Source organism: Macaca fascicularis, chromosome 14 (genome assembly GCF_037993035.2).
Source record: "Macaca fascicularis isolate 582-1 chromosome 14, T2T-MFA8v1.1".
Classification (NCBI taxonomy): domain Eukaryota; kingdom Metazoa; phylum Chordata; class Mammalia; order Primates; family Cercopithecidae; genus Macaca; species Macaca fascicularis.
Window position 1 is genome coordinate 115,629,911 of NC_088388.1, and position 573,519 is coordinate 116,203,429.

General features: G+C 44.6%; 15 protein-coding genes, 2 long non-coding RNA genes and 1 pseudogene across 79 annotated transcripts in view; 7 read left to right on the forward strand and 11 right to left on the reverse strand.

The window, feature by feature from the left end:
• Positions 1–3,190: 3,190 nt before the first annotated feature.
• Positions 3,191–15,751, reverse strand: ZPR1 (ZPR1 zinc finger). 5 transcript variants are annotated; one of them, XR_012423727.1, is made up of 14 exons: positions 12,636–12,845; positions 12,318–12,479; positions 11,807–11,897; positions 11,350–11,420; positions 10,607–10,693; positions 10,325–10,447; positions 9,918–9,965; positions 9,678–9,740; positions 9,197–9,317; positions 8,362–8,451; positions 7,755–7,865; positions 6,970–7,056; positions 4,691–4,756; positions 3,191–3,675 (listed from the first exon to the last, which is right to left on the reverse strand). XR_012423727.1 is itself a non-coding variant. In XM_005579726.5 (14 exons), exons 2-14 carry the CDS (start codon positions 12,474–12,476, stop codon positions 3,541–3,543), a joined length of 1,206 nt encoding a protein of 401 aa, XP_005579783.1. In that variant the 5' UTR covers positions 12,477–12,479; positions 12,990–15,751; the 3' UTR covers positions 3,191–3,540. The 5 variants fall into 5 exon arrangements, 4 of the variants coding, with proteins under 4 accessions (XP_005579783.1, XP_045226906.1, XP_005579782.1 ...); XM_005579726.5 differs by lacking the exon at positions 12,636–12,845 and adding an exon at positions 12,990–15,751 and having other exon boundaries at positions 9,197–9,267; positions 9,674–9,740; XM_045370971.2 differs by lacking the exon at positions 12,636–12,845 and adding an exon at positions 13,467–13,577 and having other exon boundaries at positions 9,197–9,267; positions 9,674–9,740.
• Positions 14,193–16,702, reverse strand: APOA5 (apolipoprotein A5). The gene is made up of 3 exons (XM_045370973.3): positions 16,643–16,702; positions 16,418–16,529; positions 14,193–15,896 (listed from the first exon to the last, which is right to left on the reverse strand). Exons 1-3 carry the CDS (start codon positions 16,689–16,691, stop codon positions 14,957–14,959), a joined length of 1,101 nt encoding a protein of 366 aa, XP_045226908.1. The 5' UTR covers positions 16,692–16,702; the 3' UTR covers positions 14,193–14,956.
• A 27,723-nt stretch (positions 16,703–44,425) lies between these two features.
• On the reverse strand, positions 44,426–47,130 carry APOA4 (apolipoprotein A4). The gene is made up of 3 exons (XM_005579727.5): positions 46,965–47,130; positions 46,486–46,612; positions 44,426–45,712 (listed from the first exon to the last, which is right to left on the reverse strand). Exons 1-3 carry the CDS (start codon positions 47,011–47,013, stop codon positions 44,593–44,595), a joined length of 1,296 nt encoding a protein of 431 aa, XP_005579784.2. The 5' UTR covers positions 47,014–47,130; the 3' UTR covers positions 44,426–44,592.
• Positions 47,131–53,397: 6,267 nt separating this feature from the next.
• On the forward strand, positions 53,398–56,381 carry APOC3 (apolipoprotein C3). Its single transcript, XM_005579730.3, has 4 exons — positions 53,398–53,433; positions 54,049–54,116; positions 54,252–54,375; positions 56,073–56,381. The coding sequence occupies exons 2-4, from the start codon at positions 54,062–54,064 to the stop codon at positions 56,191–56,193; spliced, it is 300 nt and encodes a 99-aa protein (XP_005579787.1). The 5' UTR covers positions 53,398–53,433; positions 54,049–54,061; the 3' UTR covers positions 56,194–56,381.
• Positions 56,382–59,083: 2,702 nt separating this feature from the next.
• APOA1 (apolipoprotein A1) lies at positions 59,084–60,977 on the reverse strand. 2 transcript variants are annotated; one of them, XM_045370107.2, is made up of 4 exons: positions 60,924–60,977; positions 60,663–60,725; positions 60,334–60,490; positions 59,084–59,744 (listed from the first exon to the last, which is right to left on the reverse strand). In XM_045370107.2, the coding sequence occupies exons 2-4, from the start codon at positions 60,703–60,705 to the stop codon at positions 59,141–59,143; spliced, it is 804 nt and encodes a 267-aa protein (XP_045226042.2). In that variant the 5' UTR covers positions 60,706–60,725; positions 60,924–60,977; the 3' UTR covers positions 59,084–59,140. The 2 variants fall into 2 exon arrangements, with proteins under 2 accessions (XP_045226042.2, XP_045226043.2); XM_045370108.2 differs by having other exon boundaries at positions 60,837–60,941.
• A 5,362-nt stretch (positions 60,978–66,339) lies between these two features.
• On the reverse strand, positions 66,340–324,259 carry SIK3 (SIK family kinase 3). 13 transcript variants are annotated; one of them, XM_074015270.1, is made up of 26 exons: positions 323,979–324,259; positions 200,578–200,698; positions 184,410–184,526; positions 181,514–181,577; positions 152,326–152,487; positions 121,578–121,702; positions 120,662–120,785; positions 100,451–100,569; positions 99,772–99,882; positions 99,384–99,527; positions 98,888–98,965; positions 98,672–98,781; positions 97,407–97,560; positions 96,985–97,140; positions 93,849–93,919; positions 91,469–91,612; positions 87,114–87,264; positions 85,655–85,780; positions 85,294–85,379; positions 84,725–84,834; positions 82,692–83,031; positions 81,237–82,132; positions 71,628–71,791; positions 70,317–70,449; positions 69,231–69,401; positions 66,340–68,487 (listed from the first exon to the last, which is right to left on the reverse strand). In XM_074015270.1, exons 3-25 carry the CDS (start codon positions 184,449–184,451, stop codon positions 69,244–69,246), a joined length of 3,768 nt encoding a protein of 1,255 aa, XP_073871371.1. In that variant the 5' UTR covers positions 184,452–184,526; positions 200,578–200,698; positions 323,979–324,259; the 3' UTR covers positions 66,340–68,487; positions 69,231–69,243. The 13 variants fall into 13 exon arrangements, with proteins under 13 accessions (XP_073871371.1, XP_005579790.2, XP_073871374.1 ...); XM_005579733.4 differs by lacking the exon at positions 200,578–200,698; XM_074015273.1 differs by lacking the exon at positions 99,384–99,527.
• Positions 202,588–204,402, reverse strand: LOC135967130 (uncharacterized). Its single transcript, XR_010581016.2, has 2 exons — positions 203,202–204,402; positions 202,588–202,893 (listed from the first exon to the last, which is right to left on the reverse strand). It is a non-coding gene; the product is annotated as an uncharacterized lncRNA (long non-coding RNA).
• Positions 324,260–339,023: 14,764 nt separating the features above from the next.
• Positions 339,024–346,156, reverse strand: LOC123568835 (cleavage and polyadenylation specificity factor subunit 5-like; annotated as a pseudogene).
• Positions 346,157–359,842: 13,686 nt separating this feature from the next.
• Positions 359,843–362,936, forward strand: LOC102147190 (proprotein convertase subtilisin/kexin type 7-like). 2 transcript variants are annotated; one of them, XM_045370099.3, is made up of 4 exons: positions 359,843–360,676; positions 361,493–361,586; positions 361,847–361,964; positions 362,289–362,936. In XM_045370099.3, exons 1-4 carry the CDS (start codon positions 360,493–360,495, stop codon positions 362,649–362,651), a joined length of 759 nt encoding a protein of 252 aa, XP_045226034.1. In that variant the 5' UTR covers positions 359,843–360,492; the 3' UTR covers positions 362,652–362,936. The 2 variants fall into 2 exon arrangements, with proteins under 2 accessions (XP_045226034.1, XP_073871380.1); XM_074015279.1 differs by lacking the exon at positions 361,493–361,586 and having other exon boundaries at positions 360,548–360,676.
• Positions 362,937–368,503: 5,567 nt separating this feature from the next.
• On the forward strand, positions 368,504–397,085 carry PAFAH1B2 (platelet activating factor acetylhydrolase 1b catalytic subunit 2). 2 transcript variants are annotated; one of them, XM_065529019.1, is made up of 6 exons: positions 368,504–368,652; positions 376,608–376,695; positions 385,352–385,441; positions 386,580–386,696; positions 389,852–389,974; positions 393,469–397,085. In XM_065529019.1, exons 2-6 carry the CDS (start codon positions 376,615–376,617, stop codon positions 393,745–393,747), a joined length of 690 nt encoding a protein of 229 aa, XP_065385091.1. In that variant the 5' UTR covers positions 368,504–368,652; positions 376,608–376,614; the 3' UTR covers positions 393,748–397,085. The 2 variants fall into 2 exon arrangements, with proteins under 2 accessions (XP_065385091.1, XP_005579797.1); XM_005579740.4 differs by having other exon boundaries at positions 368,504–368,631.
• Positions 397,086–405,283: 8,198 nt separating this feature from the next.
• SIDT2 (SID1 transmembrane family member 2) lies at positions 405,284–424,133 on the forward strand. Of its 5 annotated transcripts, XM_005579743.4 has the most exons (27): positions 405,284–405,987; positions 408,185–408,306; positions 408,574–408,738; positions 408,827–408,872; positions 409,285–409,386; positions 409,489–409,572; positions 410,534–410,633; positions 410,829–410,894; positions 413,162–413,255; positions 413,617–413,669; positions 414,412–414,483; positions 414,662–414,733; positions 414,926–414,988; positions 415,740–415,858; positions 416,198–416,271; positions 416,364–416,430; positions 416,963–417,036; positions 417,177–417,300; positions 417,634–417,751; positions 418,605–418,741; positions 418,981–419,089; positions 419,307–419,383; positions 419,552–419,598; positions 419,888–419,993; positions 420,564–420,674; positions 422,502–422,615; positions 422,704–424,133. In XM_005579743.4, the coding sequence occupies exons 1-27, from the start codon at positions 405,805–405,807 to the stop codon at positions 422,764–422,766; spliced, it is 2,562 nt and encodes an 853-aa protein (XP_005579800.1). In that variant the 5' UTR covers positions 405,284–405,804; the 3' UTR covers positions 422,767–424,133. The 5 variants fall into 5 exon arrangements, with proteins under 5 accessions (XP_005579800.1, XP_073871393.1, XP_005579803.1 ...); XM_074015292.1 differs by lacking the exon at positions 414,926–414,988 and having other exon boundaries at positions 413,617–414,034; XM_005579746.4 differs by lacking the exon at positions 414,926–414,988.
• LOC141408525 (uncharacterized) lies at positions 422,317–426,704 on the reverse strand. Of its 2 annotated transcripts, XR_012423735.1 has the most exons (4): positions 426,246–426,704; positions 425,315–425,480; positions 425,018–425,137; positions 422,317–424,605 (listed from the first exon to the last, which is right to left on the reverse strand). It is a non-coding gene; the product is annotated as an uncharacterized lncRNA (long non-coding RNA). The 2 variants fall into 2 exon arrangements; XR_012423736.1 differs by lacking the exon at positions 426,246–426,704 and having other exon boundaries at positions 425,315–425,737.
• Positions 426,061–431,476, forward strand: TAGLN (transgelin). The gene is made up of 5 exons (XM_045370106.2): positions 426,061–426,123; positions 429,691–429,882; positions 429,988–430,165; positions 430,464–430,566; positions 430,897–431,476. The coding sequence occupies exons 2-5, from the start codon at positions 429,703–429,705 to the stop codon at positions 431,039–431,041; spliced, it is 606 nt and encodes a 201-aa protein (XP_045226041.1). The 5' UTR covers positions 426,061–426,123; positions 429,691–429,702; the 3' UTR covers positions 431,042–431,476.
• A 290-nt stretch (positions 431,477–431,766) lies between these two features.
• Positions 431,767–459,397, reverse strand: LOC102119890 (proprotein convertase subtilisin/kexin type 7). Of its 14 annotated transcripts, none has more exons than XR_012423732.1 (18): positions 459,341–459,397; positions 457,667–457,786; positions 456,694–457,173; positions 455,541–455,675; positions 454,479–454,644; positions 453,237–453,327; positions 452,012–452,066; positions 451,389–451,527; positions 450,421–450,521; positions 446,797–446,964; positions 446,264–446,371; positions 445,674–445,776; positions 444,362–444,460; positions 436,198–436,354; positions 434,976–435,070; positions 434,070–434,163; positions 433,691–433,808; positions 431,767–433,366 (listed from the first exon to the last, which is right to left on the reverse strand). XR_012423732.1 is itself a non-coding variant. In XM_045370090.2 (18 exons), the coding sequence occupies exons 4-18, from the start codon at positions 457,159–457,161 to the stop codon at positions 433,004–433,006; spliced, it is 2,361 nt and encodes a 786-aa protein (XP_045226025.2). In that variant the 5' UTR covers positions 457,162–457,173; positions 457,667–457,786; positions 458,442–458,575; positions 459,341–459,397; the 3' UTR covers positions 431,767–433,003. The 14 variants fall into 14 exon arrangements, 7 of the variants coding, with proteins under 7 accessions (XP_045226025.2, XP_045226024.2, XP_015291256.3 ...); XR_012423731.1 differs by having other exon boundaries at positions 444,362–445,253; XM_045370090.2 differs by lacking the exon at positions 444,362–444,460 and adding an exon at positions 458,442–458,575.
• A 554-nt stretch (positions 459,398–459,951) lies between these two features.
• On the forward strand, positions 459,952–514,207 carry RNF214 (ring finger protein 214). Of its 2 annotated transcripts, none has more exons than XM_005579757.5 (15): positions 459,952–460,086; positions 461,563–461,675; positions 465,869–466,379; positions 467,066–467,125; positions 472,864–473,004; positions 475,239–475,378; positions 508,669–508,765; positions 508,932–509,020; positions 510,076–510,166; positions 510,370–510,468; positions 510,663–511,039; positions 511,173–511,305; positions 511,507–511,611; positions 511,876–511,971; positions 513,816–514,207. In XM_005579757.5, the coding sequence occupies exons 2-15, from the start codon at positions 461,569–461,571 to the stop codon at positions 513,879–513,881; spliced, it is 2,112 nt and encodes a 703-aa protein (XP_005579814.1). In that variant the 5' UTR covers positions 459,952–460,086; positions 461,563–461,568; the 3' UTR covers positions 513,882–514,207. The 2 variants fall into 2 exon arrangements, with proteins under 2 accessions (XP_005579814.1, XP_005579813.1); XM_005579756.5 differs by having other exon boundaries at positions 459,952–460,037.
• Positions 514,208–514,427: 220 nt separating this feature from the next.
• LOC107127449 (uncharacterized) lies at positions 514,428–517,233 on the reverse strand. Its single transcript, XM_015435775.4, has 2 exons — positions 516,644–517,233; positions 514,428–515,468 (listed from the first exon to the last, which is right to left on the reverse strand). Exons 1-2 carry the CDS (start codon positions 516,977–516,979, stop codon positions 515,406–515,408), a joined length of 399 nt encoding a protein of 132 aa, XP_015291261.1. The 5' UTR covers positions 516,980–517,233; the 3' UTR covers positions 514,428–515,405.
• BACE1 (beta-secretase 1) lies at positions 514,428–545,613 on the reverse strand. The gene is made up of 9 exons (XM_005579748.4): positions 544,889–545,613; positions 525,584–525,672; positions 523,836–524,052; positions 522,567–522,704; positions 521,747–521,881; positions 520,405–520,506; positions 519,588–519,737; positions 519,176–519,347; positions 514,428–518,507 (listed from the first exon to the last, which is right to left on the reverse strand). The coding sequence occupies exons 1-9, from the start codon at positions 545,147–545,149 to the stop codon at positions 518,266–518,268; spliced, it is 1,506 nt and encodes a 501-aa protein (XP_005579805.1). The 5' UTR covers positions 545,150–545,613; the 3' UTR covers positions 514,428–518,265.
• A 124-nt stretch (positions 545,614–545,737) lies between these two features.
• The window catches only part of CEP164 (centrosomal protein 164), a 98,313-nt gene continuing 70,531 nt past the window's right edge, over positions 545,738–573,519 (forward strand). For 21 of the 25 annotated variants that reach the window (XR_001485208.4, XM_045370085.3, XM_005579762.5 and 18 more), the window contains exons 1-2: positions 557,672–558,010; positions 568,648–568,750. Coding sequence is in view for 19 of the 25 variants with exons in the window: in XM_005579762.5 (XP_005579819.3) it covers positions 568,669–568,750 (82 nt within the window). In the remaining 6 variants the exon portion in view is untranslated. Of the gene's footprint in view, positions 545,926–557,671; positions 558,011–565,674; positions 565,752–568,647; positions 568,751–573,519 lie in introns of those variants that run through there. The other 4 variants (XM_045370086.2, XM_074015289.1, XM_015435758.3 and 1 more) reach the window with 3 other exon arrangements.

A 573,519-nucleotide genomic window follows, 5' to 3' on the forward strand; every position in this document is an offset into this window, starting at 1 on the left:
TTCTGGAAGTTACCTAGCCTCTGTGAGGCTGTTCTGTCACCTGTAAAATGGGGATAATTTTATTTATCTTAATTATCCCCATTTTACAGACTAGGAAAACAAGCATTGGAAGTGCCAATACTAAACTGAGGTGAACACACAAAATAAGCAGTTTTTTTCTCTTCACAGTTGGAAACACTGCCATTTGCCTTAAAAAGAAGTGCTTAAAAAAAAGTGTTTTTTCGTTTTTGTTTTTTTTTTTTTGAGACGGAGTCTCACTTTGTCTCCCAGACTGGAGTGCAATGGCGGGATCCCTGCTCATTGCAAGCTCCGCCTCCCGAGTTCACACCATTCTCCTGTCTCAGCCTCCCGAGTAGCTGGGACTACAAGCACCCACCACCATAACCAGCTAATTTTTTGTATTTTTTAGTAGAGACAGGGTTTCACCATGTTAGCCAGGATGGTCTCAATCTCCTGAGCTCGTGATCCGCCCGCATCGGCCTCCCAAAGTGCTGGGATTACAGGCGTGAGCCACTGTGCCCGGCCAAAAAAAATTTTTAATAGGAATAAAGCCAAGTAGTCTTAACCACCACTGCCCTAAATGTAAGCAGAGGCACCATTTTCTGCAGTGTGCATCAGGCACATACCCCAGGTATACAAAGAAGGAAATAGACTGATGTTAGAATGAAAGTGTTGCCATCATTAAAGCTTTCAGTTGGCCAAGTCAACTGCCCTTCATACTTGCTCCCAACACTCACCTCGCTCCTCCACTTACTCATCACGACACAGACGTACATTCAGTACCTACCTATATGTTCGTCCACAGGTCTAATGACTGAACATGGCTGCATTTCACATACTTGACCCATGAAAGCAGGAGGCATGCCCTCACGCACGAACCTCTTTCCTTTTTTAACACAATCACAAAACTTTTCCACCTAGATTTTACTCGTGGCTGTGAAACTGAATCCACATGTTCTTGGCACTTTGACTCACCTACCCTGGCTTTAAAGCAAGACCCTTTCCCTATCTTATTACCTATAGATGTTACCCCTAGTGTCCTAATAGGGTTTGATCTAGGATGGAGGATTTTAACAGATTTTATTAACCATGTGTCATATGCTAGGGCCTGTGGAGCAAGACTCAGTTAACTATATGTAAGCTCCCATCCTGACACACTTTATGAAATGAGAAAGGAGCTGAGAGATACTTCAAGAGAAGGGTATGAAACTGAATAATGCCTTGTCATCAAAGGGCAGGAAGTATCTTAGCTGGGTTATCCCGGTCTGGCATTTGGTCCTCAGTCTTTGCAAGTTCAGAAACTCAGGTCATCATTTCCTAGGTGGATTCTGGGAGAATGCCTTACATCAATCAAACTCACAAGAGATTCAGTAGTAAGCCAGAGTGCCATTTTTTTTCCTTCACAATGGAAAATGAACCTGATACTGCAGTTTATCTTAACAGAGCACACCTACACTATGGGGAAGTCTAGAGACCAAACGATAGATCAGAGGGTTGTCTGGTAAACTTAGATTCCCAAGCCAGCTGGAAACATATCTAGAGATAATCTCTTAGGGTAGAATAGTTGCCTGTGAGAAGTTTGCTCAAAGTACTGAAGCTTTATAGTTTGAATGAGTCATTTGCTAACCTGAGTCTCCAAACACCTTACTCTCACCCTCACAGAAAATTAGAGATACAGGTATGGAAGTTAGTCCCACATGATAGTAAGATGCCAAAGAATCTGATACAGGGAGATGTCTGAAAGCAGAACTCTCAGAAACAAATTTAATAAAAAGGGAGGAGGCAAACTGTGCAAATAAGAAAGATTCAAAGTGAAGGGAAAGCCAAAGGTACAGTATCTGGAGAGCCAAGAGAAGGGTTAAGAAGAGATGGTCCACTATCAAAAGTGACAGAAAGAGATAACCTTTTCCAACTGGAAAATCACTTGTGACCTATGAGAATAGTTTAACAGAGCAATGAGAGTAGATGTCTGATTGCTAAGTCATCTCTAACTCATTCTTCAGAGTTAAGTTTGCAATAGGCTGGGCACAGTGGCTCATGCCTGTAATCCTAGCACTTTGGGAGGCTGAGGCGGGCGGATTGCCTGAGCTCAGGAATTCGAGACCAGCCTGGGCAACACAGTGAAACCCTGTCTCTACTAAAATACAAAAAAAATTAGCTGGGCGTAGTGGTGTGCACATGTAGTCCTAGCTACTTGGGAGGCTGAGGCAGGAGAATTGCTTGAACCTGGGAGGCAGAGGTTGCAGTGAGCCGAGATCACACCACTGCACTCCAGCCTGGGCAACAGAGCAAGACTGTCTCTACCAAAAAAAAAAAACCCGAAGTTTGCAACACAAAGCAGTAAGGTTTGTGATAACATCTTAATCAATGAACTGGTCTTTATTGAACAAATACCATGCAGTCTGCACCGCAGGAGTCACCTTTTGTTTATGAGAGGCAGGAAACTATAGTGCAAAGAGCACTGGCTGGGAAGTCCAGGGCCCGAGCAGCAGAGTGCTCACTGGTCCTTAACTTTCGGAACAACTGCAGAGAGCCTCCTGCCTCTGAATGAATGTGTTTCAACATTTGTAACTGAGAGTGGGGCTAACTGATCAGATACCCCCACTGGCTCTAACCTCACAGCTCTAGCATTTGCAGTTCCCTCTGCCAGGAAATCTCTTTCCCCAGCTACCCACACAGCTCACTCCCTGACCTCCTCAGCTTTGCCCAAATGTCAAATTATCACCTTCTTGTTCAGAAGATCTTCCCTACTCCCGCTTTCCTTGCACAACCCAGCCCCTTCCCTGCTTTACATTCCTCCATGACACTAGTCACCATCTGATGTACTGTTTTCCTCATCTGTTTACTGTCGTTTTTCCCACTAGACTTTAAGTTCCATGAAAGAGATTTATTTTGTCCTCTGTTCTGTGGTGTGCTTGGCATAACATAGATAAGCAAGCATCTGTTGCAGGAATGAATTAAATGCCAGCTGCAATCCCCAAATTACAGTGGATACGCGGGAAAATTTTCTTTGGGAGGCTGAATTCTAACAGCATATCAACAAGGATAGGGTCAATACAGAGGCCAGTGCTGTTTGAAAGTCATCATTTCAATGGTAACTCCTTCACTTGTGCTGGACTTGGTCTCCCCTCAGGAGACTCCTTTCCTGTTGAAAGTCAGTATTTTATATACTCGAAACCAAAAACCAAACTCCAGGTGTAACTTTATTCCACCTTCTCCAACTTCAGAGTTCTAACCTTAGAGGACAGAGCATTAAGTGGAGGGAGGGTAAGGACTTGCTATGAAAAAAGTGATAATGACATACCCCTGGTTCATTTCTGGGTTTCCTCCGAGGCCAATTCAAAACTTCCAAAATAAGGTTAAGTAACACAAGAGGCTCACACTTACATCACAAGCTGTTTAGAAAGTCTGACCCAGACCAGATGTCCTCCCCACCATGGGCAAGGGCTGGTGGGAAGGACACTCCCAGCCTTCTTCTGATACTAATAAATAACCTACAGAAACAGCAGCACTGGACGCTGGCCCTTGAGCCCCCCACTGCTACCGTTGTGAAGCCAGGCCTGCCTCATAGCCCTCTGTCTTCATGTCATTGAGCCCTAGCTCCTCATTTTGGTCAAAGGTGCGCTTGTAACGCTCCACCTTCATCTCAGGATCATCTTCAGGTGCATACACATTCTGCAAGGTCAAGGACAGACAATCAGTGCCACCGTGCCACTCCCCCTCCCTGCAGGCAGCTTCCAATTCCCACTTTCCCAAGAACATCATGAGTTTTGGGTTTTTCTTCTTATTTTTATTGGCCTCCAATTTCCCACGGCTAGACTGAACTAGTGGGTAGCAACAGAGCCCACATGCGCCAGGCATGGAAGACCCCAGCCCCAGAATCAGGGAACGATCCACCTATTTTGTAATATCTGCACCTTCTTATAAAAAGTATAGCAATGGTCTTAATCTTGGAAAGAACTTAGAAGTTTTGCCTGACCCATGGTAAGCATTCAATCAATGTTAAAGGCACATCAATCACCGGACTATCTCCTCAGTCAACTTAAAGCCTATCAGTTTCCTATCTTGGCCTCTGGACGAGGCACCATTTCTCCTCACTCCATAATCAGATGTACAAAATGAAAACTCCAGAACTGGGACAAGAGCTAGAATACAGTAAAAAAGGAGCCTCAGAGTATCCTTTTCTTCCCTTTTTTTTTTTTTTGAGACGGAGTCTCGCTCTGTCGCCCAGGCTGAAGTGCAGTGGCCGGATCTCAGCTCACTGCAAGCTCTGCCTCCTGGGTTTACGCCATTCTCCTGCCTCAGACTCCCGAGTAGCTGGGACTACAGGCGCCCACCACCTCGCCCGGCTAGTTTTTTTTTTTAGTAGAGAGGGGGTTTCACTGTGTTAGCCAGGATGGTCTCGATCTCCTGACCTCGTGATCCACCCGTCTCGGCCTCCCAAAGTGCTGGGATTACAGGCTTGAGCCACCGCGCCCGGCCCTTTTTTTCCTTCTTTACATACACTTAAAAAAAAAAAAATCCTCTCCCCCACCCCCCTCTTTTCTCCCTTATGTATCTTCTAACTTCGCCTCCTTGGTAAAAAGCAGTCCTTTTAGAATCAAGTCTTTCAGTTTCTAGGGAAATGATACATATTCAAGGAAGATCAGAAAATGTATCTCTATGAAACATCAGGGAAGGTCTACTATACCTGCAAGTAACTGTTTCCTGCTGGATCATCCATAATAAAGTGAGCCTTCATGTTACCTTCGATGATCTAAAGGAGAGAGAGAACACAGCAAGTAAATTTTACATAACCTCTGGTAAAAAGGGGCTATGTCTGCCAGACAAGAGCCAACCCAATTTATATTACAGAATCCCCAAAAGTTTTAAGAATTGGTGAAATTAGGTAGCTCTGAAAGTAGAGGGGAAAGGATCTAAAACAAGGACTGTTAGAAAAGCCAACATCAGCAAGCTGTGGACTGGGGGGTGCTGGCCCAGTTGAAGCTAGAGGGAAAGGAATCAAGAACAATGAGGTTAAATGAATGTAAGCTTATGGGAAACAGAATACATACACACCCTAGCCCCCTTTCCACAGCTCTCAGAACACTGCCAGCCAAGCCTTTACCCTCAGGCCAGGAAATGCAACAACCACAGAGTGGAATCTGACTAGCCCAAGAGGAAAGACCTAACAATTCTGTCATTGGAGGCCACCTCAACAAAACAACTAAGCTAAATTCCCCTGTAATAAGCCCCATGTCAACAAGGCTTACCCCCTACTCAGGTCTTTAGTCAGCTACTTGTAAGAAGACAATGATTATCAGACATCTGAGCAAAGCCCTTAACATTGAAAGATGGGAAATCAAATGGGAAAAAAGAGGATGCAAGGAGAATAAAATGTCAAAAAAGATCCAACATCAGTATCAAGAAGCGCTATATAAATTACATGCTCAAAAAATTTAAAAAATAATAATAATCTTCAAGAAGAAAAAAATATTACATCCTTAAGACAGGATGCTATTTTTTAAAAAGCTCCTTGGAAAATAAAAGTTTTAGTGGAAATGAAAACGTCAATTGAAAGGTTGAAAAATAAAGTTGAGGGAATCTCCCAAAGTGAACAAAAAGACCAAGAAACCAAAAATAGAACAAAAAAAAAAAAAAAGTAAATTATAGAAGACCAGACAAGTAAGTCTAATATCTAAAATCCAGGAGTTCTCAGAAAGGACAGAAAAAAAAATCAGAAAAAAGATAATCTTCAATAGAATCATTCATGAAAGCTTCTTAAAACTGAACCACATGAGTTTTCCAGACTGAAAAGATCCACAGATCCACCAAGTGCTTAGCCCAGTGGGTAAAAATTGACCCACTCCGGCCGGGCGCGGTGGCTCAAGCCTGTAATCCCAGCACTTTGGGAGGCCGAGATGGGCGGATCACGAGGTCAGGAGATCGAGACCATCCTGGTTAACACAGTGAAACCCCATCTCTACTAAAAAAATACAAAAAACTAGCCGGGCGTGGTGGCGGGCGCCTGTAGTCCCAGCTACTCGGGAGGCTGAGGCAGGAGAATGGCGTAAACCCAGGAGGCGGAGCTTGCAGTGAGCTGAGATCCGGCCATTGCACTCCAGCCTGGGCGAAATAGCGAGACTCCGTCTCAAAAAAAAAAAACAAAAAACAAAAACAAAAACAAAAAAAATTGACCCACTCCAAGGCACATCCTGAAATTTTTTCACATCAAAGAAGACAAAGAGATCACAAGACTAGGTCACATATAAAAGACCAGAAATCAAAATGGCTTCAGACTTCTCAACAGCCAAACTGGAAGACTGTAATGCAATGTCTTTGCCAAACTGGAAGACCGTAGTGCAGGGTCTTTGAAAATTATTTCTATCCTAGAATCCTATTCCCAGCCAATAATCACTTTAGTGTGATAACAGAATAAAGAAATGTTCAGACGTGGAAGGTCCCAGAAATTTTATTTCCCATGTGCTTTGTCCCAGGAAGCTACTGGAGGAGATGCTCTAACAAAATAAGGGAGAAAAACAAGAAAGAAGACATGGAATACAGAAAACCAGAATAGGGCCGGGCGCGGTGGCTCATGCCTGTAATCCCAGCACTTTGGGAGGCCGAGGCAGGCGGATCACGAGGTCAGGAGTTCGAGACCAGTCTGGCCAACATAGTGAAACCCTGTCTCTACTAAAAATACAAAAAATTAGCCACACGTGGTAGTGTGCGCCTGTAATCCCAGCTACTCGGGAGGCTGAGGCAGGAGAATTGTGTGAACCCGGGAGGCAGAGGTTGCAGTGAGCCAAGATTGCGCCACTGCACTCCAGCCTGGGCAACAGAACAAGACTGTTTCCAAAAACAAAAAAAGAAAAAGAAAACCAGAAGAATGCCCAACACGATGGTTAGATGTTCAAAAAGTGGCAAGACATGAGCATGCAGCCTCTTGTTCACTGGACCCTAAGTACTGACTGGCCAGTGACCTCTTACCTGGTCCATCTTCTGGCTAAACTCCTGCAGTCTCTCTTTCTGGCAAGGATTGGAACTGTCACCCAGTGTGAAAGGATTTTTGGTCACCTGCAATAAATGATATCCAAATTGTGTGAATACTGGCTTTATATTTGTTAGGCCTGACCATAAACTACGCAGGGGGTGGCAGTGGGTGCCCAGTCAGGGAAACTTGGTTTCCATTTAGACCACACCACCTTTCTAACCAAGGCAGTCGCTACTAGGAGTCTATGGGATAATGTGCCAAGATAACAAAACTGGCAATGTAAAACAAAAACCGAAACATGTTCTTAGAATGTGATCTCTAATACTAATTTGGAGAAGAAATGCAAAGAAAAAGTACAATTTACAAATACAAAATGCCCAACAGAGAATCAAGTGAAATAATTCATCAAGAAGATAAATATTTGGGCTAAGTCAACACATGTATGTTTTTTATGTTGGGAAGTTTTAGGTGCTTAGAAGGACCCTCATCACCTAACTTTCCAGTAAAATAAATGACTTCTCCAAGACCACAAAATAACTATGAAGTCCCAAAGTTAGGCCTGGAATTTCCATTCAACATTTCCCATAAACTTATCTTCACAATCCAAAATAATATTTGTCTCTTCACAATCCAAAATAATATTTAAGTCTCTTAAACCAGCTTTAAGGCAAAGAAACCCACAGTTACCACCACCGAAAACTAGGATGTTTGAAGTTTTCCAGTCCTTTTTCACACAGCCAAATTGCTCAAAGATGGTTTACACGCTACTCAGGTGACTCACCAGTTCTCGGATGTCTTTCAGCAGCCCTTCCAGGGTGGTGAACTTGCCCCCAAGGACGGCCATTCCCAGTTCAAATTCTAGCTCTGGGATTTCCACACTGCAAGTCTCAGACTGTGAGATGAGAGGTCAGTTTTAAGCTTTAAGTCAGAAGCAAAGAAAGCCAACCAGAGGCCTCCTGCTCAATTAATACCAGTAGTGATAGACTGGGGACAAGGGCAGCTGTCCCAGTTTTCTCTGACTCCCTTGTTAAAGCTTGAGACTCACTCCTGTCCATCTGAACCACGGGAATGGATCCAACTTAATAAAGGGAAACTCAGTCATAGTTTCAAGCTGTCGGGTATCCTGTCATTAGGGGACAGAGAAGAGGACCCAGAGAAACACTGGAGGCCAAAAAGCTACCCAGTCATCAGAAAGAGCTAACAGGTCACCTTCTACATCTGCAATTCCAACCTTGGATTAATCCCCTCTGCTCAGGGGTCCTCAAAGCCAGGGAAGTAGGAGATGCCTCATGGCCCTGAACATTATTCCTAAAAGACAGCTTCACCTAGATAGAGACAGCTTATCTAACTTAGGAGGAGGACACTGACTTTCCCAAGCTGACTGTTACCTTGAGGAGGTCTCTGGTCATATCTGAGGGATCTGTGATGTGGAGGGTGATCCTGGTGCCCAAGGGTTCTACTGCTCCTCCAGATTTCACCTGCATAGGTAACAGTCAGGGGCAACAGAGAGAAGACCTGAGCCTATCTTGGTACCCAGGAGACGTGGAGTGTAGGCTTAGACCTCCAATCAGTTAGGCCCACTAATAGCTACCAAAGAAAGAGCCTTCTAAACAGCAGTCACCCAAACCAAAAACACCAAGAGCTGGCCAGGAGCAGTGCCCAACCCTGGTAACATGCCAAAACCTCTCCCAAACTGCCAACAAACTCTGAATTTACCTTTAAAAAACCTGACTCTTGGGGTTGAAAGAGACTTTTAAGCATTTATTGCAGTCCTTTCATCCACTGCATCCAATGAGTGTCTCCTTTATAATATTCTGGTTAAAGAACTGAATTAGCTTATACTCAGATACACTCAGGAGAAGGGAATTTATAATTCTCCAAGGCAGCTCATTCTATTTTCAGACAGCTCTATTGGGTTCTTCATTGTGAAGTCTTAAGTCTGCCTCACTGAACTTCCACACCTCTGAGGAGTGGGTCAAAAGATTTTTCTCTTATATCATCAACCTTTAATATGTCTTAAACAAGTTATAGAATCTCTAACTTTTCTTTTCTAGGCTACTTCCCGTTCCTTCAAGGGCTCTTTACCCTACACTAGACCTAAGAAAAAGACCCAAGCTGCTCTACACCCCCTGCCCCCAAGTCCTGAAGTATTTAGGAAGAATGATAGTTAAAAGGGGGTTAACCTTAAGCTAGTCTTCTTCCCAAATAATGGTGCCCACCCACCTCATTGGTTCGATGCCCACAGTTCTCGCAGTTGGTAGCCATGATGATAACCTCCTTAAAGTGAGGGATTTCTGGAAAACGGAGTTAAGGAAATCTACATCCAGGTGAACAGGACCACCATCTGGGGAAAAACAAAGCCAAACCCCACACAAACATATGCTGGTCCCAGAACTGCAGGAAATATTCACAAGAGGCAGCCCACAGAGTGCTCCAGAAGAGGGCAAGTTCCCAACCCATGACGATCCCTGTTCACACATTTGAAGGCATGGCTCAGACCACATACACACAGTCTAGTGACCATGGCCTAATTTTCTCTTTGAACATAAAACCCAAGGTACACAGTCTAATCAAAGATAATATCCTCCTTATTACTGGGTATAACGTATGTGCTTTCCTTGAAAGGGATGCTCCCAGCCTAATTATAATCTTCATGCCTGAGTCAGAGGAAGAGCAACCCAACTGCTTGGCAAAAGATACGTACTAGCTTCATGTTGGTCTGAGCAGGGGCATTGCATTCTGGGCAGTTTGTGTTGAACTGGAGCACCTGGAACACAACATTGGGACAAAGGGTGAGCCCTCCCCGATGGGATGTTCAGGCTAAAGACACTCAGTTGGTATGCTGGTGGTCATCTATGTTGGTGACAAGGAAGACAGATGCTGAACAGCATCAGTCTCAGCCCACAGCTCTGCTCCTTCCTCACCAGTAGCCAATGTGACTCACTTCATTTCTGAGATCTTCCTCTTCTGGCTTCTCTGCTGGTGCTTCTTCCTAAAATGGCAAAGATGCACATCGCATGTTGGCAGGTATAACTCAGTGTCCCCAACACCCTGCCCTGGAGTGGAAGAAAATGCTCTGGCTCACTTATGTCAGGTGCTACCTCATCAGTTAGAGAAACCACAAAGTAAAGCCCCAACCAAGGGAAGAACAGGGCTTAAGATAGGATCACAGCCACTGCCATCCTTTCTGTGAAGTTTACCCAAGTCCTGGACATGAGCAAGATGAGAAGCACAAACAAGCTGAGATAGGGCACACAGAGCAGCAGCAGCAAAATAAGTTCCACTGACTCCAAGCAATCCAGAGTGTGCGATAATTCCAGAGCATTCTTCTGGATCCTTTAGTCCACTTACTTGGAGCCCCAGCATCTCTTTCTGATGTTGGGTCCGGTTGTAGTGTGTGATCACCAGGGAATCATCTTTCTGAGGAGCATGTGGGTTTTCCACAAAGCTGTTCCCTGAGGGATCATCAATGATCTAACAAATGGGTGAAGAGAGAGTCATTGCAAAAGGAAATCATAAACAATCCTACATCACCTACTATCAGACCACTCAGGCACCACAGTGGAAAATCCCAGCAGTCTTAATAGTCCTTCCTCCCCTAATCGAGGGCAACTCCAGTCTCTCAATACTCACCAGAGTGAAAGGGGAGGCTACTTGCTTTAGCTCCTTCAGTTTGACAATGAACTCATCAATTCTTTCAGCTGTAGCATCTTTGTTTGCCTGCCGTGAACAGAGAGTAAAGCATCAGCCCTGGTGGTGTACTTATGCCCTGCCCCTCGTCATGCCCATGTTACTTCCATTAGGAAGTCACCACCTGTCTCAGTGTGAGTGGAAACTTCAGGCTTCATAATGAGATGTAGCAAACAAGCCTGAAGTTGACGGGTGGTGACAGGCAAGCCTCATTTTTCTCATTCATTCAACCATTTAGCCCAGCCACTCATGCCATGTTAGAGATATAATAGTAAATATATCAGTCCTCTCATGGGACTCCCCAGTCAATTAAGGAGACAAATAACTAAAGATGCAGTTATAGTATGCAGTTATAGTATGCAAGTATATTACTTGTCATAATAAATATAAGAATGCAACAGAATACTCAGGAAACACAGATAACCCAAGGGGATTAGGAAAAGCTCTTCAGAGGTAACGTTATATCGTCTGTCTGATGAGGCCTGAATATATACTGAGAGAGGGAAGTGGAAAAGACAATAATTACAACATATGCAACATCCTAGCAGCTCCAGCACCACCATATGCTTACCCAGCAAGTTTCCAAAATTTAGTCAGAGACTATTCAGACACATGGGACACTCTATAGTCAGACACATATAAGCAATTATTCCTTGAGCCGCTACAATCAGAAAACCCCAGCTTACCCTTCGTGCAGGCTGGTCCTGCTCCAGGCCAGAGATAGCACGGGTGATCAATCCTTCAACAGTGGTCAGAGCTTGTGAACAACAACAAAAGACAAGTGTGACTTAGCCTTAGCTCTGCTATCAAGTGCCTGTATGACCCTGGGCAATTCACTTGAACTCTCTGGGTCTTAATTTCCTCATCCATAAAATGAGAAGGCCAGGTGCAAGGTTCCATTCATGCCTGATAACAGTGATGCTAAAATTCTATAATAAACACACTATGGTATTACCATTACTTTCTACCATCTCGAGCTGTTTGACCTAAGCTTTCTACTCATGATAAACCAATGAAAATCACAATGATTACATGGTAGAACCCATACACAAACCATTAGACCTGGCACCAGGGGGTTTGCAAGAAAGCGGGTAAGATTCTGGCTACATGTGAATAGCCCAAATACTCTGATTTTAAACTTACCTCCTTTCTGGCTAAAGGCAGGAATTTCAAAATCTAGCTCAGGAATCCTTGTGGTAGCAGAGTCAGTCTTCACCACTTCTCTATTCATGTCCTGGGCAGAAAGGAATACGTTCAGTACAAAGAGGCTGCAGAACAGCTTCTCCTCAAGTAATAACCAGACTGTCCCCTTTCCATCAGACCCCAGCCCAGCTGTCTCTCCCTCTCACCGCTCCACAGGGTCCAGACTGCTCCTTTCAAATAGTACAGGTGGTGTGAGCCAGGCTGTCCAAATGGTGAGAATACTATTCATAACAACTACTGCTCATTTCATATGCTCAGACATTTACGAAGCATTTTCACAAATCTTATCTCACCTGAGCTGATGACAACACCAGTACCATTTTACAAAAGAAACTAAGGCTAGGAGACATAGGGGGATTTATTTAAGATCAGACCGCCTGGACCCGAGCTCTGACCCCAGTCCCCAATCTCCCTCTAGAATACTGAGGTACCTGCTCCAAGGTCCTCTCACCTCCGGAGCCCTGACGGTCAAAGTGTATCGTACTCCCTGGTCCTGGACCCTGCCTGCCGACTGAATCTCCGTGTTGTTCCAGCCACAGTGCTCGCAGGAAAAGGAGCTGACGATTATTTCTCTGAAGAAGGGAATCTTGGTGAGCAGGAGGCGCGTCATGCCCTGGTGAAGCAGAAAGCAGCGAAGGAAAAAAAATCAATGAAACTCCCGTTCCCCGCCCTACTATCTCCGGGTGCGTCTCGGGGTCCCCGGCAAGGCCCACCTGGCTGGGTCCGACCCCCGGCTCGTCCCGGCCCAAGCCCTACCCCCCCGCCTCACATTGCAGTAACAGTTCATGCATAGCGATTCGATCTCAGTGGGCTGCTGCTCCTCGTCCTCGGCGCTGATGGGCCGGAACAAGTGATCAGCGGCGGGCGGCGGGGCCAGGGCGGACGAGGGGGCGACAGCAGCCCCCGGGGGCCCGGGTTCCACAGCCCCGCTCGCCGCCATGGCCACCACGCGCAATTTGGACCTCTGCTTCCGACTTCCGCCGCTCTAGCGGCCCCACCCCTACCGTCACTTCCGCCAGCTGCCACCACCCCCGCCTCCCTTCTTAAAGAGTCCGCAGACTCCGGGCCTTTGGGGAACAATGTCGTCAAAGGCTCCGGGTTCCCAGGTTTATATGGCTCGAACCTTCCATCGCCAGCCAGATCCACCTCAACTCAGCCGTCACTTCCCCCAAGACGTCCTCTTAGAACCAGGGCAGTTTTTTGCTCCTTCACAATAGCTCCACCGCACCGGGTTCTATTGGTCCTTACGTCGGTAGAGCCTTGAGGACAAGGGGCCGGACTTGTCCCTGGGGAATCCTGAGACGGTGCGCCCGGAGCCGGGATGCTTGGTTCCAGTGTTGGGCCACATGCTGCTTGCGTGCTAGGTCCCCCCTCCGGGTGGCTCAGCTTTTTCCCCTCTCTCAATCCCTGAAGCCGGCTGTCCTTTTCTGTCCTTCCCACTCCCTATTCTGTCCTCATCACTACCTTCCCCAATCCCAGCCTCAAGTACACAGCCCTCATTTTCACTCCCACCTCCTCCCATCCCCACCATAGCCCACCCCCTTGACCCATGCTTTTCCAGTTTCCTAACAACAACAAAAACACCTTTTATTATTTCTACCTTTCTAGCACTTCTTCTCTCCAGGTGCTGGGTCCACAACCCAGTTCTATTGTCAACATCCAGGGTGTCAGGGAAGACCAGCCTGCAGGCATGATGAGCCTACATATGTGTGGGGTCTGTGCTACGGGGTTGGGGAACAGGCAGGTGCTGAGAACCCTGGGACAGTAGGCTGAACTGGGAGGAAAGGGGGCCGGACAGGGCAGTCCAAAGACAAGAGACTGTGTTTACCCTTTCCACTTCCTCCACCACACCGCAGTTTCAGTTCCCAGGGGATCTATAGGGAGCATTGATGCTGCTGAGTGAAAGAGTTTGAGAGTCCCAAGAAGAGAGTCCAGCATAAAAAGAGGCCATTTAAACTCTAGAACAGCAGGAACAAAGGAAGCAGGCAGCCCACCTCAGGAATTTCAGGTCCCCCAGGGCCACAGGTCTTCCAGACACAGCCTGCATTCCATGCACACTGTCCTGTGGGGAGCAGGCTAGTGAATAGTGCAGGTGCGGAGGAAGGGTCCGTAACTCAGGCCCTCCCACCAGGTGTGACAGACAGCGTTGTCTAGCCAGGATCCCTGAAGCAGAGCCCAGTCAGAACCCCTTTGACAGACCTGGACTGGGAGGGGGTCGATGAGAAAGAGCAGCAAGGGAATGGAGTGGGTGATGGGTGTGCTTTGGGGAGAGTGGTGAGGCCACTGCTTTCAGACATGGTCCAAATGAGAGTCACACCAGGCAAACTTCTATCATAAACATCTATTTCATTTGAGCCAGAAGTCTAGGCTTCAGCTTGGGAGTCCAGAGGGAGGGGCTGGAGATGGGGAGAGCACACATTATGCTCCCCAGAGGGTTTAAGGAGCTCCCACAGTTTGGAGGGTTCAGCCCCTTATTTAGGTGTAGAGCTATGTCAGGAAACATGGGCTCTGCCCTCTCCTATCACGGCCCCCACTTTTCATACCCACCAGCATCAGAGCCAGCAGGGATATTCACACACCATCACATGTTGTCCCCATGATATTCTCCTCTTTCTCCCTTCTATTCCCCTGATAGCTGCCATGGCAGCCCTGGTGAGACAAGTGCTCCTCTCTGTGGACCAGCTGTAGCAGTGGCCACCAGGCAGCCAGAAGTGACCAGAGCCAAACTCCAGGACGCAGTGGCACAGGCTTCCAGCATCACAGCAAACAGGCTTGCAGATACTCACCCACACGCATGGTGCCTCTCCCTCCCTACTCCCTCCCCCTTGAATGGAGCAACTCATGAGCATTCCCAAATGAGCACTGGAAGGCTGGGTTTGCAAAGCCTGGTGAGTGTAATGCATCCAGATGGGGGAGCCGCAGGAGGCTGGATATGCGGGAGACAGCAGCCCCTTTGGTGGCCTCCCTGTCCTGCACAGGACCTTCCGCCCTCCACCCAACAGGCCGCTTTCAAGGACTGAACCATGCTAGAGGCTCAGAGCCAGGGCTCCCCAGACAAGGAGCTGGGAATGGCCCTGGGCAGGTAGACCCTCAGGGCTCCCCCAGGTGGCTGTGGCCTTGGTCATGAAGGCTGTGAGTGATGTCTTCCCACAGGTCATCCAGACGGGCCTGCAGCTTGCTCAGAACCTTGCCACTGTCCGTTTGTTGAAACTCTGGGGTGAAGGCGCTGTGGCCTGGTGGAGGTGGCGCCAGCTGCTGCTGGACTTCCTCAGTCTCCTGGTCGATGGCCTGAGTGAAGGCAGCGATCTGCAGGTAGGTGTCCTGGCGGAAAGCCTGGAGTCGCTGGCGCACCTCTTCCGAGAGCATCTGGGGATCTGGGCCGGCCCCCTCCTCAGTCCCAGTGCCTGCAAAGGCCCTGCTGAGCTCATCGCGCAGCTGGTCCAGGTTCTGCTGGATGCGTGTGTGCAGGGCCTTGGCCTTGAGCGTGAGCTTCCGGGAGAGCACCTGCACGCAGCGACTGAGGCGCGCGGGACTGGCTGGGGCGTGTGAAGCCACCCTGCGGTGCAGCTCCTGCACGTGGCGCCCGATGCCGCTCACCAGGCTCTCGGCGTAGGGGTGGAAGAACTCTCTGAAGCGGCCAGTGTGGTTCACCACACGGCTCTGTAGTTCCTGCAGCAAAGCCCGCGCCTCGTCCACGCCCCCCAGCAGCTGGGCCTTGGTGTCTTCTCCCACCACGCGCAACTGCTCCTGCAGCTCCTGCACGCGCCGGGCCACCTGCTCCATCAGATCCATCGTGTAGGGCTTCAGTTGCTGCCGCAAGCCTTCCAAATTCCAGCCCACCAGCTCGTGCGCTTCTGCCATGTAGGGCTGGAGGCGCGCCTTCACCTCCTCCAACTCCTCCTGCAGCTGCTGCCGCATGCCCACCGGGTCCTGTGGGAGCCGAGGAGCCTCGCTCCCACTCAGAGGCCTGAGCTTTTCCAGGAACTTGTTCATATTGTTGAGGTCTTGCTCAAGGCTGTCTTTCAGGCTCCTGGGGAAGGGGACAGATATCCAGGTCATCAGACTGCTAGCCCCCATCATCTCCTTTATCCCCAAGTCATCGGTCACTGATCCTCTGGGGGAACCAAGGACTCAGGGCGTTGGCCCCAGAGTCGAGGGCTGTTGTCCTAACCCTGGCCAGTCACAACTCCTCACGCACGAAGCACAAACACATCGCACATGCAAATCCAGACCTACAACACTCTACAAATAAACATAGATGCGCCACATCATCCTTTGATTCTGGGGACTGCAGCGGGCGTCTTCCCGGTTGATCCCAAGTCCCGCGCCTCAGTGGGCAATGGGGCAACAGCTATGGAGTTGTCAAGATGGGGGCTGCAGGCAGAGGGCGCTGAAGAGCCCAGGATGGCCGGGATCTGCGGGCAGAGCTAGCACCGCTCCTTTCCTCTGTCCCAGCAGCGGCCACAGAGGTTGAGGCAGCAGAGGCAGGGCATCATGGCATGGTCCAGCTGTCTCCTCCCTTCGCCTACTCCCCTTCCCCTGGACACTCACGCGGGCTCGCGGGCCATCTTCTGCTGATGGATCTGCTCCACCCTGCCTTTGTCCCCGCTTGTCTGACTGAAGTAGTCCCAGAAGCCTTTCCGTGCCTGGGTGGCCGAAAACGCTGCGGAGAGGAACTAGGTAATCAGGGCCTGGGCTCTCCTCCCCAGGGTGGACAGGGCCCTCAGGCCAGCCTCCACCCACACTCCCACGTTGAAGTCAGGGTCGGAGACCCACCTGAAAGAAGAGCCAGAGCCCAGGTGAGCACGGCAGCCATGCTTGCCATTATCTGCTCTGAGAAGACAGGTGGAGGGAGGCCTGGTTAGGGGAAGAAGCAGAAGAAGGGACATGGTGCAGGTGACTTGCCCAGGGGACCTCTCCAGGGGCAACTGCCTGAAATCCTGTTAACCCTTCCTTGGGCTGGGGAGTACAGAGCTGTTGGGGCTCAAGAGGACTGACCTAGGTGAGTCAAGGAGGCTGGGTGTCTTCCTCAGACATGGGGAGAGGGCGTGCCCCTGCCACCTCAGTCAGGTAGCAGGGAGCGTGCTGCTCTAACCCCTTTGCAAAGGTCCCAGACCCCAGGAGCAGCTCCCTAGGCCACTTCTACCACCTCTCCCCTGCCCACCTGTCTCCCTCCCTCCCATTTCATGGTGGGAAACGCTGAGCCATAACGAGGGCAAAGATACAACTCTGCCAAAGTGTTCCAAGAGGACGTCTTAGGGGCCACCCCAGGCTCGCCCCTGAGGCCACCTGCGATACCCTGCCTTAGGACTGTGACCCCCATCCCTCTGCCCCAGCTGCTCACCTGCTCACGTCTGGGCACAGAGAGCAGACATTCTGCTTTATACTCCAGGGCCCTGAGCCTCTGGCACCAATTGCTCTGAGTAAATACCACGTGGAAGTTCAAAAGAAGTTGACCTCAGCTGCCTCCCAGCACTCACCTCCTGCCTTTTCCCTGGCACCCAGAGGGTTAATGAGTGCCCTGGTATCAGGGGCTACCCCAGTAGAGAAGTGCTTCCCAGAGGCTTTACTGGGAATGGGTCTGAACTCTTCACCCAGTTTCCCCCAAACCCCATGACCTTTAACCTTCCCACTGACCTGCTGGCTGGCCCACCAATAGAGAAGAACCTGTATGTCTGCCAAGGGCCCCTCTCTTACACAACTACCCAGAGGCACTGTGTCCCAGCTGGCAAGACGGACAGTGTCCAGCTGCCAGCCAGAACCTGAGCAGCCCCTGACAGCTCCACTACAGGCTCCTCAGGCATCCTGGGGAGAGCTGGCATTCACAGGGTTAAAGACCCAACCACGTCCCTCTTTGTGAAATAATCCTGGAACAAGCAAGGGAAGCCAGGCAGGGTGAAGATGAGATGGCAAGAGACATCTGGGCCAGGGACTCTGAGCCCCAGGAACTGGAGTGAAAGTAGGATTTGCCCCATGGGGAAAGGCTGAACTCCACCAGCAGGGCCTCTGAGGAGAGCAAGCCCAAATGCTCAGATCTTCTCTGATGACACACCCACTCCATCTACTGTACTCATACACACACGTTCACAAGCTCCCAATTCTTGGTCCTAAATGCATCTTGAATCAATCTCCTCACCTCCATTTCCACTACAATCATTGCACCAGTTGTCTGTCACTTTGATTACATTCATAGCCTCCAACAGGTCTTTCTGCCACACTCCTGCCCATTTAATTCATCCTCCACTGTGGATCATCCTGACTTATTTCCAGTCTCGTCTGCTGCCACATAAAACCACAGCATTCCCTGAGCCTTTATACAGGCTCTTCCCTCTGCTTGAAATAGCCTATCCCCTGGTGAATGTATATTCATTTTTTAGAGTTAGTTTGTATTAGTTAGAATTAGACTTGGCTGCAAGGGACATATATATGTGTGTATATGTATACACACATATATGTTACATTCTTGCATACATATATGTATATGTGTATGTATGTATATGTATGCATATATACAAAAAATTAGCATATTTTTTGTATGCATATATACAAAAAAAAAATTAGCCAGGTGTGATGGCACACGCCTGTAATCCTAGCTACTCGGGAGGCCGAGGCTGGAGGAGTGCTTGAACCTGGGAGGGGGAGGTTGCAGTGAGCTAAGATTGGGCCACTGGACTCCACCCTGGGTGACAGAGCAAGACTCTATTTCAAAAAAAACAACAAAAAAAGAAACCTTTGGCAGAGAAAATTAACGCTTTCCAAAGATCCATGTACTGTGCTCTACTTCCCAGACTCCTTTGCAATTAGATTGGGGTCATACAGTTAGTTCTGGCCAATGGGCTGTGAGCAGAAGAAAATGGGTTACTTCTGTTTGAGGATAATGAAGAGTGGATGTGAGTTCTCCATACTTTTTCCTTCCTTCACCTACAGTGGAAGCAAAGAACTCCAAGCTGGCACAATTGCAAGAGGGAGAGGGTCTATATTCTGAGTTAGTGCTTGGAGCAGCACCTCCCTCCTAAAAGAGGGGCAAAGAAGTAGAAGTATAATCAAAATAAAGAAGAATCACAGAAAGAAAATATATTAGTTAAATTATATATGGCTGCTCTGAGAGACCCAAAATAACAGTGGCTTACAGAAGTTAAAAATGTGTATTTTCTCCCATACAAAACTTCACTGGTATGGAAGCACTGCTCCACAAAGCTGTCCAGGGTCCTAAGTTCCTTCTGTCTAGAGGCTCTAATATCCCTATGTGTTTCCCTTGTCCACATGATCTAAGATAGCTTACCACCATGTCCACATCCAGCCACTGGAAAGGGGGCAGGGTGGAGGAGAAGAGAGTGTAGAGTGTACCCTCTTTTCTTTCTTTTTTTGTTTGAGATGGAGTTTCACTCTTGTTGCCCAGGCTGGAGTGCAATGGCACAATCTTGGCTCATTGAAACCTCCGCCTCCCGGGTTCAAGCGATTCTCCCACCTCAGCCTCCCGAGTAGCTGGGATTACAGGCATGCACCACCATGCCCAGCTAATTTTGTATTTTTAGTAGAGCAGGGTTTCTCCATGTTGGTCAAGCTGGTCCCGAACTCCTGGCCTCAGATGATCCGCCCACCTCAGCCTCCCAAAGTGCTGGGATTACAGGCGTGAGCCACGGCGCCTGGCCACTCTTTCTTTTAAAGACAAAACCTAACTTCTTCTCCCATCCCACTGGTCAGAACTACTTGTAAGGAAGGTTAGGAAATGTCATCTTTGTTTTGAATGGGCCTGAGCTCAATGATCAGTTAAAAATCAGGGATTCTACCCTCATACCTTGCTGGTGGGATTGTACAATGGTGCCGTTTCTTTGGAAAACAGTCTGGCAGTTCGTTAATGGTTAAACATGGAGGAGCTCTCCTATGACTCAGCAATTCTACTCCTAGGTATAAAACCAAGACACATGAAAATACACATCTGCACAAAAACTTGTGCGTTAATATTCATGGCAACATTATTCATAATAGTCAAGAAAACGGAAACAACCCAAATGTCCATCAACTGATGAATGGATAAACAAAATATGAGCTATCCATATAATGGAATATTGCTTGGCAATAAAAGGGGTTGAAGTACTGATACCTGCTACAACACAGATGAACCTGCAAAACATTATGCTAGGGGGAAAAAGCCGGTCACAAAAGACCACATGTTGTAAAATCTTATTTGTATGAAATGTCCAGAAAAGACAAATCAGTAGAGACAGAAAGTAGACTAGTGTTTGCCTAGGGCTATTGGGAGGAGGGGAGGTTGGTTGGGAGGAAATAGTGAATAACTGCTAATGGGTGTGGGGTTTCTTTGTGGGATGATGAAAACAGTTCTAAACTTAGATTGTGATGATAGTTGTACAAATCTGTGAATATACTAAAAACCATTCAATTGTAGTGAATGTTACGGTATGTGAATTACATCTCAATAAAGATGTTTCTAAAATCAGGGATTTTATAACTGAGAAAGAAGGGAAGAATAAAGTTGCAGAGGTGACTTGCAGCCTCTGCTACACCAAGGAAGAAAAGGTTTCAAGAGTGAAGAATTAATGGCTTCCCACCATGGCAGACTGATCTGAGCTGAGGCTGTGTTCTCAATGCTTTTCTGTCTCTACTCTTTTTTTTTTTTTTGAGATAGAGTCTTTCTGTGTCACCAGGCCATGCAGTGGTGCAATCTCAGCTCACTGCAACTTCTACCTCCCGGGTTCAAGCGATTCTCATCCCTCAGCTCCCCCAAGTAGCTGGGATTACAGGTGCACACCACCACACCCAGCTAATTTTTGTATTTTTAATAGAGATGGGGTTTCACCATGTTGGCCAGGCTGATCTCAAACTCCTGACCTCAAGTGATCCGCCCACCTAGGCCTCCCAAAGTGCTGGGATTACAGGTGTGAGCCATCCCCCTGACCTCTATCTCTTCTCCTAAAAGAACCAGTTCTGACCACTTAACACCCATTAGAATGTTATTTTTAAAAAATAATATAAAAGCCAAAAGTAACAAGTGTGGGTGAAGATGTGGAGAAACTGGACCGCTTGTCCACTGGATGCTGCTGCTGGGAAGGTAAAATGGTACAGCTACGGTGGAGAACAGTACAACAGTCCCTCAATAAATTAAACCTAGAATTACCTTGTGACCCAGCAATTCCACCTCTGGGCATATACCCAAAAGAGTTAAAAGCAGGGACTGGAGCAGATATTTGTATGCTCATGTTCACAGTGGTATTATCCACAATAACCAAGGCGTGGAAACAACCCAAATGTCCATTGACAGATGAATGAATAAACAAAATGTGGTGTATACAGACAGCAGAATATCACTTAGCCTTAAATAATGACAATTAGGGGCCAGGCGTAGTGGCTCACGCCTGTAATCCCAACACTTTGGGAGGCCGAGGCAGGCAGATCACTTGAGGCCAGAAGTTCAAGACCAGCCTGGTCAACATGGTAAAACCCCGTCTCTACTAAAAATACAAAAATTAGCCAGGTGTGGTGGTGCATGCCTGTAATTCCAGCTACTCGGGAGGTTGAGGCACAAGAATTGCTTGAACCCAGAAGGCAGACACTGCAGCGAGCTGAGATTGTGCTACTGCCCTCCAGTCTGGGTGGCAGAGAGAGACTCTGTCTCAAAAAAAAAAAAAAAAAAGAAAAGGAAATCTGACACATGCTATAACATGGATGAATCTTGAAGACATGATTTTTTTTTTTTTTTTTTTTTGAGACGGAGTCTTGCTCTGTTGCCCAGGCTGGAGTGTAGTGGCATGATCTTGGCTCACTGCAAGTTCTGCCTCCTGGGTTCACACTATTCTCCTGCCTCAGCCTCCTGAGCAGCTGGGACCACAGGAGCCTGCCGGCTAATTTTTTAGCCGGCTAATTTTTTGTATGTTTCATAGAGACGGGGTTTCAGTGTGTTAGCCAGGGTGATCTTGATCTCCTGACCTCGTGATCCACCCACCTTGGCGTCCCAAAGTGCTGGGTTTACAGACGTGAGCCACTGCACCTGGCTGAAGACATGATTCTAACTGAAAGAAGCCAGTCACAGAAGGACACATACTGTGATTCCACTTATATGAAGTACCCAGAGTAGTCAAATTTATAGAGACACAAAGTATAATTCTGGTTTCTAGGAGAAATGAGGGAGGAGAAGGTATTGGTTAATGGGTACAAGTTTCTGTTTGGGAAGATTAAAGATTTTTGGAGCTAGATAGTGGTACACAACAGTGTAAATGTACTTAATGCTACTGGACTGTATACTTAGCTACAATGTACAATAGCTGCAATGGTAATTTTTATATTACATATATTTTGCCACAATTTAAAAAGAAATTTCTCATACTCTAATGGGTTTTTGCTGATAACCCAAACTTAAAGAGCCTGTGCTGTAAAATACAACTGCGTTGGATTGTCTTTTTGCAAATCGGCATTATCACTGCCCTTTCTAAGGTCTTTTATGAGATGCAGAGGGGACACTTGAAACTATTAATCCATTTTCTATCCCTTCTCTCTATGAGCCTAGGTTAGAGTCAGCCAGTGTGAGACGGAAAGGGAGAGGCCGTTATGTTTCAATGCCAGTTGTAGACAGGAGCATGGACAGGCTTGTAGTTTAAAGCGCTTCTGCATGACCTTCCTAGGAATCGCATGCATTGATATTGCAGGCATAATAAGGTGAGCTTCCCATTTGTAGCCACTTACCAATGAGCATTTGAGAGTCACTCCTTCTGAACTGCAAACCAAGATGGTCACTCCTCCAGCCCTTCCAAGAGTTGGATAAACCTTTAATTTTTTTCTTTAAAGCCTTTCATACCTGAAATACATGGAGTGGCTTTTGTTTTTCTGACTGAACCTAGATTGATACAATGGGTAGACGCAAGACACGTTCATGCTTCCCTGTTTGGTGGCATCTTACAGTTTCAGTGTTGAACATGATTTGGGTTGGTCGGAGGTATATGTATATGTGTATGTGGTATGTGCTTTGTGTATGAAACCATTTGAAATAATTATAGCCAACATGACACTTCACCCTAAATACTTCAACATACCTAGTGAAAAATAAGGACTCTTTTACAGAAGAAAAAAACATCATACCTTTGAAAATTAGCATAATTCCTTAATGTCATCTAACATATGCTACATATTCCAATTTTCCCCTAAATGCTTTTATAGTTGTTTTTCTGTCTCTTTAAATTCAAGCTCTAATACATCTCATCTGGTTGTTATCCCTCTTTAGTTTTTAAATTTAGAACAGTTCTTCCCAACCCTACCATTTGTTTGTTTTCATGACATTAATTTTTTTTTTTTGGAAGAGTGCAAGGAGGATATATTGTAAAATGTCCCACATTCTGGATTTGAGTGATTATTTTCTCATGATTAGATTAAGGTTAAACATTTTTGGCAAAAATACTTACTCAGTGATATCTGGCCCTTATTACTGCATCCTAGCTGGAGGCATGAACCATTAGGTTGCACTCTATTTAGTGATGCTAAGTTTGGTCACTCAGTTAAAGTGATAACAACCAGATTTCTCCATGGTTAGTACAGTTTGGTTTTTTAAGTTTTTTTTATTGAGACGGAGTCTCGCTCTGTCACCCAGGCTGGAGTGCAGTGACATGATATCTGCTCACTGCAAGCTCCGCCACCTGGGTTCACGCCATTCTCCTGCCTCAGCCTCCTGAGTAGCTGGGACTACAGGCGCCCGCCACCTCGCCCGGCTAATTTTTTTGTATTTTTAGTAGAGACGGGGTTTCACTGTGTTAGCCAGGATGGTCTTGATCTCCTGACCTTGTGATCCGCCCGCCTCAGCCTCCCAAAGTGCTGGGATTACAGGCATGAGCCACTGCGCCCGGCCTGGTTTTTCAAGTTATTGATAAGTAATTTGTGGAGCAATACTTTGAAGCCCTGTGAGCATCCCATTCTGCAACAATGTTTCACCCAATGGTTTTATCATTCATTGATGATCTTTGCCTGAGTCAAATATTATCCTGAGAGTTGCCAGATAGTGATTTTTAAAAAATTCTTGGCCAAGTGCAGTAGCTCATGCCTGTAATCCCAGCTCTTTGGAAGGCTAAGGTGGGAGGATCACTTGAGCCCAGGAATTTGAGACCAGCCTGGGCAACTTGGCAAAACCCTGTCTCTACAAACAAACAAACAAAAACAAAAGCAAAAAAAAGAAAACTAAAATAAATTACAAAAATTAGCCTAGCATGGTGGCACATGCTTGTAGTCCCAGCCACTCAGGAGGCTGAGGTGGAAGGACCACCTGAACCTGGGAGGTGGAGGCTGCAGTGAGCCGTGATCACGCCACTGCACTCCAGCCTGGGCAACAGAGTTACCCAAAACAAAATGAAAGCTTAAAGAATTCCATCCTATTTATTATCTAATTTCTTCTGTGAGTAAGGGCTTTTAGGGAACTTGTGCTTAAATCCAAAGACTTTGAACAGATTCCTTCCACGTGAACTTGTTTGTGCTGCTCTTTCCTTGACTGTCATTTCGTATCACAGTGTTTGTGGACAGCTGCATTTTCAAGAGAGTTGCCCCTTTACTTTGTTTTGTGTTTTTGTTTTTTACTATCCAAGAATTGCTGACTCAATCTGGATGTGGAGTAAGGAGGATTTTAAAATGTAGACTGGTAAAGGTTAGCGGGTACCTTACTCCTTCCTGCTCAGCAGCGGCAGCTTTGCCTTAAACACCTGGATTAAGCAAGTATATGGGTCTCAAATAGTCACTTGATATGCACCAAGTGAGATCTTCTAGAGTCTTTCTCTTGTGACCTGTTCTTTAAAACAACATTAGTGACTTCTTCTTCTGAACAGTAAGTCTTTTTTTTTTTTTTTTTTAAGGCAGAGTCTCACTTTGTCACCCAGGCTAGAGTGCAGTGGCACGATCTCGGCTCACTGCAACCTCCACCCACTGGGTTCAAGCGATTCTCCTGCCTCAGTCTCCTGAGTAGCTGGGATTACAGGTGTATGCTGCCACGCCTGGCTAATTTTTGTATTTTTAGTAGAGGTGGGGTTTGTTCCATGTTGGCCAGGCTGGTCTCGAACTCCTGACCTGAGGTGATCCACCCACCTCAGTCTCCCTAAGTACTGGGATTACAGGCATGAGCCACCACACCCAGGCCAAGTAAATCTTGTTACAAATTGTTCTCCTTCAGTCTTGTCTTCTAAGAACTCAGATGCAAACTGTGAGGTAGCAGTCTTTACTTGGTGTTCCTGAACTCCATCTCAGAACACACCAAAGGCATCTATATGATTGTGGACCCACTTACATTGTTTCTACCGCTATCACCAGGCCTTAATGGAGGTATGGGTTTTTTTAAAATCTATATATATCTCAAATACATTTCAGAAAGAAAGGTGTTTATGCTGAATGCAGTGTTCAAACTATCCCAGCAAGAAAGTAGTCACCTGCATAAGCATTTTTTTGTTTGTTTCTTTGTTTGTTTATTTGCTTTTGAGACAGGGTCTGGCCTTGTCACCCAGGCTGGAGTGCAGTGGCATGATCACAGTTCACTGCAGCCTCAACCTCCCAGGCTCAAGCAATCCTCAAGCCCCTACCTCCCAAGAATCTGCAGTTTCTGGGACTACAGGAGTGGTCCCACAGCACCCAGCTGATTTTTTTTTTTTTTTTTTTTTTTGGTAGAGAAAGGATCTCACTATGTTGCCCAGCCTGGTCTTGAACTCCTGGGCTCAAGCAATCCTCCTGCCTCAGCCTCCCAAAGCACTGGGATTACAGGCATGAACCACCATGCCTGGCCTTTTGTTTGTTTTGAAAGAAGTTCTATTTGTCAAAAAGAAAAAGAATTAAATAGAACATCTAGAAGTTAAAAAAGTATAGTCATTATAATATAAAACACATTTAGCTACAGTTGGAGAGAGAATTAGTAAACTAGAAGGTAGATCTGAGAAAATCACACAGAAAGAATCAGAGAAATAAAAAGGAGGATATTGGCCATGCACGGTGGCTCATGCCTGTAATCCCAGCACTTTGGGAGGCCGAGGCGGGTGGATCACCTGAAGTCAGGAGTTTCAGACCAGCCTGGCCAACATGGTGAAACCCCATCTCTACTAAAAATACAAAAATTAGCCAGGCGTCATGGTGCATGTCTGTAATCCCAGCTACTTGGGAGACTGAGGCAGGAGAATCACTTGAACCTGGGAGGCGGAGGTTGTAGTGAGCCAAGATCATGCAATTGCACTCCAGCCTGGGCCACAGAGCAAAACTCTGTCTCAAAAAAAATGAATATAAAAAGGAGGGTATGGATAGATGGTAGCAGACATGGAGGACGGAATGGGAGGTCCAATATATGCCTGTAGGATTTCCGTGAAGGGAACACAGGGACTGTGGAAGAGACGATATTCAAAAGATGATGGCTGAGGAATTTCAAAAATTGAAGAAAGAGTGACCCGAATCCTCAGGTGCAGGAAGCATCCTGAGTCTTGGTAGGAAAAAGTAACACACAACCAAATGAGGACACACCACAGTGAATCTGCAGAACACTGAAGGCAATGGATATCTTAAAATCAACCAAAGAGAAAGACTAATGATCTACACACGAATCATGATTAAACTGGCAACTGATTTAGCATCAATGTGCCTTCCAAAGACTGAATGGAAATTAATGGCCAACCAAGACTTACATTCAGGTGAACTATTATTTGAGAGGAAGAAGTTAATTTCAGAGAAAGAGAGTTTACCACTCACAGATCCTCACTGAAAAGAACTACTAAAAATCTGAAAAGGAAACGGAGCCCAGAAAAAAGGAATGGGATAGAAGGAGACATGGGGAGCAATTAAATTAGCAAATGTTTAGGTAAATCCAAAAAACATTAATGAAAATACACACACATGCTTATGCGATTAGTTTTCACTAAAAGTTGGTCAAATAGTGGCAATTTCATATAGTTCTACCTAACAAAAATGTATTTATACATAGTTTAGTTTGTGGGGTTTTTATTTTTTGTTTTGTTTTGTTTTTGTTTCAAGACAGGGTCTCACTGTCGCCCAGGATGGAGTGCAGTGGTGCAATCACCACAGCCTCGACCACCCTGGGCTCAGGTGATCCTCCCACCTCAGCCTCCCGAGTAGCTAGGACCACAGGCATACACCACAATGCCCAGCTAATTTTTGTATTTTTTTTGTAGAGACAGGATCTCACTACGTTTCCCAGGCTGGTCTTGAACTCCTGGGCTCAAGCGATCTGCCCGCCTTGGCCTCCAAAGTGCTGGGATTACAGGCGTGAGCCACCCCACACCTGGCCAAGTTTATCTCATTTTCTACTCTATTCCCGGTGCCTCGACCAGTGCTTATCACCTGGTAGGGAGGGCTCAAAAACATCTATTGATGAAGGGACTACTTTGGGGGAGGTATTAAAAGTAATGAGGAACTAAAATATCAGACGGAAGCAACCTGGAAATGGGAAAGGAGAGATCAAAGTTAAAGTATTCAGCACCCTTTGCATTATTCAGGAGAAAGATAGGGATATTGATTATCTTTAGACTTTGTTAGATCAGACAAGAATATTAAAATTTTAAGGATAACCCATAAAACGAATAGAAAGAATGGATAACTTTTAAACTAGTATATGGGGAAAAGACACTAAAGAGCATCCCATTGACTTCTAGTAAAGGATGGTGGATTGATTGCATGCATTATCCTCTGCTGTTCTCTGAAATCTCAATAACATGGCATTGAAGTGCACTTTTTACAAAATGCATAAACCCACAGGGAAAATAGAAAAGGAGACAAAAATAACAACATTTTGGAAGCTGGAAAGCTTCCAGATGGTCAAACAGTGGTGACGGGCACACCTGAGGTGAATTTTGAATCAGCAGTGGAGAAAGCCAAGAAGGCCCCTGATTTTCACTACTACACTCTCCAAACGCTCTGACATTAGCGTCAACATTCTTCTGGAAGAGTGGGTGGCAATGGGACTAGAAATATGGCAGTTGGTCGAGAGTCTGTTTGAGAAGCAGCTGCTCTCTTCAACTCTACTTGACTGGGTACCCCCAAGGCAGCAGAAAGCCAGATGCTTATTCTCTCTGAAAAGGGTAAAAGAGTGGGACTCTGGCTTGGAGAAAACTAGGTATTGTTGGGGCTGAGAGTTTTTGTGCTAAGAAAAATTAAGGAAAACTTTAGACATTAAATTTTGAGGCTGGGCGCAGTGGCTCACGCCTGTAATCCCAACGCTTCAAGAAGTCAAGGCAGGAGGATTGCTTGAGCCCAGGAGTTCGAGACCAGCCTGGGCAATGTAGCAAGACCCTGTCTCTGCAAAAACTACAAAAATTAGCCAGGTATGGTGGCACCTGTGGTCCTAGCTACTCAGGAGGCTGAGCCAGAAGGATTGCTTGAGCCCAGGAGTTAGAGACTGCAGTGAGCCATGATCGTGCCACTGCTCTCTAGCCTGGGTGACAGAATGAGACCCCATCTCAAAAATAAATTTTTTTTAAAGACTCCTCAATTCACCATCTTTCCCGTTATTGAAAATGGAACGTTCTCCCTGAGAAATTTGGCTGGCCCAAGGAAATAGGCCTAAAGAAACTGACTTTTGGGGGTTCCCTGCGTTCCAGATGGTCCCTCCTAAATTGACCCATGGACTCAGGATTTCACATCAGCATCTTCTAATTTACGCAGCTTTCTTCTAATTTGCTGTGGGGTTTTGGGGTTTGGTTTTGTTTTGTTGGGGTTTTTTAGTTTTTTGAGACAGGGTCTTGCCCTGTCACCCAGCTGGAGTACAGTGGTGTGATCATAGCTCACTACAGCCTCAAACTCCTGGGCTCAAGTGATCCTCCCACCTCAGCTTCCTGAGTAGCTGGGGCTACAGGCATGCACCACCACACCTGGCTAACTTGTTAATTTTTTGTAGAGATGGGGGTCTTGATATGTTGCTCAGGCTGGTCTTGAAATCCTGGCCTCAAGTGATCCCCCTGCCTCAGCCTCCCAAAGTGCTGGGATATCAAGCATATGCCACTGCACCTGGCCAAAAATACTTAAAGGTGAAGTGAGAAGTTCACATGACGTCATATCAGGAGGTACACAGTGGCTACTTGTCCCACTATTAGCAATCCTTAGTTTTTTCACTTTGTGAGGTGGTCACTAGCAGACCTCTTGGTTGGAAAGATAGGTTATTTCCCTTTGTAATGAGCAAGTAACAGAATTGGGATCCCTTGGCATCTTAAGATACCTTGGCAACCTGATGAACGTGGTATACATTCAAAATCTTTGCCTGAATTAATTATTCCTTCAACTGGAAGAGTTGCAGAATGAGGATGTTCTAATTCTCCTATTTCTTTTATATATTTCAGCTGATGTTATTCTATAACAGAAAGCTCCCTAATCAGTGAAGATGAACTGCACTTCTTTCTAAAGAGGCAATGTCAGGTGGGCAGGGGGCTCATGACTGTAATTCCAGCACTTTGGGAGGCCGAGGCGAGTGGATCACCTGAGGTCAGGAGTTCAAGACCAGCCTGGCCAACATGGTAAAACCCTGTCTCTACTTACAATACAAAAATTAGGCCGGGCACGGTGGCTCACGCCTGTAATCCCAACACTCTGGGAGGCTGAGGCGGGTGGATTGCCTGAGGTCAAGAGTTCGAGACCAGCCTGGCCAACGTAGTGAACTACAAAACACAAAAATTACAAAATACTAAAAATACAAAAAATTAGCTGAGTGTGGTGGCGGATATCTGTAATCCTAGCTACTTGGGAGGCTGAGGCAGGATAAGTGCTTGAACCTGGGAGGCAGAGGTTGCAGTAAGCCGAGATCCTGCCACTGCACTCCAACCTGGGTAACAGAGCAAGACTCCATCTCAAAAAAAAAAAAAAAAATACAAAGATTAGCCGGGCGTGGTGGCACATGCCTGTAATCCCAGCTACATGGGAGGCTGAGGCAGAAGAATCGCTTGAACCTGAAAGGCAGAGGTTTCAGTGAGCTAAGATCGCGCCACTGCACTCCAGCCTGGGTGACAGAGTGAGACTGTCTCAAAAAAAAAAAAAAAAAAAGAGCTGAAAGGAGTTGTTTTTGCAGAGTGAAAAATAGAGATGGGGTTGAGATACTGTTGCTTTTTTAAACTAACTTGTAGATCTGTTTGACTCTTTTTTAAAAAACAATTTTTTGGAGAGATGGAGCCTTGCTATGTTGCCCAGGCTGCTCTCAAACCCCTGGCCTCAAGTGATCCGGTCTCGACCTCCCAAAGTGCTGGGGTTACAGACATGAGCCACCGCACCTGACTCTGTTTGACTCTTTATGTGCAGTTTGAACTTTTTAACTGAATTTTTAAAAAGGTATGAAATTAGATTTTAGGCCGGGTACTGGTGGCTCATGCCTGTAATCGCAGTATTTTGGGAGGCCGAGGCGGGTGGATCATGAGGTCAGGAGATCGAGACCATCCTGGCTAACACGGGTGAAACTCCATCTCTACTATAAATACAAAAAATTAGCCGGGCATGGTAGTGGCCGCCTGTAGTCCCAGCTACTCAGGAGGCCGAGGCAGGAGAATGGCGTGAACCCGTGAGGCGGAGCTTGCAGTGAGCCGAGATTGCACCACCACACTCCAGCCTGGGCGGCAGAGCGAGACTCCGTCTCAAAAAAAAAGAAAAAGAAATTAGCCTTTAAAGGAACACAAAACCAACAGAGAAGCAAGCAGGAAGATACAAGAAGCAAAGAAATATCATAGTAAAATGAAAATACAAAATAATATGGCATAATAAAACAGTAATCACTATCAAATTAAATGGATTAAGTGAGCCCACAAAGCATTGTCTCTGGGGCTAGTCCGCTGGGTCAAAGTCCTGCCACTTATTAGTTCTGTGACCTTTAGCAAGTTATTTAACTTCTCTGTGCTTCAATTTATTTATTTATTTATTTATTTATTTATTTATTTATTTATCTCTTTTTTTTTTTGAGACAGAGTCTCACTCTGTCACTCAGGCTGGGTGCAGTGGTGCAATCACCAGTCACAACTCACTGCGGCCTCCACCTCCCGGGCCCACGCGATCCTCTCACCTTGTCTCCTGAGTACCTGGGAACACAGACATGTGTCACCCTGCCAAACTAATTTTCTAATGTTTTGTAGAGATTGGGTCTCACTATATTGCCCAGGCTGGTCTCAGACTCCTGAGCTCAAGCGATCCTCCCACCTTGGCCTCCCAAAGTGCTGGGATTACAGGCATGAGCCATTGCACCCAGCCTCAAACTCTGTAAAAGGCAAATAATGATAATACTTACCTCATAGGACCTGTGGGAAATAATGCTTTATTACTCTAGGTTAAAAAGCACACAAACATGCTTGACACAGTAGGTGCTACATCAGTTTACTATTGTTGTTGTTTTCGGATTGGATTTTATAAAAACTCTACTTATTTGCAATTTATAAGAGGCATACCCAAAATATAATGTCAGAGAAAGGTTAAAAAGCGGAGCCAGGGAAGGAATTTAAAAAGACATACCAGACAAATAGTAATTAAAAGAAAGCAGGTATGCAGTGTAACATCAGAACAAATAAGCAAAGCTTATTTGCTTTGCTAGGGATAGATAGAATTGGGATAGATAGGGATAGAGAGGATTGATAGGGATAAAGATCATTATTTAACGATAAAAGAAAAAATTTGGCCGGGCATGGTGGCTCGCACCTGTAATCCCAGCACTTTGGGAGGCCGAGGGGGGCGGATCACAAGGTCAGGAGTTTGAGACCAGCCTGACCAACATGGTGAAACCCTGTCTCTACTAAAAATACACAAATTATCAGAGTGTGGTGGTGCATGCCTGTAGTCCCAGCTACTCAGGAGACTGAGGCAGGAAGATCGCTTGAACCGGAGAGGCAGAGGTTGCAGTGAGCTGAGATCGCACCACTGCACTCCAGCCTGGGTGACAGAGCAAGACTCTGTCAAAGAAAGAAGAAGAAGGAGGAGAAGGAGAAGGAGAAGAAGGAGAAGAAGAAGAAATTCACTGGGAAGATAAAACAATTCTGAACCTGACAACATAGTCTCAAAATATATAAAGCAAAAAGCCATTGAGTCCAAAGAGAACTTGACAAATTTGGTGGGAGATTTTAATACCATTTCCTTAAAATTGTTAGAATCGCAGAAAACAAAAATAATAAGAACAACAGTCAGCAAACTTGATACGGAAAGAACAGCATCCCCGCCTGAGAGTCAGCAGCCTCCATGCAGGAGGACTGAGGGGAAGCCAGGGAGCAGGGCAGCCTGAGCCAAGGCCAAGCCCAGTTGAGGACAGGAAGTGGAAGGAGGCGCCTAGGAAGGCTGAAGATGCAGAGGAGTGTGTTCCAGAGGCAGTGGGAAAACTGGGAGGGAATAGTTCTCAGGATATTGGATAGAGAGAATAAGCAAAGAACAGTGCAGAAGGATGAGTGGGGTAGGAGGCAGTGACCTTGCTAGAGAGCCTTATGTTTCGGGCTATGACCAGGGCTGACAGAGGTGTGAGGCATGGCGGGTTCAGAAGAGAGAGCAATGATGCATCGCACACCTCTAAAGCTGATGAAGGCAGCAATTGGCACTGAGGCCAACCTGGCTGGGACTCAGAGAGGTGGGACACATATTGTGTGTCAGGCACCCTGCCACATCTTGGAGAGAATAAGACACAAACCCTCATCTAGTGGGTTGGGGAAATGATGCAGGGTTCAGTGTGGCTAGCGCGTGGGGGTGGGAAGCAGCCTGGGCACTCCTACAAGGATCTCTGCCTTCCACAATCCGGCCCAACTGGGTTTGGAAAGATTTAATGACAATGAGCTCTCGATGGACCTACCTTGTGCCCAGTGTTTACCTTTCTTATCTGTAATGCTCAAGTCAGTACTCTAAGGTTGGAATTGTTATCCTCATTTTATTTACAGAGAAACTGGAGTTCAGAGAGATTCTTGCCCAAGGTCTTGCCCTGGGCCAATTCCAGGTCTATCTGACTCCAAAGTCCATGCTCAGTACACTATCTTCTGCTTGGGAGCAAAGAGAGGACTTTGCTCCTAAGACCAGACCCATACCACAAAGAGCCTCAACACTTACTGCTGGGAGAAAACACCACCCTAGGTAAAAAGCCAGGTGCCCTTCTCCTCACCCCAGGGGGTTTAGGATTTGGGAGAAAGAGGCCTGATGGAATATAGGGGGACCAGGTCCATGTGTTAACTGATCTGGGTACAAGAACAGTAGCTCAGGGTCAGCCAGGGAAAGAACAGCCAAGCCCAGGCACAGCTGCCAAGTCATCACCTCTCCTTCCTGTCCCACCATGCCTTGTCCCACCATGAACATACCCCCCTCAGTTTCCCTCTTCTGTCTTCTGCCTAGGCAGAACCAGCTCTGAGTGATAGCCAGGACAGCACATCCTTGGGTCCTCAGGCTTGCCACTACGACCTATTTACCCTGTGCAGAGCATGATCCATCAGGTCTGAGAAATGCCCCACTGCTAGATGTTTGTGTCAAAAATGCCTGCCGGTGGTGCAACAGCTGGGGGTGGGACCAGTGACGTGGACTCGAGTGCCACAAAATGTACCGAACACATCCTTGAGTCAACATAGTGATGGTGTGCCAACCCCAGATAAAGATTTTCATTATTTATTTGTTTGGGTTTTGTTTATATGTACTCCTCTTCATCACCAAAGATTTGAGGCTACTGAAAATGAAAATTGAAATGGTGATAAAAGAGAGGGGGTTGCAGAGAGGACCACAGGATGGGGAAATAGAAATAATCACAGAAAATCATGACCTGATGAAGAGCACAATCGAAGCACTAGGAGATGACAAGGTTGCCAGAGTTGATCTTCACCATTGGTTTCAGGTTTCCTGAAAACCCGTGAAGAGAGGGATTCAGTCAATTACATATTTTCTTTCTTTCTTTCTTTTATTTTTATTTTTTATTTTTTATTTTTTCTTGAAATGGAGTCTCGTTCCATCGCCAAGGCTGGAGTGCAGTGGTGCAATCTTGGCTCACTTCAACCTTCACCTCCTGAGGTTCAAGCCATTCTCCTGATTCAGCTTCCTGAGTAGCTGGGACTACAGGCGTGAACCACCACGCCTGGCTAATTTTTGTATTTTTAGTAGAGACTGTCACACGTGAGACAGGGTTTTACCATGTTTGCCAGGCTCTCGAACTACTGACCTCAAGTGACCCACCCACCGCAGCCTCCCAAAGCCCTGGAATTATAGGCATGAGCCACCGTGTCCAGCTTGTTTTTAGTTTTTTATTATAAACAATACCACGATGAACATCCACATAGCTAAAGCATGCATTCCATGATTATTTTCTTAAGATAATTTTTTTCTTATTATTTATGTATTTATTTATTTATTTTTGAGACGGAGTCTCACTCTGTCACCCAGGCAAGAATGCAGTGGCACAATCTTGGCTCACTGCAACCTCCACCTCCCAGGTTCAAGCAATTTTCCTACCTCAGCCCCTTAAGTAGCTGGGATACAGGCACAAGCCACCAAGCCCGGCTAATTTTTGTATTTTTAGTAGACACGGAGTTTCACCATGTTGGCCAGGCTGGTCACCAACTCCTGACCTCAGGCCATCGCCTGCCTGGGTCTCCCAAAGTGCTGGGATTACAGGTGTGAGCCACCTCTCCTGGCCTTAAGATACATTTTTAGAGGGAAGAACATTTTCTGGCCAAGTACATTCCTATTCACAAACCTTTTGCCATAACACTGAAGACTTCCCGGGGAGGTTGGAACCAACAACGACTTAGACTCCAAAGGAATGAATGTACCGTAAAGCTTTCAGCAATCTTCTGTCGATGCTACTTGTATAGACTTCCAGACAAACATTGAAGATTGAATGCATGCATCTATTTCACTTTTTTTTCCTGAAATCCTCCTGACATTATAATGAATAAATTTTTGGGAAAAGATGTAGCCAGGCACTGTGACTCACACCTGTAATCCCAGCACTTTGGGAGGCCAAGGTGGGCAGATCGCTTGAGTCCAGGAGTTTGAGACTAGCCTGGGTAAGTCTCTGCTGAAAAAATACAAAAAATCAGCCAGATATGGCAGACCTGTAGTTCCAGCTGCTCAGAGGGCTGAGGTGTGAGGATCACTTGAGCCTGGGAGGTAGAGGCTGCAATGAGCCCTGATTATGCCACTGAACTCCAGCCTGGGCGACAGAGTGAGACCCTGTCTCAAAAAAAAAAAAAAGGTGAAAATGTAGATCCATAGAGATGGGACTGGGGAGAGGAAGAAAAGACCACAGCACAATTTTGGATGTTAGAAAGCAAATGGATCAGTTGTAACTGATTTAGCAGGCCTTGGGAATGCTGGACATGAACTGGCAGTGAGAAGAGATGAGTTCCAGCCTGACTTACCCTGCTGGGATTCTCAAAAGGCGGAGAGATGAGAGTAGGGTTGCTGCTAGCCCACACCGCCCCTGTGTGTGCAATAGAAACAGCCTCCCCTTTCTCAAGACACTCTACAGCCATCTGCCAGAAATTTGACATAGTAAATATACAGATCTGTCATGTCTACCCTGTGAGAGAGGTGGCCTCAGAATGATGCAGTGCACAGCTCGCACAGCCATATATGACTGTCCTGAACTGGGGCGCCAGTTTCTACTGAAAGTAGAGGTGATGGAGGAGGCTGTCGTAAAACATGCAAGATTGGTTGAAACCATTTAAGGAGCAGTTAGAGATTTAGCTTCCCTGTCTCACCTTAGTGGAAGATTGGAAGTTTATTCTCTTGAACGTCAGGCAGAGTTGAGGGCAGGGGACCTGTACTAGCAACAGGGTTAAATCAAAGTATGCCCTCTGACATGTTGAATCCCCTTCCTGCTTCTTCCACTTGGCCCCAGGGACACTGCTATCCAGGCCTTTACCCTCCAGGCAGAAGAATGAAAGACATTTTTTAGGGGAATATGACCAGCTCAAGAGGTAAGACCCCAAAATTTTCACATTGGGGGTTCCCCAGCTAAACATCTCAGTGGATCACCCTACAGTGACAGTCATAGTCAATAAGTACTACCCATGTATTGGAGCTTCAAATCACCTTTAAAATCTCCCACTCTTTTTTTTTTTTTTTGAGACGGAGTCTCACTCTGTCACCCAGGCGGGAGTTCAGTGGTGCCATCTCAGCTCACTGCAAGCTCCGCCTCCCGGGTTCACACCATTCTCCTGCCTCAGCCTCCCGAGTAGCTGGGACTATAGGCGCCCGCCACCACGCCCGGCTAATTTTTTGAATATTTAGTAGAGAAGGGGTTTCACCATGTTAGCCAGGATGGTCTGGATCTCCTGACCTCATGATCCGCCCGCCTCAGCCTCCCAAAGTGCTGGGATTACAGGTGTGAGCCACCGCGCCCAGCCTAAATCTCCCACTCTTAAATTTAAGCAACCAAAGATTACCAGTCATTTGAGGAGAGATTCTAACATGAAAGATAGAGACCCCAAACAAACAAATATTAAAAAAGGAAATTAGAGAAAACGGAGAATATACAGAAAGAAGAACATTGAAAAATGCCATTAATAACATCAGAGAATGAAAAGATTAAATTGATCAAGCAAGAACAGGATAGTACAAAAAGACATTCACAGAATAACAATAATAAAAACTCTTAGAAATAAAAAAAAGGTAGATAGCAGAAATAAAAACTACATAGAGAGTAAAGAAATAGTTCAGAAAGGGAGAGCATGTAGAGATTGAAGAACAAAGATAAGAAAATGAGAGGATCCAGGCCGGGCCCAGTGACTCACGCCTGTAATCCCAGCACTTTGGGAGGCCGAGGCGGGTGGATCACCTGAGGTCAGAAGTTCAAGACTAGCCTGGTCCACATGGTGAAACCCCCTCTCTACTAAATATACAAAAATTAGCCAGACATGGTGGCAGTCGCCTGTAATCCCAGCTACTCAGGAGGCTGGGGCAGGAGAATTGCTTGAATCCCGGAGACGGAGGTTGCAGTGAGCTGAGATCACGCCATTGCGTTCCAGCCTGGGCAACAAGAGCAAAAACTTCATCTCAAAAAAAAAAAAGAAAATGAGAGGCTCCATCCAGGAAGGTCCTTTGATTGGAAGAGATAAAGTGGTACAATCACCTTGAAAAACAATTCAGCATTATCTGGAAAAGATATATACACACACCATACAACTCAGCAAGACAAAAAGATCTGCTAAATTCATTCAGTCAACAAATATTTATTGAGCACCTACTAAGTTCTAGTCATCATGCTAGGCACTGACTATTCAAGAATAAGCATAGACAAGACTTCTGCCCTCTCAGAAACCAACCAAGATTCTTCAACCCAAGGCAGCTGTGAAGTATAACACATCTCTGGCTCAATTTTCTCCATACGGTTTGGGATTTCATGAATGAGTCTGTGGGAAGATTTCCTGTACATAGAATGCATGTATAAAGGAATAATTATTCTATGGTTTGAAAGAGAAGTAGAAGTAAGATTAAAGTATAGAAGCTATGTTAAGAAAATTCCAGTTTAATGATTTTTGAAAAGAGCAGTAAAAATAAGACTAAAATGTGGAAGCTGTATTGAGAAAGATCCAATTTAATTCTAATAATCTTTAACAGAGTTGCCCAAAGATGGAATGAATTGTTTTGAGAGATGATACAGTTAGCTGTCAGTGGAAGTGTTCAATACAGTTGAGTGACGACCATGTGCAGGCGCTGTGCTAGGCTCTCTGTATTTTCAGTAAGCTATTGTTGTACAACAGAGCACCCTAAACAGTGTCTTAGAACAACAGTAAACATTTATGATCTCTCACAATGTCTGTGGGTCAGCAGCTTGGCTGTGTGTTTCTGGTTCAGGGTCTGTCATGAGGTTGTATCTGAAGGCTTGGCTGAGGCTGGAGGATCTGTTTCCAAGGTGGGTCACTTTACATGGCTGGCAAGTTGGTGCTAGCTGTTAGGAAGGGGCTTCAGTTCCTCCCTGTGTTGACCTCTCCACAGGGCTGCTTGCGTGTCCTCACAACATGGCAGCTATCTTCCCTCAGAATGAGTGATCCAAGAGAAATCAAGGTAGGTGCCACAATGTCCTTTGTGATCTAGACTTGGAAGTGAAATACCATGACAATAGCCTATTCATCACACATCAGCCACCATCGTGAGGGCTAGCTACCACACCCTGCAAATACAATGATGAACAAACAAATGGCCTGCCTGAGCTCGAGAGCCGTTAGCCAAGAGTTATGATCATTTGTTAAATGATATCAAAGGAATTAGGGCTGAGAGACAAGGTTGTTCCCTCCAACCCTAATGTCCTGTGATCTTATGATTCCAGGTCCTAGGTCTTTTGTCCCCATATCACTAATCCATTATCTCAGAACCAGCAGCTCACCAAACCCTCACTCCTCAGACATGGGCCATTCGGGGGTTTCTACTATGTCCCTGCATTGTCAGCTGCTTGTCATCACACAGCAAGATAGCCATGACTCCACCCTGCACTCTTTCAGATGGGAGACAAGGGAGTGCCCAGATAACTGTAAGCTTGTTGTTTCTGTCCCCAGGACATGCCATGGCCTCCTCCTGGGAGCACAGGGTGTGCTATGATAACAGCAGGAGGACACGGCGTCCCCATGCAGGAGCTGCTTTTGATCCTGCCAGGACAATCCCTCAAGAACAGCAAGGCCCTGTATGTACAGGAAGAGAGTGGCCCTCAGATTGCTTCCCTTTGCCCTAATCAGGGCCACGTAGTATACCAGAGACCTCAGGGGTAGTGACCCTGGATGTTCTCAGGGGACTTCTGACCTTTGAACTTGGGGATGGGCATAGGAGTGTGGCTGGCATCTCAGTCTGGCCCACACCAGTGCTGGTCAGCATGCCTTTGGGGCACTAATCCAGACCCACAGGGGAGTCCTCTACTTCCAAGTCACCTGAGGAGCCAGTGGTGACCAGGGAGATTATGGCCTGACACTGTGCTGACTCTGGGGGACTGTTGGGTAAGCTGATGCTGACCGGGCTGGAGTTTAAACACACCTCCCTCCCTGGTGCCCACAGGGCCCTCCCAGCCCACGCTGTCCTATGGGTGTCAATGATTCAGTCTTTCCTGGTGGCATAGACTGTAGCCTGGAGAAGCTCTGGGGAATATTTCTTTTCTTACTTATTTCTGGTTTTAAAAATACTACTCTCAGGATGACTATTGTTAAAAACAAAATAAAACAAAACCAAAAAATAACAGAAAATAACAGGCGTTGGAGAGACTATGAAGAAATTGGAACCCTGGGTGTCACCAGTGGGAATGTGAAACGGTGTCGCTACTATAAAAAACAGTTTGGTCGTTCCTCCAAAATTTAAATATAGAATTCCCGTGTGACCCAGCGATTCCACTTCTGGATATATGCTCAGAAGAATTGAGAGCAAGGACTGGAACAGATATGTGTACACCCACATTCATAGCAGCAGTTTTCACAATTGTTTAATGGATAGAGTTTTCTGTTTGGGTTGATGAAAAAATTTTCAGAAATAGTAGTGGTGGTGGTTGCACAACCTTGTAAAGGTAATTAATGCCACTGAATTGAACACCTATAAATAGTTTAGATGGTAAATTTTATGTTATAAAAGTAATACTAAAATGGTGGGGTTTTTTTTTTCTTTTTCTTTTTCTTTTTCTTTTTTTTTTTTTTTTTTTTGAGACAGGGTATCTTTCTGTTGCCCAGGCTTGAGTGCTGTGGCATGATCTCAACTCACCCTAGCCTCAACCTCTTGGGCTCAAGCAATCCTCCCACCTCAGCCTCTCGAGTAGCTTGGGCCACAGGTTTGTACCACCACACTTGGCTAATTTTTGTATTTTTCGTAGAGACAGGGTTTTGCCAAGTTGCCCAGGCTGGTCTCGAACTCCTAGGCTCAAGCAATCCACCTGTCTCAGCCTCCCAAAGTGCTGGGATTACAGGTGTGAACCACCACACGCAGCCTAAAATGAATCTTTTTTTCTCTTTTTTCTTTTTCTTTTTCTTTTCTTTTTCTTTTTTTCTTTTTTTTTTTTTTTGAGACAGAGTCTTACTCTGTCACCCAGGCTGGAATGCAGTGGCATGATCTCGGCTCACTGAAATCTCCACCTCCCGAGTTCAAGCGATTCTCCTGCCTCAGCCTCCTGAGCAGCTGAGATTACAGGCATACACCACCAAGCCCAGCCAACTTTTGTATTTTTAATAGAGGAGGGGGTTTCACCATGTTGGCCAGGCTGGTCTTGAACTCCTGACCTCAAGTGATCCACCCACCTCGGCCTCCCAAAGTGCTGGTTAAAAAAAAATCCCATTCCACCACTTGCTAGGTAATGTACCTCACCATTCTGAAGTGCCTCTTCCTCATCTATTGTGTCTTTGATGCCATGGTTGATCATGAGAATTACATGAGTCAATATGGTAATATGAGGCGGTTTTTAAAAGCATCTCACACTACCAGCATTGCAGTCAGCTTCATTGCCATCCTTGTGTTGAAAAGCTCCACAACCGTTGCCACTAGGCATTTCTTATTGGCCATGATTTGCAGGGGGCTTTCACCTCCTCATATATTCCCTATTTTCCCTTCTGTGACCCCCCTCCTTTCCTACTCTTCATTACCACCTCAAATGCCAGTGCAGGGAATGCACGGAACAATTGACTCCATCTCTCTGTCTTGTGGTCTCTTTCCAGCCAGTTCCTCTGGGTGTCCTCGTCAACAGCTGGCGTGCGCCGTCAGTGACATTTCCTCTCTCGGAGGTATTCTGGGTCTAACTGTTGAACTAACAGGATTTTCACTTCCTTACACATTCACATACAAATTTGCACATGTGTTCCTTGACCGGGTTGTAAGTACATAATAGTTGAAACCTTGTTTTTTTTTTTTTTTTTTCCATAAAATATCTTGGACATCTTCCCATAAATAAACAGATTCCCCAAACCAAACCAGAGTGTTTTGCTTGAACTCAGGCCCTCATGGGAGATCTGAGACCAGCTGTTAGAGAATCTCTGAGGCGGGTAGGTAGAGCCTGTTGCCCAGGTCCGCAGTCAGCTCAGCCACTGGAGAGGAGAGGGGACTGACTGGCCACAGGGGACTAAGTCTACTTGCTAACTCAGAACAGGAGGAAGCCTGCTTTCCTAGGAAGATGGGACCAACCCTAATGAGGACTAATAAGGGTACCTCAGACAAACCAACTGACCAACTGGAACAGGGCAGAGATGAGGGTGTGTCTTCCAAGGCCCAAAGCAAGAGAAACATCCCCAAGAGGGAAAGGGTGTGTGGATCAAAGTGGTTTTTAAATTTTGTTTGTTTGTTTTTGAGACTGAGTCTTGCTCTTTCACCCGGGCTAGAGTGCAATGGTGCAATCTCGGCTGAATGCAACCTCCACCTCCTGGGTTCAAGCGATTTTCCTGCCTCAGCCTCCTGAGTAACTGGGATTACAGGTGTGATCCATCGTGCCTGGCCTCAATTAAGGTTCTTAATTGCTAGCCACAGGAATCTCCTCTGGAAGATATAATCAGAAGATGAATTTATTGACACATTTCCAGGAATTTCGAGAAAAGGTCTAGGAAAACTGGAGTACTTGGTTTGGAAAATAAACAAGAATAAGGGGAGCTGAGGGAGAAACATGGCCACGCTCATGCCACAGAACTAGAGTGATGGGGACGGCTGTGCTGTCACCACTGAGCCAGGATGGGGACAGCCCAGTTTGCCCAGCAGCCACTGCCACGCCTGGTCCCTGGCCTGAGGCTCTAGCCTGGCTGCAAGCTGCCTGTTGCTGCCACACTGTTCCTGCCCACCCCAGAAAAGATTCTCCACTGCCCCTGTTTCTTTGCACCAGTCTGGGGCAATTACATCTGATTTGCTGATCGTAGGTCCTGTGTCCCATGCTGGAGGTAAAGGAGGCTGGAAGGCAGGCAACTGGAGTTGTTCGTGTCTGTAATGGAGGTAGCCTCTGACTCCCACCAAAACTCATCAGCGAGACACTTCCCAAACAAAACAGGAGGGCTTCAGAGGCTGGGAAGGTGTCTTAGATCTTTTGGGCTACTATAACGAGACACCAAAAACTGGGTGGATTATAAACAACAGACATTTATTCCTCATAGTCCTGGAGGCTGGGAAGTCTAAGAGCAAGGCACCGACATACCCTGTGTCTGGTGAGGGCCCACTTCCTGGTTCATAAATGGCACCTTCTAGCTGTGTCCTCGCATGTGGAAGGGGCAAGGGATCTCTGCTGGCCTCTTCTGTAAGGACGCTAATCTCATTCCTGAGGTCTCTCCCCCTCATGACCTGATCACCTCCCACATGTCTTCTCTCCTAATGCCGTCACCTTACAGGTTAGGATTGCAACATAGGAATTTAGGGGGACACAAACATTCAGTTCTTTGCAGCAGCCAAAAGAAAAGTTACTCCCAAGAGACATCTGCCAGGTCAGTGACCCAGGGGACTGATGAGACATCTTGGTACAGGAAAGAGAAGGCATTCCTTATCCAGGAGGACGAGGACTGTGGCAGGACCCTCAGAGACCTGCAGGATGGCCCTGGGGGTGGTGGGAGAGGTGCACAGGTCTCATCCAGGGTTCATAAATATATATATATACGCACACACACATTTTTTTTTTTTTTTTGAGACAGAGTTTTGCTCTTTTTGCCCAGGCTGGAGTGGTGCAATGGTGCGATCTCAGCTCACTGCCACCTCTGCCTCCCAAGTTCAAGCAATTCTCCTGCCTCAGCCTCCCAAGTAGCTGGAATTACAGGAGCCCGCCATCACACCTGGCTAATTGTTTTGTATTTTTAGTAGAGACTGGGATTCACCATGTTGGCCAGGATGGCCTCAATCTCTTGACCTCGTGATCCGCCCGCCTCAGCCTCCCAAAGTGCTGGGATTACAGGCGTGAGCCACCGCGCACGGCCAAGGGTTCATATTAAGAACCAAGTTCTGGGAGACACTGAGGCCCCCAGGGGTTCTGGAGTCAGCCCTAAACCAGGCAGCCCTCAGGTGAGGTCTGAGAGCATCTCAGAAGCTTCCAGACCCTCTTGAAACCCAGCTCACCCTGCATCTCACTTCCTTTTGGTGCCTCGTTGCTCTGTTTGGCCTCATTGGCCCTTTCCTAAAGGCATCCAGTAAACCTCCAGGCGCCTGGTGGGTTTGTCAAGGTGTTTCCCCATAGGTTCCTGTGCTTCTAGTGGGGGTAGGTATCAAAGTGGCAGCAGCAGCCTTACCGGCCTGGTATGCAGGAGCCAGAGCAGCTGGGGCAGGGGAGACCCAGGGGTCTGCCCTTGGCCAGCTCTGGCGGCCTCATCAATAGAGTGTGGCCTGGAGGTGAGCGGGAGGAGGAAGTCGCGTTTACTGCAGCACCAGCTATTGCACATTTACTCCGTGCCTGAGGTTAAGTGCTTGACTCCGTTGCTCCATCAAACCTTCAGCACAACTCCTCTGTGAACCGGGGATTGTCATTACCCACGTCTTCCAAAGAAGCTCAGTTATCTGCCCCACATCGCCCAGCAGTCAGTCAAAAAGCCAGGATTCAAACCCAGGCTTGTCTGATTCCCAAGCATCCATCCCTCCCACCAGGCCAGCACCAGGGGCCAGAGGAGTATAGGCCTGGGCCAGACCATGCAGGGGGCCACCACCCTGAGGGCACCTTGAGAGGGAAGGAGGAGGCCCCAGGACACCCTCCCAGGGCCCGTCCCCCTCCTCCTTAGCATGTTCCAGGCCTCTTCCAGGAAAACCCTGAAGGGCCTGCATCCCCCTGTGGAGAGGAAAGAGAGGTGGCTAGACTCGCAGGGCTGGGGTCCAGAGGTAACAGCCAGGATGTGGAGTCCTTTGAGACAAAGGCTTGAACTGGCTCTTCCCTTGGGGAGGTTTTTGAGTCTCTAAGGGTGGGGTGAGAGACCGCGCCAAGGCTGCAGCTGCCCACAGCTGCCCACAGCTGGCTGTGCTGATGAGACTGCTCAGGCCCCCTGACTCTCTGCCCCTAACCCCAGTGGCTACAAACTCGGTCCCAAACTGGCAGGCCACCTGGCAGGAGGCCCCTGGACAGAGCAGAGCAGGGCCCTGCAGGCTCCAGCACCTCCTCCTTCTCTCCTCCCCGGACTCATCTCGGTCCCCAAGCCTCATTCCTCAATTCTGGATGGAGACCACAGGTTTAGCAGTCAAGACATTTCTGAAATAAACCTTATTGCTATTATAATGGAACTGGGGTGGGGTGGGTTCAATGAAACCACATAAATAAGGTAAAGGCACTGAAGATCTCATGCAAGGAGGAACCATCTCTCTCGGTGTACCGTGAGCTCTCCAAGGCCAGGAACCCTGTCCTGCTTGCCTCCAGGTGTCCCCCTCAGTGTGAGGCAGAGTTGGGCACACGGCTCCACAAACACTGTTTGCTGGTTGTCGGGTGCCTAGAACAATGACTGGCGCATCGGAGGCATTCAATGTATATTTGTTGGCTAAATGAATATAAGTGGGTTGCATATTTTGACTTGGGATAATTTGTGATATCTTTTTCTGCCTCCCCTTAGAGGACTCCCCGTACACTCGCCTCCAGCACACCCTGCCCTTACCTCTCCTGCAGTCTCATCTCCCCAATCCTGGGTGTCTCCTGCCAGGCCGCTGCTAAGCTCTGCCCAGTCATGGTTACCTCCCCACCTCCCCAGCTGCAAGGAGGAGTCATCTGGCAACCAGTTGAGGCTAGATTCTCAGCAGCTTTATTGAATATCGAGAGGTGGTGTCACCTCCCACTGGACATGTGTCCTCAAGTTCATACCAGAACTGCTTTGGGACAGACAGACAGACAGGTGGCAGGGCAGGGCAGGTGTCTGCGAGGGTGGGGTCAGTGCACCAGGGGCAGCTCAGCTCTCCAAAGGGGCCAGCATCTGCACCTGCTCCTGCTGCTGCTCCTGCTGCTGCTGCTCCCGCTGCTGCTCCCGCTGCTGCTGCTGCTCCTGCTGCTGCTCCTGCTGCTGCTCCTGCTCCTGCTCCTGCTGCTGCTCCTGCTGCTGCTCCTGCTGCTGCTCCCGCTGCTGCTCGGGCTCCGGGAGGGAGAGGGTGTTGTCCTGGCTCTCTTTCTCCTTGAAGGTGCTGAAGAAGGAGTTGACCTTGTCCCTCAGGTCCTTCTCCAGGAAGCTCAAGTGGCCTTCCACGTCCCCCGCATGGGGGCCCAGCTTTTGCCTGAGCTGTTCCATCTGCTGCACCAGAGCTTTGTTGAAGTTCTCCCCGTAGGGCTCCACCCGGAGCCGGAACTCCTCCACATGCCGGTCCAAGTGCCCGCCCAGCTCTGCCAGCGACTTCTGCAGCCCCTCGGTGTTGCCCCTCAGGTTGCCACGCATGTCCTCGGCCAAGGGCGCCAGCCTCTGCCGCAGCTCCTCCGCACTGGCCGAGATCCTGGCCTTGAGCTCCTCGGCGTTCTTCTTCATCTGGAAGGCCAGGCCCTCGAGCTGGTGGTTGAGCTTCTCCTGTGCGTCCTGAGCATAGGGAGCCAGGCTGCGGCGCAGCTCCTCCACGGTCTGGTCGATCTTGACTTTGAACTCGTCGGCGTAGGGCGTGAGGCGCTCCTTGAGCTCCTCCACGTTCTGGTCGATCTTGGCCTTGAGCTGGTCTGCGTGGGGCCTCAGCGAGGTCTGCAGGCTGTCGGCGTTCTCCCGCAGCACTCTCTCCATGCGCTGTGCGTAGGGGGTCAGCTGGCGCCGCAGCTGCTCAGTCTGCGTGTTGACCTGGGTGCGCAGCTGGTCCGTGTAGGGCTCCAGGCGCTGCTGCAGCTCTCGCACATTTTCCCCGATCTTCTGGCTCACCTCATTGGCATGGGGCAGCAGCCGGGCCCTCACCTCCTCCAGCTCCTTCCGAATCTCCTCCTTCAGTTTCTCCGAGTCCTTGGCCAGGCGTTCATGCAGCTCGGTGGCAAAGGGCACCAGCTTCTTCTGCAGGTCACCTGCGTAAGTGTTCACTTCTCCAAGTTTGTCCTGGAAGAGGGCACTGTGGGGAAGGGCACAAGGAGGCCACGTTACACTTGGCACTCACGTGGCAAGACTTTGCTTGTATACCACTCACCTTATGCACACTTGCTAGGACAGGTGAGTGCTCAGGGATACCAAATTCACCCTCCCTATGGCGGTTCAGATTGGAGAGGATGGCTGTCACAGACTAAGTTATGACACTGAATTTCTATCTCGGTATCTCCCACAGACTTTGCCTCAGAATCTACCCATCATGTCACCTCCAGCAGTTTGCTTTCCCCTCCTTGTCTGCAGAGGGTGGGACTTTGGGGTCCTTCCCTGAGGGGGTGTGCTGCAACATAGGATCACGTTATGTAACAGAATGTTGTCTTCCTGACCTCTGCCGGGGTCTTCCAGCGACACAAGGTGCTGCTTTCCTTGCCTGTGCCCAGGGGCCTCCCAAATATTCCCAGCTCCCTCCCCTTGATTCCAGTGGGGCCTGTCTTTCTGAAACGTATTAGAAATCAGCTCACATGACATTTTCCTCCCTCCCTTTCTTCCGTGAGCCCAAATGATAGGATGTGGCCATTCGTCAAACTCTAGAACATCAAAGCAAAAGGACATCGCAGGGATGATTCGATCCAACCTTCCAGTTTACATATGTGGATCCTCGGTTCAGAGGCCCAGCCAGTTAGTGGCAGGGCAGTGGGTATCCTAAGCTCAGGGCTCCTGACTCTAAGCTCAACCCTTGCCAATACATTGCATGGTCTTTAAGAACTCCTTGTCACCACCGCACACTGTATTCCCTCTTACTTGAGTTGCTGGGTGAGTTCAGATTTCTGGAGATGTTCCACGGCCTCCTTGGCATTGCTGCTCAGCTGGCTGAAGTAGTCCCACATCACCGTGGCCACCTGGTCAGCACTGACCTCAGCCCGGGCTCCTGGGTGGTAACAGAGAATTCATGAGACCCTGTCTCTTTGTGGCCCCTCTGCTCCAGCTCTGAGCTGCAGACTGGATGATGGCGGGGGTGCCCAATCTGCAATTTTCCCTGTCTGGGCTTAGCTTTTTGGAAGCCACAGGGATATGTGAAACTGGTATAGCACCAATGCCAGTGGGCCTACCACTGGGACTGGGCCAGCTCTCCCGTGAGCCACTTGGCAGCCAGGCAGATCTCATGTCCAGCTGGGGGCTGATGGGCACTCAGAAGTGTCCTTTTGCTTTGGCCCAACTTCCATCCTGCACCACTCAGAGCAGCCGCCTAAGAGCCCCATCCGAAGATAGCTTGTACTCACCAGTGACAGCCACCAGGGCCAGGGTCAGGACCACGGCCTTCAGGAACATCCTGAGCTCCTTGCTGGGCTGGAGGAGTTTCCTGCCACCCTGGATCCTCCCTACAATCAGGGGAGCTGATGAAGAGATCCTCAGGAGAGCTCACCTGTGCTGCTGTGGGAACTGACTGAAGCTCAGAGCCAGCCAGACATTTAAACTCTCTCCCTACCACTGCCCTCCTGGCTGCCCTCCCCACCTCCTTCCCCAGTGTGACTCCACGCTGGAAGGTGACACATTCCGAAGAGGCCTCTTGGACTTTTGTGACCCTGAGACTACGTGGAAGCTGACAGCAGACCGGGGCTTAGGCGATAGTTAGAAGTAGTGGCTGTTCTGTGCATAGGCACCCCCACTACCAACCTCAGCGTGGAAAGGAGGAGGGGAGCGGAAAACGGTGAGAGAAACACCTTGAGGAGCCCCTGAGCCCGGGACTGATGCCTCGAGGCTCTGCTGGCGGCTCTGGGTTTGTGCCAGGCTCATGGGGGGCAAAGTCCACATCTCCTCTGTCTGCCCCAGTGAAGAGAGTTCCCCCCAATCTCCACATCTGCCACTAATGCTGACTCCATCTCAGAGCAGCAGACACTAGAGTGGGACCATCCAGGGCAGCAGATAGCATAGGGAGCTAAAATCTAGGTCTCTTGTCAAGGTACACCCAAGAGGAGGGGGCGCTGGAGAGCCTTTGGGCAGATGGGTGCAGGAGACAGGGCCTTATCCTGAAAGGGTTAATTGTAGTGTGCTTCATGTCCCACTCCCAAGCTGTGCCTCCTTGGTCTAGTTATTCAAAGCCCTCAGCCTCAGTCTCTCCTCTGAGCAATGCGATGGTTCAGTACATTAAAGAAGACATTGCTTGCAAAGTGGGTAGTAGGGTCCTCCCTCAGTCTCCATGGGAAATTGATTCCAGGACAAAAAATCCATGGATGCTCAAGTCCTTGATATAAAATGGCATAGTATTTGCATATAACCTAAGCACAACCTCCCATGTACTTTAAATCTCTAGACTACTTATAATAGCTAATACAACAGAAATGCTGTGTGAATGGTGGTTATACTGTATTGTTTAGGAGACAATCACCAAAAAAGTCTGTATATGTTCAGTATAGGTGCAATTTTCTTTTTCTTTTTTTTTTTTTTTTTTTGAGACGGAGTCTCACTCTGTCACCCAGGCTGGAGTGCAGTGGTGCGATCTTGGCTCACTGCAATCTCTGCCTCCCAGGTTCAAGCAATTCTCCTGCCTCAGCCTCCTAAGTAGCTGGGACTACAGGCACCTGCCACCAGGCCCAGCTGATTTTTGTATTTTTTAGTAGAGACGGGGCTTCACCATGTTACTCAGGCTGGTCTCCAACTCCTGGCCTCAAGCAGTCCTCCCATCTTGGCCTCCCAAAGTGCTGGGCTTACAGGCATGAGCCACTGCACCCTGCCCAGATGCAACTTTTTTTTAAAACATTGTTTTTAATGGAGATGGGCTTTTGCTATGTTGCTCGGGCTGGTCTCCAACTCCTGGCCTCAAGTGATCCTCCCATCTCGGCCTCTCAAAGTGCTGGGCTTACAGGTGTGAGCCACTGTGCCTGGCCCACAAATGCAATTTTTTAAAAAATATTTTCAATCCAAGTCTGGTTGAATCCATGGACACAGAAACCAAGGATACAGAGGGCTGCCTATAGAGTTCCTGGCACAGAGTAAGTTCTGAAAAATAGTTACTGTTATTATGATAATCATACTGTGTTCCTGATTTGGAGTAAAGCAGGGAGTGTAGCAGAGTGCTCCCTCTTCTAGTGAGAGTGGCAGAGTGAGACTCAGCCCTCTGAGGGGCACCAGGTGGGACAGAGGCAGGGTGATAGGTGGGACCAACCTTAGCTCCTGCCCTCCGCAGCTTCCGGTCACACTCCCTGGGCAGGAGCAGCTGGCTTGAGCAGAATCTCGGGACCTGAGGCTCTCAGGGGACCTCCCATTGGGGGATGGAGGGCAACGGTGGTGGTGCACAGGAAGTCTTCTACTTAGATGTCTAGCGGATCTCTAAATGAGGCTGCATGCATAATCACATACAGACATCCACTGAGAATGTGACACACCACGTCAGTGTGGGTCCCTCTGCCAGACCACACCACTCCCAGTGACTGTGAGGTGATGTCCAGCACATTGCACTATTGGCTCCTATCGGTGAGTGCAGTGCCTGACAACAGTGAGCTACATTTATTTGTAAAAATGAATGCCATCAGAGTAGACCACAATTGTGCTAACTCAAATTTGCTTTGTGTGCATTTCTTTCAGTTTCCTGAAGTGGCTTGATGTCTCACAGGGTTGAAGGCAGCCAAATGACCTTCTGACTCTGGCACCTCTTCTGCTGGGTACCCGCTGCCCTGCAGTGGTCCCCATGCTACCATGCTGCCTCCTTTTTGATGTAGCCTGTGCCATCTCTCAGTGACTGTTGGGGTCAGATGCTGGAGTCCACTCCCTGGCTTTGCATCCAGCCTCCAACACGTACTGCCTGTGTGTCCTTGGGCAAGTCTCATAACCTCTCTGGGCCTCGGTTGCCTTGGTGAGACATAACCACTGTACCTGCCTCCCAGGCTGTGAGGATTCACTGAGATAATTATATAATGCTTGCAACAATGTCTGGCACATAGTAAAAATGATCACTGAATGTTAGCCACATCTTACCCCTGCAAGGCTTACCTCCCTGGAACCCATTGGTCCCAACCCTGCTCCTGAATCAGGCACAGTCCAGCTTGCCGCGGGAGCAAAGATCAGTACTCAGTGCTCCTGTCCCTTCCTCAGGCCAGAGCTGAGGAGGAGACTGAGTCACAAAAGACACCTCAGCTGCAGTTTGACCTCCGGGACTCACAGTCTGAGCAGCAGGTGCCACCAGCATGTGAGAGGTCCAGAGCTCTTCTGTCTCGTCCACCCGCCTGGGTGCACCCATGCTGGGAGCGCCTGCACCATTTGAGCATCTCCGATAGCATCCGCCAGAGTGTGTGCGGATTCACAGAAGTATGCAAATCACTAAGAATCCAGGGACTGGCACAGCCCATACGTGCACCCACACTCACGAGGGGGCCTGCTGCCTCTCAGCGTGGCAGGGATGTGACCTGTTAATGAATGTATTTACTTCCCAGAGTCTGTGGGCATGTTTTGCATCGATCTGTAGATGGATTTGTTTTGGGGAGCAGGGAGAGAATGAGGGCCCCCTGTGCCCAGTCTTACAGGGTGCAAGTAGCTGATGGGAAGAGCAGATTGCCTTTCAGCCGGGCCTGGTCCTGTGAGTCAGGGGCCTCCACCTTAGTGGGCGTGAAAGGCCTGTGTGATCTCAAGGGAGACATGGCCTCTCCGAGCCTCTCCTTATCTGTACAACCGACAGACATAATGATTGGTGAGGCAATGAGGCTGATTGCTCAGCATTAGCTATGGCCACCCCTCCTGGCCAGTCACACAGGGATCAAACCAGGGGTCAGTCCAGAGGTCAGAGTCAGGAGCAGACAACTCAGATCCAGCCAGGGACAGACTCAGCCAGGGACAGGCAGGTCACACAGACATGTGCCTCACGTATGCTTCAAGGGGCCCTCCCCCGGGCAGAACTAAAGGACAGCTCCTGTTGCCATAGGAGGGATCTGGGTGAGATACTAGGAGGAACTGCCAGCATGATGATGTGTGATGAACAAGGGCCTCTGGCCAACAGGTCTGAATCAGGGTTGCCCAGCCCAGACTGGCAGGAAGGGCACGGATCACGGGGGCTTGAGTACTAAACCTCACCTGGACACAGGGTGAAACAGCCCAACCCCAGAGGACCAGTTGTGGCCCCAGATGGTCAAATCCCCTTTTCCTCCCATCTACCACTGGCTTCTCCCCGAACCAGTCTTAATTCCAGGAGTGCCATGATGAGAGAGAGGGGCAGCTTAGGCTGACCACCAAGAGAGCCCCCACTGAGGTGCAGGCTGGACTGCTGGTGAGGGGCCACAGGTGTTCACAGGTACCAAGCCCTTGGAAAGAGACAAGGCACCAGGCTTCCTGGAGGTGTGCTGCATCTAGCTCAGCACGCTGCCAGGTCTCTCTGCCCACATGTCCTGACCTCCCTGGGTCCATTGCCATGCAAGAGAGAGAGGCCAGGCTCCTCCATACCCTCTGCACAGGTGGAAGGGCTTGGAGGATCTGGGGCCACGGGACCCTGCCAGCCCATTTTAGCCTGCCCGGGCCCATGGACCTTGTTGCCCGCCCCTGCCTGGATCTGGGTCCCCACTGTGCCTTTGCCTCTGGGGCTATGGAGCAGGCCACAGCAGAACAGGAAAGGGCGTCCCCAATACCAAATCCTCCAGTGACCACCTCCTCGCCTTCTACCCCATCACCAAAGCCTGCAGCCTTCAGTGACCACCTCCTCGCCTTCTACCCCATCATCAAAGTCTGCAGGAGACTTGAGACGGATTTGTTCAGGGCATGTGACTGATGCGTCTATAGGGGTCTCAGTGCTCTAGGCCGTCTGGTATTTGCCTGGTGTGTGTGAAGACCTGGATTAAGGCTCCCAGCCTTACTACTAATGGGCTGTGCACTTGGAGCCCTTAGAGCCTTAGATTTACAACCTATAAAATGGAGTTAATGTCTACTTCACAGGATTCTATTTGCATTTTAACAGAAAACAAAGTCTTAAGTCAAAGGAATGAATCTCTCTCTCTTTTTTTAGACCAAGTCTAGCTCTGTCATTGGAGTGCAATGGCGCGATCTTGGCTCACTGCAACCTCCACCTCTGGGGTTCAAGCAATTCTCGTGCCTCAGCCTCCTGAGTAGCTGGGACTACAGGTGTCACCATGCCCAGCTAATTTTTTGTATTTTTAGTAGAGACTGGGTTTGGCCATGTTGCCCAGGCTGGTCTGAAACTCCTCGCCTCAAGTATCCGCCCATCTCAGCCTCCCAAATTGCTGGGATTACAGGCATGAGCCACTGTGTGCAGCCAGGAGTGAATCCCTACCAGAGTAATTCCAGGTCTCACCCACCGATAAAGAATTCTGAGGGCAGAGCCGGGCCACTTTCTCAGGCCTCTGATTTCATACTGTGGTGTTAGTTACTTCTGAGAGGACGACTTGCTGCCAGAGCTCTATTTTTTATGTTAGAGGCTCCTGCTGCCTGCAGACTGCTGTCTGGGAAGGGCACAACATTGGGAGGGAGAGGGAGGTGTGAGTCCCTCCGTGGTCCTGCTGCTTTGTACTTCTCTGTCTCATTTCCTTTTCAGCGCCACTCTGGGAAATCAGTATTTTAGCCCCATTTTATCCTCAGAAAATTGAGGTTCTGAGATGTTATCTTTGTGGCCTGGGTCATATTAAGTGCCAAAGGCATCATTTAAGCCTAAGATGTCCTGGCTTCAAGGTCTCAGCATGTGGAAGACAGGCCCCCTCATCCTGCCATCCCTGCTGCGGCTTCACTGTGGGCCCAGGGGACATCTCAGCCCCGAGAAGGGTCAGCCGCCCCTCCTGGACCACTGACGCCCGACAGAACTCCTCTGTGCCCTCTCCTCACCAGACCTTGTTCCTCCCAGTTGCTCCCACAGCCAGGGGGCAGTGAGGGCTGCTCTTCCCCCAACCCCACTGAGGAACCCAGGAAGGTGAACGAGAGAATCAATCCTGGTGGAGGCTGGGGAGGGCCCGAGCCATGAGACCAGCTCCTCCCCCAGGGGATGTTATCAGTGGGTCCAGAGGGCAAAATAGGGAACCTGGTGGAGGGAGGGACAAAGGCCTTGGGCTCTGAGTGACCTTGGCCCTTCCCCACCGACCCCTGCCCTGCACTCAGGAGGAGGCAGTGGTGGGGCACACAGGGGTGGGGGCGGGTGGGGGCTGCTGGGTGAGCAGTGCTCACCTGCCCGGATTGAAACCACAGATGGATGTGCTGGGAGGAGCTGTGAGGGCTCAGCCCTGTCTCCAGGCCTGCCGGAGCCACTGCTGCCTGGTCTTCCGTGCCTTTACTCCAGGCACCCCCCAGCCCAACCCACCCGCTTGTTCTTAAATCTGAAGAAGTTCCTCACCCCTCTACTCCAGGCTGTGTTCAGGGCTTGGGGCTGGCGGAGGCAGGGGCCTAAAATTCCAGTGTGAAGGGCCGAGATGGGCCCGAGGCCCCTGGCCTATGTCCAAGCCGTTCCCCCTCTCACCAGTCTCTCCCTGGGGAGCCAGTCAGCTAGGAAGGAATGGGGGTACCCCAGGCCCACCCCTAGTTCCTGAGCTCATCTGGGCTGCAGGGCTGGCGGGACAGCAGCATGGACACAGTCTCCTGGGGATTTCCCAACTCTCCCGCCAGCTTGCTGCCTCTGGCCGCCCTGCCTCAGGCCCTGGTCTCTGATCAGCAGGTGACCTTTGCCCAGTGCCCTGGGTCCTCAGTGCCTGCTGCCCTGGAGACAATATAAAACAGGTCAGAACCCTCCTGCCTGCCTGCTCTGTTCATCCCTAGAGGCAGCTGCTCCAGGTAATGCCCTCTGGGGAGGGGAAAGAGGAGGGGAGGAGGATGAAGAGGAGCAAGAGGAGCTCCCTGCCCAGCCCAGCCAGCAAGCCTGGAGAAACACTTGCTAGAGCTAAGGAAGCCTCGGAGCTGGACGGGTGCCCCCAACCCCTCATCATAACCTGAAGAAAATGGAGGCCCGGGAGGGGTGTCACTTGCCCAAAGCTACACAGGGGGTGGGGCTGGAAATGGTTCCAAGTGCAGGCTTCCCCGTCATTCTGCAGGCTTAGGGCTGGAGGAAGCCTTAGACAGCCCAGTCCTACCCAGACAGGGAAACTGAGGCCTGGAGAGGGCCAGAAAGCCCCCAAAGTCACACAGCATGTTGGCTGCACTGGACAGAGACCAGTCCAGACCGCAGGTGCCTTGATGTCCAGTCTGGTGGGTTTTCTGCTCCATCCCACCTACCTCCCTTTGGGCCCCTCACTAGTCCCCCTTCTGAGAGCCCGTATTAGCAGGAAGCAGGCCCCTACTCCCTCTGGCAGACTGAGCTCAGGTCCCACCTTAGGGGCCATGCCACCTGTCCAGGGAGGGGTCCAGAGGCATGGGGGCCTGGGGTGCCCCTCACAGGACAATTCCTTGCAGGAACAGAGGCGCCATGCAGCCCCGGGTACTCCTTGTTGCTGCCCTGCTGTCACTCCTGGCCTCTGCCAGTAAGCACTTGGTGGGACTGGGCTGGGGGCAGGATGGAGGTGGCTTGGGGATCCCAGTCCTAATGGGTGGTCAAGCAGGAGCTCAGGGCTCGCCTAGAGGCCGATCCACCACACTCAGCCCTGCTCTTTCCTCAGGAGCTTCAGAGGCCGAGGACACCTCCCTTCTTGGCTTCATGCAGGGCTACATGCAGCATGCCACCAAGACCGCCAAGGATGCACTGACCAGCGTCCAGGAGTCCCAGGTGGCCCAGCAGGCCAGGTACACCCGCTGGCCTCCCTCCCCATCCCTCATGCCAGCTCCCTCCATTCCCACCCGCCCTGCCCTGGTGAGATCCCAGCAATGGAATGGAGGTGCCAGCCTCCCCTGGTCCTGTGCCTCTTTGGCCTCCTCTTTCCTCACAGGGCCTTGGTCAGGCTGCTGTGGGAGAGACGACAGAGTTGAGACTGCGTTCCTCCCGGGTCCCTCCTTTCTCCCCAGAGCAGTTCTAGGGTGGGCCATTTTAGCCCTCATTTCCATTTTCCTTTCCTTTTCTTTCTTTTTCTTTTCTTTTCTTTTCTTTCTTTCTTTTTTTTTTTTTGAGATGGAGTCTCCCTCTGTCACCCAGGCTAGAGTGCAGTGGTGCGATCTCAGCGATCTCGGCTCACTGCAACCTCTGCCTCCCAGGTTCACCCCATTCTCCTGCCTCAGCCTCCCAAGTAGCTGGGATTACAGGCGTGCCACCACATCCAGCTACTTTTTGTATTTTTCTCAGAGACGGGGTTTCCCCATGTTGGACAGGCTGGTCTTGAACTCCTGACCTCAGGTGATCTGCCTACCTCGGCCTCCCAAATTGCTGGGATTACAGGCATGAGCCACTGCGCCTGACCCCATTTTCCTTTTCTGAAGGTCTGGCTAGAGCAGTGGTCCTCAACCTTTTTGGCACCAGGGACCAGTTTTGTGGTAGACAGTTTTTCCATGGGTCAGCGGGGATGGCTTGGGGATGAAACTGCTCCACCTCAGATCACCAGGCATTGGATTCTCATAAGAAGCCCTCCACCCTGACCCCTGGCATGCGCAGTTCACAACAGGTTTCACACTCCTGTGAGAATCTAATGCCGCCTAACCTGACAGAAGGCGGGGCTCGGGCGGTATTCCTCTGTCACCCATCACTCACTTTGTGCTGTGCAGCCTGGCTCCTAACTGGCCATGGACCAGTACCCATCTGTGACTTGGGGGCTGGGGACCCCTGGGCTAGGGGTTTGCCTTGGGAGGCCCCACCTGGCCCAATTCTAGCCTGGGTATGAGAGTGCTTCTGCTTTGTTCCAAGACCTGGGGCCAGGGTGAGCAGAAGTGTGTCCTTCCTCTCCCATCCTGCCCCTGCCCATCGGTCCTCTCCTCTCCCTACTCCCTTCCCCACCTCACCCTGACTGGCATTGGCTGGCATAACAGAGGTTGTTTATAAGCATTCTTAATCCTCAGAACCGGCTTTGGGGTAGGTGTTATTTTCCCACTTTGCAGATGAGAAAATTGAGGCTCAGAGCGATTAGGTGACCTGCCCCAGATCACACAACTAATCAATCCTCCAATGACTTTCCAAATGAGAGGTTGCCTCCCTCTGTCCTACCCTGCTCAGAACCAGGATATACAACTCCAGGGGATACTGTCTGCACAGAAAACAATGACAGCCTTGACCTTTCACATCTCCCCACCCTGTCACTCTGTGCCTCAAGCCCAGGGGCAAAAACATCTGAGGTGACCTGGAGACGGCAGGGTTCGACTTGTGCTGGGGTTCCTGTAAGGGCATCTCTTCTCCCAGGGTGGCAGCTGTGGGCAGTCCTGCCTGAGGTCTCAGGGCTGTTGTCCAGTGAAGTTGAGAGGGTGGCAGGGAGAGCCAGTGGGGACATGGGTGTGGGTCCCATAGTTGCCTCCAAAGGAGTTCTCATGCCCTGCTCTGTTGCTTCCCCTTACTGATTTAGAGGCTGGGTGACCGATGGCTTCAGTTCCCTGAAAGACTACTGGAGCACCGTTAAGGACAAGTTATCTGGGTTCTGGGATTTGAACCCTGAGGCCAAACCCACTCTGGCTGAGGCTGCCTGAGACCTCAATACCCCAAGTCCACCTGCCTGTCCATCCTGCCAGCTCCTTGGGTCCTGCAGCCTCCAGGGCTGCCCCTGTAGGTTGCTTAAAAGGGACAGTATTCTCAGTGCCCTCCTACCGCACCTCATGCCTGGCCCCCCTCCAGGCAGGGTGTCCTCCCAATAAAGCTGGACAAGAAGCTGCTATGAGTGGGCCGTCACAAGTGTGCCATCTGTGTCTGGGTATGGGAAAGGGCCGAGGCTGTTCTGTGGGTAGGCACTGGACGGACTACAGGTCAGGCAGGCCTGGGGTCCAGCGCTCTATCCACCTTCTGGTAGCTGGGCAGTCTCTGGGCCTCAGTTTCTCCATCTCTAAGGTAGGAATCACCTTGCGTACCCTGCCTTCCTTGACAGGTTTGTGCGGAAGGTCAAACCAGACAATAAGCTTGCTGATACTTTGATAAACTGTTAGGTGCTGCACAACATGACCTGAGTGTGTGCCGTATGCCAGCCACTATGCCTGGTACTCAAGTCATCATCAGAGTTGAGACTGTGTGTGTTCACTTAAAACCGTGGAGCTGACCTCCCCTATCCAGGCCACCTGGCCCTCTTAGGTACAGGGGAGGGGAGGAGGCCGGATGCGCTAGAGGTTAGAGTAAGATGCAACGAGGCGCTAGTCTTAGCTCCACCCCTTGGTATCAGCCTCAGTTTCTTACATGTAAAGTGGATACAACCATATCCCCTCCACCGTAGGCCTGCCATGAGATTGAAATGAGAGAGCGTTCGAACCGTTTGGCACAGCACCTGCGTGTAAAGATGCCTGATCAATGTTGTCATCATTACAGTTGAGCTGACTGGGCCCTTGGGACCTGGACTGGAGTGGCGGGGGGCGGTGTCCTGGGATCCAAAAAGGAGCACAAGATCTCCCCCAACAGAGGCTGCTTCCTTTGTGTCCCCACCACCCAAAAGATGTTAGGTCAGAGAGCCCCAGAGCTGCAGATGGCTTGAGTAGGGCTCCACTCTTCAGATGAAAAAACTGTGGCCCAGAGAGGCAAAGGCACTTGGCCAGCATCACAGAGCCAGCACGTGGCAGGGCCAGACCTTGAGCCCAGGTCAGCTGCGAGTATTCTGCTCAGTTGGTGCAGAAAACAGTTTTGTCGCTCCTGTGTCAGGTGTTAGGGACTCCTTTACAGATCTCAGTGGCATCGGTGTATCCAGCCCCACCTGGAGACTGCTTTCTTCTGGAAATTCCCCAGGGCTTCTCTCTGAGCCGAGATCTCAGCACCCGTATCTGGAAAATGTTCCCACCCAGACCTGGCTGGATGACTGCTGTTGTAGCTCTGGAAGGTTAGGAACTAAAACGCCCGCTCCTTTACCCAGGGGGTAGTTAAGATACACTGGAGATGGGGACATGGATATGGGCAGATTATCCAGGGCCTGCATGAGTGGGTGAAAGGCCCTGCAGAGAGAGGGTAGGGAAGGCTGTACAAGCGCACTGCCCAGATCTGTGAAGCCACATGCATGCATGCGGGGACATTCAGACATGAGTGCAAGGAGGGACTGTGACCAGGGAGGTCATGTGACAATACATAGGCATGCCTGCACACCCATGTGAACTTGAGTGCCAGGCCACACACTCTTTTTTTTTTTTTTTTTTTTTTACCTGGAGTCTTGCTCTGTTGCCCAGGCTGGAGTGTGGTGGCATGATTTCGGCTGTGACCTCTGCCCCCTGGGTTCAAGCAATTCTCCTTCCTCAGCCTCCCTAGTAGCTGGGATTACGGGTGCAAGCCACCACGCCCAGCTGATTTTTTGTATTTTTAGTAGAGACAGGGTTTCACTATATTGGCCAGGCTGGTCTCAAACTCCTGGCCTCAAGTGATATGCCCGCCTCAGCCTCCCAAAGTGCTGGGATTACACGCTTGAGCCACCGTGCCTGACCCACACACTCTTTTTAATAATCATGGATGGCCAGGGGTGCAGGGTCTAAAAAGCACTGCCTAGCCCATCCTGCTGTTCACTGGGCAAGCGACGTCACATCTCCAGGTTTCAGCATCCTCATCCATGCTGTGCCTCTGATGGCAATCTAGCCAGGATGGGAGGAAGGAAGGATGCAGTGAGATCACAGATATGAGAGCATCTCGGAAATAAAAATGTACCTGCAAGAGGTGGTGGTGATTTTTCTGACTCAGGCCAGCTTCTGCCAGGGCTAGCGGAAAGAGGGGGTGGCATGGCATGGAGCCGGTGGCATGGCATGGAGCCGCAGCGGGTGGAGGGCTGGCTTACACTGCCGTGCCTGAGGAAGCGGTGGCTGTTTCTGGGTGGGATGGGAGTAGTGGGAGGGGGATACTGGCCTTGTGAGAAGAAGAGGGAAGTGTTCGAGAAGTTTTTGAATTCATAAAGGAGGAGGCGCTCAAACTCCAAGCACTTCACTTGCACCCGGGGCCACACCCCAATCCCAGTGACTCCCTGAGGCCGCCCCGCTCCGTCCCGCCCCGCCCCGCCCCGCTGACAGCGACTGGGCTGGAGAAGGCTCTGTACGGAACACCTCTGGGGACGGGGAACCCACTGCTCCCAACTAAAGCAACCCTGTTTCCTGTCCTGCCCCAGACAGGGCTGCAGGCCTTGTCTGAGTCCCTTTCAGGGCAGCTGGCCTTGGATTGTCTGTGGCTTTGCCTGGTCCACTGTGACTTCCTTTCTACTTGAGCCTTGGTAAGGCAGACTCTACTCCCTCACTCGTAAGCAGCCAGGCGTCCAGCAGGTCCTCCAACGTCGATCTTGGCCCTAAGACGCCCAGTCTGGGCACGGAGTTGTTGAACTCCGGCTGGAAGTCCCTGCTTCAGGGCCAAAGGCCCCATCCGGGCTCCCCCGATGTCCCCGCACCCCCCTCTATTCTCCCAAAAGAAAGAAGCGGCTTCCCACTTCGGAAACGTTTATTCTGAGCACCGGGAAGGGGGGCGGCGGCGGGCGCCTCACTGGGTGCTGAGCTTCTTAGTGTACTCCTCGAGAGCGCTCAGGAAGCTGACCTTGAAGCTCTCCAGCACGGGCAGCAGGCCCTGGCGGAGGTCCTCGAGCGCGGGCTTGGCCTTCTCGCTGAGCGTGCTCAGATGCTCGCTGGCCTTGGCGTGGTACTCGGCCAGGCGGGCGCCGCCGTTCTCCTTGAGCGCCTCAAGGCGCGCGGCCAGGCGCTGGCGCAGCTCATCGCTGTAGGGGGCCAAATGCGTGCGCAGCGCGTCCACGTGGGCGCGCGCGCGGTCGCGCACCTCCTCGCCCAGCGGGCTCAGTTTCTCGTGCAGCTCGTGCAGCTTCTGGCGCGTGCCCTCGTGGAGCTCCGCGCGCAGCGGCTCCACCTTCTGGCGGTAGAGCTCCATCTCCTCCTGCCACTTCTTCTGGAAGTCGTCCAGGTAGGGCTGCACCTTGGCCTTCACCTCCTCCAGATCCTTGCTCATCTCCTGCCTCAGGCCCTCTGTCTCCTTTTCCAGGTTATCCCAGAACTCCTGGGTCACCGGGCCGAGCTGTTCTCGCAGCTTGCTGACGGTGGAGGTCACGCTGTCCCAGTTGTCCAGGAGCTTTAGGCTGGGGCGTGAGACAGAAGGGTTGAGGGCTGGCCTCCCAGCGCCCCAGCCTACCGGGGTGAGCCCTGGGCAACACCTGTTCGCGGAGGTGCAGTGGCCTTGCGTTTCCAGTACACGCTCAACCAAAACCCCTGCCCCGCCAGGCCATGCCCCTTTGTGCAGCTGGACCGAGGCACAGAGAGGAGCTAAGAAGGAGACAGAGCTGGGACTGGTGCCCAGTTACGTTGGTCTCCAAAGTGGGCCCTTGAAGGACCTCGCTTCTATGCCTCCAGCACATTCGCCTCTCCGAAGACAGCCCACACTCTTGCTGGGCAGGGGTAGAGGAGGTGGTGAAGAAGGGAAAGGGGTCTGCTACACTTGCAGGCACAATGTGGCACTGTGATCACAGGTCGGGCAGCCCTCGTCTGTCCTTTGCAAGGGGGCATGGGCTGTGACCCTGCATAGGGATCCCATTCCGGTTTCTCCATCCAGACCATCTGTGGGACCCAGCTCATCAGATAGTAGGTGAGGACTCGGCCAGTCTGGCTTCAACATCTTCCCACAGGCCTCTGGCCCCTGCCCCTGCCCTCAACCCCAGGCTGGGTCCTTACTTTAGCTGTTTTCCCAAGGCGGAGCCTTCAAACTGGGACACATAGTCTTTGCCGCTGTCTTTGAGTGCTTCCACGTACACAGTGACCAGGTCCTTCACTCGATCCCAGGGGGTCTGTGGGGGTTCATCTTGCTGCCAGAAATGCCGAGCCTGGCTCCCTGAGGGTGGGAGGGGAGACCCAGATCAGGCCAGCTGTGGGCTGAGATCTGAGCCGAAAGGCCAAGCTTGGAGGTGGGGGAGAGGGCGCTGCCTCTGCCCAGGAGGGTGGGCCACAGGGGTTTGGGGAGAAAGCCCCCCGATGGTTGGCTCCCTAGGCTGGGGGACACCTACCCGTCAGGAAGAGCACGGCCAAGGTCAGCACCGTAGCTTTCATCCTGAAGGGCCGTGGGGGACCTGGAGGAGAAGAAGGGGCTGGTTGAGTGGGGGGCCTCTAGCATGCGGAAGCCCCGTGCTCCCCCATTCATTGCAGCAAGGTGAGGAGAAGGGCGCAGAGTGGGAGAAGACCTCAGGTACCCGGAGGCCCGGCCTGGAGCAGGGCCTGACCCTCGAGCTGGGGAGCCAGAGTCACCCGGAGCAGGGAGCAGGACTCACCTCCTTCTCGCAGTCTCTAAGCAGCCAGCCCTTGCGGGGCCTATTTATGTCTCCAGCCAGGGGCTGGGCTGGGAGGCAGATAAGCCCAGCCCCAGCCCTGTTGCTGCTCACGGGTCCTGGCAATGTGGAACTTAAGAGTTCAAGGATCAGCTCTGTCCTTGGGGCTGGGCAAATAGAGTGGGCAAACAGCAAGCTGCGGGGGCTGCAGGGCAGGGGTCAAGGGTTCAGTGGGGGTGGGAGGGGAGTGTCTGCAGGCTTGCAGGTCCCTGGGGTGGGGTCGGGGTTCCCTGCACTCATCCCTTCCCCTCCATGGGAGTGTGTGGGCGGTTGCCATTGTCCATTGTGTTGGCAGAGGAGAGGGTGGAGGGACGCTGGGACTCCTCCACCCAGGAGACCTCCTCCCCCACCATCCTGCATTCCAGGGAGACTACTTCACTCCCCTTCCCCTTCCCCCCATCCTGTCCTCCCACCAGTGCGCTTCTTTAGTCCCCAGCAGGTCCTCCAGGCCTCTCTCCAAGCCTCCCAAACTGGTAAACCTGGGGAGAGGGGAGAGCGCTCCGTGGCTCCCAGACTGAGGTTTCGGAGACCTCTTGCATCAAAACACTCTTGAGAGTAATTCAGAGCTGCCAACTTTTAATTCTGTCTTGTAAAGATATTGTAAAGACCATCACTTCAAAAAGGAAAGACTTGAAAAGAAAAGGGCATAATCTCAGAATTACATTACAGAATTGAAGCCCCTTAGATTGAAGACGTCTCCCTTCGCATTGTTCACACTTACATTTGATCACGCACACGTGAGACTGGATCTCAGCCCTCGGGAAGCCCTGGTGTGGGGAGAAGACCCTCGGGTAAGGAAGTGGCAGGAGACCACCTTTCTCATTTCACTTGGCCTCCATCTTGCTGGAGGAAGATTGTGGGCAAGTTATGTAATCTCTCTGAGCCTCAGTTTTTTATCTGCAAAATGGGGCAAGAATGGTCAGGGTTTTTGGAGGCCCCTGAGACAGCCTGTGAACGTAAAGTGCAGTGTGTCCGTTCGTGTTTGCAGCATCATCTTGTCAGGTTTCTCCTGGAAGGCCCAGACCTCCCCCAGCAGGTTACTGACAGGACCTGAGTCCTAGAGCCCGTGATGCAGGCTGAGAAGAACTGTGAGATCACTCCAGCCCCTTCCCACGCCACCATCTCACAGATGAACAGACTGAAGAGCACGGAGGGACTTTGCCCAAAGGCTCTCATCTCTCAGGGAGTTAGACGCAAGGCTGGACCTAGAACCCAGTCTCTGGACTTAGGATGCAGGGCAGACATGTGCCCTGTACCATCACCCCAGGAAACTCCCTAACACCACAAACCAGCCTGACATCTCTGTTTACCAGATCAGGGAGTGGTCGGCCTCATGCCTTTCACTTCAGAGAAGATTCTGGAGCCAGAAAACCTTAGATTTGAATCCCAGCTCTGCCACTTACTAGCTGTGTGACCCTGGATGAGTTATGATACGTCACCTCCCCACACATCAGTTTCTGATTGAAGATAATGATAGAACATGCCATCGCCCAGAGTTACGGCAGGGGTTACTGTGTGGCAAGCAGAATAACGCTCCCCAAAGATGTCCACATACTCATCCCTGGAACCTGTGGCTTTGCTACCTTCCATGGCAAAAAAAGATTTTGCCAGTGTGATTAAGGACCTGGAGATGGGGTGGTTGGCCTGGATTCTCCAGGTGGGCCCATTGTCATCACAGGGGTCCTTAGTTATACAAGAGGGAGGCGGGGCCTCAGAGTCAGAGAAGGAGATGTGAGGATGGCAGCGGAGGTCAGACTCATGTGACTGCTGGAAGGGGGCCATGAGCTGAGGGGCATGGCCAGCCCTTCCCTAGAAGCTGGAGAAGGCAAAGGATTTTCCCCTGTAGCCTCCAGAAGGAGCACAGCTCTGCTGGCACCATGATTTTAGCCCAGTGTGACCCATTTTGGACTTCTGTCCTCCCTAACTGTAAGGTAATAAATTTGTATCGTTTTAAGCATGAAATTTGAACATATATGCAAAACTGTTAGAAAGGTACCTCGCACTTAGTAAACAGTAACTATTGTGTTTTCTAGAATCCCAGTTTCTGGTATTGTATTCCCTTATTCCCAGTACACTTGCTGTATCAGACCTGAGACCTCAGCTTCTGCAGCAGGCGTGAAGGCAGCAATCCCACATTTCTCTGCTTGACCTTAACTTGCAGTTGCTGAGATATGGGTCTTTCCCAGGACTGAAGGGGCCCCAGATGTCTGTGGGACTGTGTAGACAGGGAGGTGGCCTTGGTGAGCCGTCAGCCTGGACTGCCTACTTAGCCATCCCAGCTGTCTGTAGCTCTAGAAAGTGGGAAGGTGGCTGGTCCCCTGCTGGGACAGCTCACAGGTGTCTCAGGCCAAGAGAGCATCTTTTCTTTTGGAGGGTAGAGTTTGCCCCAGTCAGCACATGGGGGAACTCCTGTGGTTGTACTCCAAGATACTTGCCAGTGTTTGACCCTTCTCTTTGGTTTGTTACTAAAAGGATTGTTATGGCTAAACCTAGTATTTAACATTTGCACAGTTCTTTAGTGGCCAAAGCACTTTCACAACTTAGAATATCCCTATAAGGCTGGAGGCCAGATTTTACCCTTGTGATTTTTGCCTGTGGGAAAACTGCAGCTCAGAGCTGCCCTGCATCCTTCAGCTGTTAACTATGTAGCACTGGCAGGGGTGGGAATCGGGAGGCCTGGCTTCTAGTTTTTTGAGGGTGGCCTTGCACCCTTGCGGAGCCTGCAGCCTTTGCAGTCTGATCAGGGACTTCTCAGTTTCCTGGCTCGGGGACTGCAAGGCGTCAGGATAGGGGGTGCTGTTGAACAGCATCTTACCAAGCAGGCAGTTTCCTTTTTTAAATATACTTATTCACCAGGGCGGCTACTCCATTTTATTGCAAGGTATTTGGCTTAAACTCGTCCAAGGCCCCTTTACTAATGTTTTGGAAAGGAAGGAAGTCTTTCTGGACAGAGCTGATGGAAAAACTCACAACAACAAACTGGGTTGATGACACACTCAGACTCAGGGTCCAGCCAGGCATTGTTCAAGGTGCTCAGTGGCCATGGGTTGGACTGTTCAGTGGCTGCGGGGCCCACAAAGTAGGCCTCTGTTTCCACCCACTTCTCTCTCTCATCTTGGGAGCCTCCAGAGCGACTGCTCCTGAACAGGGTTACCAAGTCCTGGCCCTGGATGCCCTGACATGTGCGAAAGTGTTGGCAGTGACTGCAGGAGTGGATTTTGCACAGAAAGATTAGCAACTCCTTTCACAATTTATGTCCCAGCATACTGGTCCGTCTGTATCGGGAGGACTCTGTCCCCTGCTAGGTCTGGCACCTATTTGCTCAGTGAATGGCACTGGCACGCTAAAGGGAGGGTCACCAGCCTGGTCATACGGAGGAGTGGGTCCTGGGAGGGGAGGCAGTCTCATACCAGCCCCTGCTCAGAACATTTCTTCTGGGAGCATGTGGTGTCAGCCAGAATGAGAGTTAGGGAGGGGAGGTGCCGACTGAGCAGGGGAGACAGGACCCCCACCCCCACTATTTGGCAATTTTGCTGCAGCCCCAAGTTAGACCCGTGGGTGGGGCACTGCAGCCAACTATGCAAGATTCTCTCCTGCCCTCCTGCTTAGAAAAGACTAAGGCCAGGACAGAGCTCATCTTTGATCAGCAGGAGGGAAGCACAGTAGCCCTGTGAATTCTTGATCTTTGCAGTTGGTGTGGGGTGAGGCTGGCACAAAGTCAGAAAGAAAATCATGCTCTACATGGTTTTCTGTCAGCATGGCTCCTGTTTTCTGGAGCTGAGCTCTCCAGTCTGTGTCCAGGAGCCAGTGCCCTGCTTCCTCCAAAAGCTCACCCTCCCTCTGGTCCAAAGGCACCCTGGCTGATTTTAGGAGGGAGTGGCATCTATTACAATAGGTGCTACAATTTGCTGGAAGGGATCTGGGTATTATCACTGTTTGGTTCTAGAGACTCACCTAGTCCTCCTTGAGAGCATACACAGACTCAGGAGTTTTAGAAGACCCTTCTTGAGAAGGCTGTTTTCTTCTCTAAATGGCCCTACAGCAACTTTCTAGCCCCTCCACAGACTTGTAGTCTTTCTTTTCTTTCCAGGAATGCAGTGGTGCGATCATGGCTCACTGCAGCCTCAAACTCCTGGGCTCACATGATCCTTCAGCCTCAGCCTCCTGAGCAGCTGGGACTACAAGCATCTGCCACTAAGCCTGGTTAAGTTTATTTTTTATAGAGGTGAGGTCTTGCTATGTTGCCCAGGCTGGACTCGAACTCCTGGGCTTACGTCATTCTCCTGCCTCAGTCTCCTGAGCAGCTGGGGTTACAGGCGCGTGACACCATGCCCAGTTTGGAAGGCTTTCTAAATTCCCACCTCTCATTCTTCCTTCTGTGAACTCAGATGGTGTTTCCAGCTTCAGTGAGCTTTCTTCATAGAAGCCTTCAACCACCTGTCTCTTAGCCATGCCTGGAAACTTGCTGGAAACTCTATCCTGCCCTTGGAAGTTCACGTATGGATAAAGGGGAAAACTATAGGAAAATCCCACCCCTGCCCTGCCTTTTTTTTTTTTTTTTTTTTTTTTGAGATGGAGTATCCTGCTGTCACCCAGGCTGGAGTGTAGTGGTGCAATCTTGGCTTGCTGCAGCAACCTCTGCCTCCTGGGTTCAAGCCATTCTTCTGCCTCAGCATCCCGAGTAGCTGGGACTACCGGTGCCCGCCACTACACCTGGCTAATTTTTGTATTTTTAGTAAAGACGGGATTTCGCCACATTGGCCAGGCTGGTCTCGAACTCCTGACCTCGGGTGATCCACCCACCTCGGCCTCCAAAAGTACTGGATTTACAGGTGTGAGCCACGCCTGGCCCCTCCCTTTCTTTCCAAATACTTATTTGGCTGTCCTTTCATTCGGCCAATGGAGGTCACGTCATGAAGGGTCCAGCCTGTGTCCACTCTTTGAGGATCTTTCCCTATACTCTTCAAAAGTGCCCTTTCAAGGAGCTGTTTTCCACCTGGCCCGGCAAATTCAAATGCTCCCTTCTGATGGGGCAGAGTCTGAGCTGGGTGCCCAGGGACACAGTGTGAAGCAGAGTTCAGGCTTCTAGAGAATGTGAGTTTCATAAGGGTGAGATGAGATCATGAATCACTCAAAGCCCCACCCTAAGCCTGGCAGACCTCTCCAGCCTCCACTGCTCCAGCTCCCACTTACCTGAGGCTTCTCCTAACTAGACTCCAAACCACAGGCAAATAATCGATCAGCCTAAGAACACAATCAGGCTTCTATCTACACAACCTCCTACTGTCCAACTAAGTAACCAAGTTGTAAGTAAGTGCCTCACAAAAGGACAAAAGGAAGGACAAAAGGTCTTAGCAACTTGAGTCTGCAGATTTTTTTTAATCCTTTTTAGTTCAACATAAAATGAGAAAGAAAAAAAAATACTTCTGACGTTTTCAAAGAACAGAAATAGGAAAGTATGTTCATATACATTCAACATATACTGCGCATATTGGTTACTACAATACAAAGCAATGAGTTGTTTTTTTTTTAAAGTGTAGTTTGCAAGATGGCACGGTTAGTAGGCTCACTGGCTTTCTTCTGGTGTTGCTGGAGGGTGCAGTCTGCTCTCCCATACATACAGTACCATGTAAACAGATCAGGCTGAGCACGTGGTGGTGGTAGGGCAGGTTGGGGGCATAAGAGCTGGAACAAGCGCAGATAAGTCAACAGCTTTTAGGGCTTTCTTGGTAAGCCCCCTTCTGGTGAGTAGTTGGTGACCCCACCAAGTGGGGGGGAGACTGGGACCATGGAAACATGGGACAGCTCCCAGGAAAGGCTCTTGCACTGCAGAATTCCACTCAAGGGATATTGGGTCCAGGAGCCAAGCTGCCAGTATCAGTGGAGAAGGACAAGGTGCATGGAGATCCTGCCAGCAACATCAGGATGGCCATGCCGGGCACCTGCTTTCCTCTGTGCAAATTCAGGATGAAAGACTAGGAGGGGACTCAGGACCTCTTGTTCTGCTTTCCCAGAAAAAACAAGGGTGGAGAGTCAGAGTATTCAAGGTCTCTCTCTTGTTTTGAAGATCAGAGGGAGATAACCCAGACCCTCTCTCAGCCCCAGCCAGCAGAGAAGACTTTGGTTTCTAACAATGAAGAGAAATAAAGATAACACAAACAATAGCTATTGCGTATGCACTGCTTCAGCTGGGGAAAGGAGACCACTGCATCTGTCACTGGCACAAGTAAGAGCTGTTCACAATTACAATGCCTAAAGGAAATACTTTGAACAAAAGGTGCAAGTCACAATTCAAATAGAACAGAATCTGGTTAAACATTTCTCATTTAAACAAAAATTCCTTTTCTCTTTATTAATAATGATAATAACAATAGTATCAACATTTACCAAAAACAATTTCTACATGATCAAGAATTAAAATATAGGGGCTGAGGGTGCCCAGTGGGGAAGAGGGGGTTAGGAGAGAGGCAGGGCCCAAGGCAACCTACTACACTTCTTGCCTGTGACAAAGAGGCTGAAAGGGGAGAGCATATATATATATATATAATATATATACACACATATAATATATATATTATATATATACACTTATATATATGGAGAAACAATCCTTTTTATAGCACAATATAAAATGAGAATGAAAGATGTCACAGAAAGCATAGTGCACTGCTGTCGGGTGTTCAGTCCATAGATAAAACCAGCAGGATGATAAAGGCAACCAACTTTCCAGGTTACAAGGGGGGAGCTGAGTTATCCACCAAAAGCAAAGGCTCAAATTGAGACATTCTAACTGGCAAACCATCTATGCCAGGTCACTCTCAGCCTCCGTGCTAAACTCGTCATATGATCTTGGCTGGGACAGACATGTTTTCCGTGGATCCCAGCAGTAAAGACCTCTCTGGGTTCCAGGCTTGGGGGTTTCTCTTTTTTTGTTCTTTTTGTTCTCTAAGTGCCAGAAGCCGTCACCCTTCCTCTCTCCCTTTGCCTGCCATTAGGATTCCAGAGGATGGCATCCTTTAGTATTTGCTTTTGGGGAAGAGCAATGCAGGGGGATGGAGGGTGCTCTGCTGATGAAGGCTAGGGAGGGAGTGGCCCTGAGGCCCCTGGCCTCTGAACTCTAACTGCTTTGCTCTCCTGTTTCAAAAAAGGAACGAGAGGAAAAAAAGGAAGAAAAAGAAAGTAAATGACCTCCAGAAGAAAACATACCAAAAACAAAACAAAACACAAACCCCCAAACACAACAAAAAAACCACCAACTCAAATATACTGTCACAAAAGATGAAGAACGTGGATTTCCTTCCTGTTTATTTCCTTGGTGACTTGGTCATACAAGCAAACATGGCAAAACCCTCTCAGAACCCAAAAGAACAGCACACGGCTGAACCAAATGTGAGGAAAGGAGCTGTGATATTTTGGGTGGAGAGAAACACAAGGGCGATTTGGCGCAACGCTGCAAGATACTGTGGGTTTACGATCAACCTTTTCATTCCCAAGCTGTACACAAAACCTGGAATAAAGCAGACACAGAGAAGAATTAGTTTGAAAAGAGACTCAAATATTCCATTTAAAACTTTTAAAAAAATGGAGCGGGTTCGCTTTTCCTCAGGTGTTCAGGCAGCTTGCCATACTGAGGCTCTGATGTGGATTTGCCAAGTGGCTTCCCTTTCATCAGGCCTCTTCTGTCAGAGATTTTCCAGATACAACCCATGGTGCCTGCTGTGTACTCTCTGCATTACTCCAGCTGAACGAGCCAGTTTCCCCATTCTTTCTACCATGGGCCTCTCATCACACATTTCCCTGGTCTGGAATATCCTGCCACTTGCTTCTGTACGGCCTTAAAAAATATGGCTGGACATGTTTTCCTGCCAGGTTTTGTCTTTTAGACTGAATTTAAGGACTTCCTCCTTTCCTTATTACGCTGGCCAGAGGTCACCTCCACCCTCTGGAGCCGTAGCTCACTGCTGTAAAGGCTACAGCACCTATAACACGAGGCGGGTCTTGTGTCTTATTCCCCATAACCGAACCAAGAGACTGTCTTTAGCATTTCTTCTGCACACCTCCACCCCTACCTCATGCCCTAAAACTAGCAGGGTAGTTAATGCAAAGCAAGAAACTGTGAAGGCCTCGAGGGGAGGCGTGGCACTGTCGACTGCACTGGCCACCACAACACACGCGCTGAAGCTCCCGATGGGATCGGGAGCGGGCACTGGGCCACAGGGCTGGTTTGGCCCTGGCCAGGGTGACACTCACTCTCTGTTTCTTGTTACACGCCTGCCTGCTCCATGCTGAAGGAGACTTCGGGGTGCTTGTAGCTGAGCAGAATGTCTGTAATACACGTAGATGGATAGCAAGAGGAGTTTAAATGCTGGCTGCCATCACTCAGGTCTGGGTGCTCATGACCTCCCAGGCTTGCCCCACATTCTGCAAGACCAAAAAGAACATGAGGTTGGCAGGGAACTGGGGGGCTAGGAGAGCAAGGGGGAGACAGAGGAGGAATCGAAGGCAACCTGTCTGAGCATCCCACAGCCTGACTCCCAGCCCTGAATTCTAGCTCACAGCAGGCCCTCAAGGTGTTGAGTGACAATGGGCGGGGGCCAAGATTCTTCCTGTATTCTCTGCCTGTTCCGTTTTTGCCCTTTTCCTTTGCCCTTTCCCATCCTTAGGTAAGATCAACTACTATAGTGTGAGAGAAGATAGAGGACTCCTTCAGAAAGGACCACCTCTTAAACGGTGAAAGGGACAATGATTTTACTGCCTGCAGGCACCCGTTCCTGGCACTGTCTGTGTTCCAGACATTGTGCTAAGCACTTTATACTCACTAAGCCAGGCAGCCCTCAGAGCACGATGTAGGATAAAGGCTTTGTCGTTTTTGCCACTTTATAGATGAGGATCTCGGGGTCCAGAAAGCCAAGTGCCTCGCCTGCAGAGCCTGAAAAGGACAGCCTTGGGACTGATGGCAGACCTGTCCTGCCCAAGGCCTATGCCTATTATTTGTTATGACACCCTCCCCCAACTGGCTCCAAGGAGAGCCAAAAATGTGCCATTAGGACCTGATGCCCTCTAAGCAGAACCGGAGAAAGTGATTGAAGGCGTGTCATCACAGAGATGAGACAGGAATGGGAGAGCCCTGTGCCATCTGGCCAGAGGCCACACCTCCTTTACACACCCGCACTCAGGGAAGACCAGTGGGGAAAGGGGCTGTGTCCAGAACGTGTGGGATGCTGTGGCTCTACCTCTCCATGAGCTCTTCCTACCGAAGAGGGGAGCGGTCACGGAAGATGGAGGGAGGCCCCTCCAGGAACTTCTCTGGAGTGCCCCATGCATAAGGCTCCTCACCCTCACTTTCCCCATCCTGAAACTGCTGGCTGCCCATGAGCGAGGACTGACTGAGAACTGCATCCGACATCCGGGCAGAGCTAAGTGCTTTCCCAGCCACAAGACTCATTCCTGGCAAGTTATCCAGCTGTACCTGCAGAAAACAGTTAAGAGAAGAAATAAGCACACCAGAGAAGGCACCACTCTCAGGCAACCCCTAAAGACAGCTGGTCCTTCTGAAGGAGCCCAGGCAAAAGACAGCCTGGGGCCCCGCTCCAGCCTCCTTCCTCTACAGCACCACCCAAAGGGGGCGCTCCACAGCCGCAGTGTGGGACGCTGCCTGGCTTTCCCCTGTGGGTGGTGAGGGTGGTGCGGATGTGGCAAATCTCAGCTGGTGGGGACACCTTGACACCTACATGGCTTTCTAAAACCAGGTTTCCGACCTCTCCCCATCTCCACTGGGACTTTGTCTTAGGAACAGCACGATCCAGTCACACTCTGCAGTGATGGAAATGTTCTCTCTCTGTCCTGTCCAATATGGTAACCAGTAGCCACAACTGGCTACTGAGCACTTAAAGTGTGACTGAGGAACTGAATTTTTAATTGTTTTTAATTTTAATTGGTTTAGATTTGAATAGCCACATGTGGCTAGTCTAGTAACTAGCGCCACCCTAGGAAAACAAAACTGCTGAGGCCCACCAGTTCCCCTGATCTGAGTAAGCTCAATGTAGCTGCTGAAAAATAACCAGAAGCTTATGGGCTTATTTGCTGGGGCCTGAGTTTAGACTAAGAAGAGGTTTAATAATCAAAACTACAGGGAACAGATGGCAACTATTTCTGATTCTTTGGTCTAAAATTTGGAGCACAGATTCTACTTGAATTAAGGTTTGGTCTGTTAGGGTGACTCAAAGAAATGCTCTCAAGGCGGGCGGATCACTTGAGGCCAAGAGTTCGAGACCAGCCTGGCCAGTATGGTAAAACCCCATACCTACTAAAAACACAAAAATTAGCCAGGTGTGGTGGCAGGCACCTGTAGTCCCAGCTACTCAGGAGGCTGAGGCACAAAATTCACTTGAACCAGGGAGGTGGAAGTTGTAGTGAGCTGAGATTGCGCCACTGTCCTCCAGCCTGGGCGACAGAGTGAGACTCCGTCTCAAAAAAAAAAAAAAAAAAAAAAAAAGACGAAGAAAAGAAATGCTCCCCACAGTTTCCAGAAAGTCTGGATGCCGACTGAGGAGAGCGGCCAAGAGAGGCTACCCCACATCACTATGCTCTGTTTCAAGGCTGGGACTGGGAGGATCCACCTCTGCGCAGCAGGAGGGACCAACATACATAAGCATCGTCGCTGTTCTGGATCGTGTGGTGTCTCTGGAGGGCCCGGGGCCTGGGGTGCTCATGGACAGACGGGCGTGCTGGGTACCCGAGCCCATTGTGATCCGGCAGCTCCACTGCTTGTCCTGGAGAACTTCTATCCATGCAGTTCCCTATGACAGGCTCTGAGGAGGCACAGCAGAATAGAGTCAGTGGGGTGGAACTTCTCCCAGCACTGCAAACTCCCATCCAAGAAATGTCTTGCAAGGGACTATGGGCAAGGCTGAGGAGACCGTGTACACTAACTGCTAATCCTCAGCCGGTGGTCACGGCTGAGAGGAGCCTGGACCAGCCCTCCAAAAGTAAGCTGTAGGGGAGGGGGCCACACCCTTAGGGAAAAAAATCCCACATAACAGGGCATGGCTGGACCCCACTGAACCTTCTCTTCTTTCATTTCTCTGTTGAATTAACAGTGATCTGTTCTCAAACCTAGATGCACATGAGAATTACTCTCAGAGCTTTCAGGACGCTCTAGCCTGGGAGGATGCGTCTGTTCTGCGGCTGCCTCCTGTCTCCTCCCCCGGTGACCTCAGTGTACCACACTGCTCCTCTCCTCTTTCTACTTCTGTAACTGCTGCTTCTGACTCCTTTGATGGCCCCCCTACCCTTTCTAAGCAAGTACTCTCCACATTTTTGTCCTTGACCTTCTCTCTCCCCATACTTACTTTGGCAACATCATCTGTTTTCATGGCTGTACTGTCTTTATGTAAAGAATTACTGAAGTGCTCCTTTAAGCCCCAGATCCATACTTCCAGCTACTTACTAGGTATCTTTCCTTGGATATCTAACCAGCATGTAGCACTTACCATGTCCAGTTCCAAACCCATCCACTTCCCCCATAACCTACTACTCCTTCAGACATTGTTGTATTGATGCCTCATTTTCCAAATCTTCCAGGCATAAGCTCTTGGGGCCACTATTGATTCCTTACTCCTGGTACTGAATCTACCTCTGCAATGCTGGTCACTTCAATCCCTTTGTTGCCAATCTCATGGAAACCTGATTACCTCTTTCCTGGATTATTTCGCTAGACTCATAACCAATCCCTCATTACTACCCTACAGAGACCAACCATTCTGTAGTCCACTTTTGTTTTACAACACTGCCCCCAGCTGTCTTCCAATCAGTGTCTCATAATCCCCTCTCCACACATTCTAAGCTCTAGTCAAATGGGACCACTTAACTGTCCCCCATCTATGCACAATTCTATGCATTTGCTCTCATTGTTCCTTCTATCTGCAAATAACTGATTCTTCTGCCTCCATTCCTGCCAATCCAAAGCAACTCATCATTCTATGTTCATATCAAATGCTATTGTCTTTATTAAACTTTTTCTTTCAAACAGAAATAGATCATTTCTTCCTTTAAACTTCAAAAGACTTTGTGTCTGATTGCTCTAACATTATCCTTGGTACCATGTTCAATTATGTACTTAATCATTCACATTAGACTATAAATTCTTTGCAGGCAAGAACTATATCTCATGTATGTCTGTGAACCTTCAGTGTTCTAGAACACTGTCCTATACCCATTATGATCTCTTTCACTGATGTCAGTAAATGCTCTTTAGGCCGGGAGTGTATAATCCCAGCACTTTCGGAGGCCGGGGCAGGTGGATCACCTGAGGTCAGGAGTTCGAGACCAGCCTGGCCAACATGGCGAAACCCTGCCTCTACTAAAAATACAAAAATTAGCCGGGTGTGGTGGTGTGCACCTGTAGTCCCAGCTACTCAGGAGGCTGAGGCAGGAGAATTGCTTAAACTCAAAAGGCAGAGATTGCAGTGAGCCAAGACCATGCCACTGCACTCCAGCCTGGGCAACAGAGTGAGACTCTATCTCAAAAAAGAATAATAAAAATAAATGCTGTCTTAATATGGGCTACTATCCTGTTAGAGCATGCAACTCTATAGATTAGAATTGGAGAGAAAGAGGAATGAGTACTTTTTCTTGATCAAGGATAGTCAAGAAGACTATCAAAGCCACACCTATGTTGACAGGATCCTCCTGGTAGCACTTCTGACTTCAGTCTTTAAAAGCCTGGGACTTGAAAATAAGTTGTATTTGCTTGGTTGGTGTTCTAAGTTAATGCTTCTTGGAAACTACTGAGCTTATCTTGGATGAACTGACTCTCGGTGGGACTAAGTTTAAAAAAAAAAAAAACTCTTAATAGCAAACACAGCTCTAATGCTAACTGTGCCATTCCAATGATCTATTTGAATAATGAAAGCAAAGCATACTTCTTGACTGTTGGGTAAAGGATTTCAGGTCGCTGTATTTAAATGGTTTTCTATAATGATTAAGGTTAGGCTTGGACTTAGGGGCAGAGGCAGGATGGAGGGGGAGAGAAGCTAACTGACATGCACATTGCTAGTAATGTAAGACATTCCGGAGAAAATTAGAGGAGAAGGGAGCTTCCCAACTACCAAAGATGATGGCAAGTGAGAAATCTTTTGAAAGTTCTCTGAGCAAAGAGGTAAAAGGAACAGCCAGAAGCCAACTCTTTTGCTACAGCAAGCTAAAACCAGCAGAGAGAAGAAGATGAAAGAAAACCTACACCAGGATGGCCGGGCGCAGTGGCTCACGCCTGTAATCCCAATACTTTGGGAGGCTGAGGCGGGTGGATCATGAGGTCAGGAGATCGAGACCATCCTGGCTAACACGGTGAAACCCCATCTCTACTAAAAATACAAAAAATTGGCCGGGCGCGGTGGCTCAAGCCTGTAATCCCAGCACTTTGGGAGGCCGAGGCGGGCGGATCACAAGGTCAGGAGATCGAGACCACAGTGAAACCCCGTCTCTACTAAAAATACAAAAAATTAGCCGGGCGCGGTGGCGGGCGCCTGTAGTCCCAGCTACTCAGGAGGCTGAGGCAGGAGAATGGCGGGAACCCGGGAGGCGGAGCTTGCAGTGAGCCGAGATCGCGCCACTGCACTCCAGCCTGGGCAACAGCGTGAGACTCCGTCTCAAAAAAAAAAAAAAAAAAAAAAAAAAATTAGCCGGGCGTGGTGGCGGGCGCCTGTAGTCCCAGTTACTCGGGAGGCTGAGGCAGGAGAATGGTGTGAACCCAGGAGGCAGAGCTTGCAGTGGGCCAAGATCACGCCACTGCACTCCACTGCACCCCAGCCTGGGCGACAGAGGAGACTCCCGTCTCAAAAAAAAAAAAAAAAAAAGAAAGGACACCAGGACTCGCTCTGTGGGATTAGCCCGCCCGTCCTACCCACTCTGCCCAATTCCTCTCAGTGGGCATGGCTTGCATGTTCGCGCCAGGGCCAACCAAAAACCACTGGCAGGAAGTGGTGCAACATGGTTATGTAGGAGTGAGGAAATGATGATTCTGTCTGCTTTGCCAAGAAGCAATGCAAGCAGCCGCTTCTTACTTTTTCAAAAACCTATATTGTCTTCTTTGATAGCTAACATCATCTACTCAATTCCTTGGGGTGCTTTTTTCCTTTAAGCCTGATTATATAGTTGGATGCAAATCTCATCAGTTGCATCTCTTTGCTCTCTGCAAGGACAAACATGAGTGCTCTCCAGTTTAAAGATTTTTAAAAGATCATTACTAACCATGAGGAAACAGCAAAGCTAACACAATGTATACAGTCCTGGTTGGAGCCTTCCTGCCTCTTCTGGAGGCCTCAGTGTTTTGGTTTGTCTGCCGTGTCTTTTAAGGGTCTTTTCCCTCCCTCTCTCAGAACTTGTTTTCATTCCTGAGAACGGGGCCTCTGCAAACCAAAACACCCACCACTCACCTTTGCCTTGTCTGCTCTCTTCCCCACCTTCAGGTCTGATGCCTGTAGGCACCAAGACAGAACAAGCGACTGCCTGACAAACCACGTGGGGGGTCTTCCCAGAGCTCATTCCTCAGCCAAGCTGGAGTTGAGCACAAGGGTCATAAGCGCAAGCTCTGGGGTCAGGAAGACTTGGCCGTAAATCCTGGCTTCCCGGCTTCCTGAGGAGCGGGAGCTTGGGTGAATTATCCCGCTCTGCTGGGTCTTCGTTATCTGTACAACAGGACTGACTCAATGGGTGTGGAGTGCTTCATAGAGGTTACTGCATTGTAAAAGCTCAATAAAGTCTGGCATGATTTTTATTCAGCTTAGAAATGTTATTTCTGAGTGCATAAGGGCGTACTGAGTCAGCTGACAAAAACAAACAAGGAAATAGATTTAATTACAGAACCCTGCTTGCAGAATTATGAGGGACAATTTACCCATATGTAAATGAACAAATGACTCGGGGAAACTTTAATTTCCAAGAGAAGCCTCTGATTCAGGACAGACAAATGTGAGTTAAAAACCAGATGAAAAAGAGCATTAATAGGAGTCAGGGGATACACCAGGGTTCTGAATGCTCAAGTTTCAGTATCATCAGTAGGTCAAAGACATGGAAGCTAGCATCTTTCACTTGGCAGCTGTGCTTGGAGGGTGCAGAGTGGGCAAAGAGGTATAAAGGAAAAAATATATGACCAGGGGATCAGAAAACTTGAAGTCAGGACCCAGCTCCCTCACCAGGAAAGTACACAAGTGTTGGCAAATCTTTCAGCTTCTCCTCAAGGTTCCTGATCTGAAAAATGAGGGTTGTTTGGGGGCTCAAAAAGACAACACATGTAAAAGAGTCTTTAATCAACTGTAAAAGACCAAGTAAGTCAAGTCTGATTTTTGGTTAAGAATGCGGACCCTGAGTTTAGAAGTCCTTTGTGACACTCCATGAATGAGACCCTATTGACCATTTTGGGGGGTATAAACAGACTCACTCACTGCCCAAGGAACATGAGATTGAGGATCAAATCTTTGACAACCCTTTATGCCAATTCAGCAGCTACCAAAGGACATAGAAATCATGCAGGAAAGACGGTTCCCCAGAATTACATGCTCGAATTTATCAAACTAAAGCTAAGAGAGTGCAGAGGTAGGATGATTGTCCGATCACACAGGGGGGAAAATGCACAAACGGACACAATGCACACCACTCACCTGCCCGGGGAACTTTGGGGCAACTTGCACAATTCTCTATTGAATCTGTCAATGTTGACTCGTCCTTACTCACTTACTGGGTTTTGAGAGAAAATGGGAGCAATGACGTGCCTGCATACTCCCCTTAAAGGCTCTGGGGTAACTCCTCTGACTCTGTCAGCATTTTACTGAGTAATAATGCTGAGGCTGACTGAGCTCAGAGAAGAGGATGTGGTTTTCTTTGTGAGTTCCAGTTGGTAATCTCATGGTGTAGACTGATTATGCTGCTGTATTTATTTGCAAAGTCAAAAAAATCAAGTGTATGCACCACTATAGAAGACAAACCTTGTTTTTCCTCCTAGGGTGGCAGGCAGGGAGATGACAGACAGCACGGGGCATGTGAAATCTGACACTTCTCCAAACCTTTGGCCTGCTGCCTGCTCGGTGCTCTCACAGTGCCTGGCCTCATACTGGCTGGTGGCAAATTGCCATCAAGGAAATAGGTAACCATGGACACTAATACGATGGCATCTAATTTTCCTTTACTAATACCAACATGGCTGGGTGTGGTGGCTCGTGCCTGTAATCCCAGCATTTTGGGAGGCCGAGGAGGGAGGACTGTTTGAGCCCAGGAGTTCAAGATCAGCCCCAGCAACATAGCAAGACCCCATCTCTACCAAAGGGAAAGAAAAAATTAGCTGGGTGTAGTAGCACACACCTGTAGTCCCAGCTGCTCAGGAAGTTGAGGTGGGAGGATTGCTTGAGCCCAGGAAGTCGAGGCTGCAGTGAACCGTGGTTGTACCACTGCACTCTAGCCTAGGTGACAGAGCAAGACCCTGGCTCAAAAAGTAACTAAATAACACCAACAATCCCTGTTCATCTACCCTTAAGAAATGCTAAGAAGATCACACTAGCTCTGCTCTTCTTAATGATACTTCTTGTAGCACTCAGTACCTAGCACTTCATAGCAAAGCTGTTTATGAGCTTGTTTTACATCCCCCGGTAGAGTAGAAGCTCCCTGAGGACAGGTTCTTTATCCTTTCATCTCTGCATTCGCACAGCACCTACAGTAGAGTCTTGTGCAACACAGTTGAGATGGAGACCATTAAAAGAAACAGCAGGCATTCCTTCCTGGCCAGAATAGCTGAGAAGAGTAAGCTCCTCCACTTGCCTGCAGGGCGGTGGGGGCACAGCATTATAAGCCTTTCATGACAAAAGTGAACAGTAAATTATCTGATGATTTTTTCGGTAAAGTAAAAATGTAAGCTCTGAAGTTTTCAAAAGAAACTTGAAGGCCAGGCATGGTGGTTCATGCCTGTAATCCCAGCACTTTGTGAGGCTGAGGTGGGTGGATCACTTGAGGTCAGGCGTTCAAGACCAGCCTGGCCAACATGGTGAAACCCCGTCTCTACAAAAAAAGTTAGCCGGGCGTGGTGGTGCACGCCTATAATCCTGGCTACTCAGGAGGCTGAGGCAGGAGAATAGCTTGAACCCAGGAGGTGGAGGTTGCAGTGAGCCAAGATGGTGCCACTGAACTCCAGCATGGGCAACAGTGTGAGACTCTGCCTTAAAAAAAAAAAAAAAAAAAAAAAAAAAAAAAGAAGAAACTTGAGTTTTTTTCATGGTACAGCTTAATCTAGACGATGCATTTTAGAAAACCTCTGTCCTTAGCTCTACTAATGCCTTCATGTACACTGTACTTCAAACCAACCAAGCCTGCTGCCGTCCTTGGAAAAATTCCTTTAGACAGTCTCACCCATTGTTCTTTTCTCTTGCTTCTCCTCTAGATCCAAATGGCAAATCTTCTTCATCCGCCAGGACCCAACCCACAAGCTACTTATTGCTGGAAACCTACCTCATTCCTTGGATTGAACTAATCTTTCCCTCCTCTGGTGTGCCCACAGCACTTGCACCAACAGTGGGTACTCAACAGACTAGCATGCCTGCTGAAGAAGGGGTCCTCTGACAATCAGGGGACAATGGGGAATTATGCTCTCCAGACTTTCTATACATTGAAGTCACACAGGAAGGAAGGTAAAGAGAAACTAGAGAAAATAATTTTTGAAGAAAAACATTTCAAGAAGTATTGAAAGTACACGGTGACACAGGCTGGGGCAGGGGTGGAGGGCAGAAGCACTGTTTGCTGTAGCTGTGCTCCTTCCTCAGTGCCCTGCACACCCGGGACTTGCTCAGTGAGCCTCTCTCTTGTCAGTGACAGCTAGTGTGAGTACTCTTATGTTCAGGTGCCACTCAAATACCTCTTGACTTTGGGGACAAATTACTTAATCTCTGTGCCTCTGCTGTTACACTGGTAAATGGGAATAAGAGTTGGTTATTCTAGGGTTGTACGGTTGTTGTGAGGATTAAATGAATCTGTATGTGAACAGCATTTGGTGACTGGCATATGGAAGGCACAATAGAAATGTTGAGCTTGGCCGGGCGCCGTGGCTCACGTCTGTAATCCCAGCACTTTTGGAGGCCGAGGTGGGCGGATCACAAGGTCAGGAGATCGAGACCATCCTGGCTAACACGGTGAAACCCCGTCTCTACTAAAAATACAAAAAATTAGCCGGGTGTGGTGGTGGGCGCCTGTAGTCCCAGCTACTCGGGAGGCTGAGGCAGGAGAATGGCGTGAACCTGGGAGGAGCTTGCAGTGAGCCGAGATCGCGCCACTGCACTCCAGCCTGGGCGACACAGTGAGACTCCATCTCAAAAAAAAAAGAAAGAAATGTGAGCTCATCTCCTTTTCATGCCAACTATAGTGTGCTGGAAGCTTCCATTTGCAGGGGAATCTTTTCCACAACATCCCCATACCATGATCCCACCTCTGTTAGAAAGCTCCCAGGCTGCTAAGGCAGCCTATTCTGGAGAGTTCTTATAAAGCTCTTCCATAGGATGAGCTGAAATTTGCTGCAACAACTTTTTTTTTTTGAGACGGAGTCTCGCTCTGTCGCCCAAGCTGGAGTGCAGTGGCCGGATCTCAGCTCACTGCAAGCTCCACCTCCCGGGTTTACGCCATTCTTCTGCCTCAGCCTCCCGACTAGCTGGGACTACAGGCGCCCGCCACCTCGCCCGGCTAGTTTTTTTTTGTATTTTTTAGTAGAGACGGGGTTTCACCGTGTTAGCCAGGATGGTCTCAATCTCCTGACCTCGTGATCCGCCCGCCTCGGCCTCCCAAAGTGCTGGGATTACAGGCTTGAGACACTGCGCCCGGCCGCAACTTCTATCTTGATCTTGGTTCTGCCCCGTAATATGAACCCAGAAAAGTCTGATCCCTTTTTCCAACTAACAAGTGTGGTGTTTCTCTTAGTTTTTCCTCCCAATCCTAAATACCCTCAGGTCTGTTAACGATTCTACCTATGACCTGGTTCTGAAAGCTCCCACCCTCCTATGTCCACTAAGACTACAGCAGCCACAGGTGGACACAATACATCTCACTGGGGCCAGCCTCTGAGCTGGATGACACCCACCTGTTCAAAAGGTCAGGCTTGAATTGGCATTTCAGGCAACAGTTCCCTCCCTAAGAGTGCATAGTAAGTATAACCTGGCACCACCAAGGCTTTTTCACAGAAACCACTTTACAGCAAGGCCTTCTCTGCTGCTCTGTGCCACAGGACCGAATTCCCCTTGGGGCTGAGTTTTCAGCATTGCCTTTAAAGGACAGGGCAGGAGACGCAGGCAGTTCCAGGGAGGGAAGGGTGGAAGAAACTGCTCAGTCTCAGGGTCGTACGGTTTACAGATAAATTGCTTTTTATTCCTTTGGACGGCAATGGTGAGGAGTGGTAAATTGCAAGATTCCTGGTTTTGTCTAGGATGAATGCTATGATGCTAACAGAACTATATTTTCTAAGTATAACTTACTGAGTGTAATCCTGATCTCCTTCAGAATGAGAATGAATATCCTCATTAATTATAAAGTGGTACAAAATGAAATAATGGGGCCCCTTTATGATGCTGTAATATTCCGCATTTAGCTCACTAATAAAACGACCAGAGTAATAATACCTCACGTTTATGCACTGAAATCATACACTTCAGATCATCTGAATGTGCCTCTTTCTCTCTCTCACACAAACATTACATAGAAACAAACACATATATACATGTTTTCATCTCCACAGATACTCTAAGATACTCCATTGTTCCTCCGCACCTTCTTCACAGACGAGGAAAATCAGAATCAGAGGGTTTAAATGACTAAGTTATCACATACATGATAGCTGCAAGAGCAGAATTAAGGTGCTTTGACTCTTGTTCCCGCACTATTTACACTAAATTATGTTTGGCTGACTTTTTTCTATTGCAAAGTTAAAGTTAGCTCTTTTGATGGCAGTCAAGAATGTCTGGGCTCCAGGAAACTGGGGTATGAATAAGGGAAACAGATCATCTATCTTATTGACTAAGTGCTAATTTTGTGTCATGGTCCTTTGATTTTGAAAATGGAGCCCTAGCCCACCAATGCCCACTTCCTACATGCTTCTCCCCAAGAAGGTCCTGAAGCTCTTCTCAGAAATTCTTTTCTTAGGAACACAGAATACTAGCTGAAAAAAGGTAACATTACTGAGTCAGTGGATGAGGGCAGACTGGCCCAGGACTTCCACTGTAAGGAGACACTTACCTCTGCTGGGCACCTTATTTTTACTGAATGCAACAGTCGGCTGATGACCATAGGGATGTATCCCCAATTCCTGGGCATGACTCACAGTTCCTAGCAAAGATTCAGGGTCCCCAGGTCCACCGGTACTCAAGAGCAAAGGGCTGTCATGGCAACCTTTGGTCAATGTACTTGAACTCTTACTGTCTGGGAAGCCATCCTTGGCCCCCTCACACGAGCAGTCCTCCTCCATGCTCTCTGAATGCATCAGTGCCGGCTGATGAGCATACCCGTGGGGCGGGGTGGCTGAGGAAGCCTGTGAGATACATTCTTGTGCCCTGATTTGTAGCAGATGCTGGGGGCTGGTGTGATGGTGATAAGAGTCAGCATTTTGATAGGATAAAGCCTGGCGCTCTGTCATGCTCTGTCCCGCAAGGCTGGGAGCCAGACTCCCCGCATCCCCTTGGTTCATGTGCCTGAACAGTTCCTGGTATTCTTGCTGTTGCTGCTGTTGCTGCTGCTGCTGCTGCTGCCGTTGTTGCTGCTGCCTTTTAATGAGCTGTGCAAACTCTGCTGGGGGCAGCCGGATGTCCGAGTGGCCGGTGAGCGAATGTCGGGGAGACAGCAGTCCTTGAAGGATGTGGGGTACCTGCTGGTGTCTTGCATAGTCTGGTGGTGTGGGAGACAGCAGGGCCTGCTGTAGTGCCGATGTGGTATAGTGTGGCGGCTGCTGATGTGCACTGGGAGGGAAGGTGGGGAACTGGTCAAGTGGAGGGACTTTCAGGGCTTGGGTTGGAGAGAACCCCACTCCTGTTGAAGGGCTGTAGCTGCTGGGGGAACCCCGGGACTGGTCCGAAAACAGATGGGGGTGTAAATGCGCCTGGTCGTAGTTAGCAGGGGAGAACCGATTCACGTTCAAGCTGCAGACACAAAAGGGAGTGAGTACCAGACATCCATGTAACAAGTCCTAGACTTCCCAGGGAACAGCCCCTCCTCCTCCTCCTCAGTAGGGAGAGCCCACTGGTACAGAGAACTGTGGTGTGACAGAGAAGTGGCAAATGTATGCATTGTCCCTATTTATTCCATTATTGGCTTGTCCAGTAACCTCCAAGGGACTGAGGGCACTGCGTGGGTAATAGATCTAGCTCATCTCGAAGGAAGCAACTTCAAGATGTTCCCTTCAAGAAAAGGGGAACTGACATTTTTATACATTCCTCTAATAGGCCATTTTCTTCTTTGCAAGCAATAATAAGGTAGCTTTCCCATTTTCCACCTCAGCCTCATTAGAATTTTAACCCTGGGTCAATAAAAAGCAGACAAGTTCATCCTACACCCACCATCCTGATTTTAGAAGGCGTGAAACAAGAGCACAGCCTAGTCAGGCCTATTCTCCTTCCCTCCTTTCCTTTCACTCTGCTAAGGGGCTTGCTCCCACCTGGATCCATGCGTAGATGGCTGGGTGACGTTAGGCGGTCTTACCTGTGAGCCTCTGCACTGTCAGCACTCAGCTGCTTGGACAAGGGACGGTGCCCATAGCTGAGGGTGGCCATCAGGCTCGTACGGTGCTGCATCTGCATCTGACTGGCACTGGGGCTGATGGAGATGCCCCGCCCACTGGAGCCTGCAGCTGTACCTGGCATGTTGCTGAGCATGTCAGCAGGCTCTTGGACTTGGATGGTGACCTGCTGTGACTGAGCAGGCTGCTGCATACCCAAGCAGGTTAGTGCCACGTTGGGAGGAGAGGAAGAGTTCTCAGGCTGCTGCTGAAAGATTGCACTGCGGGAAGGTAAGCCTTGAAACTGGGAGGAAGATGCAGCTCCTGGAGAGAAAGGAACCTCAGAGTGACCAAGTGCCCAGGTCACCAGCCAGCCAGGAGTAATGAGAGCCAATGAGGATACTCAAACCACATACCAGCTCAAACAGTGCTTCTCAAACTGCAGTGTGCACAAGACAAGTCTGGAGAACTCGTTAAACAGAAGATTCCTGGGCCCTATCTATATAACTATGTTTCAAACTCTGATTCAGTAGGTCAGATGGGCCCCCAAGAATTTGTGTTTCCAACAAGTTCCCCTAAAAGCGGGTCCATGGATTATTCTTGGGGTAACTCGGATCTAGGCAGTGCTTCTTGAACTTTCGCGTGCACACAAATGGCCTGGTATCTGGTTAAAAATGCAGACTCTAGGCTGGGCGTGGTGGCTCATGCCTGTAATCCCAGTACTTTGGGAGGCCAAGGTGGGTGGGTCACCTGAGGTCAGGAGTTCAAGACCAGCCTGGCCACCATAGTGAAATCCCATCTCTACTAAAAATACAAAAATTAGCTGGGTGTGGTGGCGGGCGCCTGTAATCCCAGCTACTTGGGAGGCTGAGGCAGGAGAATCATTTGAACCCGGAGGCGGAGGTTGCAGTGAGCCAAGATCACACCACTGCACTCCAGCCTGGGTGACAGGGTGAGACTCCATCTCAAAAAAACAAAAAACAAAAAACAAAAAAACTCTTAACAGGTCTGGAATACGACCTGAGATCTTGCTTTTTCTCCCAATGTTGGTGGCTGGAGGACCCCACTTTAAGTAGGAAGGTCCTAGAGGCCAATTCAGACTCTTCTCAAGGATCCTAGGGAGACTGACTAGGGACGTAGCTTGGGGAGTGTTACTCAAGAGATCCTAAGACGCCTGACCTCTGAAGACTCACAGTCACGGTATACTTATCTTCACTCCCATCTATACACCCACAAGAGAGGGGCCCACGTGCATAGCAGACAGCCAAATGGAAGCGTGACTATAAGGAAGGTTCTGGTAGCTGCTTTTTATTTGGTAGGGCTGGAGGTTTTATTAAAAACACTAATAATAGTTAACCTTTATTGAGAACTATTTTGTGCCAGAGACTGTTCCAAGTGTTTTACATTTATCTACATACTGTACCATAATTATCCTCAGTTGACATTTGAGAAGTAATATGGTTTGGCTCTGTGTACCCACCCAAATCTCATCTTGAAGTATAGTCCCCATGTGTCAAAGGAGGGACCTGGTGGGAGGTGACTGGATCACAGGGCGGTTTCCTCCATGCTGTTCTCATGATAATGAGGGAATTCTCGAGAGCTGGTTGTTTGATAAGTTTCTGGCACTTTCCCCTGTGCAGTCTCTCTCCTGCCACCATGAAAGACAAGCCTTGCTTCTCCTTCGGCCATGATTGTAAGTTTGCTGAGGCCTCCCCAGCCACATGGAAATATGAGTCAATTAAACTTCTTTCCTTTATAAATTACCTAGTCTCAGTCAGTTCTTTATAGCAGTGTGAAAATGGACTAATTCAAGAAGTCAAGTTAACTTACCCAAGGGTTAACAGCTAAGAAACTGATGAAACCAGGATGCAAACCAAAGCAGCTTGGCTCTAGAGCCCATACCCCTGAATACTATGTTATTCTGCCTTTCAAATGGTTTATGGTACTCAAAACTGAGACCATCATTTTTTCCCATGTGGCATATAATGAACTGTTTGGTCTGAACCTCTCCACTCACCGTGAGGCTGGATCATGGCACTGCTCATGGGGGGAGGACTATTACTGGGCTGCCTGAAGAGATGGTTGTTGGGGTGGTTGGGGGGTGGGCTTGAAGGCTGAATCCTTAACCTTAAAAATAACAAAAGAGATACACAAAGAAGCTTCCTAAGGTGACAGTACAATCTTACATTTCAGCCATATAACATATATAAGTGAAAACTATTTTTTTACTTTGATAAGCCTTCATGTTGGAAAAATATACATAAGCCATCCACCACAGTCTATTTAAAACCTGTCTACATCTTGTTTGACCAAACTTCCCAGCCAAAATGGCAGAGTTCATTGTGGGCCTATGTCTGGCCTCCTGTATTAGATATCAGATTACTTTGCTCATGGGGCTAAGGAAATGAAGTGGCACAGGAAGTTGGGATTTCAAGAAGGTTCCTGAAATTCACACTGGTTTCTCTTCTTTTCAAATAGATTCTTGCAAGATGAATGCTCAAGTCAGTCCGTATCTCCCAGTAAGTCAAGCCAAAGGTACCATGCTATGGAGACAATGGCTTAGGCACAACACAAAATGATTCATACCTCTGGAGCTGGTGGGTGAGGAGGGCTGGCTGATTCTCACATGCAGCCTGAAGAGGTGGAGATGGCTGAGGAGGACAGATAGAATCCTAAAACATATATGGGGAAAGGAAAAAAATTATTGCGAGCTTGAAGATTACTCAGAGCTATTCCCAGGAAGGGAAGAAACAGAAAGAACTATCTGTGTCTCAGATTTATGCTTGTGTTGTTCACCAGAAGATCTGATCACCTTTATTAAAACATGTCAACCACAAATAGAACTCAAATCCACTTTGCGCTGAGTGGTCTCCTCCAAAATGCATAGGCAAATCAGCCTGAAAGCAAACTCCAAACAAGTTGGAGAAAGCAAAGAGTGAGAGCCTACTTGAATTTGTTGCTGGAGAATTTGATGGTGCTGCTCCTGCTGGTATAACATATGCTGCTGCTGGGTCTTTTCCAGGGTTCTTTCATCAATCTGCCCCCCGTACATCTTCTGCAGCTGCTCACACTCCTGAAGGGAAAGTAGTTAATACAGATGGGATGCAGCTAGACCCACCCCATGCAGTGATTTCAGCAGATGCAGATCTGCCCCCAAGGTCTTATGGGCAGAAAGAGCCGCAAGAGAACAGTGTCCTTGATGAGCAATTAACTCATTTATATAAGTATCTGGTACACTAAATAGATTCACATCCTGTTCTGTATGAATGAATGGAAAACATCAAGGATGGCCTCTGTATGAGTACAAGTGTCCAATGTGAAATCTGTGTACAAAGCATATGCCATTGGAAGCTTGGTCATCAGGAACGCAGAAAGGAAATTGGCTCTTCATAGAATCTTTATAGTATAGACACATATAGAGGTATGTTTCCTTCCTCTGAGAGTGCCATTCTGTACCACCTGGGGAGAATGCCAGGTGGTAACAATGTACAGCAGGTTTAATCAAGACCCAGCATTCTAAATCATGAGGGGAGTGCCAGGGGTACACGATGGCTCACGCCTGTAATCCTAGCACTTTAGGAGGCCGAAAGAGGCGGATCACCTGAGGTCAGAAGTTCGAGACAGCCTGGTCAACATGGTGAAACCATGTCTCTACTAAAAATACAAAAATTAGTTGGCGTGGTGGCAGGTGCCTGTAGTCCCAGCTACCCAAGATGATGAGGCAGGAGAATCTCTAGAACCCAGGAGGGGGACGTTGCAGTGAGCCGAGATTGTGCCACTGCACTCTAGCCTGGATGACACAGCGAGACTCAGTCTCAAAACAAAAAAAAAAAAACACAAAAAACACACACACACAAAATCCCAAGCCCAGAAATTCCTTTCCAATGAACTAGAGATGGGAGAAAAATTTAGTCCCTTCATGGGGGAAGGAAGTTTGATACTGGGGAGCGCTGTACATAACACAAAGTAAAGAAAGTGCATTAGAAAGCTATACTTTCTTTTTCTTTTAAGGCAGAGTCTTGCTTTGTCGCCAGGCTGGAGTGCAGGGGTGCGATCTTAGCTCACTACAACCTCTACCTCCCAGGTTGAAGTGATCCTCCCACCTCAGCCTCCCGAGTAGCTGGGACTATGCTAGTTTTTAATTTTTTTTTGGAGAAAGGGTTTGTCATGTTGCCTAAGCTGGTCTAGAACTCCTGGGCTCAAGCAATCCTCCCATGTCGGCCTCCCAGTGTGCTGGGATTATAGGCGGGATCCACCACGCCAGGCCCAGAAAGCTATACCTTTTTAACCTATAAAACTGCAATGTTGCTGACATAAAAGGGGTACGTTTACCACCCCAGTCCTCCTGCAATCCTGGCCTCTGTCACCCATGCTCCTCCAGGGATGGCTGCCACCTCTTCCATTACCTGCTGCAGCTGTTTGATGCTGCTGTTGTTGCTCATTTTTTCCAGGTGAGCTTTGAAGGCCTGGATGCTCGCAGCCCCATCTGAGAACCGGCGCACAGGGGAGAAACGCTCCGTAGGGAGGTGCAGAGTGTTGGAGTCCTTGTAGGTAGAGCTGAATACATGGGAAGAGAAGGTTAGAGGCTAGGACTCAGGGGCTTTGACCAAATCACACAGGGACTGCTGTTCCAGACGAACATAAAGACCGCTGGCTGCCCAGGTAGCCCTGCATATTCCACTTTCATGACATTTCCAGACATCGGTCGTTTCCCTAGCCTGCTTCCCTTTAGAGGGCTCCAGGTGTACATCTTCCATCTCTACTTACCTTTGGTTGGCTTACTTTCCAAGCCTGGTGAGGTCCTGAGATCAAGTACATCCAGTTCTTATAAATATACTAGGCCAGAGAGAAAAGCTTCTCAATATCCTCCAGGCCAGGCCATACAGAAGCTCTTACTTTTATAATCATGTGTCTATCTAGTGCCTTTAGAAACCTTAAATTCACCATTTGAGCCAAAGTTTTTCCTGAGCAATAATTTCCGTACGGCCAAAGGGAAACAACGGTCAGTTTTGTGGTCAAAGGTCTGGCCTGGAACTCACAGGTTCTGTGCTAGAAAATAGAAGGTGGTGATTGGGGTGGGGGAAAATGAAGACTTCTGATGCTGGGATGGAGACAGCAAATTCTTAAGGAATGTGGGCCTTGAGATCCTGCACGTACCTGGTCAACAAAAATAAGGTCACCTACTGTGAAAATTGACTTCTCAGAGCAGCAGCACTCGCTCAACCTCCTAATGAAAGAGGAGTCACATGGATTACCTTCAAAGACCCCACTGCTGAGCAGCAGCACTCGCTCAACCTCCTAATGAGAGAGGAATCCCATGGATTACCTTCAGAGACCCCACTGCTCAACCAGAACACAGCCAGAATCTCACAGAAAGAAAGAACACGCTATTGATAAGGAATGCCTAAGACAGCATCGGGGTTAGAAGCTAACACCTACACTTGTGACCTGATGATCAGAAAGAGATGTTTATGGGCTGAGGTAAGCAGATAAAAGACTGCCAAGGCAGCAGCATTCCAGTAGCAGATGGAAAGGATCAGGGTTTCATGTCCAGGGCAGAGATGCCATTACACTGAACTTTGGATGAAATGATGTGCCACCTTGCCAGTGATTCATTTGGGACTGAAGCAGAACCACAGCTCAGGAAGCAGGTTAACAAGTGAGTTCAAATACAGTGCAGAGAGTGCGGGACCAGGAGGAATCTAATGACCATGCAGAGGTATCCAGAGAGTTCTGGCAGCAGGTGAAAGCCTTTTACCCTCTCTTTGCTAATGATGGCTTTTGTTTCAGACTCTACCCGAGGCTTGACCCAGTAGTGAGCTAATGAAATGAGCACGAACATGTATTTGTTTCAGTAACACAAAAAACAAATGACTCTGGGGGGCCACAATCCAGGAACAGGGATCGTGAAGGCTGTGTTCAGAAGCATTTCCTTATAACTTGTCATTTCTGTTTCTACTTCAGGTTGAGTTAAAGCAAGCAAGTACTATTTTCTCCTAAAATTTGACTCCTACGCTTTCAACGTTTTCTGATAATGGACACGTTTCTGATCCCCTCAGAAAGCCATGTTCTTCAAGCAGCCAATACAGTCTTTCTGCACAAAAATCATTCTCTCCCATCAGAGAAAATCCCAGGTCCAGGTATTTCATGGCTTTTTCAGAAGCTCAGGTTGTGAAGAGACTGATACCCAGGTCAGTCCAGCACAGTAACCTCAGAGGAACCGTTCTGATGTAGTTGCTCATTTGAGAAGCACTGATAAGTAGCAATTGTGTTTGATTTTATTTTTATTTGCAATCACACTCAAATTCAGGATGGCCTCGCATTAGGCTGATACTCCCACACTATACTCTTCAAAGAGGGACTTGGTTCCCCACCTTGATAAAATCTATCTTGCGTTAGTTTAAAAAATTTTTTTAGTTACACTTTTTAAAACATTTTTAACCTTAAATTACACATTTCCAGAAATGAAAAGGTTGATCAGACCCCTCTTCTGTTTCCATGTTGAACTTCATCTCTTCTACCCCAGAAGGATAGCTATAAATACTGTTCTTTAATAAATTCCTCCAGAAAATGAAAGGGATGCAAGAACCCATCCAGGCCACCCATATTCCATGTTTTACAGCCTTGGAAAATTTCTGCTTTCCCCTGAAGACTGGCTTTCATCTCTTTTGTTGCGTATTTGTATAGTGATCCCATCAAGACATGCTGGGTTTGCACAAATGCCCCATCTTATGCAATTTGCCACTCATAAAACATTCATTTTCTTCCAATTCAAATAGGCTTGGCCACAGGCAACCCTCAAAACACCAAAAAGGTTCACATGAAAACAGACAGCAGACAGATTTCCAGCAGGCAAGGCCTTGACAATGACTCTAGGCAGGGTGGCTATCACACAGACAGAGCTGTGGGCCAGTGTGGTCCTCCTTGAGTAACAAATGTCAACAGGATATAGGGTCTGTGATAAAGCCCGACTCTGGAAATGTGATGATCCTCATGTTCCCCTCTTAAAAAGACCTCCTGAGGAACACCTAGAATTCAACAAGGATACCTAAAGGACTTCAGCTAAACAACAGACTCGGATAAGGGCAAAACTTAAGTGTCAGGCTGTGGAGGAAGGGAAGATGGAGATGAGGAGAAAAGAACGAATGAAGGGTGTATTAGATACCAGTGTAGAGCTCGAAGTTATGAGAAATCACAGGAAACGGATAGGGGAGGAAAAGGGAGCTCTCCAGTAATCACTCAAAGTGCTCTTTATTATTTATTTATTTATTTATTGAGACGGAGTCTCACTCTGTCGCTCAGGCTAGAGTGCAGTGGCGCGATCTCAGCTCACTGCAACATCCGCTTCCCAGGTTCAAGCAATTCTCCTGCCTCAGCTTCCCAAGTAGCTGGGACTACAGGCGCCCACCACCATGCCCGGGTAATTATTGTATTTTTAGTAGAGACGGGGTTTCACCATATTGGCCAGGCTGGTCTCGAACTCCTGACCTTATGATCCGCCCGCCTTGGCCTCCCAAAGTGCTGGGATTACAGGCGTGAGCCACCGCGCCCGGCCTCAAAGTGCTCTTTAGTGTGCATGAACACTGTAGGTCCTGCGAGATTTTCATTAGAAAAAGCCTGTCTTTCTGTGCCATCAGAGTTTTATTTGAGAATAGTCATTCTTGCTACTCCTAACAGACCATTTTTACCAAGTTATTCATAGTCATTTATGAAAGCTTATCTTCCTTCTTTTAGGGTTCCAACGTGGCACTAATTATGTCTCAGTCTGCTCAGAGTTCACTTGCCTCTGCTGATTATGTTGATACCAAATGGGTAACCAGCCTCAATAAAAAAATTGTGTCAAGCTTGCCAGTGCGAGCTGGCTGCAAGATTTCATAACAATACATATATAAACCTAATTTCCTTGGAATCTGATTGCTTTTCAACCTTCCCAAGGCTGCTTTTCACTGTCTTCCCCAAAAGACAGAAATAAAATATGCTCTAGCAACTGGTGGTGGCTTTGAATATGTGGGCCATGAGCTTGGGGATAGCTTTGGAGTGGACAAGACTGAGATTTTTAGTCATCAAGGTATTCACAGAAGATAATCATCTTCTTCAACTAGCAAAGTGTCATTCCGCAGCTGCTTCCAGGCTTACTTGGAGTCAATGAAGTTTTCTTGGTCAGGAAGGTTAAACTTGCTTTTATTTCTTCAAGAGAATGGATTATAACCATAACCGAACCTAGCAAAAGATTTTTGCCATCAGAATATGGAAAGAATGACCTCTTAAATACATCACTCAAGAGGATCTCTGCTCTACTATTCACAAGGGGTTTTGTCTTCATTTCCAGGCTGGCGGTTCAATGGTAACACGATATGAAATGCTCATTCTTTTGAAGGTGATGGATTATTAAAGGTCAAGTCTATCGATATGGCTAGAAATCTTCCTGTTTCCAGGTGGCCTTCTGAGAGTTTCACTTTCTCGCAGGTCTCAAGTTCAATTTTATCTATGAATCAACATCTAGAATCAGGGGAATCAAATGCAGACAATAAACAGGTCTGCAAGGCAATGGGAGAGAGGAATCTCGCATTGCTCCAGGGCACCGTAAAAAACCTTTGCCCTGTGCGTTGCTTACTGCAAGGAGCTGAGAAGATGTGAGTTCAGGATGACAGCTGGCTTCTATTTAAAGCCACGATGCTAGTCACCGTCGCTGTGAGACTAATCAGAAGGGTGCCTGTCCGATGAGCCTCAAGGAGCTCGCACAGCTCATGTGGCTACTCACCGATGCTGATCAGGTACCAGGTGAGGAGGCCAGACCCGGGAACGGAAAGGCTGCTGTCCTAGCTGCCGTTGTAGGTCCGGTGGGATCTCAGCTGTAGGGTTGGTCATGGCCAGTGTATGTCTTTTGGACCTATTTGCCAAGTACCTGCAACAAGCAGGAGCACATTTCATAGTAAAAAAGACAGACAGGAATATTCCTCCACAAGAAGCATTAGAAGTTAATCCAAAGCACTCAATGAGATAGTGCCAGAGCTCACGAAGGGCTTGATGGCAAACAGATCCCTGACTGGATGGAAGTGAAACATGTCTAACTGGCCAACAAAAGTTGGCTTGACAATGAAGTGGCTGAATTTTGTACCTAAGAATAGCCATTGAAGAGAAGAGAGAAAGTAGATCTAGCTCACAAAGATCAGATCACTATTCCTTGCTTCATTCTACTCGGTAGAAGAATTTATTTTCTCCATGTTAATTTATTCATCTTTTCCCTCCAAATTTCCAAAATACAAGTCAAAGGAAATGAGCCCTAAGGACTATTCCTAGAGATGAATCTGGGGAGATATTCAGAAGGACTCTGTGCATGTCTCTTGATCTCATAGGCTCCAGGTTTGAGACTTTCTTCACTACAGGTCACAGAAACCTGATCCTTCCATTTGAGGATAAATGAATTCCAAAACCACCCTTCCCCTCTCGCTTGGTGACTATAACTCAATCATCAGAGAAGAAAAAACTGATGTTGTCCTTGGGGAACCAACATTCTGTAGAGGATGAAGAAATAAAACCACATGAAATGTTTAGTTAGGGAGGAGAAAAGCAAGGAAAAAATAAAAACAGAAGAATCTCAAAAGACGAAGAGTTCCCAAGCTGATGGCTTTTATTCGGAAGATCTTTCAGACCCAGCACTTAGTCAATACCATCAATAAGCTATTGTCCCTCTTTGTCTGGTGGATGACATCCTCCACCGCTGCTGCTCTTCTGGAGGCATGAATGAAAGAGGCACTATATCTTTTTTATTATATCAAAACTGATGGGCATCATACCCTTGAAATGTTGGTCTAACGAAGAAAGAAGGTGGACCTGGAGGAAGGAAAGTCTAAGATAAAGAAGATAAAATATTGCTGTCGCTTTTAAGGTAGAAAGGCAGTAAATTTCCTGATTTCTCATTTCTTCATGACCCAGTAGGGCCCATTTGTAACCTTATACACCCTCTTATCAGCAAACTTTAGAAACAACAGCATCAAGGGAAAAAAAAGTTACTACAATTTTCCTTCTATTGGCCAAGCTGTAGAAGGAGCTGGCCCACCTGCCAACACCCCTGTTTGCCATGGTTTTCTTTCCACATAGGACCAGCTGCTTTCTGAATAGCTGCTCTCATACAGAGCTACTGGGGGTAGGATGAGCGTCCTACCCAGCAACTGTCAGGTTCTTAAAAAATGGTCTCATTTCATTCTTAACTATCTTGCCCCTTTAAGCTAACATCAGTTAACAGACTGTAGAGTAATTAGTGTTATGTGAACTTGCCAAAGAGTAAGCCATTAGTGTTTTAGTAACCATTTGATAAAGACACCCAAAGTTCCCCCAAAAGCCCATGAAAACCATTTTATTTCAACTTCCCTCAAAGGAAAAAACATATAGAAGAACACCTGTATTTCTGGGAAAATACATGCTGGATTCTGGTGAAACCCCCTCCCCGGATAATCAGAAAATCAACTCCCACAAGGGGGCATGCATGGAGCTGAGGACCAGGGCTAATGGAACTGAGGCCAAAACAACAGTACAGCATGCCTGATGGTCACTGCCATTCTCTGTGAATTAGGCATCTCTTAATAAGGTTCTGTAAACAATGGATATTTGCATCTGTCCCTGGCCCGAATCCCATATTCTCTTTTTCAATATCTTTGTTGGTACAAGGGGGTGGAGGAAGCACACAGCAAACAGTACAAGAGGTATTCATTCTCCTGGATAGGAAGAGTCCATGCCAGAGGTCCATGGCCAGACTAGCTAGGATCACTGTCATCCCACATCTCCAATTCCTTTTCAGTAAACAGTTCTTGGCAGGTAGGAGCAGGCTTTGTGCCTTGTGAATACTATCAGAGTTGCAATATGAAGGCAGGGGACAAGGAAGGAGGAGGGAGGAAAGAAAAAGTTCTTATGGTTATTGCTGTCACTTAGGGGACTTCCAATGGTGCTTACAGAAATGACATTTTCTGGGTAGTCTTCTGTTACTTCCATGTGGGGTGGAACATGCCATCTGGCTTGAGCAAAGAGACCACACAAATGTTGAAGCTGCACTGTGCCACCTCCTTGGGCAGAGGTGACCTTTCGCTGGTTGCAGGGGGAGCCTGCCCAAGGACTTCTGCAAGCACTGCCAGATGTCACATTACCTCTGCACAGCTTCCTGATCTGGCTCCCCATCTGAGCTCTCCTCGTCCACAGGGGTAACTGCTGGCACTGCCTGAAGAGACAGGAAGGAAAAGCTCAAGGTGGCAGCTTATTCTGTAATGCCTCTTATTCTAATAACTGGGCTTGGGGCAGGACTTTCTGTTAACTTTCTTATTTACAGAACTTTTCTAGGACCCCTGGGTTATATAGGATTCTCATATATCTATTTTCCCATTTTTACCTTGCTTAGTTAATACTAATTAGAATTTCTTCCTCTTACTTATCTTCATTCATTCATTAATTAATCTAACAAATGCTTACTATTACAGGATAAAATGTGAATTTACAGATATAGACTTTGCCCTCATTTTACAGTCTAGTAGAGGATAGAGACAAGTAAACAATTACAAAATAACATGATCAAGTCTTCTAATGGGGGTGCTTGGGAATTAAGGAGGGCATCCTGGAGGAGGTGGTACCTAGCAGGAACCTGAAGGATGCACAGGAGCTGGTCAGGCAAAGAGGGACAGGATTACAGACTTCTAGGCTGAAGAAAAGAGAAGTCCTGTAGGTGTTTGAGGACCCAAAAATACAGAAGACTGTTTACCTGAAATGTCTAGGACTTGACCTGTTTTTCATATTAATGTGATTTCCAGAGTTTAAATGTCTTAACTCCAGGAAAGCATAGTGAATTATTGAAATTACATTTTAGTCCATAAGATACAATTGTGTAGTTTGAATTCAATGCTTTAAAATAGTTGTTACTCGCCAAAACATGTAAGTGAAATGAGAACCACCAAGATGCATGTATCACTGTGACTTTCCCATCTGCATCCTTGCTAGCTACCCATAGCCTGGGTGCCCACATAATCACCATGCCTCAGCCACTAGAACAAAAATCACACTTCAATTATTATAAAAGAGCATTTTACAAAATGGATAATTACAAAACAAAACAAAACCCTCCTGGAATAATTTTGTTTGAAAGCTCGCAGGGTTCCTGGATCCCTTACCACAGTTCTACAAGGGTGGAGTGAACAGGGTGAGGCAGGAAGTGGCTGTAGATGAGGCAGGAGAGGAACGCTGTGGCCAGTGATAAATGGCCTTGAATAACACACTAAAGTTTGAGGAAGAACAGTGGTGAATCACTAAAGGATTTTAAGCAGGGGCATGGTGTTATAAAGATTTATATTTGCAAGAGCTAGTTTCCTCTAGCCGTGGTGTGAAAAGGGCTGGTGGCAGGGATCAGGGGACACGACTGGAAGCAAGGAAGTCAGTTAGGATGCCATGGTGTTCATCTATGCAATGGATGACAGTGACTTAAGGAAAGGAAAGTGGAGAAGTAAGATCTTTCATTCACAGGCACTGGATAACTGACTTGATATGGGGAATAAGAGAGGGAAGAGTTAAAGATAAAATTCACATCCCTAGCTTGTGTAACCCAGAAACTGACAGTGCCATTCACTGTCACCCAAGGGGAGGAACAGGTTTCACAGAGTCATGGTAAGTTCATTTGGGACATGTTGAATTACAGGTGTGAATACTTGTGGAATAACCAACTAAATCTATCCCGTAGGCAGTCATGTATACATATGCATAGAACTCAGAAGAGCATTCTGGGCTGGAGAATCAGACGGTAACTGAAATTACGGGTGTGGACAAACTCATCCAGAGGGAGTACATAAAAGGACATGGGAACAGGGCCTAGGATAAAACTCTGGGTTTTGCCAACTTCAAGGAACAAGCAGAAAGGAAATGTGAAAAGGAGAGGCGGGGGAAAACAGAGAATGTGGTGCCACAGACACCAAGAACAGAAAATATTTCAAAGAAAAAAAGAAGTCAACAGTGATTAATACAGTTGGGACATCCAAAAAGATAAAAGGTTAAAAATGTCCACTGGATTTATCAATAAGAACTTGTTAGTGACCTTGGCAAAAAGTTACAGTAGACATAGTAAGTCACCCCACCTCCTATAAAGCTGACCATGATCCTTCCAAACCTGTCTTGCCCATCTCTGAATGCCTCTGCCACCTCATTTTCCATGTTATTACTGTGGTACTTAATCACATATGATCTGCTACTATTATTCAAATACTTCACATGTGTTGATCTTGTCCATGATGCCAAGGGCTGTGATACTAATTCCTTCATTCATGAAAGTGTGGTCCACGGACCCATGCCCACAAACCGTTTTGTTACTAATTCATGATAAGGTAAGTACAGAAATCAACAAAAGGCTTTCAGAAACTTTTAGCAATTTAAAAAAATAAATAAAGAGATACTTCTAGCAATTTAACAGAGTAATTTTGTCTGTTGAACTCGATAAAAAATTTAGCCTTGTATTTTATATGTGTTTACATTTTCATTTTTCTAATGATTCCCTTTTACTGTATTTTACAAGGGATTAACCCATGATGGAATAAAGGAGGGAAAAGGGTCCTCAAAGCAGCACTGCCCTTAAAACATCTCCAAGGGTGACGGATATAGTTATTACCCAATCTTATGGTACTATGAGATGGAGGTGAATAAACGAATGAATGAATGACCTCTAACAGGAAAATAACCAGAAATAAACAGAACCCAGGGGAGAAAAGAAATCTCTGAATGTGACTATCATATGAAGGAGATGTGACTAAGATAACTGACTAGGCTAGAGCTGTGGGAGCAAATCATTAAGTGATCCAGGTTATGCCAAAAATGTGAGGTGTGTTTATCAATGGAGAAAGTGTTAGTGAAAAGGCAATTTTAGAAGCCAGTCTAGAAACCAATTAATTTAAGGGCACTTTGGCCTTCTGGCAGGGAAAGGTTGCTGGGAGAAGGCTCTGAGTTAGGCTGCTACCTGCCCCAAGCTGGCAGGAGTGCAGCTGGACTTAACCAGGTACCTGTGAGCGCCCATTGAGGAAAAAGCTCTCCAGGAGCAAAGTTCAATGTAGAAATAACTTGGCTAAGTAAGTAAGTTCTCCAAAAACAAAGTGTGGAAAAGTCTACTGGCCTGAAGAAAATGGGCTGGAGTATCCTAAGTTTGGAGAAAGAGGAAATTCAGACACGTAGGTTGGCCCTGGGTTCCCAACCCTAGGCTCACAACCTTTTTATCAAAACCCTCTGCGACAGTGAATTGGGCTGTGTGCTGCTACTCACTGGTGTCATGGTGACAAGCGGAGAGGGTCCCCGTGGGCGCTTCAGCAGCTGCTGGGCATGCAGTTGGATGTTGGCTCCTCCATCTGATGCCCTCCGGCCAAGGGGGCCCATTCCATTCAACAGTTGTAGCGTGGGCGGCTGTAGGAGGGACTGCTCCTGCCAGGAACAGAGTGGGGAGGGCGGACCATGAGATGAGGGGAAGGAGGAGAGAAAGGGGCAAGCCACTTATCTATGCAAATTAAGGGAGTCATGGGTCATGATGGAGACTAAAGGATGCTTCCCTCTCACCTGAGCTGCTTTGCAAGAGAAATCATCTTTCTCTATAAGGAAACCCTTCAGTCCTAGGGAAGGTGCCTTATAGCCTTTCAAAGGAAGCTAAAGTTTGTTTTTTCTGGAGCCAGCCCTCTCCTGTGTCTAGGTACCTTGTACTCAAGTTGCCCGGTTGGTTGCAAATTTTGCATAGGCAACAGGTTGTGCATGAAGTTCACATTAGGGGCCACCTGCAGGAATGGAGCCTGTGGGTTGACTCCAGGAAAGCCAGGTAGGAGCTTCTGCAGATCGTCCATAACTTCCGTACTGATAGAAAACAGAATGACAGAGAAGTTTGGTTAACATTCTTACTCAAAAGTGCTTATATCCCAACATTGATGGCACTGCTGTGCTCAGTACAACTTATTGTATTTTATTTATTTTCTTCCTAAATTTATGTTTCTCTTTAAGATCCTAAAGCAAAGCAAAAGCCTAAAGTGTGGAATTTAACTCTCTGCTCCTTTACTATTTGGGACTAGGGACTGCTATTCGTTATTGGCCATTCATGTAAAACCAACAGCTCTGAGCCAAGAGGAAATACTGGCACCAGTCCAGTTCAGGTTTTCAAATCCTGGAGGTGAACACCAAGTTTCTGGAGAACATGGGCCATCCACTAAGATAATGGCTGCCTGAAGTAGCAACTGATTCACCAGGGAAAGAATGCAATCACTCTCGTCAGTGCTGACAGGACAGATAAGTACTAGACGTACAGGGCTATCTTGCTACAACGGTAGGTTTTACAGCATACTTTACAGGAAGACATCTTTCCACTAACAGAGCGACTCAGGGCTCCACCCCTTTAAAGCTGACATAGTCTGTGGAGCCAGAATATTCCCCTATTGCCTGTCTGATCATAGGCTGAGAACAGGAGACACAAAGCAAGCACATCAGCAAGCATGGGAGTCTTTTTTGGAAATTCACTGAGAGAAAAGAGATATTTGTAAGAAAACCAGCTTTGCCCTGAGTTGACCTCTCAGGAGAATTCTTGCCACAACCTTCTCTTCCTACTCAGCAAAGAAAATATCCAGAAAAGAGGTAAGGCTATTTTAAAGTTGAGAGTCTTCAACCGTGGAACAAAAATGGGGTGAGCTGGCCTTCAGTCCATATTTTCCAGTGTGCAGGCATCAGGGATAACATGAAAGACTATTTTGGGAAAACACTTTGGGAAACTGTTGTGCTGTTGGATTTTGGATCCTTAGTCATTTAAATTTTAATTGTCTACATACATAAATTACAGCATATCATTTGTCCACTTGGCCACTGGATTCGATCTCCTCTGGGGATACAATATAGTAGGAAACGTGCCATGGTAGACACTGAGTGTGAGGTGACAATTCTTTGCCCCGGTGTTAGTGAGGGCTGTTGGCCAGATACTCACCGTGGGTCAGCCACGCCCACTGTGTGCCTCCTCATTGACAAATAGCGCACCAATGCTTCAGGGGAAGGCTCTTCACCCTCATCACTGTCCAAATTCAGTGTCCCATCCGGCTGAGGTAGAGGGAAATACCATCGCATTAGAAATGAGAAGGAAGGGAAGCAAGGAGATGGCAAAGAAAGTGGTTTCAGCTGACAGCTCCCATAGGTTGCTACTTGCCTCCACAATTTGGTTCTCTGGGTTGATGAGCTGCACCTGGGGAACGCTGATGTTCATAGCGGTGCCTGCTTGCTCCGCCTGGAAAGCAGTACATACATAGACACGCACACCTTTAACACTAGAGAGAAATAATGAGTCTTTCCAAGTAGTCTTGATTGCTAAAGTCTATGTTTCCCTGATTACTAAAGTCTTTGGTTCATCTGCCCTTAGAAGTCACAACAAGGAAGCATCCTGTGGAGAGGATAGCATCGCCTCATGATTTGCTGTTTCTTTAAAAAAAACAAAAGGCACAACTATTCTTGCTCATTCCTCCTCTCCGTCAAAAAAAGGTTCAGATCTTTGACTGGCCTCTGACAAAGGAAGAGATGACAAATGGGAGGAGACAGAGGTAAGGAAGAGCAAGAAACTCTCTTGACTTAGGGTTAGTGAGCAACAGCTAACCTTTACCCCCCTGGTGTTACTTGTCCTGAACTAGGTCACTGGAGTTATTGCCCACCTGGATATTGACTGGTGCTTGAAAGGCCAGGGCTCGGGGCATGCTAGGAAGTGCTCCGAGACGCAGGGTTTTATGTCTCTTATGTCGATCACACAGCAGGCTGTAGATTGCACTATAGTGATCATAGGCATCTGATCTTAATGACTACCAAGAGAGAAGGGAAAAGAGTACAAAACCCTGGTGAAATGGCATGTTGATGACCAGAACCCTTTCAGTAATAACATTAGCCAAAGCACCTTCTTTCCTTCTTTCCAAGGCCCAGGGAGGGGCAGAGGAAGAAAAACAGGAGGAAAAAAAAAGGCCCAAGTTCCCAAGAAGGAGAAAAATGGAAAAAGCAGGTTAGAGGAACTGCTACATGCCACTTTGTTCTCCACTCCATCAGAGATACCTGCAATGTCTGCTCTTTGTCCAGTCCCATGTCCTCCATGGCCAAGAGGACATCCTCATTCAGGGGGTCCACCTGTCTTTCTTCCTTTAGTTGTTGGCATTCAGCTATTAACTGTAATATAAAAAGGAGGAAGCTGTCAACCCCCCAATTAACCACATCAATATGGCACAGCATATATAATGACCAAGCTGTTCCATGCCCTCTGGCTTGGGATACTTTTGGCCTCAGACAAAGTCTAAGGAAGACAGCCCTGAGTGATCAGCTGTGAACAGACAACAACTCACTGTTTCCAGAACTCCCTGGAGTACCTGGGATGGCCACAGTGGTTTAAATAAAAGCATGCTACAGAAGCCACTGAATTGAGCATACTAAGACAAGAGGAAGGCGACATCCCCATGGTAGGTAAGCTGCAGAACTGCAGGCTGTACTATCTCAAAAGCCAAAAACATGATAATTGATGATAATTTGGGGACACATGGTACGGAACCATGATCACTATTCTCCAACAGTTTAACTGGTTTTACATTCCTTCTTGCTTGCTTCACGTGCTGCTTTAGCATTACATAATAGTTTGTTCCCAGTGTCCACCTTTTCAGGTTATGGCCTGATTACAATCACATGCAAAGGAGGCTGCAACAGCTTTCAGAGGAGTCCCCTGCAGCAGTGGTTCCCAGCTCACCCTGTCAAAGTTGGGATCGGCGTCCCCTAGCTTCATCCACTTGTGCTTGCAGATCTGCTCCATGGAGAGGCGCTTATTGGGGTCTAACACCAACATATGGCGGATCAAATGCTCACATTCTGCAATGGACAAACAGCCTGCCTTCAGTTTCTGGTGAGGGGAGGCACCAGGGGAGCAGAGGAACCAGGAGCAAAGCCAGCAGGGAGGCTCTCCAACTCCCTGCTTCTAATTTTGTCTGTCTTGCACTTTGATCCTTACCTATTCCGTTGCTTATGCCACCAGAAGGGGCTAAGCAAAGGCAGAGAGAGGTGGAGAAAAAGAAACTCAAGTGTGGGAGTCTGGTTACTGCCTCCACCAAAAGGCTGACGAGAAAAGGTCTGGGGATAATCCACGGATTTCATTTATTTGTATTATGTATATGGCCCCATTTAATACAAGTAATGAAGAGTAGAATGGCCTCTAAAGAGATTCAGTATCTTACAAGGTTCTCAAAACATTCAGTTCTATCCTCCTAAATGTACCACCATGTGCATACTAATGCTTTTGGCTTAGGTGTGCAATACCCTTCTTCAAAACTTAGGGAACGTGAATTTCTGATGGCACGAGGTGTGTAGGGGAGACAGCCACAGGCTACTTCTCTCCTATGCCCTGCGATTCAGCTAGCCTTATTTATCATTTTCTCAATGTTATTTAAACAGTCATAGGTATTTAAAACTGGGCTGTGAGCTACAGATATTCAGATCAATAGAAATTTTTCTCTGGGTGTTCATATTACAGATTATATTGCAGAAAGAACAATGGATTCAAAATCAAGAAACTTATATTCTGATTTCAAAACCACCCTCTATTTCTAAGTTTTCTCATCTATAAAATGTGGGTACTGAGGGTGATGTGAGAGTAACAGTTGTGATGAAGGCAGAGATGATGATACCAAAACAGCAGTATTAATGCATTTTACAATGATCAAATCCTCATTTAATCTACACAGCAATCCTAGGAGGAATGTACTATCATTATTCCCATTTTAGGAATAGCAAAAACTAGGCACAGAGAGGTAAAGCAACTTGTCCAAGGTCACATGGCTATTAAGTCAGATTTCAAACCAGACAGCCTGGCTCTTCACCTGGTACTCCTAACCACAATGCTACCCTGCCTCTGTGGTGCAGAGTTGTTGGGGAATCCAAACCCCCCAACATTAATTCAACACTGAACCATTAATTCAACATCTTTATCCAAGACACCATCATCTCTGACTTACACCCTGCCAAAGTCTCCTACCTGGTCTTTCTGCTTCCATTCTTGCTCCATTACAATCTATTCTCCATAGACAGGCAAAATGAATGTTTCCAAAGCATAAATTTGGGCATATCACCACTTTGCCTATTACTCTCCAATCTCTTCCCATAACCCTCAGAATGAAATCCAAAGTCCTGGGTCTATAAGGCTCCTACTTCTCTCTCTGTCTTTTTTTTTTTTTTTTTTTTGAGACAGAGTCTCACTCTGTTACCCAGGCTATGAAGTGCAGTGGAACGATCTCGGCTCACTGCAACCTCTGCCTCCTGGGTTCATGTGATTCTCCTGCCTCAGCCTTCCCAGTAGCTGGGATTACAGGCCTGTACCACCACATCCGGCTCATTTTTGTATCTTTAGTAGAGGCAAAGTTTCACCATGTTGACCAGGCTGGTCTCAAACTCCTGACCTCAAGTGATCCACTTGCCTCAGCCTCCCAAAGTGCTGGGATTACAGGCGTGAGCCACCGCATCTGGTCGCCTACTTCCCTCTCTGACCTGGTTTCCTGCCACTATGCACATTTCTAGTTTTTGCACATGTTTAACACACTGCCATCCAATGGCCTTTACATGTTTTTTTGTGTGTTTTTTTTTTTTTTTTTTTTTCCCTTTAGCTGAAATGGCCACTCCTCAGATCTTCATATGGCTGGCTCCTTGTCATTCAGGTAAGAGCTTAAACGTCACTTCCTCAGAAAGTTCTTCTTTAACCACCTACTCTAAGATGGACCTCCAGTCACTCTTTATTACACCACATTAATTTTCTTCACACAAATGATTTCTTTGGGAAACCATCTTTTTTATGTATTTACTTATTGTCTGACTCCTCCACTGCAATGCAAGGCCCATGTCTTTCTTTCTGTTGTACCCAGCATCAACTCTCCAGTACCTAAAATGGTTATGATATCTAGCCACTTAGGAGCTGCATAAACATCTACTGAATATATAAATAAATATTTGTTGAGTATTTAATCAAATGAGATTATAATTGTGAAAATTTTTTAAAATAAAATTTTCTATAGGTTTTTAAATTTTCTGCTTCTATTTAATCACAACCATGCTGAAAACAAAACTGGTAAGTGAAAATAACAACAGGAAGACATTATTACAAAAAGTTACTTTTGATATACCAAGCACTGTGCTTACCAACTTTATTATATTTAACCTTCACAACAACCTTAACTTAGAGACTACAATTAGCTCCACTTATAAATGAAGAAGAAACAAGATTTTGAAAGTTAACATATTCAACATGGCAAAGAAATGGCAAAGTTGAGACTTCTAAGCTGCGCTCTTGACTACCCTATTATACATCTCCACATGGATATAAATTGATCTACTTTTCTAGGGTGAATTCAACTCTTCAATTTCTATACCATTTGGCAAACACCATTCTATATTACTGTTTTCAAAAGAATACTACAAGTAACTAAGATAAATTACTCTTAATTTTTAACTTACTCTAACTTTAAAAGCTAATACAACAAAGTTCCTATATCAAAATGATTTCTTACATCAGGCATCAATTTGTTGTTGCTTTACAATTAAAAGTATATTCAAATGCAGTGTACATCTGAAAGACTTCTACATTCCTACAGAATAAAGTAAATGCCATCTACAACATTACGCTTTATTAATAATGTTTCCAGAGTAGTAAGGCTAGAGCCACAACTGTAGCAGCACCTGTGTAGATTATAAATGTCACTGACACACATGTTTATGGTTTGCAGTTACTTAAGAGGACAAAAGTGTTCTTAATTTAGGAAGTTGCTAAAGACCCCTATGTAGGGAGAAGGCTAGTACCAAATCGTTGTTAAGGCCTCTAGATGGCACTCTCCTGTTTTCCTTTGGTCTCCACACACCATTTAGTGCGTAAGATGACCAAAGCTGAATGGTGTTCAGTTAAAGGCTTGCTTTAAAACAGACTTTTTTCCAAGGCAATTTCCTTAAAAGCAAACAACAATAACAACAGCAAAACACACACAAAAAAACCAAACCAAAAACACTACCATAATAATTCCTAATTAGAAGATATATCTAGTTCATTTCAGGATCTTGAAACCTCTATTTGGTCATCCTTAACCATTATTTGGCCTCGGATGCCTTGAAAATTCTCCAAAAAAAAAAAAAAATCTGCACAAGAATTTATACACAAAACCTTGCATGTAACTTTAGACTACTCAAGGATGTCCTAAGAAGCCTGCACAGATCCCCCACACCCCAGATGTCTACAGGTCCCAGATTAAGAACCAAAACAATTCTTACAGTGTCAAGGGCAAGAGCTTTTTAATCTTGACTATCCTACATAATATCGAAAGTGCCAAGGAACAGAAATCTAACATTTTTCATATGTGGCACAGATGGAAAATATGACAAAATGCAGAAAGCTAGAGTATCATCATCAACTCATATTTCCTAAGTGTCATGTAGTTCATGAAATTAAATTCAGATGAGATTTGAAGACAGCATTCTACATAAAATATGGAAACTGGGTGAAAACGAGGGAAACAGATGCTCTCAAACCCAAGAACACAATCACCCACAGGACATTCAATTTACAAGCGCAGAAAGATGGAGCTCTCAAGTCAAACAAAACATCAACTTTTCCAGATGCCAAGAAGTACTCTATTTTATTGTCTAAAAGGGCACTATTGGCCAGGCATGGTGGCTCACGTCTGTAATCCCAGCACTTTGGGAAGCTGAGGTGGGCAGATTGCTTGAGGCCAGGAGTTCGAGACCAGCCTGGCCAACATAGCAAAACCCTGTCTCTACTAAAAATACAAAAATTAGCTGGGTGTGGTGGTACATGCCTGTAATCCCAGCTACTCGGGAGGCTGAGGCACGAGAATTGCTTGAACCTGGGAGGCAGAGGTTGCAGTAAACTAAGATTGCACCACTGCACTCCAGCTTGGGTGACAGAACAAGATTCTGTCTCAAAAATAAAAAATAAGGCCGGGTGTGGTGGCTCATGCCTGTAATCCCAGCACTTTGGAAGGCCGAGGTGGGCGGATCACGAGGTCAGGATATCGAGACCATCCTGGCTAACACAGTGAAACCCCGTCTCTACTAAAAATACAAAACTTAGCCAGGCGTGGTGGCGGGCGCCTGTAGTCCCAGCTACTCGGGTGGCTGAGGAAGGAGAATGGCGTGAACCTGGGAGACAGAGCTTGCAGCGAGCTGAGATCGCATCACTGCACTCCAGCCTGGGTGACAGAGCGAGACTCCGTCTCTAAAAATAATAATAATAATAATAAAATAAATAAATAAATAAAAGGGCCCCATAATTTGCTCCCTCCCAAAAGGTAGGGACTCTGAGGCTAAATGAAACTGAACCACTTTGGGCCATGCAAGAATACGCTCCTCTGCTTGTGTGTGCCAGAGAAGCAGCTTCCCTTCAGAGCTGCTTTCATCTGCTCCATGCAAGACGCCAAGCAGTCTCCGCAGTGAGAGTCACTGTGGGCCCATGAAACCTGATCTGCCAACAGAACGTTAACTAGAGGATGTTCAGCACAGGCCCTGCCCTGCTGCGCTGCCAGGCATTTGGATGACTTTGTGGAGAGAGAGCTGCTGTATGGGCAGGGTCCTAAAATGGGAATTAAGTTGACATTGCCAGTGCGAGTCTATATCTGTGAAAGCAACATTGTTTTTTCTTCTTTTTTTTTTTTTCTGTCCTTGATAATAAACAAATTTCTCTAAGTGATTACAACAAACCAAAACAATTCTTGGGAGATAAGTCTTCTCCATAAGCCCTGTGGATCTGATTGAAAATACTAATGTCGGCCAGGCACGGTGGCTCAGGCCTGTAATCCCAGCACTTTGGGAGGCTGAGGCGGGTGGATCACAAGGTCAGGAGATCGAGACCATCCTGGCTAACACGGTGAAATCCTGTCTTTACTAAAAATACAAAAAATTAGCCGGGCGCAGTGGCGGGCGCCTGTAGTCCCAGCTACTCTGGAGGCTGAGGCAGGAGAATGGCGTGAACCCGGGAGGCGGAGCTTGCAGTGAGTGGACATCACGTCACTGCACTCCAGCCTGGGCGACAGAGCGAGACTCCGTCTCAAAAAAAAAAAAAAAAAGAAAATATTAATGTCCCTTTGGCATACTGAGACAGCAAAAATGAGAGAAAGATACATAGAAAAGAGTAAAAAAAATAGGGAAGAAGAGAATGAAAGACTAATAGAGCAATTCATTCAACAATATTATTTAATAATTACTAACATTTATTGACCATTTACATGACAGGCAAAGTGCTAAACCCTTTAAGTTAATGTAAGCATCTACTTCACAAACCAACCCAATACTATTATCTCTATTTTATAGAAAAAGGAATTTAAAATCAGAGAAGTTGAGAAATTTGATCAGATAATAAGGGGCCAAAGAGGATACAAATTCTGGTCAGTCTTACTCCCGGGAGCTCTTAACCTATGTGGTACCTAAAATAAACACATTATTGGTATTCTGGGTTATGAAAACAAACCAAAACAATTCTCTCCTCTGACAGATCAAATGCCATGTCATCTCCACAGGTTCCATCATGACAGAATCACCCACAAGCTAGGTCAGTACAAAATGGGCCAGGCAAGTTGATGGTCCAAAGACCAAGAACTAGCTGGAAAACAGCTTTAAGGGGAGATGGCAAGTTGGATGGATTGACGAGGCAGGGACATGAGAGCACTAAGCGGGGAGGGTTTTCCTGTTCATAATTTTGCTGGTGAGGATTAAATACACTGTGGTAGAGCACTTATTTCTATAGTCTGGTTGTCAAGGTGATGAAGACTATGATGGAAGGCTTGAAACAGCAGGCTTCCCCAGTCAAGAATCAAAGATAAGAGGAGACAGGTAAAAATTTAGGAAACCAGATCATCAGACTTTTCAGGCTGGTCCTATGAAGGAGAGAAAACCAATTGTCCCTGAAACCCTGCAAGTGACACCAAAAAACAGAACATGGCAAAACAATCCTTTCCAGCTCTGTGGTGAGCAATGGCGTAGAAGAAACTGAGTCATGGATTCTTTCTGACCACATAAAGCTGCTTTGAGCTGCTGGAAACAGAAGACATCTGTGTACTAGAAGGCACAGGAAGGCTTTTTTGCAAGCAAGAAAGTGCATGCTTCTTACAGGTGCTCAGAAGAAGGGGATGATCTAGTTTCTTATGTACTTGGTCCTGTCAATGGTAGGTGTGTTCAAAGGTAATTCCAAAGCACTCAGCCCAAGAGTTCTATATTTTCAATAATTTAAACAAAATTCTTAAAAATGTTTACTTCTCAGTAATGAATTACTTCTGGCACAATTCTGACTTCAAAGAGGGTTCTATTTTTTCTAAATTTCAAAATCTAAAAAGGAAACAAAAATAAATTGGCGATTAAATCTCTGAAACACGTTTCTATGGAAAATGAATTACTTGACAAAAACCTTTTAAAAGTTCAATGACATTAAAGTCTTAAAGTTCTCAGAACAAGGATGCTATGCAATACGCTGCCTCATGCTGTTATCCAGCTCAGTTACCAGCCCTGGGGGAGAAGTGATGCTATTATAGCAAACAGACAAGACCAATGGATGGCCTGCAGTAGCAACCTCAGAATGGAGCCACATGGCTCTGATAAAAGTCTATCCCCGTATTTTAGATGTTCTGGATTTAACAAATGTTTGTCTCACAGCGTCTCTTTAATGCTGCCTGCCTTTTCCTAAAAGAAAAACTGCACACAAAACATGCTGTTTTTCCTCATGAAAAGAAAATAAAGTCTGTTATAATGTCCTGAACTTGTTATAACATGGACAGAACAGTGTGACTATCTTGTAGTGCTATAATCCCTGCAGAAATAATTAAAAAGTAAATCAATAAGAAACCAGGGATGTTTTTTGCCAAGATACCTTCTTTTGATAAGAAGCCAGCCAGAGTGAGGAATCCTCACTCTGCTTGTGGACTAAGCCCTAAAAATGATGTTTTATTAATATGCTCAAGAAACACTGTCAATGTCAACTGCCAGCTGAGGTCAAACCTATTTATTTAACACAGTCACTATTTAAAAATCTAAACGAAGAGACAAATGGTCCTCAAAATAAGACATTTGGGCCTTGCACGGTGGCTCACACCTATAATCTCAGCACTCTGGGAGCCCGAGGCAGGCAGATCACTTGAGACAAGGAAGTCACGATCAGCCTGGCCAACATGGTGAAACCCAGTCTCTACTAAAAATACAAAAATTAGCCAGGCATGGTGGCATGTGCCTGTAATCCCAGCTACTTGGGAGGCTGAGGCAGGAGAATCACTTGAACCTGGGAGGCAGAGGTTGCAGTGAGCCGAGATCGTGCCACTGCACTCCAGCCTGGGTGACATTGCAAGACTCTGTCTCAAAAAAAAAAAAAAAATTATGACATTTGTATGTATAAATAACATACACTAAATGTGCTAATCTATAGATACATGTAGAGATTGTATAAACGTTAACTATAATAATACAAAATACAAGGATTTTGTTGTTGCACTGAAATTTTGTCACTTTGGATACTGTTAGATCAATGGTGTTACAAGGATTGGAATGCTTTTATTCTGTACATTAAATTTGGACACCTTACTGCTATAATAGAAATAAACATTTCTAAATACCAAGTTAAAGGACTGGTTATTTATTTTTAATTTACTTTGAGATGCAGTCTCATTCTGTTGGCCAGGCTGGGTGCAGTGGTGCAATCATAGATCACTGTAGCCTCGAACTCCTAGGCTCAAGTGATCCTCCTGCCTCAGCTTCTCCAGTAGCTGAGACTACAGGCAAACACCACCACATCTGGCCTTTTTTTTTTTTTTTTTTGAGATGGAGTCTTGCTCTGTCACCCAGGCTGGAGTGCAGTGGCCTGATCTCGGCTCACTGCAACCTCCACCTCCTGGGTTCAAATCAGCCTCAGTCTCCTCAGTTGCTGGGACTACAGATGCCCACCACCACGCCCAGCTAATTTTTTGTATTTTTAGTAGAGATGGGGTTTCACTGTGTTAGCCAGGATGGTCTTATCTCCTGACCTCGTGATCTGCCCGTCTCGGCCTCCCAAAGTGACATCTGACTATTTTTTATTTTTTAGTGACAGGGTCTTGCTATGTTGCCCTGGCTGGCCACCTTGATCTCTTGGCCTCAAACAATCTTCCAATCTCAGCCTCCTGAGTTGTTGGGATTATAGATGCATGCCACCATCCCCGACAAGGATGTAGTCAATGCCACAGTTTTACACAAAGAAAATACACAACCTTGGAACTTAATCTATGACAGTATTGACTGTAGTAAGATCTGACTCATAAAAAATAAGCATTGAGATTAGTTTCTCTTGACACAATGACACTAGGAAAAAACTGTCATGTTTTGAAACATTTATTTTCAGTTGCTCTGGGGAAGAAAAATGGAAGTCCCACACTTCAGTAAAATTTCAAGAAACGATATTCCAACAGTAAGATATCAGAAAAGAAGGTGGAGAATTATCCATTTAACTATAAATTCTAACCCTAGTGGTTTCTGCAAATTATTGTAATCAGAATCTCCTGGAATAGAAATAAAGTTCTTTTTATCTCTAAATTCTGGGAGACACTTTCAGTGACTGGACATAGAGGCCACAGGGAGATGGCTTGGAACAATTTCACAAATAGAGATGAAGCCCATAAGAAAAGTTTCTTTAGGAATCAGTAAACATGCACTGAGAGGCTTTTCTCTTCAGTTTTAACAAGTTTATCAACCCGAGACAGACCACAAAGAAAAAGTTTTGACCCATATATATCCATTTATTAGAAAAATAACACCTATTTCTTGAACTTCCTTACTTTCAATCAGTTTTTCTAGGTGGGCATGATGCTGCCAGAATTAAAATTCAGAAATCAGGAAATCCTGGCCTAAAGGGTAGGGATGCCAACATTTAGCTCTAGCCCAACCTTGAAAAGACCCTGGGTTGCTATACTGCTTTACAGGAGGCTGTCCATTTTGTGGTTTACATTCTAGTATCTTTTGACTCCTAGTATCAGTCACTATAGTACAAGAAAATTCTGCCTCTGCTTCCAATACAGAGTTCCTGCCACTCTTTTTTCAATAAGTAATCCAGATGTAGACAAATATATCCATTCTACAACTCTCTTAATTCTTGGAGTAACTTACTATGTATTTATTGTGAATGAAAATACACACACACATGGTTAGATGGTCTCTGAAGCCAGACTGTGTGGGTTCAAATCTAAGCTTTGCCACTTACTAGATGTGTGCCTTGGGCATGTTACTTAACCTTATCATGCCTCAGTTTTCTTATTTATCAAATAACCTCTCATACAGTTTACCTCATAAAACAGCTTACCTCAGACAGTTGTTTTGAACATGAAATAAGATAATGCAACAGTGCCTGGTATATAGAAAGTGGTCAATAAATGTTGACTCGTATCCATATCTCTGAAGTCCTTCCACTTGGAATGTCCTTCTTTCATTTTTCTATTTAGGGTTGCCATAAGCCAGGAGACAGCTGGTTTGAAAAGGCTAATAATAAATAGGGCAGTACCAATATTTATCTACTGGTTTTTAGTTATGTGAGGTCATGGGAATGAACACGGCTGGCCTGTTTCACTCTGAAGTAGTTCTGACCTCTTTTCTGACATCAGTTGTGATTTCTACATTCACTGACATGAAAGCACTACATAGATTTTTCTCTCTGGCAGTGTAGTATGTCTCAAAAGGTATGAGAAAACTGCTTTGAGGACTCTGAGCCCCTCAGTATACAGAAACTGGTGGGTAAGCCAATTTAATCCCTTGCCCCATTGGTTCTAAACAAAGTGCTTTTAGCCAAGCAAGATGCTGTGTGGTTCTTGATGAGTAAGCCAATCAGGGCAGAGTTGTTTGCCTCTAAGTAGAAGCTTTTTGGCAGTAGCTGCAGGGTACATTCTCCATCAGAAGCATTATGTAAGCCTGGGTCTTGCATTCCCAGTGATAAAATGCTCATGCAGTATTACAATTAATTAAGTCACAGTGAAGTCTAATCAATAAAGACTCAAAAATATTGTCCACAAGAGATCTCTATGCCCTCACTAACGCTGCAGTTTTTTCACTGTAAATTAATTTTCCTTCAGTTAAATAAACGATCTTAGTATGTCTGCTAGCAGGTGGTACAACAGGGGAATAGGGTAAACTCGGCTTTAAGTATGTTGTTAAAAATATATATATATTGAATGAATCTGGTCCTCAAAAAATTTAAGTTATTTGCATCCACCGGTGGAAGGGGAGGTCAGAGGAAACATTTGCCAGCACACGAAGCCAGACCAGGTTTCACCTTCCACCATAGCTCAAGAAAACAGCAAGTTTCAACTTTTAATGCTTCTCTAATTTAGATTCAGGGTTTTATCAAACTGTTCTTTGGGATGCTCTGAGAAGTTTAATCCAAAAACACTGGTCTGGATCAAACTTATTTTACTTGAGGCCTAGAAAGCAAACTCTATAGTAGATCAAAACACCTTTTACACCTAAAAGTTATTTGACTTGGTCACGTTCACAATAACTCATATAATAAAACTACATAAAACCATGGCTGGGCGTGATGGCTCACGCCTATGATCCCAGCATTTTGGGAGGCAGGGCCAGGCGGATTGCTTGAACCTAGGAGTTCAAGACCAGCCTGGGCAACATGATGAAATTCTTGTCTCTACATTAAAAAAAAAAAAGTATATAAAACCAAGCGGTTTGATGAATAAATAATTTAGATCATGTTAATAATATAATACAAGAGTCTAGGCATGGCACGGTGGCTCACGTCTGTAATCCCAGCACTCTCGGAAGCTGAGGCGGGCAGATCACTTGAGGCCAGGAGTTCAAGACCAGCCTGGCCAACATGACAAGACCCCGTCTCCACTAAAAATACAAAAATTAGCCAGGTGTGGTGGCATGCACCTGTAGGCCCAGCTACCCGGGAGGCTGAGGCAAGAGAATCACCTGAACCCAGGAGGCAGAAGTTGCAGTAAGCTGAGGTGGCACCACTGCACTCCAGCCTGGGCAACAAAATCTGTCTCAAACAAAACAAAACAACACAAAACAAAAACCAAGAGTCTGATACAAGATTCCATAGTTAAGTAGTGAAGATTCAATTTTTCATTCAAAAACACTTACTGAATGCCTATGCCCTACCAGGGGCTGTCAGGTTTTATGGAAGGTATTAATGCGTAAAACACAGCTCTGATAATCAAGAGGCTTACATTCTAGTGGGGACAGGAGGAAGACACATACATAATTATAAAAACTAGGTGGCATAAAATCAACCCAGCCTCAAATAAATCCTCTTTTAAATGTATACCACTGTCATTCCAACTTGAAAATATATGTCTTTAGTACATCTCAGGATGCCTATGAAAGGAAACTTGTATCAAACAAACAAGACCAGGCATAGAAATATCCACTAATTGTGAGGATACTTCATTCCACACATTACTGACAATAGAGAGCAGCTTAGAATTCTTGAGCTAACCATATCCATTTGCAGAGCATGGCCTCCCACCCACACAGCTGTATGTAGCTGCTCTGGAATTCAACTTGGCTAGAAGAAGCTAAATGGTAGAGCCTTCGTCCTCTGGTCTTCCAAGTGGTCATTTAGAACACTATACCAACTCTGCTGGAGTTTCTAGATCCTTCAGGAACAAAAACAGATAAACTCAGCTCAAGCTTATGACAACAGCTGAGAAAAGGAAGGATCTCGTGCTTAAGGACTTCCCTCAACCACACTATCTCCTGTAATACAGCAACAGCAGTTGGGCTGACGGGCTGAAAAGCAGCCAGTACTTGCCTCCATCAGAAGACTATGCTCCAGATCTACCGAGATACAACTGTGCCCAGAAACAGGAGGAGTAAGCAGAAAAAGGACTAAGGGACAAACTCTAAACTTCCTTCACCTGACATTTTCTGGTACTTGAAGGTTGTCTAAGCTAAGAAAAGCCTAAACAACCGATGAATTCATTTTCTGCTATGCCTTATCCTTTTGAAGTATTCTCTGATGGGCCTTGGGATTTAGGCCTATGACATTCGGCAAAGACAAGCACATGTATGTTACCAAGGGCCAGAGAGATCATACTGGTAATATAGAAAGTATCTGCTCATTTCCTACACTAGTTGTTTCTCATTCTCTGTACTAATCTTACAAAAACTTTTATTCCTACTTAGGGAATTATTTAACTGGGATTAAAGAGTGACTACGTTTAGGATAATCCTGTTGGCTTTCTCTGAGTCTTGAAGCTTTGAAGTTAACTTACATCATATTACAAATAATAGTTCTAGGCAGTTAGACTGTTAGTTTATTTCTAAGCACTAATAGACAGTGTGGCTGACAGCATGCTTAGCTGTTTTCTAGGACCCCCTATCTGAAGCCGGCTCTGGGAAGGGTTCAGTAAGAATCTCTTGCCATGGTGTGAGGTGGTGGGGGTGGAGGATAGAAGACATCCAAGTTGCTCACAGGAAACACTGTGGACATTGGAAAAGTAAAGGAAGTGGTTTATCTTGCTCTTTTTGCAACAGTATGGTGTAGTAAAACAAACACTGAATTTGAATACTGACTTAGTTACTTATTACCTGTGTGGTTTTGGCAAGTTAACTCATTTCTCTAAACTTCACCTTTCAAAACTTCATCAGCAAGATGATAAAATATGTGCTATTACCTATTCTAAGATATAGTTATGTAGCTCAAATTAGATTAAGTAAAAGAAAATAATTGAGGCTGCATATGTTGGCTTCTGCCCATAATCCCAACACTTTGGGAGGCCAAGGTGGGAGGACTGCTTGAGGCCAAGAGTTCAAGACCAGACTGGGCAATGTAGTGAGACTCATCTCTACAAAAAATCTTTTAAAAACTCAGCTTGGCATGGTGGCACAGGCCTGTAGTCCTAGCTACTTTGGAGCCTGAGGTAGGAGGACTGTTTGAACCCAGGAGTTTGAGGCTGCAGTGAGCTATGGTCACACCACTAGGCTCTAGCCTGGGTGACAGAGTAAGACCCTGTCACTAAAAATATAAAAATTGAAAAATTGAAATATTTTTTAAAAAGACACTGGCTGGGTGCAGTGGCTCACACTTGTAATCCCAGAACTTTAGGAGGCCGAGGTGGGCGGTCTTCTTGAGTCCAGGAGTTCAAGACCAGCCTGGGCAACATAATAAGATCCTATCTCTACAAAAAACTACAAAAATTAGCTGGGTGTGGTGTCGTGCGCCTGTAGTCCAAGCTACTCAGGAGGCTGAGGTGGGAAGATGGCTTGGGTCCGGGAGGCGGAGGCTGCAGTGAGCCAAGATCACGCCACTGCACTCCAGCCTGGGTGACAGAGTGAGATACTGTCTCAAAAAATAAAACCATTAAAAAGAGAAATTATTTTATAAACTCAAAAGCCCTAAACAAATGTAATTTCTTGATATTACTACTGATATCATGATGTGGATAAGACTGTACTCTCTAGAGGAGGTTTTGGAGTCAGCATTCTAACAACCCTATGCATTAATTCATTCAACAAATATTTACTGAGTGCCTACTAGAACTCAGGCGCCGTCCAAAGCCCTGGGAACACAGCAGTAAACAAAAACCAAATGCTTATTATGGTCAAGTGGTGATGGGAGGTGAGGAGACAATAAAGTAATGTGAGGTAGTGCTAAGTGCTATGAAGAAAAAGCAGAATTACAGAAAGAGAATGGTAAGGGTAGCCAGAACAGACCTCTCCGAGGGGACCTGTGACTACTCTCTGAGGGGAATGTATGTGTTTGGCAAGACTGAGAAACAGCAAGGAAGGCGCTGTGACTGGAGCTCAGAACCGGAGGTGAACAGTTATAGGAAATGAGACCAAAGAAGGGGCAATGACAGCTGTGCCTTGTAGACCATAATAATAATGACTCCTTGAATTTTATTCTAAATGTAAATGAATGCCACTGGGGGCAGGGTGATTCTGATTCAGATTTAATATTTACTAAGTCCTACTACATACCAGATCCTATGGTAGGTTATCGACAGTTGTGAAAAAGACATGTTTCGTCTGTACTTTCACTAAGTTCGGTCTGGTGTGGAAGACATACAATGAAAGAAGTAATTGCAATATAAAGCTTGGTAAGCACCATGATAAGAAAAAGTTTAGAGACATGAAGAGTGAATAGAAATTATCTAGATTCTCATTTCTATCCCATCTAATTTTTTTATTCTAAATTCTACAATATAGGAGTGGGTGGAGTGGGGTGGGATAAGGAAGATATATTCTCGGCAGTGGGACATGCTCCAGAAAAAGGAACTTGTTCACGGAACGAGAAGAAAATTAGGGTGACTGGTGGGAGAGTGGGAGCTGGGGCTGAAGAGCTAGGCAGGAGTCAGGTTAGAAAGGTATTTCTATGTCATCGTTTCTGAAACAGCAGACAGGAGATCAATTTAGTAAGTCAAAATCAGCATTTTTTTTTAACATGGAATAGAATAAAATATATTGGAATGCACTGTACATAGTAAGGTCTAAGTTTTGCTTTTTAAAAAAATTGTTTGTTGGCTGGGCGCAGTGGCTCATGGAGGTCAAGGAGGGAGGATCGCTTAAGGCTAGGAATTCAAGATTAGCTTGGTCAACAGAGTGAGACTCCATCTCTATAAAAAATTTTTGGCCGGGCGCAGTGGCTCAAGCCTGTAATCCCAGCACTTTGGGAGGCCAAGGCAGGCGGATCACAAGGTCAGGAGATCGAGATCATCCTGGCTAACACGGTGAAACCCCGTCTCTACTGAAAATACAAAAAAATTAGCCAGGTGTGGTGGCGGGCGCCTGTAGTCCCAGCTACTCGGGAGGCTGAGGCAGGAGAATGGCGTGAACCCAGGAGGCAGAGCTTGCAGTGAGCTGAGATCGGCCACTGCACTCCAGCCTGGGCGACAGAGCGAGACTCTGTCTCAAAAAAAAAAAAAAAGTTTTTTTAAATTAGAGGCAAGCATGATGTTGCTTGCCTCTAGTCCCAGCTACTTGGGAGGCTGAGGTGGGAGGACTGCCTGAGCCCAGGAACTGGAGGTTGCAGCAAGCTATGATCACATCACTGCACTCCAGCCTGGGCGACAGAGCGAGACTCTGTTTCAAAAAAAAAAAAAAAAAAGTATTTTGTTGTCAGCCAGGGTTGTATATGCCTCTAGTCCCAGCTACTTGGGAGACTGAGGCAGGAGGGTCACCTGAGTCCAGGAGTTCAAGTTCAGCCTGGACAAAATAGCAAGACCCCATCTCTAACATCAAGCAAAGAAATCTTTTGTTCATTTGTATCTATATATGTGTGTTCTGGGTCACAGTATAAAATGTACTTTTTTTTTTTTATCATAGCCAAAAATGTTTGTAAGTCAATGCTTTGCCACCTTATGGAGTAAACTTTACCTTAGAGGCAATGGTAAACCACTGAAAAGTTTCAGGCTAGAAAACGATATAATCAGATTTGTATGTTTAAGTAAGAGAGAGAGAGAGAGAGAGAAAGAGAGAGAGAGCGTATGTGTATGTGTGTGTGTGGTATGTTTTATTTATTTTTATGTTTGTGTTCTGGAAAGATTACTCATGTAGCAAAGTTGACAATGGGGTAGAGGGGGATAAGACTGGAGCCAGGAATCCATATAATCGGCTACTGTTTAATTGAGGCAAGGGAAGATGATAATATGGTCTTAGAAGTGGCTACAGGAATGGAGGGTTGAATCGACAGGATTTGGTAACTGATCAGCTGTGGCAATGGTGAGAGAGAAAGCATCGAGGCTTGTGTTGGCCTTGGTCAGATGGTGATGCTATTCACTAAGGCAGCAAATACAGAATAGAGCAAATCTAGGGAGGGAGAAGTTAAGTTCATTTCTGAAGATGTCTCCATTGATCTGACTTCAAGACATGAAAGTGAAGACAATGGTTAGCAAATACTTGGATATGTAGCCCTAGATCCAAGAGGAGAGGTCCAGGCCAAAAAGTTAATTGAGGACTGATCACCACAGTGATCAATGAAGCTATGGCAGTAAATAAGATGGCTCCAGAAAGATCCTGTAAAGATGAAAAGATCTAAAGGATGAGCAGAGAAAAATACGTCTGGCAGAGAAGACCGAGAAGGTGTTCCCAGAGGACAGGAGGAAAACTGGAGAATACGGCGTCTCAGAAGCAATGAGAAAAAGTGTTTTAAAATGTAATGAGTGACTCAACAATAAGAAAATAAACAACCTGAATTTTAAAATGACCAAAAGACCTGAAGAGACACCTCAACAAAGATACGGAGATGGCAATAAGCATAAGAAAAGATGCTCATCCTCATACATCATTAGAGAATTATAAATGAAAATAACAATGAAGCACCACTATATACCTATTAGAGTGGCCAAAATCCAAAATGCTGACACCACCAAATGCTGACAAGGATGTGGTGCAGCAGAAGCTCTCTCACTGCTGGCAGGAACGCAAAATAGCATAGCCACTTTGGAAGACAGTTTGGCAGTTTCCTATAAAACTATCCATGTTCTTACCATATGATCTAGGAACTGTGCTCCTTAGTATTTACCCAAATGAGTTAAAAATTTCTGTCCACACAAAAACCTGCACAAGGATGTTACAGTAGCTTTATTCGTAACTGTCAAAATTTGGAAGCAACCAAGATGTCATCAGTAGGTGAAAGGATAAAGGGTGGTACACCCAGGCAATGAAATATTATTCAGTGCTAAAAAGAAACCGGCTCTCAAGTCATGAAGAGACATGGAGGAACCTTATTACATATTACTATTTGAAAAACACCAATCTGAAAAGGCTACATGCTGTATGTTTCCAACCATATGACATTCTGGAAAAGGAAAAACTTGTGGAGACAGTGAAAGGATCAGTGGTTGCAGGGGGTTAGGGAGAAATGGATAAACAGGCAGAGCACAGAGGATTTGGGGGGAAGTGAAACAATTTTATATGATATTATAGTGGTGAAAACATGTCACTATACATTTGTCAAAACCCACAGAATGTATAACACTGAGAGAAAACCCTAATGTAAGCTATGGACTTTGGGTGATAATGTGTCCATGCATGTTCATTGATTGTTAACAAATGTACCACTCTGGTGGGGCACATCTGATAATGACAGGGGCCGGCAGGGGAGGTAGGCAGGACAGCACAGAGGGTACATGGAAACTGTGTACCTTCCACTCAATATTGCTGTGAATGTAAAAGTGCTCTAAAATATAACTAAAGAGGCAGGGTGCAGTAGCTCACACCAGTAGTCCCAGCACTTTGGGAGATTAAGGCAGGCAGATCACCTGACCTCAGGAGTTTGAGACCAGCCTGGACAACATGGCAAAACTCCATCTCTACCACAAAAAAAAAAAAAAAAAAAATTAGGCGTAGTGGTGTGTGGTATGAGCCATGATCACACTACTGCACTCCAACCTGAGCAACAGAGCAAGACACAGTCTCAAAAAAGGAAAGAAGGGAGGGAGGGAGGGAGGGAGGAAGGGAGAGAGGGAGGAAGGGGAGAGGTGAAGTGTTAATCACTGCTGGGCAGTGATTAAGAAAAAGACGAAGGATATGCAGTTGATCAATAATGAGATCACTGGTGACCCTGGGCAGAGCAATACTGGATCACTTCTCTGCTTCCTTTTATAGTAAACTGGAAAGAGTGTGTCTACTTCCTTTGTCTATTTTCCTTCTATTCCTTTTTTGTTGCAACCACGTGATTAAGCTTTCGCTCCTGTTCCTCTGCCAAAAGTGTACTTCAGAATCATTAATGATCTAGGAAGGCGAGGGTGTGGGGGGATAAAAAAGAAACAAAATCATTCATGATCTCCACATTTCTAAATGCAACATTCAGTTCTCGGTCCTCTTACCTGACTTGGCAGCAGCACTGACCCCCACAGCTCCTCACTCCCTCCTCCCTCCTCCTGGGAACGTTTCTTCACTTGTTTCCTAGGACAGCAGGCCCTCTGGCTTACCTCACCAGCAACTCTCATGATCCCTCTTCACCTGCCTGTTCTCTAAATATCGGTATGTTCCAGAGTTTAATCCGTGGACCTCTTCTCTTCTCTGTAACCACTCTCTAAAAACTGAGCTCATCTCATGGCTTTAACTATTATCTATACACTGGGGATTCCAAACATACATCCCCAATCCAGATCTCTCTCCTAAATGCAACTGCCTATTCAATATCTCAACTCTGATGTCTAATGTGCACCTCAAACATGACATGTCTAAAACATCTCTCCAAAATGTAAGTATTATTCTCCAGTCATTCCCATCTCAGTTAGCAGTAAATCCATCCTTCCAGTTGCTCAGGACAGAAACTCTGGAGTCTTTCTTTCATATCGAATCTAACACTAAATGTTACTGGAGCCAAACTACCTGGGTTCAAATTCTACTTCAGTCACTTGGAAGCTGTGTTATCTTGGGAAAATTGCCTAATCTCTCCTGGCTTCAGTTTTATCACCAGTAAAACAGAGACAATAATCTTATGTATCTCATAGGTTGTTAAAATAATTGAGTTAATGCTTGCGAAGTGCTTTGAACAGTGGCTGCCACACATGGTATGTAGCATCTCTTGAATCTGATCACTTCCTACCATCTCCACCTTGATACCCCAGACTGGGAACCAGCCACCAATATCTCTCATCTGGACTACTGTAAAAGTCTCCTCCTAAATGGTATCCCTCCTTCAGCCTTTGTACCTTTCAGCCTACTGGCAACACAGCAGCCAAAGTGATCTTTTTTAAGCAAAAGTCACTGCAAAATTTTTCAGCGTTTTTGTATGTTTGAAATTTTTCATCATAAAATTTGGAAAAAACAAAAGTCAGATTACATCACGCCTGTCAAAACCCTCCAATCCTGTACACTTCAGTCAGACGAAAATCTAAAGTCTTTACACTAACTAGGCCCTAAAATTAAGTTTCCTCTTACCTCTCTGACCTCATCTCTCTTCCTCATCTCTCATCGCTCCTTCCTTCCAGGGACGCAGGCCTCCTTCCCGTTCCTTCCCATGCAGCCATGCTCCCTGCCCTTGGCCTCTGCGCTGATCCCTCAACAGCCGGGGGGGTGCTCTTCCCCGGACTGTACAGCATTCACCCTCACCTTCTTTCAGGCTTTGCTGAAAGGTCACTTCCTCCACCAACCACTATCCTAACTCCTTCTCTATTTTACTTTTCTCACAACATTTAGCATCATCTTCTATACTATGAAGTTATCAGTTGGAAGGAGACAAGTTAAATCTACTCCAAGTGCAATTACCATGGGCTTCTACTTTGTTGTCAACCCAGTAGACATATGTTCTTCCTTAAGATGAAAACAGATGATTAAGCAAAACTAATGGCTTTTTGCATTGTCTCTAAAATGTTCCCTTCTTATGTGCAAATAAATGGTGATAAAATGCTGTTAATTCTGCGTATCTTGTATCTATTTTCAGTGTTAAATTTTTCCAAGACCTGCCTACCTTACTGCCCACTTATTAAATAAATTTTTAAAAATTTGATTCTGAAGGACAAAGAGCACAGAAGTAGGAAATGAAGCAGTGGCAAGACTAAGATGCAAAGCCTACTTTATCCTTGGCATTTAAAACCACATTGCAATGAGAACCCAATAAGTGGAAATATCCTGGAAAAGGGTAGAAAGACAGAAGTGAAACAAAAACATTTATTGCATTACTGCTATGCCATGGGCCTACTGAATCTTCACATACATTATCTCATTTAATCCTTACAGTAATAGCAGCCCTCACAAAACTCTCAGCCAATGTATAGATGAGGAAACTAAAGCTGAGACAGACTTAGGGCCCAGATCCAAACCCAGGCAGGGCTATCTGATGCCAGAACCTTGCCTCCTGGAGGCATCAGGTCAGCAAGCTGGAGTTAAAAAAGATTGTAAGTGGGGCATTTATACTCCATCGCTAAATTCCTGGGATAACTCCTCAGTGGGTCTAACTTTCATGAACTCATTCATAGCTGGGTGCTAGCGACTCCCTTACCTGTGGACATAAAAAATGGGATGCGGAACTTTCCACTCAGCACGCGGGCCCGCAGGTTCTGCAGTGTGCTTCCATCAAACGGCAGGGCACCGCACACAAGCACATAGAGGACAACTCCAAGGCTCTGCATCCCAAACAGACAGGATGTACAATTAATCGCATCAGGGGAAACAAACACGACCACTGTAGTGTGTGTATACAGATGATGGTGAGTCATGCATACGATTACGGAACAAACTTCTTCTTCTATCTTAGAACAGTTAACAATTTTCTTTGCTTCTAGGCATTAATTTAGGGTAACATCCAAATTTTTCTCAGTACTCATTCTCCAGGGATAAGGTAAATGGTCACAGTAGAAAGAATCTCTGTTCTTGGCAAGGGCCTCCAAGCTGACCCTTGGGGATGCAAAGGGGAAATTTGAAATCTGTGGCTCAGTCCACAAGGTAAGTATTGGAGAAAAGACTTTGCACAAGTAGGCAGGGTGCAGTGGCTCATCCCTATAATCCCAGCACTTTGGGAGGCCAAGGCGGGAGGATCACCTGAGGTCAGGAGTTTGAGACTAGCCTGGCCAACATGGTGAAACCCTGTCTCTACTAAAAATACAAAAATTAGCCAAGTGTGGTGGCATGTGCCTGTCATCCCAGCTACTTGGGAGGCTGAGGCAGGAGAATCACTTGAACCTGCGAGGTGGAGGTTGCAGTGAGCCAAGATCGTGCTGCTGTTCTGCAGCCTGGGTGACAGAGTGAGACTGTTTCCAAAAAAAAAAAAAAGACTTTGCACAGGAATTGGGACTTGAAAGAACAGGTGACCAGGATCTCAATTCATGTGCATGATTATGTATCCTTCAGCATGCGAACAGCTGTCATCAACCAAGGGTAGCTAATGCTGTGGGGTGTAAGCCAAGGCAATTCCTTACCCAGATGTCCACTTTGGGCCCATCATATTCTTTTCCTTCAAAGAGTTCAGGTGCAGCATAGGGAGGGCTGCCACACCAGGTCTTCAGCAGCTGCCCAGGAGTGAAGAGGTTACTGAAACCAAAATCTAGAAAGGCAAATGGACATAATTCATATTATTGTTAACCTTTTTATTGTAACTGAGCAAACACTAGTCTGTAGTTACTAAAGATTCCCAATCATTAAGTCTGAATATTAAATGCAAAAAGAGAACATTTAGAAACCACATAGCTAGACACTTAAAACAATAATAGTGAAACAAAGATACAGATGAGCTGAAATACAAAGACAAACATGATCAGTTTATGTCAGCAGAAATAGTACTGCTCCCTTTGTAAACCAAGGCAGAATAAAGCGAGTGGTACTTGTTCTTTTAAGAATGCAAATGAGGCCGGGTGCGGTGGCTCATGCCTGTAATCCCATCACTTTGGGAGGCCGAGGTGGGCAGATCATGAGGTCAGGAGATCATCCTGACCAACATGGTGAAACCCCGTCTCTACTAAAATACAAAAAATTAGCCGGGTGTAGTGGTGTGCACCTGTAGTCCTAGCTACTCGGGAGGCTGAGGCAGGGGAATTGCTTGAACTCAGGAGGTGGAGGTTGCAGTGAGCCGAGATGGTGCCACTGCACTCCAGCCTGGCGACAGAGTGAGACTGTCTCAAAATAAATAAATAAATAAATAAATAAATGCAAATGAAACTGGATGATGTTAAGATCACATTAGAATCAGGAAACACATGTAAGCCTACTCAGCTGGACCCAGAATTTTTATGTTATTTTTACTTCTTATGACAAACACATCTATGACCATTTAAAAATTAGAAAAAGTGACATTATTATAATTAAGTAGTTTATTCAAAAGGAAGAATATGCAACTTATTTACAAACTGAAGCAAGAATGCTTACATTTTAACTTTCCTTGTGCTTCAATTTCCCTCCCTTCTTCTCTCTCTCTTCTACTGCTATAAGAGGCAGCAGATGGGAGGCAGCAGGGATGAGTCTTTGGGAGCTACAGTAAGACAATGAGCAAGGATGGCCGGCCAAAGGATTGAGGCTTTGGTGTAGAAATGCTTTTATGTATGTATGTATACCCACGTGACAGGCTAGAAATCCCTCACGCCCCAGGGACACTATGCTCCCTGCAATCCCAGCATCTGAAAATGTTAAGCACCCATCTACTCTCTGAAACTCGTCCCTCTTTTTTTTTTTTTTTTTTTTTTTTTTTTTTTTTTTGAGACGGAGTCTCGCTGTGTCTCCCAGGCTGGAGTGCAGTGGCGTGATCTCGGCTCACTGCAAGCTCCGCCTCCCGGGTTCACGCCATTCTCCCGCCTCAGCCTCCCAAGTAGCTGAGACTACAGGCGCCCGCCACCACGCCCGGCTAGTTTTTTGTATTTTTTTTTTTAGTACAGACGGGGTTTCACCATGTTAGCCAGGATAGTCTCGATCTCCTGACCTCGTGATCCACCCGCCTCGGCCTCCCAAAGTGCTGGGATTACAGGCTTGAGCCACCGCGCCCGGCCTGAAACTCGTCCCTCTTTTCTGGTTTTACTCCTGTTGACAACTCTCCTTTTGCTATTTGCTTTCCTTCTTTCTACCTTCTACAGAAGGGGTTTTTCAGCAGGCTCTGCTGATTTTAATAAACTGCCTCTCCTTGCTCTATGTTTTCTCAGGGCTAACTCTTTTAATCTCACCACTTCCACCAGCATTTGTTTGGGGATAATTCCCCAAATTTATACGTCTGGCCCTGGTACCACTCTTTAAGTTCCTGGCATGAATCCCCAATACTTGCTTGGGAAGAAATACCTCAAACCCACCATTTTCCAAAGTCATACCTGCGCTTTCAGTGCTTCTACCCTCATTAGTGACATCACCACCTGTGTTACTAGAAACACTGGAGTCATCTTCAAGTCCTTTCTCCCTCTTGTTTCCCATTTCAAGCTGGTAATAAAACTCTTACTGCTTCAACTCCGTGTGTCTTGAATCCACCTCCTCTTTTCTATTTCCTCTTCTACCCCTGCAGTTCATACTCTTATCATCCCTAGGTTAGACTGATGCTACTGCTTACTTCCTGTCTATTTCATTTTCCCCTAAGCCATCCTTTCATAGCACAAAGTTACACAAACCAGATCCTGTTACCTCCTCGCTCAAAAACACGGGCTGGCTCCCTTCTGCTTACAGAACAGTCTTCATCTCAGCACCATCATTTAAGGTTCTTCACAACCCAGCTCCATCCCATCTTTCCTATTTATCCCTGGCCATGCTAGTCACTAGACTATTCACATCCTGTGTTTACGTGCCTTCCATATGCTATTTCCTCTCTGTGCCATGCCTTTTCCTTTCTTTTCCATCTTTAATGTATCACTCATTTTCAAGGCCCGGTCAAATATGACTTCCTGTATGAAGGCTTAACTGATTTAAACCAGAAAACACCATGTCAATGGCCTCCTCCTCTGTGCTTCCACAGCCTTTTGCTTATGCCTCTATATCCCATTAGTGCTCTGCCATATATATATATATATATATATTTTTTTTTTTTTTTGAGATGGAGTTTCACTCTTGTTGCCCAGGCTAGAGTACAATGGCGCAATCTTGGCTCACCGCAACCTCCACCTCCCAGGTTCAAGCGATTCTCCTGCCTCAGCCTCCCAAGTAGCTGGGATTACAGGTATGTGCCACCACGCCTGGCTAATTTTTGTATTTTTAGTATAAACGGGGTTTCTCCATGTTGGTCAGGCTGGTCTTGAACTCCCAACCTCAGGTGATCCACCCACTTGGCCTCCCAAAGTGCTGGGATTACAAGTGTGAGCCACTGTGCCCGGCCTCTGCCTTATATTATACTTAATTGTATTGTGCGTTCATACCCTCCACTAATTAGTAAATGGAGGAGATATCGTTTTATTTATCCTAGTCACTACACAGTGGTTCTAATATATAGCAGAGACTCAAGAAAGCGTCACGCAATTAAACTGCAATAAAATCACTGGGCCAATCCTCTCGTCACCTCCTGACTACTGGAGACTTCTCAAACTGACAATGGCAGCTGGCCAGCAACGAGAGCCTCTGCCTCCTAGCTGTCCCTCCCAAGGTTCTAAAATTAACTTAATGATCATAAGGGGTGTGGCAGTCAGGACCACAAATAGAATCATTATAGCTTCTTCTATGAGAAGATGAATACTCTCATTCATTAATAGAAATAAATAATACTTCTTCTGTGAAGTCCTCCTGGATCCCCTACAAGAAATGTCCCCTATCTACTCTGTTTGTACTTTCCCTTTATTATTTGAATACATATATAATGTATTCTTCTAGCTCCTGAAAAACACTCTCTCGTAAAGATCCACCCTTTCTCTCTAGTTCCTTAAGGACACCTTATTCTTCTCTCTTTCACAGTATCTAACAGTGTTTAACACAGTGGGCACTTAATGTTGACTATGAACGAAACTGCATTTAACGCTCTACAACTAACCTACAACTTTTGAAACACTGTAACTTGGCCGGGCGCGGTGGCTCACGCCTGTAATCCCAGCACTTTGGGAGGCTGGGCGGATCACGATGGGCGGATCACGAGGTCAGGAGATCGAGACCATCCTGGCTAACACGGTGAAACCCCGTCTCTACTAAAAATACAAAAATTAGCCGGGCGCGGTGGCAGGTGCCTGTAGTCCCAGCCACACAGGAGGCTGAGGCAGGAGAATGGCGTGAACCCGGGAGGCGGAGCTTGCAGTGAGTGGAGATTGTACCACCGCACTCCAGCCTGGGCGACAGAGCAAGACTCCATCTCAAAAAAAAAAAAAAAAAAAAGAAAAGAAACACTGCAACTTTCACTTACAAATTAAAGTCGCACACACTGGTCACTGTTAAGATTTTTTTCTTAGCAGAGTGGCTACAGGTTGCTAAAAATCCCAGCAACTGAGATTCAGCAAAGTTGATATCTCTGGGAATTATCCAGAAAGAAGTTCCTTAAGTTTGCAAAAATAAAAGATAGAAAAAAGATCCTTAGGTTTGCAAAAACCTTCACCAGGTCCTTTTCCATGATCAGCCTTCCTCTTCTCCACAGTGCAGAGGAGAAATGCGAATATTTCTGTTCTGCCTGGAGGATTCTGGCACTGGAATGACTGGATAACAAATTCTAGAAGAATCATGGAGTTTTTTGTTTGTGTTTTCAACGGAGCATGCAACAGGCTAAGCAATGAATTTAAACCAGCTGAATTTAAATTTTCCTATAAGCAGATAACATGTACAGATTTCTCATTTTGAACCACTAATGTTTAGTAACCTTTCTGGCATTTTACTTTGCCAGGGAGGTGAAGGCACAAACCTCATAGCGTGAGCTTGTTATTTTATCTACAAAACAGGAAATTGTTACAAAGAAAACAATATCAAAGGGAACCAGTTTCAGCAATGTCTGCAGGCTTAGACTGCTAATAGTTACAAGGATTTTATGAGAGAAATCAGTATATGAGAATGAATATTAGGGCCAGACAACTAGAGAGGGCCACATCTGCAGAAGCACCTGCTTCCACTATGTTACATCCAAACAGCTGGCTTCAACAGCTAGACCCAACGACCAAACGCAAGATTTCTGTAAGATTCAACAACAACCAAATACTACTGGCTTGCTCTCATCTCCTATTATGCACCAAACAAAATCCTCTAGTCTCAGAAACCTGTCGAGAGGGCTCCTATAGTCATTCCAAGTATTGTTACTCCCAACTCTAAGGTGTACATTCAAGCAAAATCTTGCTATTCCCTGCCTACAAGACACCTTTTATCCCCCAATTATGGGCAGATTCCTTTAGTTACTGAGCCTGCGGTATCCTAATTCTTTCTTTAAGGTACCAAACCTAACAGGATCTGATCCACTTTCCCTTTTCAATATACATATTATTATAAATTGATGATTTCATTGAAAGCATATGGCTGTCTTCTCTTCCCTAGCAGTGGCTGTTTACTAGTATTTCACATTAATCTTCACTACTGCTAGGCATCTTGTAAGTTAAAATTCTGGCTAATTTGCTGCCCATTCAGCTATAACATAACTTATTTTCTGAACATTTAAATTATCCATGTGGGAAAGCCTCAAATTATTACCATGTACTAAATCTGGAAGTCATTTTGAAAATTCAGTGCCTTCCAATCAATACTTCTGGGACTGAATAACTGGGATGGGAGAATACCTCCTCTTCACTCTCTTAGTTGCTTACCTTTGGGGACATTTTGCTACACATTTTAAGAGGAATGGAAGGAAAAAATACAGTTAAAACAAACTAGTCTATTTTAGGTTTTGTTGATAGTTTAGCAATGTACTAGGGGAATGCTGGGGTGTGTGGTAGGAAATGGAGGTAGGGAACAGATAGACATGGAACAGAATCACTAAGAGTTTTGCTGTTTTTAGTTATCTACATGTATAAACGACTGGAAAAAAACTGAAAGATCATCCAAGTTGGAGGAAAAAAATTCTCATAACAACAATTCAAGCAATGAGTAAAAAAGAATGAGGAAGAATTCTCACTGGCTTAAGTCAGAAATGCCAAAGAAAAAGGTAAAGGAAAACTTTTTTTTGTTTTTTTTTTGAGATGGAGTCTTGCTCTGTTTCCCAGGCGGGAGTGCAGTGGCACAATCAGAGCTCACTGAAGCCTGTAACTCCTGGGCTCAAGCCATCTTCCTGCCTCAGCCTCCTAAATAGCTGGGACTATGGGCAAATACCACCATGCCTAGCTATTTAAAAAAAAAAAATTGTAGTGATGGGGGTCTTGCTATGTTGTCCAGGCTGGTCTCAAATTCCTGGGCTCAAGTGATCCTCCCACCTAGGCCTTCCTAAGTGCCAGGATTACAAGCAACAGCCACTGCACCAAGCCAAGAAAAGCTTTAGAGCTTAAGTTTGATCTGAACTTGAACCTAGAAAACCATTTCTATTTAATGGGCTTGTTCATCTTATTTTGGCTCTGGAGCTGTTCTAATTCACAATGTCTTTCATTATTTACTAAAGCTTCTTATTCTTAATGTCTCTTTTATAAGTCTCTAAATAAGTTCCTCCATTTCCTTTACTCTATGTAACATGTATTTATGGAACCCTTCCAATGGGTATAGCAATGTGTTCGTTCTTCTAACAAACCAAAGGCATAAAAGATAGTTCTAGGGAAAGGCTCAAAGGAAGCAGAACTGGGTTGAATGGCCAGGATCTGGAGAGGCAATGAAGGAAGGTGGAAAGGGTGCTCTGAATGGCAGTCAGGAGGGAGCACGGCAAGGGCAGAACACTTAGAATTAACTTGCTAAGTTCAAGTGACAAGCAAGACACTGCCCTGGGTACAATAAAGGGTTTGTAGGGGCATATGGCAAGAAACACAGTAGCATCAGGCCAGATAAAATACAGCTTCAACTGACAGAATGAAGACCTCGGACTTGGTCCTGTGAACCGTTACTATTTTTTCTTTCCTTCTTTTTTCCCCCACATTTAAGAATTTTATTAGACTTCAGATACAAAATGTGATTATGAATTTATTATAACCTTTGGCTCATGACACTCTCCATGCTCCACTCATTTACTGCTTTTATTTAAATTGTTTTTTCCCTACAGCCTTGAGATAAGGAATATGAAATATATTACTTCATATTCTTTTTTTTTTTTTTTTTTTTTTTTTGAGACAGAGTCTCGCTCTGCCGCCCAGGCTGGAGTGCAGTGGCCGGATCTCAGCTTACTGCAAGCTCCGCCTCCCGGGTTCACGCCATTCTCCTGCCTCAGCCTCCCGAGTAGCTGGAACTACAGGCACCGCCACCTCGCCCGGCTAGTTTTTTGTATTTTTTAAAGTAGAGACGGGGTTTCACCGTGTCAGCCAGGATGGTCTGGATCTCCTGACCTCGTGATCCGCCCGTCTCGGCCTCCCAAAGTGCTGGGATTACAGGCTTGAGCCACCGCGCCCGGCCTTACTTCATATTCTTAATGTCTCTTTTATAAGTCTCTCATAAAATATTCTCTTATAAAATGTTCTTTCTTTTTTCTTTCTAATTTTTAAATTTTAAAATATAGAATAAAATAGAGACAGGGTCTCGCTATGTTGCCCAGGCTGGTCTCAAACTTCTGAGCTCAAATGATCCTCTCACCTGGGCCTCCCAAAGTGCTGGGATTGCAGGCATGAGCCACTGCACCTGGCCATAACGTATTTCTTATATTTCATATTCCATACAATTCACCCATTTAAAGTGTAATGCTCAGTGGCTTTAAGTACAGTCACAGAGTTGTGCAACCATTACCACAATCAATTTTAGAACATTTTCCACCATGTAAGGAAAAGACAGTGAAAAACCAAAGAAGAAATTTTAGAACATTTTCATCACCCCAAAAAGAAACCCTGTACTAATTAGGAGTTACTCCACAACACCCTTCAAGTCTCTCACCAATTGCCCAGCCGTAGGCTTTCTACTTTCTGTCTCTATGGACTTGTCTATCTTGAACATTTCACATAAATGGATTCATACAATATATAAGCTTTAGTGTTTGGCTTCTTTCGCTGAGCATAATGTTTTGGAGGTTCATCCATGTTGTTGCATGTGTCAGCACTTCAGTCTATTTTACTGCTGAATAACATCCACGGTATGGACATTCCACATTTCATGTATCCATTCATCGGCTGGTGAACATTCAGGTTGTTTCCATTTTGCAGTGACTACAAATAATACTGCTATGAACATTTATGTGAGTTTCTGTGTGGCCATATGGTTTCATTTCTCTTGGATACGTACCCGGAAGTGGAACTGCTGGGTCATATGGTAACTCTGTTTAACTTTTTAGGAAGGATCCAGACTGCTATCCAAAGTGGCTGTACCGTTATACATCCCTACCAGCAATATACAAGGATTCCAATTTCTCCACATCTTTGCCAACACTTATTGTCTTTATTATTATTACTTATTAAATTGTTAATTCAGCTATCCCAGTAGATGTGAAATGGTATCTTACTGTGGTTTTCATTTACATTTCCCTGATGGCCAATAAGGTTGGGCATCTTTTTGTGTGCTTTTCAGTCACTTGTATATCTGCTTTGGAGAAATGTCTATTAAAATCTTTTGCACAGTTTAAAATTGGGTTATCTTATTATTGAGTTGTGAGTGTTCCTTATACATTCTGTATACAAATCTCTTATTAGATACATGATTTGCAAATATTTTCTCCCATTCTGTGGATTTTCATTATCTTGATGATGTCCTTTGATGCACAAAAGTTTTAAATGTTGATGAGGTCCAATTTATCTATATTTCCTTTTGTCACTTGCGCTTTTGGTGTGAATATAAAGGAACAGTAAAACACAGTTCTTTCTGAAGAGGTTTGAGAGCCACTCTTACAGGCAATAAAGAGTTGCCAGAACTTCTGGAGCAGGCAGGTGATGTGGTAAAATAAACTAGAAAGCAAGATTAGGTTAGGTGTGAGATGAATATTGAAGGCTGTGATCAGGTGAGATAGTGAAAATGAGAAATACAATTCAAAAGAGGTTTTGAAAAGAGTGGACAGTACTCGATAACAAACAGAATACATGGGATGAGAAAGAAGTAGTAGAGAATATGGCCCTGAAGTGTCTGAGCAGATGACAGACTTAAGCAAAGCAGAAGTTGGGAAGTTTGGGAAGAAAAATAATTACTTTTTCTTTATGTCCTGACTTTGAGAAGGTGATCAGAAATTTAAGTGAAGATATTCTGAGAAACTGAATTATAGTAATAAATGGATAAAATATTTTTGAAAAAAAAGTCGAGAAAAGGGAAGGATGAGAATTAAAGCTTCGAAAACACTCAGAGGTACTTCCTATTCCCTAGGTGGAAGAATAGAAAGGGGATGCAGCAAAAAGGAGAGAGAAAGTGTGGTTAAAGGAAAAAAGTCAGGAAAATGTAACAAGGAAACTGAGAGAGGAGAAAAGCATTCCACAGAAGAAAAAGGTGGCTTACAGCATCCATATTCATCTCATTCAAGTGTTATGTAACTTTGATCGGAGGGAAAACAAATGATGACATAATTACTCCCGATGAGATATGGTATCATTTTCCCCTCAGAATTTTTGTTTATTTGTTTGTTGTAAAGACAGCCTAAGTCACAGAAATGCACTACAAATATAATTCAGATCCATTCAGAGTTATCTAAAATGTCAAGCTGTGAATAAAATTAGGCATTTCTTACCAAGATTGATGACAACCAATAGATACAAATCCTAAGTTATATACAAATACATTCAGGGTACTTAGAAATGAAAGTCGTGGCCATGCAGGTGAGTGGCAAGAGCCCTGGAGCCCGGTATCCCAGGAAGACCTGGAACTGGACTGTCCTTGACTCATCTCTTCAGTGCAACACTTTTCCTATTTGTGCTGCACTGTGGAGTATTAAACAGATGCTTTTCAAAGGACTCTCTGTTGAGTGCTGTGCTAGAGCACCTTGTATTTATTACCTCATTGAGATGAGCATTATTTTTGTTTTATGCCTGAGATGTGAGGTTCAGAAGTTAAGTAACATTCCCAAGTACAAAGGTTAAAGAAAAGTTAGTACGAACCAGATCCAGCCTATAATGTCAGTTCTCAGTGCCCTCAAAGTCCAGGCCCACATTGTACTTTCAGCATCATGTATGTGTTTATGTTTAAGTTCATGTACATCCCATAATTGTTTTTATTGAAATTTGCAAATCTGCCAGGCAGTGTGGCTCACACCTGTAATCCCAGCACTTTGGGAGGCCAAGGTGGGCGATCACCTGAGGTCCGGAGTTCAAGACCAGCCTGGCCAACTTGGCAAAACCCTGTCTCTACTAAAAATACAAAAATTAGCCAGGTGTGGTGGTTGGCACCTGAAATCCCAGCTACTCGGGAGGCTGAGGCAGGAGAATCGCTTGAACCCAGGAGGCGGAGGGTTGCGCCAGAGCCAAAATTGCACCACTGCACTCTAGTCCGGGTGACAAGAGCAAAACATGGTCTCAAAAAAAAAAACAAAAAACAAAAATCTTGCAAACTCCTTAGTTATTACAGTTTACTGTTTTTCATTTTATTACTGACTGCCACCCTTTGCTCTGCTTATGTTAATTCCCAAAGACACGTGATGCTTCAGGAATACTGCGTCAAGTTTCTTTTAAAAACATGCATGGAAAAGAATGGCAGACACTGTATATCAATGGGAAAAGGATAAATTTCTCAATAAGTGGCACAGGAACAATTGGTTATTCATATGGAAAACAATTACATAGGCTGCCTACCTCACACTCTATCCCAAATTAATTCCAGGTGGATTATAGCCCTAATGTGAAAGGTAAAACTATGAAGTTTTTATTAAAACAAAAAAAAGGAGAGATCTTTATGGCCTCAGGGGATGGAAGAATTTCTCAAACAAGAAACAAAAAGTGCTAATCATAAAGAGAAAAGTGGTAAACTTGGTTACATTAAAATTATGCCAAAATTTATACACACGTTAAAGAGAATGAAGTGAGAAACCACAAAGTGAGGGAGGATATTTGTAACATATAAAATAAAGGACTCGGCTGGGCGTGCTGGCTTACTCCTGTAATCCCAGCATTTTGGGAGGCCAAGACAGAAGGACTGCTTGAGCTCAGCAGTTTAAGACCAGCCTGGGCAAATATACGGAGACCTCATATCTACAAAAACTAAACATAAATTAGCCAGGCATAGTGGTGTATGCCTGGGGTCCCAGCTACTCGGGAGGCTGAGGCAAGGGGATTGCTTGAGTCTGGGAAGTCAAGACTGCTGTGAGCTGTGATCATGCCACTGCACTGCAGCCTGGGTGACACAGTGAGACCCTATCTCAAAAACCAACCAACCAACCAATCAATCATTTAAAAAAACAAAAAAAAACAAAGGACTTGTATCCAGACTACCAAAAAGAAGCAAACTCCTATAAATCAACAAGACCAATAGAAAATCCAGTAGAAAAATGAGCAAAAGAATATTGACAATTGACAAAAAACGGCCAAGAGACACAAAGAAGCTCAATCTTATTATTAAAGAGAAACAATAAAAAATTAAAACCACAACAAGATAATCATTACACAGTTGCCAGACCGGCAAAAATTTAAAAGTAGATAATAATAAGCACTGGAGAGGACATGGAGCAAGTGGAACTCTCACACCTCCTGGAAACAGTTCAGCATTACCAAATAAAAACTAAAAACACAAACCATAGGACCCAGCAATTTCACTTCTCAGTTTATACTCTTAAATGTTTAAGAATACACATTAATGTTTAAGAGTATACCAGGATAAATGTTTAGGAATGTTCGTTGCAGCTGTTAGTAAGTGCCCCAAATTGAAAGCAATAGGGGCTTTTGCTTTTAAAATAGCTATTAATAGGTACAATGGAAAAATAACTTGTGGTATATTCATATCATGGAATACTATGTAGAAATAAAACTGAATAAATCACAGCTATACAAACAACATGGATAAATCTCACAGACTGTTGGATGAAACAGACAAAAAATAATATAATCAATACGATTCTATTCATGTATCATTCAAAACAAGCAAAACTATATTGTTTAAGGATGGACCCACTACACATTATATTCAATATAAATAGCATCACTCGGAGCAAAACTCTTGAGTAATGCATTACATCAGTGGCAAAACTATTAAAAGAAAAAAAAATGTATAAGGTAGAGCACATAAGTGATTAACACAAAAGTAAAAAAAAAAATTTTTTTTCTCTTGGGGGAAGGATATGGTTGTGATGAGGTGTACAGTCTGGGCTGATGAAATTTTCTAGTTTTTTGACCTGAGTGCCAATTACTACACAGGTGTTTGCTTCTAGTGATTCCCTAAAGTGTATACAGATGCTTAAAGAAAATTTGTGTATATACATAATATTTCATAATAAATTAAAGAGAAAAGAGAAAAGAATAGCTCCCTTTCCTCCTCCACTGCTATTTCTTGCCACTTGGAACCACTGCTCTGGGATCTAAGCTCCACAATCATTAGGGCTTTTGAGGGCAGAGATTTTCTCACCACTGATTTCCTAGGGCCTAGCACAGTGCTGAGAGGAAGAGAAAGCACTCAATAAATATCTTGCAAACAACTCACTGATTAACCAAGAACAGAGAGGGTGGGAGAAAGGGAAGAAAAGAGAGATAGTTTGAAATAGGAAGTGAATGTGTCAGAACTCAGAGTGTAGGAACTGGGAACTACTCGGTAAGACAGAGATCTCAACTGAAGTTTTTGTTGAAAATAGCGATCTTCATATATGAAGAAAAACTAATCTAGGAAGAATATATACAATGATGATGTTTCTAGTTATCATTAAATATAATTCTAAAGGAGTAGTAAATATTTTAGTGATAGGTATAATCATTAATGCTAAAATGGCAATTAGGTATGAGCAATATGCTTATTAGTCACATGATTGAAAATATTAGTATTACTCCCACACTAATAACTATTTCTCAGTAACACATATTAGTAAGAGACAAAGCTAGTATACATTACATATAGTTAATTTAAAAATTCATTTTTGTCTATAATATCACTTGCTTCCTTAGTTCAAACAAGAGCTGTTAACAAAGAACACTAAAAAAAAATTGGTTTTCCTTCTTTTCCTTCAATATGTCCAACCTAAGGAAATTAGCAAAGGAAAAATCACAGCCAGAAAACAAGAAAAAAAAAACCTAGATAATATTTTTAAAAACCCGTATAACTGAAAGTTGACATAGTTTTAGTAATCTTTCAGATAATCTTAACTCTCCCCTCACTTTCCTTAAGAACCTATTTTTTTTTCTGATTATAATCTTTAAGTTATTCAAATCCCAAAGGTAAGTAGCCAGTAAACACACAGTGCCTCATCATCTCTCCAAAACCCCAGGCACTTTGTATTTGGTAACTATCTTCCTTTTTTTTTTTTTGTCTCGCTCTATCTCCCAGGCTGGAGTGTAGTGGCGCGATCTTGGCTCACTGCAAGCTCCGCCTCCCTAGCAGCCGGGACTATAGGCACCCGCTACCACGCTAATTTTTTGCATTTTTAGTAGAGACGGGGTTTCACCGTGTTAGCCAGGATGGTCTCGATCTCCTGACCTCGTGATCCGCCCGCCTCGGCCTCCCAAAGTGCTGGGATTACAGGCATGAGCCACCGCGCCTGGCAGTAACTATCTTCTTTCACCATTCCAGAGCTAATATCTCTCTAAGGAACACTGAAGTGCTGTACTGCTCCAGCTCAAGTCAGCCTGGGAAAGAGAAAGGGACAATGCCTGGGATCATTCCCGCTGGCTGGATTCCAGAGGACACAAAGTAAACTAGACTACCATAAGCTGAAGTTTAGTTCACATGGCTCAAGATGAAGAGTGCTAGCAGGCCAAACACTGGGGAAATATAAAGGAAAAAAAAACCCAGAAGAATGACAACTTCAATAAAAGTGAAAAACAAGAACAAAACAAAACATTAAAAACACAGAAACTTAAGGCAAAGAAACGATTCCGTGTATGTTCAAAAGGTTAAGTAAATACACTTTATAGTTTTAGAATACAGTAATAAATGCCAAAGAAAAAGTGAGGATCGTGCTAATACCAAGAATTGGTGAGATCATAAAACAATATGGGGCCCAGTGCAGTGACGCACACCTATAGTTCCAGCTACTTGGAAGCTGAGGCCAGAGGATCCCTGGAGCCCAGGAGTTCAAGGTGCAGGGAACCATGATCACACCACTGCACACCAGCCTGGGTGACAGAGTGAGACCCTGTCTTTTAAAACAAAACAAAACAAAAACAATATGGGGTAGATCAGGTAAATTATGGTACAGCTACTTGGTGTGCACTCATTAAAAATGATTAGGCCAGGTGCGGTGACTCATGCCTGTAATCCCAGCACTTTGGGAGGCCAAGGCAGGTGGATCACCTGAGGTCAGGAGTTAGAGACCAGCCTGGTCAATATGGTGAAACACCATATCTACTAAAAATACAAAATTAGCTGGGTGTGGTGGCACATGCCTGTAGTCCCAGCTATTTGGGAGGAGAATTGCTTGAACCCAGGAGGTGGAGGCTGCAGTGACCCGAGACGGTGGCACTGCACTCCAGCCTGGGCAAGACAGAGCAAGACTCTGTCTCAAAAAAAAAAAAAAAAAAAGATGACTATATGGAGCAACATGGAAATATAAACTTGTATATACACTGATTATAAGTATGAAAAACATGCATAGTAAAAAGACAAAAGGAAATGCCTTCAAAATGTTAACAATGGTTTCAGAGGTGGGACTGCAGCTTGAATATGTAAAAAGGTTTTGTTGCTGTTTAAATTTTCTGTAGTATGCTTACATTATTCTATAACTAAAATTTTTATTTTAAGTATAAAGACCTTAAGACATCATCTTGAACAATAAGAACAAAAACACTGAACAGTTAGTTTTACATAATTCTCAGGTACTGATGTCGATAAAATACTTGATATCCCTTACTGCTTATTTACTGGCAATGGGAAAGACGTATGACCTACAGAGGCAACATTCAAATGATGAATATTCTAAAGAGTTATGGAAGAACAGGGAGAAACAGAAGAAGCTGGTTAAGATGGATATGCACAGCTACACAACAGAAGCCACATGAGTGGAGCGAAGTTGGTCTCTTCATGTGGCCATGGTCATTTATTTCTCCACTCACAAGTGGCTCTCAATATAATTTGTTAAGTTGCTGTCCAACCCCCAGCACCCTGGTTGGTTAGCATTTGTCCGCAGGCTGAAATGGCAACTTAAATCCCTTTCTCTTAATACAGAGCAGGAGACTTTAACTCGAACCATATGACTGTCTTCTAGGATGGCTTAAATACCAGAGCTTACTATTAATTTTGAGACTTGGAATTCTTTGTTGAAGGTGAGATCAGGAGCCTGGGGATATATAAGGTAGTGATAACTGATATCCCTAAAGATAAGTATATCATCAACTGGATATGTGTATGTGGTAAGGGAAAAGAGCAAAACGGGTGGCATTAATTTATAAATCAGGGCAACTGCAACAGGAAATTTTCTTATTTGGTCTACCTCTTTAGAGCAATGAACTTGACTTCTTCTTTGGTTAACCAAAGAACAATCCAAAGCAGATGTAAACAGATTAAGTACAACTTCCCAGCCAGTACTAGTGTTCTCAGTGTCTCCTAAGGCAATACAGTACAGCTTTGAGTGACAGCCAACCCTGCCTTCCAAGGGTAACTTGTGCTTCACTTCCCTGCCGTATAAGTAAACAGCTTGGAAGCGGGGAGCAGAGGGAAAAAGTGAAGTGGGAAGATATTTACTTATCTTAAATGAACAACCTCACCAAAAATCACTGTGACAAGATCCTTCATGTTTTCAAAGCTAAAAGCTTCTGAGGATTCACAATCCCAATACTGCATTTGCAATTAGAGACAAAGATGAAGACAGAAATAACTAGATCCTTAATTTCCAATTATTAGAAATTTCTAATAATTATAAATGCTGTTGCTAGAAATGACTCAAAGAACCAAAGATCGAGACTGGTGTAGAACAGCATATAAATAGGATTTAGAATGTTCTGTTGACTATTAAAATGGAACATGACGCTAATAAGGAACTAAATCTGCTTTTCCTATATAATGTCACTGGCCAAATCATGTGACCCAAAGGATTTATTTGAAATTGAACAAAACAAGAGTCAAGTGTGTGAATCTCAGAATTGTGGTAGTGATGAAGGATGGTTTCAAAGTTCTCAGAAGTCACAATATTAGTTCACTCTTAAAAACAGATCTTGGGAAGTCCTCAGTATTTAGTAATCACTTCAACCCCGGGCTGAACTTCCTCACTAGGAGCTAATAGAGAAGTAATGCCAAAAACTGCCGACTCACAGCCTTAGCATATACACACACGAGAAAATTCCTTCAAGGAAAAAAAAAATCAAGTAATCATCTTATTTGGGGAGAGATTTGGACCAGCATTAGATTGGCGTTTCCAGTGAGTGACTTATGTTTTTTTTTTTTTTTTTTGAGACGGAGTCTCGCTCTTTCACTCAGGCTGGAGCGCAGTGACTTGATCTCTGCTCACTGCAAGCTCCGCCTCCCGGATTCACGACATTCTCCTGCCTCAGCCTCCCAAGTAGCTGGGACTACAGGCGCACACCACCACGCCTGGCTAATTTTTTGTATTTTTAGTAGAGACGGGGTTTCTCCGTGTTAGCCAGGATAGTCTCCATCTCCTGACCTTGTGATCCGCCCATCTCGGCCTCCCAAAGTGCTAGGATTACAGACGTGAGCCACCGCGCCCGGCCAGACTTATGTATTTTTATCCCAAAACACCTTAGCAAGTAGGAGAGCTGAACTTAGCTATTTTAAATGAGGTAATAAACCAATCTTCTCCATTCTATTTATTCTAGATAGCAACATCCAACCCTTCTCACACAAACCTCTAAACACCTCCTCAATATAGAATCTTTGCATCAAACTTAGTACTGACTAGATGTATAAAGGAAAGGATTATGAGACACTTTCTACAACACATGCAAACAGTACTCATTGGAATTCTTAAAAACATTAATGAGTATATCATAGTCATGATTTTAAAGAATATCAATAAGAACAATAAAAGCCTAATCATTTAATCAGGTAAGTTTCTAATAATGACAGGTGAGCATGGTATACAAAATTTTAGTGTGCCTTTTACAGAACATGATGAATCAGTGTCCCCTTAAATTCTCTTGAATCACTTGAACCCAGGAGGCAGAGCTTGCAGTGGGCAGAGATCAGGCCACTGCACTCCAGCCTGGGTGACACAGTGAGACTCTGTCTCAAACAAACAAACAAACAAACAAAACAAAACAAAAAAAACCATTTTCCAAATTAAAAACTAAGACATATGGTCTGATAAGCAGAAGTCTACTTTTAGAGAAAAGAAGATAGGATTGTCACTTAAGAAGCTCTAAGGTGTTACCTAGAAATTAAGAGTAGGTAACAAAATACTATCTTAGATCAAAGCTAACAAAAAAACAAAAACAAAAACAAAACCTCAAATGAAAGCTGACATCTGAAAAGTAACGCAGCTGAAAGGTAATGTAAAAATATGATAATGGGAATAAAGTACTCCCCTCCTCTTTTTTTTTTTTTTTTTTTGAGATATAGTCTCACTCTGTCACCCAGGCTGGAGTGCAGTGCCACCATCTCGGGTCACTGCAGCCTCCATCTCCTGGGTTCAAGCAATTCTCCTGTTTCAGCCTCCCAAGTAGCTGGGACTATAGGCATGTGTGATCATACGTGGCTGATTTTTGTATTTTTAGTAGAGACAAGATTTCACCATATTGGCCAGGCTGGTCTCAAACTCCTGACCTCAGGTGATCTGCCCACCTGGGCCTCCCAAAGTACTGGGATTACAAGTATCAGCCACCACACCTGGCCTCCCTCCTCAATTTTTTGATGGACCACAAATGTATTCTCAGTACAAGGTGAACAAGACAGATATGGTCCCTGCCCTCATGTAGCAGATTAGTCCACTGGGGGAGACACACATGAAACCAGCACACATGTAACTATATAATTATAACCAATGGATGAGTTTTAAGGAAAAGTTCCAGAGAGGCAATTGGTATATTCTAGAGAAATGGGGCTTTCCTGAAGAAGATTCTATCAACAGTTCAGAGACTCTCTCAATCTGATCAAGAAAACCATGTTACACTTGGATTAGAATGTAAAGAAATCAGTATAGTTACCTTTTATTTTCCAACTTTTCTGACTGACGAACTCCTTTCAAAGGAATGTATTATCTTAAAAACCTCCCAGGAAAGAAATTTTAAAAATAATGTTGTCATTTTTGTATGATTTATGATACAGAAGTGACTTTAGCTAAAAGACATTTTATTTTACATCAGTACATTAAAAATTAATTTGAAAGTTCACTATGAATTTTAAGACAAATTCATATTATCCCATCATACAAGTGACCACACTATTTATTTTAATTATGCAAGAAAAAGTATTTATTTAAAATTGATATATCATGTTTAGTAGGAAGCCATATATATGTGTGTGTGTGTATTTTTTTTTTTTGATGGGGCGGGGGGTGTGGGCGGTGGGATAGAGACGGGGTCTTATTATGTTGCCCAGGCTGGTCTCAAGGGATCTTCCAGCCTTGGCCTCCCAAAGTGCTGGGATTACAAGCATGACCCACTGTATCTGGCTCTGGAAGTCACAAATATACTGAGATTATAATACACAAAATAGATGAATACTTCTCATGACCTAGGATTTGGAAGACTTACATGTTTGAACCTAAAAACCAGACTTGATTATATGAATTATTTTCGTGCTTTGTTTTTAAATAATGAAACGGATTAACAAATACTGGGTTATTACTTACTAGCACTTATTTGTAAATAATACACTATGAACGTAGATAGCCTTTATTCCCAATAAATCAAACTGGATATAACATATATAGAGAGATATAGATACGGATATGTGTGTAAAAAATGTGTATACATGTGGTATATACATATTTTGTGTGTATGTATGTAATGTAACATTTTAAAACTTTGTTTTTTCAGGCCCTAGAAATACCATTTGATGTGCTGTATAAGAATTATGGCCAAATGAAGACAATTCATGAATTTGGTGAAGGTTGTCTTGAGGCATTATAGAATTATCATTTTTATCCTCATCAGTTTGAATTTCAACATTAGTGTTCTTTATGCTTTATATAATCTAGTGATCCATAACAGATGTAAACTTAATAAAATACAATGAAAAACTGCACCCTGGTCAAAGCTATTATGATAACCAACTACTTGAACAATAAATGGAATGACCAAGTCATAAGCATGCTCATTAGCATCCTGCCAGCAGGTAGACTCAATTTATACTCAGAGGCTCTCAAACTATTCCTTTAAGAAGGGTGGAAAGACCTAAGTAATTATTTCATGTATTAACGTCTAAAAAATAGAAGAATCATTATCACTTTGTATGACATGAATCTCTTGGAATATTGAGAATCTCTGAGGATTCAGAAATCACTAGCTGGGAAAAGATCCTGTATACTACTTGAGGTGGTAAATTAAGGATGGTCTGTGTATAGTCTCCGCAAAGATGAGCCAAAGACCACACAAATCAGGATATTTTAAAAAGATTAGATGAAATACCCATGCCTACCACTAGCAAACTGACTTTCTGATGCTAAGAAAACTGATACAGATATTATATTACCTCTCTTATGATTTTAAGAGAACTGATAAGGTATATTTCAGAACTCATAAATGACAACCAGATTCTGATAATAATGGGGACTTTTACTAATATTCTGCCACCTTGCAAAGGCTTGCCTAAAAAGTCAGCCTCACTCTTTTTGACACCGCTTTAATTTTAAATTTCTATAATATCACATTAAAAGAATGTTTCAGGTCAGGCACAGTGGCTCATGCCTGTAATCCTAGCACTTTGGGAGGCTGAGGCAGGAAGATCACTTGAGCTTAGGAGTTCAAGACCAAACTGGGCGACAGAGCGAGACCTCATCTATACACAAAAAGTAAACATTTTTATTTATTTCTTTATTTATTTTGAGAGACAGGGTCTTGCTCTGTCGCCTAGGCTAGAGAGCAGTGGTGCAAATCAAAGCTTACTGCAGCTTCAACCTCTGGGGCTCAAGCAACCCTTCGATCTCAGCCTCCTGAGTAGCTGGGACTACAGGTGCGTGCTACCACGCCTGGCTTCCAACACACTTTACGCAATAAAGCCTCCCTCAGAATCAGAGTGAAGGAGCACTCTGAGTGATCTGTTAGTCCCTTCCCAACATCAACTTGCATTTGAAGAGCTTACGATCCTCATGAGGAAATATGATCTTGGGCAGACTTACATAAAAGTTCTTAGAGTTCCTATAAGAACTCTAAGTTTCTATAACTTTTCTATAGTTCTACAGTTCTTCTATAGCAGATATAGTTTCTATATCCACTAATAAAAGTAAAACACTACTCTAAATGGATAGAATATCAATGTTCTTCTAAAATATCTTAAACTAAAAACTACAGGTAAGAGGCTGGGCATAGTCACTCATGCTTGTAATCCCAACACTTAGGGAGGCGGGGTAAGAAGATCCCTTGAGCTCAAAAATTCAGGACCAGCCTGAGCAGCAAAACAAAATCCCATCTCTACAAAAAATTTAAAAATTAGCCAGGCATGGTAACAAATACCTGTAGTCCCAGCTACTTGGGAGGCTGAAGTGGGAGAATCCCCTGAGCCCATGAGTTCAAGGTTACAGTGAGCTATGATTGCACCATTGCACTCCAGTCTGGGTGACAGGGAGGGAGAGAGGGACTGAAGGGAGGAAGAGAGGGAAGGAGGGAGGGAAGGAAGAGAAAGAGAGAGAGAGAAAACAGGGAAAGACAGACAGAGAGAGAGGAAGAAAAGAAAAAAAAAAGAAAGGGGGGGAGAGGAGAGGAGAAGAAAAGAGAGGAGAGGAGGGAAGGAAGGAAGAGAGAAAAGAGAGAGAAGGAAAGAAAGGAAGGAAGGAAGAAAGAAAGAGAGAGAGAAAGAGAAGGAAAACAGAAGAGAAGGAGAAGAAGGAGAGAGGGAGGGGGAAAGGAAGAAGGAAGGAGAGAAAGAAAAGAAAGAAAGGGAGAGGGAGAGGAGAGGGAGGGGAGGGAGTGAGGAAGGAAGGAAGGAGAGGAAAGGAAGGAAGGGAAGGAAGGAGAGAGAAAAGCGAGAGAAAGAAAAGAAAGAAAAAGAAAGAAAGAAAAACAGAAGAGAAGAGAAAAGAAAAGAAAGAGAAAGAAAACAGAAGAGAAGGAGAAGAAAGAGGGAGGGAGGGAAGGAAGGAAGGAAGGAAGGAAGGAAGGAAGGAAGGAAAAGGAGAAAGGAAAGGAAAGGAAACAAACTATAGGTTAAGTGTACACCTAATTTCCTTAAACCATACCTTGCTTGCTAGAGATTTTTCAAAGCTGGCATTTTCTGCAGCTTCAATAAAATGCCGATAAACTTATTTTTCTGTGTTCTAGATATTATACAGATTAAGATGAAACTTTGGCTTTTAATCATCACTGCTCATGTTTTATTTATATTTTCAGTTTCATTTTAATGGGCAAGTTACAATAATTGTGTATATTTACAGGGTACATCGTACACGTTACGATATATGTATACACTGCGGAATATCACTTCACATACTTACGGATCCACACTTTATTCAATGCTATGCCCAACACAGTCTCAGAGACAAACAGCAGTCTGAAATTTCCAGATGCTTTGGTAGGTCAGAAGCACATGCCATCCACCCTCTTACACTCCGCTCAACTCCCTTTCCCTGTAGAGGGAGGAGGCAAGCTTTCGGGCTCAGGCTTCTCCCACGCTTTTTTTTCCACCCCTCACCCCCTACAAGGCCTCAAAGCAAAAGCTTCCATTTCTTTTCTGCCCTTTGCTTCTCTCCCCTTTTCTATTCTCAACTTCTCAATCCCCCTTTTTCTAATTATCCCCAAAATAAGTGACATGCAATTAATAGATAATGGCATGAAAATCCTTGAGGCTGAGGAAAAGTAATAGAGAAGTCACTTCACACAAGCTAGAAGTGTGAGTAAGAGGAGTCTATGGTTGAGCATCAAATTCTTGATTCTCAGCTTATCAGGCTGGCCTCTGTTTACACAGCCTCAGGTGTCACACTTCGGTGTTTCAAGAGTTACATGAAACCATAGGCTACATACAGTGCACCCTCCCGTAACATCAACGTTTTTTCTGTGTTAAACTAAGTTAATAATCTTTTTTTTTTTTTTTTTTGAGACGGAGTCTCGCTCTGTGGCCCAGGCTGGAGTGCACTGGCCGGATCTCAGCTCACTGCAAGCTCCGCCTCCCGGGTTTACGCCATTCTCCTGCCTCAGCCTCCCGAGTAGCTGGGACTACAGGCGCCCACCATCTCGCCCGGCTAGTTTTTTGTATTTTTTTTAGTAGAGACGGGGTTTCACCGGGTTAGCCAGGATGGTCTCGATCTCCTGACCTCGTGATCCGCCCGTCTCGGCCTCCCAAAGTGCTGGAATTACAGGCTTGAGCCACCGCGCCCGGCCAATAATCTTAATATTTAAAAATATAGATATGACATTAAGTAGAATACAAATTTGTAAAGTTCTAGTCTCAGGAATAGGATTCAAGAGAGATAATATTTCAAATTTTATTTTCCCAAGGATCAACATAAAGGAAGGTTATTTAGCAGCTTCTTGGTAATGGTCATATGCCACTTCAGGGCGAGAACACAGGTCTAGCTGTTAACATTCCTAGACTCTATTATGACCTGAATTCAGGACAAACACAAAGGCCTCTATGGTCTCAATTTATTGGACGTGTCAACCTGTGAGGTGCAATGAATGACAGCCTAAAAAAAGGGCGTTAGAATCATGAAATAAAATTTAGATTGACATAATGAATACCGCATAACTACTTCCTGTGACCAGTCAGAGACACTGTCAATCATCACACTGTGGAAGGGTACTCAAAAATCCAAGGTTTCCAACCTTTCTTTTCTATATGATGGTACCTCAGTATAGTCATACTAAGGGTAAAAGGTCAATTGAGTTAGGAAATGTTTTAATTTCTCCCTAAAAAAAATAAAATGATCTAGCTCTCACTGCATTAAGGTCAAAATTTTCCATAGTACCTTAAATCCATGCTCTGAAAATTCTTTCCAGAATATTAGCATTTCTATAGTTGCATTTCTGATCTTTGCTGTCTACTGATTGCCAACTAAAACAATAACACGGGAGTGGAAACTATCTCATGGAGACCATTCTGGGAGTCGACATTTAAAGACAAAAGTTTCCAACTTCCTTAGGTTTAAAAAAAAAGTTTCCACAATTTTCAAAACATTCTCATAACATCTGAGTATTTGAAAGAAATTTTCTTCAGGGAGTAAGCCAGCTACATTTCAGGTTTTTCTTAGGCAATCTATTTTTTTTTTTTTTTTTTTTGAGACAGAGTTTCACTCTTGTTGCCCAGGCTGGAGAGCAATGGCACGATCTTGGCTCACCGCAACCTCCGCCTCCTGGGTTCAAGCAATTCTCCTGCCTCAGCCTCCCGAGTAGCTGGGATTACAGGCATGCGCCATCATGCCGGGCTAATTTTGTATTACTAGAGACGGGGTTTCTCCATGTTGGTCAGGCTGGTCTCAAACTCCCGACCTCAGGTGATTTCGCCCACCTCGGCCTCCCAATGTGCTGGGATGACAGGCGTCAGCCACCATGCCCGGCCTAGGCAATCTATTTTAAATATAGCCACCTTGCTACTTAAATCTTTGGGGACAAGGACATTAAAATTACTTTCAAATAGCAATACAGCAACCATTTTTAAAACACCATTTTTTTGATAGCTTAATATAATCCATAAGTAAGAAAATTTTATTTTTTTCTAAACATATCTTTCAAAATTTCCTCTTCCTGGCCAAGATACATGATTGGTTATCTGGTCCTAGAAATTCTCGCTTGCTTTCTCTCTTGAATTTGTTGCCGTTTTCTTCCTTTGCATGTCTACTGCCACCATCACCCTCATGCAGGATTTTACCATTCACAGCCTTTAACTGGCCTTCCGATTGCCAGGAGGCCCTTCCCTTCCCTCAGCTTCCAGCTTTTTGCCTTCTCCATACTGAATTGGATTAATAAGTCTTACATTCAAATGATCTCAATCTAGTATAAACATTTACCTCTCCTGCCTTCTCGGGGAGACTCCCCTCCTTTAACCTTCCCTTTCACTGAGCTGCTCATCCTTTTTTTTTTTTTTTTTTTCAAATAGACCTTGTGCATTCTACTGCTGCCCATGCTGCTCCAGCTCAGTGCCCACTGGAACCTAAATAAAATCCCACATCCTAACCACATGCAACCGGCCTTTGCCATCTCTCTCATCCCAACTTCTTCCACTTCCCATTTTATCTATTATCTCCAGCCATGCTGGACTTTCTTCTACCCCTTTCTTCTATGTTGAATTCATCTCTCTCAGGCCTTTGCAGTGTTCTTCTTTCTGCATGGAACATTTTGAAGATCCTGGCTAAAAGCAGTACCTCTCACACAAATCATTCTGCCATGTTACTCGAGTTTATCTTTGTCACAGCTCTACGAGAGCTTATTTGTATTTACGGTCTATTTCTCTCCATTAGAATGTTAGTTCCAAGGGGTTATCTTACTGGCTGCCGTACCCCGTGCCTAGATCAGTGTCTGCAACTGACAGGTGCCTTATTAACACTTGATGGAATTCTCTCCTTCACACCTGATCACCTAATCACATGACACTGGACGCACCTCAAATGCCACGTCCTTAATACAATATTCATGTCCTCATCAGTACTGCCTGAACTTCAGTTCGACAAAGCTGGGGGGCACCTGCTACAGAACGGGCAGGTATGAGCCAGTAGGAGTGTGACAATAAACAGGACATGGTTACAGTCCCTGTGGAACTGACAATCTGGTGGAATCTTACAAACTAAAGTAGTTCTATCATCCTCTGAACTCCTATGCTAATTAGACTGTACAATTAATGTGAAAATGAGTCATGACGTGCCTTGTAACATCTCTTCTATTGTATCCAACTATAATTTGGTAGCTGTTAAGGGTACTGTCATCCAGCGATGCTGGCTCCATGCTGACTGAGCTGCGTTGTGCCTCCCCGTCCTTCCACTGCTCCTCTGTGGATCCTTACACATCTCAGGCCAGAAAAGTTAAAAGTCGGAGGCCAAGAATCCTATTCGTTTCCCAGCATGGGGATTCTCTATACCTTGCTTGGGTGCTCTTTACAAGAAATTCAGAGGTTTTGGAGAGTTAAATGTGCCAGAAGATGAAGAGATTTTAATAAGCTATATTTGCATGCCAAATAATAAAATTGGGTGATATATGTAAAAATGCTTTGTGAGGTACATTATAGATATGCAAAGCATAATTTTGGTGTTACTAGCTTTTCAAAGATCTAAATGTTTGCTGCCCAAATAGCCTGAGTTCTTTAGGGCTGGAGTCATGTTTCACACTTCTTTTTTCTCTTCTGTGCCATTATGTAAGGAGGCTTCATTAACAGATAAGATTCTAGATTACCTCCACAAATTCTTAGTTCTAGACTTGGTGACTGCCTTTACAAATAAAATTCTTTTTTTTTTTTTCTTTTTTCTTCTTAATAAAAAGGAGATGGAATCTCACTATGTTGCCCCAGGTCTCAAAATCCTGGCCTCAAGTGATCTTCCCACTTCGGCTTCCCAAAGTGCTGAGATTATGGGCATGAGCCACCTCTCCCTGTCGTAAAGTTCTTTATTCTGAAAATGATCAAAGCTGCTTCTGTATTACTAATCACAGAAACATCTTTTTAAAAATTCTACAGAAGACAGGTTTGCTACTGCCATTAAGAACATGGATTTGTTATTAATAATTCTAAAACCAGAAATAAAACAAAGTTATTCACCTGGGCTTTATTCTCTCTAGAAATAGAACTAGAACAAAAATTCATAAATAAGAATTAAGTACAAAAAAATCATAAACAATGGAATAATGGTTCAATCCGTTTTGTTTTGTTTTGTTTTTTTTTTTCAGTAGACAAGGTATCACTATGAGGCTAGACTCAGACTCCTGAGTCCAAGTGAGACTCCTGCCTCAGCCTTGATCTCAACTAGCTGGAACTACAGATGCATGCCACCTTGCTCAGCTGAATCTTATAATATTTATAACTGAACATATAACTTGTACTATAATTATAACTTATAATATCTATGACTAATATCTACCTATCTAGGGAACATTTATTCTCTTGAAGAGAACTAGTATGGACAGTTGTGATAGCTACCTTTTTACAGTATCAAATATCAAATGTAGGCCAGGCATGTGGCTCATGCCTGTAATCCTAATACTTTGGGAGGCTAAGGAGGGAGGATTGGTTGAGGCCAAGAGTTTGAGACCAGGCTAAGCAACATAGTGACACCCCATCTCTACAAAAAATTTTTAAAATTAGCCAGGTGTGGTGGAACATGCCTGTAGTCCCAGCTACTCAGGAGGCTGAGGCAAGAGGATCACTTGAGCCCAGGAGGTTGAGGCTGCAGTGAGCTATGATTATGCCACTGCATTCCAGCCTGGGCAACAGAAGGTGACCCAGTTTCTTAAAAAAGAGAGGGAAGGGGTGGTCATAGTGGCTCACACCTATAATCCTAGCACTTTGGGAGGCCAAGGCAGGAGAATCGCTTGAGGCCAGGAGTTTGAGACCAGCCTAGGCAACATAGTGAGATCCTGTCTCTACAAAACAAACAAATAAACAGTATCAAATGTAAATCACCACATTAATACAAAAAGTAAAAATAAATTAATGTAAACACAAATATCCATAGACCGATTTATTCATCTTCTACACGAAACTGGATGCATGATTACTTTCATTAAAATCACTTAAACAATGGCATAAAGAAAACATGAGTCTTTTATACTTCCTGAGTTTTATTAGTTCCAAGTTATTTTGCTACTATAACATATATGATTATTTTAAAGATGAACTACTTAAGACTAACTTCTCCTTTTCTTTTTCTTTTTTTTTTTTTTTTGAGATGGAGTCTCGCTCTCTCGCCCAGGTTGGAGTGCAATGGCGTAATCTCGGCTCACTGCAACCTCTGCCTCCTGGGTTCAAGTGATTCTTCCATCTCAGCCTCCCGAGTAGCTGGGATTACAGGCATCCGCCATCATGCCCAGCTAATTTGTGTACTTTCGTAGAGACGGGTTTTCACCACGTTGGCCAGGCTGGTCTCAAACCCCTGACCTCAGGTGATCTGCCCGCCTTGGCCTCCCAAAGTGCTGGGATTACAGGCGTGAGCCGCCAAGACTAACTTCTTAAAATAAAACCAAAAAAACCTTTTTCTCTCTCGCATGTTTCTTTCATATATAGTAGTTTCTTCTTACTGAGATTTAAAATACTTTACCAAAAGGGAGGCCATTGAAAAGATCAGGAATCTGAAAGTTACTTTTGGCTTTTAGAATTAAAGTTGATTTCGTTACCTATCTGACCTCATCCTGTCAAAAACATCCAACCTACCTCTCCAAAATTAGTCATGTTCTAGTTGGCTTCAACTAGAAGTATTTCTCCCACTAGTCCATTAAGTTCAAAAAAGAACTGGGAGGTGAGAATGAGAATTCTATTTAATTTATGTGCAAGAAAGGAGGTTCAGGCAATGACTGAGAAACTGAGTAATGATGGCATGTAAGAGAAAGAATGTATGAGCAAAGCTAATGTTAGGTATTGTAGCAGGCCGCAAAACTAGAGGTGCTCATATATTTTTTTGTTTTGCTCTTAAAACAAATAATAAAAATGTACACTTTGGGTTAATGAACTTAAAAATCTTGCCAAAGTATATGTGTTAACACAGAGAGAGCCCAAGGCTGGCTGCCAGCACTCCGCAGTCTGTAATTACATATCAGCAGGTAGACACTCTCATTGTGACTCCTTGAATTTAACTATTAACAACAACAACAAAAAAAACCTTTAAAAATCTCCTTACCCAAATATTTCAGTAGAGTTTCCAATTTCAATTATCAATAATCTCTGTTTTTACTCTGAGTTTCTCAATGTAAAAACTAAAGGATATAGAAATTTCCTTAATGGCCAGGCGTGGTGGCTCAGGCCTATAATCCCAGCACTTTGGGAGGTTGACGCAGGCAGATCCCACGAGGTCAGGAGTTCAAGACCAGCCTGGCCAACATAGTAAAACTCGTCTCTACTAAAAATACAAAATATTAGCCGAACTTGGTGGCGCATGCCTGTAATCCCAGCTACACAGGAGGCTGAGGTAGGAGAATCGCTTGAACCTAGAAGACAGAGGTTGCAGTGAGCGGAGATCGCACCACTGCACTCCAGCCTGGGCAACAGTGCGAGATTCCATCTCAAAAAAAAAAAAAAAGAAAAAAGAAATTTCTTTAACTAAATCAAAATGATCCTAAATTCAAAATCAAGAACCAAGGGACCATTAAGAAAATTTTTAACTTTGGGTCAGCGGAGGGAAAATAAAACTAGAGAATATAAAGAGGGCCTTCTTTTTGTTTTGTTTTCTACTGAAACTTACTATTTGCCATTAAGAACTGCAAACTATACTACTAAGAATGAACAACATTCCCTTCATTAAGACTTTTTCAAAACACACAAGACAAAACTCCCCTTTGGTCAAGGTGTTCCACACACTCCCACTGCAGCAGGCCCCACAGCTCCCAGTACAGTGGCGCACCACGGACTCGGATGCAGAGCCCAAGGAATGGAGATCATCCCATCCTTCCCTCCTTCCCCACCGCAACTACACCCAAGGGAGAAAGGATACGAGGAAATAAACTATGTCTTCAATGCTTGGGGGAGTGGGGGTGTCCTCTGCTACCCAGGTGGGCCAGTCAGTGCAGAGTGGGTGGCACGTGTCCACAGGGCCTTCTTTTAACTCACTACCCTAATCTATAATCCAAAGAGCCTTACAATGACATCTGTGGCATGTTGAATAATGGCCCCCCAAATACATCTATATCCCAATCCCCCATACTTGGGAATGTTACCATACATGGTAAAAGGGACCTGTATTAACAGGATTAAGGATCTTAAAATGGGGAGATGAGGCCGGACATGGTGGCTCCCAGCACTTTGGGAGGCCAAGGTGGGAGGATCGCTGGAGGCCAGGAGTTCGAGACCAGCATGGCCAACATGGTAAAACCCCGTCTCTACTAAAAATACAAAAGTTACGTGGGCATGGGGTGTGTACCTGTAGTCCCAGATACTCAGGAGGCTGAGGTTGCAGTGAGCTGAGATCACATCACTGCCCTCCTGCCTGGGTGACAGAATGAGGTTCTGTCTCGAAAACAAAAACAAAAACAGGTGGGCGTGGGAGAGAGATGGTCCTGGGTTATCTGAGACAGCCCAATATAATGACAAAGGTTCTTGCAAGAGGGAAGCAGGAGGGTTGGAATTAGGAGTAGGAGATGTGACAATGGAAGCCATAGGTTGGAGTGATGGAAGGAAGGGGCTGAGCTAAAGAATGCAGGTGACCTCTAGAAGCTAAAAAAGGCAAGGACACATTTTTCCTTCAGAGCCTCCAGGAGGAACAGTCCTTGCTGCTGTCTTCACTTTCACCCTGTGAGACCCAGCTTGGACTTCTGACCTCCAGAACTACAGGCTAACAAATCTGTTTTTTCAAGTCACTAAGTTTGTGGTAATTTGTTATAGTAATAATGAGACATTAATCAATCTTTTATTACAGTTTTAAGGGTTGTGAAGCTTATTAGGTATTATTACTATTAATTTAATTCAAGCTCCAACAAATAATAACAAAAGAAGGTTTGAAATTGCCAGGCTTTTCCATGCCACACACCTCTGTGGGAACCACCAATATCTAGAGAGCTTTAGAGAAAATAAAACAGACATGAGAGCAAGAAAAACATGATTTTATATAAGATAAAGAAAGTCTTTAATTCCTGTGTTACTCGGTAATAAGCTAGTGCAGGACTCAAAGAACTTATAAACGATGTGAAAGTTCTAAACAAAAGTGTAGCCGTCAGCTTCAGATAAATAAAAAGCTAGGTGATGCTCCAGGATGTAAAAGTGAACGGGCTTATCTACACAAAAGCAACTCTCAGAAGAATTGTGACTCTGCAAAGGTACCCTTAGGTAACTTTGACCTATGATAAAAATCCAAACTCTCAAATCTCACCTCTACTAAGGAAGAAAATCCTTAGAACTGCTTTATACCTTGCCTTTTCAAGACAATTACATTCTAGCTATATTTCAGTTTTCTACATGAGATGCCCCTCCTTTTATCAGGGAGACAGGGGATACATGATGCTATACCAGAAAGTGTCAGCAAACATAAATGGCTTATTTTCATATTTACAGTTTCTCTATAGATTGCAGTCACTTTCTTTTATCAGTAAATGGTGAGTTTGTATTCATTAGGCAAAATGCTGATAGTTTACTAAAGAATGAACAGATCGAGGCAGTGAAAAGTGCTTTTAAGGCACTGTCAGATAAGCAGACTAGTAAAATTTGAGAAGACAAAAAGCTGGACTGCCTATAAGCCACTCTAAGATCTATTTTTCCTAAATTATCATAAAATTACAGCCTTTAGAATAAGTATGCTCTGTGTTAGCAGTGACATAAATCAACCTTCTTAAGTGAAGGTGAGAGGGTATACAATTTTAGCAGTTTTCCTTTCTACTTTATTACATATTTTATTTCTTATTATTTAAAAAAGAACCTGTTAACCAAAGTAATAGTATTTTAAATATCACCCTTTCCCTTCTTTCTCCCCAGCCTAGTTCCAGCTGATACTAAATTAAAAATAAATAGGCCGGGTGTGGTGGCTCACGCCTGTAATCCTAGCACTTTGGGAGACCAAGGCAGGCGGATCACTAGAGGTCAGGAGTTCGAGAGCAGCCTGGCCAACATGGCGAAACCCCGACTCTACTAAAAATATAAAAATTAGCCAGGTGTGGTGATGCTCACCTGTAATCCCAGTTACTTGGGAGGCTGAGGCAGGAGAATCACTTGAACCTGGGAGATGGAGGCTATAGTGAGCCAAGACTACACCGTTGCACTCCAGCCTGGGCGACAATAAGACTCAACAACAACAAAAAAAGGGGGGGAGCAGGGGGGAGTACTTTTAAAGTTTATCAATTTTCCGGCTATTTGCTTTTCATCTTAAATTTTCCTTACTTTCACAATAGTTCTTTCTGAAGAGACGGAAACAGATAATCCCTTGCTTAAAGAACCCCAAGGAAAAGCCCCTTTGTCCCTGTCTGACATCCTCAGTACAGTTCTCACCTGCTATTTTGATATTCAGATTGGCATCCAGAAGTAAATTTTCAGCTTTTAAATCACGATGAACAATGTTCCGACAGTGACAAAAATAGACAGCTGTGACGATCTGTTTGAACTTCCGACGGGCCTCCTTTTCTGCCATTCTACCATGGGCCACCAGGTGGTCTGTGTTGAAGAAGAATACAGTCAGTTTTCACTTTGGACACTTGGGTAATTTCAAAAGGTAGACTTAAGGAGGGCTACAAGGGGCCCTCTCAAGTAAGTGAGTGAAAGAGGCAAAATGAACAATGAGAGAACAACACATTGATAGTCCTGGTTTGCATCTATCAAAATTCATTAGTAATACATAGCCAAACTATTATAAGTATAAATCCTGTTATACAAAAGTATGCATAAGAACACACTAGTACTTTCATTAGGAAAAGAGAGTTCTGAGGGTTATACGGTGTTTTTCAAGGGTCATAGAACTCAGTACCTTTCTTTTCATATCCCCACTGCAGAAGATTGCACAGACATGAGCAAACACACACATGAAGATAAGTATCAGAAATATTTCCTGTGTTAAAGAGGAGGTAAAAAAGCAAGGCCCCAATATTCAATCATTTAAGGAAAGGGTGGACAGAAATTAGTCACTGCTAAGGGGAGAAAACTGCTCGATAGAACACTCTGTTTTGGTTACTATCTTTTCTGCTTTCTCAAAGTTTTTAGATTTGACATAAAAACACACTTACTTGGTAACTGTTCTCTGGAGCGAACAGTGATATACCTACATCTTTATATCTGCATTTATGGGGCTTACCAAATGGTTCTTAAAGAATGTTAATTTTTACAGATAACATCAATTAAAAACCAAGTGAAGTTTCTACCAACTTAAATAAAATCATTTCATTGGCCATGTTGTTAACTAAGGCATATCAAAAGAATTTACATGTGATAAAATCTATAATACTATAAAGCAGGCTATCCTCAATATTAAAAAATGATTTGATGGATTAGCAGGTTCTTTAAGAACTTTCCAATAATAGCAGTAGGTTTATACCAAACCAATGACATACATATCTTTGACTCAGTTCTTTATCAAACCAACAACACTATACAGGTCATGACAGCTAGTGGGATTAGAAATGTCAGCCATGATACAGTTGCTCTGTTACAAATGTCTAATGGCCTCATGAACACTGTCCTTTAATCAACTGATCTAGCTGGGAAAAGGACATATTTGCCATCCTAAGCATCCTGAGATAGTAGGAAAGTGAAAACTGAGGGAACACAGATAAATACATTGTGATTTATCAACAGTAGTTTTGGTAAGAATACACAATTGTTTTGGTGACATCTCACTCCCTCTCAGGACCAGTCAGGTGTATCTTTCCTTCACCACAAAGAGGAAGTTCAGGGTGACACATATTTACTAGCAATAACTGCCAAGACTGAGCGCTTGTGGCAAGAAATGGCAGGGGAGAAGGCTGAAGAAGGGGAGCTAGATGCCAGCCCATCTACAGAGCAGATTGTAAAATATTCAAACTGCATTCTGACCACAAGGTATATAACATTTGGGAATGCAAATACGATAGTCACTTTAAGAACATATCTTATATGTAGATAATATAAATCATTTAAAAAGATCCTCTAAGGAATTATTGTAATTTTTGTTCACCACACACAAGGCTTTTGAAGCATCTCCCTCAAAAATACAAGTCATTGTTATAGCCAAGATTACCAATTTAATAGAAAAAAAAAAAGGAGAAAATAAGAAGTCTTCCACTTAGCAGTTAAAAGGACTAGAATCAAGCTTTCCCCAGGAGGTCAGAGGTGGGGATAAGTAAGCTCCCACTCGGGTGTGTTTAGGCTTCCAGTGAGGTCTGCTATGAACTTTAAACAACACGAAGTCCAAACTAGGAGCAGTAACTTAACAGAAGCTGTGAAAGAACTGGCCGTCCATCAGAGGTAGAACGCTATGTTTTAAGAGGCCATTTTATAACAGTACCTGCTCCTTTGACCCCCTATTTCTCTTAACCCAAGGCCTAATTATTCTAATAATATGTTTTAGTTGCTAAACCCTGTCTAATTAAAGAGCTTTGAAGAGACAGCTATTCTTGAGAAACATAAAAATAAACCCTTATGAAGGTTTACCATCAGAAGCTCATTTGGCCAAGCTACCCATTAATTAAAATGCCCAAGAGACATTCGTCTGGCAGTAAATACTAATTACCAGAACACATGAAAGCGCTTCTTAAATGCTGCAGAATGATTAATTTCACAATTTCCAAAATAAGTGATTTTCTTTTATTAAGAAACTCTTTATAAATTTCTAAGTACCTTGTTTTCCTAAAGTGATTGGAAAGTTCTCAAAACTGTTATACAGGCCAGAGCTGCTGGAATGCAGCCTAGTTCTGTTTTATCTCTACAGTGACACATCAGTTGTCCCTGGACAAATCATTTATCCTGCCAATATCCCCGCCTCTTGATCTTCTAAATACAAGTAAACTCTGTTCCATGCTATACCCAAAGGAAGAACAGAATATTTGGGAATAAACGCGTACTCTGATTAAGAGTATCACATGTCAAAACCTTAACTTTCAAAGATGTTGCAAAAGACATTTTTGAAAAGGTCCACTCAATACTATATAGGGAATACTTAAGCATCTAGTTAATAGAGCACAAAGTCCTTCAGGATTCTGTAGAGCTTAAAGGTGATTTTCTATACATCGAATGTCCCTGTTAATAGTTCTGGTTAAAAGATGTCTGTAAGAGCGCACTGGGTAATACAGCTTAAACTATAATACTTTCCCCAAAGTTACCTTCAGTACCCCTATAGTTATAGATACAAAGAAGACAAACAAATCACTTTTTTTTTCCCCTGGACTCTAAATACACTTACGGAACAAATCACTTTTTTTTTTTTAAGTGTTTGCATTAGATATTTGTCCCCAGTCATTGTGTTTGGGGTTCAAGTTTTCTTCTCTTTGGGAGCACTGTGCTCTTCACATGCAAGCCCCTCCCAGTGGCTCAGTCGCATTCAGACTCAGCCTCTCCTCTGATTTTTGCCCATCTTATCCCCCCAACCCCTACTCCCACTGGTTTGCTTTCACTGTAAACCCACGAGGTCTAGTGGGTGTGCCAGGAAGCCAGTGGCCTGCAGTGGTTTTCAGTCCCTGCTGAAAATCACCTTTCAGCTGCCTGCTGACAAATGGCTGCTTTATATTCGTATATGCTCTAGAGGCAGGCAGTAAACATTCTTCAAGTTCAATGTGATATTTAACTTTCAGTGAAGAAATCCAGAGCTGTAGCCCAGTCTGGACTTAACACATAGTCACAGCATTTTAACAAATACTGCAGTACTTTCAGAAGGCAAATGAAACCAAATGGCTTCTGAATCCACTCAATATGCAAAGCAAAATACATGTTGAACCTTGTCTGGATAAACTCAAATTGCAAGGAACTCTAGAGTTGTTCTGCTTCTTCCAGGCAATTCAGTGAACTAGCTCTCCTAAATACTGAGCCACAAATACTACCCATATCCTCATCCCAATCATCCACACTGCAGCCATGCCCTCAGCTAGAGTCCTGCCCCTCCCCACCCCCACCAATCTAAACAAACCTCAATTAGACACCTGCTGCATAAAGTCAAGTCCACCACACTAAGCTTTTTTCACCATCAATCAACTACTTATCTATTTAGTTGCCATTATAGGCCTGGGACAAATTTAAAGTTTTCTTTGACCACAGCTTCACTCCAAACATGTACCCAGACAGGGATGAGGTAACTCTTGGCTAAAAGGGAAAAAAAATGGCTCTCCTGTTTCAAGTGCTTTTCAAAAGTAAAAAGAGTTTAAATTCTCTTTCTCACTTTCCCATGACCATGATTTGGCATTGGTCTTCTTTAATCTTTTTGGTCTGCCCTTCCTTGCAAAATGAAAAGAAGTAACTGATACTAAGAGATTTACAGACCCCACAAAGAGTAATATTGTTAGAAGTAGAGGAAATTGATTTTGAAGTTTCTAAAGCATTAGAGCACCAGCACGTAAGTTTGCTTCAGAATTCACTGTTTGTAATTTTGTCCCGATCTTACTCAGGAAGAAAATATCTTGTGGTACATTTAGGTTCTGACCTTTCAAAGAGCAAAAATACACAGAAGCCAGTCTTAGCTTCCCTAGGCCAGCTTCAGTGGAGTGTCAGAGGTATGCCACTAATGGGATAGTGGTGGGGAGCCAACATTTCTTAAAATAAGTCACTTTTCCACTCTAAACAGACAGTGTCTCCATTTGTCTGCTAAGTCTACAACTCATAGCCGATGCAAAACACTAGCTGAAAACGAACATACCCTGACAGCAGGATGAGCAATAGGCAGAAACATCACAATTCAGTGAAGAATTAACCCAGCCTAGAAAGGGGGAAAGGCAGTATGTGTGCTCATCTTCATCTTAGGTGACTACCTGAAAAAAGTTCTGCCAATTCCAAACTAACCACAGCTAGTAGTTATTTGCTTTGCCACTCAGTTCTATCATTTCTTCTTCCTACACCCATGGAAACGACTTCCTGTTTATCAAACAAACGCTTCTTTCCAAAAAAGCAGGGCGAGGCCAAGCTAACACAGCTCCCCCTAAGCAGGTTAATAAGAGTGCACTCACTTTCATATCCTATTGTCCTCTAACTCCCAGGCGCGGCTGCCACTGACCAGAGGAAGACGGTTTGTCATTTTGTCTTCCTTGCCAAGAATCCGACTACCTCTTACAGGGCTTCTTGACTTGTTGCTGCTTCTTGTTACTATCTCTTTTCTTCGCTCTTCCATTGACCAGGCCAAAAACTTTTATGGCATCTTTCATTCTTCTCTTTCTCTCACACCCTGCATCCTCTCCATCGGCAAATTCTATTAACTCTACATTCAAATCATATTCAGAATCCAACTATTTCTCACCCGTGTCTTCACTCCACTCTAGTGCCACCAGCCTCATTTAACAGCAACTACCTTGCTGCTAGATTTCTGCAAAAATCTCGTAGGATTACTCCTCAAAAGAGCAGCCAAGGTAGTAATCTTTTCTTTAAAACTTTTTATTTTGAGATAATTATAGATTCACAGGAAATTGCAAAGACAGTGCAGAGAGGTCCCGTGTACCCTTTGCCCAGTGTCCTCCAATGGTTAAATCTTATATAATTATAGAACAATATCAAAACCCAGAATTTGACATGGGTACAATGTGTATGTATAGTTCTATGTCACTTTATCACATGTGTAGATTTGTGGAACAACCACTGCAATTACTACAAGAGCAATGACAACTATTAGGACTCAGTCATTACTGAGTACTCTTCCCCTGTTCAATTTTTTGTATCAAAAAAAGATACAAAAATATTTCACCACCACACATATCTCCTTTGCACTACCCCTATACAGTCACGCTTGTTCCTCTATGCCCCACCATCCCTAATTCCTAGAAACCACTAATCTGTTTTCCATTTATGTAATTTCATCATTTTAAGAACACTATATAAACAGAATCATACAGTCAGCGACCTTTTGAGATTGGCTTTTTTATTTTCTTGTGTTTGTTTTTTGAGACAGAGTCATTCAAGCTGGATTACAGTGGCAAGATCATGGCTCACTGCAGCTTTGACCTCCTCCCACTTCAGCCTCCCAAGCAGCTAGGACTATAAGCATCTGCCACCATGCCTAGCTAATTATTTAGAAATGGGGTTTCACCAAGTTGACCAAGCTGGTCTCAAACTCATGGGCTCAAGTGATATTCCTGCCCAGGCCTTCCAAAGTGTTGGGATTACAGGCATGAGCCACCATGCCTGGCCTGATATTTTTAGTCACCATAATGTCCTTAAGACCCATCCAAGTTGATGTGTCTATTAACCATTTGCTTCTTTTTTTTTTTTTTTTGACGCAGAGTCTCACTCTGTCACCCAGGATGGAGTGCAGTGGCACAATCTTGGCTCACTGCAACCTCCACCTCCTGGGTTCAAGTGATTCTCCTGCCTCAGCCTCCCGAGTAGCTGGGACTACAGGCGTGTGCCACCACACCCGGCTAATTTTTGTATTTCTAGTAGAGACGGGGTTTCACCATATTGGCCAGGCTGGTCTCGAACTCCTGACCTCATGATCCACCCGCCTCAACCTCCCAAAGTGCTGGGATTACAGGCGTGAGCCACCACACCTGGCCCCATTTGCTGGTTTTTACTGTTGAGTAGTATAGCATGGAATAGATGTACAAGAGTTTCCTTATCCATTCACCCACTGAAGGACATTTTGGTTGTTTCCAGTTCTTAGCTATTACAAAGAAAGCCGCTATCAACAATTAAACAATTGTGTAAAGAATTTTATATGAATATAAGTTTGCATTTTCTCTTTTCTTTCTTCCTCTCTTTCTCTTTCAAGAGACAAGGTCTTGCTCTGTTGACCACATTGGAGTGCAGTGGATCGATCATGGCTCACTGCAGCCTCAAACTCCTACACTCAAACAATTAAGTCTGCATTTCTATGTAGCAGGGTAATTCTTTCAAATCTTAAATAAGATCACATCATTTTTCCTGTCAAACCCTCCAATGGGTTCCCAGCTCATGACCTCTGACCTCACCTTCTTTCCCTGGCTCTCTCATCCTACTATTCCACATATGCCACCTTGCTATTTCTCAAACACAGCAGAAATGCTCCTGCCACCGGGCCTTTGTTCTTTCTATTCTTTCTACTTGAAATGATCTTCCCCAAATAGCTGCATGATCTTTTACAAAAGTACAACCTTCTCAGAGAGGTCTTCCCCATCTCCATTGTCAGCTTACCTCCTGATATTTCAATTTCATATTCACTTCCCCTCCGCACCTTATCATTTCCAACAAATGACACATTCTACCTACTTCGTTTGTGTATTACCTGTCTTCTCCACTAGGAAACAAGCTCCATGAGGGCAGGCATTCTTGCCATTTTGTTCAATACTGTACCTAGTACAAGGAACGGTATCTGACACATATTAAGCACTTAATAAGTATCTATTAAAAGAACAAAAGATGATTGAACACACTCCTATCCCTGTTTATTAAAACTATTTCCTGAACCTTAGACTTTATTAGCAAAATGAATGCTAAAAGATATTGCTCACCTGAATGAATTCAAGAGTCTTCCCAACTAATCCAAAAAGGCACACTAACATATATGACCTATCTTCATATATCCAAGTCTGTACTTGGTATACAAGCAAAAAGCACACTAAATTTTCTTCTGTCTCTTCCAAACAAACTAAACTTTTCCTTGAGAGTTTTGAGAAAACACAATTTCTTTGTGAAACACATTATCACAGGATATGCTTTAGTTTTGAAAATGTGGAACTAGAACTATTTTAATTTTTTTCTATGCCTCATTATTACACATAAAATCGTACTCTGCCTACGATGGATACTTAATAATTATAGATTAGGCCAGGCATGGTGGTTCACGCCTATAATCCCAGCACTTAAAGACCAGCCTGAGCAGCAAAGCAAGACCCCATTGCTACAAACAATTTAAAAATCAGCCAGGCATAGGCCAGGCATGGTGGCTCACGTCTATAATCCCAGCACTTTGGGAGGCAGAGGTAGGTGGACCACCTGAGGTCAGGAGTTCGGAGACCAGCCTGGTCAACATGGCAAAACCTCATCTCTACTCAAAATACAAAAAAAAATTAGTCGGGTATGGTGGCACATGCCTATAGTACCAGCTACTTGGAAGGCTGAGGCAGGAGAATCGCTTGAACCTGGGAGACAGAGGTGGCAGTGAGCCGAGATCATGCCACTGCACTCCAGCATGGGCGACAGAGTGAGACCCGGTCTCAGAAAACAAACAAACAAAATTAGCCAGGCATGGTGGTATGCACCTAGTAATCTGTTGAGAGGCTGAGGCAGGAGGATCACTTGAACCCAGGAGTTCGAGGCTGCAGTGAGCTATGATCATGTCACTGCACTCCAGCCTGGGCAACAAGGCAAGACCCTATATTTGAACTACTATTAGTAATGATAAATTATTATTAATGATGTTAATTACTTATTAATTTATTATTATAAATTAACTCAAGGAATACCAATGAGAGGAGAGACTATAAGCTTTTACAAAAACACATTTTTTACTCTTCATTTTGCTATTAAACAAGGTTTGTAAACTACACACTTTTTAAGTTGTCTTCATAAAAAACATGCCATACTTTGCATATCAAGTCCATTCACAGTATTGTATAAGGAAGGATTTGTTTTCTTATGGCTTCTTAAAAAGTATTTCTAGACTAAGCATAAACCCAGGCAGCCTTTGAAATAGAATCTCATTTCTTACAAAAGGCCTTTCAAAAATGTTATTCAAGTTTTCTCATATAGTACCAATGTTTCTCATGCTACACCAAGGTATTAGCAATAGTTGGTTTGCTAATCCTGTAACAGAGGTTCTAACCAGATGCTAGTATAATCTGCACGCTCCAAGTCAACAGAGGTACCTTTTGATTTTTTAAAATATTGACTATCAAAATGTTGCAATCCTAGCTCTAACTAGTCTTCCAAAGGGAACAGCTCAAGTACACGTCTCCAGTGAATTTTATCTAGCATGAGATGGTAACTAACGCCAATACATAAGGCTAACGGCTTCCAAATTCACTGTTTCTAGTCACTTAACCACCTGAGCTCCAAAATCCTGTTTTCAAATGTCTATTGAAAAACTTCATCTAGGTGTCATAAAGATATCTAAATTTAGGTCAGGTGTGGTGGCTCACACCTGTGATCCCAGCACATTGGGAGGCCAAGGTGGGAGGATCACTTGAATCCAGGAGTTCAAGATCAGCCTGGGCAACATAGCGAAATCCCATCTTTATTTTTATAATTTAAAAAAATTTGAAAGACATATAAATTTAACATGGACAAAACTGAACTAACGTTCTCTTTGTTTGTTTGTTTGAGATAGAGACTCACTTTGTCATCCAGGCTGAAGTGGGGTGGTGCGATCTCGCCTCACTGCAATCTCTGCCTCCCAGGTTCAAGTGATTCTCCTATCTCAGCCTCCCAAGTCACTGGGACAACAGGTGCCACCAGGCCCAGCTAATTTTTGTATTTTTAGTAGAGACGGGGTTCCACCATGTTGGTCAGGCTGGTCTCAAACTCTTTACCTCAAGTAATCCACCTATCTCGGCCTTCCAAAGTGCTGGGATTACAGGCATGAGCCAATGTGCCTGGCCTGAACTAATGTTCTCTTTATTTTCCTGCTGTAACCTAGTTCTCCTCCTGAATCCCTTTTACGATCATCTAGATGTCCATGAAAGAAACTTTGGAATCATCTTCAACTCCTCTTTCTTCCCCACTCTTAACATCCAGTTACTTACACAATATGCTAAATTTTCGACTTATATTGAAACAGTATGCCTCCTCCTCTCCATCCTTCATGTTTCCCTTTCTTCCATCATCCTTTACACTGTCACCAGTTATTCTAACACATTTCTTTGGTCGTCTCATTCATTTAACTTAGAATTCTTCAACAACATCTCATAGCCTACAATATATAGTTCTAATTCATGAACATGGTTCACTTGCATGTGTACTTGCTGTTTCACCAACAAGCTGTACGCTTTGCTTAGGGTTTTACTTCTTGCTGGAATGCCTGTCTCCTATTCTCATTCCCATCCCCACCTGAACTTTGGAATTCAAGGTTATCCTTTAAACTCCAGCTTAAAGGTTGTTTCTCTGAAGCTAACCCTAACCTACTCACCTGCCCGAGAAAAACTGCTCCATAATTTGTATCTAATGACATTTAGTCTATCTGCCTCTATGACATCAGTGAACAACTACATTACAGTAATTTCTTATCCTGTGTGTCTTCCCTTCCAGCCCATGGATTTTTGGTCCATGGATGGGTTTATATCCACGAAGCACTGCAAGACGTAGAAAAATATGTAGAGTGTGTTTGTTTGTGTAGGAAGGAAGGGAAAATACAAATATGCATGTGTATGTATGTGTGTATATTTATTTAGATTTGCCAAAAGGAATAATGTTAAATAAATGGTTACTTATGGAAAAGGTGTGGAAGCCAGATATATGAATGCACCCTGTTTTGTAGCTTTAACTTTGGAAACAAGTAATGTCTTACATAATCGAAACAATTCAGAATTGAATCAAACAGAAGAAACATTTCTAAAAATTGAAAGCAACCTGTAAAAAAGTCAGTAGATTCATGGTACATAATACCTAACTGTAAGTAAAGCTAAAGTATTCTGCTAGAGCAGCCCAACTAGACTAAGACAATTCTTCGTGGGATATATCCTAAGAACAAAAAGAACCACAAGTCTCCTTATTATTTGTAATACTACTGGTACTGTTTTCAATCAATCAGTCTCCCCCCTCATTCACATCAAAAAAGTGATTATGTTAAAGTCATCTGGAACCACAATTTTCAACACAAAAGAAAAGAGAACTAGAGATAATATTTAAGAAATAAAAATGCTGAAATCTTACATTTTAATTGGAATGTTAGTATAAACTCGTTTCATTTTCCTCTCTATTAAAAATATGTATTTCATAGCTCTGTCCCCTCCTCAAAGCAATCATAACCCAGTAGCACTAACGAGCATCCCTGAGATCCATATTCTGGTCTTTAAATGTTATTTTCCATTTAAAGAAACCAGAGTTGGCCGGGCCACGGTGGCTCACGCCTGTAATCCCAGCGCTCTGGGAGGCCAAGATAAGCGGATCACTTGAGGCCAGAAGTTCAAGACCAGCTTGGCCAACATGGTGAAACCCCGTCTCTACTAAAAACACAAAAATTAGCTGGGCGAGGTGGCGTGTGCCTGTAGTCACAGCTACTCGGGACGCTGAGGCAGGAGAATAGCTTGAACCTGGGAGGTGGAGGCTGCAGTGAGCCAAGATCACACCACTGCACTCCAGCCTCAGCAACAGAGCGAAACTCTATCTCAAGAAGAGGGGAGAGGAGGGGAGAGGAAGAGAGGGGAGGTAAGGGTAGGTAAGGGGAGAGGAAAGAGAAGAAACCCAGAGCTCCTAGGAGAAATGTTTGATTCCATGTCTGGGACAGGAAATGTTCAAGATAAGCATAGGACATCTTGCCTAAAAGCAACAAAAATATCAAAGACTATTGAGTTCACATCAAAAGGACACAGGAGTCAGCCTGAAGAGGCTCCAGGCTCCCGTGGGCTAAGTGGAATAATTTCAGTATCAAAAGAAGAATGACTCAATGGACTGAAGCACATAAAATATACTAAAATCCATAATTGCACAACTATATTACAAAATAGAAAACCAACTTCCTTAGTCTCCACTGGAGATTGCTAGAGAACCAATTCATTATTCTAAAAACTGACACATACAGGAAAGGAAAGAATCAAGCATTTATCTTGCCATTGCTACAGTTTCTAAGTAGTTTATAAGGCAAAGTTCTTTACAGAAGAATAATAACTCATAAATGTAGAATGAATGAGAGAATTCAAATAATCATCATTTTGCAACTTCTTCTTTTTTTTTTTTTTTAAGACAAGTCTCGCTTTGTCACCCAGGCTGTAGTGCAATGGCGCAGTCTTGGCTCACTGCAACCTCTGCCTCCTGGGTTCAAGCGATTCTCCTGCCTCAGCCTCCCGAGTAGCTGGGACTACAGGTGTGCATCAACACGCCTGGCTAATTTTTGTATTTTCAATAGAGATGAGGTTTCACCATGTTGGTCAGGCTGGTCTGAAACTCCTGACCTCGTGATCCACCTGTCTCAGCCTCCCAAAGTGCTGGGATTTCAGGCACGAGCCACCAAGCCCTGCCTTGCAACTTCTAATGAAATAGCTAGGCAACTGAATGACAGGAGTAGGTAAAACATTAGGTAAAAGATTGATGGGAAACTTTATAAAGGATCAATTTGGTGAACAATAACTAAACCTGAAGATTATTCTAAGTATCACTAAAAGTGGGAAAACCAGATATTATACAATTCCTGAAGAAGTGATACAATAAAAAACTATGGAGCACTCCTGCTTCCCCTCCAAAAACTGAACTAACCAAATTCCTAAATGTAACTTCCACTTTCCAAGAAACACTGAACTACAGGAACATGTTGAATGACACAATAAAGATATGATCAGCCAAATTCCAAATGTAGGACACTTTTTAAGACAATCCATAGCATAAAAAAAAAGTAAATGTTTGTAGGGAAGAGATGAGGTTGTTACAGATTATTTAAAAATTTAGATTATAAAAAACTTAAGACATTTTTCAACTCAATGGATGTATGGATTTGTTGCATCGTAATTTGTACAAACTATAAGAAGATGTTTTGAAACGTGCAGAAAGCTAAACATGCCCTGGCTATTACATGACAGTAAGGAATTACTGTTAACGCTGTTGTATGTAAGAATGGTATTGTAGACTGTAGTTTTGATTATGAATTTACTTTACCTAACTATAGAAGCTGGGCTGTTTGTAGACACTTGATAATAACAAACACAGGGTTACGATTCTTCACAGAAAGTAAATGCTAATGTAGGAGCCAGGCAAAAATATTCCTTTAAGTTTTTTTTTTTTTTTTTTTTTTTTTTTTTTTGAGACAGAGTCTCACTCTGTTGCCCAGGCTGGAGTACAGTGTGTGATCTTGGCTCACTGCAACCTCCGCCTCCCATATTCAAGTGATTCTTGTACCTCAGCTTCCCGAGTAGGTGGGACTATAGGTGTGTGCCACCACGCCCAGCTAATTTTTGTATTTTTTAGTAAAGATGGGGTTTCAACATGTTGGCCAGGCTGGTCTTGAACTCCTACCCTCAAGTGATCTACCCGTCTCAGCCTCCCAAAGTGCTGGGATTACAGGAGTGAGCCACCACGCCTGGCCCTTTGGGATTTATATATACTCAATACAGCAAAAATAATTTGATTTGTTCTCTGAGGCTCTTATTTTTATGTCATGGTAGAAATGACTGGATGATCAGACTATAAATGAATGTTTTACTATAAAGTGAGGTCAAAGCACGGGTGGCTTCCTCATGCATCCTGAGCCAGTTACAATATAAATGCTGGTCACAGACCCGCCCCCGCCAGCTACCCTCCTTCATCCATGCGTCTCTTCACTTGCATGTTTCTGGCGGTGAAAAACATGAAAAAAAAAAAAAAAAAAAAAAGGATAAATAAATAAAATAAATGTTAGTCATATCTGATATTAAGAAAACAGAACAAAAAATGAATAATAATAAATGGGAAATTAATTAGGGAAATAAATGTAAGTCAATTATTCTGATTCAGAGTGACTAAAGTTCAGTAGCATGGTTACTTGCTTCTGTTAGGAAAGCCTCAGAAAATAGCTAAGTTTTGTTCGTTTGTTTTGTTTTGATTTTTTTGAGACAGAGCCTCGCTCTGTCCCCCAGGCTGGAGTACAGTGGCGCAATCTCAGCTCACTACAAGCTCTGCTTCCTGGATTCAGGCCATTCTCCTGCCTCAGCCTCCCGAGTAGCTGGGACTACAGGCGCCCACCACCATGCTCGGCTAATTTTTTGTATTTTCAGTAGAGACGGGGTTTCACCATATTAGCCAGGATGGTCTCAATCTCCTGACCTCGTGATCCGCCCGCCTCAGCCTCCCAAAGTGCTGGAATTACAGGCTTGAGCCACTGCACCCAGCCAAAAATAGCTAAGTTTTTTTTACAATCAAAGGAGTAAATAACCTAGTGGGAAAACGGTAGTTTAGTTGTGAAGATATAAAGGATGCTGAGGATTAAATAAAAACATGTAAAAGAAAAAAAAAAATCCACAACAAACCAGTACATAGTAGTGCTCAAATAAATGTGTTGTATTCTTGAACTTCCAGGCAGTCACAAGATAAAATAACCTATGTGAAACACTTAACACAGTATCTTGTACACAATGGTTATGCAAGTTAGTCTTTCAGATCCTCTGTCCTAATAGTTCTTGAGTGACCCATGGCATCAATGAACGGCCTTGTGAGAAGTTCAGGGTTCCATACATGTTGGCACCACTAAGAAATGTTATTTTTTAAGACGCTGAGAATGTTCATAATAAATCATACACTTTTCAAAAGACTCCTCTTAAATTAGTAATTTGTTTTAAACGCCCATGAGTTCTGCCTGGTATTCAGGAAACTTAACTTGATAAAGTACTGGATTTATGACTTCATGGTCTCAAATAGGAAGTTTGGGGATATATATCTGAAGATATCATAGTGTGGAAGTTTTAAATTATAAGTTTAGTGGTTTACAAAACTAACCAGTTTCTCAATTCTGTTTGTAACACTAAACAAACCCACATTGTCATCACTGCTCCTTCATAATATAAGGCTGAATAGTATGTAAAAATAAACTTGATAAGTCAATTGAATGAGTAACAAATACTCATTAAATAACCAATTACTGAAGTCTATTTATTACACTGCTTAGAATTCATAATCTTCAATATGTCTTTCTCTATACAGTTACCCAAAAAAGGTGCTTTCCCCACGTCAAAAACTCATTTAACTAAAATGTTATTAAATAACATGCAAATTCCATGCCTGATTTGGTTATATTTCATTGTGACACAATAAGATACATTTAGTGAGTGCCTACTATATGTTAGACACTACATTAAACAAGGAAGACACAGATGAATAAAACTTAAACGCCATAATCAGCAATTCAGTGAGGTTCTTTCATTCACTTAGTATTTTATTCAACTTATCAATAATATTTATGGAACATGCATTCTCTGTGGGCACTATTTTAGGTATTAAAGATTTAGTAGGCAACAAAAATGACAAAGTCTTTAATGGCATGTAAATTTTATTGACTCAAGACAATAAAAAAACAAATAAATATATGTCAGTTCATGATAAGAACCAAAAAGAAAAGTGAAGCAAGACAGAGACTACAGAGCAGCAGGCCAGTAGGAAGAATGAGATTTTTAGACAGCATGGTGGGCAGAGACCTCTCTAATGAGATAACATTTGATAAGAGACTTGTAAGGAACAGGAGAGACAGCCACGTGGATATGTGGGAAAAGAGTAATTCAGGACGAAGAAATGGAATATACGAAGGTCTTAAAGTGGGAGCACAGCGAAGGGTTTAATGAAGAAGAAAGATGCCAATGTGAGAGGGAGAGTGCTAGGAGCTGCGGTGAGAGACAGCTGGAGATCAAATTATATAATCTTATAGGCCATAGTAGGAATTATAAATTTATTCCAAATAGATGGGAAAGCCAACAGAAGTAGCTGAGTAGTAAGGTCCCACTTGAATTTTAAAAGAATCCTTCTAGCTATAATAGGGGGGTCAGGGCAGATTCAGAGAGACTATTTAAAGGCTACTGCAGTGATCTTAGCAAGACATGATTGTGACTTAGACCAGATTGGTAGCGATGGAGGTGGTGATAAGTGATTGAATTCAGCATATATAGTCTTCCCTCTCTATCTGTAGGCACCATAGTCATGGATTCAACCAACCCCCTTGGAAAATAGTGAAGGAAAAAGAAATGGACTAGAGTCTAAATTACCAGTAAAAGACAGACTTAGAAATGAAAAAAAAAATTACTTCAAAAAGTGCTATAGGAGAAGTATGTTCAAAGTGAAGAAAAAAAAGGCAATTAGCTATCTGGCAAAATCAGTGCAGAGTTCACAGGGGGAATAACATTTGAGACGGGTCACAAAAGTTAAGGAGGGACAAAGAGGGCAAAGAAGGGCAGCAGGGTTTTTACATCAGGGCCGACACCTCCTATTGATAATCACTTTTCCAACCAACTCCTCTAAGACTAGCAATTCCTTTACAGGCCTCTTGAGGAAAAAAGGGACAATATTCCACCAGGGATTAGGAAGTAATGTAACCTCTTCAAGGTCACCATTAACAATACTATGCCATGTGCTTGGGCAGCTAGTATACTCCCTCTCTGCCTCTCTTGCCTTCACATTCATCAAAGACACTGACTGAAACCTAGTTTGTACTCTATTGCACCCTCCACTCAGATTCTACCATCACCTAGGGAATGCGAACATCAATGAGGATAGCTTATTTGACAGTTTGCTTCATGATTCTTTTAGCGTTCTTTCTCTCCAGTGACCTAGAACTCTAGCAATGTATAGCAACTACTCCTATGGCCACATCTTGAAATTGTCTTTGCTTGACGTTATTTTGCCTATGAAATTCTAAACTTCCCCCTCTCTTATCATAACCTTCTAAATTAGCACTATCAAATAAAATACAATGTGTGCCATTTATATAAGATTTTCTTGTAATCACATTTAAAAGTTAAAAAAAAAGCACTCATTTTGAAAATCAATACCTCACTTTAAACCAATACATCAAAAGATCATTTCAGAATGTAATCAATAAAAATAATAGCAATGAGATAGGGTACCTTCTTTTTTTCATACTAAGTCTTCAAAATCCACTGTGTATTTTATACTTTATAAGCATATCACAACTAAAATCCTAAGTTGTCTATAGCCAAGGTGTAATGTAGTTTTATCAAAATAAGAGTTGTGTTTAATAGAAAAACGTTTTAGACTCTGCAGAGTGAAGAACTTGGCCTTGCCCAAAGAGAAGGCCTGGCCTTCCGTTGGCTTCTGGGAAGCAATCTCTGGGTTCTTGGAATGTTATGTCTGCTAGGAGTGTCTCTGTTTGTCTGGGAGCCTTGGGTCGTGCCAGAGAGTCTAACAACATGATTTAGGCTGGGATTTGCCACACCCATATAGTCTCAGGGTAGAGGCTGGATATACATTGTTAGCTACACAACAGCGTGACTTGATGTGTGGGCTTTGGGTCATGAGCATCAGTTGACCAAGACACACAGATCAATCAAGTGAGCAGTCAATCAATCAATCAGGCTTATGTAAAATAAAAACACTGAACACAGAGGGTCAGCTGGGCTTCTCTGATGGGTACTGCTCTGTACACAATGTAACACATCCATACCAGGAGTGTAACACATCCTGTTATCCACATGGAAAGGACAACAAAAGTTCTGCATTTGGTACTTCTCCTGGACTCTGCACTTCCTTCCCTGGCTGATTTTAATCTGTACCCTTTACCTGTAATAAACTGGGAGTATATTAGCTTTCAGTGAATTTTGTGAATCCTTCTAGCTATTTTCAAACTTAACTGGTTTTGGGAATTTCCTGAACTTGTAGGTGACAGCAGAGATTGCGCCATTGCACTCCAGCCTGGGTAACGAGAGAGAAATTCCATCTCAAAAAAAGAAAAAAAAAGAAATCCAAATATAAAGTGTTGTGATTACCTCTTTAAGCAATTTTATATCATTTAAAGAAATTAAGATAAGAAAAATATATGTATTTACATAGTCTTTTACTTTTCCCTACATATTCGCCATTTCTGTTTTCTTTACTTACCCCTGTGGATAGCAATTACCATATGTTATCCTTTGCTTTCAGCCTGAGCACCTCTTTCATATGTCCCGCATAGATCTGCTAACAATAAATTATCTCAGTATTTGCTTATTTCTGAACATATTTATTTTGCCTTCATCCATATAGAATTTTTGATTTCACAGGATTTTTTGTTTTTATTTCAGCACTTTAAATGTATCAATCCACTCGCTGTCTTCCAGCCTTTTTTCCCTCTGATGAGAAGTCAGCTGAAAATCATATTGTTGTTACCCTGCATGTGATGAAGTATATTTTCTCCTGCTGCTTGCAAGATTCTTTGTCTCTGGCTTTTAACATTTCGACAAAGATTTGTGTTTTAGATCTAGATGTGGATCTCTTTGTGTTTGTCCCACTTGAGGTACATGGAGCTTCTTGAAACTGAAGATTAATGTTTTACGATACACATTGGAAGTTCTTGGTCATTACATCTTCAAGCATTTGTTCTTTCCCTTTCTCTATCTCCTCTTCTTCTGGGCTTTCTATTGCAAATATGTTGGTACGTTTGATCTTGTCCCACAGATCTCCCAAGGCTCTAATTATTTTTCTTCAATGGTTTTCTCTCTGTTCTTCAGATTGAATTAATTACGTTTTTTTTTTTTTTTTTTGAGACAGGGTCTCACTCTGTTGCCCAGGCTGGAGAACAGTCACATGATCATAGCTCACAGTAGCCCCAAACTCCTGGGCTCAAGAGATGCTCCCATCTCAGCTTCCCGAGTAGCTGGGACTACAGGCATGCACCACCATCTCAGGCTATTTTTTTTTTTTTTTTTTGTAGAGACAGGGTCTTGCTATACTGTCAGGGCTGCTCTCAAACTCCTAGGCTCAACTGATCCTCCCGCCCTCAACCTCCCAAAGTGCTAGGGTTATAGGCATGAGCCAGATTGAATTTTCTAAAAAAATATTTCTTCAACTTTATTGGTTGTATCTTCCGCCATTTCAAATCTTCTGTTGAACTCATCTAGTGAATTTCTCATTTACTTTTCAACTCTAGATTTTCTATTTTGTTCTTTTTTTATAGTTCCTATTATACCTTATCTATTTGTGAAATCATTGTCACCATATTTTCATTTAGTTATTTAGACATGATCTCCTTTAACTGTTCAACATATTTATTACTACTATGACGTTTTCACTAAATTTAACATCTTGGCCACTCAGAGACAGTTTCTATTGACTGCTTTTCATCCTGATTAGGGTTTACATGTCCCTGGGTATTTTTCTTTTTTTTTCTTTTTTTGAGACGGAGTCTCGCTCTCGCCCAGGCTGGAGGGCAATGGCGCAATCTCGGCTTACTGGAAGCTCCACCTCCTGGATTCACGCCATTCTCCTGCCTCAGCCTCCCAAGTAGCTGGGACCACAGGCGCCGCCACCACGCCTGGCTAATTTTTTTTTGTATTTTTTAGTAGAGACGGGGTTTCACCATGTTAGCCACGATGGTCTCGATCTCCTGACCCCGTGATCCTCCCACCTCTGTCTCCCAAATTGTTGGGATTACAGGCGTGAGCCACCGCGCCCAGCCGGGTATTTTTCTTTAACATACCATAATTTTTTTAGAAAACTGATATAATACATCACATATTAAACCGATTCTGCACTATGATTTACCCCCTGCAGATTACTGTTGTCATTAATGAGGTTTTTTTTTTCTGTTTTTCAGTAACCTTCCAGCAAATAATTTTAGAATCTAGCTTCCCATGGTGTACCACTGTTGATTTCTCTGCTAAACTGTTGTTTAAATTCTTCTTTTTATTTTTTAGCCTGGCTTCCCTGAAGTCAACCCCATGTCTACATAGCTAAGTGTCCAAGCCAGGTAGCCACTCATCCTCTGCTGATTAATCTGTTTAATTCTCAAATGGTTTGCTGCGCAGTTTCCTAACAGGTCTTGGTATGCCCCAGCCCAATCCTTCCTCCAGAATGTATGGTAATAATTCAGGGTAAAACTCAGTTCCTCATTCACTCACTCACTCACTCACTCATTCATTCATTCAATAAACAATTACTGATCTTTTCCAGCAGCAAGTACTTCAGTCCAAAAGTAAGAACTAGAGAACAAAAATAGACATGGGGATACAACAGTGGGCAAAACAGACATGGTCCCTAAACTTGTGAAGTTTAATGTCTAGTGGGACAGAAATACCATTAAATAATTACAAAATTAAATGTAAAACCGTAACTGATATAAATACTATTAAGAAAGGCTATAGTGGCCTGGCGCGGTGGCTCAAGCCTGTAATCCCAGCACTTTGGGAGGCCGAAACGGGCAGATCACGAGGTCAGGAGATCGAGACCATCCTGGCTAACATGGTGAAACCCTGTCTCTACTAAAAATACAAAAAACTAGTGGGGCGAGGTGGCGGGCGCCTGTAGTCCCAGCTACTCGGGAGGCTGAGGCAGGAGAATGGTGCAAACCCGGGAGGCGGAGCTTGCAGTGGGCTGAGATCTGGTCACTGCACTCCAGCCTGGGCGACAGACCGAGACTCCCTCTCAAAAAAAAAAAAAAAAAAAAAAAAAGGCTATAGTACAGTAAGAGGGTATAAAGGGGGGTTTGGCCAAGTCGAATAAGTCACATAAAGTTCTTCACTATTGACCCTTCCCTGAATTACCAGACTCATTTTTTGCCATTTTCTCACATACACCTTGTATTTAACCCTACTAAACCTCTTAAGGAATATGGAATATGCCATGCTGTCTCTAATCTCCAAATATGTTAAACAAGCTATAGCATGTCTGAAATACCTTGCTCTCCCTAGTTAATTCCTGCAAGTATTCCAAGATGCAGTTCTTGCATTACTTCTTTGAATCCTTCATACCATATGTGATGTTCATATAGGTCACTTGATCTCATTGAGGGTGGTCAGATCCTCCATCATATAAGTGCTTTTCCCCTTTATAAATGGTTAGGGTTTTGTGGGGAGATGGCCGGAAATTGTGCCAATATCCTGTCGTCATATGTATCAGTTTGGTAGGGGTGCCATAACAAATTACCACAAATCGGGTAGCTTAAAACACGTGGAATTTATTCACTCACAGTTCTGGAAGCAAGACATCCAAAAGCAGAACCGTGCTCTATTTAGAAACCCTAGAGGAGGCCGGGCACAGTGGCTCACGCCTGTAACCCCAGCACTTTGGGAGGCCTAGATGGACGGATCACCTGAGGTCAGGAGTTTGAGACCATCCTGGACAACGTGGTAAAACCCCGTCTCTACTAATAATACAAAAATTAGCTAGGCATGGTGGCACATGCCTGTAATCCCAGCTACTCAGGAGGTTTAGGCAGGAGAATCACTTGAACCCAGGAGGCGGAAGTTGCAGTGAACTGAGATCGCACCATTGCACTCCAGCCTGGGCAACAAGAGAGAAACTCCGTCTTGAAAAAAGAAACCCTAGAGGAGAATCTGTTCTTTGTCTCTTTCAGTTTCTTATGGCTGAATCACCCCAATCTTTTTCAAGACTGTTTTGGCTATGTTGTGTCCCTTGCAATGCCATATAAATTTTAGAATCAGGTTGTCAATCTCTACAAAAAAGTCAGCTTAAATTCTGATGGAGATTGCGCTGAATGTGGAAATCAATATTGCCGTCTTGACAATGTTAACTCTTATAATCCATGTACATGGAATGTTTTTCCAATCATTTAGATCTTAAGTTTCTTTCAATGTTGTTTTTACACTTATTAATACTTTCCAGAGTATAAGTTCTGTACTTCTTTTGTTAAATTTATTCCTAAGAATTTTATTCTTATTGACACTATTGTAAATTGAATTGTTTCCTTCTTTTCTGGATAGTATTTTACATTGCAAGGGTATAGAAATACAACTGATCTCTGTATACTAATCTTCTACCCTACAAATCTGCAGAACTCACTTATCAGTACTAATAGTTTTTCAGTAGATTCTTCAGGATTTTCTATATATAATATCATGTCATCTCTGAATAGAGATGGTTTTACTTCTTCCTTGCTAATCTAGATGCCTTTAAAATCTTTTCCTTGCCTAACAGTTGTGGCTAGAACCTCCAGTACAATGTTTGGATAGAAGTGGCAAGAGATTAAACCTTTTGTTTCTACTCTGAGTGGGAAAACATTCAGTCTTTCACCATTAAGTATTATGTTAGCTGTGGGTTTTTCATAGAGGTCCTTCATGCGGTTGATGAAATTATCTTCTATTTCTAGGTTGATGGCTGTTTTTATCATGAAAGAGTGTTGGATGCAATTTACTTATGCCCGGGAGGCAGGGGGGGCGGATAGTACACGTGTGTGTGTGTGTGTGTGTGTGTGTATGAAAGAATGTTGGATTTTTTTTTTTTGAGACAAAGTCTCACTCTGTCACCCAGGCTGGAGTGGTTAGTAGCACGATCTTGGCTCACTGCAACCTCTGCCTCCTGGGTTCAGGCGATTCTCATGCCTCAACTTCCAGAGTAGCTAGGATTACAGGTGTGCACCACCACACCTGGCTAATTTTTGTATTTTCAATAGAGACGGGGTTTCACCATGTTGGCCAGGCTGGTCTCAAACTCCTGCCCTCAGGTGATCCACCCGCCTTGGCCTCCCAACGTACTGGGATTACAGGTGTGAGCCACTGCACCCAGCCAGAATGTTGGATTTTGTCAATTTTTTGGCATCTTATTGAGATGTCATGTTTCTTTTGTATTCTATTAGTATCTATCCCAGGAACCTTGTTTTTTGGTTTTGTTTTGTTTTTCAGACGGAGTTTTGTTCTTGTTGCCCAGGATGGAGTGTAGTGGTGTGATCTTGGCTCACTGCAACCTCTACCTCCCAGGTTCAAGCAACTCCCCTGCCTCGGTCTCCCAAGTAGCTGGGATTACAGGTGTCCACCACTATGTCCAGCTAATTTTTTGTACTTTCAGTAGAGATGGGGTTTCACCATGTTGGTCAGGCTGGTCTCGAACTCCTGATCTCAGGTGATCCAACCGCCTCGGCCTCCCAAAGTGCTGGGATTACAGGTGTGAGCCACCGCGCCTGGCCAATCCCAGGAATCTTTATTGTTCCTGGGATATCCCACAGGGCCACAATGTATAATTCTTCCTATATGTTGCTGGGTTCAGGTGGTAACTATTTTGTTGAGGATTTTTGCACCCATGCCATATTGTCTATAATTTTTTTGTACTGTCTTCTGGTATTGGTATCAGAGTAATACTGGCCACATAAAATGGATGGAAAGTGTTCCCTCTTCTGTTTTCTAGAAGACATTGTAAAGAATTGCTATTAATTGTTCTTAAAATGTTTGGTAGAATTCTGCAGTGATTCCACCTGGGCCTGGGATTTTCTTTGTGAGTAGTTTTTTTGATAACTACTTCAATCCCTTTACTTTGATATCAGTCTATTCAGACTGTCTATTTCTTCTTAAGTCAGTTGTTTCAACAGTTGGTATCTTTCTAGGAATTTGTCCATTTCATCTAAGTTATCTGACTTTTTTTTTTTTTTGAGGCAGGGTCTCACTCTGTTGCCCAGGCTGGAGTGCAGTGGTGCAATCACAGCTCACTGCAACCTCCACCTCCCAAGCTCAGGTGATCCTCCCACTTCAGCCTCTCGAGTAGCTGGGACTACAGGTGTGCACCACCATGAGTGCCTAATTTTTCTATTTTTTTTGTAAGAGACGGTGTTTCACCATGTTGCCCAGGCTGGTCTTGAACTCCTGAGGACAAGCAATCCACCCACCTCGGCCTCCCAAAGTGCTAGGATTACAGTCATGAGCCACCAAGCCCAGCTGATTTGTTGATATACAGTTGTTCATAATATTCCTTTATAATCATTTTTTTTTTTTTTTAAGACAGGGTCTTGCTCTGTTGTCCAGGCTGGTATGTACTGGCACAATCATGGCTCCCTGCAGCCTTGATCTCCTGGGCTCAAGTGATCCTCCTGCCTCAGCCTCCTAAGTAGCTAGGACCACAGGCTCATGCTACCACACCCGGCTAATTTTTTATGTTTACTAGAAATAAGGTCTCACTATGTTGTCCATGCTGGTACTGAACTCCTGCACTCAAGCAATCCTCCCACCTCAGCTTACCAAAGTGTTGGGATTATAGGTGTGAGTCACCATGCCCAGCCCATTTTTATTTCTTAAGGGACTGTAGTAATGTTCCTTTCTTTCACTTCTGATTTTAGTCATTTCAGTCTTCTCTTTTTTTCTTCTCTCTCTCTCTCATCAATCTAAAGATCTATCAATGTTGTCGATTTTTTCAAAGAACCATCTTTTGGTTTCACTGATATCCTCTATTGTTTCTCTATTCTCTATTTCATAATTTCTGCTATAATCTTTATTTCCTTCTTTTTGCTTGCTTCAAGACACTAGAAGAGGAAGAACAAACTAAAACTGAAGCAAGCAGAAAGAAGGAAATAACAAAGATTATAGCAGAAATTATGAAACAGAGAACAGAAAAACCACCAACTATAATGGAATGAAACTGGAAATCAAGAGTAGGAAACATTTGGGAAATTCACAAATACTGAAAATTAAACACCACACTTCTAAATAAATAATGAAATAAATAAAATATCAAAAGCGAATTCAGAAAATACTTTCAAATGAATGAAAATGAAAATACAGCATACTAAAACTCATGATATGCAGTCAAAGCATGCTTAGAGGGAAATTTATAGCTGTAAAATGCCCATAGTTTCAAAGATCTCATATCAATAACCTAAGGAGCTATGACTACAGGTGCATGCCACCATGCCCAGCTAAAGGCTGGATTCTTCTAGTGAAGTTTATTTCTCTATATTTACAGTGTTCAGCCTCTAATGTGTTTCCTCTGGAACAGGCAGCTTCGGTAGGCCTACAGTTAGTTACTTTGGGATCACAGTGTTTTTGCTAGGACTTTCTCCCTCCCGTTTACTGACCATATCCAGCTGTTAAACTCCACTAATTGCTGGCTGATTGCCCTTTTGTTTTGAACAATGCCCTGGGGCACAAATTGGTCTACAAACAATACAATCAAATTCTGGTTCCTTTGAAGAAGTATTTTTTGCCATCAGTGTTTTTTTGTTTTATTTTTGTTTTTATTTAAGACAGGGTCTCCCTGTGTTGCCTATGCTGGCCTCCAACTCCTAGGCTCAAGCCATCCTCCTGCCTGAGTAGCTAGAATTACAGATGTGCACCCAGCCAGTGATTTATTTTTATTCTAACCCCAGAAAAGGTCTTTCTAAATTAATTCATTGGTTCTCTCCTGCAAACTAGCAAACCTACCATTTGGCCTGTTTCATGAATCTCTTCTCAAATGCCCTTTACCACAACCTCCACAACCTCTTTCTTTTTCTTTTTTCTTTTCCCTCTACTCTTCTTGAGAGTACAATCAGGTTTGAACTTCTTCACTCCCTGTTTCAAATGAAGTCAGTTCCTTTGGGAAGAAATTAGGAGCTGTTTTACGGTTTGTTTTTCTCCGCAGGTAAAATCTCAGAGTTAGGGCTCTGGAGCTGGGGTTGGGGACAATAGTAAACTTCTGAGTGACACACTCCCACTCTAGGAACTGACAGTTTAGTGGATGGAGAGCGAGGGGGAGGACAGCAGCCTGGGGTCCTCTCAGCTTGCCTCTCCTAGCAGCTTGAAACCACTGTCTTAAGACCCAGGGCAAAAGTGATCTGGGTCCTAGTATTCTCGGCATACCTGATCAAGTTCCACAAGTGGGGGCTGAGTAGAAGAAGAGGCCCCCATCTCTTAACTGCACTTCTCCAGGACTCAGCAATAGGCAGCTGGGGGCAGAATGAGAAATGCTGATGTCCAGATCCTCCTGGGAAGAAAGCTGCTATTCAGATGCTGGAGAGAATTAAGGAGAAGCGACAAATAAAAATTACAGGAGACCACTGTTTTCTAATAAACTTCTGCACTAGGCACCAACAGACCAAACTTAACATCAAAATGGAGTCACTCATGCTAAAGTTCCAAACCGAAAACTAGGTTGTTATCTGACCTGAGAAATCAGGAGAAAGAGGTAACAGCCAATTTCCCAAACAGCCCAGTCTAAAATCTTTAATTGGCACAATGATGAAGTTCTTCTGCTTTAATCCTTAAAAAAAAACGTAGCCTGAAGTAACCTGATGTTAAGTAATTAGTTAATTTTCTATTATTCTGTTTAAAAGTAAGCAATACACTGTTCAGACTTCTTAACCCCTTCTGTCTATAAGCCAAACTCCTCTGCTCAGCTTACTGAAACACTTATTCTATGAAATGAAATGTTGCCCAATTGTAGAATTGCAAATAAAGCCAACTGGGATCATCAAACTAAACTTGTAATTTTGTCTTTTGACAGGAGGAAGCCCTGTGTTCTTGGCTGCAGTAGTCTGGACAGGAACTTCCACACTGCTGACCAGACTTTGTTTCTTACTGAATTTGCACAGATGCTCTTGAATAATGTTCCTTCATTTTCTGTTTTACCCTTAGGATGATTTCCTGAGACTTTAAATGACTGGGTTTTGTTTTCTTTAATAGTTTTCACTTGTTTCAGCAAGCAAGGCAAGAAAGCAGAGCTCCTCACACCTTTATACCAGAAGTTGATCTCCCATTCATTCTCTCACATGAAGGCGTAAGGAAGCCCTGTGCTAGAGCTCTGTATGTGCGAAACTATAACACAAATATTCTAGATCTTACCTTTTACAGACCTAGAAACTGCGTACCAGAATCATCTAGTAATTTGCTCTAAGTAAAAGTGCAAATATAGGTGACAGAGATCTGATTCAAACCTAGGTCTAAATACATCAAAAGCCCAGGTTTTCTTGAATAAGCCCCTTTCATCTTTTTTACACAGACACTTTTAAAAATCAGAGCTCATGAGACAGTTCTATCCCTGTGCGGGCTCAATAATTTCTTTAGGTAATACACTATTTTCTTCCTCATCTGGATCTTTTATAATAATATTACTTAATAGTATCAATAACATTTCAAATTCTATTGTTATATATTATACAATATAATACCTAATTATAGATTAGTGCAAAAGTAATTGTGGGTTTTGCCATTACTTTCAATAACAAAAGCCACAACTACTTTTGCACCAACCTAAAATATTTTGTTTTTAAAGTAATATTATCAGAAGTGGTATTCTGTTTGTTCATCCCTTAAGGTACATTCACAGGAAGTCCATGACCAAGAAACTTATCTCTCTAATACTGCTTCCTGCTGGGTGCAGTGGCTCATGCCTATAATCCCAACACTTTGGGAGGCCAAGGCAGGAGAATTGCTAGAGCCCAGGAGTTCAAAACCAGCCTGGGCAACATAATGAAACCTAATCGCTATAAAAATTTAAAATTTAGCCTGGCATGGTGGTGTATACCTATAGTACCAGCTACTCGGGAGGCTAAAGCAGGAGGATCACTTGAGCCCAGGAAGCTGGGGGTGCACTGAGCTGTGATCCCATTACTGCACTTCACCTGAACAGAGCAAGACCCCAGCTCAAAAAAAAATACATACATACATACATACGTACATACATACATACATACGTACATACATACATAAAATCTACTTTCTTAAAGAGTAAGGTAGATTGATGTGCCCTGTGTTTGAGTCTTTTTTATTACAAACATTAAGATGACATTGTCAGGCTTCTGAGCCAAAGCTAAACCATCATATCCCCTATGACCTGCATGTACACATCCAGATGGCCGGTTCCTGCCTTAACTGATGGCATTACCTTGTGAAATTCCTTTTCCTGGCTCATCCTGGCTCAGAAGCTCCCCCACTGAGCACCTTGTGACCCCCACCCCAGCCCACCAGAGAACAATCCCCTTTGACTGTAATTTTCCTTTACCTACCCAAATCCTATAAAACAGCCCCACCCCTATCTCCCTTGGCTGACTCTCTTTTCGGACTCAGTCCACCTGCACTCAGGTGAAATAAACAGCCTTGTTACTCACACAAAGCCTGTTTGGTGGTCTCTTCACACGGACGCCAGTGACAGACATGATCTTTTTTCTCCCCAAATTACCATTGGTTCTCCACCAATAAATATCTTTCTATGAGTTAAAATGCCTAACAGGCAGCTCAAGGATTTGGAAGATGTTTGACTTTTTATAGAATAAAACTTGTAAATAGGTATCTTCCAGGCTGAGCAATATAGTGAGACCCCCACCCCCTCCCCGTCTCTACTAAAAATTTAAAAATTAGCCAGGTGTGGTAGTGCACACCTATAGTATCAGTTACTCAGATGGCTGAGGCAGGAGGATCGCTTGAGCCCAGGCAGCAGTGAGCTAGGATTGCACCACTGTATTCCAGCCTGGGCAACAGAGCGACACCTTGTCCAAAGAAAAAACATTATCTAGATACTGAAAGTTTTCTATTTGCCTTTGTGTACATTTGTGATCTTAATTAAGGCAGGTTTATCATAACGTGCCTGGAATGTCAGACCACAGTATAGTCTCCCAATAACATGACTGCTAGTTCTCTCTCTCCAAATATTCTCTCTTGTGCTTTCATTTTCTGTTTCATAAATTTCCATATAACCATGCCCTCCCTCCAGGGCATAGCCTTCCCTGATCTCCAAAAGTTAACCAAACTGCCATCTGCACTACTGTTCTCTACTATACAGAGTTTATAGTTTCCATTCTCATCTTCAAAGTAATATGTTGATTTCCCTGTCTGTTTTCCACCAGATTTCTCCACAGAAAGGAAAACCAGTGTCTTAATTGAGTCAGCATCTCCAAGGCACATGACTGGCATATAATTATCACACATACTGAAAGCCTACTATACCTTCTTGACAAACAATGTTATCCTTCCAATCTTGTAATGCTTTCATTTCTTTAAAATAAAGTATCCCCTCCTATACTATATTGAGTATAAATTTCATTCTATCACCATTAGCTTTAACATTAACTAGCCAATTAAATATAAAATTAAGAAATAATGATACCTCTTTTAAAAAGGACTAGCACTTATCCTAAAGATACTCTGATACAAAAACATGCTAGATCGCTAGAGAAACTTTAAAACACACACACACACACACACACACACACATATCCATGCCGCCACAACTGAGTAGTCATTAATAAGAAGATTCCATTTTAAAAGTGATTCTATGCTTTTAAATACATTTTTTCAGCATGCAGGAGGGAGCAAATGTTTAAAATAAAAATTAAAAAACAAATTTTAAATTAGTAAGTGCTCATACTGATAAATTTTTTAAAAAATAAGGAAATTAGACAAATAAGGTATATAAAGAAACTTTTTTCTGTAGTTGCCAAAAGAAAAAAAAAAAGACACATCAATTTCGCTTTGGAAGTTTACCCTTTAACTCTACTTGGCTCCATTTATCACTGTTATAAAAAAAACTTTTAATCAGTTTTTACCACCTTAAAAATCAGATTTGTCAGTAACAAAGTTTCTTGCTTATTTCTCACGTTGTGCTGAAGCTAAGTGTGAGAGGCAGAACCCCCAAAATTACAAGAATCATTGAGGGGAATGGTGAACACATAGTAAATAATATAGTTACACCTTATATTTAAACAAAGTTTAAGGAACGCGCTGGGGTGAGACTGTTTGCTTTCAGTGGCTCTTTCTCACACAACAGAGACCGACATACTTCTGTGAGTTCTGTCGCACTTGGTAACCTCAGTGAGAACCTGCAAACTGGAAAGACCCTAAGTCCCACGTTCAGAAAGGATGCTTGTTTTTGGAGATCTTTAATCTCAACTGTCAGTGCCTGACTGAAATAAACAAAACACCTTTGCTAAGGAAACAAATGTGTTGAAGGGATTTTACCAGATTAATCGAAACAAAATGACTTGGTTGATAGAAAATGACAGGACTGAAGAACAGCATCAAGTGACAAAGGCACTGACCAGCTATTAGAGTGTGCTCAACAGCTGTTTAAAGAATGCAATAAGTGTACTTACCAAATATTTCCCCTCCACTAGCATATTCTGTCACCAGATAAATCATCCGTTCTGTCTCCATAACCTGGTGCAAAGGCAGGAAAGTGACAGACAGTGACACAAATGACAGGCTGATATAGGAAGAGAAACTAATGACTCCTCTTTTCTCATTTGAAATATTAATAACCACTACAGATTAAAGAAAATTTAAAATTTTGGGGGAAACAAATATAAATGTTATTAAGAAGAAAGGGAAAATTAGATATTCCTCCAAGTTCTTAAAAGTAGGAAACATTCATTGCTTGAGAGAGATAGTCCTTTTGATGTTCCATGAGGTCTCTGCAATCTCTTAAATTCCATAAAACTGAGAGGCAAAGAAGTTGTCAAGAACCAAAACTTAAAGTTCAGATTCAACATCAACCATTTGAAGCACAAAAATGCCCCATTTAAAAAAAAAAAAAAAAAGCCTTTGGAGAAAATAATGGGAATCACATTAAGAACTCCACAGAAATCACATATGGCTTTCTTTTTGTAATACAAATGACAACTTTCCTTTCCACTGCCCATTTATTTGTAAAAAAGAGAGCAGTGATTTAAAATACTCAACCTTTTAAAGTAACGCAAGTGATTTGTGTTTTGTCTTGGTCCCTTTGTTGCTCCTTTTAAAAATTCATTGTAGTATGTTGTCAGTCCTTTCTTCCTTTTTAGATTTTCCGTCAAACATTTTTAAAAGTAATAATGGTTATATACACTCATTATGAAACAAAAGACCAAAGGCTTTCCTCTTCCCAGTCTCCTCCATCTCAATCCCCAGAAGAACACTGTTCACTGCTTATTGTATATCTTTCTAGAACAGTGCTGTCCAATAGAAAAATAATACGAACTGCATATGTAATTTTAACTTTTCTAGTAGCCACATTTAAAAAGGAAAAGGTGAAGATAATTCTAATAATATTTTTTATTGACCCCAATATATCCAAAATATTATCATTTCAACAATTATTTTTAAAATTATTAACTTTTAGTTTACACTTAAATTAATTAAACACAGTTAAAAATTCAGTTCCAGCCGGGCACAGTGGCTCACGCCTGTAATCCCAGCACTTTGGGAGGCCGAGGTGGGTGGATCACTTGAGGTCAGGAGTTCGAGACCAGCCTGGCCAACATAGTGAAACCTCGTTTCTACTAAAAATACAAAAATTAGCTGGGCGTGGTGGCATATGCCTGTGATCCCAGCTACTTGGGAAGCTGAGGCAGAAGAATCACTTGAACTCAGGAGGCGGAGGCTGCAGTGAGTAGAGATCATGCCACTGCACTCCAGCCTAGGCAACAGAGTGAGACTTCATCTCAAAAATAAATAAATAAATAAATAAATAAATAAATAAAAATTTTTAAGACCCAGCTGCCAGAAAGCAAAATCAAAGCTTGAAAGAAGGCACTGCTCAAAGCTAGCACTGGACCTATGGAAATTCTCATAGGCTAATCTTGGGGAAGACAGGCATACCTGCAGAATTCGGTTACAAGGGTAATACCTATAAGTCAACGTCTTGAAAAAGGTCAACCTAAGCCCCACAATTATTTAAAGATGATTTATTTTAAAAGGTAAGGTCAAGAAATGTATTGAGTCTATCAGAATAGGAAGGAAGCCGAGGTTAGACACCTATGAGCTCACAGATACAGGTCTTCAGGCAACACCAGGAAGCTTTCATAAGTTTGCTTGTGGGGTAGAACGTAGGCGTTGTTCAACATAATTTAGGCTGATAAATTTCAACAGGTCTGCTCCTGTTGACCTAATTTCATTATGTGAGCAGCTGGTGCCAGGGAAGAGCTCTAACGCTGTTGTTTTAACCACACATATTAACATCACAACATGTTTTCTTTTCCATAAAATTAACAGGCTATGAAAGCTTGCCCGTAGCGCCTTGGGTGTACTTTCTCCACTCTTACACACGGGCCTATGTCTGGGCTAGTAACCATTTACTACAGACTAACAGCAGCAAAATAACCGAGTGGGTGGCCACTTCCTTCAGAACGAAGAGATGGCTGTTCTGGCAGAAAGCAGCAAGTAGAATTGGGCCTATGCAGAGGCAAAGTTTTCGGCTGCCAACACTTTGCAATTTGAGAAGCATCACGAAGCCCCACCTCTCCCAAAATCTCTCTTCCACCAGTCTGCTAAGTCAAGGTCCTCTCCTCCGATTCCGCCTGAAATTCCAGCCATCAGATTTACTGCTTTTGTAGTTAGGCTAGGGAATCATTTTGATGATGGCATATTTTGCATGTTTCTTGGGAAGACTTAAAAAAAAAAAAAAAAAAAAAACTGAAATAGAAATCTCTCCTCTTGGACAGATCTGGTCTCTTGATCTGGTCTCTTGATTATCAAAATAATTACTACCTTGGAAAACTAAGTCTAGGATCCTATTAGAATAGAAAAGAGGTAGGTTTTGATTGATGCAGGAAGCAATCCTTTGCCATAACAATTTACAACATGATCACAGAAACTAGTATTCAAATAATGCTGTTAAAAAAAACCCTTATATTCATCTCTAAATTTTCACCTCTCTAAATTCTCTTCTTTTTGGACTTTCCATCCTGTTTTAGAATTCTGAACTAAATAAAATAAATTCTCATCATCTTCTGAAATAATCTTTTGTGCAGTTCTTGCTAAGAATGGTATCGAATTTTAAAGAATGAATTAAAAAGACCTACCTGGGTAAGGAAAACTTACTAGTAAATGGCCAGGGGAAACTTGAGGATACTAAGCGCTGAGTGGGTAAACAGAAGGGTAGGAAAGACAGTAGGATTAACATAGAAACAAAAAAAGTCACAGATGTTCACCCACCAACATTTCTTCAAAGGGAGCCATACATACAATATTCTGGGTTCTTTGCAGCTATCTGCTATATACTAATGATCCTACCTGATAGAGCCTGATGATATGGGGGTGGCAAAGCATCTTCATAATTTGAACTTCCCGGAAAATCTTCTTCAAGTTTTCTTCATCGAGCTGGGTCTTATCTATGATCTTGATAGCAACCTGACAACAGAGGGAAAAAATTTACTCTGATGCATTATTAAAAGCAGTTTACTAAGAAAAATTAGGTTCACTTTAAAACATTATGTTCCATAAAATATAAGCTGCCAGTATTTTGTTTACAGCATGTCAGTGAGGAAAATTAATTTACTCTTTTTAAGAAGATAGGAAATGGATTCCTAGCAAGTTGGCTCAAAGGAACAGACTCCAAAAGCTAATGGGTCGTCTGCCATTTCTTAAATTGCTTATATGGTAAAATCCTATGACAAAATACTTCATTACTCCACAGATGTGGTTATGGTCTGGGTCAAATCATGTTTCAGTGCTGAGTGGTGTGTAGGGCCTCTCATTAAGGCAAGAAGCTTTAAAATAAAAGAAATTTTTAAAAAGGCAAGACGCTTATATCATAAGTACATGGTGTCTTACTAAGGTTCTATGAGAACTTTCACAGGGGCTTTTCATGTCTCAACCGGTGCTTGTAGAACTCAATAACAATAATAATAGTAGCAGTGATGGTGGTGGCAGCAGCAGTAGCAGTGGCTACTATATAGGAAATGTTTACTATGGGCCAGGCATAATTCTTAGTGCTATGCAAGTACTAACTCATTTAAACCTCCTAACACCCACATCATCATTAACCTTGTTTTAGAAATACAGAAACTGAGGCACAGAGATTAAGTAATTAACCCAAGAGTAAGTAATTTATACCTAGTATGTGGCAGATGCAGGATTGAGGCCTAGGTAGCTTGGCTTTAGAATCAAATTGGTAATAATAATGTTATAAGAATCTGAAGATCTTTCTTTAGCATACATGCACTGCATCATAAAACATATCTTTCCAATGTGCCCCCTTTTAATAAGATACTCATCAGCAAAAACATTTTAATGCAGAATGAAAGACGAAGGACTTTTAAAAATCTACAAAATCTAAACTTCCTCCGTGAAATACTTAAAATATTTATGTTGCTCCAAAATATGTCCATATCTCAGTTTCAATTACCTAATCAGTATGGAAGCAATACTGGTTAGATGAAGAGCCCAGACTAGTCAAACTCTAGTCCTCTCCAAATCTTAACATTCTAAGATTCTATGCACCAGAGAGGTAAAGGGAACATATACAGTACTTACTGAGGGGAAAAAAAAAGGAAAACAAAATTTCAAAAGTAAAAATGTTTAGCTCAGAGAAATAAAGACGGTTTGGAGCCATACGTGGCAGATTATTCAGATGTATAAATGACCGGCATAAAAGTAACTTTATTTGAAGTTGCTTTCACGTGTTAAAATGAGGACTCATGGGAAAATGGCACAGGGAGATAAATTTCAGCTGTACTTAAACAGCATTCAAGCCATGCCTAATGAGGGAGTGTGATGAAACCAGCTGGGTGTGACTGGAGCTATAAGGATTAATCAGACATAGCCTAAACTTCAAGGAGATCACAGTCTAAAAGGGAAAAAAGATATGTGGAACTGAAAACAATGCAGCATTGGTAGTACAATCAATGGAGCTATGCACCAGATATAATAACAGAACAGAGGATGGTGAATGACCTTCACCTATAGGAGAAAAGGTCGAAAAAGTCTGGGAAAGACTTCACAAAGAAAGCAGAATTTCACTACAGAGAGAACTGGGATAGGCAGAGAAGAAGGTAGAAAATTTAATGAGGATCTCACCAGCTGCCTGGTCTCCTATAAGTCTTGGACCATATAACCCTTGACCACCTCCATTTCTACTTCTCCTCATTACTGCACCCGATCACATACAAGACCTTAACGCCACAACTGGTCTAGCATCTCCTGCTTCTCTCAGGACAGCTCCCAAAACAAAACAAAATGAAACAAAAAATCATGGTACACAATGTCTCTTCCCAGAACAAATAGCTGGGTCTTAGTAGTCATTATTAATAAAATCTTACATGTGAAGGGCACTTGTAGTGTACAGAATGCTTTCATAAATATAACAAGCTTAGAAACTTGCAGACATATCCCCATAGCAGAGGTGCCAAACAGCTGTAATCCCAGCACTATGGGAGGCCAAGACGGGCAGACTGATTTGAGTCCAGGAGTTCAAGACCAGCATGGGCAACACGGTGAAACCCCATCCCTACTAAAAATTTTTTTAAAAAATTAGCCGAGCATGGTAGCATGTGTCTATAGTCCTAGCTACTCAGGAGGCTGAGGTGGAAGGACAGTTTGATCCCGGGAGCTGAAGTTGCAGTGAGCTATGATCGTGCCAGCAACGGAATGAGACCTTGTCTCAAAAGAAAAAAAAAGAACTTCCGAACAGGTGTGTTGGAAATGGGTTACAAGCGAAAATGGATCACCTCCAATCTCAACTTTCTGTGCATGCCATGATGTGCAAAAGGTGGGAAGAACTGCCAGGACTTATTTATCTTAATAACAAAGGGCATCAACTGTCTAAGGTCTGTGCCTGAAATCTTCCACCTCTGCCCACCCCCTACTAATTGATGGCATGTACAACGTAACTGGGGAAAGGCGAGTGGCCTTCAAGGTTAACTTACAAAATTTTTGCAGTCTTTCACCTCCAAGAGAGTACTGGATCACAGGGAGTTATATAGCGGAGCCTCCCTGATTCACAAGGCACTTACTCTAAATTTCATTTGTATTCTGAAGCAATAGGACCTTCATAATGGTAAACAGAGATTGTGTGGCTCCCAGTCAGCCACACAATCATGTGGGTAAATAACAATAGAGTGAATTAAATGCATTTCTGACTTACCATATTTTCAACTTACAATGGGTTTACTGGGACATAACCCATCATAAGTCAAGAAATATCTGTACTCACAATAATGCCTTTTGTTGGCTATAATTAACCATAATTTATCACATATTTCCAAATGGCTGAAGGAGATTTGAAATGTTACCAACACAAGGAAATGATAAATGTTTGGGGTAATGGATATCCTAATTACCCTGATTTGATCATTACATGTTGTATCCATGTAGCAAAATATCAAATGTACCCCATAAATATGTACAGTAATAAATAAATAATACATACATACATGAATTTTAAAAAGAAATGTATTTCATCTTTTCAGGAAAAATTGCATTGAATATAATCTGTTCTTAGAAGGCACGTACAAAGAAGTTTTAATAGATTAGAACATCAAAATCCTGTCTACTTTTCAGTGAGAGTTCAGATTCCAGAAGACATTGAAAAATGAAGCTTTGGGCCAGGCACGGTGACTCACGCCTGTAATTCCAGCACTTTGGGAGTTCGAAGCAGGAGGATGGATTGAGGCCACGAGTTCAAGACCAGTCTGGGCAACAAAGTGAGACCTCATCTCTACAAAAAATAAAAAAATTAGCCAGGTGTGGTAGTGTGTGCCTGTAGTCCCAGTTATTCAGGAGGCTGAGACAGAAGGATTGCATGAGCCTAGGCGATCACTTGAGCCTAGCAAGGGTGAAGTGAGCCATGATCATGCCACTGCACTGCAGTCTGTGCAACAGAATGAGACACTTTCTCCAAAACAAAAACAAAACAAAACAAAACAAAAAAAGTGAAGCTTTACCTAGCAGTTGAATATAGTGTCGAAAGCAAGGACTCTGAAGTCAGGCTACTTAGATTGAAAATCTTGGAACTATCCCTTAATATATTACCTAGAACAGGTTATTTAATTTTTCAATGGCTCCCTATCTGTAAAATGTGGGCAACAATGGAACCTACTTTAAAGGGATGTTGGGGATTAACAAAGCTAATACATGCGACCTGAGTAATATAATGCCTGGCACAGTAAACAGGCAATATATGTTAATTACAGGTACTGCTGTTGTTATTTTATTTTCTTCTGGAATTAAGCCTTCAACTTCAGGCATTCCTTGGCAAGGATTAGATTTGCTTCACTAAGCAACATAATCCTGGATCTGAAACACATCAATTCCTTATTCAAGGGGCAAATTGAGGGACCAAGAAGCAAAACAGCTAACAATTTGTGGGCAGCATTCAGAACCAACTGACTGCCGCCAGCTGATGTGGGAAGAACATGGAAAGAACAGAGCTGGAAAAAAAAACAAACGCATTCCATTCAGGAAAGTCACAGTGAGCCATAGGATGGAATCCACAGTAAGACCTGACCCTGAGGGCTGTGCCAGAGAGACAGGGGTCTACTTCTTCACAGCAGGCCAGGCTCCCCTTGCCAACCCTACCTACTAGCTAACACCTGGGAGGAGGGAACTTATTGCTGCTTGGCAATGGCATAACTGCCTGATAAGACCACTTAACAGAGAAAGGAACTCAGCTCCTACCTTAGCTGCAAACTGGAAAGTGGGAGTTTTCTAAAAAGCAGAAAAATAAAGTTGGAACAGAGAAACTGCCAAGTCAGATAGCAGGCGGCTGGCACACAGGTATGATTATTTTGAGAGTACCTAAACAGATAAATGAGTATGAGTTTTACAGCTACAGATTACTGAAGGCTATATAATAAAGGTTTTGGTGTAAAGTACACACTAGTTGCTTGAAAAATTGGATGTGTCCACAAAGAAAAATCAGTAGGGAAAGAAAAGATAAACTCTCAAAGAATGTTTTTATATTGGGGTTGAAAATCTATAAATCTCCTAATTGTACTTACATATGAAAATTATAACAAATAAAGAAGAAAACTTCCAACATGTTACCAAGAGACCATGTATTTCCTCAGTTTGCCTGTTCTACACAGAATTCTTTTATCTTCCAAAGAGCATGATTTTGTAAATTGACATTCTAATACTAATTAAACATCACACTGTGTCAACTATGCTACTAAAGAGATACAGATTGTGAGAGTCCTTAATTTCCCTACTCAAGACATTCCCATTCAACAAATTCTTCTTTTTCAATTGGCATGTGGTAGGAAAAAAATTAAATTTAGATCATGCCAAATTTAAAGTCATAGTTCTTTATTATTCATTCTATAAGAGGAAAAATTACTATTTCCCCCTTTTAGTTCTCACCTCTAAAAAACACAGTTCTTTTTAAGTCAACTCATTTTTGTAAGCACAATAATGTTCATAGTGAATGAAGCTGAAAAAAATAGTGGTTTCTTCACAACAGGCAATAATTCACTTGCATATTCTGACACCATATTTGCAAGCAAGATAAGGCAACAGAGTAAAATACAATGAACTAAGGGACAGTTCAGCATTAAGATCAAAACAAACCACGCTTCCCCATCAGAAATAAATGCCCTATAGTAGATAGTAGGGATTCAGGGATATGCCAGGACAAATGGACAGTTCAAGAAAGGACTACTTAGGAGGGAAATGCAAAGATCACAAGGGCTCAGATTCTTCCCAAATGAGAAACAGCATCGCCTTGCACTGGTATGCAGATGAACAGACATAACCTCAAAGAATATAGTGAGCAGACTGTATGCTTTTTAGAAGGAAAGAGAAAATATTATAGTTTGAAGAAAAGCTTATTTTTTTTAATTTAAGGAAAGAGCTCTATTTCTCTTAGAAATGTCTTTAAAATTTAGGCAGACATCAAACATTTCATTATTGTAAGCTTTTTTCAGTGGGGTTATGTTTTTATACTAACTTCTGTAGCAAAATTTTTATTCTCTGTTTTTATGACAATGCTTATCTACTCTAGAACATTCTCAGCTCAGCTCTGCAACTATTTTATGGTCTAGATCTGTAAAGGGTAATACAGTAGGTACCAGTCACATGTAACTATCCAGACTGATGTGCTATAAATGTAAAATATATACCAGATTTCAAAGATAGTAATATAAAAAAGAATTAAACTATCTCCCTGATACATTTTTATATTGATTACATGTAGAAATTATAATATTTTAGATATACTAGGCTAAACAAAAGATATTAAAACTAATTTCACCTTTTTACCTTTTTAATATGATTATTCAAAAATTATAAATAATACACGTGGCCCTCTTTCTATTGGATGGCACTGATCTAGATAATGCCAATAAGCTACATAATTAATCTACCAGTTAAAGGAGGTATTCCTTGAAAATGACTTCTGAAATCATTGACTTGATATTGAGAATTGCCAACTATCTATCTCACAGAAACTTGGCCCAAGTTACAAGGCTCTCAATGCTCAAAACACTGCCTTGGGAGAAAATCTCAAACAAAGTCTCAAAAGTTATATTCTAGGAGCTCAATTTAATTCAATTTTTAAAATGTCTTTTGAGCAACTGACTGGTTTACTACACTGCCCTTGTGTGCAGCCATTCCCAGGAGGGCTTCTTTCAGAGAATTAAGTCTTGCAGCCTTAAGACAGCAGTTCCCAAACTGTTTGGTCTCAGGACTCCTTCTCTTAAAAGTTAGGAGAACCTTCAAAGAAGTTTTGATTATGTGAGTAATATCTTTCAACATCTGCTTAGAAATCAAATTACAAATCAGAAATTAAGACAAAAATTTAAGAGACAAGTGTATACAACCACACATCTCCTTGGTCATCAGAGTAACTGCAGCATCACACACAGCATAGTCTCTAGAAATCTCTATTTTATAATTGTGAGAAAGTATGAATGAAAAGTGAAAATAATGTTGTGGCATTTTTATAAAAAAAGTTTTGACCTAGGGGACCCACTGAAACAGTATTGGAGACTATGGGGTCCCTGAATCAAACTCTGAGAACAACTGCCCTTAAAGCATCACTGTATGTAATGAAATGAATTCTCTTCAATGCATCTAGAATAGTACCGTGTTTGGGAGAACTGAGAAAACAGTCACTCAATTTTCTTTTTCTATAGGGCATAATGCTTTCACAGGACCCAGCCAAGAATGGCTGGCTAGAAAGGAACTTAAGTACCTTTGGAATCAGTCTTAATGAAAAAACATTTTCATTTAAAATTTACTAAAAAATACAATTGTCATCAGAAAACAAATCTAAAAGAACCCCAAACCAACACAAGCTAGACTCTTGAATGCAACCTGTTACACATTAAATGGCCATGATTAATAACGTGCCGCATGATCAAGGTCAGGATGTAGGCTGGCCACATTCTTGGGAAGATCCTAACATCTGTACCATTGCCCAGGCTGGAGTGCAGTGACATGACCATAGCTTGCTGCAGCCTCAACCTTCTGGGCTGAAGCTATCCTCTCACCTCAGCCTTCTGAGTAGCTGGGACTACAGGGACACACTATCACACCTGGATAATATATTTTTTTAAATTTTCTGTAGTGACGAGGTCTCACTATGTTGCCCAGGGTGGTCTCAATGGATCCTCCCACCTCAGCCTCCGAAAGTTCTGGGGTTACAGGCAAGAGCCACCACACCTGGCTTCCAATTTTTTAATTGAAGTCTATATTTCAGCTTGAAACAATTAGTCAAATCAAGAACTAAGCGGCAAAACAGGGACATATATTTGAAAAGAACAGGTTAGTCTATTCATCATACACACCAATCACAACTGTTTCTGGGAAAATATGCAGCTGTCAAGACTAAGGAATGGCAGGGATGCAAGGATGCTAGCCAACTTGAGACAAAAGGACTCAACATGGCCAGCAAAGATAAGGGTCAGGCAGCTTTCAATAACTCCACAGAAAGTAGTTAACAACTATACTTTAAAATGTATAGCGGGCTGGGCACGGTGGCTCATGCCTGTAATCCCAGCACTTTGGGAGGCCGAGGTGGGCAGATCACTTGAGGTCAGGAGCTTGAGACCAGCCTGGCCAATATGGTGAAATCCCGCCTCTACTAAAAATACAAAAATTAGCCAGGCGTGGTAGTGGGCACCTGTAATCCCAGCTACTTGGGAGGCTGAGGCAGGGAGAATCGCTTGAATCCAGGAGGCAGAGGTTGCAGTGAGCCTAGATCACGCAGCCGCACTCCAGCCTGGGCAACAAGAGCGAAACTCCATCTTAATAATAATAATAATAATGATAATAATAATAATAAATGTATAGTGCTTTTTAGGTGAGCGGTTGAACTTTTATTTCTCTGCCCTCTAGGCTGTACTGAATGGTGACTGTAAAACAGTTCATGCATTTCCAATGTCTGGATAGAGAATGGAAAGTTTACTAAAAGTGGGAAAATAAGTTGGAAAATGGCATACTGTGCAAAATTAGTAAATGGTATCTGAAGCAAAGCAAGTTTTCTATGATTACTTGAAATTCAAGACATAGAAGAGAAATTTTTAAAGACAAAAAGAAAATGATTTCTCAGTTCCAGTAATTCCCATATGGTTGACATTCACCCTCTCAGAAAACAGAGGCCTATGGGTGTCTCCAATATTATGAGCAACTCTCTCAGACATACTGACATGATACTTATCGTTGCAAAGTGCCAACAATGTTTTATAGTTAAATCAACTCTTGTCCTACAGGTTTATCCCTTAAATGTATTCAACAAAAAAAAAAAATTTTTTTAAAGAGTGGAGGAAAAGACAGAGTTGACAATAAAAATGAAGCCCAGTCAGGATTATTCACAAAATATAGGTATTCAATTTTCTAGTCTCAAGTGTTTATTTCAGATTGACCAAATTGCACAAGTTTAAGAGGGAGATACTCAGAATGGGATTGATGGCTTAATTTGAAGGCTAAGGAGCTGTTGAAAGGATGCCTCAAAGCCCTAAAAAATGAGATGGAAGAGGTCAGGTGCAGGACTCACACCTGTAATCCTAGCACTTTGGGAGGCTGAAGGGGGCAGATCACTTGAAGTCAGGAGTTCAAGACCAGCCTGTCTAATATTGGAAAAAAGCCATTTCTACTATAAATAAATAAATAAATAAATATATATATATATATATATGCCAGGCATGGTGGTGCATGCCTGTAGTCCCAGCTACTTGGGAGGCTGAGGCAGGAGAATCGCTTGAACCTGGGAAGTGGAGGTTGCAGTGAGCCGAGATTACACCACTACATTCCAGCCTGGGCGACAGAGCAAGACTCCGTCTCAAAAAAAAAAAAAAAAGAGAGGGAAGAGCAGGAAAGAAGACGACGGGCAGAAAGAGAATTTAGGACAAACAGGAAACGCTGTGAATAGAGAGAAAGGATTGGGCAGAAAAGTATTAGGGATATGGGGAAGAAAAGGGCAAAAGCTAAATGGTTTAACAAGGCAGTTCTAATAGTTTAAAGTGGCAACCAAAGAACATTATCTAAGAAAGTGATATAATGACAAAATAGGCCAGGCCCGGTGGCTCATGCTGTAATCCCAGGAGTTTGAGACAAGCCTGTGCAACACAGCAAGACCCCCATCTCTACAAAAATTTTTTTTAAAGTATCCAGCCATGATGGCATATGCCGGTAGTCCTAGTGCTCAGGAGACTGAGGTGGGAAGATGGTTTGAGTCCAAGAGATCAAGGCTACAGTGGGCTGTGATCATGCCACTGTACTCCAGCCTGGGCAAGAGGGAGACCCTGTTTCAAAAAATAAAACTATAAAAATAGTAAGAATAACAATACAGGTTGAATATCCCTTATCCAAAACATTATGTTTCATATACACCTTATACACATAGCTTGAAGGTAATTTTACACAATATTTTAAATAATCTTGTGCATTTTTTAAAAGTTTGTATTAAGTGCTTATGCACAGAATTTTCCACATGGTGTCATGTCGGCACTCAAGGAGTTTCAGATTTGGGGACATTTTTTATTTTTGAATTAGGGGTGTTCAACCTGTAACTGTTACAGAAATGTTTTGAAATTTAAAAAAAGAAGTAGTTATTTACAAAGAAAAATGTAAAAGTTATGGTGGGAAATTAAACTATAAAAAATGAAATTTTGCACTTTCAGAGGCTGAGGTGGGTGGATTGCCTGGGGTCAGGAGTTCAAGATCAGTCTGGCCAATATGGTGAAACCCCGTCTCTACTAAAAACACACACACACACAAAATTAGCCAAGCGTGGTGGTGTGGGCCTGTAGTCCCAGCTGCTTGGGAGGCTGAGGCAGGAGAATTGCTTGAACCAGGAAGGTGGAGGTTGCAGTGAGCCAAGATAGTGCCACTGCACTCCAGCCTGGGCGACAGAGTGAGACTCTGTCTCAAAAAAAAAAAATAAGGAAAAGAAAAGAAGAAAAGAAATTTTAGTCCCAGGACAGAAAGACAGGAGGAAATAACTTGGTAATATGGCCTAAATAAGAGGTTGTAAGGAGACAAAAAGCTGAATAAATTTCAAGATGAATTTTCTTTTTTTTTTTTTTTTTTTTGAGACGGAGTCTCGCTGTGTGGCCCAGGCTGGAGTGCAGTGGCCGGATCTCAGCTCAATGCAAGCTCCGCCTCCCGGGTTCACACCATTCTCCTGCCTCAGCCTCCCGAGTAGCTGGGACTACAGGCGCCTGCCACCTCGCCCGGCTAGTTTTTTTGTATTTTTTTAGTAGAGACGGGGTTTCACCGTGTCAGCCAGGATGGTCTCGATCTCCTGACCTCGTGATCCGCCCGTCTCGGCCTCCCAAAGTGCTGGGATTACAGGCTTGAGCCACCGCGCCCGCCTCGAGATGAATTTTCTTAATGAGTACATGCTACTCTTTCCTGGAATGCCAATTCACAGGTAAAAATAACACAGACTCACAGGACTGTACTCCTCCCAAGAACAGCATTTGTCAAGAAGCCTGTGCACTGTTAAGCACATTTAGATGTAGAACCTAGAACGCTCAAAGACTTAAAGCTCCAGCTGAAAAGAGAGCTGAACTCAACTGGCATAACATAATTTTCTTAAACTTCCCCTATGGAGATTTATTATAGTGGGTATCTTGCTAACCTTACAATGGTAGTGCTGTTCCTGTTGAACAAAATCAGCAACAGTTCATGTTTTAAATTACATTAATATGCCCCCAAGGACTAATAACACAGTCTGTGTGAAGTAGAAGGTGAGTGAACCAAGGAAACAGAAAACAGCTGAAAAATTGTCCTAAATCCCTCATCTCTTGACATCTCCCAATTATTTGACAATGAAAACTAAAGAAAAACAGGAAGCAATATCTGTTTTCAGAAAGCATTGCATCCTCCTATTTCTGAAAGTCTCACTTGTAATGCATCCTCAGATGTCAGCAGTGTGCTCATTGTTTGTCAAGAGGTGCACTGCTGTGTAATCATGCATTTCTAGTCTGGATGTTTATGATACCAGGCTATCGTCCCTGAGCAGCCTGGAGGAAGAAGCCAGCCTCCCCGGGCCCATCAGGAACACGGCACAAACTACCTTCCAAGGGGTTTTCCTAAGGATAGGTGCACACTACCAGAGATGACAGATAATGCCCCTCTGGGATTCCTTCAAAATGGAATGTTTTGTGTGATAGCTTTTGCATTTATTCCAGTTTCAACGAGTTCCTTATATTTAGTAATCATCACATTTTCAAGTCAAACAAATGTTATTCCCTTAATGAATGTTTGCATTTCATGTGATGAATAGTGTAATTTAAGTAACTTAAATCAATCTCTGGAAGTCTAATAGTAAACATTAATTAATTCTTAAATTTCTGGGGGTTTTTTTGTTTGTTTTTTTGTTTGTTTTTTGAGATGGAGTCTTGCTCTGTCACCCAGGCTGAAGTACAGTGGCGCCATCTTGGCTCACTGCAACCTCCACCTCCTGGGTTCAGGCAATTCTCCTGCCTCAGCCTCCTGAGTAGCTGGGACTACAGGCGTGTGCCACTATGCCTGGCTCATTTTTTGTATTTTTAGTAGAGACAGGGTTTCACCATGCTGGCCAGGCTGGTCTCAAACTCCTGATCTCGTGATCCACCCACCTTCGCCTCCCAAAGTGCTGGGATTACAGGCGTGAGCTACGGTGCCCGGCCAAATTTCTGATATTTATTTTAAAGGTGGTAAGGGGACAACTGATAAACAACACTGCCATAGAAAAAACTGAGAATGTTCCACTGAAATATAAAATTATTATATGGGTTAGACATAGCCACATTAGATGTCAAAAGAAAGCTACATGAAGTATATGCTTAATATAACAGAGTTAACATTGAACAAGATTGTTTGGGATTCCTGCAGCAGGATTACAGACATTCTAAATACTGACCTTCTCTGATGGTCCTAAATTTGCATTAGAGTACAAGTGTAGAATTTCAAAAAGATGCTAAGGTAAAATCAAGGATTTTATGTAAAGGAAATTGTCGTAACTGTGTATCAATTCATTAAAGTATTGAGTATAGTTAATAACATTGAGGGTTTTTTAAAACCATTAAAAACATCCATAATTTAAGTAAAATCAAACTATTATACTATTAGCCCCTCTTTTATGTCTTAATGACAACACTACTTTTAAGCCAATTAACATGATCCCTAATTCATTGCCAATGAGACCCAAAAGAATCTCCAGGTATCAGAAATAGTTTCACTTAAGATACACAGATGGCCGGGTGTGGTGGCTCACGCCTGTGAGCACTTTGGGAGGTCGAGGCAGTCGGATTACGAGGTCAGGAGATAGAGACCATCCTGGCTAACATGGTGAAACCCCATCTCTACTAAAAATACAAAAAAGTAGCTGGGTGTGGTGGCAGGTGCCTGTAGTACCAGCTACTTGAGAGGCCGAGGCAAGAGAATGGTGTGAACCCGGAAGGCGGAGCTCACAGTGAGCCAAAATGGCGCCACTGCACTCCAGCCTGGGTAGCAGAGCAAGACTCCGTCTCAAAAAAAAAAACAAACAAAAAAAGACACATTTGCATAAATACTGTTTTAGGAAAATAAGAGACCATAAGTAACACCTCCCCACCAAAAAATCACAAGGAATGCGATTTATGAGATGAGAAAATGAAAATATAGAGAGCTAGAAGGAAGTAAAATGTTAATTGATAATGTCGTACAAAAACTAATTATCCCTCCATATTTAAAAGTCTTTGTGCAATTTTCCTGAGGCCTCTGGGTCACAGGTTTCTTGATAGATCAAGTTGGCATTTTTTGAAACTAAGAGATCAAGCTGGCATTTTTTGAAACTAAGTAAAAAAAAAAAATGGGATTTTTTTTTCAATGAATCAAATATACTTTTCTGGGTAGAAAACAGCACAGAATAAGGAACTCAGTGTGCAGGAAGGATATAAAAATGATCATATATAGCAGTAGAAACTTTTTCCCTCTGAACAAAATCACATACAAACCCTAATACATAAGAGAGAAAAAAGAGTACCCATCCTGGTTAAACTTGAGTAGAGGGTTCAGAGACAGACAAAACTTTTTAGAAGCCTAGGGCTCTGCAGAACAGTTTTGAAATCATCGTGACAGCAAAAAGAGGAACGGAGTGGGTGCTGAGATTGAGAGTTCAATTTCCAGCTGTATCTCTAAGATATGTTTGTGACCTTGGGAAAATCACTTTACCCCTTTAATCCTCAATGTTTTCATCTATTACATGACTTGAAAGCAGAGGTATCGGCTGGGCACAGTGGCTCACACCTGCAATCTCAGCACTTTGAGAGGCCAAGGTGAGATGACTGCTTCAGCCCAGGGGCTTCAGACCAGCCTGGGCAACACAGTGGAATCCTGTCTCTACAAAAAAAAATTTTTAATTGGTCGGGCATGTCAACATGTGCCTGTAGTCCTAGCATTTTGGGAGGCTGGGGAAGAAGAACTGCTTGAGCTCCGGAGGTCATGGCTGCAGTGAGTTGTGATCAATCCACTACACCCCTAGCCTAAGTGACAGAGTGAGACCCTGACTATAAAAAAGAAAGAGACTGAGTGAGAGAGAGAGAGAGAAAGAGAGAGAGAGAGAGAAAGCAGGCAAGCAGAGTTATCAAGATAAGGTTCTCACTGTGCCAATTCCTAATTCAAACTCTGGGAGACTCAGGTTTTGACTTTTTTAAGTTTTCAAATTGACATTTAAGTTCTTAAGAGTTCATTCACATAAATCAGAATCACTACTAGTCATATAACTCTCAATCTTGGATAGTTAAAGAAATCAGGCCATTTAGTTTTAGTTATTATTCTTTTATTTTCTCTTATCTGTTTATTACTTATTTATTTTTGTAAAGATGAGGTCTCGCTATAGTCCAGGCTGCTCTCAAACTCCTGGGCTCAGGCAATCCTCCTGCCTCAGCCTCCCAAAGTGCTGGGATAACAGGCACGAGCCACCATGCCCGGCTGTATTTGTTATTTCTTTTAGAGACAGGGTCTTGCTTGTTGACCACGCTGGAGTGCAACGATATGATAATAGCTCACTGGAACCTCAAACTGCTGGCCTCAAGCAATCCTCCGCCTCAGCCTCCTGAGTGGTTAGGACTACAGGCGTGTACTACCATGCCCAGCTAAATTAATTTTTTTAAGAAAAGGGGACTTGCTCTCTTGCCCAGGCTGATCTGGAACTCCTGGCCTCAAGCAATCCTCCCACCTCAGGCTCCCAAAGCACTGGGGTTACTGGCATGAGTCACCACGCCTAGCCCTAAGTCATCTAGTTTTACAGTGTTATACAATGTATGACCATATGATAATAAGCAGAAAAATGCATTTACCACATTTGAGATAACCTTGGTGAATAAGTGTTTCTTTCCTCAATTAAATACATTAAACTAAAGCATAACACCACTGTTTGCCCAGAAAAGCCTTGGCATTTGCTAATATTTTCACTATTGGTAAAGTCAATGTTTCCTACTGCTAAAACTAGGAACACTAAATAATAATATTGACATTAATTTCCATCCCACTTACAGAACAAACAATGGCAGACTAAATTAAACGGAATGTGAAGCGGGCAACAAGTAGGTCAAATTAATTAAACCGTAAATTACAACCACACCAGAAAGACATGAACACAGAACCAAGAATCCAAGTCTAAGAAATGTTGCATAATCCAGTGTCAGCCAAATTTGACGATGTTTCCATGATCAAATTTTGCGCTTAGAAATGAGAAAGTCAAAGAGTCAATTTTAGTTTGTTTTATATTTTTCGTTTTAGACTAGTTAATTCTAATATATTAAACATAAGCATAGTAAGAATAGGTAAAATATACTGAGCAGCTAATATATGCCAATGCACTAAATTTTTTTGTTACTTTTTGTAATGAAAATTTTCAAATATAAACAAAAGTAGACAGTAAAAAATAATTAAACCATCAATCAGCTTCAAGAATTATTACTTTATAGTCAATTGGTTTATCTATACCTCTACCAAGCTTCTCCAAAATCTCAATCACCATATCATTTCATCTGTAACTACTTCAATATACCTCAAACAGGAGTCCCTCTCTTTTTCTAAACATAACCATGACACCTTTACCACACTTGAAAAAAATGTAATGATAATTAAAGGCATTAACTCTCACCCCACACAAAATAGGTACTATTATTCTCATTTTACAGATGTTTCTGAGGCACACACCAGTGAAGTTTTATGTGCCCTGGATACACAGTACTGAATGGCAGAGGCAGGATTTGAAGCCAGACAGTCGAGTTCAAGAACCTGAGTCCTTCACTACATTATGTTTTGGTGCTTCTCAAAACTCAAATTTATGGTAATTAGTTGTTAAATATAAACACAGATAATTGACTAATAAAAGAACAGATGACCGACAGCATCAGACTTTAGCAAAATTTTGAAACTAGGAAAACATATCACAGTATTTCACCTATCCTCCAACTTCTTTCTTCATCCCCAGCTGCATCTTTACCTATCTTCATTTAACCTTGTACCAATTATTTTTAAAAGTAAGTTTATTCTTTTTACTATAACCAGCTCTATCAGGTTAAACTAACATTTGGGATGTACTCTGTGACTAATTTTCATCAAGACAGACTTACTGGATGCAGTCCTACTCAAAATTAAATATTCTCTTCAGAAGTCTATTATGAAATATATACACCTACTATGTACCCACAAAAAATTAAAAATAAAAATAAAAGAAGTCATGTTATGTGTGACCCCACGATGACTGGCCCCCAATGATTCTCACACACACACATAATGACAGACCTATTCATGCCTTTATGTAATATCCTCCCTTTCTTCCAAGTGGAGCTAGAGAGCTTAATGAAGTAAATGGCCATGTTAGAGAAGCCCACAGGAAAAGGAACTGTGGGTGGCATCAAAGAACTGTGGGCTGTCTCTCTAGGACCAGTCTCTCTAGGACCTCCAGCCAACAGCCAGCAAAACGCTGGGATCCTCACTTATAAAGCAATTCTACCAATAATGTGAACGATCTTGTAAGTACCTTCTTTCCCAGTTAAGCCTCCAGGTGACGATGCAGTCCATCTAATACTGTACAGCCTTCTGAGACCCTGAGCAGAGGGCTCAGCTAAGCCATGCCAGGCAGGACTCAAGACCCATGGAAACTGTAAGAGAGTAAATGTGTGCTGCTTCAAGCTGCTAAATTTGTGGCAGGTTGCTACATAGTAATAGAAAACTAACAGCTCATAGTTCTTTATAAGGTAGGCAACTCTCATCTCCAAGAAATTCTAGGCCAAGGAAATCTCTTCCATAATTTATAGTACAGAACTATAGCAGTTTCAGGCAAGAGTTCAAGCATGTGAACAAAACTAAAGCTCTTTCTTGAAAAAAGTTTTGCTTTAGCCTTACTTGTAGAGAATCCAGCAAACTCTGTGTAAACATAGGTAAGCTCTCCACTGGAAAAGTAAACATGTCAGGCTCCTTAGTTTACCAAACAAAATTACTTTTTTCGATTGCACAAAATGCTATCAAAAGCATGTGCATCTAATGACTTCCTTCCAGATAGTATATTATGAAAGGGGATGGGCGGGGGGAGAAATAACTTTACAGTGAAAAAACTTGACAAACACTACCTGAACCAGGTGATCAAGGTTAGCATCAACAGTAATAAGTCATGTTGATATTACGTGCCCTTGGTACGATGTAATGAAAATGGTACTTTACCTTGGTTATCTTACCACTCAAAACTTGTAATCCCAATCTAATCATGGCAAAGACATCAGACAAATTCCAACTGAGGGGTATTCTACAAAATACCTGACCAGTACTACTCAAAACTATTAAGGTCATCAAAAACAAGAAAAGACTGAGAAACTGTCACAGCTAAGAGAAGCCTAAGGAGACACGGCGACTAAATGGCATGTGGTATCCTGGACAAGACCCTGACACAGAAAAAGGACACTCTGGTAAAAACTAAGGGAGTTTGAGTGAAGTACGAACTTTAGTTAAAAAGGATGTACTAATATTGGTCTATTAATTATGACAAATGTATCATATTACTATAAGATAGTAAGAATAGAGGAAACTGACCATAGGGTATTTGGGACCTCTGTACTATATCTGCAATTTTTCTATACATCTAAAGCTATTCTAAAATAGTTAATTTCAAACATCAAAATGGAATGCTCTGCTCTTCTGGCACTACATTCAAATTCAGTCTTAAATTGTTTTGTTAGGAAACTTCTATTTAATGTTGGAGATACCAGACTAAACAACAGCTTTCTGGCCGGGCGCAGTGGCTCATGCCTGTAATCCCAACACTTTGGGAGGCTGAGGCGGATGGATCACGAGGTCAGGAGTTCAAGACCAGCCTGGCCAAGATGGTGAAACCCCCTCTCTACTAAAGATACAAAAAATTAGCCAGGTGTGGTGGCGCACACCTGTAATCCCAGCTACTCTGGAGGCTGAGGCAGGAGAATCACTTGAACCTGGGAAGCCGAGGTTGCAGTGAGCCAAGATCACGCCACTGCACTCCAGCCTGGGCAACAGACTTAGACTCCATCTCAAAAACAAAACAAAACAAAACAAAACAAAACAAAACAAACAAAAAACAACTTTCTGCTGTCAGTTCAAGTAACCAGAACGCTTAACAAACAACATTCTTCACTAGACTCACTAGACCTATATCCAGAGTCAAAATGGATTTCCATATAAAGAACACTTTGGAACCCCTTTTTCTCCCCCTTTTGAAACAGGGTTTTTGTCACCCAGACTGGAGTGCAGCGGCATGATCACAGTTCACTACAGCCTCAACCTCCTGGCCTCAAGGGCTCCTCCCCAGCGACTGAGACTACAGGCATGTGCCCCCATAGTGGTTTCTGTTTGTTTGTTTGTCTGTTTGTTTTTGTAGAGACAGTGTCTTGTTATATTGTCCAGGCTGGACTCAAACTCCTGGCTTTAAGTGATCTGCCGTGGCCTCCCAAAGTGCTGGGATTACAGGTATAAGCCACCGTACCTGGCCTTGGAATTTTTAAAAAAATTTATTATTGAAGAATTTTTCTTTTAGACATAGTTTTGTGAACCTGATATCAAGTAACAGGCTATTAAGTTTTGACTTGCAGTATGGTGCTGGGAAATAGGTTTTCTCAATTGGATTTTTTCCTTTTATTTAATAATATTAGTTAAGGAATTCATGTTTTTTTGTTTGCCTGTACTGCCAGAAAGCAAAAGCTAAGTGAACTGTGGTAGCTCTAGTTAGCCTAAGTTTTCTGGTAAAATAGTATCCATCTCTCTTCTTCCCTACACTATCTGGCCCTACTTCTTTTAAATATGTTTTAATCTACTGATCTGTTAAAGACACCTGAGGCCGGGCGCGGTGGCTCAAGCCTGTAATTCCTGCACTTTGGGAGGCCGAGACGGGCGGATCACGAGGTCAGGAGATCAAGACCATCCTGGCTAACACGGTGAAACCCCGTCTCTACTAAAAAATACAAAAAACTAGCCGGGCGAGGTGGCGGGCGCCTGTAGTCCCAGCTACTCGAGAGGCTGAGGCAGGAGAATGGCATAAACCCGGGAGGCGGAACTTGCAGTGAGCTGAGATCCGGCCACGGCACTCCAGCCTGGGCGACAGAGCGAGACTTAGTCTCAAAAAAAAAAAAAAAAAGACACCTGAAACTCTTTCTGAAAGTAGACTTTTTAAAAAATTCACAAATTATTTAGCCAGAGCGAGGACATGAAATTCATTAACAAGACAAATAATCATATTAGTATTTCTCCTCAGCAAGAATTTCCCTGCTTTTCTTGTCTTCTAGTTCTTTATTTTAAAAAAAGCAGCTTTACTGAGATATTATTCACACACCAAGCAATTCACCAATGTAAAGTGTAAAATTCAGTGTGTTTTGTATATTCACAGGATAGTGCAACCATCACAATCTGAGTATTTTTGTTCCGACTAAAAGAAACCTCATACCTGTTTAGCTGTCACTCATCGTTCCCCCACTCCTATCCCTCCACCAGCCCTAGGCAACCACTAATCCACTTTCTTTCTATAAATTTGCCTATACTAAATATTTCATCTCAATGAGATCATATAATATGTGGTCCTTTCGTGATTTGCTTCTTTTACTTGACATAATGTTTTCAAGGGGCATTCACCTTGTAGCATGTATCAGTACTTCATTACTTTTATTGCCAAATAATATTCCATTGTATGGATATATTAATTTTAATTATCCATTCTTCAGTTGATAGACATTTTGGTTGTTTCTGCTTTTTGGCTATTATGAATAATGCTGCCATGAACATTGATAACATTTTTATGTGAATGTGTTTTCACTGATCTTGGGTTTAAGCCTAGCAGTTGGAACTGCTGGGTTATATGGTAATTCCACATTTAACATTTTTTGGAACATTAAACATTTTGAAGAAATAACAAAACTGCTGCATCATTTTATATTCTCTCTCACCAGCAATGCCAGAAAGTTCTACTTCCCACATATCCTAACCAACACTTGTTATTGTCCATCTTTTTTTATTACAGCCATCTTAGTGGATACGTGGTATCTCATTGTGGATTTTATTTGCACTTTCCTAATGACTTAATGATGTTGAGAATCTTTCCGTGTGTTTGTTGACCAACTGTATACATCTTGAGGGGCATTACACACTGAAATCTTTCCTCTATTTTAAATTATTAATCTTTTTACTGTTAAGTTATTAGAGTTTTTATATGTTCAGATACAAGTCCCTTATCAGATGTACGATTTGCAAACATTTTCTTCCATTCTGTGGGTTGTCTTCACTTTTCTGATGGTATTGTCTGCAGAACAAAAGTTTTTAATTTTGATGTAGTCCATTTATCTATTTTTCCCTCTGTCCCTTCTGCTTTTGGCAGTCTATTTAAGAAACCACTGCCTAACTCCAAATCAGAAAGATTTGCTCGTATGTTTTCTTCTCTTCATAAATGTGAGAGCTAAAACTATAAAACTCTATGAAAACTCTTAGAGAGTTTTGTGGTCCATTTGAAGTTAATTTCTGTGTATGGTGTAAAGCAAAGGTCCAACTTCTTTCTTTTGAACATGGATATACACTTATTTCACCACTGTTTGATGAAAAGACTCTTCTTTCTCCAATGAATTATCTCCGTAGACTTAACAAAAGTCAAATGACTATAAATGAAAGGTTTTATTTCTGAATTCTTGAATCTATCCCATTTATCTGTATGCTAGGACCACATTATCTTGCTTCTTCTAGTTCTTGATATTCCAGATATTGACAGTCATCTTCCTCTGCTAAGGCTGGTGTTTAGTAAAGCTGTGTGAGCACCCCTACAGGGCCTAGGACCCAGAACCTAGTTGTGGTGTTTTAGTAACTGTTAATGAATCAAATGAAAAGATTTCTGATTGTGGATTAGGAGAATTTTTTCAATTTTAAAAAAAGTCAATAGACAAATATTAAAAATTGTTTTGACAATAAACTATCAAATTAGCAAAATAACAACAGGTAAATATAACTAAGAAAGAAGTAAAATAAGTTACAGGGCAGAGAATGATAATGGAATAACAGTTTGGACTAGTCATCTAGCTGATTTATTAATTAATGAGAGTATATGTTTATATTCCAACTATTTCTTTTTAAAAAGGACTGAGGCGTTTACAAAAATCAAACATATAACATAAGGCAATTAAAAATAAAAAATAATAGGTATTTCATCATTATTTTCCCAAAGCCATAGAGCCTTGGGAAAAGGCCAAATATTTCCAGATCAGCAGACATGCAAAGGCTTCACTAGAATCAAGCCCACTAGCCTACAAGCAGCACACACAAAGGGAAACTTCTTTCTTCTTCCTCCCTGCCTCCCTCCCTTCCTTCCTTTTTATAGAGACAGAGTCTCGTTATGTTACCCAGAATGGTCTTGAACTCCTGGGCTCAAGGTATCCTCCCTCCTCAGCCCCCCAAAGTGCTGGGATTACAAGCATGAGCCATCATGCCCAGCCAGAAACTTCTTTTGTGAGTTGGGCTCTTCAAGGAAGAATAGATATAGGAAGTTCTGGCCCTCGCCTCCCAAAAATCTCTGCTTTTTAGTCAAAAAAGGACGAAGAAATCTAGGGTTTCTTTTTGTCCTCTGGTTCCTCCAAAGTAGGTCAGGTCTGTGTGTAATTATTGGGTTTCACATTCCTTCGGAAAAGGAAGAGATGTCAATTCATGGAGGTATTTAACAAACAGCAGATTCAAGCTATGGCTAGGGGCAAAAGAGTGCTTCTGCTCCCAAACAGAAAATAAAAATAAACAAACTAAGAAACAGTCTTTGGTTTTTAACAATAATAAGCCAATTTTAAGGCAGGTAGAATAAAAGGCCTAATTTCTCATTCTAAGGCTACAACCACTGAACTGAAGCTTGTGAATGAATTTTCCTAGTTTCATCTTCTTCCTAGGCATGCTCTCTATTTAGCAAGGTTGACATAAAGAAATTCTGGAAAAAAATGCAAAATTTATTTTCTGTAAAACCTTATGTGCAAGAGCATGTGCCAAAAGATTAAGAATTACTATCTGCATTACCAAAAGTCTTCTTCAGAAAAAGAATCACCTCAGGGTTCCTTTCAACAACACACTTATAAAAAATTTTATTGTAAAATATGTCATATTCAAACCATAGTTCCTACGTACTCTTCCATTCCACAGCACCACACCATCCCACTCCAAGAAAACCACCATCCTGAAGTTTGTTCATTGGCTTTTCTTTATAATCCTACCAGATACGTATCCCCAAATAACATATTATTTAGATTTGCCTGCGTCTAAACTTTATGCAAATAGAATCATACTTTTTTTTTTTTTTTTTGAGGCAGAGTCTCACAATGATGCACAGGCTGGAGTGAGTGATACAAGCATAACTCACTGTAGCTGCAAACTCCTGGGCTCCAGTGATCCTTCCACCTCAGCCTTCTGAGTAGCTAGAAATACAGGTATACACCACTATGCCCAGATAATGTTTGTTTAATTTGTTGTAGAGAAATGGTCTTGCTATGTTGCCCAAGCTGGTCTTGAACTCCTGGGCTCAAAGGATCCTCCTGCCTCAGCCTCCCAAAGTGCTGGGATTATAGGCTTGTGCCACTGCACCCAGCCCATATTTATTATTTCTAACTGCCTTTTTTGATCCCCGCTATTTTGGAATATTCCTCTATGAAGATGCATGTAGTGGCACTTAATTCATTTTATGTCCTTTTATAAATATACCAACTGTATTTACGCTTTACAATTGCTAGACATTTGAGTTGTTTGGATTTTTAGTTACTATGAATAATACTTTAAATATTCTTACATATGTCTCTTAAGCCATGCATGTAAGAATTTCACTAGGAGACATACCTAGACATCACTAGGTAAAACCAAACTGTCTTGAAAAATGGAGGTACCCAACAGTAGGACTGCTCCTACTGCTCATATCATCTCTCTAACAATTGTAACTACATCTTTTATTTTTCCCTGTTTGGTGGGAGAAGAGGGGGGAGCAGGAGATAGACAGTTCTTCAGCAGTTTAATTTGCATTTTCTTGATTACTGAAAGGGTAGAGGATCTTTTACATGTTCATGGACCATTTGTTTCTACTCCTGTAAAAGTAACTTTTTCATGACTTTTCTATTTCCATTTTTTCTAATTTTTTTTTAATTTGAGGAGTTCTTTTATATTCTGGCTAACAAATCTTTGCCAGTACATCTCTCAAGTTGTGGCTCACCTTCTCACTCTATGATGTTATCTTTCTTAAAGTAAACTTTAATTGAACTATAACATATATGCAAAAATGTGACCAAATTATTAAGTGTAACTCACATGAACAAAAGCAATTTGGGTCCTCAATAATTTTTAACAGCAGGCTGAGTGCAGTGGCTTATGCCTGTAATCCCAGCACTTTGGGAGGCGCCAAGGTGGGCGGATCACTTGAGGTCAGGAGTTCAAGATCAGCCTGACCAACATGGCAAGACCTCATCTCTACTAAAAACACAAAAATTAGCCAGGTGTGGTAACAGGCACCTGTAGTCCCAGCTACTCGGGAGGCTGAAGCAGAAGAATTGTTTGAACCCAGGAGGTGGAGTCTGCAGTGAGCTGAGATCGTGCCACTGCACTCTAGCCTGGCCAAGAGAGCAAGACTCCATTTTCAAAAAAAAAAAAAAAAAAAAAAGGCATAAGGGATCCTAAGATTTAAAAAGTCTGGGATCCACTAGATCAGATAGATGTTATCATCTCATTCTCTATGTCACTAAATATCTCATATGTTCCATCTCTTCTTTCTCTGCACTAAATTCTGGAAATTTTCTTCAGATCTATTTTTCAGTTCATTAATTTACTCTACTCTGTATCCGCTTTCCATTGTATTTTTCAACTACAAATGCTCCTCAATTTACAAGGGGCTTATGTCCTTATAAGACCATCATAAGTTGAAAATATTACTAAGTCAAAAATGGATCTAATAACACCTAGTCTACCAAACATCATAGCCTGGTCCACCTTAAATATACTCGAAACACTGACGTTAGCCTACTACTGAGCAAAATCATCTTACGGGGTGTCCAAGGGAGGGAACACAGGCATGGGTTCTTAGTTCCTGTTTCTGGTTGGTTCAGTAAAGCCCCTTCCTCAACCTTCCTTTCTGCTTATCACTAGAGACAGAAACTAAAAACCATGGCGTCAGGCTGCTAAAAGCCTAAAACAAAACAAAACAAAACAAGGTGGGTTGGACAAGCCTGAATTCTAACACAAAGCCTATTTTACAATAAAGTGCTGAATATCTCATGAATACTATACTGAAGTATAATATCTACTGAATGAGTATCACTTTCACACCACTGTAAAGTTGAAAAACCATAATCAGGTCAGGTGAGGTGGTTCATACCTATAACTCCAGCACTTTGGGAAGCCGAGGCGGGCAGATCACTTGAGCTCAGGAGCTCGAGAACAGCCTGGGCAACATGGTAAAACCCTGTCTCTACTAAAAATAAAAAAACTCGCTGGGTATAGTGGTGCACGCCTGTAGTCCTAGGTACTCGGGAGACTGAGGTGGGAGGATCGCTTGAGCCCAGGAGGTGGAGGCTGCAGTGAGCTGAGATCGTGCCATTGCATTCCAACCTGGGTGACAGAGCAAGACCCTGTCTCAAAAAAATAAATAAATAAATAAAAATAAGAAAGAAAAAAAAAGAAAGAAAAATTAAAATCAGACCATCATAAGTCTGGGGGCATCTGTAATGTTTTTTACTTCTAGAAGTTCTACAGAGCCTGAGTTCTTCTTCCATATTTTCCTCATCAGTTTTAAGAGTCTCCTCATCATATTTTTAACCTCCTCCTTTATTTCTTTAAACATCTGTAGGCTTTGTAAGACTGATGGTTACCACTGATGTTTAGTCACCTGTCAATCGATGCATATCAAACCACTCGAAAATTTAGTGGATCAAAACAACAATAATCACTTATTTTGCTCACAAATTAGCAATCTGTTCAGGGCTTAGAGAGGAGAGCTTGCCTCTGCTCCACATGGCACCACCCAGGGCAGCTTGATAGAGAACTGAAGGATCCACTTGCAGGATCGCTTACTTACAAGAATGGCAAGTCAGTACTGGCCGTCAGCTGGAAGCTTCTAGCTGGGGCCACTGGCCTGAGACCTCAGTTCCTTTCCATAGGGATCTCTCCATGGGCTTCTTCAGAGTATGCTGATGGGTTCCAAGAATGATTCTCTCAAGAGAATAAATAAATGTGTGGTATTTTTATGACTTAGCCTCAGAAATGACATAATATCACTTCTGTCGTATTCTTCAGGTCAAAGCAGTCACAAAGGCCTGCCCAGGTTCAACAGAAAGAGATTCTATTTCTTGATAGTACAATAGTAAGGTTCTAGAAGAGCAGGAGTCAGGAAATACTGTTTCCATACCTGGAAAATAGAATCTGCCCCATCTGACTAACTCACAGTTGCTTATTTTCTTTTGCAAACTCACATTTCTTGCAACTTCCTCTACTAAAATTCTTTAAGGCCTGACTATAAAGTGTGTTTTGTCCAGGCATGGTGGCTCATGCCTGTAATCCCAGCACTTTGGGAGGCCAGGGCAGGAGGACTGCTTGAGCCTAGGAGTTCACAACCAGCCTGGGCAACATAGCAAGACCCTGTCTCTAAAATTAATTAATTAATTTAAAAGTGTGTTTCTACAGAGATATGAATTTGATCCTCCCAGACACTGGGGACCATAACCAAATAGGAATACTTTCACCTAAGTTTTCAGTTTAGAGATTTTCAGTCCTCACAGGTAGTATAAAATCTGACTGCAAATCTTTGTGAGTATGGGCGTCTGCTTAGGCAATTACATGGGAGGTTTCTTTCCCCTCTCCAACCAGATCCAAGACATTAAGAGGCAAGTCTCTGTAAGCAGGACATCTTTTTTCTACTCATGCACTGAAGACTTGCACCCTCCAGGGTCCCAATTCCATCTGGGACAGTCTCCAACAGGACTTTCCACAATGCTTAGGTACTACTCGTCTCTTGTCCCTCCACTTTGCTCTAATCCTATAAGAAACCCTCAGAACCACCAACACCTTCAGGGCTTCCTCTGCCTTATGAAATGATGCTTTTTTTCTTTTTCAGATGGAGTCTCACTCTGTCACCAGGGCTGGAGTGCAGTGGTGCGATCTCGGTTCACTGCAGCCTCCACCTCCCGGGTTCGAGCAATTCTCCTGCCTCAGCCTCCCGAGTAGCTGAGATTACAGGCGCCCGCCACTAAACCCAGCTAATTTTTTGTATTTTTAGTGGAGACAGGGTTTCACCATGTTGGCCAGACTGGTCTTGAACTCCTGACCTCGTGATTTGTCCACCTCGGCCTCCCAAAGTGCTGGGATTACAGGCGTGCACCACTGCGCCCGGCCTCAATTATTTTTCTTACACTAGTTCCAGAATGTTCTATGTATATTATATGTGCTCATACATTTTTACCTTTCCTAGCCTCATTTAAAAATGTTCCAACTGGCTCACACCTGTAATCCTAGCACTTTGGGAGGCCGAGGCGGGCAGACCACGAGGTCAAGAGATCAAGGCCAACATGGTGAAAACCATCTCTACTAAAAATACAAAAATTAGCTGGGCATGGTGGCATGCGCCTGTAGTCCCAGCTACTCAGGAGGCTGAGGCAGGAGAATCGCTTGAACCCAGGAGGCAGAGGCGGCAGTGAGCTGAGATCATGCCACTGCACTCCAGTCTGGGCGACAGTGCGAAACTGTCTCCAAAAAAAAAAAAGTTCTGAACAGAAGGGATTTCTCTGAATATCTAATCTACTATATTCCCAAAATCGAATTACTCATCATTCATCTTATTTCATTTATTAAAAACTGATTGGCCAGGCATGGTGGCTCACGCCTGTAATCCCAGCACTTTGGGAGGCTGAGGTGGATGGATCACTTGAGGTCAAGAGTTCAAGACAAGCCTGGACATGCCAAAACCCATTTCTACTAAAAATACAAAAATTAGCTGGGCATGGTGGAGGGTGCCTGTAATCCCAGCTACTCGGGAGGCTGAGGCAAGAGAATCACTTGAACCCAGGAGGCAGAGGTTGCAGTGAGCCGGGATCGTGCCACTGCACTCCAGCCTGTACGACACAGCAAGACTCTACCTCAAAAAAAAAAAAAAAAAAAGGTCAGTAATTTCAAGAATACATCTGTATTTTAATAAGGCAGGTATGTAAAATATCATATATCAGCTGAATAAAAATGCTTTGGAAAATGTTCTTAATATACTTTCCTATAAAGCAAATCTGAGGGAATTTAAACTTATTAGAGATGTTAACTTCTGCCCTTGATACTTCACATGTTTTAAACACTATTGGGAGCTGTGCCCCTGTATCTACTGTAAACATGGTCTAGAACTGCACCACCACTGAAGAAAAAAGAAATTTTACTATTGAAAAGAAAAGCAAAGGAAGGCCAGGCGTGAGGGTGCACACCTGTAATCCCAGCACTTTGGGAGGCCAAGATGGGAGAATTGCTTGACCAGCCTGGGCAACATGCGAAACCCCATCTAAAAATTAGCTGGGTGTGGTGGTGCGTGGCTATAGTCCCAGCTACTCGGGTGGCTGAGGCAGGAGGATCACTTGAGCCCAGACGGCTGGGGCTGCAGTGAGTTGTGATTATGCCACTGCACTCCAGCCTGGGTGACGGAACAAGACCCTATCTCAAAAAAAAAAAAAAAAAAAAAAAAAAAATTAAATCATGGTAGCATTCAACGTTCAAAAGAAGCAGCTGCAGTTCGTGGGGGAAAAGGGATCTATAAACCACTGGGATAAGGACCTTTAAATGTTAGATCTCCCCACCATGCTAAAAGTGATGGCTACAAATTACCATATTCCCAAAAAGATGACAGCCAAACTCATATATCCCAGAAGAGAAATAGCTATTACGGCTATTAGCAGGCACTGGCAGGAGGCTTAACAAGTCACTGAACAAACCATTTATTGTTGTTCGTCTTGAGCAATATGACCTTTTAGCTCAGCCTGCTAAACATCACAGTGGTCCATAAGGGGAAAAGCTACGTGGATGCAAATTCCTCAATGCAATTTACCCTATAGGCAGCATGCATTTCCAGATTCTTCATCCTACTTCACTCCACTCCCCTCTGGGTCATAATAGAACTTAGCAGATGTCAGAATTTGCTATGAATAAACTCTGGAGCCCAGATAAGAAAGCTCAGCAAAGTATGCATTTGGTGCTGGCAAAAATGGTTGTTTTGTGTACTGATTTGGATTTGCTAACTTAGAATATCTATGGTTTCAAAAACGTGTCTAAGATTGATTGTTGAGTTTTTTTATAAGTTGGAAAAAAAGCAACACACACACACACAGACACACACACAGACACCCCAAGACAGGCCTACAAGTCTTCTGAGATCATCCTTCTCTCCATACCAACAAAATGCCAAGGCCATTATGCAATGTGTGGTTTCTTCTCATAATTGAAGAAATTAATAGCTTTTGGATACAAAACTTAGATAGCTTTACCCTGAGATATTTTCCTAGCCTTGGATCTCTGTGTGTAGAGTCCAGAAGCACCAGTTACTGCACTCCCAAATAGGGACCTACAAAAGGTTCTTTTATTCACTGGCAAACTTTCTTCATAGCAAAACTTCAAAAATGTCTTTTGGAAAAGTTTTCTATGTGTGAAAAGAGTCTGCAGCAAATCCCTGTTATATAATGGTTTATATTACCAAACTAGTGGTATTCATCTATTTTGTATTTCATCTCGTGTTTATTGGTAGTTGTTTTCCTAATGTTAAAATCAAAGTGTTAGGCAACATAGCAATATAGAGAATAGGGCATGGAGAATTCATTTAGCCTAATAAGATGTTACCAAGTTTAAAGAGTCGAACCTAGAAGAGAGAACTGTGCAGCTCCAATTATAAGTGATCTGACATACACAGATTTGGGAGGCAAAGTTACATTCTCTATGATGCTGGCTGTAGGCTTGTCAAAAAAATTTTAAAAAGTTACATTCTCCAGTTTCAGGCAATGAACATCTAATCCACAGCACAGTTTGTATTTGAATAACTAGAGTATTTATATAAATTCATTACAGCCTAGAAATTAATCTTACTAGTTGAGTTTGCGCTTATAAATTAGTATTACAGTTACTTATCCATCTAGACATCAAAATGCTAGTCTGTGTAGAGGTTCAATATAACTCAATCTGTTTTGGTCTGCTTTAAACTTTTTTGGCCTCCATTTGTTCGCTTGTATCTTTGGAAATAACTTCATGTATGTCAAATACAAACAAACAAATAAGAAAACTTAAGCTTGCATGTATGATACTAAGAAAACTAGGTTTTTCTTTTTCTAAATTTCAATTTATTTAGGGTAATAATGAACATGAATCAAGAGAAGACATTGTTTAGGGAAAATAAACACTTTGTAACACAGTGTTCTAGTACAGATTACTGTTCAATAAATAGAATAATTACAGACAAAAAGGTCCTCATTTTTTCCTACATAGAAATTGAAGAATTTACTGACATGAGCCTCAGTCCAGTTATTTCAGATGCGGGCTATTGGAAGAAAATCAATTTATAATTTCAGATACCTCTGTTAAAGTTACACAACCAGATCTGGGTTTCTACTGGGCTGTGGTAACTCACTTTATTTAGTGAAATGACCCATCAAGGGCATCAATCATTCTGGTGGCAAAAAATATCAACATAATTGTGATATTTTAGACATACAGCTTTTTCTTCAGTCCACTTTTCCTCCTCTCTCTGAAGAACAATTTCTAAAACTTATAATCTAAACTTCTGGTTTGCAGTGTCAAGCCGACACTCCCAACACCATTAACAGTGTAGAAAAAGGAAAGAACACCTGGGCTTGGGGCAAGAGAATGACATTGGCATCCTAACTCTGCAACTTAGCCTCCTACCTATAATAACTACTTCAATAAGGTTCCTATAAAGATGACAACATAAAATGTAGTAGCTGGCACAGAACAGATAACTAGTCATTATTCACTGTTCTTGTTGCTGTTATTATTACTACTAATACTATTAGTATTATTCTAATAGTATTTTCCCTCATGAGGTCTCTATCCCATTTCCTGGTAATTGCAAACATCTGTCACTTTATTTAAACCTCCTAACCAACCTGAGCCCCCTAACTTTCAACAGATGACTTAGCTTTGAGCTTAACAGAGAAAACAGACAAGAAGTCCCTCAACTTCCTTTATGCATCTATACATTGTCTTGCACCCAATCTTTCCTTTACTCTTTCTTCCCAGAAAGAGGTCCTTCCTTTATCCTCAGGCATGTAATAAATACAAAGTAAGTGTTAGTCACTAGATATTGTCATCATCCTCGAACAAAAGGAATAGCAATTTCCAAACTCTGCATTACAGAAGATGGACTGATACTCTAATTTCGGGGTTGGCAGCTACCAACACTCAAGATCATGAAGAGCGGCTACCAGTTTTACTGGATTATTCTCCTCTTCATGTTCAACATCCATTTAGCTGTCATAAGGAAGGTCAAGTTCTCAAGACAAAAAAAGAAAAAACTAAACAAATGCTGGCTCAAACTCATAGAAACAGAAAGTAGAATGGTGGTGCCAGAGGCTGGAGGGAAGGGGAAATGAGGAGTTGTTACTTAATGGGTACAGAGTTTCAGTTTTGCACTATGAAAAGAGTCCTGGAGATTGACTGCACAACTATATAAGTGTACTTAACACTAGTGAACTGTACACTTAAAAACGGTTACAATGCTAAGTTTTATGTTATGTGTATTTTACCACAAAACAAACAAATTGGTACTAGCTCAGTGCCACTCCAATATGACCCCTCACCAACCTTTGCCTTAACTTCATTTTCTGGAACTCTATTGAAATTAGGGTTAAAACTTGCCATTTCAATTTGTTCAAACAAATTCCTGGCCAGCATCTAAGAGAAATGTGTGTATCCTGTGTCTTCATAAAAGATTGAAAAAAAAAAAAAAAAAAAAAAGAAGAGCCTGTTTCTAAGGTACATTTTGGGGGTTAGGACTGAATAGATATTCTGAGAGATAATGAGTACAACATCTACCTCCTTCAACCCAGCAGAAATGAATATAAAAATAACTCTTCAAGAGTACTACTCAAACTGCCAGTGTTCTGACATCTGCAAACAAGATCCTTGGGGCAGAGGTATGGAAAAGAATAAATAGGTACTAGGAGAATGCCCTCTTAACACAACCTGCTTTCATGGAACTCACCACATGAAATCCATGCGGTAGGAAAAAATTTACTTGAGATGCAAATATTTACAAAAACTATGCTTTAGATAAAGACCATCTATTTTTAGAAGAGAAAATATGCAATAAAACTAGTACAGCAACAAACTAAAATGCAGGGGGAGGAGGTAGTAGTAAACCACGTCCACCAGAATAAGAAACTATACTTTTGACTGCTATTTTTAAACTGAAGTATTCACTCTTTCCCTCAAACCGTTGAAGAATCATTATGCAGAGAACATGGTATGTTGAAACACATGCAAATACACGTGAACAAAGCTGTTTGTTTGTATTCACAGAACTTAGGTGTGGTTTGGATGGTACAACTAGTACCATGAAGTATGTGAAGGACACAGCACCATGTAATGTGAGAAGTAGAAAGATCTTTGGAAATATCTCATTCTAACCTAACCCCTTTGTTTCACAGATGATGAAACTAAAGCAAAGAGGAAGCAAGCAAAGCCTAAGTACAAAATAAAGAGATCCTAGTGCAGAAAAATGCAGTAACGCCTGAAATCTCAGTACTTTGGGAGGCCGAGGTGGGTGGATCACGAGGTCAGGAGAATGAAATCATCCTGGCTAACACAGTGAAACCCCGTCTCTACTAAAAATACAAAAAACTAGCCAGGCGTGGTGGTGGGCGCCTGTAGTCCCAGCTACTTGGGAGGCTGAGGCAGGAGAATGGCGTGAACCCGGGTGGTGGAGCTTGCAGTGAGCCGAGATCACACCATTGCACTCCAGCCTGGGTGACAGAATGAGACTCTGACTCAAAAAAAGAAAAATGCAGTAACTTTCTAATGATAATTTTTAAAAGAACACATTCAGAATAGCCACAAAGTATCAGAAGAAACATTATAAAATGTTTCAAGAAAATATTATAAGAGAAAAAACACTGGCTCAGCCAGTGGTGCTCACACCTGTAATCCCAGCACTTTGGGATGCCGAGGCAGGTGAATTGCTTGAGCTCAGGAGTTTGAGACCAGCCTAGGCAACATAGCAAGACTCTATCTGTACAATAATAATAAGAATTTAAAAATTTAAAAATTAGCCAAGCATGTTAACATGCACCTGTGGTCCCAGCTACTTGGGAGGCTGAGGTGGAAGGACTGCTTGAGTCTGGGGGGTTGAGGCTTCAGCAAGCCACGATCATGCCACTGCACTCCAGCCTAGGTAACAAAGCAAGACTCTTTCTCAATAAATAAATAAATAAATAAATAAATAAATAAATAAATAAATAAATATTACATATATATGTATAAATATAAATGTTGAGAATTTTATGGAGAGGAGTATAAAACTTCACTGAAAAATCTAAAAGAAGACAACATATGCCCTGTGCATCAATGAATTTAAATACCAAAAAAGCAAAACAAAACAAAAAAACCCCCGCAATTCTCCCTGTCTGCCCCTACACAATTCACACTCTAGTCTGTCTCCCAGATAAGAGTACAATATAAGTAAAGAAGTCTTCTCCAGTATTTGGTGGTAATAATGGCAAGAGAACACAGACGGAAAAATACATGAGGATAAACCAGGAAAACATGTCTTACCTAAGCAGTTTAAACTTTAAATGCAGGTTTCTAGTCTATGATGCCCAGCCAGCAGCACCTTTCCTTCCACATTTTTTTCCCCCATGTTCAAATGTCTCTCAGATAATACGTGTTTCCAGGCAGTTCTCTATTCGCTTTTTAAATCAGTAAGGCTTTTTAAAATGCAAAGTCAACTTTGGAAACAATGTGGGCCAGCCAGAAACTAATTTAACATTGTAACTTTAGAGCTCACCATACACTTATTTAAGGTCTGCGCAACCTTGCAATTTAGTAGGCTGCCACTCTGCCTCTTGAAAATAAGCAAAATGTTGCTGGCTCAACACAATAGAAACTATCCTTCTAAATCCCAAGAGCAAGCAAGTAGAACCAGGTCAGTCCTCTGAGACCTCCAGCCAAAAAGATACAGTATCAGTAAAATCCTAATAAAAATTATAAATTGAAACTAAAGGCAACCTAAGTGTTTTTTTTTTAATTAGTATCCTAGAAGTAAAGAAGGGATTGGAAAAATTAAAATGAAAAATTAGACTTGACTGAGTTCCTATTACTGTGAGTAGTTACTGTGAATACCCTGACTGTGAGTTCCTATGACTTCCAACTACTGTGGACTTCCAAATTAAAAAGATTTTGACACATGAAGTAAGATACGGTTGGGCGATTAACAAGAGTAAATTTTTAACTTAAGCAGATAGTTTCTGAAACTTTAACTCAAAAAAGGTAACTAAAAACACACATAGGATTTTACGTTCAAACGCTACTACAAACTGGGAAGTAAAAGCAATTGAAATTTCAAGTCTAATAGAACAATTTCTGTGTCTCAATCTTTTATTATATAGGATCCAAGGCAGCTGAAATTTAAATTTCAGTCTGAAAACAGTGGCAAAAGACCTTTTCTTCTCACTCAGAAAAAAATAAGCTGGGAACAGTAGACCTTCTGTGAGAAGGCAGCAGGCCATTCTGTATTTTAGCGGGGTTGTCATGTAAAGAAAGGCTATGACTGAACACAAGAACTATGCAACTTCTTGGCAGCAATACATGTACTTACCAATACCAATCACTGTTGTGCTCCTGCCTAGCCAACTACCAGAAAGTCTGCACTAAGTCTACAATTCAAAGGTGAGAACCCTCCCTGAATAAAACCACTGTGGAGGCCAAGAGTGTCTAGACCTGAGGAGGAGCAGACCTGCCAACATCAGAGCACTCCCCAGTTCAAAGAATGAACTTCTTTTTCCCTTTGAGAGACAGAGAGAATGCTGTGAATGGGGCCAAAGGTCAGGAGGCTTACCAAAACTGGGTATAACCTAAACACATTAACAAGTAAAGAAACAAATCTAAATTCAGAATATGTAGTCTAATACCTTAGTATAACAGTGCAAATTACTTTATTGGCAGTATGTTGAAAGTAAATTTTTTTTAAAAAAGAAAACCTTCATAAGCCACTATTCACTTGTTCACTCTTCCCAAACACAGGTATCTCCAACCAGACAGTAATAACTTTCACATTCGTATCTCCAGGCTTCACATTTTCAACAGTCATCTCCACAATATTACCTTTGTGTCCTTGGGTACCTCAAACTCAACCCGTCTACAACTAAGCTGATTATATTTTCTTCTCCTACCAAACCTTCTCTTCCACACTGAATTTCCCTTGTCACCTAAAAGCACTGTTTGGACAAACCAATAACTTCCTAATTAATCTACTTAACAAGGTCTCCTCCTCTCCACCTCTCAAAATCATTAATCCTTAACATTCCATTAATTTTCTTCTACAATGAAAGCTGTTACCACAAAATTATCACCACTATTTTTCAGCGACATTTACATTGTGTCAAGAGCTGTGCTTTATATATTATCCCGTTCAATCAAATCCTCACAACAGTTCTTTGAGGTAGGCATTATTACTATGCTTGTTTTACAAATGAATTAAACCAAAGTTTAAGGCTTATCCAAGGCCAGAGAGAGAGCTGGTTAGTGGGAGACTAAGGATTTTAATATCAGGCACTAACTTTTAACCAATATAAAAGTAACCTGCCTTGGCTGGTCGTGGTGGCTCATGCCTGTTAATTCCAGCACTTTGGGAGGCCGAGGTGGGCAGATTCTAGGTGGCCAGGAGTTCGAGACCAGCCTGGCCAACATGGCGAAACTCCGTCTCTATCAAAAATACAAAAATTAGCCAGGCATGGTGGCACATGCCCATAATCCCAGCCACAGAGGAGGCTGAGGCATGAGAATCACTTGAACCCGGGAGGCAAAGGCTGCAGTGAGCCGAGATCATGCCACTGCACTCCAGTATGGGCAACAGAGCAAGGCACTGTCTCAAAACAAACAAAAAACCCTGCCTCATTAGAGAATGCTTTCTAAAAATTGAGGGAAGGGGGAGAAATGTGTAATTTGAACATTCTAATAACTAAGTTACAAATTCATTATTTAACAATATAGTTTCAGTCAAGAAGTACACATAATTCTATACTATTAGAGATACTCTCAAAATACAAATGTGATCTAAAAGGTCTAACCAAACAAATTTTGCTGGCTGCCTATTAAATGATAAAGTAAGTGAAACTATTTCACAATCGGCCTTCAACCTATCTTTCAACTAGATTTTCCAATATTCCCAGCACTGTCCCCTCCCTATCCCCATACTTTTTGGTACTAACCACTATACACAGCTAGTAATGCCCATTCAATCTCCTAACACCAGGTCTATGGCAAATGTTTTCAATGCAGCCTCCCCTGACATCTTCAGGCAAAATTAACTCCTCCTTCCTCTTGCTTTTATGGCAGGTTTTTCATTTCTAACTCACAGCATACACATCTATATACATGTACACCCATACACGTATATCACTAGATTTATTATAGATACCAAAAAAGGGGGTAAATCTTGTCTTTCTACATATTTAGACATACATACAAAAAACTCATGGCTGGGTGTGATGGCTCACACCTGGAATCTCAGTACTTTTGGAGGTCAAAGCGGGTGGATCATTTGAGGTCAGGAGTTCGAGACCAGTTCGACCAACATGGTGAAACCCCATCTTTACTAAAAATACAAAAAATTAGCCAGGTGTGGTGGTGGGCGCCTATAATCCCAGCTACTCAGGAGGCTGAGGCAAGAGAATTGCTTGAACCCAGGAGGCAGAGGCTGCAGTGAGCTGAGATCCTACCAATGCACTCCAGCCTGGGCGACAGAGCGAGACAAAAAAAAAAAACCCTCATATATTTGTGTGCATTTACAGGGAAACGCATTTATATAGCAATTCTTACTATTTTTGATTCTATTGTTTCCTTTCCTATCCACTCCTTACCTATATCCCATACACTCTACAGCATTAAAAAAACAAAATTACAATGAGGCCAAAGTGAAACACTTCCAAATGTAAAAGTAAATGATATGGCAATTGGCACTACAGTTAGGATGGACCATGCAGCACGCAATACATATTAACTGTACAATCTGTTTCATTTGTATATACAGAAGCAGGGCTTTTCACTGTGCTTTACCTAGTAGAAATGGTTGTCTTTGCCTAGGATGCTAAAGGGTCAAGGAATCAGGATTCAAAAAGTATCACCAGGTCAGGCTCAGTAGCTCATGACTATAATAATCCCAGCACTTCGGGGAGCCAAGGCAGGAGGACTCTTGAGCCCGAAAGTTCGAGACCAGCCTAGGCAACATGGAGAGACCTCATCACTACAAAACAAAATTAAAAATTAGCCAGACGTGGTGCCATGCACCTGTAGTACCAGCTATTTCAGAGGCTGAGGTAGGAGGGTCACTTGAGTCCAGGAGATAGAGGCTGCAATGAGCCGTGATTGTGCCACTGCTCTCCAGCCTGGGTGACAGAGGGAGATTCTGTCTCAAAAAAGTATCTCTAAAGGACCAAATGTGAGCAACAACTAGACAGATTTGTATTTTATTTTTATTTTAATAAACAGAGTCTCACTATGTTGCCTTGATGGGTCTCGAACTCCTGGCCTGAGGCAATCCTCCCACGTGAGCCTCCCAAAGCGGTGGGCTTACTGGCAGGAGCCACTATACTCAGCCAAAAGCTAGATTTTGAAAATTCTAAAAATCCCTTCCTACAGTAACAGAAACGCTTTTTATAGACACAATTGATTTTTTAAAAAACAAATCACAGCATAACCATCTAGTAACCCAACTATGCACACCATTTTCAGACTGGTTTTCCCTATACAACACCTTACATTCCTAGAATAGCTTAATTATGGAATTCCTGGTTTAAATGGACAACAATTTCTTCATTATTGTTTAACTTTAAAAAAGAAAACAAACGCTAGAAACAACAGAATAAATTTAGCCTCACATGGATGAAACCCTGTTATAACTGACCTAAAAATACAGGTTACTTAGCTTCTAAAAATGATTTTTTTTCTTTCCATTGTTCTAATATATTCTAAAAAGTACAGAGGAGCAGATATTTAGGAAAACATGTATATTCCTTTAGTGCAATCTTAAAGAAGCAATGGAAAAACAACTTGAGTAACGGGAGGGGTAGTGGAGAGGAAGAGGGGATGAACAGACGTCAGCAGGGCACAAGGGGAGGCTGGGTTGCCTAAGAAACCAAACACCAAAGAATGAGAGGAAAAATCATTAAACCTCTGAAATGCTTTTACAAGAGCTCAATCCTTCATCCCAAAAATGTACAGCAGAGACCGATTGTCACAAATGACAAAGGGAACCCAGAGCGTGACAGCCAAGCAAGTGCCTTTTCCAAACTGTGTGGCACACAGACATCAGGAAGAGTGACCATGAGTGAGTCACACATCCATGACGAAACAGACATGTGTCTGTGTGCATGTATTCTTTTAGAGAGCTTTTGTTGGCTTAGCATTTAAACAGGTATAAATAGTATATTTAAACAAGTATAAATATTAAAAACCATTCCTATTTATGATACAACTAGGGTAAAGGAAATCAAACTTCAACGAATTTACGAAATTAGATAGCCTCCCTTCTCCAGCCTTAAAATCTATTTAAAGTTGTTTTGATTTTTCACAGTTAATGAATTATAAAGTATTATTTGTAAGTAACCAGTAACTGTTTTTGAAGAGTTTGAAATGGACAAATCTCTCCGAAGTCTCCAAGCCAAACCTCTGTCCTAAGATCACTAAATCACGTTGCAGGTAAGGAGATAGGGAATTAGCAAGGAAAAAAATACATGGAAGGAAAGAATGTTAATCTTCTTTCCTCTGAAAAATAACACTTCGGAGCACAGTGGTTAAGATCCTGGTTCCCGGAGCCACACTGAGTGCTCTACTCCTTCCTAGTTTTGTGACCCTAAGAAAGGTGCTTGCCCTTGCTGTGCATTAGCATTCTCACTTGTTATGGTGAGGATTATAACAATATCAAACACACGGGGCAGTTGCCAGGTTTAGATGAAATGATGATTCATGACAAACAGTGCTTGGTGGTAAGGATTCAATAAATGATCAAAAAATCCCTCTGGGATTAGCTAATTAATCCCCTCATCTTGACCACAGTCATATGTCCTATAAGCCATCACTGTCGGACTAAATTGCGTAAAACACTCCTGTTACAGTGCGCCAGGAACCTATGTTTACTCACACCAAACTAAAACATACGGGTTCAGCTTTCAAGGCTCTCTAAAAGCTGTCCCCACGCTACCTATACAATTATTAATACTAACTCCCAAACAATCTGTTTTTGTCCTGCTATTCTTCATTCTTCACACAAAATGGCCCCAAATTTCTGTGTCCACCTCTGCAGCAAGCTCAGTTTAAAAGTCCTATTTTTCAGGCACTTCTCACCTCTACTTTCAATCCTTTTTTTTTTTTTTTTCTTTAAGACAGTCTCAGGCCAGGCATGGTGGCTGACACCTGTAATCCCAGCACTTTGGGAGGCTGAGGCAGGTGTATCACCTGAGGTCAGGAGTTTGAGACCAGCCTGGGCAACATGAGGAAACCCCATCTCTACTAAAGATACAAAAATCAGCCGGGCGGGATGGCACATGCCTGTAATCCCAGCTACTCGGGAGGCTGAGACAGGAGAATCGCTTGCACCTGGGAGGTGGAGGTTGCAGTGAGCCAAGATCGCACCATTGCACTCCAGCCTAGGCGACAGAGCAAAACCCCATCTCAAAAAAAAAAAAAAAAAAAAAAAGGCAGGATCTCACTCTGTCACCCAGGCTGGAGTGCAGTGTCGTGATCTTGGCTCACTGCAACCTACGCCTCCCAGGCTCAGGAGATCCTCCCACCTCAGCCTCCCGAGTAGCTAGGACTACAGGTGTGCACCATCACACTCAGCTAATTTGTATATTTTTTGTAGAGACAAGGTTTCACCATGCTCCCACGCTGGTCTCAAACTCCTGAGCTCAAGGCATCCACCCACCTCAGCCTCCCAAAGTGCTGGGATTACAGGTATGAGCCGCCACACTCGGCTCACCCTACTTTCTACCTATGCAGATCTTATCTACTATTCTAGATACACTTCAGATGTTTTGGAAGTCCCCAATATTCTAATCGTCTAGTGATCGCTCTTAATCCTCTCAACAACCTGGCTCCAGGCCGGGTGCAGTGGCTCACGCCTGTAATCCCAGTACTTTGGGAGGCCAAGGCGGGTGGATCACAAGGTCAGGAGATCAAGACCACGGTGAAACCCCGTCTCTACTAAAAATTAGCCGGGCGTGGTGGCAGGTGCCTGTAGTCCCAGCTACTCAGGAGGCTGAGGCAGGAGAATGATGTGAACCCAGGAGGCGGAGCTTGCAGTGAGCCAAGATCATCGGGCCACTGCACTCCAGCCTGGGCGACAGAGCCATAAAATAAAAATAAAATAAATAAATAAATAAAAATAAAAGAAGGAGCAAAATTTTATTCAATAAAAAATAAATAATAAATCTCAATTTCATGTTATGGTTTGATTATGTCAAGAGGGTGAAAATAAGAAAATATTATATTAAATATAGCTGCACTTTTGTGACCAGAAAAATATCAATAATTTATATAAACTTGCTCAAATACAATGACATGAGAAGGGGGAGATGCAACAGGATTAAAAATATGACAATTCTCAGGCCGGGCACAGTGGCTCACGCCTGTAATCCCAACACTTTGGGAGCCCAAGGCGGGGGGATCACCTGAGGCCAGGAGTTCAAGACCAGACTGGCCAACATGATGAGACCCCATCTCTACTAGAAATATGAAAATTAGCTGGGTGTGGTAACAAGCACATATAATCCCAGCGACTAAAGAGGCTAAGGCATAAGAATCACTTGAACTTGGGAGGCAGAGGTTGCTGTGAGCCAAGATCGCGCCACTACACTCCAGTCTGGGCACCAGAGGGAGACTCTCTCTCAAAAAAAAAAAAAAAAAAAAAAAGACATTTCTCTATTTCTCTGCTTGTTATAAAAAGAATAAACAATAGACACTATCTAGCTATTCTCAATTAAGCTGTTAATGGAAGTATTCAAGCTCAAAATTTAACAGGTTCATGTTCTCTGACCACGTGCACATCCATCCACAACAATATCATAGAGGACCTTCTCATTTTTTCTCATTATCAAAAAAGAATTCCCAAATCCACTCAAAAGAAAGCAATTTTACATCTCTCTGACATGAACAACTTGAGCAAACAAGATTCAGGGGAACCATTGGCCATTATTATTAAATTACCTCTTTAAGATATCTTCACTGCCAATCTTCCTTCACCTTGCCACTCACTTGACTCTTTGGCAACTAGTCTAAGAGCAGACATCAGTCCATGCTCACAAGTAGAAGTGTGCTGAGCAAAACACTAGTTATATACTCAGCAAGCCCATATGGGCCTAACAGGTGGGCAGGCAGTCTACTTGACAGGCCAATCAGATGCAGGCAAACAGAAGACGCCAAACAGCTGACTTAGCTCATATGTGTAGTAATCATTCATTCAACAAATATGCAAGACACTAAATGCATATCTACATCTATGCACCATATTCTATATCAAAGCACTTTATTCAGTATTATAGGATAAAAAGTTCTTAAATCACAGTACTTATTGACTTAAAAATTTGATACAAGGAATAAAATATACACTATTAAAGAAGCAAACATTTATTAATTTATATTTTGCTTTGATTCAGAAAAAGGTTATGGTGGCTTACATAAGTACAACTGGATAAAATGACTAAAGAAAAAGATTAGGAAGATGATATTCTGAAAAGTGAGATAGCAGTAATTAAAATGAGAACATTAACATCCTTAACATTTTCCCAGAGATGGTCAAATGTACAATGTAAAGAAAATAGTATACAATGAATTTAGAGGAAAAACAGATCTCATACAACCAGGACAGTCAAGAAGGGGACCAAAAAGGGCACAAGAGTGCCTTTATTGATAGTGAATGTTAATTCCATTTTATTTTATTCTTAGAGACGGGGTCTCACTCTGTCACCCAGACTGCAATGCAGTGCCACAGTCATAGCTCATTGTAGCTTTAAATTCCTGGGCTCAAGTGATCCTCCTGACTCAGACTCCCAAGAAGCTAGGACTACAGGTGCACACCACCCAGTAATTCTTTTTCTTTTTATAAAGACAGGGTCTTGCTACGTTACCGAGGCTGGTCTCAAACCGCTGGGCTCAAGTGATCCTCCTGCCTCAGCCTCCAAGAAAAAAAGTTTGTTTTTACCTCCACAGGTAGTATATATGATAACTTTAGAAAAAAAAAAAAAAGCTATTCCAATATACAAGCAAAGAAAAGTAAGTAAAATACTGACAACTTTGGGAGGCTGAGGCAGGCAGATTACAAGGTCAGGAGTTTAAAACCAGCCTGACCAACATGGTGAAACCGCATCTCTATTAAAAATACAAAAAATTAGCCAGGCTTGGTGGCGCATGCCTGTAGTCCCAGCTACTCAGGAGGCTGAGGCAGGAGAATTGCTTGAACCTGGGAGGCGAAGGTTGCAGTGAGCCGAGATCACACCACTGCACTCCAGTCTGGGTGACAGAACAAGACTCTGTCTCAAAAACAAAAACAAAACTCACCATTACTCTTGGAAAAATATCTGAAAATCCTCCTCTTAGCTATGATGGATTTGGGATGTAAACAGGAACAAATGTTTAAAATCTCAATTTCACTATAATGAGAGTCAGGGACTTCAACTGTGATCTCATAAAGAAAAAAAACGGCAGGACAAAGGTATGGCTTTCACCATTTCCTCAACAAACTTTATCACTCTAATGCCTCGAGAAAGCCCAGCTAGGGCCTGGCACACAGAGGTTTCATTTAATCTAGTGCTCTGCTCTTTCCACAACTCTAAGAGCACTGAAACTTTCAGAGCCACAGAATTATAAATCTCTATGAGTACAGATATATAAATTTTTTGCTTACTATAAGTATGAATTATTGATCATACAAAAATAGAAACTTAGCCAAAATCCCAAATTAATCCAAAAAGCTTATTCAAACTAAAAGTGTATAGTTAGACAATTAATTTTACTAAGAGACCCATTTTGAATAAGTTAAGATAAAACTGACAAATATAGGTAGCCTCCAGAACAAAGGTATATAAAATCAAGGCACATTCCAAATCCAATTCCAGATTTAAATAACTATAAGAGAGTGCTTAGTTTTTACTTCAGAAGATTTATGAAAAATATAGTTTCACAAACACAAGGGAACAAAACTTGCCTAGAGGTTGACCATAAAGTTTAAAATGTTAAAACAGTTCTGGAATCATAGGTTTGAATGCAAAGTTTTAAAGCATTTTGTTTCTTATTGGTTGATACACTTCACTTATAGGTACATCTCTTCTTTATGCTAAATTGTACTAACAACAGACATTTTGTAATTAAGACATATACACGTTTGAACTTCAATTATGGTTGTAAACTTAAATGTCTGACTTTTCCGAAACTCAACTTCAATTCTTTAAAAAATTTTTTTTTTAATCTGTGATTCCTCTGAGCATAGGGCAATCATCAATGACAAATAAGTTTCAAATTCTAATTGCCCACTATTGAATCTAGATGAACACCTGTTTGCATCAGTTTGAAGTTCAACATATTCATATGTCTTGTGAGATCCCTTTTCATTTTCATCTCTTTGTTTTTTGTGGGTTTTTGTTTTCTTTTCTTTTGCTTTTTGTTTTTTTAGTAGAGATGGGATTTCACCAGGCTGGTCTCAAACTCCTGGCCTCAAGTGATCTACCCACCTCAGCCTTCCAAAGTGCTGGGACTACAGGCATGGGCCACTGCACCCAGCCCATTTCCATTTGTTTTCTCCCTCTTCTAAACAACATTGTAGTGAATATTCTTATGACTACATTCTTGTTTTGACCTACTATTATTTCTATAAGACAAATTCTTAGAAATGAAAATCCTAAGTCAAAGAATATATACTTTCCAGGTTGTTGATACATTGTTGAGACATACCATTACTAAATTATTTTCCATTGAAATCATGCCTACCTAGTCCCCCAATCCCAAAGCAATACTGAGCATAAACTTGTTTAATGAAGTTTTGCCATTTTGGCAAGCAAAAAATAATGTACTTATAATTGGCCTTTATAAACTATAATTGATTGTGCATGATATGTAAATAAGGTAAATAGCTAATATTAGATATGTATATTAGATAGTTGTAATTTTTTCATTGTTGCTTAAACTTAGGTCACATTTAGCTCAAGGGCCTATTGCCCAACCTTAATTTCAGCAAGCTTATATAAAATGGGAAAGTACAGTATGGAATAACACTATTCTACTATTTCTGTCTTGAAAACGACTTCCCCAAACCTAATGTTGGGCAAGATAACATTTCCATTACTTATGCTCCAATACAGAAGATATGCACAGGAGACTTGACATAATACTGCGAATAATAAAATATCTCTGCAATTAGCTACACATTGTTAAGAGTTTGTAAGTAAGATCAAGCCACTTGGGATTTGTTTGTTTTTTAACCACTTTCTTAGATATCCCTTTTTAAATCTTAAGTGCATTTTAATGCATAGTTCTGTCATGAAGCCAAGAAATAATAAAATGGGGGGAATATCAACTCTCTCTAATGCTGTCAGATTACTAAAACATTAATGATGAAGCATCATATTAAAGTGATATATCTTATAAAAGTAACATCAGATCCCATCAAATTATAACTGATTCACCTCTTCTTACCTTGCCCAAACCAAGCTGAAAGACAAAGTAGCTTTCAGGCTCAAGATTTTCTCTACCTTGTCCAACTTATTCAGACATTGCCAGGACCAGCTCCAAAGTGATTACCGGGTTTTTAATGAATGCATTTCTTACAGACTATTAATGTGCTTCCTGATGCCAGCATTGCTGGAGGGGAATAACTAGCCCAATGAGACCATTAGTCATTGACACCAGATTATAGTAACATTAGGAAATGACGGCAGGTCACTTAGCTGCAGTTTTCCAAATGCTGCTAGGATAAAGAGAACTGACAGTAATCACCTCCACAGAGAATCACAGACTAAATCTATCCATGAAACAGTGTTCCTTCATCTCTCAGAAAAGGAGCTCAGCTACAGAAGTTAACCTTCTTGGCAAACATTCTTTATCTATAGGAACTAGAATATAATATCACTATTCTATCTCCCTCAAAGTTCTTCCACTCTAGTGGGTGGGGCAATAGCACAGAAACCTTCCTCTTCTCTGAGGTTTATGTCCCTCGACTGTATTACTATCTAAATTAATGTCTTGATTAATTTCCAGGTCATCTTTCAATGTATAAAAAGTAATCTGAGGCCAGGCGCAGTGGCTCACGCCTGTAATCCCAACACTTTGGAAGGCCAAGGCAGGTACATTACCTGAGGTCAGGAGTTTGAGACCAGCCTGACCAATATGGTGAAACTCCATCTCTACTAAAACTACAAAAATTAGCCAGGTGTAGTGGCATGCACCTGTAGTCCCAGCTACTTGGGAGGCTGAGGCAGGAGAATCACTTGAACCCAGGAGGCGGAGGTTGCAGTGAGCTGAGATCACCCCACTACACTCCAGCCTGGGTAGCAGAGCAAGACTCCACCTTAAAAAAAAAAAAAAATTAAAGGCCGGGCGCAGTGGCTCAAGCCTGTAATCCCAGCACTTTGGGAGGCCGAGACGGGCAGATCACGAGGTCAGGAGATCGAGACCATCCTGGCTAACACAGTGAAACCCCATCTCTACTAAAAAATAGAAAAGACTAGCTGGGTGAGTTGGCGGGTGCCTGTAATCCCAGCTACTTGGGAGGCTGAGGCAGGAGAATGGCGTAAACCCGGGAGGCGGAGTTTGCAGTGAGCTGAGATCCGTCCACTGCACTCCAGCCCGGGTGACAGAGTGAGACTCCATCTCAAAAAAAAAAAAAAAAAAAAAAATTAAAAAAGTAATTTCATCTAGGCATAGCGGCTCACATCTATAGTCCCAGCTACTTGGGAGGCTGACACAAGAGGATCACAAGCCCAGGAATTGGAGGCTGCAGTGAACCATGATCACACCACTGAACTCCAGCCTGGGCAACAGAGCAAGACCCTGTCTCCAGGCCTCAAACTATTCTCCCACCTCGGCCTCCCGAAGTGCTAAAATTACAGAAATGAACCACCGTATCTGGCCTAGGTTATTATTTCTTGCTTGAATGATTACAATAGTCTTCTAACAATGAATGAGTCTCCAATGAATACAATACTCTCCCTACCTTCAGTCCACCTTCTACATTGTCACATGAATTAACAAAAGCAAACTTGATTCTATCTGTCCACCTTAAAAAAAAAAAATCAGAAGTTTCCCCACTATCTGCAGAAACATATCCACACTCCTCAGCATCAAGTATAAAGCTCCTTCATTGTCTGGGCTCCACTAACCTATCCTTTCCCATCGCCTGCCACTTCTTCACACGGACATTGCGCCTTGGTCTTATGAAACCATGTGCAGTTCCCTGAACTTGTAAGCTTTTTCAAACCTGTCTTTGTATCTTAACCAAAATTCCTTTCCCCACTTTTAAAGCTTGCCTTTTGAACAGTGTAGTAAAATCTGGAAAACTTCTAGATCAAGCTTGTCCAACCCGGCCTGTGGGCCACATGCATCTCAGGATGGCTTTGAACATGGCCCAACACAAATTCATAAACTTTCTTAAAACATTATCACATTTTTTTGCAATTTTTGTTTTAGCTCATCAGCTATTGTTAGTCTTGTGTATTTTTATGTGTGGCCCAACACAATTCTTCCCATGTGACCCAGGGAAGCCAAACGATTGGACACCCTGTTCTAGACCCTGAAGTAGGCTGAACTTCAGCTGCAAACATTGAGATAAAATATTAGTCTCCACCTGCCCAAAATAACAGCATCCGTCTTAGGTCATTTTCCCAAACAGAAGCAAAATCTCTCGCTTATTTAAGTTACTTTCACTAAGGTCCATCTGAGCAATAGCTCCTCATTCTACACAATAAGCCTGCATCTTAGTCCATTACAAGAAAAAAATAGCACATTCTGGAAAAAGAAAAAAAAAGAACATTTCACAATATTGGCTTCATAATAAATACACTGTAACTTAAATCAGTATCAAGTAGAATTTTTAATATAATAAAATGCTTGTCACTAGCAGTTTTTTTATAGAGAACATGTAGGAGGAAGGCTTGTCATCTGACAGTATCTACCAGGTTAGCATTATGCAAGTATCAGAATTAATAAGCAGAAAGTAACAGTTACTGTCACCAAAAAGTCTGTATCCCTAAGTGAACTCTACTGTGAAATGAGATGGAAGTTGTGTTTTTCCTGTTCTAAAATCCAACATGCTCACATTCCTTACAGGTAGCCAGTACTGATGAAGTCCGAATTGCCAGCAATGAAAAGCAGTCAGTGTTCTGCCTTAAGCATACACACCGTGTCAAGTAAATGCTGCCTTTGTAGTTGCTAGAGCAATAGCCACCACCACCAACAACAAAAATGAGGTAGGTGAGAGAGAACTGTGTCCACCACAGTAACATCTCATTTCCTATGATACCGATTTCTGCTACATTGTCTCTTGCAATGAATGATGAGAAATTCACAATGACTTTATCAGATCTACACTACTCAGAATCTGACCGGGTTTATATAGAATTGACCAAGCTGCATGTGCCCAACTCTCACATACTTCTGTTCAAGTAGCCTTTAGTAAATAAGAACATAAAAAGAAAAGCTTGACTCAGGCAGATCTGGTTTGGAATTCAAGCTCCAACACTTACTGGTTTTGCACTTTGGGCAATTTGCTTAACATCTTAAAGCACAATTTTTCTAGTATAAAATGAGGGTAATAAAAGTATGAACTAAAAGTAGCTCATAAGGTTGTTCTCAGGATGAAATAAAAAAACATATTCAATTCAATGCTGGCCGGGCGCAGTGGCTCATGCCTGTAATCCCAGTACTTTGGCGGGGGGCGGAGGCAGAAGGATCACTTGAGGCCAGGAGTTCAACACAAGATAGGCAACAAATAGAGACCCCGACTCTATTTATTAAATATATATATTTATTCAATGCCATGCCAGGCACACAGTAAGCACTATTTAAACATTAAGAATATGTTGCTGTTACAGTATTTCATTTTGCTGGTGTAGCTATTCTATGTGCTTTAGATAGGGTCAACATCACAGAAGGTCATAAATTCCACACACAAAAAAGAAACAATTCAAGCTGAGAATTTAAAGTCAGAGCAACCTACTTATTGACAGACTAATATACAGGTGAGGAGTATAGATTGGTCCCCATTGCTAAATATTATACTTTAACAAGAAATGTTAAAACAAACAAAAAACCCTGATTATCCATGTGCTACTGCTGCCTTCGTCTAAGCATCTACAAAAATTATGGAGAATAGGGGAAAAAAGCTAAGAAATTAGACTAAAGTATTTACTAAGTAGCAGAATGCCACCATAAGACTCACATATATTAAAAATCCTCTCCAAATATCATCTTATCATCCATTGATTAGAAACAAAGTTGATAGAATGCAATCCTGAATTTAACTAGTCTGAACTAAGACAGGACTGATCCTTAAAAACTGACCGGCAAGTTCACTGAATCTACCTTTAGGACCGTAGGTTGATAAAAATAACTAAATGCAGGGCGCAGTGGCTCACACCTATAATTCCAGCATGTTGCGAGGCCGAGGTGGGCGGATCGCTTGAGCCCAGGAGTTCAAGACCAGCCTAGGCAACATGGTGAAATCCCATCTCTACAAAAAATACAAAAAATTAGCCAGGCGTGATGGTGCACACCTGCGGTCCCAGCTACTCAGGAGGCTGAGGTAGGAGGATTGCTTGAGCCCAGAAGGTTGAGGCTGCAGTTAGCCAAGATTGTGCCACTGCACTCCAGCCTGGGTGACAAAGTGAGACCCTGTCTCCAAAAAAAAAAAAAAGGAACAAGGTTATTTAGACTATCCAAAGAGGGACCCTGAAAATACTTGGGTAAGTGCATTTTACTAATCAATTCTGACAAAAGATAATAAGGAGGGGGGGAGGAAATAACACAGAGGCACTATTATTAAGACCTGACTCATTACTTTCCTTCAAATCTTACAAAGGAACAACCACAGAGTCACAGGAATACTTCTTCCCACCTGTCAATAACTTGACTCCAATCAACTCTGGTAAGATTCCTACCTCCTCTCATCATCCCACCTTTGGCCAACTCTAGTCCAATTCCTGTTAGGCAACAGGAAAGGAAACAAGGTTAAAGCCTATGAGAAAACAAAGGGTCCCAAAACCAAAGCTTTCTAATTAAAGCTTAATGTCGCATGATGTGAGCAATGAAAGGTATGTTAGATACATCTAGTACAGCTACCTCAATTTAATTGGGAAGGAAATGGTAAATGTTGCCTAGTCTCATACAGCTAGCTAAGGGCACAGCCAGGCAGGATTAGAACTTAAAACCCCTATCTCCTAATCCAGTGCTTTTCCTACTATATCATTGAGATCAGTTTTTAAAAGACCGTGTCAATGAACTCTTTTCCTTTTTTACTATATAATATTCAGAATATAAAAACAAAATGTGGGCTGGGCATGGTGGCTCACACCTGTAATCCCAGCACTTTGGGAGGCCAAGGCAGGCAGATCATTTGAGGTCAGGAATTCAAGACCAGCCTAGCCAACATGGTAAAACCCCGTACTAAAAATACAAAAATTAGCCAAGCATGGTGGTGCACGCCTATAATCCCAGCTGCTCAGGAAGTTGAGGCAGTGAGCCGAGATCACACCACTGCACTCCAGCCTGGGCAACAGAGCAAGACTCCATCTCCAAAAAAAAAAAAAAAAACAGGCCAGGCACGGTGGCTCATGCCTGTAATCCCAGCACTTTGGGAGGCCATGGCGGGCAGATGACCTGAGGTCAGGAGTTCGAGACCATCCTGGCCAACCCGGGAGGCGAAGGCTACAGTGAGCTGAGATCACAGCACTGCACTCTAGCCCGGTGACAAAACGAGACTCCATCTCAAAAAAAAAAAAAAAAAAAAAAAAAAAAAAAAATATATATATATATATATATATATATGATCTTCACAATTTCAAATGGTAAAAGGAAAGCATGGGGGTAGGAGGTGTTTTTGCAAATACAGGACTATAAAGATCGCTGCGAGAGCCAGAACCTGTTTCTTAGAAACAGAAGAGTGACTGGTTCACTGGGTCAGTATCCTTCAGACTCGGTAGAGGTCAACGCATTGATTTTGAAGTCTGGTTCTCTTGGGTTTGAATCCAGTCATGTCACTTATTAACTCTGGAACTTTAGGTATAACCACTCTCTTAATTTACTTATCTCTAAAATGGGATAATAACATCTGATTCATAGAATGACTGAGAGTAATAAAAATCTTATTTCTATTACTATCTTTTGCTGCTTTTGATAATATAAAGTATCACAAACCCAAAGGACATAATAGTTATATAAGCAGCAAGTCAAAATGACCCCAGGAAAGATGCTTCAGCAGAAAGAGGCAGGATATCCAGCAAGTTAAACACTCCATTCAAGCAAAGGAAGATGAAGGCTGATCTACTGAAACTGATACCACTGCAGTTATTAGTGACCAGATGACTCTCCATTGTAGGGCTAAAGTGACGTGCTGGGAGAATGACCAAGAATACAGGAAGGAAGAATCATGATGCCACAGTAAAGTGGAGGGAAGGGGAACAGAAAGCAGAGGCCAACAGATAGTGTTCCTTACTCAAAATAAACAGTTCTATACTTTCATTTAGAGTTAACTACTAATAATTAAAAAGAAAAAAGCAGAGAACAAACAAGTTTGAATACACAGCCTTCTCTTGGTCTTTGGCACAGCAGGGTTAAGCATCCCTAAATATCAGAGTCTAAAATGGAGTATCACAAAGACCTCTACCACAATACACTGAAACTAATCAAGCGAAAGTAAAGAAGGTGGCTCAATGGATGTTTCCTTATGGGCTGTGTAGCTTTGATTCAGAGGGGCAGCGATTCCGGATCTACTCAACAGCAGAATGCAGGTAAGCTCAGTGTCCAAGTATTGTGATCAGGCTTGGGCCAGGATTTATTCAAAGTCTCTCCAAAACACTCCACTTGGAGACTACTCAAGACAAAGGCTCCTTCTATTAAACAAGGAAGGGGGATAAGGAGTGAAAGTGAGAGGTAGTAAGGGAGACCAGAGTTAAAAGAATAAGAACTTAAGCTGCTGAACACAGTGGCTCACACCTGTATTCCCAGCACTTTGGGAGGCAGAGGTGGGAGAAACCCTTTAGCCTAGGAGTTGGAAACCCAAACAAACAACACAGTGAGACCCTATCTCTGTGGTTTAAAAACAAACAAACGAGAAAAAGATCTTCACAAACAATTTTAAATGGTAAAAGGAAAGCATGAGGGTAGGAGATGTTTTTGCAAATCCAGGTATTTAGCTCAGCCCATCTAAACTCACTTACCTAAGGATGGGGTAACAAAAGTGCACACTGGACATCCTATTCTATTTTTCTCCCATAATGAAAATAGTAACTTTCACAGAAAAGCCCTTGGCCCAGATTAATATTGTTATGAAATATTATATTAATACAATTATTATAAAGGAAAATAAAGTGATTTGAAAATGATCCTAGCAAAGCCACCAACAACAGAGCAGCCAAATTAATCCAGGAATTGCAGACTTACGCCTCAAAACTGGATTATCACCCTCAATTCACTATTAGCCCATGGTGTTCCCTTTGGACATGCTCGTGCTTACAGCAACAGTTTTATATTGAAAATAAAAGGATCGGCTGGACGAGGTGGCTCACGCCTGTAATCCCGGCACTTTGGGAGGCCGAGGCAGGCGGATCACCTGAGGTCAGGAGTTAGAGATTAGCCTGGCCAACATGGTGAAACCATGTCTCTATTAAAAATACAAAAATTATCCAGGCCGGGCGATGGGCACTCGTAATCCCAGCTACTCGGGAGGCTGAGGCGAGAGAATCGCTTGAAGCTGGGAGAGAGAGTTTGCAGTGAGCCAAGATCGCACCACTGCACTCCAGGCTGGGTGAGAGAGCAAGACTCTGTCTCAAAACAAACAAACAAAAAAGGACCAAAACAGTATGTTGATGAACTAAATAAAACCAGTTTGCTTTCTTGTCACCAAAAGGACTCTGCTTCCCATTCCTCACCAATTCAAAGCAACACACCCGTACTCATGATGGAGGTGAAGGAAGGGAGAGAGGAGCACACAGGTGTACATGTGCCAACGCACACTCAATCACAAGTGTTTATGCTATGTGTGGTGGGGGGATCCTATACTCCATTTTATCTTTATAGCTGCCCTCTCAGGGATTCACAATTAATGTCATGGTGTATCGCACTAACTTTTAGATTTAGATAATTTTTTTCTAGAAATTTGACATTAGATGAACTGTAAGAGTTCAGAATGTAAGCTCACCATCTGTCAAGTTGTTCAATCTTCCTCATTAAAAAATGCACTGCCAGCCAGGTGTGGTGGCTCACGCCTGTAATCCCAACACTTTGGGAGGCGGAGGTGAGTGGATCACCTGAGGTCAGGAGTTCAAGACCAGCCTGGCCAACATGGTGAAACCCTGTCTCTACTAAAAATACAAAAATTAGCTGGGCATAGTGATGTAATTTCAGCTACTCAGGAGGCTGAGGCAGGAGAATCGCTTGAACCTGGGTGGCAGAAGTTGCAACGAGCCGAGATCGCACCACTGTACTGCAGCCTGGGCAACAGAGAGAGACTGTCTCAAATTGAAAAAAAAAAAAAAAATTGGGAAGGAAGAAGACATATCAAAAGTCTAACTGAAGAAAAAGCCTAAAATTAACCATAAAATTTGGATTTATTACAAAACAAGTGGGCAAATTTGCCCTTAAGCCTAAATAATTGGCAAGGGAAAATAAACTAACATTTACACGCTATGCTAAGCACTTTTATCTGATTTAATCCCCACAAAAACCCCAATAGATGGGTAATATTATTCCATTTCATAGCTGGGGAACCTGTGGCTTGGAAAAATTAAGTAACTAGCTCATCAAGCTAAAATTTAACCTAGGACTTCCTGACTCCAAACGTGATACTCTACTATAACCTTGCAAACTCACAAGTTTGTTAACAAAAGCAAAAGAGAAAAGAGAAAAATCAAAACTCCTAAACTACAAAAATATCAACTCAAATTCTCCATGGAGAAAAGTCAAACCCTCAATTCAATTCAGGACACAGGGTACCATATGTATATTTGATTAAAAGCTTTCTCTGCAGAAAATGATCTGTGGTTTCTTTTTAAAAATATTAATCTCAAACTCCAGAATTACCTCAAAATCCTGTTGGAAATGGGCTTAATTCTACGCAGTTAAGACAGAAAATAAGGAAGGCATTTGAAAAATGTTTGGTTAAATAATGAATAATCAAATGCAGCACACAGTTAAGCCTTCTGAATCAGAAAACTAAATTGCAAATAGTCTTGCATTTGGTAAAATTATTTTCCTGAAGCCTGTTGTGAGTCTGCAATTATACCAAAAGTACAGACACTAAGCCAGAAATAAATTATTAAAAATTAGGCTAATTAAAACAGGAAAACAAGATAACAGTTGGTAATTTTAAGAAACTATGATGTAGCCAGGCGCGGTGGCTCACGCCTGTAATTCCAGCACTTTAGGAGGCTGAGGCGGGCAGATCACCTGAGGTCCGGAGTTCGAGATCAGCCTGACCAACGTGGCAAAACCCCATCTCTACAAAAAATAGAAAAATTAGCCAGGTGTAATGGTGTGCACCTGTAATCCCAGCTACTCGGGGGGCTGAGGCAGGAGATTGCTTGAACCCAAGAGGCAGAGGTTGCAGTGAGCGAGACTGCACCACTGCACTCCAGCCTGGGCAACAGAATGAGACACGGTTTCAAATAAATAAATAAATAAATAAATCTATGACACAGGGCCAGGCACGATGGCTTATGCCTGTAATCCCAGCATTTTGGGAGGCCAAGGAGGGAGGATTGCTTCAGCCTGGGAGTTTGAGACCAGCCTGGGCAACAAAGCAAGACCCTGTCTCTACAAAAACTGAAAAACTTAGCCTAAAGTGAGGCACTGGGAATGGTGGCACACACCTGTGGCCTCAGCTACTCAGGAAGCTGATGCAGGAGTATCACTTGAGCCCAGGAGGTTGAGGCTGCAGTGAGCAATGACAGCACTGTGCACTCCAACCTGGGTGACACAGCAGGACTCTTTAAAATAAAATAAAATAAAACAGAAACTCTGATGCAAAAGTCAAGATGTATTGTTTAAAATATAACCAATTCATAAATACCATAAAAGGCACAATTACTTTATAGGCCACCAATCAAAGTGCACTTATTATTATTATAGCATTCTCTAACTAATGTATCAAATCAATATAAAACCTTTAGAAATTCCCCACTTAATGATTCACTCTTTATCATCTTCCTGAAAATTTTCTGAGTCTAAATTTTTACCCAACTAAATATTCAACTACTCCTCAAAAACACTTCTTTCAGATGCTTTGTTTTAATGCTGATAAAGTACTATTCTTGTTTATTGCCCAACTTCTAGATCAACATTTACCAATCCCACAAAACCGTATCAACTTCCAAAGCCTACATTTTGAAGATCCATCTGGGAAAAAAAATCTAAAATTTTAAAAATAACACTAATGACAACATCTGTTATCAGTTCACCCCCAAAGAAGCGGATTCAGGCCACATGGAGAAAAGGGTCACATCATCCAGGGCATGGTGGGAACTGGCTTCTTCCTGGGAAGCCCAGTACCCAGAAAGCCTCTCCCAGACAGGCCTCCCCTCGTCCTTATTCACAACGGGCCCGCCCTCATGAAGACGAGAGAGGGAAGGAAAAAAAGGGCAGCAAATTGAGGCTACATCACATTCAGAATTTACTCTTTCCCACTCCCCCATTCCAAATACCTATAGCACTTTCAGCATGAGTATTGAAGGTTTCAGAGATTCTTCTCTGCAAAACGATGGGTGGGGTGGGCAGAAAAGTGTAACTTCCCAAGTCCTGGAGAAAAAGCTATGACAGGTATCCCCCATGCAGAAAGCACCAACAAGCCAGGGAGAACTAGGATGCTGTGTTCTCATGGGTATTGAGGGTGACCAGTACAAGGCCTGCTGAGGGTACTCAAATCTGACTTTCCTTTTTTCTGTGCCTAAACCACCTCCATCACCAGGGTTGGGTCAGTTTACTGTAGGACTCTTCTCTGCTGGCTTATCGGGCTGTATGGCCACATGCTCCCAGTCCCTGCCACCATGGCCTTGGTCCTCCTTAATTTTTCCTTTAAGTATTTAAGTGCTATTTCCTGGGGAGGAAGGTCAAAGTAAATAACTTCACTTCATTAAAATGACTGAGTCTTAATTAAAGTGACTCAGTCCATCAAAAAATAATTAGTTTTTAAAGAAAAAATATATGTAAATAACATACGTATATATGTACATATATATGGTTTAGATTGAGAAATGTCAGAGATAAAATCTAGGCCAGGCCCAGTGGCTCACACCTGTAATCCCAGCACTTTGGAAGGCCGAGGTGGGTGGATCACTAGAGCTCTGAAGTTCGAGACCAGCCTGGCCAACATGGACAGACCCCGTCTCTCCAAAAACTACAAAGATCAACTGGGTGTGGTGGCATGCACCTGTAGTCCCAGCTACTCAAGAGGCTGAGGTGGGAGGATCGCTTGAGCCTGGGAGGCAAAGGGTGCAGTGAGTCAAGATTGTGGCACTGCACTCCAGCCTGGGGGACAGAGTGAGACCCTGTCTCAAACAAAAACAAAAATAACCACCCTGCTCCCGAAAAAAAGGAAATTACAGGCCAGGCGCAGTGGCTCACGCCTGTAATCCCAGCACTTTGGGAGGCTGAGGCAGGCGGATCACGAGGTCAGGAGATCGAGACCATCCTGGCTAATGTGGTGAAACCCCGTCTCTACTAAAAATACAAAAAAATTAGCCGGGCATGGTGGCGGGCGCCTATAGTCCCAGCTACGTGGGAGGCTGAGGCAGGAGAATGGCATGAACCCGGGAGGCAGAGCTTGCAGTGAGCCAAGATCGCACCACTGCCCTCCAGCCTGGGCGACAGAGCAAGACTCCGTCTCAAAAAGAAAAAAAAAGGAAATTAAAAGTTTTAAAATTAAAAAAAAAAAAAAAAAAAGGATGAAATCTGCAATCTCCACACTTTTTTTTTCTCCCTGTAAATAGAAGCTGCAAACTTTCGCATTAAGGATGCTGATGTGCTGCAAATAGATTAGTCAAGCTAAACCACAATGGAATGAGAAGGGGTAATAAAAAGAAAGGCAGAAAGGGACTGTCTGAGCATGTACATATGAGTATGAGTGTATTATGATTACATTCTTAATTCCAAGAGATGGTTTGGGATGAGTCATTGTTATGTACCAACAAGAGTAAAATTTCTGTCCATTGTTACATATAATGGAGAGTGGATTCCTGAGTGGTTATTTTCTACAGAAATTAAACAGATTTTTTTTTTTTACCCCGAACCAGAAATTCTGAGATTGGTGAGATTTACAAAGAATTCAGTACCATTTATCAGCCATGTGTTAGTACTGAGAGAAGCTGTTTGGGATTTACTGAGGATTCATTCACATAAAAAATTCTGCAAGGTATAGCTGAACAACTACCACAAAATAAGGTTTCTGGCCAGACATGGTGACTCATGCCTATAATCCCAGCAACTTGGGGAGGTGAGGCAGGAGGACTGCTTGAGGCCAGGAGTTCAAGACCAGCCTGGACAACACAGTAAGACCCCATCTTTTAATTTTTTTTAATTAGGCATGGTGGCAGTACCTGTAGTCCCAATGACTCTGGCACTCCAGCCTAGTCAATTACAAGAAAGACATTCCAACTCTTAAAAAATAAATGAATAAGGTTTCCTGCTTGGCAGTCTGGCTGTCAATACAAGCCCAATATGGTTATCCCCCAAATACTTTTTATTTTCAGAAACAGGATCTCACTCTGTCACTCAGACTGGAGTGCAATGGCACCATCACAGCTCACGGAAGCCTCAGTCTCCCAAGCTCAAGTGATCCTCTCAGCCTCCCAAGTAGCTGGAACTACAGGCATGTACCCCCCGACCTGGCTAATTATTTTTATTTCTTTGTAGAGGCAGGGTCTCCCTATGTTGTAGGTTGGTCTCGAATTCCTGGACTCAAGCAATTCTCTCATCTCAGTCTTCCAAAGTGTTGGGATTATAGGCATGAGCCACCATGCCCAGTCCTCAAATATTTTTTAGAAAAGTTTTTTAATGTTTTCAATGGTGCCAGGCAGCACCATTATATTGGAGCATAGAGGACATCCTAAAGCCAATAGCCTCTGCTTGGATTACAGATGAACTAGATTCTTCATTACACCATCATACTTGTAACTGTTAACTTTTCCAAAGCTGTATTTGACCTTATGTTTGAAGAAAGCCTTTCATACTTTAACCTCAGACTACTTTTTCATCATCTTCTAATGTTAAACTGATTCATCTTCTGTCCCTAAAATTGACCTGTATTTTGCTATTTCCATAGCCTTGCTTACACCGCTCTGTCCACAATTCCCTCTTTCCCATTTTTCTTCATGCATAGAAACAATCCTTCTCACAACTCAATCCTAGTTCATCCTGGTAGCCTTCCTTCTTTGACTACCTCAGTCAACAAAAGGTTCTCTGTCCATCTTCACAATTTCTATAATAGTAATTGTCCAGATCTCTCAATTGAGCACTTAGGGAAACAAAGCAACAAATATTATCTTTTCACTGACTCATAATATATTGAAATTCTTAGGGTTTTGTGTTTTTTTTTTTTTGCCATTACTTTTAATGGCAAAAACCACAATTACTTTTGCAGTAACCTACAGAAGAGCCCTTAAAAGTTATTAGAATAGTAGGTACCCAACTTTTTAATCACCAAGGATAGTTTCTGTTATTTAATACCTTCCCCCTACTCCTACCACTCATTGGTTTCTGTGTTAAAGTCAGAAGGCCATGTTATTTAAAACTCTGTATAAGGTCAGGCACAGTGGCTCACGCCTGTAATTCCACCACTTTGGGAGGCCTAGGCGGGTGAATCACCTGAGGTCAGGAGTTCAACACCAGCCTAGCCAACATGGTGAAACCTCGTCTCCACTAAAAGTACAAAAAATTACCAGGGCATGGTGCCACATGCCTGTAATCCCAGACAGGCTGAGGCACAAGAATTGCTTGAACCCGGGAGGCAGAGGTTGCAGTGAGCCAAGACTGCGCCACTGCACTCTAGCCTGGGCGTCAAGAGCAAAACTCCATCTCAAAAAAACATTAAAAACTTTGTATACTAAACTACGATTATCAATAAACAAAGTATATATTTTTTAAAAACTAAATTGAAACTTTTACTGTAAATCAAAGCTGTTAAACTCAGTTCTCACACAGAAAGGACACACGACTCCAGTTAAAAGCAAAGATATTTTATTTTTTGGTTAACCTGCGTGGCCTCATCATGCTAAAAATGTATAGTTACTCTCAGCTTTAATTAAAAAAAAAAAAAAAAAAAAGCTTCCAGGGCTATCTACTCAGGCCCTTTATCAATTTGAGGAACCAAAATCAGGAACTACATACTTAAGCCAATCCTTTATTTTACTGATAAAACTGAGACGCAGAGAAGGAAAGGAGATTTCTAAAATCACAAAGGTAGTGTCACAGCCAGATCCCCAAAAGAGACATGGATATAAGTCTCTAGATTCTCAGGGGAGGTGTGTGTGTGTATTTTTTATTTCTTTTTCTTTTTCTTTTTTTGAGACAGGATGGCCTTGCTCTGTCACACGGTCTAGAGTGCAGTGTTGTACTCACGGCTCACTGCAGCCTCAACCTCCTGGGCTCAAGTGATCCTCCCACCTCAGCCTCCCAAAATGCTGGGATTACAGGCATCAGCCACCAGGCCCAGCCCAGTGTTCCTTCTGTTACATCATGCTGATGCCAACGGCCTCACTTACACAAATAGAATGTTGATTATTTTAGGGCAGGAACCAAGTCTTACATGTGTACTCTTTGTATCTACCACTGACTCTTCTACATAGCTGAAGTCACAATAAATATTTATTCACTAATTATATATAATCAACTAATACCTAGTTATCCAATAATTTTAGCCCTTAGGAAATCTAAATGTGAAACGCAAAGCAATAAAACTTTTAGAAGATATTATTAGAGATTATCTTTATGACTTTATGTCATAACACACAGAAAGTACTAATCATACAGAAAAAAAGATTAAATTTCATTATGACATTAAAATTAAGAATTTCTTTTTCTTTTTTTTTTTTTTTTTTGAGACGGAGTCTCGCTCTGCCGCCCAGCCTGGAGTGCAGTGACTGGATCTCAGCTCACTGCAAGCTCCGCCTCCCGGGTTCACGCCATTCTCCTGCCTCAGCCTCCCGAGTAGCTGGGACTACAGATGCCCGCCACCTTGCCCAGCTAGTTTTTCGTATTTTTCAGTAGAGACGGGGTTTCACCGTGTTAGCCAGGATGGTCTCGATCTCCTGACCTCGCGATCCGCCCGTCTCGTCCTCCCAAAGTGCTGGGATTACAGGCTTGAGCCACCGCGCCCGGCCAAGAATTTATTTTTCAAAAGACACAACTAACAGTGAAAAGACAAGCTATAGAGGGGGAAAAAGATATCTGTAACAAGTACAATAATAAAAAAAAAGGGCTCATCTCCAAAATATAGAGGGAACTACTGGCTGGATAGTTCCTCAACAATTTATTAACAAATAAAATTTGTATATATTCAAAGCATACACCATGATGTTTTGATAGATGTATACATTATGCAATGATTACCATAACTAATTAACATAAAGAACATTCTTTTCATTTTTTTTTTTAAATTAAAACGATTTTTAAGTGGGTAGCTCACACATGGAATCCCTCACTTTAGGAGGCCGAGGCAGGTGAATAGCTTGAGCCCAGGAGTTTGAGATCAGCCTGGGCAACATAGCAACACCCTGTTTCTATTAAAAATATGAAAATTAGCCGAACATGATGGTGTGCACCTTTAGTCCCAGCTACTCAGGAGGCTGAGGCAGGAGGATCGCTTGAGCCCAGGAAGTTGAGGCTGTAGCAAGCTGTGATCACGCCACTGCACTCCAGCCTAGATAAAAGAGCAAGACCGTGCCTCCAAAATACACAAAAGTTTTTAATTAAAAAAAAACAATTTAAGAACTACCACAAGTCAATAAAAGACAAACAACCCAAAAGAAAAATGTGCAAAAGACTTAAATATCACAAACAGCCAATAAACTCATGAAAAGGTGCTCCTATTACTAACCAGAGAAATGCAAACTAAAAGCACAATTCCTATTACATTGGGAATTTTTAATTTAATGATTTAAATTTTAAAATGTTAAATTTAGAAGCTGACAATAGCAAGTGTTAGAGAAGATGTGAAGCAATGGGAACTCTACTGCTGGTGAGAATATAAACTGCTACAACCACTTTATTTATTTATTTTCAGTTTTAGTTTTAGTTTTAGTTTTTGGAGAGAGAGTATCATTCTGTCACCCAGGCTGGAGTGCAGTGGCACGATCTTGGCTCAGTGCAATCTCCACCTCCCAGGTTCAAGCAATTCTCCTGCCTCAGCCTCTGGAGTAGCTGGGATTACAGGCATACAACCCCATGTCCAACTAATTTTTTTTTTTTTTGAGACGTTGTTTCACTTTTATTGCCCAGGCTAGAGTGCAATGGCACAATCTCAGCTCACTGCAACCTCCGCCTCCCGGGTTCAAGTGATTCTCCTGCCTCAGACTCCCAAGCTAATTACAAGCATGTGCCACCATGCCCAGCTGATTTTGTACTTTTAGTAGAAACGGGGTTTCACTATGTTGGCCAGGCTGGTCTCGAACTCCCGATCTCAGGTGATCCACCCACCTCGGCCTCCCAAAGTGCTGGGATTACAAGAGTGAGCCACCGTGCACAGCCTACAACCACTTTAGAAAAAAAGTTTCACAGGCTGGTCCTATGGTAGTGGGTTATCAGAACTGATTAACATTAGTGTCACTAAAGTTGGTATACAACCCCTCACTGCTAAATTTGATTGGCTTTAAAAAAAGAAAAAAGTTGGGCAGTAGCTAATAAATTGAAGATAAAGAAATACTGGCTAGGCATCATGGCTCACACCTGTAATCCCAACACTTTGGGAGGCCAAGGCAGATAGACCACTTGAGGCCAGGAGTTCAAGACAAGCCTGGCCAACATAATGAAACACTGTCTTTACAAAAAATACAAAAATTAGCCTAGTGTGATGGTATATGCCTGTAATCCCAGCTACTCGGGAGGCTGAGGCAGGAGAATTGTTTGAACCCAGGAGGCTGACCTTGCAGTGAGCTGAGATCATGCCACTGCACTCTTGTCTGGGCGACAGAGAGAGACTCTGTCTCAAAAAAAAAAAAAAAAGGAAAAAAGAAAAAGAAAAAAGAAAGAAATCCCATGACCTAGTAATAGTTCTATCTTTGGGTATATCCCCAACAGAAGTATGTGCTGAAATGTACCAGAATACACATATAAGAATGTTCTTGAGTTAAGCACAGTGGTTCATGACTATAATCCCAGCTAATTGGGAGGCTGAGGCAGCAGGATAATTTGACACCAGGAGTTCAAGATCAGCCTGAGCAAAACAGCAAGACCCTGTCTCCAAAAAAATTGTTTTAATTTAAAAAATAAAATAAAAAGAATATTCTTTGTATTAATTAGTTAGGTTATGGTAATCACTGCATAATGTATATATCTATCAAGATACCATGGCATATACCTTGAATATACACAAATTTTGTTAATTGTACCTCAATAAAGCTGGGAGGGTGAGCAAATGTTCTCAGCTGCAAATTCATAGTACCCCCAAACAGGAAAACACCCCACAAATGTCCACCAACAATAGAATGAAGAAATAGTGGCATATTCATGTCATGGAATACTATACAGCAATGAAAAAGAACAAACTACTGCTATACGTAATAGAGAAAAATATAAAATAGGATGTAAGAAGCTGATACAACAGAATACATATTGTGTAACTCCAATTATATAACGCTAAAAACTAGGCAAACTATATTATTTAAAGATGCTTGTTTAGGAAGTAAATCAATAAAGAAAAGCAAAGAATTAGCCGAGTGCAGTGGCATGTGCCTATAGTCCCAGCTACTTGGAAGGCTGAGGTGGGAGAATCACTTCAGGCCAGGAGGTCAAGGCTGCAGTGAGCTGTAATCGTGCCACTGCACTCCAGGGTGACAGAGCAAGATTATGTCTCTAAAAAAAACAAAAAGAAGAAATAGGAAGAAGAAAAAGAAAAGAAGTGAATATCAAAAAGTTAGCATGCTGATTAGACACAGCACACAAAAAGCTGGCTCCTAGGCATGCTAAGAATGTTCTATTTCTTGATCTGTGTGTTGTATATAGGAGTATTTATAACAGCTCATTAAGCATGTATTTATTTTATTATACACTTTTCATTATATCTATTTTCTTTCAAAATAAAAAGGTTTTTGAAAGTGCTAAGCGCAGGCCTAGTACATAGTAAACATTCAATAAAACATAAGTTTTTTTAAGGAAAGATACTATTGAATTGGTGTAATACACCTTGAAAGAATCAAAGTACCTGTGAGTATGAAGAAGTCACACATGAAGTAAAAGTCATTTACTCCTGATTATATCACCATTCTAGTAGAAAAAAATCTGGTTATACAGCTCCTTTGCACCTAAAGGAGGTAGGATCTACAAATCCTATAAATGAAAAAGGTCGTGTGGATTTCAATTAGCTACTTGGAATTGAACAAATTAATCTCTATAAATATCTCAGTGTCCTCATCTGTCTGAGAAAATACCTGTCTAGATAGCTTATCATGAGGTTCAAATTAAACAATATTTGTAAAAACACTTTATGAATGGCAAAGCACCAAATGTACAGTATTATTAATATACTATTACATGACATGATTTTAGATATAAATAAATCGAGCATGAGAGAAAATACCCTAGAACATGAAAATATGAACACTTCATTAGGATTTGGAAAACACAATGTCCCTAAGTTGGCATAAAATATTCGGGGGTAATATGAGAACAGGTGAAACTCCAGTTAATGTGAAAATTGACTAACAGCTTGCGGGGAAACCCGCAGCTGCTATCTCAAAGCGGCTGTCCCTCGGTATACTGGGGGACTGGTTCCAGGAAGGACCCCGAGTATACCAAATTACACACACACTCAAGTCCTGTAGTCCACCCTGTGGAACGTGCATATAAAAAAAGTTGGCCCTCTGTACAGGCAGCTTTCACATCCTGCAGATACCATGTTTTTGATCAGCATTGGGATGAAAAAAAAAATCCACATATAAATGAATTTTTTAAAAAAGAAAAAATGCAGCTCAAACCTGTGTTGTCCAGGGGTCGGCTCTACAACAGTATTCACTAATTCTGACCAAATGACAGTTCCAAAAGAGAACTCCACCCTTAAACTACTGTTGACTTCATCCTAAATTGGATTATCTTTGATGGCAGGAACTAATCTAAATCATCTTCATGAGATGCTTCAGGTGCAACACAAATGCAACAGGAAGGAAAGAGCTCCGAATCTGCCTAATTAACAGCAGTCCACAGCAAGTGGGCAAATGTTGCTAGGAAGAAGGCAAGAAGAAGAAATGCTATGGCCAGAACACTCAGAAAATGGCAGCTCTAAACACGACTGAATTATTGTAACATTTTATCTATTTTATTCGATTTTTTTGAAATAGTTTCACTCTGTCACCCAGTCTGGAGTACGGTAGTGCATCTCAACTCACTGAAACCTCTACCTCCTGGGTTCAATTGATTCTCATGCCTCAGCCTCCCGAGTAGCTGGGATTACAGGCACCCGCCACCATGACCGGCTAATTTTTGCATTTTTAGTAGATAAGGGGTTTCACCATGCTGGCCAGGCTGGTCTGGAACTCCTGACCTCAGGTGATCCACCCGCCTTAGCCTCCCAAAGTGCTAGGATTACAGGGTTAGCCATTGCACCCGGCTTTTATTGTAACTTTTTTTTTTCCCCCTTAGAGACAGAGTCTCACTCTGTGGCCCAGGCTGGAGAGCAGTGGTACGATCTCGGCTCACTGCAACCTCCGCCTCCCAGGTTCTAGCAATTCTCCTGCCTCAGCCTCCCAAGTAGCTGGGACTACAGGTGTACACCGCCACACCCGGCTAATTTTTCATATTTTAGTGGAGACAAGGTTTCATCGTGTTGCCCAGGCTGGTCTCGAACTCCTGAGCTCAGGCAATCCACCCGCCTTGGCCTCCCAAAGTGCTAGGATTACAGGGTGAGCCACCGCACCCGGCCTTTATTGCAACTTTTTTTTTTAATTGTAACATTTTAAAGGAAATGTATATATCACAGAATTTCAGAAACGGAATGGATAGCAATACAAGTACTAATTTTACAAATGAAGAAATGTGAAGCCTCAAGAGTAGAACTGACCTATTGGTTACAGTAAGTAGTTGTTTTATCAGTAAATAATTACTAAGTAAATTTTAAAAGTAAAACTCTTGCAATAAACAGTCAAGGCTCATTAACAAAGCTCCATAAAAACTGAAATCTCTTCCTCTCCTGCCAATATTTAAACTTGGCAGTCAATGCCTTCTTTTTTTTTTTTTTTTTTTTTTTGAGACAGAGTCGCTCTGTTGCCCAGGCTGGGATGCAGTGGCGCGATCTTGGCTCACTGCAACCTCTGCCTCCCAGGTTCAAGCAATTCTGCCTCAGCCTCCTGAGTAGTTGGGGCTACAGGTGCGTGCCACCACACCCGGCTAATTTTTGTATTTTTTAGTACAGACAGGATTTCACCATGAATCCAGGAGGCGGAGGTTTCATGAGTTTAGATACACCACAGTACTTCAGACTGGGCAACAGAGAGAGACTCCGTTTAAAAAAAAAAAAAAAAGGAAAGGAAATAAAACAACAGTTTATTGATACTATTGAGCCATAAGGAACTACACTATTTGTACTTGAAAGATAACAGCAGTTCAAAGTTGTACCTTCCCCAAAGAAAAGCCCCACCTCAACCACACCAATTGCTACTAGCTAAACAAAAACATACAACCTTCCAAACCAGGGGTCTGACGAATGAGCCAGATGAAACTACAAATTCATTTGCTCAGAAAAAGTAAGTGTAACAGCCAACTCAGCCATTTCTCACAGGACACAGGCCTTTGAGAACAGCATCATGGGTCACTGTGATGTGTGTGTGTGTGTGTGTGTGTGTGTGTGTGTGTGTGTGTGTGTGTGTGTGTATCTCTCCACGGTTCCTGGCTCAAAGCTCCTATATAACCTTTGTAATTTCCTAAGTGACTTTGGTTAAAATACTATATTCGCCCTCTTGCCCCTGGTTCCTGAACAGCTCCAGAGAGATAAAAGCAAAAGGCAGTCTTTTGTTATTTATAACAAGCCCCTTTGAACCACCTGAGCTTATGTTAATGAGATGACTTCTGGAAAGTCCCTAGATAACCACAGGACTGGTGGCCAATTGCCAGGGGAATCAACGCTGTGCTCATACAGTTAGAACTCAAAACCCCACCCTCAACCTCCAGGGAAAGGAGAGGGGCTGAAGGTTGTGCTGATCACCAGTGGTCAATGACTTAATCAATCATGCTTACCTAAGGAAGCCTCCATAAAAACCCAAAAGGGGGCATGCAGGAAAGTGAAGAGGAACACATCCACTTGTGGGGAGGGTGAGGCACCCCAGTTCTCCTGCGCTCAGTACTCTTCCAGGCTTTGCCCTGGGTATCTCTTCATCTGGCTGTTCACTTGTGTCCTTTAAAATATCCTTTATAATGAATCGGTCAGTGTGTTTCCTGAGTTCTATGAGCCACTCTAACAACTTCATGGAACCCAAGAAGGGGATCTTGGGAAACCAGTTTATAGCCAGCAGGTCAGAAGCACAGGTAAAACCACCTGGAGCCTGCGACTGGCACTGAAGATTGGGGACAGACTTGTGGGGCTGAGCCCTCAATCTGTGAGATCTGATGCTATCTCCAGGTAGACAGAGTCAGAACTGAACTGAACTGAACTGCATTAGAGGACACCAGCTGGCAGCTGCTGCAGAACTGGCTGACTGCTTGGTGTGTGGCGACATACTCTCACACATTTGGTCACAGAAGTATTTTGTGTTGAGAGTACAGGAGAAATCGATTTTGTTAGTCATCCACAGTCATTCAGGCAGTTTTTACACAAGAGAAGAAAGTCTACTGCATCGTAGTAAAAAAATAAACATTAAACGTTCAGAACTATTTGCACAAAAGAAAAATGGAATCACAAGTCAGGCGGGGAAGGAGTGGTGCTTATCAAAGGTCAACCACTTAGTACAAATTTGCTAACCTGCTTTGGTCAGAGCACACTGTCAGAACTCCACTCTTTCCACAGAATTTTCCAAACATTAACCAATGTCCATTAGCACGCTGATGAGGTAAATGATGTTCTACAGATAGAGAGGTACAAAAAAGTGAGGGCCTGGCTGAGCCAATCTTCTCTCTGCCTTTTAGTTAGCATATAGATCTCTGCTTATTATTCTAGAAAGCTGTTCTCAATTTCACACATAGGGGGATTATGTTTTAAGATGTAAAGTCTATATAAGGGCTACTTTGCTTACTACTATCTTTGTCAACCATTATCAAAAACTCCATTAATTAAGCTAGGCACCATGGTGTGCACCTATAGTCCCAGCTACTCAGGAGGCTGAAGCAGGAGAATCCCCTAGGAATTCGAGTCCTGTCTGGGCAACGTAGCAAGGCACCACCTCTAAAAAAGTAAAATGAAATGAAATGAAATGAAATGAAATGAAACGAAATGAAATAAATCTGGGCACAGTGGCTTACACTCAACACTCTGGGAGGCCGAGGCAGGAAGATTATTTCGGCCCACATGTTTGAGACCACCCTGGATAACATAGTGAGACTCGTCTCTACAAAAACAAAACCAAAAAAACCTAAAAATAACAAAATAACAAGTAACAAATAAAAATAATCCATAAATTAGTTAAGAAACCAGCTTTTGAGCACCTTCTACCTGTAACAACAGGCCTGCCTACAAAGAAAATATTAGTTTTAAGTAAATCCGACTTTATTTTATTCCACCCACTGCTATAGAAACAAAGGTCTGATCATCTTGTAGTTGGGTATGTCAAAATCTTTTTATCAGACAAGTAAATGTGTCCAGAGATTGACTGGAAAGAGGCACAAGGGAACTATCTGTGATATAGAGATTTTCTCTATTGATTAAGGTGGTGGTTATAATAATTCATCAAATCTCATTAAACTGTATATTTAATATCTATGGATTTCCTGGTGTGTAAATTTTACCTACAAAGTGTAAGAGTCAAAGATAATTATTTAATAGCCAAACCCCTAAGTTGGGAAACACAAAGGGTAAACCCCATACAATTAAAAAAAGAAAAAAAAAAAGAAAAAGAGTCCAACTGAAAAAAACATACTCTTTCCTTTGGTCTACATTTCAACTTCTGTGTACTGATTAATTCTTGAAAAATCAAATACCCATGGGGCTTTCATAACCCCGCTAAGCAGACAGGAGAGGGTCTCAGGGCGGAATGAATACTTTCATCTGCCTATGAGCATATAAAACTACATTCATCAACCAGAGCAGCCCCGTCCACCAGTCAAAGCAAAAACAAACCGTCCTTGTGTCAAAAGGCAACATTGAAAGTCACCCTGTGATATCTCCTCTGAGATGGGTTAAGAGAAGAAGAAATGAATTGAAATCTCATTTACAACCACACGGCCTAAATTAGTCTATAGACTAACACAGTCATCAATGAGATGCTTATCAGATTGTGGAGGGCAAGGGAGGAAATGTGAAAAAGTTAAAAAAAAAAAAAAGGTAAAAATGTAAGTAACTAATATCGTAAGTGAAAAACCCACTTTCATCTTACCACACAGGTTTATTTTGTTCAGAAACAAACACAAAGTGAATACATAATAACTAGATCTATTTCAAGAGTTAATAATATCTTTCCTCTGGAAGCAAAAAGAGTTTCTTCTTGATAGAAATACCAGGTTTAACCATTGGCAGACTGTAGAAAACACAAACAACAACCAAGATAACTAGTGTGGGCTAAACGATTAACATTTTCACTTTTGAAAATAACTCCAATGTAACTCCACAGTCAATCATTCTTACTAGCAGTTGTTGAGGCTCAGAAACCGATACCTCAAAATACAGCACTTTGACATGCTGAACCGTAGAAGCCTCAAGGCCTCTCTGACCATCCCCTCACCACCCCCAAAGCGCAGGCTGAAGCTGTTCTCTGAAGTTCCCTTATCTGCCTAAATCTGGACCTGCCAAAGAAGAAAATAGTTATCTCTGTCCCTTCCCTGAGTTTTCATTAACTGAACTAATACTGCAGGAAGAGAGACTGAAGTATGTCAACACACTTGACAGATTTTTTTTTTTTTTTTTTTTAGACAGGGACTCACTCTGTCGCTCAAGCTTGAATCACAATCACACCTCACTGCACCCTTGACCTACCGGGCTCAAGAGATCCTCTAGTCTCAACCTCCCAAGCAGATGGGACTATAGGCATGTGCCACTATGCCCAGCTAATATTCACATATATAGCACACTGCGCTATGCCAGTGCTTGGGAGTAACTTTATCTTTTTTTTGAGACAGAGTCTCTCTGTGTCACCCAAGCTGGAGTGCAGTGGCGCAAAGCCACCTCACTGCAACCTCTGCTTCTAGGGTTCAAGTGATTCTCCCACTTCAGCCTCTCAAGTAGCTGGGATTACAGACGTGCGCCACCATGGCCCAGCTAATTTTTTGTATTTTTAGTAGAGACAGGGTTTTGCTATGTTGGCCAGGCTGGTCTTGAACTCCCGGCCTCAAGTGATCCACCTGCTGTAGCCTCCCAAAGTGCTGGGATTACAGGCATGAGCCGCCATACCCGGGCCTGGCCAGACTTTTGTCACAAACCACTATCTGCTCACAAACCACAGGCCCAAAAAACTTTGTCCTACACCATTGTATATTCTCCAAGCCCACGGAATAACCTTAAAAATCATTTACCAGCCCCGTAAAATCATCCATACCTCCCCATCTCCCTTCCTCTAAAAAGATGAGTACATACGCATCTGTACCTCACTGGGTTGTGAGCAATCGCTCTGTGATTTTCCCCCATACATGTTAATAAAAATGTTTATGCCTTTTCTCCTATTAATCTGCCTTTTATCAGTTGATTTTCAGCTGACCTTCAAAGGGGGAAAGGAAAACTCCCCTTTCATTCCAACACAGTCTTTACAAAAAAAAAAAGCATTACCAATATTGGCTGCATAAATATAAATATAAATAAATATACTAATAATACATGCTCATTTCTGCCATTGTGCCTCTTTCCCCTAAAGATTACTAAAGATTTCCCTAAAGATTACTAAAAATAGCCACCTTAGCAACGAAGAATAAAGACTATCTTGGAAGATAAACAGGGCTTCAATAATGCCCCTTAACTCTAAACTGATGTAAGCCTGCAATGTCTGTAAAGTCATCAGGGGCCCATCAGGTAACACCACCGAAGTTAAGGTTGCAATATTTTACAAACTCATTGGCTGAAACATGCCTTAAAAATCATCTGGCTGGGCATGGTGGCTCACACCTGTAATCCCAGCACTTCGGGAGGCCAAGGCTGGTTGTTTACTTGAGCTCAGGAGTTCAAGACCAGCCTGGGCAACATGGCGGAACCCCAACTCTACCAAAACATACAAAAATTACCCAGGGGTGGTGGCATGTGCCTGCAGTCCCAGTTACTTGGGAGGCTGAGGTGGGAGGATCACTTGAACCCAGGAAGTGGAGGTTGCAGAGAGCTGAGATCAGCGCCACTATACTCTAGCTTGAGTGACAGAGTGAGACCCTGCCTTTAAAAAAAAAAAAAAAAAACTCATCTAATGCAGTAGTTTGCAAGCTTTAAGTAGCTATGGAATTCTACCCCATTCTTTAAAAAACAAAAACAAAATCTCAAAAGTTTGTATCAGATGCCTTTCCACCTTCTTTTTGTCCACAAAATCATCCATCAATAATAACATGTAGTAGTTGCTCAACTGTCAATGAGCAACTACTACCTCACTCAGTGTGTATACTCTGGTGCAAAGCTAAGCAGCTTTCCCTATATTTCAATCTTCATTCCACAAGCAAACCTGGAGGCCACTCAAAAGAATCCTAAGACTCTGTGTAAATGTAGCTTGAAAAAATCACTGATCCAGTCCAACCCCCTTATTTCACAATGGATGCCCATAAAAGTAAAATGAGAGGTAGCATGGTATGATTGAAAGGGAAGTGATAAAAATCAATCCTAGTTCTAGCCCTTACCAGGTATGTGACCTTGAGTAAATCTCTTAAATTCTTTGAATTTTAGTTTCCTCATCATAAAATGTGAATAATCATATCTATGCCCAATATAATTTTTTTTTTGAGACAAGATCTGGTTCTGTCACCCAGGCTGGAGTGCAATGGCACAATCTCAGCTCACTGCAACTTCTGCCTCCCAGGCTCAAGCGATCCTCCCACCTCAGCCTCTGGAGTAGCTGGGACCACAGGCATGTTTCATCACGCCCAGCTACTTTTTCGTGTTTTTGGTAGAAACAGGGTTTCACCAAGTTGTCCAGGCTGGTCTTGAACTCAGTCACTCAAGTGATTCACCTGCCTCAGCCTCCCAAAGTGCTGGGATTACAGATGTGAGCCACCACACCCAGCCTATACTTTCTTTAAAAGTGCTTTGTAGACTGCAGAGCATTATGTAAATTAAGGTTATTATTTTTATTGTTAACCAAGAAGACATGGTGAGTCAAGTGCACAGTCAGATCTGGAACTCAAATCCCCTGACTACCTCGCTAAGGTTTTTTCCCACAACTTTACATAACACTTGTGTTCAATACTAAGCCATTGTTACCAACTTCTCAAATTTGGGTTTTATACTAACCATTTGTATTGAAAAAAAAAAAAATGGTGCCATACATAAAACAAAATCTTTAAGATTACATAAAATAAATGTAAACCTGAGGAATTGATGGTCTATCCAAGCCAAAAGGGGGAAATGTAGATAAGGGATATACAGTCATGTACCATACACCAACAGAGGTCCTGTAAGATAATGCCATATTTATACTGTACTTTCCTGTTTAGCTGTGTTCAGATACACAAATACTTTACCGTTGTGTTACTACTGCCTACAGTATTTAGTTAGGAAAATGCTGTACAAGTTTGTAGCCTAGGAGCAACAGGCCATACCATATAGCCTAGGTGGGTAGTAGGCTACACCATCTAGGTTTGTGTAAGTACACTCTATGATGTTCCCACAAGGAGACAATCACCTAATGATGCATTTCTCAGAATGTATCCCCATTGCTAAGTAGCACGTGACAATACTTGCATTCTATAATATGATACATCATGAATGGTTGTTAAGGCACTAATGAAACAAATTTGACCGTTCTGAGCTGCTGTGTGCTGTTGATGTGCTAAAGAAAAAGAAAAAAGCCCACAATGTGGCTAAATAAGAACTTCAGCATATACATATTGATCAGAACCCAACTATGATTTTTAACAATTAAAAATGTCCCAAAGCAAAACATGATTGAACCTCCAGGTCAAATGTAAATACGATTTGATGAAGTCAGCTAACTTACAAATTACATATTAATAAATGACTGAATGGGCACACCTCTGCCACAAGCCTTACATGGACAATGAAGAGAAGGCTGGTGCTGGCAATTTAGTGCTCTAGTGTCTACTAGCTCTCCAGCTGCTAAGCTGTCCCTTTCATCAATCTAAAATGAGTCATCATTGTTTCACCCGTCTAAAAGGCAAGGCAAAAACAGTGAAGTTAAGAAACTCCATGGAAAAAAGAATGGAGAAAATAAAGCCAGAGATGTCATTAAATGTAATACAACTAAGGGGGGAAAAACATATTGTTCAAGGAATTTCTAGGGCAAACGGAAAGCTTCTTCTTACGGAAAACTTGGAAAATACTACCAACGTAATTTTGTTTCAGAATACAAGAATTTTTTTCTAAAAAGTTGTGTTTATAAGCTCATGCATATTCATAAAGTGATTCATTTGGTAGGAACATACAGTCATCCAGATGCGATGAAAAAGCAACAGCTTTAAATGCTCAATCCACCCATCAGACTTAAAGGTTATAGTAGCATTTCTTGAAAACACATTAGTCATCTCTTCTCTAACCATACATCTCTGTAGAGAAAACATGGAAAACAGGGTTGACTGGTAGTACACAAGTTTGTCACTGCTGATAGTTAGAAAAGTCAAACCACATTCAAAAATAATATGGAACACTATTAATATCTGCATGTTTCATCATCCTGTAAATTTCACATTCTAGGCCATAAGCATTACAAACAACTTTCAGGGAAGGCTGTTTTCTTTTTTTTTTTCTTTCTCTCTTTTTTTTTAATTTGTTTGTTTGAGATGGAATTTCACTCTTGTTGCCCAGGCTGGAGTGCAATGGCGCAATCTCGGCTCACTGCCACCTCCACCTCCCAGGTTCAAGCAATTCTCCTGTCTCAGCCTCCCGAGTAGCTGGGATTACAGGTACCCACCACCACGCCCGGCTAATTTTTGTATTTTTTTTAGTGGAGACAGGGTTTCACCACGTTGGCCAGGCTGGTCCTGAACTCCTGACCTGAGGTGATCCACCTGCCTTAGCCTCCCAAAGTGCTAGGATTACAGATGTGAGCCACTGTGCCCAGCCCAGGGAAGGCTGTTTTCTAAAACTGACTCACCCCGACCCATCTTCAGCATCTGAGCAAGTGATGAGACAATGGGACAACAAAGCAATAGGTCAACAATGGCAACCAAATTATAGCAAAACCAAGTAAATTGATCTTGTAATTGATGACTACGTCTACCCAAAGTTTTAAGTAATTCTCTTACTTCATTCAGGACAATGCATTATGCATGTGCAGCTTACATATAGAAGATGCTTTTTATTACTGGTAACAGTATTAACTAAAATTTGCAGAATATTTATTTTAAAAGCACTTTTATTATTACTACTACTATTAATACTATTACTACTACTACTACCACCTCCCTTTTGCAAACGAGCTAAAGCTCAGAGGAGGAAAACAACTTGCCTAAAATTATATGAACACTAAGAAATGATGGTGGGACTCAAACTCAATTCCTATGACTCCAAAATCTATGACTTTTTTCTTAAAGTTAAACTCTGTTTTCATTTTTCAGCATGAAACCCTTCATTCATTCACTCATACCTTCATCTACTCAGGAAATATTTATTAAACACCTACTACATGCCGGATGCTATTCTCAAGCCTTCAGGAAACAATTGGAGTACACGGTTCCTGCTCTAGGCGGTAGAAAGCAAGTATTACAATCTAGTATAATAGGGACAGCTTAACAACAACAACAAAAGTACACCAATGTAGGAGGTGGTGAAAAGAAGTAAGAAGTAGGTACATGGTACAATGGGAACACAGACGAGGAAGCCCTTAACTCTTCCTACAGAGGGCTTCCTTTCCATAGCAGGTTATAATGTTACCTGAATCTTAGAATGTGAAAGAAATCTGGCAACTGGATAGAAGAAAGAAGAAAAATGTCAGGGAGTAAAAACATGAGCAAAGGTAAAAAGGACAGAAAAACAATTCTAATATATTGAGGAAACTAGCTCAGCATGACCGGGAGCCAGATCAGGCATGGCCAGGGATAAAGCAGGAAAGTAGCCTCGAGGAAGGAAATCAAGACCAGGCTCATGAGTGCCATGCTACGGAGAACAGGCTTTATTTTACAGCAGACCAAAGACAGTGAAGGTGAGAAACATGCTGAAATGCATGCATTAAAATGACAAACTGGGCTGGGCATGGTGGCTCACGCCCGTAATCCCAGCATTTTGTGTATTTTGTTTTGTTTTTGAGATGGAGTCTCACTTTGTCACCAAGGCTGTTTGGAGTGCAGTGGTGTGATCTGGGCTCTCTGTAACCTCCGCCTCCTGGGTTCAAGTGATTCTCCCACCTCAGCCTCCTAAGTGGCTGAAATTACAGGCACCCGCCACCACGCCCAGGTAATTTTTGTATTTTTAGTGGAGTCAAGGATTCCCCATGCTGGCCAGGCTGGTCTCGAACTCTTGACCTCAAGTGATCCGCCCACCTTGGTCTCCCAAAGTGCTGGGATTACAGGTGTGACCCACTGCGCCCAGCCTATCCCAGCACTTTGGAAGGCCGATGCAGGTGGATCACTTGAGCCCAGGAGTTTGAGACTAGCCTGGGCAACATGGTGAAACCCTAGATCTACAAAAAATTAGTTGGGCATGGTGGCATGCACCTATAGTCCCAGCTACTTGGGAGGCTGAGGTGGAAGGATGAATTGAGCCCAGGAGGCAGAGGCTGCAGTGAGCCAAGATTGCACCACTGCACTCCAGCCTGAGCAACAGAGTCAGACCCTGTCTCAAAAATAAAATAAAAAATAAAAAGACAAACTGGTTTTAACGTGAAGGATGAAACTGAGGGATGGAACTAGGTCAGAAAAGGGCATATCAGTTGAGACACCAATACAGTAGTACAAAAAATATGAGGGCCTAAATTAAGGCAGTGAAAAGGGGAGTTAACAAATTAGAGAGTTATTTTGGAAGCAGGATCTTAAAATGTAGTGATTGACAAGTGGTACACAAAATTCAAGGAGAAATCTAGGCTAACTCCCAGATTTCTGGCTTCTACCAATGGTGGGTCATACTGCCATCAGTGGAGATGAAGAAGTTGGTATGGTTGGATAATGAGTTCAGTTTTGGACAAGGGAGTTACATTTGTGATAGCTATGTGGCACAAGGTAAAGATATCTAATATGGTGTTAGAATTGGTTCCCAAAACTCAGAAGAGATAGGGGATTTAGGAGTCATTATGATGTAAACCGTAGTTGAAGACAAGCGGCTGGTTCTGATTAGCTCAAAGAAGAACACACATACAGAGAAGAGGGACAGCACAGAACCTAAGAAAACCCAGATATTTAAGGAGTAAAGAGAAACAATGTCAGAAAGCTGAGAACAGAGTTGTAGGAGGAGAGCCAAGAAAAAGTGTTTGGAAACCTTGAGTGGAGGTGAGTAACATGAACATTTATTTTCCTAGAGAAAAGAGAAACGCAATAACATAAAAGGGGTATAAATTGAAACAATATTTCTGCAAAGTATTTTGGCAATGTATAGTTAACAAAGGTCTCTAAGATGCCCACGCTGTGACACAGTAATTCTACATCTAAGAATGTATATTGTAAGGAAGGAATCAGAATTCCTGACAGAGGTTTACATACAAAAATGTTTCTCACAGCATTATTTATAATAGCAACAAAATGGAAGTACTTTAAACATACGAAAGGAATGGTTAAATAAATTACTGTACATCCACACAACAAAGATTATAAGCCATTTAAAATTTATATTCATGGATAAATTATAAGTGATAAAAATATAAGTGATAAAAATACTCATGATATTGAGTATTTTGAAAAAAGCAAGACACAACTGCATATTCAGTTAACTACATAATATAAAAATGCACAGGGCAAAAAAATGTATAAAATACAACAAAATGTTAGTGGAAGTTATATACAGGCATTGAGATCACATGTGGTTTTTTTCTGCTTTAGCCTTTTTTCCTGTACTTGCTAAATTTAATGATATTATTTTTTCCTTTAAAAAAATTTTTTTTAAGACAGTCTCACTCCCGTTGCCCAGGCTGGTCTGCAGTGGCAGGATCACGGCTCACTGCAGCCTCGACTTTCCAGGCTCAGGTGATCCTCCCACCTCAACCTCGCAAAGTACTAGGATTACAGGTGTGTGCCTGCATACCCAGCCTTTTTAAAAATTAAACTCTATTTTGAGATATCTCACTCTGGTTTTAACTTGCAGTTCCCTAATGGCTAATGATGTTGAACATCTCTTCATGGGGTTACATGCCATCTGTATATCCTCTTCAGTGAAATGTTCCTTCACATTGTTTGCCATTTTCTAATTGGATTATTTGGGGTTTTTTAATATTGAGTGTGGAGTTATTTATATATTCTAGATAGTAGTCTTTTACTGGATATGTGGTTCAACAATATTTTCTCCCAGTCTGTAGTCTGCCTTTTCAGCCTTTTAACAGGGTCTTAGCAGACCAAAACATTTTAGTTTTTATGAAGTCCAACTTACCAGTTTTTCCTTTTCTAGATCATACTTTTGGTGTCAAGTCTCAGAACTCTTTGCCTTGCTCTATATCCTAAAGATTTTCTCCTGTTATCTTCTAAATTTTTTTTTAGCTTTATGTTTCACATTTAAGTCCAGATCCATTTTCAGTTAATTTTTATATAAGGTGTGAAGTTTAGGTCAGATTTTTTTCTTTTTTCCTTTTTTTTTTTTTTTTTGTCTTACAGCTGTCCAGTTGCTCCAGCACCACTTATTTAAAAGGCTACCTTTCCTACACTGAATTGCTTCTGCATCTTTATCAAAAATCAGTTGGGCAATGGCTAATGAATACAACATTTTATTTATTTTATTTTATTTTATTTTTTTGAGACAGAGTTTTGCTCTTTTGCCCAGGCTGGAGTGCAATGGTGTGATCTCGGCTCACTGCAACCTCCGCCTCCCAGGTTCAAGGGATTCTCCTGCCTCAGCCTCCCAAGTAGCTGGGATTACTGGCATGCACCACCACACCTGGCTAATTTTTTTTGTATATTTAGTAAAGATGGGGTTTCACAATGTTGCTCACGCTGGTTTCGAATGCCTAACCTCATGTGATCCACCCACCTGTGCTTCCCAAAGTGCTGGGATTACAGTCGTGGTGCCAGGCCACCATTTATTTTTTAAGTGATGATCACGTTCTGGAATTAGATGATAGTGAATGTTATACAACTTTGGGAATATAACAAAAACCACTGAATTTTACGGTATGTAAGTTATATCCCAATTTAAAAATTTACTGAGGATATCTATATAGGCCTCTATTCTGTTATTCCTGCTTTTCTTTTCTGCTTCATTGACTTTTGGTCTATCCTTCCACCAATATTACACAATCCTGATTACTGGAGCTATATAATAAGTCTTAAAATCAGGTAGAGTGATTCTTCCAATTTTTTAATTCAGTTTAGCTATTCTAGTTTCCCTGTATTTCCACATACAACTGATAATAATCTTGCCTATATCTACAAAAATCCTCCTGGTCTTTTGATAAAAAATACATTAAACTTGTGGATTAATTTGAGGAGAACTGACATCTTTACTACGTTGAGTCATCCAATCAATGAACCCAGTATCTCTCACTATTTTGGTCTTTGATTTCTTTCATAAGTATTTTGCAGTTTTCAGTATACAAGTCCTATATATGTTTTGTTAGATATATGCTCAAGTATTTCTTTTGATTGAACAGTTATAAATGGTATTGCATGTATTTCTATGCGTTCACTGCTAATATATAAAAATGCAACTGATTTTTGTTTTTTTGTTTTTGTCTTGCCTTGTTGCCCAGGCTCCTAGCTAGAGTCCAGTGGCATGATCATAGCTCACTGTAACCTCAAACTCCTGGGCTAAGCAATCCTCCTACCTCAGCCTCCCGAGTAGCTGGAACTATAGGTACGCATCACCATGCCTAGCTTTTTTTAAGAGATGGGGTCTCACTATGTTGTCCATAATGTTTATAAAATTAAGTTCATCTTTTTCATCTAAACAGTATTTTATTATATGAATACACCACCATTTATTTATCTCTTGGTTATTTCCAGTTTTGGGCTATAATCCAAAAGCTTTTTTCAAACAATAGGATATGTATCATTAATGTCCACTTATCAGCAGTATAAAATATCATACCATAAATATTAATAAAAGCATTCATATATAAAATATAGATATTTCAAACCCTACAGAGGGCCTTTTAATGATTAAATATTTTGTCCTTACAAAAAGGTCCAGGTAATTCCACCTATGAGATTAACTTGTCTTAGTGCAGGACTCAAAATAAGGCTTCTCCTGCCATCTCTCTCCATTTGTAGAATTTGAAATTCTTTAAAATGCATCCTATATTAAGAATACTATAGCTGTGCACTGGTGTTTGTTCTCTTCTTTAAACTCGGGACTGTATATACCTGCTCAATTTGCCCAAGTTTACATTTGTTGCACTCCATCAAGTGCCAGGCCACATTCTATCAGCACAGTGTGACTGCCTGTCAGTGACAATACAAGTGAGCTCTGTTTGGATCCCTCTTGCCCTACCTTTTATATTTATGATAGCACTATCATAAAATTCCAATATTCTTCAATAACTTACATGTTTGTGACAGGGTAAAATTATTACCCTCAATGAACTCTACAAAAATACAGAAAAAAATTTCAGATTTAAGGAAAAAAACCTGATGATGGATATAAGAAGATTGATCAGGCTTAAGGCAAATTATTAATTAGTATTAGAAACCAACAGCAACTAGTTCTTCAACCATTATCAAACACACTGGTAACAGTACATGAAATGAAGGAATCTCACATAAATAAATAACGTAATAGCCATTTGTCACTGGAGGCCACCTTTTATGTCAAGAAAAAAATATCCCACGTTCTTCATATGTTTAATGAAGTTAAGTTTTATAAAATAGATTTATAATCCCTGCCACGTATCATGAATGCTAAAGATGTCAAATTTTCTCAGTGACATGCAAGTAAATATAAGTTTTATTTGTAAAACACCATGCACAACTGGAAAGGAGAAATTAAGTATTTAGATCACTTTTTAGCATGCCCTCCAGTAAGTTGGCCAAAATATAATGAGATCGTACTCGGTCGTAAGAAAAGAGAACAGGGAAAACTTCAGAAAAAGTGGGTCTTATAAAGGCAGTTTCCTAAATGTAGTAATGTATAAGTAATCATGCCATGCTCCACAGACAAGCAAGAAATGTTAAGAAGATGCCAGCATGATTCCAATTATCAATTGTGTTAAGGCATGGTCTTTACATTTCAAACTTTACAGAGTTACCTGTAATTACACAGTAAGTTCCAGAATCTCCTTTTTCATTTGTGAAATCTGTTGGCTACCCAAAGGCAAGTTCTATTATAACTAGTTAATCAAGAACCAAAAAAACCAAACTTTTCTTTTGCTCTTGGTTAACAAGAAATTCCTTTAGCTTAATTGTTAACACGGCTACAGCAATTAGTGTACCCTTGCTAATATTTTTAATAACTTTGCAATATAAGGTTGTAATGTTACCATGCTTCACAACTGCAAATAATGTCAATGATAAAATTTAAACTTAAAGTTTTGAATTGAACTTTTTTATCTGAGTAATATTTTATTGTATGAAAATACCACCATTTATTTATCTCTTGGTTATTTCCAGTTTTGGGCTATAATCCAAAATGTTTTTTTCAAACAATAGGATATATATCATTAATGTCCATTTATTAGCAGTATAAAATATCTTATCATAAATATTAATAAAAGCAGTATAAACAAACAAAATCTGTTTATCTATTTTAAAACTTTGAGTGAATAAAAAGCAGAGACAGGCAATGAGGAAATGAGGAATTTTTTAATGATGCAGATAATATGTTATAATATATAATGAAGACCTAAATTAGCTGAGAAACTTATTCAACAATCACTCCTAAGTATGAATTAATGATTCTGTCAATTCATTAATTCTATTAAAGAGTCTATTAAACATTAATGATTCTATTTGCAAATTAAAATTTCCTGCTATTCCATTTTAAAGCTATCCCCCATCTGTGATTTTTGGATTGGTTATTTTAACTTAACGTCTCTCAGTTCTTTTCATTTGTAAAATGGAGATAAAAGTAACTACCTACATTATAGGGTTATTGTCACCCAGACTGGAATGCAGTGATGTGATCATAGCTCACTGTAACCTTGAGCTCCTAGGCTCAAGTGATCCTCCCACCTTAGCCTCCAGAGTCGCTGGGACTACAGGTGCATGCCACCATGCCCAGCTAATTTTTTTAATTTTTTTTTTTATAGTTAACGTCTTACTTTGTCACCCAGGCTTGTCTTGAAACTCCTAGCTTCAAGCAATCCTTTCATCTCAGCCTCCCAAAATGTTGGGATTGCACGTGTGAGCCAACGTGCCCAGCCAAAAATAAAATTTAAAAAAATAATAACGTAGGTGGTTTCTCACAGTAATGTAAAGAATATGTAACCTGTGTTTTCCTGAAAGTTGAGGAAAAGCTGAGGCAGCTAACGGGCTCACACAAAGGCTTGGAAGACCCATTCTGACTACCTAAAGGAGAGTCAGCATTCTGACTGTGCTTGTAGAAGAGTCAGGACTCCTGAAGAAAGAAGACTTAAAATCCAAGGTAGTGATCATTATGGGAAATATTTTAGGAAATAACTTAAGGTTTGTATTTTCTCCTAAAATTGTTAGAAGAAAAGAAATGAACATCTACATATATGCTCTTTTAGAGCTGAGAATAGCTTCTATAAAGTAGAATTTTAGACTCTTCTCACCAAAGGAAAATAGGCATATTTACTGTAATTATTCTATTACAGTCAACTTGTGATAACATATCATTAATTCTTCCAGAACTGTTACATGTCACCAAATCAAAGCCAGTGTGAAAAATATATTAAATGACTCTTTGGCAAAATAGGGTTTCCAATGGGGCAATGAAAAACATGAAATAACTCAGATGAAAGCTGGGATAGTATATAAAAATGCTCAGATTCTTTTTCAATGTGAAACCCCTAATTCATTAAGAAATAAATCCCTTAAAGGAAAACCAATACCATATCAATCAATTCATTTCTAATGTAAGAGTGGGTACAACAAAATTTAAATGTGTCTTATACAGTATTAATTAGTCATGTAAGATCTTAACATTTTGTGTTTGCCTGCCCGTATAGCTAACTACTATACATCATTTGTTTCTATCTTTAAAATATTTGATCATGGAAATTAAGCCTAAGAATACTGGGGATTTTGTGCCCCATAAAAAACTACTCAAGGTAAGTATTCCTCTAGGAAGATTGTGATGCCTGGTCTTCATCCAGAACCTTGGTTGTGTCTGTTGCAAAGGAGGAAAAACTGCTTTTTCAAGGCCATAGCAAACACAGCATGACATGAAAAATCTAAAAGATTCTGAGAGTTAGGAAATCTTCTAAAGGATCCTCTCACCATTTAAGAGGCAGGAAAACTTTCCAAGGTAAATCCAGGGAAAAATCAAGAGGCTCTGTAAAATATACACCAATACAATAAATTCACAACAGCCCTTGCCTTCAAGCAGCATACATTAACAATAAAAGTCAATTGCAAGAGATATCAGAAACCAAAACAAGACTAATTGCCACATGACTCAGAGACAATTAGGCTATTTTAGTTCAAAGGAGGGAATGATCATCATGAGCCAGAATAGCTGAGAAAGTTTCACTAAGGCTGAGAAGCAACTTAAGCTGTCAGAAATAGGTGTTGGTACTGAGGATGGCGCAGATCACTCTGGCCCCATATTTAGACTCCTGTCTTCATTGTCCTGACTCTTGAAGAAGGATATGGCAAAGGATGTGAATCTGACAGCTTTTAACAGCATAAGGCAACTAGCTTTGAATTTGCCTCCTGTGTAAGTGGGGTGATTGCCCTAGATAAAGAAAGTTTTCAAGGCAGAAAAAAGAGATGATAATCAAGCAGAAGAAGAAAAACACACACACAAAAACCAACAGAACCACCACAAAGCCAAGTGATTCAAACACCCGACACTGGTTTCCTTGCCAAGAAACAAGTTCACTCCTATGCTAAGCACCTTTCCTCTGTTTTCACATTTCTTCCATTTTCAAACGCTGAATTCATCAAGAAATCATAAAGTCATACCACTGTATAGTTCTGAAAAGTTTTATAAGGTCTCTTTTTTGTTGTGTATTCTGTGGTGGAAAACTCTTTTGTCTTATTCCTGAATCAAGAAAGTAGAAACCTTTGCCAGAATCATTTGCACCAGTGAATCTGCATATCAGACCATATTTTTAAAAGCGGAAACATCCCGTATACAGACTCTCCTTATAGAATGACTGACCTGCCTTGGCCTAAGGACAGCCTTCTCCCCGTCTTCCAAGCACAATCTTCCTGTTTTCTCAGCCTCATCTGAACCCGCTCAACCAAACAAAGAACCACTCAAAGAAAATTTCACAGAATACCAACTTTAATAATTTCTAGCCAAATCAACACAAACTGTGGCTCTGGCCTAGAATAAATTGCTACAAGATACTTTTTTTTTTTTTTTAATTTTTTGAGACAGAGTCTTGCTCTGTCTCCCAGGCTGGAGTACAGTGGTGCAATCTTGGCTTACCACAACCTCTGCCTCCCGGGTTCAAGCAATTCTCCTGCCTCCGCCTCCTAAGTAGCTGGGATTACAGGTGCCCGCCACCACACCTGGCTAATTTTTCTGTTTTCAGTAGAGATGAGGTTTCACCACGTTGGCCAGGCTGGTCTCGAACTCCTGACCTCAGGAGATCCACCTCGGCCTCCCAAAGAGCTTGGATTACAGGCATGAGCCACCGCACCCGGCCGCTACAAGATTCTTTATTTGCAATGACTCTCCTCTACTCTTACCTTTGTTAATAATCACACATTTCTTTCCCAAAGATGCATCAAAGCTAAGATTCTTCGAAATGTCCCACATTCGGCCGGGCGCAGTGGCTCATGCTTATAATCCCAGCACTTTGGGAGGCCGAGGCTGGCGGATCATCTGAGGTCAGGAGATCAAGACCATCCTGGCCAAAATGGTGAAACCCCATCTCTACTAAAAATACAAAAATTAGCCAGGCATGGTGGTGTCTGCCTGTAATCCTAACTACTCGTGAGGCTGAGGCAGGAGAATTGTTTGAACCCGGTAGCGGAGGCTGCAGTGAGCTGAGATGGTGCCACTGCACTCCAGTCTGGGTGACAGAGTGAGACTCCGTCTCAAAAAAAAAGAGAAAGAAAAGAAAGAAGGGGGAGAGGGGAGGGATTGCACTGGGAGTTATACCTGATGTAAATGACGAGTTGATGGGTGCTGACGAGTTGATGGGTGCAGCACAGCAACATGGCACAAGTATACATATGTAACAAACCTGCACATTATGCACATGTACCCTAGAACTTAAAGTATAATAATAATAAAAAAGAAAAAAAAAAAAGAAAAGAAAGAAAAAGAAATATCCCACATTCATGGAGCATCTCTAGATCAGAATCACCTCGGCTCTACACTGAGACTACTGTAATTCTTAGCACAAGGACACAAAAATTTGACTCAAGGCTGTCATTTAAAAGAAAAAGCATAATTAATAAACCTTATTTAATAAATTAAAAGATACCTATCGTCTTCATATTACAAACACCGAAAATAAAGCTCAACAATGAAAAAATATATATTTTTTAATTGTGTTTGTTTGTAGAGGTGTGGTCTCACTATGTTGCCCTGGTCTTGAACTCACTTAAGTGATCCTCCCGCTTCAGCCTCCCAAAGTGCTGGGTGGGATTACAGGCGTAAGCCACCATGCCTGGCAAGAAAACGTTCAGAACAAACCCTACGATTAACTCAGCTCATGACAGACTCGTTACTAATGTATGATGCTTGCAGTGTACAAATGGTGCAATGTACACTACAGTTCTCACTGCGTATCATAAACAGACATGTTACTGTGGAGTTGAGGGAGGGGAAGAAAACAGACTTAATGCTTTAGCTGACTAAAATCTAAAGGTCCACATTCAAAGGACACATTTTTTTTAAAAGAGATAAGGAGTTAATTTTATAGTAAGTAAAACCTATTGTATTATAAGTAACATTTGTTGGGCACTTAATATGTAGTAGGTACTACAGCTAAGTGCTTTACATGATCATCTGATTTAATCCTCACACAGACACTAAAGAAGTAGTTGCTATTTTTTTTTTTTTTTTTTTTTTTTTCCGAGACGGAGTCTCACGCTGTTGCCCAGGCTGGAGTGCAGTGGCGCGATCTCGGCTCACTGCAAGCTCCGCCTCCCGGGTTCACGCCATTCTCCTGCCTCAGCCTCCTGAGTAGCTGGGACTACAGGCGCCCGCCACCGCCCCCGGCTAATTTTTTGTATTTTTAGTAGAGACGGGGTTTCACTGTGGTCTCGATCTCCTGACCTTGTGATCCGCCCGTCTCGGCCTCCCAAAGTGCTGGGATTACAGGCTTGAGCCACCGCGCCCGGCCGCTATTATTTTACAAAGAAGAAAACTACGGTTTAGAACTAACTGTTAAGAAACTTGGCCAAACTGCTAATAAATGAAGAAGCTAAAACTCCCATCCAGGTTTTCCTGACTCCAAAGCCTGGACTCACCAATATTTCTTCAACAAGGATAGCAGCAGGTTCTAGTGTACACATAAAATAAACACAGTGACTAAACGCATTTCCCCACACACTCATCTCTACCACTCCCACAACCCACCTGAACTCTTGCTAATTGTTCTTAGTCACTGAAAACATCACATGGCTAGATAAATGATAAATGTCAGCTTTGAAAAGGGGAAAAGAAAGTGCCTTAGGAGCCTGAGCCACAGAAGATGGGCCCTCTTTTTCAAAGCCTTGTCTGCTCATTCATTCATTCATTCAAATCTCACTGAGCACCTACTATAGCAAGCAGTACCGTGTAGTGATACAGAGCAGAAGAATGCTTAGGTTCAAATCCTGGCTCCATCACTAACTGGGTATGTGACTGAGTAAGTTACTCTACTTCCTACTACATTAATTATCTAAAGCACTTAGAACTGTGCTCGCCATTTATTATAGTAAACAATAAATGTTACCTGATATGATTACTCTGTTAATAACGTTACTAGGCAATAGTTAAGCTACAAGCTTCTGGCTGATATGGCATGCTATTCTCTCTCTTCTGAAGCTCAAAATCTAAGACATGTGCATGAATAACCACAAATAAATCTGAAATAACACTATAGGTATTAGTTCATAAATGCTACAGATGTGCCAAGGAAGAGATAACTTCTAGCTAAAGGTATCAGGGAAGGTCTCATGGAAAAGGTGCACTTGAGCTAGACCATAATACGAAAAGTAGAGAAGAATATTCCACATACAGAATATAATCGTGGAATGGTAAAGAAATTGAGCTCAAGTGAAGACTTATCATGGAAGACTGGTGATGAATAAACCTGGAAATGTAGATTCGATTAGGGACCAGATTATCCAGAAACTTAAAGATCCAAATAAAGAGTTCAAATATAAATTCCATCATCATATTTTCTTTTTTCATTGTATATATTTAAGGTACGCAACACAGTGTTTTGATATACATAGTGAAATGGTTACTATAGTCAAGCAAATTAACTTATCCATCACCTCACAGTTACCTGCCTCCTTTTTTTTTTTTAGCAAGGGCAACTAAAATCTACTCTCAGCAAAAATCCCAGTACAATACAACATTATTAACTATAGTCCTCATATTGTACATTGGATCTCCAGAATATATTTTAAAATGTAAGCTAGTATTAATATTGCTCAGAGTGGAATATACATATAAAAATGAAAAAAGAGAGAATTCCCCCAAATAAGGGGATAGCAGGAAGTACTGTAAGGGGAAAAAATAGCAAAGCAAGTCAGAGGAGATGTGGAAGAAAGCCAGGTTTCACAGGTAACACATTTATATAGACCAGCTTTCCTCAAACTGTATGGTAGTCACATAAATTTGAGAAAGGCTACATGCCCCACCCTCATCTAGCCCTTCAGGGATCCACAAGACACTGGTACTTCAAGACCTCTCAAATGTCATATAATTTTAAAAACTAATTTTGTTCACTCTATATACTCCCAAACTTATCTACTAAAAAAAAATCCTTTTCCTCCTAATACAAGCAACGAGGGATACTAGTGTTCTACAAAACTCATTCTAGAAAACTTTGATACTAAAATATCTGAAAATAATTGGGAAAAGTATGATGCCATATGACACGAGCTGGGAGATGTCTTAACAGTCCTATAATCATTTTTCAGAAAGACTTTTCCAAGATCACAGACTACTCTGGAAGTCTAATTTTGTCTTTACCCTAAGAGGCAAGTAAACCAATTAAAGGAGTTCTATAGTGATTATCATACTTTGTTTTCTACCTGGCAACACAACTTTTAAGACTAAACTCTGACAATATAATTTGAATTAACTTCCGATTTCCTTGTCCAAAGATGCCTTAAGGATTTCACAAAGTATTTTCCTTTACTGATCAGAAAAGGAAACAGGTAGGGTCCGTTTATCCCTACTCTTTTTTTCATATCTTTTTCATCTTTTTCTCTCCAGTTTACCATTTTCCATTCTCTATTCTTCCATTCGTACGTAATTTTTCCTTTTCTGGCCCACTTTTGTCCTATGTACTCATGTCTTCCTTATTTCTCCCAGCTCCCTGCTCAAATTATTATCTGGAGCCTGGGGACTGCCATTATGACCAGAGAGCATGTTCAACTGCTAATAACTGACTTCGAGGATTACAGAAGGTGCATAATATGCTATAGTTCCCCCATTTTTAGCCTACAGTAGACACTGTCCATTCTGCCACAGCACTCTTTCTCACTAAACCCACAGTGCTCTCAACAGCTACTTCCAGTTTCCGGAAGTTAAAACCTATTGGCAGACAGGTCCTATATGTTCTCATTTGAATTCTTTAGATTCTATTGGCTGAAATGTGAAATACGCTAGTAAACACAATCACAGGTAAGAAAGGAGACACGATGGCTAAAGGCCAGAGTGTTGTCTTGCTGCACATCCACATGTGTCTGGTTTTTAAAAGTCAGTATCTGCATTAGAAGCGTTTGAGACACAGTACAGGCCTTCGCCAGAATATCGGTACAACCGGGAATCCTCGTATACTTAACACACATAAGGATAAATAAAAACAATGAGGATGAACTTCAAAACAACCTTGAGACATTTTATTTTCCAGGAGTCTTTCCTCCACACTGACTACCGGAATGTTTTCAGTCAGCATTTTGCTATGGTTCCTGAGCTAGATTTCATCTAAATATGAGTAATCATCCCAATTAAGAAAAGCCAACTGGCTAAAATGCTAAAAGATCAAGCCCTCCCTTAAAATAATATCTTTCTCTGTTCAACTAAGAATGTGGAGTGCAACAGCATGAAGAAAAATATAAGACTCATTCAATGATGGCACATAACTAAACCAATTAAGATAAATTTTAAAAGTTGTTTACTTAGTAGCCGCCAAATTCTATAAGGAAAATAACTTGGTGCAATTATGCAGTTTTGTATCTCATTAGCTGCCACAGTGGAAGATTATGTATTGTGCAACAATGATATTTGTTGAACCAATAAAATCAAAAGCTACTGTCAGAAAGCTGTGTTTATATACCCCTTAAATCAGTAAAGTTTTTTCTTCTTTTAAAACCAAGATATGCCCACAAGAGTTCCCAAAACAGCTTCCATATTAAAATTATAAATTATTGACTTGATGACCTTCTCTAACCTGTAAAGTTGGAGAAACAGTAGTTTTTGATTCAGCAAAGGGCATTCCCAACATCCCTCCAAAGGTGCCATGAAACAACTCAACAGACTAAAGATGGGGAAAGCTTAATGACTGAAATAAAAATAGAAGAAAAAAAGGAAATAGAGTAGTTTCTACACTACAATCCACTTCTACTTTTTCCATCTCAACATTAAAACATATAAATCATCTGAACAAAAACCCATTACCATATAAAAATAAGGTGGAAGTTCAGTTTTGAGCCTGGATACTTATACTGTAGTCTCCCCACTCAATGAGGCTTATGAGGCTTAAGTAAAAATTTTTTTAAAATACTGAAATCCATCTGATATTCAACACATGTAACTAAACAGTACAAGCACTACCATTTTACAAAACCAATTCTAGATGACATATTCATAGGAGTTTCCAAAAAATGCCTGAACTCTTCATAATCCTGCTAAATAAATTAACCATGCCTCAACATTGCATGAATATAACAAAGCTTAGCTTCTGTATCATATCACTACTAAAATCAACATTAAACTGAACTGCTCAGTCATAGGGTTTCATGTCTAATTAATTATTTAACCATATCTTGGTCTCCAAATCTAATTTATCTTTTCCCTGGTTCTGAACTTCAGTTATATTTTACAATCTCACTTTAGTTACTTTCTGTCAGCCATCTCAAATCCTGTGTGAAACAAAATACAGTATAAACGATGTTTTATTCACCTTTATGCCATTAACCTATTTAGTGCAGTACCTGGCACACAAGTTCTTAATTCATGTTTAACTGACTTGAAGGCTACTGCCCCAGTATAGTCCTGGCTCAATAAAAACTTGTGTCAAATGACCATAGCAAGTATTAGTAATGTTAGTTTTGAGATGGATCAGAAGCTGCATTCCCTGAATCGATGTTCCTGATGATGATTTTGTCAATGAGCAAAGGAATGTAAAAGACTACTTTTAAAACTATTCTATTTCTTGAATCTTTTCAAAGGAAACAAATTTATAATTTCATGTTTACATAATAAATATTAAAATGCAAGTGAATGAAACAAATTTCCAAATTATAACTCCAATACCATTATTTTTACTTACTTTTTTTATTTTCACTTTCTAAACTTTTTGGGGGACAGGTGATAAAGAAAACTATGCTTCTAAAAATGTTTAGTACTTATAAAAACCCATCTCAGTGATCACAGCAGACCTATACTATTCTTATTCTATACACAGCAAGGTATAGTATATCTAAACTACAACTCCTGCTTAGACAAGATTGAGTCCCAGAGACTAAATTTTAATTATGATTCATTTAGACAAGCCAAGACATACCACTAGACAAAAAGTAAACTGCTGACTTAGAGATTTAATGATACAAAAACACAATAAAGCCTGCCAGGAAATAGTATTTCCCTCTTCGGCTTCAAATAGCACCAAGCCTGGTCACTTTAACAGTCCTTTTCACCCCACATTTTGTATCACCAAGAAAAAAACAAAAGTTAAAAACTTGAGGGCCCAGTCCAGGTTTTCTATCTAAAAAAGGCAAATCATCAGCCTTTGGGCAACATAGGGAGACCCCGCCTTTATAAAAAGTAAAAAAAGAAATTAGCCAGGAGTGGTGGTACATGCTTGTTGTCCCAGCTACTCACAGGTGAGGCAGGAGGATCACTTGAGCACAGGACTTCGAGGCTGCAGTGAGCTAGGAATGCATAGCTGCACTCCAGCCTGGGCAACAGAGCAAGACCCCCATTTCTTTTCTTTTTTTTTTTTGAGACGGAGTCTCGCTCTGTAGCCCAGGCTGGAGTGCAGTGGCCGGATCTCAGCTCACTGCAAGCTCCGCCTCCCGGGTTCACGCCATTCTCCGGCCTCAGCCTCCCGAGTAGCTGGGACTACAGGCGCTGCCACCTCGCCCGGCTATTTTTTGTATTTCTTAGTAGAGACGGGGTTTCACCGTGTTAGCCAGGATGGTCTCGATCTCCTGACCTCGTGATCCGCCCATCTCGGCCTCCCAAAGTGCTGGGATTACAGGCTTGAGCCACCGCGCCCGGCCAAGACCCCCATTTCTAAAAGCCAACATGGCAAATCAGTCAAACTATCCAATACTGAGGCTAATAAATAATGGGTAATAACATCTGCAAATCAGCCATAGGATTTCCTCAGTTATCTTTCTTGGCTTCAAACAATGGGGACCACATTTAAGAACACATATAGGGGATGAAGACTGCTTAGATAGATAATATTTGCACATGTTAAACCACCACAAGCTAATTTCACACATTTCAATACTCTTCTTCCCCTTCACCTCCAAAGCACAAAACAGAATCAGAGTCTTCTATTCTAAGAATTGTTTAGAGAGGATTTGTCAATATATAACCAAGTTATCTGCTTAGTGACGGGAAAAAACCTCTGTTCGCCAGCCAAAGGACCTGTGAGAATGAGAGCTACATGTGGCTTCTCCCCTCTCTGGCCTCCTAATTCCACATCAGTTTGTAGTTATTCTTGTACTACAAGAGTATCAGTTTCAGAATGTAAGCCTCATAAGCTCCCAGGAAAGCCATTCTAGTGGAACTGTTCCAGAGTTTCACTTTAGCTCCATAAGGAACCTAAGAAGCCCCGCCCACAAGACTGAAAGGTAATTGCTCCATTGGTTTCCACCTCTGACCTATAAAGACCAAAGCCTGAGCTGTCTGTAATCCATAAGCCATTTTAATATTCTGCTAGAACACTGCAAAAATGTGGTTTTCACTAGAGGCACTGCCATGAAGCTGAACTTGGTATTCTCGCTTACTAATCCTGTGTAGAATTTGTTCTAATTCTCAAAAGTAGAGGAAATTCTCTCTCTTTTTAAATAAAAAGGGCAGTGGTGAGACCCACAACACTTACAACAGGCCATAAAACAGACTGTCCTAATCACACTTAGATAAATAAATAGTAGTAAGCTACTCTTCTCCGCATATTACAGTAAGTAAGTAATCTATTCCGTTATTTTGGCATCTGTTTCTTAAAATTTGCTGCACCTATCCCTTCTAAAATGAATATACTGTGTAAAAATCTATGAACTCTAAACTTCACAGGTAGAAAATCATCCAGTTTACACTTTTTTTATATGAGGAAACTAGAGTTCAAATGTGTTAAGTGATTTAGCCAAGGTCACACGTTCTGTGGTAGACTCGGGAGGAGAATTAGTGTGTCCTGACTTCCAGTCTAATGTTTTTTCTGACCACATGAACTAGACAATGAGAGAAAGCCCTACCATTCATTGGTGCTAAGTGCAGTGGGCACTGTTCCTATCCATCTGTCTTTCACAATATACAATTCCTCACTGTTCTGCACAATAGCCTATGTGGTAACAGAGCACATATGAGCTAAACTACCACTCAAGGGTCATTTTAACAAGCATGACACAACACTAAGGCACAATGCCCATGTTAAGCAAACAGCAAAATACCATGACACAATTAAGGCTCTATTTAAGCCAAACCATGTTTCTATGCCCCTGCTTCACCATTTAACTAAGAAGCATCTTGAGGGCAAAAAATATTTCTTCTTGATTTCTATATCCTTTACAGCACTATTCAAAAGTTGTGCTCACATACCTACTAAAACAAATGTATTGGGGGGGAAAAAAGGTGTCTCCTTGAATATTCTGAGGTTGACATCTAAAATTTTCATTACAGGTTTTAATCACTGCAAAGGTTATACTTTCATTTATCTATCAATCTATGCCTATTTAGAACTGACATCTAAAAACACTATTATATTGCTAATTTTAAAGCTATTAAACCTATTATATTGGCCAGGCAAAGTGGCTCACGCCCGTAATACTAGCACTTTGGGAGGCGGACGTAGGTGGATCACTTGAGGAAAGGAGTTCAAGACCAGCCTGCACCACATGGCAAAACCCCATCTCTACAAAAAAATACAAAAATTAATCACACATGGTGGCACTCGCCTGTAGTTCCAGCTGCTCAGGAGGCTAAGGTGGGAGAACTGCTTTAGCCTGGGAGGCAGAGGCTGCAGTGAGCCAAAATCACACCACTGCACTCCAGCTTGGGCAACAGAGCAAGACCCTGTCTTAAAAACAAACAAACAAACAAAAAACCCTGCTGTATCACTAATTCCAACAAAATCTAAACACCTGGGCAATCTGATATTCCCCCATCCTGCATTTTAAAACTGTAACAGAATCTTTTTTTCCTATATAAAATGCTATGCCATTTCTTTGTCTCCCTGAAACTGTATTTCTATTCTGCTTCTTCCACAGTATTTAATATAATTTTTACCATACTTTCCTTAATGAAAACATGTATATTGTTGTTTATTTATGTTGGATTGTGGTATGGTTACTATTACAGTAAAACACAATTGATGAAGACAATGCAAATGTTACAAATTTTGAGAACTAAACATAAAAAGTAATTTTCTTTTCTGGAGATGCATCTCTTAAAAAGATGTATGTATGCAGGAAGATATATATCTTGATAAAAGGAAGTTTCACACGTGACACTAATGTTTTGACTATCCCTCTGTTAGAATCCTGGAGGATTTTATACCTCATAGAAATGTACAATGGTGAGATTCAAGACGGGTGAAAGGTATGGCTGTCTTCTGTTAATCATAAGAAGGCACACGGCTAAAGGGAGGTAGTGAAGGCGAACTAGCATTATACCAGGGTTGCCTTTAGACAAGTCAATTTCAGGAAAAGAATATCAATAAAATGTTGAGAACCTGGAAATTTATTCTCTTAAAACAATCCAAGCCTAGATATTCTTAGATATGTCCTCCAGTTTGAGATCATGGTTCTAAAGTACCAGGCTTGGTTCATTTATTGGAACTCAGTAAATACTTGTTGCATTAAAATAGTTCAGGGTCAGATGTGGTGGCTCATGCCTGTAATCCCAGCACTTTGGAGGCTAAGGCAAGAGGACTGCTTGAGCCCAGGAATTTGAGACCAGCCTGGGCAACATAGTGAGACCTCATCTTTACTTATATAAAAAATAGTTACAATATAAATTAAATGAAATTAAATTGTTTATGAAAAAATGTTATTCAATGAGAACATCTAGATCATACTGATTTTCTTCTAATCAAGCGATAAAGTCTGTTGTAAGGATGAAGCAAGATGGTGAATGTAAAACACTGAGAACAGTGTCTGACAGATAGCCTCAGTGTGTCCTACCTGCCATTCATCTTAATATTAGCATTCTTAGGCAAATCTTATTCTTTCTCCATCTCTCCTACATTTATTTAAATAAGACTAAGGTCTTATTCAGACATGGAAGTATGATTTATTTCTAAAACTTTAAATATAGTTCAGTCTGCCAAGGAATAATGGTTCAGAACGACGATCTATACTTCATCTTGGTACTATTTTTCTATACATACTAGGACTTTCATATCACAAACATACAGGTTAACTTGAGAAAAACCAGAAGGCTATTTATGCAAATATGGTAAAAATAACTAGGCCATTGGTGAAAATCATATTTTTGACACTTAGGTGAAACCCCGATTTATTTACCTTTAAAAAGTTAATGAAATACATTTAATTCTACAGACATACGGTCAATTAAAACTTTCCCTATAATTCATTATTAAACCAACTTATTTCTCCCAATATTTACTAAGAAAGGTCTATGAGGTACATATCCAAGACAAGAAAATGCCAGGAACTTTGGCCTATTGAATTTAAGAGTGTCAGAACCTACGTCCTTTAAAATACTTCATGACTGGCCAGGCGTGGTGGCTCACACCTGTAATCCCAGCACTTAGGGATGCCAAGGTGTGTGGATCACGAGGCTGGGAGTTCAAGACCACCCTGACCAACATGGTGAAACCCCATCTCTACTAAAAATACAAAAATTGGCCGGGCGTGGTGGCGCACACCTGTAATCCCAGTTACTGGGAAAGCATGAGGCAGGAGAATCACTTGAACCTGGGAGGCAGAGGTTGCAGTGAGCCCAGATCGCACCACTGCACTCCAGCCTGGGCAACAAGAGTGAGACTCCATCTCAAAAAAAAATTTTTTTTAAATAAAAATTAAAATTAAAAAAAATAATAAATAAATAAATAAAAATACATAAATAAATAAATAACTTTTTTTTTTAATGGCTCTTAAAAGAGCAGCAAAATTTCAACAGGTAAATGTGCTGGGTAGCTACAAATGTAAAGTGCAATTCATATTACAGGAATCACAACTAGCCCAGGTAAGCCACAGAGCTCGTTCTAGGATATAGTGGAAGATAAGGAAGAAAAGGTAACCAGAGTCAGACTGCAGAAGAGTCCCGTGATGGTTAATTTTATGTGTCAAGTTGACTGAGCTAAGGAATGGCCCAGACAGCTGGTAAAACATTTCTAGGTGGGTCTCTGAGGGTATTTCTGGAAGAGATTAGCATTTGAATCAGTAAACTAAATAAAGAAGCCCCACACTCACCAATATGGGTGGGCATCATAATCTGTTAACCCTTTTCCATCCAGAGACAGCAAAAGGCAGAGGAAGAGCAAATTCACTCTTTCTTCTTGAGCTGGGATATCCATTTTCTCCTGCCCTTGGACATCAAAGCTCCCGGTCCTTGGGTCTTCGGACTCCAGGACTTACACCAGCACACCACCCCTTCCCAATTCCCAGGTCTTCAGCCTTGGATCCCCTGGTTCTCAGGACCTCAGACTTCAACTAAACTACACCACCAGCTTTCCTGGTTCTCCAGGTTGCACATGGCTTATCACATGATTTCTCAGCCTCCATGATCACATGAATCACATGAGCCAATTTACATAATAAACCTCCTCTTATACCCATCTATAATCTATTATGTATATAAAATGAACCTCTTCTGTATCTATAGATGTTTGTTTATATATTTATAAATATGTATATTTGTAGCCGGGCGTGGTGGCAGTCACCCGTAATCCCAGCTGCTCGGGAGGCTGAGGCAGGAGAATCCCTTGAACCCGGCAGGCAGAGGTTGCAGTTTGCTGAGATCGTGCCACTGCACTCCAGCCTGGGCAACAAGAGTGAAACCGCCCCCCCCCCCCAAAAAAAAAAAAAAAGAAAACAAAAGAAATCTATCTCTGGAGAATCACAATACAAGTCCAGAATGACAAGCTAAAACTTGGAACTTTCCTTGTATATAACGGGGTACTTTGCAAGGATTTTTTATAATGCATGAGATAAATCAAAGTAGGGCTTTATAAATATTAATATCACAGCAGTAGGTAGGAGAGACTGCAGGGAACCTAAAGGTAGAAAGACCAGTTACTAATGCAATAGCCCAGGCATGGTGGGGTGTTAAGGGTTGGCAGTAAAACCTGACCATAAGGGGCTTAGGGGCTTAATACCCTGAAATCTTCTATAAAGAGTCTGTCTCTGGCATTCATTCTGAGCTCTCTATCATGTCTACAATAAAGAAATCTCTTCTCTGAATCACATTTTAACATTTCAATCTTCAGCAGGTTTATAAGAATAAAGTGGAAAAGGCAGAAACAGCTCTTTTTATTATCCCCAACAAAACAAAAGTTTTGTAGTAGACTTTCTGGCCTTGGATTGTATCCCTTCAAGCAAAACTGAACCAGAAGTTATCTTACGCTCTGGGAGTAACCTCCTTCCAATGACTACATGCGGTCAGCTACAGTCTACCTATTGCAGATAGGAAGTTTCATTGTAATAGCAAATTTCTGGTTGAAGAGCTTGTGAGGTCCAATCCCAAACAGCTTTGTGGCTCTAATGCCATAGTTTCAGAAAGCAGTAATTTCCAGATGTATGCTGCTGACTGTTGCAATGCATAAGGATCTGGCACAGGAGGATTCTGGGCTACACAAACAGCACAACTGATTGCTTACTGGGTCCCACTGTGTACTAGATACTGATAACACGAAGATGATTAAAATAGTCCCACCTTCAAAGAAACCACAGTCTATTGGGAAATATACACAACAAAATAACTGCAGGCCAGGTGCAACAGCTCACACCTGTAATCCCAGCACTTTCGGAGGCCAAGGTGGGCGGATCACGAGGTCAGGAGTTCAAGACCAGCCTGACTAACATGGTAAAACCCTGTCTCTACTAAAAATACAAAAATTAGCTGGGTATAGTGGTGCACACCTATAATCCCAGCTACTCAGAAGGCTGAAGCAGGAGAATTGCTTGAACCCAGGAGGCGGAGGTCACAGTGAGCCTAGATCATGCCACTATACTCCAACTGGGCAACAGAGCAAGACTCTGTCTTGGAAGAAAAAAAAAAAAAAAAGTAAGTGGCAAATGCTATTATAGATAAGTATGTAATAAATGCTTTTTTTTTTTTTTTTGAGACGCAGTCTCACTCTGTCGCCCAGGCTGGAGTGCAGTGGCGTGATCTCAGGTCACTGCAAGCTCTACCTCCCAGGTTCACACCGTTCTCCTGCCTCAGCCTCCCAAGTAGCTGGGACTACAGGTGCCCACCACCACGCCCGGCTAATTTTTTGTGTTTTTAGTAGAAACGGGGTTTCACCGTGTTAACCAGGATGGTCTCGATCTCCTGACCTTGTGATCCGCCCACCTCGGTCTCCCAAAGTGCTGGGATTACAGTCATGAGCCACCGCGCCTGGCCTAGAAATGCTTTGAGAATAATAATAATAGCTATATTTATGAAGTACTTAGTACATGCAAGCCCTTTCAATGCATTTTCCCTACATTAATTCACTTAACCCTCACAGCAAGACTAATATTATTCATTTGTTATAAATGAGAAAACTAAGGCACAAAGAAGTTAAACAGTTTCATCCCAGTTACATACAACTACCTTAATAACGAAGGCCATCTGGCTCCAAACTCAGGGATTTTAACTAACCACTATATTTGCCTCTTTTTTTTTTTCTCCCCCTGAGACAGGGTCTCACTCTGTCACCCAGGCTGGAGTGCAGTAGCACAATCATGGCTCACTGCAGCCTCAAACTCCTGAGCTCAAGTGATCCTCCTCCCTCAGCATCCAGAGTAGCTGAAACCACAGGCATGTGCCACCATGCCCGGCTAATATTTTTAGCTTTTGTAGAGATGGGTTCTCGCTATATTGCCCAGGCTGGTCTCAAACTCCTGAGCTCAAGCAATCCTCCTGACTTGGCCTTCCGAAGAGCTGGGATTACAGATGTGAGCCACCACACCCAGCGTTTTCTTTCTTTTTTTTCAAAGAGACGAGGTCTTGCTATGCTGCCCAGGCTGGCCTCAAGCAATCCTCCTGCTTCAAACTCCCAAGTAGCTAGGATTGTGGGTGTATACCCCACACCAGCTTATATTGCCTCTTATAATGAGGGACTAATTAATGTTGCCTTGGATGGCAGTTAAAACTAAAGAGAGAAGAGAGTAGAAGATATATTTGAGACAGACCACTGAAGAATCACCAGGAATTCACCAGACAGACTAGATGCTTGGGGTGGAAGGCTGAGTGCTTATTAGCAGGGAGTGCTTGAGGGGACAACACTCTAAGCAAAAAGAATGCAGGTACAGCAACAGCAGGTCAGAGACAAAGGTAAGAGATTTAGAGTGCAGGGTGCAGTCACAGAACAGTCAGTAATCTGCATATACTGTAGGACACATGGGTCCCAGAACAAGAGGGGAGGTTCTAAAGATGACTGCGGTGTAGTGGGCCTTGGAGGCTTTATATTTCAGGTAAGAGAGACCCATCTGAGGCCTTTACTGCTGAGTGATATGAGCAGATCTACCTACTATAAAGATAACTCAGGATGAAAGGTACAAGATGGTCAAGAGGCCAGGAGAGCAATTAGGAGATTACCACAATAATTGTGTCAGGAAATGATAAGGAGAGGATGGATGCAAGCACGTTTCTGAAGCACAATCAACAGTACTTGATAGGCCAGGCGCACTGGTTCACACCTGTAATCCCAGCACTTTGGCAGAGGTGGGAGGATCGCTTGAGCCCACGAATTCAAGACCAGCCTGGGCAACATAGTGAGACCCCATCTCTATAACTAATTTTAAAATAAATAAAAATTAAAATGTTTAAAATGAAAATAAAAAATAACAGTACCTGCTGACTGGTTGCATATGAAGAATAAGGAAGACAGGCAGACAGGCAAAGCTATCCTGAGGCTCTTTTTCTGGGCAGAACAGGACAAAAAGAGGATCAACATTTAACAGGAATAATAATAATAGCAACTAATATTTATTAAGATATTAGTATATACTAGCACTATGCTAAATACTTTTACAAGAATTATCTCATTTAATACTGATCAAGTAAGTTGATTATCACCCTTTCATAAATGGAGGCTTAAAGAAAATAAGTAGTTTATTCAGGGACACAGTCACTAAGCACTGAAGCCACAGAAAGACTCTGACTTTAGATGAACTGAGTTTAAGATATTTGGGGAGGCATCCAAATGTAGATTTCTAACAGGCAGCTCAATATTTTTGTACGAACTTAAGCTAAGAGTACCACAGATACAGATTTATAATAACAATGTAACTATACTACTGTTACTATTCCTATTATTAGCATTTATTAAGTACTTAGTGTACATGAGACACTATGTTAAATGTTTTACATACATTATTCATTTAATCCACACAATCCTGAGGTAGGTAGCTCTAGTCTTCCCCACTCTTACTTACAGAGAAAGAAAGAGAAACATAGAAAGATGAACTAAATCGTTCCATGTCTCTTAGGGAGAAAATAATGGAGCCAGATTCAAATTCTGGTCTCTCTGGGTTGGACGAGGGAAGAGAAGAGAAGGTGGGGCTACAGGGGGTTGGGAAGAGGAGCCAAGGACAAAATCCAGAAGAATATAATCGCTTAACAAGTAGGCAGAGAAACAGGCACTACCTCATAGGATGGTTGTAAAGATAAGTAAAAGCACACGAAGGACTTGGCTAGGGCCACAGTTTGAATGTGTCCCCCTCTAAAAGTCAGATGTTGCCAATGTGATGGTATTAAGAAGTCGGGCCTTTAAGACATCATTAAGTCATGAGGGTTCCTCCCTTCATGAATGCAATTAGGTGCCCTTATAAATGGGCTTGATGGAGGGAGTTACTCCCTTTTTGCCCTTCTGCCTTCTGCCATGTGAGGAAACAGCATTCAAGGCATCGTCTAAGAAGCAGAGACCAAATCCCCATCAATGAACCTGCCAATGCCTTCCCAGCCTCCAGAACTATGAGAAAATAAAATTCTATTACGTACAAATTATCCACCGTCAGGTATTCTCTTATAAGCAGCACAAAAGAACTAAGACAGCGACCAAAGAAAAGCTCTATCAGTTTGGAGGATGTGCTAGAGGATGAGGAGACAGAAGGGAACCAACAGGGAAGTAGATATACTAAATGGAAAAGGATTAATTAATAAAACAAAGTCCCCAAGAAGAAGTGGCAGAATGAGATCAGGACAGTGCAGGTAAACACACAGAGCTTCTATCCCACCTGCTAGCGAAAGTATAAACTTGTCTGGAGGACAGTCTGGCCAACTCTTATCAACATTTCAAATATGCCCATCTTTTGATCCTTTCTCCTCTTCTAAAACTTGGCTGTGAATATATACCAACCAAGGTTGCACCTACAAATGCAAGGATGGCCCACCTTCGGCAATACTGGTGAAAATGAAAAAATGGAAATAACTTAAAAGTCTATCAATAGGGGAAAGCTGAAATTAAGTAATACACATCTCTATAATAACATTTTACACAACCATTTAAAAGAAACAGGTCAATATGCTGACATGAAAATATTTCTAGAGTTTATTTTTTAATTAAACATTTCTTTAGAGATAACTGTAGAGTCACATGCAGTTGTAAGAAACAATAGAGATCTCCTGTACCCCTTACCTTGTTTCCCTCAGTGGAGACATCTTGTGAAACTATCCTTCAATATAATAATTGATTATTTTTAAAAGTTAGATAATACTACATACAGTGTCCACAAAATGTGTACATGTGCAGAAGAAGATTTAACTACTAGCAGCTGACACCTCTCGGAAGTGTAAAATGTTAAAGGAGGAAAACGTGGAAGACGTATACCTTTACTTTATATACATTTGCACTAATTTTTCTTCGAAGTACATAAACTACTCCTAGAATATAAAAGGCAAATAGGTAGAGGGGTTAGATTTTGAAATAAACACAGGCACCTATTCTTTTGATCAAGGGAGTTTAATATTTGGAAGCAGCAGGGAGGAAAAATGAAAAGGATCACACTGAAACCCTCTATTTCCCCAGTTTAGTAGACTGGCAAGCTGTGATTCATTCAATAGGAACAAGTACTCGGTCACAGCCTACTGCATGCCAGGCTCTGTCCTAGGCCATGGAAATTAACCAGACAGGTATGATTTCTGACCTCGAGGAGCTTAGAGCCTACCAACAAATGTGGGCATTAACAAAAAACATTAAACAGTTATACTCACCACCACAGTAGGGCACAGCAGTTTAGAACATGGACACTGGGGTATGCCTGGGTTCAAATTCCAACTCTGCTACCAAATGGCTGTGGGACTTTGGACAAGTGACTTAACATTCCTCATCTATAATTCTAGGTCCTACTTATTTACCCACCTAAACAACTCATAGGGTTGCTATGAAAACCAAAAAAGTTCCTATGTGTAAAGTGCTAAGAACAGTCTATGCAACTCATAAACACTCAAAGGTTGATGCTAATAATATTGTTGTTACTTTCATTACTATTAATTATTTCAGAGGGAATCTAACGTACCTTTAGGCAAATGGAAGGTCAGAGAAAACTTTCTTGAGAAAGGAACATATAAGCTAAGTCCTTAAGATAAATACAAGTTAAACACGCCAAGAAAAAAGGTGTTTAGCAGAGAGAAGAGCATATACAAAGCCCTGTGCTAAGAATGAGCCTGGCATGTGAAGGATCTGAAAAAGGGCCAGTGAAGCTAAGGCACTAAGAGGAGAGAGATGAGGCTGGAAAACCAGAAAGATCCTGTTAAACTTAAGAATTTTACCTCCGGCCAGGTGCAGTGGCTCACGCCTATAATCCCAGCACTTTGGCAGGCCGAGGCAGGCAGATCACGAGGTCAGAAGTTCGAGACCAGCCTGACCAACATGGTGAAACCCCATCTCTGCTAAAAATACAAAAAGTAGCCAGGCGTGGTGGTGTGCACCTGTAATCCCAGCTACTCAGGAGGCTGAGGCAGGAGAATCGCTTGAACCCAGGAGGCAGAGGCTGCAGTGACCCGAGATCACACCACTGTACTCTAGCCTGGACAACAGAGCGAGACTCCATCTCAAAAAAAAAAAACAAAAAAAAAAAAACCTCCATCTTTATAATGAATAGTATTGTACAGGAAATAACATAATAGATTTGTTGTTTTCTCTTTTTTTAAAGGTCACTCTGCTGAAGTGTAGAATCAGCTGCAATGGAAGAAGGTGACATGAACCAAAGGAAAATGGGGAAAGATTTAGAAAGAACTGTCATTCCAGTGAAGGAGAAATGAAATCAACGCCAAACAAGTGAGAAAACTACTAAAGAGAATAACAAGCACAGATGAGGCTAAAACTCATGGATTAGTAAAAGAACAAATTAATATGATGAAATCATTTCTTCAGGCCCTAGAGCGGGAACACAGAAAAAGGGCAGTATTGTTAATCCACAGCTGGAGATCTGCATGGCATGTGGGAAAGAAGAACAAAGATGCAGGAGAACTGCGGATACTGATGACTCATTGAAAGTGACCAATTATGGCATCCATATGGGATAAAGTGATGCCAGGAAGAATGTCACAAATTGGGAGACAATGGAGATTTCAGGGGCTGGTGGCCTCAGTGAAATGAGAAAATAAATTCAGCAAATGGAAGAACTGAAAAGGAAATTGTGTTCAAAGAGTAAAATTTACAAATTTGTAATTCCAGAGGTGGACATTTGGCCACAGAAATAAATTGTTACAGAGAAGTGGAAGAACAGAGAGCTGAGACAAGAAAGACCAAGTCGGATGAGATTAAGATGCTGGACAAATAATCAATATGGACATTAAAGGCACACGAAATCATGGAGTAAGAGGAAATGATTTAGAAGGAATAGCAATTAAAATTTCCGTTACAGTCTTAAATATAACACTATAAAGAATGTGTTTTTAATTATCTGGAATAAAACAGGATGCCTTGCTAAAAACAAAGCTTATTCTATTTGTTTAGCCAAATAATTTTCAAGGACTTCCCTGAATAGCCATTCCTGACAAAAGCTCCTAGAGAGACAAAGAAAGAAGCTTTCTTAACTTGATGATTATTTGTCACAACCAGAGAGCAAGCAACATATTTAATGGTAAAAAACTAACGGCATAAACAAGCCACAGGCTGAAAGAAAATCTTTGCAAAATACATATCTGGTGAAGCACTGGTATCCAAAATATACAAAGAACTCTTAAAACTCAACAATAAGAAAACAAATATCCCAATTTTAAAATGGGCAAAAGATATGAACAGATACCTCACCGATACATACAGATGGCAAATAGTGTATGAAAAGACACTAAACATCATATATTATTAGGCTATTGCAAATTAAAACAACAATGAGACACCACATACCTATTAGAATGGCTAAAATTCAAAGCAGTGACAACATCAAATGCTGGTAAGGACATAGAACAACAGGAACTCTCATTTACTGCTGGTGGGAGAGCAAAATGGTACAGCCACTTTGGAAGACACTTTGGCAGTTTCTAGAAAACTAAACATTCTCTTACTATATGATCACACAGTTGTGCCCTTGGCATTTACCCAAAGGAGCTGAAAACTTATATCCACACAAAAACCTGCACACAGATGTTTACAGCAACTTTATTCATAGTTGAAAAAAGTTGAAAGCAACCAACAAGTTCCTTAATAGGTGAATGGGTAAATAAACGGTGGAAATCCAGACAATGGAATATTAGTGCTAAAAAGAATGAGCTATCAAACCATAAAAAATTGGAGGAAACCTAAATGTACTTTACTAAGCGAAAAAAGTCAGTCTGAAAAGGCTACATGCAATAATGCCATTCTGGTAACATCAAAACTATGGAGACAGTAAAAAGATCAGTGATTGGCCAGGCATGGTGGCTCATGTCTGTAATCCCAGCACTTTGAGAGGCCGAGGCAGGCAGATCACCTGAGATCAGGAGGTCGAGACCAACCTGGCCAACATGGCGAAACCCCGTCTCTAGTAAAAATATAAAAATTAGCCGGGCGTGATGGTGCATGTCTGTAATCCCAGCTACTCGGGAGGCTGAGGCAGAAGAATTTCTTGAACCCGGGAGGCAGAGGTTGCAGTGAGCCGAGACCATGCCATTGCACTCCAGCCTGGGTGACAAGACCAAAACTCCGTCTCAAAAAAAAAAAAAAAAAAAAAAAAAAAATCAGTGATTGCCAGGGACTGGGGAGAGGAAGGGATGAATAGGTAGAGCACAGGGAATTCTTAGGGCAGTGAAATTATTCTGTATGATACTGTAATAACGGATATGCAACATTACAAATTTGTCAAAACTCTTACAAATGTGCAACACAGACCATGGATTCTAATGTAAACTACGGATTTTAGTTAATGTACCAACATTGCTCATCAATTGTAGCAAATGTACCACACTAATGCAAGATGTTAGTATCAGGGAAAATTGTGGGGACAGGCAGAGATAATGGGGTATGTGGGATTTCTCTGTACTTTCTGCTCAACTTTTCTGCAAACTCTAGCTGTGGCTCACACCTGTAATATCAGAACTTTGGGAGGCTGAGATGAAGGGATCGCTTGAGGCCAGGAGTTTGAGACCAGGCAGGGCTAACACAGTGACACCTCGTCTCTACCAAAAATTAAAAATTAGTTGGTCATGGTGGCACACATTGGTAGTCCCAGCTACTCAGGAGGCTGAGGCAGGAGGATGGCTTGAGCCCAGTAGTTCAGGGCTGCAGTGAGCTGTGATCATACCAATGCACTCCTGGGCAACAGAGCAAGACCCCCACCTCAAAAAATAGATAAAATGAAGCCTATTCATTAAAAAAATTTTAAGGTATTACCATTTGAGGCACACAAGAGAAGATAATGTCTGTTGTGTGTGTGTGGGTGGGTGCACACGCATGTGGTGAAACAATATATTCAAGAGGTTAAGGGTGCAAACTCTGCGGGGGCTCACTCTGGCTCTTCCTCTTAATGGCTGTGTCACGTTGGGTAAGTTATAAAGTCTCAGTGTCTTCACTGGCAAATTGGGGATAATAGTCATCATGGAGTTTTAAAGATTAAATGAGTTCATAGATGTAAAAGCACTGACCAGAACAAATTAAGTGCTCAATAAATCTTAGTTCCCTGTAACTCAAAATAAGGTTTATGAACCTATAAGTCAACATCACCTGGGAGCTTGTCAAAATGCAGACTCTCAGGCCACTCCAGACCTACTGAGTCTTCATTTGCATAAGATCCTCAGGTAATTTCTGTGCATATTTAAGTTGAAAAGCACTGTATTTGCTGGTATGATTATCATCAATCACAAGCTATTCTTTGAAAATGTCAATAAATAAGCAGAAATACTGGAAGAGTCCAAATTACTATTTGCTGATGATATGTTACAAAAAAAGAGAATCAATTATAAGTTAATGAAATTTTGAAACATATTCTAAAGTTACAGTAATTAAAACAAAGTATAGGCACATAAGTAAATAAAGAGTATATGTTAATATGGCTGTTTCAAGTGAGTGAGTGAATGATAAACTGTTAGGACAATTGGCTATAGATTTTTTTTTTTAATAAAAAAGTCAGGCCAGGCACAGTGGTTCACACCTATAATGCCAGCACTTTGGGAGGCCTAGGTGGGCAGATCATTTGAGGTCAGGAGTTCGAGACCAGTCTGGCCAACATGGTGAAACCCCATCTCTACTAAAAATACAAAAATTAGCCAGGCGTGAACTCCATTGTGCCGGGCCTGCTATGTTATATTTTCAGTAGGAAATAGGCTAATATTTCAGCAGGCTAATATTTTCAGCAGGAATTACAAGCTTTCTGATTTTCCCTTGACAATTACTTAACCCCAAAATGTTAAAACATTTGGAAATATATTCTCACGTTATCCAAATTTTCCTAAGAATTCCTGAAGTAAAAATATGTCAAATTTTGTCCGCTCCAAATGGGCCACTACATGCATTTCCAATGGCCTTCTGATCAAACCTAGTTCCAGTTTAGTTTCAACAGTGAACCATCTAAGCCAGGCAATAAATTTAACAACATAACACCAAATATCGGCCCAAAATGGAACCCCTACGTCCAAAATATGCCTAATAGTAACAGACAGCAATTGTTTAAAAGTAACTGCAAAGAAATACAGTAAGTCCAAATTCACTTTAGTTTCAATTCTGAATCATTTCTCAATCTCTAAACTGGAAAAAAAAAAAAAAATTCTAGCCATTTGTCACCTCTGACTAAATACAGGCTAACTGCAGGCTTCAGCCCCCAAATCACTAAGTGTGGAAAAAGTGCATGTCTTCAAGAAAACTGCCAATGGAAGGATTTTCCCAGAAAGAGTGGTTCACATACACAGTAGGAAAATCTCGTATAGGTAACTTGGCTACCAGTTTAATTCCCTCAACCAATCTGGAAACTAATGGAAGTAAATGACTAAGAACTAAATACATCAGACAGCATGGAAAAAAACATATGTATTAAAAGCACACAATGTGGTTTAAATTTGTTTTTAATTGCCTTTTGCTGAAGTTAGAATATTAAATTCTTTTGCTACAGATAAATCAGAAATTGGCTTTACTGGTTTCCTATAATGTTGCACTTAGAAATGTTCAGCTGCTATAATGAATTATGTGACTACTTAAAGGGGTTTCTTACTCCTTGTACAATATTTAAAAGAATGTATTACATGTATATCTGCCTTATACTAACTAATCTTCATATCATTAGACCTAAATTATTAAAGTGATATAAACTAGCAGTTATTGGAATTAAACACCCTCCCCTTTCTCTAAAACTATTAGCTTCAATGAGTACCCACGTCTCAGAAGCTATGACCATAACTACACTGAAACCATAAATTAGTGAGGCTGGAATTCCCCCACAAAGGAGGGGGAAGATTTAATACCTTTTATCATATTTGTAACAGGCAATACTTTCTTGGTTTCTCAGAATCACTAAGTATGGCAGTCTCCTCTACCCAATGTAAAGTCAGCTGCCAGGATATCTGTAACCAAACTGTAGAACCTAGTTTCCCTTTTTCAAAAGGTAAATAATCCTTCTGGCCTGATTTACCAATAAAGATGGAATAAAAAGAAATTATCAAGGAGAACATACCCAGGCTTTAATTTCTTAATGAAGTTTCTTTTTTTTTTTTTTTTTAGATGGAATCTCACCTTATTGTCCAGGCTGGAGTGTAATGGCATGATCTCGGCTCACTGTAACCTCTGCCTCCTGGACCTCAGCCTCCCAAGTAGCTGGAATTACAGGCATCCACCACTACAACTGGCTAATTTTTTATATTTTTAGTAGAGACGGGGTTTCACCTTGGCCAGGCTGGTCTCAAACACCTGACCTCAAGTGATTCGCCCACTTCAACTTCCCAAAGCTGGGATTACAGGCATGAGCCACCGTGCCTGGCCTGAAGTTTCTTAAGATTCCCCATCTTATAAGAAAAATACAAACCTTGTTGGTAATGTTAATAGCAATAACTACAAATTGCACGCTCCATATCTCATATTCAGTCAGAAAAAAAAATCAGCCTTCAGGGACACTGATAACTTTATTATATGCTAATGAATACGGTATCAAAAACACCTAGGAAAAGTACCCCTGTTTAAGAGCACAGCATTAAGAATTCACAGAGGCTGCTCAGGATAAAGCCAGGTCAAAACTAAGGTCAAAATCCTTCAGTGTTTTCAATGTCAGGGTCATTCATGTAGTGAGACTTAAACTCGATCCTGACTGTAATTTGTCAGTAACTGCCAAGAATTTAAAAAAGAAAAAAACAACAATTTAGCGTGCTTGTATTATCTAATTTATAGTAGACTTCATTAACACCAGAGAAACATCAAAATTCCTATACCCCTACATCTTTTTAATTATCTCTTCAAGATACCTTAAATGAAAAAACATACTACTTACTGCCTCTCACTCTTAACTCCTTTTTCTTTATTCTTTGAGATTGCTGACTCAAAGCAATCTTGGGCAATAAAGACTGGTTCAGCATTCTTCCAACTCATCTAAAAAACATTTTACATTTAGTGGCAGTTCAGTATTTAACCACAGATCACATTTCTTTTCTACTGATAAGCACTGTCACAAATCAGAATTAACAATACAGTTTTAGCATATTATCTTATCAGACTTCATAATTCTCCACTGCTGCCCAGATCTTGATTTTTCAACTCTTATACCAACCTTTTAAAAAGGCATCTTAAAACAGATCTTTCATTTAAGTTCTTTCTACAGCAAAGGCAGGATAATTAGTAGCTACTGAGCTCTCTTGAAACACTGAAAATACTACCTAAACTAATATATTTGAACTGCACTTGACTTTTAATTGCTAAAATTCTCGTGTTAGATAAAACTCAGGAATTGAGCCCATAAAAAATAACTTTGTCGGCCACACAGTGGCTAACGCCTGTAATCCCAGCACTTTGGGAAGCCAAGGCAGGCAGATCACGAGGTCAGGAGTTCGAGACCAGCCTGGCCAGGATGACAAAACCCCATCTCTACTAAAAATACAAAAAATTAGCCGGGCGTGGTGGCACGTGCCGGTAGTCCCAGCTACTCAGGAGGCTGAGGCAGGAGAATGGCGCGAACCCAGAAGGCAGAGGTTGCAGTGAGCTGAGATTGTGCCACCGTACTCCAGCCTGGGTGACACAGTGAGACTCCATCTCAAAAATAATAATAATTTTGTCTCTAGTGATTCTTACCCAACATAAAATGAGATGTAGCTTGACTTCCTGCCTAGTTCTGATAAACCCCAAACTACTTTATTATTTTTAAAAATGAAAGAACAAGTGAAGACTGGATTTTAAATTTTAACTATAAACTATTTTAAATAGTAAAATTAAAAGTTCATTAGTTGATCAGAATAACATAGTAAATACATCTTGTCAATAAAAGAAATGAATTTTTCATTGTTTTACAGTAAATCAGACAACTCAATAACTGTTGAAAATAATCCATGAAAACAAATGTTAAAACTGGCATTGTATTTCATTTGAGGGCATAGAAACTTTAGAGTGACATAAGACAAAATATTCTATACAGCAGAATTGATCAAAATAAATGCTTTTTAAACACAAATTTAGTATCTTTCTTCAATATCTTCAAATTTAAAAATAACTGTCTTTTTTTTTTTTTTTTTTTTTTTGACACAGACTCTCACACTGTCACCCAGGCTGGAGTGTAGTGGCACAAACTCAGCTCACTGCAACCACCACCTTCAGGATTCAAGCAATTCTTCTGCCTCAACCACCCAAGTAGCTGGTATTACAGGCGTGCACCACCATACCTGGCTAATTTTTATATTTTCAGTAGAGACAGGGCTTCGCTCTGTTGGCCAAGCTGGTCTCAAACTCCTAGCCTCAAGTGATCTGCCCGCCTCAGCATCCCAAAGTGCTGCACAATTACAGGTGTGAGCCCACCAAACCCGGCCCATAAATTGATTTTAATGAAGTTTATTCCCTGAGCCAATATTTATTTATTTATTTTTATTCCTATCAATTTAAAATTCCTGGCATCTTATGCCAAGGAATCTGGTCTTCCCTAGAATACTTTATTTTTCTGTTCTTTTTTTTTTTTTTTTTTTTTTTTTTTGATGGAGTCTTGCTCTGTCGCCCAGGCTGGAGTGCAATGGTGCGATCTCAGCTCACTGCAACCTCCGCCTCCAGATTCAAGGGATTCTCCTGTCTCAGCCTCCTGAGTAGTTGGATTACAGGCACGCACCACCATGCCTGGCTAATTTTTGTATTTTCAGTAGAGACGGGGTTTCACCACGTTGGTCAGGCTGGTCTCAAACTCCTGACCTCAGGTGATCCACCCACTTGGCCTCCCAAAGTGCTGGGATTACAGGCATGAGCCACCACACCTGGCCTCTAAAAACTCTTGCTCTTCAAAAGACACTGTTGAAAGAATGAAAAAATAAGCCACAGAATCGGGGGGAAAAAAAATCTTTGCAAAGCATAAAGCATCTATATAACAAAGTACTTGTATCCAGGATATATAAAGAATTCTCAATATTCAACTATAAGGAAACAATGCTTTTTTTTTTTTTTTTTTTTTTGGAAAGACAGGGTCTTGCTCTGTCACTCAAGTTGGAGTACAATGGTGCCATCACAGCTCACTGCAGCCTTAAACTACTAGACTCAAGTGATCCTCCCACCTTAACCTCCTGAGTAGCTGGGACTAAAATCCCATGCCAATGCACCCAGCTAATTCTTAAGTTTTTTGCAGAGACAGAGTCTCGCTTGTTGCCCAGGGTAGTCTCAAACTCCTGGCTTCAAGTGGTCCTCCCACTTTGGCCTCCCAAACTGCTGGGATTACAGGCATGAGCCACTGTGCCCGGCCAGCCCATTTCTTTTAATAAGCAAAAGATCTGAACAAATGCTTCACCAAAGAAGACACACAGTATGCAAATAAGTACGTAAAAAGATACTCAATATCATTAGTCATTAGGGAAATGTAAATTAAAACCACAAGATACCATGACACAACTATTGGAACAGCTAAAGTTTAAGACATATCGTTTTAGCAATGGTAAGGATTTAAAGCAACTAAAACTGTCTTATCTCATATATTGCTAAAGAGAATATAAAACAGTACAGCAACTTTGGAAGACAATTTGGCAGTTTCCTAAAAAGTTAAACATAAACCTACCAACCATATGATCCAGCCATTCCACTGTAAGGTATTTACCTAAGAGAAATGAAAACATACATCTACGCAAAGCTGTACATGAAGTTCATAACAGCCTTATTCATAAAAGCAAGAAAACCAGACACAATCCAAATGTTCATCAATAGGTGAATGAATAAACAAATCCTGTTACATCCATACAATGTAACACTACTCAGATTACCACTCAGCAATAAAAAACAACAAACTCTGATACAAACAACAATGAATGAATCTTAAAGAATGCTGATGAAAGAAGAGTACATCTTAGATGAGGCCATTTATATGAAATTCCACAAAAAGCAAAACTAACCTACGGTGACAGCAAATCAGTGGTTTTCTGGAAGTGGAGGAGGATGAGAATGAATGCAAACAGGGCTATTATAACTTTTTGAGAGATGGAATTGTTCTTTATCTTGATTGGATGGTTATTAAATGGGTGTGTATATTTGTCAAAATTCAAATTGTAAACTTAAAATGGTTCAATCTTAGTGAATGTAAATTATGCCTCAATAAACTTGATTAAAAATATAAAAATGTGGCCAGGCGCGGTGGCTCATGCCTGTAATCCCAGCACTTTGAGAGGCCAGGGCAAGAGGATCCCTTGAGGTCAGGAGTTCGAAACCAGCCAGCCCAACATGGTGAAACCACATCTCTACTAAAAATACAAAAATCAGCTGGGCATGGTGGCAGGCACTTGTAGTCCAAGCTACCGGGGAGGCTGAGGCAGAATCGTTCTAACCCGGGAGGTGGAGGCTGCAGTGAGCCAAGATGTTCAGCCTGGGCAACAGAACAAGACCCTGTCTCAAAAACAAATAAATAAATATTTTTTAAAAAATAAATATTAATTCTGGTCCCTGAATAACTTTTGGAACACTGGAAATAACAAATGTATGTTAAAAAGAAGGTAAAGGCTACAAAGTCAAGTTATACTCTCTATGCAAAAGCCTGCAACTAAGAATACACAATATTATCATCAAACCAAATTAATAAATACTTAGGTAACTTAAGGGTCAAAAATGGTTCCTCACACCCGAAAAATGGCTCCTTAAGGTCTATAAGACCAAGCCCAAATGTCTCAACTAAAAATTCATGTCCTTTATGAAATGACCACATCCTACATATCAAAAATACCTTCTGTTCCCCAATCCAAATTCATCTATTCTCCCCCAAACAGAGTATTTTCTCTCCCTGGAATGCTATCCCCATATTACTGTCAGCAATCCAACTTTCAATGTTGTTTAAAGATGATCCCAACATCCACTGGCCTAATAAAAAATGTCTGTGGCCTGGCATGATGGCTCACACCTGTAAACCCAGCACTTTGTGAGGCCAAGGTAGGAGGATCACTTGAGCCCAAGAGTTTGAAACCAGCCTGGGCAATATAGCGAGACCCTGTCTCTAAAAGTAATACAAAAATTAGCTGGGCATGGTGGCGCATGCCTGTAGTCCCAGCTACTCAGGCAGCTGAGTCGAGGAGGCTGAGGCTACAGTGAGTCCAAGCGGTTGAGGCCACAGTGAGCCATAAATGCACCACTGCACTCCAAACTGGGTGACAGAGCGAGACCCTGTTTCAAAAAAGAAGTCTTTGGTTATTCCTAACCCAAAATGTTCTCTACTTTCTCTAGAATTTCTTATGTTTGGCCAGTACTATAAAACACGGTATTTAATTGTAAACCATATTTTCCTATTCTCTAATTATGTTTTGCTTTTTAAATCTTATTTCTTCACCTATAAGGAGGAAGAGCCTTAAAGATGGGTAGCATGACTCCTACCCTGTTGTAACTCACCACACTGCTGGGGAAAGAGTAGGGCTTGTTCTCTCAGTGATGCTGCAGTACAGATAGATGAAACTTAAGGGGATGGAAATCTAAACTGCATTCCCATTTGGAAACATCAGCATGAATCTATGGCTTTATTTGCCCATATAAAATTAGAGAGAAAGAAGATAAAGGGGTAGGCTTGACAATTCTGCCGGTTCTGACAGTTGTTAAGACTTTTTTTTTTTGGGGGGGGTTGTTGTTGTTATTTTATGGAAATTTTCAAACATATACATAAGTAGAAAGAAATAATACAATGTGCCTCTTGTACCCATCAGCCAGCTTAGACAGTTATAAATAAATACATGGCCATTTGTATCTATACTGCTGACCACTTCTTCCTTTCCCCAGCAAATGTCAGACCTATTCCATCATCCATATGTATTTCAGTATATATTTCTAAAAGGTAAGTACTTTTTGTTTGCAATATGACCACCATACTATTACTCCATCTGAAGAGAGTAATTCCTTAACATCAGATATCCAGTCAATGTTCAAACTGCCCCAATTATCATACAATTTTTTTAGCAACTGGTTTGTTCAAATCACCATCTAGAATTATTTCAGAGGGAAATAATGGTTTCCTTGTTTCCTGTTCCATGTTCTTTTACCCCTTCAACTTCATACACTTACCTTCTTAATTTTTAAATGTAGGCAAAAGAGCATTTCCTTCCCCCAGTACCCTCTATTCTCCTTCTTAACAAAGAATATATCCCATCTTATTTCCAATATTGAAGTTTGCCATTACCTCAGAGCTTTTGGCATATTCAGAAAAACATTTAAGTCAATCACATAGCCTCCCTCCTTCACATTTAAGTTGCCACATTCATTTACTACTCAGGAAGAGTTTTGATCTCTAACATCATAAAATGTAAATAATGTTGGCCCATTAAAAAATTATTTTCCATTTCTAAAAATCTTTATGAGAAATTCTATTTTGATCTTAAAGTTATTACATTCTCAGCTTCCCATTTTAAGTGAGTTACTTTTAACACTTCATGAACTAAGGCATAGTGATATGGCATTTAAGCCCAAAAGATTACAGCATGCTACTAAGAGATCAACATTAGGATAGCTCTACTCCTCAGTCACGAAATGCATCCCTCATTATAATGTCACAAGGAGAGCTAGATAAGAAGTTATGCAATGGTAACCTCAAATACAACCTTTTCACTAGAAAATAATATAAATGCAGATAGTGAATCAGTAAGGTCATTTTCACTCATTTTTAGCACAGATTAACAGAAGCAGATAACAAATATTAGGCAAACGACTACAAGGAATTTTTTTAAAGGGATAATCTGCCAGGCCTGGTGGCTCCTGCCTGTAATCCCAGCTACTCAGGAAGCTAAGGCAGGAAGATCACTTGAGCCCAGTAATTCAAGGCTGCAGTGAGCCATGATTGTGCCACTTTACTCCAGCCTGGATGACTGAACAATACCTTTTTTTTTTTTTTTTTTTTTGAGACGGAGTTTCACTCTTGTCACCCAGGCTGGAGTGCAACAGCATGATCTCGGCTCACTGCAACCTCCACCTCCCGGGTTCAACAAATTCTCCTGCCTCAGCCTCCTGAGTAGTTGGGATGACAAGCACCCCCCATCACACCAGCTAATTTTTGTATTTTCAGTAGAGACAGGGTTTCGCTATGTTGGCCAGGCTGGTCTCAAACTCCTGACCTGAGGTGATCCACCCGCCTCCACCTCCCAAAGTGCTGGGATTACAGGTGTGAGCCACTGCGCCCGGCCCTCTTTTTTTTTTTTTTTTGAGATGAAGTTTCACTCTTGTTGCCCAGTACAATGGCTGGAGCACAATGGTACCATCTCAGCTCACTGCAACCTCCACCTCCCGGGTTCAAGTGATTCTCCTGTCTCAGCCTCCCGAGTAGCTGGGATTATAGGCACCCGCCACCACATCTGGCTAATTTTTTGTATTTCTAGTAGAGACAGGGTTTCACCATGTGGGCCAGGTGATCCACCCACCTCGGCCTCCCAAAGTGCTGAGATTACAGGGGTGAGCCACTGCGGCCAGCCCAATACCATTTCAAAAAAGAAACATAAAATAAAACAAAATAGAAAATAAAATAAAAAGCAAGGCATTATCTCATCACTACTTTTAAGTCCCAAGAGTTACTAGTAACTTCAACATTCAGCAGGGCAGACTGAATCAAAACCATTGGGCTCAGCATTGCAAAGAACAAAAAAATAACATGACAGTCTCTGTCCTGAAGGAACTATACTCCAGCTGGTAAAATAAGATATTTAAACAATTAGCCCACAGTATGAGACGTTATACCAATAAATGCTAAACTGTATGAATTAGATTTAAAGTAGCGTAGGTCAAAGGGATGGGTCTGCAAGAGCCAAAGAAGTCAAAGGACTACATGAAGATCAGGCTTCCGCTGAGCCTTGAAGGCAGGGCAGACTAGACAAGTAACACTAGGATAGACTGCAAGTTCATAAGGACAGAGACCATGCCTCTCTCTCTTGCTTACCAATGAATCCCAATGTCTGGCACAGTGCCTAGAACACAGTGAGACTCAAATATTTGTAGATGAAACAGAAGGATAAATAGAAGGGAGAAGGGGCAGAAGAAGGGAGGGGAAAATAGAAATTCCAAATTGTTTTGTTTTGTTTTGTTTTGTTTTGTAAGACAGGGTCTTGCTGTGTCCCCCAGGATGGCATGCAATGGTGTGATCATGGTTCACTGCAGCCTCAACCTCCCAGGCTCAGGCAATCCTCTCACCTTGCCTCTTGAGTAGCTGGGACTGCAGATGTGTGCCACCATGTTTGGTTAATTGTTTCTTTTCTTTTGTTTTGTTTTTTTCAGGAGAGACAGAATCTCCCTATGTTGCCAGGCTGGTCTAGAACTCAAGGAATCCTCCCACCTCAGCCTCCCAAAATACCGGGATTACTAGTGTGAGCCACCACACCCAGCCAAGAGTTGTGTTTGTTTCTTTTAATGAAAGATTAAATGTGGCAATATAATGAGGCAGTGAGGAAACACACACTGGTAAAAAATAAGATAAAACAGGTAGAATTAACTCAAATCATTGATGGTTTTAAAGTTCGCCAAATGAGGTTTAGTATTTAATCTCAAATACTAAAATGAGTATGTCCACAGCCAGGCGTGGTGGCTCACACCTGTAATCCCAGCACTTTGGGAGGCCAAGGTGGGCGGATCACCGGAGGTTAGGAGTTTGAGACCAGCCTGGCCAACATGGCAAAACCCCATCTCTACAAAAAATACAAAAATTAGCCAGGCATGGTGGCAGGTGCCTGTAATCCCTGTTACTGGGGAGGCTGAGGTAGGAGAATCACTTGAACCAGAGAGGCAGAGGTTGCAGTGAGCCAAGATCATGCCATTGCACTCCAGCCTGGACAAGAGCAAAACTCCATCTCAAAAATAAAAATAAAAATAAAAATAAAATAAATTAAAATGACTGTGTCCAAAAGGTATATTACATTTACACTTTTAAAAAATACTAACTAGGCCGGGCACGGTGGCTCAAGCCTGTAATCCCAGCACTTTGGGAGGCCGAGGCGGGCGGATCACAAGGTCAGGAGATCGAGACCATCCTGGCTAACATGGTCAAACCCCGTCTCTACTAAAAAATACAAAAAAAAAAATTAGCTGGGCAAGGTGGTGGGCACCTGTAGTCCCAGCTACTCGGGAGGCTGAGGCAGGAGAATGGCGTGAACCCAGGAGGCGGAGCTTGCAGTGAGCTGAGATCCGGCCACTGCACTCCAGCCTGGGCGGCAGAGCGAGACTCAGTTTCCAAAAAAAAAAAAAAAAACTAACTAAAAGTGTAAACAGTTATTTTTACTAAGATGGCTATTCATCTTTTAATATTATCGGGCAAACCTGGAAAAATGTGCTAACACTTCTCCAGAGGAATACCCATACCACTTGCTAATACATATGAATGCTTTTGTCCCTAATATTTTTACTATCGGAAAATGTGATTGGGTTATCACTAAGGTCATCCTCTTTGGTAGTTGTGTAATCAAATGGCTGAGGCTTACCACAATTAAGGCAAGAGACAAGAGAATGTAACCCAGCAGAAAGCCAGTGACTAATGCTGAGTCACAGTTTCCAAGTGATTATTTAACCAAAATGTCAACCTCTCATACTAACAATTCCCTACAATGGTCGTTGAAAGTAGATCAAAGGTATTATCCAAAAAGTATACATCAGTATTGCGCAAGATAATGCTAAAGGATTGAGGCCAATAAAGTCTAGCTGGACCTAGCATTTATAAGCCCAAATTTGCTAAGTCAAGGAGATTCTTACCTCCTCAAACTCTACAGTGGGAGAAGAATTCATGATTATGGTGATCTCAGCATACATGGATCCTCCAGATAACACCCTCTTGACAAAAAGTTCCAGGTCCTGGCTACTACCAGCTACAGTCTTCAGTGGCAGCTATATAATCTCTATATAGAAGGACTTTAGAAAGAAAAATCTAATGAGAGAAGGGAGCACTGGAAATTTTATCTTAAGGCTATACATATGCACAGCAAGTGCATTACTTAAATTATATACACATTCATCATGAGTTTGCGAGCTCTCAACATCTCCAATGCTCATTTTCCTTAGTATTCCTTCTATTCTTTCAGCCCAAATCATCCATAACAGACAAATTATCTGGTTACATGCTAACACTCATCCATACTCATACTTTCTGGTTATGTACAGCTGTGATTAGAATTCCACTGTCCAATTTCGATGCCTAGTACCTGGTATTGCGGAAAGAACAAAAGCCCTGGAGTCATATAGACCTACTCCTAAATCTCAGCTCTGTCACTTACAAGGTCAAGAACTCTGGACAATATATTGCTATTAATATACCAATAGAAATTAGGTATAACAACAGTTACTTTGCAGCTGTTGAGGGGCTAGCAAGAACTATATGAAGTATACTGAACATAGGAGGCACTTAACATACAGCAATTAAGATGGAAGGCTATTGACCAGACCTACACACAGGTTTCCAAATAGTATTAACTATATAAAGAAAGCATGAATCAGCTTCACACGTCCTTGTCTCTCTACTCCCAGTTGTAAGATGACTTAACTACTCCTCCGGAGGAAGAAGGCTCTTTCCCAGTCCTCAATCTTAAGCCAAAATTGACTAACATTACAGCTATCTTCTTACCATTAACATGTTTGCTACCACAGCTTCTAAGAAAATTGTATGTTTTCACTATGGCCTATATTCTTGTTTTATGGTCTCAACCAATATTTTTAAGAGACAGGGTCTTGCTCTGTTGCCAAGGCTGGAATGCAGTGGCACAATCATAGTTCACTGCAGCCTTGAACTCCTGGGCTCCTACCTTATCCTTCCAAGTAGCCCAGCCTCCTTAGCAAATAATGAATGCTGTTTCACTCCCAGTCTATTCTAGGGAGCTCTGACAGTCCCCAGTTTCTCCAGAACTACCACGCTTTGGCTTACTATACTACTGTACTCCAAGATGGCAATCAAACCATAGTGCTCTGCCAGGGCCTAAGTGCCTTTATGTCCCTGTAACAGGCTGATGTCCAGCTCCTCTTACTCCTGGCAAACAGGATCCTGATTTCTAGAATGACAGATACATCCCTATCTCAAGCTTGCCCCACCTAGGTCTACTTCCTCTTATTCTCCCACCCCCACTTCCCTAGAGCCCCACAACAGTATATGTATTCGGAGTAAAGTAGACAGATACTCAAATAGGAGTCAGAAGACCTTGGCTCTACCTCTACTTCTGCCACTTTACTGGTTATGAAGGGATAAAATGTTGTACTTACCTTACAGGAAGGTTCAAATAGACATTTATTAACATGTTCTATAGATTTATTATTATAAGTATAGCAAGTTTCTATTATGACAATATTTACTTGTCAATATAAAACCCTAACATATTTTTTTTAAATCCTCTAGCATTGTTTTATTAGCAAAAGCTTAGAAACAACTCAAGTCCAGGTGTGGTGGCTCACGCCTATAATCCCAGCACTTTGGGAGGCCGAGGCAGGCGGATTATCTGAGGTCAGGAGTTTGAGACCAGTCTGGCCAACATCGTGAAACCCTGTCTCTACTAAAAATACAGAAAAAAATTAGCCAGGCATGGTAGCATGATCCCGTAATCCCAGCTACTCAGGGGGCTGAGGCAGGAAAATTGCTTGAACCAGGGAGATGGAGGTTGCAGTGAGCCAAGATCGTGCCATCCAACTTCAGCCTGGGCGACAGAGTGAGACTCCATCTCAAAAAAAAAAAAAAAAAGAAAAAGAAACAACTCAAACGAAATGTCTAAAAAATATATATAATACATCCTTTCATTGGAATACCATGTAGCTTTTTTTACATTAGATACGAGAGTGAAAAAAGTAAGATACAGACTATTGCATATTACTTACTATAATTTGTGTTAAAAGAGGAAGTAGTAGATATTCACATTTACTTCTATACACATAAACTATCTCAGGACATGTAAGACACAGATAATATCCACTGCCCCGGGAAGGGAAATCTGGATGATCATGGGGTACGTGTGAACAGGATACTTTTCACTGTATTTCACTCTTCTTTAGCTTTTACAATTTTGAACCTAATAGTTCCCTAAATGGGGTAGGCATAGCATCTCTTCATACAACTATAAACCTGAGAAATAAGCTGAACCATTAATGAGGATGACAGCATATCTGACAACTCATTTCCTGGGCCAGCCTCAAACTCACAATTACCACCACCTAAAACAAACTACGTTCCGTTCCATGATCTCACCAAGTAACTAGAGTTAATTTATTCCTTCTAGGCAAACTTCCTGACTTCCTATATGTGTCTACGTGCTATGTATGCCTGCGTTCTGTTATCGATACTTTTTTTTTTTTTTTTTTTTTGAGGAATCTCGCTCTGTCGCCCAGGCTGGAGTGCAGTGGCACGATCTCGGCTCACTGCAAGCTCTGCCTCCCAGGTTCACACCATTCTCCTGCCTCAGCCTCCGGAGTAGATGGGACTACAGGTGCCCGCCACCACGCCCAGCTAATTTTTTTTTTTTTTTTTTATTAGAGACGGGGTTTGACCGTGTTAGCCAGGATGGCCTCGATCTCCAGACCTCGTGATCCACCCACCTTGGCCTCCTAAAGTGCTGGAATTACAGGCGTGAGCCACTACGCCAGGCCAGTTATTGATCCTCTTAAAACTTACTGTTGCAGGGCTCTATTACAAGCCTTGGAAGAGCTCTCTAAATCAGAACATTTCCTACCTTCAGGGTCTGTTGAGGATCCATTCCAATACTAACTTTTCTGAACCAAAGACTGAGTTCTGCCTCTTAATCACTCAAGATTCACCACAGGACCCAAGCGAATCATTAATTTGAACTCCAATGATTAAATAAGCATAATGCAGACCATCCCCCTAGCCTTAAACATAATTTTAATTATTCTGGAATGAGGCCAGGTGTGGCTGCTCATGCCTATAATCCCAGTGCTTTGGAAGGCCAAGCTAGGATAACTGTTTCAGGCCAGGAGTTTGAGACCAGCCTAGGCAACAAACCAAGACACTGTCTACACTAAAAATAAAACCACCAGCCAAGTGCAATGGTGTGTGTCTGGAGTCCTAGCTATTCAGGAGACTGAGAGGGGAGGATCACACGAGCCCAGGAGTTTGAGGTGACCGTGATGATCACAGTGTGATGATACGATCACACCACACTGCACTCTAGTCTGGTCAACAGAGCAAGACCCTGTCTCTAAACAAAACCAAAAAACCATTCTGGAATGACATGACAGGACACGAAACACTGCTCAAAAGAGCAGCTAATGCTACCTCCATTCTCGCTCCCTATGGCAAGCAGGTTATTTTTGGACCTAGCCTATGAAGCAGCACTTTGTTGACTATGAGCTTCATCCTCTGAATATTCCTTTCACATTCAACCTTGGTCCTCACTTTCTGGCACAGAGCTCCAAAACCTCAATGGAATACATAATGAAATGTTGGGTTACTTTAGGGCAAAAGGTTAAGCCTACAAAAGCTTTCTAATTGGGAAATCTCTTCCATGAAAGCATACAGAAATTTGCTGACTCTTTCTTTTCCCAATAGCTATTTGCTTTCTTTGGAAAAAATCTTCAAACACAAAAGCCAACTACCTAGCAAAGCTCAAATACAGACAGGTGTTCTGCAAGCACAGTAAATCTCAAGGGTAACAAATCAACAAGAGATAATATCTACTAACAACCTGCTTATTGCTGTGCTGGGAGAGTTAACTGTCTAAAAATCTCTCAGTGAAGACTAGCATTGAGAAAAAAATTTTTTAATACAACTAAAAGAAAAACAAGCTCATTTTCTACCCAGAGAAAATGTGCAAAGGGAAGAACTCCTGTAAGTCAACTATTCCTGCTACATAAAAACCTTTTATTCCAGAGTTATTTTCAGTGACACTTAATTCCAGGGTGGAGACTAAGGGTCCCAAACAAACCTATGTGTGTATTTTCTACTTTAATAATTCAAAATACACGGTTAGGCTTTTTCAGGAGAGTCTGAAAGTCACGAAACCCCTGTTAATGCTTTTCGAAAACAGAATGGGTAATCACGTGAAAATACGTTTGTAAATTAGCAGTTATTTAGAATAAACAATTTCAAGGAAGTATTCTAGAAAAAACATTCCAAGTGCAAGAAAGCAAGGATTTTATCACATGAGGCATGCCCTGTTCCATTAGCTCAGTTCCTTAGGCCTTAAACTTCTCTGATGCTCACAAGACCCTGAAGTTGGTTCCTACATGAGAAAGACATTACAGAAAATCCCAAGAGAATGCTCCATTTCAGAGTTTAAGAATTTCTGATGTTCTACAGAGAAAGGAGGTTACACAAAAGAAAAAGAAAGTGATTATTCAGCAATGTTATCTGAACTTAATGCAAGTCACATCCAATGAATCAGACAAATACTGCATGCCACAGGAAGGTAACGTGTCATGCACAAGGTGGGAAGATCAAGGTGGCTAAACTGAAATCTGCAAAACACTTTTTTTTCTTTTTTTTTTTTTTTTTGAGACGGAGTCTTGCTCTGTCACCCAGGCTGTAGTGCAGTGGCATGATCTTGGCTCACTGCAACCTCCACCTCCCTGGTTAAGCAAGTCTCCTGCCTCAGCCTCCAGAGTAGCTGGGATTACAGGCCCAGCTAATTTTTTGTGTGTTTTTAGTAGAGACGGGGTTTCACCATGTTGGCCAGACTGGTCTCAAACTCCTGACCTCAGGCAATCCATCCACCTTGGCCTCCCAAAGTGCTGGGATTATAGGCATGAGCCACCATGCCCAGCCTGAGAATCGTCATATTTTTAATTAAATTAAATTTAAATTGTCACATTTTTAATTTAAGCTGAAATCTGCAAAACACTTTTAAGTAATGTCTCTTCCACAATCTGCTTTGACATCAGTGGGGTGCCAACACAATTATCTCGATACCTTTTCTGCCTCCTACCCCTCTGTGTATTCTGAATTAGAAAACTGTGAGAAAAACTGCTTTTCTTGAAATGCCCAAAGTTATAAAATAAGAGTTTTTTAAAAGACACTGAAGAGGTCATGCCAGAATTAAGTATGTTATATCCTTAAAAAAAAAAACTCTTTACACCAAATAACACCCCAAAAATCATTTCTGCTTTGCAGGCTGACTTTCAGAATGGATTAAGTGTTTAATTGTTAAGTTAAATGAATGTTTCCAAAGGTATAGCAAAAAGTTAATAAAGGAGATTACAGAGCTTCCCAAACTGTGTATAATATATTTAAGAGTGGTTAAAGCTGGCCTCCGAAATATACTTTAAGCTGTATAAAGCTGTACAGTATCAAAGCAAGAAAAGACAGCACACTCAACGGATTAGAGTTCAGAAATGTACCTAAGTATCTATGGGGGTTTTGTAAATGATATAGTTGCTTTTTAAATCAAGGAGGAAAAGAGCAATTATGCAATTAATTGTGTCAGGAGAAGCCAGAGACCTGGAGAAAAACCTAGACTCATTTATTCAATAAATGGAGGGCCTATTACAAGGCAAGCACTGTGCTAGACACTGAAAATGACAGCAAGGGGATAAAAAACAACACAATCCATGGCCCTCATGGGACTTACAGTCAAGTAGGAGGAAGCCATTAATAATCACAAAAATAAATGTAACTTTACATCTCCAATAAATTCTACAACTCATCCCTATCTCATTTGGTTTATATCAAAATGCATTTCAATGAAGCAAAGATTTACATTTAAAAACAAAACCATAAAAGTAGTTGAAAAAAACATGGGTAAATATTTTTATATAATTAGAATTTTAAAAACCAAGCCATAAAGAGAAAAAAAAAAACCAGAAAAATCCGACTATAAAAATAAAAGCATTTTCATTTTATATTAGACACACACACAAAGTCAAAAGACAAAGAAAAATATAAGTAATATATTTTATAAGGTAACTAATTTCCCTAATATTAAAAAGCTATTACAGGCCAGGCACAGCAGCTCCTGCCTGTAATCCCAGCACTTTGGGAGGTTGAGACACGAGAACCACTTGAGCTTGGGAGGCAGAGGTTGCAGTGAGCCAAGATTGCACTACTGTACTCCAGCCTGGGCGAAAGAGTGAGACTCCATCTCAATCTTTTTAAGACATTAATACTGGCCGGGCGCGGTGGCTCAAGCCTGTAATCCCAGCACTTTGGGAGGCCGAGACAGGCGGATCACGAGGTCAGGAGATCAAGACCATCCCGGCTAACATGGTGAAACCCCGTCTCTACTAAAAAATAGAAAAAACTAGCCGGGCGAGGTGGCGGGCGCCTGTAGTCCCAGCTACTCGGGAGGCTGAGGCAGAACAGCGTGAACCCGGGAGGCGGAGCTTGCAGTGAGCTGAGATCCGGCCACTGCACTCCAGCCTGGGCGACAAAGCGAGACTCCGTCTCAAAAAAAAAAAAAAAGACATTAATACTAATAATAAAGTTATGACAACTGATGAATAAGAAAAAGCCAAAAGCCCAATAGAAAAGCAGAAAAGCAGAAAGACAACCAACAGACAAATTAAATGATGCTCAAATGCACTAATAAGTAACTACAAATTAAAATGACATTTTTTTCACCTGACAGATTAATTCCCTAAAAAGGCTATTTGCCAGGGTTAAAAATAACAGAAAAATCACTGTGATACACTCTCAAGCTGAGTCAACCGGCATGGCCTTACTTGGAGGGTGACGTGGAAACATCTACATGATTTTAAGCACTCATCCTTTGATCCAGGCATTCCACTTCTAGTAAATTATTCTATACGATTACCAAGAAAATGAAGACTCCGACTTTAAAAGAAGATCAGGGCCGGGCGCAGTGGCTCAAGCCTGTAATCCCAGCACTTTGGGAGGCCGAGACGGGCGGATCACGAGGTCGGGAGATCGAGACCATCCTGGCTAACATGGTGAAACCCCGTCTCTACTAAAAAATACAAAAAAAAACTAGCCGGGCGAGGTGGCGGGCGCCTGTAGTCCCAGCTACTGGGGAGGCTGAGGCAGGAGAATGGCGGGAACCCGGGGGGCGGAGCTTGCAGTGAGCTGAGATCCGGACACTGCACTCCAGCCTGGGCGGCAGAGCGAGACTCCGTCTCAAAAAAATAAATAAATAAAAGAAGATCAAAACATTGTACATATCATGATAGAAAAGAATATATAATTTTTGGCACGTTGACTCTAGGTCACACTAAATAAAACTCTTGTATTTTTTAAAATAAGTCTATGTCTTTTGAATAGTAAATACTGCAATAGCAAATAAATGGAATAGAAAAAAAACACTAGCACAAGTGTGCAAATATAAATGTGCAGAAACAACTTAACGTAAAATTTGTAATTAAAACAATAAAATCTGGGCCGGGCATGGTGGCTCACACCTGTAATCTCAGCACTTTGGGAGGCTCAGGCAGGCGGATCACTCGAGATCAGGAGTTCGCGACCAGCCAGGCCAACATGGTGAAACCCCGTCTCTACTAAAAATACAAAAATTAGCTGGGTGTGATGGCGCGCACCTGTAATCCCAGCTACTTGGGAGGCTGAAGTGGGCGAATCACTTGAATCTGGGAGGCAGAAGTTGCAGTGAGCCAAGACCATGCCATTTCACTCCAGCATGGGTGACAGAGAGAAACTCTGTCTCAAAAAAACAAAATAAAATCTAGAAACAACCCTAAAATCTATCAATAGGCTACTATGTAAACTATATTATATCCATAAAATAGAATACTCTGCAGCCATTAAAATGATTGAGACGAGGACAAAGTGTACTGACATGGAATAATGTTGGAGACATTAAATGACAAAACAAGTAGCAAACTAGATTGTAGTATGTTCCCTTTTTTAATTTAAACAAAATGTTACCATGTGAATGGGAAAAATCTGGTTATAAATACTTAACAATGTTTTCTCTGGAGAGACGAGGAACTTTCACTTTCTTTGTTATACATTTTGTAAGGTTTTATTATTTTGTAAGACATATGTATTAAAGAGGCAGATACATAGACAGATGTTTTTAAAGTCTTTGAGGTTAAAGGCCGGGCGTGGTGGCTCATGCCTGTAATCCCAGCACTTTGGGAGGCCAAGGCAGGCAGATCACGAGGTCAGGAGATCGAGACCATCCTGGCTAACACAGTCAAACCCTGTCTCTATTAAAAATTACAAAAAATTAGCTGGGCGTGGTGGCGGGCGCCTATAGTCCCAGCTACTCGGGAGGCTGAGGCGGGAGAATGGCATGAACCTGGGAGGCGGGGTTTGCAGTGAGCCGAGATCATGCCACTGCACTCCAGCCTGGGCTACAGAGTGAGACTCTGTCTCAAATAAATAAATAAATAAATAAAAATAAAGTCTTTGAGGCTAGAAAACGTCCTGGGAAAGGGAGAGCTATAAGAAAATTGGAGAAAGTACAGAATCAGCACAGAGGAAAATAATCTCAATAAAACATATAGTTTCAGAGTTAAAATAACTATATAAATTAAGAAACTAGAGAATCAAAATTAAAGACATTTGTGCTGCAAAAAACACTACCAAGAAACTGAAAAGACAACCCACAGAATGGCAGAAAATATTTGTAAATCATGTATCTGATAAGGAATTTCTATCCCAAACATAAAGAACTCTTACAACTCAACAATAAAAAGATAATCCAATTCAAAAACAGGCAAAGGATGTGAACAGACATTTCTCCAAAGGAAATATACAAATGATCAACTGGCACATGAAATGATGCTCACTACCGTTGTTCATTAGGGAAATGTAAATCAAAACCACAATGAAATACTTCTCCACATCCACTAGGATGGCTAAAATTAAAAAAAAGAAAATAAGTTTTGGATGTAGACAAAACAGAAACCCTCATACATTGCAGGTAAGACTATAAAATGGGGCAGCTACTTTGGAAAACAGTTTGGCAGTTGCCCAAAAAGTTAAACAAGGAGTCACCACGTGACCAAGCAATTCCACTCCTAGGTATATACCCAAGAAAATATGAAAACGTGATCACACAAAAATTTGTACACAGACGTTCAAGACTATATTATTCATAATAGCCAATAAGTAGAAACAATGTCCACCAATTCAGGAATTGGTTTTTAAAATGTGGCATAGCCATACAACAGAACATTATTCAGCCATAAAAAAAAAAGTGAGATTCCAACATATGCAAGAACATGCATGAATCTTGAAGGCATTACGCCAAGTGAAAGAAATAAAATACAACAGGCCACCCATTGCATAATTCTATTTACATGAAGTGTCCAGACAACGTAAATCTATAAAGATTAATTTGTGGTTGCTTACGGCTGAGAAGAGAGGTTGAAGAAAATAAGCAGTGTCTGCTAATGGGTACAATGTTTCTTTTAAGGATAATGAAAATGTTCTAAAATGTATTGTAGTGATGGTTGCACAGCTCCATGAATACACTTAAAAAAAATTGGGTGAACTGTATGGTCTGTGAAATGTACCTCAATAGAGCAGTTGAAAAATTATAAATTAAAGATAAACTGGAAGCCCCCTGAGGTTAAGTAGTTTGCCCAAAGTCAAACTGCTGGCTAGTAAAAACTGAAACCGGAAACATCCCCTGATTCCCACACCAGTCTCAGTTCATTAACTACAGATTGTCGCAGGCCAACTCTGATGGGCCAAAAAGGTTCCCCAAAGAGCTAGAAAAGCAGAAAGCCTATCCTTATCCTGGTATCAGGATAAGAAAAGGAGGAGAAATTTAGGTAATGCAACTAAATTTTGGTTTTCAAAATTTAATGTGACTCCAAAATGGATTCGTGGCCTAAAAATCTAACAACCATTGATGTAACCTCACTGCTATATGAGGTTGTGACTCGGTGTAACAATACTCCTTTTACTAAGAGCTCAATTAGAGCGGGGCACTGGATGCAGCTGCTGGCTCAAAAGGACGGAGGAAAATGAGATCAGAAGAGGCAGGAGGCTAAAATCACTGGCTACCCTTTGCCATAGTTAAAGGCCAATGAGTAACATGCTTCAATTGAAACAAGTTATTTTATTCCTGAGAATTGTGAAATCCTTTAAAGAGATCCTAAAGTACCATCCCAACCTTTAATTACCTCCCAGAATTACCATACACATGTAAGATATTTAGGTATAATATATGAAAGTGTTGTCTCTGCAGCTGACTTGGACACAAAGATCATTGCCAGAATACAACTACCCCATTTGACCAGTATAACAATATCCCTGTTGATGTAGAAATGGAAAGTAAGCCAAGAACATACAATCACTAAAAACATTATTTTGAGGATTTAAAAAAATGAAGCACGAAAAAAATTCAACTACTGCCGGAACGCTGCTTATGCAATATTAGAACATTCTAACAGAAGGAAAAGACAACAGGAGGCAGGAAGCAGAAAGAGAGAAGAAATCCTGCAGGTGCCCAACTCATCCTAATAAGAAACACACAGCTCTGCTCCTGTCTTCCACAATAAAAACAGTTCTGTTTCTTGTGGCATATGAACCAAGATTGCTTCTGCCAGAAACAAAAAACAACTTACTACATGAAAATGTCAACCTGTTCCATAGAACAATACACTAGCAGTGAACAGATATAAACCTCTCAAACAAGACTTTGGCCAGTTTCTTCACCAAGTTTTTAATACCACTGACTCATTAACAAATTCAGCTTAGTTCATACAAACTCTAACATAAGTGGACAAAAATACCACCTTGAAGTACACACTATAAATAATAAAAGATTCTATAAAATAACTTGTCCTCAAATTTCTAACAGCTTTGACTTCATTATTTTAAATTAATGCAGAAGCTCTCTTAGCCCACCTTCACTCAACCAACCTGCCAAATTAATCAATGCTTTTCCTTGTCTCAGTAAAGCTATCAATGCCCTCAACATGCAAACTGGCTCCAACTAATAGCAGCTGTCTCTTACTCTTAGAAGCTTCTGCTGCTCCCATTGCTCCCATTATTAAGTTTTTTGGTTTTTTGTGGTTTGTTTGAGACAGAGTCTCGCTCTGTAGCCCAGGCTGCAGTATAGTGGCAGGATCTCGGTTCACTGCAACCTCTGCCTCCCAGATTCAAACAATTCTCCTGCCTCAGGCCTCTAGAGTAGCTGGGATTACAGGCATGCACCAACACACCCAGCTAATTTTTGTATTTTTAGTAGAGACAGGGTTTCATCATCTTGGCCAGGCTGGTCTGGAACTCCTGACCTCAGGTGATCCACCCGCCTTAGCCTCCCAAAGTGCTACAATTACAGGCGTGAGCCACCACGCCCAGCCCAGGCTCCCATTATCAAGTTATATTCTTACCAATAATTAATTGTTTTTTCCCCAAACCTATTTATACCAGTTGCTCATTATTACAGTTAGGTAATTTAACTAAATAGAATGTAAACTGAAGAAAAATTAAGGAGAGACGTTTCTATGAAAACTACATCAAATGCTTAAAAAGACATAGTAAATTAGATGTGAATGAGATAAGTATAAAAGACTGAGAGGAAGTCAAAAAAATCAAGAGGGATTCTGTACTAATATTGCTTCACAAATGCCATTAAATTCATGTTCTGCTTTAAAAAGTAAACAAAACTGGAAATTATAGATAATGAATTATAGGTGTATTTAATGGAAACAAAATTAAGGAACTCCAATTAGGGCATACAAAGAAAAAGCCTTGGCCCTGTATCAACAGGTTAACAAAATATTAACCTATATTAACAAACATTAATATTTAATATTAACAAAAAATATTAATGTTTGTTAACATAGGTTAAAATATTTTGATATTAACCTATGTGTTAATCAATCAATCTTTCTTTCTTTCTTTCTTTCTCTCATTTCTCTCTCCTTTCTTTCTTTCCTTTTTAGAGACAGGGTCTCTGTCACACAGGCTGGAATGCAGTGGAGCAAGCATAGTTTACTGCACTGTAATCTGGAATTCTGGGGCTCAAGCAGTCCTCCCACCTCAACCTCCCGAGTAGCTAGAACTACAGTCACTCACCACCATCCACCGCTCATTTATTTTTATTTTTTGGTAGAGATGGGGCCTCACTACTACTGTGTTGCTCAGGCTGGTTTTCAACTGGCCTCAAGCAATCCACCTACCTAGACTTCCCAAAGTGCTAGGATTACAGGCATGAACCACCATACCCAGCCCTGTTTGTTTGTTTGTTTGTTTAAAGAATCCTCTTCTATTTAGAGATGCATGCCAAAATATCTACCGATGAAATGAAAGGATTCTGGGATATGCTTCAAAATCCAGGAAAAAAGGGAGGAAGTGGGAAAGGGTATAAAAGAAAGATTGGCCACAAAATGGCAACTGTTTAAACTAGGCGATAGGCAGATGCGGGTTCATTATATTATTCTCTCTATTTTCACTTATGTTTGAAATTTTCCATAATACATACTTTTTAAAAGATTAATGCATTAGCCAGGCGCAGTGGCTCATGCCTAGCACTTTAGGAGGCCGAGGCAGGCGGATTGCCTGAGCTCAGGAGTTCAAAACCATCCTGGCCAACATGGCGAAACCCCATCTCTAAAAAAATACAAAAATTGGCCAGGCATAGCGTGCACCTATAGTCCCAGCTACTCAGGAGGCTGAGGTAGGAGAATTGCTTGAACCCAGGAGGCAGAGTGTGCAGTGAGCCGAGATCATGCACTGCACCTCAGCCTGGGAGACAGAGCAAGATTCCATCTCTATAAAAAAGAAAAAACAAAAAAAGATTAATGCATGAATGTATATTTCTGATTTCCCTGCCTTATCAGTTTTTCCCCTCAATTAACTAAGCACATCATAACCAAAACTTACTGTATAGGAGGGCTTCTATAGGAGATAAAAGAAAAGCACATAACATCAAATGTCCAAAACACAGATAATTCCACAGCCATAACCCCACAACATACTAAGCACCATATCCCATATGGTCCAATTACCCTTGAAAATCTCGTAACCCATAAAGCACAGTGCACACAGAAAATTCAAACATGATAGAACTGCTGCATTACATATTTATTCATATAACTTTCTCCCTCACAATCTCTTTCACTATCTTTTCACCATTAAAACGAGGGAGGAGCAATTTACAACTTTTATAAATCTCTGAAATTCTCACGCTGGTTTACCAAAAAATAGTTATTTAAAAATCAACGGTAGGCTGGGTGCGGTGGCTCACGCCTGTAATCCCAGCACTTTGGGAGGCCCAGGCGAGCAGATCATGAGGTAAGAGTTCAACACCAGCCTAGCCAACATAGTAAAACCCCGTCTCTACTAAAAATACAAAAAAAATTAGCTGGGTGTGGTGGCACACGCCTGTAGTCCCAGCTACTTGGGAGGCTGAGGCAGGAGAATCTCTTGAACCCAGGAGGCGGAGGCTGCAGTGAGCAGAGACTGCGCCATTGCACTCCAGCCTGGGCGACAGAGTGAGACTCCGTCTCAAAAAAAAAAAAAAAAAAAAAAAATCAATGGCAAGGCCAGGTGCGATGGCAAACTCCTGTAATCCCAGCACTTTGGGATGTCAAGGCAGGTGGATCACAAGGTCAGGAGTTCGAGAGCAGCCAGACTAACATGGTGAAACCTCGTCTCTACTGAAAATACAAAAATTAGCCAGGTCTGGTGGCGCGTGCCTGTAATTCCAGCTACTGAGGAGGCTAAGGCAGGAGAATCACTTGAACCCGAGAGGTGGAGGTTGCAGTGAGCCAAGATCATGCCATTGTACTCCAGCCTGGACCACAGAGTGAGACTCCATCTCAAAAACAAACAAACAAACAAAAATCAATGGTTTGGGTGATCAAGAAAGAGTCTGTTTCTCATTAACCTTTCTTCTTCCCTTCAGCAATTTCTCGTTTGGGTTTTTATCCCTTTATCAAAGATCAGGAGAGAATGATGATTTATAAAAAGCAAATAAAAGGTTAGACTTGGCCGGGAATGATGGCTCACACCTGTAATCCCAACACTCTGAGAGGCTGAGGGGGGGTGAATGACTTGAGGTCAGGAGTTCGAGACCAGCCTGGCCAACATGGTGAAACCCCATCTCTACTAAAAATACAAAAATTAGCCGGGTGTGGCTGGGGGCGCCTGTAATCCCAGCTACTAGGGAGGCTGAGGCAAGAGAATCGCTTGAACCCAGGAGGTGGAGGTTGCAGTGAGCCGAGATCGCACCACTGCACTCCAGCCTGGGCGACAGAGTGAGACTCTGTCTCAAAAAAAAAAAAAAAGGGTTAGACTTACACTTTTTCTTTTCCTTCCTCTTCCAGGTTTGGTACAGGGAAAGACAGATTACACAGCCGATGTAACCTTCTCCTGACTTGTACTACATCTATGGGACTAGGTTTAGAGGTGTAGTAGAGACTTAAAATCCCTACACCCCCAAGCCAACAAAGGTAGATGGGGAGACAGATAAAATAAAGAGAGCCAGTGTGGCTTGCAGTGAGCCAAGCCTGCTCATACACTGCTCAGGAGGTTAACTCTAGTGCAGTCTTTCTGGAAAGCAATGTGGCGATATACATTATTAGGTGATATACAGGCATGTGTTCCCTTTGGCACAGTAATTTCTCTTTCAACAATATATCTGGAGCAAAAAAATCAGAAATACATCAAAGACTTGTGCATAACAATGGTTATCACAGAAAATTTGTAAAGTGAAAAACTAGAAAGAAAATTATAAAAAAGATTCAAAAAATAACAGCAATGTTACGGTAAAGTACACACACATCAAAATTGATACTGGCCAGGCACGATGGCTCACACCTGTAATCCCAACACTTTGGGAAGCCAAAGAGGGAGGATCATTTGAGCCCAGGAGTTCAAGACCAGCCTAGCAACATACAAGACCCCCATCTCTACTACAAATAAAATTTTTAAAAATTAGCTGGGCATGGTGGCATGCACCTGTAGTGGCATGTACCTCCACCCAGGAGGTGGAGACTGCAGTGAGCCATGATCACTTCACTGCACTCCAGCATTAGGTGACAAAGTGAGACCCTATCTCAAAAAAAAAAAAAAAAAAAAAAAAAACAACTAAAATCAATTACTAGCCCAGAAAGGCTGCGAAATCTACTTACTCAGAGATTTGTGAGAAAAAGGTAGAAAATTACTTTTCTTTAACATCTTAACTAAAGATAGGAAATTCCACTAGTAAAAGTCAAAGATGTGTTAAGGATATAAAAACAAACTCAGCTCTTACTTTTTAATTTTTATATTCATGTACTCAATGAATATCTGCAGACATTGCACTAAATATAAGGAATTCAGCAATGAATAACAGACTAAAATTCCTGCCCCCACAGGGTTTACATTAGATTATCACACTGTGCCATCCTAAAGAGCAGTATAAGTTAGGTTAGGTATTTTTCTTTTGTCCTTTTTTTTTTTTTTTGAGAAGCACTCTGGCTCTGTTGCCTAGGCTCATGAGTTCAGTGGCACAATCATAGCTCACTGAAACCTTGACCTCCTGGGCTCAAGTGATGCTCCCACCTCAGCCTCCTGAGTAGCTGGGACCACAGGCATGCACCACCACACCCCTGGTTATTTTTATTATTATTATTTGTAGAGATAAGGTCTCACTATGTTGCCCAGGCTGGTCTCCAACTCTGGGGCTCAAGTGATCCTCCTGCCTCAGCCTCCCAAAGTGCTGGGATTACAGGCATGAACCACTGCATCTGGCCAGCTATTTTCTTTTTTTACTTTTAAGTAAAATTATGCTTGGAAATTTCAAGTATGTCAAAGCACTGTCAGAAAATAAATGGCATCTAGCACTTGAACTAATCCGTAGATGCCCTTAATAAATGTTTATAAGAGTAAGAAACTGGCCAGGCATGGTGGCTCACATCTGTAATCCCAGCACTTTGGGAGGCCGAGACGGGCGGATCACAAGGCCAGGACATCGAGATCATCCTGGCTAACACGGTGAAACCCTTCTACCAAAAATACAAAAAATTAGCCGGGTGTGGCAGTGGGCGCCTGTAGTCCCAGCTACTCAGGAGGCTGAGGCAGGAGAATGTCGTGAACCCGGGAGGCGGAGCTTGCAGTGAGCCGAGATCATGCCACTGCACTCCAGCCTGGGCGACAGAGCAAGACTCCGTCTCAAAAAAAAAACAGTAAGAAACTGTGTGACTCAGGTATTGGGGTAGGAGGAAGACTTCATTTCACTGAATGCTCCTTTGTACCTTTTGAATTTTGGACCATATATCATCCATTTCTATTTCTGATAATTTTGCAAGTTTAATGGACGGATGGATGGATGGATGGATGGATGGATGGATGGATGGATGGATGGAATAAAAAATTTCTTCTCCAAAAAATTCCATCTCAAGAAATGTGGGTAACTAACCTGCATTTTCACACTCAATTCGTCTGGGGGAAGCTATGAAAAGTAAAGTACACTGCTGGTAAACACGCGCTGGAGCTGAAACTAGGCAGAAATTTGATAATTTTTCAGAACTTCCCAATCAAAACCTAAATTTAGTTTAAAATAACTGGCCGAAAGCATCCAACTGAATGAGCTCAGCCCACACAGACAAGCTTCAACAGGCAATGAGTCTGCTTCTCTTTCCGTTTCAACTTCTGGGAAATGTGGCTAAGTATTCACAATCTGATTCCTGCCTCTTTGAAAAGCCTGTCTGAGATAAAATACCATCAGTGTCCAGAGGCTCCTTGTCTACCACGGATCACACACCTGCTAAACACAAATATGCTCCTAACATAACTTAGTGATGGCTCATGCAACAGTTCTGTACTCGCTTCCGCAATTCTATTCTGAACAGATCCAAAAGAAGCCTTTCAAGCTAATTCATTCAAGACTGTTGAGACTTCTCAAAGACATTGCCTACACCATTTATTTAGCAGTGTTTTATTAGATTAGGATAAAAGCCCATTTGAATGTATATAATTTTCATGCTCTTGATGTTATCAGTCATCCACAGGACTGTATGACTATACTGTTATCCCAGAAAGGGACCAAGCTACTCGCTATGAGGAGGAGCCAGGGACTCACCTACCTGATAGGTGAGGTCATTCATCTGGAGAATAGCCATAGCCCACAGACCAGAAACCACAACTATATTAAGAAGAATCCCTTCCTGTGTTTACTTAGGATAATGAAAAAAAAAAAAAAAAAAACAAGAGGAACCCTTAATATAAGTGGTTCTCTTGACCCCCACCTGTGTCATCAAGGTATGTATCTAGATGACCAGTTCTCTTAATGAGTTGTAAGACGTCACCATCCCTGGAAAGTGTTTGTGATTTAGTAAGTGAGGAGCCCACCAAAGAAACATACCCTCAAAGGTAGATCTGACCAGCCCAGCAATACAAATATGTAATTACCAATATTCCCTAGGAGTTGGCTGGATATAATGACATGAGAAAACCACATAAGCCAGACTACTTTTATGGTCTTTGCATGTTGTGTTTACTTCTTTCCCTTTTTATTTTCTTCATATCTCAGTCATGCCAAGGGGCATCTGACCAGCAGATTTACAGGCAAAGCAGTGGACTCATAGGGTACTCAAGGTTACTGGCAAAGGTGACAGAGTGGTATAATGCCAAAGGACAGGTGAAATACAGGGTTGGAATATTTACTCTTCCTCTCTACTCGGAAATGTTTCCTCTCATCATGACATCTTGCTTTTGGTTTGTCTTATAGAAAGGATAAATATCTTAGACTTTAATTGGTATAGGTGTATCTCGCTTACCCAGTAAAAGAGCGAGTGCTCAGAGGGCAAGGGCAATGTTTTCTGTGATTAGAGAAGTCAGAGTAGAATTAAGTAGGAATAGTGATACCTAGATTCTAACTCCAGCTCCCCCACTATCTAGCTATAAGACTCCAGGAAAATGGGAGTGAGGAGAGAGATGAGCCATGAATCTAATGGATAATTGGTCTAAATGACTTTCAAAGTCCCTAAAACCCTGAGATTTTTTTTTTTTTTTTGAGACGGAGTTTCACTCCTGTTGCCCAGGCTGGAGTGCAATGGCTCAATCTCAGCTCACTGCAACCTCCAACTCCCAGGTTCAAGCGATTCTCCTGCCTCAGCCTCCCAAGTAGCTGGGATTACAGGCACACACCACCACGCCTGGCTAATTTTTTGTATTTTTGGTAAAAACAGGGTTTCACCATGTTAGCCAGGCTGGTCTCGAACTCCTGGCCTCAGGTGATCCACCTGCCTCAGCCTCCCTAAGTGCTGGGATTACAGGCGTGAGCCACCACCCCAGGCAAAACCTGAGATTATAAATTCTGTTAAGTCTGTCTTTCCAGACTCTGGAAAAAACAGAACTAGAATAGAACCTCTCTAAGGTCTTTTTCATGCCCAATAAATCAACAAATACTTGTTGGCTGATCATGCTTAATTTATGTACAATTTATGTCGATACTCTTTTACAGTGAGAAAGAATATAAGCTGTTAAAACTGAACTCCTCCCTTGTGCCAAGAAAAGCATCAGAAAAGTATTTTTGCTCTTAACCATAAAATAACCTATATGAGTTGCTGTTTTTGTTTTGCTTTGTTTTCCTGAGACAGGGTTTCACTCTGTCACCTAGGCTGAGATACAATGGTGTGACCATACTTCACTGCAGCCTCAGACTCCCAGGATCAAGGGATCCTCCCACCTCCACCTCCCAAGTAGCTGAGCCTACAGGTGCGCACCACCACACCCAGCTAATTTTTAAATTGTTTGTAGAGATGGGATCTCACTATGTTGCCCAGGCTGATCTTGAACTCCTGGCCTCAAGTGATCCTCCTGCCTCATCCCCATAAAGCACTGGAATTACAGGCATGAGCCACCACATCCAGTCAAGTTTTAAAAACATAAATTAGGCCAGGCACGGTGGCTCAAGCCTGTAATCCCAGCACTTTGGGAGGCCGAGACGGGCGGATCACGAGGTCAGGAGATCGAGACCATCCTGGCTAACACGGTGAAACCTCGTCTCTACTAAAAAATACAAAAAAAACAACTAGCCGGGCGAGGTGGCGGGAGCCTGTAGTCCCAGCTACTCGGGAGGCTGAGGCAGGAGAATGGCGTAAACCCGGGAGGCGGAGCTTGCAGTGAGCTGAGATCCGGCCACTGCACTCCAGCCTGGGTGACAGAGCAAGACTCCGTCTCAAAAAAAAAAAAAAAAAAAAAAAAAAAAAAAAAAAAAACATAAATTAGGTGATATTAGTGTTCTATTTGATACTCTCTGATGTCACCCCCATGTCATACCCAATTCCATAAAATGGCCACAAGACCCAGATTATCTGGCCCCTCCTACACATCTGGCCTCATCCTTCCCCATCCTTCCACTTGTTCGCTAAGGTACCATGGCATCATGACCTTGTGTCTAACCTTTGGACAAACCAAGCTCACTTCTGCCCCATGGCCTTTGCACGTGCCATTCCTTCTTTAAGGAACCTTCTGTCTTCCAAATCTTCCCAGGTTGGCTTTTTCTCATCACTCAGGTTTCAGCTCAAATATCATCTTGGAAAGAAAGGTCCTCCCTGATCACTCTATCTGAGGCAGCAGCCCTCCCCAGGCATTCTCTAGTCCATTTATTTTCTTCCTGGTATTCATTCCTACATGAAATTTTTAATTTTTTTACATGTCTCTTGTCTGTCTCCTTCTACTAGAAAGCTCCAGAAAGGCAGATGCTTTTTGTCTCCCTTGTTCATTGGTACACTCCAGACCCTAGAATGGAACCTGACAAAAAATTTGCATTCAATAAATGTGTTGAATGAATAAATGATTAAGGGAAAGGTTCCATCTCTATGCAGATGTCTTAGATGTTGTTTTGCAGTTACAGTGGCTCTGGTGAGTAGAAAGCATTTCTTTTTCTTTTCAAAGCATCCATTTTGTTCTCTTTTATGCAATGAACTAGAAAACATTAGCCAGATTGAAACCTGAAAAATGAAAACAGCACTTCTGGCACAGAATAACTAGTCTGGGCACCTCTGGCTTGAGCGAGATCTATGACTTTCTAGGGAGCTGGCACCAAAGTCAAAATGTTAAAATAAACATCTTTGATGTTGAAAGCGGAATACTGGTGTTTTGACTCTGGAGAGACTAGTCTCAATCAGTCTTAGCTCTTTACAAAATTTCAAAAATGTTTAGTAACCCCATCACCACTGTATCAAACTGAACATAGTCATCTTTCAATAGTCACTTCTAGATTGTCTAGGGATGGGGCTATCTTCCTCAAATGCACCTAATGTAAATTTTGCTTTCAATTTCTTTTTGACATAATTCTCTCCTATTTACCAATGAATCTTGTTTTCAGTTTTCTAATGGGTGAAAGCATCATCTCATGTGCTTCATTAAACTCTTCTTTAGAGGGGAAAATAATGCTTTTAGCCCACTTTGACTTGTTTTCCTCATAGAAATGAGTTTGCACTAAACCACACAGATGTGTCCTGGCTAGTCAATATTTGGAATGGGGTCATAGGGCAAAATGTCTTCTCTGTGTAATATTTAAAGTTAAGAATTCTGACCTTGGCCTTCTAAGGCCTTTGCCTGTGCACGCAAGGACAAATGTGTCCTTAAGCTTGCAGGAACATTTCTTAAACTTTTCACTTAAACCGAATTTAAGTGAACCTCTAGAGAAAAGACTACACTCAACTCTGTTCCCTCATCAACATAACGAAAATTAGTTACACAAAACACACTGAAAATTCAAGGCAGCCCAAAGCAAAAGCCAGTGTTAGTCACAGTTTTCATTAGATGAGTCTCGTTGCTATTTAAAAAAAAAAAAAGTTTAATGAAAATTTGTTTTAAAATGCCGATTTCATGAGATTAGCCAGCCTGTACCCCATATGAATTAAACCCAACTATCTCAAAGTGGCACCTGAAATAGTAGCAAACTTTTTTTACCATGAAAGTGTATCGTCAGGATGGCATCTACCTACACAAAACTAACGGCATATGCATTCATGAACTGTGACCAAGGGGTGAAAAGCAAAAAAAGGAGGACTATTATTATGTCCATAATATTATCATGTTACTACAACACCTGATAACAATGATGATGATGATGTAACATTTATGTCATGCTATTAGGGCACCACGCTGCTCTAAGAGCTTTGCATACACTATCTTCTTTAATCTTCATAACACCTAAACTTGCGAGGTAAGTACTATTGTCATCCCATTTTGCAGATGAGGAAACCCAAGCACACAGAAGTTAAATAACTTCTCACAGCCTAAGAATACCCAACTATTAAGCAGCAAAAGATTCAAACTCAGATTGCTTTATCCAAAGCTGGAACTCTTAGCACGAACCAGTAACAGGCAAGTGATATACAATTGTTGAAACACAGTTTAAACGTATTTGACCAAAGGCTTTTATAGTCACGCATACTTTAAAAAATGCATACAGGCCAAGCATTTGAGTTACAGATTCATGCCTGTAAACCCAGCACTTTGGGAGGCTGAAGCGGGAGGATTGCTTGAGTCCAGAAGTTCAAGACCAGCCTGGGCAACATAATGAGACCTCATCTCTACAAAAAAAATTTAAAAATTAACCGGGTGTGGTGGTGTAAGCCTGTAGTCCCAGCTACTGAGGAAGCTGAGGCAGGAGGATCTCTTGAACCTGGGAGTTTGAGGTTACAGTGAACTCTGACAGTGTAGTGTCACTGCACTCTAGCCTGGGTGACAGAGTAAGACCCTTCCCCAATATTTTTAAAAAGGAAAAAAAATGCATACAAAATCTATCTACTCTTTGGTCCCAATCGTCCAACTAGTGAAGGTATAATTAGGCACAGGCAACAGACTACCAGCAATTTGAGAGCAGAAAACATTCTTTTTTAAAAATATCTATAATACTTTATAGTTTCCTACCAAAAAAAACAGAGCCAGAGAACCTCAAGCTAAGTAAGGCTCTTCCAAAAAAAGGAAATCAAAGCAGGTAGGACAAAGACAGCCAGGGTGAGCTACTAACCAAAGTATGTCACAGCTGAACATTCTCTCCTGGTAACTGTTCTGCAGTGCCGCTCTAAGCACTGCAGTGCTGCCAATATGAAGTCTGAGCTCATGAATGCCGTGCTGCAAAAGTAACCAACAAGCAAATAGGAAAAGCTTCACTTTTCTCTACTGATTTTATTCATCCCAGGATCCCACTCTAGAAGGTTTGAGAATTAACAGAATTTGGGAAAGGGCCAGCTTAACCACATAGCACTGGATGGAGTGCAGTATCCTACTCAATAAATGAGGTTTACTTTAGTCTCTTAGTCCTTGGAATGGGTCATGTGTGTTTAAAAAAAAAAAAAAGGGAGGGGGATCATAACTATTTCTGATGTTCAGAAAATACCTATTACCTAACCTCCTTCAGCCAACACAAGCATCATCTGAATTACCTGTCTGACTGTTACATATGGTTATAAGAAAACCCAGACCATTTCCCACAAGGGGAAAAAAAAAAAATCACACACCTCTAAAAGACAAAACAACAAATGATACATTCTGGAAACAGATGGGGGAAAAAAAATAACTCTGTATTTCCAAAGGACCCCTCTGCAGAAGTAAGATAAAGGCTGCAGTGCATGGGGAGAAAAAAAACCAACCTGAGTTAACTGAAGCAGCAGCTTCGGCAACTTCTAGTACCTATGCACCTTCCCCACGGTTATATAACCAAACCATAACCTTAATAGGCCATCATACTGTATGTCAACAGCTGTTAGGCACATCTAAGCTGTCAGCATTTGAGAACCCCTTCCAAAGTGGATTCAGAGAAGCATGGAGCAGGCCAAACTATGCTCCTGGTTCACCCAGAGCACATGACAACTCCTTGTGAATTAAGCTTCACTCATGTAGTCAGAATAATTTAAGCAGCAAAAGATATAGCACTTGTAACTGTAACTAGGAAATTGCACACTGCTACAGAAACACAAATGAATGCTGGTGTGGCTCCTTCACACATGCAACTCATTGTCCAAGCCATTTCAGTCTCATTCAAGACTTTGAATATTTCCATACATAGGAATTGCATAACTGCATACCACAAATGATCAAAGATAAAAACCAACATAAACAGTGACACCCGTTTGTAAACAAGCCAATATTTAAAATGTTGCAGTCCTAAAGGATACCAAGGTCTCAGAGAAAAACTATGAAAAACAGACGCACGCACACATACACACACATGAAAATTAGAAAGCGGGCAGACCAGCCATAATTAGGCACTGGCTTTGCTGACTACTGAAGATAGAAATGTCTCTTTTATATTAAAGCCAAGAATCAACTGTTTGCAATTACATTTACAAAAACATTCAACCCTGTCTGTAACAGATTTTATCAATATTTTGGTGTATCCAAGGGCTGGAAGATTCAAAATTCTTTAAATCGTGAAACCATAAACCAAGCAACCAATTAAGTTCATGGAGACTATCCCCCAGAGGTCAGAGCAAAATAACCACAGGAGCACAAAGTGATTACACAGAAAATAGGGAGAAAAAAAGGAAACAGCAAAACAAGGAACAAGGCATATTGTTTGTAAATATAAGTTTGCCTTGGCTAATAGTAAACTAGACTGGAAACACGGTGAGGGGCCAGGATGGCAAGTGAGGAGCACGCCAAAGTCTTGGCTCAATCGACTTCCCCTGACTTCCCCTCAGGGTCTGAGGGAGCCCTGGACTTTGGTATCTCATTCAGCTCTGACCTGCAGACTTGAGGCCCTGTGATAAAAACGGACAAAAAGGCTGAAGAGGGCCCTCCAGAGGAAGTGAAACTGACCAATCAATTCGCCACAGCCACCCACCCTGACACCCTGGTAGGAAGGGCCCCTTGCAGTCTCAGGCAGAAAGATGGTGGGGAAGGAACTTCAGGTTGCAAGTGATCAGGAGAGAAGGCCTAGATAAGTCACTGGCTTCAGAAAACAAGCCACTGCCATAAAAGCAAAAACAAGGTAGGTCATGACAACCAGAGGCTAGGCTGAGGAGGTGAGGAGAATTGATGTGGCTTTGGTAGGAGGCGGCAGCAGCTGTAAGGGTTCTTCATTCCTCAGGTTGAGGGAAAACACAAGCTGCAGTTTTAAACATAATGAATGACTACATTAAAAGTATTCATTCAAGTAAGATATTGAGCAAAGAAAATTTTAGAGTAAAAATGGGCTTTGCGGGTTCCACCAAAACCAAAATGTCTTAGATTCCAATCCTCCCAACGAAGGCTACATGAAAGTGCTACCATATTTCCTCAAAGAAAGAATTTTACATGCATACATATATAGCTTCCTAATTGACCTTGGCCAATTTCACTCCCATAGCGCCTCAAATCCCTTTGAGAACTAAGGGCTCGATGCGTGTAATCTCCCGGTGTCTGGGTTCACAAGCCTCCCCCGGACCAGTGAAAGCCCACCCTGGGTTCTACAAAGCCCACAATTCCCGACCCTCTAACAACTAAAAATAACCAGCAATCAGCTTTCCCAAATTGTTTAACCCCTGATTACCTAGTGCCATCATAAACCTGGGACACCCCCCACCCCCACCTCACTCCCCCATTCCCTGGGCCCCTTCCTGTGGACAAGCAAAGCAATTTCCCCCTTATTTCCCCATTTGCCTCCTCCACTAATCGTGTCTCCTCGGGATTCCCTTCGCACCATCTATCAGTCTTAGATGATCAAAAGCGGATTCCTATCTCTGTCTTAAGGCACCAGGATCCTGGGACCTCCCAGCGCCCTGCAGGCGTGCACATCCCCAGTCCGTGCCCCAGCCGTCCTGGGTCCCCTTACAAGCCCGGGTCTGCCACTTCACCCTTGTTTTCCCCCATCCTCCAGGTCCACATTTCAAATGCCCCTGCCCTCATTCCCTTATGATTTCCTAACTGCTGCTTCCAGAGTCTTCTGGGTTTACAGTCTCCCGGCCCTCGGGGAGTTCCGACCCCTTCTTTCCAATCATCCCCTTTACCCCCTGCCCTCAGCCCCAAGGACCCCTCCCCGCGCCCGGCTCCTGGGCTCCCAGGGTCGGTGCTCTGTGCCCCCGGCCCCCTGCGTGGAGTTCCGCCGCCTCGAGTCCCAGGTGTCCCTAGCTCCGCGCCCGCCCCGCGGCGGCCGGCCCCCTCCCGCCTCCCGGCCCCCAACGCTCCCACCACGCGCCGCGCTCGCGGCCCCGACCCCCGGCTGGGGGCGCGGACCTCTCCCGGCCCCGCCACGCTCCGAGGGCCGCCCGGCCCCTGCGCCGGTACCTTGGCCTTGGTGACGAGGTGCGTGGCCCGCTTGACCACCGCGAAGTTGCCCTTGCCGATGGTGCGGTCGATCTCGTAGTAGCCGATGCGGGCAGGCATGGGTCCGCGGGAGGCCGGGGCTGGGGGACGCGGCGGGCCGGCCGCTGGGGACACGGCAGCGGGGGCGGCTGGGGACCCCGGCGCGGGCGGAGGCAGCAGGCGGCCAGCGGTCCCGGCTACCCCCGTCCCGGCCCCGGCAGCCCCGCCAGCTCCGCTTGCCGCCGCCGCCGCCATCTTGTTGTGCAGTGAAACCTCCGGGGCCGCGGGGAGCCGGCTCGGGGGAGGGGGCAAGGGGGGGCGGGAAAGGGGGGGGCCGCGGACGTCACTCGGGGAGGCGGGGCACCTTCGCCGCCCGGCGCCCGGCGCCATGGCAACCACGGGTCACGTGCCGACGCGCGTCACTGCCCGGAGCCATGGCAACCGTGACCTCACCGGCGGGCTCGACCTTCCCGCGTGGGCCCCGGTTCCTGAGGCGCTGGCTCCCGGGTGCCCCCCTCCGGGAGCTGACGGTGGGAACCTCCGGTGAGCCCCCAACCTGGAAGCCTCCGCCGCCTTTCCCGAGTCGGGGGCGCAGGATGCCCGACCCAAAGCCAATCCCCCACCCCCGCTCGAATCGCCAATGTGACCTCTACTGTGACCTCTGTCCCAGTTCAACGATCACCCAACCTCCCTTAACAAAAAAAAAGTGTTTCCTCATCACCAGAAATACCAGCGTTGTCCCACTTTAGCCCTTGAGGCCACAAAGGCAGGAATAGCTACACTCTTTAGGCAACTGTCACCAAGTTGGTAACAACGCAGGGGAATTCTTCGGTAAAATTCCTTCCTCTTACAAAATCCAGCTCACCCTGCACAGTCAACCTAATTGTCACCGAATATAGGAGAATGGGGAAACTAGGATTTGCGTGTTCAAGGGCGGACAAGCCAGTCCAAACAGGCATTCCAGTCATTGGGTGGGTGACAGCCAAAGAAGGTACGTCATTTTCCTTCCTACCACCCCCATCTCTGAACAATTCTACAGGGATGTCTGTCAGAGTGCCTACATACTATTTCTGTTGCTTGTATAACCCTGATGAAGCAGTGGTGCACATTGTCCAATGAACCACGTCCTGTTTAAAGAACAGTCGGTTAAGCAAAATAAATAAGTAAATAATAAAAATTCCATCCCTCCTAGTGACTCTCCGAGGACATTAAGGGTCATCAAGTTAATAACTCCAGCAGTTTCATATCTCTTTTTCTTCCCTTGTCTATTACCTGGCAGCCTTCATAGCTCCCAGGCTTCCTCCTTCTCCCTCCCCTTCCCTTTATTAAATAGATTAACTTAGCTGCTTTAGGTGAGGGTAGCAGGTAGGAAATCAGACTGTCAACAAAATAGTCTTTGGCGGGTTGGATGGAAAGAAGGGAAGCTTGTGAATATTCCAATGTTAAAATGTATTCCTTCGTACTAGTCCTGATCCATCTATATCTATGTCTCTCTCAATGGTAGAACTGTATTGTCAGGTCACTGCATGCACAGTATTAAAAACTGACACCCAGGGCACTGTAAATGTGTGGAAGGAGAACTCATGTTTACTCGCTGACCAAAGAGCACTTCCTGGTGCTCCAATTCCCTATCCAACCATGAGTAATGGCTGGGACTTAAGATGGGACAGAGGGGTCATCCCACAATGGTCTTGGATCAATTCCCTGGTAGCTGTTCCAAATTGCCAACACAATTAACACTAATCGGCTCCCTTATTAGCAAATAAGGATAAGAATGAAGTGGGCCTTGGCTTCTTGCATTGGTTAAGCCCTTTCATCAATTGAGCTCATTCCATCCTGGATAAATGATGGGTTGTGACCTGTCTCTCCTATCACTTCATGGCTCTCACCCACCTCTAGCAGGGACTATAACGTTGGTGCTGGGCTGCACGGCTGCAGTTTTTGGTTTTTCTGTTTATTTTTTGTTTTTGAGACAGAGTCTTGCTCTGTCGCCCAGGCTGGAGTGCAGTGGTGTGATCTCAGCTCACCACAACCTGTGCCTCCCAGGTTCAAGCCATTCTCCTGCCTCGGCCTTCTGAGTAACTGACACTGCAGGCGCACACCACCACGCCCGGCTAATTTTTGTATTTTCAGTAGAGACGGGGTTTCACTATGTTGGCCAGTCTGGTCTCGAGCTCCTGACCAGTTCAAGACTGATCTACCTGATCCACTCGCCTCGGCCTCCCAAAGTGCTGGGATTACAGGTGTGAGCCACCATGCCCGGCTACAGCTGCAGTTTTACCATCTCCCTGGGCGTCTCAACAGAAACCTTAGCTGGCTGGTAAAGCAAAGAAAAAATCTTTCACTATGGAAGCTGCAGGAGCGGCACTGAAACCATGCTTACTGGTGACTGTATGATCACAGAGTGTCCTTCACTAATGGAGATAATTCGAACATCAAATATCACAACTTTTGCTGCTCTCTCAAGAGTATCAAAAATAAAAACAACTCTGAGGAGGACCTCTAATGGAGCATTGTTCTAATTTCCAAAGAGAAGCAGCAGATGACTCTCAATAATGACCAGAACATATGCTGTGTGCTGTGTGTTATGTCACTTATGCTCCTTTCCTGTATAGATTGAGGTCACTAGATGGTGCTTCTGATTGAGACTTTGGTAGAGACTTGCTGGAGATCTTGAAGAGTAGTCCTCTTTGGCGCAAAGAATACAGAAAATTAGAGAAGGGAGTGATCAAAGGAGATCATCGGGCAAAAAGGAAAATAGTTTAGATGTTTACGTTTAATAAGGATTTATTGAGTACCAAGAACTGCGTTCGGTTCTGAGGTAAATGATTATAACAATCTGCCACACATTATGCTAAACATTGTACCTAAGTGAACTCACCTAATCTTCACAACAACTTAATTAGATGGTTTGTATTATGTCTCTATTTTGCAGATAAGGAAAATGAGGCACATAGGGATTAAGGGAATTGGCCAAAGTCATAGAGCTAGAAAGTGATAGAACTGGGATTAAAACCCAGGCAACCTACCTCTGGAACCTAGGGTCTTCCCCATTGTATTATAATCCCTGTCAAGGTAGGAGCCAGTAGGAAAAGTGGTCTCTCCATTAAGTCCAGGGTGACTGAGCTCAGTTTAGACCCAGGGAAGAAGAGTATTTTGAGAGGTCTTGAAAGCAGGACAGAGCAGGCAGCAGAAGCATATGAATAAAGACAACAAGATAGTAAGACTGAATGAAGTGCCTGCGATGGCTTCACTTGTAAATGGCACCAAGAAGAGAATCATGGCTTATTGTGTAGAAGTGTTTCTGGCCCTTAAGAATACAGGCCTGAGGCCGGGCACGGTGACTCACGCCTGTAATCCCAGCACCTTGGGAGGCTGAGGCGGGCGGATCACAAGATCAAGAGAACGAGACCATCCTGGCCAACATAGTGAAACCCCATCTCTACTAAAAATACAAAAAAAAAAAAAAAAAAAAAAAAAATTAGCTGGGCTTGGTGGCGCGTGCCTATAATCCCAGCTACTCGAGAGGCCGAGGCAGGAGAATTGCTTGAACCCAGGAGGCAGAGGTTGCAGTGAGTCGAGATCGTGCCACTGCACTCCAGCCTGGCAACAGAGCGAGACTCTGTCTCAAAAAAAAAAAAAGAAAGAAAGATAAAAAAAGAATACAGGCCTGGCCAGGCACAGGGGCTCACATCTGTAATCCCAGGACTTTAGGAGGATGAGGTGAGCGGATCACTTGAGGCCAGGAGTTTGAGACCACCCTGGCCAACATGGCAAAACCCCGTATCTACTAAAAATCTTTTAAAAATCGCCAGACTTGGCGGTGTATGCCTGTAATCCCAGCTATTTGGGAGGCTGAGGCACAAGAATTGCTTGAACCCGGGAGGCAAAGGTTACAGTGAGCCGAGATCGTGCCATTGCACTCCAGCCTGGGCAACACAGTGAAAACTCCTCTCACAAAAAACAAAATACAGGCCTGTAAGTGTTGTGTTCCTGTCCTGAAGAAGACTCAGAGGAGTGGCTTGGGGGTGGAATTCTCAGAGCCCCTGTAGTGCAAGACAAAGGCAGAGAGCTTCTGAAAAAGCAAAAAATAGATTCAAAGAGGAAAAGGAGACATTTTCCTATGTAATGTCATTGTGTTCTGTTTCCAGAATTTGAAAAGGGCAGACCAAGTTATTCTGGATGACAGTGACAGGAACCTGGAAACTTTTAGAAGTGATACAGAATGTCTGAGGACCTAAGGTCTGACCTGAGAGTGATACAAACAGTGAGATACAAAGAACACCTAGGCTGCCTGCAGAGCAGTTTACCTGCAACCTGAAAGAAAATTGCAGCCTCACAATGTTGCTCCTTAGACTCTGGGAGCCATGAGGACTTGAAGAAAGCCAGGCTTTGTACTTTTTATTGGTCTAACTCATTACTACCCGAAAAAAAAAAAAAAAAAAAGCTGAATTTATACATGTATTGTTGACACAGAAACATCATTCAGAAATTCTGTATGCCCGGCCGGGCGCGGTGGCTCAAGCCTGTAATCCCAGCACTTTGGGAGGCCGAGACGGGTGGATCACGAGGTCAGGAGATCGAGACCATCCTGGCTAACATGGTGAAACCCCATCTCTACTAAAAAATACAAAAAACTAGCCGGGCGATGTGGCGGACGCCTGTAGTCCCAGCTACTCGGGAGGCTGAGGCAGGAGAATGGCATGAACCCGGGAGGCGGAGCTTGCAGTGAGCTGAGATCCGGCCACTGCACTCCAGCCTGGGCGACAGAGCGAGACTCCGTCTCAAAAAAAAAAAAAAAAAAAAGAAATTCTGTATGCCCAAAGACAGCATCGTAGTATATTTACATGCTACGAATTCCCCAAACGAGGAAATTACTCACTGGTTATAAATTCTGCCATCACATAGGAATCAAGGCACTGTTGGACACACATTGAACACTCCAAATGCCCTGGTTCTCTGGGTGAGCTGAATGCACACATTCTCTCTGTTAAGACTGTGTTCTGGATGGACGTGGTGGCTCATGCCTGTAATCCTAGCACCTTGGGAGGCTGAGGTGGGTAGATCATTTGAGGTCAGGAGTTCGAGACCAGCCTGGCCAATACGGTGAAACCCTGCCTCTACTAAAAATATAAAAATTAGCCAGGCATGGTGGCGGGCACCTGTAGTCCCAGTTACTCAGGAGGCTGAGGCAGGAGAATGGCTTAAACCCCGGAGGCAGAGGTTGCAATGAGCCGAGATCGTGCCACTGCACTCCAGCCTGGGTGACCGAGCAAGACTCTGTCACAAATAATAATAATAATAAAAGACTGCGTTCTGCATCACCACCTCAGCTGTGTGGCTTTTGCCTTTTTTCCTCCTCTATCCCAGATCCACCTGGTCACATCCCAATTTCCCCAGGGCATCCCAAGCAAGTCTGAGCAGCCAAGGGTAACTACTCAGTCTCCTGCTAGAAAATATCTCAGGGAGGTGGTATAAGAGAAGCTAACTAAGCTTTCAGTCAACAACTTTCTGTTCAGTCTGCCCACATTGTTCTTTTTAATGTAACCATTCAAGCTGTGACACAAAACATAAAAATTGCCCTTATTACTTTGCATGTGTTCTAGGATATGGTCGAAACATTTTTAGATTATTATTAATTACCCTTTGAATAATCCAAAACATCTTCAGGCTGGAGTGCAGTGGCACTATCATAGGTCACTGCAGCCTCAACTTCTTGGGCTCAAGTGATCCTCCTGCCTCAGTCTCCCAAGTAGCTGGGACTACATGTGTACACCACCATGCCTGGCTAATCTTTTAATTTTTTTGTACAGACAGGGTCTTGCCATGTTGCCCAGGCCAGTCTCAAATTATTGGTCTCAAATAATCCTCCTGCCTCAGCTTCACAAAGTGTTGTGATTACAGGTGTGAGCCACTGAACTGACCAAGTATAATTTTTGAAAGGTCTTCTTCAACCTTAGATGTGACTGTATTATTACTTGGGATCAATGTCTTCCCTTAGGCAAATATACCTTTGGTTTTATAAAAAAAAAAAAATCAATGGCAAAATACATTTAGTAAAGAAAAAAAAATCATGTAGGACAACTTTTTTTTTTTTTCTTTTTGAGATGGAGTCACGCTCTGTCACCCAGGCTGGAGTACAGTGGTACGTTCTTGGTTCACTGCAACCTCCGCCTCCTGGGTTCAAGCAATTCTCCTGCCTCAGCCTCCCAAGTAGCTGGGATTACAGGCGCCCATCACCACGCCCGGCAGATTTTTGTATTTTTAGTAGAGACAGAGTTTCACTATGTTGGCCAGGCTGGTCTGGAACTCCTGACCTCAGGTGATCCACCCACCTAGGCCTCCTAAAGAGCTGGGATTACAGGTGTGAGCCACCACACCAGGCCAGGACAACATTTTTAATAAAAGTGTCCTCCCTTAAGGTGGAGGATCCCTTGTTACCCTGTAATCAACTCTCTAATATTTATACTACTAATTTTTGTCTTATAATTTACTTCTTTCTCCTAAATAAAAAGTATGATACTCAACAAATAATGATTAAGATATTGGTGTATTTGGATCCTTTTCTTTCCCTTGAATATCAAGGTGTACCTAAGATTCCAGAAAGTTACCATGTTTCACAGAAAATGAAGGCATTCTTCAAAGGCCTACCTAGGGTGAAAGTTTTCCTTATTTCCCTAGCTCTACACTTACAAAACTGCATTTTTCTTCTTTTTTTTTTTTTTTTTTTTTTTTGAGACGTAGTCTTGCTCAGTCACCCAGGCTGCAGTGCGGTGGCGCGATCTCGGCTCACTGCAAGCTCCGCCTCCCGGGTTCTCGCCATTCTCCTGCCTCAGCCTCCCGAGTAGCTGGGACTATAGGTGCCCGCCACTACGCCCGGCTAGTTTTTTGTATTTTTAGTAGAGACGGGGTTTCACCGTGTTAGACAGGATGGTCTCGATCTCCCGACCTCGTGATCCGCCCGCCTCGGCCTCCCAAAGTGCTGGGATTACAGGCTTGAGCCACCGCGCCCGGCCTGCATTTTTCTTCTTTTCCCTTCATCTTCACATCTCTTCTCACCGAAGAGCCATCTCTTCTGCAGCACCTGCCTTGGGAGCTGCCTCTCAGTTTTCAAAGCTCACCATCACACAGCCTTGTGTGTTTTAGGTGGCAGGACAGATGCTCTGCTTTTAAAGCAGCTTCCTTGCATTAAGGGTTAGTTTTGAGCCAGGCACAGTGGCTCACTCCTGTAATCCCAACACTCCGTGAGACCAAGGTGAGAGGACAGCATGAGTCCAGGAGTTCAAGACCAGCCTAGGCAGCATAGCGAAACCCCATCTCTACAAAAAAATTTAAAAATTAGCCAGGAGGGGCCAGGCACGGTGGCTCACACCTGTAATCCCAGCACTTTGGGAGGCCGAGGCGGGTGGATCACGAGGTCAGGAGATCGAGACCATTCTGGCTAACACGGTGAAACCCCATCTCTACTAAAAATACAAAAAATTAGCTGGGCCTGGTGGTGGGCACCTGTAGTCCCAGCTACTTGGGAGGCTGAGGCAAGAGAATGGCGTGAACCTGGGAGGCGGAGCTTGCAGTGAGCAGAGATCACGCCACTGCACTCCAGCCTGGGTGACAGAGCGAGACTCCATCTCAAAAAAAAAAAAAAAAATTAGCCAGGAGGCTGGGCAGGGTGGCTCATGCCTGTAATCCCAGCACTTTGGGAGCCCGCGGCAGGCAGATCGTGAGGTCAGAAGATCAAGACCATCCTGGCTAACACGGTGAAACCCCATCCCTATTAAAAATACAAAAAATTAGCTGGGCATAGTGCCACACACCTGTAATCCCAGGTACTCGGGAGGCTGAGGCAGGAGAATCGCTTGAACCCAGGAGGTGGAAGTTGCAGTGAGCTGAGATTGCGCCACTGCACTCCAGCCTGGGCGACAGAATGAGACTCCGTCTCAAAAAAAAAGAAAAAAAAAAAAAATTAGCCAGGCATGGTGGTGCATGCCTGTGGCCCAGCTACTTGGGAGGCTGACGTGAGAGAATTACTTGAGTCCTGGAGGTCAAAGCTGCTGTGAGCCATCCACTACTGCACTCCAGCCTGGGCCACAAAGTGAAACTCTGTCGCAAAAAAAAAAAAAAAAAAGTGGATTTTGCTTAAGTTTTCTACCAGCCTTTTCAGCTATTGGCTAAGAACAATTTATACAATTGGGATTGGTTTCTGTAGGTAGCTGACCTACCTTTGTTTGCTTCATTCCTGCCACAATTTTTCTCAAACTAGAAAATCCAATCTTCTGTTTCTTGAGGACAGATTCCGATCCCTTGGCTGCAGAGACACCTTCTGGTTGAAGTCCTAAACTACATAATGCATAACGAATGCACCCTTTTCTGCTAAGGCTTTCTAGTCCTTTCTACTTAAACTGTAGGCCATTGAAAACCACCAACCCGTATAGGAGCCAGAAAGCTGGCTCCAGGAAGCTAGATTTCTTTATGGCCGAAAACAAAGTACAGTGGGGGCCGGGCACAATGGCTCACGCCTGTAAACCCAGCACTTTGGGAAACCGAGGCGGGTGGATCACGAGGTCAGGAGTTCGAGATCAGCCTGACGAATATGGTGAAACCCCATCTGTACTAAAAATATAAAAATTAGCCGGGTGTGGTGGCGGGCGCCTGTAATCCCAGCTACTCAGGAGGCTGAGGCAGAAGAATAGCTTGACCCCTGGAAGGCGGAGGCTGCAGTGAGCCGAGATGGCGCCACTGCACTCCAGCCTGGGCGACAGAGTGAGACTCCGCCTCATGAAAAAAAAAAAGAAAAGAAAGAAAGTACAGTGGGGTAGGCTTACAATTGTGTTTTAGGCTTAAGTAACAGTCCATGCGCTCTGTGTGTGTGTGTCGCGCACGCGCATGTGTTTTGAGACAGAATCTGGCTCTGTCACCCAGGCTGGAGTGCAGTGACGTGATCTCAGCTCACTTCCACCTCCACCTCCGGAGTTCAAGTGATTCTCCTGCCTCAGCCTCCTGAGTAGCTGGGATCATAGGCGTGCGCCACCACACCCAGCTAATTTTTGTATTTTTAGTAAAGACAGGTGTGGTTTTCACTATGTTAGCCAGGCTGGTCTCAAACTCCTGACCCCAAATGATCCACCCACCTTGGCCTCCCAAAGTGCTAGGATTACAGGCATGAGCCACCGCCCCTGCCTTTTTTTTTTTTTTTTTTTTGAGATGGAGTCTTGCCCTGTTGCCCAGGCTAGAGTGCATTAGCGCAGTCATAGCTCCCTGAAGCCTCCAACTCCTGAACTCAAGCTATCTTCCCACCTCAGCCTCCTGAGTAGCTGGGACTATAGGCATACACCACCACACTTGTCTTAAAAAAATTTTTTTTGACCAGGCATGGTGGCTCACGCCTATAATCCCAGTACTTTGGGAGGCCGAGGCGGGTGGATCACCTGCGGTCAGGAGTTCAAGACCAGCCTGGCAAACATGGTGAAACCCCCGTCTCTACTAAAAATACAAAAAATTAGCCAGGCGTGATGGTACATGCCTGTAATTCCAGCTACTCAAGAGGCTGAGGCAGGAGAATTGCTTGAACCGGGGAGGTGGAGGTTGCAGTGAGCTGAGATTGTGCCATTGCACTCCAACCTGGGCAATAAGAGTGAAACTTCACTTAAAAAAAAAAAATTAAGGATGAAGTTATTTCCATTTATTTTTATTTAAAAAATAATTTCATTCACTTGGCACATTTAAGAGCCAGGTCTGTTATCTTCTCTGGAAAATCACTCCTACCTAATGAGGTTGTTAGGAGAATGAACTCATAAATATGTAAAGGGACCTAGATTAGAGCCTGGTACATCCTCCCTCTAAATTCCAAAAGCAGGTAAACAATAACATACTGGTTTCCAAATCACTTTCAAAAGATTAGGAATGATTGAGAATAGAATTAGGGCTGTGAAAATGGATTAACTTCAGAGTTAAAAGAAAGTTATGGTTTTAAATGTTTTGATTTGGTTTACTAAACATGCATAGTTCAATCTGTGGAATGTGGATATATTTGTGTTTGTGATGCAACTCTGCATGTCCAGTGAAAACATTCTTACTCTCAAACTTCATAAAGTAGTTATTATCCCCACTTTATAGATGGTCAACTTACTTTATCTATCTGATGATTGGCTCCTATAGTCAGTAAGCGGTGAAGCTGAGACGTAATTCCAAGGCTGCCGATCTCCAAAGCCAGTTGTCTTTCCAAACATTAGAGTATAGTAGTGTCTGTGGTCTGTTAAAAAAAAAAATTATGACAGTGCCTTTTTTAAATAAAATTTAAAGCATGTATATGAAAAATACTAAAACACTTATATAATGGCTAGGTAACAATTTGCTTAACAACTTGTGTGCATTCCCAAACTTTCCGCAGAATGCAAGTGCTTTGTGAGAAGTCTATAGGAACTCTGTGGGAAAGAAAGATCCAATCCCGGTGGCATTTTTTCCCCTAAAATTTATGTAATATATGTAAAAAACAACAAATTGTATGTATACCATGTGTATGTGTTGTGCAATAATCTGTTTTTAAGCAGTAAAACACTCGGCCGGGTTTGGTGGCTCACGCCTGTAACCCCAGCACTTTGGGAGGTCAAGATGGGTGGATCACCTGAGGTCAGGAGTTCAAGACCAGCCTGGTCAACATGGTGAAACCCCACCTCTACTAAAAATACAAAAATTAGCCAGGGATGGTGGTGGGCACCTGTAATCCCAGCTACTCGGAAGGCTGAGGCAAGAGAAACGCTTGAACCTGGGAGGCAGAGGTTTCAGTAAGCCAAGATCGTGCCATTGCACTCCAGCCTGAGCGACAAGAGCGAAACTCTGCTTCAAAAAAAAAAAAAGAAAGAAATGAAACACTCATATATGACTTTTAATTGTTTTCCCAAATGAAACTAAAATGTTCTAATTTATTTATTTATTTATTATTTTATTTATTTATGTTTTGAGACAGTATCACTCTATCATCCAGTTTGGAGTACAGTGGCACAATATTGGCTCACTGCAACTTCCGCCTCCGAGTTCAAGTGATTCTAGTGTCTCAGCCTCCCAAGTAGCTGGGATTACAAGCATGTGCCACCATGCCTGGCTAATTGTTTTGTAGTATTTTTAGCAGAGGTGGGGTTTTGCCATGTTGGCCAGGCTGGTCTCAAACTCCAGAACTCAGATGATCCGCCCACCTTGGCCTCCCAAAGTGCTGGGATTACAGGCCTGAGCCACCACACCTGGCCCCATTTAGTTAAATTATAAGTTAAAAATAAGGGCAGGAGCCCGGAGAGTAGTGCACAACTATAGTCCCAGCTACTTGGGAGGCTGACACAGGAGGATTGCTTGCTCAGGAGTTCAGGGCTGTAGTACACTATGATCGCACCCTCTGAACAGCCACTGTACTGCACTCTAGCCTGGATAATGGAGCAAGACACCATCTCTCTCTCTCTTTTTTTTTTTTTTTGAGATGGAATCTTGCTCTGCCATGCAGGCTGGAGTGCAGTGGTGCAATCTGGGCTCACTGCAACCTCCGACTCCTGGGTTCAAGTGATTCTTCCACTTCAGCCTCCTGAGTAGCTGAGACTACGGGTGTGCACCACCATGCCCGGGTAATTTTTTGTATTTTAGTAGAGATGGGGTTTCACCGTATTGCCCAGGCTGGTCTGGAATTACTGAGCTCAGGCAAACTGCCAACTGTGATGCAACTCTGCATGTCCAATGAAAACACTGGTCTCCCAAAGTACTAAGATTGCAGGAGTGAACCACCGTGCCTGGCCAGAGACACCATCTCTTAAAAAAAAAAAAAAGTGGGAAGGATATGACGACGTGGGGTAATAGGATTTGAGCCATGTGGTGCGGGCCTGCCACCCAATTCTAGATTCCCTAGGCAGTCGAGTCAATTTCCACCAAAGCTGGTTGTGGAAACCAGAGTAGGTATCAGATATTCTACCCTTACAGGTCATACCAACTTTAGAAACAGCTTTGAGTTCCTTAAGATTTTTTTTCTGATAACTTCCAAGCACGGGCCAGGCATGGTGGCTCACGCCTGTATTCCCAGCACTTTGGGAGGTTGAGGCGGACAAATTACTTAAGGTCAGGTGTTCGAGACCAGCCTGACCAACATGGAGAAACCCTGTCTCTACTAAAAATACAAAATTAGCCGGGCATGGTGGCGCATGCCTGTAATCCCAGCTACTCAGGAGGCTGAGGCAGGAGAATCACTTGAACCCTGGAGGTGGAACGTTGCGGTGAGCTGAGATCGTGCCATTGCAGTCCAGCCTGGGCAACAAGAGCAAAACTCCATGTCAAAAATAATAATAATAAAACCTATATCATAGGAATGTTGGATTAAATAAATTACTATATATGAAGTATTTACAATAGTGCTTGGTACAAAATCGGTGCTCTGTAAAATGACTGCTAAAATTACTATAATTATTAATCTACTGTAGCTTATTTTTTATTTTTTTATTTTTTGAGATGAAGTTTCACTCTTGTTGCCCAGGCTGGAGTGCAATGGTGCAATCTTGGCTCACCACGACCTCCGCCTCTCAGGTTCAAGCAATTCTCCTGCCTCAGCCTCCCAAGTAGCTGAGATTATAGGTGTGCGCCACCATGCCTGGCTAATTTTGTATTTTTAGTAGAGACGAGGTTTCTCCATGTTTGTCAGGTTGGTCTCAAACTCCCGACCTCAGGTGATCCGCCCGCCTTAGCCTCCCAAAGTGCTGGGATTACAGGCGTGAGCCCACCATGCCTGGCCTATTGTAGCATTTTTAAGTGGAACTTGCATTTCGTGTATGGCTGTCAGTCTAACTAGACTGCAATCCCCAAAGAGTCAGGAACCATATCTGTTTAGTTCGCAACTCTATATCCAGCACGTAACATTGTGCCTGAAAAAAAAAAATTGTATAAATGTAAAAGTTTTATGGAGAAGAATACAAAACGGCACTGAAAAACCTAAAAGAAGACATACGCCATGTACATCAATGAACCTAATATTGAAAAAAACCTGTCTCAAAAAAAAAAAAAATGACCCTTAAGCTGCATAAAAGCTAAAAATAATTTCCCTGTCTGGGCAAGGTGGCTCACACCTGTAATCCCAGCACATTGGAAGCCTGAGGCAGGTGGATCACCTGAGGTCAGGAGTTAGAGACCAGCCTCACCAATATGGTGAAACCCCGTCTCTACTAAAAACTAAAAAATTAGCTGAGCATAGTGGCACGTGTCTGTAATCCAAGCTACTCAGGAGGCTGAGACAGGAGAATAGCTTTAACTCAGGAAGCAGAGGTTGTGGTGAGCCAAGATTGCGCCATTGCACTCCAGCCTGGGTGATAGAGGGACGCTCCATCTCAAAATAATAATGATTTCCCCAAAAGGGTAGTTGACTCTCTTTCTGTCCCCAAGACAGGTAGGAAGCTTTATTTTTTTGTCTGCCATTATTTATTAGACCTTTCTAACAGGTCTAGGTAAAATAAAGCCTTTTTTTTTTTTTTTTTTTTGAAACGGAGTCTCGCTTTGTCGCCCAGGCTGGAGTGCAGGCCTCTTAAAAAGTGTCTGGGCCGGGCACGGTGGCTCACGCCTGTAATCCCAGCACTTCGGGAGGCTGAGGTGGATGGATCACAAGGTCAGGAGTTCAAAACCAGCCTGGCCAATATGGTAAAACCCCATCTTTACTAAAAATACAAAAATTAGCCGGGCATGGGGGCAGGCGCCTATAATTCCAGCTACTTGGGAGGCTGAGGCAGAGAATCACTTCAACCCAGGAGGCAGAGGTTGCAGAGAGTTGAGATTGTGCCGCTGCACTTCAGCCTGGGCGACAGAGTGAGACTCTGTCTCAAAAAACAACAACGACAACAACAACAATAAAAAACTGTCTGCCCACTCTTGCCAGTTCTATTCAACATGGTCCTGGAGGTTCTAGAAAGGGCAATTAGGCAAGAAAAATAGATAAAGTTGGCCGGGCACAGTGGCTCTTGCCTGTAATCCCAGCACTTCGGGAGGCCAAGGTGGGCAGATAGCTTGAGCCAAGGAGTTGAAGACCAGCCTGGGCAACATGGCGAAACCCCATCTCCACCAAAAATACAAAAAATTAGTCAGGTGTGGTGGCATGTGCCTGTTGTCCCAGCTACTTGGGAAACTGAGGTGGGAGGATCCCTTGAGCCCAGGAAGCAGAGGTGGCAGTGAGCCAAGATCACACGCTTGCACTCCAGTCTGAGGGACAGAGTGAGATCCTGTCTCAAAAAAAAAAAAAAAAATTCAAATTGGGAAGTAAAAATTAAACTATCTCTGTTTATATATGGTATGATCTTTCTGTTGTTATTGAAGTCCATTTTCTTGAATATTATACAAAAAAGTATAAGTAGAACCAAAAGTAAATAAGCATTATTATATTTATTTACCCCACTATCTAGTTCTTTATATTAATTTTACAATTTAAACAGTAGAAAATAGGTGGCAGGCCGGGTGTGGTGGCAGATGCCTGTAGTCCCATCTACTCAGGAGGCTGAGGCAGGAGAATTGTTTGAACCTGGGAGGTGGAGGTTGCAGTGAGCTGAGATCGTGCCACTGCACTCCAGACTGGGTGACAGAATGAGACTCCATCTCAAAAAAAAAAAAAAAAAAAGAAAAGAAAAGAAAGAAAAGGAAAAAGAGAGAAAGAAAATAGGTGGCAATTTACAGATCAGGAAAGAAATAAAACAAAAAAACTTATTTTGAGACACCATCTCTCTCTGTCACCCAGGCTAGAGTGCAGTGGCATGAACATGGCTCACTGTAACTTAACCTCCTGGGTTCAATCAATTCTCCTGCCTCAGCCTCCTGAATAACTGGGACCACAGGTGCATACCACCACACTTGCCTAATATGTGTGTGTGTGTGTGTAGAGACAAAGTCTCACTTTGTTGCCCAGGCTGGTCTAGAACTCCTGGGCTCAAGCAGTTATCCTGCCCCAGACTCCCAAAATGCTGGGATTACAGGTGTAATCATGTCACCATGCCCAGCCCAAACATCTTTTCTATCACATTTATTCTTCTACACTGTATAGCTGTGTTCACGAAAATGGCTTCTTTTACTTCTCCACTGCACAGGAATTCCGTTGTATATAAACTTGAAACTGTTCAACAGCTGAGGGAGACTGCAAATGGCATGTCCATACACTAGTGCATTGTTACACAATTCAAACAATGGCGCAGCTATGAGCTTGTAATTTTTAGAGACTGCAAACAAGGCTTTTTCTTGAAGTTGAGCCAGAAACAACTTCTTATGTTCCTTAGGCTTTGTGATATATGCAGGAATATATGGATATTAAGGAGGTTCAAAATTTGGTCTCCACCAGTTACCAATGCAGTCATCAATGACCCAGTCTTGCATCTTTCAGAACTCCATCTTGACCCAGTATCCCAGTCATTAAGCATTTTAGTCCTTCAACTTCATCTTCTCCTGGGTTAAGTTCACCATCAGGCTATATATATATATATATACACACACACACACACACACACACACACACACACACACACACACACATATATGTATATATTTTTTTGAGACGAAGTCTCGCTCTGTCACCCAGGGAGTGCAGTGGTGCAGTCTCTGCCACTGCAACCTCTGCCTCCCAGGTTCAAGCGATTCTCCTGCCTCAGCCTCCTGAGTAGCTGGGATTACAGGAACATGCCACCACACCCAGATAAGTTTATATTTTTACTAGAGATGGGATTTCACCATGTTGGCCAGGCTGGTCTCGAACTCTTGACCTCAAGCTATCCACCTGCTCCGGCCTCCCAAAGTGCTGGGATTACAGACGTGAGCCACAGTGCCTGGCCTACCACCAGGGCCTTCACCAACCTGGCCTTCACCTACCGCCTGGCCTTCACCAACTTGAAGGGCCTTCACCTGCCACCTGGCCTTCACCAACTTGAAGAAAGTTGCTCCCAGCTGTAGCAGTAATACATAGAGTAGCCACACCAGTGCTTGTAAACAATCAGAATCCCCTTCTATGTTACTCCTCATTCAAATTTTATCCAATTCTTTCCTCATTTGCTGAAATCTGGCTGAGACAGAGCTGTCTTTTTCATGGAGGGGCTCTTTTGTACCAAAAGTATAATTGATGGCCAGGCACAGTGACTCACGCCTGTAATCCCAGCACTTTGGGAGGCTGAGGTGGGGAGGTCACTTGAGGTCAGGAGTTCAAGACCTGCCTGGTCAACATGGCGAAACCCCATCTCTACTAAAATACGAAAATTAGCCAGGTGTGGTGGCACACACCTGTAGTTCCAGCTAGCTGGGAGGCTGAGGCGGGACAATCGCTTGAACCCGGGAGACAGAGGTTGCAGTGAACTGAAATTGTGCCACTGCATTCCAGCCTGGGCAACAGAACAAGACTCTGTCTCAAAAACAAAAAAAAAAAACAACAACAAAAAAGGTATAATTGATAATAGGATACAATTTGACGGTGTGCTCCACGGTGAGGGGCTTGGTCTGCTGGATGTACTTATTGCTGAACTGACTGGGCTCTCCCTCTGTGGTCAGCTGGTCTGTGAGTGATTAGGTGGTAGGTACCACAGACATGCTGGTGAGCTCCAGGGCTGGTGATGAGCAGAAAAGGGAAGGCAGGGGAGACTTTCTTCATGCAGGCAGCAGTTTTCTGCAACCCGCTCAGCCACAACCAATGCACGTCCTTAACCTGTGTGATCTGATATGTGAAAAACCCTAAGGAATACACTAAAAGACCACTTGAACTAATAAGTAAGTTCAGCAAAGTTGTAAGCTATAAGACCAATATAACGAAAATTAATTATGTTTTTATATACAAGTAATGAAAATTTCTATATGCCAGCAATGAAAATTCTGAGAATGAAATTAAGAAAACAAGTCCGGCTGGGTGCAGTGGCTCATGCCTGTAATCCCAGCACTTTGGGAGGCTGAGGTGGGAGGATCATGAGGTCAAGAGATGGAGACCATCCTTGCCAACATGGTGAAACCCCATCTCTACTAAAAATACAAAGATTATCTGGGCATGGTGGTGCGCACCTGTAGTCCCAGCTAATCTGGAGGTTGAGGCAGGAGAATTGCTTGAACCCATGAGCCAAGATCGCGCCACTGCACTCCAGCCTGGCGACAGAGCAAGACTCCATCTCAAAAAAAAAAAAAAAAAAAAAAAAAAAAAAAACAGAAAAGAAAACAAGTCCATGTATAACATAAAAAAGAAAATATGTAGATATACATTTAACAAAAGACATATAAAACTTGTATACTAGGCTGGGCACGATGGCTCATGCCTGTAATCCCAGCACTTTGGGAGGCTGAGGCGAGTGAATCACCTGAGGTCAGGAGTTCAAGACCAGCCTGGCCAATGTGGCAAAACCCCGTCTCTACTAAAAAAAAAAAAAATTAGCTGGGCGTGGTGACGTGTGCCTGTAATCCCAGCTACTCAGGAGCTGAGGTGGGAAAATCACTTGAACCTGGAGGTGGAGATTGCAGTGAGCTGTGATCACACCATTGTACTCCAGCCTGGATAACAAGAGCCAGACTCTCAAAAAAAACAAACAAAAAAAACTTGCCCACTGAACAGAACAAAACATTGTTAAATAAATTAAAGAAGATGTAAATAAATGGAAAAACACCCTGTGTTCATGGATTGAAAGACATAATATTAATATGGCAGTACTCCTCAAATTGATCTACAAATTCAATGCAATTCCTAGCAAAAATCTAATTGGCTTTTTTTGCAGAAATTGACAAGTTTGATTCTAAAAATCATATGAAAACATAAAGGACCCACACTAGCTCAAACAATCTTTAAAAAAGAAACAAACAAAAAAAAATTAGGCCGGCGGGGCGTGGTGGCTCACGCCTGTAATCCCAGCACTTTGGGAGGCCGAGGTGGGCGGATCACCTGAGGTCAGGAGTTCGAGACTAGCCTGGCCAACCTGGTGAAACTCTGTCTCTACTAAACAAAAAATTAGCTTAGTGTGATGGTGGATGCCTGTAATCCCACCTACTTGGGAGCCTAAGGCAGGAGAATCGCTTGAACCTGGGAGGCGGAGGTTGCAGTGAGTCAGGATCACACTATTGCATTCCAGTCTGGACAACAAGAGCGAAACTCCATCTAAAAAAAAAAAAAAGGTAAAACAAGGATTAAAAAAAGAAGAAGAAGAACAAAGGCCAGGTATGGTGGCTTACTCCTATAATCCTAGCATTTTGGGGGGCCAAGGCAGGAGGATTGCTTGAAGCCAGGAGTATGAGGCCAACCTGGACAACAAAGTAAGACTGTCTCTAACAAAAAAAATTTTAACAGGCCTGGCACCGTGGCTCATGCCTGTAATCCCAGCACTTCGGGAGGCCAAGGCGGGTGGATCACCTGAGGTCAAGAGTTCGAAACCAGCCTAGGCAACACGGTGAATTCCTGTCTCTATTAAAATACAAAAAATTATCTGGATTTGGCGGCGTGCGCCTGTAGTCCCAGCTACTTGGGAGGCTGAGGCAGGAGAATTGCTTGAACCTGGGAGGCAGAGGTTGCAGTAAGCAGAGGTCCTGCCACTGCACTCCAGCCTGGGTGACAAAGCAAGACTCTGTCTCCAAAAAAGAAATTAAAAAAAAAAAAAAAGAAAGAAATGAATATCAATGCTGCGGGCTGGGTGCGGTAGCTCATGCCTGCAATCCCACACTTTGGGGGTCCGAGGCAGGCAGATCACCTGAGGTCAGGAGTTGGAGACCAGCCTGGCCAACATGGTGAAACCCTGTCTCTACTAAAAATGCAAAAATTAGCCGGGTGGGATGGTGCACACCTGTAATCCCAGCTACTCGGGAGGCTGAGGCAGGAGAATTGCCTGAACCCTGGAAGTGGAGCTTGCAGTGAGCTGACATCGTGCCACTGCACTCTAGCCTGGGCGACAGAGTGAGACTCTGTCTCAAAAAAAAAAAAAAGAAATGAATACTGATCCTATAATGTGGCCGAACCTTAAAAATGTTACCCTAATTGACTGAAACCAGATGTAAAAGTCATATTTTGTATTATTTTATTTATATGACATGTCCAGAATAGGCAAATCTATAAAAACAGAAAGTAGATTAGCGTTTGCCTAGGGCTAGAAGGATTGAAGGGTAGGGGAGGATGGGAATGATTACTAATGGATGTAGCATTTCATTTAGGGTGATGAAAATGTTGGAAATTTAGATCATGGTGATGACTACACAGTTTGGGAATATACTAAAACTATTACATTGTACACTTAAGTGCATGAATTTTATGGTATGTGAATTCTATCTCAATAAAGGTATTAACATTTTTTATTTAAAAAACTGAGGCAGGTGAATTGCTTGAGGCCAGGAATTCAAGACCAGCCTGGCCAACGTGGTGAAACCCGTCTCTACTAAAAATACAAAAAAAAAAAAAAAATTAGCTAGGTGTGGTGGCACATGCCTGTAAGTCCCAGCTACTCAGGAGACTGAGGTAGGAGAATCGTTTGAACACAGGAGGTAGAGGTTGCAGTGATCTGAGATCATGCCACTGCACTCCAGCCTAATGACAGAGTGAGAGTCTCTCAAAAAAGAAAAAAAAAAAAGAAATTCTCTCCCTTCCCTATAGAGACCCAGCTAAAGAGAGTTCAATAAAGTGGGAGCAAAAACCAGGCATGGTGGTGCGTCTATAGTCCCAGCTACTCAAAATGCTGAGGCAGGCGGATCACTTGAAGCCACAGTGCACTACGATAGCATCTGTGAATAGTCACCACACTCCCGCCTAGGCAACATATATGTATATATATAATCAAGTGTTTCATCCTAGCACCAAGGGAAGCCAGTGAGAAGAATTAAAATCTGCACTACTTTCTGACATGTAGAACCTGTTTCATTTAAAGGGCACAGAATACAGGGATGGAGGAGCGTATTAGAAACCGTCCGAGGAAAGAGCCTTTTGCAGGAGAAAGAAAGAAAATTCCTCCCCATTTAGCAATTTTACTGAGCAAGAGCACTCAAAGATACATGCCTCATTCCATATTCAACATTTTATTTTATTTTTATTTTTATTTTTTGAGATAGAACCTCACTGTGTCACCCAGGCTGGAGTGTAGTGGTACAATCTTGGCTCACTGCAATGTCCGACTCCCAGGTTTAAGCGATTCTCCCGCCTCAGCCTCCCAAGTCGCTGGAACTATAGGAGCGCACTACCACACCCAGCTAATTTTTTTGTATTTTTAGTAGAGATGGGGGTTTTGCCATGTTGGTCAGGCGGTCTCGAACTCCTGACCTCAGGTGATCCACACTCCCCCCACCCCCACTTCATCCCACCACCCCGACGCCGGCCTCCCAAAATGCTGGGATTACGGGCGTGAGCCACTGTGCCCAGCCCATTTCCAATACCTTAAATAGCCCATACAGCTGATCCCACTTATTCCTGAAAAAACCTGCAGTCCTAACCTGGAGTCCCTGAAGAATCCCTCATGGTTATAAACAGCCCAGCTGGTTCAGTGGCAGTAGTCATGTGTGCTTATTTCTTGTCTATCCCTTGTTGATAGACCTCAAGGGATGTCATTTGCAATCGCATTTTGGAGCTGGTCTCATGAGCTAAGTTATTTTCAGCAACTGTGTGTTTACTTCTTACTCTGTTGACTTGGAGGGTGAGAGTTGAATATGTATACAGCTAAAGCCTCTGTTTCACAGCTTCAGAGATGCAGCTACAAGATTACCTATTCAGAGTATCTGACAGACCTAAGGGGAGGTGATTAATTACATCTCTTCCAGAGTGGGGTTTGAAGTATGAGTTGGGGAAGAACCTAGAATGATATGCTTTTCTTTACCTTCCCACCGCTGGTGGGGCCAAGCTAAAATAATAATGGCAAATGGTTAGTAGGGTTTCCACAGCAGACAGTACAGCATGGCTGTGCACAGTGCACCAAAAATAGTGGAATAAAGGAAAGACCTAAAACAAAACAAAACAGACTGCTTGACTTCAAGTTACATAGACCAACAAGCCATAAATACCTCCTACACTGTGTAAATGGACTAGATTCACTGAAATAAACTCCCTGTCTTTGAGAAGTTAGTCTCAAAAAACAACCACCACCAAAGAAAAACCTTACCAAGACAATATTGTGCTGTAGCTGATTCTGTAGCAAAAATTCCCTTTCCCAGGGAGCCTTTGTGTATTTTAGGGTGCCTGAGAATATGAAATATATGCTCAGAACTTAGGAAGACAGACAGACTGAATACATGAATTGGTGGCTGATAAGGAGGGATGTTAGGTAGCTAAGAGACTGAAAGCAAGAGAAGAGGAACGCAGGATGTCAATTAAAAACAATAAAATCATGGCTGGGCGCAGTGGTTCACACCTGTAATCCCAGCAGTTTGGGGGGCAGAGGCGGGTGGATCCCCTGAGGTCAGGAGTTCAAGACCAGCCTGGCCAACATGACGAAACCCTGTCTGTACTAAAAAATACAAAAAAATTAGCTAGGCATGGTGGTGTGTGTCTGTAATACCAGCTACTTGAGAGGCTGAGGTGGGAGAATTGCCTGAACCCAAGAGGCGGAGGTTGCAGTGAGCCAAGATGGCACCATTGCACTGCAGCCTGGTGACAGAGTGAGACTCCATCTCAAATAATAATAATAATGATGATGATGACAATGATAAATAAAAATAACAAAATCAGAACATTTTACACCTGAAAGCATTCTAGATCATGTTTTTCAATCCCTTTACGTTGCAGATGAGAAAGCAGCCTCAGAGAGATGAAACTACCTGTCCAAAGGCTTTAGATATTAAAGGACTTTGCTGAGCTCACACAAAAAATAGCAGAGTTGGAATCTGGAACGACATCGGCTAACTTTCTCTTTATGAAGTCAGCACTCTTACCTTTATACCGTTTCCTTCGAAGCAAGTGGGGAAAAAATTGCCTAGAAACCAGAATACCAAAGCAGCAACAAGGAATCCTCTCCTTTTTGTGACTATGACAGGCTAGAGATCTGGGAGTCAAGGTAAAAAAAGAAGGGGCAACAAGGCCTTAGTCAATTCAGGTGGCCAAAACAAAATACAACACACAGGGGACTTAAACAACAGGAATTTATTTCTCACAGTTCTGGAAGCTGGGATGTCCAAGATCATGGTTCTGGCCAATTCAGTTACCTGGTGAGGGCCTTCTTGCTGACTTGCAGATGGCCCTCAACAGGCATCTTGCTGTATCTTCACATAGCAGAGAAAGAGAGCTCTGGTCTCTCCTCTTCTTCTTAAAAGGACACTAATCACATCATAAAGGCCCCACCCTCAAGACCTCATCTAAACCTAAGTACCTCCCCAAGAAAGGCCCTATCTCCATATACCATTACATTGAGGGTTAAGGCTTCAATATATGAATTTTGGGTGGTGGGGGGTGTCACAAACATTTAGACCATAAGACAATCTCAGATACAAGCAGGAAAAGGCACCACATACAAGAAGGCAAGTTGAAAATGGAAAGAATAAGGATGAAATAAAATGAATTGTCTGGGCACAATGGCTTATGCCTGTAATCCCAGCACTTTGGGAGGCCACAGCAGGTTGATCACCTGAGGTCAGGAGTTCAAGACCAGCCTGGCCAAAATGGTGAAACTCCATGTCTACTAAAAATATAAAAATTAGCTGGGCATGGTGGCAGGCACCTATAATCCCAGCTACTGGGGAGGCTGAGGCAGGAGAATTGCTTGAACCCAGGAGGTAGAGGTTACAATGAGTGGAGATCATGCCACAGAACTCCAGCCTGGGCAGCAGAGTGAGACTCTGTCTTAAAAAAAAAAAAAAGAAAAGAAAAATGGCTTGTACTCAGTCCTCTTTCACATTTCCTGCTGAGATCTGGGAGATGAGGAGGGAAGAGAGGGAAGGTAGCAGCTAGCTTTAGAGTATAAGCATTATAGCTGGTTCCTGAAGCTGGCAGCAGTGGAGTAATGGAAAGAGACCTGAACATTGAGTGAGTTAATGGTGATTCAAGACTCAGCTCTGCAACTAAGTGGCTTGGTGACCTTGGACAGCTTGGATGATCTCATTTGCAAGATGAAGATAATAACCTAACTAATGAAGTTGTTGTGAAAACTAAATGAGACAATACTTACAAAAGTACTTTTTAAATTATAAAGGGTTACTTAGGTTTGTTTTACTTCATGGTAGGATAGTTCTGGGGCTACACTAATGCTACAAATATAAAAGAAGTAGAAAACATGGCCTCTGATCTCAAGTGTCTTATGATCCTATAGGATAAATAAAGCTTACAAACATGAAAAACAAAGCTTTAAGATAGCACAAGGTGCAGGGTTGGATCAGAGCTCTCATCTTGTCTATTGAAGATGACTCAGGTATGGCTGGGTATGGCTGGCTAGCTGGTGGGATGCGTCTAAGGAAGTTTATTGGTAGGAAGGCTGGGCACTTCATCTGAGACTCTTCCTTCTAGAGAAATAAGGAGCCAACCATGATAGGCTTTTTCAAGAGCCAATGCCTTGATCATCAGAATGAAATGTGGTCATTGCTACTCAAACGCAACCCCTACTCTACTTCAACCCCTTAGCTGAAGATCCCGGGCACATGGAAAAGACAAGTCTCGTCTAGACATTGAAAGAGCTGTTTCTTGGGCCAGGTGCTGTGGCTCATGCCTGTAATCACAGCACTTTGGGAGGCCAAGGCAGGCGGGTTTCTTGAGATCAGGAGTTCGAGACCCGCCTGGCCAACATGGTGAAACGTCATCTCTACTAAAAACACAAATATTAGCTGGGCATGGTGGCATGTGCCTGCAGTCCCAGTTACTTGGGAGGCTGAGGCACGAGAATCGCTTGAACCCGGGAAGTGGAGGTTGCAGTGAGCCGAGATCATGCCACTGCACTCCAGCCTGGGCAACAGAGTGAGATGCTGCCTCAAAACAAAAACAAAAGGTCAGGCGTGGTGGCTCACACCTGTAATCCCAGCACTTTGGGAGGCTGAGGCAGGCAGATCACGAGGTCAGGAGATCGAGACCATCCTGGCTAACATGGTGAAACCCCGTCTCTACTAAAAATACAAAAAAATTAGCTGGGCGTGGTGGTGGGCGCCTGTAGTCCCAGCTACTCGGGAGGTTGAGGCAAGAGAATGGCATGAGCCAGGGAGGCGGAGCTTGCAGTGGGCGGAGATTGCACCCTTGCACTCCAGCCTGGGCGACAGAGTGAGACTCTGTCTCAAAAAACAAAACAAAACAAAACAAAACAAAACAAAAACCTAAAGAAAGAGCTGTTTCTCTGTCTCTGTAACACAGTAGGGCTCAAATAACATGTTTTGGGACTTCTCTCTGAGTGTATATCCAAAAGAGCAAGGGAAATTATTCTATGCTACAGCCCAGGTACTCCTTTAATACCCAGAAGGCTCTCAGTGGAGCAGCTGAAAAGACTCAGAGTGCCCACAAGAGGGAACAGAGTCATGGCAGTGCCAGCCTACAGAGATGTCAGTATCCGGGAAGGACCGCAGCACAGTAACTGAATACAGCAATGTGCATTGTCCCCATCAGAGCTGTGACAATCCCTAGCAGAAACTGCCACGCCAGCTAGTATGGTGGGAGGCGGTGTTAAGAGAACAGCTCAGAGCATCCACAGCTCTTGATAGAGCACTGTGGATATTTTGGGACTGAAGGATGTTAGATATCCTATGGACTTGCTAGGAACAATGAGGAAGGAGGCTCCTATTAGAAGATGGACCCTAAAAAGACAGCAAAAATTCATGTAAGACAGAGTTATTTCAGATAACAAAAATATCAACAGACTGAAATCACTGACATCACAGAGGAAATGGTAACTGGACCATGAAGTTGATTTCTTGTTGCTTTCTCTGATGGTTAATTTTATATGTTACCTTGATTGGGCTAAGGGATGTCCAGATAGCTGGTAAAATGTGATTTCTGGGTGTGTCTGTGAGGGTGTTTACAGATGAGATTAGCAATGGAATCAGTAGACTGAGCAAAGAAAATCCATCTTCACCAATGTGGGCTGGCATCATCCAACTGGTCGAGGGAGCAAATAGAACCAAAAAGTCAGAGGAAGGGCAAATTTGCTCTCTCTGCTTGAGCAAGGACATTCATCTTCTTCTGCCCTCAGACATCAACGTTCCTGGTTCTCAGACCTTCAGGCTTACACTGGAGCTACATCACTGTCTTTCCTAGGCCTCCAGCTTGCAGATAGCAGATGGTCGACTTCTCAGCCTTCATAGTCTTATGAGCCAATGCCTCACAATACATTTCTTTCTATATATCTACACATATCCTATCAGCTCTGTTTTTCTGGAGAACCCTAATACGTTTGCCATTATGTCTAAATCTTGAAAGGTGCTTCTTATTCCACAGATCTCAGAGAACATTCAACTATAAATTCTGTAATACCCAGAAGTGCCAATGGAGCTTGAAAAGAGTCTTTTTAACACCACCGTGCCAGGCTACGAGCTGGGCAGCAATTCTTCCTGGCAAGTAGTTCTTGCAATTTGCCTATACCCAGAGCAGATGCTGCTTCTGCTTTTTCCAAAGAAACCTTTCTCTGTATTCTGCCTTGCCCCAGAGACACAGTGGAGACAGAGAACCCTTAACTCTTCCCCCGGTGAACAGGCTGTTCAGAGTCTGCTATGCCACACAGGAAAACTCAGAAACAGGTGGTAGCTGGGGAAGCAATAGAACTAGTTTATCCTTAGCCTTTTCTCACTGAAGATTACCTGCAAAGATGGTTTCCAAAGTTGCTTAGGGAATCTGCAGTAGTAAATCTCAAGTGGTCTGGTAGTTGCCATTGGCAACACTCTAGCTTCCCTGAAAACAAGGGACAGGTGTGCTTTTTGCATCTTTAATATATTGGAGACGAAGGTGGGGGGTAGGGAGAAAGACTGACTGTTCCTTATTCTGAATTCATTTTAAAGATGACTACTCAATGAACCGTAAACTGAATTTCCCTTAATATTTCCTAAGGTGTAAAGCATTTCACTCTCCTGTTTTGAGAGAGAAACATCACTAGCAATCTAGCTAAGTGACAAATAAATCAAATGAAATTTAATGAAGGCAAAAGTTTGCAGGTCTATATGCTTGCTCCATGAATGTAAGCAAAGAGAAATGGTATAAATCAGTTCTTAATTTTTTTTTTTTTTTTTTTTGATATGGAGTCTCGCTCTGTCACCAGGCTAGAGTGCAGTGGCATGATCTTGGCTCACTGCAACCTCTGCCTCCCAGGTTTAAGCGATTCTCTTGCCTCAGCCTCCAGAGTAGGATTATAGGCATGTGCTGCCACGCTCAGCTAATTTTTGTATTTGTAACAGAGATGGGGTTTCACCTTGTTGTCCAGGATGGTCTCAATCTCCTGACTTCGTGATCCACCCAACTCAGCCTCCCAAAGTGCTGGAATTACAGGCGTGAGCACCACACCTGGCCCAGTTCTTAGTCTTTAGCATCTGTAATCATCATCTGGAGACATTGTCCCAGTCATTCTAATTCAGTACGCCTGAGCTGAGGCATAGACAACAGCAGCCTTATTTACTCTTCTTTCCACTACTATCAAGAGTCTGCAAGCAACTTATTCAGCCTCACCTTTAGAGCCTATAATAGGCTGTATGATTGAAAGAAATCATAGACTGAAATGATTGAAAGAAAGCTTAGAGATTCATAAAAAGAAGGAGCCTGAAGATGTGATTGTCCCCTTGAATGCCAATCCTTTCACTGATAAACTCCTTTCCTTTTCCCAAGGTGTCATTCCCATCCACCGCTTCTAAGATTGGCGGAAGATTTGACTATAGCTAGAGCAAGAGTGAAGAAGCAGCATTGGCCAGCCATGGTGGTTCACACCTGGAATCCCAGTACTTTGGGATTCCAAGGCGGGTAGATCATCTAAGTTAAGAGTTTGAGACCAGCCTGACCAACATGGTGAAACCCCATCTCTACTAAAAATACAAAAATTAGCCAGGCACGGCAGTGGGTGCCCGTAATCCCAGCTGCTTGGGAGGCTGAGCCAGGAGAATCACTTGAACCTGGGAGGCAGAGGTTGCAGTGAGCCAAGATAGTGCCAATGCACTCCAGCCTGGACAACAAGAGTGAAACTCCATCTTAAAAAAAAGAAGAAGCAGTTATTGGCAGGATGTTATCAGTGCATTCTACCTGTTGATATGGGTTAGCTATACTCTGGGCTAGAGACTCTAGAAATAGTGAAGAAGGAAAAATCAGAGTCCCACCTGGGCTTCAAGTACCAACCCTCCTCTACACCTATAAAGGCCTCCAGCCTGAGTGCTGTAGATACTGCCTTAATGTCCTTCAAATAATAAAGGCTTTGATGTAATTATAAGGCCAATTCTTTTTTTTTTTTTTTTTTTTTTTTTTTTTTTTTGAGATGGAGTCTCACTCTGTCACCCAGGCTGGAGTGCAGTGGCACGATATCGGCTCACTGCAACTTCCGCCTCCTGGGTTCAAGTGATTCTTCTGCCTCAGCCTCCTGAGTAGCTGGGACTACAGGCGCACGCTACCATGCCCGGCTAATTTTTGTATTTTTAGTAGAGATAGAGTTTCACCATATTGGCCATGCTGGTCTCGAACTTCTGACCTGGTGATCCACCTACCTCAGCCTCCCAATGTGCTAGGATTATAGATGTGAGTCCCGTGCTCAGCGGCCAATTCTTTTTTTTTTTTTTTTTTTTTTTGAGACAGAGTCTCGCTCTGTCCCCGGGCTGGAGTGCAGTGGCCGGATCTCAGCTCACTGCAAGCTCCGCCTCCCGGGTTTACGCCATTCTCCTGCCTCAGCCTCCCGAGTAGCTGGGACTAATTTTTTTTTTTCCTGTATTTTTAGTAGAGACAGGGTTTCACCATGTTAGCCAGGATGCTCTCAATCTCCTGACATCATGATCCTCCCCCCTCGGCCTCCCAAAGTGCTGAGATTACAGGCATGAGCCATTGCGCCCGGCCGGCCAATTCTTGTTTTATTCGTACATAATAATTGCACATATTTATGGGATACATCTGATATTTCGATACATGCATACAATAATCAAATCAGGGTAATTCGGGTATCCATCACCACAAATACTTACCATTTCTTTGTGTTGGAAATACTCTAAATCTTCTAGCTATTTTGAAATACACAATAAATTACTATTTACTATAGTAATCCTACTTTGCTATCAAACACTAGAACTTATTCTAACTGTATTTTACTGTATTTTTGTATCCATTAACCAACATCTCTTTTTTTTTCTTATTCTTTTTATTATTATTTTTCAGAGTCAAGTTCCTGCTCTTTCACCCAAACTGGAGTGTGGTGGCAAGATTACTTGTAACCTCAAACTCCTAGGCTCAAGCAACTCTCCTGCTTCAGCCTCTCCATTAGCTGGGACTACAAGCCTGCACCACCATCCCTGGCTAATTTTTGTTTGCTTGTTTTTTGTAGAGATGGGGTCTTTCTATGTTGCCCAGTCTGGTCTCAAACTCTTGGCCTTAAGAGATCCTCTCACCACAACCTTCCAAAGCACTGGGTTTATAGGCGTAAGCTACCAAGTCCAGTAACAAACCTCTCTTCATTCCCCCGTACTCCCTACCCTTCTCAACCTCTGGTAACCGTGGAGGTAGCTCCATGAGATCAACTTATGAGGCCAGTTCCAACAACATCCTCTATTAGTTCTGGTTGTTGACTGAGTGCTGCATCTGTTTGTCCAAAACGTTCTTAGAACCTCATTCTTCCCAGGACACTCTTCCCCCTTTCTCTACCTTTTTACACTTTTTATTATGAAAAATTTCAAACACAGAAATGTAAAGAGAATAGTACAATGATCCCCTATTTACCTATCACCCAGTTCAATTGTCAACTTTCTGCCACTATATAAGACAAGTTATTTCCATGAAGGCAGACATTGTTTGGTATCCCCAGAACCAAGTAAAATGCCTATTTCATGGGCACTTAATAAATCGTTGCTGAATTAATCTGCTACGAGGATGACACTGGGCTACTGTGCTAAACATTACAGGAGATACCAAGACAAATTAGACCTAGCTCCTGCCCCCAGGGACCTTATAATAGAGAGGAGCTGATGAAGTCTGCCTGACAATGGGCAAGAAACATTTGCCACAGTTAAGGTCATGTTGACTGCTCTTACATAGAAAGTCTCTAGGTGTCCATTTACCAGGGCACAACCAGAACTGTAATTTGGCAGATAGGGTACACTTCCTGCCATAAGGGAAAGACTCCTACTCTGCTCATCATCACTACAGGATAACTGCTGGAACTCAGATAAGAGATAAGAACAGAAAGCTGAGGGTCAGAAAAGTGGAAAGAGAGCCCATTCCTGGGGAAGTAGTCATTTCATAAGAAGTGCCAATGCGAGGGCTGGGCGTGGTGGCTCACGCCTGTAATCCCAGCGCTTTGGGAGGCCAAGGCGGGCAGATCATTTGAGGCTAGGAGTTTGAGACCAGCCTGACCAACATGGTGAAACCCTGTCTCTACTAAGAATACAAAAAAATTAGCTGGGCGTGGTGGTGCATGCCTGATGTCTCAGCTGTCTAGGAGGCTGAGGCAGGAGAATCGCTTGAATCCAGGAGGTGGAGGTTGCAGTGAGCTGAGATAGCACCACTGCACTCCAGCCTGGGCAACAGAGCGAGACTTCTCAAAAAAAAAAAAAAAGAAAAAAGAAAAAAACACAAAAAATTAGCTGGGCATGGTGGCAGGCACCTGTAATCCCAGCTACTCAGGAGGCTGAAGCAGGATGAACCCAGGAGGTGGAGGATGCAGTGAGCCGAGATCGCAGCACTGCACTCCAGCCTGGGTGACAAGGCTGAAACTCTGTCTCAAAAAAAAAAGAAAAAAAAAAAAAGAAATGCTAATGTGAGCAAATCTCTTCCAAAATAAGACGACAGCTAGACCGGGCATAATGGCTCAGGCCTGCAATCCCAGCACTTTAAGAGACTGAGGTGAGTAGACGACTTGAGGTCAGGAGTTCAAGACCAGCCTGGCCAACACAGTGAAATGCTGTCTCTACTAAAAATACAAAAATCAGCCAGGTGTAGTGGCACACACCTGTAATCCCAGCTACTCGGGAGGCTGAGGCAGGAGAATCGCTTGGGACTGGGAGGCAGAGGTAGCAGTGAACCAAGATCGCACCACTACATTCCAGCCTGAGTGACAGAGCACGACTCTGTCTCAAAAAAAAACAAAACAAAACAAAAAGAAAAGGCTAGGCATGGTGGCTCACGCCTGTTATCCTAGCACTTTGGGAGGCCAAGGCGGGTGGATCACTTGAGGTCAGGAGCTGGAGACCAGCCTGGTCAACATAGTGAAATCCTGTCTCTACTAAAAATACAAAAATTAGCCAGTTGTGGTGGTGGGCGTCTGTAACCTCAGCTACTCGGGAGGTTGAGGCAGGAGAATCGCTTGAACCCGGGAGGCAGAGGTTGCAGTGAACTGAGATGACGTCGTTGCACTCCAGCCTGGGCAACAAAAGCAAAACTCCATCTAAAAAAGAAAAAAAATTAACCTTGACTTTACTCATCCATTAAATATTTATCAAGAAATATTTGTTGTGCCAGGTTTTCCCTGGCACTGAGGCTACAAGGAGGAATAAGACGCTTGCCACAGAATAATTCATATTTAGTCAGGGAAAGAGACTTGCAATTCATTCAAAGAGAGAGATGGACATTATAATAGAAACACCAGTGGACTCTTGGAATTCAGAAATCAGGATTTTATCTTGAGAAAGACCCTGAAAAGCCATAATAAATTGATTTTTTTTCTTTTTTTTGAGACAGTCTCGCACTATCACCCAGGCTAGAGTGCAAAGGCATGATCTCGGCTCACTGCAATCTCCACCTCCAGGGTTCAAGCGAATTCTCCTGCCTCAGCCTCGTGAGTGGCTGGGATTACAGGCGCCCACCACCATGCCCAGCTATTTTTTTTTTTTTTTGTATTTTTAGTAGACGTGGGGTTTCACTATGTTGGCCAGGGTGGTCTCGAACTCCTGACCTTGTGATCCACCCCTCCTCCCCTCAGCCTCCCAAAGTGCTGGGATTCCAGGCGTGAGCCACCGTGCCCAGCCAGGATTCGTATGTTTAATTAGGCACACATTTGAATGTGCTATCTTCGAGGTTGTTGTACAACGAAAGCAAAGCACTTAACCAGAAAGAGACAGCCAGATAACTACAAAGGGTGTATGTTTTGTTTTTGCTTTTGTTTTTGTTTTTGAGACAGAGTCTTGCTCTATCTCCCAGGCTGGAGTACAGTGGGGTGATCTCAGCTCACTGCAACCTCCACCTCCCGGGTTCAAGCGATTCTCCTGCCTCAGCCTCCCAAGTAGCTGGGATTACAGATGTGTGCGACTACACCTAGCTAATTTTTTTGTATTTTTAGTAAAGACCAGGTTTCACCAAGTTGGCCAGGCTGGTCTCAAACTCCCGTCAAGTGATCCACCCGCCTCAGCCTCCCAAAGTGCTGGGATTACAGGCATGAGTCACTGCGCCCAGGAACAGCGTGTATATGGAATTCATTACTCTTTTTTTTTTTTTTTTTTTTTAGACGGAGTCTCGCTCAGTCGCCCAGGCTGGAGTGCAGTGGCACAATCTTGGCTCACTGCAACCTCCGCCTCCCAGGTTCACGCCATTCTCCTGCCTCAGCCTCCCAAGTAGCTGGGACTACAGGCGCCCGCCACCATGCTCGGCGAATTCTTTGTATTTTTAGTAGAGACAGGGTTTCACCATGTTAGCCAGGATGGTCTTGATCTCCTGATCTTGTGATCTGCCCCCCTCGGCCTCTCAAAGTGCTGGGATTACTGGCGTGACCCACTGTGCTCGGCCGCTTTACTCTTTCTTAAGTACACTTTCACACTCATTACATATCTGAAGTGACGACTTAAAATATTCAGGCATTTCATTGGAAAATTATGTGGTATAGTGGGGTTCTCAAAAATGAGGAGTTCTCAAAGATCTCAAGGAAATTTTCTTAGGGGGACGTGGTGGCTCACGCCTGTAATCACAGCACTTTGGGAGGCCGAGGCGGTGGATCACCTGAGGTCAGGAGGTCGAGACCAGCCTGGCCAACATGGTGAAACCCCATCTCTTCTAAAAATAAAAAAATCAGTTGGGCGTGGTGGCATGTGCCTGTAATCCCTGCTACTTGGGAGGCTGAGGGAGGAGAATCGCTTGAACCCGGGAGGTGGAGGTTGCAGTGAGCCAAGATCACACCACTGCACTCCAGCCTGGGTAACAAGAGAAATTCTGTCTCAAAAAAAAAAGAAAAAAGGAAAATGTACACATGCACACATCCATACACACACAGAAAGGGCCTGGGTGGATATTTACCAACATGTTACGGAAAATTCTGGGTGCTTTTTTGTTTTCATTTTAATTCATCTGCTTTTCCAATTTACCTTCAGTTAATTTGTATTGTTTATCTAATAAGAAAACCCACTAGGCTGGGTGCGGTGGCTCAAGCCTGTAATCCCAGCACTTTGGGAGGCCGAGACGGGCGGATCACAAGGTCAGGTGATCGAGACCATCCTGGCTAACATGGTGAAACCCCGTCTCTCCTAAAAAATACAAAAAACTAGCTGGGCAAGGTGGCGGGCGCCTGTAGTCCCAGCTACTCGGGAGGCTTAGGCAGGAGAATGGCGTAAACCCGGGAGGAGGAGCTTGCAGTGAGCTGAGATCCGGCCACTGCAGTCTAACCTGGGTGACACAGCGAGACTCCGTCTCAAAAAAAAAAAAAAAGAAAGAAAGAAAATCCAAAATGAACGTAACTAAACCATTCAAAAAGGAAGCAGCCTCCAATAAAGACACATCCAGAGTACGGCTGGAATGTGGGTGGCCAGCACAGCACGGATAAAGGTCTAGAGTTAAGGAGGTAGTAAAGCACTGTGAAGTTCTGACACTGGTGTCCTGGTGGATAATGGGAGGTGGCACTCTTCAGTGAGTACAGTGAGAGGGGGACTGAGCAGAAGGTCAGTAAGGACAGGGACTAGGAAGGACAGAAAGTGGTGTCATAGAAAGCCTGGAGCCTTTCCTTTCCTCCTTCTCCCCAGTCTCTGTTACCCACACACAAGCCACCTCCCTAGAAAGAGGCGGTGGCACGTTAGCTGGTCTTCTGCCATCTGTCTCCTCCTGTCTCTAGTTCATCCTACCCAGAGCTATTAGAGTAGCCTTCTTTCAGTACTTTTTTTTAAAAAAAAACTCTGTCCTGGCTGGGCGCAGTGGCTCAAGCATGTAATCCCAGCACTTTGGGAGGCCGGGGGGTGGGTGCGGATCACAAGATTAGAGTTCAAGACCAGCCTGGCCAACACAGTGAAACCCCGTCTCTACTAAAAATGCAAAAATTGGCTGGGCGTGGTGGCAGGTGCCTGTAATCCCAGCTACTCAAGAGGCTGAGGCAGAAGAATCACTTGAACCCAGGAGGCAGAGGTTGCAGTGAGCCGAGATCACACCACTGCCCTCCAGCCTGGGTAACAGAGTTAGACTCCATCTCAAAAAAACAAAAACAAAAACAAACAAACAAAAAACCAACTCTGTCCTTGCTCAGTCATCTATAATAGGTCTCAGTTGCTTATTTAAAATAAAAATCTTTAAAGTCTTTCCCATCCCATCCTAGGTTACCCAGCACCTACTTTCAGTACCTCTCTGAGCTGCTATGTCTGTAAAATGAAGGTATTGCACTCTGCATGGCATATTGGAATAATTTTTTTTTTTTTGAGACAGGATCTCACTCTGTTGCCCAGGCTAGTGTGTGTAGAGGCACAATTACGGTTCACTGCAGCCTCAACCTCCTCAACAAGTCATCCTCCTACCCTCAACCTCCTGAGTAGCTGGGACCACAGGTGCTTGCCACTATATCCAGCTATTTTTTAAAATTTTTTAGTAGAGATGATGTCTCCCAGGCTGAAGCGATCCTCCTGCTTCAGCCTCCCAAAGTACTGGGATTACAGGAGTGAGCCACCATGCCTGGCCTGGAATAAATTAATGGAAGAAAGGGTGCTTTAAAAAAAATTGTCAGGCCGGGCGCGGTGGCTCAAGCCTGTAATCCCAGCACTTTGGGAGGCCGAGGCGGGTGGATCACGAGGTCAGGAGATCGAGACTATCCTGGCTAACATGGTGAAACCCCGTCTCTACTAAAAATACAAAAAACTAGCCGGGCGTGGTGGCGGGCGCCTGTAGTCTCAGCTACTTGGGAGGCTGAGGCAGGAGAATGGCGTGAACCCGGGAGGCGGAGCTTGCAGTGAGCCGAGATCACGCCACTGCACTCCAGCCTGGGAGACACAGCAAGACTCCGTCTCAAAAAAAAAAAAAAAAAAAAAAAAAAATTGTCCTCATTGCAACCTAATTTCTTAATAGTCCCCAGTTGAGTCTTCCACTTCAGTAGATTTTTTTTTTTTAATAATTGTAGATTTACAGGAGGTTGCAAAGAAATGTACAAGGGAAGTCCCATGCACCCTTCTCCCAATCTTAATGTTTCACACAATTAAAGTATACTATCAAAACCAAGAAATAGACGTTGGTACAACCCATAGTGCTTATTCAGTGTTCACCAGATATACATGCTGTCAATATTTGTGTTTGCGTGTGTGTAGCTGTATGCAATTTTATCACATGTAGCCTTGCATAACTACCACCACAACCAAGATCCAGTACAATTCCATTATCACAAGACTCCCTTGTGTTACCCCTTTCTGGCGACACCCATCCCCTCCCTGTATCCCTGGCCCTTGGCACCCATTTATCTTTTATTTATCTCTGCAGGTATGTTATTTCAATGAATGTCACGTAACTGGAATTGTGCACTATGCATCCTTTTTCTTTTTCTTTCTTTCTTTCTTTCTTTTTTTTTTTTTTTTTTTTTTTTTGAGACAGAGTCTTGTTCTGTCACCCAGGCTGGAGTGTAGCGGCATGAGCATGGCTCACTGCAGCCTCCACCTCCCAGGCTCAAGCAATCCTCCCACTTAACCCTCCTGGGTACCTGGGACCACAGATGCACACCACCACACCCGGCTACATGCTTCTTTTGAGATTGTTTTTCTCACTCACATAATTTGCATGAAATTTATCCACCAGCATTTAAAAAAAATAATTGTGCATAGTCTTCAGTGAGATGTGTGCATTTTCACCCATTTTTGTTCACGCCTTTTCCACTGCCTACAATGCCCCCTATCAACCATCTCTACCAATCTGTATTCATTTCCTTCAGCACATCTCACTGCTGTGTGCTTAAAACCATCAGACTTATTTCTCTTCCCTTATCAACTATGTATGTTTCCCATACCATATCATTTTCCACTTGCAGGTAGAAGACAGGGACCATGCCTAAAGATAAGAATCTTTATATTCCCAGCATCTAGTACAGTGCCTGAAATGTAGGAGGTATCCAGTAAATAATTTTTTGGATGAATGAATGATTGAAGTTGCTCTACTGGATTCTTATATTGTGTCTTGGGTATGTGCTGTCTTCCCAACTAGACTTGAAGCTATGTTGTAAATTTGAGAGCAGCAACTCCATTCTATTTACTAGTATAGGCGAGGTCCCAGTAAGGGTTGCCGTAGACATTTGTATGTGGCTTCAGTGAGCGTGTGTCTTTGTGTACATGGGGGTGAAGTGAAGGCGTGGTTGTGGGCTGGTTTCCCAGCTGCCCAGCCTGACTTTCCACAGTCAGCAGGATGGACCTGGAGATGTCCGGGCTGAAGACCTTGTAGCATGTGGCAGTGACAGTTTCCATCACTCACCCAGGGCGCGGCAGCTTGGAACTGAAGTTGTTCTGCCCCAGCGGCACGATGTCCCTCGTCGGCGCCCCCTGCAGGATGGACTTGTAGGTACACCCGCCCAAGGCCTGAGCAACCTTTTCAGCAAGGGCCTTTCCAAGGAAAAGAAATGGGAGAAGTGGATCCTGGCACTGTCCTGAACTACTGTGGCACTGGCTATCCCTGGCGGCTGGAAGCCTTTCATCACATGCCTTCTTCCAGTGCTAGGCCCTGCACCTCACATACACGTTCTCTAATCCTTCTAAGAATCCTGTAGATTATACTTTGTAACCTCTTTTTACAAATGAGGAAACTGGCCGGGCGTGGTGCCTCACACCGGTAATCCCAGCACTTAGGGAGGTCAAGGCAGGAGAATCACTTGAAGCCAGGAGTTCAAGACCAGCTTGGGCAACAAAGTGAGACCGTCTCTACAAAGAATTTAAAGATTAGCCGAGCATGGTGGTATATGCCTATAGTCCCAGCTGCTCAGGAGACTGCGGTGGGAGGATCACTTGAGCCCAGGAAGTCAAGGCTGCAGTGAGCTGTGATCATGCCACTACACTCCAGCTTGTAACAGAGTGAGACCCTGTCTCTAAAAAAAAAAAAAAAAAAAAAAGAGGAAACAAGTCATGGAGCTAGTAAGTGCCCAAGAGAATAAGAATAAACCTAGATCCATGGGATTCCAAGCCTGTGCATACTCCATGCTTGCTTTTTCCACCACACCACGTTAACACAAGTTCCTCCTTCCATGAGACCCCAGGGGCAAGGGGCACCTGAGAACCCCTCGGGGCACCCTCCCAAGTTTCCATGGCTACTACAGGGAGAAAGTGTTGCTGGAGGAAGGTCAGCTCTCTGGCCCACGCCTTCCACCTGTTTCTGCTGTGTTCTTTCCTCAGGGATCCCAACGGCTTCAACGACTGGACCTTCTCCACTGTGCGATGCTGGGGGGAGAGAGCCCGAGGGACCTACAGGCTTGTCGTCAGGGATGTCGGTGAGCCTCGTGCCCTCGTACCAGGCCCTGCCTTTCCCGCTTGTTATCTGGTCCCTCTGCATCTCAGAGTCCCCACAGAAAGTGTCCCGTGTTCAATATATAGGGTTGCCATTGGACCAACAGGGTTGATGCCAAGAGTGTGTCCCATCCATGAAATGGGCATTGCTATCTGAAACTGTTCATTTATACTGCCTCTCATATTCCCTGGAGGAGCGACCCACCCATTTTCCTAGAATAGCAACAAAAGTCCTTGTTGAAACCACATTTCAAGTCCTTTTACGTATAACCATCCTTCGGCCAGCAGCCCCGGTAGGCAGGTAAGGGCAGGACTCATTTCACCATTTTTTTTTTAAACTGGCCCAGAGGTTTGAGGTGACTTGTGGAAGGTCACCATAAGTGAAGGCCACAATGTCCATGAATTTTGAATCTCTTTAGTGTCAGTGTATAGACTGGAAATTGAGCTCAACCCTCCCATCCTCCAGTCAAGTTAGGTATTCACTAGACCAGTGGTTTTCAAAGCTTTCTTTAATTTGGTAGAAAGACATTTTCTCCAAGCAGAATCCCAGCTGAACCCCCAAAATATGGGAGAGAAAAGCAAGACTCTGCTTTGGAGTACAACCTTTCCACCTTTTCCATCCCTAGGGGCACCCAGTGAGGCCCTTCTGCAGATCCTGGGGTCAGTGGGACAGAGTGAGGCAGCTCCTAGAGCAGACCATGTGGCCTGAGCTCCTTTGGGTGGCAGGGTGGGCAGGGCCTCTGCTGTTTGGCATGGCTGACAGAGGGGCGCGGCTCACGAGTTGCCCCTTGCTGCCCTAGGGGATGAGTCATTCCAGGTCGGCATCCTCCGGCAATGGCAGCTGACCCTATATGGCTCTGTGTGGAGTCCAGTAGACATCAGGGACAGACAAAGGTGGGTAAAGCTGCATGTGTCAGATGGAAGGCCACTCAAGGGGAAGGGCCGCCTAGGGAGCCCATCGCCCTCTGAACCCCGGCTGTGTTTCCCAGCTCCAGCCTCAAGCCGGGAGATGGAGCCCTGGGCTGGGAACTCAGTCTGGGCCTCTCCTTTCTGCTGTGGGGCTTCCCTGTCTTCAGCTGTAAGAGGGGAAGATGGGTGAGGGCAGATGGTATAGGCACCACAGTCAGTGGGGCATCCTCTTTTCTTCTCCACAGGCTGCTAGAGAGTGCCATGAGTGGAAAATACCTGCACGATGACTTCACCCTGCCCTGCCCACCGGGGCTGAAAATTCCTGAGGAAAATGGTTACACCATCACCCCCAACACCCTCAAGGTACTAGGGCCAAGACTCAAGCTGCGGGTAGACGGGACTGTCCTGTCTTGGGGATGGAGTTCTTAGTGTGCTTCTCAGGGTGACCTGCGTGGCGAAGGACTGGGAAGACCTGGGTCCCAGCAGTGGTTTCATAGCATTGCTCCTACCCTGCTAGCCTAACTCTTACAGGACAGGTCTTGTCGGGGGAGGGGGCAGGGGAAAGAGCTTGTGTGAAAAAGGCAGTCCCTAGAAGGAAAAAGACTTTCTGAGCTCATTGTCCTGGGCTGAGAAAGCTTGTAGGTTTCGGGAAACAGTGCCTCACGTAGGTGCTTGCCTCGACCCCAGACCCTGGTGCTGGTAGGCTGTTTCACCGTCTTCTGGACCGTTTACTACATGCTGGAAGTATATTTGAGCCAGAGGAATGTGGCTTCCAACCAAGTTTGTAGGAGTGGACCCTGCCACTGGCCCCATCGGAGCCGGAAAGCCAAGGAGGAAGGGACAGAGCTAGAATCAGTGCCACTTTGCAGCAGCAAGGATCCAGACGAAGTAGAAACAGAGAGCAGGGGCCTTTCCACCACCTCTGACCTCCTTGTCCCAGACCTGCTGGAGCAAGGGGACTGGAGCCTGTCTCAGAACAAGAGCACCCTGGACTGCCCTCATCAGCACCTAGACGACCTACTGCACGGGAAGGAGGAGCAGATCTGCTGACCTCAGGGCCTGACAGTGTGGGACAGGCTCTTCTTTCCCAAAATTAGAGAGCTCTTGAGAGAAAGCAGCCCTGATGCTTACATGTGGAATCTGAGGCATCCTCTGACTCCACTCAAAGAGGGTGAGGGCCTTCTTAAGATACAAATGGCAGAGGATTGCTGCCAGAGAAGTCTGGTCAGAGCCACAGGGTCTTCCTCCAGCCAAACGGGAACTTTCGGTGAGAAGGTGTTGGACAGGGGATTGGTGCCGCCTTTGGGTTGGCCTCCATCCCCCTTTTTTTTTCCCTTAACACTATCCACCTGGAGATGGGCGGCCTCTTTTTTTTTTGAGACGGAGTCTGGATCTTTTGCCCAGGCTGGAGTGCAGTGGCACCATCTTGGCTCACTGCAACCTCCGCCTCCCGGGTTCACGTCATTCTCCTACCTCAGCCTACACGCGCCCGGCTAATTGTTTGTATTTTTAGTAGAGACAGGGTTTCACCATGTTAGCCAGGATGCTCTCGATCTCCTGACCTTGTGATCTGCCCGCCTCCGCCTCCCAAAGTGCTGGAATTACAGGCGTGAGCCACCGGGCCAGGTGCCTCTTTTTTTTGAGGTGGAGGTTGACTCTTCTTGCTTAGGCTGGAGTGCAACGGTGGATCTCAGCTCGCTGCAACTTTTGCCTTCCAGGTTCAAGTGATTCTCCTGCCTCAGCCTCCCGAGTAGCTGGGATTACAGGCATGTGCCACAACGCCCAGCTAATTTGTTTTTTTTTTTTTTTTGAGACAGAGTCTTGCTCAGTCGCCCAGGCTGGAGTGCAGTCGCGCGATCTCGGCTCACTGCAAGCTCGGCCTCCCGGGTTCACGCCATTCTCCTGCCTCAGCCTCCCAAGTAGCTGGGACCACAGGCACCCGCCGCCACGCCCGGCTAATTTTTTGCATTTTTAGTAGAGATGGGGTTTCACTGTGTTAGCCAGGATGGTCTCGATCTCCTGACCTCGTGATCCACCCACCTCGGCTTCCCAAAGTGCTGGGATTACAGGCGTGAGCCACCGTGCCCAGCCTAATTTTGTATTTTTAGAAGAGAGGTGGTTTCTCCATGTTGGTCAGGCTGGTCTCAAACTCCTGACCTCAGGTGATCCACCCGCCTTGGCCTCCCAAAGTGCTGGGATTACAGGTGTGAGGCACTGCTCCCAGCCGGGCTGCCTCTTTAGTATCATCCTTTCAGTTCTCCAAACATGAATTCTTTCTAATAAAACCCTCAGAACAACAAATATTTACTGAGCACCTACAGGCATGCCATATAGTGTGTGAGCAGCTCCAAGAGAATTCCAAGGTAAATTAGTAACATAAACATCATTTTATATGAGGACAAAATTAGATTGGATTATATATGTCTAAAGTAATACACACTTAGTGCCACTTGACAGCACAAGTTAGTTGAAAAATTACTTGACATACAATATTAGACAGATCAACAAGACAGAAGGTTAACAAGGATATCCAGGACTCGAACTCAGCTCTGCACCAAGCCGACCTAGTAGACATCTACAGAACTCTCCACCCCAAACCAACACAATATACATTCTTCTCAGCACCACATTGCACTTATTCTAAAATGAACCACATAATTGGAAATAAAGCACTCCTCAGCAAATGTAAAAGAACAGAAATCACAACAAACTGTCTCTCAGACCACAGTGCAATCAAATTAGAACCCAGGATTAAGAAACTCACTCAAAACAGCACAACTGCATGGAAACTGAACAACCTGCTCCTGAATGACTACTGGGTAAATAACAAAATGAAGGCAGAAATAAAGATGTTCTTTGAAACCAATGAGAACAAAAACACAACGTACCAGAATCTCTGGGACACATTTAAAGCAGTGCATAGAGAGAGATTTACAGCACTAAATGCCCACAAGAGAAAGCAGGAAATATCTAAAATTGACACCCTAACATCACAATTAAAAGAACTAGAGAAGCAAGAGCAAACACATTCAAAAGCTAGCAGAAAGCAAGAAATAACTAAGATCCGAGCAGAACTGAAGGAGATAGGGACACAAAAAACCCTTCAAAAAATCAATGAATCCAGGAGCTTTTTTGAAAAGATCAACAAAATTGATAGACCGCTGGCAAGACTAATAAAGAAGAGAGAATAATCAAACAGATGCAATAAAAAAATGATAAAGGGAATATCACCACCGATCCCACAAAAATACAAACTACCATCAGAGAATACTATAAACACCTCTACGCAAATAAATAAAAAATCTAGACGAAATGGATGAATTCCTGGATGCATACACCCTCCCAAGACTAAACCAGGAAGAAGTTGAATCTCTGAATAGACCAACAAAAGGCTCTGAAATTGAGGCAATAGTTAATAGCCTACCAACCAAAAAAAAGTTCACGACCAGACAGATTCACAGCCAAATTCTATTAGAGCTACAAAGAGGACCTGTTACCATTCCTTCTGAAACTATTCCAATCAATAGAAAAAGAGGGAATCCTCCCTAACTCATTTTATGAGGCCAGCATCATCCTGATACCAAAGCCTGGCAGAGACACAACAAAAACGAGATAATTTTAGACCAATATTTCTGATGAACATCGATACGAAAATCCTCAATAAAATACTGGCAAACTGAATCCAGCAGCACATCAAAAAGCTTATCCACCACGATCAAGTCGGGTTCATCCCTGGGATGCAAGGCTGGTTCAACATACACAAATCAATAAACGTAATCCATCACATAAACAAAACTAACGACAAAGACCACATGATTATCTCAACGAAGAAAAGGCCTTTGACAAAATTCAACAGCTCTTCATGCTAAAAACTCGCAATAAACTAGGTATTGATGGATCGTATCTCAAAATAGTAAGAGCTATTTATGACAAACCCACAGCCAATATTATACTGAATGGGCAAAAATGGGAAGCATTCCCTTTGAAAACCGGCACAAGATAAGAATGCCCTCTCTCACCACTCCTATTCAACATAGTGTTGGAGGTTCTGGCCAGTGCAATCAGGCAAGATAAAGAAATAAAGGGTATTCAAATAGGAAAAGAGGAAGTCAAATTGTCCCTGTTTGCAGATGACATGATTGTATATTTAAAAAACCCCATCGTCTCAGCCCAAAATCTCCTTAAGCTGATAAGCAACTTCAGCAAAGTCTCAGTATACAAAATCAATCTGCAAAAATCACAAGCATTCCTATACACCAATAACAGACAAACAGAGAGCCAAATCATGAGTGAACTCCCATTCACAATTGCTACAAAGAGAATAAAATACCTAGGAATCCAACTTACAAGGGATGTGAAGGACCTCTTCAAGGAGAACTACAAACCACTGCTCAATGAAATAAAAGAGGATACAAACAAATGGAAGAACATCCCATGCTCATGGATAGGAAGAATCAGTATCGTGAAAATGACCACACTGCCCAAAGTAATTTATGGATTCAGTGCTATCCCCATCAAGCTACCAATGACTTTCTTCATGGAATTGGAAAAAACTACTTCAAATTTCATATGGAACCAAAAAAGAGCCCGCATTGCCAAGACAATCCTAAGCAAAAAGAACAAAGCTGGAGGCATCATGCTACCTGACTTCAAACTATACTACAAGGCTACAGTAACCAAAACAGCATGGTACTGGTACCAAAACAGATATATAGACCAATAGAACAGAACAGAGGCCTCAGAAATAACACCACACATCTACGACCATCCGCTCTTTGACAAACCTGACAAAAACAAGCAATGGGGAAAGCATCCCCTATTTAATAAATGGTGCCAGGAAAACTGGCTAGCCATATGCAGAACACTAAAACTGGAACCCCTCCTTACACCTTATACAAAAATTAATTCAAGATGGATTAAAGACTTAAATGTTAGACCTAAAACCATAAAACCCTAGAAGAAAACATAGGCAATACCATTCAGGACACAGGCATGGGCAAAGACTTCCTGATTAAAACACCAAAAAGAATGGCAACAAAAGCCAGAATAGACAAATGGGATATAATTAAACTAAAGAGCTTCTGCATGGCAAAAGAAACTACCATCAGAGTGAACAGGCAACCTACAGAATGGGAGAAAAATTTTGCAATCTACCCATCTGACAAAGGGTTAATATCCAGAATCTACAAAGAACTTAAATTTACAAGAAAAAAACCCCATCAAAAAGTGGGCAAAGGATAAGAACAGACATTTCTCAAAAGAAGACTTTACGCAGCCAACAGACACATGAAAAAATCATCATCACTGGTCATCAGAGAAATGCAAATCAAAACCACAATGAGATACCATCTCACACCAGTTAGAATGGTGATCATTAAAAAGTCAGGAAACAACAGATGCTGGAGAGGATGTGGAGAAATAGGAATGCTTTTACACTGTTGGTGGGAGTGTAAATTAGTTCAACCATTGTGAAAGACAGTGTGACGATTCCTCATGGATCTAGAACTAGAAATACCATTTGACCCAGCAATCCCATTACTGGGTATAAACCCAAAGGATTATAAATCATGCTACTATAAAGACACATGCACACATATGTTCATTGCGGCACTATTCACAATAGCAAAGACTTGGAACCAACCCAAATGTCCATCAATGATAGACTGGATTAAGAAAATGTGGCACATATATACCATGGAATACTATGCAGCCATAAAAAGGATGCATTCATATCCTATGCAGGAACATGGATGAAGCTGGAAACCACCATTCTCAGCAAACTATCACAAGGACAGAAAACCAACCACCACATGTTCTCACTTTATAGGTGGGAATTGAACAGTGAGAACACTTGGACAAAGGGCGGGGAACATCACACATGGGGGTCTGTCGGGGGATGGGTGGCTGGGGGAGGGATAGCATTAGGAGAAATACGTAATGTAAATGACGAGTTGACGGGTGCAGCAAACCAACATGGCACATGTATACCTATGTAACAAACCTGCACGTTGTGCACATGTACCCTAGAATTTGAGGTATAATAAAAAAAAAAGAAAAAGAAAAATTACTTGACATATCCTGACATTTTAGGCTCCCAGGATTTCACAGTATTCTTAACAGGTTTTGTCAGCAAAATCAACGCTCCCCCCAACATCAGTTTAAGAGCCCTGGAAGGCTCTGCCTATTCACCAGCATAGAGCTGAAATCCTTAAAGGGCCAGCTCAGGGCACTGCTCCACCAACCGTTGCGCTGCTATAAAAGCTCGAACACATCTCTTGCCCCTCCTTTCTACTTTTATAGATCCTGCATTTATTTAGCATATAAACTTTACAATATTGACTTTGCATATGTATGTCTTCCCCAAAACGGGATGGATCTTTTAAGGAAAAGCCTGGGGTTCGTCATCCCCCTATATATCACCTTAACAGGCGGTCACCTAAAATCTCCACATTCGTCATAGAAACAGAAATTCCACTAATAAATGTCAGGTACTGCCTCCTTAACCTTGGTCCGCTATTTCCCTCCCACTTTCAGCAGTCTGGTTTATTCCATGGGTGGAGGAAGAAGCCAAGTTGGCTGAGTGTGAAGGGAATGGCGTCAGTGTGACTTCACGCCACATTGTCCCGAATGCCAGCTCCACACTGCGGTGGCACGAACGCAGGATTGAGCGATGCAGTTGGAGTAAACAGAGAGGCCCATGTAGCTCAGACGCCACACAAAATGGGGGTAAGCGCGAGAACAAAGCAGGGTACCCAACGGGGCGTGGCGGGACACCTGGGCGCACGCCACCAGCGCCCGGGAGAGCGAGGGCGGGTAGAGAGGAACCACGCTGAGGCGAGGCGGGGTGCGGGCGGGACTTCCGGAAGCCATTTGCCTGAGTGGCAGGGGAACCGGAAGTGGAAGAGCTGCTGCTGGTGCTGGGGCCGGAGGAGGGACGCGCCGGAGCGGGGCCGCTGGGACCGAGCGAGCGACAGACGCGCCACCCGCCGACGCCTCAGCCGCTTGGGGCCCGCACGGACCCTCTACTTCAGTGAGTGCATCCAGGGTCGCGGTGAGCCGGTGGCTTAGAGGCGGGGGTCGGAAGGGGCTGCGAGGTGTTATTGTGAGAGGCCCGCGACCTCCCCTCCCCCACCATTGCGGCCCCTCCCCCCACGCCACCCCATCCCCTTGGGGGGGCCTCGCGAGCGCGCGCCTTCTCTGCGGGCCCGGCGTCGGCTTCCCAGCCGCCGGCGCAGGTAGTCTTTGCCCTGTGAACCCTTTCCCGACATCCTACCCCGAAAGCTGTCGACTCTCCTCAGCCGCCGGCCGGCGCCTCCACCGCCTTTCCCGGGAGAGTAGCGCGGCGGGCGCCCCGCCCCGCCCTGCCCTGCCGGGCCCACCCGCGGTAGGCCTCGCGCACCCCAGCTCGCCCAGGCTGGGCGCTGCCGCTCCTGCCCTGGTCTCAGCTGCTACATTTTCCCTCCATCCCAGGGGTGTAACTTCTCACCCTTCTCTCCCCTCGCGTCTGGTCGGAGGGCAAAACCAGTTACTCCGTTGTGTTTTTACCGAACACTTTTGCCTGCTCCTTTTGTTGAAAAATTGCAGCTCTTTAGAAACTTCTCCGTTACCTCTTAAGATGTTTGTATTCAAAAGGTGCATAGACCGTCACCACTCGGAAGGGATTATTTCTTGGAAGGCTTTCCAGCCCGCATCTCATCTTAGACATGAATGTGCTCGGAGCGGCTGGTGACCTGCCCAAGGTCAGCCAGCTAGATAAACCTGTCAGCGGAGAGGTTTGGGGGGATGTTTTTTTTCCTGGCTCGCCGTCCCGTTTGCCAGATCCGTGCCTTCTGGTCTACAGGTTTGATTGACCCGTTGCGTGGTGACTCATGCTTCTGCTTTTCATAGCTCGCAGGCCAGCGTTGCTTTTCAGAATTTATACACAAACTTAAGAACACTAACGCTGGGAGCTTTAGCCTGTTTGTAGAGCTTACCCGTAGAGAAAGGAAAGACCACCCGGATCCACCCTAGGAGCTCAGTACAGCTTGAAATTACGGGAAGGGTTTGGGCCGAGGGGTAAGGTGCGGAGAAAGTGGAAGGAGAAAGTGCTTAAGATTGTCTTTGCCTTGAATGTGCCTTGTGTCTTTGGCTTCTTCTGGGCACCTTGTTCTGACATAAAGGTTGCCTCCTTGTGGGGGAGAAGGGGAGGACTAGGAAATCAACGTGCATTAGTTTGTTGGCTTGGGCATTTGATCATAAATTATGGAGGTACTGGACCGGAGGACCCACCCACCAGCTCACGGAGGCTACCGGGTATTCAGGATGAGGGCCGCCTTCCTCTTCACAATAACCATACCCACTCCCTCTGAAACAAAGTGGAGAGTCTTAGGTCTGAGTGGAAACATTCTAAATCTCTGAATTCTTGGTTCAACTTTCCCACTCGATGTGTTTTCCTGGTTCAGACTAAAACATCTAACTCAGCTTGAAAATTTATAATGCTTTGTTGTTGGAACTGGTTTCTCATTAAATACATTACACTATGCTGGTATAAGCACTTGGACATTCTAGTACTGTATTGTCATAGTAAGTAGAGAATATAGAAAACGCAGGAAAATCGTGGAAGTCGGTTACTCCTCATCTTCCCGGAGAACTCACTTTAATGGACAACAAAGCTTCCCCTGGAGTACAGTCTGTTGTGGCAAATTAACAAAACTTGTTCTTCAGACCTTTTATTTGCATTCTGCTTGCTCGCTCTTTCTTTCTTTCTTTCTGCTTGCTCGCTCTTTTTTTTTTTTTTTTTTTTTTTTGAGGCGGAGTCTCAGTCTGTTGTCCAGGCTGGAGTGCAGTGGAGCGATCCCGACTCACTACAACCTCTGCCTCCCGGTTCAAGCTTACAGCAAGGCACGCGCCACCACACCCAGCTAATTTTGTATTTTTTTTAGTAGAGACGGGGTTTTGCCATGTTGGCCAGGCAGGTCTTGAACTTCCGACCTCAAGTGATCCACCAGCTTTGGCCTCCCAAAGTGCTGAGATTGCAGGCGCAGGAAACCCGAAGTGACTCAGAAGTTTGTGTCTCACCACTGGGTAGCTCTTAGTTTGTTCTTATTTTATGTGCCCATAAGAGCAGATAATTCTTCATTTTAATTGGAAAGAATACAACAGTTGGAGCCTGAGCAACATGGCAAGACCTCCTCTCTACAAAATTTAAAAATTAGCCATATGTGGTGGCCTGCGCCTGTAGTCCCAGCTACTCTGGAAGGAAGAAATGTAAGGATCACTTGAGCCCAGGAGATCAAGGCTGTCGTGAGCTGTGTTAAGCCACTTCACTCCAGCTAACGACTGACAGAGACCCTGTCAGTAAAAAACAAAAAACAAAACGCAGCTGGCTGGGCGCCATGACTCATGCCTGTAATTCCAGCACTTTGAGAGGCCAAGGTGCTAGGATCACTTGAGCCTAGGAGTTGCAGGTCAGCCTGAGCAATATGGTGAGACCCCCATCTACCAAAAAAAAAAAGGTCAGGCAGCTTCTGTTCAAGAGGATCGCTTGAATGCAGGAGGTGGAAACTGCAGTGACCCATGATTTCTCCACTGTGCTTCAGCGCAGGCAACAGAATGAAGTCCTGTCTCAAAAAAAAAAAAAAGCCGGCCAGGCGCGGTGGCTCACACCTATAATCTCAACACTTTGGGAAGCCAAGGCGGGCGGATCACATGATGTCAGGAGTTCGAGACTAGCCTGACCAATATGATTTGAAATCGCATCTCTACTAAAAATACAAAAATTAGCCGGGAGTGGTGGTGGGCACCTGTAATCTCAGTACTCTGGAGGCTGAGACAGGAGAATTGCTTGAACCCAGGAGGCGGAGGTTGCAGTGAGCCGAGATCGCGCTGTTGCACTCCAGCCTGGGCAGCAAGAGCGAAACTCCGTCTCAATAAAAGAAAAGCCAGTTTAATTTTTATTTTTGAGACAGGGTCTTGCTCTGTCCCTGAGGCTGGAGTGCAGTAGCGCACCGCGCCCCCACCACTCCCCCCAGCTAATTGTTGTGTTTTTTGTAAAGACAGAGTTTCACCATGTTACCCAGGCTGGTCTCAAACTCCTGGGCTCAAGCAGTCCACCTGCCTTAGTGTCCCAAAGTGTTGGGATTACTGGAGTGAGCCACTGTGCCCAGCCACAACAGTTTCTCTGATTTCCAAATTTTTTGAGTCCTCTATATGCATAGTCGTCTAGGTTATGCATTTCCAGCCTCGTTTTTATGGAGTCTCGCTCTGTCGCCCAGACTGGAGTGCAGTGGCGTGATCTGGGCTCACTGCAAGCTCCGCCTCCTGGGTTCACACTATTCTCATGCCTCAGCCTCCTGAGTAGCTGGGACTACAGGCATCCACCACCACGCCCGGCTAATTTTTTGCACTTTTAGTAGAGACGGGGTTTCACCGTGTTAGCCAGGATGGTCTCGATTTCCTGACCTGGTGATCCACGCGTCTAGGCCTCCCAGAGTGCTGGGATTACAGGCGTGAGCCACGGCGCCCGGCCCCTGCCTTGTTCTTAAAAACGAGATTTGTATGAGTTTGTAGCTCAGTTTTTCTTTTCCTCATGTTTGAAAATGTTACCAAGCCATGGGCATCAGTAAAACTGAAAGCTACTTTGTATAATAAGATTTTGATTGACAAAATAATACAAAATCAGAGTCAGAAGGCACAAAGAAACACATTTCTGCTCTGATACTTTGCCATTGTAGGGGAAGAAGGATCACCTTGTATTCATAGGCCAAAAAAAAAAAGACTATGTAATTGGGAATATTTGTGACCTCCCAGTTCTATCTGCCTTGTAGCTTCAGAGAAGTGACATTTTGTTCCTCGGTTTCTCTATCTGTATGCCTTTTTTATTTTCCCATGAAGAAATTTAGGGTTGAGGTAGAAGTGTTTTGCTTAGGGTATCAGAATGCCATTGAATTTGGGTAGTAGAAAGTATAAGTGAAACAACTTAGTAAATTAGAATTTATCATTTTTTATTTTCTTTCTTTTTTTTAGACAGAGTCTTGCTCTGTCACCCAGAGTGGTGTGATCTCTGCTCACTGCATCCTCCACCTCCTGGGTTCAAGATATTCTCATGCCTCAGCCTCCTGAGTAGCTGGGATTACAAGTATGTGCCACCAAACCTGGCTAATCTTTTGTATTTTTAGTGCAGACAGGATTTCACCCTGTTGGCCAGGCTGGTCTCGAACTCCTGACCTCAGGTGATCCTCCACTCTCAGCCCCACAAAATGCTGGGATTACAGGTGTGAGCCACTGCGCCCGGCATCTATATAGTCTTCTCTAATCAGAACATAACATCATTTACTCAAGAGTAGGCTTTGGAAGTCTGTCACTCTGATTTCAAATCCCACCTGTCCTGTTGTGTTTACCAGCTCTACTGTCATGGAGAATTTTGCTTAGGTCTCTCTGAGCATCACGTTTATTTAAATAACAAAGCTCCTAGCACAGTGTCTGGTAAATAGTAAGTTCTTAATGTTATTTTAGATCAGTTGTTTGTCTGTTGGATGAACTCTGAAAATCCATGACTGCCTATTGAATTGTAGCTCTAAGATGGGAGTGGTAGTGTGTGCTTGTAGTCCCAGCTACTTGGGAAGCTGAAGCAGGAGGATCACTTAAGCTCAGGAGTTTGAATCCAGCCTGGACAATGTAGTGAGGCCCTTCTCTTAAAATAATAAAGAGATCGTATAATTTATATAGATCATTAGTCTTGAAAGCGTATATGTACCCTCTGGGAATGCATAAGATGATCCATTGGAATATAGGAAAAAAATCTCAGAACATTTATTTATTTAGAGACAAGGTCTCACTGTCACTCAGGCTGGAGTGCAGTAGCATGATCACAGCTCACTGCAGCTTCCACCTCCTGGGCTCAAGCGATTCTCCTGCCTCAGCCTCCCTAGTAGCTGGGATTACAAGCAAGTGCCACAACACCTGCCATTTTTCTTCTTCTTCTTTTTTTTTTTTTTTTTTTTATGTTTAGTAGAGATAGGTTTTGCCTTGTTGGCCAGGCTGGTCTTGAACTCCTGACCTTGGATAATCTACCCACCTCAGGCTCCCAAAGTGCTAGGATTACAGGCGTGAGCCACTGCACCCGGCTCAAGCAATCCTCCTGACTCAGCTTGCTGGGTAGCTGAGACTATAGGCACTACCATGCCAAGCTAATTCTTTCAATTTTTTGTAGAAATGGGGTCTCATCATATTGCCCAGGATAGTCTCAAACTCCTAGACTCAAGTCATCTTCCTGCCTCGGCCTCCCAAAGTGCTGAGATTACAGGTGTGAGCCACCACGCCTGGCTGAAGTCTAACTTTTAAAAGAATTTAATTTTAAAAAGTTTTCTAATCTATAAAAGGAAAAAAAGAGCTTCACTGTAATTTAAGATTCACATGAACAGTAGTTAGCATGTTTTATATACAAACACGTATGTAGTGGGATGCATTTCAAAAATATACTAGACTGGGCAGAATTCTAAGCCAAGCTCAGGAGTTCGAGACCAGCCTGGGCAACATGGAGAAACCTTGTCTGTATAAAAGAAAAATACAAAAATTAGCCGGGCGTGGCGGTGCATACCTGTAGTCCTGGCTACACGCTGGTACTCAACCTTAAAAAAAAAAAAAAGACCTTGTCTCAAAACACTTTTATTAACTAACGTGTAAGTTTTAACTTGATTTAAGCCTAGACTTGAACTTAGACCCAAATAAACTTTTATGTAGAAAGTATAGAATGTTTTATTGGTTTAAAAATAAAGCAAGGCTGGGCTCAGTGGCTCATGCCTGTAATCCCAGCACTTTGGGAGGCCGAGGTGGGCAGATCACAAGGTCAGGAGATCAAGACCATCCTGGCTAACATGGTGAAACCCCGTCTCTACTAAAAATACAAAAAGCCAGATGTGGTGATGGGCACCGGTAGTCCCAGCTACTCTTGATGCTGAGGCAGGAGAATGGCATGAACCCAGGAGGCGGAGCTTGCAGTGAGCCCAGATCACGCCACTGCACTCCAGCCTGGGCGACAGAGCAAGACTCCATCTCAAAAAAACAAAAAAAAATAAAGCAAAACCTCCCACATTTTTTTAATAATTTGTTTGAGATGAAGTCTTGCTGTTGCTGCAACTTCATCTACCAGGTTCCAGCGATTCTCCTGCTCCAGTCTCCCAAATAACTGCGACTTACAGGCATGCTCCACCACGCCTGGCTTATTTTTGTATTTTTTTGTAGAGACGGGCGTTTCACCATGTTGGCCAGGCTGGTCTTGAAATTACTGTTAGTATTATTTGCTTCTGTAATTTATTTTTCGTGAGTGAAGGTATGCATTCATGCTTGGGGTTTTTCACTTTGTGATTCTAAAAAACTACTACTTTGGCAATGTAGTGTGTTTTGTGTACTCAGTAAATATGTATATTGAATGAATATAACTCGATCTTTCTGAGAAAGCTTAGCTGTATTTGAGGATGTCAAGGGAAAGAAAAAGATTGCTTGTATAGAAGATGACCTCCTTTTCTTCAGGAGATCGAGACCATCCTGGCTAACACGGTGAAACCCTGTCTCTACTAAAAATACAAAAAAATTAGCCGGCTGTGGTGGTGGGCGCCTGTAGTCCCAGCTAATTGGGAGGCTGAGGCAGGAGAATGGCGTGTACCCTGCAGGCGGAGCTTGCAGTGAGCCGAGATTGCGCCACTGCAATCCAGCCTGGGTGACAGAGCGAGTCTCCATCTCAGAAAAAAAAAAAAGATGACCTCCTTTTCTATAAACCAGAAAACCCCAGATTGTTTTTTTTTTTTTTTTTTTTTCTTTTTTTGGCACCCGCCACCACACCCGGCCAATTTTTTTGTGTTTTTAGTAGAGATGAGGTTTCACTGTGTTAGGCAGGATGGTCTCGACCTCCTGACCTCGTGATCCGCCTGCCTTGGCCTCCCAAAGTGCTGGGATTACAGGCGTGAGCCACCGCGCCGGCCGATTTTTTTCTTTTTCATAGTCCTTTGCATTTGGAGCCTAATGTTTCTAGTGTATATTCTCCAGAACTGGTTGAAAAGTAGTCTGGTTTCTTATTTGTCTTTCTATTCATAGAAGATTAGCACTTCTAATTTTGCCGAATTTTACTTATTAGATGACATATTTGGACTCATTACTAAAATTTTTTCTTTTTTTTTTTTTTTGAGTTGGAGTCTGGCTGTCACCCAGGCTGGAGTGCAGTGGTGTGATTTCGGCTTACTGCAACCTCTGCCTCCCTGGTTGAAGTGATTCTCCTGCCTCAGCCATCTGAGTAGCTGGACTATAGGTGCATGCCATCATGCCCAGCTAATTTTTTGTATTTTTAGTAGAGAGGGGATTTCACCACGTTGGCCAGGATGGTCTCGATCTACTGACCTTGTGATCCACCTGCCTTGGCCTCCCAAAATGCTGGGATTACAGGCGTGAGCCACCGCGCCTGGCCATCATTACTAAAATTTTCGTATTGGAAACTTATCAAAAATAAAAATACCTGGTAAACATTTGTCAAAACCTAGTGCCAAGGCCTGTGACTACTTTTGTCAGAACCTGTGCTACAGTTATTTGTGTGATGTTTAGTAACCAGTGGATTTTAATCATTGCAGTAGTAATTCTTAAGTGTGTAACTCTTAACAGCTGAAAAACTTCTGATGTAGATTTTATTGTACTGTATCTAATAACTGCTTGTGTCACTTGGTACTTACAGTAACATCACAAAAAAGCTAGTATAGGTATAAAGTATGTACTTGGAGATTTTTAAAATGTACTGCACTGCAACTAAGTCATATTCAAAGCTGTCTGACAGTTTAGTGATGCTATATTTATGGGACTTAGTCATGTTCCGGAATTCGTCTCTACAGAAAGTAATTGTTTCTGTTTAGTTTCCCAATTGTTTGTAGGCAAACCACAATAAAACTTAAATTATTATTTAAAGCCTGATGTGTATAATAATATTTAAGTGGTTACAAACATTCCTGTTAACAAATGAAACATGACATAGACATTTTTTCACAGGTGTAGAATGAGCCAAGGAGACTCAAACCCAGCAGCTATTCCGCATGCAGCAGAAGATATTCAAGGAGATGACCGATGGATGTCTCAGGTAAAAGGAAGTGCATGTGTATCATTCACATGAGTTGAGTCTCTCCAGTTTTTTGTCTGTTTTGTTTTGGTTTTTGAAACAGGGTCTCACTGTGTTGCCCAGGCTGGCCTCAAACTGCAGGGCTCAAGTGATCCTCCCACTTCAGCCTCCCATATAGCTGGGACTAGTGTCACATGTCAGTATGCCTGGTTTCTTCAATTTTTAAAGATCTTTTGATCAAAACTGCGAAGGGGCAATTAAAAAAAAAAAAAAAAAAAAAACACTCCAGGCTGGGCACAGTGGCTCACGCCTGTAATCCCAACACTTTGGGAGGCCTAAGTGGGTGGATCACAAGGTCAGGAATTTGAGACCAGACTGGCCAATATGGTGAAACCCATCTCTACTAAAAATAAGTTAGCCAGGTGTGGTGGCAGGCACCTGTAGTCCCAGCTACTCAGGAGGCTGAGGCAGGAGAATCTCTTGAACCCGGGAGGCGGAGGTTGCAGTGAGCCAAGATCACGCCACTGCACTCCAGCCTGGGCGACAGAACAAGACTCCATCTCAAAAACAAAAACAAAAACAAAAAACTGTAATCCTGTGACCTGCGACAGGTTGTACACGGGGGCATTTTAATAGTCAACAAGAATTTGTTACTGTCAGTAAAAATGTAGTGTTACAAATGTCCTGCCTCTTCACCAATCTGATGTTGGAACTGGGAAATATTTAGTTTTTTTATTTTGAAGTAATTTCAAAACTACACAAATGTTACAGAAATTTAGAAAGAAGTATCTTCATCTAGACTCACCAATTGTTAACATTTTACGATATCTGCCTAATTATTGTGTCTGCATCTATTTTGTTTTTGTTTTTTTGTTGTTGTTGTTGGTTTTTTGAGACAGAGTCTCACTCTTGCCCAGGCTGGAGTGCAGTGGTGCAATCTTCGCTCACTGCAACCTCCACCCCCCGCCACCCCGGGTTCAAGTTATTCTTGTGTCTTAGCCTCCCAAGTAGCTGGAATTACAGGTGCCCGCCACCATGCTGAGCTAATTTTTGTATTTTTAGTAGAGACAGGGTTTTGCCATGTTGGCCAGGCTGGTTTCAAATTCCTGACCTCAAGTGATCTGCCTGTCTCAGCCTCCCAAAGTGCTGGGATTACAGGCATGAGCCACCACGCCCTGTGTGCTGTGTCTATATCTATTTGTATGTGTATATACTAACATAGTGGTTTTTTCTGAAGCATTTGCACTCATTTCTCTTTACCCCTGAATATTTCAACATGTTTTCTTAAAAATAAGGACTTTTGTTAAATAACTATAGGATAGTTATTAAAATCATGAGATGTAATATTGATGTAATACTATTACTTAATCCAAAGACCATATTCAGTTTTCTCTGGTTGTCCCAATAATTTTTTTTTTTTTTTTTATTTTGAGACAGAGTCTTGCTCTGTCGCCCAGGCTGGAATGCAGTGGCCGGATCTCAGCTTACTGCAAGCTCCGCCTCCCGGGTTTATGCCATTCTCTTGCCTCAGCCTCCCGAGTAGCTGGGACTACAGGTGCCCACCACCTCGCCCGGCTAGTTTTTTTGTATTTTCTTTAGTAGAGACGGGGTTTCACCGTGTTAGCCAGGATGGTCTCGATCTCCTGACCTCGTGATCCGCCCGTCTCGGCCTCCCAAAGTGCTGGGATCACAGGCTTGAGCCACCGCGCCCAGCCCCAATAATTTTTTTTTAAGACAGAGCAGTATACAGTGGCTCACACCTGTAATCCCAGCACTTTGGGAGGCCAAGGCAGGTTGGGAAGCCAAGGTGGGAGGATCACTTGAGCCCAGGATATCAAGGCTACAATGAACTATAATTGTGCCACTGTACTCCAGCCTGGATGACAGATCGAGACCTTATCTCAAAAAGAAAGAAAAAAGTAAGTGTACTACAGTTGTTTTGCCCATTTTCTCTTTCATGGGCATCTGGACCATTTATACCTTTATGAATAGTAACTATACCAGGAGTAGTGACTCACACCTGTAATCTCAGCACTTTGGGAAGCTGAGGCAGGTAATCACTGGAGCCCAGGAGTTCAAGACAAAGGAAAGGAAAAGTAGTAACTAGATATCTTCATTATTCTTGTCTTTTTTTTTTTTTTTTTTTTTTTTTGAGACGGAGTCTCGCTCTGTCGCCCAGGCTGGAGTGCAGTGGCCGGATCTCAGCTCACTGCAAGCTCCGCCTCCCGGGTTCACGCCATTCTCCTGTCTCAGCCTCCTGAGTAGCTGGGACTACAGGCGCCCGCCACCTCGCCTGGCTAGTTTTTTTTTTTGTATTTTTTTGTAGAGACGGGGTTTCACCGTGTTAGCCAGGATGGTCTCGATCTCCTGACCTAGTGATCCGCCCGTCTCGGCCTCCCAAAGTGCTGGGATTACAGGCTTGAGCCACCGCACCCGGCCCATTATTCTTGTCTTAAGTTAATAGACTTTAATGAGCCCTGGCTGTAGAAAAATCAGTCAAATGGAAGAAAAACATACACAAATAATTTAAACATTTTTTTGGAGACAGAGTCTCGCTCTGTCAACCATGCTGGAGTGCAGTGGCACCATTACAACTTACTGCAGCCTTGGCTTCCTGGGCTTAAGTGATCGTCCCACCTTGGCTTCTCAAGTAGCTGTGACCACAGGTGCATGCCACCATGCCGTACTAATTTTTTTTATTATTTTTTGTGGAGATAGGATCTTACTATGTTGCCCAGGCTGATGATCTTGAACTCCTGGCCTCAAGTGATCCTCCTACCTCAGCCTCCCAAAGTGTTGGGATTACAGGCATGAGCCACCGTGCCTGACTTTAAAAATCTTTTAAGCATAGCATACTGAAATATTTGTGCTTGGAATGGTATATCCTCAGTTTGCTTCAAAATAATCTGAGGATGGAGTGGGGCAGTAGTTGGGGGTATGACTGAAATAATATAGGCCATAAATGATTGCTCTAGCTGGTAATTGATACATGGAGGTTCATTCTTTCTGAATGGAGGTGTTAATTCTCTGTGCTTTTGTATACATTTGATATTTTCCGTAATGAAAAGGTTTTGTTTTGTTTTTGTTTTTGAGATGGAGTCCCACTGTGTTACCCAGGCTGAAGTGCAGTGGCGTGATCTTGGCTCACTGCAACTTCCACCTCCTGAATAACTAGGATTAGAGGCGTCCACCTCCATACCCGACTAATTTTTGTATTTCTTTCTTTTTTTTTTTTTTTTTTTTTGAGACGGAGTCTCGCTCTGTCGCCCAGGCTGAAGTGCAGTGGCCGGATCTCAGCTCACTGCAAGCTCCGCCTCCCGGGTTTACGCTATTCTCCTGCCTCAGCCTCCCGAGTAGCTGGGACTACAGACGCCCGCCACCTTGCCTGGCTAGTTTTTTGTATTTTTTAGTAGAGACGGGGTTTCACCGTGTTAGCCAGGATGGTCTCGATCTCCTGACCTCGTGATCCGCCCGTCTGGGCCTCCCAAAGTGCTGGGATTACAGGCTTGAGCCACCTTGCCCGGCCAATTTTTGTATTTCTTTAGTAGAGATGAGGTTTCACCACGTTGGTCAAGCTGGTCTTGAACTCCTGACCTCAGGTGATCCACCCACCTTAGCCTCTCAAAGTGCTGGGATTACAGGCATGAGCCACCAAGTGCCTGGCCTAAAAGGTTTTCTTAAGGGTAATGTTGAAAGACTTGCCAAACATAATAGAAATCATATCAAAACATATTAACCAGAAAAATAAGGCTCAGCAGCAGACTAAGGAAAATATACACAGTAAATATTATAGATGAAGCATAGATATCGTGTATTATCAATAAAAATATCCTAAAGGAACTAATACATAAGTATTTCAGTAGACATGGTAGAAAGTCTTTAACTTTGTTTCCAAAAAGTGTAAATTAAAACGTTAGGAAGAGAAAGAGAAGTGTTAATATCTAATTCAGGTGCAAGTACAGTAAAACCAGTTCTAATATATTGCTGGAGTCCTTACAGATTGGTATATAGCCCTTTTGTTAAGAATTTGGAAATATGTCCAAAATCCATAAAAATACTGATTTTAAGAATTTCCAACGTAGGAAAAACTATATATATATCCCTTTATTACGCTTATTAGATTCACAAAAAGAGGCCACTGGCAAGTCTGCCCACAGGAAGAAAAGCGTGACCTGGGAGGCTGAGGCAAGAGGATTGCTTAAGCACCGAGTTCAAGACCAGCCTGGGCAACATAGACCCTCATTCCCCTCACCCCCCAAAAAAGCAAACAAAAATGTGTCATTGAGTGTATTCAGTAGAGTATATTAGGTGCAGTGGCTCATACCTGTAGTCCCAGCACTTTGGAAGGCTGAGGCCTGTAGATGGTTTGAGGCCAGAAATGTAGCCTAGGAAACAATCCAAGACCCTGACTGTACAAAAAATAGAAAAAAAAAATCGCTGGATGTGTGCCTGTAGTCCCAGCTTCTAGGGAGACCGAGGCAGGAGAATTGCTTGAGTCTGGGAGTTTGAGGCTGTAGTAAGCTATGATCATGCACTGCCCTCCACCCTCGGTGACAGGGCAAGACCCTGTGTCTAAAAAAGAATATATGGCCATTAAAAGTTACGATTATAAAAACTGTGTTGCTACATAGAAAACTGGTTCTAGTATGATGTTAAATGCAACTATAATGGCTACCATTTTTCAAGTGCCTAGTGGGTGCCAGATGATATAGCTGGGAATCTTTAACAACTCTAAAATGGAATTGCTAGCAGATGTTAAAACCAAGACACAAATTATGTACTTGTTTAAGATCACTGGACTAGAAAGTAGGTAAGCTAGAATTTGAATGTTGGGTTTTTTTGGCCTCAGACATGTAGTGCCAGAAAGAGGTATCCGTGATACTTAAACTATGTAAAAGGGATAACAGAGGATGTGAAAAAAGTTGAGGAGAAAATACTCAAGCATGGTCATAGTTGCTAGGTTAAGGTGGTAGGATTATAGATGTGTTGTTTTGGTCCTTTCTATGTTTCCAAATTTATTACAACTATTATACTTGAGGAGAAAAGTACTAGAACCTTTATCATAGGAGTCTTAAATTCCACGACACTGTACAAACACAAGCTATTTTATTGGTGTGGAAAGGTAGCTGGGGCTGGGTGTGGTGGCTCAGGCCTGTAATCTCAGCACGTTGGGAGGCAGAGGTAAGTGGATCGCTTGAGTTCCAGACCAGCCCCGGCAACATTGCAAAACACTATCTCTACAAAACGCCCCCCCCCCCAAAAAAAAGCTGGATATGGTGAAGTGCGCCTGAGGCTGAGGCAGGGAGGACCACGTAAGCCCTCCCCAGCCTGAGCCTGGGAGGTTGGGGCTGCAGTGAGCTGTCGTTCACAGCTGCCACTGTACTCCAGGCTGGGTGGCAGAGTGAAACCCTGTCTCAAAATCTCAAAAAAAAAAAAAAAAGAGAGAGAGAGAGAGAGAGAAAGGTAGTTGGTACTACAGTACCTGCAATAGGGAGTTGACATGATAGGAAAAAGTACCTATTCACTAAACTTATTCTTGCTCATGTCTCCTCAGTTTAGAAATATTTACTGAAACAGTGATTTTTAAAATATGTGTTTGCACAAAATATGGAAGCAAGGAAAAAGCTGTCCCTAATCCTGTCACCCTAAGAGAGGAAGTGTTTTGTTTTTTTTTTTAAATAAATAAATGAATATATATATATAGTTTGTTCGTTTAAGTAGAAATGGGGTTTTGCATGTTGCCAAGGCTGATCTTGAACTCCTAAGCTCATGTGATCTGCTCACTTTGGCCTCCCAAAGGCCTAGGATTACAGGCGTGAGCCACCACACCTGGCTGGAGGTGTTTTCATAATCTGTAAAATCATTTCCAGAAGTATTTCTGTCACTTTACACTTCACCTGTAGATGAATATCTGAGTTTTACCACAGCCTCATCTGTGTTGGTATTGTCAACAGAAATACTTAAATAGTAACTCTTCCTTAATTCCTAAGGGAAACAAAATTGAATGCAGAGTTTGAGAAAAAGAAACAGCATTGGAAAGCTGCGCATGATAAAGCATACCTGTAGTTCTAGCTAGCTGGGAGGCTAAGGCAGAAGGATCACTTGAGCCCAGGAATTCAGTCCAGTCTGGGCAACATAGCAAGACCCCGTCTTTGGGGAAAAAAAGAGAGTAGGCCTTTGCCTGGACCTACATTACAGACCTAGAGCATTGTATAAATTTGTTTCAGGGATGAATATAAAAGTTTAAACTGGCCTAGCGTAGTAGCTCACGCCTGTAATCCCAGCACTTTGGGAGGCCGAGGCGGGTGGATCACCTGAGGTCAGGAGTTAGAGACCAGCCTGACAACATAGTGAAACCACGTCTCTACTAAAAATACAAAAATTAACTGGGCATGGTGGCAGGTGCCTATAATCCCAGCTACTCAGGAGGCTGAGGCATGAGAATTGGTTGAACCCGGGAGGTGGAGGTTGCAGTGAGCTAAGATCATGCCACTACACTCCAGCCTGAGTGACGTGAGATTCCATCTCCAAAAAGTTAAAAAAAAAATAATAAATTTTTTTTTTTTTTTTTGAGACGGAGTCTCGCTCTGTTGCCCGGGCTGGAGTGCAGTGGCCGGATCTCAGCTCACTGCAAGCTCCGCCTCCCGGGTTCACGTCATTCTCCTGCCTCAGCCTCCCGAGTAGCTGGGACTACAGGTGCCCGCCACCTCGCCCAGCTAGTTTTTTGTATTTTTTAGTAGAGATGGGGTTTCACCGTGTTAGCCAGGATGGTCTCGATCTCCTGACCTCGTAATCCACCCGTCTCGGCCTCCCAAAGTGCTGGGATTACAGGCGTGAGCCACCGCGCCCGGCCAAAATAAAAGTTTAGACTATGTTCTTTAACATTAATGGATAAAATTTATTTTCTTTTTTCTTTCTTTTTTTTTCTTTTATTTCTTTTCTTCATAGTGAAGGGGTCTCATGATGTTGCCCAGGCTGGTCTCGAATGCCTGGGCTCAAGCTATCCTTCCCACCTTGGCCTCCTAAAGTGCTGAGATTTTGGACATGAGCCACCACACCTGGCCAAAATCAATTTTAGAAAGTATCTTGTGCCTTTATAACAGAAAGAGGCACTCTGAGAGGAGATTACCACTGTTTATAAGCTTGGATTTGACTGAAAAGGATTGAGTCCTAGTTTGCCAGTGTCTCACATTTGGAAGTTAACAGATATTTTCAAAGTCTGCATTCAAATAAAATACATGGAACCTGATTGGATCGTAGTTGAAAAAATGATGTTGTAATACTTTATCCAACTCTTGGAGCCATTTGAAAAATTGAATTTGGACTGAATATTAGATGTTATGAGATTGTTTCATTTCCTAGTTATGATAATAATTTGTGCGTTTTTTTGTTTGTTTGTTTGTTTTTAAGATGGAGCTTCGCTCTTGTTGCCTAGGCTGGAGTGTAATGGCACGATCTCGGCTCACTGCAACCTCCATCTCCCAGGTTCAGGCAATTCTCCTGCCTCAGCCTCCTGAGTGGCTGGGACTACAGGCACCCGCCACCATGCCCGGCTAATTTTTTGTATTTAGAGACGGGGTTTCACCATGTTGGCCAGGCTGATCTCGAACTCCCAGCCTTAGGTGATCCGCCCACCCTGGCCTCCCAAAGTGTTGGGATTACAGGCATGAGCCACTGCGCCCAATTTGTGGTTTTATAAGAAGATGTTCTTACTCTTAGGAGATGCATGCTTAGGAGATACATCTTGGTGAGGAATCATAATGTTTGCATTTTACTTCACAAATGGTCCAGCAAACATGAACGCGTACATAGAGATAAAGCAAACATGGGAAAATACTATTAGTTGTTGAATATAAGAGGCAGTTGTGTATGTTCATTGTACTATGTCAACTTTTCTGTGTATTTGCAATTTTCTTAATAAAAGTTTAAGGAAAAGATAAACTTCTACATAGTGTATTACATGTATTTTTCTATTCTGGTTTCATTAGAATTCTGGGTTTCTTGAGAGTACTAGAATGATCAGTATAGTAAGGGTGAGAAGAAAGTTCAAACAGTTAATTTATAGAATGAGAGGAATAAGCTTTGGGGGTAGACTAAAAAATGTTTAACAACGGTAACTGGTTGGACAGCTATTCTTTCTAGGCCAAGAAGTCTCACAGGAAAAGAAATACCAGTTTCTTTTTTTATTCAAAAAATTTTTTTTCTGGCTGGATGTGTGGCTCACACCTGGAATCCCAGCACTTTGGAAGGCTGAGGTGGGCAGATTACTTGAGCTCAGGAGTTGGAGACCAGCCTGGGCAACATGGTAAAACCCCGTTTCTACAAAAAATACAAAAAATTAGCCAGGCATGGTGGCATGAGCCCGTAGTCCCAGCTACTCAGGTGGCTGAGGTGGGAGGATGGCTTGAGCCCCTGAGGCAGAAGTTGCAGTGAGCCAAGAGCACGCCACTGTACTCCAGCCTGTGTAAGAGAGCCAGACCCTGTCTAAAAAAAAAAAAAAAAAAAAAAGTTGTTTTTGTAGAGGTGGGATCTTGATATATTACCCAGGCTGGTCTCAAACTCCTGACCTCAAGTGATCCTCCTGCCCTGGCCTTCTAAAATGTTGAGATTACAAGCATGGGCCACCACACCCGGCCAGAAGTGCCAGTTAATAATTTTTCTTTCTTCTTCAAACCAGCACAACAGATTTGTTTTGGACTGTAAAGACAAAGAGCCTGATGTACTGTTTGTGGGAGACTCCATGGTGCAGTTAATGCAGCAGTATGAGGTAAAGGTGGAAGGGGTGAGCGTGGTTCTTGGCTACTCATGTATAACCATTCATTACTAATGGACTTTCATTCTGAGCTGAGCTTATTTGTGCCTCTTAGAGAAGCCCTAATTGAGGTTATAAGAGAAATCAAAGCTACCTAAAGGGATTTTCTTTTCTTTCTTTTAACTTGGACATGTTTTGATCTGAAGCATTGTTTATAATGAAACTTCCTCTTTTACTCTGGTTTCTGAGAAGCTTAATGTTATATTTGTTTATATTTGCTCTAGTCAGATTGTCAGTTATTATTTGTAACTTAGTATTTCTCATTTGTATTTGCTGATAACGTATATATCCTAGTCATGATTCTTGTTTATATTTTGCCATTTTCCTATTTCATATATTTTTGTAGTAAGCTATTCCCAATCTTGTAGGGTTAGGCATTTTTCCATGGGAAATTTATTATTTTATTTATTTATTTATTTATTTATTTATTTATTGAGACAGAGTCCCACTCCATTGCTGAGGCTGTAGTGCAGTGGCACAACCTCAGGCTCAAGAGATTCTCATACCTCACCCCCCAAGTAGTTGGGATTATAGGCATGCGCCACCATGCCTGACTAATTTTTGTATTTTTAGTAGAGGCGGGGTTTCACTATGTTGGCCAGGCTGGTCTCGAACTCTTGGCCTCAAATGATCCATGTGTCTTGGCCTCCCAAAGTGCTAGGATTATAGGCGTGGGCCACCGTGCCCCACCCCAAGGGAAATTTAAAAGAAAAGATAGCTTTATTTATTTTTTTTAGCTCTAGCACTCTAAATTTCTTCATCTCTTGTTTCCGCTTCACCCTGTTTGTATAGTTCAGTAAGTGGAAAGGAGAGTTTGTTGAGTTGACAGCTTAATTATTAATGTTGGTACCTTTTAGGGGGCATCAGATTGAGTTGTGACTCATTTCTTGAGCTGAGACCTAAGGCTACATTAAGACCTGAGTTACACAGTGGTGTTTTCAACGTCCTTAAACAGTGAGTGTCACACCATTGCAGTGTTATCTTTGAATACAGGAAGAGGAAATTATTTCTAATGCCTTGCAACACATTGCAATTGAAAGATTAAACTTTCCCCTAGTTTTAGCTGCACTAAATCAAGTTTTTCTTTTTTTAGATATGGCGAGAGCTTTTTTCCCCACTTCATGCACTGAATTTTGGAATTGGGGGAGATACAACAAGACATGTTTTGTGGAGACTAAAGAATGGAGAACTGGAGAATATTAAGCCTAAGGTGAAATGAAAGTTACTTGTCAAATAATGTCATTAATCTTAAGTGTCTTTTGGATAGTTAAATAGTCTGAAACTGGTAGTAAAAAAAAAAATTGCTTCTTTAAAGACCTATTTCACTATTTGTTTCATGCCTCTTTAAAGTAAATGATACTGTCATTGCTTAAGAATATATCAAAATATATAATTAAGAAACTAGTGAATTGTTTGCCTATTGGGTTGTATTTGTAGTTGTTATAATTATCTTCTTAAATTGAAGGAAGAGATTTTTTTTTTGAGATGGAGTCTTGCTTTGTTGCCCAGGTTGAGTGCAGTGGTGCAATCTTGGCTCATTGCAACACCCACCTCCTGGGTTCAAGCGATTCTCCTGCCTCAGTCTCCCGAGTAGCTGGGATTGCAGGCATCTGCCACTGTGTCCAGCTAATTTTTGTATTTTTAGTAGAGATGGGGTTTCACCATCTTGGCCAGGCTGGTCTTGAACTCATGACCTCATGATCCACCCGCTTTGACCTCCCAAAAGTGCTGGGATTACAGGCATGAGCCACTGTGCCTGGCTGAAGGAAGAGATTTTATGCTAATGAGGTGTGCTATTCTGTGGAATGCATAGACCTTGGGCAGTATGAGGGGAAAACTGCTCGGAGGTGGGCCATGGGAGCAGGGCCATGATTAACTTCAGGAAGTAATTTTGGATCTGTTTAACCATATAAACAGGTCGGTAATCAAGGCCTGCCAAGTTCGTCTGAAGAAAATTAGAAGCAGATGTGAACAAATGAATATTTCTACCCAGTATCTTATATCATAAATACTCTGAGTTGGCACACACTATATAATCGTTTCAGCTCCCAAAAAAAGAATAAAAGCTGAGCCCTGACAAAACATGCTTTCATTGAAAGTTGTTTGTTTTAAGACAGGTTCTCTCTGTTGCCCAAGCTAGAATGCAGTGGCATGATGATAGCTCACTGTAACCTCAAACTCCTGGACTCAGATGACCCTATGGCCTCAGCCTCCCAAATAGCTAGGACTGCAGGCATGTGCCACCGTGCTCAGCTAATTTTTAAATTTCTTTTTGTAGACAGGGTCTTTCTTGGTCTTGCTATGTTGCGTAGGCTGGTGTCAAACTCCTGGCCTCAGATGATCCTCCCGCCCCAGCCTCCTAAAATACTGGGATTATAGGCTTGAGCTGCCATGCCAGACTGATTTTTTTTTTTGTTTTCTAAAGAGAAAAACTTGTTGGATGGGCGTGGTGGGTCATGTCTGTAATCCTAGAATTTTGGGAGGCCGAGGTGGGTGGATCACTTGAGGCCAGGAGTTCAAGACCACCCTGGCCAACGTGGTGAAACCCTGTCTCTGGTTTTTAAAAAAAAAAAAAAAAAAACCAAGTGTGGTGTCATGCACCTGTAATCCTAGCTACTTAGGAGGCTGAGGCAGGAGAATCACTTGAACCCAGGAGATAGAGGTTGCAGTGAGCCAGGATCGCACCACTGCATTCCAGCCTGGGTGACAGAGCAAGACTCCGTTTCAAAAATAAAGAGGCCGGTCACGGTGGCTCACGCCTGTAATCCCAACTTTGCGAGGTCGAGGCGGGCAGATCACCTGAGGTCGGGGGTTCGAAACCAGCCTGACCAACATGGAGAAGCCCTGTCTCTACTAAAAATACTAAAAAATTAGCTGGGCATGGTGGCCCATGCTTGTAATCCCAGCTACTCGGGAGGCTGAAGCAGGAGAATCGCTTGAACCCAGGAGGCGGAGGTTGCGGTGAGCTGAGATCAAGCCATTGCACTCCAGCCTGGGCAACAAAAGCAAAACTGTCTCAAAAAAAAAAAAATTATTAAAATTCCTTCCAGCCTCCACCTCTGTGACTCTTTTCCTTGAGTGCATCTGTGTATTTATACCATGACAGGGTCTTGCCATGTCACCCAGGCTGGAGTGCAGTGGTGTGATCATGGCTCACTGCAGCCTTGAACTCCTGGGCTGAAGCAGTTTTCCTACCTCAGCGTCCCAAATCATTGAGATTATAGATGTGAGCCACTGTACCTTTCCAGGTTTTATTTTTATATAATTAAATTTATTAATCTTTTTTTTTTTTTTTTTTTTTTTTTTTGAGACGGAGTCTCGCTCTGTCGCCCAGGCTGGAGGGCCGTGGCCGGATCTCAGCTCACTGCAAGCTCCGCCTCCTGGGTTTATGCCATTCTCCTGCCTCAGCCTCCCGAGTAGCTGGGACTACAGGCGCCCGCCACCTCGCCTGGCTAGTTTTTTGTATTTTTTAGTAGAGACGGGGTTTCACCGTGTTAGCCAGGATGGTCTCGATCTCCTGACCTCGTGATCCACCCGTCTGGGCCTCCCAAAGTGCTGGGATTACAGGCTTGAGCCACCGCGCCCGGCCTATTAATCTTTTTTGTATAATTTTTGGATTTTGAGAAATTAGCTCCCTGTTGCATGACATAATTCTCTCTTGTTTCCTCCTAGTACAATTTTACCACTTAAATATTATTCCACTTAGAGTTTATTCTGATATGAGGCATAAATCAGTGCATTAAGATGTCTGCCCTGGCTGAGTGTGGTGGCTCACATTTTTAATCCCAGCATTTTGGGAGGCCAAAGAAAGATGACTTGAGCCCGGAATTTAAGACCAGCCTGGGCAATGTAGCATGACCCTGCCTCTCTTAAAAGAAAATTTAGTAAGGTAGCTGCCCAGTTGAAGTTAGCCAGCACCATTTGAGAAGTTTATCTTTCCTTCTTTGCTTTTTGAAATAAGATTTTCTGCCAGGGGTGGTGGCTCACACCTATAATCCCAGCACTTGGGGAGGCCAAGGCGGGTGGATTACCTGAGGTCAGGAGTTCAAGACCAGCCTGGGCAACATGGTGAAACCCCAGTCTCTACTAAAAATACAGAAATTAGCCAGGCATGGCGGTGCATGCCTGTAGTCCCAGCTACTCGGGAGCCTGAGGCAGGAGAATCGCTTGAACGTGGGAGGCGGAGGTTGCAGTGAGCCAAAATGGTGCCACTGCACTCCAGTCTGGGTGACAGAGCGAGGCCCCATCTCAAAAAAAAAAAAGAGAAGAAAAGAAAAAGAAGGTTTTCATCTAAACGGTGGACGTTCCTTTATTCCTGGATATTTATCTCCTCCTTACCCCCTTTTTTTCTTTCTTCAATTGCAGGTCATTGTTGTCTGGGTAGGAACAAACAACCACGAAAATACAGCAGAAGAGGTAGCAGGTGGGATTGAGGCCATTGTACAACTTATCAACACAAGGCAGCCACAGGCCAAAATCATTGTATTGGTATGTAGTCTTTGGTGGGTAGAGAGTTTGATGTCTTTAGGTCAGCTGAGGAATCTTTTTAGAAATGTGATTGCTCGTGAATATTAGAGAACCTTGAGGTGGAAGCAGTTTATCATACTTTTGTTGACCTCTTCTCTAATGTATCTTACTGTCTTTCTGATATCATCATCCCCCATACCAGCTGTGGGGCCATCTTTTATCCATGCATCCTTGTTTGGAAGTATGGAAGCCATTTGGTGCCTCAGTACCCCCTTTTTTTTGGCCTCCATAATGTTTTGCAAATTTGCACATGAGATTTGTCTGAATCCTGAGTCTTTTTATTAGACCTATATTTGGATTATTTTGTAAGTGTCCTGTTCTACTGCTAATATGTTAAAGATGGTATATTAGACATTCTAATCTTCTCTAAAACATGAAAAATTTCATCAGCAAGAAAATGGATACTTTATAGTTGTACCCTGAACAGAAAGGTACTACCCTTTTGTAGAATTACAGCATTAACTCTTCATGGTCTCAAAGGTGAACAGCTGTCTGTTTCAGTATAAGTCTAGCTGTAGGCCGGGTGCAGTGACTCACACCTGTAATCCCAGCACTTTGGGAGGCCGAGGCGGGTGGGTCACAAGGTCAGTAGTTGAAGACCAGCCTGGCCGGGCGCGGTGGCTCACGCCTGTAATCCCAGCACTTTGGGAGGCCGAGGCGGGCGGATCACAAGGTCAGGAGATCGAGACCACGGTGAAACCCCGTCTCTACTAAAAATACAAAAAATTAGCCGGGCGCGGTTGTGGGCGCCTGTAGTCCCAGCTACTCGGGAGGCTGAGGCAGGAGAATGGCGTGAACCCGGGAGGCGGAGCTTGCAGTGAGCCGAGATCGCGCCACTGCACTCCAGCCTGGGCGACAGAGCGAGACTCCGTCTCAAAAAAAAAAAAAAAAAAAGAAGACCAGCCTGGCCAAGGTGGTGAAACTTCGTCTCTACTAAAAATACAAAAAAATTAGCTGGGCATGGTAGCATGTGCCTGTAATCCCAGCTATTCAGGAGGCTGAAGCAGAGAATGTCTTCCTTTTTTTTTTGAGACGGAGTCTCACTCTGTTGCCCAGGCTGGAGCGCAGTGGCGTGATCTCAGCTCACTGTAAGCTCCGCCTCCCGAGTTCACACCATTTTCCTGCCTCAGCCTCCTGAGTAGCGGGGACTACAGGCACCCGCCACCCGCCACCACGCCTGGCTAATTTTTTGTATTTTTAGTAGAGATGGGGTTTCACCGTGTTAGCCGTGGTCTCGATCTCCTGACCTCGCGATCTACCTGCCTTGGCCTCCCACAGTGCTGGGATTACAGACATGGGCCACCGTGCCTGGCTGAAGCAGAGAATTTCTTAAACCCGGGAGGTGGAGGTTGCAGTGAGCCGAGATCGCACCACTCCACTCTTGCCTGGGCAACAGAGCAAAACTCCGTCTCAAAAAAAAAAAAAAAGTCTAGCTGTAGATATTCTTAGTTCAGTTTGAAATATGTTTTAGCAAAATCTGATATAAATTTAGTTCTTTAGTGAGATGGTGTTAGGAAGATAGTCATTTATTCAAAAAACCTGTGGATCACTGTGTACAAGGCACTATCCTAGTTCTTGAGCATACAAAAATGAGTAAGGCATAGTTTATGTCTCAAGGAGCTCACAGTCTAGTGTATGGAGACAGCAACACAGAGAATTATTATACTGTGTGCTGTTTAGAGTAAGGTGAAAAGGTGTTTAACGAAAGTTGACATCTACATTTAAAGACTTCATTGGTTTCCAGAAAAATAGGGAAAGAAAGAAGGTATTTTAGAAAAATAAAGAGAATTGAGCAAAGGCTTGTACATGTATATGTTTTTTGGGTGAGCAGAGGAGGCTGCATAAAGTTTGAGCCTGGGATGGTTAGGAGAAAGAGGCCACAACCAGCTCATGTAGGAATTTTTTTTTTTTTTTTTTTTTTAATTTGAGATGGAGTCTCACTCTATTGCCCAGGCTGGAGTGCAGTGATGCAATCTTAGCTCACTGCAACCTCCGCCTCCCGGGTTCAAGTGATTCTTCTGCCTCAAACTCCCAAGTAGCTGGAACTACAGGTATACGCCACCATGCCCGGCTAATTTCTATATTTTTAGTAGAGATGGGGTTTCACCATATTGGCGAGGCTGGTCTCGAACTCCTGACCTCATGATCTGCCTGCCTCAGCCTCCCAAAGTGCTGGGATTACAGGCGTGAGCCCCTGCGCCAGGCCAGGTCATGTAGGAATTTGTATGCTGTTGGGATGTTTGGATTTTATTCGCAGTTGCTGGGGAGCCAGATCTTTTTTATTACAAGGCATTTCATTTACTTGTTGAGGTACTTACTTATACCTGCCTTACTCCGGAAAGGATTGTGTTAAGAGTCCACCTGTTAAGTATAGTGACTAGTACATAGTATTTGCTTAGGAAATATTTGTTGCTGAGTAATCCTTCCATATTCTTTGTTTTTAAATTGGATATGCAGAAATGTTAATTATGGTGTTATCCATAATACTAAAACATTGGAAATAACCTAAATAGTAGTATCATGGAGATGGTTACATAAGTCATTGAATATGAGAGCAGTAATCACATTACAATTAAAAGGGCTGTGTGCAAACTTTATGGTGTATTTAAGTGGAAATGTGCATATTATCTTTAGAATTGCTTGGCTGGGCATGGTAATTCATGCCTAATCCTAGTATATATGCCGTTGGAAAAGGGCTACAGGGAGACAAAATTAAAACAGTTGTTCCAGGGTTATTCCAGGGTGAATGGCTCTGATTCATCAAGACAGCATTCATTCCACCTCTTTTTCTTATAGTATAGTATGGTGTAGTTTCCATGTGGCATTAATAGATGATGTGTATCTATGAGCTGGATTATTCTGACAGCCAAATGGAGAACGGATTGAAGGGCAGACAGCATTGGAGGTGGGAAGACCAATCAGGAGATTTTATAGTAATTAGGATGATTGGAGATAAGTTCCTGAGCTGTAGCAGTGTATATAATCAGGATGGAGGAAAGAAAATGACATTTAGGATGCAAAAGTTGAGTAATTTAATGTTAAATAGATATATGGGATGAGAGACTTGGAGGTGTTGGAATGACCAGTTGGTAAAGAGGAAGAGCATAGTTTAATGAATTGTTTTTGGATCAGTTGGGAATGCCTTGGGAACATTTAAATTTGTTTCTGTGGCTGGAAGTTTAATATGTAATTCTGAAGCTCTAGGAAGAGATCTGGCTAAAGTGTTTAGTGGGCCAAAGGGCAGGTCCCTGAAGAATACCAACAATTAAGGGACAGAAGGGAACCCGTGAAAATACTAAGAAGAAATGGTTAGCTTTCATTCAAACAGTATTTTCCAGTGTTTCACAAATCAAAGGTATAGAAAGCGCCAAATGGAGATGTTATCTGAAGTTACAAATAATAAGTAGAGAAAAATAAGTGAATCTTCTAATTTAATGTTTTCCGCTGTGCCCCAGGGTTTGTTACCTCGAGGTGAGAAACCCAATCCTTTGAGGCAAAAGAACGCCAAGGTGAACCAACTCCTCAAGGTTTCGCTGCCGAAGCTTGCCAACGTGCAGCTCCTGGATACCGACGGGGGTTTTGTGCACTCGGACGGTGCCATCTCCTGCCACGACATGTTTGATTTTCTGCATCTGACAGGAGGGGGCTATGCAAAGATCTGCAAACCCCTGCATGAACTGATCATGCAGTTGTTGGAGGAAACACCTGAGGAGAAACAAACCACCATTGCCTGACTGGCTCCCATCAGTGTTACTAGCATCTCAGCTTCCTCAGATCAGTTCTATCACTGGCACTACAGAATCCTTCTCTTTCTTAAGGCACTTTGCATTGTAGAATGTTCCTGGATGTTCATATCTAGTGTTTGAAGGGGAGGAGGGATTTAAACTGGTCCTGTACATAGAAAGTTTGTTTGACAGAGGAGAAAAATTAGCCAAGGAAGATTGTTGTTTAAATTCATTTGAAACCAGAAGGGGACTTTTTAGTTGTATGTGTAACACATTCATTGAATTATCACTGTTTTCCTAGGACAACATCAAGCCTAAATACTGAACAATATGAAGATTCTTTTCTTGGCCTTTCTGTGGATTATGTCATATATAATAATAATCAGAATCATCCTACTTGGCTTTAAAACATGTTTTCTCCAATTTTTTAAGGTTCATAATTTAGCCTTTTGTTTTTATGTTGCTTAGATTCTCATGTATACTGAATATTTTCTTAACATGTAGCATCAGGTTGAACATGCTTGTCATTCATATATGGAAGATGCTATAGTATAGAAGTGAGTTTGTTCTGCTTTCTTAATCTTTTCCATGCTTAGCAGTGAAAAACAGGTTTTGCCCCACTAGAGGGACTCTTTGGAGGGTATTATTTTTATGCTGCTGAATATCATGTCTGTAACAGACCCGTGCATGCAGCCTTTCCTGCCTATTCCCCTTCATGTCCCCCTTTCCCCTTCATTCCCCCCCTCCTGTTTTTTCTTTTTTTTTTTTTTTTGGTCCTTGTTGACATTACAAGCTTTTAACACATTTTTGACCTAGGAACCCTGTTGCTGGAAGTATAGTCTCCAGCCAGTTACTGTCATGATAGTACTGCTATAAAACTCATTCTTGTGTGGTGTTCTGTGCTATAGAGTCTGTGTATTGCTATTCATATTCAGAGTTCTGGTTTTGTTTTTCCCTTAAAACCTGTTACAGCTTTTTGGGGGGTGAGGGGAATCAGAACTCTTGTTTCCCATTCCATAGCACCTGACATTATTTCAAGTTTTATAATATCTTAAGGTGTATATATTTTTTTTATTGGCTTAGTTGTTTTTTGTTTGGTTTTGTTTGAGATGGAGTTTCACTCTTGTTGCCCAGGCTGGGGTGCAGTGGTGCGATCTTGGCTCATTGCTGCCTCCACCTCCCGGGTTCAAATGATTCTCCTGCCTCAGCCTCCCGAGTAGCTGGGATTAAAGGTGCATGCCACCATGCCCAGCTAATTTTTGTATTTTTAGTAGACAGGATTTCGCCATGTTGACAAGGCTGGTCTCGAACTCCTGACCTCAGGGGATCTGCCCGCCTTAGCCTCCACAGTGCTGGGATTACAGGCGTGAGCCACTGCGCCTGGCCTTATTGGCTTAGTTTTTAAAGTATCGTCCAAAAATTTTGGGCCTTTTTCCGTGGGGAAACAAGTGAAGCTGCTCTTCAGCATAGACACTACCTTTATCCCATCATTTTAGTAAAAACTAGGTTTATTTCACTTCTAAGGTGTCTTATTAATGTACTTAATCTGAGAATTTGTTGACCTTAATGTTTGCTTGAGCTATATAACAACTGCCATTAAAAAAATGGGATAGTAGATGGTTTTATCAGTATACCTATGGAATATATAAAAACTGGATCTATAGATATTTTGAACGGGACCAGGTGGGTATTGAAGTAACCCATCAAAATACACTCTGCAGTGATTCTGCTTAATGTTCAAATTCAGTAACGTACTTGAAAGGCAAATTTCAGTGTTTTTGTATGTTGGAGGAGGGCTTACTGATTTGTGCTAAGACCCATTTCTGCTTGAGGGATAAAACTTGGGCTCATTTTTTTCTTGTGAAGTCTCTTTCTAGAAAATTGTTTTGTTTTGTTCTTTTTAAAAAATACATACTTTTTTGAATGTATCATGTCTTCATTAACAACAGAAAATCCACATGGTGTTTACTAAACTTGTTTACGATATTAAAAATTTCCTTTTTATTTTTAGTAGCCGAGGTTGAGTTTTTCACAAGAGTTTTTTTTCTTAGCTGAGGTATAGTTTTATAGGAAGAAGAATTAAGCCAGATTTTTGTGGGTGGAAAGACAGTTTTCTATCCAGGTCTTTTTTGTTTGTCAGAAGGTAGGAGTACAGTCCAAATAAATCCATTAGGTTACTCCTGCAGCATGCGCTTTTAGCTTCTTTCTTGACTGAGGATCACATATCCCTTTGTGAGCTGGCCCTCAGCTCCTTTGCTCATATGTACAAACCTCAGATGTTACTACATTTTATATCTACCAGAGCTATTCAAGCAATAGTATTTGAACCACTAGCCTTTTAAATAAAATTCTGCCCCGTTACTGATGTGCAGATATTGAGTTCACTTTCATTTTTTGCCAGATTTCTTTGCACTACTTTAGGTAAAAATAGTTAATCTATTTTTCTTTGACATCCCAGTTTGCGTCAATGACAGAACTTACTGCTTGGTCTTTGTAGTTTTAAAAAAAATCTATAAATTTAATGCACTGTCCAAGTGAAATGTCCTAGTTGTCATTGTGATTAAGGGGCCAACTTTCCAGGCAGCTAGCAGAGATACTATTCTCTTTTCCTCCCAGCAGATTTGTATTCCTTCGCCCACGCATTCCTGCTACACTAGATGGCAGCCAGTGATGGAACTATAAAGATGTCTGTGGTCATATCTGGAATGTGGCAGCTTGAAGATGTACTGCCAAGGGTGATCTAGGGCAGGTTGTCTTCCAGTCCATGTATTCTTGGTTGCTGTAGACAGTGCTCTGGCTACCACTCTGGGTCTACTTGAACTGTCAAGGGCATCTGCCTAAACCAGAATCTTTTGTCAGAAACCTTAATCCAACAAAACAAATCTTGAGTAGCTCATGCCCGGCTCTAAGGAATTTTGTCTCTTTGTTGAAAAAAAAAAAAAAAAAAAGTCCAACTTACTTTATTTTATTTTTTTAACCTAGTCACTGTTTACAGTTGTATGCTAAAGCCTGAAATATTGTCTGTGCTGTGGTGTATGAGCATTGCCAACTTTATATTTATTGCAGTGAAGAAGAAACTAAAAATATATGAAAATCAGGAGCATGTCTAAGCTCCTAAATCCGTGTGGGTGCATGTGGGAGAAGTGAGTTGGGGCCTCTTGAAAGGAGGCTTTTTGGAGAGGGGTCCCCCAGGCTTCTTGGTGTTCCTGCTTGGGGATCACTGCTGCTAGCTGACTGGACCTCCCCGTTGGAAGTTTGTGATTTTGCTTTGGCAAAGTTTCATTGACAAGTAGAACTCATTCTGTTTTAGTGTATATTTCAATATAAATGTAAACATTTTGCTCAAAGTTGCTGATGTCTTTCTGTCTCCTTTATCATAGTTTGGATTCTAATGAAAAAAAGGGATGGTTTTTCCCTGCCTTATAAGGAAATTGGATATTTAGATCATCCTGCTGCTTTACTGTGGAACTGAATGTACCAGGCTGACTCATCACTTGCCTTCTCGGGCATGTAGGATGGTAGGGTGGGATGAGTAGGTATAAGGACCCCTCAGAAAGCACAACTGCCATCCTTGAAGTCTACTCTTTTCCATTAGATTGGAATAGTTTTGCAGATAAGATTAGTCTGGATTGTAGGCTGTGGACCACCTCGTCTGAACTGGGTGAGTGTCATCAGTCTTTATAATACAGTGTTACTGGCCAGGCATGGTGGCTCACACCTGTAATCCCAGCTACTCTGGAGGCTGAGGCAAGAGAAATGCTTGAACCCAGGAGGTGGAGGTTACAGTGAGGCGAGATTGCGCCATTGAACTCCAGCCTGGGTGACAGAGTGAGACTCCGTCTCGGAAAAAAAAAAACAAAACATAGTGTTACTACAGCATAGAGGACATGAACCTTGAGCACAGACTCATTTATCACCCTTACCTCCCCAGGGTAAAACAGCTGCCTCCAAATACTCTTATTCAGAGATAATGAGACTAGAACAAGGGTCGGTTAACTGGTCCATCAGGACCTATCCTGATGACTAACACCAGCAACCACCAGGCCAGCAATAATTACAGTGAATTGGTATGCCAGTATGATGTTCCTTGGCAGCTAAAAGTTTCTGTGATCTTTGTATCATTCGCTTTATCACTCTTCACCTCAGTGGTATACTATTGGATTAAAATGATTTGCTTCTCTCTAGGAGGAAAAATTTGGAGATAAATTGAGACATTTTGTTTTTCTAGCTGCCCTTCCCGCTTCCCCCGTATCTCATCACACCAAGTTCCTCTCCACCCACACTCCTGGAGGCCTTTGTCAGCTGCTTGCAGGCCACACAGCAGCAGTGAAAACAGCCTGGATCTTGAGGCTTTGCTTTACTGTATCTGGATTACCCCATGTGAACCTCTTAAATGGCCCAGAACAAGTGGAAGAGGTAGTGATATGGAACAAAGAAAAAGCTCCCTCACCAGCATCTGTACTTGGCAAAACTGGAGAAACCAACATGAGAATCCATCCCCTACTTTATTTTCCAGCCATGGCAGAGATGAAATCTTAACCCAGCGACGTGTTTTTACATAGCCACAAAGTAAAGATCTGCAATGTTTTGCTAAACGTACAATCTTTGGCTGTGGTCTGATGTTATGCTATGCCTTTTGCCTATTTGCTGGGTCGTTCTGGCTTAATTCATGTATCACATATGTATGTGAATATATATATGTGAATTTTACACCCTGGTCAAGCTTTGGCAGCACGCTTATAGTGGATTCGTAACACACCAGTGTACTGCAGCTTGCTTGTCAACCACTGACTTAAAAGATCAAGTTCGGGCCGGGCGCGGTGGCTCAAGCCTGTAATCCCAGCACTTTGGGAGGCCGAGACGGGCGGATCACGAGGTCAGGAGTTCGAGACCATCCTGGCTAACACGGTGAAACCCCGTCTCTACTAAAAAATACAAAAAACTAGCCGGGCGAGGTGGCGGGCGCCTGTAGTCCCGGCTACTCGGGAGGCTGAGGCAGGAGAATGGCGTAAAAACCCGGGAGGCGGAGCTTGCAGTGAGCTGAGATCCGGCCACTGCATTCCACCCTGGGCGACAGCGAGACTCCGTCTCAAAAAAAAAAAAAAAGATCAAGTTCAAGCCGTTAAATGTAACATCTAACACTCTCCATGACCTGGCCTCTTTAATTTGTAACCTTCTACCCTTTACTTTGAACTTTTCTGCCAAGAGCACCAAACCTACCTGTATGTTTTTGCCCGTAGTGGGGAGCCCCCTGTCTGGAATATGCTCTTACTCCTTTGCTGGTCTAGCTCCTACTCTATTTTTATTTTTTGGAAACAGAGTCTCACTTTGTTGCCCAGGCTGGGGTGCAGTGGTGCAATCTTAGTTTGCTGTAACCTCTGCCTCCCGGGTTCAAGCAGTTCTTGTGCCTCAGCCTACTGAGTAGCTGGAATTACAGGTGTGCACCACCACACCTGGCTAGATTTTGTATTTTTAGTAGAGACAGGGTTTCGCCATGTTTACCAGGCTGGTCTCGAACTCCTGGCTTCAGACGATTGGCCTGCCTTAGCCTCCCAAAGTTCTGGGATAACAGGTGTGGTAACAGCAGCCCGGCTGCCTGTCCTGATTTCTAAGCCAAAGACCCAAGCTTTCTTGAAATAAGAGAGCTGGCTCATTTTTATCAGTGATCTTTGGAGGCAGAGATTTGAGACGATCAATTATTTATCTGCTTGTTTTCTGCAACCTGATGACCAGCCTTGTTTCCTGGAAAGCTCTGATGTTGGTTTCATCACGTGGCCAGAGGGAGCCAGATGCAGGGCCTGAGTATATCGCAGATATTTCCCAGTGTGAATGGTGAAAGCCCAGTTCTAGGAAATGGAAAGTGGCTGATCTATCTCTAGGAGAAAGTACTGCCCTCTTGGTCAGAGCTTCTCTCCTTCATCTCCCTTCCTGTTCTTTAGACAATAGGATGGTGAATGCAGGGTAGCTTAGCTCCACTGTGAGTACTTAGGACAGTAGAGACCAAGTCCAGACAAGGCTTCCAAAAGCTCAGAAAGCTTAAGTGGTTTGCCTGAAGCACACAATGCAAGGATATAACTGTAGAACTTTCTTTTTCCTTTTTTGTTTTTTTAATGGATGAGAGGTTTTTATGCTGCCCAGGTTGGCCTCAAATGTGTAGCCTCGTCTCCTTACGCGTCAGGACAACCACCGCGGCTCCCAGCAACTGTAGAACTTTTTGACATCAAAGTCCTTGCTTTTTCCATAATACCATGAAGCCATGTGACAGGTTTGAGACTTTCCTCAGTATGGCAGATTAAATCCTGTGTCTTTAACTGATTTCTCACGGTAACGTGCCATCCAGTCTTCGCAGTCCTTGTAGGAAGAGAGAGAGCCAGACACAAGGGCAGCCCTGGGAAAGAACAGAACGTGTATGATGGAAAGAAGTGCTGAACTCTTCTTGCTGCTGGAGCTGCTTATGTCTGGGACAATTCTTTCTAAGCACCAAATGAAAAAACAGCCCTTTTTATAATCACAGTGAAAACAGCTTCAGGTCCGTTTCCTTCAGAGCGGTTGGTTTGGAATCCTTTTTTTCTGGGTTAAAGTTATACCATTACTTGATTCTAAAATCTGTTTTGATTCTGTCTCCCACCAATAGGCATGACTACTCCCTACCTCCCAGGTTCCTAAATAACTTGATTGGATTCAGCTAATCCATTTACTGTGATTCTTACGAAATCCTGCTCCGAGTACAGTCTTCAGGTCTTTTCTTTCTTTTTTTTCTTTTTTTTGAGATAGTTTCACTCTTGTTGCCCAGGCTGGAGTGCAATGGCCTGTAGTCTCTGCTCACTGCAACCTCCGCCTCCCGGGTTCAAGTGATTCTCCTGCCTCAGCCTCCCGTGTAGCTGGGATTACAGGCACCTGCCACCACGCCCAAGTAATTTTGTGTTTTTATCAGAGACCGGGGTTTCGCCATGTTGGCCAGGCTGATCTCGAACTCCTGACCTCAGGTGATCCACCAGCCTTGGCCTCCCAAAGTGCTGGGGTTACAGGCGTGAGTCACCACGCCTGGCCATTTTTTTTTTTAATGGCGTTTCGCTCTCGTTGCCCAGGTGTGCAATGGCGCGATCTCAGCTCACCGCAACCTCTGCCTCCCGGGTTCAAGTGATTCTCCTGCCTCAGCCTCCCAAGTAGCTAGGATTACAGGCATGCACCACCATTCCCGGCTAATTTTGTATTTTTAGTAGAGATGAGGTTTCTTCATGTTGGCCAGGCTGGTCTTGAACTCCTGACCTTGGGTGATCCAACCACCTTGGCCTCCCAAAGTGCTGGGATTACAAGCATAAGCCACCGCACCGGGCTATCTTCAGGTCATTTTAACAATACCCCTGAGCCACCTGAAGCTTCCTCCCTGTCTTCTCACCCCAAACTTCATTAATCCCCTATGACTTAAAATGGAGCTGGAGTTATGGGTCCAGCAACCTCCTCAGCTGTGTGTTGAATGGTCCCATTTCTTTGGTCCATTCAACACTCAGGAAGGGTGGTCCACAGGGAAATAGAAGTCATCGGAGCCTTATGGCCCCACCCTGACCACTTGAGGGCCAGGGTTAGGATTGAGCTCTTTGTATACTATGCCAGGGAATGTGGTAGCTGGACCTGTGCACAAGACCAAGATCACATCCCTGATGCCCCGACATCTCCCCTGTGTGCTCACAAGTCTGACTTTGAGACCCACTATTGCCCTTTTTTGCTGACTGCTGCAGCCAACAAAAAGGCATTCTCTCCCAGTGGACAGACCTCAGAAAGGACCTATTCATAAGTGAGTTGTGCTGTTCCCTCCCTGGCAGGGTGGGGCAGAGGGACTGAGGAAAGTTCTGCAGACCTGGGAACAGCAAGAAAATCTGCGGTTGCTGCCCTCCCACTCTGTAGACCCAGGGTCCTGACAATTCAAAGGTTAAGTCTTGAGACCTTGCAAAAGGGAAGGATCCCTTCAGAGTTTGCTTGGATGGATTTCTCTCCAGATATTGCCAGGGGAAAGGGAGCATACAGAAATAGTGATAGTCCACAGTTGTTTGGTTCCAGAGCAGTGGTTCTCAAACTTCATTGTGCATAGCAAGCTCCTGGAGTGCCCCGTTAAATTGCAGATTTCTGGGCTTCACCTCCCAAGATGAATTAAGTGTGAAGTAGGACTCCAGATGTGCATTTAAAACAGGCCTAGGGTCACATCTTGCCCCAAAGTTACGAGGCCAACTTGGAGTAGTGGTGCCCACCTGTAATCCTAGCTACTCAGGAGGCTGAGGCTGGTCGCTTGAAGCCAAGAGTTCAAGACCAGCCTGGGCAATGTATCAGGAGTGTTTCTTAATGTTTCAGATTATTTACTGGCAAGATGAGCAGGATTACCATGAAAGAAAAGTCCAGATGGACTGTGGAAATCCTACACTGATTCTCCAAACTTGGCAGCTGAATGTATGGAGGGCTCATGATGAAGAAACCTCTTGTCATCCTGAGGATTCTCTGATCCGTATTCGCCTAGATGTGCTGGAAATGGTAGTGGACCAAGATGCAAACTTGGTCTAGTGAGGTACTAATGGGTTGAAGTTTTTCTGAGCATCACTTTCCTCATTTGTATAATGAGGAGTTTGCCAAGGAAACCCCTAAGGTTGTCTTCCAGCTGACTTTCCAATTGGTGAACCCTTTTCCAAAGGGTTTCCAAAAGGAACTTTCCAAAGGGTTCACTTTCAAACCTTCCAAAGGGTTCAACTTTCCTTTTTTTTTTTTTTTTTTGTTGAGACAGAGTCTCCCTGTGTCGCCCAGACTGGAGTGCAGTGGCCGGATCTCAGCTCACTGCAAGCTCCGCCTCCCGGGTTCACGCCATTCTCCTGCCTCAGCCTCCCGAGTAGCTGGGACTACAGGCGTCCGCCACCTCGCCCGGCTAGTTTTTGTATTTTTTAGTAGAGACGGGGTTTCACCGTGTTAGCCAGGATGGTCTCGATCTCCTGACCTTGTGATCCGCCCGTCTCGGCCTCCCAAAGTGCTGGGATTACAGGCTTGAGCCATCGCGCCCGGCCTCAACTTTCCTTTTCCAAAGGGTTCACCAATTGCTGCAGCTTGCTTCTGGTCTTCATCCTCAAGTATGCTGTGCTTGGACAGAGGCCAAAACTAATTCCCCCACTCACCATTTGCCCAGCATAACTACAACAGTACCTGGCACATAGTGGATGCTTATTAAATATTTATTGCAGGAATGAGTAAATATAACTAACTTGGTCATAAGGTAAAATAGTCTTCATTGGAACAAGGCTCCAGATAGTTGGGCAGGGCTGGCAGCTGAGACTGCTGCAATCCTGCCAGCTGAGAGAACTCTGACAAGGCACTGATCTGGGTGGCTTTATTAGGATGTCTGACAGCTTCAGAGATGGCCACATTTCTTTTCCTTTAAACATGTCTAATTTGGCCGGGCACGGTGGCTCACCCCTGTAATCCCAGCACTTTGGGAAGCCGAGGGGGGTAGATCACCTGAGGTCAGGAGTTTGAGATCAGCCTGACCAATATGGTGAAACCCCGTCTTTACTAAAAATGCAAAAAATTAGCAGGGTGTGATGGTGGGTGCCTGTAGTCCCAGCTACGTGGGAGGCTGAGGCAGGAGAATCGCTTGAACTCAGGAGGCGGAGGTTGCAGTGAGCTGAGATCACACCACTGTACTCCAGCCTGGGCGACAGAGTGAGACTCCATCTCAAAAAAAAAAAAAAAGTCTAATTTGTCTTACAAATGCAATATATGTGTCTGGGCACGGTGACTCATGCCTGCAATCCCACCACTTTTGGGAGACCGAGGTGGGTGGATCACCTGAGGTCAGGAGTTTTGAGAGCAGCCTGGCCAATATGGTGAAACCCTATCTCTACCAAAACCAGAAATTAGCTGGGTGTGGTGGCACATGCGTGTAATCCGAGCCACTCGGGAGACTGAGGCAGGAGAATTGCTTGAACCCAGGAGGCAGAGGTTGCAAGGAGCTGAGATTGTGCCACTGCACTCCAACCTGGGTGACAGAGCGAGACCCTGTCCCCCACCCGCAAAAAAAAGCAATATATGTACATTGTAGAACACTTGTAAATTTTTTTAAATATAAAAAATTTAAGAACCACTCACAATCCATTAGTTTTTATTTTTTGGTACTATTCTATATTTTTAGAGTTAAAGGAAAATGATATACAATATGTTATTTTTTAAATTGTAGTTCAAAGGTAACTTGCTAAATTTTATTTTTAAATTTTGCCCTGCTTTCTGGAGACATTGATAAATTTTTAGTACAATTTTTTTTTCTATTTTTCTATGCATGTCTATATGTATTTGGAATATATACTCTTTTATTTATTTTTGAGACGGAGTCTCTCTGTCGCAGCCAAGGCTGGAGTGCAGTGGCACAATCTCAGCTCACTGCAACCTCTGCCTCCTAGAGTTAAGTGATTCTCCTGCCTCAGCCGCCCCAGTAGCTGGGATTACAGGCACGCGCCACCACGCCCCGCTAATTTTGTATTTTTATAGTAGAGATAGGGTTCACCATGTTGACCATGGCTGGTCTTGAACTCCTGACCTCAAGTGATCTACTCGTCTTGGCCTCCCAAAGTGTTGGGATTACACGCATGAGCCACGGCACCTGGCCCTATATACTATTTAGTGTCATATCTGAATTCTCTGCTTACATGTCCTTTGAAGTCTTAAGCATCATTTTTGATGCCTTCATGATAGTGCATTTAACCAATCCCTCGTTATGGATTCCAAGTTGTTTCCTTTTTGCTTTATATTATAAATATCACAGTGATAAGCGTAGCTGCCCACGTATTTTTATCTGTGCTTCCTATTTCCTTAGGATAGAGTCCAGAAGTGGAATTACTGGATCAAAGGGTATAAAGCTCTCTAAGTTTCTTGAAACAGTGCCAAAATATTTTGTAGAAAAGTTTTCACCATTTTACACTGAAGGTCAGTATCTTTCAATGAGCTTTGTAACTGCCCCTGAGAGAAGAGGGGAAACAGCCCCAGCCCAGCAAGCTTGGGAAGCTCGGAAGGCCGTCCCTGCAGCTGTGTGGCCCCTCCAGAGGGAGGTGGGAGAGGCATGGGGATTCCTCTTGCAGTGCTGCCTCCGTTTCCCCTCCGCCGGTAGGGCCACCGTCCTGTTTCCTAATCCTTTGAGTTCATTTTTTAAGATCCCTGGAGAAACAATGGCCCAGGGATGGACGATGTTAGTTGTAAAGGTGGTGCGGCGCGGGGAGGGGGGAATCCTTATGTTTGAGCAAAGGTAGGAGTTGTTCAACAAGAACCCAACACTTGGAGATCCTTAACAGAAACATCTGCCTATTCCAACATGAGTTTCAGAGATGGTGAGAATAACGGGAGAGAGCTGGGTAGGAGTTGTAGAAGGCATTGCAGGCTTTCCCCTCCAGCTAGACAGCTGCAGCCCCTTTAAGGACAAATGCGGGACCTGGTCCTTTAAATCTGTGTCAGTTTCCCCTGACGTCAGCGGGCGGGCCAGCAGCCCTGCTGTTTATCGCCCAGCGGCGCAGCTCACTTTCCAGTGTTTGTGCGTCGGGGCGGCGCGTCCGCCCGCCCTTAAAGGGCCCTCACCTCGGAAAACTCGCAGCCCAGCACGGCGTCGGGTCGCTACCACCTATCGCGCCCCTCACCCCGCGACTCGCCTCCCTCAGCGGCCAGCCCCCGCCGCCTGCTCTTCCTCCCTCCCTTTTCCCGGCGTCTCCGGGCTCCCGGCAACCAGCCGCCCTCCTCCTCACGGCCCTGGCCCGGGGCTCCAGGGTCTCAGGCCGTACTCAGCCCCCTCGCGAGCTGGGACCCCTGCCCATAGCCCGCATCCCCTCCCTCCCCGCCCCCTCCCGGCCGCCCCCTCCCCTGCGGGGACCCTGGGAGCCTCTCCGCGGCTCTTGGGAGGGGACATTTCCTAATCTCAGGCCAGGGTTAAAGTTCTGGTCCTGGTGAGATGCTGGAAGCTGCGGCCGCAGCCGCAACCCGTCCCGGAGGTGTCCTGTCGCCTGTCGCCTTCGCCGCCGCCACCACCGCTGCCACTGCCGCCCTGCCGGGGCCATGTTCGCTCTGGGCTTGCCCTTCTTGGTGTTCTTGGTGGCCTCGGTCGAGAGCTATCTGGGGGTTCTGGGGCCCAAGAACGTCTCGCAGAAAGACGCCGAGTTTGAGCGCACCTACGTGGACGAGGTCAACAGCGAGCTGGTCAACATCTACACCTTCAACCATACTGTGACCCGCAACCGGGTGAGGGCTGGGGGCTGGGAGGTCAGAGGCGAGTGGGGGAGCCGACGAGGGCTAGGAGATTGTGTCACCCCGCTACTCTTTTGGGAGGCCCCATGAACGAGCCGCCCTGCTGGGTTCCCAGTTCCCAGAACCACACTGGAGCCTCATGACCAGTCCTCCTTCCTTTGCCACCAGTGTTTCTCTGAAGCTCCAGCTGGGCAGTTTTTGAAGTTGGCTCATTCCCATCTTCTCTTCCACCCCCATTCTTCCATCAGTTGTGGTCTGAGCACACATGGTTTGCTCTCTACCCTAAACCCCAGAATCTGACAGCTCTGTGGGGTCTGGGTGGGAGAGGAAACAGGCTTATTACTGGGCTTACCCAGAAAACCTCAAGGGAATGAGACGCCCAGAACTGAAAAGCTCTGTGCAGGCAAATTACATCTGAAACTCCCCAGGGAGATGAATGCAGGGCTTCCCAGCCCTCTTCCTGCCTGGGAGAGCCAGCTGGCCTTGTAAATTGAGGGTGACAGAGCTTTTATAAGGCCAACTGTAAGTTGGGTGGGAAGAGAAGGGGAATTTGTCCACTGTGAAAAATCCACTTCACCCTGACTTCTCTTTGGTTTCTTCTCTAGCTGTGAGTCCCTGAGTTGAAATAGACACAGCTAGTGTGGGAAGTCTAGACCCCAGCTGAGATTGGGAGAATTCTTGCAACCTGGCTGTGTGGTCTTGTGCCCGGGTCTCTTGCTCTCTTGAGAATGGGGAAACTGATTTTTTTTTTCAGAACAGGGAGTGGTTTGATTTCTATGGCAGGCCAGGATGTGCCCCCAGCGCCTGATTCTCTGAAGTTTGATCTCTTTCTGCTTAGAGTCCTTCCTTTTTTCCCATATCTGAAGGCACTGGAGAGCAGTGGTTTTTACTCTCTTGGGAAATGCTGCCCTAGGGCTTGGGTTTCAGCAGCCCAATAACAAGCATTCAAAGATGGATTTAGTTTTATTTTTCCTTTAAGCTCCCGTTGTTTATATATGCTCCTTCATAGCTCCAAGGGTGAAGATCACTTTATCTTTTTTGTTTTTATTTTTATTTTTGAGACCAGTCTCACACTCTGTTGCCCAGGCTGAAGTGCAGTGGTGTGATCTCAGCTCACTGCAACCTCCACCTTCTGGGTTCAAGTGATTCTCCTGCCTCAGCCTCCCACGTAGTTGAGATTACAGGTGCCTGCCACCACACCCAGCTAATTTTTATATTTTTAATAGAGATGGGGCTTCACCATGTTGGCTAAGCTGGTCTCGAACTCCTGACCTCAGGTGATCCTCCTGCCTGGGCCTCCCAAAGTGCTACAGGCGTGAGCCACCGCACCTGGCTGTCATCTTATAGAGGGAGAAGTTGAGGCTTAGAGAAGTAAAGTGATTTCTCCACAGCCCTGTCCCTTGGTGGGAGCTAAGGATACAACATGGCCTTCAATACCTACCCCTCCTCTGGGCTCTGGCCCCAGGTTAGTTGTTAACTAGAGCTTCCTGCTGGCTTCCTGGCTCACAAGGAAGGTTGAGGAGCACTTCTTGCTCTCCTGTGTCTTCATGTGTGTTTGGGGGTGTGTACACGTGTGTGTGTGCAGGCCTGTGCATCCTATGCACATGGATAGAAATGGGGTATCCTGAAGACTCCCTGTTTCCTGGCAGAGGGCGAGACCCTGCAGTTGCTTGGGTCCTGCTGCCCAGCACATGTCTGCCGGCCAGGAGCTGTGCTCAGCACAGGTCTTTCCTGGTTTCTTCCCCAGCTGTGAGTCCCTGAGTTGAAACAGACACAGCTAGTGTGGGAAGTCTAGACCCCAGACAGCTGAGATTGGAAGAATTCTTGCAACCTGGCTTTGTGGTCTTGTGCCTGGGTCTCTTGCTTTCTTGAGAATGGGGAATCTGATTTTTTTTTTCAGAACAGGGAGTGGTTTTGGTTTCTATGGCAGGGCAGGATGTGCCCCCAGTGCCTGATTCTCTGAAGTTTGATCTCTTTCTGCTTAGAGTCCTTTCTTCCTTTTTCATATCTAAAGGCACTTCCCGGAGTCTGGGGTTGTTCTGGCAGAAGAAGGGGCAGAGATGACCCCCTGGCCCGACTGAGATGGAGAAAGACCAAAGTGGCGGGCATGATGGAGGGCAGGGCTCATAGTCTCTGGAGCCACGTGTCCCTGGTGGCAGAGGCTTGAGAGGCATTTCTATGTCGTCTGCAGACAGAGGGCGTGCGTGTGTCCGTGAACGTCCTGAACAAGCAGAAGGGGGCGCCTTTGCTGTTTGTGGTCCGCCAGAAGGAGGCTGTGGTGTCCTTCCAGGTGCCCCTAATCCTGCGAGGGATGTGAGTAGGATCTGGGCATCAGGGAAGTGGGGTGGCCTCAGCCAGTCCTTGCCTGGAGTCTCAACCAGGACCCCCCCATTTCTCCTCCCCTTTCCCTGGGCCGGGAGGCTCGTCAACAGCACAAGGGCCGAGTGTGCCAGCTGGGAGCTTGTGCACCTCGCAGTGAGGTGGTGGAGACCAGACCGGGGGAGGTGGGGCCTCGCTCCTCTGGAGGGGCAGGCCAGCTGGGACAGTGCTCACATCCTATCTCTCTGCTTCGGGCCATAGGTTTCAGCGCAAGTACCTCTACCAAAAAGTGGAACGAACCCTGTGTCAGCCCCCCACCAAGAATGAGTCAGAGATTCAGTTCTTCTACGTGGATGTGTCCACCCTGTCACCAGTCAACACCACGTACCAGCTCCGGGTCAGCCGCATGGATGATTTTGTGCTCAGGTCTGCAGGGTAGAGCAAAGGGACCACGGGGGCTAGTTCTTCCGCAGGCTCTGGGAGTGACTACTGGGGGATCTTCTCTGCCCTGCAGGACCGGGGAGCAGTTCAGCTTCAATACTACAGCAGCACAGCCCCAGGTATCATCTCCCTGTTGATTGCTCCAGAGGAGAAATGGGGGAGCTTGAATATGAGAATGGGAGTGGTCAGCAGTCTTTGCTTGGACTTTTGAATTGGCTGTTTTCTCCATGGAGGGCTCTCTGGAAAGAGGAGCTCTGGCCCTGACATGGTGAGGGGACAGACAGCATGGGACTGTGCAGAGACGTGGAGTCTGGTTGCCTCTCCGGCATTCCACTGAGTGCCCTGCTGAGGTTGAAGGGAGTGGTATACAGAGAAAGGGGCTGCTATGGTCAAGGCCTGTCTCCTCAGAGAGCCTGCTGCCCGTCCCTCAGAGGATTCTGGGTCCCCGCTTATAGGGGACGGTTCCCTTCTAGAGGGGCCAAGAGAGCATCCTCATGAGATGGGGCTCCCCCCTCCTTCCTGCACCCTCAGTACTTCAAGTATGAGTTCCCTGAAGGCGTGGACTCGGTAATTGTCAAGGTGACCTCCAACAAGGCCTTCCCCTGCTCAGTCATCTCCATCCAGGATGTGCTGGTGAGTTGCCTGCCCTTTTGCCCTTCCCTAGCAGGCAGCAGGGCTGCTAAAGAGAGGGGCAGACCAGGTTCCCATCCATCTGCCTCTCCCGCCCCTCTGCAGTGTCCTGTCTATGACCTGGACAACAACGTAGCCTTCATCGGAATGTACCAGACGATGACTAAGAAGGCGGCCATCACAGTACAGGTAGGAAATGCATGTGGCCACGTGGGAAGTGTGGCTGGGCGATAAGCTGTGTAACTTTCCAAACTTGAGCTCTTCTTCCTCTGCCCACTCCTATGCTACACAAGACTGAGTCTTTGGCCTTCCGGTCCCTGTGACTTTGAGTCCCTTGATATATATGAGAGTTGAACCATAATCCCAGTTGCTCTTGTGGATGGGAAAGAGTAGAGAACCCCCTTCTGGCTGTCATACCTACTTCATTCATTGTAATAATAATAGGGCTGAGCGCGGTGGCTCATTCCTGTAATCCCAGCACTTTGGGAGGCCGAGGTGGGCGGATCACCTGAGATCAGGAGTTCAAGACCAGCTGGGCTAACAGGCTGAAACCCCATCTCTACTAAAAATACAAAAATTAGCCGGGCATGGTGGTGCATGCCTGTAATCCCAGCTACTCGGGAGGCTGAGTCAGGAGAATCACTTGGACCTGGGAAACGGAGATTGCTGGAGTGAGCCGAGATCGCATCACTGCACTCCAGCCTGGGCAAAAAGAGTGAAACCCTGTCTCAAGAGAAAAAAAAGGTCAGGTGCAGTGTCTTACACCTGCTGAGATGGGCAGATCACCTGAGATCAGGCGTTGAAGACCAGCCTGGCCAACGTGGTAAAACCCCATCTCTACTAAAAATAACAAAAATTAGCCGGGCGTGGTGGCGGGCACCTGTAATCCCAGCTACTTGGGAGCTGAGGCAGGAGAATCGCTTGAACCCGGGAGGCGGACGTTGCAGTGAGCTGAGATCACACCACTGCACTCCAGCCTGGGCAACAGGAGCAAAACTCCACTCCAAAAAAAAAAAGAATCTTTGTGAGGATTAAGTAAAATAATACCTATGAAGAGTTTAGCATAATGTCTGGCCCCAGAATAAGTATTCCGAAAAGAATGATGGTGATGATGATGGTGATGATGATATTTATCATCATCGTCCTGCAGCGCAAAGACTTCCCCAGCAACAGCTTTTATGTGGTGGTGGTGGTGAAGACCGAAGACCAAGCGTGCGGGGGCTCCCTGCCTTTCTACCCCTTCGTAGAAGGTACATTTTGTGCCCTGGGCCTGGCTAGGGGTGGGGAGGGCTTGGTCACTTTCTGGGAGCCAGAAGAGCCTGTGTGGCTGATTGGTGGACCTGACAGGACATGGGTTTTTGGCTCCAGTCTCTCAAAGGCCTGGTTCCACTGACTCTAGCCAAGCTCCAGGCAACCAATTTGCTGCTTTGACATTTTACTTCCAGATGAACCGGTCGATCAAGGGCACCGCCAGAAAACCCTGTCAGTGCTGGTGTCTCAAGCAGTCACATGTGAGTGCGGGTGGCTGAGTGGGGATGGACAAGCCTCTCTGGCTCCTCCTTTCAGACCTGGGATATAGGGTGTGCCCTGAAGTGGGTGATGAGGATGCAGATATGCTGGTGGGTTAGGAACGGGGAGTGTTCTTCGCAGGCTTCTAGATGGGGAGGGCCCGGAAGTGAGTTCCAGTGTGATGTGGGACAGAGAGTTCATGACTAAAGATGGAGGAACTGAGGTCCAGTTCACTTCCTGCCACTTATCAGCAGTGTTACCTGATTGTAAGAAAGAGCTTTAATTTTGCTTTCTTAGCATAATCTTATTTATTCTGAAGGATGTTTCTTTTTTTTTTGAGACGGAGTCTCGCTCTGTCGCCGGGGCTGGAGCGCAGTGGCCGGATCTCAGCTCACTGCAAGCTCCGCCTCCCGGGTTTACGCCATTCTCCTGCCTCAGCCTCCTGTGTAGCTGGGACTACAGGCGCCCGCCACCTCGCCCGGCTAGTTTTTTGTATTTTTTTAGTAGAGACGGGGTTTCACCGTGTTCGCCAGGATGGTCTCGATCTCCTGACCTTGTGATCCGCCCGTCTCGGCCTCCCAAAGTGCTGGGATTACAGGCTTGAGCCACCGCGCCCGGCCCTGAAGGATGTTTCTTAATCTCATATTCAGAAACATATCCTAATTTGTCACTGCTATAAGATTGAATCTCAGTTTCCCTGTCTCTATGACAAAGGGAGTAAAATTTGCCCAATGAATCTCACTAATTATGAGGGCCAGCACAAAATTAGCAGACAAAATTAGCAGGAAAGTACCAGGCCCCTACTCAGTGCTCAATAAATATTTACTGAATGATTACATGGGGCCCTAAGGGACTGTAATAGGAGGGGAAAGAAGGTGCCTCTCTTTCTTTTTTTGGACTCTTGCTCTGTCACCCAGGCTGGAGTTCAGTGGCAAGATCTTGACTCACTGCAACCTCCACCTTCTGGGTTCAAGTGATTCTCCTGCCTCAGCCTCCTGAGTTGCTGGGACTACAGGCACCTGCCACCATGCCCAGCTAATTTTTGTATTTTTAGTAGAGACAGGGTTTCACCATGTTGGCCAGGCTGGTCTTGAACTCTTGACCTCAGGTGATCCACCCGCCTTGGCCTCCCAAAGTGCGGGGATTACAGGCATGAGCCACTGTGCCCAGCCAGAGGGTGCCTCTCTTTTTTTTTTTTTTTTTTTTTTTTTGAGACGGAGTCTTGCTCTGTTGCCCAGGCTGGAGTGCAGTGGCCGGATCTCAGCTCACTGCAAGCTCCGCCTCCCAGGTTTACGCCATTCTCCTGCCTCAGCCTCCCAAGTAGCTGGGACTGCAGGCGCCCGCCACCTCGCCCGGCTAGTTTTTTGTATTTTTTTTAGTAGAGACGGGGTTTCACCATGTTAGCCAGGATGGTCTCGATCTCCTGACCTCGTGATCCGCCCGTCTGGGCCTCCCAAAGTGCTGGGATTACAGGCTTGAGCCACTGCGCCCGGCCAAGGGTGCCTCTCTTATATGGATTATTTATTCAGCAAATATTTATTGAGCATCTCCTATATGCCAGGTGGTATGCTAAGGCAGCAGTCCACAGCGGGGTGGGGTCCTTTCTAGAGGAACAGGAGGCAGTTAAGAGCTGTGGTGAGCAAAGGACAGGTCACTGTGGAAATACAGGATAGAGAAGGCTTCCTAGAGGACACAGTCCCTGAGCTGTGGTTTGAGGGTTAAGTCAAGGTGGAGTTTTTGAGAGGCCAGGCACAGTGGCTCAAGCCTATAATCCCAGCACTTTGGGAGGCTGAGGCAGGGAAATTGCTTGAAGCCAGGAATTCAAGACCAGCCTGAGTAACATAGCAAGATCCCATCTCTATAAAAAATTTAAAAATGAGCCAGGTGTGGTGGCACACATCTGTAGTCCCAGCTACTGAGGAGGCTGAGGTGGAAGGATGGAGCCTAGGAGTTGGAGGCTGCAGTGAGCTATGATCATGCCACTGCACTCCAGCATGGGTAACAGAGTAAGACCCCAACTCTTAAAAAAGGAGAAGTAGAAGAGAAAGTTCTAGCACAGGGAGCAACATGAGCAAAAATAGGAGTGTGTCAGAGTTCGGTGTATTAGGGGAACTGCTAGTTGTTCATACTGGCTGGGCAGGGCCTTACATTCGAGGGGAGAGGGGTGAGAGATTGGGCTGGGCAGAGGAGGACATGAAGGCCTTTGGGTGCCATGATGGGAGGTGGTGGAAGGTTTTGACCCATCCACTTTCCTGTTTCCTCCTGGAAGCTGAGGCCTACGTCAGTGGGATGCTCTTTTGCCTGGGTATATTTCTGTCCTTTTACCTGCTGACCGTCCTCCTGGCCTGCTGGGAGAACTGGAGGTAAAGGGGAACTGCTGGGCCCTCCCCTGGTCTGGGTGAGTTGGGCAGGTGTGTGAGGGAGATCGCCTGGCAGGATCTGAGCCAGCCTAGGGTAATTGACACCATCCATAGCAGATGATGGTGGGACTGTTAGAGTCTGTGGCCCGTGACCCTCTCTAGAAACCATCCCCTCCCCTCAGCCTTCTTCCCAAGCAGGGAGACCCCATATTGCTCCCCAGCCTGTGAGGAACCCTGGGACCAAGGGTGGAGGACAGGGTCATAGGGATGAGAGTGGAGTGGAGAGGTAGAAGGAAAGCCAGCCCCATACAGAGGGATCCTTGTCCTGTCCCATCTGGGTGGCCTTTGGATTCTGTCCATGCAGGCAGAAGAAGAAGACCCTGCTGGTGGCCATTGACCGAGCCTGCCCAGAAAGCGGTACCTCCAGGGGGCCTGGGTGGGGCAGGCACAATGTGCTTTGTGTTTTGGGGGATGGTGGTGGATGGTTCCCTAAGGGGTTGAAGGAGGAAGGGCTGGGGGCTTCCGGATGTTCCGATTGGGGTAACATTCCACAGATGGGAATGAGGCTGGGATATGATGTCCATGCATCCCTAACATGCAGACCTCAGAGGCTGAGGCCGTTGCTTGGTTTATTCCGTGTCTAGCCATGGTGTCTGCCTGCCTTGGGCAGTGCGGCCCACTGTCTCTGGGATTATTAACCTTGCCTTCTCTCTCTCTTCCACCCCCCCTCTCTTTCTGTCCTCCCTCCTGCGTGGGACCTTCTCTCTTAGCTTCTCTCCTTGGTAAGCTCCAAGTGCTGTGGGCAGAGGAGCTGGAGTCCAGAGTCGGGGAGGGAGGGTGGAGCACAGGGCTGTCTGGAGGGCAGGTGGGCAGGCCAGATGTTGTCTTTGTTGCTGGTAACTTAGATGTGCCCATTCTTGAACTTTCTCTCTCTTTAGGGACGACAAAGGGTGGTGCTGTTTCCATGGGAGAGGCAGGCAGGGGGCTGGGGCGGGTGGTGGTGGCAGCCGTGGGGCGTGCTTGCCTGGATAGGTGCTGCTTCTCGGCTGCTGGCATGGCCTCCTTGTGGCTGTCTTCTCTGGATCTTTTTTTATTCCTCTTCCTGGCTATAGCCCTCTCTCTCCATCCAGCGCTAACGAACCTTGACTTCTCATTGCAGGTCACCCTCGAGTCCTGGCTGATTCTTTTCCTGGCAGTTCCCCTTATGAGGGTTACAACTATGGCTCCTTTGGTACGTGTCAAAGCCAGCGCCGTGCTTGTCGGGGACACAACCTGGTCTCCTTAGGCCACCACCTCTGGGGCAGTAGAGTGGGAGCCACCTCCTCCGGCCCCCACACCCTCTGCGGGTGCTCAGAGCCCCTTTCCCTGCGGCCTCTCCTTCCTGCCTCACCATTGATCCTTCCTCGCAGAGAATGTTTCTGGATCTACGGATGGTCTGGTTGACAGCGCTGGTGCTGGGGACCTCTCTTATGGTTACCAGGGTGAGTGGGCCAGGCTGGGAGGGGCTGTGTGGTGCAGGCTGGTGTTGGCTAGGTAAAATGTCACGGTGGGCGGTTGCCTCTTCTGTCAGATGCTGGAACCCAGGAAAGGCCTGCTGTTTTCCTAACCCCTCTCTTCCTTCATCCCCTCTTCTTTGGCCCCAGTTCCCTGGTAACTTTCCCTTTCCTTTGAAGGGCACGACCAGTTCAAGCGGCGCCTCCCCTCTGGCCAGATGCGGCAGCTGTGCATTGCCATGGGTAGACGTGGGGAGGGGGTAGGGCCGTTTTGCCAATCAGTGCCTGCCGGCTCCGGTTGACTGCCGGCTATGGGGCCAGAAAGATTCTATGTGCATGGCTTTCCCATGTAATTCCAGTAATTGCCCGCTCTTGTGTCTTCTGAGACAGCAGCACGACACAGACTCCTTTGGCTGGGGGGCTGGTGCCTCTGCTCCCCCCACGCTGGATGTTCTAGTTTATCGTCTGTGTTGCCAGCGCCCTCACTCCCTGGCCTGCTAGGGGAGGGCTCACAGGCTCGGGGGTCACATTCTGGCCTCTGAATAAAGGAGAGATGCTCTTTCTGCACCCCAGGCCCACTGGGTCTTTAATCCAGTGGCAGCCAAGCCAGTGTCTTCTCAGAACCCACAGGGCTGGGCGCCGTTTAATCAGCATGACTTGCCGAGTTCAATCCTGTTGTTTGTGTCTGCTGCCTGGGGTCTCCTCAGTGTCCTGGCCTGGGAAGCCCTAGCCCATGAGGGGTGCCAGGAACAGAGCAAAGCTAGAGTGGCTCCTGTGTGGGCCTCTTCTAGAGTCTACCATCCTCCCCCAGGACTTAGGAGCACCTGATGTCTCCTCCCAGCTCCTGAGCCCACCTCCACCCCAGCTCTGAGCCCCAGCCCACAATTTGCCTCTTCCCTACTGCCTAATAATTGTTATAATTGCCTCAGATGGGCGAGGGCCACTGTGGGTTTTGTGCCCACCGGTGCAACCCCTCCCTCCCTGCCCTTTCCAGGCCGCTCCTTTGAACCTGTTGGTACTCGGCCCCGAGTGGACTCCATGAGCTCTGTGGAGGAGGATGACTATGACACATTGACCGACATCGATTCCGACAAGAATGTCATTCGCACCAAGGTCTGACCCATGGGCCTGGCCTGGTCAGGCGTTTCCCAAGAAAGGGACATTCTGTGTTCCTGCCCCAGCATGTTCCTACTGACATGGCATTTACGGAAGCAGAAGGAAGGGGCTCAGCTGGGGCAGGACAGATGCTGGGGAAACTAACTTGAGCCCCAACCCCTTCCGGCATGATTGACCAAACCCTGGGTCTAAGTGGCCGAAGCAGTGGGATGGCCTTGAACCCTGCCCACTTGCATTCGGCCCTGTCTGAGGGAGGCCCCTCTTGTCCACCTCTAACCTGGGGGAGGGGCTTCTCCCCAGTGGCAGTAAGTGGGGCTGATTCCAGCTTCTCCCCAGCAATACCTCTATGTGGCCGACCTGGCACGGAAGGACAAGCGTGTTCTGCGGAAAAAGTACCAGATCTACTTCTGGTGAGCGGGCCGAGTGGCTGGGGCTCTGCTGTTGGTGGGCGTGTGGCGGCCTTGGGTGCCGCCTGCCTCACTGCCGCCCTCCCACTCCTCAGGAACATCGCCACCATTGCTGTCTTCTATGCCCTTCCTGTGGTGCAGCTGGTGATCACCTACCAGACGGTGAGAGGGCAGGGCAGGTTCACCTTTCCCACAGCCTGGGACACTGCCCCAAAGTTCAGAGCCTCCCAGCCTGGGGCCCTGGTCTTCCATCGCAGGACCTGGGTTCAGATCCCAGCTCTGCCTTCCCAGCTGAGTGACCCAAGGCAAATCACATAACCCCCCAACCCTGAGTGTCAGTTTCTTCATCTGCAAAATGGGGACAGCCCCTCCCTGGTTTGTTGTGCAGATTATGAAACCAAAGTCCTGGGACTTTGTAAGCATCAGTTTCCCTTCCCTTGTCTCTGTCCCATGGGGCAAGAACTTCCATCACAGTCATGCCTCAGGGTTTTCAGCCACGCCTACTGAGCGGGGCAGTGACTGTGCTGCTTGGCATCCGTGTTCTCAGAAGGAGCGCATGCCTGGGGTGCTGTGTGTTCCCACCTGCTAGCTGTGGTGGCACTTGCTCTTTTTTGCCAAAGGGGCCCAGGTGGCGGGGTGTGGGCTGAGTTGGGCGTGACGACAGACCCACTGCCTGTCCCTGCTCCTGCTACAGGTGGTGAATGTCACAGGGAATCAGGACATCTGCTACTACAACTTCCTCTGCGCCCACCCGCTGGGCAACCTCAGGTGGGGGTTATGCTGGGAGGCCCTTTGTCCAGGCCAAGGGTGAAATGGGGCAAGGGCTGGGGCTTTGCAACGCCTGCCCAGGCTAGGGAAGAGGCCTGGGTGTGAGGCCCAAACAGTCCACCTTGTGTCGCCCCTTCTAGCGCCTTCAACAACATCCTCAGCAACCTGGGGTATATCCTGCTGGGGCTGCTTTTCCTGCTCATCATCCTGCAGCGGGAGATCAACCACAACCGGGCCCTGCTGCGCAACGACCTCTATGCCCTGGTGAGGGAGCACCTGCCTGCCTGCCGCAGCCTCAGCTCCCGCACAGACCCCAAGCCTTGGCTCCAGGATGCCTTTTCTGGCAGGCCTGGCCCTGCCTTCCCCAGCTCTCCCCTCCCCAGCCCTGTCTGGCCTACCCTATCCATCCCAGCCTGCCCTACCCTGCCCTGCCCTCCCTTGCCCAGCCTTTCCAGGCCAGCCCCCCCCGCACACCCACACTCGACACACACCCCACCCCTTTTCCTCTTCCACTCCTCTTAGGGTCCCTCTTTTGGGTCCCTTCTTCTCTTCCTGCCTCACTTCCTCCCTCCCTTCCCTTCTCTCTCTCCCCAACAGGAATGTGGGATCCCCAAACACTTTGGGCTGTTCTACGCCATGGGCACAGCCCTGATGATGGAGGGGCTGCTCAGTGCTTGCTATCACGTGTGCCCCAACTATACCAATTTCCAGTTCGGTGAGTGGAGCCTCCTTCTTTTCTGGCTCTACCCGCAGCAGGGACCTGCCTGAGTCCTTCACCATCCCCAGGTCACCTACAGGGATTGCTAAGACAGCCCTGTAGGAAACTCCAAGGCTGGCGTGCCTGGGTGTGTACACATCTTAGCCTATGAAACATGGGCACCTAGATGCTCCTTCATTTGTCTGTCAAGCTATTCCTATGTAAAGGCATGTGCCACACTGAAGAAAACAGGATAATTAAGAAGGGGGCCCTGTGCCGAGCACAGTGGCTCACACCTGTAATCCTAGCACTTTGGGAGGCCGAGGCGGGGGGATCGCCTGAGGTCAGGAGTTTGAGATCAGCTTGGCCAACATGGTGAAACCCCATCTCTACTGAAAATGCAAAAATTAGCTGGGTGTGGTAGTGCATGCCTGTAATCCCAGCTACTCGGGGGGCTGTGGCAGGAGAATTGCTTGAGCCCAGGAGGCGGAAGTTGCAGTGAGCCGAGACCCTGCCCTTGCACGCCAGCCTGGGCAATAGAGTGAGACTCTGTCTCCAAAAAAATAAAAGGGCGTCCCTGATCTCAGGGTGCTCACAGACTAAGACACAGACCAAGTTGTCTCTGTCTTCAGGAGATGTTAGACTCTGGGCGACGGCCAGTGGGGTGGCAGTGTGGTGTGGCATGTACGCAGTGTGGTGTGGCAGGTACAACTAAGGTACTAAAGTTCAAGTGCCACCCCACCACCAGCTCGCTCCACAGCCATGGCAGGGCACCAGGGCTCTCTCTTCCTCTGGGATTGCTGGGGCCAGGAGTTCTCTGCTGGGGCTTGGTGGCCATTTCTGCAGCTCCCTTCCGTGTCCCTCATCCTAGACACATCGTTCATGTACATGATCGCCGGACTCTGCATGCTCAAGCTCTACCAGAAGCGGCACCCAGACATCAACGCCAGTGCCTACAGTGCCTACGCCTGCCTGGCCATCGTCATCTTCTTCTCTGTGCTGGGCGTGGTGAGGGCCTGACCTGCTCTGCTCAGCCTGTATGATAGGATAGGTGCACGCGCATTCACACACGTGGTGCACACCCTCCGCCACCTCCTGCATGAGAGATTCCTGCTCCTCTCCTGAGATGCCTTCCTGGGCCCCTCTCTGAGTCCCAACCTGGCTGAGCAGCGAGCCCCAGGAAGGGTGGGCCATCCAAGCCACTTCCCTCTGCGCCCTCACCGCTGCCCTTGGTGGCCTCCCGACAGGTCTTTGGCAAAGGGAACACGGCGTTCTGGATTGTCTTCTCCGTCATTCACATCATTGCCACCCTGCTCCTCAGCACGCAGCTCTATTACATGGGCCGCTGGAAACTGGGTGAGGGCACACCTGGGGCAGGGCCTGGGGGAGGGGTCTGGGAGGCCTCAGGAACCCGGACGCACGGGAGTCGTTCAGGTTCTGTCTTCCTGGGGGCCCTGGAGGAGTCACTGGGTGAGGAATTAGATCAGGCCTGGGCTCCTCAGCTGGCACATCCCAGGGGTCCGGCAAAGGAGGGTGCCCCGTGCCTGTCAGCGCCACTCCCTTCTCTGTGCAGACTCGGGGATCTTCCGCCGCATCCTCCACGTGCTCTACACAGACTGCATCCGGCAGTGCAGCGGGCCGCTCTACGTGGTACCTGCCCGGCTCTCCTGCCCCATTCTCCACATCTCCTTTCTTCCCTCTGATGGGGGAGTGGGGCTGGGCTGAGGACCCAGGGGAGGGTGGGGACCAGCTGGCTGGGCCTTCTTCCACCACCCTCCCTGGCCCTGCCCTCAGTCCCCGTGTCCTGCTTCCCTCCAGGACCGCATGGTGCTGCTGGTCATGGGCAACGTCATCAACTGGTCACTGTGAGTACAGTCGGGGGTAGCGGCCTGGCTGGGTGGACAGCTGGGGACTCAGCCAGCCACTGGCTGCATCAGGGGCTGAGGACAACTTCCAAATGTTGGGCATAAGACATGAGGGCTAAGAAGAGAGGTCTTGGCCTCTCCTCTCTCTCTTGGCATCTGGGCTTCTAGAATCTTCTGTGGGCCTCGGAATGCAGCCCAACATCATAATAAAACATGGCGGGGCAGGGCAGGAAGAGTGCTTCCTTGCCTTTGGCCTTTCTGCTTCACCACCCTTCGTCCCTCCTGCCAGGGCTGCCTATGGGCTCATCATGCGCCCCAACGATTTCGCCTCCTACTTGTTGGCCATTGGTATCTGCAACCTGCTCCTTTACTTCGCCTTCTACATCATCATGAAGGTGAGCGGGGCTGGCACTCTATCAGATCCTCTGCTTTCTGGGGAGAGAGATGGTCCCAGCAGCACTGAGGGGCAGTGAGACTGCTGGTTGCGGAAGGGAGAGGCTAAAGCCTCTTGCATGGGCCCCTAGGAGCCAACTGCAGCCCAAAGGCCATTTTCTGAGCCCCTTCCAAGGACCCTTGAAATGGGTGGCATTTTAGGCTGCCATTGTAAGTGCCCCTTTCCATGCAGAAGGGGCCGAGGGGAGGTAGGGTGTGGGCCTCCCAGGATCAGGTGCTTCCCCAGGAACCATCCTGCCATCCAATCTGAGTGGAGCCCCCTGCATAGGGAGCACCTCCAGGCCAGTACACTGTCCCGACACAGGGTTCTGGATGCATGGAGGCTGGGTGGGGTGGACATCGGGGCGGGGGCAGGTTGATCTCTGTGGTTGTGTGGAATGGTATGAATCCAAGGAGCAGTCCTGAAGGCCTGGGAGGCCATGAGGAAAGGGAATCTGGGAAAGGCTGGGTGGGACAGTGGGGTGGGACAGGGGTGAGCCCTCAGACTGCTGTCCCTTCATGGCCCCTCCCAGCTCCGGAGTGGGGAAAGGATCAAGCTCATCCCCCTGCTCTGCATCGTCTGCACCTCGGTGGTCTGGGGCTTCGCACTCTTCTTCTTCTTCCAGGGACTTAGCACCTGGCAGGTGAGCACTCACCCACAGGCTCCTCACGAGCCCACAAGTAGCCAGTCCTCTTTTCAGACATTGTTTGGGGCTGGGCCTGGTGGTTGATACCTGTAATCCCAGCACTTTGGGAAGCTGAGGCAGGAGGATCGCTTGAGGCGTTCAAGGCCAGCCTGGGCAATATAGTAAGAACCTGTCTCTACAAAAAATGAAAAAAATAAAAATAAAAAAGTTAGCCTGGTGTGGTGGCATTCACCAGTAGTGCAGTAGTCCTAGCTACCCCGGAAGCGGAGGCAGGAAGAGAGCCTGCGCAGGAGTTCGAGGCTGCAGTGAGCCAAGATCGCACCACTGTGCTCTAGCCTGGATGACAGACCCCGTCTCTAAAAAAAATTTTTACACAAACATCATTTGGGAACACCTACCATAGGCCAGCACTTTCATAGCAGCTGTCCCAGTTAATCCTCCTAGAATTCCAGCCTGGAGATAGCTCCATTTTACTTAACGAGGCAGATGAGGCTCAGAGAGGCCACATGACTTCCCCAGAGCACATCGCCAGTGAGTGGCACAGCTGGTGTTTGAAGCCAGCGAGGCTGGGCTCTCTTCTCTGCCTTGCAGGGCACCTACCACATGTCAGGCTTTAATTCTGGGAACAGAACTAAGTCTGACATGGTCTCTGAGGGACTCATAAACTAGACGAAGAGGGCTGGAAGGACTATTGGTGCATGACTCTCAGTGCTGTTTATGATGTGATACATGAAATGAAGGGCACAGGCAAGACGGGGCAGGAGGACAGAAGACTAAGGGGTCTCTCCGAGTTAGGAGTCCAGGAAAGCTTCCTGGAAGAAGTGGGCCTTGTTCTGGGCTATAAAAGTCCTGGGTGAGGGGGGCTGGGCACAGTGGCTCACGCCTGTAATCCCAGCACTTTGGGAGGCTGAGGTGGGCAGATCATGAGGTCAAGAGATCGAGACCATCCTGGCCTACATGGTGAAACCCCATCTCTAGTAAAAATACAAAAATTAGCTGGGCGTGATGGTGTGTGCCTGTAGTCCCAGCTACTCGGGAGGCAGAGGCAGGAGAATTGCTTGAACCCGGGAGGTGGAGGTTGCAGTGAGCCGAGATCTCTCCACTGCACTGCAGTCTGGCGACAGAGCGAGACTATGTCTCAAAAAAGAAAAAAAAAAACAGGTTTGGGAAATGGGGAAGAGCCCCATGGCCCAGACCTGCTCTGACCTTAGTAGTAATGATACGGGGCAGATTTGGAGGTCAGTGAATGCACTCATCTGGGAGCCAAGCCGACTGTGAGGGTGGGGCAGGTCTTGGTGATGTCTGTGGCCTCGGCACGTAGCACAGACAGACATGGCCTGGATGAGCTTATGGGATAGAGCTTATGGGTAGAGCAGGGAAGACCGTGAGTGCTACAGGTTATGGCTACTGTCCCAGAGCAGGGGTGTGACCTGACAGTAGTGCTTTGGAAAAACCAATGAACCTGCAGAAAGATGAGAGCAGGGGCGGAGTCCAAGGCCGGGAAGTGGGTGAGAAGCCTTCTGCCATCCCTCAGCTGAAGGCCTTCAAGGTTGTTGCAACCCTGTGCTCTTAGATCAAGGGAAGAGAATCAGAAGGAAGGAGGGTAACAGTGAAAGAAAGGGGAAGAGAAGCCAGTGAACTCAGGGAGAAGTTTGTAACCAAAGGCCATTTCTTAGATCGGGAAGGGGTGGGGACAAGGGACAGGTCAGAATTGCTGCTGTCCTGCCTGGGGCTGGAGAGAGGGGTGCCCAGGAGCAAGATGGCAGATGGGTCTGGCCCTGGCAGAGCAGGGTCACTCGGCAGTTTTTCTTGTTGCTCCCCAAGAAAACCCCTGCGGAGTCAAGGGAGCACAACCGGGACTGCATCCTCCTCGACTTCTTTGACGACCACGACATCTGGCACTTCCTCTCCTCCATCGCCATGTTCGGGTCCTTCCTGGTAAGCGGGCCTCTCGGCCAAGCCGGGTGGGTGCGTGAAGGTAGCAGCTGCCTCCTTCTCTGTGGCTGATCTGGCGTCCACCCCCCAGGTGTTGCTGACACTGGATGACGACCTGGACACTGTGCAGCGGGACAAGATCTATGTCTTCTAGCAGGAGCTGGGCCCTTCGCTTCACCTCAGGGGGCCCTGAGCTCCTTTATGTCACAGACCGGGCACTCTGTCGTGCTGTGGCGATGAGTCCCAGCACCGCTGCCCAGCACTGGATGGCAGCAGGACAGCCAGGTCTAGCCTAGGCTTGGCCTGGGACAGTCATGGGGTGGCATGGAGCCTTGCAGCTGTCCTCTGCCAAGGAGGAGGCCTGCTCCCCTGGAACCCCCGGACGTTGGCCAAATTGCTGCTTTCTTCTCTTCCATGGGCCCCCGTCCTTTGGCTCTCCATTTGTCCCTCTGCAAGAGGAAGGATGGAAGGAACACCCTCCCCATTTCATGCCTTGCATTTTGCCCGTCCTCCTCCCCACAATGCCCCAGCCTGGGACCTAAGGCCCCTTTTTCCTCCCATACTCCCGCTTCAGGGCCTAGTCTGGGGCCTGAATCTCTGTCCTGTATCAGGGCCCCAGTTCTCTTTGGAGCTGTCCCTGGCTGTCATCACTGCCCATTCCAGTCAGCCAGGATGGATGGGGGTATGAGATTTTGGGGGTTGGCCAGCTGGTGCCAGACTTTTGGTGCTAAGGCCTGCAAGGGGCCCGGGGCGGTGAGTACTATCTTCCCTCTGACCTGTGCTCAGGGCTGGCTCTTTAGCAATGCGGTCAGCCCAATTTGAGAACAGCCTTCTGATTCAAGAGGCTGAGTTCAGAGGTCACCTCCTCGTCCCATCAGCCCCCAGACTGATGCCAGCACCAGGACTGGAGGGAGAAGCACCTCACCTCTTCCCTTCCTTCTTTCCAGGCCCTTAGTCCTGCCAAGCCCCAGCTGGGGGCCTTTCAGTGCCATTGACGCTGCCCAGGAATGTCCAGGGGCAAAGGAGGGACGGTACAAAGAGTTCAGCTCGTGCCGCCTCCACAGCCGCGGGCGCCCCAGTGCCTGCCTTAGAAAGGGGCTTCAGGAAGGGATGCGCTGTTTCCCTGTACGTGCCCAGTCCTAGCCTCGTTCTAGGACCCAGGGCTGGCTTCTGAGTTTCCGTCCAGTCTTCAGCCAAGTTCTGTTAGTCACGCACACACATGCCTACGAAACCTTGGAGTTTACACTGAGTTGCCCCAGCTCTGGGCGCCCTGGCCACCCTGGTCCTTGGAGCCCCTTCGTCCCCCCACCTGGTCCGCTCCAGATGCCAAGGATGGGGGAGCTCAGGTGGGGCCTCTGCCTTGGGGATGGGAATGTGTTTTATTCTCCCAAACTTGTTTTTATAGCTCTGCGTGGGCTGGGAGATGAGGTGGGTCTGGATCTTTTCTCAGAGCGTTTCCATTCTATGGTTGCATTTCCGTTTTCTATGAATGAGTTTGCATTCAATAAAAAACCAGACTCAGCTGTTGGGCCCCTTGTTTGCACTCCCTCTCTGGGTGGAGCTGTTGAGGATGAGGGGAGAGGCGAAGGGCCTCCATCTCCCCTTCCTTCAAGCCATGTCCCTACTGGGAACTGCAGTTCCTTGATTCTCCCATTTTTCCTGTCTCTCCAGCAACAGCATTAATTCAGTAAACACTTACCGGGGCACTGTGCTGGATAGAGGCTGGTTACTGAAAAAGCCTTTCCCACGCCATCCCCCCAGACACCCATGCTTACCTCCCCAGGAACAGCAGTCTCTGCCCACCTGGCCCCGCCCGCCAGACTGAGGCTCGCTTCACCTCTGACCCGAGTGCCCCCCAGCTCACCAGGCCACAGGCCACAGGCCCAGGCAGTGCTCCCTGATGGGGCGTTTGTAATCTGCTGAGCATGCAGGCTGAGTCAGGAGGGTGATGGAAGCTGGGCAGGTTCCAAGAGGAGGGAGTTTTGATATGTCCCTGAAAGGTTCATTGAGACTTCAGTCAGCTAAGGAGGACACGATTTGGAGGCCAAGGAGTTTGGTGAATTCAGAACACAACCAGAGGTCTGCGGCGTCAGGGATGGATGAGTGGGCTTTTTCCCCTTGCCAGGGCCCCGCTCCTCTTCCTGCTCTTCCCGCAGGCGCCACTGGGAGGTGCTATGGCTGTGCCTCCCCTGGGCTCGAGCGCGTCTGGCTGCAGTGGGCAGAACTGCAGAGGTGGGTCTCTCCTCTGCCAGGCCTGGCAGCCCCCTCCTAGGGCCTTGTTTGGCTTGGGGTGGTGCCGGGTATGGTGGCGTGTGTGTAGCGGACAGTGTTAGGTCCTCCCTACCAGGTGCCCTTGCAGGGGAGTGCCACAGCAGGCAGTCCAGGGACCCCACTGTTAGTCTCACCTTTTTTAACCTCCTGTCTCTCCCCAGGATCCCTGAAGCCAGGTACAAGCAAGATGGGAGTGGGTCATCTCCGTGGAGGGACAGAGGCTGGTCTGTTCTCCAGGCTGGTAGGGACTGTTACTAAAGGGAGGAAGGGATACCAGCCTCCTGAGTCTCCTGTTCCTGCGTTAGTGTCTCAGGCCCTGCCAGGCCTTAGAGACCCTCTTATTGACACTGCCCACTGGATGGGACCAGAGTTGGACACAGCTTCTGCCGAACCCTCAAATCCCAGTCTAAAGCATGTAACTCAAGACCTACCTGAACTGAAAGCTCTTCTCAATCTGGGCAGTGTGGTACAATTGAAAGGGTGGGTCTGACCACCTCTCCTGCACCCACGAGAGTCGGCAAAGGTGCGCAGGATCTGCCACTCACCATTCACCATGTGGCCTTGAGGAAGATGCACTCGGGGCCTCAGTTTCCTCATCTGTAAAATGGGGATGTAATTACATCCTCACAGTGTAGCTGTGAGTATTCACTGAGAGCACTGCAGAGGGCCTGGTGTGGAGTAGGTCCTCAGGAAAGGTTGGATCCATGTCCCATCAGAGCTAAAAGCCCCAGGAGGAGAGGGGGGCTGGTTTGTCCCCACAAACCCCTGGGATCCCCAGCTCCCCAGCCCCTTGCCCCTTTCTCCACCCAGACTCTATTGAACTCCCCCTCTTCTCAAACTCGGGGCCAGAAAGCAGTGAAGCAGGAGCAGCCGTAAGTCCGGGCCGGGTCCTGTCCATAAAAGGCTTTTCCCGGGCCGGCTCCCCGCCGGCAGTATGCCCCGCCCTGGCCCGCTCCATCTCCAAAGCATGCAGAGAATGTCTCGGCAGCCCCGGTAGACTGCTCCAACTTGGTGTCTTTCCCCAAATATGGAGCCTGTGTGGAGTCACTGGGGGAGCCGGGGGTGGGGAGGGGAGCCGGCTTCCTCCAGCAGGGAGGGGGCCGAGGAGCAAGCCAGCGGGGGAGGCTGACATCACCACAGCGGCAGCCCTTTAAACCCCTCACCCAGCCAGCGCCCCATCCTGTCTGTCCAAGCCCAGACACAAGTCTTCACTCCTTCCTGCGAGCCCTGAGGAAGCCCTGTGAGTGCACTGGCTGGGGCTTGGAGGGAAGTTGGGCTGGAGATGGACAGGAACAGTGGGTGCATTTCAGGCAGGCTCTCCTGAAGTCCCAGGCGCCAGCTCCTGGCTGGGGAAAAACTCACCTCTCAGTCTGCGTGGGGGCCCAAGCTCCAGGCAGAGTGGGCTGGATCGCTAGTGTCCTGGATCTCTCTCAGACCGGGCAGCCCTGGGCTCATTGTAATGCCTGGGATGACTTGGCTGGTGCAGAGGAATTGATGGTGGAAACCACCGGGGTGAGAGGGAGGCTCCCCATCTCAGTCAGCCGCATCCACAGGGTGTGCGTAAGGCTGCAGGCGCTGGCTGGTTAGGCCAAGGCTCTGCTGTCTGTCGCCCCTCTAGAACCTCCAAGGATGTGAGGAGTGGGTGAATGCACCTGTGTTGGAGCACGGTGTCCCACTCTGGCGGGTCCCCAGGGCCTGAGCAGCAGCGATAGCCCTGCGACAATGTGAAGGGCCACGGAACTCTTGTATTCCACAGTCTGGGGCAGCAGAGTGTGGAGATGGGAGGCCTGTCCTTCCGACAAGCAGCCCCTTCCACTGTCTGACAGTGGGAGGTCACCCGCACTGTAGCAGAGGGGTGGGGGCGGGTACTGCCAAGGAGGAGCTTCGGAGTGATGGACAGGGCAGGCCTGGGACCCTTGGTCTTCTCCAAAGCGTAGTTTCCTTTCGAGGTACTATTCCAAAGGTAGCAGTGAGGATGGCGCGCATTTATGTAGCCGGGCCACTCTGTTTGTCCGTGGAGTGGAGAGGAGCCACCCTCCTGCCCTCTCAGAGGTCCTGATGTGCTCACTCCTATTTGGGAAGAGAGAAGGGGCACAGCAGCCCTGCAGGGTCCCCTGGTTCTACTCGCGTTTCTGGGCTTCTGCTGGTAGGGGGTGCCACCTGCCCATTTGCCCCGGACTTTCTTTCTCCACTGCCCACTTTCACCTCAGCTCAGGGGAGGGGCCCTGGCAGGAGCCACAGGGCAGGAGGGTCCAGGCCTGTCCATGCTGTCCTGGGAGTGTCTTGAGATGCCCCTGGGTGGGCTGCCCCGTAGTCATCCTCCTCTCCCCTCCCCACTGGCTCGAAGGTGGGTCTGGGGAGGCTTCATCAGAGGACTCTAAAGGGTTTCTGGGGATTCTCCACCTTCAGACCCTGACCCAGGAGGAGGAAGGGGAAAGATGGTGGTGCTGGGTGGGAGTGGGGGTGGTGTGTGCTTCATCCTCCCTCTGACCAAAATCCAAATCTTATCTCTAGATCTGGGGGCTGCAGTGTTGTGTACCTGCCACCCTTAGCCTTGCTGCTTTGACCTGTACTGTCTGTTCTGATCCTCCTGAGACTGGAAGCTGGGGGGTAGGGGGCACACACTCTTTCCATCTGGTTCCTCAGGAGCCCAGCAGGGGTGCAGGAGGGGAAGGCAGGCATGAGGGCAGGTGGAGTGGGGGGCAGAAGCAGGGCCAGGGACAGAAGGTGGGTGCCTGTCTGGGATGGTGATGCAAAAGCTGAGACAGGCTGGGATGGATGGAGGCCAGGATGCAGGGCTACCGAAATCACCTGGTCCCAGCTGGCTTGGGGGTTTGGACCACAGTTCTTTGTGCAGGAGTCCTTGGGTGTTTGGGGAGCGGGGCTGGGACACTTAGGGTGAAGGGAGGGATTGGCTGTTTGTAGCTGAACAGTGGAACAGAGCACTGTCTCTGGGGTCTCTGGCATCACTGGCAGGGAGAGGGCTGGCTGGGCCAGAAGCCCACCTCCTCCCCAGTGCTCAGAGAACTGGGTCCTCAGCGGTGGTCCTGTCCCCACTTTACACATAAGGAAATAGACGCAAGGAGGAGAGGGATGCCCAATGGCAGGCGCTTCGATGAGTCCATGTGAACGCTGCTGCGTGCTCAGGGAATGATGGTGAGAAAGGGGTGGAGGCTGGAGCGGGCAGCAAGGAACTGACATTTCTAGGTCAGTTTTTCACTCCTTGGTCAAAAGCAGGCTCTCTCCCTGGTCATTACCAGGAGCCTGGCTCTGGGCAGCAAAGAACTGACATTTCGAGGAGCTCTGCTAAGGGCTGGGCAATATGTGAGGGAGTTCACAGACACCGTCCCATTTTCCCAGCCCTCTGAGGTCGATAACATAACCCCCACTTCACGGATGAGGAACTCGAGCCCAGAAAGGCTGTCAGCCCTGGGAAAGGAAGGGCAGGGCACTGGGCTGGGCAGCTGGCCCGGGACCGCTGGGGTGTGATAGTGTTCGCTCTGCTTCCCGCAGGTGGGGTGCCAGTGAGGAGGGGTCTCACCAGAGGGGGGGCCGGGAGAGCACGCTCTTGCCTCCATCCTCAGACCAGTGTGTCCCTCCCAACCTCTGACCCTCTGAGGCCAGGAGATGGGTTCGGCTTCCTTTGGTACCTCTTTTGGAAGTCTCTTCAGACAAACACTGGAGAGAAGGCACAGCACCCTAGGGTGACATTAGTGGCCAAGTCAGGTTCCTGTTCCTGTTCCCAGCCACCCCCATCCATCTGCCCAGGGACCTACCTGCCTGGCCTGCTCCTGCTGCCACCCCTCTCCATGAGTGGGACTCCTGAGCAGTGCCAGGCCCAGGCCCTCAGGGTGGCAGTTGCTGGATGGGGCCGGGCTTCCCATTCCCTGGCAGGCAGACTCTTGGCTCTGGAAGATCCCTGGGGGACTCTGACTTCTTGGTTACTCAGGCTACTCCTTAAGGGTAGCCTTATGAGACCATAAGGGCATGAGGGGAAGTCGATGGGTAGACCAGGTGTCTCTGGTTCCTCTGAGGAAATGCAGCTTCTTTGCCAAGAGCTCTTGGGCTTTGGTGGCTTCCTAGCCCTTGCCTGGGGTGGGCAAGTTTTAGTCTCTTCAGCTGCAGACCAGAAGCTGAGCTGACCTGAAAAGAGCTGCAGTTCTGGAGTTCCGGCTTCCAGGCCAGGGCCAGCTTCTGGGTGAGAGTGGGAGGTGATGCTTCCTCGAGGCAGAGGCAGTAAACCCTCACACCTGCTGCTGGACAAACGCCCCAGCTGGCTGTATTCTGTGCGGGCAATGTGGCTTCTGGAAGATCTCTCCAGTGGCTCTGTGGCTGGTCTTGGCAAAGAATGTTCTAGACCAAGGGTTGTCAAACTACAGCTCATGGGCCAAATCCAGCCTGCTGTCTGCTTTTGTAAATAAAGTTTTATTGGAACAAAGCCATGTTCATTTGTTACATATTGTCTATGGCTGCTTTCCCACTGCAACAGCAGAGACCACATGGCCTGCAAAGCGTAAACTATGTTCTGTCTTGTCCTTTACAAAAACAGTTTACTGACCCCTGCTCTAGACCTCCAAAGACCTGGTATCCTGTTTCCTGGTGTTCAAGTTCAGAGAGGTGTCTGGACTAGGGGCTGAGCCTGGCCTGGGGGCTGAGCCTGGCCTGAATGGGCAGTGCTGTGACAAGTGTCTAGGATGGCTGGGTACCCTGCACAGAGCCAGAAGGCCACCTGGCACAGGTGAAAGCAGAGCTGCTCCCTGATCCTCTGACCCTCTGCCCTTCCCTCCTCCACCCTGGCCTGCTTTAGCTCTCCCCAAACATGGCCAACAAGGGTCCTTCCTATGGCATGAGCCGCGAAGTGCAGTCCAAAATCGAGAAGAAGTACGACGAGGAGCTGGAGGAGCGGCTGGTGGAGTGGATCATAGTGCAGTGCGGCCCTGATGTGGGCCGCCCAGACCGTGGGCGCTTGGGCTTCCAGGTCTGGCTGAAGAATGGCGTGGTGAGTGGCACCCTGGGCTGGGGGGCTAGGGTGTGCCACCTTGTGAGTCCTGGACCAATCCCTGAGCTGAGTGCTAAGCTGCGTCCTATGCCCTATGCCTGGTAGATTCTGAGCAAACTGGTGAACAGCCTGTACCCTGATGGCTCCAAGCCGGTGAAGGTGCCTGAGAACCCGCCCTCCATGGTCTTCAAGCAGATGGAGCAGGTGGCTCAGTTCCTGAAGGCGGCTGAGGACTATGGGGTCATCAAGACTGACATGTTCCAGACTGTTGATCTCTTTGAAGGTAGAGAGGAAGAAAGGGCTGGGGGAGGAGGTGGGCAGGAGGACAGGGTGCTGGGGCAGAGAGAGGGGATGACCAGAATATGCCACAACTAGGGGTGTGCTCGCCTGCACACAGCAGGGATGGGATATGCCGAGAATAACACGCCACGCTCACAGGGCCCACTGAGAGGCCTCCCTTGAATTGGGGACAGCTCTTGCCCCTGGTTTGGCCATTTTTTTGTGAGACGGGGGCAGGCCCTGGCTTGGAGTCTTGTTTATACGTTCTTGATATTCGTCCCCTCTCTCCTGTCTTCTCACAGGCAAAGACATGGCAGCAGTGCAGAGGACCCTGATGGCTTTGGGCAGCTTGGCAGTCACCAAGAATGATGGGCACTACCGTGGAGATCCCAACTGGTTTATGAAGTATGTGGCCCCAGGGAGCTTGTGTCTCCACATGGGGTGGCAGACAGCTTGTGCTAAGGAGCTTGCGGGAAGGATTAGGGGAAGCAGATAGCCAAGAAGGGATGAAGTGGGGGTCTGAGATCGGGAATAACGGGTCCTTAATACTCCTTGACCCCTCCCTTTCCACCCTCCTGCGCTCAGTCTCCCTAGCCTATGAGGCAAGCTAGATTAGGGAAAAAACATGAAACAGGAAGGCAATGGGATTGGGCTAGGACGTAACAAGAGGGATCAGAAAACAGGTGGAAAACACACAGTTCTAGCAAGTCTTTATCCTGGTTCCTCCTTTTCTAGGAAAGCGCAGGAGCATAAGAGGGAATTCACAGAGAGCCAGCTGCAGGAGGGAAAGCATGTCATTGGCCTTCAGATGGGCACCAACAGAGGGGCTTCCCAGGCCGGCATGACAGGCTACGGACGACCTCGGCAGATCATCAGTTAGAGGGGAGAGGGCCAGCCCTGAGCCCTGCCCTCCCCAGCTCCCTGGCTACAGCCATCCCGCTTAGCCTGCCTCACCCACACCTGTGTGGTACCTTCAGCCCTGGCCAAGCTTTGAGGCTCTGTCACTGAGCAACGGTAACTGCACATGGGCAGCTCCTCCCTGTGTCCCCAGCCTCAGCCCAACTTCTTACCCGAAAGCATCACTGCCTTGGCCCCTCCCTCCTGGCTGCCCCCACCACCTCTACTGTCTCCCTGGGCTAAGCAGGGGAGAAGCAGGCTGGGGGTAGCCTGGATGTGGGCTAAGTCCACTGTCCTCCTTGGCGGCAAAAGCCCATTGAAGAAGAACCAGCCCAGCCTGCCCCCTATCTTTTCCTGGAATATTTTTGGGGTTGGAACTCAAAAAAAAAAAAAAAAAAAATACATCAATCTTTTCTCAGGCCTGGCTGGCAGAGTTTGATTTGCTCTGGTCACTTCTGTTAGGGTTCCAAATCTGAGCAGGGGACAGGCAGGCATCTCAGGCTTGTATGTGTTCCTGGCTGCCGTCCTCTGAAGGACCCTTCACGTGCCAAGATTCTGGGAGGGTCAGATTCTCTCAGAGGAAACAGGCCGTAGAAGAACAGGAGACCGAAGGGAAAAATCTCGGGGACCGAAGGGAAAAAGGAGCCACTCAGCAGTGTGCAGCGATTTTGGGGAAACAGAGGAAAGGAGAGATTGCAAGTGGCAGAATTGTTTGGAAGGTTTTTATTTTGGAAAAGCTGTGCAGAAAAAAATTCAAGAAAATGTTGCTGTGAGAAGAGAAAAACAAATCTTTTTTTTTTTTTTTTGAGACGGAGTCTCGCTCTGTCACCCAGGCTGGAGTGCAGTGGCCGGATCTCAGCTCACTGCAAGCTCCGCCTCCTGGGTTCACGCCATTCTCCTGCCTCAGCCTCCCGAGTAGCTGGGACTACAGGCGCCTGCCACCTCGCCCGGCTAAGTTTTTGTATTTTTAGTAGAGACGGGGTTTCACCGTGTTAGCCAGGATGGTCTCGATCTCCTGACCTCGTGATCCGCCCGTCTCGGCCTCCCAAAGTGCTGGGATTACAGGCTTGAGCCACCGCGCCCAGCCAGAAAAACAAATCTTAAGCATTAAAAAAAAATTCAACCAACTAGCTCAGAAGAGGGGAGAAGGCCAAGGTTGAGAGAAGAGTCACAGCCTGTCAGGCAGATAGTTGGCCTCCGGCAGGAAGGCCATTTCCCTGAGCACTTGCAGAGGAAGACAGGGTGGTGGCAGGACTGGAGTGGCAGTGGCTCCCAAGGCTCTCTCCTCCAACACGCGCGTCTGCCATCTGCTCTGCAGTCCTGCCGCAGGATTCCCTAGTGAAGCAGCTCAGGCCTGGGGGAGCCGTGTGTATCCCAGCTGTGCCAGCAGCATCATACCAATCGTGGGGGCGGAGGTGAAGGAGCCAGGGGTTCATTCAAGTTGGCTTCTGATCAGGCATCTTGGGAATGGATGATGGAGGTAGCCGCTTTCAGGACAGGCATGTCCAGGGGCTCCTCCCAGCCTCTACCCCAAAGTCCTCTTCCCAAGTGACCCCAGTGACGTTTCCATTGAGATGCGCTCCTGGCTATGGCAGGCATCTTCTTAACTCATGTGTGGGTGGGGGTCCCCCATGTGTGGGGAACCTAGGCAACCGGCTTGGCCCAAGAGAGATGAGGATGGAGGCCAACCCAAAGGGGGCACCAATCCCCTGTCCAACACCTTCTCGCCAAAAGTTCCCGTTTGGCTGGAGGAAGCCCCTGTGGCTCCGACCAGACTTCTCTGGCAGCAATCCTCTGCCATTTGTATCTTAAGGCGGCCCTCACCCTCTTTGAGTGGAGTCAGAGGATGCCTCAGATTCCACATGTAAGCATCAGGGCTGCTTTCTCTCAATAGCTCTCTAATTTTGGGAAAGAAGAGCCTGTCCCACACTGTCAGGCCCTGAGGTCAGCAGATCTGCTCCTCCTTCCCGTGCAGTAGGTCGTCTAGGTGCTGATGAGGGCAGTCCAGGGTGCTCTTGTTCTGAGACAGGCTCCAGTCCCCTTGCTCCAGCAGGTCTGGGACAAGGAGGTCAGAGGTGGTGGAAAGGCCCCTGCTCTCTGTTTCCACTTCGTCTGGATCCTTGCTGCTGCAAAGTGGCACTGATTCTAGCTCTGTCCCTTCCTCCTTGGCTTTCCGGCTCCGATGGGGCCAGTGGCAGGGTCCACTCCTACAAACTTGGTTGGAAGCCACATTCCTCTGGCTCAAATATACTTCCAGCATGTAGTAAACGGTCCAGAAGACGGTGAAACAGCCTACCAGCACCAGGGTCTGGGGTCGAGGCAAGCACCTACGTGAGGCACTGTTTCCCGAAACCTACAAGCTTTCTCAGCCCAGGACAATGAGCTCAGAAAGTCTTTTTCCTTCTAGGGACTGCCTTTTTCACACAAACTCTTTCCCCTGCCCCCTCCCCCGACAAGACCTGTCCTGTAAGAGTTAGGCTAGCAGTGTAGGAGCAATGCTATGAAACCACTGCTGGGACCCAGGTCTTCCCAGTCCTTTGCCATGCAGGTCACCCTGAGAAGCACACTAAGAACTCCATCCCCAAGACAGGACAGTCCCGTCTACCCGCAGCTTGAGTCTTGGCCCTAGTACCTTGAGAGTGTTGGGGGTGATGGTGTAACCATCTTCCTCAGGAATTTTCAGCCCCGGTGGGCAGGGCAGGGCGAAGTCATCGTGCAGGTATTTTCCACTCATGGCACTCTCTAGCAGCCTGTGGAGAAGAAAAGAGGATGCCCCACTGACTGTGGTGCCTATACCATCTGCCCTCACCCATCTTCCCCTCTTACAGCTGAAGACAGGGAAGCCCCACAGCAGAAAGGAGAGGCCCAGACTGAGTTCCCAGCCCAGGGCTCCATCTCCCAGCTTGAGGCTGGAGCTGGGAAACACAGCCGGGGTTCAGAGGGCGATGGGCTCCCTAGGCGGCCCTTCCCCTGTGAGTGGCCTTCCATCTGACACATGCAGCTTTACCCACCTTTGTCTGTCCCTGATGTCTACTGGACTCCACACAGAGCCATATAGGGTCAGCTGCCATTGCCGGAGGATGCCGACCTGGAATGACTCATCCCCTAGGGCAGCAAGGGGCAGCTCGTGAGCCACGCCCCTCTGTCAGCCATGCCAAACAGCAGAGGCCCTGCCCACCCTGCCACCCAAAGGGGCTCAGGCCACATGGTCTGCTCTAGGAGCTGCCTCACTCTGTCCCACTGACCCCAGGATCTGCAGAAGGGCCTCACTGGGTGCCCCTAGGGATGGAAAAGGTTGAAAGGTTGTACTCCAAAGCAGAGTCTTGCTTTTCTCTCCCATATTTTGGGGGTTCAGCTGGGATTCTGCTTGGAGAAAATGTCTTTCTACCAAATTAAAGAAAGCTTTGAAAACCACTGGTCTAGTGAATACCTAACTTGACTGGAGGATGGGAGGGTTGAGCTCAATTTCCAGTCTATACGCTGACACTAAAGAGATTCAAAGTTCATGGACATTGTGGCCTTCACTTATGGTGACCTTCCACAAGTCACCTCAAACCTCTGGGCCAATTTTTTAAAAAATGGTGAAATGAGTCCTGCCCTTACCTGCCTACCGGGGCTGGCCGAAGGATGGTTATACGTAAAAGGACTTGAAATGTGGTTTCGACAAGGACTTTTGTTGCTATTCTAGGAAAATGGGTGGGTCGCTCCTCCAGGGAATATGAGAGGCAGTATAAATGAACAGTTTCAGATAGCAATGCCCATTTCATGGATGGGGCACACTCTTGGCATCAACCCTCTTGGTCCAATGGCAACCCTATATATTGCACACGGGACACTTTCTGTGGGGACTCTGAGATGCAGAGGGACCAGATAACAAGCAGGAAAGGCAGGGCCTGGTGCGAGGGCACGAGGCTCACCGACATCCCTGACGACAAGCCTGTAGGTCCCTCGGGCTCTCTCCCCCCAGCATCGCACAGTGGAGAAGGTCCAGTCGTTGAAGCCGTTGGGATCCCTGAGGAAAGAACACAGCAGAAACAGGTGGACGGCGTGGGCCAGAGAGCTGACCTTCCCCCAGCAACACTTTCTCCCTGTAGTAGCCATGGAAACTTGGGAGGGTGCCCCGAGGGGTTCTCAGGTGCCCCTTGCCCCTGGGGTCTCATGGAAGGAGGAACTTGTGTTAACGTGGTGTGGTGGAAAAAGCAAGCATGGAGTATGCACAGGCTTGGAATCCCATGGATCTAGGTTTATTCTTATTCTCTTGGGCACTTACTAGCTCCATGACTTGTTTCCTCTTTTTTTTTTCTTTTTTTTTTCGAGACAGGGTCTCACTCTGTTACAAGCTGGAGTGCAGTGGCATGATCACAGCTCACTGCAGCCTTGACTTCCTGGGCTCAAGTGATCCTCCCACCGCAGTCTCCTGAGCAGCTGGGACTATAGGCATATACCACCATGCTCGGCTAATCTTTAAATTCTTTGTAGAGACGGTCTCACTTTGTTGCCCAAGCTGGTCTTGAACTCCTGGCTTCAAGTGATTCTCCTGCCTTGACCTCCCTAAGTGCTGGGATTACCGGTGTGAGGCACCACGCCCGGCCAGTTTCCTCATTTGTAAAAAGAGGTTACAAAGTCTAATCTACGGGATTCTTAGAAGGATTAGAGAATGTGTATGTGAGGTGCAGGGCCTAGCACTGGAAGAAGGCATGTGATGAAAGGCTTCCAGCCGCCAGGGATAGCCAGTGCCACAGTAGTTTAGGACAGTGCCAGGATCCACTTCTCCTTTTTTTTTTTTTTTTTGAGACGGAGTCTGGCTCCGTCACCCAGGCTGGAGTGCAGTGGCGCGATCTCGGCTCACTGCAAGCTCCGCCTCCCGGGTTTACGCCATTCTCCTGCCTCAGCCTCCCGAGTAGCTGGGACTACAGGCGCCCGCCACCTCGCCCGGCTAGTTTTTTGTATTTTTTAGTAGAGACGGGGTTTCACCGTGTTAGCCAGGATGGTCTCGATCTCCTGACCTCGTGATCTGCCCGTCTCGGCCTCCCAAAGTGCTGGGATTACAGGCTTGAGCCACCGCGCCCGGCCCCATTTCTTTTCCTTGGAAAGGCCCTTGCTGAAAAGGTTGCTCAGGCCTTGGGCGGGTGTACGTACGAGTCCATGCTGCGGGGGGCGCCGATGAGGGACATCATGCCGCTGGGGCAGAACAACTTCAGTTCCAAGCTGCCGCGCCGGGGGTGAGTAATGGAGACTGTCACTGCCACATGCTCCAAGGTCTTCAGCCCGGACATCTCCAGGTCCATCCTGCTGACTGTGGAAAGTCAGGCTGGGCAGCTGGGAAACCAGCCCACAACCACGCCTTCACTTCACCCCCATGTACACAAAGACACACGCTCACTGAAGCCACATACAAATGTCTACGGCAACCCTTACTGGGACCTCACCTATACTAGTAAATAGAATGGAGTTGCTGCTCTCAAATTTACAACATAGCTTCGAGTCTAGTTGGGAAGACAGCACATACCCAAGACACAATATAAGAATCCAGTAGAGCAACTTCAGTCATTCATTCATCCAAAAAATTATTTACTGGATACCTCCTACATTTCAGGCACTGTACTAGATGCTGGGAATATAAAGATTCTTATCTTTAGGCATGGTCCCTGTCTTCTACCTGCAAGTGGAAAATGATATGGTATGGGAAACATACATAGTTGATAAGGGAAGAGAAATAAGTCTGATGGTTTTAGGCACACAGCAGTGAGATACGCTGAAGGAAATGAATACAGATTGGCAGAGAGGGTTGGTAGAGGGCATTGTTGGCAGTGGAAAAGTCATGAACAAAGATGGGTGAAAATGCACACATCTCACTGAAGACTATGCACAGTTAATTTTTAAAAAATGCTGGTGGATAAATTTCAATGAAATTATGTGAGTGAAAATAACCTCGAAAGAAGCATGTAGCCGGGTGTGGTGGTGTGCACCTGTGGTCCCACTACCGGGGAGGGTGAGGTGGGAGGATCGCTTGAGCCTGGAAGGTGGAGGCTGCAGTGAGCCATGCTCATGCCACCACACTCCAGCCTGGGCAACAGAACAAGACTCTGTCTCAAAGAAAAAAAGAAAGAAAAATGACGTGTAGCACACAATTCCATTTACGTGATGTTAATTGAAGTAACATACCTGCAGAGATAGAGAACAGATAAATGGGTGCCAGGGGCCAAGGACAAGGGAGGGGATGGGTGTCGCCAGAAAGGGGTAACACAAAGGAGTCTTGTGATAATGGAATGGTTCCAGATCTTGTTTGTGGTGGTAGTTATGCAAGGCTACATGTGATAAAATTGCATACAGCTACACACGCGCATATATAAACATTGACAGCATGTATATCTGGTGAACTCTAAATAAATGCTGTGGATTGTACCAATGTCTATTTCTTGGTTTTGATATTATACTTTAATTGTGTGAAACATTAAGATTGGGAGAAGGGTGCATGGAACTTCCCTTGTACATTTCTTTGAAACCTCCTGTAAATCTACAATTATTTAAAAAAAAAAAAAAAAAAAAAAAAAAAAAAACAACTACTGAAGTGGAAGACTCAACTGGAGACTATTAAGAAATTAGGCCGTAATGAGAACGATTTTTTTTTCTTTGTTTTGTTTTGAGACAGAGTCTCTCTCTGTCGCCAGGCTGGAGTGCAGTGGCATGATCTTGGCGGCTCACTGCAACCTGTCTTCTGGGTTCAAGCGATTCTCTTGCCTCAGCTTCCTAAGTAGCTGGGACTACAGGTGCTCACCACCACGGCCACCTAATTTTTGTATTTTTAGTAGAGATGGGGTTTCACCATGTTGGCCAGGATGGTCTCGATCTCTTGACCTCATGATCCACCTGCCTCGACCTCCCAAAGTGCTGGGATTACAGGCGTGAGTCACTACACCTGGCCGAGAACAATTCTTTTTAAGCACCCTTTCTTCCATTAATTTATTCCAGGCTAGGCCTGGTGGCTCACTCCTGTAATCCCAGCACTTTGGGGGCTGAGGCAGGAGGATCGCTTTAGCCTGGGAGACATCATCTTTACAAAAAATTTAAAAATTATCTGGATATAGTGGTAAGCACCTGTGGTCCCAGCTACTCAGGAGGTTGAGTGTGAGAGGATGGTTTGAGCCTGGAAGGCTGAGGCTGCAATGAACCGTGATTGTGCCTCTACACTCTAGCCTGGGCAACAGAATGAGATCCTGTCTCCAAAAAAAAAAAAAAAAAAAAAAAAATTACTCCAATATGCAAGGCAGAGTGCAATGCCTTCATTTTACAGACACAGTAGCTCAGAGGGGTATTGAAAGTAGGGACTGGATAACCTAGGGTGGGAAGGGCTTTAAAGATTTTTGTTTTAAATAAGCAACTAAGAGCTACTATAGATGACTGAGCAAGGACAGGGGTTTTTGTTTGTTTGTTTGTTTTTTGAGACGGAGTCTAGCTCTGTCACCCGGGCTGGAGTGCAGTGGCTAGATCCTTGGCTCACTGCAACCTCTGCCTCCTGGGTTCAAGTGAGTCTCCTGCCTCAGCCTCCCAAGTAGCTGGGATTACAGGCGCATGACACCATGCCCAGTTAATTTTTTGTAGTTTTCGTAGAGATGGGGTTTCACTGTGTTGGCCAGGCTGGTCTCGAACTCCTGACCTCAGGTGATCCACCTGCCTTGGCCTCCCAAAGTGCTGGGGTTGCAGGCACGAGCCACCATGCCCAGCCTCATTTTCTATAATTCCATCTGTCACCTCTTCAAAGCCAACGTCCCGTTTCTTTGAAAACAACCTCTCCCTTCCACTTTCCCCACTCTCTTCTTGACCCCCTCATTTTCCCACAACCCCTCAAGTTCCTTTCTCCTAACTGGCTGAGATTCTACGGCTCATCCAACATGTGTGTTTACATTCTCAAGCTCCCTTCGCTTTCTGTCCTTTCACAGCAATGTTTGACAAAAGTCAAACACTGGCTCAGCCTGATTATCCATCTTCTTGGCTGGACCTTTTTACTAGCACCTTTCCTACTACAAATGAAAAACAAACCCTTTCTCAACTCTTCACTTTCTTCCACCTACCACTGTTAAGAGTATGGGCTCTGGAGCCACCGGGCTTGGGTTCTAATCCCAGCTCTGCCACTTACTAGCTGGGAGAACTGTTTCCTCATCTGTAAAATGGGGCCAGTAACAGTACCTACTTCATAGGGTTGAGACAAGGATTAAATAGTTAATATACCTAACGCGTTCAGAATGGTACCTAGCTAATGTTAAGGCTACATACGCGTTAGACATTATTTATTTTCCTTTATTGTCAAAATTCTTGAGAAAACTGTTTAGATTCACTATGGCTACTTCTTACCTTCCCAATTGTCCCTGACATTTTTTTTCTATCAAAATAGTATGCAAGAATTTAAATGTACGTTGGCGCTAGCGTGCTTATAATGAAAAAACCAATTCCCTACCACCTGGGAGCTACTCCCCAGAAGCAAACTTTTTAAAATGGTTTTTAATTGTTTTCTTCTGGGATCTACTTTCGTGTTTCTAAACAGTAAGTGTTATGGATATTTCATGGCTTATCAATTTGAGACATTATGTATTGACTTTCAATTATGGCAGATGAGAATTTAACAAATCATGCCCACACCTTTTCCCCAATTGTCTTCACAAAATAATGACATCACAGTTTTTTTTTTTTTTTTTTTTTTAGACAGAGTCTTGCTTTGTCGCCAGACTGGAGTGCAGTGGTATGATCTCAGCTCACGGCAACCTCTGCCTCCCAGGCTCAAGCCATACCCCCACCTCAGCCTCCCTAGTAGCTGGGAACTGTAAGTGTGCACCACCATGCCCAGCTAATTTCTGTATTTTTTTGCAGAGACAAGGTTTTGCCATGTTGGCGAGGCTGGTCTCGAACTCATGAGCTCAAGCGATCTGCCTGCCTCAGCCTCCCAAAGTGCTGGGATTAGAGGCATAAGCCACCGTGCCCGGCCGCCAGTTTCTTTGAGAAGCCTTCCCTTTCTTCCCTAGCAGCAGGAGACATCTCTGCTGTGCTCTCAAAGCACCTGTGTTGTCCCTGTTGCAGTGCCTACAACACTGCACTATGCCTGGAAACCTGGCTGTCTTCCCTACCAGGTTGGGAGCTTGTTGAAGGCAGGAACAGTGTCTTATCCCTAAGTCTCTAGAACTTAATACAGTGCCTGGGATGAAGTAGGCCTCGAGTATTAGTAGAATGAATAAGTCGATTGAGAGAGATTTCACAGAAAAAACCAAAAAGATTAAATTGCAAGGGAAAGGGTTGGGGAAGACCTGGGGAGAGGTGAGAGATATAAAGGGATGAAAAACTCTTGAGTTTCAAGTTTGGGGGCCTAGGGAATGGTGATGGCACTGACATAAATGGGAAAATCTTAGAAAGCAAGCCCAGCTTTTTTTTTTTTTTTTTTTTGAGGCGGAGTTTCGCTCTGTCTCCCAGGCTGGAGTGCAGTGGCCGGATCTCAGCTCACTGCAAGCTCCACCTCCCGGGTTCACGCCATTCTCCTGCCTCAGCCTCCCGAGTAGCTGGGACTACAGGCGCCCACCACCTCGCCCGGCTAGTTTTTTTTGTATTTTTTAGTAGAGACGGGGTTTCACCATGTTAGCCAGGATGGTCTCGATCTCCTGATCTCGTGATCCGCCCGTCTCGGCCTCCCAAAGTGCTGGGATTACAGGCTTGAGCCACCGCGCCCGGCCGCAAGCCCAGCTTTTGAGAGGTGATAGTGAGATCTAAAATTTTGTACATGGTAAGTGTAATGCATTGATGCAACATTAACAGCACACAGTGATTTAGGAACAGAAAGATGATGGAAAATATTCATGGCATAGTTAGAGGAGAGCAGTGATGTGGCAGAGAAGGGGCTTACAGGAGAGAAATGACATGTTATGGAACAGAATAGAATCCCAAAAGGAAAAGAATCCCAAAAGGAGTGCTTGTCTGTGTTCGCAGTGTACATAGTGACATGCTACATCCATTTACTTCTTAGTGTGGATGGGGACTTGGGTGGCAGTGCAAATGAGTACACTAGTACTCTCTCTACCAGAATTAAATGAGTCAATGCATTAAATGAGCTAATGCCGAGAACACTGCTTGGCACATAAAAAGCATCTTATTATTTGGCCTTTGGTAAATTGGAATGTTTTTCTTTTTTTTTTTTTTTTTTTGAGATGGAGTCTTGCTCTGTCACCCAGGCTGGAGTGCAGTGACATGATCTCAGCTCACTGCAAGCTCCGCCTCCCGGGTTCACGCCATTCTCCTGCCTCAGCCTCCGGAAGTAGCTGGGACTAGAGGTGCCCATCACCACGCCCGGCTAATTTTTTGTATTTTTAGTAGAGACGGGGTTTCACTGTGTTAGTCAGGATGGTCTCGATTTCCTGACCTCGTGATCTGCCCACCTCGGCCTCCCAAAGTGCTGCAATTACATGCGTGAGCCACTGTGCCTGGACTATTTGCCCATAATCTTATGGAAGCTATGCTCTAGTTTCTTATCCTTTCCACTGGTGAAGGATCAGAATAAGACATTTAGGTTGAGGACTCATTTGTGGAGAAGTGGTAGCTAAGGTCATAAACACAGCTGCACTGTCGAGGAGGAGGATGTAGAGTGAGGAAAGGGTCAGGAAACAAGCCTTAGAAGACGCTCACAGTTCAGGAGTACAAAACAAGTACCTCAGGCAGAGATGGCAGAGGAGAGCTATGCAGCCAAGAAGGCCACAGAAGCTACAGGAGGAGAGAGGTTGCAACAAAGGCCTCACTGATAGGGTCAGAGTGACAAGAATATTAAAAAGGATGAACCCTGAACCAACCCCTAAACCAGTGAGGAAAGGGGCACTCTGGGTAAGAAAGCAAGTCTTCAGTGGCAGAGGGAGTGTGTGAGAAAGGAGAGAAATTGCTTCAGTTCATGCATTTGAAAAGTTTCCTGGTTGGAGGCGGCAGGGACTTGCATTTGAAGGCAGAAGGGAAGAATCAGCCGAGAGGGAAATGTTGGTTAAAGAGGGAAGACCTGGAGAGGAGAAGAAACAGGACTCACTGCACAGGCAGAGGCTTAGCCAGTATCCTCAAGACTGCAGCAACAACAAAAGGAGAGATGCAAGTGGGAGTTCAGGCACCTTCTCATCACAGACTGAGCCCCACTCTCCCTCCTACCCTCAGGTAGAGACTTCAGACCAGTGTCAGATCTGAAAAACCCAAGGGGCCCCAATCCCCTCTCCCTCATCACCTCCTGTCAGTGGGGAGAGATAAAGATCTGTCTGGCTTTTTAGCAGCACTTCTCAATACGGCAGCCCATAGCCACACATGACTATCTAAATTAAAATGAAGTATAATAAAACTAAAATTTAGCTCCTTAGTCATATTAGCCTTATTATTATTATTATTATTTGAGATGGAGTCTTACTCTGTCATCCAGGCTGGAATGCAATGGCGCAATCTCAGCTCACTGCAACCTCTGCCTCCCAGGTTCAAGCGATTCCCCTGCCTCAGCCTCTTGAATAGCTGGGACTACAGGCATGTGCCACCATGCCTGGCTAATTGTTTGGGTTTTTTTTTGAGACAGAGTCTCGCTCTGTTGCCCAGGCTGGAGTGCAGTGGCACGATCTCGGCTCACTGCGAGCTCCGCCTCCCGGGTTCACACCATTCTCCTGACTCAGCCTCCCAAGTAGCTGGGACTGCAGACGCCCATCACCACACCAGGCTAATTTTTTGCATTTTTAGTAGAGACGGGATTTCATTGTGTTAGCCAGGATGGTCTCGATCTCCTGACCTCGTGAACCACCCGCCTCAGCTTCCCAGAGTGTTGGGATTACAGGCGTGAGCCACCGGGCCCAGCCAATTTTTGTATTTTTTTTTTTTAATAGAGTTGGGGTTTCACCAGGTTGGCCAGGCCGGTCTTGAACTCCTGACCTCAAGTGATCCGTGCCCCTCTTGGCCTCCCAAAGTGCTGGGAGTATAGGCTGGGTATGAGCTACCACACCTAGCCTATTATTATTTTTGAGACAAGGTCTTGCTCTGTCACCCAGTATGGAGGGTGCAGTAGTGCAACCATGGCTTACTGCAGCCTTGACATCCTGGGCTCAAGCAATCCTTCCGCCTCAGCCTCCCAGGAGGCATGCACCACCACACCCGGCTAATTTTATTTTTTGTAGAGATAAGGTCTCACTGTGTTGTTCAGCCTGGTCTTGAACTCATGAGAGTAAACAATGCTCCTGCCTTGTCTTCCCAAAGGGATTACAGGTGTGAGCCACCATGCCTGGCCAACCGGTCATGTTTTAAATGTTCAATAGACTCAGATGGCTAGTGACCACTGAACTGAGCAGCATGGACATAGAACAATTCCATCATTGCAGAAAACTCTTTGGGACAATGCTACTCTAGAGTCTTAGAGGTATTTCACCTCCTCTTCTATCTCAGGGATGTTCAGCTCCCTCTGCTTTATAAAAAGTTCACTCTCCAGCCCCCAGACACTAAATCAACCAGGTCCTGGCGGAAAACAACCATAACTTGGCTGCCAAAGGGGTTAACTGACTGCCTGGGACTGAGCTGCTCAACTCTCTTTTTTTTTTTTTTTTTTTTTTGAGAAGGAGTCTCACTCTGTCACCCAGGCTGGAGTACAGTGGCGCAATCTCGCTATCTCAGCTCACTGCAACCTCCGCCTCCCGGGTTCAAGTGATTCTCCTGCCTCAGCCTCCCAAGTAGCTGGGATTACAGGCACCTGCCACCACACCCAGCTAATTTTGTATTTTTAGTGGAGATGGGGTTTCACCATGTTGGTCAGGCTGGTCTCAAACTCCTGACCTCAGGTGATCCGCCCACCTCAGCCTCCCAAAGTTCCCAAAGTGCTAGGATTACAGGCATGAGTCCGGGTACCTGGCTTAACTCTCATTTTAACTGGACTTATTTCCTTCAACCTCCAAGCAAGCCCACAAACTTATTCGTTCTGTTTTGTCTGCTCAGAGGAAAATGTGGTCGTGTTGGAGGAGAAGACAACTTCACTGGCTCTGAAAAGCCAATGAAAATAGTACTTTGCAAAAAGTTGTGAATAACTCTGCATGTCAAAATTACTCAAGGCAAAAAAAAAAAAACAAAAAAAAAAACAAAAAAAACTCCCCCAGGGAGCTGGGGGGAGGGAAAACTCTAGTAAAACTTTTGCTTGCTGCCCTTCCAATAGGTAAAGGGCTCCATTAGCCAAACTCCCTAAATTTTCCCCTCCCTTCTCTTAATCCTGCTTTCTCCACTAGGCCACCTCCCACTCTTCTCCACCCAGGCAATCTGCCCTTCTTTCTCTTACTTTTTAGTGACAAGCAAGCAGTTGCCAGATGCCTCAATGCCTAGGGTAGACATTCCGTGGCAACGTCCCCTGGTCAGCTGGAAGCAGAGGATGACGAAGCTGGGGAGAACATATTACTCTTTGAAGTCACTGCCCTCATTTGACAGATGCGACGGGAAATAGCCGTGGATGGAAGGTGCAGTTGAAGGCACACTATCTCTAAGACACGCAAGCGCAAAGCCAGGGGGTTCCAAACGAACTGCATTCCTGGAAATGTGTCTGAACTTCTCCGACTTGGCTGATGCCTTACGCCCTTTCCAAGATAACATTCCTTTTACGGGAAGTGAAGTGACTGGCCTGGGGTTTCATTCCACGTGGAGGGAAATTGGGCAAGTGCTGGACGTGGTTAGGAGAGAGGAAACTCAATTCTTCTCAGTGAAACCTCCACCCGAGGGAAGCTACCCCTCAGCCTCCCTTCTGAGTAACCTTCTCTGGCCATCCCTTCTCCTGCCATGGCTCTCGATCGATCACTAGGAGGACAGAAAAAGTGAAGACAGTTCTGGTTTGGGCACCAGGCATAGCATGCTTCCTCTGCAAAAAGTAGCGAATGACTCACGGAAAAAGAATCCCCCAAGGAGCTGGGGGCAGGGAAAACGCTGGCAAATGTGCAGACAGGGCATCCTCTAGCACAAGCATCCTGATCCAGCCACACTCTCCTCTAGCGAGGGCGTCCACCTCTTCTCTCAACATAAAACCAGGTCGCTGGCTTAGAGGATACACCCTCTTCAGACAGTCCTGGTTCACCCTGGGCACCACGGAGGCGGAGGCAGAGGATGGGTCACTAAAGCCTAGGAGACTTCTACAGACCCTCTGTCCATCCCCAGCAGACCGCATCTGACTCTATTAGGTAAGCCTAAGAATCAAAGGAAGAAATGCCAAACTCCTTTACTTCATCCGGACACCAAAGGACTGACCAGAGTTCTCTGGCAAGATCTTAGCATGGAAGTCACAGGAGCTTCTCTGAGCTCTCGCCCCGGTCTCACCTCACTTCCCCAAGCCCTAGTCCCATGCCTCCCACCCGCCTTCCTCCTCAGTTGTCTGCTGCTCCTTTTCACTACTAGGAACCCAGGAGAAAGGTCTTGTTTAAGCAGCCGGGGCAGCCAACTCAGAAGCAGTAACATGTCCTAAAATGGTCAAAGAAAACTCCACAGGTTTGGCTGGAGCTCAGCTCCGAAAGGGGGTAGAATCTGGCAGGGAGGACGAGTTTAACTTCCTTGTCACCCAGCCCCAAACCTCAGGCCTAAGATTAACCCACTTTGTGCTGATTACTTACCATTCCACAGAACCTCCAGGGAACGGGGGGACTGCGGAATCGCCTTGTTTTCTTTTAACATGGGACTGACGTAGGATGCTAAGTAAGGGACAGATGTCCAGATCTATGAAAGGAAAGGAGGGGATGGCAAATCAACAAACAAGAATGATCACACCCACATTCTCACAAACACACACGCCCTTGTCAATACGATCTTGAAGGTTTAGCTGTCTTTATTTTTCCACTCATCACCTTCCTTCAGCCCTCGGCTCCTTCTTGCTTGCTGGAATGCTATGTACAGCCCCTAGTTAAGGAACCAGAGGAAATGGCTGTGTCCAGGGTGGAGGAGGGGAACCAGAGCATCCTGAGTCCCATGCATACTCAGGTCCCATTTACTCTATTAGTAGTTTGGAAACTTCAGTGATAGCACTGAGCCTGCTTTCTCATTTGTAAAATGGATATCAGCTGGGATGAGGGTTGAAGTGGTTAAATCAATGAACTGAACGAATATTTACTAGGCACCTATGATATCCCAGGCAACGTTTGGGGCATTCAGCCCCGACCCTTGGTCCCTCCACACAGGGCACCCTGCCCTGCCAACACCTGTTCACCTTGGCTGCATTCACGAGCCTCCAAGCATTGAGCAGGCCGAAACCGTGCTGGTGGCTATGGCTGAAGCCTGCCTCGTTGGTGACCCACTCCGCACGGCGATCCTCGTACTGAAAGGACAGAGGTCCTGGTTAGTCTCTTGCATTGCCAGTGTAGTCTCAACAATCTAACTCTGGTTTCCCCGCTTGCTCTGCCGGCTGATCCCGTCCATGCTCTCCCACTGTGGCTACTGGGAATGGATTCCCCAAGGGAAGCTGGGACAAAAGGTCAAAGCCCATGATGTCACCACCCCAGTGGCTTGCTTCCAGAGAGGGGCCAGGAGGCACAGCCAGAGCTCTCCTTTGCAGATAAAATGAGTTTAGGCCTGTGGTCTTTGTGGGGCCCCCACACCTGTTCTTTACATATGCCACTCTGAAAGGGACTCTGAAAGAGACTTAGTATCTAACACTTGGGACATTGAGAATCTAAAGCCACTGGACAGCCAAACTCTGGAGCAGCCTGGACCAGGCCACTTGTCTACCTGCTGGTATCTCACCCGGGTGGCGGTGAAGACAATGATGTGCTGGACGTCACGCCACGTGAGGCAGGGCCGCACCTGCAGCATTAAGGCTATCATGCCAGCTGCCAGAGGCGCTGCAGCTGAGGTCCCCGTGTGGCCCTCAGTGCAGCCAGTGCCCTTCTGAAGGTCCCAGTCAGTGGTCACCTGGAAGTAGAATGGGAAAAGGAAGCGGGTTAGAGACTGAGTTTAAGCTGGGGACAGTGGTGTGCACCTAGAGTGCCAGCTACTTGGGAGGCCCAGGCAGGAGGATTGCTTGAGCACTGGAGTTCAAGGTTATAGTGAGCTCTGACTGTGCCACTGCACTCCAGCCTAGGTGACTGAGTGAGAACCCATCTCTAAAAAATAAAAAAATAATAATTTTTTAAAAAGAAGCTAGAGACTGTGTTCAAAGTTGTTATGGGGGGAAGGTACAGAGCTGGTCCTCAGAACAGGTCTCTCAGGTGGACCCTTCCCTCGCTATAGCTGAATCTTTGACTAGAGAGGGACCCAGTAGTAGGGCAGGTCCTGGCCTCCTAGCAGAATGTCTGGAGAACAGAGACAAAGATAATAAGTTACTTTTGAGGGTGTGGTTGTTGGGAAAAGGAGGTAGAGATAGGAAAGGGCTCCCATCCAGTGCAGATAAGGGTTTCCCAACTCTTTTCTTTTTTTTTTTTTCCCTTGAGACAGGGTCTCCCTTTGTCACCCAGGCTGGAGTACAGTGGTAAGATCATAGCTCACTGCAGCCTTGAACTCCTGGCTTCCAGCGAGCCTCCTGCTTCAGCTTCGCAGGTAGCTGGGACTACAGGCGTGTACCACTGCACCCCACTAATATTTTTATTTTCTGTAGAAACAGCATCTCGCTATGTTGCCCAGGCTGGTCTCGAACTCTTGGCCTCAAGCAATCTTCCTGCCTTGGCCTCCCAAAGTGTTGGGATTATAGGCATGAGCCACTATGCGGGGGGGCCTCCCGATTTTTGCTCCTAATATTCTTGCTCCCATTCCTAAATTCTCTATCCCATCTCCCAACTCCAAACCCTTCAACCCCCACAACCAAGCTAGACAGAGGAAGTGGCCAGGGGAGCTACTGGGCCCAGCTGGAGCTGGGACAACACTGATGGCACTATTCGAGGAAATCCAGTTTGGCATCTCCATGACAGGGGCTGGAATGACGTCGGCATGAACATGGGGAGTATGTTCCAGCAAGAAGACTGTGTCCTTGCCCACCCCAGAGCCCTGCATGGACTCAGTGTCTATAAGGCCCACCTGCCCGGCTCTACAGCTCTCAATAGGACAAGCTGCCTCACTGCTCTGGGCCAGATGCCATGAAACCCCTTCTCTCCATGTGGTTCTGAGGTGGGGAGTGAGAATGGGGCAAGGGGAGGCAGTGTCTGCCTGGCATCAAGCTCTTTTTGGGCTGTCATCAACCTTGGAGCCTCAGAGGGTTTAGCTGAGGCGGGCCCTGCCTAAATCTGCTCCACTCCATGGCACTTGGATCTTTGGCCCATGGTGTCAGTGCTAACACCAGAGAATTTCTTTCTTCTAAACTTCTCTTCTGGGTCAGATACTAGGATGGCGACTTCTGCCAAGAGCTGCCCTTTCTCCACTGTACTCACTGCTTCCCTCCCAGCTGTTAGAGCGGCTGCCAAGAGATGTAATTTTCACCCAGCCATGGCGCACTCCCAGAAAAAAAGGGAAAAGCACTCTCCAAGTGGTAGTCTCAATGAGAGTGGGAGCCTGGTTTATGCAAGGGAGCGGGTTGATTTTTTTCCCTGTTAAGGAAACAGCCTTGCAGTGAGAGTCTGAAGTGCGGCTGTGAAGCCCACGAACTTGCCTGTGGTGGCAGGAGCCACAGGCAGGCATTGAAAAGTCCAGAGAAGCTTTGCTTCCCTAGGGAGCCAAATGGTGGGAAGCATATGCCCCCAGCCTCTGCCCTCAGAAAGACAGCTCCACCCAGCTGCCCTGGTCATTGACTAGAAACTGGCAACAAGGAGTTTCCATGGCAAGGACATTCCAAAGATGGGAACTCTGCTAAACACACTGTCTTTTCATTTCTGGGCAAATTACAGTTCAGATGGAAGAGGGTGGTGAGGGTGAGAAGCTGAGGTGAGTTAAGATGAGAAAGGCCAGGTACAGCAGAACAAGAGTGACATTATGTTGTAGAACCTTCTCAGGTCCCTGGCCTGAGCAGGGTGAGCTAGCTTCCCTAGAGTTCTGCTAGAGGGTGGAGTGTGGTATGTTCCTGTTCTTCCTCCTAACCCAGCCTGGCCTGCCGTGGGTGCCCTCTGTGCACACAGCCCAACCTCTCTTCCCTCTCTAGTCCACTCCCTTTTCTCTTCTCCCTGGGGCTAGTGGGAGGCGGTAGTAGGGGTCAACTGGCACAGAGCCTTGGAACATTGTGTTGACCAGAAGTCATTTATTGGCATAACAAAATTTTAGTTTTGGAAAATAAATTGGACCCAGCAGGAAGACAAAGCAGCCTAGTTCCCAATGGCCCCAGAGAGACCTCCCCACTCAGCCACTGGAGAAATCTGACACCACCCGGCTCCAGCCCAGCTCCTGCCTAGAGCCTCCTACGCCCACATTACATGGTTGTGGGCAGCAGGGACAGGCAGGGAGCTCTAGGATAATGGTCTAGAGGCCTGGCTTAAACCTGCTGGGATGACACTAAGCCCAGTTGGGTGTAGGTGATCATCTTCAAATTCTTTAAATGGGTTCCACAGGTTAGAGAACCTCCACGACCCTGCTCCAATCTCATTCGCTATGGCTCCAATTTTAGCTCCAGAGAAAGAGCTCTCTCTGGTGTTGACATGGGACACTCCCCAACTCTTCTTCCCACCCATCCCCTAAAAACCACCACCAGACTAGCACTACTCCTGAAGACGCACATGACCAGAACTCAGGATTCACCTAAGGGCTGAAGGGCAATGGAATGATGAGTTTTTTTTAAGTCCACAGAAATTAGCAAAAGCTCAAATTTTACCAAAGGAAGACATTGCAAAGAAGTTGTTTGTGCATTTCCTTGAGTGTGAAAAAGGTGTTTAATCCATGTGACACTTAGTTTCTTTTTTTCTTTTGAGAAGGAGTCTTGTTCTGTCAGCCAGGCTGGAGTACAGTGGTGCGATCTCGGCTCACTGTAACCGCCTCCTTGTTTCAAGTGGTTCTCCTGCCTCAGCCTCCCGAGTAGCTGGGATCACAGGCACACACCACCACACCTGACTAATTTTTGTATTTTTAGTAGAGACAGGGTTTCGCCATGTTGGCCAGCTGGTCTTGAACTCCTGACCTCAAGTGATCCACCCGCCTCAGCCTCCCAAAGTGCTGGGATTACAGGAGTGAGCCACCGTGTTTGGCCCCATGTGACACTTAGTTTCACATGGGGGAACAGTGTGTATATTTGTCCTAAATCCAAATTTCTAAGATAAAAGCATTCCCAAGAAGTATTCAGAGTCCCCGGGTCTGCTCCTCCAAGGGTGGCATGCCTTAAGAGATCCAGCTCTGTGGGGGAAGAGGAGCCTGAGTGTTGGGGCCGGGAAGCAGGGAACAGTAAGAATCACTGTGATGCCCGAGACGTGAAGTCTTGTGGGAAAGGGGCAGGCCATGGAGGGCCCGGGAGGCACTCACAATGCTCCGAAGCATCTTGTCCCCACCACTGAAGGTGACTGCCAGCATGGAGGCACATTCTTCTGCATAGAAAGGCATGTGTCCCTCCTCATCCACAGCTCCTGGGGACAGAGGAGGGAAATGAGAGCTGAGATGAAGAGGGGATCCTGTGGCAGGGGCTTGCTAATGTCAGTTATCTTGGAGTTATCATCCTGGAGGGCTGTCCTGAGTTTGAAACATGATCTGAGCGGCCCACATCCCTCAGAGTGGTCCTGATCCTCTTCTAAACAGGCAGTCTCAAGTGGCAGAGGGCATTCTGTGCCGCAATACCATTCTTTCAACAGGCTCTGGGGTACAACTGGAAGCCTTCTACCTTTATACCCACTTATTCATTCACATGCTCACTGTTTTCAACATTCATTACCCATCTACTGTGGGTCACACCCTGTGCCAGGCATCAGGGCCATATGGAAAAGGCCGCAGTCCTGGTCTCAAGGAGCCTAGAGTCAGGTAGAAGTCAGGTAAGGAAATAAACGCAGTTGGGGTGGCAAATGCTAACTGGGAGCACAGGCAAAGGGCACTTAATTTAGGCCCGTGGGCAGTCAGGGGAGGCCTCCAGCAGGTGGAAGGTGGCCCACAGAAAGACAGGCCACAGCAGAGGCCTAACCAGCTGTGGTGGGGTGGAGGCAGCTTGGTGATCTCCAGATGATGGCTTGAAGGTGTTCCCAGAGTATGTTGACATCTAAGGAAGTCCCAAGGTCCTCTGCAAGCAAGGCTAGTCCTATCTGAGCCCAAAGAGATTATTGTGCTCACACAATAACCTAACCTAACCCTAACCCTCACCCTCACCCTAACCCTCACCCTCACCCTCGCCCTCACCCTCGCCCTAACCCTAACCCTTAGACACACACAGAAGCTGGGACAAGACGTGTGATGCCCTAAGCATCCGGTGACACACACACAGGAGCACAGAAACACTGGGAGGCTACCTATGGTGACCGTGTAGATGGAGTTGGCGTAGCCATCGTAGTTGCAGTTGTCGTTGTGTTGGCCTCCGTTGCCACTGGCTACCACAAAGATACTCCCAAAGCCCTGGCGACCAGCAATCACTCCGTGTTGTAGGGCAGCCTGAGGAGCCAAAACATCAGGGTGTCAGTTGAGGAACCCACAGAAAGACCTCCACCTACTACATCAGTCACCCTCTCCATCCCTTCTAGAAACAAAAGGAAAAAAGTTCAAAGGGCACTGGGATGGGGAAAAGACTGGAAGATGGACCCTGGATGTGAGGAGGGAGCTAGGAGTTGGCCCAGGATGTGGGGCAGCTGTGAGTTGAATGATGACTGATGGACGCCCTCCACTTATCAGAGGACAGGGTGGGGCCGGGCATGGGAGCTGAGGACAAGATGAAAGGGAGACAATCTCAAAGTACTGTTCCCTTTCCCTCTCTAGGAACAAAAGTCCCCCAGGCTTCCTGCCCCGACGTTCGGTGTTCTCTTCCTGAAAGGAGACTGCGCATGGAGGTGGAGTGGGAAGATGGCTCAGCTTGCAGCAGGTCTTCTGGGACTGAATGAAGAGCGCATCCTGCCTCTCAGTCTCCGTGCAGGCCAGTTACCTTTCCAAGCTGATGGGGGCCATCCACTGTCTTCCCATCATCATCTGGTCCCCAGCTGTTGAGAAATAAATACCTAGAGGGGACAGCCAGAGCCAGGCTATGGCTACCCACCCAGCGCTTCCCAGTCTCAGCTGGCTACCCTTTGACCTGCGGCTCTTAACTCCTCCCAAGGGTTCCACTTAAAGGCTTCTGTGATTAAAAGGCACAGGGTTCAAAGGTCCATCCCCTCTCCAACGTAGAAAGCAGAAGTGTGCTAAGGCTCTTCTTTTCCTTGTGAATGTCCCCATAGCCCATAGTGGCAGAGGGGGACAGAGGTCACTCTTCTCCTGATCTAGGGATCAGAGACATGTAGATTTTTTTTTTTTTTTTTTTTCCTGAGACGGAGTCTTGCTCTGTCGCCCAGGCTGAAGTGCAGTGGCACGATTTTGGCTCACTGCCACCTCCGCCTCCCAGGTTCAAGCGATTCTCCTGCCTCAGCCTCTGGAATAGCTGGGATTACACGTGCCTGCCACCACGCCTGGCTAATTTTTGTATTTTTAGTAGAGACGGGGTTTCACCATGTTGGTCAGGCTGGTCTTGAACTCCTGATCTCAAGCAATCCACCCGCCTCAGCCTCCCAAAGTGCTGGGATTACAGGCGTGAGCCACCGCGCCTGGCCCAACTCATGGGGTAGAAGGCAGAGCACCCATGAACTTCTGTGGAAGCTCCTGGTTATCAGGCTGAGGAGTTCTCTATTCTGTCTCTATCAGGAAGTGTACCCTGTGGATGATGTCATGGATTTAAGGGAGGTATGCTGGGGGAGGAAGAGGTGCCATCAATGCTATTGGGGCCCCCAACCCCATTTCCTTCTTGTCCAGTCCGGCACAGCCATGCCCTGAAGGTGCAGTGCATTGATGTGGGGTGGGGGATTGGTGTTGGGCATTCAGCTGGCCTGTGGTTGGAGAGGAAAGCCCGCTTTCTTGCAGAGGCCTTAGGAGTTTAGAAAACAAATAAATGTGCACAGGCCAGGACTTCTCATGTGGCAACCTGATTACGGCGGTGGCAGGGGCTTAAGGTTGAGAGCCCAGTGGCTGGGAATCTAGAGAAATGAAGGCAATGGATGTATTAGCTGAACCCAATGAGGAGACCCCTGCTCTGGCTGAGTCAGCCCACTTGGTTGGGCTTTCATTGGCAGATTTGTCCCAGGTGCTCCAGACCCTTGCTCTGATGTGCAGCTCTGCCTCACCTGCAGCTGTAGATGTCATTGATCTGATAGTGCTTGTTGAACGCCACTGCCTCCATGCTGTCTGTGAGAGGTCCATCCAGTACCCGGATACCTAGGCAATGAAGGCCACAGCAGCTCCTCACTAATGCTGGTCTCCTAGCTGGGGAACTGGGAGGTGGGGAGCCATATGTGGGAGATTTATTTTTCCCTACATGCTGTTTGTACATTTTGCAATTTTTTTTTTTTTTTTTCCTTGAGACAAAGTTTCACTCTGTCGCCCAGACTGGAGTGCAGTGGCATGATCTCGGCTCACTGCAGCCTCCACCACCCGGGTTCAAGCGATTCTCCTGCTTCAGCCTCCCAAGTAGCTGGGACTACAGGCGCATGCCACCATGCCCAGCTATGTTTTGTATTTTTAGTAGAGATGGGGTTTCACCATATTGGTCAGGCTGGTCTCGAACTCCTGACCTCAGGTGATCTGCCTGCCTTGGCCTCCCAAAGTGCCGGAATTACAGGTATGATCCCTGTGGCCACCGCGCCCAGCCCATTTTGCATTTTTACACCTTGTATATGTATTACTTGTCCCCCCACCAAAAATATAGAGAGAGAGAAAGAGACAAAGTCTGGCTCTGTCACCCAGGCTGCAGTGCTGTGGCACTTTCAGAGAAGGGACTTGGACAGGGTTTCTGGCTCCCCCGTAGTCTCATTTATGGAGAGCTACTGCCCTCTGCTGGAGTATAAGAGGAATACAGTTAGTCAATTCAGTCTGTAGGTTCCCAAGCACTCCTAATAAGGAGTTATGGTGAGGGTTTCCCCATTCATTCCCTTCACCTTCGGCCTTAATGGACAGAGGTTGAGTGTGAAAGAACCACAGAACCACCTCCAGGGAGGAATAGGGCTGCTCAGCCCTCCCAAAAGGATAGAGAGCAGCCCATGACCATCAGTGTGACTGGAAGCTGGAGAGCTGGGAAACGCAAGGGCTGCCCCCATAGACGTATCGGATCATAGAGAAAGAACCAACAAGAAGGCACTTTGTAATTTATGGAACTACAAATAGAAAAACATGTTTGAAACACCACTGCACTGAAAAATAAATGAGCTGATATGTCCTACAGACACCTATGATAAACTCACCCTTGCTCTATGCTATGTGTGTCAGCTGGGCTATGGGATAGAGAAGTTTCAGAGTAGGAAGGGGTGCAGGAAATGAAGACTGTGGTCACAGGAGCAGCCTACCAAGGCTAGGCTGGAGGCACAAATTACCTGCGATGCGGCTCCCATAGGCCACGCCCACGGCACAGAAGCTGTTGTTGGGCACAGCTGCGATCTCTCCTGCACATCGCGTGCCATGGTGGTTGCCATTCTCCACGTCCGGGTGGGGCATGGGGTCAGGGTCATTAGAGTTGAGGTCATAGCTACCCTCAGGGCTCTGAAATATTTCGGAGGTGACATGTGGTCATTCACTGGTTAGAGGGGGGTCAGGTCCTGGGATTCAGGGAAAGAAAGGAAATGGGAGTTTGGGACTCGAAGCTAGGGCAATAAGCTCATTTCTTTGTTTTTGTTTTTGAGATAGAGTCTCACTCTGTTACCCAGACTGGAGTGCAGTGGCACAATCTCAGCTCACTGCAACCTCTGCCTCCCGGGTTCAAGCAATTCTTCCACCTCAGCCTCTCGAGTAGCTGGGACTACAGGTGAGCACCAACACGCTTGGCTAATTTTTGTATTTTTAGTAGAGATGGGGTTTCACCATCTTGGCCAGGCTGGTCTCAAACTCCTGACCTTGTGATCCGCCCACCTTGGCTTCCCAAAGTGCTGGGATTACAGGCGTGAGCCACCATGCCCGGACCCAATAAGCCCATTTCTATCTGCAAACCACACTGGCTAAAAGATATGAGCAAAGGACACTGGGGCAAAACTGAGAAGTGCCACAGCTCCCAGCAAACTTCTCTTGCCCATTATGCGAAGGTGCCTACAGCTCCATGGCTTGGGAAACCTGGAATAAAAGGCAGGTAGGGCTCCCTAGAGGCCACGCTTCAGAGAGAGGAAGGTACTCGGATTTCCAACAAGAGGGAAGTTGCCTGCAGGGGCCACTCCTCACTCCTCAGAAAAGGACTAGAACTGGAAGCAGGATTGCTCTCCCTTAGAGTTAGAGCCACCTGCTGTGCCTTGACTACCAGTCTGGAATGCTGGCTCGGGAAAAGGAGAGGATGAACCCCATCTCACCTCCCAGGCTCCTTTATTTGGCCCAAAGACCTCTAGAAAAAGGGCCAAGACTGAGGCAACACCAAGAAGGAGGTAAGACGTGGTGGGTGAGGGGCCACTCACATAGTTGGGTGCAATATCCTGGATGGTGTGTTCCACTCCATCATCCACTACCACCACTGTCACCCCTCGCCCAGTCACATTGCGCTCCCACACACCCGTCACGTTGATGTCCCTGCCCGGGCTCCGTCGGTTATTCTGTAAGACAGACAGGGTGGGAATCCAGTGACACACAGCCCAGCCCAGAGGGAGACGAAGTTATAGCTAGCAACCCCTTTTCACCCTTGGCCTCCACCAAAGAGCCAGACAGAGATTGCAGGCCAATAGGTCAGGTGGGAACAGAGCCAAGAAGGGGCAGGTGAGAGCTCTGCCACAGCCTTGGATTCCAGGAAAGTTTGCCATCAGTCATGGGGGATTCGGGGTGAAATGGAGGCTAGGGTGAAGGGTTGGATGACACGCTTCTTTTTTTTTGTTTTTTGAGATGGAGTCTCACTCTCTCGCCTAGGCTGGAGTGCCGAGGCGTGATCTCAGCTCATTGCAAGCTCCAACTCCCGGATTCACACCATTTGCCCACCTCAGCCTCCCGAGTAGCTGGGACTACAGGCGCCCGACACCACACCCGGCTAATTTTTTTGTATTTTTAGTAGAGACGGGGTTTCACCGTGTTAGCCAGGATGGTCTTGATCTCCTGACCTCGTGATCCACCCGCTTCGGCCTCCCAAAGTGCTGGGATTACAGGCGTGAGCCACCGCGCCCGGCCGGATGATATACTTCTTATGACAATGGTAGTATCGTATCACTTATGTCATAGCGTTTACTATGTGTCAGGCACTGTTCCAAGTGCTACACATGTATGCATTCACTTACCCTAACCATAACTCTATGAGGTGGGCACTACTACAGTCTCACTTTACAGATGGGGAAGCTGAGGCACAGAGGTTAAGCAGCTTGCCCAAATGCACATGCTAGTAAGTGGCGCAGCTGGACCTTGAGCCCAGGCAGCCTGGGGGCACCATCTGTGCCCTGAGTACTGCAAAACACCGGCTTCTAGAAGACAGTAGGAGGGAGGGAGAGCTGAGGGAGACACCACAGAACCGGGAAATGGTCCCTCAGGCGAAGGATGGAGGCGACTGAAGAGCGATATAGTCAAAAGCCCACTAAAGAACTGGACTGGAACCTACCCACCTGAAACCGCACACTGTAGGACTGGACTCACCAGGTGCCACTGCTGTGGGTACTTGGGGTCATTGAAGTGGACGCTGCGTTTGGCCCGCCTTAGCAGCCTCTGCTCTGAGTGCCAGCGCACAGCTTCATGCCCAGCCAACACAGCCTCCACCTGCTGCCGGATGGCCTCCACCTCCAGGGCCGGCCTGTGCCCAGCAGGCTGGACAAAGAGATAGTGCCCTTGAAGCTCTCCGATGCGTCCAGCATTCACCAGCCCTGCTGCCTGGGCCAAGGCATCCGCCTGCTGCTCCAGAGTCTCTTCCTCCCCGTCACCTTTCAGGCTTTCCAGGTGCACAGCCCAGCTCGGCCCCCCTGGGCCCTGGCCATCAGGCCCACCTGTCCCTGCCAGGCCCATGACCCAGGGAACCAGTAAGAAGAGCCCAGCTAATTCCAGCCAGAGGCAGATGGGCAGGCCCAGGGGGGCATCCAAGTGTGGCACTTTCTGCCTCCCCTTCGGCATCAGAGCAGCGGACTGCAGACAGAGAAAAAGGATGTGGAAGAGATTAAAGAGTTGGTAACTGCAGGAATCTGAGAGGGAGATGCTGAGCCATCCACGCGTTCCCCCTGGAAGTCCCCAAGCCATGCCTTTTAAATTATGAAACATCTGATCCTCTCTTTCTGTTCACATTTATCCCTGACCAGCAGGGATAAGCCCCCAGGTGGAGTGTGGACCAGCACTAACGCCAGCGGATGGCCTCCCACAGCAAGACAGCCAATCCTCACGACACCAGCTAATCCAGCAGGAGGTCCGGTTGCCCACAGGCACTGCACCCGTCCCCTGTTGCCACCCACGGGGCTCAAAGCACACATCGCTCCCACAAACTACTGGCTGCATTCGTGACTGTTCTTTAGGACAGACAACCTCCTCACCCCTACATTTAGAGGGGACATAAATCTTTCCCTAGCTGCCTCCTCAGTCCAGTTGTCCTCAAGGCTAATTCCCCATAACAGGGCCCCGTGCCCACCTGGACTCTACATGAGGTTGAGCTCCTGGTCTGGCTAACCACGCCACACTCATGTTGTGCAAATGGAGAAAAGGCATCACTTTCACTGTGAGTAGTGTTGACTCAGCAAAGGCTACAGACCTGTGGGGCCCAAGAACAGAAGAAACAGCGTCCCACCAATCCCAGTGCGACCAGCAAAGGTTAGATCAACTCCAGGACCAGGGACCAGAGAAACTTAGTTGTCATTTTCAAAGATCTAAAACTGGTCATAGACTGGCGCAGAACTGGTACGGTGAGGCCAAATCAGTATAACACCCAGAAACCCCACTTCCTGTGCTATCATGCCACCCTCTTTTCATTTTTTTCCCTAGAGGCCTAGCAAAAAACTGTTACCAAAATGCCTCCCGAAAGAGTAGGTAATAACGTCCTAGAAGTCCAGGTGGTAGTGAACTTCCTGATTTGTCTACCTCAGAAGGATATCAGGGAAAGTGAAAGGAGGGAGGAGGCCGGGGCGAAACAGGGGGAAGCCAGAGAGTGCAAACAAAACAGAACAGGCACCAAGGACAAGCAGGCAACCAGGAGAGAAGGAATGACGAGGGAACCTCACTAAGCAGCTACCCCTGTGCTGAGCTCAGGAGGCTGGCTTCAAGGAGAGGACTCAGGCTCCAGACTGGACCTCCAATTGCCTGGGTTTGACAGAACCAGGGAATTGGTCTTAGGAGCCCTCAAAGGAAAAAAGAGCCAAGTAAGAACTGGGGGACAGACAAATGGGGTGACAAGACGTGTGTGTACCTACGGTGGCTAGGCTTCTTCAAAAGCCTTTGTTCTCCACTGAGTCCACCCTGGGGCAGGGCTTAGTACTCAGACACACACCCAAGCAGCTCTACGTCAAAGCATTCCAGAAAAATGGGAATTTTACTGAAAGACTTCCTGGAAAGGGAAAGGAGAACTTATGCCACCTCTCCTTTCCCTCTAAAAATCTTCATACTATATTTCTTCCTCTCTTTTTCTCTTAGGTTTCCAGGTGTATTCCCTCTCAATCCCTCCCTGCCCCGGGAGCCTCAATTCTCCCAAGATATTTAGGTGTCTGCAAACTCTACTAAGTAAACAAACAAACAAACAAACAAAACCCTTGTTAGCCAGACAGTGGCCCCTCTAGGCAGGCTCCTTCAGACTCAGAGGATCCCACCACAGATGTCCGGAAGAAAGAGAAGCATGAGCTCCTTCTGTCTCCCAGTGGCAGAGCAGCATTTTTTATCCCCCAGGCTTCCGGGAAAGGAACTTTAAATGCCCTCTGAAAGCAGGTCTCAACCTCTCCCAAGGGCTAGGCCTCTCTTTACAGCTCTTAGTTGACAAGGAAGAAGAGAATGGGCAGCCCAGAGTCCAAGATCCTGCTCCCAAGTGACTGTCCTCGCTGTTCTACACCCGGCTCCTAGAAGCCAGCTTGGGTACAGGATCAGTTTCCCGATTCCCCCTCCATCGGCCTCGATCGCTCCGTGCAATGTGCCCCCTCTCCTCATTAGCACCCACATTATCCTGGAATCCTGGACCCTGGGGCCCCATCTTCCTGGGGTCCCCCACGTCAGGACCTCAGGCACCCTCTGTGCAGCTCCCTCATCCTCAGACGCCGGTTCCCCCCACTTCTGGGCCCCCCTGACTTCCCAGGTCCAGCCCCACACCTAGTTCCCAACTCACCGGCCCGGCCGCAGCTGCCGCCGCCTCCCTGCGGAAACTCGCGGCTTCCCGGGAGCCGGAGGAGCAGTGACAGCAGCATCACTTCCGCCCGCGGCGCAGCCAATCAGCGCGGCGCCTGCGGCCCAGCGACCCCACGGGCCCCAGCAACCGGCGCCCGGGGTCCGGCTCCAGCGGGCGGCCTCCGCAGGCAGGGGCCGTGCGGGCGCTGGGGGCCGAACCCGCGGGCTCCGCCTCCCCGAGTCCTCGGGGCATCTTCCACATAGTCCCTCTTCAGAAGGTTCTCCTTCATGGCGTCCTCTGTAAAGGGCATTTCTGTTCCGACCTTTAAAATCCCCTAGTTGCTTTTCTCCCTCTGACCGCCATGGCCCCGACTGTCCCTGTAATCTTTCCAGAGGGGATCCTGCCCCGCCAGGTCGCCTTCCTTCTCGCAGTCGGCTCTCCCTTCTTCCCTGCGCCCCGGGAGTCCACCTGTATCTCAGGGGTCTCCTGCAGCATCCCCGTGCCCCGGCGGCGCCAGCTCTCGCCGCCAGAGGGCGCTGTCGGGGGCGGCGCGGCGCTACCGCGGCCTCTCCTCTCGCGGCCGGAGGCTCGCCCCCTCCGCTCGTGCCGCCGGAAGTGGGAGGTGCCGCGCGCGGGCCGGCGCTCGACCCCTCCCCCCGTGGCTCGGCCGCCCCCTCCCCCCGCTCCGCCCGCTCAGGTGCGTCCCGTCCCTCCCCCACTTTCTTCCCGGGGGCGCGGCGCGGGAGGTGTGTGAGGGGCGAGCGTGGGTGGGGGTTGCGGGGCGAGGGCCGGGGAGGGGGGCCGGGTGGGGGGCGTGGAGGGTGCTGTGAGAACCGAGGCGGGGGTCCCGGCCTAGAAGTGGGACGGGGGGGCTGGCAGTGGGGTGGGGGGGCCAAGGGAAAGGGGTGGAGGGGGGCTGGTCCGAGGCAGCGGCCAGCCTAGCAGCCCCCTGTGGAGGGTGGCCAAGGCCACCCAGCGCCGTTTCCCCCCATTGTCCTCTTCCCGTCTGTCCCCTGTTCTCGCCCGAGGACCCGTGGCTCCGGCGCCTCCGCTTCGCTGGTGGTCGCCCCGGGTTGCGGAGTTCTTTTTGGTACACTCGACCCTCCAGCCAGCTGTTCCGACCCGCGCCACGGGCTCTCTAGCCGCGGAGTTGCATGCATGACCCTTATCCTGGGGTTTCGTTCACCGGGCGCAGAGGACCCCCCAGCCCTGGGCTCCTTGGGGACGGGATGTTTGCACCTGAGGGAGCAGCAGTGGCGATTTGGGGCCCATTTTCTCCCAGGAGCTTTGTATAATGAGGGAAACAGAGGCACAGGGTCTGTGGGCTGTGACTGAGGTGTTGACACAGCCCCATCTGCCTGTCTACCCCGCGCGCTCTTCAGTGTTCCGGGGGCAATACCTGTGATGCTGTTAAAATAAAAGCAAGAATGCAAACTAACCCTACGTTCACCCCCACCTCCCAAGTATTTTGATTTTCTTTTCTCCTCATAAGGTCATAAGTTTGCTCTGCAGCATAGAAGATGACCTTTTGATTTTTAAAAAAGGCATCCGTCCCAGTTCCCTTACTTATGTTACCATGTTTTTCACCTTGTCATTTTCAAGCTAGAGAACCCAGGATTCTTTTTTGCACCACTAGTCACTCTGAAGAGTCTGTACTTTTCTCAGATAGTGGGTATCAGGCCTTTCCCATCTGTGGGGAGCACACTGACAGTAAAAGATGCACCCTGGATTGCCCAGTATTGCATTACTTGTTCGCTTACAGGCAAGTGCCTCCAAAAACTTCACTTAAATTAGTGGAGAATGCTTTGAATGTAACAGCCATAAAGTGATTTAAAAACATGAGATCTGATTGATACTAGTCCGAAAAGTACATCTTTTATTATAAATGATAGTAGACAAGGTAGGCTTGGGACCACTTGGAAGATCCTGGCAGACTAAGTTCTATTGTTTGAAATGACTACATTTCTGCCAAAAGTGAAAATAAGATCTTTGCACAGACTCCGAGATATTTATGTAAATACAGTGACTCTTGAGGATTGTTGCCCGCTAGGACTTTGTATACAATGTCTCTTTTAATACTCTTAAGTATTTTCTCCCGGAGCCCAGGTTTTTGTATTTCTTTACTGCAACAGCTCTGTTGTGTGGACATTCTGAGGGGGGAGAGATACATTTGTTTTAAACTTTGGAAACTTGTAGCCTGTAATTTGTTTCTGAATGTACAGAGCATAATGGCAGCGTCTGAGGTTGCTGGTGTTGTGGCCAATGCCCCCAGTCCTCCGGAATCTTCTAGTTTATGTGCTTCCAAATCAGACGAAGGTCTCCCAGATGGTCTAAGGTAATGTGTGGACTCCTGACTGGGAAGATTCATTTGGGTAAAGGGTTTCTGAGATGGTATTGTGTAGCTGGTCTTTCTTTTTGGCTCTGATGGCACTGCACTAGGTTTTTAAAGGTAGAGGACTGTCTGATCTATCTTTGTATTTCTGGTATCCAACACAGCATCTGATACTCAGCAGGCATGCTAAATGTTTGGAGAATAAATAGAATACATGGGTTCAAACTCATTAAAAAATGCAAATATTTTCCAGCCCTTTCCTATGTGGACTGTATGTTCGTTTAACCATATGTTTATATGTTATATATGAGAAATGTTACATTGGTATGTGTACATGGATTCTAAATACATATACCCACAGACACGCAATTACCCAAACTTGCATCTCATAGTAGCTAATGTAATACATTGTTATGTACAATGTTGAACTAAATTAACTATATAGTTATCCCACAGTATATGTTGGAGATTGGTTCCAGGACCCCTACTGAGGATACCAAAATCTATAGATGCTCAAGTCCCTTACATAAAATGGTGTAGTATTTATCTGGGACAGGCATATGCCCACCCCACTTAAAGCAATTAAAAAGATAATAAATAAATAAATAAAATGGTGTAGTATTTGTGTATAACCTATGCATGTCCTCCCATATACTTTAATCTCTAGGTTATTTACACCAACTAATACAATGTAAATGTTATGTAAATAGTTGTGTTTTTAAGGAATAATGACAAGGAAAAAAATTTGTGCATGTTCAGTACAGATGCAACCATCCAATTTTTTTCTGAAATTTTTTTTAATGGTTTAAATCTATTTCACTTTTGTTTTTTTGAGACAGAGTCTCACTCTGTTGGCCCAGGCTGGAGTGCAAGTGGTGCAGTCTTGGCTCACTGTAAGCTCCGCCTCCCAGGTTCACGCCATTCTCCTGCCTCAGCCTCCCAAGTACCTGGGACTACAAGTGCCCGCCACCACACCCGGCTAATTTTTTGTTTTTTTAGTAGAGAGGGGATTTCACCGTGTTAGCCCGGATGGTCTCCATCTCCTGATCTCGTGATCCGCCTGCTTTGGCCTCCCAAAGTGCTGGGATTACAGGCGTGAGCCACCGCGCCGGCTTTTTTTTTTTTTTTTGAGATGGAGTCTTGCTGTGTCGCCCAGGCTGGAGTGCAATGGCGTGATCTCAGCTCACTGCACCCTCTGCCTCCTGGGTTCAAGTGATTCCCTTGCCTCAGCCTCCCAAGTAGCTGGGATTACAGGTGCCCGGCACCACGCCTGGCTAATTTTTGTATTTGAGATGGGGTTTCGCCACGTTGGCCAGGCTGGGTATTTTACTTTTAAGTGGTTTATTTTTATATTTTAATAAATGGACACAATAATTAATTGTACATATTCATGGGGGTACGTAGTGATGTTGTGGTACATGTAATGTATAGTGATCAGATCAGCGTAATTAGCATATCCATCATCACAAACATTTATCCTTTTGAATATTTTCAGTCCATGGTTGGTTGAATCCATGAATGTGGACCACAGTCTATATAAAGAGGCTGACTGTGTATTCTTCCTCAACTCTTTTTTTTTTGGAGACAGACTCTTGCTCTGTGCCCCAGGCCAGAGTGCAGTGGTATGATCTTGGCTCACTGCAACTTCTGCCTCCTGGGTTCAAGTGATTCTCCTGTCTCAGCCTCCCAAGTAGCTGGAATTATAGGCGCCTGCTTGGTAGCCCAGCTAATTTTTGTATTTTTAGCGAGATGGGGTTTCACCATGTTGACCAGGCTGGTTTTGAACTCCTGACCTCAAGTGATCTGCCCGCCTTGGCCTCCCAAAGTGCTGGCATTACAGGGGTGAGCCACTGCACCTAGCTCCCTCAACTTTTGTTTTGTTTTGTTTTTGAGACAGTGTCTTGCTCTGTCGCCAGGCTGGAGTGCCCTGGCGCAATTTCCGCTCGCTGCAACCTCTGCCTCCCGAGTTCAAGCGATTCTCCTGCCTAAGCCTCCCTAGTAGCTGGGATTACAGGTGCCCACCACCATGCCCGGCTAATTTTTTGTATTGTAGTAGAGACAGGGTTTCACCATGTTGTCCAGGATAGTCTCAGTCTCCTGACCTTGTGATCGGCCTGCCTCAGCCTCGAAGTGTTGGGATTACAGGCGTGAGCCACTGCGCCTGGCCCTCCCTCAGCTATTTTCTAGAGTACCTGAGTCCTCTAATACAATAGCTAACACTTGACTACAGTTCTATATGTGTTAACACATTTAATCTTTAAAACAGTCTCGGGAGGTAGTGATAATATTATTATTCCCATTTACAGGTGAGGAAACTGAGACACAGAGAGGTTAGTAATTTGCCCAAGGTTTCCAAGCTATGTTGGAGTCAGAGTTTTGATAAAGTCAACTACATACACTAGTAATAATGGCAGCTAAGGTTTATTGAATGTTTACTATATGCCAGGCACTATACTGAATACTTCATGTGGATTATCTCATGGAATCCTCACAACAGTCCTATTAGGAGGATAGTATTATTTCTGTTTTACAAATAAAGTAACTTGCCAAGAGTCAAACAGCTTGTAAATGGTGGGCGGAGTCAGGATTCAAACTCAGGTACTATATATGCCTGAATTTTTAATTAAGCACCTCCTCACAGTTAACTCCCAGCAGGAAGGAATCAGCTTCAAGTGTTTACATTGAGACAGGGTCTCCCTCTATCACGTAGGCTGGAGTACAGTGGTGCGATCATGGCCTACTGCAGCCTCCACCTCCTGGGCTTAAGCAGTCCTCTCACTTAAGCCTCCCAAGTTGCTGGAGCTACAGGTGCATGCCACTACATTCAGCTACTTTTAACATTTTTTTGTAGAGACAAGGTCTTGCCATGTTTCCCAGGCTAGTCTTGAACTCCTGACCTCAAATAATGCTCCTGCCTTGACCTCCCAAAGTGTTGGGATTACAGGCATGAGCCATTGTTCCTCACCGAGGTATTCTTTCAGTTGTTTTATTTTGAACTAGTATGACTGAGGAAACAAAGATGCATCAACTTGAATCCTCTGTGCTGGTTGGGTATGGTTAAGAGTGTCAGTTATAGAATTAGTTTAAAAAAAGAGGGTGGGGTCAAATAAATTAAACATAAGCGTTAATTCCTGGGTGAAAGATGTACAGTTGTGAATGTTGGATGTCATTGTAAATATGTTTTAAGACCCCTTTAAAAAACAATCCCTCACTTCAGCCTGGGTGACAAAGTGAAACCCTGTCTCAAAAAATCAATCAATCAATAAATAATTAAAGCAGCACCTTGAATGGCTGTGACAAGTGACAGAATATCCTAATATTAAGCATATGTATACTTACTGTGTGGGATAAAATTTTATTGACAGCTTCAATTTTGGATTCAAAATTGTCTGTACTTTAGACAACTTAAAGTGTAGATGCTATACTCTGGAACTGTTGAAGAACCTAAAAAGTGGTTCTGGTCAAAGATCTCTATAATGAGTTTGAATGAAAATTATTCTTGTGGAAGGTGAGAGAGGAATCAAAACAATATTTCTAAGTTAATAGTTTATTATAATATGTATAACTAAATTAGTACATGTAACTAAAATATTCTAACTAGCATTAGGCTAATTCATCGGTATCCCCAAAATTTATTCCAGTTGGCCCTCAAAAATTATTTGGATCTTCAGAATCATTTATGTTTGGCCATTTACTGTAGACTGTCTTTAGAACCCAGGTTTTTGGCTGGCTGTGGTGGCTCACGCCTATAATTCCAACACTTTGAGAGGCTGATGCAGGCAGATGGATCCCTTGAGCACAGGAGTTTGAGACCAGCCTGGGCAACATGGCAAAACCATGCAAAAAATACAAAAAATTAGCTGGGCATGGTGGCATGTTACTGTAGTCCTAGTTACTCAGGAGGCTGAGGTGGAGGATCACTTGAGCCAAGGATGTTGAGACTGCAGTGAGCCTTGATTGCGCCACTGCATTCTAGCTTGGGTGACAAGAGTTTAGACCCTCTCTAAAAACAAAAACAAAAAACAAAAAACTAGGTCTTAACCACCAAGCTATACTACCTGCATATGGGATAGAAATCATTGGATTGAAACTAAGTTCTTTCATTGTGATAGTCAGGAGGGTTTACATAGTCTAGTTTTGTTCTTCTAGTAGTTAAAAGTATTATAACTTTTCTTTTCATCTTACGTGTTTGATAGCACCAAAGACTCTGCACAGAAACAGAAGAACTCACCCCTGTTGAGTGTAAGTAGCCAAACGATAACCAAGGAGAATAACAGAAATGTCCATTTGGAGCACTCAGAGCAGAATCCTGGTTCATCAGCAGGTGACACCTCAGCAGCGCACCCGGCGGTTTTAGGAGAAAACTTGATAGCCACAGCCCTTTGTCTTTCTGGCAGTGGATCTCAGTCTGATTTGAAGGACGTGGCCAGCACAGCAGGAGAGGAGGGGGACACAAGCCTCCGGGAGAACCTCCATCCAGCCACTCGGTCTCTTAAGGCAGGGTGCCATACAAAGCAGCTTGCCTCCGGGAATTGCTCTGAAGAGAAATCCCCACAAGCCTCCATCCTAAAGGAAGGTAACAGGGACACAGGCTTGGATTTCCGACCTGTAGTGTCTCCAGCAAATGGGGTTGAAGGAGTCCGAGTGGATCAGGATGATGATCAAGATAGCTCTTCCCTGAAGCTTTCTCAGAACATTGCTGTACAGGTCAAGTGTCAAGTTTCTACTACTAAAATGTAACTGGGGGGTGGTGGGGTTCAGGGTAGGAGCTATTTCTTCATATTTGGTGGAGAACTTGCTGGCTTGTTTTGTTTTTTGTTTTTTTGCTAGCAGCCATCGTACTACTTTGATACAGTGCCATGCAATGACTTCATTCTGATGTTCAGTAAATAAGAAAGCCGGTAGCTAGTGTCTCATCTTATGGCAAGTAGGAACTTTATGACCTACGTAGTCTCTTTCACTGAGTAACTGATGAGTTCAGGACATTAGCATTTGTATTTATCCCCTTTGTCCTTGCAGGAAGAGTCCTTGTTAATTCTCTGAGTCACATCTTAAGAAGTACAGTGTATCCTGCCTTCTAGTGACGGGTGTGCTTTGTTGTAGGAGAAAGTATGGGCACAACAGACTGTAGAGGGCAGACATCTCATCTCAGACTTGAGGCTTTCTCTCAGTCAGTCGTTGGGTCTTGTTTGGGTTATTTTGTGGGACTGATGATTAATGCAGGGTGGATGTTGGTGTCCATTTGCCAGAACTACATTGCTTAGCTTGCTTGGAAGCTGGTAAGGGGAAAGAGCAAAAAGTTAGTTACCTGTGGCAGAATTCTAGGTGTTAGTGATTCTGCCTCTTTTAAAGTGTCTCTGAACAATTCTAAATATAACTTTTTTCCTTTATAGACTGACTTTAAGACGGCTGATTCAGAGGTAAACACAGATCAAGATATTGAAAAGAATTTGGTAAGTATTTAAACTGTCATTGTTGTTATATGAAGTCATTATCAAACAGAAGATCTAGAGGCATATCATCTCAGTTGGAAAAGGTGCAGGAGTCCCCTTCATAAAATCCCTGACAGATGGTCAGCTAACTTTTCCTTGATCACTTCCAGAGATGGGAAGCTTACTACCTCACAACGCAACCAGTTACGTTTAAAAAAAAAATAGCTCTTATTGGCCAGGCACAGTGGCTCATGCCCATAATCCTAGCATTTTGGGAAGCTGAAGTGGGTGAATCGCTTGAACTCTGGAGTTTGAGACCAGCCTGGGCAACGTGGTGAAACCCCGTGTCTACAAAAAATACAAAAATCAGCCAGGTGTGGTGGTGGATGCCTATGGTCCTAGCTACCCAGGAGGCTGAGGTGGGAGGATCACCTGTTCACCTGAGCCCAGGAGGTCGAGGCTGTGTGAGCCATGATTGTGTGATTGTACTGCAGCCTGGGTGACAGAGTGAGACCCTGTCTCAAAAAAAATTAAAAAAAAAAAAAAAAAAAAAAAAAAGGCCAGGCACAGTGGCTCACACCTGTAATCCCAGCACGTTGGGAGGCCAAGGCAGGCGGATCACTTTAGGTCAAGAGTTCAAGACCAGCCTGGCCAACGTGGTGAAACCCCATCTCTACTAAAAATACAAAAGTTAGCTGGGCGTGGTGGTGCATGCCTGTAATCCCAGCTACTCAGGAGGCTGAGGCAGGAGAATGGCTTGAACCTGGGAGGCAGAGGTTGTAGTGAGCCAAGATTGCACCACTGCACCCCAGCCTGCACAACAGAGAAGCTCCGTCTCAAAAAACAAAATAAAAGCTCTTATTGTTAGATTTTATTCTGAGATGAAGATAAAACCCTTATAACTTCTTACTTCAGGCCGGGTGCAGTGGCTCACGCCTGTAATTCTAGCACTTTTGGAGGCCGAGGCGGGTGGATCACCTGAGGTCAGGAGTTTGAGACCAGCCTGACTAACATGGTGAAACCCTGTCTTTACTAAAAATACAAAAATTTAGGCCAGGCACGGTGGCTCACATCTGTAATCCTAGCGCTTTGGGAGGCTGAGGCAGGCAGATTGTCTGAGCTCAGGAGTTTGAGACCAGCCTGGGCAACATGGTGAAACCCCATCTCTATTAAAAATACAAAAAATTAACCAGGCGTGGTGGCGTGTGCCTGTAATCCCAGCTGCTTGGGAGGCTGAGGCATGAGATTAGCTTGAACCTGGGAGGCAGAGATTGCAGTGAGCTGAGATCGTGCCACTGCGCTCCAGCCTGGGTGTCAGAGTGAGACTGTCTCAAAAAAAAAACCAAACAACAACAAAAAAACGAAAAGTAGCCAGGGGTGGTGGTACTGCCTGTAATCCCAGCTACTTGGGAGGTTGAGGCAGAAGAATTGCTTGAACCCGGGAGGCTGAGGTGGCAGCGAGCTTCTTGTTTCAGGCCCGGTGTGGTGGCTCATGCCTGTAATCCCAGCACTTTGGGAGGCTGAGGTGGGTGGATCATGAGGTCAAGAGATTGAGACCGTCCTGGCCAATGTGGTGAAACCCTATCTCTACTAAAAATACAAAAATCAGCCGGGCATGGTGGCACATGCCTGTAGTCCTAGCTACTTGGGAAGGTGAGACAGGAGAATTGCCTAAACCCGGGAGGTGGAGGTTGCAGTGAGCTGAGATTGCACCACTGCACTGCAGCCTGGTGACAGAGTGAGAATCCGTCTCAGAAAAAAAAAAGTTCTTACTATAGTTTTCTCTTGAGCCTTATGGAATAAATCCAGTTCCTTTCCTGCTTGTTAGCCCTGTGTATATTTGAAGTTTTTTTATGCCTGTTCCCCTTATTCTCTTTCTCCCCAAGTTCAAACCTTTCCAGGTGAAACATCCTCAGATGTTTTTAGTATTCTTTTTGATACTATTTTGATACTATTTTCCATTTCTTTATCATCATTCTGGTTACTTTCACCTAGACATGGTCCATTTTATCAATATTTGTTTTAAAAAGTGATCTCGAGAACCATATATGATAGTACAGATACAGTATAATTACTTTATAATATAGTGGAATCTCTTAGTATCTCTCACTCTAGACTTTCTTAAGCTTACATTGACTTATTTTGGCAATTTTTTCTTACTGTTAAGCTTTTAGTCAAATTCCATCCAGTCTTTTTTTTCATAGATTATTTACTTGTATCCTTCTAATTTTATCCCCAGATAGTTGATTTTTGAAGAGAACGTCACACTTACCTTTGTTAAAATGCTCCCTTTGATCCATCCCTGGCCTTTTGTGGCTAAAATGTCCACCTTTAAGTATATGGATATCTAAATGTACACTTTTTAAAAGGAAAGTAATACTGGGAAAGGCACCCCAGGAAGAGGTCTTTAGGGTAAGATATGTTAATTTATAAAGAGTAGTATAAAAAGGGAAAATGCTTGTAGCAACCAGATAAGATAGTGGATATTTGGTGCAAGTTGAAGAAATTGAAGGGTATATGGAAAAAGTTACTGGTGTACATTAACCAGATGAAGCCAATAAAAGTTTTAAAACAGAGAGTAGCAACTTGGGATGTAATTGTAACAGTCAACTAGATGAAGCAGGAATGAATGAAAACCCAGCAAGTACTGGACCAAAGGAGGACTAGAGTTGTGTTTTGTTTGGCTCTATCTTTTGGGTGGTAGTGAGGTCTACATGCTTTTAAAAAGGCAATGAGGCTGGGTGCAGTGGCTTACGCCTGTAATCTCAGCACTTCGGGAGGCCGAGGTGGGGGGTATCACCTGAAGTCAGGAGTTCAAGACCAGCCTGGCCAACATGGCAAAACCTCATCTCTACTAAAAATAAAAAAATTAGCTGGACGTAGTGGCGGCCGCCTGTAATCCCAGCTACTCTGGAGGCTGAGGCAGAGAGAATTGCTTGAACTTGGGAAGCGGAGGTTGCAGTGAGCCGAGATTGCACCACGGCACTCCAGGCTGGGCGACAGAGCAAGACTGTGTCTTAGACAAACAAAACAAAACAAAAACCCAAAAAATAAAAAAGGCATTGAAACTAAGCAGGTGTTAAGCTTGGTGGCAGTATATGAAACCTGACTCCTGTTCTGTTTTCTACCCTTTTCATGTATTTATGGCCATTGCCCACTGCCTACTTTCGAAAGTGTTACTCCTAATCCTAGGAACCAACTAGCCAAGGATAAAGCAAAGTAACAGTATATAAACTCTTTAGCTCGTTAAGACTGGACAAATTGGATCAAGCATGCCTTTGAGTTATCTCCTTGTATGTAGTAATAGTATGCATGTTAATACTTTTTTCATGATACTAATTTTTATCCCCTGATCCTGGGTTCTAAACATGGATCATAGGCTGGGTGCCTTGGCTTATGCCTATAATCCCAGCACTTTAGGAGGCTGAGGTGAGTGGATTGCTTGAGTCTAAGAATTTGAGAACAACCTGGGCAACATAGTGAGACTTCATCTCTATAATAAAAATTATTATTATTATTTAGAAAAATGCATTATAGAAAAAGAAAAAAGTAAAGGAAAAGAGTTGTGGTTAAAAGAAAATAAAGGCTGGGCATGGTGGCTCACACTTGTAATCCCAGCACTTTGGGAGGCCAAGGCAGATGGATCCCTTGAAGTCAGGAGTTTGAGACCAGCCTAGCCAGCATGGTGAAACCCCGTCTGTACTAAAAATACAAAAACATTAGCCAGGCGTGGTGGCACGTGCCTGTAATCCCAGCTACTTGGGAGGCTGAGGCAGGAGAATTGCTTGAACCCGGGCTGCAGAGATTACAGTGTGCCGACATCACACCACTGCACTCCAGCCTGGGAGACAGAACGAGATCCCATCTCAAAAAAAAAAAGAAGTTGGGTGCGGTGGAGCACACCTGTAATCTCAGCACTTTGGGAGGCTAAGGCAGGCGGATTGCTTGAGGCCAGGAGTTTAAGACCGGCTTGGCCAACATGGCAAAACCCCATATCTACTAAAAATGCAAAAATTAGCAGAGCATGTTGGCTCACACCCTTAATGCCAGCTACTTGGGAGGCTGAGGCACAATAATCGCTTGAACCCGGGAGGCAGAGGTTACCATAAGCCGAGATTGCACCACTGCACTCTAGCCTGGGTCACAGAGTGAGACTCTGTCTCAAAAAAGAATAATCTACTGGTTTCAACTTTTCTTTGGTTAAGATCCTCTTTCAGTATCTTTTGGAAACTTTGAATTCTTGTCTCAGAAAGATATATACATACACCAGTTGCAGAAAGTTCAAAGATTCCCTGAGGTCCACCTGTAGAATCCAGGTTCAGAATCCCTGGAAAGGTGTGATGCTGAGGAATCAGCTGTTTGGGACACCTTAGTCACATTTCAGTACATGGACTAAAGATTAGCTTGTCCCAAAGCCAAGGTCCTATCTTGAGAGTCTTTTTTATTTTTTATTTTATTTATTTATTTATTTATTTTGAGACAGAGTCTCGCTCTGTCACCCAGTCTGGAGTGCAGTGGCACAATCTCTGCTCACTGCAACCTTTGCCTCCTGGGTTCAAGTGATTCTCCTGCCTCAGCCTCCCAAGTAGCTGGGATTACAGGCATGTGCCACCATGCCTGGCTAATTTTGTATTTTTAGTAGAGACGGGATTGCACTATGTTAGCCAGGCTGATCTCGAACTCCTGACCTCAGGTGATCCGCCCACCTCAGCTTCCCAAAGTGCTGGGACTACAGGTGTGAGCCACCGTGCCTGGCCTTGAGAGCCTTTTGTAAACATGATTATAGTATGATATTTTCCCTGTTCGTTTTTAAAATTTTTTTTCTTTGAAAAGAGTTATTTAATGAAAAAATTCAGTTTAGTGCTCTCAGTTTAAATATTATGTGGGCTACTTCATACTAAATGTGTTTTAAGTTGGCCCTCTTCAAATTTTAGTGTCCCTTTGAAAGGTAACCATTGATTTTCTTGATTTACTGACATGGGGGTGGCAGAGCTAAACTGTTTTCAGAAGCAGTTCTATTTTTTTATTTATTGTTGTTGTTTTTTGATAGAGACCAGGTATTACTACATTGCCCAGGCTGGTCTTGAGCTGCTGGCCTCAAGCAGTCTTCCTGCCTTGGCCCCTCAAAGTGCTGGGATTATAGGCCAGAACCACCGTGCCTTGTCTAGAAGCCTCACTTCTAATCCAGACTTTATATGAAAGCTTGCTGAGTTGTTCAGTCTGAATACCAGGTTCCCAGACATCTTTAGAGGATCCATCAGTTTTCAGTGTTATTAACCAGTAAGGAGTCATGTTCCTGGACGCTTTTTTGAGAGAGTCTTGCTCTCTCGCCTAGGCTGAAGTGCAGTGGCGTGATCTCAGCTCACTGTAACCTCTGCCTCCCAGGTTCAAGCAATCATCCCACCTCAGCCTCCCAAGTAGCTGGGACTACAGTCGGGTACCGGCATGCCCAGCTAATTTTTGTATTTTTTTAAGAGCCCAGGTTTTGCCATGTTGCCCAAGCTGGTCTCGAATTCCTGAACGCAAGTGATCCGCCTACCTCAGCCTCCCAAAGTGCTGCAGTTATAGGTGTGAACCACCATGCCCAGCCAATCTCATCATATGTTAATGAATTTAAATTTATATAGCCACATATGGTTAGTAGCTTCATTATTGGATAGTGCAGTCATAGAGCTCTATACAATGCCTTGGACAGTCACTGGTGAATGTTTCTTGTGATTAAATTAGGAAATAAACTTTTCTTGTCTTGTTCATAATAGGATAAAATGATGACAGAGAGAACACTGTTGAAGGAGCGTTACCAGGAGGTCCTGGACAAACAGAGGCAAGTGGAGAATCAGCTCCAAGTGCAATTAAAGCAGCTTCAGCAAAGGAGAGAAGAAGAAATGAAGAATCACCAGGTATTTTGCTTATATTGAAATTGTCAATGAGTTAAGCAGCAGTCTCTGATCAAACTTTAATTTTTTAAAAACTTTATGTATTTATTTATTTTTGAGACAGTCTCACTCTGTCACTCAGCCTGGAGTGCAGTAGCATAATCTTGGCTCACTGCAGCCTCTGTCTGCTGGGCTTAAGTGATCCTCCCACCTCAGCCTCCCAAGTAGCTGGGAACGCAGGTGCATGCCACTATGCCTGGCTCATTTTTTATGTTTTTGGTAGAGACGGGGTTTTGCCATGTTGCCCAGGCTGGTCTTGAACTCCAGACTCAAGAAATCCGCCCGCTTTGGCCTCCCAAAGGAGGCCTTTTTATTTCAGTTAACTCAAAAATAAAATTAAAGTTTGAGCCGTCCATACCCAACTCAAACTTTAATTTTATTTTTGAGTTAATTGAAATAAAAAGGCAAGGCCGGATGTGGTGGCTCATACCTGTAATCCCAGCGCTTTGAGAGGTCGAGGCTGGTGGATCACTTGAGTCCAGGAGTTCGAACCAGCCTGGGCAACATGGCAAAATCCCATCTCTACCAAAAATACAAAAAATGAGCCGGGCATGGTGGTGCATACCTGTGGTCCCAGCTACATGGGAGGCTGAGGTGGGAGGATTGCTTAAGCCCAGAAGGCAGAGGTTGCAGTGAGCCGAGATTGTGCCACTGCACTCCAGCCTGAGTAACAGAACGATACCCTGTCTCAAAGAAAAGTATTAATACTCATAGACTTTTTTTTTTTTTTGAGACAGAGTCTCACTCTGTCACCCAGGCTGTAGTGCAGTGGCACAATCTCTGCTCACTGCAAGCTCCACCTCCTGGATTCATGCTATTCTCCTGCCTCAGCCTCCTGAGTAGCTGGGACTATAGGTGCCTGCCACCACGCCTGGCTGATTTTTTTTTTTTTTTTTTAATAGTAGAGACGGGGTTTCACTGTGTTAACCAGGATGGTCTTGATCTTCTGACCTCGTGATCCGCCTACCTTGGCCTCCCGAAATGCTGGGATTACAGGCGTGAGCCACTGTGCCAGACCACTCATAGACTTTTAATAGAGAATGTTTGGATACATTAGATATATCCATATGTTATACAGCTATTTTTGAATTAGATCGATATTTATTGACATAATACATTCATGTCAAGTAAAAGAAATCAGGATGCAAAGTAATGTATGTAAAACGACCTCATTAAAAAAAAAGCAAAGAAATGCATACGTAAGTATGTCTTTGTGTGAGCATAGAGAAAGATGTGAAAGCATAATACAAAGCAGTTAACACATTGATCACTCTTATGGGTGGAAGTGGTATGAAGTGGGGGAGTGACTCTTTATCACCTTTGTGTTATTTTACTTTTTCTTTTTTTTTTTCTTTTTTTTTGAGACTGGGTGTTGTTCTGTTGCCCAGGCTGTAGTACAGTGGGTGCAATCAAGGCTCACTGTATCCTTGACTTGACTTTCTGGGCTCAAGCTATCCTTCCACCTCAGCCTCTCGAGTATCTGGACTACAGGCATGTGCCACCACGCCTGGCTAATTTTTTTTATTTTTTGTAGAGACAAGGTCTCTGTGTTGCCTAGGCTGGACTCGAACTCCTGGACACGCCGATCTTCCTGCCTTGGGTTCCCAAAGTGCGAGGATTATAGGCATGAGCCACTGTTCCTGGCCTGTTTGACTTCTTATTTAAAAAAAAAAAAAAAAGTGTGTGTTTGTACATATATATGTTTGTGTATATATATATGTGTGTGTGTATATATGTGTATATTTGTTGTTGTTAAAGAGTGAAACAGACAAAACTCATTCCTAATAAAGTAGAATCATAACAAAATGAAACAAAACAATATTTGTTGGATGTAACAGACCCTCACCTGGTACGAGAACACCTTTCTCAGCATTCTCTACAGGTGTTCATTCAGCCTTTATTTGAACACCAGTAATGGAGAGCTTACTGCTTCACGAGGCAGTATATTCCATTTTTGAACGATTGCAATTGCTAGAAATTATTTTTCCTGTTGAGTTGAGATCTGCATTACTGTAACTTTCTCCTTTAGGTCTGAATACTGGCTTTTGGAGCTACTCATCAACCACATTCTTTCAATTCAATTTGAATTCACTAAAGTCAACACGTGAATTTATGATAGTTGAAAATAACCTTCGCATCAAAAGAACTAACTTATTTTCTTTTTTATTTGTGTGCGACTGTAATTGTTCGGAACTCAGGAGATATTAAAGGCTATTCAGGATGTGACAATAAAGCGGGAAGAAACAAAGAAGAAGATAGAGAAAGAAAAGAAGGAGTTTTTGCAGAAGGAGCAGGATCTGAAAGCTGAAATTGAGAAGCTTTGTGAGAAGGGCAGAAGGTAACTGATGTTAAGAATAAAAACCCTGTATGTATGTATATATGCATGAGGGGCCAGACCTGTTTGTATTTGTAGTTTCTTTCCCTTTGGTTTAATTTTTATTTGAAAAATAAGTGTGCAAGCAAAAACTCTCCAATGACTTTAGGTTTTTCAGTATCAAACATTAGACTTCATAGAAAAAAGTTCAGAGATTTATTAAATACTTTGAAATAATAACAGTTAATTGTTGAGTCCCAAGTGTGGTCAAGATTTTGATACAGTCTGGACGTAGCGGCTCACACCTATAATCCCAGTGCTTTGGGACGCCAAGGTGGGAGGATTGCTTGAGGCCAGGAGTTTGAGACCAGCCTGAGCAAGCTAGCAAGACTCCCTCTCTACAAAGAAATAAAAAAAAAAAATTAGCTGGTTGTGGTGGCACGTGGCTGTAGTCCTAGCTACTTGGGAGGCTGAGGTGGAAGAATCGCTTGAGCCCAGGAGTTCCAGGCTGTACTCAGCTATGATTACGCCACTGCACTCCAGCTTGGGTGACAGAGCAAGACCTTGTCTCTTAAATAAAAAAATTTTTTTATATGAATCTAACACTGATTTCACTTTATAACCTGATGTTTACAAGTTCAGACCATAGGCCAGGCACGGTGGCCTGTTATCCCAGCACTTGGGGAGGCTGAGGCAGGTGGATCACAAGGTCAGGAAATCGAGACCATCCTGGCCAACATGGTGAAACCCCATCTCTACTAAAATATACAAGATTAGCTGGGTGTGGTGGCACACGCCTGTAGACCCAGCTACTTGGTAGGCTGAGGCAGGGGAGTCACTTGAACCCAGGAGGCGGAAGGTGGAGGTTGCAGTGAGCTAAGATCGTGCCACTGGACTTCAGCCTGGTGACAGAGTGAGACCCCGTCTCAGAAAGAAAAAACAAAACCAAGTTCAGACCATGAGCATACTTTGAATGATTCCATTTATGTTATTCAGCATCCGAAGTAAATTTCAGACAGTAACTTTGTAAGCTGTTTGTGAAAGAATTATTTAGTGGATTTGTGTCCTTTTCTAGGTACTGCAGAAAAAGCAAAGTGGCCATAGAATTTGGTCAAATTCTCAATTTTCTAAGTTTCTTTTTTTTTTTCTTTTGAGACGGAGTCTTGCTCTGTTGCCCAAGGTGGAGTGCAGTGGCATAATCTCGGCTCACTGCGAGCTCCGCCTCCCGGGTTTACGTCATTTTCCAGCCTCAGCCTCCTGAGTAGCTGGGACTACAGGTGCCCCCCATCATGCCCAGCTAATATTTTTGTATTTTTAGTAGAGATGGGGTTTCACCGTGTTAGCCGGGATGGTCTCGATCTCCTGACTTCATGATCTGCCTGCCTCGGCCTCCCAAAGTGCTGGGGTTACAGGTGTGAGCCACCATGCCCGGCCAATTTTCTAAGTTTCTTAAAATGACCTGTTTGAAAATCAGAATAGCTGTGAATACTTTGTTGATTTTATTTAAGTTCTACCAAAATGCTTTTTGTTTATCAAAAAAATTTTGGCTTTTTCCAATGCGTCAGACTGCTGAGTTAGCAAGCTCATATGCTGAATCATTTTCTGAGTCTCCGAGATAATAACTGTGAAGCTCAACATGAGGAATTGTGTTTGAGAGAGGGCTTGTAGACCAATCAGTTGTTCTGTTGAGAATCTAGTGATACCGAATGATTAGAAGGTGGGTCGGTTGTCTATAATGATAATTTTCCAGAAATTATGAAGAGTGTACCTGGAATAGAACACTGTCCCAGCCACTGTCAGTGATCAAAGCAGTTGCTCCCACCCCATGACATGGTCTCTGCCATTGTCTTCACAGTCTGTGTGAGAAAGATGACCATAGATATGTAGCAACTTAGCAGCAGATATTAAAGTGCAGAAACTGGGAAGATGAGTCTATAATGTTATTCTAAGCCCCGCAGAAAATTTCCTTTTGATGTGTGCTCTTTACATTCTTTTTTCTTTTTTTTTTTTGAGATAGAGTCTTGCTCTGTCGCCCAGGTTGGAGTGCAGTGGCACAATCTCGGCTCACTGCAATCTCTGCCTCCTGGGTTCAAGTGATTCTTTTGCCTCAGCCACCTGAGTATCTGGGATTACAGGCAAGTGCCATCATGCCCAGATAATTTTTTAAATTTTTTTATAAAGATGAGGATCTCACTCCGTTGACCAGGCTGGTCTCAAACTTCTGGCTTCAAGCGATCCACTTGCCTTGGCCTCCCAAAGTGCTGGGATTACAGGTGTGAGCTACCGTGCCCAGCCTTTTTTTAATTTTTAATTTTTATTTTTTTACCTTCAACAAACTCACTTTTACTCTTTACATTCTTTATGTAACTCTACTATCTTTTCCATTTGATTGAATTGCTACAGATGGTGATTGATACTAATAATTTTGGTGTTTGTGTTCTTGAAGATCCATTTTTTTCTTTAAATTTATATGTCACAGTGTCAGAATAATGTTTTTTGCCATTCTTTCTGTTAAGTGTGGGATTCAGTTTTCCGGAAGCAGGGGGAATGTCTTTTGTAGGAATCTTTGTTCTAGCAGTGGTGTAGGTTTTGCTTAGCATTCCATCATTCATAGGAACCAGGACGCATAGATTTTGATCATTATATTAGTCACCTTGGCCTGCCATAACAGAATACCATTGACTAGGTGGCTTAAACAGCAGAATATTTTACAGTTCTGGAGGCTGGAAGTCCAACGTAAAGATGCTGGCAGGTTTGGTTTCTGGTGAGAATCTTTTCCTGGCTTGCCGACAGCTGCCTTCTTCTGGTCTCACATGGCTTTTGCGCTATGCATGCATATTCCTGGTGTCTCTTCCTCTTCTTATAAGGACACCAGTCCTATTGGATTAGGTTCCCACTTTATGACTTCATTTAACCATAATTGCCTCTTTCAAGGCCCACTATCCAAATACAATTACACTGGGGTTAGGGCTTCAAGATAGGAGTTTTAAGGGGCACAGTTCAGTCCATAACAATTATATTTCCTGTTTCTAGTGTTTTCATTCATTTGTTCAGCCAGCATTTATTGAATATCTACTATGAGCCAGACAGTAGGGCCTGGAGAGTAAAAAGTCTTCAAAGAGATTACTGTTTATTATGAGAGACAGATAGATAAACAGATGATTGCAAAATAGTGTAATGATACCATGACAGTGGTGGTATGAAAGCATCTGAAAGAGGCACATAACCCAGACTGGGTAGGGGAGTCATAGAGGGCTTCCCAGGGGATATCATTCCAGAATGGAGTCCTGAAAAATAAGGGGCCGAAGATAACCACCAAATGAAATGCATGATCCTTGGTTTTATCCTGAATCAAACAAACTATAATTATAGGACATTTTGGAATAATTGGGAAAATTTCAATAAGGACTACGTGTTAGGTAATATTGTGTCAGTGTTACATATTTTGAGTGTATAAGCCCATGTTGAAAAAAGTTTAAGAAATTAAAAAAATATTTTGCATGTGATTATGACATTGTTTCATTATGTAGAAAGATGTTCTTGTTCATAAGAGATACTTGCTGAAGTTTTAGGAGTTAAGTGTCATGATATAAATGTGGCAAAAAATGTAACAACTGATAAATCTAGATGACAGGTAGATATTCATTTTATTATTTTATTAACTTTTTGTTGGTTTAAAATTTTCGAAGAAAAAGTAACAGGGGTCAGGGTAGGTATAGGGAAGAATTAGCCAGGCAACAAATGAAGGAAAAGACACTGCCGGCCAGGGACTCCGAAATGAGAGAGAAAAGCAAGCCAGATGTGAAGTGGGGGAATGAGGCCAGATCAGAAAAGGCTTTTATACTGTGTTAAGGAATTTGAGTTTCTCCATGATAGAGATATTGAAGGATTTTTAAGGGAGGAGAGTATCAAATGATACAATTTGCGTTTTATTTTTATTTTATTTTACTTTTTTATTTTTTGAGACAGGGTTTTGCTCTGTTGCCCAGGCAGGAGTGCAGTGGTACGATCTTGGCTAACTGCAACCTCCATCTCCTGGGTTCAAGTGATTCTCCTGCCTCAGCCTCCCGAATAGCTGTAACTACAGGCCTGTGCCACTATGCCTGGCTAGTTTTTGTGTTTTTAGTAGAGACAAGGTTTCACCATGTTGGCCAGGCTAGTCTTGAACTCCTGACCTCAAGTGATCCACCCGCCTTGGCCTCCCAAAGTGGTAGGATTATGGGTGTGAGCCATCATGCCTGGCCTACAATTTGCATTTTAAGTAGATTACTTGGGCAGTTGGAAAATGGATTGGATTAGTGTATTTGACCAGTTAAGGGGACTTACCTTGTCAGAGCCTAGGTTAGAATAATTATGGCTGAAACTAAAGTAGTGCCAGTGGGAATGAGAGAAGTGAACACATTTATAAGACATTTAGGGGCAGCACTGATCAATGTGGGTAGACAGGGTTGAGTTAGGGATCACTCCCATATTTCTGGCTTGGAAAATTAGGGAAATAATGGGGTTCTTTAATAAGATGTCTTATCTGTCTTATACGTTTTAACTTAAATTCTGCCTTCTTTGCAGAATTGCTTGTGCCATTTCTTTATGAACTGAATCTGAAATTTTTGTTTTGTTTTGTTTTGTTTTGTTTTGTTTTTTGAGACGGAGTCTTGCTCTGTCACCCAGGCTGGAATGCAGTGGTGTGATCTCGGCTCACTGCAGCCTCCATCTCCCGGATTCAAGCAATTCTCCTGCCTCAGACTCCCAAGTAGCTGGGACTACAGGTGCCTGCCACCACACCTGGCTCATTTTTTGTGTTTTTAGTAGAGACAGGGTTTCACTGTGTTAGCCAGGATGGTCTCAATCTCCTGACCTCGTGATCTGCCCGCCTTGGCCTCCCAAAGTGCTAGGATAACAGGCATGAGCCACCTCGCCTGGCCTGAAAATTTTTTTTTTTAATGTTTTATTCTTTTTTTCTTTTAGTGCCATATATCTGATAATTATTTGGTAAGTGTTTATTCTATCACTGGATTGGAAATTAAGGGAATTTCACGTTAATATTATATAAAGATGAATTTGCTTAATAGAAATCTGCTAAGTGCTTTGTACTATTTGAAGGTAGTCACTATGTATTTCAATGTAATTATAATTTTTTTATTTTTAGAAACAGAATCTCACTCTGTTGGCCAGGCTGGAGTGTAGTAGTGGTACAGTCACGGCTCACTGAAGTCTTGAACTCCTGAGTTCAAGCCATCCTTCTGCCTCAGCCTCCCAAGTAGCTGGGACTACAGGTGTGCACCACCTTGCCCATCTAAGTTTTTCTATTTTGTAGAGACTGGATCTCAGTTTGTTGGCCAGGCTGATCTCAAACTCCTGCCCTTTACCTCCCAAAATTTTAGGATTACAGGTGTGAGCCACTGTACCTGGTCTAATTATATTTTTAAAGGAGACAAACTGAATTTACCAAAATGTAAAAGATCAAATATTTAGTTTAGTCACGTATTTGATTTTTTTTCTCCTGGACACCTGGCTCCTTTGTCCTGGAAGTTGTCTTACTTTTGCAGGGACAATTTCTAGTTCCCAGCTTTCATCCTTCAGGTAATTGCTGGCATTAGAAAGGTGAGGTTTCCCTGTTAGTGCTTTTCCAGTGCAGAACCTCTTTTAAGCTCCCTACCTTTAACAGTGACTTATTGTGTCCAGGTGCAATGGCTTATGCCTGTAATCCCAGCACTTTGGGAGGCCAAGGCGGGAGGATCGCTTGAGCCCAGGAGTTTGAGACCAGCCTGGGCAATATAGTGAGACCTTATCTCTTTAAAAAAAAAATTTAGGCCGGGCGCGGTGGCTCAAGCCTGTAATCCCAGCACTTTGGGAGGCCGAGATGGGCGGATCACAAGGTCAGGAGATCGAGACCATCCTGGCTAACATGGTGAAACCCCGTCTCTACTAAAAATACAAAAAAAAAAAAAAACTAGCCGGGCGAGGTGGCGGGCGCCTGTAGTCCCAGCTACTCGGGAGGCTGAGGCAGGAGAATGGCGTAAACCCGGGAAGCGGAGCTTGCAGTGAGCTGAGATCCAGCCACTGCACTCCAGCCTGGGCGACAGAGCGAGACTCTGTCTCAAAAAAAAAAAAAAAAAAAAAAAAAAAAAAAAAAAAAAATTTAAAAAAAACCAAAAAACGACATCAACAACAAGACAACAGTGACTCATTGAGAATGGCAGTAAGGCTCATGGTGACCTTGTGTTTTAAAAGACATAATTGATTTATATTTTCATAGATGTAGCTTTGGACAAGGCACGTAAAAACTGCAATATCAAACAATATTTTTCTTTTTAAAAAAAACTTCTCTGAACTTGCCTGATCAATTCGTAGGATAGAATGACAGGTACGCAGCAGATTAAGGGAGTTACTGTTCATTGGAAGCATTACTCTGGATGTAATATAAGAGTCTATGTTGGCTGGGTGCAGTGGCTCATGCCTGTAATCCCAGCACTTTGGGAGGCCGAGGGGCGCAGATCACCTGAGGTCAGGAGTTGGAGATCAGCCTGGCCAACGTGGCGAAACCCCATCTGTACTAAAAAAAAATTAGCCAGGCGTGGTAGTGGCTGCCTGTAGTCCCAACTACTTGGGAGGCTGAGACATAAGAATTGCTTAAACCCAGGAGACGGAGGTCGCAGTGAGCTGAGATCATGCTGCTGAACTCCAGCTTGGGTGACAGAGCGAGATTCCATCTCAAAGAAAAAAAAAAAAGAGTCCATGCTAAATTAAAATTGAGGCCAGGCAAGGTAGTTCACACGTGTAATCCTAGCACTTTTGGAAGGCTGAGGTGGGAGGATCACTTGAGGTCAGGTGTTCGGGACCAGCCTGGGCAATATAGTGAGACCTCATCTCTGCTAAAAGTAAAGAAATTTGCCGGGCATAGTGGTACATGCCTATAGTCCCAACTACTGGGGAGGCTGAAGCGGGAGCATCATTGATCCTAGGAGTTCAAGATTGCAGTGAGCTGTAATTGCACCACTGTACTCCAGCCTGGGTGATAGAGCCAGACCCTATCTCAAAAAATAAAACTGTCAGGTGCAAGAGGATATGTTTTGGAAAATTTTCACCAAGTGCTGTTGTATTTAACTACTTGAGAGGTATGCTTTGAAGTCCTAATAGCTTACATAGCAGTCAACAAATCTAGTATTCCTTAGGTGGAAAACAGTAAGCTAGGCTGTTGCAACATCCCATATTTCGACCATAGGTTTCAGTCCTTCTTTTTTTTTTTGAGACAGAGTTTCACTCTTGTCGCCTAGGGTGGAGTGCAATGGCATGATCTCGTCTCATTGCAGTCTCCGCCTCCCAGGTTCAAGTGATTCTCCTGTCGCAGCCTCCTGAGTGGGATTACAGGCGCCTGTCACCACACTCGGCTAATTTTTGTATTTTTAGTAGGGATGGGGTTTCACCATGGTGGCCACATTGGTCTTGAATTCCTGACTTCAGGTGATCCACCCGCCTTGGCCTCCCAAAGTGCTGGGATTACAGGTGTGAGCCATTGCGCTTGGCCAGTTCTTCTGACTTTGTCTTATTCCCAATAAATTTACACTTTGACCATATGAAGATCTCTTTCTTGTTCAGTGACCCCACTCCATTTCCTCCGAGTCTGTCAACCCCCTGGAAGTATTTCTTTCCATAGCCAGCCTTTACTTATGGTCTACTACTGGAATTACTTGCTTACCATTACCATCAGTTCTCTTGGTGCCTTGTTCTTTTCATTTTATTTTCCTGTAGTACTGCAGTCCTTAGTCAAGTCAGCCACCTGACCTCTTCCTTCTTCTTTTTTTTTTTTGTTTTTTGTTTTTTGTTTTTTGAGACAGAGTCTCGCTCTGTCACCCAGACTGGAGTCCAATGGCGTGATGTCAGCTCACTGCAGCCTCTGCCTCCCGGGCTCAAGTGATTCTCCTGCCTCAGCCTCCTGAGTAGCTGGGATTACAGGCACCCACCACCATGCCCGGCTAATTTTTTGTATTTTTATTAGAGACAGGGTTTCATCATGTTGGCCAGTATGGTTTTGAACTTCGGACCTCAAGTGATCCACCCGCCTCGGCCTCCCAAAGTGCTCAGATTACAGGCTTGAGCCCCTGCGCCCAGCCCACCTCTTCATTCTTACACTTGGACTGCTGAGTGCTGCTGGAGAAAATCACACAACTGTGTGTCTTGGGGCCAGAATACATTTATGACTTACAGCATCACCTGGATCCTCAGGGCTTCCTCTTCCTCGGAGGTCCATCCCAAACTTAAATCTCTCTTTCTAAACTTCCTGTCTCCACCATTTCTCTTCTTACCCTTAGCAGATGATCTTGTCTTTTATTTCTCAGAAACAAGATGTCATCAATGAAAACTTCCCTCAGTTTTCTAACCATCAGAGGCATTCATCCTTTCTTCCTGTCCTTGTGTCTGACTCTAAAATTCTACCTGTATGTGCATCCCACTCCTTTTTGCTTCTGCTATTTCTCCATAGATGACTTCATTTTTTCCTCTAGTATGTAAGCTGAATACTGGGGCCATCCTAAATTCCCCTCTTAGCCCTCTCCATCACATCCACTTTAATATGTCTTATAGATGCTCTGATTTTTATTCTTTTTATAATTTCACTGTCAGTATTCAATATAGTCTCTTGTTTTTATTCTTTAAATTAATTTCTTTTTCTTTGTAGAGACAGGGTCTCAACTATGTTGCCCAGGCTGGTCTTGAACCCCTAGGCTCAAGTGGATCCTCCCACCTCAGCCTCCCAAAGTGCTGGGATTATAGAAATGAGCCACTATACCCAGCCTCTTGTATATTCTTAATATTAATTATTCTTTCTCTCTGTCACTGTCAGTTCTCTTTAGTTTTCCTAGAGTACTGAGATGAGCTCCTCAACTTTCTTTGCTTCCTGCCTGCCTGCTTTCTCATTGTCTAAATCACTGCTACCATTGAAATCATTCCAAGATACAAATCTGATAATGTCATTTCCCTGCTTAAATTTTTTCATAGTTCTGTATAGTATTTAGGGTAAACTTTTAACCCTTTACTTAGTATAAGAGGCCTTCAGTTACCTCTTCCACATTTATGTCTCTAGGTATATCCTTACCACTTGCCCACACAACTGTCCTGGTTTATACCTAACTACTATATGCAGTATTCTGAACGTACTTAAAAATCAGCCTGTGCCACCTGCTCTAGAAAGCTTTCCCAGACACTCTCCTTCCCTCCCCTTCATACACCCTGACTGACTAATATAGCTAATCTTCCTCTTCACTCACCTAGCATGTTGTGTATACCACTATCATAACACTTCTTCGTGGCCTTTTTTGTTTACTTAACTGCCTCCACGATTATATAGTTAGCTGGTTGACGGCAACTGTTTTGATTAGCTATCACTGTGTAAAAATATACCACTGTAAAAGTTGATATCTTGAAACAATAGTAATTTATTATTTCTCACAATTCTTTGGGTGGATTGCTTCTCAGATGGATGGTTCTGTTGGCCTCGTTTGGAGTCATTCATGTGGCTCCAGTCAGGTTGTGGCTGGGGCTGGGACATCCAAGATGGCTTCATTCATATACCTGGCCCTTTGTGGGGAACTCCTGGAAAGCTGAGCTCAGCTGGAGCGTTGGGATGCCATACCTTTCTCATTCTCACTCTTGCCATGTAGTCTCGGGGCTTCTCCCTCTCCAGCAGACGAGCCAGATTTCTTCCATGGTAGCCCAGAGCTCTGAGTTCCAAAGCAGAAACTGCCAGGCTCTCTTAAGGCTTAGATTTTGAACCAGTGCAGTGCTAGTTCTGTGACATTGTGTTGGTTAGTATGAGTCACAAGACTAACCCAGATTTGTTTTGGAAAGAACTACACGGAATGTGATCACTAGAAGGCTTGGTTCATTGGAAGGGTTCGTATTTGGAGACTTGCTACCACAGCCAGTAACACATTTCACTTTTTCTGCTTGGTATTATCGTAGTATCTTCTAGATATGGGAAATAATAAAAGTTACACAAATAAGAGATACATAATTAAAGATCTTTTAGAAATATTCAGGATGAATTATAGGGAGAGACAGAGACTGGGACATCAGCTAGTACACTCTTGCAATAAAGTGAGCATAAGAATCATTATGGCCTGCCGCAGTGGCTCACATGCCTATAATCCCAGCTGTTTGGGAGGCCAAAGCAGGAGGATTACATGAGCGCAGGAGTTCGAGACCAGCCTGGGCAACATGGGGAAATCCTATCTCTACAAAAAATACAGAAATTAGCTGGGCATGTTGGCATGTGCCTGTAGTCCCAACTATTTGGGAGGCAGAGGTGGGAGGATTGCTTGAGCTCAGGAGGTCGAGGTTATAATGAGCCATAACCGTGCCACTGCACTCCAGCCTGGGCAACAAAGTGAAATCCTGTCTCAAAAAAATAAAGTAAAATAAAAAATCATTATCAGACTAGTGGTGGAATGAAACGAAATGGAAAGGAAATGGTTTCAGGAAGAGTTGTCTGATTATTTTGAGAAATAAAGCAGAAGAAGTCAAAAATAACATCACTGTTGGAATTCTTGTTGTCAGTTTTGAGGGTGAAGTCATACATTTGATGATATGGTACATTCAAGTACTTAGTAGGTCTCTGGAAATGAGAGACTTGAATGTAGAAGAGATGCTCTGTCTTGACTGGGAGTTGACTACATGGAGATGATAGTTACAATGGAAGGGAATTTTTGGTGGGAAAATAGAGAAGGGCTTAGTACTACACTCTGAGGTATACTTACAGTTTGGGAGTAGAAAGAAGTAGGAAAGACAAAAAGAATAATGAGAGAAAGAAAGGGAAGTTTAGAATAGTAGTATACATTTTCCAAAGGAAGAGGATGCTTAACAGTGTTAGAATCTGCAGGGAAATATAAATGAGAACCAAGTCTGAATAATAGCAATTGGCAATTGTTGAGTGTTGTGATGCTATTCGGTAATCACCTGGGATTTTTAGGCAAAGGAATTAAATTTCTAGATTTACTTCTCCCCTAATATTTTGTTATGAAAATTTTCAAACATTGAGAGAAGCTGAAAGTATTGTACATTAACACTCACCACCTGGATTCAACAATCAATATTCTATTACAGTTGTTTTTGTCAACCTTTCCATCTGTCATCCCTCTATCTATTCATCAATCCGTCTTTTCTTTTTGAGACAGAGTCTTGCTCTGTCACCAGGCTGGAGGGCTTACTGCAACCTCCGCCTTCCGAGTTCAAACAATTCTCCTGCCTCAGCCTCCCTAGTAGCAGCGACTATAGGTACCCACCACCACGCCTGGCTAATTTTTGTATTTTTAGTAGAAACGGGGTTTCACTGTGTTGGCCAGGATGGTCTCAATCTCTTGACCTCGTGATGCACCCACTTGGCCTTCCAAAGTGCTGGGATTACAGGTGTGAGCCACCGTGCTCAGCCCCGTCTTTTCTTTTTTGTTCAGAGGAGACACCACATGAAGTCTTATTTTTTCTTTCTTTTTTTTTTTTTTTTATCTGAGGTCTTATTTTTTTCATTGCATATCAGAATAAGTTGCAATCATCAGTAACTTCACCCCTAAACATATATACATGTACATCATTAATTAGAGTTTAATATTTATTTGCATTTTTGGGTAATAAAATTTATATGCAGTTAAATACACAAATCTTTTTTTTTTTCACTTAACAAGTCCACTGGTTGAAAAATACATAAATCTTAAGGGAACCATTCAGTGAGTTTTGACAAATGTATGCACTTGTGTAATTCAGACCAGACCCCATCAAGATATATAAAATACATTACTGTTAAACCTGAAAGTTCACTCTTGTGCCTTCCCAGTCAGTCCCTGCCCCCACTCTCCCCAAACCAACCACTGTTGTGGTTTTTTACCATAGTTTAGTTCTGCATGTTCCAGAGCTTCACATAAATGGAATCGATCATACACCATGTACTCTTTTGTATCAGAATTATTTCATTCAACAGAATGCTTTTAATATTCATGTTGTCCGTTTTTACTGTGTTTATTTTATTTATTTATTTATTTTTGAGAATGAGTTTCACTCTGTCATCCAAGCTGGAGCGCAGTGACATGATCTTGACTCACTGCAACTTCCACCTGCCGGGTTTGAGCAATTTTTCCACCTCAACCTCTCGAGTAGCTGGCATTACAGACGTGTACCACCACGCCCAGCTCATTTTTATATTTTTAGTAGAGACAGGGTTTTGCCATGTTGCCCAGGCTGGTCTCGAACTCCTGACCTGAAGTGATCTGCCCGCGTCCACCTCCCGAAGTGCTGGGGTAGTAAGCGTGAGCCACCGCGCCCGGCTTTATTGTTGAATAGTGTTCCTCTTACTGATGTATTGGAGTTTGTTTATTCTCCTGTTGATGATCATGTAGTAGTTTTCAGATTTTGACTGTTACGAGTAAAGCTGCTATGAACATTCGAGTGCAAGTCATAAAGACTTCAAACATATCCTTTTATTTCTCTTGGGTAGATTCCTAGCAGAATCTGCTGGACTGTAGGTAGGTATATGAACAGTTTTATAAGAAACGGCCAGATATGCCTCCAAATTGCGTATACCATTTTACACTCTTGTCAACCGTATATGAGAGTTCTGGTTGCTTCACATCTTTGCTGTTCAAGGGCTTGCATAGTAGTGTTTCATTGTGTGTGTGTTTTGTTTTTTAGAGATTGCAGATGGTTTGAATCATTGTAGTTTTAATATCCCTAATGACTCTGATGATGTCTCTTTTTCTATTTGCTTATTGGCCATTTGTATATTTTATTTTGGGAAGCATCTAACTTTTTTATCCCTTTTCTTGGGGGATTGAGTTTTTGACTTTTTATTGTTGTGTAGTAGAAGTTCTTTTTATATTTTCAATATAAGTTCTTTGTCAGATATATGTTGTGTAAAAATTTTCTTCTGCCCTCTTACATGACTATTCACTTTTTAATTGCATTTTTGATGAAATAATGTCTACTTCATTAAACTTTTCTTTTATAGGTAGTGCTTTCTCTGTCTTCTCTAAGTTACCTTTGCCCACCCTGAAGTAGCAGAGATGTTCTCCTGTATTTTGTTATGGACACTTTATCATTTTAACTTTTATATTCATGTCTCTGATGCATCTCAAATTCTTTGATTTTTTTTTTCTCCCCCGGGAGGCACAACATTGGAATGTATGTTTGTTTTTTTACAGACGAAGTCTCACTGTGATGCCCAGGTTGGAGTGCAGTGGCTTTTCACAGGTGGCAGTCATAGCTCACTGTGACCTTGAACTCCTGGCCTCAAACAATCCTTCTGTCTCACCCTCCCAAGTAGCTGGAACTACAGCCATGTACCACCACACTGTTCAAATTAATTTTTGCATATGGTGAGAAGTAAAGGTTGAGGTTTATTTTTTCCATGTGGATATCCAGTTGTTCCAGCACCATTTATTGAAAAGGCTTTCCTTTCCCTATTTGATTGCTTGGCACTTTTGCCAAAAACCAAATGACGATATGAGTCACGTGTATGAATAGTAGGTCTATTTCTGAATACTATTCTATTGTGTTGATATACTTGTCTATATACTGCATTACACTGTCTGCTGGGCATGGTGGCTCATGCCTGTAATCCCAGCACTTTGGGAAGTCAAGACAGGAGGATCACTTGAAACTAAGAGTTCGAGACCAGCCTGGGCAACACAGTGAGACTTAGTCTCTATTTCTTTTTTTTTCCCTTTGTTCTTTTTTATTTGAGACAGAGTTTCACTCTTGTTGCCCAGGCTGGAGTGCAATAATGGTGTGATCTCGGCTTACTGCAACCTCCGCCTCCCGGGTTCAAGCGGTTCTCTTGTCTTAGCCTCCCGAGTGGCTGGGACTACAGGCATGCGCCACCATGCCTGGCTGATTTTGTATTTTTAGTAGAGATGAGGTTTCTCCATGTTGGTCAGGCTGGTCTTGAACTGCCGACCTCAGGTGATCTGCCCGCCTCGGCCTCCCAAAGTGCTGGGATTACAGGCATGAGCCACTGCACCCGGCCGATCTTTGTTTCTTTATTAAATTTTTTTTTGTTAAATAATTTATATAAATAAAAAATTCATGCTGTCGTGATTGTGTTATATCTTTATCATAAGTCATGAAATCATATAATACAAGGTCTTCTACTTTTTTTCAAGACATTTTAGGTCCTTTGCACATTCTAGCTTTTCAGCATTTTCATGTATTTTTTATTTTTCTGAGACAGTGTCTCAAGGCTGGAGTACAGTGGCATGATCCTGGCTCACTGCAGTCTCGACCTCGTGGGCTCAAGCAATCCTCTCATCTCAGCCTCCATAGTAGCTGGGACTACAGATGCTCATTACCACACCCAGCTAATTTTTTGTCTTTTTTGTAGAGACAAGGTTTCGCCATGTTGTCCAGGCTGGTCTTGAACTCCTAGACTCAAGCAGTCAGCCCGCCTCAACCTCCCGAAATGTTGGGATTACAGGCGTGAGCCACTGCACCTGGCCTCGTGTATTTTAGAATCAGTTTGCCAGTTTCTACAAAAAAAGATACAACTGGTAGGAACATATATTAACTTGGGAAAAGTTGACATCTTAACAATATTAAATCTTCTAATTCATAAATATGATACATCTTTCTGTTTATTTAGGTCTTTATCTCAGCAACATTTTATTGTTTTCAGTGTACAGATCTTGCACATTTTTCTTTAAACTTATTCCTAAATATTTTATGTTCTTTGATGCTATTGTAAATGAAATTAAGAATTTTTTAAAATTTTCAATTGCTGCTAAGTACAACTTATTTTTGTTTTTGGCCTTGTACCTGCTATTTTGCTAAATTTCTGTATCAGTGTATTAGTTGTTTTGTATATTCTTCAAGATTTTCTTTCTTTCTTTTTTTTTTTTTGAGATGAAGTTTTGCTCTTGTTGTCCAGGCTGGATTGCAATGGCACGATGTCAGCTCACTGCAACCTCTGCCTCCCAGGTTCAAGTGATTCTCCTGCCTCAGCTTCCCGAGTACCTGGGATTACAGGCATGCACCACCACACCCGGCTAATTTTGTATTTTTAGTAGAGATGGGGTTTCTCCATGTTGGTCAGGCTGGTCTCGAACTCCTGACCTCAGATGATCTGCCCGCCGTGACCTCCCAAAGTGCTGGGATTACAAGCGTGAGCCACCTTGCCCGGCCAAGATTTTCTACATAAACAATCATGGTATCTCTGAGTACACAGTTTTATCTTCCTTTCAAACCCTTAAGCCTTTTATTTCTTATAAATATTATTGCACTGACTAGGACCTCCAGTACAATATTGAATAGAAGTGGTAGAGTGAATATCTTTGCCTTGTTCCTGCTCTTAGAGGATAGGTCTTTAATATTTTACCATTAAGTTTGATGCTGACTATAGGTTTTTTGTGTATGCCTTTTGTCAAATAGAAGAAGTTACATTCTATTTCTAATTCTCTGAGACTTATTAAAATGAATGGGTACTTCATTTTGTCAAATGCTTTTTCTGCATATTTAAAAATTATTGGCTGGGCTCAGTGGCTCACGCCTGTAATCCCAGCACTTTGGGAGGCCGAGGCAGGTGGATCACCTGAGGTCAGGAGTTCGAGACCAGCCTGGCCAAAATACAAGAATTAGCCGGACATGGTGGCAGGCGCCTGTAAATCCAGCTACTCTGGAGGCTGAGGCAGGAGAATCACTTGAACCTGGGAGGTGGAGGTTGCAATGAGCCGAGATCGCGCCTCTGCACTCCAGCTTGGGCAACAGAGCAAGACTCCATCTCAAAAAAATTATCAAATGATTTTTCTTATTTATTATGTTAATACAGTGTATTACATTGATTTATTTTATTTAATTAATTTTTGTGTGTGCATGACAGAATCTCCCTGTGTCACCCAGGATGGAGTGCTGTGGCATGGTCTTGGCTCACTGCAACCTCCGCCTCCTGGGTTCAAGCGATTTTCCTGCCTTAGCCTCCCGAGTAGCTGGGATTACTGGTGCGTGCCACCATGCCCAGCTAATTTTTGTATTTTTAGTAGAGACAAGGTTTCGCCATGTTGGCCAGGCTGGTCTCGAACTCCTGACCTCAAGCCGTCTGCCTGGCTCAGCCTCCCAAAGTGCTGGGATTACAGGTGTGAGCCACTGCAGCACCTGGCCCATTGATTTATTTTTTCAAATGTTAAACCAACCTTCCATTTGTGAGATAAACCCAACATGGACGAGACATACTATTTTTATATGTTGCCAAATTCAATTTGCTAATATTTTATTAAGGACTTTATGTCTGGTTTTGTTTTTGTTTTTTCTTTTTTTTTCTTTTTTTAGTTTGTTTGGTTTTTGAGTTGGGGTCTTGCTCTGTTGCCCAGGCTGGGATGCAGTGATATGGTCATAGTTCACTGGAGCCTCAAACTCATGGGTTCAAGTGATCCTCTCACCTCAACCTCCCAAGTAACTGGGACTATAGGCATGTGCCACCATGCCTGGCTAATTTTTAAAAATTTTTTGCAGATACAGGGTCTCGCTATATTGTCTAGGTTGATCTTGAACTCCTGGCCACAAGTGATCCTCCTGCCTTGGCCTCCCTAAGTGCTGAGATTACAAGCGTAAGCTACCATGCCTGACCCTTTGTCTGTGTTTATTGAGGAACATTGTTGTGTGTGTGTGTATGTGTAATTTAAAAAATTTAATGGCCGCGCGCCGTGGCTCACGCCTGTAATCCCAGCACTTTGGGAGGCGGAGGCGGGCGGATCACGAGGTCAGGAGATCGAGACAATCCTGGCTAACACGGTGGAACCCCGTCTCTACTAAAAGTACAAAAAAGCCGGAGGCCGGGCGCGGTGGCTCAAGCCTGTAATCCCAGCACTTTGGGAGGCCGAGACGGGCGGATCACGAGGTCAGGAGATCGAGACCATCCTGGCTGACACGGTGAAACCCCCTCTCTACTAAAAAATACAAAAAACTAGCCGGGCGAGGTGGCGGGCGCCTGTAATCCCAGCTACTCGGGAGGCTGAGGCAGGAGAATGGCGTGAACCCGGGAGGCGGAGCTTGCAGTGAGCTGAGATCCGGCCACTGCACTCCAGCCTGGGCGGCAGAGCGAGACTCCGTCTCAAAAAAAAAAAAAAAAAAAAAAAAAGCCGGGCGTGGTGGTTCGCGCCTGTAGTCCCAGCTACTCGGAGGCTGAGGCAGGAGAATGGCGTGAACCCGGGAGGCGGAGCTTGCAGTGAGCCGAGATTGCGCCACTGCACTCCAGCCTGGGTGACAGAGTGAGACTCCGTCTCAAAAAAAAAAAAAAAAAATTTAGTTATATCAGTTACTTAGGCCAGAGGGATGTTAAAAGCTCTATAGGCCAGAGGGATGTTAAAAGCCCTTTCCTTTCCTTTCCATTCCGTTCCGTTCCGTTTTTGAGACAGGTTGTTGCTCTGCCACCCAGGTTGAAGTGCAGTTAGTGCAGTAGTGGCACAATCATGGCTCACTGCAGCCTCAACCTGGTTCACGCAATTCTCCCACCTCAGCCTCGTGAGAAGCTGTAACTACAGTTGTGTGCTACCACGCCTGGCTAATTTTTATGTTTTTTATAGAGACGGAGTTTCAGTATGTGGCCCAGGCTGGTCTTGAACTTCTGGGCTCAAGCAGTCCACTTGCCTCAGCCTCCCAAAGTGTTGAGTTTACAGGCATGAGCCACTACGCCCAGCCACTTTTTTTTCCCCTTTTTATTCAGTCAATTTTTGTTTCTTATATTTTGAAACTATATTATTAGATACACATATATTTATGATTGTTATTGTAGGGGAGGGAAAATGGTTTCCCTAAGTTCTTTGGCTGGGTCATTAATTTAGCTGACATGAGACAGATTAACAGGAGAGAAAAACTTTTTTTTTTTTTTTTTGAGACGGAGTCTGGCTCTGTCGCCTGGGCTAGAGTGCAGTGGCCGGATCTCAGCTCACTGGAAGCTCCGCCCTCCGGGTTTACGCCATTCTCCTGCCTCAGCCTCCCGAGTACCAGGCGCCCGCCGCCTCGCCCGGCTAGTTTTTTGTATTTTTTAGTAGAGACGGGGTTTCACCGTGTTCGCCAGGATGGTCTCGATCTCCTGACCTCGTGATCCGCCCGTCTCGGCCTCCCAAAGTCCTGGGATTACAGGCTTGAGCCACCGCGCCCGGCCAACATTTTTTGTTTTTGAGATGGAGTCTCGCTCTGTCGCCAGGCTGGAGTGCAGTGGTGCGGTCTTGGCTCACTGCAACCTCCGCCTCCTGGGTTCAAGCAATTCTCCTGCCTCAGCCTGCCAAAGTATCTGGGATTACAGGCATGCGCCACCATGCCTGGCTAATTTTTGTATTTTTACTAGAGATGTGGTTTCCCCATGTTGGCCAGGCTGGTCTTGAACTCCTGACCTCATGATCCACCAGCGGATTCAGAAAGATTTATAATTTTCTTGGATAAAGTACCTGGAAATTTTTTAGAGTCATAATTGTAGAAACTTAGAATTATCTCTTAGTTTTGTTGTTGTTGTTGTTGTTGTTGTTGTTGTTGTTTGAGACAGAGTTTCTTTCTTGTTGCCCAGGCTGGAGTGCAATGGCACGATCTCGGCTCACTGCAACCTCTGCTTCCAGGGTTCAAGCAGTTCTCCTGTCTCCGTCTCCTGAGTAGCTGGGATTACAGGCCCCCACTACTATGCCTGGCTAATTTTTGGTATTTTTAGTAGAAACGGGGTTTCACCATGTTGGCCAGGCTGGTTTCAAACTCCTGACCTCAGGTGATCTGCTCGCCTTGGCCTCCCAAAGTGTTGGGATTACAGGCGTGAGCCACCGTGCCTGGACATCTCTTAGTTTTAAAAAAAATCAACTTCTTTGAGATATAATTTGTATACAAAAACATACTTATTTTAAGTGTACATTTTGATGAGTTTTGACATATTAATCGTGTGTGAACACTAACACAACCACGGTATAGCACATACCTATTTCTCTACAATGCTCCCTGTATTCATTTTCAGTCACTGCTCTCCATCATTCTTGCCATTCCTAAGTAAACACTAAGCTGTGTCTGCCACTGTAGATTACACTTACCTTTTCTAAAGATTTGTGTCTGGCTTCTTTTACTCAGTATATTTTTGAGATTCATCCATGAGGTGGTAGATATCAATAGTTTATTCCTTTTTAATGCTGATATTTCACAATTCATTTACCCAGTTAAAGGTGTTATAATATCATTATGGCTCCTGTTGTTTGTAATGAGAAGTCAGTGACAATTCATATTCTGTTTCCTTCTGTGTATTGTGTCATTTTTTTTTCTGTAGTTTATTTCAATATTTTCCATTTATCTTTAGTTTTCAGCAGTTTGACTTTAATTTGCCCATATGCTGTTTTCTTTGTATTTTTCCTGTTTGGAGTTTTCTGAGTTTCTTGATCTGTAAAGTTATGTCCTTCACCAAACTTGTGAAATTTTCTTTCTTTCTTTTTTTCTTTTAATTTGAGACAGGGTCTCACTCTGTCACCCAGGCTGGAGTGCAGTGGTGTGATCTTGGCTCACTGCAACCTCTGCCTTCCAGGCTTATGTGATCTTCCTGCCTCAGCCTCCCAAGTAGCTAGGACCACAGGCGTGCACCACCATGTCCGGCTAATTTTTGTATTTTTTGCAGAGACAGGGGTTTGCCACGTTGCCCAAGCTGGTCTTGAATTCCTGGGCCCAAGGATTTGCCTATGCTGGCCTCCCAAAGTGCTGGGATTACAGGTGTGAGCCACCACACCTGGCCAAATTTAAGAAATTTTCTGACATCATAATTTTCAAATATTTTTTCTGCCCTATTCCCCTTTTTCTTTCTGGGACTCCACTCTCACGTGAGTTAGACCTTTTGATATTGTCCGACAGCTCACTGAGGCTCTCTTCATTTCTTTCCAGTTTTTTTTTGTTCTATTTCTCATACTGGATAATTTATTTCTTTTCTTTTTTTCTTTTTTTTTGTTTTTGTTTTGAGACAGAGTCTCACTTCTTCACCCAGGCTGGAGTGCAATGGCACGATCTTGGCTCACAGCAACCTCTGCCTCCCAGGTTCAAGCAATTCTCCTCCCTCAACCTCCCAAGTAGCTGGGATTATGGACATGTGCCAGCATGCCTGGGTAATTTTTGTATTTTTAGTAGAGACAGGGTTTCACCATGTTGTCCAGGCTGGTCTCGAACTCCTGACCTCAAGTGATCCACCCACTTCAGCCTCCCAGAAGTGCTGGGATTACAGGTGTGAGCCACCGCGCCAGGCCATATTGGATAATTTCTATTTTTTTTTTTTTTGAGATGGAGTTTCACTCTTGTTGCACAGGCTGGAGTGCAATGGTGCGATCCCAGCTCACTGCAACCTCTGCCTCCCCTGTTCAAGCGATTCTCCTGCTTCAGCCTTTCGAGTAGCTGAGATTACAGGCACCCGCCACCAAGCCCGGCTAATTTTTGTATTTTAGTAGAGACGGGGTTTTGCCATGTTGGCCAGGCTGGTCTTGAACTCCTGACCTCAGGTGATCCACCCACTTCAGCCTCCCAAAGTGCTAAGATTACAGGCATGAGCCACTGCGGCCGGCCCCATAGTTGATAATTTCTATTGATGTGTCTTCAAGTTCACTTGCTGTTCTATATCATTTCCGTTTTGCTGTTAAGCCCATGCAGTAAATTTCATATTTTCAGTAGTGTATTTTTCAGTTCTGTCATTTCAATTCTGTTTCTCTGCTAATCCCAGCACCTTGGGAGGCTGAGGCAGGAGGACCACTTGAGCCAGGAATTCAAGACCAACCTAGGCAACATAGTGAGGCCCCGTCTCTACGAAAGAAAAAAGAAAAAAATTAGCCAGGTGTTGTGGCACACACCTGTAGTTCCAGCTACCAGAAGGCTGAGATAGGAGGATTGCTTGAGCCCAGGAGTTTGAGGTTGCAGTGAGCTGTGATTGTGCCACTGCACTCCAGCCTGGGCAACAGAGCAAGACCCACTCAAATAACAAACAAACAAATAACAAACCAAGAAATAGAAAGAATTCACATTTTCTAATGGTCAAATTCTCTCCAGTTTATTATTTGTCTGTTTCTTGTTTACTCTCTGGTGCTCCAGGTAGATAACTTTTTTTTTTTTTTTTTTTTTTTTTTTTTCTGTGAGACAGAGTCTCGCTCTGTCGCCCAGGCTGGAGTACAGTTGCAGGATTTTGGCTCACTGCAACCTCCGCCTCCCAGGTTCAAGTGATTCTCCCACCTTAGCCTCCCAAGAAGCTGGACTACAGGCATGCACCACCACACCTGGCCAATCTTTGTATTTTTTGTAGGGACAGGGTTTCACCATGTTGCCCAAATTGGTCCCGATCTTCTGGGCTCAAGCCATCTGCCCACATTGGTCTCCCAAAGTGCCAGGATTACAGGTGTGAACCACTGTGCCTGGGCAGAATTTAGATTTTTTAATCTGCAGGTTGGTTGGTCTGTTAGGAGCAACTTTGCGTTTATTGGAAGGAGAAGATCTCTGGCTACATTACATTAGATGGGCCTAAGAACTGATAAACTGGTATCAGGGAGACTATTAGAGTGCCGTTGAGATGAAATGAGAGCCTTATCCAAGTAGCAAAGGAACAGAAAGGAAAGTCTTTCTGAGGTAGGATTGATGAGATTTGTTAACTGCTTAGGAATTACCCTGTTTAGGATAATTCTTTTGTGATTCATCTGTTCATCCATGTTCTTATGTATCCATAGTTTATTCTGCTGTATTGCTGAGTAGTACTCCATTATAAGACTGTATCAAATTTCTTTATATATTCACTAGTTGATAGATATTTGGGTTGTTTCTATTTTTTGTTTATTATAATAAAGCTGATCTGAGTATTCAAGTACAAGTTCTTAAGTTGACATGTTTTCTCTTAGGTAAAGTGCTGTGAGTGGGATTTTTGGCCATATGTTTGTTTAACCTTATAAGAAACTGCCAAACTGTTTTCCAAAGTTGCTTTATTATTTTACATTTCTACCAGCAACATATAAGCATTTCAGTTACTCCATATCCTCACCGACACTAGGTTTTGTCAGTCTTTAATTTTAGCCGTTCTAGTAACTGTATAGTGGTATCTCATTGTGGTTTTAATTTGTATTTCCCTTATGACTATTAATGTTGACCATTTATTCATGCCCTTATTTGTCTTTTTCTTTTTTGGTGAAGCATCTATTCAAATATTTTAAAAAGCATACTGTCTTCTTATTGAGTGGTAAAAATTACTTATTATGGTAATTGGGGAGACCACCTGTATTGACTTTATGTGGAGGAGAAACAAGCTGTTCTTAGTCATATTGTTCTGACAGGAGGTAGTTCCGTAAGTTGGAGCAAGGTGCTCTTCAGAGTTAGGCTCTTACCTTCCTGCTGGGAACTGGGAGATAGGGAAGCTGTCTCCTTTGATGTTTGCATTTCAAAAAGATGGCTCCCAGGTCCTTGAAACATTCCTGATTTGTGTGACTGTTTTTAGCCTTTAGAAAGATTTTCATATACTTGAAAAGGACGGTGAAAGAAAATTTGAAAGACAAGATTGGGGGACTGGTCGGGGGGAGTCTTTTTTTGTTATTTTCAACAGGGAGAATTAATTCTCTTATTTGTAATTGTATTTTCCCTTATACCACATAAGTGTGGCTCTGTTTCTTTACTGTCTGTTCCATTACATCGATCTGTTTGTCTTTCCTTGTAGCTGCGTAGTAAATATTGAAATAGTGCATCTTCCAACTTTGGTGTTTTTTCCAAAATTGTTTTGAATATTCTAGACACTTTTTATTTTCATATACATTTTAGAATCAAATGATCAGCTTTTACAAAAAGCTTGCTTGCAATTTGATTGGGTTTGTATTGAATCTGTAGATCAATTTGGGAACAATTGACATCTTAACAATATTGAGTCTTCTGATTCATGAACATGGAAGAGTGCTCTTTTTCTTCTTTAGTTTCTCTTGGCAATGATTCGTAAGTTTGAGAGGCTGTAGGGTTGAAGAGGGAAAGCATTCTCTTTGCCCTCTAAAGGTTCACTAAAAATTAACTGACAGAAGGCAGATGAGTAGGATAAAAAAGCAAATAAAATTTATTTCATGTGCATAATAAGCACAGGGGAGTTGCAGGAGAATGATGACCCGATGAAGTCCAGATGCTTATATCCCTGCCCTTCTTTAACAGGGAAGGGGAGATCTTAAGATAGTTGCATTTCTTTTGCAGAGACGTTTTCTTAGATAAGGGGGTTCCAAAGATAATCCCTCTTGGTGCTTCTGGAAAGAGGACCAGAGTGATGGGCTTGGGGGAAGGTTGGAGACAGACCTTGGTTCTGTGGCTTATTTCTGAGGCTTTTCCATTTTCTTTTCTTTTCTTTTTTTTTTTTCGAGTCAGAGTCTTGCTCTGTTGCTCTGTTGTCCAGGCTGTAGTGTAGTAGCACAGTCACGGCTGACTGCAGCCTTGACCTCCTGGGCTCAGAAGATCCTTCCACCTTTGCCTCCCAAGTAGCTGGGACTACAAGCATGTGCCACCACACCACTCTAATTAATTTATTTATTTTAAATTTTTTGAGGTGGAGTCTCGCTCTGTCGCCCAGGCTGGAGTGCAGTGGCATGATATGGGCTCATTGCAACTTCCGCTTCCTGGGTTCAAGCAGTTCTGCCTGCCTTAGCCCCTCCGCGAGTAGTTGGGATTACAGGCGCCCACTACCACGCCCGGCTCATTTTTGTATTTTTAGTAGAGACAGGGTTTTGCCATGTTGGCCAGGCTAGTCTTGAACTCCTGACCTCAGGTGATCCACCTGCCTTGGCCTCCCAAAGTGCTGGGATTACAGGCATAAGCCACCTCACTCAGCCTAATTTATTTTTATTTTTTGTAGAGATAGGGTCTTACTATGTTGCGCAGGCTGGTCTCAACTCAAACGCCTGGGCTCAAGCAGTCCTCCTGCCTCTGCCTCACAAAGTGTTGGGATTATAGGTGTGAGCCACCACATCTTGCCTCAGTTTTCCCTCCCTTCCTTCCTTCCTTCCCTCCTTCCTTCCTCCCTCCCTCCCTCCCTCCCTCCCTCCCTCCCTCCCTTCCTTCCTTCCTTCCTTCCTTCCTTCCTTCCTTCCTTCCTTCCTTCCTTCCTTCCTTCCTTTCTCTTTCTTTTCTTTCTTTTCTTTTCTTTCTTTTTTTTTTTTTGAGACAGAATGTGGCTCTGTCCCCCAGGCTGGAGTGCAGTGGCGTGATCTTGGCTCACTGTAGCAGCCTCTGCCTTTCGGGCTCAAGTGATTCTCCTGTCTCAGCCTCCCAAGTAGATGGGATTACAGGTATGTGCCACCACGCTTGGCTAATTTTTGTATTTTTAGTAGAGACAGGTTTTCGCCATGTTGCCTAGGCTGGTCTCAGACTCCTGTGTTCAAGTGATCCACCTGCCTCAGCCTCCCAAAGTGCTGGAATTACAGGTGTGAGTCACTTCGCCCAGCCAGTTTTCTTTAATTCAAAGCACTCAGCATACCAAAGCATCATATTTTGGGGTATCGTTTTCTGTACCCTAACAAGGCCAAGAAGACAGCTCCTACTCTTTGTATTATGCCCTCAAAATTCTAGCCACCTTGGCCTCTCTGAACCCCTGTTTTTGTCTCTTATTTAGCAACAATGCCAGCTCTGTTTGCATTTGCTGTCCCTGTGCTGCAGACTGGAAACTACCTCCAGGCAGTGAGCTGGAGCAATTGTAGGGCTGCTTTCACATGTATTCCTTTCTCAATGATCATAGTCCTGTGCTGCCTATTGTCCAGTGTTTGAAAACATTGTTTCATATGTTTTGTCCAGTTGTTTAGTTCTTTAGGGCCACGGGGTAAATCTGTCCCTGGTACTCCATTTTGGGCAGAAGCAGAGTCCTAAGTTATCTTCTGGACAGGTTAAATTTGAAGTATTTGCAGGATATCCATGCCTAGTATGTGTAGTAAACATTATCGGAAAAGGAGCTGGAAATGAAGCTAATGATTCCTGGATAGTGTAGGAGTTGATCAGTGCCCATTAATTCCTTGTGAAGGATTGGAATGGTGATGAGAAAGGAGGTTGTGGTCACAAAATAACAGAACAAAGTTTGAGGTGTTTTTTTGTTGTTGTATTTTGTTTTGAGACAGGGTCTCACTGCATCATGCAGGCTGTAGTGTGATGATAACTCAACTGTAGCCTCAACCTCCTGGGTTTAAGCAGTCTTCCCACCTCAGCCTCCCAAGTAGCTAGGACTGCAGGAGCACACCACCGTGCCCAATTAATCTTTTTCTTTTTTTTGTAGAGGCAAGGGTCTTGCCATGTTGCCCAATCTTGTCTTGAACTCCTGGGCTCAAGATATCCTCCTGCCTTGGCCTTTCAAAGTGCTGGTAGCCAGGCATGGTGGTGTATGCCTGTAGCTACTTGGGAGGCTGAGGCAGGAGAATCACTAGCGCCCAGGAGTTCGAGGCTCCAATGAGCTTACGCTCGTGCCACTGTACTCCAGCCTGGGTGACACAGTGAAACTCTGTCTCTAAAAACAAACACCAGCCACCACCATGAGCCACCTTGCCTGGACCAAAGTTTGAGGTTTTCAGTGTAGACTATCTGTGTGTTAATAAGGTTCAAGGAATGGCTTTGCTGCCAGAAAACCAGACACCGCATATTCTCACTCATAAGTGGGAGCTGAACAGTGAGAACACATGGCCACAGGGACAGGAACAACAGACACCAGGGTCAGTTGCGGGGGGTAGGGAGGAAGAGGAGGGAGAGCATTAGGACAAACAGCTAATGTATGTGGAGCTTAAAACCTAGATGACAGGTTGATAGGTGCAGCAAACCACCATGGCACACATATACCTATGTAACAAACCTACATGTTCTGTACTTGTATTCCGGAACTTAAAGTAAAATTTAAAAATTAAAAAAAAAAAAGAAAAAAGAAAAGAAAGAAATGGCTTTGTTGGTAGGCTATTGGCAAGGAATGAAGTTTAGGAGGAGGAAGAACTCCAAGGTGTTAGTCTCAAATAGATCATGAATATGGATACTGAGGTCACAAGGTTGTTGTAAAGGGTAGAAAATAAGGGATATGACTAGATGCTAAAAATTATCCATGTGGGTAGAGATGAGATGAGAGTGTAGTAGATTAGAGGTGCTGAAGCATTTTAGTCTAAGGACCCCTTTAAACTTAATAATCAACAAGGACCCCAGAGAGGTTTTGTTTATATGGATTTTATCTATCAGTATTTACTGAACCAGAAATTAAAACTGAGAAAAAATTTAATATTTATGCATTAATTTATTTTAAAATAATAATAAACCTATGTGTTAACATAATTAGCATATTTTCTATGAAAAATAGTTTTCAGATAAAAATCAGTTTAAAGAATACTGTTTACATGTTGTAAATCTCTTTCATGGAAGAAGCTTTTCTTATCTGCTATATTTAATTGCAATATGTTGTTTTGGTTGAAATATAGAAAATCTGATGATATACAGATAAGTAGTTGGAAAGCAAACAGTATTTAAATAGCTTTTAAAGATAATTGTGGATATTCATCTTTGATACTATGCCAAAACTTGACATGTTGGTGTCTTAAAGGTTAGTTGCATTGTGGGATCCAAAACCACATCAATAAACATTTTGCTTTTATTTTTAAATTAATTATTAGTATTATTATTTTATATTTTTATATTCCTGGCAAGCTGTGAGGTTTTTTTAATACTAGTACATTAAAATCTATTTGTTTACCTTGAATTTTGAATGGATATTTTATCTATGTTGTATAGGGGAAGAGAAACCTTTTCTTTACCTTTTTATGTTCAGAGATTAGGGCCTGAAAATTAAACTGACAAAATGTTATACAACCAAGAAGTTTATATGACCAGTGGGCAGTAACAGATCAGTTACATTGAAACAGCAGGGTTTGCAGTAGAGAAAGAGTTTAATGATTGCAGAGCATTGAGTGAGGACATGGGAGGAGACCCTCAAATCTATCTCCCCTGAGGAGTTATGGGCTGGTATTTTACGTTTTAAGGGGATTGTGGAAGGTAAGGGGCTAGAAAATTGAGGTCGTTGATTGGTTGAGATATGGGAGATGAAATCATCAAGATGTGGAAACTGCATTCTTTTGTGAGTCAGCTCCTCTGGGATCCTTCAGACCAACTGGCGTCAGTGGGGTCCTTCAGACAGGCTGATGTCAATAATTTCACTGCTGTGCAGGACCTGAAGTAATATCTTAAAGGGAAAACTCAATGTTTTATAATGTTCATATTTTCTATAGTACACTTAAGGGGAACTTTAATCTCGTAGCAGGGTCTATGTGATTCTGAGACAGCAGGCACCAAACACCGGTGAAGAAGCTAGTCAGAGAGCAAGCTGACCTCATGATAAACACTGCATGTGCTGCAAGCCTTGTTTATTTTCGTTTCTCCCCCTTCTTCTTCCCTGATGAATTTCGTACAGTATATAGGGACAGTTTCAAAATGACAGATTAACAGGAGGGAAAAACAGAGTTTATTTACATGTGCAATGTGCATACACATGGAATAACTCAATGGTGGGTAACTTAAAGGAGTAGTTAGTTAGAATTTGGGGTCAGTATACTATCATACGAGATTAAGAGGAGAGAGGAGAAAGCCCCTAGTACTGGGAAAACAAATGACTTCTTTTTTTTTTTTTTTTTTTTTGAGACGGAGACTCACTCTTGTCGCCCTGGCTGGAGTGCAATGGCATGATCTCAGCTCATTGCAACCTCCACCTCCTGGGTTCAGTCAGTTCTCCTGCCTCAGCCTCCTGAGTAGCTGGAATTACAGTGCTCACTACCACACTCAGCTAATTTTTTTTTTTTTTTTTTGTATTTTTAGTAGAGATGAGGTTGCACCACATTGAACCAGGCTAGTCTCGAACTCCTGACCTTAGGTGATCTGCCCACCTTGGCCTCCTGAAGTCCTGGGATTACACGTGTGAGTGACTGTGCCCAGCCATGATTCTTTTTTTTTTCTTCTGCCTTAGCCTCCCAAGTAGCTGAGACCACAGATGAACACCATGATGTCTGGCTAATTTTTGTAAATATTTTTTTTTTGTAGAGACGGGGTTTCGCCATGTTGGCCAGGCTGGTCTTGAACTCTTGACCTCAAGTGATCCACGCACCTCAGCCTCCAGAAACACTGAGATTACAGGTGTGAGCCACTGCACCTGGCCTAGTGGCACATTTTTCAAGATAGGCCATATGATAGGTTATGAAACAAGTCTTAATGTATTTTTTAAATAGAAATAATATGAAGTGTTTTCTCAGATCATAGCAGTATAAAACTAGAAATCAATTCGAAGAGGAACTCTCAAACCTGTAAAAATTAGAAATCAAACAACCTGCTCCTGAATGATCTTTGAGTTAACAATGAAATCAAGATAGAAATTAAAATTGTTTGGAATGATTGATAACAGTGACAGAAGTTATCAAAATCTCAGATACAGCAAAAGCAATACTAAGAGGGAAGTTTGTAGTGCCAAATACCTTCATCAAAAAGACAGATCACAAATTGACAATGTAATAATATCACACCTCAAGGAACTAAAAAAACAGGAAGAAACCAAACCCAAAGCTAGCAGAAGAAAAGAAATAACAAAGAACAGAACTAAACAAAATTGAAACCAAAAAATACAAAGGATCAATAAAATTAAAAGTTGTTTCTTTGAAACGATAAACAAAAATGATAGACCAGTAGCTAGATTAGCTGTGAGAGGATTCAAGTAAGCTTAGTCAAAAATGAAAAGGGAGATACCATAACTGATACCACAGAAATACAAAAGATCATCTGAGACTACTGTGAACACTTATATGTATACAAACCAGAAAATCTAGATGAACTGAATAAATTCCTGGAACACATGACCCCCCAAGCTTGAACCAGGAACAAATAGAAATCTTGAACAGACCAATAGCAAGTAGTTTGACTGAATAGTGATTTAAAAAATCTCCCAACCAAAACATCCCAGGTCCAGATGGATTCACAGCCAAATTCTACCAGACATTCAAAGAACTGATACCAATTCTACTGGAACTATTCCAAAAGATCAAGAAGGAAGGAATCTTCTCTAACTCATTCTACAAAGCCAGTCTCAGCCTGATGCCAAAGCCAGGAAAGGACACAACAAAAAAGAAAACTGCAGACCAGTATCCCTGATGAACATAGATGCAAAAGTCCTCAACAAAGTACTAGCAAAACCAAACTGAACAGCATATCAAAAAGATAATTCAGCACAATCAAGTGGGTTTCATCCCAGTGAGGCAAGGATGGCTCAGCATACACAAGTCAATAAATGTGATTCACCACATCAACCAAATTAAAAACCCTATGATCATTTCAATAGATGTAGAAAAAGCATTTGATAAAATCCTGTATCCCTTTGTGGTAAAAACCCTCAACAAATTAGGCATAGAAAGAACGTACCTCAAAATAATAAAAGCCATATATGACAAACTCACAGCCACTATCATACTGAAGAGAGAAAAGCTGAAAGCATTCCCCCTCAGAACTGGAACGAGGCTGGGCACAGTGGCTCATGCTTGTAATCCCAGAGCTTTGGGAGGCCAATTCAGGAAGATCACTTGAGTCCAGGAGTTCCAGACCAGCTTGGGCAATATAGTGGGACTCTTTCTCTAAAAAAATTTTAAAATTTGCTGGCCATGAAGATACATGCTTATAGTCCTAGTTACTCAAGAAGTTGAGGTGGGAGTTCAGGAGTTCAAGGTTACAGTGAGTTATGATCATGCCATTGCACTCCAGCCTGGACAATACAGTGAAACCCTCTCTCTAAAAAAAAGAAAAGAAGAAAATAATTTCTTTTTTTTTTTTTTTTTTGAGATGGAGTCTCGCTCTGTCACCCAGGCTGGAGTTCAGTGGCTTGATCTTGGCTCACCACAAGCTCTGCCTCCTGGGTTCACGCCATTCTCCTGCCTCAGTCTCCCGAGTAGCTGGGACTACAGGTGCTCACCACCACACCCAGCTAATTTTTGTATTTTTAGTAGAGATGGGGTTTCACCGCGTTAGCCAGGATGGTCTTGATCTTCTGACCTTGTGATCCGCCTGCCTCGGTCTCCCAAAGTGCGTGAGCCACTGCACCCAGCCAAGAAAATAATTTCTTAATGTAGTTCCTTTTGTTAGATCCCAGTGAGGTAAATATGGCAAAAAGCCCAAAGGAAAAGATTTTTTGTGTGTGAATATGTGGAATGTCTCCATTGACATAAGATGATTTTTCTAATATAAGTTTATATTTGTAGTTGACAATGTAATGAAAGTTAGAGATGTTCAGTGAGCATCTATAATATTCAAGGATAACATCAATCACAGAAGGCAACTGTCATGTTTTCCTACAATTATCCGATTGTCAGAGTGAATAGTAAGCTAGGTGGATTGACTCTGTAATGTATTTCACATCTTTTTATGTAAGAGCATCTGACTCTTCATTTATTTTAGAACTGAAGGAATATGTGTTGTAGCAAAAAGACACAGCTACCGATAAAATCCTTATCTAAAGAATTATTAGGCTGGGCGTAGGGGCTCACACTTGTAATTCCAGCACTTTGGGAGGTTGAGGCTGGTGGATCACCTGAGGTCAGGAGTTCAAGACCAACCTGACCAACATGGCAAAACCCCGTCTCTACTAAAAATACAAAAATTAGCCAGATGTGGTGGTACGCATCTGTAGTCCCAGCTACTTGGGAGGCTGAGGCAGGAGAATTGCCTGAACCTGGGAGGTGGAGGTTGCAGTGAGCCAAGATCCCACCAGTGTACTCCAGCTTGGGTGACAGTCTCAAAAAAAAAAAAAACCCACAAAGAATTGTTAGATAATGTATTTTCTGCTAGGAAGTTAATTTAGGGAAGCAATACCTGAAGATTAAGGCAGAAAATGCCCACCTACTTCTCTTTTCTATTAGATGAATATACCTTGTCAGTAGAGGGCTGACAATGTCAGAGATTGAATGAATAAGTGTAACACACACACACGCCGTCTCCCTATACATGAAATAGAGAACCAGGGATGTGTGGAGAACTGGGTCAAAAGCAATAATATGTGAGAGGAAAGGGCCTCATAAACTTCTGTTAAGCAAATTGCTCCCTTTCGTATATGTAAGGTTACTACAAAAATGGAAGGGGAATAAAAGTTTCTCTCACTGAAGAAAAGTGGGGACCAGGCGCAGTGGCTCATGACTGTAATCCCAGCACTTCGGGAGGCCGAGGTGGGTGGATCACCTGAGGTTAGGAGTTCGAGACCAGCCTGGCCAACATGGCGAAACCCCATCTCTACTAAAAATACAAAAAAAATTAGCTGGGCATGGTGGTGGGTGCCTGTAATCCAGCTACTCAGGAGGCTGAGGCAGAAGAATCATTTGAACCTGAGAGGTGGAGGCTGCAGTGAGTCAAGATCGCACCACTGCACTCCAGCCTGGGCAACAGATAAAGGCTCCCTCTCAAAAGAAAAAAGAAAAGTGGGAACGTTTCTCTTAATATGTAAATCTTGGCTGGGCGCAGTGGCTCACACCTGTAATCCCACCACTTTGGGAGGCTGAGGCTGGTGGGTCACGAGGTCAGGAGATCGAGACCATCCTGGCTAACACGGTGAAACCCTGTCTCTACTAAAAACACAAAAAATTAGGTAGGCATAGTGGCATGTGCTTGTAGTCCCACCTACTCGGGAGGCTGAGGCAGGAGAATTGCTTGAACCCTGGAGGCAGAGGTTGCCATGAGCCAAGATCGTGCCATTGCACTCTGGCCTAGGCGACAGAGCAAGACTGTCTCAAACAAAAAACAAAAAACAAAAACCATGTAACTCTTCCCAAGCTTTTCTTCTTATTTTTACCTTTCTAAAATGTAGGGGAGATAATCTAAGTATTTTCATCCTATTCTGTTCACTGATCTTGGTAATCCAGGCTTCCAGCTATAAAACTTACCATAATCAAATATAGTATAAGGAAATTCCTTTGCTGGCTGTGTTGCTTAACGGCCTCTATAGTTCTGAGTAGGGTGATCACCCATCCCAGTTTTAGCACTGAAAGTCATCCATCCTGGGAAATGCCTCAGTACTGGGCAAACCAGGACAGTTGGTCACTCTTATGCTGAGTTGGGGAGAAAGCATGTAAGAAGGGAGGAACCAAGGAAAATGAGAAGTCCTGAGGTATGAAGAGAACTTTTTTTTCCTTTTGAAGCATATTTACTATAGCTAGGAAAATTGAAAATTAATAAGCTTGTATCAGTGTGCTTAGTAGTGAATTAGTGATTTGCTGCATTAAGGGTGAATATTAAGTAGGCCTCTGGCCAGGCACAGTAGCCTGTAATCCCAGCACTGTGGAGGCCGAGGTGGCAGGATCACTTGAGCCCAGAAGTTTGAGAACAGCCTGTAGAACAAAGTGAGACCCCGTCTCTACAAAAAATAATAAACAAACATCAGCCAGGTGTGGTGGCGTGTGTCTGTAGTCCCAGCAACTTGGGAGGCTAAGGCAAGAAGATTGCTTGAGTCCAGGGGGTTGAGGCTGCAGTGAACCAAGATCATAGCACTGTACTCTGGTCTGGGCAACAGAGTGAGACCCTGTCTATAAAAAACAAACAAACAAAAAGGTAGACCCCTGTGTTTACTCCTGCATTCTTCAGGACCCATACTAAAAGACATGTTGGGAAATAAGAATGCAGAATGCCATAATGGTTTTGAATCCTCTTGAACATAGAAGAACGTTTTGCCTTCAGTGGAGGGCTTTTGTTCTAAGATGCAGTCTCTTTCCTGCTGTAAGGTTATTTTAGGAAGTGGAGATACAAACTTTTTTTTTTTTTTTTTGGAGACTAAGAGTCTTGCTTTGTAACCTAGGCTGGAGTGCAGTGGTACGATCTCAGCTCACTGCAACCTCTGCCTCCCAGTTTCAAACAATTCTCTTGCCTCACCCTTTTGAGTAACTGGGACTACAGGCGTGTGCCATCACACCCAGCTAATTTTTGTATTTTTAGTAGAGATGGGGTTTAACCATGCTGGCCAGGCTGGTCTCAAACTCCTGACTTCAAGTGATCTGCCCATCTTGGACTTCCAAAGTGCTGAGATTACAGGCGCGAGCCACCACACCCGGCCACGACATTTTTACTTTCAAATATAGGGCCTTTATGCAATTGCAAACCACTGTAAACATTATTTGTCTGTGTCTATATTTGATACTTATACTCCAGCTCTGTTTTGATTAGCAAAAAAAAAAAGAAAAGAAAGAAAAATAAATATAGTTAATACTAAGAGTAAGACTTCCTGTAACATACTTGGCTGACCAATTTTGGGTTGTACTTTTGCCTTGGTGTCTCTCAACAAGCTTATCTTTCTTCCTTAGTCTTGTTCTTGGTTTCTTATCTTACAGAGAGGTGTGGGAAATGGAACTGGATAGACTTAAGAATCAGGATGGCGAAATAAATAGGAACATTATGGAAGAGACTGAACGGGCCTGGAAGGCAGAGGTGAGAAGAGGAGCTGATATCTTGAAAGTCTTAATTTCAGGCTTCCAGATGGTGTCTACTTTTGGCATAGTAATAGGAGAGCCAGTAAGCTTTTGTTTTCACTACCTAGGGGTAGCTTTGTGTATGTAAAATTAATAAAGTATTTATATGTGTGTGGCTTCCTTAGATCTTATCACTAGAGAGCCGGAAAGAGTTACTGGTACTGAAACTAGAAGAAGCAGAAAAGGAGGCAGAATTGCACCTTACTTACCTCAAGTAAGTACCGTTCCATTCTAGAGCTTTAATTGTCTTGCAGTTTGTTTGTTTGTTTGTTTAGGTTTTTTAATTCCTAGGCCAGGTAGTCTGGCACTTACTCTGTCTGCACAGGAATTTTAAGGCTATCTCTGTCCGCAGTAGCAATTGCTCAGTGATTTTTCTTCCCACATTCTAAAGTTCTGTACTCTTCGCTTCTACAGTTTTAAAGTTTTGCATTTTTTAATGTTTTGTTTCCATTTGGATAAACACTATCTGTTAAAGCCAGATATAATAGCATGCTCCTGTAATCCCGCACTTTGGGAGGTCGAGGCAGGAGGATGACTTGTGCCCAGGAGGTTGAGGCTGCAGTGAGCTTTGATTGCACCACTGCACTCCAGCCTAGGCGACAGTGAGACCCTGTCTCTAAAAAATAAAAAATAACCAGCATCTGTTAACCTATCAAAGCATAACACTGGTCTTTGGAGATTCATTTCCTATGTAGTCATTTATTTTCTTTCTGCCATGGAACTTGGAGGACCCCTGTGGCATTTTCAGGCAGACAAGAACGTTCTCTCTGTTGTTGGTTCTCTTTCTCAAATACTTAAAAGATACTGGAGTTAAAGTGAGGCAAAGGAATTAGAGTCTTGGGCTTCTCCTGCACCTGCTTCCACCTCTTTTTCTCAACGGCAGTTAGCCAGCTACTATTTTGCTTTTGCTATCTCAGAGAATTAGGAATTGGACTTTTTTTTTTTTTTTTTTTTTTTAAGACAGGGTCTCCCTCTGTAGTGCAGTGGTACCATCTTGGCTCACTGCAGCCTCTGACTTCTGAGCACAAGCCATCCTCCTACCTCAGCCTCCCAAGTAGCTGGGACTATAGGCGCGAGCCACCACACCTGGCTAATTTTGCATTTTTTTAAGAGACAGGGTTTAGCCACATTGCCTAGGCTGGTCTGGAACTCCTGAGCTCAAGTGATCTGCCCGCCTTGGCCTCTCAAAGTGCTGGGATTACAGGCGTGAGTCACTGTGCCCAGCAGGGCTTCCTTTAAATCTGTAAATTCCTATTGGTTTCTTGAAAGGTCAACTCCCCCAACACTGGAGACAGTTCGTTCCAAACAGGAGTGGGAGACAAGACTGAATGGAGTTCGGATAATGAAAAAGAATGTTCGTGTAAGTGTATTTATGAGTCATGATTCAGTCAGTGTTAGTCTGTGCTCAACACTTCCCGCAATCGGGAGATAGCCTTTTACATTGCCATTTAGGGCAATGCAACTACTATTCCTTTAATAGTTTTCCTGATAATGGATGGTGCTGTCTTTCTAGAGAGCCTCAGTCAGTTCAGCAGTAAAAATAATCTTCTTTTTTTTTTTTAGGACCAATTTAATAGTCATATCCAGTTAGTGAGGAATGGAGCCAAGCTGAGCAGCCTTCCTCAAATCCCTACTCCCACTTTACCTCCACCTCCATCAGAGGTAAGAGAGCTGGCTTTGGGGGGAAGTTCACCTTTCTGTGTTGGTAGCAGAAGCAGAGTCTCTACGTGTTCTTTTTATGAAGATATTGGGATCATCCCTATTCACTGCAAGAGTTGTTCATTGATTTCTTCTCCAGTTTCGTAAACTTTCTTTTTTTCCTTTCTCTCTTGTCCTCTACCTCTTCTCCTCTGCAGACAGACTTCATGCTTCAGGTGTTCCAACCCAGTCCCTCTCTGGCTCCTCGGATGCCCTTCTCCATTGGGCAGGTCACAATGCCCATGGTTATGCCCAGTGCAGATCCCCGCTCCTTGTCTTTCCCAATTCTGAACCCTGCCCTTTCCCAGTCCAACCAGCCTTCCTCATCCCTTCCTGGCTCCCATGGCAGAAACAGCCCTGGCTTGGGTTCCCTTGTCAGCCCCCACGGTCCACACATGCCCCCTGCCGCCTCCATCCCGCCTCCCCCAGGCTTGGGCGGTGTTAAGGCTTCTACTGAAACTCCCCGGCCCCAACCAGTAGACAAACTGGAGAAGATCCTGGAGAAGCTGCTGACTCGGTTCCCACAGTGCAATAAGTAAGTATCTTCAAGGACTGATTCAGATGTCTTTATCAGAGAAATGCTTATGGGTTAAAATAGAAGAGGTTACATGGGTGTTCCCTGTGGGTATAGTGTAGGCTTTCTCTCCCTCAACGTTTTTCTTTCTCAGGGCCCAGATGACCAACATTCTTCAGCAGATCAAGACAGCACGTACCACCATGGCAGGCCTGACCATGGAGGAACTTATCCAGTTAGTTGCTGCACGACTGGCAGAGCATGAGCGGGTGGCAGCAAGTACTCAGGTGAGAAAAGCCACTTGGGAGAGAACTGAGGCCTGCTGAGGGCTGGGGAAGAGGTAGATTTCTTGTGGGGAGGGAAGAAGCATTCCAGTCAGAGGTGGCTAGTCTGCTTTTTTCCTTTGCTGGACTGGGAAATAAGTGATTTTTGTGATATGCTGTTACTCAGACTCTCTTCCCTTACTCTGACAATGTTTCTACCTACAGCCACTTGGTCGCATCCGGGCCTTGTTCCCTGCTCCACTGGCTCAAATCAGTACTCCAATGTTCTTGCCTTCTGCCCAAGTTTCATATCCTGGAAGGTCTTCACATGTAAGACTCTTTTTCTTTGAACACTGTGATATGGAGAAGCTGGAGGTGAGGAAGGAGTGGGTTTACAGGTGGAGTGCAGGAAGAAACCATCAGTTGGGTTATTTGCAGCCCTACTGGGAAAATGCAAATATTTTAGGCAAGAATCTATATTTGGCTTTTTATTTATTTTGATATAAATCTTTTTGCTACATGGAATTATGGGCATAAAAGGCAAGAAGACCCAGAGGTACCTTACCTTTTGACCATGCCGCCTCTGTTCTACAGGCTCCAGCCACCTGTAAGCTATGTCTAATGTGCCAGAAACTCGTCCAGCCCAGTGAGCTGCATCCAATGGCGTGTACCCATGTATTGCACAAGGAGGTAGGTGTTACAGACCTTCTTCATTGTCTACACTTTCTCTTCTGACAGCTAAAATAATTTTTCTTTCTCATTTTCTACTTTTTTTTTTTCCTGATAGCTAAAATAACTTCTCTTTTACTGTGTTGGTGCTTTTTTTTTTTTTTTTTAAGACAGAGTCTTGCTCTGTTGCCCAGGCTGGAGTGCAATGGTATGATCTCAGCTCACTGCAACCTCCACCTCTCAGGTTCAAGTGATTCTCCTGCCTCAGCCTCCTGAGTAGCTGGGACTACAGGCGCCTGCCAACACGCCTGGCTAATTTTTGTGTTTTTAGTAGAGACGGGGTTTCACCATATTGGCCAGGTGGGTCTCAAACTCCTGACCTTGTGATCCGCCCATCTCGGCCTCCCAAAGTGTTGGGAGTACAGGCATGAGCTACCGTGCCCAGTCTTTTTTTGTTTGTCTTTTGAGACAGGGTTTTATTCTGTTGCCCAGCCTGGAATGCAGTGGCATGATTATAGCTCACTACAGCCTCAATTTCCCAGGCTCAAGGTGCTTCAGTCTCTTGAGTAGCTGAGACTACAGGTACATGCCATCATGCCCAGCTAATTTTTTTTTCTTTTTTAGTAGAGACAAGGTCTTGTTATGTTGCCTAGGCTGTCTCAAACTCCTGGGCTCAGGTGATCCTCCTGCCTCAGCCTCCCGAAGTGCTGGGATTACATGTGTGAGCCACTGCACCTGGTCTCTAATATCTACTCATAAGGTTTTCAGTAAATTGTGGCTGAAACATTAGCAGAATTCAGAATACTGCAGTTAGGATCTCTCAACTTTTTACCCCATTCCCTTCAGGGGACTGGATAAGCAATTCATACTGAGCACTAAATCACTTTCCTGGAAAATTGACAATGAGTGATAATCCCACATATCTAACTATTGTTCAAAATATAGCATTGTCAGAAGACTTTGCCTAGATGAGAGGAATGGAATGGAGGACCTGAGTATGAGATTAAGAACTCCATTACAGAATAGCTTGGAAGGCTTGCCGGTTAGAGATTATCTTCACAGGCTGACAAGTCATTCCTATTTTTTCATGTTGCCAGGCAGAGTTAAGTCTCTTAGTAGCAGGGATGATTTCCTCTTAACCATTTTGTTTTGTTCATTTTGCTTTTCGAAGAGATAGAAACTGAATTTACATCTAAATTCTTAGTAAGAAAAATTCCTGAATAAGATTTGAGGGTGTCAGGTATTAGAACAGAGACGTTCATCTCAGGCGAAATGGATCCTAAGGGGAAGCAAGCCGCACTAGACATTCAACAAAAAGCAGCATCATGAACACTTTCATCAGCTCATTGTTAATGTTCCTCTTAAAAAGGTTCACTTGCACTGAGGATTCTTTTAGGGTAAGAGCCATTGAATAGCCCTTCTTGGGGCCGGACGTGGTGGCTCACACCTGTAATCCCAGCACTTTGGGAGGCTGAGGCAGGCAGATCACTTGAGGCCAGAGTTTGAGATCAGCCTGGCCAACAAAGTGAAACCCCATCTCTACTAAAAATACAAAAATTAGCCGGGAATGGTGGTGGATGCCTGCCTGTAATCCCAGCTACTCGGGAGGCTGAGGCAGGAGAATAGCTTGAATCCAGGAAGCAGAGGTTCCAGTGAGCTGAGATCGCACCACTGCATTCCAGCCTGGTCAATAGAGTGAGACTCTGTCTCAAAAAGAAAAAAAAGAAAAAAGAAAAAAAAGCCCCTCTTGTACCTCAGTGTAAGAACTTTTCTGACTTAGGCCTTGTTGAACCTTATTGGCATTCTCTCCTTCCTTCCCTTTGTCTTTCCAGATAAACCTGAGGTGTGTCTTTCTTTCTTTCCAGTGTATAAAATTCTGGGCCCAGACCAACACAAATGACACTTGTCCCTTTTGTCCAACTCTTAAATGACGGACCTGACTGGGGAGGAAGAAGAAGAGAAACTGATGTGAACAGGAAGCGCGGGTTCAAGATTTCTAAAACTCTATATTTATACAGTGACATATACTCATGCCATGTACATTTTTATTATATAGGTAATGTGTGTATAGAAAGTCTGTATTCCAATGTTCGTAAATGAAAGTATGTATATTATGCAGAAACAGTCTGTTCCCCCTCATCTTGCAATTCCTTTGGGGGATGCAGATTGTAGGGAAGATGATGTTTAGTTTGGCCTTGAAATTATGATATCCCCGCCCAGGGCTGTTTTCAAATACAATATAAAAACCACCTAGGAACCTGCTGTTGCTCTAAGGCCATTCTGCTTTGGTTTGGCTCAGCCTCTAGTCCATTTTCTTAAGGCTCATGTATGCAGATTTAAAGCCTGGTGCTCACCCACTGTCCAACCAGATGCCTTGCTTACTGAAAGCCTCCAGAAGCCTCAGTATTGTTTTAGCCACTCTACTCCAAATGGATAAAATGAGACTCTGATTGAGGAAAAAAAAGTAACCCTAGTAGTTTGACTTCTTATTGAATATTTTACTGTGTTAACGCTCATTATTTATACAGATGTTAGGTTTACAGAATATTCTGTTTTACATCACCAAAATTCACAGTCCGAGAATAACAACATAACCAGGTCCCATTTCCTCCATGCACCCCACAAGCTTCTGTCCAGTCTATTTTCTGGATAGAAATTAGCACAACCCACAGGTTTTTCCTGGGCCAAGCCTTCCTTTGCTGCCACTGGCTTGGCTTCTAATCAAGCTCTGACCAGCCAACATTGTGAAGTCCTCACCCTTTCCCATTCGCTTCTGGTCTCCTAGTCTAGCTAATCCCCCTCCCCCTGAAGGTTAAGGCAGTTGGTTCACAACCAAGTTGTTTGGTGACCTTGGGTGAGCTCCAGACAGGCACTGGGGTGAGGAGATGTCTGTGCAAAATTACTTGCAGAATGATCTTGGGATGCTGGATTTTAATTTTTGAAGCAAGAAAGTTATGGGGGACATATTTCCTGTCCTGGGAACAATGGAGACCAAAGTGATATTAAGAAAACAGTTTGGATTTCAAATTTATAAATCACTTGCTCTATGGGTAGCTATCAGGAACTAGATCATTTTCCACCTTTGCTTGTCGTATTTCTTAATTTTAGGTTTTATACCTGGGAAAGCTGTGACTCTGTTAGAGCTTTGAATCTTTTCCTATCCTTTTATCTTTACTCCTACAGGGAATGGCCTCAGCTCCCTTCTCTTTTAGAATTAAACAAGTAAAAACTAAGAGTTAACTTTTTAAAAAAAATGACTCCAGGCAAAGGACTACCAATAGCTGATTTTCTTTTTCCATTATGGGACCTAAAATGCTTACAGGTATTAGCAATACATGTCAGATAGCAAAGACTTTTCCTTTCAGACCCAACTAAATGATCTCCTCTCTGCTTTTGATACTCTTCTCCTTCTTTCTCTTTCATCCCTGCCTGTCACCTCACAGATGGATTCTTTCTCATTTCTCTTGCCTCACTTGCCCAGGTTTATTGACTAGCATCAGTTTAAGGAGCTGGACTTCCTGGGACCTCCTTGGCATCTTGTAGGGTGATTGGAGTGGCCTGAGTACTCAGCTCTTCAGAGGTCAGGTGACCCACTTTCTTTGGTTAATGAAATGTTACTGTCTCCAGGTTAGTAGCTGTCATGAACAGGAAAGGTGGCAAAATGGAAGACCAGTTCCATTGTTCTTTTCGTTTAGGGGATTCATTTTTTATCTTGTAATCTTAAGATTTCCTCTCCCCTCAACTTTATAGCAGCCTTAGGCCACCTGCCGTATTTTTCAGTATCCCCTGAAAATTTAGAAATTGGAAATGAGTGTAAAGCATATTGTTTCTTTTTCAAAATCCTCTGAAGCCAAAGGAGTAAAGAAAGAAAAAAGGAAGTGGTGAGGAGGGGGCTTAACTGCTTCCCAGTAAAGACCCTGGAAAGCCCATTCTAGCAGGATAAGTGTTTTGGAGAGTTGTGCATGGGAGCGAGTGCCTCAGTGTTACTCTTTCTTGTTCAGGATCAGTCAGAAAGCAACACAAGTGTTGGCCACCCCTGTTCTCCCTTCTCCCTCTGTCCACTGGCCTGCAATGGTAAAAGCCATGCAGACCAATGGGAAAGGCCCCAAATACAGTGAGTGGAGAATGGGACAGTCATTTTTCAGGAGAATTTAAAAATAGAGATGTATAATACATATTTTTACAAGCAAGAAGCTGTTAAGACTTTTTTTTTTACACTTACAGTTTTGGGGTAGGAAGGAAGTAACTGTAAAAAGAAAAACAAGTGCAGGTTTTCTTTAAAAAAAATAATAGGCTGATGGGACTTGCTATTGAAGGGGTTGAATTTTATGCCCTGGAAAGGGCTGGGAAAAAGCCAGTTTTTCCCAACATGGGTAGAAATTATAAAGCAGAATGTGGCATTTTCACTTCATGGTAGCAGTTCTGGAAGTTTATTTACACAGTAAGTTCCGAGCTAGAAGTGGACAGTCTCCAGTCTTCCTGTCAGGCTCTGTAGTTATGGGGTGTTCCCAGTCAGCCAAAGCAGCACCAAGTGCAGTGGGAATGAAGAGAACCCAGATAAAAAACTGACTCAGTATTCTTGTTTTATTGGTTTATGGCTTGTGGGCAGCTGGCTGAGGCCAGGAACACCAGAGGCCCTCCTTATATTTCCTTCTCCCTTATCAGGTAATTCCACACTTGGCAGGTCCCATACCTGGAAGCAGCGTGTTGACCAGATAGGAGTAGGATGCAGTGGGTATACCAGGAAAATCCAGCTCTTCCCACTAACACTGGTACCATAGTTTACTATGCTAGAACTGATAGGGAGGTAATGAACTTGGTCCCCACTACCTAGCCCAAGAACCAGCCTGGGTACCCACGTACCGTTAGGAGCCGGGAGGGGAGAGCAGGATAGGGGAAAAAGATGGCCTTCATCAAGGAGCTCTTGTGGTGGAGAACATAAGGAAGCCCTGAAGCTGCCATCCTTTCTCCAGGCAGCCTTGATACTGAAGGCAATGATGTTAGAGCCAGAAAGCACTGTATTTCTCATACTCCTGGTATAATACTAGTGCCACTGTGTGATGCTTTAGTCAAATAAATGGAGGGGCCATTAGAGAGGGCAGGAAGGCAATGAAACCACTCTGAATTATGTAAAGATCTTGCTACTTCTTATAGCCTAATAGGAAGAAATCCAGGCAGGGGTTATAGGGCATCAGCTGTTGAATGAATCTTCAACATTATGCTTTTAAGGATTAGGAGGAAGAGGTCTCCTACCTATTCCTTTTAGCACCTTGGCTGCAAAGCTCCAGAGGAAGATTTGGGGGAAAGAGTGAACCTGTGACCAGGAAGACAGAGCCCAGCCCTGCTATATAGTCCAGTTGCTCTCTCACAGGGCACCTGGAGCTTAGGGGGTTAGGATATTTCGGTGCTACCTATCATATGTAGAATAAGGGTTCAGGTAGAGACAAGTGAAATTAATATGGTAGAAATTCATGTGTTAAGTGGAACTTTTTAGTGGGCACTTCATTTAAGAGAGCTAAAAAAAGAGCTCTTTGGCTAGATAAGCCCTTCCCATCTCACTTTTGGTCAGGCTGCACACAGAAAAGAAAACATTGAAACAACACCCATCCTATGAGATGGGATGCTATCTTGGAGATGAGGTCTAAAACTAGGACTGGTGAGTGGTTGTGTTTCTGCTTTTCCTAGCTTCGATCCCACTATTCCCTGTCTTTGTACTCTCTCTCCTTCTCCTCTTTCCAACCGCCCCCATTTGTATAAATATTCAATCTAGTTTTTTTTTTAAATTCAAGAGGCAATCTTTGCACCAATGTTAGGCTTGTTTATACAGTCCCTGTCTCTAAAGCAAATAGCAAACTGTGCATCCTCTCCTACTGACTTTGGCCAGCGGGGAAACAAGCTTGGTCTCTTCTCTGCCAGGGTACCACAGGGACACACACCAGGGTAACCTGGGTGTGATGCCAGTACTTCTGAAACTAAGAAAAGAAGAATACTTTGGGTTGGAGAAGGAATGGTGGACAAAGGTTCAGGGCTGAAGTTTCAAGCAGCAGAATTTCCCAACTTAAATTTGAGGTGACCAAGAGTATTCCTGCCACCAGAGTGCTTCTTTCTTCTCTTTTCTATTTCCTACAGGTACAGTCCCTGGAACCCACCTTGCCAGCCTTTTCCTTCTTCTCCATCAAGGCAGAGGCATTTGGTGGGTGGGGAGGGTCCTGAGGTGCTCTGGCCACAGGTGCCATCTGTGTCTCCTACTTGTGACCAAAGTGAACCACGGAGGTGTGGTCCAGGGGAATCTCTATCTTCTGCCCATGGGCCTCCTCACTTCAGCAGGGAGATGTCATCAGCAAAGTCATCATGCTGCTGGCGCAGGCAGCGGAGGCAGCGCCACTGACACACCATGAGGCAGAGTGGCAGCATGAAGAGGGCGCAGATGGCAGCCATGACATAGGCTATGGTCATGAGGGTTGACTCATCTGTCTGTGGAATGTTGTAGCCACAGTCTTCCATGTCCGGGGTGACAAAAGGGCCTTCCACCGCTGCCGTCCTGAACTCATCGTGCACTGGGGAGAGGGTAAATGTGAATGGACAGCTGTCATTGTCATAGAGCAGTTTGGGTTACATAACAAAAAGAACTTCCTGATAGTGAGGCCTTGAAATTAGCCCATGCAGAAGCTATCCAATCTCCTTCCCAGGAGATATTTAGGAGCAGGCTGGGAAGCCAGCACCAGGTAGAGGCCTGTCTCCCCTCCCAAGTCACTGGGAGTAGCAGCCCTTCCTTGTATACCCAACCGATAGGAGTGATAACTACAACTCAGTAGTTCTGAATTGACCAAAAGCCACACCTAGTAAACTTAGTTTCTGCTGCTGAAATTCAACTGCAAAACCCTGCCATCTTTCTGAAGTAGCATTCAACCTCACCATGTGGCAGCTGACAGGGTCACTATAGGCTCAGCCTGCTACCCTTGCATCAAGAGCTTCCCAAGGTACACAGGTAGCTCTCGCTGCTCTGGGTTTCCAACAGAGGTTACCAATCCAGGCAGTGGTCATTATGGCAGGCAGTACAAAAAAAGGATGAGCATTGACACTACCTTTTGCACAACTGTTGACTTGGGTTTGAGGCAACTGTTACTACCCTCCTGTAAACTGACGGGCCCAGGTATACTAACTGTTGTTAGACAAGGAAAATATGGCGAGACTGACCCCAGACCCTCAGCCCTGGCACTCTCACCATGGCAAGCGCTGACAGCAAAGCCAATTCGTTTTCGGGCCCGATCAAAGACAACGTAGAAGCCCTCCATGATAACAGCTCCCATAACAGTGCCCGTGGATGACTGTGAGATGGCAAACTTGTAACAGTCGTCTTGGGACGTGGCCACATCTTCCACTGGCCGCAGGTATTGCTAGGGGTAAGCAATCACAGGGTGAGTGTCTTCCTCACTCTCCTTCACCCCATCTCTGCCTTGTAGGCATCTGTGCCCTTCCCTTTACCATCCTTGAGCTCTAACGGGTTTTCTAAGACCCCTTTACCACTGGACACTACTCATCTGTTTTGTCTTCCAAGTTCTGGCAAGCCATACCTGCTCACTGTCTCCCAGTGTGTACTTTTAAGAGAGATCCCCCTGACTCAGGCTGGGACATACCTGCGGAAGGATGGTGATGCGGAAGGACTGGTTGGTAACCTCACCCATTAGGTAGAGTGAGATGACTGGGAAAATGTTCCAAGGGGTGGTGCCTGCTTGCCAGCACACCAGCTGCTCTCCTAGCCAGAAACCATCAGGGAACTTCTCTGTCTGCGTTGGCAAGAAGGTGTAACAATGAGGAAAAGACTCTTTATCATCTCACCCCTCCCATGTTCAGATACATTAACTGGGCCCTTCATTTGCTTTTCCAGTGAAATATCCAAAGTGGGGAGGGGTAAACCAACCAAAGAATTACAGGAAGAGAGTGGGAGTGTGATGTCAAACTTTTGTACCAGGGGGATCGTGTGATGAGCAAAGTGATAGCCATAAAGTGGGGGAAGAGTTTTTTTTTTTTTTTTTTTTAAACAGAGTCTCACTCTGTTGCCCAGGCTGGAGTGCAGTGGTGCGATCATGGCTCACCGCAACCTCCACCTCCTGGGTTCAAGCGATTTTCCTGTCTCAGCCCCCCGAGTAGCTAGGATTACAGGCTCGCGCCACTACACCCAGCTAATTTTTGTACTTTTAGTAGAGATGGGGTTTCACCATGTTGGTCAGGCTGGTCTTGAACTCCTGACCTAGTGATCTGCCCACCTTGGCCTCCCAAAGTGCTGGGATTACGGGTGTGAACCACCATGCCTGGCTAGGGGAAGAGTGTTTTAAAAGCTCTGAGTAGAAGGGTCTAAGTGCAGACATCTTGGCTGTTGCTGAAGAATGTGACTCTCACCACCTCCCTCTGACACTGTACCATCTCTTTTACCCCCATCCTTAGTCCACTCACGGAGGAGGCTGCCTTGATGGATTTGACTGCAGCTTCAAACACTTTCTTGGGCAAACGAAGGTTGGTGGTGCCACTGTCCACAATGCTCTTGTCATAGTTGTACTAAGAGGGGAAAGAGAGAGGTAGAAGAGTCAAAAGGTTTTTGATGCTGGGCTCTGGGCAGTAGGGGGTTATTGCTGGGGCCGCGGCCGGGTTGGCATCTTGGCTTTGGCACCTCCTAAGTGTACCTGCTTGGACAAGTTAACTTCTGTGCTTCCGTTTCTTCATCTCTAAAGTGAGGATAAAAATAGTACCTACCTAAAAGGGTTATTGTAAGGATTAAATAAATCAACCATTTAAAGCACTTAGAATTGTGCCCAGAAGATAGAAGGCACTTGGTAAATGTTTATTCTTGTTATCTTGGGTTGGCAGGTAGTCTCCAAACTTGAAAATAAAAATACCCTGTATAGTGCTTTTAACTTTTCTTCCTTTCTTTTTTTTTTTTTTTTTTTTGAGACGGAGTCTGGCTCTGTCACCCAGGCTGGAGTGCAGTGGTGTGATCTTGGATCACTGTAACCTCTGCCTCCTGGGTTCAAACCATTCTTTTGCCTCAGCCTCCCAAGTAGCTGGGACTACAGGTGCCTGCCACCACACCTGGTTATTTTTAGTAGAGATGGGTTTCACCATGTTGGCCAGGCTGGTCTCGAATTCCTGACCTCAAATGATCTGCCCCGCCTTGGTCTCCCAAAGTGCTGGGATTACAGGTATGAGCCACCACGCCCGGCCGCTTTTAACTTTTCTTAGTACATTTATATCTATTCTAATTTAACGTACATAAGAATCTAGGGAAGGAAGACATAAATGATTTACCTTTTATTGAGTACTGCCAACCACAGAGATAAACACTTTATACATTATCTCTGATATTCTGAGCAAGTTGTTTTTACCTGTTTTGCAGATAAGGAAACTGAAACACAGAATAGTAACTGGCCTAAGGGTACATAGCTAGTAGAAATCAGAGCTACATTCAGATCTGGGTCTTCCTGACTCCAAAGACAGACCCTTCATTCTCTCACCCTGTCTCACAAAAGACTTGCCCAAGGCTACGAAGCAAGGCAGTGACTACAGTCCAGACATCAGAGCTAGTTCCATATTTTTTTTTTTTCACTACCAGTCCCTAGGCCCCAAACCTCAGATCCTGCTGTGTGACCATTAAGCCCCTGACTGTTCTAGGCTCAACTTCCAACCCTTTCTGCAGGTCCTATTACTTCTGCCTCATCCTCTCAACATCATAACCAGAGGCTTCCTTCACATTGTACTGCCTACCCCTTTACGTTCCCTGGGTCTCCCTTGGTTTTATTACCTCCTTGCAGTCCATTTTCAGATCCTGTCCATTGATCTCCACCCGCACAATGATCACCTCATAATACCACTCCCGCCGGATGGGTGTATACCAGAGACTGCCTGTGTACAGCGAGTGGTCGATACCTCCAATGATCTAGGAGGAAAAAAAGGCAGGTACCTGTGTCCTGGCACGGAAGGAGAGTGAGTCCCCCAAGGACCAAGCAATAAGATCAGTGATTTCTTGGGGTGGCAAGGTCTTCTACAGGCTACCCTTTTTTCATCTTCCTGCTTCTAAACAAATCATGCCCAAAGTGATACCTAGTTTCTTAAATGTGTTCAGGAGAAAAGACTTTCCGGGATTTTTAATTATTTGTTTCAGAATCATACAGCCCTTGATATAAAGTTATTTAAATCTAAACTGCCACAATAAATGTTGAATGAATGGTTATTTGTTTATATTATAGGTTTTATTTTCTCTGCTTATTGGAGAACCATTCACCGTTGTTCTAATTAATTAATAAATAGACAAACTTCTTTATATCTCTGCCTTCTGACCATCAAACTGAATAATTTAAATTCAACAGGTCTTATTTTCATTTCCTTTGAAATTTTCCTAATTGCCTCCCTTTCTAAGTTTACCATAGGTGCCTTGATTCCTTTCTAGAATAACTCAAAGAAGAAAAGAATGGAAAAATAAAGTGAGGGTAGGGAATATAAAGAGGTTCCTCCTGATTCTAAGTATCAGAGCCAAAACTATGGTGTAGCTTTCAGGGAGGGGGGAGGATGGCACCCATATCTCCCTCAATGCCAGGACCTCCCCTCTCTGAGGACCTACTCACCATGCTCCCTCCGACAGAGGCCAGCACTTCAGACTGGTTGAGGGGGAAACCAGCACCACAAAGCTGCAGGGAGAAGAGGTTGGGAACGTGGGTCTGCTTTACCAGAGAGTCAAAGAAAGGCTCCAGGGAGTCGTCAGGCTTTGGCAGAAAGAGACAAGGAGTGAGTCCTCAGACCGACCTAAAGACAGAGGCCAACTTCCTGTCTAAACTGGAAGGCAAATTTGAAGGCTTGGGGGATGGTCCTTGGGAAAGACCATCTTAAGGCACTGAGATTTGGCAGAGGTGTTAGCAGGAGCCCTGGCAATGCAAACAGGACAGTATTGATGGGTTCACAGAATCATAGATTTTTTTTTTTTTTTTTTTTTTTGAGACAGAGTTTGGCTCTTGTTGCCCAGGCTGGAGTGCAGTGGCTTAATCTTGGCTCACTGCAACCTTCACCTCCTGGGTTCAAGTGATTCTCATGGCTCAGCCTCCTGAGCAGCTGGGATTACAGGCATGCGCCAACATGCCCAGCTAATTTTTGTGTTTTTAGTAGAGATGGGGTTTCACCACGTTGGTCAGGCTGGTCTTGAACTTCTGACCTCAGGTGATCTGCTTGCCTCGGCCTCCCAAAGTGCTGGGATTACAGGCGTGAGCCACCGCGCCCGGCCAGGTTCATATATCTTTGATCCCCCTATGCCTAACTTGCTTCAGATTTATGGGGGCCTTTATTAAAGATCTTAGAGTGGCCGGGCGCAGTGGCTCATACCTGTAATCCCAGCACTTAGGAAGGCCGAGGTGAGCGGATCACCTGCGGTCAGAAGTTTGAGACCAGCCTGGCTAACAAGATGAAACCCCATTTCTACTAAAAATAAAAAAAAATAGCTGGGCGTGATGGTGGGTGCCTATAATCCCAGCTACTCAGGAGGCCGAGGCAGGAAAATCGCTTGAACCCAGGAGGTCCGCGGAGGTTGCAGTGAGCCAAGATTGCACCATTGCACTCCAGCTTGGGCAACAAGAGTGAAACTCCGTCTCAAAAAAAAAAAGAGATTTTAGAGTACGTAGAAACTACAGCCTATTCCTGTACCTATCACAGCTTCTGTCACTGTAGTTCTGCCCTCTATAGGGCTAAAATTTAGACTGCCACCCTATACCCGTTAAATAATCCTTTAAACTGATTGTTTCCCTCCTTCCGCTAATTCCCCTTCTCTCTTCTAATTCCTTCTCTGTGTAGTGTGCTGTGTGTGCAGTGTGCATACAGTATATAGGGCCAAGCCCTGTTCCTCTCACCCTGGCAATCTCAGCATAGGCCAGCCCCAGGATGCCTTCCCAGTTGGAGCCGTTGATGAAGAACTTGTCTGATTCAGTGATGGCAGCAATGTTGGCACGCACAGTGACGTTGGGGCCATGGGGGATGCTTACCAGGTCGGTGCCCAGCTCCCCTTCCCACTTGCCCTGGGTGTAGGGCACATACACACCCTTCCGGAGGTCCCGGTATGTGCTGGACCTGTGGAAAGAAGGTAGAGATTTGTGGATGCATAACCACAACTGGTAAACTGGTATAAGGATCTCAGTTAAACCTACTCCCAAACGCCACCGTATCTCATCTCAGGGGAATCCTAGAGTGCTTTCAGGCTGCTCAGCAAAACATCCCTAGACTCATCACCCAGAACAGAGTGTAAAGTGGGCTTGCAAGTAGATGAAGGGAACCATTGCTGAGGCTTAGTCTCCTGTCTCTATTGCTCATATTCCTAGATCTTGAGCTCAGGCCCTGTGAAGAACAAGCCTGGGCTTTGTGCATTGTGCCTGCTGCTGCTGCTGCTGCAGGGACAGCTAGCGGGCATCTCTTCCGCCCTTTGGCTCCATCAAGCTCCCAGAGAAAAGGAACCATTGACTCTCTTACTGCCTTGGAACCTACTGGTACCATTCGAGTGGTAGAGAAAGTGCCAGGCAGGGTGAATGTGGCACCTCTACAGCAAGTTCTAGAGAAGGGGTTTGCACAAGCATCTCCGAAGAGCAGGTTGGTATTACATACCACTTCTGTGAAACGTGCTCAACATGTGGCAGCCCCACCTGTGTTTAATCACACCACTAACCATGGCTTCTGTGTGTGGTGGGGGACTGGGATGAGGAGCTGGAATGAATGCCCTTTCATCGATCCTACCTGCACCCTCCTCCCTGACTGCTTCTTTTAGATCGGGACATTAAAGGAGGAAACAGGGAAGGTGGGTTTTGCAGCTGCCTACAAGTCCAAGGATAGGATTTAAGCTTCTACTCATGTTTGCACACACAGATGTCTCAGACATTGGTGTCCTCTCATCCCTTCCTCTTCCTGCTTTTATGCTAAGGGGGCTTCCAGATTATCCCTCACTGTCTCTTATCTTAAAGCCCACTTCAACCCCCCTTTCACCAGTCCTCCGCTTTCACCAGTTCTCTTCAACCCCCCTTTCACCAGTAAGCAGAATCCAACTGGTGGCACCCTGGGTGGTGCATGGAGGAGATATTTCAGCTTTCAGTTCCCTGATACTGGTCTAGGCAGAGGGGTTTATGGAAGACCCTTTCCTTCATGTCCTTGGACTATGCAAAGCCACCTAGAGTGGCCCCTGGGTAAGAACACAGCAACGGGAGCTATCACTGAGGCCTGTTCAGCTTAGACTTAGCTGGTGGTGTCAGAGAACTGAGAGACACTGAGGGGATGTGGGGTTTTCGTCTCCCCATTCAGGCAGAGAAAATGAGCACCCTAAGATTGTTCTATGAGCTATTGGCCCTTCTTCCTTTCCCTCCCGCAGGAGGCTGCCCTGTCTCAGTACTGAAGCACTTCCTGGCTACCTCTCAATTCACCCTTTCCCATGGTATAGCTCCTCTAACCACCCTCTTCACCCTGTCTCTCCTGGTCACTGTCTTTTCTTCACCCTTCCCCTTCCCTGGCAAGAAGAAAATCTAAGGATCGACTCTTTCTCTCTGTACCCCTCCCCTGACCCTTCTTGGCCCTGGATCCTTGGAAAAGGTACCTCCCCCGGGCTCTCCCCAGGACTCACAGCTGCCTCTGGTAGTAGCGATGCAGGAAGGGGTGGGGGGCAGCACCCACTGCAAAGTTACTGCTGCCTGTATCCACCAGGATGTTGAGCTGTCAGAGAAAGGGGAGAGAAAAGATGGTATAGACAGGAGGCTTCAGACACACCACCTTTATTATCCCTCACCCCCCAGCACAGTCTGCTCCTTAGAATGTCCAGAGTGAAGCTCCACAATGCAGGACTGGTCCAGGCTGGCACCCGTTACCACAACAACCACAGACAGGACTTGGGGTCCTGTGGTGCTGCAGGGGCCAAAGGAACACTTCCCTGTGCCCTCTGAAGGTCTGCTGAAAAACCAACTGAAAAAAGGCAGATTAGTAGAAGAACTAACATGCATGGGAGTCAAAAAATATAAGAAGTCAAAGAAATAGCCAGATGGTTGATTTTATACCATCTTGAGGTTACAGAAAGAATGGGAGCTTGGGTCGGGTGCGGTGGCTCACCCCTGTAATCCCAGCACTTTGGGAGGCTGAGGCAGGCAGATCACATGAGGTCAGGAGTTTAAGACCAGCCTGGCCAACATGGGGAAATTCTGTATCTACTAAAAATACAAAAATTAGCTGGGCATGGTGGTACATGCCTGTAGTCCCAGCTACTCAGGAGGCTGAGGCACAAGACTCACTTGACCCTGGGAGGTGGAGGTTGCAGTGAGCTGAGACCATGCCACTGCACTCCAACCTGGGCGACAGGGTGAGACCCTGTCTCGAAAAAAAAAAAAAAAAAAAGGGGGACTTGGACTTTGGCAGAAATAGTTATGGGAGGGAGAGGAGGCCAGGCCAGTAAAGGTGGTCTTTTTGTGTGAATGAAACCTCACAGGTAACACCCCTCAGAGAGAACAGGTGATGTATGTTTCTTGCAGAGCTTTAAACATGTCAGACTCTCAGTTAATCTTTCCTAGATTTGGACCAGGGAGGGCCTCAGAGAAAGCCAGGTGGCATCAATGCAGATTCTCTGCAGATGCAAATCTCCCTCAAAAGCCAGCTTTGCAGGGCCACTTCTGTGTGCTGGCCCTCTGACAGCCAACTCAAAATATGTCAAAGTAGTATATTCTGGGGTAAAATATCGGTTTCCTTTGGCACACTCAACATGGCCTTAGAATGCTGTGTCTGAGGCCAGCACAGTGGCTCACACCTGTAATCCCAACACTTTGGGAGGCTAAGGCGGGTGGATCACTTGAGGTCAGGAGTTCAAGACCAGCCTGGTGAACATGGTGAAATCCCATCTCTACTAAAAATACAAAAATTAGCCGGGTATGGTGATGCGTGCCTATAATCCCAGCTACTTGGGAGGCTGAGGCAGGAGAATCACTTGAACCCAGGAGGCGGAGGTTGCAGTGAGCGGAAATCACACCACTGCACTCCGGCCTGGGAGAGCAAGACCCTGTCTCCAAAAAAAAAAAAAAAAAAAAAGAAAAAAGCTGTGTCTGCTTCAGTCTATGGAGTCATAACATTTTGCACATCATCTCAGAGCTATGTGGTATGTGTGCTGTCTCCATTCCCATGTCTCTCTACTGTCACATCGCCCCTGCTCACTGTGTACCTGACTCTGTCTTCAGAGCCCCCTGCTCCTTTTCTGTTCTACCAGGAAGCACTCTGGCTTATCCCCTCCAGCTCAGAGAAGACCTATTCTAGGAGCTGTACTGGTGAGGGGACCTGTGGGGACCAGGATGGCACATCAGTGTCCATGCATGTGGTTCTGTCCCTGCCACCAGTATGTTGCTCCCCTTCTGTCTCAGAGGTGACACAGACCTAGGAATCCTACTGTCAGAAACAGTGGGGAGCCAGGAGCCCCATAAAATGTCCTGGTGAAAACCCATCTTGTCAGGGCCCTGGATTTGGCTAAGTAAAGATGCACAGGTGTCTTCTTGGTGTTCCCTTCTGTCCAGCTCTTTCTAGCATCACTTCTTTTTTTTTAAGACAGAGTTTCGCTCTTGTTACCCAGGCTGGAGTGCAATGGCGCAATCTTGGCTCACTGCAACCTCTGCCTCCTGGGTTCAAGTGATTGTCCTGTCTCAGTCTCCTGAGTAGCTGGGATTACAAATGTGCACTATCACACCGGGCTAATTTTTGTATTTTTAGTAGAGATGAAGTTTCACCACGTTGGCCAGGCTGGTCTTGAATTCCTGACCTCAGGTGATCCACCTGCCTCGGCCTCCCAAAGTGCTGAGGCGTGAGCTACTGTGCCTGGCCTCTAGCATCACTTCTACTTGGCCCTTTCTTCCTCCTTTGAAGGCCTGACCCCACCTTCAGTCAGACCAGAGCCATTTTTTAAATGTCTACTATATCCTCGCAAAAAAAGGAAAGTCCCCACCTTCAGAAAAATGGTAATTTGTAAATTGCATCTAGTCTCTTGCCGACTTTCCATCACCTCAGCTTCTCCCTTGCCCCAGGGGCCTTCATGTCTGTATCTTCTCTCCTCAATCCAGTGAAATCAACTGACCTCAGTTTTGGTGCAGGCTCTGACCTTGTCACCTTGAGCAGATCACTGTGCTTCTCTGGACTTAGTTTCATCCTCTGCCAGATCCTCTCTGGCTCCTTCCTGCTCTCCGTGGTGCGTCTGTGGCTGTGCTGGCTGTGCCCCCCACCCCCCGCCCCACCCAGTGCCTGCTTCGACTTTCTGGCCTCCTCACATCCCCAAAGACTCCCCTGACAATGTCCCGGCCCTCAGACCTTGTCTCCTCCCTCCTTCCCAGCCCCCCACTCCTGGCCTGGTTTCCACTCCCCTCCCTGCCCTTCTTCCCCTACCTCTCTCTACCCGTGGTCTCTCTCCCCGGTCTCTGGGCAGCCACCAGCTCCAGATGCTGCACTTTCAGAGAAAATCAATAGAGCCGGGAGGCTCAGCAGGTCAGATGTAATCAACCAGGTTAATGATTAAAAAGGCTTCTTCACCCACCCTCTCCCCAGGAACCCTCTTCCCCATTCCCAGGACTCAGCTCCCAGCATGGGGTCTGGCCTCATCTTACAGGGCTCCCTGCTATCACTGGACCCCAAAGAAAGAGGATCTCCTCCACAACAAGTCTTTGTGGCCTGTGCAAGGGAGGGAACATCCGGCCAGTTCTAGGCAAATATGGCTACTGCTTTACACTGGAGTGGAGCTTTGACCTGGGGGCTCCTGCTGTCCCTGCCCCTCCCTGCCTCCCCCTTCCTCTCCTGCGAGGCTGGAGGGAGCTCTCTGCAGAGTACTCCCACCTGAGCCCAGAGGCCCTGGGCACTCTTGCTGTCCTTCTAGCCCCAGCCTTTCCCACTTCAACCTCAAAGGGGCCCAGGCTGAGCCCAGGAAGGCACGTGCCTCCCCACTCCCATCCGTCTCACCCACCCCAATACCACAATTTCAGGTTCCCACTGCTCTCTGCCTCCCCTCTCCAGCTTCCACCAAAAAAAAAAAAAAAAAACAACCAAAAAAACCCAGAATAAACAGTTGGGCTTCTCTCCCAAGCAAATGTCGAGCTGTCTGCCCTCTTCAGTGTGCTCCCGCCCGAGAAAAGTAATTCTGGTCCTGTCCTTCAACACTTCTAATCCGAGCCCTGGCCAGTCCAGGCAGCCTTTCCCCATTCCTGCTCCATTCCAAAGCGGGGATGCAGGGGGCTTTTACGGGACAGGAGCCCGAGGCAAGGCTGAGGCATTGCTCACTCATTATGAAACAGGGCAGTTCAGGGCCGCCCGAGCAGACGCAGTGGCGGAGGGGCTGCAGTCACCGAACCCCAGCAGCTGGGCTCCCCTCTGGAGTCACTGAACAGGACCAGGGGATGGGACTGCCCTCATCTCTCACAGCCAACTACACCAACCTGCCTGCGGCTGCTCCTCCCAGGCTTCAAATGAGCTGCCACCTGTGCTGGGGAGCCAATTCCCTCCTCCCTTCCCAGGCACCCACCTCTTCCTTAGCCCTTTTCCCTCACATAGATACAGCCACCCCACCCTGCCCCCATCTCCACCAAATTTGAATTCTTCCTGTTGACATTTACAGATGCTCATCTCTTCGTTAAAAAAACAAAAACAAAAAACTTCCTTAATCTCACATCCGCCTCCAGCTCCCCTCTCTCCTCTCCCTTCACAACCAAAGCACTTAGCCAGGCTGTCTCCATTTCTTCACCTCCCACACATTCCTCAACCCATTCTAAAACTGGGTTTCGCCTCCATTCCTCCACTATAAAACAGCCCTTACTACAGTCACCGGTGATTTCATGTCACCAAACACTGAAGGTATTTTTCAAGTCAGCCTTCATCTTCTCAGGTCCTGTGTTCTCTGTCTCCTTGGCAGGCTCCTTTCACAAGGCTTGAGCTTTGGCCCTCTTCCTCTGTAACGACCCTTTCCCACTAAGCCATCTCCCCCTAGATCCTGGTGACATCTAAGCTCCTAACTCCAGCTTTTTCCTCTCCTTTGAGCTCTCGATGCACGCATCCAAGTGCCTCAACGATACCTCAAGGGCTGGGTGCAGGGGCTGACACCTGTAATCCCAGCACTTTGGGAGGCCAAGGCGAGGGGATCACTTGAGTCCAGGAGTTCAAGACCAGCCTGGGCAACATAGTGAGACCCCCCCCCACCCCCGCCAACACATACACACACGCACCCACGTCTAAAAAAATTTTTTTTAATTAGCCAGGCATGGTGGTGGTCCCTGCTACTCGGGAGGCTGAGGTGGAAGGATCGCTTGAGCCCAGGAGTTGGAGGTTGCAGTGAACCACGATTGTGCCGCTGCACTCCAGCCTGGGTGACAGAACAAGACCATCTCAAAAAAAAGGTCAAACTCAGGATGTCCTAAGCTGACCCGACGTGGTCCTGCCCATCTGGTGGCTGCCTTCCAGTGTTCCTTATACTACTGGATGGCATCATCACCCATCTGTTCTGTAAGTAAGCAGTATCAGAGGTATCCTAACACCTTCCTCTTCTTCATCTCTCTATCCAGTGCATCAACAAGTCCTGTCCAATTAAGCCTCCTAACAAGTCTCTTGAATGTATTCATTCCTAATTTCCTTTGCTGCCCCTAGGCCAAGCTGTCATCAGCTCACCCTGGAATATCACAATAATTTCCCAGCTGCTTTTGGCACAACCACTCTTGACTTCTCCAATCTGTTTTCTGCACTGCAGCCAGAGTAATCTATTCAAAGTCAAATTTGACTGTTAACCCTCCTATGTAAACAGTTTTCCTTTGCTATTAAAAACGTAAAGCTGGGCAGGTGTGGTGGCTCTCACCTGTAATCCCAGCACTTTAGGAGGCTGAGGCAGTTGGATCACCTGAGGTCAGGAGTTCGAGACCAGCCTGAGCAACATGGTAAAACCCCATCTCTACTAAAAATACAAAAACTAGCCAGGCATGGTAGCAGGCACCTGTAATCCCAGTGACTTGGAAGGCTGAGGCAGGAGAATCGTTTGAACCTGGAAGGTGGAGATTGCAGTGAGGTGAGGTGGTGCCACTACACTCGTGTGGGCAACAGAGCAAGATTGCAAGATTCTGTCTCAAAAGCAAAACAAAACAAAACAAAAAACAAAAAACCCGTAAAGCTCTGCTGCCAGCCACACTGACTTCATCTCAGTTCCCCACACCAGCCATGGTCCCTCTCGCAAAGGTTGTTGTATCAGCTTCACTCTGCCTGGGCCATCCTCCTCTCCACTTGCAGGTTTATCTACTTATCCCCTACACATCTTGCCATCTGAGCTCAAGGGATTTCCTTAGGGAGAGAGACCAGGTTATATTTTCTTACTTAAATGCTTCCAGGCCAGGCACGGTGGCTCACGCCTGTAATCCCAACAATTTGGGAGGCCAACGCGGGCAGATCATTTGAGGTCAAGAATTCAAGACCAGCCTGGCCAACATGGTGAAACCGTGTCTTTACTAAAAACACAAATGAGCCGGGCATGGTGGCGTGCACCTGTAATCCCAGCTACTCGGGAGGCTGAAGCATGAGAATGAGTTGAACCCAGAAGGTGGAGGTTGTAGTGAGCCAAGATCAGCCATTGCACTCCAGCCTGGGTGACAGAGTGAGACCCTATCTTAAAATAAAATAAAGTAAAATAAAAGCTTCCATAGAACTTGTCACTCTGTAATTACACACTGAATCTCATCTCCCCTCATATAGAATTTTTTAAAAAATTACTAAGGTGTCCATAGTATTCTACTAAGGTATCACAGTGCCTGGCAATAATATTTATTGAATGAATGAATGGTTGAAGGAAAGAAAAGATGAAAGAGCTAATCAACATTTTTTGGGGGGTTGGGAGATCGGGAGGCATCTCTCAGTGGCTCCCAAACCATGGGTGTTTTAGGTTATAGGTGTGGCTCTAGCTTAGACCTGCCTTCCTCTCACCTGGCCCCAGGCATGACACCTGCCTGTATTTACACAGCCTGTGATCCTGGAGCCATCATCTTTGTCCCCTGGGGTGAGGCAGACCCAGGAGTCAGATGCCCAGGGAGCTGCAGCCTGGGGTCAGAACTAGGTCAGTGTCAATCATTTAACAAACAAACGTGCCCCTGGGGGCCTCAGAGGAAAGGCAGCTTCATGGGAAGTGCTAACAAGCCCCACAGGGAAAGGCACACCTGCCCAGGTTCCACTCTGCGTGTTCCCCTGCAGTTCTCAGAAATAGATCTTGGGTGATGAGGCAGGTATGGAGCTGGCAAGTTTAGGGTAAGCTCTTTGTTCCCCAAATCCCACCTGTCTTGGCCTCAGCTCTCACTAGCAGTGACAGCTCAGATTCTTCTGGATGAAAAATGCCGGGGGCCGGGCACGGTGGCTCATGCCTGTAATCCCAGCACTTTGGGAGGTCGAGGTGGGTGGATCACCTGAGGTCAGGTGTTCGAGACCAACCTGGTCCAACATGGCGAAACCCCGTCTCTACTTAAAATACAAAAATTAGCCGGGCGTAGTGGCACGCGCCTGTAATCCCAGCTACTCGGGAGGCTGAAGCAGGAGAATTGCTTGAACCTGGGAGGCAGATGTTGCAGTGAGCCAAGATAGTGTCATTGCACTCCAGCCTGGGCAACAGAGCAAGACTCCGTCTCAAAAAAAAAGAAAAATGCCTTCAAGGGGCATCTGTTTAGTGGCCTGGAGAGATGGGGACTCTTTCCAGTTCTGAACCATCTCTCGTTATTAAGAATCCACACCCTTTCTTGGTACTACCCCAAGGTCATAGCACTTTTGCAAAAGCCTCTGGAGTGGGGGCTCTAGCTCCAGTTCTTCCTATTCAATAGGAAGTCTATTTTCTTCTGTGTGGGCCTCACAGTTAAAGAGGAAAGACACCTGTATTCTTGTATAACAAGGCTTTCAGCTAAAGTTGAGACTTAGAGGCCTTCCATTTTACAGAGGCGGAAAGTGAGACCTAGAGTGAGTAAGCAACTTCACCCATCTTACACAAGCCACAAGGCTAGGATAAGAATCCATTGGTTCTGACCAAGGCTTAAATGTGGTGTTTCATCTCCTTGCCCTTCCCATCTCTCCCGCTTGGAGAAGATGTATGTGGTAGATTGTTATACTAATGAACCACCCTGCCCTCCACACATGCCCTTGCGGGATCCCCTCTGACAGTGACTCTGGGCTTAGCCATGTGACTGGCTGTGGTCAACGGGATATCAGCAAATGATGCAAGGAGAGGCTTGATAAGCACTTGTGCATTGGGGATTGCCCTCTTGGAACGCTGTCCTCAGATTCTATGTGAAGTAACTCAGTCTTGCCTCCTTCAGAATGAAAGACTTCACAGAGCCAGAGGCCCAACAGGCCTGGATTAGTCCAGTCCCCAGCTGAATGCAGCCACATGGGTGAGCCCAGGTAGGATTTGTAGAAAAATCACAAGCCAACACACAGAATCCTGAAAAATAAAATGACTCTTGTTTGAGCTACTAAATTTTGGAATAGTCTGTTACCCAGCATCACATAACTGACACAAACTATCTGAATTAAATCCTGGGGTCCTTGACCTTGAAGGCACCAACCATAGGTCAACCCCGTGAACATCTCTTGCCAGTTCCCTTTCCTCACCGGGCTTCTTGTGAAGTTTCCCTAAAGCACGATGATCTCTCACTTGTGCATCTTTGCATATATTTGTCTGCAATGTTCTTTCCCTATTCTAATGTTCACATCACACTTTTTTTTTTTTTTTTTTTTTTGAGACGGAGTCTCGCTCTGTCGCCCAGGCTGGAGTGCAGTGGCGCGATCTCGGCTCACTGCAAGCTCTACCTCCCGGGTTCACGCCATTCTCCCGCCTCAGCCTCCGAGTAGCTGGGACTACAGGCGCCCGCCACCACGCCCGGCTAGTTTTTTTTGTATTTTTAGTAGAGACGGGGTTTCACCATGTTAGCCAGGATGGTCTCGATCTCCTGACCTCGTGATCCACCCGCCTCGGCCTCCCAAAGTGCTGGGATTCCAGGCTTGAGCCACCGCGCCCGGCCCACATCACACTTTAAACATCCTTTCTCTCAAAGGTCTTGTCCTGACACCCAGATGAGATTAGATTCTTCCTCTTACAGATCCTCAGTAGCACCTGTGCTTCTTTGTCTACCACTCACACTTTTAATCATTTATTTAATGTCTGCCTGTCCCACAGACTATGAACTCCACAAGGGCAGGGAGCGTTTGTATTGCTTATTACCTAATTGTTACCTAGCCCTGAGTAGATGCTCCATAGTGATTTTTTTTTAATTGACAGCAACTGTCTCATTCCCTGCAGTTAATTCCCATGACCTTACAGACTCTTGCTATTTTTTTTTTTTTTAATGGGACCTCGCTCTGTCACCCAGGCTGGAGTGTAGTGGCACAATCTTGGCTCACTGCAACTTCCGTCTCCCGGGTTCAAGCGATTCTCCCGCCTCAGCCTCCTGAGTAGCTGGGATTACAGGTGTTCGCCACTACGCCCAGCTAATTTTTGCATTTTTAGTACAGATGGGGTTTCACCATGTTGGTGAATATTCACCCAGGGTACTGTGGTTCTTAGAGCAGTTATAGTGACTCCAGGGCTCCTTGGTCCCAGAACCTTGTGAGTCAGCTTCATCTGCTTTTCCTAAGTGATTTCCAGACCTGAACTTACCCAAGGCTGAGAAAAGGGGGCAAGGAAGGACAAGAGAAGCCTAAAGTCAGCAGCTGGGAGGGGCTTATGGCCAACAGAGCACACAGCTACTGCCTCAGAGTCCAGCAACTGGGTCCTGTCCAGGTTCCTCCCACCTTGAACAAATCAGCCAACCCTGTGCAAATGGACTCCTTTTCCCAGCTAGTTCCTCTGCCTTCCACTTGCCTCTCCTGGCAGTAGCTGGCCATTGGTACCTGGGAGCAAGCAGGCTCCTTGGTGCCACTTACTCCACCTCTGGCTGGTTTTTCAAGGAGTCCCAATGTGGCTGGGTCACCCCAAACCTTATCTAGTGTACCTTTCCCCCTTTGGATGGGATGCTTCATTTCTCCGCAGCCTCTAACCCAGCTCAACTTTTTATTTTTATTTTTATTTTTATTTTTGAGACAGAATCTCGCTTTGTCGCCCAGGCTGGAGTGCAGTGGCACGACCTCGGCTTACTGCAAGCTCCGCCCCCCAGGTTCACACCATTCTCCTGCCTCAGCCTCCCAAATAGCTGGGACTAAAGGCACCTGCCACCACGCCAGACCAATTTTTTGTATTTTTTTTTTTTAGTAGAGACGGGGTTTCACCATGTTAGCCAGGATGGGCTCAATCTTCTGACCTCGTGATCTACCTGCCTCAATTTCCCAAAGTGCTGGGATTACAGGTGTGAGCCACTGCACCCGGCCAGCTCAATTAATATTTATCAGTGCCTCCTACTCCAATAAAATAATGGGATGTCAATGGTCCAAAAATTTATGACAGTAGTTTTCAAACTTTTTTTTTTTTCTAAAGCAGCAAAATCAGTCAGGTGCGGTGGCTCACACCTGTAATCCCAGCACTTTGGGAGGCCGAGGTGGGCGGATCACGAGGTCAGGAGATCAAGACCATCCTGGCTAACGCGGTGAAACCCTGTCTCCACTAAAAAATACAAATAATTATCCGGGTGTGGTGGCGGGCACCTGTAGTCCCAGCTACTGGGGAGGCTGAGGCAGGAGAATGGCGTGAACCCGGGAGGCAGAGCTTACAGTGAGCCAAGATTGCGCCACTGCACGCCAGCCTGGGCGACAGAGCGAGACTCCATCTCAAAAAATAAAATAAAATAAAATAAATGAAGCAGCAGAATCCTTTCCCCCTTTTCCAATTGTATGCAGGATCCTAGTGTACAAGAGAGAAAAAGGCAGAGATGTTCTGTTTGAAGGGGAGGGTTGATTTCCTCTGCTTCCATCCCCTGCCTGTGCTGGCTCTTGAGGCATCTCTTAGCACCTTTAGCCTCTGCGGAACCCACATGGAAAACCCATGCTCCACAAGGTATCACGGCAGCTATTCACCACCTGCTTTGCATTGTCAGACAGTAAGTCCTTCCTGTTATTTAACCTTGTCCCACCCACAGGTTACAGTGGCTTGAATCTTCTCTTGCTCTGTCCTCAGTTGAAAATGAAGCTGGCCTCTGGCATCTCCCCCCATGGCACCTGTGTCATGCTCAGCACATGGGCTTGTTTGTTCAAGTCATTGGGAGATGCTGGAACTCACTCCTTGTCCTACCTGTCAAAACCTCCACAGGCCTTGGAAAAGAATAAGTGGTGGGGCCAGGCACAATGGCTCACGCCTGTAGTACCAGCACTTTGGGAGGCTGAGATGGGCGGATCACTTGAGGTCAGGAGTTTGAGACTATTCTGGCCACATAGTGAAACCCCGTCTCTACCAAAAAAAAAAATATATATATATATATATATTTTATATTTATATATATATATAAATTAGCCAGGCGTGGTGGCGTGCGCCTGTAGTTCTAGCTACTTGGCAGGCCGATGCTGGAGAATTGCTTGAACCCAGGAGGTGGAGGTTGCAGGGAGCCGAGATCATGCACTGCACTCCAGCCTGGGCAACAGAGAACCTGTCTCAAGAAAAAAAAAAAAAAAAAAAAAAAAAAGACTGATGGGATTCACTGACCTTGAAAGACCAAGCAAGAAGACACCTAGCCTACAGTGGGCAGCAGAGAGAGTAGCCCCAGAGTGACAGCAGCTCGGGAGATGCGGTGACAGAGGATAAGTTGGCATGGGAGGAGACAGAGCTTGGCCAGTTTGCTCTGAGGAAAATGACCTAGGAGTCCCAGCTCCCCCATGTCAGAATCCCCCCAGTACTGCTGATTCTTAAGTCTCCCCAGCACAGCCCAGCTCTCCTATTTTGGGAACCACCTGGCTACAGTACCCGAGGCTGCGGTACTACGGATGTACTCAGGTGCTGTTGCATCCTGCCAGGATAATCTCAGGGCAGCTCCAGAACTCAGAAAATGTTCTGGCTCCTTCCCAGAACTCTCCCCTGCCCAGGCACCTGAAAGAGAAGGCTCCCAGGAGATACAGAAGTTAGTCATCAGGTATGGGGGCTTCCCTGGGAGGTGTTTCTCTTCCTGGATTTTCTTTTTTTGAGACAGAGGTTCCCCCTGTCGCCCTGGCTGGAGTGCAGTGGCACGATCTCAGCTCACTGCAATCTCCGCCTCCTGGGTTCAAGCGATTCTCCTGCCTCAGCCTCCTAATTAGCTGGGATTACAGGCACATGCCACCATGCCCAGCTGATTTTTGTATTTTTAGTAGAGACGGGGTTTCACCACGTTGGCCATGCTGGTCTTGAACTCCTAACCTCAGGTGATCCACCTGCCTTGGCCTCCCAAAGTGCTAGGATTACAGGTGTGAGCCACTGTGCCTGGCCTCTTCCTGGATTTTCAACTGGAATTTTCTGCCCAGCCCTTTATTGGAGAGGCCCAAATAGGGTTCCTGACCTTCCACCTTAGTGCTTTTAGAAAGAGCACACTCTTTCTCAATGCCCCTCACTCCCAGCTAAACTCTTCTTTACTGGTCTGGGGAGTAGAGGAGAATGTGGAGTGACAGGATGAGGGCTCCAGCAAGGGCTTGTGTGCAACCTGAGGCCCAATCCAGGAAAGCCAGTGGTGGCTGCAGGGACTGGGGTAGGCAACTAATGGAGCTGGGGTCTTGTTGGCTTTGTCTGATTTGGAAGGTGGTTCTTTGAGCTCGATGGTTTTCAACCTTTTTATTATAAAAACTCTTTTTTAAAAAATATAACCCAGAAGTCCACTGTATAAAAATAATAAAAGCAAAGTTATCCTGGGAGGCTCAGGAGATTTGGGGCAGGGGGATGGGGATGGCTTGGTGACAGGAAGGGTGGGGATCTAGAGTGTTGACTGCTCCCAGCCTTCTCCTTCACCACTGAGGTCCCTTTACAGAACCCTGCCAAGCACAGTTTGAAGCCATTATAGGGGGAGGAGAGGAAAAAAAGGAAAACCACCTGGGCCTTCTTGGTTTCTGAGACCCTGAGCCCTCGTAGTTTTCTACTGCTCTGATCATTTTCTCTTGCTTCCTTGTCTACACCTAATATTCTTTCCCTAATCATTTTTCTCCTTTCCCTCTCCGTTCCCTCAATGAACAAGACTATTTTTTAACTTGGCTTTCACAGCCTCTCTGTGGATGAGTCCTGTCTGCCTGCCCAGTTCTAACCTCTCTCCAGATTCCCACTGTCAGCTGGTGGCTGAACACTTCCACAAGGATGACCCACTAGCCTCTCAGAGGCAACCAACATGTCCCAGATCGTAGAACACAGGAAGGATAGGCCCCAGTATTTGGACTCAGAATCCAAGGACCTAGATTTGAACCCCGACTCTGTTCTTAACAGAATCACTTTGGACGAGACACTTAGTCTCTCTGGGCCTCAGTTTCCTCATCCCCAAAATGGGTAAGCTAATACTTATCCCTTATAATTAAAGGAGAATAATAAACATAAACTTTGGTAAACTATATTGTGCTTCCTGGCCGGGTGCAGTGGCTCATACCTGTAATCCTAGGACTTTGGGAGGCTGAGGCGGGCGGATCACTTGAGGTCAGGAGTTTGAAACCAGTCTGGCCAATGTGGTGAAACCCCTGTCTCTACTAAAAATACAAAAAAAATTAGCTGGGTGTGGTGGCACACACCTGTAATCCCAGCTATTTGGGAAGCTGAGGCAGGAGAATCATTGGAACCTAGGAAGCAGATGTTGCAGTGAGCTGAGATTACGCCACTGCACTCCAGCCTGGGCGACAGAGCGAAACTCCGTCTCAAAACGAACAAACAAAAAAACTATATTGTGCTTCAAAAGCTTGCCCCTGTTGCTTTGTTCCCTGACAAAAAGTCAGAGAGGTTAAATAAAGCCATCATCTCCTCTTCCCTCTCTCTCACCCCATACATCTTATCAAGTGCACAGAATAACTGGTTAAACGATGGATGAATACTGATTCCTCCTCTCTACCCTCACTGCCACCACCCTCTTTCAGGCCCATCTATCCTGAGATCCTTGTTTCCATGTCTAGAGTCATGATGCTAGACTCTCCAAGTCATCCTGCATACTGAAGCTGTTTTCCTAGAACTGAAATAGACGATATCATCCCTCTTCTCGTATACCTACAATGATTCCTTACTGTTTGCAGAATAAAACCCAAAGTCCTGTCAGCCCCGCATCCCCACCATGCCTTCTGGCTTCTCACCATCGTTCACGCTTTTCTTCATGAAGCGCTCCTCCTCACCACTCTCCATATTGCAAAGCTTTCTCCTCTTTCGAGGTCTTATTCAAATACCTCCTTTTTGGCCTGGTGCGGTGGCTTATGCCTGTAATCCCAGCATTTTGGGAGGCCGAGGCGGGTGGATCCCTGGGTGACAGAGCAAGACTCCCTCTCAAAAAAAAAACAAAACAAAAAAAACAAACAAAAAAACCACACACACACACACAAACAAAACAAAACAAAAACCTCCTTTTCCAGCAAGGGGTCCCTAATACCACGTCAGAAGTAGCTGCTTCTCTCTGTGCACTTCCAAGACCCACTGTTCCACTATTTGTACCAAATGCATTTGGTCGTGTGTAATATTTAGGTATTATGTCTATGTCTCACATCAGATTGTGAGCTGTCCAAGGGCTAAGACTATGGCATGATTTTTCTCTTCTACACACAGTAGGTACTCAATAAATATCTGTTACACTGAATTGACTATCACCAAATTTCACTCCTAACAGTTACATTATCCTGTGTTTGGTCAGTGATGCCCGTAATATCAAAATGAGATAACATCCTTTTATTTATTTATTTAGAGACAGGGTCTCACTCTGTCACCCAGGCTAGAGTGCAGTGGCGCGATCTCGGCTCACTGCAACCTCTGCCTCCCGGGCTCAAGCGATTCTTCTGCCTCAGCCTCTTGAGTAGCTGAGTTTACAGGCACGTGCCACCACACCCGGCTAATTTTTGTATTTTTAGTAGAGATGGGGTTTCACCATGTTGGCCAGGCTGGTCTCAAATTCCCAACCTCAGGTGATCTGCCCGCCTCAGCCTCACCTTAGTGCTGGGATTACAGGTGTGAACCGCTGCACCCAGCCCTTTCATTTAAAAGAATAAAAATACTTTCTCCAAGAGCTACAGTTCTGCATTTACAACTGCCCTTCAACAGTTCTGTTTAGAGGCTTGCAGCTCATGTATTCATTCACTCAATGTTTTTTAGGTGTATGTTCTGAGCTTGGCATTGTTATAGATTATTATAACGCAAAGAAAGGATAACTGCAAAATAAATAAATAAAATGTAAAAGACACTGTCCTTAAGAGCTTGAAGTTTTGTTTGTTTGTTTGAGACAGAGTCTCGCTCTGGAGTGCAGTGGCATGATCTCGGCTCACTGCAGCCTCTGCCTCCCAGGTTCAAGCAATTCTCCTGTCTCAGCCTCCCGAGCAGCTGGGATTACAAGCACCTGCCACCATGCCCGGCTAATTTTTGTATTTTTAGTAGAGACAGGGTTTCACCATATTGGTCAGGCTGGTCTTGAACTCCTGGCCTCAGATGATCCTCCTGCCTCAGCCTCCCAAAGTGCTGGGATTACAGGCATGAGCCACTGCGCCTGGCCAGAGCTTGAAGTTTTATGAGAGAAACAAACACAAAAACAGTTGTAATATGTTACAAGTGTAGTAATGGAGGTATCACCAGGTGTAATAGGAGAATGGAAGAGGGATGCTTGTGATAAACTTCTTCCCCAAGACAAATGGCACAGTAGGAAGAACAAGGACGAAACAGGTCTTAACTTACTGGCCTTCTACCTGGCCAGTGGTTTAACCTTTCAACCCCGTTTCTTCTGCTAGACACTGTGAGTGATAAAGACCTTTTTTTTTTTTCTTTTCTAGAGACAGGGTCTCTTTCACCCTCTGACATGCAGGAGATTGCAGTGGTGCAATCATAGCTCACCGAAGCTGTCTTTTTATATATTGCAGGAATTGCTGTAAGGGACAAACTAATAGGAGGTTAAGGTGGAAGTATCACTTGAGTCCAGAAGTTGGAGACCAGCCTGGGCAACATAGTGAGACAATTTGAAAAAAATCAGCTGGGCCTGGTGGCATGTGCCTGTAGCCCCAGTTACTCAGGAGCCTGAGGCAGGAGGATCACTTGAGCCCAGGAGCTATGATTGTGCCCCTGCACTCCAGCCTGGGCAAGAGTGAGACCCTATAATTAATAAACAAACAAATAAATTTGTATACAAGTACTATAAGCCATCCCCTCCTGCCACCTTTCCTATTCCCACAGTCTTGTTATCCTCCAGTTCACCCCAGATCAGAATCTTAAAACCATTGTTGATGCCTTCTTCCTTTCCCTTCACACCAATGTCACCAAATCCTCCCCACCTGCCCTGGCACGTTCTCTGCATCCTACCCTTCCTTTCTCTTTCCATCTTATCACAGCCTAATGCCCTCCTTGTCATAGAAGGCCTCACACCTGGACTGTTGTGAGGGCCCCCTGTGCCTGTGTCTTTCAGTCCTACTCTTTTTGTTTTTATTTATTTATTTTTTTGAGATGGAGTCTCGCTCTGTCACCCAGGCTGGAGTGCAGTGGCGTGATCTTGGCTCACTGCAACCTCTGCCTCCTGGGTTCAAGAGATTTTTCTGCCTCTGTGCCCTGAGTAGCTGGGACTACAGGCATGTGCCACCACACCCAGCTAATTTTTGTATTTTTAGTAGAGACAGGGTTTCACCATATTAGCCAGGCTGGTCTCGAACTCCTGACCTCGTGATCCATCCGCCTCAGCCTCCCGAAGTGCTGGGATTACGGGCGTGAGCCACCGCGTCCGGCCATAAATGGTTCTCAAATTTGAGGCACAAACTGCGGGGCCCCATTCTCAGAGAGACTGTCTCTAGAGGTCTGGGATGGGGCCAGGGAATTTACATTTTTAGCTGACTCCAATGAGGGTTTGCAGACCTCGCTTTGAGTATATCTGCATGGATGACCTTGTACTTGTCACTTCCGCCCTTTCACTTCCACTCTATGTGGGCAGAAAACTTGTCTTCTTGTCTGTTTGTGGGTCAGCCCCCAAGCACCAGCAATTAATTGCCTAGCACAGAGAAAGTGCTCCCCAAATTTCACTTGTACTTGTTCAGAATACAATGCCATCCAAGTTCTCATTTGGCACTTACAACAGCTGCGCCAGGTAGGAAGAAAGGGCGTCCTTCTTGCAGACAGATGGGGAGAGAGTCCAAGCCACCAGAGAGCAGAGACCGGCTGACGCAGGCTTAGTTAGAAACCATAGTGCAAGCCACACAGTTGCTTTAGTTGTGGGCTCCCTGGCACTAGCTTCCTGGACTGGTGTTGAACTTTAAGCCCACTTTTCTCTTCTAGAAAGGAGTGAGGAAGGAACTGACATTTATTGAGCAATTACTCTCTGCTAAGTACTGGGCCGCAGGATGTATGCATTATTTCAGGGGATCAGGGAAGTACAGTAATGGATACCCCAGTTTTTTTTTTTGTTTGTTTGTTTTTGTTTTTTTTAGACAGAGTTTCGCTCTTGTGGCCCAGGCTAGAGTCCAACGGCATGATTTTGGCTCACTGCAGCCTCTGCCTCCTGGGTTCAAGCTATTCTCCTGCCTCTGCCTCCTGAGTAGCTGGGATTACAGGCATGTGCCACTATGCCTGGCTAATTTTGTACTTCTAGTAGAGACGGGGTTTCTCCATGATGATCAGGCTGGTCTCGAACTCCCGACCTCAGGTGATCTGCCCACCTCGGCCTCCCAAAGTGCTGGCATTACAAGCGTGAGCCACTGCGCCCGGCTGTTTTTGTTTTTGTTTTTTTCTGAGATGGAGTTTTGCTCTTGTTGCCCAGGCTGGAGGGCAATGGCACAATCTTGGCTCACTGCAACCTCTGCCTCCCGGGTTCAAGTGATTCTCCTGCCTCAGCCTCCTGAGTAGCTGGGATTACAGGTACATGCCACCACGCCCAGCTAATTGTTTTTGTACTTTTAGTAGAAACAGGGTTTCTCTATGTTGGTCAGGCTGGTCTCGAACTCCTGACCTCAGGTGATCTGCCTGCCTCGCCCTCCCAAAGTGCTGGGATTACAGGATACCCCAGTGTTATACATGTAAAACATGGAGGCCCAGGACATCCAAGTTTTTATGCCTCATTACATAGCATAGAAGAGGCAGAACAGGCCAGACAAGGATAAAGTGACTTCATATTTGTTGGAGGTCAGTTTTGTATGCAGGTGCATTGTTCTGGGTGAAAGCACCTAGAACAATTAACCCTCACAACTTAATCCTCACAATTACCTTGTAAAGGAGATCTCATTTTCTACTCATTTTAAAGACATGACAGTAGTTTCAGAGAGGTTATGCAATTTGCCCAAGGCCACACAGCTGAGAAGAGGAAAAGCTGTGGGTGGTAGAGCTGGGATTCATGGACCGTCTGACCTCAAAGCTCTTGTGGGTTCTGCAGCTCGGTCCTGCATCATGCACAGTTCCCCAAGCTCCCTCTCCTGAGAAGAGGTCCATGCACAGTTTGCAAAGCACATCAGTAGCAGAAACAGGAGTAGGTCCCAGGTCTCTGCACACCCGCTGCTCCCTGACGATACCATCTAGCAATCTGTTTGCTCAGGGCCTGGATTTGGCCTCTGTCCTGCCCCCTCAACCTCCCACTGGAGACTACTTCTGGGGAAGTTATGGTGCACAGGAAAGAGGATGAGAAAGTGGGGAAGACCAGGCTTTTGACTAGCTGAGAGGTAGGGCTGGGGAGCATACACCTAGGGAAGGCTGGCTTCTGTAAAGTAATTGGGAGGTGGGGGTTTGTGTTTCTCCCAGTTCCAGCTGTCTGAGAAGTTCAGGAAAGTGTGGCTGTCCCCTCTACCCACCTCAAACACACTCCCACCTTCACAGACCCTCCCAAGGACACAGATCCGGAGGTGGCTCACAGAGATGTGCAGGATCAGATTCAAGGTGACACGCACCAGCATACACAGAACCACAGGGTTGCCCAGGCCCGGACTCTCCCACAGAGGCGTCAGATGCACACAGAGGTCAACCACAGCACCCCACATGGAGGGCTGCTCACCCACAGAGGTGCAGAGGGTGCCACCTCCACCAGCTACCTTGAAGGTACTTTGGAGATTGTCAGGAAGGATGGGGAGGGCACACGGTGTTTTCTCTACAACTCCCCTCTCCCCCGCCATGAAAGGAGTCTCACTCTTAAAAGGGAACTCTGGCTCCTTTCCTACCATTTGTCCTTTCCCCAGGCTCAGTTCAGTTCCCCTCTGGCCTGGGGGGGTGTGGGATGGGGGAGGGGCTGGAGTGTAGCCCGCGAGAGGGAAAAGGGGAGGAGGAGGGGACGGACGGCAGGAGCCTGTCCAGGGCTTCCGGGCTGAGTGCAATCGGGGGGCCTGGGCAACCTCAGTTTGCCGTCCCAGTGGCAGCCCAGATGGTGGGAGCAAGGGGCTGATTCAACTGCTGCCAGGATTCCTTGGTCCTGGAGGTGCTGGGAACAATGGTGGGAATCAGAGGAGGGGACAAGGTTGGGTGGCCAACCTCCAGAGTGGTGGGATTTGGGAGACTCGGACTGGGCCACTGTCAGAGGGGGCTGACACCTGTTATAGTGCCCCTGTGGCGGACCCTTCCTCCAGGTCAGGGTCCCCAGCTGATGTGTCTCTCTTGCCCCAAATCCTTCCGGAGGGCGTATGTGTCAGATGAGGAGCAAGGGGAACTAGGCAGTCAGGGGAGAAGAGAAGGGAAAGGGGAGCTTGGGAACACTTCTGCCAACAACCACGTGACCCCGGGGAATGGCTGGGGAGGGGTCCCTCCTGCTGTCCCCACCAGCCCATTTGAGCAGGGGCCAGCCTGAGGCATCCCCGGCCTGTCTCCCCTCTGCTCATGCAGGCGGAGGGCTAAGGGCTGGCCTGACCACCTTACCGTCTGCGGGGGGCTGCCCACGGTCATCTCCACGTAGTAGCCCTGCCCCGACTTGCCCCTCAGGTTGTCCACCATCTCCACAAAGCTGCCCCTCCGGCCGGGCTCCTCGGGCTCTTCGTCGGTCTCCCGGGGCAGCCGCAGCCCCACGGGGGCTCCCCCCAGGCCGCTGCGCAGGGGCAGCCGGATGCCGTGCTGGGTGCCGTGGGCAGGCAGCACTCCCGCGCCCATCCACAGCAGGAGCCAGGGCAGGGCTTGGGCCATGGTGGGCCCCAGCCTTCGGGCCCTCTGGGCTCGCACTGGCCCACGTCTGTCCCTGGCGCCTGCCCCCAAGTCTGGGTGGTGCTGGTGGCTTCTCAGGAGAGGGAGCTTGGGGGCATCAGGACGCCAGAGCCTGCAGGGCCCTGGGCCAGCCCCCGGGTCCGGGCCGTGGAGAGCGGTCAGGGGAGATCCGCAGAGCACGGGAGCAGGGGAGAGGCTGGGATCCGGAGCCCGCTACATCTGCACGGCGGCGGCCAGCCACGGCAGCGGGCGCGGGCTCCCGGCGGGGCTGGGAGGGGCGGGCATGGCGGGCCGGCGGCGGCTTCCCCGGTCCCCCCGGCGGGCGGCGGCGCGGGCAGGGGCAAGCGCTCCGGGCTCCTGCGGCTGCGTTGGCTGCTCAGGCCACCATAATCCAGCTCGCGGCTCGCAGCTCCCGGGCGGGCTGGGGAGGCGGAAAGACTTGTGGCGGCGGCTGTCAAAGCCAAAGGGTTTTCGCTTTTCCCTGGGATCGCTGGGAAGTGTAGTCTTCCCATGGCTGACAATCCGGCTTCCGGGGCTGGAGAGGGGTCTGGGATGCCCTCTGCCGAGGTGGAGTCCGCCCTGCAGGGCCCTGGCGGGAAGGGCCAGACGGATGGAGGGGGGCACACCTCCCGTCTGTCAGTCTTTCGTTCAGCATGGAGGGAGCACCCACTGCACGCCAGGCACACTGCCAGGCGCTGGGGATACAGAGAGAAATAAACGGTGATTCTACACGGGACCGTTAAGTGATTCCTGCCAAGGTGGGGTTTCATACTATACGATGTGGCATTAAGGAGTAGGGATTTGGAGGGACATCTAGGGGATCTGAGAAGACTCAGTGGGAGAAGGAGGTATTTAATTTGAGCGTTTAAAAATGGGTAGGATTTTCATAAGCAGAGATTGAGGGAGCAGGATGAAAGGGGATGGAAGAGTTTTTCCAGGTTGCAAACTACCGGAGCAGGGTCCAAAAGGGGAAAGTGCAGTTGTCTATTTTCACCTGCGCCTGCGATCTGCGGGCAGGTAAGAGCCAGCGGGTCTTCTCCCATCTGAACCTGTTTGTGCCTTTGAGACTCTACTTGCCTTGAATCCTTATGACCCCTCTGATTTTCTGCACCATCAGCCAGACTGAGGAGAAATGGCTGTTGATAGCTTTAAAGTGTTAACACTCCAAAAAGTATCTCTATATTAACTGGTGAGAGCTTAAAGCCTTGAACCAAAAGCGTTAGAGTTCGAATGGCTTAAAGAAGAAAAGCCGGTATGGTTTTAACAATATATTGTTTATCAAATGTGGAAAGCCATTGATAAAATTCAGCAGTTACTCTGATTTAATTTTTTTTTTAAATGAAAGGGAATTTTCTTTTTTCTTTTGAAAGGGAGTCTTGCTCTGTCACCCAGGCTGGAGTGCAGTGCCATGGTCTCAACTCTGCAACCTCCGCCTCCTGGGTTCAAGCAATTCTCATGCCTCAGCCTCTGAGTAGCTGGGATTACAGGCGTGCGCCACCACACCCAGCTAATTTTTGTATTTTTAGTAGAGATGTGATTTCACCATGTTGGCCAGGCTGGTCTCGAACTTGTGGCCTCAAGCGATCCACCCACCTTGGCCTCCCAAAGTGCTGGGATTATAGGCATGGACCACTGTACCCAGCCAGGAAGCTTTTTAAACAAGATAACAAACAAACAAACAAACAAAAAATAGTAGTAATAAAAGGCTAAGTTACTCCCTTTAAAGGCAGGCTTTGGAAAGGAAAGATCATTACTCTTACCCTACACAGTTCAGAACAGTCTGATTGACTCAAAAGACAAGAAAATGGAAAAAGTGTTATATATGTTGGATAGCAAAGGAATCGTTAGTTGCAGATTATATGATATGGATACAAAATCCTAACCAATAAGGTGATTAGACACAAATTTAAAAAAATCAAAATAAAAATAGAGAAATGTATGCATGAGAATTGTAGATATGATAGAAATGGCATTCATATCAGAGGAAAATGGATGCATTATTCAAAAACTGTTGTTGGGATGTCTGGCAGCCCATTTGGAAGGAGAAAAAACCAAATCCCAATTTCATTCATCTGAAAATAAACTCCAGATAGATTAAAGAATTTAACATTAAAATAAAACTGCAGGAAAAATAGAATATTTCCATCATCTTATATTGAAGAAAACCTCCCTAACAAACCCCAGAAGATAAAGAAACCTGAAAACTGGATGGGTTTGATGACTTAAATATTTAAAACTTCTGTAGAATCAGAAGTATTCCAATACTACCAGTGTTCTGGTTCAATTAGTAACTGGGAGAGCCCACCCTGGTTACTTAACCTTTTTGAGTCTTTTTTTTGAAACAGTCTCGCCTTGTCACCCAGGCTGGAGTGCAGTGGCTTGATCTCAGCTCACTGCAACCTCCTCCTCCTGGGTTCAAGCAATTCTTGTGCCTCAGCCTCCTGAGTAGCTGGGATTACAAGTGCCCACCACCATGCCTGGCTAATTTTTTTTTTTTTTTTTTTTTTGAGACAGAGTCTCCCTCTGTCACCCAGGCTGGAGTGCAGTAGCATGATCTCGGCTCACTGAAACCTCTGCCTCCTCAAGCGATTCTCCTGCCTCAGCCTCCCAAGTAGCTGGGACTATGGGCTCGTGCCAGCACGCCCGGCTAACTTTTGTATTTTTAGTAGAGACGGGAATTTACCATGTTAGCCAGGCTGGTCTCGAACTCCTGACCTCAAGTTATCTGCCCGCCTCAGCCTCCCAAGGTGATGAGATTACAGGCGTGAGCCACCTTGCCTGGCCCCTTTTTGAGACTTGATTTTATCATTTGTAAAATGGAGATAATGATATTAATAGTTCAATCCTCAAAAGGTAAGAATTCGATGAGACAATCCATGTAAAACATTTAGAATGGTGTCCAGCATATTGTAAGTGCTCAATAAAGGTCAGCTATTAGTATTATTATTGTTGTAACTACTGAGAAAAGTGACATTTACAAAGTTAAAAGATTAGTCACAGATAAAGAAACAACATTTACCACACAATAGAGACAAAGGGCTAATGTTTATAATGTGCAAAGAGCTTCTACAAATCAATATAAATCCAAAACAACCTGATAGAAAAATGAACAAAGGGTAAGGGAAAAGAGTGAGGAAAAACAACAAAAAACAAAAAAGAAAAGAAAAAGAAAAATGAACAAAGAATGTGAACAGGTAATTCCTAGAAGAAATTCAAATGGATGGTAAACATGAAAAAGGTTTAACTTCGTTAATAGTTGAAAGAACGCAATGTAAAACAGTAGATTCTTTGTTCCTTTTTCTTTCTTCCTTTCGTTCTCCTCTCAGATTGGTAACATTTGGTATTGATGACAGTATTGTTTGGACTGTAAATTATTCCATTTTTGGAGAGTAATTTGCAATGCCTATTAATACGTTAAAAATGCAAATTATTTGGGCAATGTCATTTATAGGACCCTTTCCAACAAAAAACAACAATATTTCAGCAGTGTGTACTATAGCAAAACCTTGGATTCAAAACAAACAAAGCTGGGTGTGGTGGTTCATGCCTGTAATCCAATCCACTTGGGAGTTTGAGGTGGGAGGATCACTTGTGCCCTGGAGTTCAAGACCAGCCTGGAGACAGAGCAAGGCCCCATCTCTTTAAGCAAAACCAAAAATAATCATCAGGCCAGGTGTGGTGGCTCATGCCTGTAATCCTAGCACTTTGGGAGGCTAAGGTGGGTGGATCACTTGAGGTCAAGAGGTCGAGACCAGCCTGGCCAACATAGTGAAACCCAGTCTCTAATAAAAATACAAAAAAATGGCCAGGTGTGCTGGCTCATGCCTGTAATCCCAGCACTTTGGAAGGCTAAGGTGGGTGGACCTCAAACCTGAGGTCAGGAGTTTGAGACCAGCCTGGCCAACATGGTGAAATCCTGTCTCTACTAAAAATACAAAACAATTAGCCAGGCACGGGGGTGGGTGCCCAGCTACTTGGGAGGCTGAAGCAGGAGAATCGCTTGAACCCAGGAGGCAGAGGTTGCAGTGAGCCGAGATTGCACCACTGCCCTCCAGTCTGGGTGACAGAGTGAGAATAGGTCTCAAAAAAAAAAAAAAAAAAAAGAAAAAATATTTAAATAGGCAACAAGACATTTGTTCAATGAAATCCTAAGTAACCATTAAAAACAATGGGATAACTTCTTTTTTTTTTTTTTTTTTGAGACAGAGTCTGGCTCTGTCGCCCAGGCTGGAGTGCAGTGGCGCGATCTTGGCTCACTGCAAGCTCTGCCTCCCAGGTTCACGCCATTCTCCTGCCTCCGCCTCCTGAGTAGCTGGGACTACAGGCGCCTGCCACCACGCCCGGCTGCGTTTTTTTTGTACATTTTTTTTTTTTTTTTTTTTTAGTAGAGACGGGGTTTCACAGTGTTAGCCAGGATGGTCTCGATCTCCTTGACCTCGTGATCCGCCCGCCTCGGCCTCCCAAAGTGCTGGGATTACAGGCGTGAGCCACCGCGCCCGGCAGGGATAACTTCTTATGAACTGGCCTTCCAGGCTGAAATGCAGTGGCACGATGTCGGCTCACTGCAACCTCCGCCTCCCAGGTTCAATTCTCTGCCTCAGCCTCCCAAGTAGCTGGGATTACAGGCGTGTGCCACCATGTCCGGCTAATTTTTGTGTTTTTATTAGGGATGAGGTTTTGCCATGTTGGCCAGCCTGGCTAATTTTTGTATTTTTAGTAGAGACGGGGTTTCACCATGTTGGCCAGACTGGTCTCGAACTCCTGACCCTGTGATCCACCCGCCTCAGCCTCCCAAAGTGCTGGGATTACAGGTGTGAGCCACTGCACCTGGCCTGTTTATGACAACTAAAGAAAGCACATGTCAGGGGCCTGACATGGTGGCTTACACCTGTAATCCCAGCACTTTGGGAGGCCGAGGCAGGTGAATCAGGAGTTCAAGGCCAGCCTGGTCAAGATGGTGAAACCCTGTCTCTACTAAAAATACAAAAATTAGCTGGGCGTGGTGGCGGATGCCTGGAATCCCAGTTACTCGGGAGGCTGAGGCAGAGAATTGTTTGAACCTGGGAGGCAGAGGTTGCTGTGAGCCAAGATTGCAGCACTGCACCCCAGCCTGGGTGACAGACTGAGACTATGTTATCCAAAAAAAAAAAAAAAAAAAAAGCACATGTTGGAACAATAACATTATGATCTGATTTCTGCAAAAATTAAAAAGAATGCGCTTGTGCATATATGTATAAATATGTATGTATATACATTTACATCTGCATAAGCATAAAAAAATCTGGAAGCTGGCACCCACAATGTCAACAGTGGTTTCCTTTGAAGTGTAGGGTTTAATTTCTTCCTTAGTTTGCTCATTCATTCATTCAGTAAATGTACATTGAGTGCCTACTACATGCTAAGCACTATTTTAGGCACCGAGGATACAATGATATGTAAAATCCCTGTCCTCATGGAGCTTACACTCTAATGCAGGAAGACAGACAGTAAAGAAGTAAAATTATAGTATCTTGGATGGTGATATGTGGTAGGGAAAAATAAAGTAGAGAAAGGAGATGAGAGGGTGGTTTACGGTTTCAAATAAAGTAGATTAAAAGTATAGAGGGAACATTTTATGTCTTTATATCCTTAAATAATTGGTAGGATTATCAAGTGTTTTCCTTTTTTATCATGTGAGTAGTTTTCTGTATAGTTCAAATAAACAGTATAAAAAAGAGAATAAAAAGTTATTTTTTTTCCAGAATTAAAATGCTTGTTTATTTATTTATATTTAGAGATGGGGTCTTGCTCTGTCACTCAGGCTGGAGTGCAGTGGCATGATCATGGCTCACTACAGCCTTGACCTCCTGCGCTCAAGTGACCCTTCCACATCAGCCTCTGTAGATGAGACTACAGGTACATGCCACCAAGCCTGGGTAAATTTTTTTTTTTTTTTTAAGAGGCTGGGTCTCATTGTATTGCCCAGGCTGGTCTTGAACTCCAGGCCTCAAAGGATCTTCCTGCCACCGCCTTTCAAAGTGTTGGGATTACAGATGTGAGTCACTGCTCTTGGCTGTTACTGTTTTCTGATTGACCTTGTAATTGTACATGTTTATGGAGTACATCTGATGTTTTGATACATATATATGTTGCATAATGATCAAATCAGGATATTTAGCATGACCACCACTTTATTTATTTATTTATTTATTTTGAGGTGGAGTGTCACTCTGTTGCCCAGGTTGTCGTGCCGTGGCATGATCTTGGCTCACTGCAACCTCCACCTCCCAGGTTCAAGGGATTCTCCGGCCTCAGCCTCCCAAGTAGCTAGGACTACAGGTGTGTAACACCACGCCTGGCTAATTTTTTGTATTTTTAATGGAGACAGCGTTTCACCATGTTAGCCAGGATGGTCTCCATCTCCTGACCTTGTGATCCTCCCGCCTCGACCTCCCAAATGCTGGGATTATAGGCCTGAGCCACTGCACCTGGCCCACTTTATGCATTTATAATTTCTTTGTGGTAAGGACATTCAAAAGCCTCTCTTCTAGCTATTTTGAAATATACCATATCAGTGTTACTGTTAACCATTGTCACCCTACTGTGCAATAGGATACTGGAATTTATTCCTCCTTTTCCTTTTTCTTTTTCTTTTTTTTTTTGAGACAGAGTTTTACTCTTGTTGCCCAAGCTGGAGTGCAATGGCACGATCTTGGTTCACTGCAACCTCAGCCTCCTGGGTTCAGGTGACTCTCATTCCTCAGCCTCCCAAGTAGCTAAGATTATAGGCATGTGCCACCACACCTGGCATATTTTCTGTGTGTGTGTACATATATATATATATATATTTTTTTTTTTTTTTTTGGAGATGGAGTCTTATTCTGTCACCCAGGCTGGAGTGCAGTGGCGTGATCTCGGCTCACTGCAACCTGCACCTCCCAGGTTCAAGCAATTCCCCTGCTTAAGCCTCCCAAGTAGCTGGGACTATAGACACACACCACTATGCCCAGCTAATTATTTGTATTTTATTCCAATATTTTGTAATATTTTTGACGTTTTACTGTGTTGCCCAGGCTGGTCTCGATCTCCTGAGCTCAGGCAATCTGCCCACCTCAGCCTCCCAAAGTGCTGGGATTACAGGTGTGAGCCACCGCACTGGCCTAATTTTGTATTTTTAGTAGAGACGGGGCTTTCTCCATGTTGACCAGGCTGGTCTTGAACTCCTGACCTCAAGTGATCCACTCGCCTCCACCTCCCAAAGTGCTGGGATTACAGGCATGAGCCACCGCACCCGGCCTATTCCTACTAATAGTAACTTTATACTCATTGACCAACCTTTCCCCATCCTCTCCTCTCTTTTCCTCAGTCTGGTAACCACTGTTCTACTCTCTATGAGATCAATTTTTTTTTTTAATTCCACATGACTGAGATCATGTGGTATTTGTTTTTCTGTGCCTAGCTTATTTCACTTAACACCATGTCCTCCAGGTTCATTCATGTTGTTGCAAATGGTAGGATTTCATGATTTTATTTTATGGTTGAGTGGTATATCATTGTGTATATATACCACATTTTCTTTATGCATTCATCTGTTGTTGGACAGCTGGATTCATTGCCTATCTTGGGTAGTGTAAATAATGCTGCAATTAACATGGGGGTTCTGAAATATTTTTAAAACACCAATTTCATTTCCTTTGGATATATACCGAGTAGTGGGATTGCTGGATTGTGTGGTAGCTCTATTTTTAATTTTTTGAGGAACCACCATACAGTTTCCATGGTGATGGTACTAATTTACAGTCCCACCAACATTTTAAGTATTCCCTCTTCTCCATATCCTTACCAGCCCTTGTTTTCCTTTGTTTGCTTTATTGTAGCCATTTTAACTGGAATGAAGTGGTATCTCATTGTGGTTTTGGTTTGCATTTCCCTCAAGGTTAGTAATGTTGAACATTTTTTTCATGTACCTGTTGGCCATTTGTATATATTCTTTTGAGAAATGTCTTTTAAGGCAGTTTGCCCATTTTAAAATCTGTTTATTTGTTTTTTTTTTCTCTTTTTTTGGCTGTTGAGTTGTAAGAAAAAGTTCTAATAGTGGTTTCTGACCTAGGAGTAGGGAAAAAATTTGTCATCAGTTCTTTCCCATCTTTGAAATATGACTTCTTAGGCCGGGCGCGGTGGCTCAAGCCTGTAATCCCAGCACTTTGGGAGGCCGAGATGGGCGGATCACGAGGTCAGGAGATCGAGACCATCCTGGCTAACACGGTGAAACCCCGTCTCTACTAAGAAATACAAAAACTAGCCGGGCGAGGTGGCAGCGCCTGTAGTCCCAGCTACTCAGGAGGCTGAGGCCGGAGAATGGCGTGAACCTGGGAGGCGGAGCTTGCAGTGAGCTGAGATCTGGCCACTGCACTCCAGCCTGGGCTATAGAGCGAGACTCCGTCTCAAAAAAAAAAAAAAAAAAAAAAAAAAAAAGAAATATGACTTCTTAATGTTCATCCTTACTGTAGAAGATAACCTATGAGCGAAGTCCTATCTCTTTTCTTCACTCTTTGAGTATATTACTGGTATATCATTTAGTGTGTCAGGCTGGGCACAGTGGCTCATGTTTGTAATCCCAGCACTTTGGGAGGCCTAAGCAGGCAGATCACCTGAGGTCAGGAGTTCCAGACCAGCCTGGTCAACATGATGAAACCCCGTTTCTACTAAAACTGCAAAACTTAGCCAGGTGTGGTGGCGCATGCTTGTAGTCCCAGCTACTTGGGAGGCTGAGGCAGGCGAATCGCTTGAACCCAGGAGGCAGAGATTGCAGTGAGCTGAGATTGCACCACTGCACTTCAGCCTGGGCAACAAACTCCCTCTCAAAAAAAAAAAAAAAAGGCCGGGCGCGGTGGCTCACGCCTGTAATCCCAGCACTTTGGGAGGCCGAGGCGGGCGGATCACAAGGTCAGGAGATTGAGACCACGGTGAAACCCCGTCTCTACTAAAAATACAAAAAATTAGCCGGGCGCGGTTGTGGGCGCCTGTAGTCCCAGCTACTCGGGAGGCTGAGGCAGGAGAATGGCGTGAACCCGGGAGGCGGAGCTTGCAGTGAGCCGAGATCGCGCCACTGCACTCCAGCCTGGGCGACAGAGCGAGACTCCGTCTCAAAAAAAAAAAAAAAAAAAAAAAAAAAAGTGTGTCATTTTTGTTATTTTCCCCCCAAAGTCTTACTTTTTAAATTATATTTGCCTTGGGGACATTTTATAAATTGGCTTGCATTTCTGAGTACAAACCTATGGGGAAACCTGATAAAATGCAAATTGTTGATCTGTGTGAATAGCATCTCTTATTTTATTAGCTCTTCCCATGAGACAGCAAGGAACCCATTCTAAGGCACAAGAGTTAAGCATTTGGATGGCAATTAAAATCTACAGGGCTGGGCGTGGTGGCTCATGCCTGTAATCCCAGCACTTTGGAAGGCCGAGGTGGGTGGATTGCCTGAGGTCAGGAGTTCAAGACCAGCCTGACCGACATGGTGAAACCCCGTCTCTACTAAAAATACAAAAATTAGCCTGGCATGGTGGTGACAGAGTAAGACTGTGCCTCAAAAAACAAACGAACAAACAACAAAAAACCAGACTGATTGCAAAGATTGCAAATTCTTAGATATAGGGACCAAGTCTACAAGTGGTTTTTTGAATCTCTGTTTTGTACGGGTTTGTGGGAGATGAGCTGGTGAGCCTTAGAGTTCCTTCCCAGTCTGGTCCCTTTGGCCCCTCAGTGAGACATTATTTATTTATTTATTTATTTATTTATTTATTTATTTATGAGACAGAGTCTCCCTCTGTTGCCCAGGCTGGAGTACAGTGGCGTGATCTTGGCTCACTGCAACCCCTGCATCTCGGGTTCAAGCGATTCTCCTGCCTCAGCCTCCCAAGTAGCTGGGACTACAGGTGTGTGCCACCATGCTCAGTGAATTTTTGTGTTTTTATTAGAGACAGGGTTTCGCCATGTTGGCCAAGCTGGTCTCGAGCTCCTCACCTCAGGTGATCCACCTGCCTCACCTTCCCAAAGTGCCGGGATTACAGGTGTGAGCCACTGTGGTCTGGCCTATGTTTTTCTTTTTTTGAGACAGAGCTTCGCTCTTGTCACCTAGGGTAGAGTGCAGTGGTAAGATCTTGGCTCACTGCAACTTCCACCTCCTGGGTTCAAGCGATTCTCCTGCCTCAGCCTCCTGAGTAGCCGGGATTATAGGTGCCTGCCACCACAACCAGCTAACTTTTGTATTTTTAGTAGAGATGGGGTTTCACCATGTTGGCCAGGCTGGTCTCAAACTCCTGACCTCAGGTGATCTGCCCGCCTCGGCCTCCCAAAATGCTGGGATTACAGGTGTGAGCCACTGTGACCGGCCAAGACTTTTAAAGAAGATGGAGAGAAAGGGGGTTAATGATTTGTCATTTATAGTAAGAATAAAGGAAGTATAGGCATAACTGCTGCAGAAAGATTTAAATTTAAACATGACGACGTCAATCTAAATAACAGAGAGGGAAACTCCAAAAGAAAACTGTATTTATTTAGAAGTAGCATTGCAATAGGTATATACATGCCATAGAGGCTGGGCAAGTAGGAATTTTTTTGTTTTTGAGATGGAGTGTCACTCTTGTTGCCCAGCCTGGAGTGCAACGTCATGACCTTGGCTTACCACAAACTCCACCTCCTGGGTTCAAGCAATTCTCCTCTCTCAGCCACCTGAGTAACTGGGATTACAGGCATGTACCACCACGCCTGGCTAATTTTGTATTTTTTAGTAGAAGCGGGGCTTTCCCATGTTGGTCAGGTTGGTCTTGAACTCCTGACCTCAGGTGATCCACTTGCCTTGGCCTCTCAAAGTTCTGGGATTACAGGCATGAGCCACTGTGCCTGGCTCAAGTAGGTTTTTTATTTTTATTTTTATTTTTTATTTTTTTTCAGATGGAGTCTTCCTCTGTTGCCCAGGCTGGACTGGAGTGCAGTGGCTTGATATGGGCTCATTGCAACCTTCACCTCCTGGATTTAAGCGATTCTCCTGCCTCAGCCTCCTGAGCACCTGGGACTACAGGCGTGCGCCACGATGCCCAGCTAATTTTTGTATTTTTAGTAGAGACAGGGTTTCATCATATTGGCCAGGCTGGTCTCGAGTTCCTGACCTTCGGTGATCCACCCGCCTTGGCCTCCCAATGTGCTGGGATTACAGGCGTGAGCCACCGTGCCTGGCAAAGTGCTAGGATTACAGATATGAGCCACCAGGCCTGGTCGATAGTTTTTGTTATCAGGTATTCATGCATGAGAACCCTCTCTTCATGGTCTTCCCTGGCTCCATGTGTCAGGGTTTTAACACAAATGACTCTATTTTGATTTTGATAATTTTCACAAGGAATATGCTCTGTATATTCCAACAATCTGAGTTTCTCATCCTGGAATCAGCCCCTGAGTGGCACTGGGACTATCCTGAGTCGGCTACATCTCTAGAACCTGTCAGGAGAGGCTCTATGAGTTTGGCCTCATCATCTTCCTCTTCAACTAGCAGCATCTCTATTTGTCTGTTTTTCCGTTTTCCTATTGATGTAATGGGCAGAACTGTCTTTGCCCCTCTTAACTTCTCTAGGAGGTTGGAGACATATGAGAGAAAGGAAGATTTGCCCTCTGTGCAAGCAAAACTAAAACTCTTCGGAATTATATTAGTAGCAACCTTTCTGCCAGACAGGGTGTGTGGAGGAGCTATACATTGTGTCACTTTTTTCCTTCTTCAACAGACTCTTTGAAATAGTTATAACAGACATCACTATACCCATCTTGCAGACATAAAAACTGAACCCTGGGCTTTGGTGAAAAGGTGGATAGTAGAAAACAGGTTTAAGTCCTGGTCAGGTGCTCATTGGTTTAATAGGAGCATAGGAGAGCCATTTTTATTTTATTTTATTTTATTTTTTTTGCCAGGAGAGATGGGGAGTGGGGGCGTCTCCATTACCTTACATTCACATTTGTTTTGTTGATTAAAGGAACAATGGGTTGATTATTGATGGCCACTGTATTATTCACCTGATGTTAATCATACTCCTAACAAATGATCAATAAATTGTCTTAGATAATTCACGTTACTATACTCTGTATAATCCTTCTCTGCCCTGGCAGAAATCCTCACGTCTAAACTCGGGCTCCTCTTTTTTTTCTTTTTTAAAGTAGAGATGGGGTTTCACCATTATGGTCAGGCTGGTCTCGAACTCGTGATCTCAGGTGATCCACCCGCCTCGGCCTCCCAAATTGCTGGGATTACAGGCGTGAGCCACCGCGCCCAACCAATGAGGTTCTCTTTTAACCTTTTGCGGATTCCCATTATCTATCTTAAACTACACTCCCATCGTGCAACGGAAAACGGACAGAGCTCCTGCGTGCCCCAAGGGACTTCGAGCCAATCCATTGTCAGAGCTCTCAGCCGGCGACCTATTGGCTCCGGTTGGAGGCGGGACTCTCGGTTGCTAGGCGGTACCTCTTCCGGAAGTGTTTGTTGCGCGCTGCAGGGCAACATCCCGGCGTCCCTGGAAGCGGGGGGAGCGGGTGGGTGTCGGGTGGCGTTGGGGGAGCTGCGCCTCGCCCAGAGCCTCGCCCGGAGCCTTCCGGGGTGGGGGATAGTTGAGGACCTCATCGAGGGAGGGGTTGGGCGGCGGGGAAGGGAGCGTGGCGGGGGTGCAGAGGCACGCTCTCAAGCCAACCAGCTTGATGCGCTCGAGTGTGGGCGGGGACTGAGGGAAGAAGAGAAAAACTGACTGCCAGGCGACAGTTCCTCCGTTTGAAATCTCGCCGGCTCCTGAGCGGGCCACCGGGCCCGGGCTGGGGGTCTGGCGGGTGAGTGAGCAGCGCGTCGGGATGCGGGAGAGGGGCATTGGGCACGGGGCGCTGGTTTGCTTGCTGTGTTCATCGTCGGCGAGTGAGGCTAGGCCTTCCGAAGCTTGCTGGGATACTTCTGTGGCAGACTCCCCCCCCGGGTCCAAATCCGGGGCTAGCCTAACCTTATGCCATCTTTTAACCAGCGGGGAAAGTTGGAAAGCTTTTTTGTTTATTCCTTTTCTTGCACTGATTTAAAAAATCTCCCTCTACCTCTGGCACCTCTCTCCTCACTTGGCTTCCGCGACTCCCTGTCCGTCCTCCTAACTCAGTCCTTTGCAGTAGAAAGCCCTCCCTTCTACTTAGCCGCACTCCATGTCTTGCGTTATCAGCTTTTCAGCGTTGACTCCCCAGACTACTCCAGCCAGACCTCTTTCCTGAGCTCAGACCTACTTACTGTCATCGTCAGCCTTCCCCGGTCCCTCCGATCTGTTTCTCCTCTTGTATTTCTTATCTCTTGAAGGGCTTCACCATTCACTCAGCCAAGTCTGTCCCTAGAATTTATTCATCTAATACATACAGCAAACATTTGTCGGACATGTCCTATCTTCCAGGCAGTGTAGTAGGTGGGGCTGCCTATTGGACGAGGCATAGAAATGAACGGAAAATCACAGTGTTCTGGCTTTAGTGCTCTGATTTCCCTCCTCTCTCCCGAAGTTCAAGTCCTGTATTCTGCCTCTTAATTTCCCTAGAATCTGGCCCTTCTTTTCCATCCTCACAGCCACTGACTTAGTTCATAATTTCTTGCTTGTGCTTTCAGGATAACTTCCTAAGTGGTCTCTCTGCCTCATTTCTTGTCCTCCTGTAATTAGTTCTTATGCAGCTGTCAGAATCATTTATTTATTTTAGAGACAGAGTCTTGCTGTGTTGCCCAGGCTGGAGTGCAGTTGCTATTCACTGGTGTGACCCTAGCACACTGCAGCCTCAAACTCTTGCCCTCAAGCCATCCCCGTCAGTCTCCTGAGTAGATGGGACTACAGGCATGCACCGCCGTTCTTGGCCAGAATCGTCTGTCTGAGCTACAGATCTGATCATGCCAGTCGCCTTTGTGAAATCCTGTGATGGCCCCTCATCATTTATGGGATAGAGCCTCAGTTCTTCCAGGCCCTTTATAATATGCTCTTGCCTATGATTCTAGCTAGAGCTCTCTCTTGCCGCTCCTCCCACTATCCCTTGCCCTTTGGTCATGTCAGAATGGTTGAGTTCGGTCTTTGGAGTCAGACATGGATACATATGCTGCTGTACCGTTTATTAGCTGTGAAACCTTGGGCAAGTTTTTTTTTTTGAGACGGAGTCTGGCTCTGTCGCCCAGGCTGGAGTGCGGTGGCCGGATCTCAGCTCACTGCAAGCTCCGCCTCCCAGGTTTACGCCATTCTCCTGCCTCAGCCTCCCGAGTAGCTGGGACTACAGGCACCCGCCACCTCGCCCGGCTAGTTTTTTGTATTTTAGTAGAGACGGGGTTTCACCATGTTGGCCAGGCTGGTCGGGATCTCATTATCCGCCCACGTTGGCCTACCAAAGTGCTGGGATTACAGGCATGAGCCACTGCGCCCGGCCTTTTTTTTTTTTTTAAACTTTGCTAAGCCTCAGTTTCCTTATTTGAAAAGTGAAGATAATCTCTATTTTGCTGAGAGGATGAGGTGAGATGATATATAGAGAGCACTTAGTACAGTTCCTGGAACATAGGAAGTGTTCAGTGACTATAAACTTTTGTTGTCATAATTCTTTGCACCCACCATATGCTTTTCTTCTTTTTTGCCTTTGTACATGTTGTTCCTCTGCTGTGAATTCCCTTACTCCGCTTATCCTGGGGAGCATCTCCTTATCCTTCAAGAACTATCTTAATGTCCTCTACTCTGTGAGGCTTTCCCTGATCTTCCTAAGATTATTTGCCCTTACCTTTGTGTTCTGTTATATATTATGTTACTTCCTTTAATGCATGTAACACATTTTGTAGTCATGTGTTTACGTGTTTGGCTTCCCAGGTAGGCTGAGCTCACTTTCAGGGCCATGTGTAAGCAGGTTTGTAGCCCTAACACATCGCACAATGTCTGGCCCATGTGTGGATGTTCCATAAGTGATTAATTGGCGCAGTGACTCACGCCTGTGATCCCAGCACTTTGGGAGGCCAAGGTGGGCGGATCACCTGAGGTCAGGAGTTCGAGACTTGGCCAACATGGTGAAACCCCATCTTTATTAAAAATACAAAAATTAGCCAGGCGTGGTGGCAAGCGCCTGTAATCCCAGCTACTCATGAGGCTGAGGCAGGAGCATCACTTGAACCTGGGAGACAGAGGCTGCAGGGAGCAGAGATCGCGCCATTGCACCCCAGCCAGGGTGACTCTGTCTCAAAAAAAAAAGAAAAAAAAAAGTGATTACTTAATGTCTGAATGGCCTTAACTTATATTGCCTGGTTCTGGATATGTCCTTTGGAGCAAGGTAGAATAAGCCCTTTAAATATGTGAATAGCAATAATAATAATGTATGTGTCTAACATTTATTGAGATTTTAGTATATTTTAAGCACTTTACATATATTGAATCATATAAGTCTCACAACACATTGTGATGGATATTGTTGTTACTCTCATTTAATAGATGAGAAAACTGAGACTGCCCAGCTAGTAAGAGGCAGAGCTGGGATTCAATGCCAAGAATGTTCCAAAGCCTTTGCTCATTACCACTGCGTAATCAACTCTAACATGTTCCACCTTCTCCCCATTGCCTTCTCCAGTCAATCTTTTCTGTGGTCAACCTTCTTTGTAATAGTTGGAGCAGGATGGAAGAAATAAATATACAGGGAACCCTCATTATGCCTATGAGTATATATGCTCTGTTAGGGTGCAGATGTGCAAAACTCTAGCTATGCTGACAAAGTACAGAACCAGGTAGCCACGATATTGAAGGACTGGGAAACAGTGATACGTATTGAATGGAAGGGAACTGGGAATACTTAGCTTACTTTAGCTAGAGAATCCTGGGGTGCCCCCCGATGAACAGAAGGTAGACTTGAGGTATCAGGGAACATTTTTTAGAACCTGATTATTGGCTTACTATTAGACCTTCTGGTAGTTAAGAATTATCTATGGAATTGAAAATAGAATCTATAGTACTAGCTAAATTTGTGTAACATTTTCTGTATACAGGGACTGTGCTAGGCACTTTATAAGTGTTTCATTTTACTCTCAGGCTTTTTAATTTTTATTAAGATTGTTTGAATTATACACATGCAGTTGTTGAGGCTGAGAGAGGTGAAGCACCTTGCCTAAGGCCATACAGCTGCTAAGTGAGGGAGCTGGAATTTGAATCCAGGTCTTCTGTCTCCAAAGCTGGTGCTTTGACCACTATGCTGTCTGTCACTGAAAGCACAGAGAGGAAAATTTTAGTATGGGAAGAATGATGGACCAGAACTACTGAGGGCCTTCCTAGCTCCTGAGATTCCTTGTGTGTGTGTGTGTGTTTTTTTTTTTTTTTTCAGATAGGGTTTCACTCTGTTGCCCAGGCTGGAGTATGGTGGTGCAATCATAGCTTACTGCAGCCTGGAACTCCTGGTCTCAAGTGGTCCTCCTGCCTCTGCCTCCCACTTTACACTCTTTATGTAACTCTGTCTTCTTTTCCATCTGATCACATAGCTCCTGCCTCAGCCTTCTGAGTAGCTGGGACCACAGGTGCACGCCACCATGCCTGGCTTTCTTTTTTTTTTTGGAGACAGAGTCTCACTGTATTGCTCAGGCTGGTCTTGAACTTCTAGGCTCAAGTGATCCTAGGCCTTGGTCCCCCACAGTGTTGGGATTACAGGTGTGAGCCATCACACCTGGCCTATTCCTTGGTTTTGTATTAGCAGTTACAGCAGTAACTGAGCTCCGACAGCTTACATAGGCTTATTTTAGGCTTCATTGGAAAATTCCAGAGGAGGAGACCTGGCCCTCAGAAGTTTGTGGTTTAACAGGAGAGGTAAAACACATTTTCATGAAAAAAGTAATATTGGCTGGGCGTGGTGGTTCACGCCTGTAATCCCAGCACTTTGGGAGGCCGAGGCGGGCAGATCACCTGAGGTTGGGAGTTTGAGACCAGCCTTACCAACATGGAGAAACCCTGTCTCTACTAAAAAAATACAGAATTAGCCGGGCGTGGTGGCACATACTTGTAATCCCAGCTACTCAGGAGGCTGAGGCAAGAGAATCGCTTGAACCCGGGAGGTGGAGGTTGCAGTGAGCCGAGATCATGCCATTGTACTCCAGCCTGGACAACAAGAGTGAAACTCCTCCATCTCAAAAAGAGAGAAAGAAAGAAAGAAAAAAAAAACAGTAATATTGAGAGTAATCTGCCTGGGAACACATGAAACTTATGAGCTCAGTGCTGAGGTGGTTCTGGGTTGACAGGTGAGGATGAGGTTGGCCGAGAAGGCTTCCTGGAGGAAATGCATGAGCCACTCCTTTTTTGCCTGATTCTGAGATTGGTAGGAGATACATGAGTGCAGTTGGATGACCCCTCCCAACTCTGTGGCTCACAGAAGGTCTCAGGCTAGGCGGCAAGTAGATCTCACTGGGTTTCATCTGATCTGTTGGTAACTGCTATATAGTGAACAATGTTGAGGGTTCTGAGGCCATGTCTAGGGTGCCATGATTGACTAGTGATGTCCCTCACAGTTTTAGGCCTAGAGGAAAATATTAGGACATGTCCTATTTATTTGCCATGGCAGATCTGAAGGCTGCCTTTTTTTTTTTTTTGGACATAGAGTCTCGCTCTGTCTCTCAGGCTGGAGTGCAGTGGCGCAATCTCAGCTCGTTGCAAGCTCCACCTCCCGGGTTCACACCATTCTCCTGCCTCAGCCTCCCGAGTAGCTGGGACTACAGGTACTTGCTACCATGCCTGGCTAATTTTTTGTATTTTTAGTGGAGACAGGGTTTCACCGTGGTCTTGATCTCCTGACCTCGTGATCTGCCTGCCTCAGCCTCCCAAAATGCTGGGATTACAGGTGTGAGCCACTGCACCCGACTGAAGGGCTGCATTCTTATTTATTTATTTATTTATTTTAGAGACAGGGTCTTGCTCCGTCACCCAGGCTGGAGTGCAGTGGTGTTAGAGCTCACTGTAGCCTTGAACTCCAGGACTCAACGGATCTTCCCACCTGGGTCCCCCAAGTAGCTGGGACTACAGGTGTGTGTCACCATGCATGGCTGATATTTTTAATTTTTTTGTAGAGACAGGGTCTCACTGTGTTGACCCAGCTAGTCTCAAACTCCTGGCTTCAGGGTGATCCTCCTGCCTTAGCCTCCTAAAGCCCTGTTACTACATGGGTGAGCCACGGTGCCTGGCCCAACGGCTGCATTCTTAGACATCTCATCCTCTCTGTTAGCACTCCAGCTCAGGTTACTTTTGCCTCTTACCTAGCCTAGCTCGTGGTTTTCTACCTTACCTCTGCATCAGCCCTGATTTTCTTCTTTCCAATCTGGCCTCCGCTTTAGGGTGTACTCTTAGTAGCTTCTGGAGTACTTTTTCAAAGTGTGTTATCTAGAAAAACCGTTTCCTGGCTTCCATTTCTCTCTCTTTTTTGAGACAGGGTCTTGCTCTGTCACTGAGGCTGGAGTGCAGTGGCACAATCAAGGCTCACTGCAGCCTTGACCACCTGGACTCAAGCGATCCTCCCACCTCATTCTTCCACGTAGCTGGGCCTATAGGTATATACCACCACACCTGGCTAATTTTTAAATTTTTTTTTGTACAGGGTAAGACAGGGCCATCTTAAGTTGCTCAGGGTGGTCTCGAACTCCGGGGCTCAAGTGATCCTCCCTCCTTGGCCTCCCAAAGTGCTGAGATTACCGGCGTGAGCCACTGTGCCCAGCCCTAGTTCTCTTATGAGAAAGGCCAAGTCTGCATGGCCTGGCTCCCACTGGCCTCCCCAGCATCATCTCCAGCTGTGCTGCTTCTCGCCTAGTGTTGCCTTCTGCTGAAGGACTTTCTCATGCGTCTGTTAGAACACACTTTCCTTATTTTCTTTGTCTAGTGAATACCTACTCATCCTTCAGTTCTCAGTGTAGGCATCATCTAAATCAGGCTTATTTCCTTCAGAGCACTTCCCTTGGTTCTAATTATACATTTCTCTGTGACTGATTGGTTTGTCTCCCTCCCTTCCCAGACTAGCTCAAGAGTAGCAGCAGCTGAATCTGGTTTTAATCACGATTGCATCTCTAGCGCCTAGAAATAAATGCACGTGGTAGATGCCCAATAAATATTCCTCGAATGACTAGATGGTCTTGGGTAGCCATCCTGCTACTGCATACAGGCAAATAGATAGGACTTCTCTTCCCGTGTTCCTTTTTTCTTTAACTCATTGCGCTTTTGGACCTGTCCTTGCCCACATCTTTTCTAGAGCCAGAAAAGGTAAGGAAAGAAGGTAGAATACAACTCATCCATATTTTAATTTTTTTCTGGCATAACATTTATTTGAATTTGGATGATCCATGAATTCAGATTTTCCAGAGTTTTCCTGATCTTTAAATAGTTAAATATATCACCGGGCATGGTGGCTCATGCCTGTAATTCCAGCACTTTGGGAGGCCAGGGCCGGTGGATCACCTGTGGTCAGGAGTTTGAGATGAGCCTGGCCAACATGGTGAAAACCCATCTCTACTAAAAATCCAATTAGCCGGGCATGGTGGTGGGCGCCTGTAATCCCAGCTACTTGGGAGGCTGAGGCAGGAGAATAGCTTGAACCCGGGAGGCGGGTTGTAGTGAACCAAGAACACGCCACTGCACTCCAGCCTGGGTGACAGAGGGAGACTTCGTTTCAAAAAAAAGAAAAAAAAAAAAGTAAATATAGATAATTACGTATGTAGCGAATTAGTCTTTTTGCCATGCTGACAGAGACTACCTGTCCTGTGCTTTCTGGAGATGGGACGCATCTAGGGGATAGTATTTCTCAAATGCAGAATTTCTCAAATTCTCTGAGGTAGTTAAGACAGTACCTCCTATAGAGTACATGCTTGAGAAGTGCTTATTCACCCCAATGTTCAGGCCACCACTGGGCCCTTCCTGCCCATGGATTCTTTCCTTTTCTCTTCTCCTCTCCCTAAGAGGATTAAAGATTCAGGTGACTCTGTAAGCCACCGGGCAATGGGCCCCATCTGCCACCCTGGTTCCTGGTCCTTTTCTGCTCAGCTTTTTAGAGTCAGCAGTGGTCAGGCCTACGTCACCTCTGACTGTGCGTGTAGCACAGTGGGGCATCATATCTGCAGGATGTTACGGGTTCTTCTGAGGGTTGGTAGCACATTCCCACTTCAGCTTATGTACTGCTGAAAGAAGCCCTTTTTCTTTGGTGTTTTCCTCCTGCTTGGAGGTGGCATGGTGGGAATGAGAGGGGCAGAAGCTGGCTTCCTTCAAGTTCAGTGCACTGACAAAGGGAACCATGTCTTGTGAGTCCTAAGGCAGGACTCCTGTTGCCCACCTCTTAGCTATCATGGTACAGAGAGGGGGACCACAGTAAACAGTCCCTGATGGAACCTTTGTTGCTTGTCAAGGGTCTCTAGGAAACTTGGAATAGATTCAGAGTCTCCAGATCCAGCCGTTTCCTGAACACTCTTTCCAGGCCAGATCCTGACTTTTTTTTTTTTTTTTTTTAACCAGAGAAATAATTTTATTTGGACTGACAGCTGGAGAACAAGAATAGGACCTGAGACAGCATATTGGGCTAAGGAGGAGAGGTGAGGTTCCAAAACGGCAGTCAAAGCTCATCAACCGAACGGACTCTACTTCCCAGCAACCTTGCACTTAGTGCAACCAACAGAAGGCCTGCTGGGGAATGTATTTGCCACTGAATTCCCCAAGTATGCCAACATTACAAAAAAAGATAGAGGTTTTTCATCATAATTAAATTTCCACAAACCTCCCCAATCACAAGTATTATAAGCAGAAGTAAAAAAAATCACATTTTACAGATCTCAAACCTGTCTTCAACATTTAGTTCATCGTCTTCAAAAAAATAGCTCCCCTGCTAAACTCATTAACTGTATGATCTATCCAAGCAGCAAGAAGATGGCCAGGCCATGGCAATCCTCTTCCCATTTTCCCTAGCCACTCAGGGCTCAACAGCAGGGTAAGGCTCAGGTGCGGATAGCGGTGGGGAGCACAAGGGCTACTCTCCCCCAGTGCAGCATGGCATCTGAAGCTTGATGGGGAAAGCACAACTGGTGAGACTTGAGGGAAGGGTCCAGGGCCTGTATTTAGTCAGAGTCACTGCTGGAAGAGGAGGAGGAATGCTTGCCAGGCTTGTGGTGCTTGTGCATCTTTTTATGAGCTTTCTTCATTTTCTTCTGCCTCTTCTTGTCCACCATCACTGCTGGTCTGACCATGCCAGGAGCCAAGGGATTCGCAGGAGGGATTCCAGGGGCAGGTGGTGGGTATGGAGGAGGGTAGGGACCCGAAGGTTGGCATCCTGGATACCCTGGCTGTGGCACAGGATGAGGGGCCCCATGTTGGGGGAAAGCTGGATTGCCCTGGGGAGCTCCTGGGGGAGGAGGACACGGGCTTGGGGGAAAGGGTGGATTGATAGGTGGTGGGTGGGCAGGATTGGAACCTCCAGGGCACCTAGTGCTGAGGGGGATATGGATTTGACCCTGGGTGTCCGGCGTTGGGATTCCACATGTTTAGGTGTGTCCTCCAGCCTTTCCACGGCCCCCTGGGCTTGATGCGTTCTCCCAGATCCTAACCTTTTTAATGGCTGGGCCTTTCTGCTTGAAGAGGGCCATTTCATCCTTGCTGCTCTAGGAGGAACAGTGGCAGCTTTTGAGGAGGTAGGGACTGGAGAGGTCAGGACTTGTGGCTGCAGACTCCTGTTGGTCACATCTGGTGTGGCCAACTGCTCTGCAGGTCGGGGAGGTGCTCTGAGCAGGGCTGTGTGTGGCAGCAGTTTCCCAGGCGACCTGCTTCATTCATTAGGCTGCAGCACGGGAGCTGCCATGGGGAGAGTTGGTGGGAACTGGGGTCCTGAGGTAGGGGTGGGAAGAGAGGAGCAATTCTAGAAGTGCACCGACTTGTCAGTTGAAGAATTTGGCGCCGCCCCATCCCTGGAGCTAGAAACCTTGGGTTCTGTCTTAGCTTGGGCTGCCATAACACAATACCGTAGACTAGGGGGCTCAAACAGCAGAAATCTCTTTTCTCATAGTTTTGGAAGCTAGAAGGCCCATATCAAGGTCTCTTCTGGGTTCCTGCCTTGCAGACAGCTGCCTTCTTGCTGTGTCCTCATATGGCAGAGACAGAGCTCTAAGCCACTAGGCAGTGGGCCCCATCTGCCACCCTGGTTCCTGGTCCTTTCTCTCTTTCTCTCTTTTTAATCCTATCAGGCCATTTAACCTTAATGACCTCATTTAACCTTAATTACCTCCTAAAGATCCAGTCACATTGTGGATTAGGGCTTCAATATGTGAATTTTTCTTACTTTGAGAGGCTGAGGCGGGAGGATTGCTTGCACCCAGGAGTTCAAGACCAGCCTGGGCAACATAGTGAGACACCATCTCTGTAAAAAAAAAAAAAAAAAACAACAAAAAAACCCCCAATATATACGTATGTGAATTTTGGAGGGATGTAGCTCCTTTCCACTCTTTCCCTCATATCCTGGTCCTGTTAAGCTTAACATCACTGGGTCCGTTCTGACTGTCCTTTCTTCATTCCCCTGCTTCTGCCCTAGTTAAAGCCCTCTTCATCTTGCCCCTGGGCAGCAGCCTCCTCAGGTGGTTTTCCTGACACCAGTCTCTAATTTCTCCAATCCAGCTGTGCCAGTCCTGCCAGACTTCTTGTCCTAAAAAAAAAGGCCACCCTGTGATGCTTTGTTTCACCAGAGCCCTCAGCGCCTCCCCTCTGCGGTAGGACAGGGTGGAGGCTCTTCAGCGTGGTCTGCGAGGCTCTGTGTGAGCAGCCGGTCACACGCTGGTATCCGCACTCTGGAACACCTCTCTGTACAAGATGCTCCCTCTGTCTAGAATGCCTTTCTCCACCATCGGAATTCTTGTCAGCCTTCCTTCCTTCCTTTCTGTGGGGGAATTTTTTGCCCTTATCTTAGTACTCCCAGAACAGGAAGCTTTTTTCTCTTCTGCCTTCTGCCGCTCTTGAGGTCGTTCCCGCCACTGGATTGTAAGCTTCCTGAGGGCATTTTGGATATGAATCGAGACATCCAGATAGGAATATGTGTTGAGATGGGGATGTGCCACGGAAGTGTGCTGGTGTATGGGTGTCTGTGTGCTGCTGGTTACTTTGGTGTCCCTAGGATCTTCTACTTGGTGGTTCTGTGTTGTAATTGTTTCTTCTGTCTGGGGGAGGTACAAAGTCAAACTCTTGACAGAGCCAGGCTTGAAGATGTTTTGTGGTTCACCAAGTGTTCATCAAGCCTTTGGGAGACCTTTCCAGGCGCAGAGCCTGTGAGCCTTGAGTTGTTGGTTTCACCCTCCACTATACCTGGCACTTGGGAAGGCCCTGGCCAAATTGCTGTGCAGGGTCTGGTTTGATCCAGATGCTCCATGACCCAGGGCCCTCTTTTCCCCTATTAAGCTTTTCTCTTTTTTTTCTCACTGATTTTCTCTTTTGGTGGGGGTCTCTGGGATCTAGGTGTTTGAGCCCAGATGAGTCATGGCTGGACGACCCCTCCGCATAGGAGATCAGCTGGTTCTGGAAGAAGATTATGATGAGACCTACATTCCTAGTGAGCAAGGTAACAAGTCTGCGAAGAGGCCTCTGGTGTATTGTGTTTGTTTTTTGAGGACAGGGATTATGTCTGGTTTATTTTTGTTCTTTCAATGCAAAGTATGGTACATGTACAGAGTTGCTTAGTGTATTTGGGCTAGGTCAGATGTGAGCCTACCTTGGCCTCTTGCCTGTTTTTTTTTTTCAGTTTCTTTCTGTTGCCCAGACTGGAGTGCAGTGGCGTGATCTCAGCTCACTGCAACCCCCGCCTCCTGGGTTCAAGTGATTCTCTCACATCAGCCTCCCGAGAAGCTGGGACTACAGGCGTGCACCACCACACCTGGCAAATTTTTGTACTTTTAGTAGAGATGGGTTTCACCATGTTGGACAAGCTGGTCTCGAACTCCTGACCTCAAGCGATCTGCCTGCCTCCGGCTCCCAAAGTGCTGGGATTACAGGCGTGAGCCACCATGCCCAGCTACTTGCCTGTTTTTGTAAATAAACCTTCATTGGAAAACAGTCACACTGGTTTATGTATTGTATGTGGCTGCTTTTATGCTATAGCTGCAGAGATGTGTGGCTGTAAGAGAGGTATATGACCCACAAAGGCTAAAATAGTTACTATCCGGTTGTTTACAGAAAAATTTGCTGTCTCTGGGTTACAGCAATGATTAGATTTAAATGGAAACATATTAGGGGATATCTAAATACAGTGTGTTCTGAGACCAGGGGAAACCCAATTTCCTAAACACAAACTTAGAGCAGAGTTTTTTAAACAACAATAATAACATTATTAATAACAATAACAACATAACTTATTATGTGCCAGCCTCTGTTTTAAGCACTTTACATGTATTACCTTATTACCTTTTTTTTTGTTTTTTTTTTTTGAGACAGCATCTCACTCTGTCACCCAGGCAGTGCTGTGATCTTGGCTCACTGCAACCTCCCCTTCCTGGGTTTAAGCAAATCTCGTTCCTCAGCCTCCTGAGTAGCTAGAACTACAGGTGCCCGCCACCACACCTGGGGAACTGATTTTTGTATTTTCAGTAGAGAAGGGGTTTTACCATGTTGGTCAGGCTGGTCTCAAACTGACTTCAAGTGATCTTCCCACCTCCGCCTCCCAGAGTGCTGGGATTACAGGCGGGAGACATATGCCTGGCCCATGTATTACCTTTTCAACCCTCACTGCAACTCTCTGAGTTAGGTACTATTATTATCCCCATTTTACAGATGAGGAAACCAAGGCACAGAAAGATTAACTTCCTGTGGATATACAGTTCTATTCTTAGTGGTGTGGCTAGAATCCACCTCCAGGTATTCAAACTCTAGGGCCTGCACTTTTTGTTTTGTTTTGTTTTGTTTTTTTGAGATGGGAGTTTCACTCTGTCGCCCAGGCTGGAGGGCAGTGGCGGGATCTCTGCTCACTGCAACCTCCGCCTCCCAGGTTCAAGTGATTCTCCTGCCTTAGCCTCTCCAGTAGCTGGGACTACAGATGCCACCATGCCTAGGTAATTTAATTTTTTTTGTATTTTTCAGTAGAGATGGGGTTTTGCCGTGTTGGCCAGGCTGGTCTCAAACTGACCTCAAGTAATCTGCCTATCTTGGCCTCCCAGAGTATTGGGATTACAGGCATGAACCACTTGTGCCTGGCCATAGGGCCTGCACTTTGAAGCACTAAGCAGTTTTTTGGAGTGAAAGTTTCTTTGAAATTCTGATGAGTTATGATCTGGGCATACAAAGTTTGCTTATAAATCAGGTGGTTCATGGACCTGACAGCAGGGTGCACAATTCTTGCACCTCTGGGAATACATGGATCTCATGTTAAATATTGGACTGTGCTTATAGCATAGGGCGTTTCTTTGTTTTCCATATTTTTGTTTATAGAGACAGTCTTACTCTGTCACCCAGGCTGGTATGCAGTGGCTCCATCATAGCTCACTGCAGCCTTGAACTCATGGGCTCAAGTGATCCTCCCATGTAGCTAGAACTACAGGTGCATGCCATGTGTCTGGCTAATTAAAATAAATTTTTTTGTAGGGATAGGATCTCACTGTGTTGCCCAGGCTCATCTTGAACTCCTAGGTTCAAGTGATCCTCCTTTCTGGGCTTCCCAAAATGCAGGGATTACAGACATAAGCCACGACGACTGGCCTCTTTCTTTCTTTCCTACTTTCTCTTTAGAGACAGAGTCTTGCTTTGTCGCCCAGGCTGGAGTACAGTGGCGTGAGCTCGGCTCACTACAACCTCCAGGTTCAAGTGATTCTCCTGTCTTAGACTCCTGAGTAGCTGGGACTACAGGTGCACGCCACCACACCCAGCTAATTTTTGTATTTTTAGCAGAGACAGGGTTTCACCATGTTGGTCAGGCTGGTCTTGAACTCCTGACCTCAGGTGATCTAGGCGCCTCGGCCTCCCAAAGTGCTGAGATTACAGGTGTGAGTCACTGCTCCCGGCCATGACCGGCATATTTCTTAAATTTGTATACATTTGGTTGCTGTTGTAAATGGAGTCAAAGGTTTTTCTAAGGATGTTTATAAAAACTTTCTTCTGCCCAGTCCAGGTGTAGGCATTCTAACCTCAAGCCACCATTTTCTCTTCCTGGGTTATCTCAGTAGCTTCCTAATCAATTAGCCTTACTGCTTATAAAGCAGATCACGTCAGGGTTGTGCTTTTAGTACCCCCCACCCCCATAACTCAACATAACACCCTTGATGGGATTGCAGGGCTCTGTGACTGGGCTGTCTCTACCAGTCACATTGGAATTTTTTTTTTTTGAGACCGAGTTTCACTCTGTCACTCAGACTGAAGTGCAGTGGCGTGAACTTGGCTTACTGAAGCCTTGACCCCCCTCCCCTGGGCTCAAGTGATTCTCCCATCTCAGCCTCCCAAATAGCTGGGACCACACAGGTGCATGCCATCAGGCCCAGCTAATTTTTGTATTTTGTTGTTAGAGATGGGGTCTTGCTGTGTTGCCTAGGCTGGTCTTGAACTCCTGGGCTCAAGCAATCCACCCACCTCAGTCTCCCAACGTACTGGGATTACAGGTGTGCATCACCATGCCTGGCTATACTGGCTTTCAGACAGTCCCCAGAGCTACCGGTTGTCACAGATCCTTTGCACCTGTGCTTCTTCTGCGTGAATGCTCTTTCTCTAGTGCTCTGCATGGCTGGCTCCTTTCGCTTGTGCAGGTTTCAGTTAACTATCAACATTGCTGAGAGGCATTCCTTGACCATCATTTCTATTATTATTATTATTATTATTATTTTGAGATGGAGTTTCACTCTTGTTGCCCAGGCTGGAGTGCAATAGCTTGATTCCTTGACCATCATTTCTAAAGGAATGCTCTTCCACCCTGACGTTCTCTAGCTCATACCTCATTTACTTCCTTCATTGCGTTTATCAGAAGTTTTAATTTTTGTATATTTAACTGTTTACTTCATTGCTGGCTGTCTCTTCTACTAGAATGTAAGCTCCACAAAGGCAGTGACTAGTTTTTTTCTTATTCATGGCTCCTAGTGACTGGTACATAGGAGACACTCAAACATATTTGTGAAAAATGAATAAATTAGTCTGGTCAGTCAAGTTCCAGGCGGTCCTTTGAAAAAATATTTTCTCTTTCCTAGTTCCCAGGTATGTCAGCCTCCAAATTCTCCACTGCGATGGCTCATTGGTGATGCCCTTCTGGCCTGGGCTATCACCAGCTTAAGCATTGATGTCATTTGCATATTTATTTAATCATTTCTGGGGGTTCTGGTGACATGTTCCAGTGGTTATCTCATTTATCTTTTTTACTGTACATGAGATAGCTCTTTTTTTTTTTTGAACAGGATTTCACTCTTGTCGCCCGGGCTGGAGTACAATGGCGGGATCTCAGCTCACTGCAACTGCCATCTCCTGGGCTCAAGCGATTCTCCTGCCTCAGCCCCCTGAGTAGCTGGGACTATAGGCACATGCCACCATGCCTGGCTAGTTTTTGTATTTTTTATAAAGACAGGGTTTCTCCATGTTGCCCAAGCTGGTCTCAAAATCCAGAGCTCAAGTGATCTGCCCACCTTGGCCTCCCAAAGTGCTGGGATTACAGGCATGAGCCACGGTGCCTGACTGAGATAGTGCTTAAGTCAGGACATATATCTCCACTGTCTTTCAGTTCTGTGGCAAAAGAGCTTTTCTAAATACTTGATTTCCAGAGTACAAAAAAGTTGTGTTTGTTTGTTTGAGATGAAGTCTTGCTTTGTCCCCCCAGCTGGAGTGTAGCCTTGACCTCCTCAAGCTCATTGCTGGCTGTCTCTTCTACTAGAAAGTAAGCTCCCACCTCAGCTTCCTGGGTAGCCGCATCTATAGGCACATGCCAGCACGCTCAGCTAATTTTCGTATTTTTTGTAGGGACGGGTTCTCACCATGTTGCCCAGGCTGGTCTTGATCTCCTGGACTCAGGCGATCCTCCCACCTTGGCTTCCCAAAGTGCTGGGCTTACAGGCATGAGCCACTGCACCCAGCCAGAACAAAAGTATTAGGGTCGTAATATATAGCAACATTGAAAAAGAGGCAACTCCCTTCATGGAAGAGAGGGTTCAGTGAGTGGGGGTTCAGCCTGCTTGAGCTCATATCATCCACTTTCTCAGCTCAGATAGCTCCCTGCCCCTAGGCAGAATCAGTCACTGCCTTCTCTCTGCACCCGTAGCATACAGGACACGCCTTCATTACAGCATGTGTCACCTGGGTTGTACTCCATTTGTGTGTTTGTGATGTCCTCGAGGAGCACAGTCACTTGTAGTTGTTCAGTACATGTTTGTT

Bases quoted from the DNA above. Each gene is read 5' to 3' on its own strand.
- APOC3 (XM_005579730.3), top strand. From the start codon at position 54,062: ATGCAGCCCCGGGTACTCCTTGTTGCTGCCCTGCTGTCACTCCTGGCC. The intron at 54,117-54,251 runs GTAAGCACTTGG...CTCTTTCCTCAG, and splicing joins GTCACTCCTGGCCTCTGCCA to GAGCTTCAGAGGCCGAGGAC. The intron at 54,376-56,072 runs GTACACCCGCTG...TTACTGATTTAG, and splicing joins CAGGTGGCCCAGCAGGCCAG to AGGCTGGGTGACCGATGGCT.
- APOA5 (XM_045370973.3), bottom strand. From the start codon at position 16,691: ATGGCAAGCATGGCTGCCGTGCTCACCTGGGCTCTGGCTCTTCTTTCA. The intron at 16,530-16,642 runs GTGGGTCTCCGA...TCCTCTCCGCAG, and splicing joins GGCTCTGGCTCTTCTTTCAG to CGTTTTCGGCCACCCAGGCA. The intron at 15,897-16,417 runs GTGAGTGTCCAG...CCCCTTCCCCAG, and splicing joins AAGATGGCCCGCGAGCCCGC to GAGCCTGAAAGACAGCCTTG.
- ZPR1 (XM_005579725.4), bottom strand. From the start codon at position 12,806: ATGGCGGCGAGCGGGGCTGTGGAACCCGGGCCCCCGGGGGCTGCTGTC. The intron at 11,421-11,806 runs GTAAGTTTAAAA...GTTGTTCACAAG, and splicing joins TGCCTTTAGCCAGAAAGGAG to CTCTGACCACTGTTGAAGGA. The intron at 8,452-9,196 runs GTGGGTGGGCAC...TTACCTATGCAG, and splicing joins GTGGGCATCGAACCAATGAG to GTGAAATCTGGAGGAGCAGT.
- LOC102147190 (XM_045370099.3), top strand. From the start codon at position 360,493: ATGGCTACTACAGGGAGAAAGTGTTGCTGGAGGAAGGTCAGCTCTCTG. The intron at 360,677-361,492 runs GTGAGCCTCGTG...TTGCTGCCCTAG, and splicing joins GCTTGTCGTCAGGGATGTCG to GGGATGAGTCATTCCAGGTC. The intron at 361,587-361,846 runs GTGGGTAAAGCT...TCTTCTCCACAG, and splicing joins GACATCAGGGACAGACAAAG to GCTGCTAGAGAGTGCCATGA.
- TAGLN (XM_045370106.2), top strand. From the start codon at position 429,703: ATGGCCAACAAGGGTCCTTCCTATGGCATGAGCCGCGAAGTGCAGTCC. The intron at 430,166-430,463 runs GTAGAGAGGAAG...GTCTTCTCACAG, and splicing joins GACTGTTGATCTCTTTGAAG to GCAAAGACATGGCAGCAGTG. The intron at 430,567-430,896 runs GTATGTGGCCCC...CTCCTTTTCTAG, and splicing joins GATCCCAACTGGTTTATGAA to GAAAGCGCAGGAGCATAAGA.
- PAFAH1B2 (XM_065529019.1), top strand. From the start codon at position 376,615: ATGAGCCAAGGAGACTCAAACCCAGCAGCTATTCCGCATGCAGCAGAA. The intron at 386,697-389,851 runs GTGAAATGAAAG...CTTCAATTGCAG, and splicing joins TGGAGAATATTAAGCCTAAG to GTCATTGTTGTCTGGGTAGG. The intron at 389,975-393,468 runs GTATGTAGTCTT...GCTGTGCCCCAG, and splicing joins AGGCCAAAATCATTGTATTG to GGTTTGTTACCTCGAGGTGA.
- RNF214 (XM_005579757.5), top strand. From the start codon at position 461,569: ATGGCAGCGTCTGAGGTTGCTGGTGTTGTGGCCAATGCCCCCAGTCCT. The intron at 467,126-472,863 runs GTAAGTATTTAA...TGTTCATAATAG, and splicing joins AAGATATTGAAAAGAATTTG to GATAAAATGATGACAGAGAG. The intron at 511,972-513,815 runs GTAGGTGTTACA...CTTTCTTTCCAG, and splicing joins CCCATGTATTGCACAAGGAG to TGTATAAAATTCTGGGCCCA.
- SIK3 (XM_005579733.4), bottom strand. From the start codon at position 324,251: ATGGCGGCGGCGGCGGCAAGCGGAGCTGGCGGGGCTGCCGGGGCCGGG. The intron at 99,528-99,771 runs GTATCTCTGATG...CTCTCTTGGTAG, and splicing joins ACAAAGAGCAGACATTGCAG to TCATTAAGATCAGATGCCTA. The intron at 98,966-99,383 runs GTGGGCAATAAC...ACTGCTTTCCAG, and splicing joins AAGCACCAGTCAATATCCAG to GCGGAGCAAGCAGGCACCGC.
- LOC102119890 (XM_065529017.1), bottom strand. From the start codon at position 457,161: ATGCCGAAGGGGAGGCAGAAAGTGCCACACTTGGATGCCCCCCTGGGC. The intron at 446,372-446,796 runs GTGAGATACCAG...CTGTCCTTTCAG, and splicing joins TTGTCTTCACCGCCACCCGG to TACGAGGATCGCCGTGCGGA. The intron at 434,164-434,975 runs GTGAGCCTCGTG...TTGCTGCCCTAG, and splicing joins GCTTGTCGTCAGGGATGTCG to GGGATGAGTCATTCCAGGTC.
- SIDT2 (XM_005579743.4), top strand. From the start codon at position 405,805: ATGTTCGCTCTGGGCTTGCCCTTCTTGGTGTTCTTGGTGGCCTCGGTC. The intron at 414,484-414,661 runs GTACGTGTCAAA...CCTTCCTCGCAG, and splicing joins TTACAACTATGGCTCCTTTG to AGAATGTTTCTGGATCTACG. The intron at 416,431-416,962 runs GTGAGAGGGCAG...CTCCTGCTACAG, and splicing joins TGGTGATCACCTACCAGACG to GTGGTGAATGTCACAGGGAA.
- APOA4 (XM_005579727.5), bottom strand. From the start codon at position 47,013: ATGTTCCTGAAGGCCGTGGTCCTGACCCTGGCCCTGGTGGCTGTCACT. The intron at 46,613-46,964 runs GTGAGTACAAGC...GTTACCACCCAG, and splicing joins GGCCCTGGTGGCTGTCACTG to GAGCCCGGGCTGAGGTCAGT. The intron at 45,713-46,485 runs GTAAGAGGGAAT...CCTTCCCCACAG, and splicing joins GAACTCACCCAGCAACTCAA to TGCCCTCTTCCAGGACAAAC.
- LOC107127449 (XM_015435775.4), bottom strand. From the start codon at position 516,979: ATGAGAAATACAGTGCTTTCTGGCTCTAACATCATTGCCTTCAGTATC. The intron at 515,469-516,643 runs GTATGGGACCTG...AGGAGGTCCCAG, and splicing joins GGTCAACACGCTGCTTCCAG to GAAGTCCAGCTCCTTAAACT.
- APOA1 (XM_045370107.2), bottom strand. From the start codon at position 60,705: ATGAAAGCTACGGTGCTGACCTTGGCCGTGCTCTTCCTGACGG. The intron at 60,491-60,662 runs GTAGGTGTCCCC...TCCCACCCTCAG, and splicing joins GGCCGTGCTCTTCCTGACGG to GGAGCCAGGCTCGGCATTTC. The intron at 59,745-60,333 runs GTAAGGACCCAG...CTCACGCCCCAG, and splicing joins GCCTTGGGAAAACAGCTAAA to CCTAAAGCTCCTGGACAACT.
- BACE1 (XM_005579748.4), bottom strand. From the start codon at position 545,149: ATGGCCCAAGCCCTGCCCTGGCTCCTGCTGTGGATGGGCGCGGGAGTG. The intron at 524,053-525,583 runs GTGAGTCCTGGG...TTCTTTCCACAG, and splicing joins CGCTACTACCAGAGGCAGCT to GTCCAGCACATACCGGGACC. The intron at 519,738-520,404 runs GTGAGTGGACTA...TTGCCAACGCAG, and splicing joins CCATCAAGGCAGCCTCCTCC to ACAGAGAAGTTCCCTGATGG.